Source organism: Antechinus flavipes, chromosome 1, assembly GCF_016432865.1.
Source record: "Antechinus flavipes isolate AdamAnt ecotype Samford, QLD, Australia chromosome 1, AdamAnt_v2, whole genome shotgun sequence".
Lineage (NCBI taxonomy): Eukaryota > Metazoa > Chordata > Mammalia > Dasyuromorphia > Dasyuridae > Antechinus > Antechinus flavipes.
In genome coordinates, this window is record NC_067398.1 from 42,645,794 (window position 1) to 43,222,509 (window position 576,716).

The 576,716-nt window shown below is 37.5% G+C and overlaps 2 protein-coding genes and 2 long non-coding RNA genes across 13 annotated transcripts; 2 read left to right on the top strand and 2 right to left on the bottom strand.

The window, feature by feature from the left end:
• Nucleotides 1-21,904: 21,904 nt before the first annotated feature.
• Nucleotides 21,905-411,973, top strand: ITPR1 (inositol 1,4,5-trisphosphate receptor type 1). Of its 10 annotated transcripts, none has more exons than XM_051981182.1 (62): nucleotides 21,905-22,265; nucleotides 23,171-23,248; nucleotides 48,539-48,646; nucleotides 52,695-52,765; nucleotides 175,965-176,080; nucleotides 183,552-183,638; nucleotides 184,493-184,651; nucleotides 190,053-190,151; nucleotides 191,877-191,960; nucleotides 192,056-192,202; nucleotides 193,142-193,237; nucleotides 194,676-194,720; nucleotides 200,990-201,144; nucleotides 203,662-203,761; nucleotides 204,223-204,383; nucleotides 205,469-205,610; nucleotides 206,352-206,510; nucleotides 208,599-208,771; nucleotides 209,847-209,966; nucleotides 210,898-211,092; nucleotides 213,434-213,685; nucleotides 214,879-215,020; nucleotides 215,813-215,966; nucleotides 216,777-216,964; nucleotides 220,882-221,020; nucleotides 222,520-222,572; nucleotides 223,888-224,055; nucleotides 224,147-224,317; nucleotides 224,885-224,950; nucleotides 226,570-226,707; nucleotides 229,449-229,574; nucleotides 230,790-230,990; nucleotides 231,559-231,810; nucleotides 232,524-232,649; nucleotides 234,862-234,990; nucleotides 238,651-238,771; nucleotides 242,007-242,191; nucleotides 244,569-244,717; nucleotides 246,188-246,299; nucleotides 250,961-250,993; nucleotides 261,409-261,444; nucleotides 262,650-262,700; nucleotides 270,374-270,506; nucleotides 271,995-272,185; nucleotides 317,175-317,355; nucleotides 319,925-320,181; nucleotides 327,278-327,478; nucleotides 329,398-329,508; nucleotides 332,963-333,058; nucleotides 335,056-335,178; nucleotides 336,446-336,550; nucleotides 338,913-339,105; nucleotides 347,625-347,747; nucleotides 351,875-352,050; nucleotides 358,967-359,131; nucleotides 365,752-365,947; nucleotides 366,847-366,939; nucleotides 367,845-367,987; nucleotides 368,575-368,740; nucleotides 370,403-370,563; nucleotides 397,945-398,106; nucleotides 410,547-411,973. In XM_051981182.1, exons 3-62 carry the CDS (start codon nucleotides 48,555-48,557, stop codon nucleotides 410,631-410,633), a joined length of 8,256 nt encoding a protein of 2,751 aa, XP_051837142.1. In that variant the 5' UTR covers nucleotides 21,905-22,265; nucleotides 23,171-23,248; nucleotides 48,539-48,554; the 3' UTR covers nucleotides 410,634-411,973. The 10 variants fall into 10 exon arrangements, with proteins under 10 accessions (XP_051837142.1, XP_051837148.1, XP_051837157.1 ...); XM_051981188.1 differs by having other exon boundaries at nucleotides 367,848-367,987; XM_051981197.1 differs by having other exon boundaries at nucleotides 262,653-262,700.
• LOC127551503 (uncharacterized) lies at nucleotides 375,485-378,315 on the bottom strand. Its single transcript, XR_007951112.1, has 2 exons — nucleotides 377,833-378,315; nucleotides 375,485-376,714 (listed from the first exon to the last, which is right to left on the bottom strand). It is a non-coding gene; the product is annotated as an uncharacterized LOC127551503 (long non-coding RNA).
• Nucleotides 396,354-397,938, bottom strand: LOC127551496 (uncharacterized). Its single transcript, XR_007951110.1, has 2 exons — nucleotides 397,623-397,938; nucleotides 396,354-396,589 (listed from the first exon to the last, which is right to left on the bottom strand). It is a non-coding gene; the product is annotated as an uncharacterized LOC127551496 (long non-coding RNA).
• A 94,812-nt stretch (nucleotides 411,974-506,785) lies between the features above and the next one.
• On the top strand, nucleotides 506,786-512,961 carry BHLHE40 (basic helix-loop-helix family member e40). The gene is made up of 5 exons (XM_051981280.1): nucleotides 506,786-507,370; nucleotides 507,670-507,739; nucleotides 508,006-508,113; nucleotides 509,095-509,218; nucleotides 510,572-512,961. Exons 1-5 carry the CDS (start codon nucleotides 507,291-507,293, stop codon nucleotides 511,420-511,422), a joined length of 1,233 nt encoding a protein of 410 aa, XP_051837240.1. The 5' UTR covers nucleotides 506,786-507,290; the 3' UTR covers nucleotides 511,423-512,961.
• The last annotated feature ends 63,755 nt before the right edge of the window (nucleotides 512,962-576,716 follow it).

The window sequence follows — 576,716 nt, forward strand, 5'->3', positions numbered from 1 at the left end:
TCAAGTAGAATGCTTTAGAGATTTACCCTTATCTGCCCCATCTTCTGTTATCTTTTATGTTGGGTGATTAAGTGCAACAAGGTAAGAAACAGTCAAGTAGAATGCTTTAGAGATTTACCCTTATCTGCCCCATCTTCTGTTATCTTTTATCTTTATCTCATTATCTTCATACAGTGGTCTTTATTTGTCCTCTTATTCTCAGTTGGACCTTAAAACAAAGTCCTGTTTATGATCAAATCTGCAAGTAACAGGAAGTTAATATACAATGGATGATAGAACTGAGATCCAAAATGTATGAACCCAGTTGAAGTGGTGACTGTATCTAATAAAATGAAATTTGAATAGAGGGAAATGTAACTTTTTTGTGTCTGGGTCAAAAAACACCAAACTATATAAGTATAGCAGATGGGTACTAGTATAGAAAGCAGTTTGTATGGGGATAAAAAAAGATCTACATTGCAAAGTCAATATAATAGAGTGTGATGAGAGAATAAACATAGTTAACATGGTCTGGGGCTGAATCAAGAGGAAAGTATCTAAATCTTCACAAAAGGTTTGCCCTGATGGAACAGAGTATTTACAGTTGGGAGGAACCTTAGAGGCCATCCAATTCAAAAATCTTCCTTAAAACATGTCTAAGTGATTATCTAGATTCTGCTTAAGGGTCTCCTTTGGAGGAGGCCTCTTAATTTCACAGAAATTATTAATATTTTTTACTGTTTATTAATATTTTTAACTGTTGAAAAGTATTTCCAGATCTAAAACCTTTACACTTTTTTTACATCTTTTGCCTGTGACTCCTGCCATCAACTAGGACAATTCTTGACCCATTAGAGGAATCCAACCACCATCCTTTAAGAATCTATTAGAGATGTTTTAGAAAGGATCTCCAATTTGTATGGTAAATGGACTAGTTCTCCTTGGAGTTCTCTTCCAAAAATAAAATATACACATATTCTTCTTCATATCTATGGGTTTTTCTTGGCAATGATATTGAAGTGGTTTGCCACTTTCTTCTCCAGTTCATTTTACAGATGAGGGGCTGAAGCCATTATGTGACTTGCCCAGTGTCACACAGCTAATAAGTTTTAGAAACCAGATTTGAACTCATAAAGGGAAGTCTTCCTGACTCCAAGCTCAGCACTCTATTCACTTTAACATCTAATTGCCCAATAAGGTCAGGAACTAATTATTGATTCTTAGGTATGACTGATTTATCCATGCAATATTTGTCATTTTCATACTATTTTATCATTTCATTTTGAAACATTATCTAATTAGTATAACATTATAATTGGTTTGAATTAAGGCCTAATCCCTTAAAAACTGCTAATATACAACATTTGAAGGTGTTCATAATATACAAATTAATATACATTTCTTTCATAAGAATGATTTCTTCCTACCAACTGATCAGTTGGTATGAGATCAGTTATGATGAAGAAATGAGGATTTTGATTGAGTGAGAACATAGGATTAGGAGAAGTAGTCATTTTAGAGCATGTAATATTTCGGCAGAGCTGAGCAAAGTATTGACCCTAAGTAGAAGTATGGACTTGTGATGAAAAATGCTATCTACCTTCAGAGAGAATTGATAAGTTCCAAATGTGGATTAGAGCATATTTTTTTCACTTCCCCTATTTTTCTTGATTTCTTTTACAACATGGCTAATGTGAAAATGTTTTGCATGATTTCACATTTATAAGTAATTTCATATTGTTTGCTTTCTCAGTGGAGAGGGGAGTGATTAGAGGCAGAAAGAAAATTTGGAACTCAAAAAGTTAAAAATCAATCATTAATTATTTTTTTTTTGGTGGGGGGAAAGGGGAGGGGAGAGAACTAAGTGGGAGGTAGCCTGAGAACACTGGAATCTTGGAAAGAAGTGAAGATGCCCAGAAAGAGAAATGGGTAGATTTCAAAGACAAAACATTTTCACATATTTCCAATTTTGGCCTAAGGAAAATTCTTTATTCTTCTTAGTCCCCTAGAATCACAAGGCCTTGGAATTTGGATTAAGGTATTTACATTATGGATTAAATGGGTTTAAAATATTCCTCTGGAAATCGAATCACCATTTCTGTTTTTGATTCTATAGGAAAATGAATTTCAAGTCTTAAGCATCCAATTTTTAATGACTTGGAATTCAATCAGTGCAAATTGGGAACAACATATACCTGGTCATTTTTAAAAGTTTAAAACTTTAATTGTCAATGACTTCAACTCATGGCAATTAATATTCATGAGTCTGTTGCATAGTCTAACAAATTATCTATTAATCTAACATCCAGGTAGTTATTCTAGTGAAGAGCTTTCTAAAAGATCATTAGTTTTTCTTTAATTGGCCCATTATCTTTTCTGATTTATATGTGATATTTTGGGAGAGCTACAAAGAGAGTTTGTAGATACTTCTTTTACTGACAGAGGGATTTTTCACAATAATTTATCCTTTTTTAATATCAATGACTGAATCACAAAAATTTTATTAAGAACCAAAAATGTATCAGGCACTGGGAAGATCAAAATAAAACAGTCTTTATCTTTAAAGAATTTATATTCAATTGAGAGAAACTGTTCTATCCTTGCAGATTCACTGTACCTGTGCCACTTTGTGATCCAGCCAATCTCTCAGTTGCCTTCTGAACTTTTTCTTTGCATTGCAATGACTGTCCCCCAAATTTAGAAAGTATTCTCTCCTCATCAAATCCTTCTCTTCTTTCAAGGCACAGCTCAAGGGTTACCTTCTAAAACCTTTTCCTGATTCCCTCAACTGTGTCCTCCTTCCTTAACTGTCTTGTATTATCTAATTTGTATTTAGTTATTTATTTATTCTCTTTATATCTATTTTGTCCATGTATACTTGTATAGGTTTTTATCTCCTACAGTTTCTGTCTCAATATACGATAGTTGCTGTGATTGATTGAAATTATATATATATATATATATATATATATATATATATATATATATAAGCAAAATGTAAAATAAATGCAAGGTGATTGGGTAGAGCAGGTGTATTAACTTTGATAGGAATTAGGAAAGGCCTCACATTGGAAAGGGCATTTTAGCTATGCCTGAAAGGAAACTAGGGATTACAAAATATATGGATGATGGATGACTTAAAGACAAGCATTGAAATGTCTTATGTGGGGAAGAGCAAGATCAGTTTGGCCAGAACTATGAATACACAAAAAGGTATATCCTTACCAAGTAATTAGGAAGTTTGTGTTTATTAAACACTATGCTGACTTTGAGACCATACTTACTGCCTTCCTTCCCACTTTTTTTCCCATAATTTTTCTTGAAATTTTTGATCTTTTGTTCCTTCACATAAATTTCATTATTATTTTTCTCTAGTTGTATAAAGTTAACCTTTCATAGTTGATTGATATAACACTAAATCCATAAATTAATTTAGGTTATATTGTAATGGTCCAACCATGAGCAATTAAAATATCTCCAATTACTTAATTCTGCCTTTAGATAGATAAAATACTCATTGTTTGCTGCATTCCAGGCACTGTGGTGAACTCTAGTCCTAAGAAGCTTATATTCTGATGAGAAAAGACAACAAATAAAGGGATACTGGAAAAGTGTAATATGCATTGGTTGGTATAGTCTGAAGATAAATAATAAAGGAAGTGAAAACTTGGATCTCAGAATGGTAAAATATAAGTTCACTATCAAAAGCCAGGGTAATTCCAGGAATGGGGTACAAGTTTCCAGGGAGTAGGAAGTAGAAATGAAGATTTAAATAAGTGTAACATAGTGTAGAAATGGCCATGGAATGGAGTGTTTTGGACTTGTATCCTACAATTCCTGTCTATGTCTACATATCTGAATTTGAAGATGTTTTATACATTCTCTGGTTATTTTAAATATTTGCTTTTTTTCCCTCTTTCTTGTCCTCTTGACTTTTACTGGTAATATATTAAAAAGCTAATGGCTTTTGTATACTTTATATCCTACTACTTTACTGAAGTTATTACTCATCTGTAATCTTACTATCCATTTATCAATCCTCTGTTCTATTATACTTTTGACAGCACCCCATTATACTTACTGCAAGGAAACTCAAAAGAATAAAAAAAAAGACTGTGTGGAGAGAAAAAAAGGGAAATAAAAAATTAAAAATATAAATAAATGAGAGTAAAGGGAGAGGAAAGGAGAGGAGAGAAGAAGAAAGGGAAGAGAAAGTAAGGAGAGAGGAGGGAAGAAAAAAAGTGAGGAGGAACTATATCTTTTCTTTTTCCATCCTGGATCTTCGATTAATAATCAAAATGTTTGGATATGTGATTGAACATTGTTTTATTTCCAGAAAAACCTGTAATCATGCTTACACTTTTCAGCAAATGTAGGCTAAAAGGACAGGGCACATAGAGAAATCATCCTATTTTGCTATTTCTATATCTCACCAATCTAAACAATAAGCAAGTCACTTTACTTCTCTTTTCTTCCATATTCCTTGCACTTTTGGTTCCTAGCTATCCACTTCAAAATTGGTCTTTTGACATCATTTGACCAGTTACAAATATTACTAAGCCACGATGCAAATTAAGTCCTAATTAAAGAGAGTCCTGGGTTCTGGTTAGTGGGGATAAGAGTGAGGTATTCTCACTGGATATCTGAGAGAACTTAGCTAAATTACTGCTGCTTCTGATTAATTGTCATTTGATAAGTGCCTTAACAATCTATATACTAAATGTTTGCATCTAGAAAAAAATCAATGGCACAGACAAATTTTCCAGTTATAGACCCTTTTTCTTCATTCAAAACTTTTTCCAAAACTGCTCCTTTTTTTTTTTCCTCAGCAGAAACGTCATTTAACCCAAGAGGATTCCCGGGAAGGAAGAATTTGAATAAAATGCTTCCCCCCAAAACAGAATGAAAAGGAAGCAGAAAGTTTTAATAATATTTTCTGAAAGTTTTTCTAACAATAGAAGAAGGAAACTCATTTCTGGTGATAATACAAACACTACAGAAATGAATAATACTAAACTAGGCCAGAAGCAATTAATTTGGAAATAATTTCAGAGAAGGGAAGAAAAAAAGATGCTGGCCCATTCTGATTCCATTGGGAAATTCTTAAGAAAAGAGTTTTCCTTTCAAGGGAATTTGTATCACCACCATGTGAAGAAAAGTTACCACCTAGAATAGTTCTATCCTCTTTCACACAGTAAGAAAAAAACAACTTCTTTCTGGGTCGTGCTAAACTAGGAAGAACAGGTTAGGTCAGTTGGAAAACCTGAAATTTCCTGTGCTCTTATCTCAGTCCAAGTCTATGGACCATAAAGTATGATGGTGCTAGTAGCCATATGAAAGAAAGCTGGCTGACTGTTGAAAAGATACAGTATCAGCTACTTAGCCTGGCATTCAAAACCTTCCATTATTGCCTTCCATACTACCTTTACAATTTTAGGTCAAACTCTTCCTTTTCATGTACTCTCAGGCCCAACCACATTTTAGTATATGCTGTTTAAAGCTCTTTCCTATTCTCTTCTGCTTCCATTCTTTCATGTACTTTGTTCCCCAGGTCTGAATTAGATTTCACACACACACACACACACACACACACACACACACACACACGAACTTCTCCTACTTGAAATCCTTATTTTCTTTCCTCCAATATCCCACCTAAATACATCTCCTCCAGAAAGACTTTCTTTACCTGCTCGTTACAAGTGATCACTCCCTCCTCAAACCTATCGCAAAAGTCTCTTTCACTTTACCTACGAGGTCCTTAACATGTTACAAATTTTATACATGTCTTTCTTCCTACTAGATTGTAAGGCAGGGACTTTAAAGGCAGAGACTCTGTAATTAATCAACTTGGTATCACCAGCAACTCATATTGGGGCTTGTAAATGGGAGGCACTTAATGTTTCCTGAATTTAATAGATGACTTGAGACATAGAAACCCTAATATTTTAGTTGGTGTCAGTATCCTCCTGTGCTTGATAATTGGTTGAGGGAATAGGGAGGAAAATATTTGCCATTTTAAGTTCTAAAGTTGAAGTTCAGGCAATTGGGGACCTAAAAGCCATTTAAAAGCCTGAATTATTCTGCACATTGTCTGCATGTCCCAGATTCACCAGAAACCTGACAACTTTCAACTAGCTTCCTGGATTGTACTTAATTACTTAAATATTCAAATGGACCTTTGGTCTCAAGTTAATTTCCCTTTGACAATGAAGATCTTCCCTCATCTACTTCTGCTCATCCTGTCCATGGCCTCTCATAAATTTAACAGAAGGGGTTAACATTTGCCCAACTAGGAATGAGACAAGTCACTACTCCTTTGAAACAGCTTTTCCTTTCTGATATTTGCTGAACAGTCTAAATGAAAAAACCCTAGGAGAAGGCCAACTTCTCCAAAGCTTTATCAATGCTTTCAATGTAGCTTGTCAATCAAGGATATGGTTTTTTCCTTCCCTTTTTTTTTTTTTTGACATATGACTATTAAACCTTAAGTGAGAATACAATGATATTGCTGTAATTAGCCCATGTTTAGTCACTCATTGATATATACTATTTGAGGGGAGTGGGAAAGAAGTAATCCCCCTCCTTATTTTGCTTTCTAATACAAATTGCTCTGCTATCAGCTATCATTCTTTGGCTCTAAGAAATCAACCTAAGACATAGCATACTTTGAATTTATTTTTAAAGTCATGGCTTCTCCTCTATGTCAAATTATTCTTTTTTCCACTACATGTTTTATTTTGAAAATCACTGGAGTAAAAGAAAGAAGGTAACTTTCAATTTCTTTTGCTTTTGCATCATCTATATTTCTCAATATATAGCTCTTCCTTTATTCCCAGAGAATCATATCTTTTGAAGAAGAATAAAAAAGAGGGGAAAATTATACAAGATGAAGTTGAAATGGATTCCTGATTTTGACATAAAGGGTGATATTATGAGCAAATTAGGAGAACAAGGGATAGTCTGTTTCTCAAATCTGTGAAAAAATGGAGAAATTTATGACCAAAGAAGAACTAGAGAACATTATGAAATGCAAAATGGATAATTTTGACTACATTAAATTAATTTTTTTTTCACAAACAAAATCAATGTTGCCAAAATTAGAAGGAAAGCAGAAAGCTGGAGGGGGAAATTTATAGCCAGTGTTTCTGATAAAGGCTTCATTTAAAAATATATAGAGAGAATTGACTCAACTTTATAAGAATGCAAGCCATTTTCCAATTAATAAATGGTCAAAGAATGTGAACAATTTTCAGATGAAAAAATTAAAGCCATTTCTAGTCATATGAAAAAAAATGCTCTAAATTACTATTGATTAGAGAAATGCAAATTAAGATAACTCTAATGTACCACTCGACATTCCTCAGACTAGCTAAGATGACAGGAACAGATAAAGTTAAATGTTGGAGGGAATGTGGGAAAACTGGGACAGCAATGCATTATTGATGGAGTTGTGAAAGGATCCCACCATTCTGGAGAGCAATTTAGAATTGTGCCCAAAGGGCTATCAAACTTTTGACTCAGCAGTGTCTCTATTCGGTTTGTATCCTAAAAAGAGATCATAAAAGGGAAAAGGAACTATATGTGTAAAAATGTTTGTATCACCCTTTTTTGTAGTGGAAAGAAACTGGAAATTGGGTAAAAGCTGGAGAACAGCTGATAAATTAGTATATGAATGTAACAGAATATTATTGTTGTATAAGAAATGATGAACACACTAATTTCAGAAAAGCATAGACTTACATGAACTGATGCCAAGTTAAATGAATAGATCCAAGAAAACATTGTACACAGTAACAAGATTATGTGATGATCAACTGTGATGGAGTTGATCAACAATGAGGTGATTCAAGGCAATCCAATGGACCTGTGATAGAAAGGGCCATTTGTATCTAGAGAAAGAATTATAGAGATTGAATATAGACAAAACAGGTATTTTCACCTTTTGAAGGGTATTATTATTTGTTTTTTTTTCTTTCTCATGTTTTTCCTTCTTTTGATCTGATTTTTCTTGCATAGCATGATGAATATAGAAATATGTTTAGAAGAATTACATGTGTTTAAATAATATTAGATTGCTTGCTGTTTCAGAGAGGATGGAAGGAGAAAAATTTGGAACACAAGATTTTGCAAAAGTGAATGTTGAAAACTATCTTTGCATTTATTTGGAAAAGTAAAATGGGGAGACGTTCAGCAAAACTACTTAACACACTAAATCTAACATTATATATAGTGTAACACACCCATAGTACCCTATCTCTGGAAAGAATAATATATCTCTTCTTTGGTGAAAAGTTTGGTCATTACAATTTATAGCTTTCAGCATCAAATGTTTTGTTATTGTTTTTTGTTTTTTCTTTGTTGTAGTAATTGTATATATGATTTTGCTGGTTCTCATTCCACCTTGAAACAGTTCATATTTTTTCCCCCATGGTTTCCTGTATTCATCATATTCATGATTTTTTAGTAGTGAAATCACATTAAATTCCTGTGCCAGAATTTCATTGATCACTCTCTAACCAAGACACATTCATTTAAAAAATATATATCCATTTCATTTTCACATAAAAGACATATTCTAGCAAATATAAATAAACTAATAACAACAAAAACATTTCAACGTATAATGCCTGAAAAACAATAAAATAACTACCAAGAGAAAGAAAGATATAGTATCACTACTGACTATGCAAAACCTTTTAAATAATTTCAATGAATTTAAATATAAAACATAAACATTCTCTAAGAGTTATTTCCAGTCGCTCTGACCAATAACAACTTTCCACTGTAAGATGGCCTTTCATGAAATAGAAACTATTTGATGTCTCACAATTAAATTTTCTTGAGCAAAATATTATAAGAAAGATTCTGGTTTAAAAATATACATTTTCTGATATCAATTGGTTTTTTTTCTCTGAAATAATTCTCATTGAGTTTCATTTCAATGCTTTTACTCAAGGCTTCAGAAAAATATGGAAATACTTGGAAATAAGAGTTTGTGCTAATGCATGGAATTGGATATATTTCTCTAAGAGATATTTATTTTAAGAGAGTGGCTATGATAACTTTCAAGGACAGTTAGTTGCAATTTTTCTTTTTCTTTTTTTCTTTACTCCTGACTTCCCAAGGTATCTGCCACTGAATCATATTTAGAATATATTTTAAAGTATGGCTACTTCCTGCCTGATACACCTACTGGTATTGGGTGCAATTATAAAGGAAGAAAAGAAGGCCTTAATAATGATGCTAGAGAATCCACATAGACTCAGTCATCATCATGGAGAATAATGAAGAAAGCTATTCCAGGGACTATTGAACTCAACAGACTTCCAGAAGAGTTATAGGTCAGAACTCTCATCAATCTAGTCCAATTCATGCCAGCACAATGCTTTCACAAGTCATCCTCTATCTTTTGCTTATTACAGATTTCAAATGAGAAATCCTCTCCTTTCCAAGGTCACCAATTAGATACTTGAGTTAATAGGAATTTTTTTTAATGTCAATTTTAAATCTATCTCTTTGCAAGTTCTACTTACTATTCCTAGGTTTACCTTTTGTGAATAACTCAAATAAGACAAGTAAGAATTACTCAATACTAGAACAAGTATTAAAGGGCTGAGGTGAAGAGTTATTACCTGCCATGCTCAGTTGGTATGTGAATAAGTGTGGGTATTAAACCAAGCCATATATAGAGATGATCTCTCTGTCCAGTATCGCCTGATGCTCCTTCACATAGAGTTCTGCAGCCACTGCTTTTGTTGCTCTCTGTAGCAGTCCCAAGCTCACATAGCAATGGGTAAAAGCTCCCAAGCAACAACTCTAACTTTGTCATGGACTAACCTATAGAAGCTTGATACATCACTTTTGGAACTTCTTATCTCAGGACTTTTAAGAAATATGTAATTTCAAAGGATATAAATACTGCCACCATGTACGCAAACTGCTCACACCTTAATAGACAATAATCGGGAGTTTCTATGGCCTCAAAATGACAGCCATCATCTGGCAGCCAATCTTCTGGTGATCAGCATCTCTAACTTTACCTAATTTCCAATCAGGAGGCCTATGGATATTAAACAAGGAAAGGCTAGTCATTCACTTCTCTTAAAGCTGAAAAGATAGCATAGGAAAGTAAGTGATTTCCAATGGGCAGACAAGACAGATACATACATACACACACTTAGAAGGAGATAGCATTTATTAAGCACTTATTAAGTGCCAAATAGTCCCTATTCTCAAAGAGTTTTCTAATGGAGAAACACAAAACAAAAAGAATAATACAATTAAAATCATAAGTTGTTCTGGTACTTGAATTAAGAAAGGTCAGTGCTCTAGTCATTTTTTAAAGTCAGATAATAAGCAGAAAGCTACAACTAGAGGCTTATGGAATCAAAACTGGAAGGTATCTCAGAGGTCAATTCAACTTTCCTTGTCTACTGCCATTGTGTATACAACATACCAATCTTTTATTATTCTTATTGGTTAAGACTATTTCTAGATTGAGATGTCTCATAAAAAAAAAATTACCAAAGTTTGTTTTATTTTGTTTGCGTTTTACCTAAAAAATTTGAATGAAAATTTAACAAATGAAAAGACTAATTCTGTCCTTACATATGCAGCTTTTATTTTCCCCCTTTATTATTCCTTCAAAGATACTCTTTTAAAATGATAATTTTATACATAATATTTTAGTCCTTATGAGATCATTGTGAAATTTTTTGATACCCAGAAATAGAGAAAAATATACAATTACTCATATTCCAGTGTAAGAGTATAGGCTAAAGTTTGAACTACAGTTAATATTGTCATTAGACAGTTGCAGACTCTTAACTGTACTCCAGAATTTCAGTTAAACGTGTGATCTCATCAATATTAACAGGAATTCCCTCCAGTGATATGGATGGCAGCCATTCTTTATCTGTTCATCCTTTGTGACTTTTCCATTCTTTCTGTAATTCTTCCTCATAAAAATAGCTGACATATATAACATGCATTATAATTCATTAAATAGGAGAAGCTAGATGGTACAGTCGATAGAGTACCACTTCTCAGGAGGACCTAAGTTCAAACCCAGTCTCAAACACTTAACACTTACTAGCTGTGTGACCCTGGGCAAGTCACAACTCCAAGTGCCTCACAAAAAAAACAGTAATTCAGGAAATAACTTAGATGGAAATGATCTAAATTAATCTTCACTCCAATCCTGTGAAGAAGTTAATACAAGCATTATCATCTTCATCACCCAGATAAGAAAATTGAACTGAAGGGATAAAATGTCTACTTTGTTGATCAACATATGTTATCCTAAGTGTTGGAGAGAAGGTTTATGAGATTTCACTCTTAAGTCAAGGCTTGATCCACCTTATTACAGAGCTCCCACAATAATAAGCTTTGGATCATAAATAAAGAGCAAGAGGCACCTTGTAGGTCAATTAGCCTAACCTCTTCATTTTATGGATGGCAGAGCTTACTTCAAGAGAGGTAAATGACTTTTTTTTTTTGCCAAAGTTCACAAAGATAGTAAGTGGCAGAACTGGAATTTGATCCTATATTCAATCACTCTAAACTCAATATTTTTTCCTACTATCCTTCAGTGCCTTCCATATATATACTGACTGTTTAATAGCAACACAGTGAGGTTGATAGGACGTTGTATTACTATTTCCATTTTACAGATTAGCAAACAGACTTAGAGGTTTTCTGACTTGTGAAGTTTATAAACCTATTAAGTATCTGAACTTAAGCTTAAAATTAAGCTCTACTGATTCAAGATTTATATACTTTCTACTATATCACAAAACATGAAATTCTGTTCTGTAGATTTCTCAGTAAGGGCATGAAAGCTATGAAGATAATATAGCCATAAATAACAGGGCTCTTGAAATAGTACATAATTTACTAATATTGTAGCAAAGATTTAGATTCAGAGAGGTTATATCATACAATCCCCTCATTTTATAGATGAGATAACTGAGGCCACAAGTAATAAAATGACTTGTCCAAAGTCATAGAGGATTGAACCCAGATCCAGACACTTGCTAGCTATGTGACTCTGGGCAAGTCACTTAACTCTGCCTTGGTTTCCTCATCAGCAAAATGATCTGTGTGGCTTTTTAAAAGGTTCAAGATTCATAATTTCTGGCAATTTAATCCTTTTATTAATAATGCCAATATTTTAATAAAAGGAGTCATTTGACTTTCTCTCTCTTAGATTAAAGACAATTGTGACAGTAGGTTGAAAGGTTCACAGTTTTAATGCCCTTCAAAGAGTGAGTGTTCCCTAGGGTGGCAATCAACCCTGCTTGGCTAATAATTAATGAGATGTAGACTTTACAAAGAGAAATGGGCTTATTCCAATGAGGAGTTGAGAATGGCATCATGTCACTCTTGGACCAAGAGACAATCTCTATAACTAGAACACTCCCAGCTTTGGGCAATTAGACAAAAGGGTCTATCTTCACCCAAGCTTGACTGAATGGAATTCACCTTAAATTAGAGATTCCTTATAAGGTTGGGTGGGATGGGACTGTGGAAAAGGTTAGCGCAATCTTCAGAGACTGAGGTTTTGAAATGAGGATAGAGAAAAGAGGGGTGTGCTGAATTTCCCCAAATCATTAGTTCTTAATACTAAATTCTCTTAGAGAAGAAAATGGCAAACCACATCAGTATCTTTGCCACAAAAATCGCAAATAGGATCACAAAGAGTTGGGCACAACTCAACAACAAACCACAACAATCTCTTACTTCAAATGCAGCACAATCAGACAAACTTATTGAAGCTTAATTCAACACACTTTTTAAAAATGGCAAGGAGAGGTCTGTGTTGTGTCTTAGGCAGTATCCTTGATGCTAAGTTTGGGGAAGCAAAAGTCTCTGCCCTAATGGAGCCTAGAGACTAATGGGAAATTGGATGCATACATAAACAGTGTCAATACACTATAGAATGACAGTCAGACTTAGAACTAGAAAGGCTTAGACTTTCCCAGATTTTCAATCTGATATATAGGAGAGCTGGAGAGGACCTCAGAAACCAAATAGTTTAAGGTCCTTTAATTTTGGAACAACTGAGGCAAGAGTGAACTGATCCAATATTCTTATGATCCTATAAATAGTAACCATAATATATAAATACAGGAATTTATAATAGTAAAATATTTTTTTAAAGGCAGGAATTATTTCATTTTTGTCTCTGAATGATGATGATGATGATTGTTCAGTAATGATGATGATTGAATCAGATTCACGTCTGATTCTTAATGACCCCATTTGAGATTTTCTTGGAAAAGACACTGGGGTAATTTCCCATTTCCTTATCCAGTTTATTTTATAGATAAGGAAACTGAGGCAAACAGGATTAAGTGACCTACCCAGAGTTATACAAATAGTAAGTGTCAATGGCCAAATTAGAACTCACCAAGATGAGTTTTCCTGATTCAGTCCTACACTGTGCCACAATTGATGATAGTAGATGCTAATGATGGCATTTATATAGCACTTTTAAGATTTTGCACAGTATTTTACATATGTTATCTCCTTTGATTCTCAGAACAATCTTGTGATATGGGGTGGGTTTTACAGATAAGGAAACTGAGGCAGAGATTAAATGATTTATCTAGGATCACATAGTTAAATAAGATCTAAGATAGAATTTGATCTCATTTCAGCTTTCTATCCACTCTGCCACCTAGCTGCCTTTGTATCCTTTGTGCCTAATGCACTGTGCTACATGAAGCAGATTCTTAATATATGCATGTTGAATTGAATAAAGAAAGGTAAAAGCAAAATACTCTGTGACATCCAAAGGGGATAAGGTTTTTATTGACCAGAAAAGATCAGAAATGTAGTCTTGTATAGTGAAGTTGAACTTTGAAGGGTTTTTAAGGATGGTTGGAATTTTAAAATGTAAAGATGGAAGGAAAACATTCCAGACATTGGGATCTGCGTGATCAGAGGCACAGAAACAGGAAAGGGTAGGGCATGTTCAGGGTACAGGGAGTGGTCCATTTTGGCTGGAGTGCAGACTCTGTGGAAGGTAACAGTGTGAGATAAAGCTAAAAAGGCAAAGATGGAGCCAGATTATGAAGGGCCTAGCAAAGGAGTTACATCTTTACTAGTTAGGCAGCACCTGGACATTTTTGATCAGAGGAGTGATAGGACTATAATCATGCATGAAAAAGATGAATTTGGTTGTCATGTAAGAGAAGCAGGGCCAGAGAGAAGAAACAGGAAAGCTATCTCAATAGTAAAAACTAGTAATCTGTATTAGCATGGTGGGAGTGAGAAGAGAGTCGGAAGCATCGACAATGAAGAATCAAGAATACATGATAGAATCTTAGGTTTCTCAGTATCCCTCCTTTCATTTAGTGATCTGCTTAAGGTCTCTCTCTACATGAAGCTTTTTTTCATGTTCTTCCCCCCCACACACACTCCTAACTGCTATTGCCTTCTTTAATGACCTTATATTGATTTTGTACATATTTTGTAGATACTTATACATGTACATGTTTTTCAATCAGTCCAACAAACAGCAAACATATTAAATGCTTTTACAATGCTAGGCAAATCCAAGCAATAAGACAATTCCCCACTACTCTCTCTCCTAACCCCCATTTTCAAGGAAGTGACATTTTAACCAGGGAGACACAGACACATATATAATAGATATATTATGTATAGATATTATATATTAAAACTTAAACCCACACTAAGACTTTGGGAACACCCTATCATCTCTCTTTATTATCTATCGCTTGATTAATCATCTATCACATATAAAAAGAATAAATACTGTACAAGGTAGTTGGGAAAGAAAGAAAGACACTAGCACTTTGGATGATTAAGATAAGCTACAGAAACTGGTCTTTGAATTGAATATTGAAGGAAAAGAAGGAATCTATGGATTGGAGGGGAAGAGGAGAACATTATGGGCACAGGGATAAGGGATGGGAGAAGGAGGAGCTTGCTAATGCAAAGTTATGGAAACAAGGGTTGAAGTTCACCTCTCCTCAGAAATCCTCCTTGATTTCCCCCATCAGAAACTTGGGAAATTCCCTTTTGGATATCACAGAGAAGGGAAAGATCTTGGTGTTTTCCACGTCTGACAAAGCCCTAAGTTCTCCATGTGTTGCTTCAGTTAACTTTGTGACGAATTATTCTCAACTGTCCATTACACCTAGGGAAGTTTTTACCTGCTTGGAGCAGACATCCCTCTAACTTATCAATATGTTTGGGGTCTGTTGGTTACCTGGTTTAGTCCATGTGCTGAGGCTGTTTTTACCAGAGTGTGGTCCTGAATATACTATAGCTTCTTGAAGCCGTGGTGAGAGTTGGGTGAAGGTGGACATCAAAGTTAGAGGAGTAGCTCTAAAAATAGCTGGCAAACCCTCACATCCAAGGGGCTAGTTTTTCTGAAAAGAAATAAGCATGACTTAAATATTATTACCACTACTACTAATTAACATTTATATAACTTGTGAAGATTTTCAAAGCACCTTATAGACTATGTACATTATTTCTCTACTTCATGAAATAGGTACTATTCCTATCCCTATTTAAAGATGAGGAAATTTAAATTTAGGAGTTGTGACTTGTTCAGGGTGAAATGACTAATTGAATTGAAGAGGGTTGAAATCTGGGTCTTCCTGACTCAGGTTAAGTGCCAACATAAAACAGGATCTGATTATGGAGGACGTTGAAGGCCAGATTGTGGGCAATAGGAAATCACTGTCAGTTTTTAAACATGATGGTTATTAAAGCAGATTTGACATGCTGTAGTAGTTTCTTTTAAACCACTTCTTTGTATAATCCACATTGATCATTCATTCTGAACTTCTTACAAATAAACCTACTATAATTTCTGGAATATTGACCATTAATCTGAATTGCCATCCTATAAACAAATGCAGGTGTTACAACTCTGTCAATGTGTTGTTGGTTGAGTTTATATAGTTGTCATGAGGCTGTGAAGTAGATCAATGGATAGAGCGCTGGATAGGTTCAAATGTAGCCTCAGAAACTTACTAGTTATGTGACCGTGGGTCAGTTCCTGAACTGTTGTCTACCTCAGTTTTCTCATCTGTAAAATGGAGATGGATAACAGCATCTATTTCCTAGGATTGTCAAGAGAATAAGATGAGGTAATATTTTCCAGATTGTCACTAGTTGTCTTGATTTTTATCTTGCCACTGGACTTTGAAAGAGATGGAGTTTGGAAGAGTGCGACTGATAACTTTGTGTAAGGCTGCCTCACTTGAAATCAATTCATGCACAGGTCAAGATATCACCCCATGATGTCATTGTTCATCTTTGAAAAGGAAGGATGAACAACCTTCCAGAGCATTTTGATTTCACCTTCTTATATTCAATTCAACAAAGAAATACCCAGTCCCTATCCCTTATCCTTATATGTGAGTGTATATATATATATATAATTATATGTTTTATATTATTATGTAATATAATATTATATATTAACATTATATAATTATATCATATAATATAAACATATATTTGTTTTTATATATATAATAAACACATGTGTTATATATCTATGCATATATAAGTAGATATAAGTATATATACATAGACATGTATATAAACATACACATATAGGCATATATAAATATATATGCATACATAAGTATATATCTATACCTATAGGTGTAGATATACCTATCTACATATATGTATAAATATTTATAAGTATATATACATACACACATAAGTATATATATTTATATGCTTATATATACACTTATATATTTATATACTTAGACATATAAGTAGAAATATGCATACATATATATGTCTATATGTATATATCTATATATGTATATGTGTAGTCTCCTTCTTTAAAATGTATCTTTTGAATTTTATAGAGGAAGAAACTGAGATCCAGAGAGAAAAATCATTTGCCAAAATCACCAGGACATTAAATACCATACATGATGGATGTACTGTTATGCATCAGCAGAATGGACATTTAAGAGAAAACTGTTTCCTTTTTTTCTTTGATTCCTATTTGCCTAGCAGGATACCTGGCATATAGTAGGTGCTTACTAAATGCTTACTCTATTGATAACCAATGGATAATGCTGTTGAAAGAAAAGAATTAATTCAAGACCACATGAAGTTTTTAAGCAGAGATCGACCATGGAAAGAAAATAACAAAGATGCTGTGTGGTCTTGGACAAGGTGTGTGATCTTTCTGGGCCTCAGTCATGTCATTTGCAAATTAAGGGGGTTGCATTAGATGGCTTTTGTGGTCTCTTTCAATCTTAAATGTCTGAATCTATGTTATATTCTCTTGGATAATTTATCATTGTAAACTTGGCCTCAGCTTCCCTATCTTAGAGAATAAGTGGTACAGAGGAAAGATCACAGGGATCTAAATTCATAAGATCTGTATTTATAGCCTACCTTTGATATTTACTACTTGTATTACAGGGGCAAGCCATTTCACTTTTATTTCCTACTCTGAAAAAAGTGAGGGTGGGACTAGATCATTTCTGAGGTCCCTCCCATCTCTACATTGTGCTCAGTAGGTAGTTGGGGCATATAGTTCTAGCTGAAGATCATGGTCTGGGCCATGTCTGCCTCTGAACCATATCTTTTAGCACACTTAAAAAAAATAGTATTTTTTTTTCCAAATAGCTGCAAAGATAGTCTTCAAAGTTCACCTTTGCAAATCCTATTCTCCAAATTTTTCTCCTTCTCCTTCCCCCCATCCCAAGACAAGCAATACGATAAAGGTTAAACATGTGTAATTCTTTTAAATATGTTTGCATATTCATCATGCTGTGCAAGAAAAATCAGATCAAACGGAAAAAAAAAAACAAGAGAAAGAAAAAAAACAAATAATAACAACAACAAGAGGTGAAAATACTATGCTTTGATCCTCATTCAATCTCCATAGTTGACTCTCTCAATGCAGATGGCACTTGCCATCACAAATCTATTGGAATTGCTTTGAATCACATCATTGTTGAGGGGAAGTAAGTCTATTATAGTTGATTATCACATAATTTTGTTGTTACTGTGTATAATATTTTCTTGTTTCTGTTCTTTCCAGGCTTTTTTGAAATTAGTCTGCTCTTCATTTCTGATAGAATGATAATATTCCACTACATTCAAATAATATAACTTATTCAGCCATTCCCCAACTGATGGATATCCACTCAATTTCCAGTTCTTTGCCACTAAAAAAGGACTACTACAAACATTTTTGCATATGTAAGTCCTTTTTCCTCTTTTATGATCTCTTTGGGATTTAGACCCAGCAGTGACACTGCTGGATCAAAGAGTATGCAAAGTTTGATAGCCTTTTGAGTATAGTTCCAAATTGTTCTCCAGAATGGGTGGGATCCTTTCACCACTCCACTGACAATGCATTGGTGTCCCAGTTTTCCCCACACCCCTTCCAACATTTATCATTATCTTTTCTTGTCATCTAAGTCAATCTGAGAGATGTGAAGTGGTACCTCAGAGTTGTCTTAATTTGCACTTTTCTCTCTGTGATGGATAGTGATTTGGAATATTTTTTCATATGACAAGAAATATTTTTTATTTTTTGTCTGAAAATTGTTCATATTCTTTGACCATTTATCAATTGGGAAATAGGATAGCACACTTTTTAGTTTAAGATGCTATGAAATATCCAGTCACTGGAAATATGGGTCAGGAATTCATCCTAGGAACCAAGCTAGGAATCATCTGCAAAGGAGCCAGAGGGAACCCTCGGTACTGAACAAGATTGCCCAGAAAAAGAATGGTGGGAGAAAAGAGAAGAGGGTCAAACATAGAACCTTGAGGAAACATTAATCTTAAAACCTTAAGGAGCTAGCAAAGGGCACAGAAAGAGACCAGACAGATGAGAGAAGGAGAGTGTCTTTGAAAGCTAGAAGAAACAGGTGTTCAGCTGTGTCTGATGCTACAAGGAGGTCAGTGAAGATGAGGAACATTGGTAAAAACTAAAAAGAGTACTTCGTTGATTATAGGTGGGTAAAATACTCTCACTGAATATATCAGAACAATCTTGGGAGATAAACTTATTTAGTACCTGTCAGACTCCAGAGTGAGTGATGTTTAGGTCAACTACATACAATAGTAGAGTGGGCCACTGTCTTTAAGGTGTAACTTGAAGGATACCAACTGACCCCTAGCTCCAACCTCAGAAATTTCCTCCATCAGCCTGCCACTTGCCATTAGAGTAATTTGTTTGGGTTAATATTTCTCCCTCAAACCCTTATTAAAATGCAAATTAGTTACCTGGAAAGGATGATTCGTGGAACCTTTATTGTGGGCTACCATTAACCAACTTGAAAAATAGAGAAGCAGCCCTTAAGTTATTGAGACAAGTAAAGTGGTATTAGGGAAGAAAGAAATGAATTAAGTTTAACTTCTGAAATAGCCAAATAGGAGCTGTATTTAATATGATGGTGTTCGTGTGATGGGTATTTAATACATTTTTGTTGAATTGATGTGGGATACAGGGACTATGTGATCTAGGTAGGACTAGGGGATGGAAAAGGAGGCTAATAGCTGGGGGAGCACAGAAGCACTGGTAAATAGGGGCAAGCTGAAAGAGGGATGGTAGGTTCAAAAGGAAAGGGGGAATGAAGACAAAAAAGGAAAGAAATGAAGACAAACTTGATGTACTTTATAATATTTTTCTATGATAGTTGTGAGACGATTTTTACAAAAATGATGAATAAAATGTATAGTCAGTGATGCTGTTTCTTCTTCTCTTGAGTCTTCTACTTGTATTTGCAAGCTATAAAAATTATAGAGGCAGCTAGATGGCTTATTGGACCCAGAGTTAGGTAGATGAGCTCCAATGCAGCCTCGCCCAGTTACTATTGTGTGATTTTAGGTAAGTCACTTAACTTTTACTGAAGAAGGAAATGGTACTTCACTGTGCTGTCCAAGAAAATCCCATGAAGAGTAATGGAGTCATGAAGAGTCAACACAGATTGAACATGAATAACAAAGAGCAACTCAGTGTTAAAACCACACTGAATTCTATTGAGGCTCTAGTATTGATGCAATATGGCTAGGTTTTCTCTGTCTTCCCCCTGGTTAATCTAACGCAGTGAGAAAATGACTTTACCAAGACCACCAGACTAGCAAAGCCTAATGCCATTTACCAGATGTCCAAAGCTTAATGTGGTGTCCTACTATGGCATTTAAAGCCTTCCACAATTTATCTCTTTGACAAGTAGTCTTTCACTACCTGGTTCCAATTTACTTGTCCTGTCTTATTCTTTATTACTCCCTATCCTGCTCTATCACCCTCAAACAGGTCTTGCTGTTCCTCACACATGATCCTATCCCTCTCTGTTCTTGTATACTGGCTATTTTTCTTGTGTGACATATACTACTATACATGGCTTCTTAAAATCCCATTTCTTTCAAAATTCAGTTCAAGTACCAATCTTATAGTTTTGTATTTACTCTTCTGCATATCCCAAAAGTATTAGTGCAGTTTAACTTTAATAACTTGAAGATGCATTAAGAATTTTGAGTCACTGTATTATGTACCTATATGTATATTGCCTTCCCCATAGAATGTAAACTGCTTGTGGGCAAGGGCTATTTCATTTTTGCCCTTGCATCTCCAGTATCTAGTTTGTACATATTAGGAACTTAATATATACTTGTGGTTGATTGAGGCAGAATGGCCTGCTTTGAAAACAAGCGTGTTTTAATAGTCACTAGTGCTGTCACAAAGCCGCTAGCTCGCAGTTCCCTGCTCTGAAGCCTTGGAGAGGGATGGGAACGAAGTAGGGGAGTGCAGCTCCGTACTCTGGCTCCGACCTCCTGCCCCCTGTCTGTTGCTTTGTCAGAAACTTCGGAGCACGACCAGTTTAGGAGGTTTCAGGGCTGGATTTCACCCTCCACCTCTTTTGCTCGAGATGCGAGTGTGTGTGTGCCTGTTTGTATTTGCTTCCAAATCCCTGTACTGACAAATCATAACATTAATTAGTCAGCCCGGATAATCGAGGTTATTTTCCTCCCGTCCCTAGGGAGAAGGCTCCAAGGACATACTAGTGTGTGCCCGGAACCCCGTGTACCCCTTCAGCGAGGTCCACCCTGTGTGGACCCCCTCAAAATCCCATGCAAATCCCATCTCTGGCCATTCCAGGGCTGGGGTCTGGGACTTGAGGTTTTCATCCTTCACCCGGAGCAGGCAGCCAGCAATTATTAAGTGCTGATTAGTCTGTGTCAAGCTCAGAAGATAGAGAAAAGCATGATAAATACCCCCTCCAAACTCCGCCCCCCGCCCCCCCAAAAAACAAAAACTAACAAACCCAACCAACATCCCAACAAACCTCTCGGTCTGTTGCTGAGGAGCGTGCGTTCTAATGGGGGAGCAACAGCACTGGCATTTTTGTGCGTCGTGTAGATTTTTGAAATTCTTGGCCAAGGCGCATTGGCTCAAATTAGAGCTGACAGCTCGTTAAAATGAAAGGGAAAAAAAGGCAAAAACTTCCCAAAGCATAAGTTTAATTTGCGTCCAAAGCCTGCAAATCAGGGTACCCTTTGAGGGTCTGGGGTGAGGGTGCCCTAGAAGATTGGAGGCACATCGCCTTGGACCAAGGCTCTCAGCCCAAACTGTCAGTGCAGAAGCAGGAAACTGCCCCTTTCCTCGGCGACGCACAAAATGACCCTGTCCCTCTAACCCCGACAACCCAAAAAGCTCGGGTAGCCCTAGCTACTCCAGCACTCCCAGCTCCTCAGCTGCCCCAAAGCCGGGGAGACGATTTGGAACCTCAGCCCGGGAAGCCCAGGGCATTCTGGGAATTGTAGTTTCGCCTCACCGCCGGAGGCGCCTGCGAGACCCTTGACTTGGACTACATTGCCCAGGGAACCACGAGGAGTATATAAGCCGTGGCGAAGCGGAGCCCAAGTGCAGTAACCATGTGGATGTTCTGCTGAGCCGTTTCCTGAAACTCACTGGGGTGGGAGGAGGAGGAGGAGGAGGTGGAGGTGGCGGAGGAGAAGAAGAAGAAGAAGAAGAAGAAGAAGGAGGGGGAGGAGGAGAAGCAGCAGGAGGAGAGGGGAGGTGGAGGGAGCAAGAGAAAGGCGAGGCGAGGAAAGGCAAAGCAAAGCCAGGCACCCGGCGGGACGAGACCAGACGAGACCAGACGCAGGAGGGGTGCGTGTCCGCGTCCATCCTAACGGGACCGAGCTCCAGCTTCGGGGACATGGAATTACAAAGTAGCCGCTAACGCTCTCCCAGCCCGGCTCCCGAAGCAAAAGCAGGCACCGCTCCTGGGGGCGACAAGGTACGGTCTCGGGCCGGGGAGAGCGGCAAGCGTGCGGGGAAGTGACCGAGGAGAGACGGAGCAGAACTTTTCTGCTCCGCCCTCCCCGGGCTCTCGAGGCTCGGTGGGGTTTGGGGCTGCTTGCACACAACTGGAGTGTCCTTGTCAATTATCTGTTTCCCTTCCTTTTGCATCCAGGTCCCCGCTCCGAGAGCCTGAGCTCTTGGCTTCCAAATAGCGGGTTCAATCCCGCTTCCTCCCCAGCACCAAGTTAGGAGCTAGGGGACCGGGAGCAGGAAATAGGTCCGGGGGTGGAAGGGTGGATGGGGTAAAGGGAGGGGGGCACAGCAGTGCTCGAGTGTATCTCCTCAAGGAAATAATCTTGGGGGGAAATTGTAGCCCTCACGCTGCACGATTCGGTGATGCTTGCGAGTGTTCAAGCCCAGGGCTGCGGGGTGCTCAGGTCGGGGGTGGGAAAGGTGAAAAGGAAGAAAACAGGGACCGAGCGGATGAGGTTTGGGAACGTAGCCTGTTTGTGTGCTGGGGCGAGGATGTCCAGCATCGCAAAGGATGTCATCCCCTTCTCCTTCAGCAAACAAGTGCTTGGAGATCTGCTCACACTTTCTCGCTAAATTGTTGCAGAGATGCGAGACACAATGTATCTGTCGCCTATATGGAGTGCGTGCCAAGAATAGAGAAACTAGGTACTGATCACCTTGGGGTTTTAGATTTAGGCTGAAGCCCAGTCATGGAGGGACGTACTAATCAAGTTTGTAAAAGGTTACCTGAGCGGAAGGGATCTACTAGAGAAGCCGTTCTTGGCATCTTAAACAGGGACCACAAGAACTGACATTCTATGGCTCTGTGGCTCTTGTAATGAGTCCTTTTTCTTCCTTTTTTTTTTTTTTTTTTTTTTTTAAACCTAGGCGCTGACCCAGTGGAGCAGGAACTGTACCACCCCTGTTTGGGTGTGCTGTAGATACTGTTGGCTTAGTCTGTGACAGGTGAGTGTACAATCTTTTATGAGAATTGCTTCCTCACTGCCCCTCGCCCTTAAAAGCTGCCAGAGAAAGGGCTATAGGACTCAATTTGTATTATTGATTCTCCTCCCTTGCTGATAGTTCTGTTTAGCAAACAATATGGCATGGGGTATTTGACTTGCATTTGGGGTCAGTTACCACTCTGGTACCCAGAATCAAAATTGTAGTAGACAGATCAAATATCTGTAAGAAGCTAGAATGGCATTAAATTAGGAAAGAAAAAAATCTGACTTTTTGGATAGTGTGCATGTTATTTAAATTTTCAAAAATATATTGTGTTTCATTTGCCAAGCATATATAAGCAAAATTAACTGCCTCAAAAATAACTTTCCACCAAGTGAATATGTGCTTGTCAGTTTAGGATTAGATGGGGAAGAAGGACTGTCTTTGAGTAAGTGAAATAATCACAGCTGATTTGGTTTGTTTATATTGTAAAGCTATGTCAAATCTAGAAATGGAGCAGAAAAATATCAGCACTCAGCACTTGGCCTGAAGCCAAGCACATGTCAAAGGATTTCAATAAGTTAATAATGCTGTTGGAGTGCCTTCTGTGGGACATGAGTTGGGGCCGGGGCTTCTGCTATAAACACAGGCCCGCTAGCTTTTCCAGATTGCTTTGAGATGCGTTAGTAAAGAAGACTTGTATTGTGTACATATGTCCATGTAACTGTAGGCTTGCCCATCTGAAGTTTTCTTCTTAAATGGTCAAAAAACAGGGCCACAGGGGGTGGATGGGTCTTGGTAACTCATGTAACAGTCTAAATATTTAGCTGTTCCCTGGGCTACAGTCTTTGGGCTTTTCTAATTTGAAAAAAAAAAATCAGACACTTCATTAAAGAGGTGTAACATTTTTGTTTCCTGTTGATAAAATTCTCAGGAGTGCTAATGTAGTGGGAGGCATTTGTACTCTATTCATCTGTATTTGTGGAGAAACTGGGCCCATTAATTCATGTCCTGCTAATGAGGTTAAAGCTGGGGCTTCCATCCCCTTTCTGACCAGTTAGCTTTGTACTGAGCTGATTAGTTTCTCAGCCACAGCCATCCCTTTCTGGTCATGATGTTTCTCAGATACTTGCTTTTGGTAGGACATAGGGAGAGAACATGCCAACAAATTCTCCATATCCTATTGGTGTCATATCTATTGGTAGATCTGTTTATAAGAGCCAGACATTTTTTATTTCATCAGAGACTAGAATTTTCGGGGATGGTTTCTTGCTTTCTGAAATCAAAGTAAATGAATTGTTTGAGGTTGCTAAAAAGAATGCTGGATAGGAAATTTGAACTCAGGTTCAAATGATGGTTCTGCTCTTTGTTGCCTGAATAGGCAAATCCCATGGATTCTCTCTGGACTTAAGAATCCTCATCTGTAAACTGGGGGTAGGGTTAGCCCCTAGGACTCTTTCCTCTTTTAAGCCTTGGGATCCTATGATCTTGTACACATTGAATATTGAATATTTATACACATTATTATCACAATATGTTGGATAATTTCAGTGTTTATCACCAAGAGGGGAGGGAGATCACAGGGTTGCTTGGTCTGCCCAGGTTGTCACCTTATTTAAGGAGAGATGCCTGACTTGGGAAGAAAACATTAGTGTTATTAGGAAGTAGAGTGAGTTCTTTACTGTGAAACTGAGTATGTAATAACTGGTTTCAGTTTAGTTCTTTGAACCACTTTTGCAGTGAGATACCATTTTCTGCTGAGTATCTGCAGGCACAAAGCAAGTGATCATCATAATAACTAGCATCCTTGAGTGCTTTAAAGTTTGCAAAATGCTTTACATGAGAATAGAACACATCATCATTTGTCCTTTTTGCAAATGCTATGTGTCCCTGTTCTAACTCACCGTAAGACTTTGAACAAGTCAGTGTTTCTTTTGGAGACTCAATTATCTTTGAAATAAAAGATCTGCACTAGATAATTTCTCAGGTTCCTTCCAACTCAAACAGTCTATTGCTCTGATTTATGGGACTCCTGTTATGTGCAAGGTATGAATTGCTTTACCCCCTGGGGAAATTCCCAAGACAATAAGGTATATAGCCTTAGACCTCAAGGGACATATATAGTACAATATTAATGAAAGAAATAACAGGAAAATTTTGATAAAGTGAATTCACAGCTTAAGCTGCAAATGTGAATGTTGGTTGTTGGTGCTTTTTCACATAACCTTCAAGCTTACTTTGTTGCCCATTGTACTTTTTCCCCCCCATCTTGGAAGTACATGCTGCCCTTTCATTAATCCGACATGGAGCAGAAAAGCCTCTCAAGGTTTTCTTTTCTTTTTTTTTTTTTATCAGCCATGGAAGGTTCTTCATGTTCCAAATGGTCTGTCTATCCCTAATGAGTTTTCTTTAAAAACACCCTTTACAAAACTCTGATATAAGCCTATCATCCCTTAGCATTGAGCTGAATGATGTTGACTTCTATGTTGGATGTTATGCAAAGTGTTTTGAAATGACACAATATCATTCATCCACATTGGTATTCTGTTTTAAATAGCAAAGTTCTCTTTATTAAATGAAAACCTGAACAGAAGAATAATGGTTGCTTAGTAGAATAAGAAAGATGAAAATCCATACGATAGCTTTGGGAACTGTTGCCTTATTTAAGGGGGGTGGGGTGGGGAGAACAAAGCTAAAGAAAAAAAGTCAGTAAACAAATTATCCGCTTTCAGAGAATTGTTGAGAAAGTATTATCAGATGGATTTTTAGACTCCATGGGAAATCTGTTTGTGATTTTTTTTTAATGGGCTGCTTATGAAGAAACCAGAGTACAAGCAGCGGAAAAATAAAATTTAAATTTGGCTTCGAGTTCCTCTCTAGGTCAGACTGCCCTGGGATAGAGCTACATTCATCGGCCCTCTCCGTTAGGGAAAGCCTTGCTAATTGTGTGCTATTGGTTAATTTCTTGTTTTCTGAGTTGCTGACAGCTCAGGATTAGAGTAGATTATCTTGATTAACATCAGTATATTGACATAAGCATTGTTGTGGCTTTTGGAAAGTGATCAGTGTCTTAGAGGTTGGTTTTTGAGAACAAATGAGCAGAATTGAATATAGGGTTGGCCATGACAACCTGCAATCTCTAGGAGCAGTAGAACATAAGATCCTTGAGGGTAGGAACTACTTGAAGTTTTTCTGAGTTTGTATCCTCAGCATTTAACCCAGTACCATTAAAACTTTATCTTTGGTCCCAAGCTATGATTTCTTAGTATATAGTGTGCCAACTGCCTTCAGTGATACAGCTCCTCTGCAGCTTTAGATACCTTAGATAGAATTCTGTGGATTTTCTTAAGCTAAGTGTATTGCCAATAGCCACACAAATAAAAGGGATTTAAATCCAGGTTTACTTGAATCCAAGGCTGAACTTTGGTCTATTCTGACATTCTGCCTGCTGTTTTCTATGTGGTTTTCCTGAAACTGCCTATGGGGTCCATGGCACACAAAAAAATTAAGAAGCAATCCCTAGTTTAAAGGAGAACTGAGTGCCAGAGCCAAGTTATCCCATGAACTATTTGCCCTCTCCAGGAAAAGCCAAAATAACATTATTCTACCACCCCTATGCTATCTCTATATCAATTTGGTTAAAGGAACAGCCATGAGAAATGAGGCTTAAGCTTAAAACAATTTTTTGCTGACATGTAGAACTGAACTATTATAACTTTTATTTGATAGTTTCCAACTGTCACAACTGTCATTGTGCCTAAAATGTCACTGAACTGTGCGACCTTTTCAAATGTACAAGTTTTATTTTCAAAAAAGACCTGGATTCCATGACATCTGATTTCTTTTGGAGCCATGTAGTTAGTGGAGCCCATTTCTAAGTTTTTCATTCATAATTTTCCATATTAGGCCGTCAGCTGTCACTTCTTGTACCCAGTAGCTTGCTTGTCTCTCTGCTGTCCTTCTCCATGCTTCTGATTTGCTAAAGGTTGGGAAAGGAGGATGTTCATTTAGCTTCCATTAGCACTTGTTAAGCATCTGCCATGTATGATGGCTGCACTGTTGTGAGCGCTGGGGTACAAAGGCACAAGAGAGACAAGCCCTGTCCTCAAGAATCTTACATGTGACCAGTGGGTACCAGTTTGAATGCAGATAGGTATTTGTTTAGATGATAAACCTTTAATCAAATACCTGCTATGGACTGGGCATTGTGTAAACATATAACAAAACCATAGTAAATATATAGTATTTTAAAGTTTGCAAAGCTCTCTCTCTCTCCCTCCCACTTATTTTCACTTCCTCTCTTCCCTCCTTCTCTCCCCCCTTCCACACACACACACACACACACACACACACACACACACACACACAGGCATTATATCTGTATATATCTAAAATCTCATAGAACTTCTGCCTCACTGAGATAGGTTCTGCAGGCATTATAATACTGTATTTACAAATGAGGAAACTTAGGTTCAGAAAGTTTAAATGGATCCTTGGGCCCTTGGATCCTATGTCTAATGAGCGTCAAAGTTGGAATTTGAAACTAGGTCCTTCCTAACTCCAAGACCAATACTCTGTCCATTACGCCACATTACCTTTCCAACACAAATCTTATATAAAAAATAAATGATTGTTTTGGAGCCAAGAGTGATCTTAAAGGCAAACTAATCCAATATTTTCATTTTCAGGTGAGGGAAGTGAAGGGCTGGCTACCTGTCCAAGGTCATAGAGGTAGTAAGTGGTAGGGATAGCAATCTACTTCTCTGACTCCAAATCCAGTGTTTTGTTTTTGTTTTGTTTTTTACTGTGTCCCTCATATTTCCCAAATCTACATAAATATTTACAATTTCAGGAGAAAAAGAGCATGAATAACCTGAATCAGTAAAGGTCTTATGAATGAGATAGTCACAAAAGATCCTAAGAGATAGTTAAGAAATTAGATACAGGGGAGAGGGAATCTTGTTCTGAATGAAGGCTTGGGGCTTGGCGACATCTTTGTTCCTAATTGGAACCATTTGTTTACATCATCCAGATATTCCACTTTGTCCCAGATAGTTTGCCATACTAGAGACAGGCCTTTCACATCCTCCTGTGACTAGATTTGTATCATTCAGCTGGGCAATTATGAAGCACCTGTCATGTGTTATTCTCTGAACCTGTCATAGACAAGAGCATAAACCAAAATAGTTCTCACTCTTAGTAGACTTAGTCTTCTCTTATCACCAATAGATTATCTTTACCTCACCCTTGTGACTCTCATAGCTCCCCAGAATTTCTCTCAAGAAGAGAAAATCAGATTGGGGAAGAGGGAAATTAAGTTCCAGGTGCAGGACTGTAAAAGCCAAGGCTTAAATTCTGTAGTTTCAATTACCATAAGAGTCTATCTAGCCAGAACATTGTGGCCATATGTTCATTCTAGGGCATGTATGTTTATATACATATATGTATATATGTACACATGTTTGTAGGTTGTAGATATAACACATCTTAACAGTTACCTTGAGAAGCCTTGGGCTTCTAACTAGATGGTGACCAGAAGGTATATTGTATAGTCTTGTAGCACAGGTTCTCTAGAGCAGGGCTTTTTAAACATTTTCCACTTTTGACCTCTTTTTACCCAAGACATTTTTATGTGACCATTATAGACATATAAAATAGCTATACAATTCAAACATCTACTGATAATAAATTATAATTTTGTGACCCCCCCCCAATTACGAGACCCCATATAAGGTTAGAAAACTGATTTAAGAAACATTTGAGAATGTTTTTTGGCTGTCATTATTATAAACAGTAAAGAGCAGTGGGAGTGATATGTAAATGACAAACCAGAACCTTACTCTTGGTAATAACTCTACTTAACTGAAGTGGGAGAAGGGAAGTCTTGAGGGCTGAGTATCGACTCTTCTTTTTGAGTGGGCTAAACAGGTAACATCTGTGTGTATTCATTTCCTCTTCTGTTGAATGAGTATAAAAATATCTGCTGCTTGTTGCATATAGAGTTTAATTAATTTGTATATGCAAAAGCCTTGTCTCATGATGTAGTAGATAGCAGGAGAACTGAGTAGTGTCCTCCCTGTGACCATGGAGAGATACCAACTTAACCTCTTGGCACTCCCAGACAACTCCTGGACACTATTAGTGGGTGGAACAGTTTTTTAGTAGGTGGAATCAGTAAATAAACATTTATTAAAGCCTCTACTATATCACAGCATTGTGTTATAGTGCTGAGTATACAAAGTCAAAAGGCCACACCATCAAGGAACATAGTACATTTTATTAGATTATTTCACATTGATGAAATTATACATCCAGATTAATATAAAATACCAACTTTATTCAAGCTTAACAACTATATTTTTTCCCTTCAATAGTATCTTCTTTGTCTTAGTTGCCTTTTTTCCCCCTTTCTTGTTAATTTTTTTATAGTAATACAGTATATGGGTCTTACCTTTGTTCTGGCTTCAGAAGAATCCTGACCTGGAAATCAGGAGACCTTGATAATGGTTTTGGCTTTGCTGCTGTTAGAGACTGTATGACTTTGGGAAAGTCCCATTATCTCTTTGGGTCTCACTTTCCAAATCTTTGAAATGAGAGCAATGAAGTCGATGATCTCAAAGGTTACTTCTTTGATTTGGCAATGGTGAACCAAATCTAATGAAGTGCAAATGAGATCTGTTGTGCTGGCAGTCAGGGTTAAGAGAGGTCTGAAAAGGCACACAAATCATTCCTATTATGTATAAAAGGATACCTGTGTAGATATCCGTGTAACTTGAATCATCTGTACAGCATTTGTTTTTGTTTTTTTAGTGTATACATTGTAAAAATTTAAGATAATAGATTCAGAAACCTTAAAAGTTATCTAATCCAACTGTGTAGTTTTCTGGATGAGGAAACAGTGACATTGACTTTTGAAGACTGTAGAATTATTATATGAAGGAATCATTTTGTAGGTATGTAGTTTTAAGATCATCCATCTAGTAGGACTACAGAAAGTTAAATCTTTAAGCTTTGGTGATTTATTTTTGTACCAATTTGAAAACGAAAGCAGGAGTTTATGATTTTTATTATTATTCTTTGAGGAAAATTACTATTCAGAATTGAATAAGTTTCATGTGGTGGACATAATCTGAATTTCTAAGCATGGTCTAGTGACTGCAGATCAGATTAGAAACTTGCAGTAGTAAAAGGGGGTAGGGACTCAAAAATGCCTTGTTGCTAATAACTACTTTGAAGATTCTATCTTCAATTATCTTTGCTTAGAGGAAGTTCTGAAATGTTAGCCAGAGACATCGAGATCTGTAGTGAAATGAGAGTCAACTGGTTGAATAAAGATAATTAAAAAAAAAAAAAAAAAGAAAGAAAAGCTAGAACTAGTCACATGGAGATGTGTTCACTATCTCATTTGTTGTTAGATTAACCTATGTATTTTGGAGTAAGAGGCCCAGTGACCTCCTGAGAGGTACCTTTTTTGTGATTGTCTGTAGCTTGATATGATAATAATAATGATAAGGATGATAATGATGTTAAAAAACCAGTCCTAACAACCGTCATTTACAGGGTTTACTTGACATACCTTTCCATTTGTTCCTTGAAACAGGCTGTGAATTAAATGTTAAAGGTATTGCTATCCCTATTTTAAAGATGAGGAAACTGAGACTTAGCAAGAAAATATACCTTGTCTTGAGCATAAAATTAGTAAACTGGAGAGGTATTATATACTATACTTAAGTATTATATACTATACTCTTGTCTCCAGAGCAAATAGATGCTCTGGCACCCTGTTTACTCTCAGATTAAATTTTCTTAAGCCACAAAGTTTCTGTAAGTATATGATATGTTATTTTATAATCCATAGTGTCCTTCAAGACTCACTTCTGCATTAAGCCTTCTGTGGACCCCTCCGTTGGGGTTCTCACTTTCCTAGATTACTTCATAGATCCTCATTTGGGTACATGTTGTACACTGCCCAAGGGTGCACTCTGCCTGAAGGCAAGGTCTGTTGCCTTTTGGTCTTTCTTCATCAGCATGCAGTATAAGCCTAGTGTGGAGTAGGGACTTCATGAAATGAGTCTGTTTCCTGATTTCTGAGAGGTGGGCCGCCTGGCTGCTTCCTGGTTTCCCAGATGTTCCTTAGACCTCACTTGACGCTTGATTTGGAGGGCGGCTCCTGGATGATTGTCTTCCCTTAAAATTACATTTGCAGAGCGAATGGAATTGGAGCCAGGTCTAGCTGAACTTGGCAAACCTGTGTCACTCACTGAACGTTGGAAAGTAAAAGCCAAGAGGAAATGCAGTCACACACTGGCTGGTTGAGTTTTTTAACTAAGAACTAGATTGGGGGATTCATTTTATATTCAGGTACGACTTTTGTGGGAGGAAAAAAAAGCCCTATTTCTGTAGGGCTGGATACAGGAGTTATAGGGAATTCCCAGTTCCCAGAGCTACAGTGGGCCTGGCTCCAGCCCTTTGGGTTTTAGAATTCATCTTTTGGGGCTTAGAGAATTGAAAATGAGTGGGCTGAAGTTAGACAGTGAGCTAATGGCAGGGTCAGATCTGGGACTCAGGGCTTCAGAGTACAATTCAAGGCTTTGCTGTGAAGGTCATCATAGGACCAGGTTCAGATTCGATTTCTACTTGCTCTCTCTGTGACCTTGGATAGATATCACTGTACTTTAATGGTTCTCATTGCTCTTATCTGTAAAATGGGGAAAATTAGGCAAGTTGGTTGGGGAGAGCTCTTTCAGTTTTAGATTTGTGATCCTTCAACCTTTTCTTCATTTCTTTTTGGGGCTCTTTTTTTTTTCTTTTCGTTTTTTCTTTTCTCCTTTAGAAATGTTAGAGGAAGAAGGCTTATTAGGCTATCAGCTTGTTCTGAGAGTTTCAGGGGAATAAATCTTCAATCTTAATATAATTCTTCATTTGAACTGTGTGAGTCTTGAGCATCCTTTGGAAAGAGATTGCCATGTTGGCAAACATGACAGGGACTCTAATCCCCATTGCTATTCCCAATCTAGAAAATGGCCTTACGGACCATCATGAGAAGATGGGAAGGGTTTTCTTTTCTTTTCTTTTCCCTTTGATGTAATAATGACAAATTTGGAGTGTCCTTTATACTAATGATTTTTTTTAAATAAACATTTTGCTTTTATATTGATCCATTCTCCAAGAAGCTCAGATGTTTTATGGACATTCTATCTAATTATTCCCCATAACAACTCTGGTAAAGTACATAAATAGGGGTGAGTATTGTTCCCATTTTACAGATAGGGAGAGTGAAACAGAGATTAAGTCACTTGTTCAAATTAATTTACCGAAGGGCAGGATTATTCAGAATCTGTTTTTTAGCTCCCAAACCAATATTCCATTCAAATTGCCTTATGAAGTCTTTCACAAAATTCCAAACAAAATTAACAAGCATTATGAAAGTGAGGTATTTGTACTGCTGCTTTCTAGGATATCAAAAACCAATTTACATCCAGAGGCAATGAGGCCCTGACCATTTATATAGTTACACAGAGGTAACCATTTGCAGCTTAAGATAATCTTTCCCATTTTTATCTTAATCACAGTTGATCAGATAACTTCAAATTGTTTTCTATATTTTATACCAATGACTCTTAGCTTGCATTTTACAAACTGGTTTTAAGAAAAAAAAAAATTAATCACCACATTTCAGTATGATTGGTTAACTTTTTAATCCTATGTATTTTATGTACCAACAAACATTATTTGGAAAAGGGATCCATAGGTTTCATTCATGCTGCTGCCAATGAATCCAAGACTCAATACCCTTTTCTTTCCCCAAACAAAATAAAACAGAGACTAAGAGCCTTTTCTTTACACAGTAATGGAGAGTGGACAGAAATCTAATGGCTAGGCGAAATTTATTCCCATGAGCACTTATTTCTCCTCACCATGCCTCGTATTTACAATGGGAAAAGTCCAGCAGCCCAATGGTAGAAATATGTGTTTCTATTCTCAGTGCTTTGCACATTGTAGTGCTGGAGAAATATTTGCTAAATTGAATTTAATTACATAATGGTATTTTTCATATGGGAACATAGGCTCATGGTTGTAGTTTGTCTTTTGTTCTCAAAGAGGACCAGGGACATCACAAGGGAAATGTCTTGACTTATTTGTGAATTGAATTTAAGTGAGGCAGAGTTTTTGCAGACTGAGCAGTCTTGCTTTCTCCTCTAGTTATTGAAGTCCTGGGGCAAGACAGAAATCAGGGTGACTGGGGATGGCCCAAGATGCATGAGTGCCCTTGGCTTCCTGAGGAGCATAGGCTCATAAGTTTCAGATTGGTAGGAACCTTAGAGGGTTACATACTCTAACCTTATTGTCCAGGTACTTTTTTCCTTGATGAAGAGCAAAATTTGACTGATGCACATCACCTTTTTGTTCCTCTACTCCCAACTCGCTTTCAGTATAGGACATAACTGTTAACTGATTTTTGCAAAATTCTTGTGAATTTCTGAAAACATCAACATAAAAATTCTTCCCTTTAATGTGAGTTTGTAGTATTGGGTACAGATGTTCTTCTTACCATTTTTTTTTTTGGTGGCAGATTCATTTTTTTGTCCTGCTACAGACTTAGATTGGACTTAAATTTCATGCCTTTTATTAAGTGATGGAATCCTTGTCAAAGAAATTAAGAAAGCCGAGCTTTGACCTTAACTAGCTTTATCACAATAAGATGCCTTGGGAAAAAGCTTCTCCCCTTTCTCTTGAGTGATGTCCAGAAAACTGCCACTTGGGAGTTAATTGAGCAGTTAAAGTCATTGGGAGCTGGGTGATTAGGAAATGGGTTAGCAGGCTGCCTAGGGAATCTTTAGGCCTTGATGACTGTGATTAGCTTTGCCTAATTTTAAGTTGTTTATTTATGGTGGCCTGGTTACTGGAAGTCAGTCTGTCAGGCTTGAGCAGCCAGGTGATTCCATGTTTAAATAAACAAATAGGGTTTGCTTTTCTGTGTGCATTTGTAAAAATTCAGGGACCTGAGATTCAAGGTCACTTGATAGGTATCACAGTATAGTCACATTGTCATCCTTATGGGAGAAAGCAGAAGAATGTTGTGGAGGGGAATGGGAGACTTCAAGTGAAAGACCTGGGGTCCCAATCGGGCTGTTTCTTATTGCCTGTGGGACTTTGGGCGCCTTAATCTCTTTGGATTCTAGTTTTATTTTCTGTAAATTGAAGGGGTTGGATCAGGTGGAACGAGTTTGGTGTTTAAATATACTCAAAATACATAGAATTGTAATGGAAACCAATTATACTGGAATATTGTATTTGAATATATTTTCTTTTTTGCAGATTTAAATTTTTTATTTAAGCTTTTTATTTTCAAAACATATGCATGTGTTACTGTTTGCTTGCATTTTTTGTTTTCCTTCTCAGATTTTTTTCTTTCTAGATCTGATTTTTCTTGTGCAAGATAAATGCATAAATATGTATACATATATTGGATTTAACATGTATTTCAACATATTTAACATATATTGTACTACCTGCCATCTAGGGGAAAGGGGGGAATGAGGGGAAATTTGGAACAGAAGATTTTGCAAGGGTCCTTGTTGAAAAATTACCCATCCATATGTTTTGTAAATAAAAAGTTATTAAAAATATGCATGAATAATTTTCAACATTCACCCTGGCAAAACCTTGTGTTCCAAATTTTTTCCTCCTTTCCCTCTACCCATTCCCCTAGACAGCAAGTAATCCAATATATGTTGAACATGTGCAATTGAAAGTATATTTCAAAGTATTTAAAAAACCCATTTCTCAGACCCCAGGTAAGAACCCTTAGTTCTAGCTGAATCTTAGTATTTTGTACTTATTTGTGTCATTCTGGAAGTCAGCGACTGTTGTCTTTCTCTGTCTGTTTCCCTAGCAGCACCGAGGTGTAGTGGGTAGGGAGCTGGCCTTGAAGCCAGGAAGACCTGATTTCAAGTGTTGGCTCTGATCCACACTGGTTTTGTAAATGTGGGCATAGCATTTAACCTCTTCTTGCTCTGGGTAACTCTCCAAAATAAGTTGCAGAGGAGCTGACTTATCTTTGTAAAGGGAGTTTTCACACTTGGGATTGCCCTACACCAGTGAGATCATAAGTCTGCAAGTCACAAGCTCTCTCTGTAGCACATTGGGACAGTAGTTGAAACCCTTAGAAATGGTTTTTGAATTAACTGGAATCAATCTCCAAGGTCTTATGCAATCCTGGGGTAACCTTGGGGTTAATTTTAAGTATTCAAATTTAGCTTTAGTTTCAGGGGTTGCTAACTTCTTAAATCTGAATTTTGTGTAGGTGGAAGAGGAGATCTTAGAAAACCTAATTTAACACAGTGAGTGCAAATGTGTGTGTGGAAAATAAAGATTGAAAAAATTACAATAAATGGATTCTTTTCCATCCTCAAAGCTTTTTGTGAAAATGTTTGTGTTTCATACAATAAAATGAACATTTTATTTCAGTGTGATTTTAGTCTTCGGCCTAGTTTAACACTGTAATAGAAGAAATTCAGAAGATCATTGTCATTTCTCTGAATGTTTCTATTAACAGCCATCAGAGAAACCACCTCTATAACACCAGTTAGGGTAGGGTCTTATGAACTAAAACTCTTTAAGGAAAGTCAACTCAGGAGAGAGAGAGGAAACACTGAAGAATTACATTTTAAAGAAAGAAAAATAGACAATTCCCATGAGAAGGAAAAATAAGAGTTTGTATAAAGAAAATAGAATTGCTTGGCAGAGGATTCATCAAACTTAGATCTGAAATGATAGGAAAAAAAGGACAGGTAATTGAAGAGAAATACAAAAGTGCCTGTAAAATTCATGTTCTTGTAAGACTGTTGAGAGTACTAAAGCTTAGAAGGAGAAGTTGGTGAGAAAAGTGGGGAATAATAGAATAAATTTGTTTTCACCTCCCTGGGTGGGAAAGGAGAGGATCAAAGAAGGTGTGGGATGGCTGTTTCAAAGGGGATGGGACCTTGTCAAAAGAGACGAGACAGAGCTGCTCATTTCTTATTTTGCTTCTGTTTTCTCTACCAAGTAGAATGGCTTTTGGACTAAAAAGGATAGAATAATATTGGCTAAAAGTGAGTTGTTACATAAGACAATTTAGGAGATGGTAATACTATTGGCTAGCATTTCTATATGGCCTTAAGGTTTGCCAAATGATTTACATATTTTATTTCATTTAGTAAGAGATCAGCTAGCAGCCCTAGATGCATTCAAGGTATTTGGCTCAGATGACCTACATCTTTGACGATTGAAAGAACTGGAGGATATAGTTGTTTGAACTCATTGTCAGTCATAATTCTTTTTCTGAATTGTATTTTATTTTTTCCAATTACATGTAAATGTATTAACATTTTTTTCCAAAATATAATTTTGAGTTCCAAATTTTCTCCCTTCCTCCCTTCCCTCCTCTTTCCTCAAAATGGTAAGCAATTTGATATAGATTATAGATGTGCAATCATGTGAGACATTTCCATATTAGTCATGTTGTGGAAGAAAAAATAGAACAAAAGGAAAAAAACCATGACAAAAAAAAAAAGTAAAAATAGTGTACTTTGATCTGCATTTATAGTCTATCAGCTCTTTATCTGGATGTGAATGGCATTATGAATTTTTTGGATTTGTCTTGGATTGTTGGGAAGAGCTAAGTTAATTATGATTGGTCATCACTCAATGATGCTGTTTGTCAGTCATAATTTAAAGATGGTGGAGAAAGGGAGAGATCTAAAAGGTACAAAAAAGGGGCTTGTATCTAGATTTTCAGAAAAAGAAGAGAGCAGACTCTGCAAAGTATACATTTCTCTGATTTTCTTAGAAAAGTCAGTAAATAGTAGTGCACATCTAGAAAAGGAAGTGGTGATTACAAGGCTAACCTGCATTCGTCAAGAAAAGGTTGGACTAAATGAAGCTTACTTCCTTTTTTGACAAGGTTATTAATTTAAACAGATGATCAAAGAGAATGCCATATTTAAACATTAGGCATTTGATAAGAATTTCATCTGATTGTTATGGAAAAGGTAGAAAGATGTGAGTTAGATAATTATACAATTAGATATATTTGGTTAAAAGACTAGAATCAATATAGTCATTAATTCTTAAATGTCAGCTTGACAAAGTTTCTGGTAGAGTGCCTCAGATATCTGTGCTTGGCCCTATATTATTTTATATTTTTATTAATGACTTGGATAAAAAAATTGCCATACTTACCAGATTTTGGGTGATCCAAAGCTTTGAGGGGAGCCAACGAGCTGGATTCATGGTCAGGATCCAGAAAATTTTGGCACTGTGTTAAATGTAATTTAGCACCTTTTGGGATGTTAGTATATGATGTAGGGCAGAGATGTCAAACATGGGCCTCAGGCAACCAGCAAAACACTCAAATAGGGCCAGAACCAGATTAAAATGTTATTAGAAAATAACAAAAATAAATGAAAGTATAGTGCAATGTAGATAATGTTAATTTATAGTTTTCTAAAACATAGTGGCCAGAGTGAATTCATTACTGTGAGAGTTTGATGTCACTAATCTGAGTTTGATGCCACTGGGCTACCATATTACTTGTTACTGCCTCCTTATTTATTGATTCTTTTCCCTCTAGGTTCCAAGGCAGGTTAGTGGGTAGCTATGGAATAATCTTCTCCAATACTAAAACCACAGAAAATTTCTTCAGTTCCCACTCCAGAGAAAAATCAGCAATATCTTTTCTTCTGTTTTCTAGCTTTCCCCTCTCATTCTCAAAACCCAAATTTATAGGTTTATCCAAACTCATTATAAATGATTATTATCAGTCAACAAGTATTTATTAAATACTGACTACATATCAGGCAATGTGCCAGATGCTGGGATAAGAATGAAACAATCCTGATTCTGGGAGACAAAATTCATATACATACATATGTGTTTGTATAAAAATATACATCTGTATATAGAAATATACAAGTATATATATATATATAACATATATATACACATACACATTTTATATATACATATATTATATAAATATATAGATATATAAGCACACTTGCACATTTAGATTAAATACAAGGTAGTTAAGTGCATTATAGTTAGGGAAGTCAGATCCTTGGGAGGATCAGGAAGAGGGTTCATGTGGAAGGTGATGTTTGTAGTTAATCTTAAAGGAAAAGACAGATTCTATAAGATCAAGGTAAAGAGAGAATTCCAGGAGGAAGGCTAGTGTGAAGGCATGGAAATGGCAGGTCATGTCATATGTGATGAATATAGAGAACAGTTTGCCAAACAATTTGTGTTGACATTGTCAAATAACATGAATACTCAAATGAACATTTAAGTAAAATTGTAGCTGTTTGCAATGGGAGGTGAAAGAATAGAATTGCTCACTGGGATTTTTTTTCCCCCAGTCCCTCCAATGCCTGCTGCCAAACAGACTGATGTTGGCCCCAATTCACCCCATTCTGGTGGGCACACATCCATTTGTGTCTCACTCTTGCCCCTCTATGTCCTTTTTGACACCCCAAAGTGGGCAACAAAGTCAGAAACCATCAAATAGATTGAACTCTCCCTAGAGGCCATTATTGATGTTGTCCCAGGGTTCTCTCTCCTAGCAATGTTAGTGAGAGTTTCTGTGATCTTCAGATCAAAGCTTCTGGCCTTAGGGAGGCCACCAAAGTCTTTGCCATCTGGTGAATAAGGTCAATTTCAGTAAAATTGTAATCCTTTTACTTGAGTTCAAAAACTTAACCTTTCAAGGTACAAGACAGAAGTCATAGAACAGTAGTTTTTGTGGAAAAGATCTGGGATTGTTATTGGATTTCATTCTCATCTATAAACAGTTTTCTATAGAGTAGCCAAAAAATCAATTTGATCTTAAGCTGCAGAGAAAATAAGGAAGTGTTATTATCCTGGCCTTTAGACTCTATCTGCAGTATTATGTTCATGTTTGGGCCCCACAGTTTAGAAAACAGATTAATGTACTTCAGAGTATCTAGAGGAAGGTAGCCAGAAAGGTGAAGGCCCTTGAATCCATTCCATCTGAGAGAGGATCAATTCAAGGAACTTGGGAATGTTTATCCTGGAAAAGAGAGGGCTCAGGTAAGCAAATAGCTCTTTTCAAAGACTTTAAAGCCTACCATGTGGAAGAAAACTCCAACTTGTAGGGTCCTGGACAGCAAGAATAGGGTAATGAGTAAAGTTGTAAAGATAAGGAAAAACTCAACAAAGCTATTCAACAAAATAGAGTGAAATATTTGGGGATAAAATGGGGCAGCTAGGTGGGATAGTAGGTAGTTACTACAGCAGGATTGGAGTCAAGAAAACTCATCTAAATGAGTCCAGATTCAGCCTGTGGGTAAGTCACTTAACCCTGTTTGCCTCAGTTTTTTTCATCTGTAAAATGGATGGAGAAGTAAATAGCAAGCCATTCCAGTATCTCTACCAAGAAAACTCCAAATGGGGTCATGGAGAGTTGTACACAAAAGTGTTCCTTTTATCTGAACGTCTTCAAAAAAAAGTCAGATGAACATTGGTTTCACATGTTTAATGAGGATTATTTTCCAGATATAAATGTACTAAATGGCCTCTCAAATTCCTGCCAACTCTGTAATACTATGAGTGCTGAATTTGAGTTTACCTGTCTTGGGTTTTGTGTTTGGGTACCCTAGAGTGAAAGGACCTTAAATATGATCTCTTGTTAGAATGCCAACCTTTTCTCATTCCTCAGACCTTTATTATTGAGGATTTTCCTTTATTTATCCTATTTGGCTATGCTAGTTATGGCAGCATGAATGAAGGAGACAGGAAATTGTGTAGAGAGATCTCCTAGTTAAGTGTAAAAGCTTCTGAGTATTTAGATATAGATTCATAATTTTGAAGTGCACCCAAAGTAGACTAGCTGGATTGAAGGCAATTTTTAATTTTCAAAAATGTACATTTTCATTTATATTCTTTAGCCACACTGCTGAGCTTTAATTGGTGAACTTTCCAATGATAGGGGGTGAGGAATAAATTCATTCCTACCATTATTTTGCTTAGAAACACTTTGGGATGCATAAGTCAGTTTTCATTGTAATTTTCCATCTTCTATATCGATATCCAACTTAGTAAACATTTATTAATAATCTCTTATATACAAGGCATAATGCTAATTGTTGGAGATAGAGATACTAAGATGAAAAACAGTGCTGTACTTGCCCATAGTTAACATGTAGTCTAATATTCAAGGAATCTGGAGAAGGTATTTGACCCCCCCAAAAATGTGATAGAAAGAAGAATGCGATAAGGACAAAGGGAAGTCTGGCAAAGAACTATACAAATTTTATGGTAGTGTCAAGTAAGAAATAAGCCAAGTCTTCTTCCCAGCTCTTCTTGTCAGAGGTTATGGAATAAGGAGCATATAGCTTTGGAAAGGGTGCCAAGATCTAAGATATTGTCAGGAAAAAACTGTCAATGAATACCAGAAGATGAAAGAAATATGAGGGAGAGCTAAGATAAATGGGAAATCAGAGGTCCCAGTGCAAAGGGAGGGCAGAGAAGGTTAGGACTGAGTTTATAATTGGGGAATGATGGAGGTGGCAGATGGCTGCTAGTGGGTACTGCCTTCCCTGCTGATTCCAAGCATCTTGTGTAGCTTGGGTCCCAGGCCAGGCATTGTACCAACTGACTCCATAAACATTTAGATTCTGACCAGGTATCTCAAGAGTAGACTCTTTTGTTAATCAATAGATACAGTGCAAAAGTTAACAGCATGACACTTTATATGGAAAAAGAACTAGATGTTTTAGTGATTCATAAGCTCAGCATATGATATGGCTGCTGGAAAGTTTAACTTGGTCTGTTTCATGTCAGAAAATTTTCTGATTTTTCAATCCGCTCATCAAATTTTGTGACATGGGTTGCATGGTCAGCAAAAAGTTTACTCTGCCATGTGGGACTTCAGTATAAAGGTGGGAAGAAAGAAGAATGGGGAGAAAAATGTGAGAAAATAGGGTACAGGAGAAAAAAAATGAGAAAAACCAAAGACTTGTCCACTTGCCTTTTTACTATTTAACTAATCTTTTTAATACATCAATATTATTAAATGTCTTATCTTCCATATTGTGAATGTTTTGTTCTAAGAAAAGAATTAGTAGGTGCTAGACCTGGACAGCATCAAATAACATTTTTAAAAATGAAAATAATCACTTTTTAATAAACAAGAAAAGACTTATCAACATGCAAAATGTGAATATCCCTGTGCCAGCTATCTTTGCCACATCAGACAACTGACCCTTAAAGCAAAGATCAGCATTTATAATAAAAAGATGAAAAAAATTATATTGTTATGTAATTATTAAGATTCAATCCTGAATTTGTTAAACAAATGATAAATTCACTATGACAAGGATAATAAACATTGAATTGACTATAATAATTTAATTCAAAGGTCAGACTAATGTAAATTAATTGCTACAACAGGGAGGTCATAGAAGTCCAGAAAGCTCCTTAGTCAACAAACATTTGATTTCTTCACTAAATGCAGAAAGATAACTGCCAAAGACAGTACCATGTTAGGATATAAATGTTTGAGGAAAAGGATGATGGAAGGCTATGGGCAGTATTGTCTCATAAAGTAGAGCGATGAGTAGAGGGAAAAACCAATCCAAATAAAGATTGGCAAGATATCCAAGGTATCCCAAGGACATTCATAGATGAAAATGGAAAGAAGCCTACAAACAGAAGAAAAATAAGAAAAAGAATCCCAAACACCATTACAATAAATCATTTTCTTCATCAAACCACCACTCTTAGACCATACCACCACAGTTAGTAGAAAAAGAAATGGTACTGCAGAAAACAAAGATAGGGAAAGCATCTGACCTAAATCAAACTTATATAAAGGAGATCACCACTAGAGGAACACAATTGTTGGGGCATTATGCAGCCAATTTATAAGATCTCTAAAGGAAGAAAAGATAGTGAATATGTGGGGAGAAAATACCTTGGGCCTTGTTGATAACAAAAACAATTGACTAAGAAAATGACTGTTGACCTCTAACACCTATATTTCATTTTTACAAAATCATTATGAGGGTCATTTCTGTGTAAAAATTGAGGGCATCTTGATGAGAGTGTTAGAAGGGCCAAATAGACTTTTGCAATGATATTCAATAGTTGACTACCTATTTAGTATTTCAAAATTGACTGAAAAGTGTAGAGACTTTAGAGCCCTTTGTCTCTATTACTTGTTGATTACAGAGAATTCCACTGTGTAGAACAAAAGTTGCCTTCCCAGGTTCCATCATCACAAATTAACTCCCAACTGTACATCAAGATAATTCAAGACCCCTTGGAAGATATCACATCATCTATGACCTAAACATTAGGTAAGGCATAAAACAGGAAGGTACACATTCTCCAAAACTATTCACCACTGTCATGGAGGAAATCAGGCATGAGGTTCAGCTTGGGAAGGATGGAGAAGAATTCCAGATGTTCATCTCTTTGCAGATGACATTATATTGATTGAATTAAATTCCAAGATATTCTAGAGCCTCATAGAAAAGCTCTGTAATTACTCAGAAGATTTTTTTCATCATATTCAGTTCAAGACCAACTGAATAAAGTAGAGTGGTTTCTTGTCCAGATTCAACTTTTATTTGAATGAACACTCTGCAAAGCTTTCCAACAGAATGTATATATCTGGAACAGGCAATATTGATCAGTAGTAAGTTGGGCCTAGAGCTGAAAAGGAATAGGAGAGTAAACTAAATTGATTTTAAGAGATTATAAAACTCCCTTACTGACTCTAAACTTTTCACAACAATAAAGGCCCATCTTTTCTTTTTTTGTTTTATTATTTTATTGTGAAGCAATTGGGGTTAATAAGTGGTAAATGGCTGAGGTTGGATTTGAACTCAGGTTCTTCTGACTCCGGGGCCTGTGCTCTGTCCACTGTACCATCTAGCTACCCAGGCCCATTTTTTTAAATTAAAGCTTTTTTACTTTCAAAGTATATGCATAGATAATTTTCAGCATTCATCCTTGCAAGACTTTGTGTTCCAAAAATTTTTCCCTCTTTCTCCTTCCTTAGATGACAAATAATCCAATGTATGTTAAACATGTGCAATTCTACACATATTTCCAACAATTATCATACTACACAAGAAAAATCAGATCAAAAAGGAAAAAAAGAGAAAACAAAAAGCAAGCAATGAAAAAAGTCAAAAATACTATGTTATGATCTACATTAAGTCACCCCCAGTGCTTTTTCTGGGTGCAGATGGCTCTCACCATCACCAGACTATTGGAACTGGCCTGAAACACCTAAGTGTTGAAAAAGCCACGTCCATCAGAGTTGATCATCACATAATCTTGTTGCTGTGTACAATGTTCTCTTGGTTCTTCCCTTAGCATCACTTCACTTAAGTCTCTCCAGGCCAGGCCCATCTTTTCAATGCAGAGATTTTACAAGTATTGCTATATGTCAATGAGACCTGGGACACCACAGCTTTTGAATTGGAGATGAACATCACACAGAGAACCATGGGTGTGAGCCAGCTGCAACATATCACTAATAAGGAATTCTGATCAACAGACAGTAGCAAGGATATCATTTGGGAATTAATTGTACTCCAGAAAGATAAGATGGGTTGTTCAGGTGGCAAAAGGGAAGGATGCAAAGTGGAGACCCAGAGTAGAGTGTTTCAACAGTGCTCTCACAGTGTTGAGCTTTAGGAGGACACTCTTTTGTTGGGTGGACCCATTGTGGGAAGATGTGGGAAAAACACACAAGGATGAGTTACAATCTGTGTCACTGGTTAGGGCTTTCCAGATTGATGGGACTGCAAATCCATTTGAGAGTTTGGATCTTCCTGAATTTTAAATTAACCTATCTCTTTGTGAGGAAGATAGCTATTTTGTCGGTTCATTCCTCTGTTTACTTGCTGTGACATTAAACTAGCTTTTAATCGTTGAGCTTTTTGCCTTAGTGAATATCAATTCTGAAGCACTGTAATCTCTCACAAGCCCATTTGATCTTCTGAAAAAGCGAAAATCTCTGAGGAAAAGATGACTTTCCCCTATTGTCTTGAAGCTGCTGGAGCCCTTGAGTGTCCAGCTATCCCAGGTGGATTTAAAAGCCCAGAGAGTGACAATAAATTTGTGGTAACTGCAGCCTCAGCAGGTTAGCACATCTGGCTTTCCTCTTGGGGGTCCCCTAGTGTTTCTCTTCGGAGAGTGGATTGCAACAGGAGCATAGTGTGAGACTGGCCGGAAGTCGTCTGCAGGCACAAATGGTACAAGATCAGATAAAAAAGCAGGCTCTCCCAAGCCCTCTTAACAACAGGAAACTTTCCAGATGAGCAGTCTGCTAGGCCCATCACTCCTGGACTTTCCTCCTCCCCCACCCCTCCTCGCCCTAGATGCCCTCCCTATTTGTTGACTTTACAGAGCTTTGTTTCCTTCCAAGGGAATGATGGAATAAGGCATTCTCCAGGTCACTAATGCTTAATTAATGGGGAAGCCATTGGAAGCTTCCAGGATTACCAGGAAGCCTTTAACGTAATCCTTTGTTAGTGTAATTGTTGCTAGAGACCCCTGGGAAAAGTAGAATTAAAAAAAAAAAACATAACTGTTTTGTGTAGGTGTCTTTTTTTTTTTTTAAACTGTGGCCCCTGGCAAATTTCCTAGCTGACTACCCACCCATCATAAACTATAGTGGGTGGACCAGTCTCTCTAGTTTTAGGAAAAATGAAAAAAAAAAAAAAAGGAACAGAAATGACATTTATTATTTACACTTAAATGGATAGCAGTAGGAATTTGTAACTGAGAAACTTTTTGATGACAACCTTCACCCACGAGCAAAACAAATATCACAGGCTCCAAGGAATATTTGAGAAGGATGGTATAGGATAGTTTGTCCAGCAGAGCAGCTCCACGTGTCACAACCAGGTTGCTCAGAAACACATCTTTTAAGTTCATTTCTCCTTCTGCAAAGAACTGAAGGATTTTGGCTCTGCTTACCTGGTGATGGTGACAGATTTGAAGGGAAGTAAATAACCTGACTCTCTCCCACTTCATTCTCCCTAAGGGCTGGACAAACATTTTCAGGAGCTCTTCTGAGGAGAAGGAGAGACATAGAGGTCCAATGGTCAGTTTTTAAATTGGGGTCTACATTGATAGATGGCTTTTCTCAAAGAAAAGCCTCCATCTTCTTGGGTCTCCAGAGGCAGTGTTAAGAGTAACGAATGGAATCGAGAAGAAGCATATGTTGTTTGAGTGTAAGGAATTATTTCCTAATAATTGGACCTCTTTCCTTGGGAGGGAGCAGAACACCCTTTTCTCTGTCCCTTCCAATGGCGGTCTTAAAACAGAAGCTGAAATAGGGGATCTGATTTAGCTCCTGGTTTTTCCTATGTGGCCTTGAGATATCCTCCAAGTCTGTGGTTTTATGGGCTCTGATCTCACATTCAACAACTCTTGATGGCTTTTTCTGAGGTTTGAAATATGTAAAAGCAATTTTATTTTTCCTCAGAAATTTTCATCTGATTATTGGACTTAAAAGTATACTGATTATCAGTGAATGAGTCCTAAACCTTCCAAAATAAACCCAAGTTCATACTAAGATAAGCATTGACTATCAAGTGACTTTATTTGGAATACATTATCAGAAAGGGGAAATATAATGTTGCTTAAACCAATTGGCTTACCTTCAGCTCATAAAAATACAGTTGAGATTACATAGGATAAAAATACAGGATACTGAAGAGAACAAATGCTTGGTGGATTGTTCTTTCTGTTCATTACTTGTATATCTATTCTCATTTCCCAAGTGTCCATAAACTGACTATTGTTTAAAGCCTTGTTATGTATTCATTGTTGTTCCCTCTCTCTGTAAACAAATTCATGCCTGATGAAATGTTGTTTATCCTTCTTGCAGTGACAGGATTGGATTTTTGAAATAATAGTTTTTTTCTCCCTCTATTCTTTTTTTCCCCATCACAAGAATAGGAATGCTTCCATAATTTATTTTTAACATTTTTTCTAGAAGTATGAGAGGCTGGCCTCTATTCTTTTTGGTTACAGAAAGTGAAGTAATTCCTCTTCGAAGAAAACTTGACATCTAGGAAGCCATTTAAGAGTGAAAATATTTTTATACTCTATTTCAATCATCTTGGCCTTTTACAAATTCTGTGTACTTAAATTATTTCTGGTTTCCAGAAGGTGCTAATAAATAGACAGAAAAATGAATTTGAAGTCAGGAACTAGAGCAAGGAAGATGAGAGAGAAGTCCTTAATCATCCTGAACACCTTGGGTAATATTTGATGATTGGTTATAAACCTCACCTGTTTATGTGCTGGCTTCCTACACACAATTCTGTTTTTAAAAACAACATCATCAATATGGCCCTTATAACATAACTGCCACTTCTAAATATTTACCCTTCTGATGAAAGCTGTTATGATGACTCATGCCAGTATTTCTGTTTATATTTCTCTTTGGGGTTTGTGTGTATATGTATATGTGTGTAGGGTCCTTGGGGAGAAAAGTAGTTTCACATGATTAAATGGGGATGATGGAGATAGAGGAAACCTACAACTTTGACTTGCTTGTTCAGTGAAGTCCTGTTCATAGAATCTTAGAGCTGTTGTTTGTCTTTCATTCTTGAAGAGGAACATGACATCACCATGACATGCAGATGAATTGTATTTAAGTGAGGGAGGACTGTACAAAATCACCTGCCTCACTTTCCCCTCCAGAACCATCTGGGTTTATTGGCCAGATATAGATCAGGATGACTGGAAATGGCCCTGATGCAGTGGAAAACTTTTGCCTTAAAAAGGCTTTTAAAAAAGCTTAAAAAGCTAAAGTCTTTCTCAGGACTCAGTTTGACTGAAGCAATGCCCAATTCTTGATATCCAGGAGGGGAAGACCCTCAGGGTTTCTGACTAAAAAAACAGAACCAATCGCCATTTACAGTCATTTTGAGCCAAACCCTTGGATCTGTTGTTGGCTAATCAATGAGAGTCTGAGTGATTTGGGGTTAAAGGTTGGTCCTAGTCCTTAGCTAGTACTAAGATATCTTGTGATGTTTCTGTGATCAAAATTTACATTCCTTTGGGCAGAGCACCAATAAGTAAGGTATAATATACCCTTTGTGGACTGAGGGAAGGAAAAGGGAAAAAAAAAAGAAATGGAGCTATGTTGTCAAACTGGCTGGTTCTAGTTGGGTCCTCAGTGGGGCAGCTCCCATTCCTTCTCACAAAGGCTGTTTTTTCCCTTATTCTCAAAGAGGACCATGACATTGGGGAGATGATGCCCTGACATGCAGATGGACTTGATTTAAGGAAGGAAGGGCTGTGTGTCTTAGAGCTGAAAGAGAAATCCAAAGCCATTTAGTCAGTCAAAAAGTAAGCACGTAGAGATTATTTACTGTGTTCTAAATATTGTACTAAGCACTGGGGCCAAAAAGCAAAAGCAAAACCATACCAGTCCCCGAGGAGGTTCTATTCTGATGAGGGAAACAATATGTCCATAAATGTGAATATTGAAGGTATAAACAGAAAACATGCAGTGTGCAGAGTCCATAGTCAGAATAATGTAAGAGGGAAGCTGCTAGCTGGGAGAAGGAGTATTTGAGCCGAGTCTTGAAGGAAGCCATCAATTCTAATTATTTTACAGATATGAAGACTAGGGTTTAGAGAAGGGTGTTTTGCCCATAATTATTCAGCTAATAATCATTAGAGGTAGGATTCAGAATTTGAAGCCAGTTCTCTGCGAAATCCTTGGGTACTTCTCAAGACTTTAATATGCAGGAAGAGCTTTCTAGAGAAATTCTGTCTCTCTTTTAACTTTATCCACTTTATTCCATATCTGGGACTATGTATCTTTGAAATGTAGTACATGATTTTTCTTCAAGTCTTTCCCTTCTCTCTGAATATTCCCTGAGGTGAAGTGAATATGTTAATATATTTCATAAGTCAGTGCTCTGACTCCTTAATCACCCCTAAGTCTTAGCTGAGTTCCTTGTAGGCTCTTTATTTATATCTACTATAGATTGCTGAGAAGTCTCAAATTGCTTGCTTCAGGTGTGACTTTTATCAAGGAAGAAGCAGATCACTGTTGGAGAGTCCTGAAATTGAATTTAATTTTAGAAACTATATTTGCTGCATGTGTTTCACTTAACCCCTTAATAAACTCCTTGCCTATCAACAGTTGATTGAGACTTAGAAATCAACCATTTTGGAAAAACCGAGGCACCAAATGCCTTCCACTGACATTTTCCCTCAAAAGCATTCCTAGCTTTCTAACCATTAAATTTTTTTTTTCTTTTTTAGGATCCTCAAGAAAAACATGTCTGACAAGATGTCTAGTTTTCTGCATATTGGAGACATTTGTTCTCTGTATGCAGAGGGATCGACAAATGGATTTATCAGCACTTTGGGGTAAGAGCAGCTAATGTCTTATGTGGCAGGCTTTTAAAAAAACTTCATTTCAGTAACCTGTTTTAAAGTTCTATGAAAGGATTTTGTGTGATTGTGATCATTTTTTTAACCTGGTTATAATAAATATTATGGTATAAAGGGTGGGATTGTTGACATCAGTAGCTATTTTCTTCTTTTCCTCTTTTTCTTTCTCCCACTAAAATTTTTGTCATTTAAAAAAATATCTTTGCCTCAAAAAGCTTTTCTGAAATAGACTAAAACCTGTATTCATAAAGAGTAAAACCTTACAAGTTCAGGAGATGAGAAGGTATAGCTAGACAGCAGTTCATCTGAAAAAGATCTGGAATCTTTATGGCTCAGTGAAGCCATAATGTGACACATCGTTTCCCAACTCCCAAAAAACTCATGTTATCTTAGACTCCGTGGAGAGGCATAGGGTCCAGAAAAGGGAGATAATAACATCATTTTTCTCTGGTAAGATCACTTTTGCCTCTCACTCCTGAATGGTTCCTTTTAGAAAACCTCAAACCTCTCCAGAAGAAGGTGACTAGAGATGCTATATGTGGTATCCTTGGCAGACTTGGAGATGGATAGTTTAGAGAATAGGAAGATCTGGACAAGGTGGATGGTGGTGGGACATAATAATTATATTGGGGCATTTGAAGGGTTGGTCTTCCAGTGAAGGTGGGGTGACCATTTGTCACTGATATTTCAATATGTACTCAGGTACTCTCTGCTTGGTTCAGATGACCTTTGAGGTCATTTCCATCTCTGAGATTCTGTAGTTTAGACGAAGAGGATTACAATTTGAACTGTAATGTGGTAGCTGAAGTTTTCTATCTGTGGGGAAAACTTGCAAAGCCAATAATGAAAAAAGATTCCAGGGGGAACAGTTACCTATTTAGCAGAATAGGCTGTTTTCAGACACTTCAGAAGCTATTAATTATATACCAATAACACATGGTGGTTACAATAGGAACAGAAGCCCTGGCTGCTAATTAGAAGGGACTTAATTTGGATTGCTTTGTTTGCATTTTTCTCTTGACTGTGACAAAACTGCATGTCTTTAAAAATGTCCAGGAATTCCTACTTGTCCCACGCCTTATCATTCCCAGGTGTAGTTTTATGATATTAGATTCATCTTGCCCCCAGTTCTCCTCTCCCTGATGTTCTCCTGAGCCCTCTATATGTCCCAAAGAGAGGTGACAGATTAGAGAAACAGTGGATCAGCTAGATATGAGAAACAAGTGACCAATCAACCAATATTCTTGGATAATCAAGAACTGCTCTTAGTTTCTGCACGTGCCATGGCTTGAGCCAGGACTGTGTTGCTTTCCAAGACAACAGCTTCCTTGAAAGCATTGAGAGAGAATAACTGCCAGCTCTGCTAAGACCCCAATCTAGGGACCATTTGGGGCTTCCTTTCATTCATTTCCTAGGGTCTAATTTCCTGAATGTTATTTAAACATCCAGGTGTTTGTCCTAGGCATGAAATTATCAGCCTATGGCTCTTTAGGAATGGGTGTCTAGGGAAGGAGATTTACTTTGGCTTTCACCATTGACCCTTCATTATTATTATTATTGAAGAAAACATTGTTAAAAATTCCCACTGCTATTCCTTCCTCTGGACTGTACTGAGACTTCTCCTAAGGGTTCTTGTAACTCCGTAAGTTAGCTCGCAAGTACTGGATGGTGAGTAGCCACTGGGAATGAGCGAAGAGATAGTTTGGGCACCATGACCAGGGTCAGAGTCTGAGACAAACTACTTTATGTCACATATATTGCATTTAAATGACGGCCCCTAGACCTAGAACTGTAGGAAGCCCTCAGGGACATCTGATCCAGCAGCTTGTTCTGCAGATGAGGGCAAAGTGCTGGAGGAATTTGCCCAAAACCCAGGTTTTAAAAGGAGAGATGTAAACACAGGTCCCCCTCGATTAAGCTCTTTCCATTGTACCATGTGGTAGTGGGATAGTGGTTTTACACAGAAAAATTAGTTGGAGATCTGTAAGCAAAATTAAATTTGGACATCATGATCCTTAGTAATCAACTTACCATGTTCTCAATTGATTTTTGATCTTGGGGAATTCAAAGTGCTTAACAGGCTGATTTTTTGTTTTGTTTTGTTTTGTTGTTTTGTTTTGTTTTGTTTTGTTTTTTTACATTTGGGCCCTCCAATGAGGGGTTTAAAGCCAGGGGAAGAGGAACAAATATTTCCTAAGCACTTAGTATGTGTCAGGCTCTCTGTTAAGCATTTTGCAGATACCATCTCATTTGATCCTTATAACAATTTGCAAGGGACTCATGACTCCTATTTTAGAGATGAGCAAACAGGGGTAAACCGATTGAATGGCTTGCCTGTGGTCACGCAACTGGTGAGTATTGGAGGCCAGATTTGAACTTCTTGACTTCAGATCCAGTATTCTGTCTATTCTACCATCTAGAGAATAATAGCTTACCTTTATATATGTAGTGCTTCAGGGTTTACAAAGCACTTTGCTTATTGTTAACTCATTTGAATTTGACAGTTATGAGAAAGTTACTCCTGAAATTCAGAGCAGATAAATCCAGAGCAATGTGTCAGCAAAGCCTCCCGGGTTTCTCTTCATTCTCACCCAGTATAACCATGTCAATGTTTGGAAAGGCTAATGAGAGGTGAACTTTGCTAGGAGTATTGGTACCTGAAGAAAGAGCCTCTCTCTCCTTCTTTCCTTTACCTTCTTATCTTCTTCTTCTTTGTTCCTCAGAGTTGTTTTAATTTGTATTATTATGTTTTCAAATGCATAAAATAAAATACATAAGATTATAAAGAAAATAAATTATTTTTAAATGTAATTAATAAAGTATTTTTAAAAATGAGTTTCTCTGACCCTCCCCGAGATGAGGATCTCTACAATTACTTTTTAATTGTCATTCTATTATTTTCTCTCTGTCTCTGTGTCTGTCTGTCTGTCTGTATCTCTCTCTCTGTCTCTGTGTCTGTCTGTCTGTCTGTCTCTCTTTCTCTTTCTTTCTCTCTCTCTCTCTCTCTGTCTGTCTGTCTCTCTCTCTCGCTCTCTGTCTTTGTCTCTTTCTCTCTCTGTCTCTGTCTCTCTGTCTCTGTTTCTCTCTCTCTCTCTCCTCTGTCTCTCTCTGTCTGTCTGTCTGTCTGTCTCTCTCTTGGTGAGGCAATTGGAGTTGTGTCTTGCCCAGAGTCACACAGCTAGGGAAGTGCTAAGTGTCTGAAGCTGCTTTTGAACTCAAGTTTTCCTGACTTCAGGGCCAGTGCTCTATCCATTGCACCATGTAGCTGTCCCTATTATTCTCATTTGTTTGCACAATTGAAGATTTTTTTTTTTACAACAATGGGTATGTTGAAGGTACTGTCCTTGCTGAAACTCCCCATAGGACACATATGTAAATGTCCACTAATCGTTATTTAGGCAATATTTCAATTTTTTGGCCAGCATATGCTCAGAAGTGACCTCTGGGTATATCACAGTGCCTCTATGGTGATCAGCTAGGGGAGAGCTCATTATGTTTGTGATTAATAGAAGGAAGTCTCAGAGGACTGTGATCTTCCAGCATTTTTTCTAAGGGCTGAGCTCTGGACTCCTGCATTGTTTGGTTCATAGAGCACAGTCACACACAGTCGTGTACTACTTCCTGGTGATGGATGCATTTTATCCATATTCTCTGGATTAAGAAGGGCTTGTGATTGCATATATTTAACCTATGTCAGATTGCTTGCTGATTTGGGAAAGGGAAAGTAAGGGAAGGAGGGAGAAAAATTTGGAACAGAAAATCTTACAAAAATGAATGTTGAAAATTATCTTTACTTGTATTTAGAAAAATAAAACATTATTAAACTTAAAAGAAAATTTAAAAATAAATTGAAAAGAGGAGAAAACATTGATATTTCACATATATCAAAATTTGATGTAACAAAACCTAGCCACCAAGGAAAAATTAAATGTGAGTACTTCTGGGGAAAAAAAATAGGACTATCAGATTCCTTTTTCCAAGCCCTTCCTGAATGTTTAATTGATGCTTTTTTCCTTTTTTTCAGTCTGGTGGATGACCGGTGTGTTGTACAGCCAGAAGCAGGAGATCTGAACAATCCACCCAAGAAATTCCGAGGTAAGAGAGACAAAGAGCTGATGCTTCTGTCATGGGGATATCAAATATACTTTGAAAAATGTTGGAAGCTAAAACACCAGTTTTTTTAAAAGTATTTATTCTTTTCTTGGTGTTTGTCTATTATCTCATTTTAAAACTGTGATGTCAAATTGAAATGTCGTGGTAGCCTTGCAAAAATAATCTCTCTCTAAATAAAAAGTAACATCTGGCAAGTCAGAATAAGTGGATTGCTTTTATGAAGGCCTGGACTATCTGAATTGAACTACTAAATAAATTTTACTAAGTGATAATTAGGTTTCAAGCTTTATTTGACTGCATTTATTTCTTTAAAGGAATAGGATTTATGAACTTGATCATGTGGAACATTTATCTCAGTGCTGTTTGCTCTTTTTTTGGAAATATCAGTCTTCTAAACCTGGGAAAGAAAGCTCTTTGACAGTGTTGATTTCTGTAATTTGGTGTTTTTCAGTTAAGTTGGAGGGAGCAGGGAAACTCCATGACTTGTATTGTTGGGGAATTTTTTTTTCTCTTCATTTTGGAACTTTCTTTGGACATTTTTGTAATTCTTCATAGTGACCTTTTAAAATACATAAGGATGTAATTCTAATGAAAAGTATTTTGTATCGTATTTTTTGTTATGGCCCCAGGAATTTTGTCATTTCTAATTTCTATTCAAAGACTGGGAAAGATTTGTATTTGCATCTTATATTCCATTACTTAGTAGTACTGACTGGTGAATTAGGACTTTTTTGACTTTTAGGCAAAAGCTGATGAGTGTGGAGGAGAAAATAGTATATTTAGTCAGTTTGGAGACAAGCCAAGGCAGCCAATTGGCATAGCACCCAGGAGAGGATTTTCATCTGAGGCTGGATACCAGTTTTGTTCCTTCTCTTGTAGACGCTGGAATTGGTGAAGTAGCTATAGGGCTCTTCTCCTTTGCTATTTTTAATCCCAGCTCTCTGTATTTTTATTTTTAACATAATAGAAACTTAAGATAAGAAACTCAAGAGATGGCTAAGTGAACGCAATATAGCCCTTCTTGAATGCACTGTTCATTGTGCATACCGTGGCACCATCCCTAGCTCTATGACACTCCCAATAAGGGGGCCCTGATTCCCGCACAAATCTCTGAAGGAATTGTCTAGGGAGACATCTTGCCATATTAAAAGTTTGATCTGCTGCAGCTGGAGCTGGGAATCCTAAGGACAGAAAGAGCCAGCGTGAGAATTTTGGAATCTTAAATCATTAAATAAGTAAAGAGACAATGGGCTATGGTAGAAAGAGCTTGAGTTTGGGGATGCTCACAGCCTGATGAGGATGATGAGATGCTTAACCATTTAATTGTCTAAAAGGAATTTATACCAGGGTGGGTCAGCTAAACCATCGTTAACTGGAACTGGGAGCCGTGAGGGCTCTCAATCCTCATTGGGAGATCAAGAATTGGGGGCATTATGACCTAGGGTGGTCCAGCACTGGATTTGGAGTTGGGTGCTGGATTCAAGTTCTGCCTTTTTGACTCAATAGCTAGCAGTAGGTCTTCGGACCTCAGTTTTCCCAATTTAACAGTTGCCAGGTGACATGAGTTGACTTTATCTTCCCTCGAATTTGGAATGTTAAAGGTGGTGGGGGACAGGAAGAGCATGTCAGTACTTTAGTACAGAGGAAGTCCCCCAGATAGCTCCATTGTACGAGTGTTCTCATCATAGAGGTAGCTTTGGCTTAGAAAAAATCTTTCTGGTTAGAGAAGGAGTGATTTCAGAGTGATGGACTGCGGTCTTGCATGAGGAGAAAACTGAACGGTGTGTGCTGTAGGGCCCACCCATGCTGGGGTCACGTGGCAGGGCTGTGATTTACGGTTTGCATTTCTCTGGGAATTGTTCGTGTTCTAAAGTAAGCTGATTTAGGTTTGTGGAAAAATCTGGTTTCCAATGAGCTCTGCTTAATAAACTTCGGCAAATGTAGGTCACTTACTACTTAAAACCTGTCTGCAGACTTGGATCCTGCCTAGGGGCGATGAGCCTAAAGCAGCTTCCTTTGGGAGCTGGGGCATGCAGGCTCTTTGGGAAGGCCATGAACAAGTGTTAGCCATTTCCAAAGCAGTCTCAGAACTCCATTTGTGCTGAGGCAGAATTAATTTTCTTAGGGATGAGTCTTTCTGAGAAAGACTAAGTTAAAAGTCTTCCCTGCATTTTTGGCATGCAAACTGGACCGGTGACTTCACAAAGAATCAGTCCAGTCCCTTGTCTCCACTCACTCCTGGAGGACCCACGGGCTCTTCAGTCTCCGCGTGTCCAAAACTCAGCTCTTCATCCCTGCCTCTCCTACCACATAACCCAAACCCACTTTTTAAATGTCTTTTGGTGATCTCAGCATCTTTCTAATCCCTTAGGGTTTGAAACCTCAAAGTTCTCTTGGACTCTTTCCATCACTCCCACATCTAATCCTTTGTAAAGTCCTTTGGATTCTGCCCCCCCCAACATGTCTTGAATCTGTCTCCTTCTCTCTCTTCACATAGCCATACATCCTGACCAGTTTTGTGGGGCACTATGGCATAGTTGATAGAGCAGTAGACTTGGAGTCAGAAAGATGTAACTTCTGGTCCTGCCTCAGTTTCTTATTAGTTGTGGGATTTGGGGAAAGTTATTCAACCCAGCACTGCCTCAGTTTCCCCATCTGTGAAAGGATGAACTTAAGACTCAAAGGCTTCTATAGTTCATCTTCTGCTCTAAAGCCCAGATCTTCTATTCCTCTCTAATAGCCGATCAAGCTGTCATTGTCTCCCTTCTTGTGGGATATTGTAAAAGCCTTATAATTGGCTTTCCTGCTGACATAATCTCTCCTTTCTGATCTGCTGTCCTCATAGCTGCCAAAATAATCTTTCTAAAGGCACAAGACCAACCACGTCACTCTTTCAAAAACATTCAGTTGCTCCTGATTACCCCTTGGATAAGGTATGAATTTCTTCATCTGACATGGAGAGGCATTTGTGATGCAATTCCAGTTGGCTTCTTCAGCCTTATTTCTCTTTGTTCCTATTTTCGCATTCTGCATTCCCAATAAAGGGAACTACAGTCTGGTCTTCAGACCTTATGTGCCCAGAGACTGGGAAGAGGTTTTTTTTCATTGTCTCAGACCATCAGTATCTCCCAGATGGGGGTGGAGGGAGCTATTCTTCCAGGAAGTCTTCTTATAGTTTCTTCTCATAATTTCTTGGCTGAAATTATTCTTTGCCTCCTCACCTTTTCTCGTGTACTTTGGATGTCATCTTTGACATTTGCATCTCTTCTTGTCTTCCATCATTCTCCACTGTGCATCCTTCAGTAGAATGGGGGGGGCTCCTCCAGGGTTCCTCTGTCTCTAGTGCCATGCCTTTAATATAATAGGCATTTAATGGATTCTGGCTGGGATGTTACAATTTAAGTTTGCACAGTGCAGTTCTGTAATCACAGCTCTTTGTAGCCTATCCTCCAGTGACACTATTGCCCACCCAAGTTCAGCATAGACATATGGAAAATGAATGAGTGGAGGAATATCTGAATGCGATGATGGGGCCTTGATATGAGCAGTCAGCAGAGTTCTGCTTAGTCATTTTGCTTTGCTCCATCATTGTTCACTTTTCAGGCTCTTCTCTCTCTTGAGAAGTATTGTTACCTGTTCTTGGGGAAGGGGAAATCCAGCCTCGATGGTACTATGTGGGCTTTCCCTCAGGATGGCATACTATGGTTTGGGAATTACAGACAAATGGGTGTGATCCGTGTCCTGAACTACAGATTTTGAGGTTACTTTATTGGCCCCATTTTCAATGCTTGCTACCTTTACCTTTACCCTTATGCATCTTCCAACATTTATGTGTTCTTATTAACTGAGCATAACTGTAGTGAACTTCTAGAATAACTTTCATTATCTAGGAACAGAAGCCAAACTTTTATTTTGCCACTGATCATTGATACCCAAGAGAGTATTTGCTTTCCGGTGATGGGCAAAAGGAAATCTTTAAATGAATTGCTATTTTATATTGTTAGAATATATTCCCATCCTGATTACATTTGTAGGAGGAAAGCAACACTGGCTTCACATCTGTTACATTTCAGTCAAACCTTTTGCATTATCTGAATTAATTTTGCATAATAACATTTTCTTTCCAATATTTTCATTGGGCATCTTAGTAATTCTATTACTGTTATTCTTATTTGGATGTGGCCATGTTTCTAAGTATAAATCTTCATTGAGGAGGATCCATGACAGCCTTTTTCTCTTTATCTGAGTGGGTTTGAGGCAATAGTCTTTAAAAGAGAAAGTAAACCCACCTTGAAACTGAATGTAGTAAACACATTCTGGCATTTTTCCTCTTCTCTTCTCCTTCCCTAGTAAAATGGTGACCTCCCAAGAGAAGTGATTTTCAAACCAGGAAGGCTTTGGATTTCAGGAGTCTTTCCTTCTAAATGTAATCTGCAGGTCTGTTTGAAAGGTCAGCTAGAGGCTTGGAAATAAGCCCACACTGTTGTGTTGAGAACATGATAGTCATTGTAGAATTTCCTTAATTACATTGGAGCAGAAGTGAGGCTCTCTTTCCACTCCTTGATCTTTGGTTCAGAACAAAGTGCTGTTTGTGGGACCTCTCAGATGGGCAGGAGCCTTAGGGCCTGACTCTTGACTGAGGCCAGATGTAAGCATGGCAGTGTGACTGAGAAACATGTTTGCCTGTGTGGGGTTTGTGACCCTGCCAGGACCTCTCGGTTTAGGAGGAGAAGCTATTGAAGGTGGGAGGCAAAGGAGGGAAATTGTGGACAGAGGATGGAAAAAATTGGGGGGTAAAAAGGGAAGATGAATAATGAGAATTCAGCTTAACTGGGGAGATGGTGATGGTGAAATTGTGACCATTCTGGATCGGTGATGTCTCACTCGGTTATTTGCCCCTTGTCCTCCTTTTTGGACTGGACCTGTGATTCTCATTCCTTTCCTGAGGAAGTTTTCTGTGCTAATGAAAGGCTCTTCTTTCATGCAATATTAGATCCTGGGACACTATCAGGTCATATCCCATGCCCAGGGACCCAACGTCAGGGTGGGTCAAAAGTAGGACTTGAACGTGGCTCTTCCAGTTTCCAAAACTAGTTCTCTAGTACATCACCTGCTTTAATGAACTTCTTGTGGTTCATTTTATTTGGTCCCCAGAGGAGGCTTTTCTAGAGCATGTTCAGAGGCCGTTTGTCACGTAGAACAGCCATAGATGGACATAGAGCTATGTCAGCACGGCGATCTAGTGAGCGAAGCGACCTCCAGTTTCACATTAGCGAGGTACCCACCTGGGCTGTGTTGTGTTGTGTCTCATTTCTGCGGATTTCCATGTCCCCCCTAAGGTACCTCCCTGTCTCTTCTACCTCAGAGGGATGGCTGAAGCATAAGGTTACATAACAGATTTGAAGGCTCTTTGAAAGTAAAAGCAAATACCTATTTTGTGCGTTGTTCTAGAGCATTGGTGCTATCAAGGCAGAGCACAAAGTGAGACCCGCACTCGAAGAGCTGGCATCCTGTTGGCTGTGGTACAGGGGTAGGTTCACCCTGTAAATGGTTGGACGTCACTTAAGGAGAAGGGATAATGTATCCGCTAAGGGGAGAAGGAAAGACTTCCCACATTAGGAGGCACAAGGAATTGTTGAAGGAACCAAGAGATTCTAAGAGGCTGAGATAAGGCGGGATGCTCCCCATTTGGAGCTTTTCAGAGCAATGTCTGTTACTGGTGCTGCAAGGAGTCTTGAGTGTATTGCCAGAGATCCACAAAATATCATAGGCTCTTATCGATAGTGCCCACAAAAATGGCGGGAGGAGTTGGGTTGGACCTGCACTTAAAGCCTTTCTAGCTTGGACTTGCCAGAGTTTGTGCTCTGTTAGCATGACTTTTTGGCTCCCCATCATCAAAATGGAGCTATTCATACTCACATTGCTCATCTCCCCGGGATGTTGTCAGAAAAGCACGCTGTAAACCTTTAATATGTGTGAGTTAATTTAGATCAGAGGAGTGGGAGATCTAGAGCAGGAAGGAATCTTAGGTAGCTTCCAGTCCAACACTTCTCTCTTCCTTTCTCCTTCTACTTTCTAGAAGAGGAAACTGAGACTCTGGGGTGTTAAAAGACCATAGTAAATAGCAGAGTTGAAATTTAAATCCAGGATCTCTGACTCCAAATTCATCTTGTTTTCCCCTGAAACACTCACTCTACATCTCATATACTAATAAGGCATCAGAATAAGACTTTAGTGGAGGCTAAATGAGGAAGGATTCAATAAATGTAGCAGGTTGACATTCTAGGCAGGTTTGTCATAAAATGCTGAGGAATGATTCACTCTGGGGAGCAAACAGCGGACTTAGGTGCTTGTTCTTCTCAGAGAGCCCCGAAGCTGCCCGGAGAAAGACTCACAGTGATTAGAGTGAAGCTTTCCCAAATTAGGACAATCCTGGAGACACAGATCTGGCAGGTGACCCAGTATTAGCTTGGGAAGCTCAGGTGAGGGTCCACAGGGTTTGAACTGAACCCTAGCCAGAGGGTTCTGTGGCAGGTGACAAACAGTTTCTGTCCTTACTGGGTTAACTTTGTTGCCAGCCACCCGCCTTCACCCACCAAACATTGTTTTAGCCGTTGCTGAGCAACAGTGTACTTCTCCCCCCCCTTTTCATTTTGGCAAGGCTCTGAAGGAATGAACCCATATCTCATTTAGATTTTAAAATACCCACATGGAGAAGAGAAGGGAGAGCTGAAATTTTGGTTGTTCTTTTGATCCTAATCAATAACCTAAAGTGTTTTTTTTTTTAAGTGATATTGATATCAACACTTACTTTAACTAGGCATGTGGAAGTTAAATGTATAAAATCTGGATTAATTTTAGCTTTATTTGAAATATGAGCTTTGGGACAAAATGAGAAGGGATTTTGTGTATATGGGGGTGTGTATGTGTTTATATATAAACACACAGACATATGTATGTATTTACATATTTTTTGGGTAGGGGGATTGCAAATATAAACTGATGGAGAGTCTCTCCCAGTATTCTCTGTATTCACTGAAATCACTTCAAATTTAATAAAAAAAATTAGTGGGTTGCTTCTAATCTTCATTTCATACTTACCAGCCAACCTCAGCCTTGCACCAACAGACTCCAGTTAAAGGGAATAAAACTGTAATTTAAATTAATTCCCTGGGCAACATATACCATTTCCAGGGTGTTATGCAACCACCGAGTTGGTGCATGTGGTGTGATTATGCTATATTCCCACACAGTGAAATGTGTCGCCAACTGTGCCCCTGCCTCCTTACTCAGGAGCTTGAGAGGACAGGCAGAAGGCCTGGGGCTCCCTGACTGGGGGCTGTAGGTGCTTTGATGTCGAGGGTGGCTTTCTCCAGTGAGATCTGGGTCGCTCAAGTACTGGATGTATTCATGATAATTTCACGTGAAAGCCTTGCTGAAAGCTGCTTTTGGTAGGTATGGACTTCTGAAATTTTCTGTGGTCACAGAAAAAATCTCAAGCAGCTTCTTTGCAGTAAAGCTTTCAATGCTACAAACTTGTGGAATTAAGCCCTGAAGTTTAAAAAAAAAAAAAAAAAGACATGTATTCTCCTCTTCCTTACTTCCTCCCAAGATAATTTGCCTTCCTAAGTGGCGTTGATTCTGCTTCCACAGAATCCAGCCTCTTCTTTCTACTCACACAACCCCTAGCCTTGGATCAGGGACCTCCTTACATCTTGCCTGGACATTTCTTTTAGTTCTTTTCCTCTCACCCAACCTTCCATGCCATCCTGTGATCTGCCAAAGCAGACCTCCTCAGGCCTTACAGATTGAACGGGTCATTCTTGCTCAGAAATATTCAGTGCTCCCTGTTGTCCTGAGTTGCAGATAGACTTTTTTGTTTGTTTGTTTAACATTTAAGATCCTGTCTAGTGTGTCTTACGTGTTCAAGACTTATTTCACATTACTGCCCTTCATAAACTGCAGAGCTAAATCAGGCTTTTCACCATTTCCCAAATTCAATGTGAGTCAGGCATTATGGCCTTCTGTGTCTCCTTGACTTCTGGGATTTCCCCCTTCCTTCATAGTTTAGGTTGGGTTCCATCTCTTCCATCCTAGGGATCAAAATACCTCAGTACTCTTGTCTGATTCCTCCCTCCCCCAGCTAATCATGTTTTCTCTCACTTCAAGTTTTCTCAGAACACTTTGTCTATAATCTTCTGTGTTATATTCCAGCTTACCCATCCACCCACAAGTATAATACTTAATTATATACAGAATTATGAGTATAATGCTATAATAATCATAGGGTCACACTGTTAGGACTAGCAGAAAAGAACCTTGGTCTTATCTCTCTGGTCTTATCTACTCACTTTCTAGGTAATGAAAACTGGAGCTAGAAAAGTTAAGTCAGGGGTCCTCAAACTTTTTAAATAGGGGGCCAGTTCACTGTCCCTCAGACTGTTGGAGGGCCGGACTATAGTAAAAACAAAAATTTTGTTTTGTGGGCCTTTAAATAAAGAAAATTCATAGCTCTGGGTGAGGGGGATAAATGTCCTCAGCTGCTGCATCTGGCCAGGGAGCCGTAGTTTGAGGACCCCTGAGTTAAATCATACAATCAAGGTCCTAGAGGTATTTAGTGGCAGATCCAGATTTGGAATCCAGATCTTCTGACTCTAAATCCAGTGCTCTTTCCAGTTTAAATGTGTTTCTTACACATAGTAACTGCTTAAATAAGTATGTTGACTTGGTGCCCAATTTAACCTATTTGTTGTTTAATCTTTTCAATCATGTCCAAATCTTCATGAACCTGTTTGGGTTTTCTTGGCAAAAACCACAGGGTGGTTGCCATTTCCTTCTCCAGCTCATTTTACAGATGCGGAAACTGAAGCAAACAGAGTGAAGTGACTTACCCAGAGTCACTCAGCTAGTAAATGTCTAAAAGAAGATTTGAACTAAGGGCTTTCTGACTTAGGTCTAGGAATCCATCTACTTCTCCACCTAGATGTACAATTTAACTTTTAATCAAGGCTATATATTAGAATGGTAGGTCCTTACATTTTTGACCATTCAGTGATGGTGCTTTGAAAATACATATTGCTTCATGGCATATACACAACTTCAGGGCCATAGAAATGGTTATTCAGTCAAAATATCAAGTTTTGGTGATTTGTGATTCTTTGAGAAAAGTGCTAAAACCTCCTAACAAGTCTCTGCTCTTCCTCTTGTCCTTCACATCTCTGCTAGACCAGTCCACAGAAATTTATTATGCCCTTTCTGTATACCAGACCCTGTGCTAACTCTAGGAATACAAACACAGGCAGAAAGAAGTGCTTGCATTTTAAAAGGAGAAGGTGACACTCAAAAGGACACTAAAAGGGGTGGAGAGGAGGAATGTGGTGGAGATAAAGGTACCCATGGAGCTTTGGGGGAGTTGGGAGTGCACCTGGGAAGGAAATGAAAACTAGGATCTCTCCTCTACCTGGGTGATTGTGCCATTCCCCTGATTAATGTTCCTCTTTGTTCTTTGGTTCCTCTTTGTTCACAAAGATTCTACTCTTTGGTCAGACATGAAAAGCCTCCCTAATGTTGCCATTTTCAGTCTTCACATGTCGCTCCCTTGCTAGTATTCTATTTCCCAGCCAACCTGGACTGATTCTCACTGCCTCCCTGTGTATGCTGAGCTTTGACATCCCTTTCTCTTTGATCATCCTGTTCTTGGTGGCAGTGATGCTCTCCATTTCCCTGCCAGTTAAATTCCTTACCCATCCTTTAAAGCTCAGGTCAGATGTTCTTTCTTCCATGAAGTCTCTTTTCATTTTCTTCTTTCCCTCTCTTCTTTCCAAGGGAATAATAACCTTTCCCCTTTCAGACCTTGAATGACCTCAGAGTTCCTCCTAGGCCCCAGTCTTGTATTAACAATCAACTTTATGTGTACCCAGCTTCCCCGGTGGAATGTAAGTTCAATGAAAACAATAAACATTTACAAGACAACCATCTTTTATTAAGCATTTACTACATGCAAGGCACTATGTTAAGGGCATACAAAAAAAAAAAGAAAGAAAGAAAGAAAAAAGAAAAGGAAGGAAGGATGGACAGATGGATGGATGTCCATGAGGAATTTACTGGCTAGTGGGGAAAAACAATACCTGACAGCAAGTTTGAAAATGAGGAGACGAGGGGGAAATATTCAGTGAGGATGGGATGATGGAGGAATGTAACGAAGAGTTTGCTGGGTTTCTGAGTCCTTTTCTCATGGAAGCTCTGGGAGGTTTTGACTCATTCCTAGCCTTCCATTCAGAGGCAAAGGAGCTCCTGAGCCCTCTGATGAGATGTGGGTGCCAAAGCAGAATCGTCACATCCGCTGTGATGATGAATATCATGGTTATGAGCTTTTCTAGGGGCGCAGGATGGTAGAATCCACACAGCAACTGGTAGGAGCTGAAGGCAAGGACTGTGCTTGATCACAATTTCACATTTCCCCTAGGAGCTGTCAGAGTTGGGAGCAAGCAGTTGGCTCTTAATAAATATTGAAGTGGATTGAACTGAATCCCTCAGAATCTGACCCCGTGTTCTGCTGATGAGAATGTCAGAGCAGAGATGTCAAACTGTGCCTGAGGCACTGGGGAGTGTAGGAGTATCTCCTTGTTGGACCCGGAGTCAGGAAGGCCCAGGTGAAAATGCCTTCTTGGACACTCAGGTCACTTAAAAGTCTTTTACTTCCTCATCTTATAAAACAGGGATAAAAAAAAATACAGAACCTTCAAGTTTTTCCCTACCAGATTTTACTTAGCTTCACACAAGATAATATATGTAGATATACTAGAGAAATAAAAATCAATTCGTTATTATTCCTGCTACCTTGCAGCTAAGGTTAATTTTAACTAATAAATATTAATCTAGTTAATATCCACACTGAATAATCCCTCAATTCAGTCTGATTCTCTTTGTTCTGAAGCCATATTCACCAAACAGCTTCTTATTCCTGACCAAGTTTTCCCAGGTAACAGAATAGTCTAAAACATATACCCTGATTTCTGGTCCAGAGTATCTAAACATGTTTTCTTGTGCTGGATAAATGCCATAAATATAAATGATGGACTGAATTTTATGGCAAAAATTCTTCTCAGGTTTTATATATTTCTGCATATAGCTGGGAAGGGTATTTCAGAAGAGGTCCACACTGGGGTTTTTCCATGCTGAAAAAATTATACATCTGACTCTCTCTGCTTTCCCCCCTCCAAGAAATAAGAGTCAGAAGCCTGGCCAACTCTGGATTGCTAAAAATAGGGATTTTAATAAATGCTTATTGACTGATCGACTGATTCATTGAAGATGATCTTTCCTCCGTTGCTTGGCCATAGTTCTGTCACCTATGGGAGCAGTGGGCAAATGTCTCCCTCTTGAAGTCTTGGTAAATGTTAGCCACTAGTATTTTTTGCTAAACCTCTTCAATCACAGGAACTTTGATATGTTTTTTGGAGAGACCATTCTTGGCCTCTCTGAAGTGAGCTTGAAATTGGAAGACTCCAATATTGAAATTGCCACTGCATTAATTCCATGATTTGGGCTTCTTCATAGACACAGGGGGTCTTCAACCTTGAGACCACCATATCTTGGGTGGGACTGGACTTTTAGAATCTCTAGGTCTGGAACCTCAACATTCAATACCCCTTCTCCTGGGATACTGAGCCCTATGAGAAATAGTTCATGTAGTTGAGAGCAGACCTTTTTCACCTTTCTTTTTGTTTTGGACAGTCTGGTGAAGCTTGTGGATCTCTTCTCAAAATGGGATATTTGAAGGAAATGCTAAATTTCAGGTGGAGGTTAGTGTAATTTTTTCCCCATCCTAGTATATGACCCTCCTGAAATATCTCAACAGTCTTAGTTTAAGAATACCCGACTTATACATGATATGTCGCAGTGTTCTCAACTTGAAATCAAAGAGACCTGAGCTCAACTCCAGTGCTTCTCAGTGTGTGACCAAATGATTTCACCTTTTCAAGCTTCAGTTTTCTTATTTGGAAATTTGGGCTAATAATCATTCCTTACCTCACATGAGGCCCAAAGTGAAATAATGTTCTCAATGACCTTCTTTTTAGGTTTTTCCTGGACATCTCTCCCAGGGGTATAATGATAAATGTTTAATGATGAGTTCCCCTGGAGGAGGGGAGATAACATGTAGCCACATGACACACTTTGAAGTTTAATCTATATTATGAACATTTTTTCTTAAGTCTAGACAGTCAACAAAACAGCAAATCAAGCTCTGGTGTGTAGTGTTTGCTAATCCTGAACATTTACCCATTGCCTCTCATGAACTTATTATAGGCTGGCCCCAGCATGCTGCTGCTTATCTCCCCCTTATGTCAGCTCCTTCAGAGAAGGGATCATTTCATTCTTTGGTTTTGTATGCCTAGTACCCAGCACAGTGCTCTTAAATAAGTGTTGATTAATTTCAGTTTTGTTACCATTTATAGTAAAAATATACAACTTAATAATTAACATTTAAATAGCACTTTAAAGTTCGCCCAGCACTTTATAGACATTGCCTCATTTTATCCTCACAACAACCTTGAGATGTAGATGCTATTTTTCTATTTTCATTTTACAGAGAAGGAAACTGAGGCTGGGAGAGGTTAAACGATTTGCCCAGAGTCACACAACTAATAAGTATCTGAGATAGAGTTTGAACTCAGGTCTTACTGATGCCAAATGCAATTCTCTGTCCTCTGTGCCATCTAGCTGCTTTTACTGATGTGTTGCAGAAAGTAAATGGGATTACAATATGTTTATAATATGGTTTACATATTTGTTTATAGTACAGTATTTTCCTCTAGTATTTACAAGTCATTTTCTCTCTTCAGGGTATAATTTTTCTTGGCATTAAGATACCTAGGAAACCAAATTTGGGCCAGGAAGTTGCTAGATTAACACGAAATTAGGACACAGTTTAATTGAGGGGTTTTTCAACAAGGCAAAGTTAGAACCTGCTCTGGTCTCTGTATTCTGCTACAAACTATGTGCTATCCTTTTCTGGATGTTAGACGTCCAATCTCTCTTCATTGGCCAATTTTCAAAAACTAGACAATCTGTTTGCATGTCATTGCCAGAGAATTTATTTTTAAAATGTCATCATGCTTTTTGATGTATTACAAAATTTCATTGGTTGTATTTAGGTAAATTGCCAATGGAGATGTACTTTTAATATTCTCAAATATCCCATTTTACGGTATGAGGCATCTGGGAAGATGTGTGGCAAACAACCAACCTCATATTTGGTTTCTGTGGCTTTATTTTTAATTAAATTTTTTTGAGGTACCATGTTTTTACATTTTTTTCCTTCCACTGGGAGAAAGGAAAGTAGGATAGGGAGTGAAAGAAAATAAAATCCTTGTAACAAATACACATAGTTAGGCAAAAAAAAAAAAATCCCATATTAGTAACTTCCAAAAATGTGTCTCATTCTATCTACATAGTCTCTCAGCTGTCTGTAAGAGATGCAGTCTTCATCATCAGTGCTCTGAAATCATGCATTAAATCTGAGTTCTTTAAGCTCTTCAAAATTGTTCCTTTTTATGATGTTATTGTTAAATTATAAATTGTTATCTTGGTTCTGTTAATCTCACTCTGCTTCAGTTCATATAAGTTTGATTGAAGCATCAGACAATTTTCTCTGAAGTCTTCTCTTTCATCTTTTTAATTTTTATTTTTTATTTTTTGAGGTAGTCAGGATTAAGTTAAGATTTGCTCAGAATTACTCCACTAGTTATTATCTGAGGTTGGATTGGAATTCAGTTCCTTGTGACTCCAGGGCTGGTGCTCTAATCTAGCAGACCCTCTTAAATCATTTCTTCCAGGACGTTATTGGTATTATCTAAGTATTAGTAATAGCATCAACAGTCTGACACAATTTCTTATCCCTTTCCTACCCTTCATCTACACCTTGATCTTTTTGCTTATGACTATACCTCCTACAACATCTCCTAGATATAAGGAGATAATGATTAGTCCAAACTCATAGTTTATATTTCAGTGGTTCTCAAAATCTGGTCCAGAGCATCCTGGAAATCTCTGAAATCCTTTCAGAGAGTCTACAAATTCATTAGTTTTTATTTTTAATGTGATCAATATCTATAACTATAAACCAATAAACAAAAACTCTTTGGACAGATCCTCAATCACTTTTTAATAGGATAAAGATATTGAGAACAAAAGTTTGAGGACCACTGCGTTAGAACACTCTTGGAAAACTTTGTTGAGTTGTATGGACTGTTTTTACAGAAAAAAAAAAGGCATTAACAAACTAAAGTTCCTCCTTAGGATAGTGACTGGAATGGTGCGAGCTTGAAACCATGCCATATGAGGCAAGTTTGCATGACCCATGCATTATGTATTTAACTTGGTAAAAGTGAAGACAGAAATAGAGTGGGGCCATGATAAGAGGCTCTTCAAGTATTTGAAGAAAGCTATGTATTACTCAAGGCCAGCACGTTCTCATACTTTTTGGTTTCAGGAATCCTTTATGCTTTAAAAATTGAAAGGGTCTTGACGTTTCCCAGTGCCATGTGGACTATCCTTTGAGAACTTTTGCTGTCTTATGCTTATGTTACCACAGAGCAGTAATGTCATGGGGGCATGAAACTGTATAGAAGAGCTCCTGAAGGCTGCACTTAGCCTTAGAAAGCCACATGATACCATTATCAGTGTTATATTGTATTTCTGTTTATATTGTTGAATATTTCCTAGTTAAATTGTACTCTGGCTCAGGCAGCCCTTGGGAATTCTTTGGGACACATGGGGGATTATAGGCTGAGTGTTTTGAGACCTGTGTGGTAGAGGATAGAACTAGGGGGAAGTTACAGATTTTGATAAATTTTAGGAAGAACTTCCTAACAGTTAAAAATAGAACAAGGAGCCTTGAAAAGCAATAATTTCATAAACACTGGAAGTATTCAAGCAAAAACTGTATATACGGCCATCTTCTGGGGATGCTTGGAGAGCTGTTGTTTGGTTTTTAGTTTGTTTGCTTTTTTACAGTGATTGGGAAGTTGGACTGAGTGACCTCAAAGGTCATCTCCATCACCAAGATCTCATGATTCTGTGTTTTCCTATAAAACAATGGAATGAGTCCTGCTGGCTTTGCTTCCTGTAGAAGCACTGACCAGTATATATTTGAAAATGGTACAGACATATCTCCTCAAATATACACCTATCTGGCAAAACCTCTCTGATTCAGCCTTATTGATGGAAAGACCACAAATTACTAATCAGATATTTAACTTGGTTGCTTTAAAATGTGTGTGCATGTGTACGTGCCCATATGTGCACTGTATATGTATGTGTGTATAAATACTATATATGTGTGGGTAGATATATACATATATATAGCATATACACACATATAGTATGTGCATGAATTGTTCTTAAACTTCTGTCTCTCCAAAATATTTCTAATTAGAGATCCTGCTAAGTTTACTCTAAATGAATAGAGAAGAGGAATTTGTACTTAGGAGGACCATTTTATATAAAAAGGAGATATGCTATTTTTAAAGCGTTTTTGACTGCATGCTTCTTTCAGTGTTTACCTTGCAAATCCTTTCTCCATAGAGAAGACAAAGATAAAACTCAGTCCAACCTAAATTATCACAGATTCTTAACTGGTCAGGATTCTTTTCTGTTTGCTATGTGATCCTAAAGCACTAGGACAGTAGGCCTTTGAAATTAACTGTTCTTTCCTTTATTTGTATACTTGATGTTCAGGACTCCATGGGGTTAATGTGCCCTTTACTGAAGATTTCAACCCAGCTTTCTGTCTGGACTTGAAGAATCTCATGAAAAGGGACAATTTTCATCTTAACTTATGTAGCAGATTTTTTTTTAATAGCTTTTTATTTACAAGTTATATGTATGGGTAATTTTACAGCATTGACAATTACTAAACCTTTTGTTCCAATTTTTCCCCTCCTTCCTCCCACCCCCTTCCCCAGATGGCAGGATGACCAGTAGATGTTAAATATATTAAAGTATAAATTAGATGACACAATAAGTATACATGACCAAACCGTTATTTTGTGTCAATAAAGGGGGTAATCTCTCTCCTCCCTCCCTCCTTCCCTTCCTCCCTCCTTCCTCTCTCCTCTCTCTCTCTCTCTCTCTCTCTCTCTCTCTCTCTCTCTCTCTGTCCCTGTCCTCCATCTCTCTCTCCCTTTCTTATTCTCTTTGTCTTTTTGTGTTTCTGTCTGTGTCTGCCTCTCCATCTCTCTCTCATCTCTCTATCTCTGTCTCTTTTTCTCTATGCTTCTCTCTCTGTCTCTCCCCTCCTCTGTGTGACTGTCTCTGTCTGTCTGTCTCTGTGTCCTCCATCTTTCTCCCTTTCTTATTCTCTTCCTGTGTGTGTGTGTATGTATGTGTGTGTTTCTCTGTTTCTCTCTGTCTCTGTCTCTCTTTCACACACATACACAGTCACATTTTGATAAACTGATAATTGGGAATGGCATTTTGTCCTTCGTACTTCTGGGGAGTTGAGTTATAAATTGGAAAGAAGCCCAGTGGTCACTTCCTGTGTCCTACTGAGACAAATGGTGGCTCCTTCTCCTCAGAGTAGAAGGTAACTAAGACTATTGAAAGAAAAAGTTTCAGAAATTTTGCCATGGGGCCTGGGACATTGATGTGTGGGACACAAGGATGGTAAGGGGTGTGTGTATGTGTTTATCTTTTTAGAAGTTAAACCTTTGTTTTTAAAATGAGACTGCTATTAACCTAAGACAGAGGGAAATCATGACTCTTAGTTGCAGCTGTTTGAGGTTCAGAGAGACTCAGTGCTTATCTGTCACATGCTCACTCTCAACTAGCAAGGCTCCCTAGTAAGTGAGATTTGAATCCTGACTTTCCTAATTCCAAGGCCAATATTCTTGTTCACTCCTCTGCTCAGCCTCATGGAAATGGAGATCAGGGATCTCCTGAAGAGGATCATTTTAGATAGTCCCAACTTATTAAGCAAATAATGTGAGGAATTTGTCCTAATTTTGCTGGTTTCTTCCTGCTGTGTTTGAGTCTGAATTTGTATTTTTCTGAGTGGTTTGAAGGAGATTTTTAGCTACGAAAATTGTACAGGAGGGGCAAATAGGTGGCGCCTGGACCTGGAGTCAAGAAGACTTCAGTTCAAGTAAAGCTCCAGATATTTGTTAGTTATGTGTCCCTGGGCAAATCATTTAACAGCTTTGCTACATTTTCCTCATCTATAAAATGAGCATAATAGTACCTACCTCTCAAGGTTGTTGTGAAGATCAAATGAAATAATATTTTAAAAATACTTTGAATATTAGCTGTCATCCTCATCCTTATTATCGCTCTTAAAAATATTATGCTGACACTTGACCTATGAGCTGATTGGAATTATGTTTGGTACCAAAATCTCATGGCTCATTTTCTTCCCCTTCAGATCCCTCACAGTCATACCCTACCCAGGATAATATTTCAGATAAGTTTGAGAATGAAATGACCGTGTATAAGTTTACCCATCAAGTGGAATGATAGGCCTTGTAAAAAACTTAGCTTTGGCCTTGTAGACAAGAATGCGGTAGTTTTGTTGCCATAGTTTCAGTGAAAAATCTGACCTTAGCTACAATAACATCCAGTTAGAAAGAACTAGCTAATCTGTTTTCTAAAATTAGTGTTCGCTAGTACATAAGCCAGCAAGAGCAGGATATTTAATTAAATATTATACTTAGTTATGGAAACCCAAGGGAATGAAATGCCTTGATGATTGAGGGAGAAAAAAACAACCATGATGCTCCATTCCTGGACATTTTTCAAACTCTTGAGAACTTTTTTGTTTTCCTTTTTGTAACTGGATTTTATTTTGAGTTAATTTTTTCCTTGGAAGAAGGAATAGGTGAGACATGAGCAGAAAACTAGTGAAAGGAAAGCATTACTTTGAAGAACTCTTTTTTAGAGGGTGGCCCATCAGAGAATGCTTAAAAGTGAAACAATGTCATTAATGAAATGCATTGGAGAATTACTTCACAGCTAAAATTTCAGGGTTTACAATTTGAACAATTAGCAACATAGTGTTTGGTAAACTCTTAATCTCTTAACTAGGAAACAAAATATATGTTCGCCAATCAGGAAAAAGCTAAACAAATTGTGATATATAAATGTAATGGATAGGTTATGACAAGGGTAGTGGTTTAAAAAATAAATGTTTTATTGAAAACAATACAGCCAACCAACCAACACTTGTTTGTAATCATTTATAGTTCATCTACTTTCAGGGAATTAATATTATAATCCTCCCCTCATATTCCCTACTTGGTCTCTCCATCTTGATCCCCTCTTGCCTTCTAGTAAATATATTCTTTTATGGCAGATATGTTGAACCAGGAGAAACAAATCATCACATTGGCTGAATTAGGATGCAAATGTATGTCTAGTTCTGTATCTGAAGTCCATTACCTCTCTGCCAAGGGCTGGAAGACATATAGCATCAGTATTTTGAAGCTATGTTTTGCTCAGTGTTTTGAGGTCTTTCAAAGTGGTTTCCCCTCATATTCTTGTTGTGGTCATTGATGTATAAATCATTCTCTTTCTGCTGTCCATATATTATTTCATATAGATTTCTCCATATTTCACTGATCAGTCATTTTTTTTTCTTGTGGCTCAGTAAAATTCCGTTATGTTCATGTATCACAATTTGTTTCACTGTTTCCTAATTGATGAATGTCTATTTTGTTTCTAGTTCTTTGCTGTAACAGTAAGTCCTCTTATAAAAATTCTATAGGACATATAAGACCTTTCCCTATGTCATGAATTTTTTTTTGGAGAATTACATGCCTAATGGTAGCATTTCTTATTAAAAGAGTATGTATAGTTTAGAAGTTTTGGGATAGAGTTTCCAGTTGTTTTCCAGAACTGTTGGAACAATTACTGTTTTCCCATTTTTGTCATCTTTGCCAGCTTTAAGGGTGTGATGTGATGCCTCAGAGTTGTTTTGATTTGTATTTCTCACTTTATTGGAGACTTTTTCTCTAGAGCTACATTTAACCGATTTTTTCTTGCAATTTTCTCATGTGGTTGTTGATAATCTTTCATTTCTTTGAGTTGTTAAGTCTTTTATCATTGGGCGATGGCTCTTGGACTTCTATATTTACATCTGTTTTTGCATATATCATGGATATTAGAGATTTGTCAGAGAAATTTGCCATAGAGATTTTTTTCTCCCCCGATAATTGTGTGAAGATATTCTCCTTCATGGCAGAAGGCTAGTAACCCATGCTTTCTGTCAGTGGAAAGTTGCTGAATATACTGTGATCAGCATTGTCCTCAGGAAGCTCTGCTGCATTCTGTAGCTTTCAGGTCTTCTCAGAGTTCTTTAATCCTGTCAGCCTGAGACTCCTTCTACCTTTTTCTATAGTTCTGCTCACCAGTAGTCATATACTTCCAAAGTGTTGTTTGACCCTGTGCTTAATGTAACACTTTATAAAGCTCTTTCTAAACCTTAAAGAACGCTAGAAATTTGAGTGGTTCTCCATCTCTCTTAGCTGTTGGATCATTGGAACATAGATTACAGCTGAGAATGGCCTTAGGGCTTAACTAGCCTAATCCTTTTATTCTGTATTTCCATGAGGAAATTAGGTCCAGTGACTTATGTGACATAACTAAGACCACATAGGTAATGAGATGTCATTTGAACTCAGGATCTCAAGCATCAAAGCCAATTTTCTTTCTATTGCACTATACTACTCCTTCAGTTTGTATGGCATCTTACTACTATAACTGTGTTTATTATAAACCTAGGCTAAAAATTTTTGGCAGTATAGTATGAAATTCACCATAAATTGCTACAGTGTCATCTGTACATTCCTCTTGCTTACATCTTTTTATAAATGAAAGCAGATTGCATCTTGGTTGAATTCCCTCACTTCTCCCTTCCTTTTCCTACCTCTTTTTTCCCCCCCTCCATCCATAGTTCTTCATCCTTCTCTTCACCTTCCCCTGCCAAGCTTTCTTTCTGCACCTTTTTTTCAAATCCTCATTTCCTTCTACAAGTGCTCATTGACCTTTTGGAAACATATATCGTAGTGTTTAAACTTAACTACTTTGCGTTTTTTCTATGTTGGGGATCTCCTCATCAGAATAATTTTACTGTCATGATCAATAACTTGCTTTTCAAAGTTATTCATTATAAGACTCATTATAAGACATTATATGACACTGTCCTTGGCATCATTGGTTTGCCAAATTCTCTTGACCTGGGGTTCTAAAACTTCCCTTGAGTATTCTGGTGTTTTAAAAAATGTATATAATTAAAAAAAAACACAATAATCCCCAAATCCCTAGTTATATTGAAATATAGTGATCAAAAAATCCATGCTCTTGACCATCTACAAAGTTATACACTGAAACCTCAGGAAAGATTATGGTCTTGAAGAAGAAGTATTCACAGTCTAATAGGAGATGAGAGAATTTCTTGGTGGATTATTCGTGAAGAGTTTTTAATCCCAGACTTGCTTTTCCTCTGCTGCTCAGCATACTCCACCCACCATCTAGTCATGATGTACTCAGAATCCAAATTCATTTTAATATTATCCTGAGAAAAAATATAATTAGGAAGCCTGCTGCACAAAAGTCACAGAAAGCATCTAAATACCAAAATAGAAGTCTTCCTTTATATTTTGGTTTTAACTTATCCATCATATTCCTTTTCATGACCATTACAGTAATGAAGTGGTATCAAGGATGGAGGGGAAGGGTCAGATTTTGCTGCCAATGGCTATAATAGGGGAAGAATTAGCATGTCTTACTGCTATTATATCAACATGTTGTAGGAAGCAGTTTAGCATAGTAGACAGTGTATTTTTAGACTTGGGCACAACAAAATCTTAAGCTTTCCACTTAAGCAAAGTGGATCTGGGGCAAATCACCAAAACTTTTTTTCTCTCTTGCCTTATTTTCCTCACCTGTAGAATGGGTTTATATCTTATGTCACATTATTATTATAAGGAAAACATTGTTTTCCAAACTTGGAAGTACTATAATAGTTGCTGTTATTATCAAGTCTAATGCCCTGAAACTCACCATTCATGGTTAGCTATATAATTTAAGAGCTAGAGATATTAGCATAATCTAACCCTCCTGTTTTGTAGATGAGTGTGTGTGTGTGTGTGTGTGTGTGTGTGTGTGTGTGTGTGTGTGTGATGGATCCCTTTGACTATTTGGTGAAAATCATAGATGGCCCCTTCTCAGACTCATGTTTTTAATTACATAAAATAAAATACATGGAATTATGAAGGAAATATATTCAGGCTCTTCTATCAAGTAGCAGTATGACTTTAGATAAGTCATTTCCTTTCCTATCAGTTTCCTCATCTTAAATACCTTCCCTCTAGCTCCAAAATTCTACTTTTCTGGAGGGAAGGAAAACATTTTTCCATCTGAAGAGCAGGGGCATAAAATCCTAATGAAACATAATCATCTATCCATGGATGGTTGGATGGAAAGAGAGATAGATAGTTCATGGACCCCAGAATAAAATACCTCTTTGGTGAATCAAGGTTTTTCTCAGTATCACATATTCTATCCCCAGTCTGTTAGGGAAGTAATTCTCTTCAATTTGTATATACCAAAGAAAAGTGAGTTCTTTAAGTAGAGGAAGCAACACATGCCTGTTCTTGGATGTTAATTCCCATAATTACAAATATGGTTGTTCCTAACAGTGGGTAATCTAATAAATGCTGGGCACTTAATTTTGAATTTGAATGCATGTGAGAAGTGTTCCTAGGGCTTTTTATTTGTGCCTTCTTGGTACATAGATAAATAGGGTTAAGAGGGTATTATTAATATCCAGCTGTGTCTGTAATGAGGGGAGGCTGGGAAATACTAGGCTAAGTCCGTTTAGAAAGACAGAGTCAGTTCTGCTAAGATAAATGAACAAGAATAGATGTTATCTTCATCATTCATCAATCTTAGGTGATGGCTGTGTCAGGAAGTCATGCTAGCAGCTTGCCTTTGGGTTTTTTCTTTCACTGGAAATATCTTTAAGGTCAAAAAGCTTACATTCACTCAACAGAGTTGGATTCATTATTTTCACCCTCAAAGAGACCAAGCACCTAGAAAAGCCCAAAATAAATTAAAAGAGCTATTTTTAGTTCAAGGATAGTTTTTTTCCCCCTTCTTTCTCCTTTAAACTTTATTGGGAAGTACCTTTTCCTGGAACATAGTCAAAAAGTACTTCCTATCTACTCTGATCTGTTTCATACAAACACTTTCCATTTTCTCTGTCTTTATGACCTGCTCTTCAGGTGGGAAAAATGTTTTCCTTCCCTCTGGAACAATAGAATGTTGGAGCTAGAGGAAAGAAAGGTAAGATGAAGAAACTGATGGGAAAAGAAATTGATTTGCCTAAGTCACATGGTTACTTGGTAGACTGAGCCTGGAGTAAAATTTGCATCTTTTTCTTCTTGGTCTTGGTGTCTAATGAGGAAAAGGAGACTTTTTGGAATATCTTTGTTTTCTGAGTTTTGTTGTTGTTTATTTATTTTTATTTTGTAAAGATACTTTACTTGCCGTTGTTTGCAAGCTTGAATTGTGTTAAATTAGTTTCCTGATTGTTAGTTTGCTGTGGATTCTTTTAAACCTGTCCAAAGAAATAATAATGGCTCACGTTTATATAGCACTTGAAGATTAGCAAATTACTTTACCTATATTTTCTCATTTGACATAGGTACAGAAACTGATTGGCTGCTGCTTTGGTCTAAAGTCTGAGGTTCTCAGCCCCGATAGATAAATCAGCTTCAATAAATAAACACATTTCAAGGAATGTGGTGATGATGTCTGGCTGTTTTCCTGTAGGCCTAACAGGAAAGGCCACAGCCTCTGCATTGGCAGTGATCTTGGATGTTATTTACACTAGTGCTTTTCTCTGGTGTGGTTAGGGCCCAATAAGTCACAGAATTTCAGAGTTGGGAGGGAATTAGCAACCATCTATCCCAACCTGTCTCTGGCTAGGAATCTTTTCTTCCACAAGGACTCATCAAATTTTTACTCTAAGACTTCCCATGATGGAGACCTTGTCTATATGGGGAAGCCTATTCTATTTTGGGTTAGCTCTAATTGGTAGTTTTTTTCCTATATCAATCCTAAATGAGCCTATTTGCAACTTATACCTATTGCTTCTCATGTACTCTCTGGGGCCAAGTGGAGTATATTTAAGCTAACTTTTACATGACCATCCTTTAAATACTAGAAGATGGGAATCGCAGCCTTCTTCCCCTCCCCACCCACTCATTCTCCATGTTAGTTAGACATATCCAATACTTCATAATGACTGGTCCTTAAGTAATGCTCACTCATTCACTCATTCATCCATCCATTCATTCATTCATCTATCTATCCATCTATCCACTGAGCTAGCTAACATTAGAAAATTTGTGGAATAGAAGTTTTTCTTTGGGACATAGAAGCGTACTTTTATTTTTTCTGAATTTTGTGTCTATTTTTTGATGTGCATGTTCTCCCCAGTCTAGAATGCAGACTACTTAAGGGAGGGAACATTTGATTTTTGTTCTCCTTTCCCCTTTCCAGTCTTACACTTTATACCACCATTCCCGTCTGCTCTCCACCCTCTGTTTCATGTACTTTTTAGCCTAATGATAGTGGCCTCTGCTATTCTAAAACAAATCCCATGTCAGCTCTGGGCATTTTCTCTCACTATTTCTCCTCCTCCATCTCTGGAATATTCTCCTTTATCTCCACCTCCTGGCTTCCCTGGTTTTCTTCTAGTGCCCCCTAAAATCCTACCTTCTAGCAGGCCTTTTTGAACCCCTTTTAATTCTAGTGCTCTCTCTTCTCTTGATTATTTCCTATTTATTCTTTACATATTTTATTTTTACATATTTATTTGCACATTGCCTCTCTCCTTAAACTGTGAGCTCCTTGAGGACAGGGACTCTCTTTTGCCTTTATTTGAAAACCCCAAAACTTAGCACAAAGCCTGGCACATAGTAGGTGCTTCATAAATGCTTTACTGTTTTACCAAATATTTACTATCTTTTCATCTAGTCCAGTGCTGCCTCATGGTAGGGCTTGATTGCTTAACTTAGAGCATTGTGTAGTCATGCTTATTTGCTAGCCAACAATATTTAGTGCTGTCTGGGCAGAGGTTGGTCAAAGAGAGAGGAAATAGGAACCATGAGACCAGTTATAATAGAAAAAAACTAAGCATTTTAAACCTTGGGTCATCACAGCGTGTGGGATCACATATCTGAATGTGGGGGTCATAAAAATTTGATAAAGTAAAAGGCTCCTGAATGCAATGACCAAAAATTAATTTAAAGTCAAATGCTTAATGAATCTGACATGTTTCTGTCAGCTCTTACCTTTATTGCATCATGCAATTTCATTAGAGCCTTAGTTCTGAACATACATGAATGCTGCCAGAAACATCATGGCTCAGATTCAAGATGGGGTCATGTAAAAATTTCTTGGGCAAAAAGGGATCACTAGTGGAAAAAGTTTAGGAAGTCCCTTGGAGTGGGAAACTTGGCTTCTGAAAAGTGGTTTGGCCCCTGATGAGTTGGAGTGAATGTGGCCACGTCATTCTCCTCTTGGGCCTTCACTTTCTTCACTGTAAAATCAGGAGATGGACGAGGTGATTCCTGAGGGCCTTTTCAGCTTTGTGGATTTTACAAGACTGAATATTTTTATCTCTAACATACAGGAGATTGACTATATAACAGTTCATAGTATTATTGCATAAGGGTATGTGCATCCAGACTGCATTTTCACCTCGTAGAGGATATAAAGTTCATTTGAGCTCATGTGAATAACATATGAAAAGGCCTTCCTGACACACTGATCTGCCCTCTAGGAGCTTGGTCTGTGGAGCTGCCCTTTCCCACCACCACTCATTTGCATGAACCTGCAGGACTGACCAAATAAATTTTTAAAAGGGGAAGGGAAGACAGAATAAGCATTGAGATAGCATTGACCATTGTGTTTAAGTGTTTTTTTTTTGTTGTTGCACAGTTACTCATCTGATCCTTATGACAATCCTAGACTATTGTAATCCCCATTTTACAATTGAGGAAACTGAGGAATGCTTGTATCAGTATCTTACAGCTACTGTCTGAGACCATATTTGAATTCTGGTTTTCCTGACTCCAGGCTCCACACTCTATTGATGATTTTAAAGGCCATGTAGTTGTATGCTTTCCCCAGCCTTCCCCCCATTTTTTTAACAGATAAAGAAACTAAGACCCAGTGAGGTAAAATAACTGAAGCAAGACATTCAGGGAGTGACAGTGAGTTTTGAATTCAGGCTCAATGACTCCAAAGCAAGTGTTTTTTTCTGTTCTTCTGCGCTAATGTTCTTTAATATAGCATCTAGGAAATAAAAATGGCATATGTCCCAGCAAAGCAAACGCAATATAAATTTGCATGGTTTGTTTAGACAAATTATTACAGCTAGCTGTGCCTCAATTCCTTAGCATTGGCTCACCCTTTAATCCCTTGTAATCAGGCTTCTATTTCCTTTAAGACTATTGAAATTACTCTCCGAAAGGTCACCAGTACCTTCCTGAATGCCATTTCCATGTACTTTTTTTCATCCCTTGCCCACTTCCTCCTATCCGAAGAGTTTGACATTATTGACCTCTGGTCTCTTCCCATGGTTTCAGAGATAACTCTCATGGTTTCTCTCTTCTTCTGTAGGTGGTTTTTTTTTTCTTTCTGACTGGGTTTCTTTTTCCCATTCTCTTATGATGGGCCTTCCCCAAAATGATTTTATTGGCCCAAAAATATTTTTTTTTGTGTTTGGGGTCTTTCTTCTTATCACTGGAATATAAGCCCCTTGTGGACAGAGGTCTTGTCTTTTCTTTGCATCCCCAGGGTTTTACACAGAATCTGGTCCAGAGTAAGTGCTTTAAAAATGCTTTTTTGAGCCACTTATCATTGACCTTCCTGGAATGACAAAGGATCTTCTAATTTAGTATAATAATAACATAAGTTAAGAGTGAGAAAAGACTTGGTTCTGAGAAACTGTGGGAATTTACCTCCTCCCCTCACATCCTACTATAGAGAACAACCAAATTTTAAAGGAGTTTAGGCAGATTACTTATGGAGAAAAATTGGGATTTTTTAGGATGCTTAGGATGTGAGCTCATTTTCTTTGAAGCCAACCAGAAGGCAACCATCTTTATGCCTTTAGAATTGTAATTTAAAAAACAAACAAAAAACTCCCACAAAAATTTGTTTTCCATATTCCTATAGAAAATTTATTAAAAGTCAGCTTTTGTTGAACATGGATATGGGAATAAACCGTCACATTTCCCTGTTTCTCTATTTAAAATGAGGCTTTTCCTCACTTGGACATCCAATCCTGTTTCAATCTCACTGTAGCATGATTGTAGGAGTGCTGGCTAAGAAGGACATTATTAGCACTTCTTTCAAATGGGTCTTTTCTCCAGCATTGCCCAAGTTTGAGTCTCCTTATACATAAAGTTTAATGAGACTTGAGCCTTGACTGTTTCTTTAATGTAAAGCTGTCTGCCAAGATTAAATTGCTGCCTCAGAATTAAACCAATGGAATTGAATTTAGCTCATTACCGTGGAGTTTGTATTTTGCTCAGATGCTAGGTCTGGCATTACCGTTCATTTCCAGCCCTCAACTCCATTTTTGTCCTCACTCCATGAAAACTCGAGGGCTGAGTTAGCTATAACTCATGTATACATTTCTCTCTAACACTTTTATAGTCTCATCATTCTAGAACAGTTTGCATTCTTTTGAAAATTTGCAACACGTCAAAAGGGAAAAGGGTATTCCTTTTCTTCTAGTAAATATGCAGTCAGATATTTGCCGTTTCTTAGGTTTTATTTCACTTTTTTATTTATCTTGCTAAATTTAGCAGCAACTTGATTTCCCCCATGCAGAAAGTGGATCTCAGCATCTTTTTTCTAAAGCCCCTATGCTTGTGTCTAAGATGTACAGGTAGCAATGAATGAATTCTTTGTCCTGTTTACCTGGAGTTTAGCCAAGACTTTTTCTCTTGTCATCTTGGTCTTTCAAGGTGAGATGAAAGGCATGTTTTCTGGGAAGCCAACTCAGGTCTTAAATGCAAAAATCTTAATTTCCAATCAGTACCTTTCATTCTTTAACTGCTAGTGGTGGTCCTGTGATACCTTCGACATCCTCAGAGTAAATATTAGAAAACTCTCTGCAAGTGTTAATGCTTCATACCTGGAGAATTGGTCGAATTCTTCCAGATCTGTAAACTGTTTTAGGCTAATCTAGGAAGTCAAATCTCCCTGCTCAGCAAAAATGTCCTATCAGAGAGACTCAAGTGAAGTCTTGGGTTACTAAGGCATGGTTACCCATGGTAGTACAACTTGTTTTTCTTCTACATCTTAGAGTACAAACAAGAGCAAAATACTGAATTTAGGTTGTCATAGCATTTTAAAAGTTTTTAATCACTTTTAAACAATTATTTGAAGAAATAAAAATAACTACTCCCTTAAAGTATTTGGGAATCATTACTTCCTCATATTTGTTGTATTACTCAGTCATGTCAATCATGTTCTGACTCTTCTTGACCTTTCTTGGGTGTTTCTGGCAAAGATACCTGAGAGTGGTTTGGTCATTTCCTTCTCTGGCTTATTTTACAGATGAAGAAACTGAGGCAAATAGGGTGAAGTGACTTGCTAAGAAGTATCTGAGGATACATTTGAACTCATAATGACGGATCTTCCTGATTCCAAGCCTAGTGCTCCATCCACTATGTCACCTAGCTGCCATTGTACAAATCTATTTGCTTGTTATCTGTCTCATTAGATTGTGAGAAGCTCCTTGAGATTTGGGGCTGTCTTTTGCCTCTTTTTGTATTCCCAGTAAATGCACACAAAATAGCTCTGATAAATGCTTCTTGATTCACTGGCTGTTTCCTTACCACCATCCTGGGTGGGAACACAGTTTTGATTATCTCGGGTTTATTGAGCCCCAAGACATAGTGATTTCCTTTCACACATTTCAACCTGCTCCACAGGTCACTTAGACTCTCTTTACTCCTTGTTAATATGATCTTAGGAAATATTAAAGATGGGATTTGATCCCAGACTCCTGATTCTCAAATACAGTGCCAGGCTTTTTCTACCTAGATAATTATGGAAAGCTTTTGGATGCTTAATTTTAGCACATTTATTTTTCTACTATGAACAAAGACAGAAAGAATTTCAGTTAGTTAATAACCATAATCTTCTCTATTTTTGTGGTTTTTATTATTTGACTTTAAGACAAAAAACTAAATTATCCATAGTTCTTTAGTATAGAGCTAACTTATCAGAACAATTGAAAACTTGGCTTCAACTCAGGGGAATTTTATTCACTTTTCCTTCTCTAAGTGATATCTAAGCTTTTAAAATCTGAATGGTACTTATAAGAGTCACATACTAAAAACCTTCCATGTCCCTTTTTACATTTTGGGATAGTGGGATCATCTCAGATGATAGAGGACAATCCTCAGTGTTTGTAAGTGTACATAGTATTTGTCATGTGCTTTCCTTGGCTAGAAACGTGTGTCATGAAGTTGAAATTTTTTTTTAATTTTTTAATCTGTTACATTTTTGAGACTGAACAGATGAAATCACCCCCACCAAAAATTTAAATGTTTTTCTCCTTCTCTAAAAAGTGGGACTGTAAGAGTCTTCTAAATAGTCAACTCTATTCTTTTTTTTTTCTCATCCTGCAGAAGATCTGTGATTTCCTCCTGGTGGGTACTTCCTACATCAAGGCCAAGCACACCTGCTTCGTGTCTTAAGGGATGCCATTCTCCATGGGTGGGAACTGCAGTCTAATCACACCATGCCTTTGCCAAGTTATCATACAGGTCTAGAGAAGGGTACATGTCTCTTTGGTAGATATGGGATGATCCCTTGTAGGACAAAAAACAAATGGTGACAAATTATCTAGGAGAAGAGGAATGTTCTGTAAAGTCCTGTTTTGGGTTTTTGTGGAGCAGGCATTGAACTAGCTATAATGAAAACTAGATATTTTTATTAAAAAAAACACTAGCTATTTTAAAATGATTGCATATGTTTGCATAAATAGTGATTAGATGAGGTGACTTGAAGGGTATAAGAGTTTTATTCTCTTACTAGGGGTATAGGAGTCGAAGTGACTGTTGTGGAGAGAAAATTGTCTCGTGTTCTTCTGTAGCCCTTCAGTTGCAGGAATCTACCCGGCATTCTGAAGCTCCTCTTCTCTTCTTCCATTTCAGAGGTACCAGTGGGACACTTGGACTATCCATCTGTTGTTATTGGCAACTCTCAATACATGATGGGCCGTCTTCCTTTTTTATTCACACATTTTCTTGATGATATTCTTTACGTTACCCTTATATTTCTTGAGTAAAATAACTCTTGCTTTACTTGTGCCCACAATTACTCTTCGGGTTTTCTGCTGCTTTGATTCTTCAAAGGTTGTGGTATGTTGGGATATGCAGTCATCATCCCTCCTGAACTGCTGCCTTATCCCCTTTGTTCCCAAAGGAAGAGAGGAAGAGATTGCCGTTGAGGAGGACAAATGAATGTCTAATTCATTGGCTGAAAACTTTATTATTCCTTGGGTGAAAGAATTTGTCAGCACCAGGAGCTAGCCTCCTGGGGATAAGCCTTTTAGCTTCTGGGTAGGCTTGTGAATAGCAAACTCTCTTTGGACAGCAAACGTGGTCTGTGGCCTGAAACTTCTTCTTGAAGTTTTTCTAACAAGGTAGAATTTGTTCTGTGCCGACATAGCCCTTGGGAACCCAGAGGTCACCTCTGTACGACAGTCAGCAATCAAAACTCAAGAACTGACTGTCAAGATTAAAGGGGAAGATTTTCTTTTTAAAAGAGATTCATTAATGCCTGTATTTTCTTTGGAAGAACATATTTGTTGAGGCAATCCATGTCTTCAGGATTTCCTGTGAATTTCAGTCACTTTTATAGATATAACTTTCACCTGTCATTGAATCTGCTGACAACTTGGCACATGCACAAAGCAATCCATTCTGGGATTGTTCACTTATTGCCATTAGAAGTTATCACTTGTAACTTAATTAGGACCAATTATTTTTTAATTAGATTTCAGCCATGCTGTAAGATCTTCCTTGCCAAGCTGCCACATTGATCTAGGGAAGTACAAAATGACTGTTTGGTAGACAAGGAACTGATGCCATGCAAGATAGAAACAAGTGGAGAAAGAGAGGTCATCCAGGAGAAAGGAATATTGTTCTGTAAAGTTCAAGATGTTTTTTAGAGCAAGTTCTAGACTAGCTATTGTTCAAACTAGCTATTTTTAAATAACTGTATGTATCTGCATGTATGTCGGGGAAGTGGAGGTGATTTGGAAGGGATATGACAGCTGGAGTCTCTTACTGGGGGCATGGGGGCGCAAGTGACGCTTACGGAGAAAAAACATTTTTATGACATGTACTTTGTTGGTGTAATTCTGGTCTTAGCCTTAACGTGAAAAGGGCCATCTGGAGTTTTGAATGAAAAATAAGGGGGAAGTTTTGGTAGATCTGGAGTAATATATTTTTGCATTTATCAAATTGCTCTTTATCTATAGCAGTGGTTCCTAAAGTGAGGTCCAAAAGCTTGGTTTTTAATTATATATGTACGTGTATATGTGTATGTTTGTATATGTGTATGTAGTTTGGATAGCTGTATTTCAGTATAATTGGTTTCCTCAGTAGTCCTGTGTATTTAATTTTATCCATTTAAAAATATGAGTCTATTAGAGGGATTATTAGACTTTACCAAACTGTCATTGTCTGGAACCCCTGATTTAGGTAGTGGTAATGAGAACCTAACTCTGGCAGTGGAAGTGGAGATAAAGAGAAAGATGCAAGAGATTGCAAAAGTGGAGATCTCCTTCAACTAATAATAATTGTTGGCAATCACATAATAGTTTAAGATTTGCCAGGGATTGTAATTCATTCTGTCCTTTCGTTCTCACAACAGCCCTGTGAGGTAAATGCCACAGAAATTGCCATCATAGTTTTCAAGATGAGGAAACTGAGACTTGACTATGGTCATATAACTATTAAAAATGAGAGGTAAGATTCTCACTCAGATTTCTCCTGGCTGAGTCAAGGACTATTTAAAAACTGAAATCTCTTGATTGACTATTCTTTTGCTCCCCCTCAGCCATGTTAGAAATTCCCCCTACCTGACAACAATTTTCTATTAGTCCACTTTTCCCTATACTTTACCCCTCCAAAACCTGTTCTCCTCCAAGTCTTTCTTAGATTACCCTGTCTTGCTCCAACCTCAATCCAATAGCCATTTCAATGTCACACAGTGCTTTGTTCCTGAAGAACTTGCCTTCTTGTCTTATTAACAAATAGCTGTCCTGAGTCACTTCTGCCACCCATCTAATTGATTAGCCAACAATAAGTCCCAGGCCAAGCTCCAGTGGGTCACTGTTTGGGCCATGATTGAGTCAGAGTGTATGTAAAAATAGGAATTGTTTCTATTTTGGCCAGAAACCCTCAGGATTTTCTCCTCCCAGATTAGATTCATTTTCTGTTCTTTTTTTTTTTCTGGACTGGGTGAAAGATGATATTCTTTACTTCAATTTTTATCTATCCTAAATCACTGTTTAAGTATTGCCTCAGCCATACTGAAACTTGTTAAGTATCTTAGCTTGAAAGGGGTAACTCCCAATACATTTAGAGCCATATCCAATCATCCTGACCTATATCTGGCCACTGGACTTAGATGACTCTGGAGGAGAAAGTGAGGCAGGTGAACTTGAACAGCTCTCCGTCACTTAAGTCCAGTGCAGTTGCATGTTGTGCTATCACCTCCATGAGGTGATGGTTCTCTTTGAGAATGAAGGACAAACAACTTTCACTCTTACTTTTAAGCTGTGGAACAAAGCTGGAGGAAGTCAGGCAACTGTGCTAGATTGTAGATACATTAGAAATTCCATTTATTCAACCTAACCTGGGCCCTAACTACATCAAGGTAATCTTTGTTTCCCCTCTCTGCTCATTCCTTTCCTCTCAGAAGCTACTCCAGATCTTTACTGCTCAGGTCTCCCACCGTTGTCTCTTCTCTCAGCTAAGGACTTGACTTAGATTTTCTTGAGAAAACTGAGTCTGTTTGACATTCTCTTCTCATCAAAACCCCTTTACATCATCTTCCACTGTTTCCTGCTTTCATCCAGTCTCTAACAAAAAGGTGGCCCTTCTCTTTGCCAAGCCAGCCCTTCTATATACTCTTGATCTCATTCCTTTCTTTGGCTTTCTGTTGTCACTAGGATTGCTACTCTTGACTTTTGTTTGTATTTTTGTTACAGACCCCTTTGGCACTGTGGTTAAGTCTACAGATTCCTTTTCCAAAATAATGATTAAAAAAAACACTTCATAATTAAAGGAAACAATAAATTTCCATTGGCAATTAGTGACAATACAGATGTAATCTTTTGCCCATCCAAGATTATGGACTCTGTATTAAGTACTTGTGCTCTAAGATAAAATGTAAACTCCTTTCTCTTTAGGTCCTAAAACCCTACTCAGCCTGGCCCTGGTTTATATTTTTATTTTCAGAGGATATTATATTCTCATCCATTGAGCTCTGATCCCACCAAACTAGCCTTGTCTCTGTTCCTCATGTGAAGCTCCTCACTGACAGTGCTCCATGCCTGTAATATATTCTCTCTTTACCTCTTCCCCATTAAGTTCTCTTTCTTTAAGAGTCTCCTCAAACATCACCTTCCATGTGAAACGTTTCCTGATTTTCTCAATCCTGCTAGTGTCCACCATCCCAGACTAATTTGTACTTAGCTACTTTGTAGATATTTGTATTTGTTCATTTTATTGGGCAGCTAGGTGGATTCAATGGATTCAGAAAGACCTGAGTTCAAATGTGGCCTTCAGACTCTTACCTGATGTGTGATCACAGGCAAGCACTTAACCCTGTTTGCCTCAGTTCCTGTTTGTAAAATGAACTGAAGAAGGAAATAGTAAACCACTCCAGCATCTTTGCCAAGAAAACCCCCCAAAAGGGGTCATGGAGAGTTGGACAAGACTGAAATGACTAAATAATAACAAAAACAACAGTACACTGGGTGTAGTTTTATATGGTTGTCTTCCATATTAGAATGTCAGCTCATTACAAGGAAATTGTGTTTCATTCTTTCTTTGTACTTGTGGTCACAGAGCCTAGCACATAATAGACAATAAATACTTACTGCTTCTTTATTTTCACTACTCCACATGGTCCAAAGGGCCTTCTGTATATAATGACAGAACCTGGCAATTAATTGAGAAGGGATTGGGAAATGACAGAAAGGGAAGAGGCAAAGTTGACTGTAAAGTTTTGAGTGTGGGTGTTCTTGTGATGCTGTTGGTAGAAATAAGGCAGTGCAGTGTATGAATGTGGATGTGGACAGTACTGGGGGCCAGCAAGAAGACTTCCATATGGTCCTAACTAATAGATAATTGGAAATGTAGGCTATTGGTGATTTCCTAATGGCCATATCCACAGGGAACTGAAACTAAATTAAAAGGACTTGGAAGAATGAATGGTAGAAGCAATGACTGTTCTTTTGAGGTGAAGAGGAAGGAAGTTGAGAACACAAGAGATGTCTTCATTTCCTCAGTGAAGTAGGCAAGTTTATTTGTAGAAAACTCATTATTTTGCAGAGTTGCAAAGGTTTGAGAAAACTTTGAAAAAGAGTTTACTACAGAAGAATATAAGACTTGGTAGGCTACCTTGAATGCCTCACTAAAGGCTCAGCGAGATAGTTGTCTGGTTTCCTGAATAAAAAATTCATTGGTGTTTATCAGCCTAGGAGTAGAAGAAAAAACAAAAGGTATTTCTAGGATTTATTCAAGTTTGGGGATTGATAAGGCAGGGACAGTGGACGAACAAAGGGTACAAGGAAAGCAATCACTGAGATGTCAGATTTTAGGGTCTAGCATATAATGGGAGAGAAATGAAAGTAGAATGAAGTAGGATATTAGTTTGGTGCAATAGGAAGAAAATAAGGGATTGAAGGTCTAGACAAGAGCAAAGAACAGATTGAGAAAGGGATGGGTGTGTGTGTGAAAATGAGAGAGAGAGAGAGAGAGAGAGAGAGAGAGAGAGAGAGAGAGAGAGAGAGTGTGTGTGCGTGTGTGTGTGTGTGTGAGTGTATTTGTGTGAAGGGTGGGAGTGTACTTAGTGACCTAGAGTTCTCCTACAACTGAAAACTAAGCGTTTTGAAGGTTGGGGATTAAAGTTGGATCCTACTGGTAGATGGTAGAGGTAGAGTGAAGTTGAAAGTCATTGATTGTTGTTGAAATAAAGGATCCATGAAGCCATTATATTGAAAGGGTCATTGTTGTACAAGGGCAACCTGGTGAATGGGTAGCATGTTAGTGTTGGAGTCAGAATGACCTGGTCTAGAATCTCATACCTGCCCTCTACTGGATCTCTGCCATTTAATCTCTCTGAGTCTATTTCCATCTCTGTAAAATGAGAGTAATAAGACTACCTGTAGTATATATCTCAAAGACTTGTTATGAGGCTCAGATAAGACAATAAACAGAAACCATTTCTTAAATTTCAAAGTGAGCATAAAAATGATAGCTGCTGTTATCATTTATTGAGATGGTAAGAGTTTCCCCAAGGGCAACTAGAAAAATGTTCTTTAAGTAGGTAATAATATCACCAGTGGTTAGGAAACTGAGAATAAATTTTCTGTTTTAGAACCTAGAAAGATCAATTAAATTCATTTCATTCCTTATGTACCTTAGATTCCTTAGATAAAGTCCCCAGCTTTGATGGATCCTTTATTCATTGTGGACTTTTAGTTGTAGGCATGGGAGATAGTGGATGGATCAGTGTTTAGCTGAACCCTATTGATGGTAGAAGCAGGAAAGCTATATGTGTGTATATGGTTATGATTTCTTAAAGTGGGATAGTTAGCTATGGTAGCAGATACAATTGCCTAAAGATAAATTTATCAAACTAGAATTTTATGAAATAAAAAATGGCACCTGTATGAGAGTTGGGCAAGTAACAGAATAAAGACCAAGTCTAAACTACAGAGAGCATGATCTCACAGGGGTCCTCAAACTACGGCCAGATGAGGCAGCTGAGGACGTTTATCCCCCTCACCCAGGGCTATGAATTTTCTTTATTTAAAGGCCCACAAAACAAAATTTTTGTTTTTACTATAGTCTGGCCCTCCAAGAGTCTGAGGGACAGTGAACTGGCCCCCTATTTAAAAAGTTTGAGGACTCCTGATCTAGGAGGTGAATTGTTCTCAAATAGAATGTTTTCCACCTAGCATTACAACAGCTTTGAAAAATGTGTTCACTATTCAACATGTAAAGGACTGCTTGCCATCTGGGGGAGGGGATGGAGAGAGGGAGGGGAAAAATTGGAACAGAAGTGAGTGCAAGGGATAATGTTGTAAAAAATTACCCTGGCATGGGTTCTATCAATAAAAAGTTATTTAAAAAAATGTGTTCAATAGGATTTCTAATAATTATATTATAGGGTTATGATCTTCAAGCATTTACTACCTTTTACTTATGTTTAGTTTTACATCTTTTTGGAGGTACGAAAAAGTAATTTTGAATATCAGTAATCTGGAATACTAAGTAGAAGAGTTATCTCTGTTATGTGTACAAAGAAAAGGATGGAATAATGGAAATCTATGTTGAATTTCCAATTTAATCCCAGACTTTTAAAATATTAGATCAGGAAGAGACCTTGGAGGATATGTAGTTCAATCTCCTCATTTTACAAATAGGACAGCCGAGGCCTGAAAAGGAAAGAATTTATTTATTTATTTATTTTTATTATATCTTTTTATTTACAAAACATATGCATGGGTAATTTTTTCAACATTGACTCTTGCAAAATCTTCTGTTCATATTTTTCCCTCCTTCGCCCCACCCCGTCCCCTAGATGGCAGGTAGTCCAATACATAATAAATATGTTAAATTATATGTTAAATCCAATATATGTTTACATATTTATACAGTTATCTTGCTGCACAAGAAAAATTGGATCTATAAAGAAAAAAAATCTGAGAAGGAAAACAAAAATGCAAGCAAACAATAACATAGTGAAAATGCTATGTTGTGGTCCATGCTCAATTCCCATAGTCCTCTCTCTGGGTGTCTTCATTATTGGACAATTGGAACTGGTTTGAATCAACTTTGCTCATCATATAGTCTTCTTGTTGCCATATATAATGATCTCCTGGTTCTGCTCATTTCACTTAGCATCAGTTCCTGCAAGTCTCTCCAAGCCTCTCGGAAATCATCCTACTGATCATTTTTTACAGAACAATAATATTTCATAATATTCATATGCCATAGTTTATTCAGCCATTCTCCAATTGATGGGCATCCATTCAGTTTCTGTTTTTTTGCCACTACAAAAAGGGCTGCCACAAACATTCTTGCGCATACAGGTCCCTTTCCCTTCTTTAAGCTCTCCTTGAGATATAAATCCAGTAGTAGCACTGCTAGGTCAAAGGGTTTGCACAGTTTGATAACTTTTTGAGCATAGTTCCAAATTGCTCTCCAGAATGGTTGGATTTGTTCACAACTCCACCAACAATGTATCAGTGTCCCAGTTTTCCCACTTCCTTTCCAACATTCATCATTATTTTTTCCTGTCATTTTAGCCAATCTGAGAGGTGTATGTGGTATCTCAGAGTTGTCTTAATTTGCATTTTTCTGATCAATAGTGATTTGGAGCACTTTTTCATATGACTAGAAATAGTTTCAATTTCTTCGTCTGAAAATTGTCTGTTCATAGCCTTTGACCATTTATCAATTGGAGAATGGCTTGATTTCTTATGAATTTCAGTCACTTCTCTATATATTTTGGAAATGAGACCTTTATCAGAACCTTTGAATGGAAAAATGTTTTCCCAGTTTATTTCTTCGCTTCTAATCTTATCTGCATTTGTTTTGTTTGTATAAAAATGTTTTAACTTAATATAATCAAAATTATCTATTTTGTGATCACTAATGGTCTCTAGTTCTTTTATCACAAATTCAGAAGGAAAGAATTTTGTTTAAGGGCTTGCAGGAAAATTCTAATCATATCCTTTTGACTCAAAACTCAGTATTCCTTTTTTACTTTACTATTCAAGCTACTCAGTGTCTATATTCATGTTTACGAAATTATTTTGGAAATATACTTAAATTCAACTTGTTGACTAACCATTGAATCTCAGAATTAGGGAACATCTCAAGTGGAATATCGATAAATTATGGTACATAAATGAAGTGGAATATTTTCATGAGAAATGATAAGTATGGTAAATAAAGAGGAGTATGAAAAGACCTCTATGAAAAGATGAAGAGTTAAGCAGAGCCACATACACAAAATGCAATGATAGCAACAATGTAAATGATAAAAATAATGGAAAGTGAACAATACAGAATTATAAAGTATAAGCATTACCCCAAAGAAGAAACATAGGAAAATACCTCCCTTTACTCATAGAGTAAGTAGGAGGTCCATAGATGTAGAATGTTGCTTATGTTTTCAGGCTTTTTTTTTTTTGGTGTGTTGATATGTTTTGCTGATTATTCTTTTTTTTTTTCCTTATAAAAAAGATACCTTTCCTTATATGGGATGGCTGTCTAAGTGAGGGGATATACTGGGATATATATTTAAATGATATGGTAATAGTAGCTAGATGGTACAGTGGAATACTTAAGTTCAAATCCTCCCAAGACACATACTAGCTGTGTGTCTTTGGGTAAGTCACTTAATCTTGTTGGCCTCAGTTTCCTCATCTGTAAAATGAGCTGGAGAAAAAAATAAAAAACCACTCTAGTACCTTTGCCAAGAAAATTCCAAGTAGAGTCATGAAAGGTTGGAGAGGATTGAAAAAATATTAAGAAAAACAAAAAAATTAATTAAATGATAAATTTTTAAAAGAAATGTGAAGAATTTAGTTGGGTTATTTTACATATGGCTTTAGACTTTTAAAAGACAATTTGGGGGTCATAATCTGTGATTATAATCACAGATTATGATTTTCTTCTTTAAAACTTTGTTTTGGTTTTTTTGACATGTTGACTGGGAATGAAGTTGGGGAAGAGTTCCTTTTTATTATTCCTCTTTGAAGATCAGAACTGTTTTCCTGGTATTCATAATATATGATTATATAATAGAAGATGATTGAAGGAGACATTCAAGCTTTGTTCATATCCAATAGCCCTGTCAAGGATACTTTTTCAGATACTAGTTTTTAATTTTTATTTAAAAATAATGTCTGTCATTTTGGTACACCATTGTTGGTCAAGAATTGCTATTTTTGTCTCTCCTAAATTGAAACAGATTTGCATTTAAGTACATAAGACTCCTGGACTGTTAAAAAAATTTTTTTTAATCTTAAGACTTTTTATTTAATACAAATATTCTACCCCAACCCACATGGACTCCTTTCTTTATAGAAGAAAATCACTTAAGTAAAACAAACTGAAGGAATGACTGTGCCTGACATAATGTTCTGTTCTAGTCCTGTGCCTCGCTCTTGTTCTCATCTCCTCTCCCTGACCAATAAGAGGTTGACTACCCTTGTGATATTTGTTTATAGTTTTATAATCACTGTGAATTGTGTTCTCTTAGTTCTGTTGATTTCCCTTTGCATTTAGATGTTAAGTTTCTTCAGTTTGCACTCAATTCCTCGTGGTTATTGTTTCCTATAGTGGAGTGTAAAAAAAAAAAAAAAAAACTATTTCCACATATATAGCGCACTTTTTTTTAGCTATTCCTCCCAATGGATGAGTAGTTATTTTGTTCCCAATTTTTGTTACCACCAAAAAAAAAAAATGCTACTATGGATATCTTGTTATATGTATGTATAAAATGCACACATGTATGTATATACACACAGAGAAAAATCTTAGTGCAGGTTAATGATATTAAGACAAAACTTCAATGAGATTATGGGGTATTTTTTCTGTGTATATGCATATCTTTTAGTTATTTTTTATAGAAAATTTATTTTTTAATTTATGGGGTAAAACAATAATTTCCACTATAAAGTATAATAAAAATGAGTACACATTGTAGTGTTCTTCTTTTCTCAAATATAATATATCTCTGGGAGCAGCTTTCTCGGGGGGTTTCTGGAGGCAACCTTAGTTTCAGTTCAGTGTAATAATCACCTCAAACGTAGCCAGCTGTTAAAAGTTCAGTCTTTTATTGTCTCTTCCAAAATAGTCTGGTTAGTTTTCTTTGGTTCCGAGAACTCTCGTTGCTAGTCTTTTGCCTCTGCCAGCTTCAGTCTCTCCTCTTCTGAATCCTTCGTTCTCAATCTCCCAAAAGTCTCTAGTAGTGATTGTCCTTTTATATCCTCGTTTAGAGGTGTAAACTCAAAGGTTGACGCCTCCTCCGAGAAAGTGGGATTGTGGGTTCCTGACTTGTGAATCTCCTAGACTTGTGAACTCTAATGTGTGAGCTAATGTGTGAACTCTCAAAGATATAAACTTAAGTACATAGGCATTCTATCAATTCCAGTGAGTTAACACTTTGTAAGGATTCTAACAGCAAATCTATTATGTACTATATTGGATTTAACATATATTTTAACATATTTAACATGTATTGGACTACCTGCCATCTAGGGGAGGGAGTGGGAGGAAGGAGGGAAAAATTTGGAACAGAAAGTTTTGCAAGGAAGGGTCATTGTTGAAAAATTACCATGCATATGTTTTGTAAATAAAAAGTTTAATAAAATTATATATATATATTTACATATCTATATATTTGTGTCTAATGGTAATTTTTGTCTTTAATTGCTTTGTTTAATGCAGCCAATAGTGACTTAACTGGGTCAAAGGATATGGATAGCTTAGTGATTTTTCTTATATAATTTCAAATTGTTTTCCAGAAGCATGGGATGAATTTTACAGTTTTATTAACAGTGTATTATTAAGCCAGTTTTCCTAAAAGCATTTCCAATATTGCCTATTAGTCTCTTATCCTCTTTGCACTATTGAAAGGCGTGAGGTGAAATTTCATTTCTCTTAATTGTTTAGAGTAATCTTGGCTGTTGATGGCTTGTAGTCCTTCTTTTGAAAACTCTATTGCTTTTTATCACTATTGGGGAATGACTATTGGTTTTATATATTTGTCAATTCCTTATATATCTTGGATATCAGACTTTTTTCATTGGAAGCAAATATCTTTCCCCACTTGACAGTTTTTTTTTTCCTAAACAGCAGCAATCTATTTTGGGTCATATGATAATCAATACTTTTATTTGACTTTTTCCTGTAGTCATAGTTGCAAAGTACTTTCTTTTTAATTTCTGAGAAAAAAAAAATTTAATGATGTAACCTTTGATATTCATGTTTAATATATTTTTGGAACTTATATGGTACAGTATACTGTACTAAAACTATTTGCTGCTGATCTGCTTTCTACTTTTCCCAATTTTTGCTGAATAGAAAGTCTTTCTTCCAGCAATTAGTTTTACTGGGTTTATTAAACACTGGACTGCAATGTTTCACTACTTGTTTCTCTAATATGTTCTGAGTGTGTATGTATATTTTTGAAAAGTTTCTTTTTAGTATCTTTTAAAACTTATTTTGCTTTCCTTTTAACTGGTCAACGCCTTCAGTTTTGAAATTGAATTCAGAGATAGATTTTTATACAGATGTATGCAATACAGTCCAAGTGAGAATATTTTCCCAAGAGCCATCTGGCTGGCTTCTATGTGATTTGGCAGATTCAGCATGCCTGAGCTGAAAGAATTTTAAGATTTTAAGAAATGAAGCTTAATTGTAAACTCATTTTGCTTTTATTTGAAAAAAATGAAGCCCATATAACAGTTTTATTATGATGAAAAGCAATATCTATGGTTTAAAAATTTGTTGGTTTTTTTTAAAACCCTAAATTTAAAATTTGTTTTTTTACCTGGGCAGGTTCCATTTTGGGGGGATGCATTTGAGTAGATAATTCTGACTTGAGCTGTAGCAGAAAAATGACTCATCTTTGATAAATGATGTTCTTTAAAACTATATTTTTCTTTTTTTCTTCTGGCTTTATAACTCAGTTGGAATATGATATTCAAAAATTAAAAAAAAACAACAAACCTAATTCTTAACAAAATTTCTAGTTTTCAAGTCTCTAAAATACTTTCTTTTCTATTTTTAACAATTTTAAGAGTTCTCCTTGCCCTATTTCTTATAATCTGTACTTCTGTTGTTCATTAGCTCTCTCTTTGTAATATCTTTTCTATTTTCCTACAGCCCAGTCAGTGAAACCTTTTTGAATAAAATAAAAAGACCCCTGCCGTTTTTTATCCTACAGAAGACTTCAAACTAAATTTCTTAAAGGAGGGGAGGGAATAAGTATTATTAAGCATTTACATGTCAAACACAAAATCTACATTTTCTATTTGGAGGAACAGAGACATACAGAGATTGTGATTTGGAGACAGAATTTGAACCGACTCCAAGTCTAGCACAAGTAGAACAGTATAGTGCTCCATCCAATTGCCTCTTCAAGGGTCTGTGCTTTCATTCCTATGATCTTGACACAGTAGTTTCTCTAAGATTTAGTAGTATCATTTGTTCAAGAGATTGATGTTACTGAAAAATCCATTACCTTAAAGTTCATGTGATGATAGGGTTTGTTTGTTTTTTTGAACTTAGCAAGACTGGCCTTAGGGCCAGTGACAGGCAGTCCCTGGCTTGCCCTATAAGGCCTGCTTGGTGCTTGGTGATTCCAGCATCTGCAGCAAGACAACATCCATCACTGTACTGACTTTCCACTTGAAGCTCCAATTCTATTTACTTTCTTTTTTGCTAGCACCCAATCCTGTGTATTATTGGATAGAATGAAGACCTCTGTCAGGGGTAATTTTCATTCAGAGTGAGAGCTATGTCTGAGAGGTTCTTTTAAATTTATCTGCAAGAATTTGGGTTGGCTTGTAATCATTGGAGACATTCTTTAATGAGGTATTTAAACACAATAACTAGAATTCAATCAATTTTTAACTCTTCTGAATTGTAATTATACAACAAACACCCAAAGAGGGGCAAATCAGGAAAAGGGTGGCAGGGGATCACACTAATGAGAAACTTCCTGGGTAGGGAACTGATAAAGACCATTTTAGTTAAGCTTTATCGTGACCACCATATTCTTCAGGACCGTAACTTTACCTCATCCAGAGAGTGCCAGCAGAGAAGGGAAGTGGACAGGGCTGCAGACTTAATGACTCTCAAGTCTTTTCCTGCCTGGATATTTTACTGTTGCTGAATTAGAAAATTTTCTAACTTCATGGCTGCCCATTCTCAGTCTTACTTGAAAAACCTCTTCACTACTATCCATGTTAGAATCTGCTTGTCCATGATATCCCTGGGACTTCCATCTTTGGAAGGCCCGAAGATGGGCTTCACCTTACTCATCCCTAGACTCTAGATTTTTTTCATTCTGACAACCTTCCCCAGTTCCCCCTGGTCACCTTCTGCCTCTAGCTGTTCTATATATACTGTTTTTTTTTTCCCATTAGGATGTAACCTTCTAGATAATAGGGAATGCCTATTTGTTTGTATTTGTATTCTTAATGCTGTCACAAAGAGAGTGCTTATACATTTAGTTTCTCTCTCTCTTTCTTTCTCTCACTCCCCTTCCCTCCCTCCCTTTCTCTCTCCTTCCTCCACCTCTCCGCTTTTCCCTCACCACTTCATACCCATGGAAAAGGCATTTATAATTGTAACTGAGATATTATAAATTTTTCCAGGTAGTAATGGATACTTGTTTGACATTTACCAAAATCTTGTCAAGTATATAGATAGTTGACTGATGTTGATAATACTTGAGAAAATGGAAGCCTCCAGTAGCAAATTAATTAACCATTAAATACTATCACATAGAGACAATATGGCTAGCATTTATATAACGCTTTAAGATTTTTAAAGGACTTTACAAATACTATCTCATTTTATCCTTCTAAGTACCCTGGGAGGTAGGTACTATTGCTATTTCCATTTTACAGATGAGGAAACCAGGTCAAGAAGAGACTCAGCAACTTGCCCAGAATCACACAGCTACTAGGTATCTAAGACCAAATTTGAATTTTATTCTTTCTGGCCCTAGCTTCAATGGACCAGTCTCCTAGATTCCTCAAATGAGGATGGTGGAGGAAGAGATCACATAGAGTCATCTAGAAAGATTTCTGGTAATAAAAGAAGACCAATTAGATCTTAAAGGATGGGAGGTATTTAGTTGAATGGTAGTAGGGGAAGGCATTCTAGACAGGAGCAAAGGGACAAAAGTGGGAAGAAGGCAAACCATGTTTGGAACACAGTGAATAGATCAGTGTGTCTACTGGTGGTAATGGTGGGGGAGGGCAGGTAGTGTGAGAGAATGTTGGAAAGGAGGAGGGAGAAGGTTTGAAATGTTGGGATTATGGAAGGTTCAGTAGAAAGAGACTTGGACTTCTGTTCACTGTCAAAGAGTACTTATGACTTTAAGTAAGAGAGTGATGTTGATCAGAGCAGTAATATTGGGAAGATGAATGTTGTGGTTTGGAGCTGTCTGAGAGATTGGCGACAAGTGAAGGAGAGATCTAAGGAATATGCTCTAAGATTTCAGTTGGGCCATGAGGCAGAGTGTGCTGTTGACCTTGCTGATGATGAGTTTTGGCTTAATTGATGATTTTTTCCTTCAGCAGTCATTTGTGCAGTATTCGTGTTATGCAACTCATTCTTGGGAAAACACAAAGATGTTTAAAAATAGGGTTCTGGGTTCCTAAAGTTTGTAATCTAGCAATGAAAGACAAAATAAATATACAGAGATATGTGATAACCATGAAATGACTAGAATCAACAGCTGATACCTGCAATAATATTGATTAGTATTTGCAGTCTTCAGAGCATTATATTACATGCTAGAGGAGAGGCAAAATTTAGACGATAAGAGTATAGGGTGTTATGCAAGGATTAAAGAGGCACAGACTTTGCATCTGGAAGGGGATGGATAAGTGAAGGATCATTTGATGAAGGTGATAATATGGAAAGATGATTAGGGATTTAAAAAAAGTGAAGCTGGAAATGGGGATGGCATTCTAGATGAAGGGAAGAGCATGGGCAAAAGCAGAGTAGTGGGAAAGTGCTAAAGAACAGGACAGGAGAGAACAAGTACATCTAGTATGGTGTATGCTAGAAATATATTAGGGAAGTACCAAAGATGGTGGATGTCTTCAAATTCTAGATGAAAGATATTGGACTTCAATAGACAAGGCAGAGATTATTAATGAAAGATTTTAAGCATATGAAAGACATAAGATCTTTAGAGAAAATTCATTTTAAGGGTCAGCTCATTTCCCCCCTTTTGCCGCCTTAATTGTTAGTATGTATGCTAACCTCATCTTATATGTATGTATCTCTTCTAATGTTGGTTCTTCCCAACAAAATAAAAGCTTTTTGAGGGTGGGTGCTTTTTCATTTTTATCTGATATACTCAATGCTTAGCACAACGCTTTGCACACAATAAGCATTTGATTTATTTAATACTTACTGAGTTGAATCTAATGGAATCCTGGAAGAGGCTAGCAGTGACAAGGTACAGGTAGAAAGCTTAGCTGTGATGAAAAGATCTAGCTTTTCTGGTAAAAGAAAGGAAAGAAAGGCTAGAGATTGGATGAAGATGGTGAGAAAGTTTGAAGTGTAGAGGCAAGAAGTCATGAAAGTTCCCAATGGATGTTAAAATCATGGGGGTACTTGAATGATAATCAAAATTCCATCCTTAGCCAGTTCTGTTTATTGCTGATTGTAAATACATGTAATACATCTTTTGGGTACACAAAAAAGCCGTATACTACCAGAGGACAAAAGAAGCTGTAGTAATTTCTGGCAAATTTCTCTTATGAAAAACACTATCTTTATTGTGTTGTCTATGATAACTAAACCTAGCCTGTGGTCTTCAAGGTAAGGAATTCACTGAGTTGTATATGAAGGGTACACATGTTTTCAAGTGGTTCATGGAGAGATTACTTGAAATTTCGCCATTATTCTAAGCTTATGTATCATTTTCTTTCACATATTTTAAATTCTGATCAGATTAGTCAACAAATGCCCTAAACTCCACATTCCAAATCCTGCCTCCAACCTTTCATATGGTCACTCTCATGCCAGAAATGTATTTTCTTCATTTCTAACTAAGAATTCTTAGCTTCATCAGAACTTTGGTGCCAGTTCCTTAATTAAAACCTTTCCCGACTTCTTTCCTTCCCATTTTAATGTTTTAATCCTCTTTAAATCATTTATTTTCTGCTTACCAGCATATATATTCTTCTGTACCCCTAATAAAATATAAGCTATTTGAAGGGAAGATCTATTTGATGTCTCTTGTGTCTACCCAGTATGACATTGAGAAGCATGTTGAAATGAATAGAATTTATTCTCATGCTCACATATATTCACTTATTTGGGGGGAGGGTGTTCCATGATCATTCCAAAAACTGTTGTTGATAAAAGTAGATTTTGGATGGAGAGAAAAATACTAAAGCACTATCCCAAATGACAGAAAATAAAAATGACCGTTTTTCAGTTGTCTAATTCTTGCTTTGGATTAGATTTGTGGGTTGGTTGAAAGATTGCCCAAATAACTTAAATATATTGCTTTTTTTTCTGAGATTGACTTGTGTTTATCATTTGCCTTTTAGATTAGAAAACAGACAGGTTTAGGTTGAGAATATACATTTTCATTTGAATTGCTTGTAGCAATGTCAGTAATAGCAAGACTGATGCTATTTGTTTTGCTGGAATATTTACATCTAGTCTTCACAACTTGGGGTTCCTAAGATGACTATTCTTAGAAAGTTTTTTAAAGTCACAAATATCTACTAAGTACTCTATGTTTATTCAATCACCATATTTTTTGGCCTTATTCAGTTTCTTACTGTATATACTAAGAAATTCAATTCAACAATATTGATTGCCTACTGTGTGTGATTGTCTTCATTGTGCTGAACACTGGTATTACAAATGTTTTTTTTTAAAAAAAAGATAATAGTCTTCCCTTAAGAAGCTTACATGTTAGGAGGATATGGAAGAGATACAACATTGAAAGTAATGCGTGTCAAAAAACAATATGAGAAAGTAGTGTTAGTACTGGAGTGGGATTGTCGGAAGGGGGTCAACCAGGTCAGGCCAACGAACTGGCACATGAACTAAGCTTAGAGTCAAGTCAAGGGTAGTTTTTAAGATTTTATTTTATTTTACTTTATTTATGATTTTATTTTACTTTATCGTTATTATTAATTTTTTCTTGGTGAGGCATTGGGGTTTAAGTGACCCGTCTAGGGTCACACAGTTCCTCCTGATTCCAGAATTGGTGCTCTATCCACTGTGCTATTTAATTGCCCCTAGCCTAATCAAGGACTTTTAAGACAATTAGGTGATGTATGTGCCAAAATGTTTGTGGCAGCCCTGTTTGTAGTGGCTAGAAACTGGAAAATGAATGGATGCCCATCAATTGGAGGATGGCTGGGTAAATTGTGGTATATGAATGTTATGGAATATTATTGTTCTGTAAGAAATGACCAATAGGATGAATACAGAGAGGCTTGGAGAGACCTACATGGACTGATGCTAAGTGAGATGAGCAGAGCCAGGAGATCATTATACATTTCGACAACGATATTGTATGAGGATGTATTCTGATGGAAGTGGATTTCTATGACAAAGAGACCTAACTGAGTTTCAATGGATAAATGATGGACAGAAACAGCTACACCCATAGAAGGAACACTGGGAAACGAATGTGAACTATTTGCATTTTTGATTTTCTTCCCGAGTTATTTTTACCTTCTGAATCCAATTCTCCCTGTGCAACAGGAGAACTGTTTGGTTCTGCAAATATGTATTATATCTAGGATATAGTGCAACATATTTAACATATATAGGACTGCTTGCCATCTTGGGGGGGGGTGGAGGGAGGGAGGGGAAAAAAACGAAACATAAGCGAGTGCAAGGGATAATGTTGTAAAAAATTACCCTGGCATGGATTCTGTCAATACAAAGTTATTATTGAATAAAATAAAATTTAAAAAAAAGAGAGAGATACTTAGCTGTGTGATCCTGAATAAATCATTCAACCTCAAAAAAAAAAAAAAAAGACAATTAGGTGAGAGAGGGCTCATTCTAGGTACCGAAGATGGAGAAACAGAAGGCTGACTTCTGAAGTGCGTTGACCATTTTGCTGGAAAAATGTCCTAAGTGAAGCAAAGTAACATGAAATAAAATAAATCATTGATTACCCTCACCAAACTATTGTGACTGTAATTTTTTGTTGTTCAGTTGTGTCTAACTCTTCTTGTGACTATTCCAGTTTTAGTTGGAATTTTCCATTCCTATGTTGTTTCACCCATGTCCGATTCTTCATGATCTCATTTGGGATTTTTTTTTTTTGACAGAGATACTGCAGTGGTTTGCCATTTCTTTCTCCAGATCACTTCATGGTAAGGGTGAAGTGTCTTGCCCAGGATCCCACAGCTACTAAGTATCTGAGGCCAGATTGAACTCAGGTCTTCCTGAGTTGGGATCCAGCACTCTAACCACTGTATCATTTAGCTGCCCATTTTCTATTCCCATAGAAACATTTAAGCTAGCAGAACAATGAAGGTGAGGTCAATCAGCCGAAAGCTCTTATGTGCTAAGCTTTGTGTTGGGAGCTGATGGTGGAAAATTTTTGTTGTTTTTTTTGTGGTAGGCTCTGACTTCATGAAGTTTTGTTTTGTATTTTCTGAATATATTCTATATTAATGTGTGCCAAAAAGGCTATGTGAGAGAAGCATTTGTATTAAATTAAATATGTTTAATAAAGAGCTTAAACATAGAATTTAGAGAGAGAAGGGCTGGCCTATTTTTGTAACAGAGCCCTGGACTTGGAATTAGGAATTAAATTCCCCTTCAGAACATTACTACCTGTGTGACACTGTACAAATTATTCAATCTCTATGGTTCAGTTTCCTCATCTAGAAAATAGGGATGATAATAATAGCATCTACCTGGCAGGATTGTTGTGAGTATCAACTGGACTAATATAGATAAAGCAGTGTTAACACAGATGCTAGTTATTATTGTTTTTATTTTATTGTATTTAGCAAATAGTGTGTTATTGCTTATTTAGTATACTAGTATTTTAGATTTTTCCCAAAAGGAATTGATACCCTTTTCCAATTTTAATGATGACTCTAGCTAGGAGTTTTCACTTTTGAGATACACATCTTCATTCTATTAAGTGTCCCACAATTCATCAATCTTGAATGCTGATCAATGAGACATTATTCATAAATACTATCCAAAGCACAGATAAGAACATTTGAATGATAACTATTTAGAATAGCAGTGAAATGTAGGCACTGAGACAGATTACATAAAATGATGTGTCTGGAAGCCCGAAAAATGAAAGGTCAGTAAATGTTCTCAAGGGAAAGGCATTCTTTCCCCCCCAGTCTCGCCAGCAAAATGACCAATTTCGGCAGTCCATTCTTACCTGTTCATCAGATCCCCTTTGAGTGGAAGAGCAAAAGGAATTTGTATTAGACTGAAGCCAATTTACTCATGGTTGGAATGAGGCCGATGCTTGGCAGTTTATCAAATGTGATTGGTTTTATTCAAAGATGCACAGAATTTGGTCTAAATCAGGCTTCTTTCCAAATGGAAAAAAAAATGGCTTGCTTCTGCAAATACCTAAGATGAGGGCTGCAATCCATTTTTCAGTTTCAAGATGTTGAATATTATGATCTCTTCCTTTTTTTCTCCCTTTCCCGTAAACTGATGTCTTTAGTGTCATTTGTCTTAAAGATCCCTTTTTTTTAATTTTGAGAGATTTTTCCCCCCCTTTGGACATCTATCTAGACAGAGAACAAAATGGAGAGTAGCTTAGTGACATTCTCATGGATGTACAAAAATCTGCCGTAATTTGTTTATAGCAGTTCCAAGCCAAGGGAATTACTGACACTGGCATCTTGTTGTCTTCCTAACAGCACCTTCTGGGCACATTCAGTGCCCTTGGTAATCTTTATTCCAGAAAAGTCTGATAATAAATCCCTACTCAGCAATCTTGTGAAGATTAATTAGTTAATATTCTTAAAGCACTTTGAAGATGAAAAGCAGTGTGTGAATGCTCAGGAAAATTAAAATTTGTCTCTTGGTGCCAAGAAATAAACTCTTTCTTTGCCGCTTATGGTCAGAACCCTTTTGTAGTAGCAATGTGGCATTTGCTGAATTCACTGCAGTGAGCTGGCTATATTTATTCCCCAACCACAAGGGACCAATGTGAGTAGATACCACCCCTGTATTGAACTAGATTGGATTTTTCATGTTATTGAATAGCTGACTCCCTGCTAAAGAGAAATGTGATTGATATCAATGCAGGATTTAAGTTTCACCTCCAAGAGAATTAACTTCAAGTAAGTGGTTGAATCTGAAACTAGAAAGTTGGGGTATAACATCAAAGCACTTTGAAATAAGAGTTTCAAGATGAAGTAGTCCCCTGTCCCAAACCATCATGTTTTATCCTTCATGGAAGGGAGGTCGATTCATTCTTTATTTTTATATGGGATGGTGGGTAAGGTTTCTGCTGGAAAGTTTTTTTTTTTTTTAAGTCTTACTGTTGAAGAAGTGGTGTAATTCTGCCTTGGTATTAGATTCCCTCTTGCCACTTAGACTTTTAATTTCCCTTCTGCTAATTCACATGGCAACCTCATGAAGTTTAATAGGTGATTTTTTTGAGAGCTGTTGTGGCTGGAAAGATCAATCACTCTGTAATCACTGTGGGAATTCTAGTAGACTATAAGCTCCCTGAGAGGAAAGTCTCTCCTTTTTTTTTGTTTTTTTGTTTTGTTTTGTTTTGTTTCCAGAACCTTGCATGTGGGAAATGCTTAATAGAAATTATTAATTATCTGGGGACTTTATGAGCCTCTTAAAACTTAGTTAGATTAATCTTTAGAAAATAGATCTATGGGAAATAAGTTCCACACTGGGCCCATGGTCAAAGGCTTTCTTCCAGCCAGTGCTTAATCTTTGAGAACTCTGGGTCACTTCCATGTCATATTGATACATTAGGATGGGGTTGGAGTGGAGGCTGCTGTGCCCACCAGCATATCTGCCAAAAGTCATTGGACCAATGCCCTTTATTGCAGTCTCAAATGAGTCTTTATCAAATTAGGAATGGGAAAAAAGAAATTAGTGCACTTAGGAAAAAATCCAATTCTGAGATCTCAAAAGAGAGATTATGACCCTTGTGGAGTTGGTGGAATTGTTGCATCTGCTGTGGCACTCTTTTCTAATTGTTCCTTTGTGTTACCAGGATCTGTATATTGTGATAGGCATGCCCTGCCAGTTCTGCTCTCCTAGACCCTCTTCTTTAAATTGTTGTCTTCAGGGATGTTATGTTCATTTTGTCTTTTATTACATTTTTTGCAACTAACAAGCATTATTTTTTTTTCTAGGATTCCCTCCCCTATCCCACTGGGAAAAAAAGAATAAGAAAGCTCCTGTAACAAATATGCATAGTCAAAACAAAAAAAATTCCCTTTTTGACCATGTCCAAATATTTGTATCTCATTCTGCATATTTAGTCCATTATCTCTCTTGTCAGTAGTGTGGGTAGTATTCACATTGATCTTCTGGAATCTTAATTGGTCATTATATTGTTCAGAGTTCTTAAATCTTTCAAAGTTGCTTGTTTTTACAATGTTGTTGTAGTAGTAGTAGAAATTATTCTACTAGTTCTGCTTACTTTATTCTATATAAGGTAATGTAAATCTTCCTTTGTTTCTCTGAAATGATATGTTGTTTCTTATGAAATAGTAGTGTTCTTTATATTCATACCATAATTTGTTTGGCTGTTCCCCTGATCGATGGACACTTTCTCAGTTTCTTCTTTAACATCACAAAAAGAGCTCCTATAAATATTATTAAACCTATGGGTTCTTTTCCTCTTTCTTTGATCTGTTTGATAAATAGGCCCCATATAGTAGTATAGCTATCTTGTCTTTTAAAGTGAATATTCTTTGTTGTAAGAATTGGCTTTCATGTAAATGCTTGAACATAAATGTAAAATATATATATTCATATATTATATACACATATTATATATATATACACATATACATGTGTATATATATATATATATATGTTGTAATTATATTTGATCCTCTACCTATGTCCTGTTTTGCTGAATTATGGCTTGGAGTGAATCTAGATTCTTGTTGGCTCTGACATTGCAACTCAAGTTCCAGCAGTTTCTTCCCTTTGGGAAAGGCTTTTGAATATGAGTTCACTGAGTATCTTATCTGATAATGCAAAAAGTTTTTTCTCAGTCCTCCTTAACCCTTCCCTTTGAGGCTCCCCTTATTTTATCCTCCATTTATTTTGGTTGCACAGAGTTATTATTGTATCTTTGTCTTTGCCATCCCAGCACTTTGCATAGTGCCTGGACATGTAAGCAAGGGCTCAATGCTAATTGACTGATTGATCACACAGAAAACCACACAGATTTAGAGATGCAAGGGAACTTGGAGAACATTTCATGCTAGCCCTTCATTGTATATATGAAGAAAGAGAGGCTTCATTAAGGTCACACAGAAAGTAAATGATAAAGCTGGGATTTGAACCCATCTGTTCTCTAGAACTCTTTCTGCTTTACCATGCTGTCTCTTCAGAGCCCAAGAAGAGTCTTTCACAATCACAGAATCTCAGAGTGAAAAGGGGTCTCAGAGATCTCTAATTCCCCTGATAACTTCAATAAAATCCCTTCTGGATAGAGCTTAAGTGGGTCAATTAGTTGTGAGCTCATTGTAACACCTTCCCTCTAACCTAAAAGTTCTCTGACATTTTTAATGACAAGAGTTCTCTATTCAAGTGAAATCAAATATCTGATCTAAAAAAATCACTATACATGTCAGCTCTATTACATAGCACATAGTAGCTATATGTGTGGTATACTAAAAGTATTAGTACAGTTATCTAATGATGTGTAAATATATACTAATAAAACAGAATTTGAAAAGTTAAATTTTTTTAATACTTATTAAGTCTTAAAAATTTTGACAAGATGGAACACCTCATCGGGATGCATTGTATTTTTGGATGATACTTTTGGATTGGTAGGGGGAGAACCTCTTGCTTTGGTTGCCTTAGTGAACTGATATATTGCCACTGGAATTTTTCTGTGCTGTATACATTTGAGTCTTATTCTTTGGATGATCACAAAGCTAGGTATATAAATATAATCTTTTCAAATATTGAGCAGCAACTGCTGAAAAGTTTTACCGAGGTATAAAATCAACTGGAATATTGTATTACACAAGTTGGTAGTTGTATTGAATTTTAATAAGAAACATCAATATTTAAAAATAATTAAATTTGAATTTTGGGGGGATAAGTTTATAGCATGTTCACTTCTGAAGTTATTAAAACTTAATGTGTGGGGGTGTTGTTACTGATGGGGAAATCAGGAAGTTGATGGGGGATGTGCAATTTGAATTGGACTATAAAGATTGCATAGGAATTTTTACGTAATTAGGAAAAGGGAGGCATTTGGGTCAATAAGCCAAAGCATGGAGGGGTTGAAGTATAATTAATCAATAAACATTTCTTAAATGCCTACTGTCAGCTGGAATGTATTGGTTATAGAGGACAATAATATGATATATATCTGAAAAGTAGGCATTTGTTAAGCACCAAATATGTCCAGACCTTGTGTTAAGTAATGGGAGATACAAAAACAAAAATGAAGTCATCTGTGCTCTCAAAGAGCCCACAGTTTAGTGGGCTGTGGAGCCTTGAATTCCAGGCAAAGGAGTTTGACCTTAATTCAACAGCCAATTGGAACTACTGAGCAGTTTTGAGAAGGGGAATCAAATGATCATATAAAGAGAATTACATTTACAGCTGTGAAGTATGGAAGGGAGATGGGAGAGGGAATGGATGAGCAAAGACCCATTTAGGAGGCTCCTGAAGTGGGGCTGGAACTTGATACCAAGTGTTCATACTAAGATAATGGAGTTAGGAATGGAAACCAGAGGGAATGAATATGAGAGGAATGGTAATGGTGAAATGAACAGGACTTGGGAAATGATGGGCTGTGAGAGAAGACAGAAAAGGAGTCCAAAGCAGCCCATAGTTTAACATGGAAAAGGAGATGAATGTCAGTGCTACTGCCAGAAAGGTTGACATCATGATCATTTTCAAAGATCACTAAATTGGTTGGAAGGATCTCAGGATCCATCTAGTCCAGTACCTGAAAAAACCATCCCCTCTCCACATGCTCCCCAAGCAATTAGTCATCAGGCTTTGCTTAAAGACTTTAATTGATAGACAGTCATGGCAGCTGAAGCAACCCATCCCAACCTTGGACAGCACCACTTGTCTAGCTTGGGCAAAAGGAAAATCTTTAGTTTGTTTCAATTACTTTCACCTGTTGTTCCTCTTCCTGTTTCCTGGAGTCAGGAACAGTTTATACTCCTTCCTATGTGTCAGCTCTTGTTTTTTTTTTTTTTTCCTCTTTCTTTCTTTTTTGAAGAAAGTTATCAGGAGGAGGAGTCAAGATGGCTGAGTAGAAGGAAGTTCCATGAGCTTTCTACTAATAGTCCCCCAAGTAGCCCTAGAAATTGCACCAGACCAAATCTTATGGGAAAATCTATTAAAAAGTCACAGGGAGTGATTTTTCTAGCCTGGGTTGTCATAAGAGTGTAGATCTGTAGACAGTGAGGATGGAGCCAGGCCAAAAGCATGTTCCATAAAACACTCCAGTGCTCAGAGGGAAGACTATGCACTGGAATAAGAGGAGGTCCCAGACACAAACTGGGGGAAGGGAACAGGAATTAACTGGCAGCTTTGCTGTCTACTGCTCACTTCTGGGTCATAGATCCAAGGCAGACTGAGGGGAATGTCACTCAGGGCTCGCATTCTGGTGTAAGATCCTGGACAGTGCCACAAGAAGGAGCAAGTTCAGGAGCAAGTAGCAATAGTGTGATACAGACTCTGGCTTCTAGTCCCTTTGGAAACCTGCTGATGAATAGCCAGGGCAGGATTTGCAGACCACAGGGAAGCTTTCATTTTTGCATCTGAACCACTAGAGTTTCCCAGGTGGCTGGTCTGGGATTCTGGGATTCTTCTGGTGCTCAGATCCAAACCCATTCTAGGAAGTGGCAGAGCTGATCCTCGGGGTGGAAATAAGCAGAGAGTGATCATACTTTCTCTTAGACTTTATGAGTACTAAAAGATTTTAAGTCTCCAGTATGAGCTGTTCCTGAGGTCCTGAATAACATAACATCAAATAATACAAGAAAGCAGCAGGAAAACCAGTCTAGACTTTCTCTGCAGAAGTGGTATAGAGTCTAGCACTAATATCAAGTCCAAAGCTGGGAAGCAGGCTGAACAAATGAGCAAATAATAAAAAAAAATACTGTCAAAAAACCCTGCAATTCCTTAAAGAGACTGAAAAAAACTTTGCCCCCCTAACAAAATCTTGAAAATCTAAGTGGACCAAAAACAAGCCAGTGATTCTGTGAAACAAGAAATATGAAAAAAATCAAAAGTCTTAAAAAAAAAAGAAAAGAAATATAGAGTATCTCAGTAAAAATAAATGATCCAGAAAACAGATTGAGAAGGAAAAAAACATTAAGGATTATTAGACAAATCAAACACTTTGACCAAAGCAAGCATACTTCAAAAAACCTTAAAAAATAATTTAGATCTCATAGAATCAGAGGACAAAGAAGAAAAATAAAGAATCCACTGCTCACCTTTCAAAACCATTCCTCCTCCCCCCAAATGAAAACTTTCAGGGATATTACGCGTAAAGTCTAGCACTACTAGGTCAAAGAAAAAATGCTGCAAGTATCCAGAAATAAAGAATTCAAGATGCTGCCATCAGAATCACAGATGATGTAGCAATTATGGCTCTCAAGGAACAGAAAGCTTGAAATAATGATGTTCCAGAAGGCAAAAGGATAAAATCCTAAACCAAGAATAATTTACTCACCAAAACTGAGTAATTCTACAGGGTAAAAATGGATCTTTAATGAGCTAGAAGACTTCTAAGCATTCCTGTTGAAAAGATTAGAGCTGTATAAAAACTTTGAAGTTCAAACATGGCAGTGAAGAGAAATATAAAAAGGTAAACATGATTAAGGGATTAAACAAGGTTGAATGCTCACATCCAAATTTGCGGAGATAATATTACATGTGTCCACTGTGAATCCTATCATCACCAGTGGTTAAAGAATCTAGTTAGACAAGGCCTGTGAGTGGTTCTGTTAAGTCTTGATGATCTTAAAGAAGAATGTAAAAAGAGGGGGAAAGGAATAACCTGGGAGGGGAGAAAGAGAAAAAAAGATTGGCAAAAATTCTCTTACATAATCGAGGTGTACAAGTAGTCATCTATACGGAGGAGAAGATCAAGGAAAAGGCCCTATGGCTCTGAATCTTCCTTGTCTGAACTAACCAGAAGAGGGAAGAATACATAAATAGCTGGGCACAAAAATATATTCCATTCAACAGGGAAACAGGAGGGAAAGGGAAGAAGGGGGGAATTAGAGGGAGAGTAGATTAAGAGGATTAATTCTAAGCAAAACAAACTGATCATATACACAGTTTTTTTTTCAAATATCAAAGAATGGAAATCTGAGGGATTGCCCATAAAGTGGGGAATGACTGCATAATTTATTTTTAAAGAAATTTTAAAATTCTTGACTGTCTTTCTTCTTCCCTACTTTGTATTAGAGAAAGCCACCAGAGACTGAGGAAGTCATATAATGATATAACAAATGATGAAGGGGACGGTTTCAGAAAACCTGGGAAGAATTATGTGAAATGATGCAGTGAAGGGAACAGAATCAAGAGAACAATTTATACAATGACAACAATATGGTAAAGATAAACAACTTTGAAAGAATGAGCAGCTCTCATCAGTGCAATGTCTAACCATGATTTCAGATGACTAATGATGAAACATTACCTTCAACTCCTAATAGAGATATGAAAGATTCAAAGACTATAAAATGACATAATTTTTTTTAAAGACATGATTAATGGGAAAATTTGTTTTGCATGTTTGCAGCAGGCATTTTGTTTTTCATTTATTTTCCATCAGCAGTTTTGGAATAGGAAGAAGAAAAAGTGGATTTTTGCTAATGGAGAGGAAAAAAAGGAATTTTTTTAAAAAAAGAAAGCTATTATGTGTTTCTAAAGTCTTCTCTTCTTTAGGCTAAGTCTCCCTAGTCCCTTCAACTGATTCTCATATGGCATGAGTTCAGAATCCTTCATCTTGGTTGCCTTGCTCTGGACATTCTAACTTAGTTTAATAATAGCTGACATATAGGGACTTTAAAATTTCTCGTATACTTTACACATATTATGCCATTTGATGCTTTCAGCTCTCTGAAATAGGTACCACATGTATTATTTTTTGCTATTCCAGAGGAGGAAACAGACATATTAAACAACTTGTCCATATTTCTTCAAGTAGGATTCAAACATAGATCTCTCCTGACAGCAAATCCCATGTTGTTCTACCAGATCATGCTTTATTGAACTTGAGCTTGAACTTGTCAGTAATAGGTTCAGTTGCATTTGACTTAAAAGTAGTTGGAAATATAGTTTAGGTGCCTAAAAGAGTGGTTAGGACTAGAGAGTTTTATGAGTTATTTTCATAGGAGCTGTAGTTGATACTAGGGGAATAAATGAGAATGTCAAGAAAGAATATGTAGAAAGAAGCCAAATATGGAGCTTTGTGAAACACCTATGTAAAAGATGCAGGAAGAATAGGAGTCAGAAATGGAAGAAGAAAGGGGAAGTTACCATGTTTGGAGGACAAACAAGAGACTGTAGTGACTCCTGAGGGAGGAAGGAGAGAGTTCAGGAGGAAGAAGAAATGGTCATCTGTGTTAAGTATTCTTGAAAGGTCAAGGAGAATGAGGAATGGGGAAAATAAGATATTAGATGTGGCAGTTAGGTTGTTCCTGACCTTTGAAAGAGCAATTTCAGTAAAGTGGTGGGGGTGGAAGCCAGATTGAAAGGGATTGAAGAGAGTAGGCAGTGAAGAAATGGAAGCATTAGATGTAGTTGATTTTTTTTTCCAGAAGTTTGTCACAGGGTAAGCCTAGTGAGAGGGAGTCAGGATAGTAACTGTGTGAGTGAGGGAAAACTGGGGAATTGAAGGGACCTGAACATGTTTATAGGTATATGGAAAAAGAAGCTGGGATGCAGAGAAATATTGAGAATGGGGATACTTATCCTGGAGCAAAGACCTGGAGAAAGCAGGAGAAATTAGGTTCAATAGTAATGAGAGAAGGCAATTCTTTTTTTTAATAGTTAAAAAAATTTATTTTTAATTTCTGAAATAAAACAAGCATTTCCATAGCATAATACAATAAAAAAGATGATCATATGTGAAACTGCAAATCTAATATGCCTAACTTGTTATTCCTTTCAAATATACAAGAAAATTGTTGTGTAAAGTTCCGTTTTCTTCCTTTTTTTTTTTCATTTCTTCCTCCCTCCATCCTAGAGGTGGCTACAATTAGAAACAAATAGGTATGTGTGTGTGTATAGATATAGATATAGATATAGATATAGATATAGATATAGATATAGATATAGATATAGATATATAGATAGATACATATAATTATTTTATACATACTTCCATTTATTAGTTTTTTCTCTGGATGCAGATAGTGTCTTTCTTCATATCTTCTTCATAGTTTACTTGGGTATTTATAGTACACAAAATAACTTATTTGCTCAAAGTCATTCTTAAAAAAATATTGCTATTATCATATAAAATGTTTTCTTGGTTCTGCTCATTATACTCTTCATTATTTCATGCAAGTCTTGATCACTGAGCTCATCATTTCTTATAGCACAATAGTACTCTGTCACAATCACATACCACAACTTGTCATCCATTCTTCAATTGATGGACCTCTTTGTAATTTCCAATTCTTTTCACCACTTAGTGAGGTGCAGCAAAAATTTTAGAATATGTTGGTTCTTTTCCTTTTCCCCTAATCATCCTTGGGAATAGAACAAGAGAAAGCAATTCTTAACAAGGAGTTGGGGAAATTTTTCATCCGTGACTTGGAAGGAGAAGGAGGGAAAAACTGGATAGTGCTGCTGATATATTTTGGAGAACATAAGGAATGAGAGGAGTTGAAGGATCTTTTTATATGGCCCTAATTTTCTTATTTAAGGAAAGATTGAAGTCATTTGCCATAACGTATATCAAATAAAGTATGACTGGGGGCTTGAGAGTGACTGTAGAGAATGAAATGGGGGTTGAATAAATGTCATGAAAGAAGACCTTTCATGAATTCACTCCATTTCTTTAATTGTCCAATAACATATAACATCCCCTTTGGAAAGTGGAGCAGAGAAATCAGATAGCAAGGGTTTCCCAAGAAGATCAGCAAAGGAGAAGTGGTAGAAGTTATGTGGGTGTGGGAGAGGGTAGTGGTTAGTGAATCAGTTGAATTATTAAGTGTGTGGTGAGCCTGGAAGAGATGGCTTAGGATTCAAGATGGATCAAGGGATGTGAGTTCTAGATGAATACCAAGAACAGATTTAATTAGAACATAGGAGAGGCAGAAGTTTGTCATCAAATGTAGAATTGGCACAGGATAATAAGGCAACAATGGTGAAAGGTTATTCACTGGAAAGTCTATACCCCAGGAAACTTACTACTAGCTAGTCTCTGAGATTTATGTGAAAGGAGGATAATCTTTGTCTACTTCTTGTGTAGAGGCCATCCAAGATGAGGATGCTGAAGATTGGGTGTCAGGGCCCTAAGATGGATGTCAGCATGTCTAATAACATTTCTAAGAACAATGGTTAAGGAAGAAATAGAAAGGAAGATGGCAAAGTGAAGTCACTGAGAAAGTTAGAAGTAGATGTGTCAAAATCCCTGGGAAATGTCATTAGAAATTTTAATCTCATTCAACAGCATTCAGGAGTTTAACAAAATAAATAAGAACAACACAGACAATTTGAATTTGTGGTTTTGAAACTCAAAATGTGGCCCAAGAAATCTGTTTTTATTTGATTTTGACGTCATTGACCTAGAGGTCATTAGATCATAGCCACAAGGAAAGGAAAATAGAAACTGGAATGGTTTAATGAGGGTCAAGTCATGGGGGATGAAGGCAAATGTGTGGTTTAGAATGAAGTGAGTAGCAGGAATATACCAAAATCTTTCCTGGCCTAAGGAGTTAAGAGGAGGAGGAATAATATTCAAAAGAAGGTTACAAAGGATATGGCATCCATCAGGAGGAAATCAGATTTCCATTCAAGGGAAGAGGTAGAATGAGACTGAAAAATAAGCACATAGGTAGCTCATAGGCACACAGTCTTAGAGTTAGAAGAGACCTTCAAAATCATTTTACAGATGAGGAAACTGAGGCTTAAAGCATCTAAAAGATACAGCAAGTAAGTGTCTAAGGTGGGTTTCAAATCTAACCTTTTCCGATTCTCAGTCCATGGTGTCCACCATGCTGCTGAACTTTGATTGTAGAGTAGGGGTTTCAGAGGGTATAATAGAATGGTTAGGAGATGGATGTCCTGGTTTGCAGCAGCCAGGAGGAAGAGTAGAATGGATCTAGAGGGGAAAGTTCAGGAAGAGCAAAGAGATACCAATTACCTAAAAGGTCACAAGGCTGGATGAGAGGGATCAGAGAAACCCCCCCTCAAAAAAAAGGATGTTGATTGGAGCAGTTAACTGGTTGGCAAAAGTTGGGGGTGGGAGGTAGAAGCAGAGATTGCATAGTCAGCATACTTTTAAAATGGAAGAAATTCAAGATTTGGTCCAGGACAAAGCTCCATAGAACATACAGTGCTAGTGTTTTGGAGCATTGGTGCAGGAAGTCTCCACCATCTCCACCCCCCCCCCTTCTCTCAGGTGGTGTTCTACTCCCACTGATAGTGGATGTGGGGCTTCCTGACTGAGGTGGGGGCTGGTGACAATCAGTCAAGAAGGAGGAAAGCTGTGAGCTTTAGAGTGAGAAGAGAGATCATAAAATAACAGGGATATAGAGCTTTAAAAATCCTTTGAAATGCCCGGAAATTCCATTCAAAATTTATTGAAATTAAACCTAATTTTCCTTTAGCACCAGATTGCAAGATAAATTTTAAAAACAACTTCTCTTTTGTGACTTTGCTTCTTTAGTTACTAGCATTGCAGCATGCAGCAAGAGTTTCTTGTGAGATGGACCTGCCAACCTACCTACCATTTAGGTACATTGGTTCCATGGGGAAAACAAGATCTGAGTTCCAGACTACTAGATTAAAAATGGAACTTTTGGGAAACAGCCCATTTGAAAGTTAGGGTTTTTCTATATCGCTTCAGTCCCAAGATAAGATACCTTTTTCTTTATTTTCACCAGCTGGGCTTTTGTTGGTGTTTGGTTTTTGAAAAGCTTTTCTTTATTTGTGCATCGAAGTTGGGTTCCTATATAGAATATGATTTTGAAATTTCCTTAATTAAATAAAATGGGATGCTAGATTTTCTGAGGGAAGGGTGTGAGAAAGGCAGAGAGAGATGGAAAGACACACACAGATACTTTATGCATGCAAAAACATCAAAGAACATGTCCACAGACTTCACCAGACTTCCAGAGAGATCCGGGACATATCAAAAGGCAAAGAACCCTTAATCTTAACACTCTAAATTGGAAAGAGCTGTTTTATTGGTAGAGTTCCTATACTGATGAAACTTCAAAAACATATAGAGTATACCAGTTTAAAAAAAAACACATATATATGCATATATACATACATATATATTTATTTTTTATTTATTTTTATTTATTTATTTTATTTAATAATAACTTTATATTGACAGAATCCATGCCAGGGTAATTTTTTTACAACATTATCACTTGCACTCGCTTCTGTTCCGATTTTTCCCCTCCCTCCCTCCACCCCCTCCCCTAGATGGCAAGCAGTCCTATATAATACATATATATTTATATGCATGTACATACATACGTACAGATATCGTATCTCATCAGGTTTTTAAAATGCTTTACATGGATTTTGTCATTCGAACCTCAAGATAACCAACCCTGTGAGCTAGGCACTGTGATTTTTCTCCTCTTACAGATGAAGAAACTGAAACTGAGAGAAGTAAAGGGACTGGCTCAGGGGTCAGCTAATAAATACCTGAGATTGGATTTAGATTTGGGTCTTTCAGACTTCAGGGCTAACACTCTTGCTGCTGCATCATGTTGCCTCTCATTGGTTTATATGATGCTTTCTTGGGCTAAAGTGTTGCTCCGATGCTCTGTTGTGACATAGAGGTAGTCATGGGAATTGGAAGAGAATTGTCCATTCCCTGATCTAATGTCATTTTTATTCCTTTCTATAATCAAAAGCAGACTTATGAGTTTCAATGATTCCTTTATGTTAGGATCAGTGAACATTGTGTAGAACTGAGTTGGGAATATTGTTGGAGATGTTAATGTATTAAAATAAAATTTATCAGCAATTTAAAAAATGCCAAATGCCAGCAGGGCACAGGCTCTGACAGGTCCTTCCAGGCTTGAGAAGTGGAGACTGCCAGCAGAGCTATTCCTCAGACAATAGCTGCACAGTATGAGTTAGAAGTCATTCTCCAGGTCAGCCATTCAAAAGATGAATCTTTGGCTACAGCATCTCATCTGCAGTACAAATTATAGTGATCACAATTGATATTGTTGGAGAGAAAAAACACGTTGGCTTGAAGTGTTGCCTTATGTTGGTCTTTGTGATTTACAAAGCATCTTGGGTAACATCTCTTTTGCTTTTTTTTTCTGGATGTACATCTCTGGTTTGAATGCAGTGACCATCAACTATCTTCTCTTTGTTCTGTGGCCACAGCCTCTATCCATAATCATCTCCCAAGTTGTTTGAAGTGATTTAGGTGAGATCCACGACAGCATTTCACCAGACATTGCTGGAAGAAGAACCTCAAACAAAGATCCTCTTAGTGACAGAGAAAAAGTGATTTCTTCTTGATACATGAAAGACAGCTTATGGCAAGTCCAGTAAATGAGGCTTGACCCTTACCTGCACTTAGTCTGCCCACATTCTCCACAGCCCCCACATCCTCCTCCAAAGGATTTAAGAGCCTGACACACTCTTGTCTGGGCGTACCAGGAGTGAAATGAATCACTATGCCAGAAATTCTTGCCTGTTACTCCATCACTTGTGCAATGTGTTGTGAGGGGAGCCCACAAAACAGTGGGCTTTTCTTGACCATCTGTTTGAGGTATTCTCAGCAACATCATATTTGATCTCACCTACTTTGAGGTTTTCAGTGCTAAGTTCATGTATAAGTGGCTCTGTTCTCATGGAATCAAAGCTCTAGAAAAGGTATTCCAATTTCAGCATTCAGCTCACCTTCAGGCATCATCATGTTTCAGTTTTGTACCCCACCTTAAGTGGTCCTCTTCCTCCATCGAAAAAAGTTGTTTACCTCTGATGCTCATTAAAGCAGGCAGGCGTCAGTCAGAGTGAAGCTAGCTGGAGAATACTCTTATTTTTGTTGCTTCTCCCTCCACCCTTCCTATAGCTTTTGCATGCTATTGTCTTTGCTTTTCTATCCTGTTATGTCACAAATGAAGATGTATATCTTTCTCTCTTGACAAGCAGAATGTTTTAAAAAGTGAAATAGTTTGTTGCTTTGTATTTTCATGAAGTCAAGCAGAATATGTTTGGTTTAAAATTTATTTCTCTCTTTTTTTCCTTATGTTTCTCATTTTTGGTAAATATTTGTCGGGACACTATGGTGGTTATGTTTCTCTTCTACGAGCAGAGTTAGGGGTTAAGATAACAGTGTGAAATTTAATTTAAATACTGGATTTGTTGTAAATACTTTGAGTAAAAACTCGTTGTCAAGACTTCTAGAATCCCAGAACTCTGGAAGCTGCTCATAGGAAACACTTAAAAACATTTGACAGGGTCCCTCCCTGCAAGAAGCAAAGGATTTTGTCCCTTTGAATTAGACCATGCCATGAAATAATAAGTCAAAAATGGAAAACACTCTACAGTCAGCATTTGTGAAAGAAAAGATAGCTATCTATTTATCTGTGAGTCTATCTATTTGAAAGACTGTCCTATTGAAGAAGGATCTGACTTTTTCTGTTAGCTTCAGAGGTGGAACCTGAGTCAGTCAGTAGGATTTGTAAAAAGGCAAATATACCCTTAGATTTGATGTGAAGAAAAATTTTCTTATAATTAGAATTGTTCAAAGGTGAATTGATGATGGATGATGACTTATTGAGTATGTTCTAATGAGGATTCCTTGACTAGAAATGGGACCAATTGGCTTCTGCTAGAAGGAGGTCCCTTTCACCTCTAATACTGCAAAATTCTCTTTAATGAAATGTCCAGCATGACTCTAAGAACAGAAAAGATGGATGCATAGTATGGGACACCCTGAGGTCCTAAGACTTCTTTCTGGGGGGTCTGGGGCAGAGAAACTAGATTTGTGATTTCACTGGTATAAGAATTCCTAATGGAAAAACTCCATCCATGGATGCAAAATGTCAACTCATCAGCAATTTAGGTGTGTTAAAAAGTTGTCTGGGTCACTGTGAGTTTGAGTGACATGTTCATGGTCATATATTCAGGATGGGTCATGTAGTACTTCAACAGAGGCCTTCCTGACTCCAGGACCAACTTTCTTTCAATCATTTCTCAAGGTAGATCCATAGGGGAAGTGCTTCTGTCATAACAAGTGTCCTGAATTGTAGTGAAAGAAATTATGGAGACATCTAATCAATGGGTATTTAATAAGTACTTACTACGTGCCATCTACTGTGTTAAACTCTGGGAGATATAAATAAAGGCAACAATTGTCCCTATACTCAGAGAGACAACCTATAAATAATTAGGGACATACACCAGAGGATCTAGAATAAAGTAGTCAGCACTATGAGAAAAGTACATTAGAAAGTTTTAACTTGTAGTATGGTTCTTATTTTCACTGATAGAATTATTAACTTATCCTTATTCCTTTCTCCCTTTATCCCTTTTATCTAAATGTGTGAAGTACTGATTTATTCAACAAACTTTTATTCAGTATGCTTTACTTTGAGACACAGTTTAGGTAACACATGATATCTGTCTTCCAGAAGCTTCTCTTCTAGTAGAATGATTAAAATACAAAACCAGATAACTCCATAGCTCAATTTTTCTTTTTTCTTTTTTATCAGATCTTTGATTTTATGAGTGTAAGGATTTCCCAGTAAGGAAACTTCCTTTATCACAACAAAGCAGCACCATTGTGTGCCATTGTTAGTATTTGAAGCCCCAGTCTTCCTGATACCATGGCCAGCTCTCTATTCATTATGCCATACTGTGTCTCATAATTGACAATATAAGTTTGTTAATTGAATTTTCATAATTAATTAACAGTATATGTTGGTGGATTAGTTAATAAATGAATTAGAATGCTTTTTCTTTTTTATAGTATTTTATTTTTCCAAGTACATGCAAAGACATATTTTTCAGCATTTTCCTTTGCAAAACTATGGGTTCCAAATTTTTCTCCCTCTCTCCTCCTCTTTCTACTCTCTAAGATAGCAATCAATTTAATATAGGTTAAACATATACAATTATTCTAAATATATTTCTATACTTGCCATGATGTCCCAAAAAAAATCAGATCAAAAATGAAAAACAAAACAAAACATAAGAATAAAAAGAAAAAGGAACAACAAAAAAGGGAAACACACTATGCTTTCATCCATATTCAGTTTTCCCATCACAAGTCTATTGGAATTGCCCTGAATCACCTCATTGTTGAAAAGAGCCGAGTCCATCACAGTTGACCATCATATAATCTTCTTGCTGTATACAATGTTCTCTTGATTCTGTTCATTCCACTCAACATCAATTCATATAAGTCTCTCCAGACTTTTTTGAAATCAGCCTATTCGTTTCTTATAGAATAATAATATTCCAATTCATTTTTATATCATTACTTATTCAGCTATTCCCCAACTGGTAGATATCCACTTAATTTTCAGTTCCTTGCCATAGAGTGCTTTTTCTAAGGGAGAAATTTGTTACCAAGAAGGGGAATAAGAGGAAATAGTTCTTGAGTTGCACTTTTAAAGATAGGGTCAGTTGTATCTGCTTTAATACAAAAATAAGAAGAATAACTTTGTGGTAACAGGCTTATCATGAAGTGAGTGACAAGGGCCATTAAATTTTTTTAAAGGAATTTTGAGAGTGTTTGTTTTTACATCATTTCATTTGTAAATATATTTTTCCTTTCCTTCCTACCCATTGTAAAAAAAAAATGCAATTTAGCCAAAGTAACTGAGAAATCCACTGAGCCTGATAGTATATGTAATATTACAAACCCATAGTCCCCATCTCTGCAAAGAAGAGAGGAAGATAAATTTTTTGATCTCTTCTTTTGGGGTCAACATTGACAAGACCATTAAAATTGCATAGTAAAATACTGGCCTATAAGTTTCATATTTTGTTTATAAGCAGCAAGAGTATGAGAAGTATTACTTTCAGATTGCCAATTCTTAACACCGTTGGGCTTTTATAAAGGTCATAAGTGGATAAATGCAGCTATTGCGTAGGCATGTTCTTTTAAAAAAAATTATTTGATATGAGGTTAAAGACTTAATTACATAAGATTCCGTAGAAAACAGATTTTTCTCTGCTACTTCTTTGGGGGTTTCTTAAGTGATTTTTAGTCTTTTGAGTGACAGCACTAGAGAATATAAAGTCATCTGTGTTCAGAATAGGGACATCGTGGGAAGGAGCAATTTGGATCAGACTTCTCACTTTATTTTGCTCCATTGTTCTTGCTGCCCAAAATATCCAAAACCCAACCTAGAAGCTTAAGTTTGGCTTAAGGACAAGAAGATAGCTGTCTTCATTTTTCCCAACCCTAATCAGTTGGCAAACTCACACCATAATATCAAATGGAAATGGTAAAAGAAATGGACCTTAGAAGTCACTGAATATTACAGGTAGGGAAACTGAGGTTCAGAGAAATGAAGAATTTGTCTAAGGCATTTCAGCTAGTCAGAGGGAAACCTAGGAGTCCAACTTCAGTTTCTGAAAGCCAGTACAGTGCTCCTACTACAGAATATGTTTGTCCATGTGTTTGTGGTACATGAATTATCCCTAATTTAGGTTTTCCTTTTATATGCTTTTTAATTTAAAACTTTTGATAAGTTTTTATTGATGTTTTGTTTTTTCATCATCCAAATTTCTCTTCTTCCTCTTTCTTTCCTCCTACCTCCTGACAGCTATCCCAAATAAAATTTAAAAAAAAATTAAGAAAATTAAATTGACACATTGAAAAAAACTTTTATATGCGACATTCCACATTTAACTGTTTTATGTATAAAAAGTCCACATATTTCTTGCACATATACACAATCTATATATCTTCCACCTGTAGACTTCAACATTTTGAAGATTAGGAGTTGTCCCTCTATATTTTTTCTTTGACCCCAAGTTTGTTTTTCAGAATTTCACAGCTTTCAATTGTTCAATTTATGGTAGTTGTTCTTTCAATTTACATTATTGTAGTTGCTATATATTGTTTACTGCTTACATCACTCTGCATCAATTCATATATCTTTCTGTGTTTCTCTGTATCCATCATGTTCATTGCTTCATTAAAAAAGTGATGTATTATATTCCTATACTTCAATTCATTAAGCCACTCACATTTGTGAACCAGTTAATTGCCACCACAAAAATTACTGCTGTAAATATATTGGTGTACTTGGAACCTTCTTTTTTTTTTTTTGAAGCATTTGAAGGTTAAGTGACTTGCCTAAGGTCACACAGCTAAAAGTGTTGAGTTTCTGAGGTTGGCTTTTAACTCAGGTCCTAAATTCAGGATTGGTGCTGTATCCACTACAACATCTAGCTTCCTCTAGAACCTTCTTGACAGTGCCTTCTTGAGGTATATATCCAATGGTGGAATCTCTGGGTTAAAAGATATAACTATTATAGCCATATTTATTATTTTGTAATTCTAGATTGTTTCTAAGAATGGTTATACCAGTTCATAGCTTTACCAACTGTGCATGAGTGTTCTTATTTTTACAGAATTACCCCAACTTTAATCATTTGGTTTTTGTCAACTTTTCCAAATTTCAGGAACAGGAAAGGAATGGTGGGCAGAGAAGCTTCAAACCCATTTTATTTGCATTTCTTTTACAATGGTAGTTTTCTTTCATATTATTGTAAGTGGTTAGCAAATTTTTTTTAAAAAGATATTTGGGTTTAATGCAGACAAGATTAGAAGGGAAGCAGTAAACTGGGAAAAAAATTTACACTCAAGGGTTCTGATAAAGACCTCATTTATAAAATATATAGAGAATTGATTCAAATTTGTAAGAATTCTAACCATTCTTCAATTGATAAATGGCCAAAGGATATGAACAGACAATTTTTAGATGAAGAAATTAAAACCATTTCTATTCATATGACTAGAGGCTCCAAATCACTATTGATCAGAGAAATGCAAATTAAGACAACTCTGAGGTATCACTACACATCTTTCACTCAGATTGACTAAGATGACAGGAAAAGATAATGACGAATGTTGGAGAGGATGTGGGAAAATTGGGACACTTACACATTGTTGGTGAAACTGTGAACAGCCATTCTGGAGAGCAGTTTGGAACTATGATCAAAAAGTTATCAAACAGTCCATACCTTTGACCCAGCAGTGTTTCTCTTGGGCCTATATCCCAAGGAGATCTTAAAGGAAGGAAAGGGACTCATATGTGCAAAAACGTTTGTGGCAGCCCTTTTGTAGTGGCAAGGAACTGGGAACTGAGTGGATATCTATCAGTTGGAGAATAGTTAAATAAATTATGGTATCTCAATGTGATGGAATATTATTGTTCTATCAGAAATGATCAGGAGGATGATTTCAGAAAGACCTGGAGAGACTTACATGAACTGATGCTAAGTGAAATGAGCAAAACCAGGAGATCATTGTACATGATAACAACAAAATTATATGGTGATCAATTCTGAGGGATGTGGCTCTCTTCAACAATGAAGTGATTCAGGCCAGTTTCAATGATCTTGTATTGAAGAGAGCCATCTGCACTCAGAGAGAGGACTGTGGGAACTGAGTGTGGATCACAACATAGTATTTCCACTCTTTTTGTTGTTCACTTGCACTTTATTTTCTTTATCATTTTTTTTCCTTTTTGATCTAATTTTTCTTGTGCAGCATGATATTTATAGAAATATGTATAAAAGAATAGCACATGTTTAACATATATTGGATTTCTTGCTGTCTAGGGAAGGAGGGAGGGAAAAATTTAAGAACACAAGATTTTGTAAGGATGAATGTTGAAAATTATATATATATATATATATATTTTTTTTTTTTTGAAAATATAAAGCTTTAATTAAAAAAATATTTGGGCTTTTCCTCAATTATATGTAAAAACAATTTTTAAAGTTAATTTTTAAAATTTTGGAGTTGCAAATTCACTTCCTTCCTTCTTAGCCTCCCCTGTCCTTGACAAGGTTGATATAGATTATACCTGTGCAGTTATGTAAAATTTATTTCCATATTAGATATATTTGCAAAAGAAAACATAGCCCCCCCCAAAAAAAAACCAAAATAAAGTTTTAAAAGTGTGCTTCAGTAGACATTCAGACTCTCAATAGTTTTTTAACTCTGGAGATGAATAGCATTTTTCATCATGAGTTCTTTGAAACTGTTTTGGATAATTGCATTTCTGAGAATAGCTAAGTCAATCACAGTTGATTGTCAAACGATATTGCTGTTATTGTGTCAATGATCTGACTCTGCTCACTTCACTTTATTTCTGTTCATGTAAATCTTCCCAGGTTTTTCTGAAACCATCTTTCCCATTGTATTTTATAGCATAATAGTTTTCCATTACAATCATATATATATATATATATATATATATATATATATATATATATATATATATATATATATATATATATATGTATAAAAAACTTGTTCAGGCATTCCTCAGTTGATAGGTATACTTTAGGTTTCCAATTTTTCTACCACCATGAAAAGACCTGTTATAAATATTTTTCTTTGTATAGGACCTTTTCTTTAAAAAAAAAAATCTCTTTTGGATACAGAGATAGTGATGGTATCACTGGGTCAAAGAGTATGCATAGTTTTATAATACTTTGGACATAATTCCAAATTGTTCTATAGAGTGTCTGGAATTCACAACTCCACCAAGAGTGTGTAAGTCCCAATTTTTCCACATCCTTTCCAATATTTGTCACTTTCCTTTTCTGTCATTTTAGCAATCTGATAGATATGATTTGGTACCATAAAGTTGTTTTATTTTGCATTTTTCTAATCATTAGTGATTTATGGCCTTTTTTTATATGACTATAGATAGCTTTGATTTCTTGTTCTGAAAACAGCCTGTTTGTATCCTTTGATCATTTGTCAATTGGAAAATGCCTGTTTTTTTTTATAAATTTGATTATTTTCTTATTTTTTTGAGAGATGAGACCTTTGTCAGAAAAACTTGTTGTAAAACATTTTTCTCCCAGTTTCTGGCTTTCTCCCTAATTTAGCTACATTTTAACTTGTGCAAAATCTTTTAATTTAATATATGCAAAAGTATCCATTTTATAGAATTCTTTTGATAAGTATTTATCGAGGAAGGGTTTTTGCTATTATGTTTTTCTGTTGTCTATGAATCATAGATTATAAAATACTTATCAATGAAATGTGATGGAAAGATTTTTTTCTATCTGATTTCTTCCCTTATCTTAGGTGTACTACTTTTGTTTGTCTAAAATCTTTTCAATTTCATCTAATCAAAATTCTATTTTTTATCTTTTGCAATTGCTTCTAGATCCTTTGGTTAAGAATTGCTTATAACCAAAAAGGCTATGATTTATTTCTCCTTTAATTTTCTTATGGCTATAATCATTGATATTCAGGTTAAATATCCATTTTGAATTTACATGTGGTATAAAATAGTGCTCTACATCCAATTTTTGCCAGACTGATTTACAATTATAAAAAAGTAAGTTTTCTCTTGATAATTTATTTTTTCAGGCTTATCCCACATTGAAGCTATTGAATTTAATTATTTCATGTTCTTCCTTGTCTAGTCTATTCCATTATTCTACTTCTCTATTTTTCACAAGTACCAAATTATTTTGTTGATTGCTACTTATTAATATAGTTTAACATCTGTAAATACTTTTATTTGACCTTTTTCATTCTTTTCTCTTTATGTTGTGGAATTTTTTTCTGCCACATGAAATTTTATGATTTCTAAATATACAAAATCTTCCTTTGATAGTTTGATTGTATAACATGAAAAATGTTCATTACATACAAACTCCTGCCTTAAACTATAGACCAATATTATTAATGAATATCAGTTCAAAAATTAAAAATTAAAATTTGACACAAACTACAATTTATCCAAAAATAATTCATTATGATTAAGTTGGAATTATACCAGAATCTTTCAACATTAGGAAAAGAATAAAATATCATATTAAAAACACTCAAGCCATGTGATTATCTTATTAGATGCCTAAAATATTTCTAAGAAACTATAACACTTATAATGCTAAAACCCTACAAGGCATAGACATAGAGGGATTTTTTTGATAATAGTTTTTATTAAATTTTCAAAATACACATAAAGATAGTTTTCAACATTCATCCTTGCAAAACCTTGTGTTCCCAACTTTTCTCTCTCCTTCCCTAGACAGCAAGTAATCACTATAAGTTAAGCATGTGCAAGTCTTCTAAACATATTTCCACATTTATTTTATTGCACAAGAAAAATCAGATCAAAAAGGGGGAAAAAAGAGAAAGAAAAAAAAAAGCAAGCAAATAACAAAAAGGTGAAAATACTATGTGTGATCCCACACAGTCCTCTTTCTGGACACAGAGAGATCTCTCTATCATAAGTCTATTGGAATGGAATTTTTTTAATGTGATAAAATCAAAAGCAAGCATTATATGAAATGGGAAACAATAAAAGCTTTCCCAACAAATACAATGACAAATCCTTTCCTTGGTGTTGTTTGCCCTAATTAGAGTATTCTACCAATAGCAACATGTAAAGTGACAAAAATTAAAAGCATAAAGATAGATAATAAGTGGAGGCAAAACTATCCTTTTGGTTTACTTGGAAAATGCTAAGAATTATACAAAGAAACTGAGATGATGATTTTGATAAAGTTGCAAGCTACAAAGTAAATCCTCATAAATCAATGGTATGGTAATTACAAAATTCAGGAGGCAATAGTAGAAAAGGAAGTCCCCTTTTAATTACCCTCAAAAAAGCATAAAATGTTTGGGAGTCACTCTGTTAAACCAAGGGGGTATAGTAGAAGAGTAGACCTGGAGACAGGGAGACCTGAGATTCATATGTTCTCTATGACACGTGGGCAAACCATTTAATCTTGTGTGCCTCAGTTTCCTCATCTCTCAAATTTGAATAAAACTAAGATCTTCCTCCAAGGGATTGTTGTGAGAGAAAATGAGATATTTTAAAAGCACTTTACAAACCTTCATGTGCTTCTTAAATGTTAGTTGTTATTGTTGCCATTTTGTCCAATTACAAAATACTCCTTAAAGAAATAAAGAACAACTTAAATAACATTTCAGCACTAATGACTGAGTCATAACCAATATAATAAAAATGAAAATACTTGTAATACTGAAGTTTATTTACATTTTTATTTATTTCACTGTTTTCAGCATCTCATATCTTCAAATATGTGGTTCAATTCAGTTTCATCCATATCTTTTGAAGGGCAATGTCCCAGATATATGTGTATGTCTATACACACACAAATACATATAAATGTACATACACATTTGTAAATATTATTAAAAATTCGTATTTACATAATGACAATAATAATAATGATAGCAACTAGCATTTATATATTGATGTAATATTTGCAAAGTTCTTTATATACATTATGTCATTTTAGTCTCACAATATTATTATATTATAATATATTATAAATGAGGAAACTGAGGCTGAGAGGTTAAATAAGTTGCCTAGGGCCACAGAGGTTGTAAGTACCTGAAGAAGGATTTTAATTCATTTTCATGACTTTAAAGCTAATATTTGATCTGCCAGGCACCTAGTTGTGCTTTTACATGTTGTCTCTTTAGTACTCACAACAGTCCTGTGAGTTAGCTGGCAGAAACCATATTTTATAGATTCAGAAAGTGAGACTTTTGCAGGGTTACACAGATTTTAACTATTTCAGATGAGATTCAAACTTAGATTTCAAATTTGATGCTCTGCCTGTGACCCTCATTAATATGCTGGCTCTGTGAATATGAACCTCAGTCAGGGGTGGTGACTAACATTTTTCCAGCTGCCAGTATTCCCTTCACTGCTCTTTCCTCAGAAAATTAAGAGGAATTCAAATGCTCTACAGTTAGGAGAATTGGTGGGGCTCTGTTATTTAGAATTTCATTGTCCTGCTGGCAAGTCCAGTGACTTCATTATGAGGAAGAGTTTGGAGATATATCTTTGTTCAAAGTCCCCACATTTAAATCCAATCTGTAGCCATGAAGAAGGCTATTTTCCTTTCTCAATTGCTTTCTAGGATCCCCACTATAGTTTTGATAAATTCAGTTCCGTTTAACATTTATTTTAAGTTCCAGGGTCATGCAAATGCATGGAGATGGGAGATGAAATGTCTAATTTGAAGAACAGTTCATAGTCTAGTTTCTTTATTATGTGATATTTATGAATGAGAATTGTATGTAATATTGAAAAGATAGGAAACTAGATTATGGAGGGTGAGTTTATTATATTAAGAATTTATATATTAACCCACAACAAATGAAGAACCATTGGAAAGAGAGAAATATGGTCAAATTTGTGTCTTAGGAAGTTTATTTTGGCAATGGTATAGAGGATGTGTTGGAGTGGGGAGAAGCTAAAAACAAGATATGAGGGAGCTGTTGGAATAATTAAGCTCAAAGAGGCTGACCTAAAGTGGAAAGGTGGCCTTTTGAATGAGGTGGTGGAAGAAATATGGCATGAAGATCCAGGATGGTTAGCGATGTCTTAGAGGTGATAAACTTGGGGGGCTGACATCATGCCCTCAGGAGAAAAGAGGCATTTTAGCAGGGAACACAGTGCATATTTTAATGGACATATTGAGTTGGAGGTGCATAAAGTACATCTAAAAAGAGATCTCTAGCAGGCAGTTGATATATATTTGTAATCGAGAGACATTAAAGTTGATTGTATAGACTGGAAAGTCTCATATGTAGTGATTAAAAGGGAAATAAATGGATTCCTATAAGAGACAGTTGCATTTTTGTAGGCCCAAATAAGACAGTTTTATGGGAAGAAAATTTATTGAGGGGCAGAAGGGTGAGCAAGAAAAGAGTATAGTGAATTTAAAAAGCCAGAATTAAAAAGCTAGAGGTTGGGAATATAAAAAGAAAAATTAGTCCTTGCCCTTAGAAAGCCAACATTCTATTGAAAAGACAATATATATATATATGTATGTATGTATATATGTGTGTATATATATATATATATGTATATATGTATATAAAATAGAGGAAGGGTATTCTAAGCATGATTTGACCCATAATATTTATATGATGACAATAATCTATTATCATCATTATTATTATTAATGACTGCTCCTACTAATTTCATTCTCATCTTTTCCAATAAAGTTTAGATTGAAATGATCCTGAGACAGTTTATTGTCTTTGTTATGCTACTGAACTTTGACAACTAATTTAGGCTCAAAAAGGACAAAGAACCACCTACTCCTCAATTAAATTATTCACTGTAGGTGGTTTTATGTCTAAAATATGTGATAAGCTATTGGTTTAGGGCTAGTTCCAAGTGCCAGATTCCTTCACCTCAATCTTGATATGTTATTTATAATGCAGAAATGCATTTATTTTTCATTATCAAGACTCAAACTAATTTGGGGGGATGCGGATGTGGAAAGGAGGTAAAATATTGATTTTAGTATTTAATTTTAAAATTAATTTGCAAAAACTTCTTGGATAACTACAGCTATGTAGTTGTGCATCAATCTTGACCTGATATCATAACATGAGTTAACATGGGGTTTATTTTTATGAATATATTATCTAACCCCACACATTCTATCACCAATAAACACTAGGTGCTCACCATCTTCTCTGTAGACTTAACATCATAGCTTAGATGGAGCATCAGACAGAACTTCTGGAAGTTTTCCAACTTTGTGGGTTTTTTTTTTTTTTTTTAGAGAGGCCTGAAATAACCTTTTTATGGAAATTTGTTTTCTTCTTTCTCGTGAGTAAAAAGGCTTTGAGGCTGCTAATGGAGTGTATGGGAGTAAAATGTTGGTCAAGCATTATGTTTTCTGTGCCTGACATTTTCACTGTGAATGGAAATGTGATCATTATCATTTGACACCGGCACTGCAGGAGAGCTAACATCAAATGGGGGCATCTAATATTCTACTTGTCACCGTGCCAGGATTATTTGTTTCATGGTAGAGAATTGAAATCTGCCAACTCTCAGGTGACACAATGGATTCCCTATCACTGATGCACTTCTAGTGAATCTGAAATAGGAATATAAGAAATACTCATCAGAAATATGCAGATCTTGATATTTTCTCAGCTGGCTCTGTGACTGTAGGTTAAAATTCATGACCATACATGGTTTGGGATTATTTTCCTTCTGATTCTTCCAAGGAAACTTTTTATTCTTCTCAAGATTTGAGAAGAATTGTGTATAGTTAATCTAATTAGACATAACTGTAATTTTTGGATAACAAAGCCAATTATCTCCTGTCATATTTAATATTTTATGTTTTCCCAATTACATGTAAAAACAATTTTAACATTCTTATTTTTCTTCACATTTTGAGTTCCAGATTCTCTCCCTTTGTTCTTCCTCCTCATTGCAGCCAGACAGTTTAACATAAATTATATGTAATGCATGTATATATATGTGTGTATATTTAAGATCATGCAAAACACATTTCCTTGTCAATTAACTCCTTTTTTTCCAAGTAATAACTAATCTTATGATTGTTATTAGGAATTCAGAATTAAAGGATTTAAGATTGAAGTTAGTAAGGATTAAATTCTACAGCTTCTTCTGGCTTTAGAGTTATTATTTATGATTCTATTAAATGTCATATGCTAGGCACTATCATAGGCACTAGGAATAAAAAGTAAAATATGAAATAGGATCTACTCTCAAAGGATATGCGTGCTTCTTGTATATGTTTACAGAGAACATTGGTTCTGTAACTTTTTCATCTGATGATTGTCTAAGTCTTCTATCTTATCTACCCCCATTTTTATCTTATATCCCTCACCAAACCAATTATTCAATCACATATAGTTTACTCCTTGCTATTTTTGGAAGAAATACCAACAAAATCAAGGGCCATGCAAAGATGGCAGTTGTCATCACTTTTATTTGGCAATAAGATAAGAATAAGAAGTAGAGAGATGTGAAAATAAAGAAAATTCATAACTATAGCGTAGCTAGGTAGAATAGTAGATAGTACTGGGTTGGAAGTCAAGATAATCTTCCCGAGTTCAAGTCTGTCCTCAGATACGTCCTAGATGTGTTATCTTGGACAAGTCACTTGCCTCAGTTTTTTCATCTGTAAATGAACTGGAGAAGGAAAAGGCAAATTACTCCTTTATTTTTGCCAAGAAAACCCCAAATGAGGTCACAAAGAATTGAATATGACCAAAATGACTGTATAATGACAAAAAAGAAGCAAAATTATCATTTTTTCGTATACAATAATTTGACAAACCTGAAAGAGTCAACTAAAATTTAGTTGAGACAACTTGAACAAACTTTCAGGATATGAAATAAATCTACACAGATCATCACATAATTGGTATAATACCAATAAAACCTAGCAGCATGAGATAAATTCCATTTATAATTATTACAAAATATGTAAAATGCTTGAGAGATTACCTACTAAAATACACAAAAGAAATATATAAATATAAGTACTACCCACTGTTTACAGAAATACAGATTTAAAATATTAGAAAAATATTAATTCCTCATGAATAGGATGAAGCAATGAAATAAAAATGACTGTGTTATCTAAGGATTTATGCAATGCTATTTTGTCAATTAGACAACTGAGGAAGGAATAAGAACAAAATAAGAAAAAATAATGAAAATCGTATGGAGGCCAAAAAGATCAAGAATTTCAAGGGAAATAAAATGAAGTGACAGCAAAGGTAGATCAGTGTTGTCAGGTGCCCAATTGTATTACAAAACAGTCTTTCTCAAAACAATTTGTTACTGTTTAAAAAAAAAAAGAGAGGTTGATCAATGGAACAGATTAGATACATGATGATACATGGAAGCAAATGTATCTAGTAGCTTTGGAGTTCAGTTATGTTCAGCTGTTTTTGACTTCTTGCACTGTCTGTGGTCTTTTCTTGTCAAGTGGGTTAAGGCAAACAGAAAATAAGTGTCTTGCCCAGGGTCTCACAGCTAATAAGAGTCTGAAGACAGATCTTCCTGACTCCAAGCTCAATACTCTGTCTGACAGACCATCTACCTGCATGAATCAAGTAACCTCTAGCATTTGACAAACATAAAGACCCTAGGTACAGGGATAAAGAATCACAAATTGACAAAAATGATGGGAGAATTGGACAGTATGGAAGAAATTTGATTTAGAACAACAGTTTAAGCTTTAAACCAAGTTAAACTTCAAATGGAATGTAATTTAAATATGACTTCATAAACAAATTAGAAAAACATGGAAAAAATTACCTGTCAGATCTATGGCTAGAGAAAAATTCATGACCAAAAGATAGAGAAAATCATTGAACACAGAATGGGTAATTTTGATTATGCAATCAAAAAAGCAAGATTAAAAAGAAAACATTAATTGGAGAATTTGATAAAGATATATAAGGAACCAATTCAAATTTTTAAGAATGAGAACTATTCTTTTTATAGTGGCTAAGAAATGGAAATTAAGGATCCCCATCAGGTAGAGAATGGCCAAACAAATTGTGCTCTAGGATTATAATGGAATATTGTTGTAATTCAAAAAATGACAAAGAGGATTATTTCAGAAAAACCTTGAAAGGCTTACATGAACTGATACAAAATAAAGTGAGCATAACCAGGAGAGCATTAAACACAGTAACAGCAATATTATATGATGAACAACTGTGAATAACTTAGCTATGTTCATCAATATAATGATGAGAGACAATTGAAAAGAAAGAGTGAGAAATGACCTGTCTCCAGAGAAAGAACTGGTATTATCTGAGCATATATGTATACAGAATGAAGCATTTTTCATTTTTTGAGGATTTTTTTGCACAAAATGAGTAATATGGAAATGTTTTACATGATTGCCTATGTTTAACTCATATCAAATTGCTTACTATCTCAGGCATGAGGAAGGGAAGGGAGAGAAGGAGGGAGGGATAGAATTTGAAACTCGAAACTTTTTTCAAAAAAGAGAGAATGTTAAAAATTGTTTTTATATGTAAGTGAGGAAAATAAAATATGATTTAAAAATAGAATAAGAGCTATTCTTTGAACTGATGAATGGGTTAAGGTTGTAAACAGACAGTTCTCAAGGGTATTCAAAGTAGTTGCCGCTATATGAAAAAAATATACCAAATTACTACTGATTAGAGAAATGGAAGTTAAATCAAGTCTGAAGTTCTGCCTCATACTCATAATGTTGGCAAAGATGATGCAAAAATAGGAAAATGACAAATAATGGGAAATGGAAAAGCAGGGATATTGATGATGTGCATGGACAACTGTTCTGAAAAATATTAGAATTATACACATAAAATTTACTAAGCAGTCTCTTTACCATGGTTAGGTTTCTACTAAAAACAAATCAAAGAAAGAAGAAAAGGTCATATATTTACAAAAATTATTTATGTGATGGTAAAAACCAGAAACTAAAGGGATATCTATTAGTTGAGGAATGGCTGAACAAGTTGTGATACATGAATGGCATGAAATACTATTTTGTTGTAAGAAATGAAGAAATACATAATTTCCAAGACAAAGGAAAAGGCTTGTGTGAACTGATGCAGAATGAGCTGAGTCAATCTAAAAGAATAATTTATATCATAACATCAGTATTAGAAAAATGAAAAATTTTGGAGATTATACACTTAGGAAGAATGAAATATGCAGAACCAAAAAAATTTATACAATAACAACACACTGAAAGACATGCAACTTTAAACTTGTAAGAGATATGATCAAGAAAATAACCAGAGGACTGATGATAAAACCTGTTGTCTGTTACAGAGAGAGAGATGTGGGTGGAGAATTTAAGATACAAAACCAAAACAAAAAAAAAAAAAACTCACAAATGACTGAATATGCACACATATATATGCATACACATATAAAATGGTATGTATACACACATATATAATTCTGCATTTACATAACATAATGTGCATATATATATGTAAAATTCTGCTTAAATCTCTGTACCACATCTCCATAATAAATAATAGATTTTTATTGTCAGTTTTATATATATTATATATATGTGTGTGTGTATATATGTATATATACACATAAGAATTTTTTTTACTATTCTAATTTGTTTTAAAGAATTTTTTTCTTTTTTTAATGAAATGAGGAGAGAAGGAAAAGATTTTTTGTGCAGTTAAAAAAAAGAAGTCAGACAGGTGTTACAGAAGTGTGAAATGTTACATGCACTTTCAGATGAGGTTACTATATTAATCATTTTACTCAATTGTTTTTCTTTGTTTAGAGACTTCATAGAGTTAATCTATAAGTGTTTGTGATATAAAAACAAGATGCCTCAATACAACTTTTCAAAAAAATTGCATAAGCAGAGATGAAAGTTAGAAGTGGCTACTTCAGCTCATTTGTAAGAGCTATCATTCAGTGCCTTTGCCACCACCAGTTGTAAATAGTCCCTATTATAGTCAGTCCCTATTATTACAAACCTGTGGAATTCCCCATAAACTGTTTTTGTAGTCCAATCTTCACTGGCTCTAGTCTTTTCCCTTTCTTACTTCCTCCTGCCATAATCAGTTTAAGAAATACAGATAGAATGAAGAGATATTTTCTTGTTCTGAGTTTGTTCTGGGTTCTGACAAAATGATTTTCTCCTATCATCTCCACAAGCTGCTTCCAGAAGCTGTGATAGTCTGTTCTTACAGCCCATCTGGAGAGGTGCTAAACCCCCACTGACAGTATGTTTGCTGAGTCAGCATTAGTAGGGCATAGTAAGGCTCCCAAACTGCGGCGGGCTCTCTTCATCTTGAAAGAAGTCATTAAATTCTACAGTAAAAAGCTTTTCTTGTGACATTGACACTCTGTCACCACCACAACTATGGTTAAGTTAAGTTAGGGAAAGAATGACACATCAAATTTTTCTTCCTTAAGTATGTTTATTGAAGACTGTGTGCCATAAAGAAGCAATGGCTGAACATTGGAATTCTTAACCTGGCTTGGGCTATAGACCTCATTAACCTTAGAATAATGTTGTTAAATGAATAAAATAAAATGCTTATGTATTTACTAAGAAAATGAGTTGTGTGACATACAATTAACAAAAATATTTTTAAAATCCAACAATTTCTTGAAACTCAAGTTAAAAATCTCTATCAGAGTCAGGGCCACCTGCTTGATGTGTCCAGTGGCTTGGAGATGGCTGGGAGGCCATGAGCAGATCAGTTAGCCTCTTTAAAGCAACTTTAGATTAATGGAGGGAAATTCCCACCAGGAGTTCCCTACCCAGTGGAAATTCCCCCTTTAAAAAAACAAAAACAAAACCCAAATGAAAAACTCCATTTCAATTTGTTCTCCAGTTTTATGTAAATTTTCCTTGCTTGTCATATTTTACATAAACCTATTTAAGGAAAATTTGGGGGTGGTTGTAAGGCTATTATTAGGAGACATTTCTACAAAACATGGAATGGATATGGGGTAAAAGCAAGCAACGCCCACTCTATAGAAGCTTTATATGAAATAAACATCTATTTCTGCTTTGTACTGACTGCACTGTATGAAGGGCTAAAAATAGCCAAAAGCTCAGAAACCATTTGTGATGTAAAAATGGCTGTAGGGAACTATGTTTTATTGCCCTCAGGTCTTGGCGAGACACTGTAGCTCATTGGGAACCTTTCATCTTACAGGTCAGCTATTTAAAGGCCAAAAATTTTCCCCTAAAACAATGGAGCCAGGTCAGTATCAGGATTTTTCTGGTGCTTAAGTAGCCAAGAGTCATCCTTGTGGACTTGAAATGCCATCCTTCCCACACAAACAGCTAAATAAACTTGAAATAATTGAGACAGGGCTGTTTTTTGTTGTTATTGTCATGCCTGCCCCAAAGAAAGCAATCCGATTTGAGTGTATTGGAGCATATTTGACAAGATTTGGGTTATAAAAAAGGAAAATTTAGAACGTACCTGCTTTGTCATCAGGTCTTCTAACCTGTAACTTAACCATGTTTCTTGATGTTTTCATTGTTCCATAAGATATCTCAAGCATGAAATTTAATTATCAGATTATCTTCTTGTAAGACTTTGGTCTTTCAGCTATGAAATGTCTTTCTAATATTGTCTAAAGTGCATAAAAAATTCAAGCTCTGAATTCTCTAAGGTTAAAAAGATCCTATTTTCATCAAGAAAGCATTTTCCCCTCCAGGAATAAATTCTGATGTAGGGCTGCTAGAGGAAGCCAAGAGAACAGCTGCTTAATTTAATGTCTGAAGACTGTGTTCTAGCCACTTCCATAGGAAAATCATCTTCCCAGCTTTAATATTTCCAAAATGGAAGAGTTGACCTCATTTTTAATGTTGTGTGGAATGGGGAGTGTTCTCCAGTGCCTTCTTTGCCGCCCCTTCCTAGCTTTCCAGCACATATTGTTCCAAGGTAACCAGATAAGATTTGGGTGTTTGTATTCTGCCATTGTGCATTTTGCCTCAGAAGATGTGATAGGATGTTGTCATATGACCATGCAGCTCCAAAAGGAATGTCCTTCAGCTGCATTGTCTAAGGCTGAACAGAACTAGAAATAAGTCACTAGATCTCTTGGTGTCTTAACTCCCAAGTGCTGCTGCTTCTTCTTCCTCTTCCTCTTCTTTTTTTTTAAGTTTTAAAAAGTTTTATCTGTTAGAGAAATCTTTTTGGTAACATGGTTTATTGTGGGGAAGGAATAAAACAGTAGTATTCTAGGCACTAAAATTAATACTGTATCTATCTTTAAAATATTCTGTGAATGTTTTATCTCCTTCATTCTCAATAAATAGTTTTGGTTGCTTAATTCTGAAAAATGGTCAAATGATTTGATTGTGGGTCTGGTTCATGAATCTTCCAGAAGATAAAGAAACCAAAAGCAAAAGTTTTGGGATTAGAAAGTAACTATAAAGGCTAGGTTACTTTATGATCAGTAACCTGATCATAAAATCAGGTTGCTTTAATTAAAAAAAAAAACCTACACAAAAAAATGGAAATAAAATAGATACAGATTATATGGTGCCATGGAAATTAAACAGCTTTTGGAATGAAAAAAGCAATGTTCACTACTGATATGATCTTGGGCTAGTCATTTAAACTTTGAGGTTCATTTTCCCATCTGTGGAAAAAAAAAAGAAAGGTTAAATTAAATGGCTTTTAATGGCTCTTCCCACTCGAGTCCTGTGATACTCTGATCTTTTAGGAAAGATTATACTACAACTTCCTCCATTGAGGAAATGGAATGGTAGATAACCCTTCCTTTAAAGGATAGAAACAAAGTGCTTTAAAATGGAGCAAAATAGCTTTGAAAAACAGTCCTTTATAGGTCAAAAAAAATTTCAAAACATTTTAATCTCAATGGCATACATGCCGTGTAATCACACTGAATTATGTTACAGAGGAACATTAAGTATTCTTCAAGCATGTATCCCTTAATGCCTACTTTCAGAGTACTGTGAGGGAACATAACAAATACCATTTTATTTCAGAATATATTGTATGTTTTACAGGCAGCCCTTCCAAAAGCATAGACGCTCTCCATGGGCCATTGCGGCCTGGGATAAATGCATTTCAGGAGGCTACTTGGCCGGCTTTTCTTCCGATGATAATTTCTTAATGTTTTCTCTTTGCATTTGTGGTTTGAGCTAGTAAAACTTGAGTATTCCTTATTTCTCTCATCCAGCTGGCTAGTTTGGGGAAGGATGCAGCCTGGAGCCTGCTCTCTTTTTGGCTTTTCACTTTCATTTGCCATATTTGGTAAAGCTGTGCTGTTCCCTGTTCCTGGAAAGGACTGTTTAACTAGTTTCATAGACTATTTCCCCCTTGAGTCTGGTTTATAAGCTGGGAGGACCAGAGCTTGCTGGCAGTTTTAGTGTTAATTTAGGTCACTGTTTCTTTGCTCGAAACTCCAGGGATCGGTGATTCTGAAGACATAGACAGAGGCTTTTGTTGCTGGCCATATACCTCTTGCGTGTCAGTAATAAGATACTTAGATTTGTGTGTGTATGTGTAGACGTTCACACACATACATAACACAAATCACTTGTTGATAAATTTGGGATATGTGAACCTGTGAGTCAAATTCCATATCTTCTTTGTTTTGTATATCAGGCATGGGGGGAGAGGGGGAGGCTGCTTTATAGATTTTGTTCTGATTCTTCTTTTCCCCCATTCTGTTTCCCTTTGCACTTCATTATCTCTGTGAAGGATACTGCTTTTCTGACCTCTTTCTGCCCCTTGGAGGAGATCATTTTTTTCTCCTTCAGGAAGGGTCCATTTCCGGGTTTGTGCCAGTGCACATTGTAAGCACCCCCTTCATGAAACCACACCCCATTATTAATCAGATAGTTCTTCCTTCAACTGAATTCTGGGGCCTCTCATCCCTACCCCAGATCTCTTCATAAAATGAGTTCTAACACCAACATGATTTTGCCTGGTTTGCACAAGGTAGCACTATTAAATCATTATGCCAGCTTCTGGGTGAGACAGAGAGGGAGGTGAGCTACTTGCTTTCACTTGAGTTGTGGGTTCGATGCTGGGCTGCAAGAAAGTCAATCATACTTCCCCCTTACATTTCACCTCTTATTCTCTACTACCCCCCCCCCCAAAAAAGAGAAAGAATCCAATAGGAGACAAGTTGCTGGAGGAAGCTTTCCATCATTCTTTGCCAAGAGAGTGGTTTTTAAATGGAAGGAAGCTAAGTTTTATGAGGAGCCTGGAGGAGAAGGGTTGTGAGAAAGAATTTCCCCTCCCAAGATGCAACGAGGCCGCCACTCAGTGGGAGATATGGGGCAGCTCCAAAAGGCTACTTTCATTTTCATTCATCTGGGGTCACAGAAATTCTTCTGTCCTGTTACCTCAGCTTATTTTTGGTTCTCTTTCCTTCCCTTATGAGGTGGTCTTTAGAAGGGAGCAGCTGTAGCACTTAAGTCATCCAAAAGAGAAATGGAATACAATATTTATGTTCTCCAAATTTTTATGGAGGAAGAGGACTAACTTAAAAAGAACTGAATGATTGTTAGAGCCCAAGTCTTAGATCATCATTCTCATTTCTAATATAATATTCACCTTTTTTTCTAAATCTATTGAAGTAATATTGCCCTACTCTCAGATGTCCCACTCTCTCCCATTCACATGTTCACTTTTGCATTCTTTAATAATTATAATTATAGATTTGAATGAATAGTTGATTTTTTAAAATTTAAAAACAATTATTGCTTTGCCCATCTCCTTATCATAATCCTTTCATTGTATGTCCTCACACAGGTCAATCCTTCCTGATAAAATATACAAGATTCCATGTGTATAAGTCTCTATTTCTCTATTGACTGGCAGGTGGGGCAGGAGAGGGCCATGGATATGTGTTTTATTTTCTTTTTTTTCCAGATCAAGGTTGTTGGCTGCAGTTAATATAGGTACCATTATCTTTTTTCTTCTTTTTTTTTAAAATTAATTTTTATTAAAGCTTTTTATTTTTGAAACATATACATGGATAATTTTTCAACACTGACCTTTGCAAAACTTTATGTTCCAAATTTTTCCCTTCTTCCCTCCACCCCTCCCCTAGATGGCAACTAATCCAATATATGTTAAATAGTACCATTGTCTTTTAATGCTTTTTTTTTTTTGATGGTCATTGTATCTCTTGAATCTTTCTGGTTTGATATATTTTATACTTAAGTATTTAACAGAATAGTTTTATATAGCATGTTCTCTAAAATTTTTCTGTTAAATACTTAAGTTATGAGCTCAATTTCTTAACTGTTACCAGCCATCCCAGGGACCCATTTGGGGAGTACCAGCAATGGCATCATCCTAACTCTCCGTGAATTTTAAATAGAGCTTTGTGAATGTGATACTCAACTTATTTATTCCCTTATTCCTCTTTTTCTTTGCTCTACACCATTTATACAAGTTTTGTCATGTTTTTCTGAATTCCTCATTTTTGTCTTTACTGAGACACAATTATTTTTTACCAAGTGATGGATACCCACTTCCTTTCCAGTTCTTTGCTACCAAAAAAAATGCTGTTAAAAATATTCTGTCATACATGGTATTTTAGTTTCAGTGACATCTCAAGGTTTTTTGCCCAGCAGTATGATTCTATGGTTAAAAGATATATGACAGTTTGGTGTCTTTTCTTCCATGATTCCAAATCGTTTCCCAGAACTGTTGGACTAATTTTTAGCTTTACCAGTAGGGTATTATTAGTATGTCCCCTCTCTCCATCACTCATCCAGCATTGACTATTTCTAACTTTTGTCAGCTTTGCAAATTTGATGAGTGAGGATGAAACTGCAGAATGATTTTAGTCTGCATCTCTGTTATTAATAGTAATTTAGGACATTTTTCCATGGGCTTTTGTTGATCACTTGCATTTCTTCTTCCAAAAAAAGTAGTTTGGCTACTTTTCTAAGTAGCGAAGAATCAGAAATATTGATGTTAAAATTAAGCCTAAAACGCTAATTGTGACATTGGAAAGTCTGTCAGCCTCAGTTTTCTTATCTGTAAAATAAGGAAAATAGTATCTACCTCTCAGAGTTATTAGAAAAATCAATTGAAGTAATATTTGTAAAACACTTAGTAAACCATAAAGCATTACATAAATGTTGGTTATTATGTGTTAGTTGTATTTTTGTATTGTATATTACAATATTTGTAATTATAGTTGCTGCATTGAATATACATGTCAGCTAAATGGCACAGTGAATAGAGTGCTAGGACTGGAGTCAGGAAGACTCATATTCCTGACTTCAAAGCTGACCTCAAGTCATTTAACCTGTTTGCCTCAGTTTCCTTATTTGTAAAATGAGCTGAAGAAGAAAATGGCAAACTCCTCAATATCCTTGCTAAGAAAATCCTAAATAGCCTCACTAAAAGTTGAACATGACTGAGAACGGCAGAATATGCAACAATTAGTTGTATTATTCTTGAGTTTCCTATATGTTTTAAAAATAGATTCTCCTTCCCCAAATGACAGTTTCTTTTATTTTTAACTGTATTGATTTTTTATCCAAACTTTTTAAAATTTTAGGCAAAATAATCTATTCCTTCTTGTGATCCTCTTTTGATTGGTTAATTCTTCTGCAACTATATTTTTGAAGGTATCTTCAAACCTCCTATATAAATATGTATACATAATATATATGTATATATATTATGAAGGGATCTTCTCTGTTGAGATTGTGTATTTCTTTGGAGTTTCCTGTGGCATATTGGAAGAGACAGTTTGATAGAGTAGCTAGAGAACTGAACATGAAGCCAGGAAGATTTGGATTCAAATCCTATCTCAAACAGTTATAAACTGTGTGACCCAGATCAGTTCACTTAACTGATCTAAGCTTCAATCTCCTCATCTGTAAAATAGATGTGATAACAGCACCCATTTAGCAGAGTTGTATTTAATGAGGCAATGTGTTTAAAATACTTTGCAAACTTTAAAGAGCCATATAAATATGAATAATTATGTTATTAATTTATTATTTCATTCTTGTAATTTTTTTCCAGTATCAAACAGAAAAAAATCTCAAGTTTCTAATTTTGTTATTGTTCTTTTATACTCAACATCTAATGGATTATGGCAATTTTTTTTTTATAATTGAGTAAAAGTTTTGCTATGTAAATTTATCTCTGTAGGCTTACTGGAGCATTTCCAGGACATCTTCAGCCCCAGACAACATGATGGGAATGATATGTACTTTATCCCACATGGTTTTGATTTCTTCTGCTAGTTCATTCTGCATAATTTGGAGAGCATGAGTATTCGGTGTGGTAAAATTTATTAAAAACATCCTTCTCAAAATTTTGTGGATTGGTATTTTGTGAGGGGGACCATGGGCAACAATTTTGAATGTGAAAATGCTCATGTTCCAGAACAATTTGTGTTAAATTTTCATAGATAATTTGGGATCTGCATTTAGGGTAGGACTTTAATAAGGATATTAAGCTTCTAGCCATTTATTTGATTGAGCTTTTCTGGTATGTGCTTAGTTTTACATTTCTGCATTTTCTTGAATAGTCTGTATTGATCAATAAATTTGAGCACCCAAAAGATAATCTCTCTGTAATTTCTGCTAAATGACTTAGTCCAGAATCATTACAATTGCCTTCATTTCAGACATTTGTTCCATACTTTCTTGTCAACACATTATAAATTCATAGGGATGTATTGCTGTCACTTTTTTTTTTTTTGCTTTTGGGTTTTAGCTGTTTTTAGTCTTCATCTAGGCAAACTACTTTTATTGACATTTAACAATCCTATTCAGTATATCTTTTAACAGTGTATTTTATACAGTATACATCTATTGTCAGCCGCAGCATTGTTTAATGAAATGAGACTCCAATAATCTCTCCCCCCGCCATTTTTTAAAAACCTGGTTTTCCTTTTTTTGCTCACACTGGAAGTACCGAAATACAGGAGTAACTCATAAGCTTGGTCTCATTTTGATTGTTCCAGGTGCTTTCACATACTCACTTTCCTTTATTTTATTTTGAAGTTAAAATTAGTTCAATTTAACTATTATTTATTTTGAAGAGGCCACTTTGTCCATTTATGCAGATTGCCCATTCCCTGTCTTCCTAAGGACTTGAATATCAATGTCAAACTTAATATGAACACATCTAATGAACTTAGCTCATTGCACAGAACTGAATTCAAGAGATTCACCAGCTACAGCTTTCCTGGTAGTAAGGCTGAGCTTTTGCTCCAAAAGCATTTCAGTACATTTTCATAGTAATGCTTTTGTCATGCAGTAATCTGTGACACATATTGATCTTTATTATCATTATTATATGATGTTAGATGCTGGTTTAAACCTAATTTCTTCCAAAGTTTACAAAGTTTAGCAGCTGTTTTTATTGAATAAAATCTTTACTAGTGGTATTTCATCTTGAATTTATGGAACACTAGGGTTACTATGGTCTTGCCTTTCTAGTCTGTTCCACTGATTTACTCTTCTGTTTGTTTGTTTGTTTTTTTGTAATTATTGCCAAATGGTTTTTAATGATTAATGACATAGTTTAAGATCTAGTAATTCATTCTTCCTTTTTTATTTTTTGCATAATTTCCCTTTAGATTTTAGATCTTTGGTTCCTCCAAAAAGAGGAAGTATATAGACGATATATATAATAATACATAATAATACTGTGTATTACTATGAAGAAATACTTGGCTGTTTTGATGAGCACATCAATAGACTTATACTTTATATAGTATCATTTTTGTTTTATTAATACATCAAGAATAATATTTTTCATATTTTTCAGTTGTATTTAAATAAAGCCCATTTTTAGATATAGATCTCTTTCTCTGTGTATATATCTGTAAAATCTTGGTAGGTTAATACACAAGAATTCTAGGCCTTTCATGGTTATCTTGAACAATTTTTTCTTCTTTTCTTGCTCTTAAAAGAAACATATCCAAAAAGATTAATACATTTTTTTGAATTTTCTTGTATACTAATTGAAGCTATTATTTATTTCTGTTAACTTTTTGTGAATTTTTGGACTGCTCCTAAGTAAACCATATTAATATGGTTATCAAATAGAGATAATTTTTCTTCATCTTTCCCTATCCTCCCATTTTCTTTATTTCCCCCTACCCTTATTTCTATAGCTAACATCTAGCATTATAATAATGGAGATAGCAGAAATCCTTGCTTTTACTCCTAATATTATACCTAAAGCCTTTAGTTTTTCTCTGTTGTTAATAATGCTAACTCTTGATTTTAAATAAATATTTTGAGTATGTTAAGCAATAGTTTTTTTATTCTTTTTATTTAAAAAAATACCATAAATACAGTGCTATATTCTGTCCAAGAATTTTCTTGTCTGTTCTAATTGAGCGGTTTTGTGGTATATAGCTAGAGGACTTTGGTTCAGATGCTACATGTGACACATCCTGGATGTTTATCCCTGGGGAAATCCTCTAACCTTTCAAAACTCCAAGAAACTTATGATTATAAACTGTAAAACAATTGCCAATCTGCCTCATTGGAAAGAGTCTCATTTCATGGGACTCCTTATACTAATAAAATCACAGATCTAGACCAAAAAAACAAAACAAAACAAAACAACAATAACAAAACTCAATAAAACCTCCTTATTTGTACATTACGATTCAATTAATAATGTTTGGAAAATTAAATGTGGTATGAGTTAAATCACACCATGTCCTGTTTTTCCCTTTCCAAATTGTCATCTCTCATGCAGTTTTTACTTATTTGTCCTTCTGAAGTCTGATTAATGCCCTCAGGGATACAGAATACAACTGGATAAGAAAGGGATGATGTGATAGATAAACTCTCTCCATTTGGGAAGATTGGTAAATAGACAGGCATTCTTAGTTAAGAACTCAGCATCTGATCTTTTGCAGTAAATCCTGCACGACACAGTATGTGATTTTTTTTGAACAGTTATAGTTTATAGCAATAGATCTGTTAACACCTTTTGTCTGACACTGTTAAATATTGTTCAAGTCCAAAATAGAACTAGCAAGAATCTTCCTAAGCACTTATCAACTGCCAAGCTTAGCATCTCTGGTTTGCTTTGGTTCTTCCTTATAAGCTTTGCTCTTGAGGTATGAACAAGTTTACTCTCTAGTAAAAGGTCACCACAGATTCCTTTTTGTTCCCTCCATATTTTGGCCAACTTTTCTGAGCCTCAGTTTCCTCATCTGCATAATGGAGATATTGATATCGGTGGTACTTAATTACCTGTTTGTTGTAGTTTTTATTGAGGCAATACATTATATAAAATATGTTGTTGCAATCTTTAGAGCAATATATAAATAGCAGCTAATATTATCTAGAATGGTGCTGTCAAACTCATTTAACAATGGACGCCATTAAGCCATACAAATCCGGGGCAGGGGAAGGGTTCACATATTGACTTATTATATTCTATTTTAAAATCTATGTTGTTAAAGAGTTACCAATTATGTTTTAATCTGGTTTGAACTGTTCATGAATGTTGTGACCTGTATATGGTCTGACACCCTCTGTTTGAAACCTCTTATCTCAGAGGCAGCAAAATGCTAGGCACATATGTAGTTTGGGGGCAGCTAGGTGGCACAGTAGATAAAGTGCTGGACCTGGAGTTGAGAAACCCTGAGTTCTGATCCAGTCTCAAACATACTATTTCTGTTATCCTAAGTAAGTCACTTAGCTTCTTCCTTACTCAGTTTTCTTATCTGTAAAATGGGAATAGTAAAAAAAAAAAAAAAAAAACAACAACAACAACAACAACAACACCTATCTTCCAGAATTGTGTGATGATCAAATGAGATCATTTTTGTAAAGCTCTTTGCAAATCTGAAAGCGCATATAAATGCTACCATTGTTCTTACTATTATTGCTACTGCTACTATTATTATTGTTATTATCAGTCTGCTTGTTCTTGACTTGTGTTGATAAATTTCCTGGTAAGGAAAATTCTTCAATGAGTTGTCATATATTTATTGTTTACCATGTACCAGGGGAATATGGGAATGTGAAGACAAAAAGGATACAGTTCCTGCCCATAAGGAGCCTACATTCTACTGATGAAAGTGGGCAACTATGCTCCCAATTGTAATCATGAAGTCTTTTTTTCCGTGAGTCACATGCACAGAGATGTTTGATGGGCAGGTTTTGAATCCAGCTCTTAATGGTTCTGATGCCATCTCTTTATCTATTATATCAAGTTTTCTCTGCTGTACTTAGGAAATATTTGTAGAATTTAACTTCTGTTTTCCTGGTAATGGAAGCTTGTATGAAGAAAAAGGAACACTATCAAGATTGCCTGTTTCTACTAAAGCATCTTTTTGTTGATATCTTAAGATCACGTGACCGAGGTTGAAGCGACTTTGAGTATGGACCCAGCAGTGAACTGTGCATCTATCTTCCAAGAACCAGCCCTTCTAAGTTCAAGAAAGCTGGTTTTTAGAGTAGCCATAAGGTAATGAATAATTAGTGTCATATGGTATCTTTTGAAGACTGTCTACAAAGCCGTAGAGAAATTGTGTTTTGCTTCTGTGGAGGGAAGACTCACACTGAAGAGATCACAAATTTTTGAAACTTTGAAGTATTCTTCCAAGCATGGTTCTGGTTTAATCACCAGAATATGCTGCTGGTCATTTATCTGATGCTATTTAAATATAAGAATCCAATAGTGACAATCTCAAATTCACTCTGCACATATGTGCTCTACCAAACAGCAAAATGGGCTCTTTGGGGACACCAAATTCTCTTCTTTTCAGACAGCTTTCTACCTTTCTTATCTCTGTCTCTTTTGGGGATAGTATTGATGATCACATTAGTCCAAGAGATGTAGTCTATGTGGATGTTACCAGATTGAAACAGTTTCTTGGTTCTGCCCTTCCCTCCCCCACAATTGAGAAAAACACCCTTTTCTTCTCTTCATGTAATGAAACAGACCATACAAACATGATCTGCTATATTTAGTTTCTCACTTGTACTCAGAAGCAAAAGGAATATAATCAAATATTAAGACAACTGCCACTTGATCTATGTAACTATGAGTCTATGGTTCTTTTTAGACTTGAGCAACCCTTGGTTGGGATCCTAACTGAGAAATGCAGAGCACATAATTTAGACACTGGGTCTTAGACCTCCCCATCAACCACTCTCACCAGAACATGGCAACATCTTCAATGCTGTTCTGCCCATTGACCCCCAAAAGGTCCCATCAGTTGAGGGAATACTAGACAAAAGGCATTGATTTCTCTTCTGGCTATTTGTATTCCCTAATTGGTCTTTCATTAGCTGGGACCTCCAGTCCTGCCTTCTCTTTCTGAACACAACTAGCACATTAATTAGATTATAAAAGACACCAGTTGGCCCTGTGCTACCTGTTCATTGCTAATAGAGTGACTGAATGGAATCAAGCTTTAAAAGGAACTGTTGGCCATCCTACCATTCCTCTCTCACTGCTGCAAGCTGTCACTCACTTTGCCTAAAGTCTCACAGCTAGTTAAGTGTTAAAAGTGAAATTTGAACTCAGGTCTTTCTGACTCCAGGCTTGGTACTCTAGCCTCTTTGCCACCTACTACCCTCTAGATCCATGCCATTTCATAAAGTGTCTCTCTTTATTCTTCCCCTAAACTCTAGCTCTCATTCCCATTTAGATCAGTTTAGGGTGGTCATATTACATAATCAGACTTTTTAAAAAAGGATTCTAGAAGAAACAGCAATTTTCAGTCTCTTAAGTTTGCAAAATTAGTATTATTCCTTCTCATCTTTTCTTGTCCCCACACTCATTTTCCCACAGATGGTTGATTCAGAACTTGCTATATGGGGGAGGAAATTCAGTACCAAATTTGAGGAATTCTCTAGCTAAAAAAAGAGTTAGAGAGTAGGGGAGGAAAAGAGAGTTTGTGTGACAATTAAAACAGAACTTGGAACCTTCAGGGATTAAAGGATGACTTATTTTCATTGCTGTGGGTATTCCCTCTACTTATACAGATTATCACTCCTTGATGCTTTGGTCGAGGCTGTAATCATTTCTATGTCTGAAAATTCATCACCTTTAGTCCAGCCTGTTGAGCCTTTCTGAGAGGTAGTGTCCTCTGAGAGGTCTGTGCTAGTAGTTTGATTAGCTTGGTAGGCTTTACCTATGAAGCCTGGAATGATTATTTTGGCAACATGAGACTTTGATTCTTTTTGTTCATTTTTAAGTCAGATTTTTATTTTATTTACATTGCCTAGATTGAGCACTCATTCCCTCCCCCTCAGAATGCCACTCGTAACAAAGATTTCTTTTTTAAAGAAAAAAAAGGAGAACAAAATTCAGCAAAATCCAATCGATGCCTGGGGAAACAAATCTCATATTTTATTCAGTGTGCTATCTCCATGGACCTTTCATCTGTAGAGGGCTAAGAGAACATTTTTTCTTATATATCTGATTGCGGGCCAAGCTTGTTTATTCTAGGGATTTGGGGGTTGTAATTTTGCAACATTCACTTGTAATTGTTTTGTGGTTTTTACATTTACATTGTTGCAGTAATTTTTTTTTTCCTTGGAGCTCTGTTGTTCACTTTATATCAATTCATGTACTTTCCATGCTTCTAGGTATTCAGGATATTTCTTACAATAATCTGTTATATTGCTATATTTGCTATATATTGTATATATATATGCTTAATGATTCAAAAATATAGCAATACATACATACATACATACATATAGGAGGGGACCACAATGCTAATATGTATTGCTATATTTTTGAATCAGTAAGCATTTAAAAAAGAATTACTTTGTGGCAAGCACTGTGCTTAAGTGACAGGGATACAATAGAAAGGCAAAAATGCAGTCCCTGCCCTCAAGGAATGGTATAAAAAAATTGAATGTTATGTGTGTGTGTATGTGTGTGTATGTGTGTGTAGTGTAGTGTAAATAGAAGATAATCTCAGAGGGAATGTGCTAGTAGTGATGGGTAAATGTTTTTACATAAGTGTGTGCGTGTGCATGAATGAGCAAGCAAGGTAAGTCATGAATGGGAGATAAGGAGGGATAGTGTTTCAGGTAGGAGGGATGGCCAATGGGGAGGAAGAAAAAAACATGGAGCCAGAGAATTGAATGTTGTAGGTAAAGGACAACAGTGTCAGTGCTGTAGACTTGTAAACTATGTGGAAGGTGATAAAAATACCAGAAGACGGGAGGAAAACATAAGAAGGGGCTTAATTGTAAAGGGCTCTAAAAGACAAAGGGTTTTCTGTTTCATTCTGGTGGTAATAAGGAGCTCCTTGAAGTTACTGAATGAGGAGTAGCATTCACCATTCCCCAATTAATGGGCATATCTTTTATTTCCAATTTGGGGCTAATACATAAAGGGCTACTATATATATTTTGATACATGTGAATTCTTCCTTTCTATCTTGACCCCAAAATTATAGACACTTTAGCCAGTCTATTTCACATAATTGCTAATTTATGGCTCTCCCAATAATGTATCAACATGCATCTTTTTACAACCTGGAAAGGACATATTTTCCTAACTTAAAAACTTTATAAACCCCATTTTCTTCTTTTAACCACTGTGGAGATTTATGAACACCAAAGTACAGTCTACATGTACAAAGTCAAGGGTAAAACGGAAAAATCTAAGAGATAATGCTAATAATCATTAATTGAAACCAGGACTACTCAAAATCCCAATCTAAACAATGGTATATTTTCAGTTAATATAACCTCATTTATTCCCAAGAGTTGGAGAAAATTTGATTATACAATTTTGATAGAGTTGGAGGAGACATCAGAGGCCATTTCTAGTTTAATCTTATCATTTTACAAATAAGAAATCTGAGACTAGAGATAGTCATGGAATCCTTAAGACCACTCATCTCAAGAGCTGGGACTTAGGAACCGGATCTATTAGGAAAGAGCCAAAGGAGTAATGAACATGGTTTCAATTGAGGTTGCATTTGTTATTTTATGAGGTCGATAATGTTAAATCTTATCCTTACTTATTAGTGGAGAAGCTAAAACATGGAGCAGTTCATGAGGTTATTGGGCTTTGTTCCACTGTGGGTAAGGCTGAAAGTGATTAGTAGGTAGTGAGCCTGAGGAACTCCAGCACTTTCTCATCCCTGCCTCCCAGACTCATCATTTTTACTTCATAGTTTAGTTACAGAATCATGGTTTTGTTTTTTGTTTTTGTTTTTTAAACATGAGGCCTTACCTGATCTTTATTCTTGACCGCATCCTTCGATTCTCAGGTTTATCTCTCTCTTTTCTTTATTTTAACTTATTAGTATATTCAGACAGTCAGAAAACATTAAATAAGTTCCTACTATGTATCAGGCAATGTACTGAGCACTAAGGATAAAAAAAAGGTAAAAGACAGTCAAAATCAAAATCAAATAGAGGGGACCACATGCAAATATCTACCCAAATGTATAAACAAGCTATGTATGGGATAAACTATGTGGAGGGGTAAGGGAGGGAGAGATAAGAGAGAGAAAGAAAATACAAGAGAGACAGAAAGAGGAGAGGAGTAGAGAGGTCAGAGAGCACTTTCGTCTGCTCATTTACTTTTGCCCTTTCCTCCCAATAATGCTATTTCCTTGAAATCAAGAGTATTTGAAAGTTTTTGTTTTGTTTTGTTTTGCATTCCCAGTGCCTAGTACAAAAGTGCCCAGAACATAGTAGGCTGTTAATAAATATTTATTGAACTGAATTTTTCTCTACTAGAGGAATTTCTCATTCTTAAAGTAAACTTAGTAACCACCAACATAGACAAACTTTCAGATACATAAGCAAGAACCAAAAAGTGCTAGATGAAAGCCCTATTTAGAGTTTGAGTTTTTAAAAAATGTCTATTAATTTTAACCACAAGGTTGCCCTATTTGCTTCTAGGTCCCTGTCTGAACATTTCCTTTGCATGGATTTTATTGCCATTACTATTGCCTAAGTTTAGCCAGTGTGTAGGGCTGCTAAGAAGTGTATAGAGCATTAGTCTTGCATTTAGGAATTCCTGAATTCAAATCCTGCCTCAAATACTGGTACTAAACACTCTCTGAGCCTCAGTTTTTTCATCTGTAAAATAGGATAATTGCACTATTTTACAAGCTGGTTATGAGGATTAAATGTGAAAGTGATCCTGTTTGCCTAAGTTTTCTTATCTATAAAATGAGCTGAAGGAAATGACAAATCATTGTAGTATCTTTGCCAAGAAAACTCCTAATGTTGTGCAAAAATTAATCCTAATTGTTGTTATTGCTATTTGCTGCTGTTTTTATCAGAAGGCAGAGGAGGCAAAGCCAAGATGGTAGAATAGAGGCAGGGACTCACCTGAACTCTCCCCCAAACCTCTTCAAATTCCTTTAAATAATGGCCAAAAATTTCTCTAGAAACAGTTTTCTGTTTTCTTGAAAGATCAGCAGGAAAGGTCTGTTGCACCAGAGTGGGAGAGCAGATGTAGTCCCAGAACATGCCGAGCCAGAGCAGATCAGGCCACAGCATCCTGGGAGAAGGCCCTCCAGGTGACTGAATCAGTGGCAGCAGTGTTAGTTTCCAGACCTGTCAGCCCACAACAGAAAGGGGATCCAATAATGAATCAGAAGGAGAGTTACAGGGGTCCTCTTGCTAGTACCAGGAGTAGAACTCCTGTTACACATTGCCTATAGTTAGGGTCTTAGTCCTATTGTGAGCATAGAAAAGCTTGCAACCACAGGAGAGCAGGGATGCTGGTCACAGTTCAAGGATTGGAAAGAGTGCTTGTGGTCCCTTATAAAAAAGTACACAGGATAAGAGAATAGTAAACACACCTCTTCCTAGCTCATATCACCTCAAAAGAGCCAAACACTTACAGATTCTGAGAATTACCTCTGAAAACAACTGCATAGAAAATCTAAAGCTTGGGACAGTGCACCTTCACTTGAGAAGCAGAGCCACTTTAGCAAAGAGTTAAAAATTCAAGAAATAGCCTGGAAAGTGAGCAAACAAATCTTCTCCAGAAAATCTGATTTCTCCCCCCCCCAAAAAAAAAAAACCTGAACAAAGAAGTTTACTATGATGAGGAGGAAGATCAAAACACATGTATAGAAGAAGACAACAAAGTTAAAATTCCTGCATGCAAAGCCTCAAAGAAAAATATGAATTGGTCTCAGGCCATGGAAAACTTCAAAAAAGATTTTTTTTTAAGTCATGTAAGAAAAGTAGAGGGAAAAATTGAGAAGAGAAATAACAGTTTTGCAAGAAAATCATGTAAAACAAGTTAACAACTTGGCAAAGGAGGCCAAAAAAATGCTGAAGAAAATAATACTTCAATAGAAAAAGATAAACAAAAATTACCTGAACTGAAGAATTTCTTAAAAAAGAATTAGACAAATAGAAAAGGAGGTATAAAAGCTCACTAATGAAAACAATCCCTTTAAAGTTAGAATTGGGTAAGTGGAAGCCAATGACTTTTTGACACATGAAGGAACAATCAAACAAAATCAAAAGAATGAAAAATATAAGAAAATATGAATTATCTCATTGTGAAATAGGTGGCTCAGTGGATAGAGCATCAGCCCTGAAGTCAGGAGGACCTGAGTTGAAATCTGGCCTCAGATACTTCACACTGCTTAGCTGTGTGACACTGGGCATGTCACTTAACCCCAATTGCTTCAGAACAAAAAAGAAAAGAAAAAGAAAAGAAAAGAAAAAGAAAGAAAATGTGAAATACCTTATTGAAAAAGCAATTGATCTGGAAAATAGATTCAGAAGAAATCATTTAAAAATGATTCAACTACCTGAAAATCATGATTAAAAAAAAAAAAGAACCTAAACATCATTTTTCAAGAAACTATCAAAAAATGCCCTAGAATCAGAGGGTAAATAGAAAAAGAATTCATCATTCACTTTCTGAAAGAGATACCCAAAATGGAAATTCCCAGGAATATTATAGTCAAATTCTATCACTCCTAGGTCTAAAAGAAAATATTACAAGCAGCTAAAAGGAGACAGCTAAAATATCTGGAGCCACAATTAGGATAATTACACAGGATTTAGCAGCTTCTACATTAAAGGATCTGAGAGCTTAGAATATAATATTCCAAAAGGCAAAAGCTCTAGGTTTACAACCAAAAATCACCTACCCAGCAAAACTGAGTATAATCCTCCTTTAGGAGGATGATATTCAATGCAATAGAGTATTTTCAAACATTCCTGATGCTTGATTTAACACCAGAGCTTAATTGAGACTTTGACTTTCAAATTCAAGATGCAAAAGAAGCATTAAAAGGTAAACAGGAATGAGAAATCATAAAGGATTTGCTAGTGTTAAACTATTTCCATTCCTACTTAGGGAGATGACATTTATAACTCCTAAAAACTTTCCCATTGTTAGGGCAGTTCAAAGGAGTATACATAGAAAGCAGAGGTATGATTTGAATGTAATGGTATGATTTTTTTTAAATGTAAGGAATAAGAGAGAAAAATGCACTGAGTAAAGGAGGAAAATATAGGTAAAAAGAATATAAATTATCTAACATAAAAGAGGCCTGCAATTCCAATGATCTTGTGATAAAGAGAGTCACCTGTACCCAAAAAGTAGACTGTGAGAACTGAGTATGACTCACAACATAGTATTTTTGCTCTTTTTGTTGTTATTTGCTTCCATTATGTTTTCGTTCTCATTTTTTTTCCTTTTTGATCTGATTTTTTCTTGTGCAGCATGATAATTGTGGAAATATGTATAGAAGAATTGAACATGTTTAACATATATTAAATTACTTGCTGTCTAGGGGAGGGAATGGGGGAAGGGAGGGAAAAATTTGGAACACAAGGTTTTGCAAGGTTGAATGCTGAAAATTATTCATACATATATTTTGAAAATAAAAAACTTTAATTTAAAAAAAAAGCCTGAAAGAGATTTTTATAGTAGATGGGGAAGTGGGGGAGGTAGAGGTTGAGGAAGCACATGAATTTTATTCTTATCAGAATTGACTCAAATATATAACTCAGTTGGGTGTAGAAATCTATCTTACCATACAGGAAAGTATGAAAGGAAGGGGACAAGAGAAGGGGTGCAGTGAGCTGATAAAAGGGAGGGCACTTTGGATGAGGTAAAAGTTGGAAGCAAAGTACTTTTGAGAATGGAGAGAGAAAAATTTGAGGGGGGAGGAAGAGAGAAATAGGGGGAAAATAAAATGGAGGGAAATCCATAATTAGTAACATTAATATAAAAAAATGTACAGTGAATTTCTTTGATAAAGGCTTCATTTCTCAAATATCTAGAAAACTGGCTCAAAATCAGAGAAATAAAAGCCATTCCTCAATTGATAAAAGATCAAAGGATATGAATAGACAGTTTTCAGACAAAGTAGTCAAAACTATTTAGTCATATGGGAAAAAAATGCTCTAAGTCACTATTGATGAGAAAAGTGAAAATTAAAACAACTCTGAGCTTCATACCCATCATATTGGCTAATATGACAGAAAAGGAAAATGACAAATGTTGGGGGGAATATGGGAAAATTAAAACAATATGTACTATTCTGGAGAGCAATTTGTAACTATGCCCAAAGGGCTCTAAAACCAGGTATACCCTTTGAGCCAGAAATACTACCACTGTAAAGGAAAAGACCTATATGTACAAAAATATTTATAGTAGCTCTTTTCATGATGGCAAAGAAATGAAAATTGAAAGAATAACCATCAAATGAGGAATAGCTGAACATGATGCTACATGTGATTGTGATGGGATACTATTGTTTTAAGAAATGATGGACAGGATGCTTTCAAAAAAAAAAAAACTGTGGAAAGAATTTCATGAACTGTTGCAAAATGAAATCATTAGAACCAGGAGAACATTGTATATGATAACAGCAGTATTGTATGATGATCTACTATGAGCGGCTACTCTCAGTAATATAGTGATCCAACACAATTCTGTAGGACTTAATGATGAAAGTTGCTGTGCAACTTCAGAAAAAGCACTGAATACATGTGGTGTTCTCTTTAAAATATAATGGTTCTCTCTGAGCAGGTTTCTTGGGGAGGTTTTCTGGAGGCAGTCTTAGTTTCGGTTAAAAGTAATAATCACTCCAAAATGCAGCCAACTGATTAAAATCCAAACGTTTATTTCTTATCTCTTTCCTTGGTTCCAAGAGCTCCCTCTGAATGTCTCCAAATCCAAAGGTGTGTCCTTCAGCCTCCAGCCAGCACCAAGGTGAAAGTTAGAATGAATCTCTTGTCTCCTTGTCTGGGGCTGAGCAGCTTTCTGGAGAGCCTTTCAGATCAGCCTTGGTCTTAGTGGGGGAAGTTTAGGAGCCCAGCCACCACAGTGGTGTGAGATGAAGTGAATGAATCTGGTTGGTTGCGCCTCTGAGAGAGGGCTTCTCTTGAACTGCCCTGACTGGCTCACTGAAGCTCTTTTTATGCTTGGTGTAAAAGGTTGACTCCTTCTCCGAGAGAGTGGGATTATGGGTTTCTGGTTTATGAATCTCATACTGAATAATGATTTGTGAATCTCCCAAAAGTGTGAACTCCAATGAGTACTTAAATACTTCTTGCTTATATGAGCTCTCTAAAGGTGTGAACACAAGCATTGTATCAATTCCATTGAGTTAACACTAGGATTCTAAAAATTACAGATGAAAGGTTTTTCTTTTCTTTTTTTTCCCTTGGTTTTTTTTTTTTTTGGGGGGGGGCGAGGATCTGTGTTTTCTTTCACAGAATGACTTTACATGGTATATTTTGCATGACTGCATGTGGGTAACCTGTGTCCAATTGCTTCTCTTCTCAATGAAAGAGAAGGACAAGGAAGGAAGAACAGAATTTGAAGCTCAAAAATTGGCGGGGAAAAGATATTAAAATTGTTTTTATGTGTAATTAGGAAAAAATGAAATATTAATTAAAAATTTTAAAAGTCTCAGAGTGTGGAAGTATCTGTAAATTGTCAGGGACAAGACAAATGTGTAGCAGAAGTATGAGAATAAAGTTTTGCATCTACTATCAGATACAGTCACAGTTTTGCTTAACTAAATTTCTTAGAAGAGAGGCTTCAGTACTAGATATTATAACTAGAAATAACTAATATAAAGAAACATTAATAAAGCTTATTTTTTTAAAAAGAAGAAAAATATAAGATTAATACAAAACTAGAAGAATGGATTGTTTTATGGAAACAAAGAAAACCAACTAAATTGATTTGGCGTATGTATTTGATAAATAATAATAATAATAGGCAATATAGTAAAATCTAGTATAGGAAAAACTAATTTTGCTAGTTCCCTAGAATTAAAGGAGACAGTTTGCGATCAAATCTCAAAGTATCTTTTAAGTGTTTACTATATACAAAGTACTGTCCTATGTATTGGGCATAAAAGAAATGCAAAAATCACATACACATGCCCTGACCCCCAAACAACTGCAATTAAAAATTTTGTCTGGGGATTGGAGAAAATCAGGGAGATGTCAGCATGTTATCAGGTATACTTGAGAAATATTATGAAAATAAAATCCAACTCAAATTTCTATTATTGCTTAAGATTAATGAAGAGATGAATAGCTTTCAAGGGCATTCACTTAAAATGAGTAACCAACTAGCCTTCCTTGGAAATTTTTTTCCCTATTTGTAAATATTAGGTTTATTAGTCCCCCCAAAAGCCTTTGTGCATTCTCAGAATTCATTTATAATGTATTATTGGTTGGAGGATGGTCTGCTATGCTTTCAGGCTCTTTGCTGAAACTTAGAGGGTTAGTACTGGCCTGTTTAATGTTATTTGTAGGTGAGGGAAATGAAATGTTGCAAATCAGGGATCATCTCAAAAGAATTTGACATGTTGGCAGGAACTTGTCCTGCAAGTCCTTGGGTTTTCCACTAGAGTGCAAAATCCAATGGATTGGATTACTTTTGCCTTTAAAATCATTTAACACCAGACTGAAAAGGAAGAAGTAAGTTGCAACCCTCCCATTTAGGTTCTACTCCAAGGGATATGCCTTGTTAACCCCCTCCTATCCATGGTATAGACTTAACTCTGTGTGCCATACCTGGGTCTTCTTCTTGGGATCACAAGGATACCTTCTCACATCTTCCTCCTATATCCAGGCCCAAGTGTGCTGTTTCCATTTCAGATCAGAGGATTTTAGAAATGAAAACACCTTCAGAAGCTCCTTGAATTCAGTTACTTCACTTTATCATTCACTAATTTTCATCCATTCTGACTCTTTGTGCTTCCTTTGGGTTTTTCTTGGCAAAGATACTGGAGTGATTTGCCATAAATCTTCTCATTATATAGATGAGGAAAGTGAGGCAAATGGGTAAAGTAACTTGCCCAACATCACATAGTAAGTGTCTGAGGCTGGGTTTGACCTCAGGGAAAAGGATCTTTCTGACTTCAAACCAGACACTGGCTACCCATTTCACTTTATAGGTAATCTAATTCCTGAGCATGTAGTTCTTATATTAGGATGCAAATTCATTTTCCTTATAGATTTTTAAATAGAGTGAGGCTGTCCTGTTGAAGAATAGTATTGAATGTGTTATGTTTATACCTCTGGTTAAAAGAAAATATATTTTCTTTTGTTTTGTTTTATTGTTTTTCTTGTTGTTAATCTATGTTTAAATGTTCAGGATTGTTAGTCTTATCCAATGTGATTATCTGAAGGACCTCTGTGTTTTTAATGTCTGACATCTTTATTTGATTCAGGTACAAGGCACACCTCTAAAAAAGTGAGACTGGTTTAAAAGAACAACAACAAAGCATTTGGCTGTTTATTGCACAGAAATAACTAATACAAAAAGGAAGTGAAAAATGAAATCCCATGCTAGTGGTTTCTAGAGGAAGGAAACACAATCTTCCAGTTGGGGAAATCAGACATTTTTAAAGTTTTGACTGTGCAAGGCTCTTCTGCTCATTTGATCATTAAACATTTATTAAGTACCTTCTTTATTCCACACTGAAGTGTATATACATACATACATACATGTGCTATGGGGAGGAGAGAGTAGAAATAATAAATTGAACTCAGGTATGACAATGAAAAGGGATTAGGAAAAAATTCCTCTAGAAGGTGAGTTTGAACATGGAGATGCCAGTAGGCAGAGAAGCTGTGAGGAATCAGATGATGGAGTGTTTGGTATACAGAAGCATCATGGAGGCTGATATCAGGGGTATAAACGTGGGGTTTTATTATATTTGATCCTCAGGTGATAGGAGTCATCAGAGCTGAAGTGTTATGGTCAGATGGATACATACCTGATTGGAGCATGGTCTGGAGTGGGGAGAAGTGTGTGTCCAGGAGATCCCCAGTGGGCTACTGCATTAGTCCAGACACGAGGAGGTGAAGGACCGCACCAGAGTGATGACAATATTGGAGGAGAGAAGGAGACATATTTGAGAGATGTCATGAAAATAAAAGTCGATAGTCCTTGGTGGAAAATTAGATATGAGAACACAGGAAGAAAGGGAGAGAAAGGGAAAGAGATTGAGGAGTTGAGCATGATACCTAGATTGTGAAGTTGAAATGATGATGGTATCTTTAATGATAATAGAGAAATTTGGAAGGGGAAAAAGTATGCAAAGAAAGATAATGATTTCAATTTTGAACATGAATTTAAGATGACTACAAGACATCTAGTTTGAAGTGTCTAATAGTCACTTGAAGTTATGAGACTGGAGATCAGAAGGGAGATTAGGGCTGGATGAGTAGATTTGAAAATCAGATTCAAAACTCCAAGGCTTTTGTGCCCAGGTCTTGTGTTGTTTCCATCAGTATCTGAGGAGACATAGTGGTCAAGCTGGTGGTGATTTGGCTTCCCTGGAAAATGTTGCCTCCTCTTTCCTCTATGATACCTCACTGTCTCAGCTAGTCTAACTTGTATAACCTATGGGTGGCAATTGGTTTCCATTTGATGGAGATGGATTGCCTTCTCCACAATTGTTGCTTCCTCGTGATGGCTTTGAAGGCTGGACTAGAAGCTAGATCAGCAATCTTTTCCCCATTAATTGGGGAAAAAAAGGGGCAGGCACTCCTAATGATTCTTTGTATAGTAATAATAGTGGTAGTGGTGATGGCGATAGTAGTAGTAGTAATAGTAGTAGTAGCAGCAGCAGTAGTAGTAATGGTTGTGGTGGTAATAGTGGGAGGAGGAGGAGAAAAAGGAGGAGAAGGAGGAGGAATAAGAGGAATAGTAATAGGAGGAGAAGTAGTAATAGTAAAAGTAGTAATAGGAAGAGAAGTAATAGCTTATATTGATATAGAAAATCAAAATTTGCAAAGAATTTTACATAGAGTCTCATTTTTATGTCACAATTTCTCTGTGAGGTAGATATTATTATCTCAAACTGATCATTTCCTCTGGTGCTGAGTTAACTTGTCATTCTACTATTTTCTTACTTATAATGTTCTATGGAATGTTTACAGGTCAGGAAATTATAGATTTTTGTAGTTGATTAAAAGTGTTAAGATATGAAATCATTCTTGTTAGGCTCATCATCAAAAGCATCTCTAATAGAACTCATTTGGCAGACAAGAGAATAGAAATGATAAGCACCTCATCTTGTCCCCATGTGATTTTGATCTTTTCTTTTGGGTCTCTATGTTTTGAAAACTTTTATTCCAATTTGCTTGGAGATTTTAGCTTAATACTGATTATTGACTTGACCTTTAATTGGTTAGGTTACCGCTATTAAAAAAATTCTTAAAATTTGTCATTATTGCATTTGAGTAATTATAGGATCTATCCTGAAGCTACAAGGAAGCTGTTCTGGGTCATGGATAAGCTGAGTGCATTCAGAAAAGAATATCCAACAGGGTGAAGGGCCATACTACCAAAACTGAACTTATCTTTCTCCCCAAAATCCTTCCCTCTTTCTCTCTTCCCTATTACATTCTAATCAATCAGTCTTGCAATTCAGGTGTCATGCTGAACTTTTCTCACTCTCTCACTTCTATTTTCCTATCCTATCAGTTGCCAAATCCAGTCAACTCTTTCTTTGTATCATCTCTTGAATACTCCCCTTTCTCTTGAACATTGTCACAATCGTGGTGCAGGCCTTCATCACTTCATGCCTGAACTATTGCAGGAATCTGCTGGTAGGTCTGCCTGTCTCAAGTCTTTCCCTACTCCAGTCTGTCCTTCATTCAGATGTCAAATAGGTATCCAAGTTACTCCTTTATTGAGTCAATTCCAGTAGTTCCTTATCATCTTCAAAATAGAATATCAAATGTTCTGTTTGGCTTTTGACATTCCTCCTTAGTCTGCTCCATTCCTACCTTTCTGAGCTTCTTCTTTCATATCCCCAACTTCCTTGCTGTTCCTGGAACTGGAGATATTCCAGCTTCAGGCTATGACATTTTCATGTTCCTGATATTCTCTGCTCTCTTTCCTTCAACTCTAACTTCCATGACCTTTCTTTAATCTCAGCTAAAATTCTACTTTCTACAAGAAATGTTTCCTGATTTCCCTTTAATATGAATACCTTCCTTCTGTTTGATTCCCTCCATTTTATCTTGTACATATTTTATTTGATCACATCTCTCCCATTAGATTCGGAACTCCTTGAGAGCAGGAACTTTTGTTTATCTTTAATGCAGTGCTGGGGAAAGGGTGGTATTTAAAAATGCTAGTTGACTGATCAACTGACCTTAAAGCATATGAGGGTCAGTTGAAGAAACTAGAAGAATAGAAGGCTCAAGAGATAAGACATGGTAGCTTTCTTTAAATATTTGAAGGATTGTGGTGTGGGAGAGGGATTGACCCTGTTCCCTTTGGTCCCAGAGAGCAGACAGTGGAGCAGTAGATGTCTGCTGAAATGGGACAAATTCAGCCATGATATCAGGATAAATAAAACAACTCTTAAAACAGTTAGAGTTCTCCAGAAGTGGGGCAGGCTGCCTCAAGAGGCGGTGAGTTCCATCTCAGTGAAGGGCTTTGAGCAGAGTCTGGTCAAGCACTTTTGTTGGACCATGTCATAGAAGGGATTCCTTTTCACAGTGGGATTGAACTAGATCCAACTCACAATGATTCTGGAATGATGCCATCTTGTTTATTAGCTTTAAGACTTGGTTCCAGGAGGAACTGCTTTTGTTTGTGAGTTGTTCAGGAAGAGTTGATACAATTATCTTTATGCATTTGTTGATGAGAAGGGGGGGAAAGGAAGAATCCAGACAGCAATATATAATCCCCACCCATCCTCTCTACCCAAGATCAGACTCTTAATCTGAGAGCACAGTATTGGTGTTTATCAAATGTATGGATGTTTGACTTTGTCCCATGTATCCTGCCAATGTGGGTCAGTTTTAAATGTGATAGTTGCATGTGATATGGCATCCTGAGAATATTGAGTTAATGGTGACAGATGGGTTCCCTGGATGAATGTCAAGATTTCCACAGACACACTAACTTCTATGCCATCATGACACATGATTGATCCCCTCAAGGCCAGGCCCACAGTAGCCAGCAGTCATCATGACAAAGGAATGAGCAAAATAAAAATAGGACCTCTAGTTAATTTTATGCTTGGGAATTGTGGCTTTAAACACACACACACACACACACACACGGAACCCAAAACCATACACACAAAACGCCCACCCCACAACTCTGTGGTTTTTAGAGAAATTCATTCAGTGCTCCAAAAAACTGGTGTTAACAAGCTGTATTTATTCTGGGAAGAAGGAGTTGGGCAGTGCCAACCTGACCAAATATGGTGGCAAGTCCATTCCCTGATAAGTCATTGAGGATTCAACTAGGTCACATTTTTTTAAAACCAGGCTACATTTCAAGAAATAGCAAATACCCAAACAGAGCCATCTGAGAGTACTTTGTATTTTAGACAGCTCAGGAGGCTGACTTTGCTCTTCCGAATGAACTTCATTTTAAGTGAAGCTTTCACATACAGTTCAGCAAGATATGGAAAGGTAAATTTATATTGATCTCATGATGTTATGTGATCAAAGAAGACATAGAGCCCACAGTAACTTTTTTTTTCCCCAGAGAGATGGCAAAGTGATTTGTTTGCTTTTAAAGAGGTAAGCTCTGAAGAGTTTTTGTATAATTCATAGCTAAGAATGTAGGGACTGGATCTCTGATGTGATCTCTTTGGCAGAGGGAATTCATGAATAAAAATATTCCTTTTAACTGATGCAGATTTTTTCAAGGCTACTAAGAATTTAAGGGACTTGCCTGGGTCATATGTGTGACTCAGAACTTGGATCAAGTTCTTCTTGTGTTCCGGTTCAGCTCTCTCCAAGCCAGGCTGCTTCTTTCATGGCCAAGGTACCTCATTGATCCTGACAATAAGAATAGAATTGGAAGTGATCTAAATAAAATCAAGAAGTCACACTGAATGCCTGAGTCAGTAAGATCTAGAAATCTGTTTTTTTGCTCCCCCTTCTTGTACACCCCTGTTTGGAAAAGAAGCCTTCTTTAGACCATTGCAAGGTTACAATATAAGCAGAACTTGCCTTTCTCTTTGTTTTTTAAACTTCTTGCTCACATCTTTTTAAAGGTGTTTTGGTTTTAAGAGATCACTGAGTTGCAAAATATGAGAACAAGAATAGAATCCCAGAAGTTCAGAATAGGAAGGGATTTTTGAGGATATTGAGTCCAATCCATCCATGAGAGGAATCCCCATCTATATGACCCCTCAAAATCAAGTAGAAGTATCATCTCCTTCCTTCATCTTAATGCAAACTTCTCTCTGTTTGGACTATGTAGTCTCTTTGAACCCTGCCTAGTTGAATCCCTTGCTTTCTTCAAAAAGCAGCCTTTCCTGATCCTTCCAAACCTATTGTTAGCACTTTCTCCCTGCTGAAATTACTTTGTACTTGTATTTAATTAATTCTGTCTTCTAGAAGATGTTTTTTGAGGGTAAGGCATTTGTATTCCTGCACAGAACGTAGCACATAGTAGGTGCTTAAGGTGATAATATCACAAAAATATGAAGGACCGGCTAATTGATTTTAGCATAGATGCATGTTTTAGAGAGGAAGGAATTTAACTTACCAGTTAAATTAGTAAGAAGAAAATGTCATAACAAGTGGTCTTTATTAAATGACATTATTTTTATAGCTCCAAGAATATAGTAATGTTGAAAGTAAGTGAGACCTGTGCTTTCAGTCAACCAAGTAAGGAATTGAAAATGACTTTTTACCAGATCGTTTGGACCTTTATCAAGATAGAAATCATAGGGAAGTAAATGCCTTCTCTTGTGTCTCTTATTCTTGGAGGCTAAAGGCATATTAGATTTGAGAGACTACATTCTAAGAGGGATGTCAGGAACTCAGATCCAGTCTATAAGAAATTAAATTGACTCTCAGATGGGCCTGGAAATCCCCAGCCATAAAGCTGGAATTTTTCAAGAGAAAACCATGTTTTTCCTTAGTGTAGCTACAGTTCCTAATGGCAAAAGTATTTTTCCATGAGGATCCTGGACAAACAGCAAGAATAATAATAAAAAGATTACATAACCCTTTTCAAACCAGGATGTGGAAGAATTCAGAAGGCCTTTTTATTTAAGGTCTGAAGTATGATCAGAGACTGAAATGCTGTGTGACTTCTGAAGTGTCTAGCTCTGAAAATCTCAATTCCATTTACTTTGAACATTAAAGGCCTCTACTTTTGAGGGTTTTAGCACATTGCTTATTGAAGCCTTTTCAGAGTAAAAATCTATGCAGCATTTGCTCAACATAGCTATATATTCGAACTACGCATTCTCATTTTGGGTTTCTTTGATGTACTTTCTGTTGGGTACAGCTATCCCTCTAACCTTACCTTCCTTAAATAGGCTGGCCTTATGTAGATTGGTAGGTGTTTTTTTTCCTTCTTTTTGATTTTAGCTGGTACCTTTTTTTTTCCTTTTTTTGAATCGTTAAAAAACTGACTTAAGAATATTTACTGAATTAGAAGAGTACTTCATCACTTGTCAGCCATATAACTGTTATGAGCTTTGCTTTGCTCATCTGCAAAATGGAAATAACATATACTCCCCTTTACCTACCTTAAAGGTCTGTTGTCAGGATCTAATAAAACAGTATTTGTGAAAGTACTTTCAATATGGAATACATTGTTCAGGTCTAAGTGGTAGCTACTGTTTCAGTCATATTTTAGAACTTTTAAAAATGTATCATGTTTTTAAATATTAAGATTAAAACTAATGTTAAAAATGAATTTTTTAACAACCAAAATTCATATGTATCTTTCTGTGCTCCCCCTCTGCCTGCCATCTCCCCTACTCCCACCTCAACGCTGACTTTCTCTAGGCCTCCTAGTGGAACAAGCTTTAAGGGGATTAGGCTGTAAGCCAGGGAATAGAAGTTATATTAAACCTCCTTGAGGTTATTCAGCAGGGAAAGCCAATCTGGAGTGTGAGCAGTGTGGAAACCCACCTCCCAGTCTTCTGACTACTGCTTCTGTAGGGACCTAGGATGTTTGCCTTTTTCCCCTTCTATACTAATCTCCTCTCCTTCTTGCTGGCATTCCCTCTCCCCACTTTTCCCTCTTTATTGGAGGAATTTTGATTTCCAAGGAACGAACATGGTTGCTTGCTTGTTTTCTCCATTAGAATGTGAACTCCTTGAGGGCAGGGATTTTATTTTTGCCTTTCCCTGTGTCCAGCACATTTCTTGTTTTGCCTGCTTGCCTATAGTCAATGTTTCCTCACTGCATTGAGATGGAAAGAACCTTGGCTTTTTCAGTTGGAAGACCAGGGTCAAATCCTGGCTCTGCCACTTTTTACCTGTTTGTCCTAGAGCAAGTAACTAGATGTTTCTGCTTCTCGTTTTCCTCATCTGGAAAAGGAGTCCAAAAGAACTTTCAGCTCTAAAGCCTTTGTTCCATTTTGGGGATACTCTGGGGTTTTTTTCCTCCCTACATTTTGTCTTGGTGACCTCAGAAGCTTCCATGTTTCCTGCAGAAAGAAGGATCTGAGTCTTGAAGAAAGGCAGGGAAGCTGCAGTCTGAGGTAAACAGGGAGAGCATGCCAGTCATAGAACACAGCAGGTACAAATGTATTGATTAGGGACATGAAAAAACTGAGTTGGAGGAAGAGCAAGTGAATCATTGTAGCTCATTCATGATTATGTGAAGAGGATCTATGAGGAGCTTTAAAAGACAAACTGAGGATTTTACATTTGATTCTGATAATAATATATAGGGAGCCACTGGAATTTATTGAGTAAGGGGAAGGGGGAAATGATCTAATTTGCACTTGAGAAAAATCATTTAGCAGTTGAGTGGAGAATGGATTGGAGTGGGGAGAAACTGAGACATGGATACCAATTAGAGAATACTGTTTAATAGTCTAGGGAAGAAGTGTTGAGGGCCTGTACTAGAATGATGGCTGTATTCATGGAGAGAAATCAGTCTTGAGAGATTTTGTAAAGATGAGGACTAGACTAGACAGCACATTGGGTATGTTTGGTGAGTATAAAGAAAGAGTTAAAGATGGTATGAAATTTATGAGGCTGGATGACTGGGTCCTAATGGTACCTTCCCTAGCAACCAAAGTTAAAAACAGGGAAGTGTTTTGGGGAACAAATAATGAATTGTGTTTTGTACATTTGAATTAGAAATGACAAAATATACCTGGAGCTCAGAAGAGAGATTAGGGCTGGATATATAGATAAGATAATATCTACATAAAGATGATAGTTGATATTCCATGAGAACTGATAATGGAGCTCACTCAGGAAGTGAGATAATGTGGAGTGTGCTGTGGGTAGGTTTTAGTTACCCTATGGATATGAATGGGAAAAATTAGATCCTTACTTCAAAATTATTGATATTCTTTTGTAATCCTATGTCTTTTTTATTTAAAATGTTATTCTGAGAAGGGATACATAGACTTCACCAGACTATGAAAGGGACATCCATGTTATGCAGTAAAAAAGTTAACCTCTGGTATGAAGGGAGAAAAGAAGATTGATAAAGGACAAAGATTTTGTGGATACTTCCAGTTAATGGGTTGACCTGGTCTGCCCATGGTCACACAGTCAATATGGGGTAGAACTTTCACCTTGCTCTTCTTATTCAAGGTCAGCTCTCTCTGCACTCCACACTGAATATGTAATGGACACTTGGTGTCTTCCCTAGTTCTGAAGCCTATGATCCTAATTACCTGTTGACTTTGTCAGCAATCTTCATTTGATATTGTGATCCCTTTGGGTTATTTGTGACCCCTGTGATATGAATACAGAAGTGACATTGATCTACATATTTATACAACTTTTCACAGTTCTTTTTTTTAAAATGAGGTTTTAAAGAATGAAAATGAGACAAAGTAGATAAAATAGTATTCATTTGCAGTTTTCTGTTTTGTTTTTCTAGACAAGGCAAAGGATGGAGCCAGATTATATAAAATTCTTTTGCAACCCCTCTCTCCTACCACATCACTCCCCACTCTTGACCTTGGCCTCTGAATAAAACTTCTATGGCATGTAAATAGGTCCATGAAAAGTTTGGTTGGCAGTGTAACACTGAAAATTCCACTTCACTTAAAAATGCCATCATCAGGATTTAGCCAGAACAATCCCTCTGCTGTCTACTCTGCCTTATCTATCCTCTTGAGAATCTGTGAATCTGTAAGGTCTTCAACTGGTTTTTACTTATTGTTCCAAAACTAGTCTTTTCCCTTTTCTGCAGGTTGCAAATAATAGGTGATTAATAAGTGCGCTAGGAAGAGCCCCAAACATGGAATCAGGAAACCTGAATGTGCATCTTGGTTTTTCCACTTAACAGCAAGACTGGCCAAATAAAATTTTATCTTTCTGAACCTCATTTTCCTCATTTGTGAAATGCATCTAATGGTTCTTTCTGTCCCTGCTTCACAGAGTTGATGTGAGCATATTGCATTGTAAATCTTCAAACATAGTATATCACAACTTTTTCTAGGGGAAGAACCCAACATGGGATCAAGGAGAATAGAGAATTTAAAAAATAAAATTTAGATCATATTAAATTAAAAATCTTTTATATAATAAAATAAATAAAATAGAATAACATGAGAAATCTTTTAATGGAGGAAATATTTGCATCAAATATCACTGATATAAAATGTCAATATAAAATCCTCTGGTATTCAAAATCTTCCATGACATGACCCCTTCCTCACTTTCTAGTCTTGTTATACGCTACTCCATTCAACTTATTTTGAGATCCAGTGATTTCCTTGTTATTTCTTGTATATCATATTCCATTTTCCAGTATGTCCTCTAAGCCTAGAAATCTCTGCCTCGTCATTTCTCTTTTGAATCCCAATTAAAATCTCCCTTCTACAAGAAGCCATTCCAAGCTACCTTAGTGTTAGTATCTTCTCTCTGTGGTTATTTCTGATTTATTTGTTTATATCTTGTGTCTGTGTACTTGTCTCTCTAATTAAACTGTGAGTTATTTGAGAACAAGGACTGTGGTTTGGGGCTTTTCTTTTGTATCCCCAACATTTATGATACAAGGTTTGACATGAACACCATGAAACATTTTCAGTACATCATCAATGATCAAAGATATTAAAAAAAAAATCACAAAAGAATTCCAAGCTTGATGTCATTACTGGAAAACATGTTCTAAATCATCACTAATAAGAAAAATGCAAATTAAAATAACTCTGAAATTATAATTCATACTTCCCAAATTGGAGGAAAATGACCAAAAAAGAGTTAATATTAGGGAAGCTCTGGGGAGATAAACAGTCTGATATGCTATTGGAATTGAAATTATGTGAAAAAAGTTTCTAAAACCATCCATAGTATTTGATCCTTCAATTTCATTATTGGATATATATCTTACACAGTTTAAAGATAGAGACAAAGATCCAAAATGTACCAAAATATTCACACTAGTGCTTTTTGTGGTAGCAAAGTACTAGAAATGTTAGGTGCCTATCCATTGAGGAAATGTTGAAAAACCTATATTATGTTGACTTCATATTATTATTATTCAGTAAGCAAGGATTAATGAGAAGCATTTGTATTCATTGATGAGAATGAAATAAACAGGATTTCTAAGCATATGCATGGATTGCAATCACATACATTCAAAGATCATTAAAAAAAGCCAAATTTGAATGATTGGAAATCCAGCAAAATTTCTGGAGAATTGATCATATTAAACAAGCTTTCCTCTATTTCCTCTTCCTTCATCCAGCACGGGGATGCACAAATGCCATATCCTGGTAAATTGTCTTAGCAGGCAGACTATACCAGGTTAAGGGTAACTGATTGATCTCAACCCTGTTGGTGAGTCAGGGGGATGTCTGCCTCAAGCAAATGTACACTTTTCCTGGAGGAATGGGTGGATGAGAGAAACTGTCACAACAGCCATGAACGTAGCTGAAGCAGGTGTTGTGGAATGCTTAAAGTATGGTCACACATTGAAGATCCAAGGTCAATCATTGCATTCTGAGACATCACCATTCATCTTGACTTTTGTGCTGCTATTGGATTTTGATGATGCGGTAGAAAAAATGAGGCTGATGACTTTGCGATTCGAGTTCACTTAAATCCAATTTGCACATGAGTGGAGACATCTCCCATGATGTCATTGGTGCTCTTCGGCATAAAGGACAAACAATAACAACATTGGGGCTATTGGATTAAAATGTTGCATACATTGTCAGATTTGTTTATACTATATCTGGTGCTTCTGCCAAATTACTTTTCTTTTTAATAAGAATGTTCTAGGAGAGGAGGAGGAGGAGGAGGAGAGAAAAGGAAATCACTGTAATATAAAAAGAGAAAATATCAATAAATGATATTTTTTAAAATACAAAAATATTTTGTCTGTCAAACATATTCTCAATAAACCCAGAGGCTTATGTCATGCTTAATTACAGATCTTAATTTCCCTAATAGCCATTTTAGGATTCCTGAATTAATTTAATTCATAACATCTAAGAATATTGGAACTGGAAAGGCCCTACCTCAGAAAGATAGCATCTGGTTGTACCCCGTCATTTTCCAGTTGGGAACTCTGTGGCCCAGAGAATTGTTGGAATTTTACTCAAAGCCATTCAACTAGTCAGTAATGGATCTGAGATTGGTACTCAGGGCACTTGACATGCAGTCTTGTCTTTCCATTAATGACATATTGCCACCTTTCTTCTGAGAAACCTTAAACTGCCTCAGAATTCAACTTTATTCCTACTCTTCATTTTAATAGGAGTCTTCGAGATGCTTTCTCTTGCTCCTCCCACTCCTCAACTCCCAAGCTTTCCATGTCTGTGTGAATGGGTGTTTTTAAAAACTTTCTCTACTTTTGCTCCAAAAGTGGGGGTTCTATGTCTCTTTTTGGTCCCTCTCTGTCAAAAAATGTGATTTCTCTCTAACTTCCTTGTCTGCATGTAGAATTTAATATTTTTCTTTAAAGTCTATATAAATTTTCACCCTGGCATTTCATTGTATAGCTCTGATTCTAATTTCTTGAGGCTAAACTTTTAGTTTCCCTTTTATTACATGTGGACAAGATAGAAGGTCCATGCTGAGAACTCATTCTTGTCCCATATCTTTATCTCAAAAGCCCTTGACACCATTCCACCCTCACTGTCTCTTCCTTTTGCACATCCATAAGCTATCATTAGATCCCACTAGTCCCTCAAGTTATTGGATTATATATTTCTTCACTTTTCCAGCTGACCTTTGAAAAAACTATCTTTATTCCTCTTAGCACTTCCCAGCTGGACTTTCATAATAGCTTCCTAATTTGTCCATCTGAATTTCTCCTTGCTCCATTCCATCTTCCACACAGCTGCCAATGAGATTTTCCTTAAGTGTAAATCTCACATTGTTATCTCCTTACTCAATAAACTCCAATGGATCCCTATTAACCTGGAACAAAATATAAATTCTTGATTAGATTTTTAAAGTGCTTCACAACTTCTCTCCAACTTTTTTCTACCAACTTCATAATATATTCCTCCCTTTTCCATATTCAATGGCATAGCCAAAGTGGACTTCTCTCTGTTATTTTCACAGGGATTACTTTTTCATTTCTACTTCAGAATCTTTTATTGCCTTCAAGATACAACTCAAGTACCATTTTCTACCTGGTCGAGTCTAATTTCCCCACTTGCTAGTGCCTTGCTTCCTTTACTTTGTTCTAAATTACATTGTTTTTATTTTGTATATAATAATATAAGTAAATGTCTATTCCCTCAGTAGAATATAAGGTCCTTGAGAACAGAGATTTTTTTATTTGTTTTTGTCCTTGTATCCCAGTGTCCAGGATAACCTGGAACAGGGTATCTGGGGTGCATAATAAAGTTTGTTGGTTCCTTGACTGTATTGAGCCTGAGAATGCGATATATGTGTAACTAAGCAAAAGGTGATATAACTGTCCTTAAAGATAGATGCTTTTCATTTGAAATTCAAACATCTGCCCAGAATGCATCATGGCCAGCCCCTCTCTGATTTGGTATGCTTGGCTTGATTTCAAGTGTGGTGATAGATTTTAGGGAGGTTTAAAAAAGATTTGTAATGAAAAACAATGTAATGTTTCCCTCCAATAAAAACTAGCACCTCCTTATAAAGGTGAATTAAGAAAAAATAGTTTCCTTTTTTTAAACTTTCAAATAAATATTTTCTCTAAATTCTGATAGATGCCATATAGAAAATCAGACTGGCCAGATGGCCAGTGTACTCCCCTGCTGATTTTCTTGGGTATCTCCAGTTGACCGCAGCATTTCATGTCAATGACTCTTTTATATTTGGACCATGGATCTGCTGTCCAACAGCTGGGTGGTGTTTAATATATTATTTGAAATGCAAGAGGGAGTGAAGGTTCAGAGAGAAAGAGGCATGCATCAGCCTTTTTTTTTTTTTTTTTTTTGCTTTTATTTCCTCCTCAGGTTCATTCCTTAATGTGACTGACTTTTGAGTCCTCCTTTTTCCCTCCCTTTGCCATTTCTATATTAGATGAAAGTTTATGGGGTAGATTGGAGGACAGGTCAGATGGTGGTGCTGAAAAAGGATTTCTTCTATTCCCATTCCCTCTTCCACAGATGTACCTTAAGTCCTCATCTGGTACATATTTTAACACACTGGATGCTCAGTTAAGTGTTGATCACTTGGCACATCAAACTTATCTTGTTCCATCCAAGTTCTGAAGAGCAGTTTGGAACACGTGCGGCTCCACTCTGCCTACCCTGCTATTTTGTCTGGTTCCCAGCCCATACTTCCATTAACACTTAACAAAACCACTTTATTCAGTTAAAAGCTTTTATGCTACTCAAATATGGCAAATATTGGAATTTAAGAAGATTCCCAAGGAAGTTTTTTGGGGGAACCTTAGTTTATTTTCTTTCTCAAAGGATTATAATAATAACACTTTGTCATACAAGCTCTTCTTTGTAGTGGCTGTTGAAGATTATTTGCCTGGGCTTAACTATATTATTTAAAACCATTGGATGTCTGCTTAGCATATAGAGTCTTGCTACCAGTTCAAACTTTAATTTTGTGCTTCATTGACACCCAGATGACAAGGGACAGTGAAGAGTTGCCATTTTGTAGTATTTCTGAAGGTTAGGTTGAATACTATTCCCTTAATTGAATTTTTGTCTTGATGTCAGTTGCTAAGCAACTGTGGAGACAGGGCAAAATCAGTGCAGCTAATTTGGTTCTGTTACAAATAAATTAGCATCTCATATATTTACATAGACCTTAGGTTGCAATGGCTTAAACTACGCTAATATTCAGTTTAATTTCAAGGAATATTCAAAGGGCGTGAATGGGGTGGTGACTGATGTGGTCTTCTTTTTAAATCTGCCCTCACTTTTGCTAACTATAGTTACTGATAGTTGTAAGCCAGTATTTCATTTCCCCTTCTTTAATTGCTGTATAAAAAACAGATATTGTGTATGTTGGGTCTAATGTGAAAATTTTAGTTATCTTTCATTGAGGTCTCCTGTAGTTTACCTGTACATATGGACTGACCCCCCTACTCCCATTCCAAAGCTAAATTTATCAATTGATAAATGTTTCCCAAGCACTTGTGAATAAATGTGTATGAGTACTTTCTCATATCAAGTGTTTTTAATGATTTTTTTTGTGTGTGTATCAGGGCCCCCTTTGGCAGTCTGGTGAAATTCATGGACAGATTCATGCTTTTAAAATGCATAAAATATCTAGGATTTTAATACCTAGGAAACCAATATTTAGAGAAAATAAAAATGTATTTTTTTCCTTATTCAAATTCATGGATTTCTTGAGGGAGGTCTGTGATCCTATGTTAAAAATCTATGTTCTATCTGCTTGATATAGTAGTAGGTTTTATCAGGGAAGACATGTTCTCTCCTTCTTCCCAGCCCCCTTCTCCTCATTTTATAGATCTTGAGGTTTAGCAAGGTTTGAGTTAAATAAGGTTACTTGGCTAAACAGGTGGCTTTGGTCATTACTTTTACATCTCTGAGATTTGGCTTCCTTAGCTCCAGAATGGATATGATGGTTCTTACTCTACTTTTTCTCATTCCCATGGTTTTTGGGGGGAAATGAACATGATAATTCAGGGAACATATTTTGAAAACCTTAAGTTGCCATTCAGATGTAAGATCATTTTTTTTTTGGCTCCTCCATGAAAACTTGAGGGTTTAGAAAAAAAGATTAGTAATCATGTATCATGTTTTCTCAAGTAGATAAAATATTTTTATTTCCACTTGAGTAGCAATAAAGGAAAGTACACTGACAGATGCCATAGCACCTTAGAGATGGAAAAGATCATGGGATCATTTGGTTGGAGCTTGGAAGAGACAATTTAGTTAATGGATGAGAAATTTGAAACTCAGAGAAGTGACTTCAGCGCTGGAGCTAGATATCATTTATATTTCTTGGCATCTTTAAATTCACAATGTCCATCTTAAAGGAGAAATTTTTATTTGTTTTGAGTTTTTTTTTCTTTGCATGCAATTGCTTGGATTTAATTTTAACATATGACCTGTTTTAAGGTAAAAATAATGACCAATGCCAACTATTATCCAAGTAACCTCTCTATGCCTCCTTTTTAAAAAATCTGTATACTTAGAGGTCATCTAGTTCAACCCCTTCATTTTATAGGCGAGAGAACTAAGTCCCAGAAGGAGGGAAGTGTTTTGTCTGGGATTATCAAGATATTTAATTGGCAGAGTATTCATGTACTCAGCCTCTAAATCCAGAATTCATTCCACTATCCCATATTGTATGGGGCTTGAGGCAGTTTAAAGTCAATGAAGGAACCATGGATTAGTCATTCTAACCATGACTCTACTGTTCAGCAAATGTGAGACTTTGAATATGCAGCTGGACCTTTCTGGGGTTCATTTCTTCATCTCTAAAATGAGAGTTAAATTAAAGGATTTGTACCATTTCTTCTTCTATTTCTGAGATTCTATGGTTCCAATCAATTTTTATAAAACAGTATCATTAGCAGAATGGTTTCATTTTGTATACGTTATATTGCTTGCTTTTTCCCCACACCTGACTTTTTTGGAAGACATTCTTCATATTTCCTGTGTGGATTTAGCTCATTTTGTTAGAGTAGTAGTGTCCATTTTGGGTTTAGGGACTTCTTGGGGGTTTTGGCCTTCAAGATGGGATCTGATTAACCCTAAAAGGTGTATCTCACTGTTTCTATGTTTCACTATATCTCATTGTTTCTCCCTTATGGGAGCCATTTCCAACACAACCAAATCTATGTTTGCCCTTATTCTCCAATAATTCCTCAGACTGATCCTTTCCTTCTCTGTTTAAGTTCCCAAACCATTTCTCTTCCCCTTATGTAATAGGCATCTCAACCTCAGGGCATTTATAAGCTAACCATCTTCTAGGCATTCCTGTACCCTCTGTGACAGGTGCCATTAGGAAAATGGCCCCCGTATGTTGCACATGCAGTTCCTATCCCTCCCTCCCTCCATCCCTCTATCCATCAGTTGGTAAAAATGTATTAAACACCGACAGTGTTCCAGGTATTGTCCTAAATGCTGGGGCTAAAAAAAGAGGGGAGAAAAAGGCGGTCCCTTCCCTCAAAGAACTCATAATCTAATGGGGGAGACAACATCCAAGTAAATAGAAATAAATAAGCTCTATACTGGATAAATAGGAAATAATCAACAGAAGGAAGCACTAGAGTTAAGTGGGGCTGGGAAAGGCTTCCTGTAGAAGGTAAGATTTTACCTGGGATTTTAGCTGAGAAGCTAATAGGTAGATCTGAGGAAGGAGTAAGTTCCAGCTATGGGAGACATCCAAAGAAAATGTGTAAGACTAAAAGAAAGAGTGTATTGTTCCTGGAACAGACAAGAGACCAGTGAGAAGAGCACATCATGAGAGATGAGATGCAAGAAGACTGGGAAGGTAGGAGAGGTCTAAGTTATGAAAGGCTTTGAATTTCAAGCAGAGGATTTTTTTATTTGATGTTGGAAATGATAGGAGACCACTGAAGTTTATCAAGTAGGGGACAACATGGTCAGATCTGCACTTTAGAAAAATCACTTCAGTGGCTTAACACAAGATGTACTGGAGTGGGGAAAGACTTGAGATGGGCACAACAATTGGCAACCTGGTACAATAGAGGATGAGAACAGGATCAAAAATGTTATGAAGATAGCATCAAATGGAATCAAATAGGGGTTGTGTGGTGTGTGTGTGTAAGATAATGAACTGAAGAGGATTCTGAGACTGTAAGCCTGAGAAGAAGGCTTTGCCATTGACAATAATAGGAAAATTTTATGAGAAGAGGACTTAAAGGAAAAGATAATGAGCTCTGTTTTGGATTTGTTGATTTTAAGATATCTTCTGGATATTCAGTTGGAGATATCTGAAAGACAATAGAAGATACAAGATTGTTTATCAGCAGAGAATAGAATAGGTGGATTTGAGAATCCTTAGCAGAGAGATGGTAATTAAATCTCCCAGAATGGATGAGATCACCAAGAGAGAAGAAAAGAGAGTCCAGAAAAAACCCTGAGAAGTCTCTGTGAATGGTGGGAGTTATCCAAGGCTGAGGCTTGGCTGGGTGCAATGGGTACAATGATAAGGGAAACAGGAATTCAAAAGAGAAGGAGTACAGAGTTAACATGGAGTCTTTATGGGGAAAAGAAAATAGGAGAGAACTGAAATTAGAAGATCAGAGGTCTCTGTGTAGATAAATAGTAGGGTTTGTTAGGGAGGCAGAGGGCAGAATATAAGGTTATTTCAGAATTTGTAAATGTGAAAGTGATACATTTGTGAGTTTGGCAAGAAGGAGGCTATGACCATCTTTGTGTGCAGCTAAAATGGGGTGGAAAAGTAGGTTATGGGAAGTGATTAAGTTGAGGAACTGAGTGCTTAGGGGGTTTGAGAGAGAGTTGTTGTGATTATTGAAGCCTCCTGGTATAAGAGTAGGAGTTGAGGAGGAGGGAAAAATTGTGACCCAGGTACTGAAGTCATTGAGGAAGGAGGGAGAGTGACCTGGAGATCTGTGGACAATAACTAACTACTAGGATTTTGATTGGGTGGAAGATAAAAAGATCATGAACCTCATCATGAAAGTCAAAGGACTTTCCATTCCCTCAGATTTGCAGCCTTAGTGTCATATGCTTAAGGCAGGCAAGCCTCTGGTGCCAGACTAGTCACTGATGAGTAGGAACTCCAAATCACCCCTTTTCTTTCTGAGTTGTTCAGGTTGAGCAGACATGATATTTTGCAATATGCATCACAAATCCTTACTTTTTTACCCCCTCAAACCCTGCTTCCCTTCAGAACTTGCCTGTTTTGTTGAGGGTACCTCCAAACCTTCCTTTCACGCAGATATTCAGCCTCAGGGTCCTTCTTAGCTCCTTCCTCTCTTTCACCTCATCATATTGTCACGTACCAATGGCCAAATCTTGTCATACTTATACAACTTCTCTTATTCATCTCTTTCTCTCTATTCATATGGCTTGCCTCCAGCCTAGTCCAGGCCTGTACCTGTCTCTTCTGGAGTATTGTGTCAGGCTTCTAAGTGTTCCTTGTGCATGAGCAAGGCAAGTTTGACCACATCATAGAATTCATTTCTCCCCACTTGGATCAGTTAGCTTTTTAAAAAAAAAATCACTTTGCTAATTGCAAAAAAAAAACGAAAAGAAATTTCCTGACCTAGATTTTCTGATTGAAGCCTTGACTTTACTCACTCTGGCCATCTACTTGACTGTGTATGCTGTTGCCAAAGGGGACTTAGATAAAAAGGGCTGCAGAGATGAATATAAATTCTTCCTTGCTAGTGGGAAAAGAAAGGTGTTCTAATGGGCATCAGCATCTCTTTCAAAGATAATGCTATTAGTGATGGATATTGCTAAAAGTGTGTCATCACTGTGTATGAGGGATAGCCCCTTGGTTATTTACTAGAGAAAGAATTAAATTAGGATTTCAGAACTCATGGGCTCTGTCATTTATCTACCAAAGTTGTTAAAATATCTGACGGATTACCTTCTTGGTAGTGACTTTCTCAGCGGCCTTAATTCCACTTTTTATAATTGCTTATGGCTAGATAGAAATCTTCAGACAGTGAGGTGCTGATGCAATTCAAAATCACACTGTATTCATGGAACCTATACAAAAAATACCATATATTAGGACATAAAGAAACTCAAAATCAAATGCAGAAAGGCACAAATAGTAAATGCATTCTTTTTAGATCATGATGTAATAAAAACAACATTCAATAAAAAGCCAGGGGAAAATAGATCAAAAAGTAATTGGAAACTAAATAATCTCATCCTAAAGAATGAATGGGTGAAACAGCAAATCATAGACACAATTAATAGTTTCATCCAAGAGATCATCAAAACCATTTGGTACTGGCTAAGAAATAAACTAGTTGATCAGTGGAATAGGTTAGATTCACAGTACGAAATAGTCAATAACTATAGCAATCTAGTGTTTGACAAACCCAAAGACCCCAGCTTTTGGGATAAGAATTCACTATTTGACAAAAACTTCTGGGAAAATTGGAAACTAGTATGGCAGAAACAAGGCATTGACCCACACTTAACACTGTCAAAATGGGTTCATGATCTAGACATAAAGAATGAGATTATGAATAAATTAGAAGAACATAGGATAGTTTATCTCTCAGACCTCTGGAGGAGGAAGGAATTTGTGTCCAAAGAAGAACTAGAGAGCATTATTGATCACAAAATAGAAAATTTTGATTATATTAAGTTAAAAGTTTTTGTACAAACAAAACTAGCACAGACAAGATTGGAAGGGAAGCAATAAACTGGGAAAACATTTTTACATTCAAAGGTTCTGATAAAGGCCTCATTTCCAAAATATGTAGAGAAGTAACTCAGATTTATAAGAAATCAAGCCATTCTCCTATTGATAAATGGTCAAAGGATATGAACAGACAGTTTTGAGATGAAGAAATTGAAACTATTTCTAGTCATATGAAAAGGTACTCCAAGTCACTATTGAACAGAAAAATGCAAATTAAGACAACTCTGACATTCCACTACACACTCCTCACATTGGCTAAGATGACAGGAAAAGATAATGCTGAATGTTGGAGGGGATGTGGGAAAACTGGGACACTGATAGTTGGTGGAGTTGTGAACAAATCCAACCATTCTGGAGAGCAATCTGGAATTATGCCCAAAAAGTTATCAAACTGTGCATACCCTTTGATCCAGCAGTGTTTCTACTGGGCTTATACCCCAAAGAGATACTAAAGAAGGGAAAGGGACCTGTATGTGCCAAAATGTTTGTGGCAGCCCTGTTTGTAGTGGCTAGAAGCTGGAAAATGAATGGATGCCCATCAATTGGAGAATGGCTGAATAAATTGTGGCATATGAATATTATGGAATATTATTGTTGTATAAGAAAGAATCAGCAGGATGATTTCAGGGAGGCCTGGAGAGACTTACATGAATTGATGCTAAGTGAAATATGCAGAACCAGGAGATCATTATACACGGCAACAACAAGGTTATATGATGATCAATTCTGATGGACGTGGCTCTCTTCATCAATAAGATGATTCAAACCAGTTCCAATTGTTTAATAAAGAAGAAAATCAGCTACACCCAGAGAAAGGACTGTGAGAATTGAATGTGGACCACAACATAGCATTTCCCCTCTTTCTGTTATTGTTTGCTTGCATTTTTGTTTTCCTTCTCAGTTTTTTTTCTTTCTTTCTAGATCTGATTTTTCTTGTGCAGCAAAATAACTATAAATATGTTATACATATTTAACATGTATTGGACTACCTGCTATCTAGGGGAGGGGATAGGGAGGAGGTAAAAAGTTAGAACAGAAGTTTTTGCAAAGGTAAATTACCCATGTATGTGTTTTGTAAATAAAAAGCTATAATAAAAAACCAAAACAAAATCACACTATATTTAGGTTCCCCCCACCCAAAACTATTGAATGTTGTGATTTTGAAATGTACTACATACCATAAAAGCTCGCTGGTTTCAACTCATAATGGAAAAAGTCAATCCTAATTATTAAAATTTCTAAATATTTAAATACTCTACCAGAAATGCCTGTGAAGTATCACTGTGGAGCAGACAAGATCCTGGATGTTGAATCATGAATATCTCATTCTAAGGCTCACTATCTGTATGGCTCAGTGCCATAGGAGATCATTGAACCTCTTGGAACTCCAGACATCTCTCTAAGACTACAAACTATAGTTAGATTGCATTCCCCAAGGAAGGAGAGTCTCATACCAACAAAGTCAAAGGGCTTTGAGCTGATTTATGAAGTAGAAGATTTGACTTGATTACTTTCAAAGATTTGCAATAATTAGCTTAGAGGCTAACAGTGTTTCCTTGAGCTATAGGAGACCTGCTTAAAGAAAAGAATTAAAAGAAGTTGTAATTAAAAATAACCTCATCTACTCTATATATTTGATTTGGGACAGGTAGGATTTGAGGTATGGTATATGGTAATTAAAGCTGATATTTATTTTTTTAATACAACTGAATGTGAATTAGTGAGCCTTGTTTAAATGATCTCAAATCCTAAGTGAGTGGATTTCAAAATAATCAAGCTTTATCTCCTTTGGATGGATAACCAAAGGAAATCCTCTTTACCAAGATTTAATTTTTCAGAGACTTGACCGAAGAGCTCTTCAACTTGTTTCTTTTAAACATGATATTCCTCAACCATTTGGTGAATGTTGAAGTGCACATGCAATCCGTTGCACAAAGTGAGGATGTTGTAAATGTTTAAAGGTTAGAAGTGATTAAAAAGGTTTTGTAAATGGAATTTTCTCAAACTTCTCAAAATTTTCTCCTTTCCTATTCTCCTTTTTCTTTTAGATTGCCTCTTTAAGCTATGTCCTATGAATCGATACTCTGCACAGAAGCAGTTTTGGAAAGCTGCAAAGCCTGGAGCTAACAGCACGACAGATGCAGTACTACTCAACAAATTGCATGTATGTATCGAAGATAACGCAGCCATAGTTTGTGATGCCCTTACATTTCCACATCTGGTCTCATTTGGCATTTGATTGGTATTTGGTGGTGGTAGGGTTAAATCTCTGTCCAAACCCTGCCTTGGTGCTCTCTGTTATTATACATCATTTAATCAAGTGGTGAAGGTTTTTTTTTTTACCCTGATTACTCTCTATCTCCAAAAGAAAGATGGTTAATAGGTTTCACAAGAGTTGGTACCTTCCCTCACAGAGACTGTGAGATTGTCCTTTCTGATGCAGCATGGGGCTTCAGACTTTGAGGGCACATTCTTGTATTGATTTTTCACTGGATTGAGAATCGGGAGACCTCCAGCTTCTGGTCCTGACTTGCTATGTGACCCTGGGCAAGTGGCTTAAGTTGCTTGACTAATCTGAACCTCAGTTTCTCCATCTGTAAAATTGTGATGGTAATATTTGCCCCTCCCACCTCCCAGGAATGCTCTTCTGAAGAAAGACACCGCTATAAATCCAAGGTATTATCATATTATTGCCATTTGGGGCTTGGTGGTGATGTTCAGGATTATTGAATAGGCTCAGTTGTTTAGTAAAACAGGTGACCCCTCAGAGTCACATGTACAGTCTCTGCAAGGGTTAGGTAATTACTCTTGTCTTGTTCTTTGTCCAGAGACTGCGCTATTAGTCCTGGTTAGCAGTCTCATTGATGTATGCTGTTGGTTCTTACTAGGGGGAGGGAAGAGACCAGTATAAATCCATCACCACATAGATAAACAATTTGAAGCAGATGTCCAATTAGTTGGGTCAGCAGCCAGTATTTAAACGATGTATTCAGCAGACCCAAATTCATTCTATTGTCTTTTCTTCTATGGTGTAAAATGTTGTGTCCTGCTTTCTAGAGCCCCCAAGATGGGGTGACAAAACATGCCGTGCTTTCTAGAGCCCCCGTGTTGGAGTGATTAAAATATACCATCTTAGTGGATAAGTGATGAGATGAAAAGAGTATATTTTAATCACCCTGGCATGGGGGCTGTAGATAACACAGTACATTTTGTTACCCCAACTTGGGGGCTCTAGAAAGCAGGACACAACAGTAAAATGTATTTAATTTGTGAGCATTTCTCAATCTCCACATAGTTCTTCTACCTGCCAGGCCTCTACTTCATGTCTATTGTTGACAGAATACGAACTTTCAATCTCATTTTTAAAAAATCAAATAAGAGATTTTAAGCATCCATGTTAACCTCAATCCATAGAAAAAGTACCCATTCTCGCCTTTTCCTCTGAGGTAGGACCAGAGTAATGTAGTTCATCTCTCTAACTGGGCAAATAAGCAGTTAACTGCTTAAGTATTTTCATTTTTGTGGTATCTTTTCCAGGACAGAGGAATATATGGATGAATTTCAAATATTTGCTGAGACAATAATAGATTAATTAGTCTTATGCTTTATTTAGTCTCTGATTCTTTTCAACTGGATTTCTTTCTTTTAAGCATGAGTATATAGCCCCAATGATAAGATTTGGATTATTTTAAATTAGCACCATATAAGGGATGGGATGCTTGGGCCACCTGACTTTCTTTGCTTGCTCTCCATAGTGATTTAAGAAGGCTGACATCTAGTGGTCTTGAATGTTTACAGAATCACTGAACCGAAGAGTTGGAAGAGACCCCAGTGGCCATTTAATCCAAACCATTCATGAAAGGAATCCCCACTGTAACATCCCTGGCAAATTTAGTCTGGGCTTTTTTCCATGGAATTCAACCATTTTCCAATACCTTAAGGTCTTGCTTCCTTGATTTTCCCCCTACCCCCACAGCATTTATTTTAAAGATCTTGACTGTTTCCTGATGATGATTTACCTGTTTCCTTGAAACAGACCCTCACATTGTTTTATTCTCAGAAACGATCAGTTCTTAATATGAGCCTTAAGCTTCAAAAGGATAAAAGGAACTGAGATAGTGACAACTCATTATTGTCTGTTGAGCCACAGTCCTGTATTACTTGTTTCCACAAGTCTAATTTAATATCCCATGATGTATTTTGAGCTTGTTGACCTTAAAAAGAGGGGTTGGGGAGGACATTTTCCTACTATCCCAGTGACCTTTTTTGCAGTCATTTAATCAGGTCTTTCCAATGTCAGCAGCAGAGTAAATAGCAGCCCGGGCAATAGTAAAGAAAGTTGATCTTGGTTTTCTTTAAGGAACTTAGTAACAACACTGATTAATAATCATAGTCATTACAATGGAATTTTGAATTATCTTTTAGCTAATCCTATGAGGGGCAGAGGAACAGGTGGTATGTCCTCAGTTTAGGAATAAAGTTGTAATATATGGCTGATAGGGAGGAACATGGGAAACCTATCTTGAGACAGTAGATCATGTGCAAATTCAGCATTTGCTTCAGCAATTTTGCAGATAGAGGCCCCAAGTTTATTTTTATTTATTTCTATCTTTTTAATGGTATTTTATTTTAACAAATATATACAAAGATATTTTTCAGCATGCACCCTTGCAGAACATTGTGTTCCAAAATTTTCTCCCTCTTCTCCCTTCTTTCCCCTCTCTAAAACATCAAACAACCTTATATAGGTTAAATATGTGCAATTTTTCTAAACATATTTTCATATTTGTCATGTTGCATAAAACAAATCAGATCAAAATTTTAAAAAAAGAGAGAAAGGAAAAAAGGCAAGGAAACAAATAATCCAAACAAGATGAAAATACTATGCTTCGATCCACATTCAGTCTTTATAGTTTTCTCTCTGGGTGTGGATGACACTTTCTGTCACAAGTTTATTGGAAGTGGGGCCTTAACTTTATTAGAAACAGTTTTGGTGATTCATTCGCAAATTTAAGTTCATTTTTTGGCAAAAACAAAAACAAAAACAAAACAAAAAAACCCTCAAAAAAACAAAAAACATTGTCTGCTGTCCCCACTTGCCTATTTTGTTTTCTCACTTATTTAGCCTAAAACAACATGATGATTTCCAATATCTACAGGCCATTCTCTGTTGTGGGTGGCTTTCTCAGTGCTGCCTTATGAAGCTAAAGGAAAAGGTTTGATGTTCATATATTTAGTGAAGAATAAATATCATGTATGTGTTATTTGTTCAAATTTTTTACTACCCTATCTCCCACAAAGATAACATGAAGAAAAAACCTAAGGAAATAATAATAAATTTAACCTCTGCATTTTATGCTCTATTGGAAAGGCAAGTCAGCTTAATTGTAAGCTTTCTCATACATTTTATCTTTCTAATAAGCTGTTGAGGTGATTAATCTTGAACTGTCACTCCTTTTGCTAGTTTCTAATTTGACTGTGACCATTTAACTCATTTAGATGCAATTTCCAGATTCATCTTTGGGATTTATTCCTAAATCACTGATTTTCAATTAAAATTTTCTGTAATGAATGTATTGCTTCCAAATTTGTGTTTAGGTCTGTTGGTCCCAATTTCTTGGCAGTTTAAAGCACAATCAAGGTTCCTTGAGAAGGATGTGCTAAAATGTTAAAGCGTGGTAATTTTTTAAGTGGGATACTTACTTTATTGATATAGATCCTAGCCTCTTTTTAATTTCATCTTTTAGAATTTGTCACCTAGAAAATCATTAGCCAACAGAGAGAGGATGATGCAGTAAAAGAACATTGGATTCAGGGTCAGTTGGCTTCAAATTCCTGGCTCTGCCTCTTCTTACCTGTGTGATTTTGGGGCAAGTCACTTGAGTTCTTAGGATCCTTACTTCCCTTGCCTGTAAAATGAGGCACTTCCATAAATCGTGTCCATGGATGTTTCAGACTGTAAAATTCTGGTCTTGTGCTTTGTGGCCTCTGACCCTTATACACCCAAGCTAGGCTAGTCCTCAGACAACAGATGTACTGCATCTTTGCTCAGACTTGCCAATTTGGCAGAACCTGCTGGAACTAGTGCTCTCCTGAAATAGTCTTCAAGAAACCAAGGTCACCTCCACATCACAATGAGGTGTAAGACTTCAGTGAATGTGAAAAAAATATATACTTTTGATATGAGCACCTTGAGAAGTAGGGATTTTAAAAAATCCTTATGTGGTCCAGAAAAGCTCTTTATATGATCCAAGGTCTACCAGCATTCTACATAAAGTAGGAGCTTAATAAATACTTGTGGATAAATTGATTAATGAAAGAGTTGTCTTCTTACTATAATGATTTTATAAGTGAGAAATAGGATATTTCAGGGTACTAAAGGTGATTTTTATTTTATATAACTCCACTGTCTTTTCTTTTCAAGATAAAGTTTCCCTTTTTGGTTTGTTTGGTGATATCTTTCCAAAAGCTTCAGTAGAAAATCATTTTCAAGGCAAAATGAAACATTAACTGAAAAATCCAATTTTTGGATTTGTTTAGTATAAATATCTCTCCCTAAATAACAGATGGAGAGCAAGGCTGTCATAAGGGGTCAATATCATCATTATCTCTGCTGTGTCTAGAGATGCCACTGGGCATAAAGGCTTAAAAGGGAAGGAAGGTGAAAGAGAGGAGAGAGAAAAGAAATAAGAAAAAAAAGGAGGGAGAGAGAATGGAGGGGGTGAGTACATAAAGGAGGAAGAAGGTGGGGAGAAAGGAAGGGCAGGAGGAAGAGAGTGAGAGATGGTGGGCTATTATGGGTGGCTTGTCCTGTCGTAGTCTGGTTTGTGGAGATTTGCATTTTAATCCAATGAAATTTCTCAACTCATTATCTTCATACAGTTTACCCAAATCAGTATAAATAAAGAGACATATGAATGGAATTTTATCTTAAGAATCTGGTAGAGTGAGAATAAACTCATTATTATTTACATCATTGAAGAAGAGGGGCAGACTCATATAGTTCTTTTATAGACTATCAATTGGTTTTGGAACTCACCATCTAGTTAACTTTTCTCATCAGATTTAAGCTTTTAAATCTTGACTTTAATGAGGCTTATATGTGGATGGAGTAGGAAACTGCCTAAACAGTGTGATTCCATGAACACTCAAAGGTCTTCTGCCCTCAAATAATTCCCCAACTGGATTTCTATGATATCTTGGCAAATACCAAGTCTAAAGGTCCTTTGGTTTGATGATCTGTGCATGCAAGAGAGCACAGTTAAAATGCAGCTATATTACCTGGGACAAATTGCAACCTATGAGCATCCAGTCACTCCTTCCTTAGTTTACTTTGATAAATAAATAAACTCATATCCTCCTTCATTTTGACATTTTCCCCAATAGGTTAAAATAAGTAGTCAATCAGTAAATATTTATTAAGTGCCTACTATGTGCTAGGCACTTTTCTGGGGACATAAAAAGAGGCAAAGACAACCCCCTGCCTTTAAGGAGTCCACAGTCTAATAGAAAAATGACCTACAAACATACACACACACACACACACACACACACACACACACACACACACACACACACACACTTTAGATAGTATAAATAGGAAATAAAGAGCAGAAGAAAAGAACTACAATTAAGAAAGGTTTCTTACAAAAAGTAGGATTTCAATCAAGGCTCAAAGAAAGCCAAATTGCAGCCCATTCATGGCTTCTCATTCTAGGTCACTCTTACCTGTGCTTTTACATGAAACCGAAGACTCCCAATGGGCTGAAGACTTTGCCTGTAGATATTTCATGGATTTCAGCTTTTCATGTTGTTATCTCCCATAGCCTAGGTTTTATTATTCTATCAACCTTTTAGAAGAGACCCTAAGGAAGGCCAGACAGAGATATTGTGATGAGGTTTGAATACTGTTTGAAGGAAAAGGAGCCATCATAGATCTAGAATTAAAGGAAATCTTAGAGATCATCCAATCAGGAAATCATACCTCTGGAACTGGGAGAGAGTGCAGAAGGCTCCTGGATCCTTCTCTTTTGCTTTTGCAGATGAGGAAACTCATAGAGCAAATGAGATCATCTACATGAAGGTCTTTGCAAACTCAAAGCTCTCTCAGAATATTAGGTCTTACCAAGCCACTTAGTGACTTGGCCCAAGGTTGTATACATAGTAACCAGTGGAGATGGGATTTGAACCTATGGTCTCTGCAGAGATTGTGCTTTGTTCTCTGAGCCACCCCAACTTATTTGCCCATTTTCCAGAAGAGGAAACTGAGACGCAGAGAAATTGTACCTTGCTTGAGTTCACACACGTTATGGTAATAGGGGAAAGAAAAAGAGGAGGAGGGATAATTAATATTTTTATAGCATTTAAATCTTTTTTTTGATAAGGTAATTGGGGTTAAGTGACTTTGCCAGGGTCACATAGTTTAATAAGTGTTAAGTGTCTGAGGTTGGATTTGAATTCATATCTTTCTGATTTCTGAACCAGTAATCTATCCACTGTACCATCTTGTTCACTTTAAATTTTTTTGAAGCACTTCCCTTATATTACTTTATTGGTGGCTCAGAACAGCCTTTTGAGGTAAGTGGTACTGAAATGAAGTCATTCAGATGGCTTATCAACATCTGAGGCAGAATCTGAACTCAGAGCTTCCTGATTCTGTGTTTAGGAATTTTTCTACTACATCACTATTTCCCACTTTAAATTTTGCCAAGACTGACCCCAGTACTTTAAAGAGGGGAGAATGAAAATTTCTTTATCCAATATCAAGGGGGAAGCTTCCTGGCATTAGAGAACTAAGGGAGAAAGGGGAGATTTGGGGGATCAAAATGTATGAGGTTGTCTGCACATAAATAAGATTGAATTACAATTGGCAGCACCATAAAAATTAGTTTTATAAAATGAATTAAATGTATAGTAAATATTTAATTAAATATAGCAGTTTATAGTTAGAGAGTACTTTATATACATTATTTTCTGTGGTCTGCATTGACCAAGTGAAAAATCATGCACAAGAAGTTGAATAAGCATTTCTGATAACTTATGAGAATATTTGACATAAGGAAAGGCTGAGAATTGTGGGAAAATATAGTATGGGAAGTCCCGGCATACTAACTGACTAAATTACATAGTAGGTTTCTTAATACATACCTGTCCAGGAGTAGAAGAAGGAGAAACATGGGGCACTCGCTCCTGGATAGTGCTGAGTATAACAACTTACTTTTCAGGATTGTTATGATAGAAAAAAAGTAGTTTAGTAGGAAAAAAAAAAAAGATGAATTTGGAGTCAGAAAAGATCTGAGTTCAGGAGCAAGTCACTTAATCTCTTGGAGTCCATCCTGTTCAACGTGACCACTCCATGTTTACTAGGACTATCTCTTGTTTCCTAATGCTTCTTTATATCAAATCCTTCAAAGGGATGCATGAAGAGCTGGTCTTGCATCAACATTCAGACAAACCTCTATCTTTTTTGCAAAGGAGAGAGGGAGCAGAGCAGGATGAGAGGGTGGAAAGATGGAAGAGAGCATGAGATAGCCAAAAGTGTGTTTGTGTGATTGCCATAAGTTATGAAAGAGACCTCAAATCAGGAAGCAGAAGAAAGCTTCCCCTTCACTTGCAATCCCTTTCTTTCTTTCTAGCATGCAGCAGATTTGGAGAAAAAGCAGAATGAAACAGAAAACAGGAAGCTCTTGGGAACTGTCATCCAATACGGCAACGTCATCCAGGTAGGTGGGGATGGTCATCTCCATATTTCTGTAATTCCAAAATGTGTTTGAACAAAGAATAACTCCTTGCTGCGAAACAGCCCAGCTCAATTTAAAGAGAGATGTCTCAAGATCTGAGATTTCCATTTGAATGTCATTTCTTGCCAAGTGAATCCCTTTTCTTGGGGGAAAGATAGACATTTGACAAGGAACAATATTGGTGGTTTGGTATCATTCCTTCTACATCTCACCTCCTCTTATACTTGAAACCCACATAGGACTGTGGGACTTATGTTAATTGTCACCTTATATAAGCATTATTGGAAAGAGCCCACATTTCTGAGCTCAGCTCTTGGCCTCTGATCTAGTTGTGTGCTTGTCTCTCTTGTCTCTGGCTTGGACTAGAGTGAATGGAAATGACTAACCATCCATTTTCTCTGCCCTCTTCAGGAGGTCAGTTGGCTTCCAAAACAGCCTTGAGTCTATTTTGATATCCTTAAGAGGCTAACAATTAGTCTGGTGCTCTTATTAGAAACCCTTAACACAGCAGATTCTGCCGAGAGGAGGGCCCTGGAATTTTCACCTTGGTCCACCTTTCTGTAAGAAGAATCTGACCTTTCCTCCAAGTATCTCCTTTTCTGTGTCTCCTCATGGTCTGTGAAGTCAAAAGTTCTGTCTTTTTTATGTAGAAGGAACACTCTTTAGAACCCTTCAGTGGATCTTATTTTCCCTTAAATATTAGTCAAATTACATTCAACTGTTGGAATAAGTATAGTACCCCCCAAAAAAAGTGTTTTCTATGCAATTGCATAGGATTGAACTATCCTAAGGAAAGAATGACTCATGGATTTCCATCTTCTCTTTGTGGGTTTTAGCTCCTACATCTGAAAAGTAACAAATACCTAACAGTAAATAAGAGGCTTCCTGCTCTCCTGGAGAAGAATGCGATGAGGGTGACTTTGGATGAGGCTGGGAACGAAGGCTCTTGGTTTTACATTCAGCCATTCTACAAGCTTAGGTCCATTGGAGACAGTGTAAGTACAAATCCCCCATGGGATATACTTTGTTCTTCTTGCCACTCCTTCAGTTTGTAGCTCCAGCTTTCACAGAAGTGGAGATGTTGAAATAATCTTCCCTCCTGATCCTCAGTAGACTGTAAGCTCCATGAGGACATCGTTCCAGATGTGTTTCTGTATCTCAGCACCTTGCAAGCACAATGCTTGGTTGTTTAACAAATATTTGTTGATTTACTGAGATAAAGTTGCAGCTTATTCTTATCCTGCACCAGGTTGAAAACTTCCCCTGTCTATGCAAAGGACCAACTCATTTATTGTTACAGCACTGCCTGAGACACAAGGGATTGCTCTTTGTCCTGGGCACTCAGCTGCAAGGATCAGACTGAGACCTGAACCCAGGGCTTTCTGACTCAGAGGCAGGCTTTGGGTTCTCTTGGCCAGGCTGCGATGTCATGGACCCACATCTCAAAAGTCTCCTGTGGGTTCTGTTGCAGACAAGCTGATGCTTTGTAAATGTTAATGACTAGATGTTTGTCAGGTCACTTAGTGATAGATAGATAGAATCCTGCCTTCATTTTTAAAAAGGAATCGTTGAAGATAGAAACAAAGGGGTTTCTTGGAATGTGGAATGTCATGGGTCAAAGGCTGGAAGGACACTTGAGTCTGGCCGCTTCATTTTAGAGACAAGGAAACTGAGGCCCTGAGATAGTAAATAACTTGTACTGGGTCACACATTAGGTATCTGATATAGGATTGAATGTAGGGCTTTCTGATTCCAAGTCCACTTTCCACTATGCTACCAATTTGTCTCTTGGTAAAATTTTTTTTTTTATTAGCCCTCTGTCTCCTTTTTGTGCTTCCCGTCTCTGACCCTTTCCTCTGGACTTATCAGTATTCTTTTGGTTGCTGTCTTGGTCAGACCCTGGTGATTCATGTGCCTGTCTAAAAATCTGGACAAGAAATATGACTTTTAGAAAGATAAGATTTAGTCCTTGTTCTTCTAGGAGAGGAGCAAAGACAGCCTTTCCTTAAGAGACCTCCTGTTTCTAGGTCCCTGAAATTCCACTGGGAACTTTTGGTAGAATTATGGTCAAGGGGAGAAGAGATGCACGAGCCTCTCTTTGAAAAATATAAGTGTCACTGAAAATAGTGATCAGCTAGAAAGTTTTGCCTTTGGATTAACATATTTTGGGGGGCAGTGAAAGCAATGAAAAAATTAGGTAGGGGAACAGAGAGGGGGCATGAAGCTTTTAAAAAAATTTTCATAGATTTAATGTTTTATTTTTTCCCCAGTTATATTTAAAAACAATTTTTAACATTCATTTTAAACTTTGAGTTCCAGATTCATTCCTTTGCTTCTTCCTCATCCTCCTTCATTGAGAAGGCAAGCAATTCAATATGAGTTAGGGATTACACAAGTGTAGTCATGCAAAACCTTTCTATGATAATGTTGTAAAAGAAAACAGACCCCCCCCAAAAAAAAAAACTCAAGAAAAATAAAGTAAAAAAAGTATGCTTTAATTTGCATTCAGCCATCATCAGTTCTTTCTCTGCAAATGGATAGCATTGTTTTTATTATAAGTAAGTCCTTCATTGTAGTGCTGAGAATAATTGTTATTCATAGCTGATCATTCTACAACATCACTGTTATTTTTCACATAATACATTTGCATCAGCTCATGGAAATCTTTCCAGGTTTTTCTGAGAGCATCATGCTCATCATTTCTTAAATCACAATAGTATTTCATCACAATCATATAACAGCAACTTGTTCATCCATTCCCCAATTAATGGACTTCCCCTTAGTTTCCAGTTCTTTGCCCCCAGAAAAGAGTTGCTACAAACATTTTTGTACATATAGATCCTTTTCCTTTTTAATTTTTTATCTCTTTTGGGAGATAGATCCAGTAGTGATATTGTTTTGTCAAAGGGAACATATAGTTTTATATTCCTTTAGACACAATTCCAAACTATTCTATAGAATGCTTGAGTCAGTTCACTCTTTCATCAACAGTGAACTAATATCTCATTTTCTTCATATCCTTTCTAATATTTGTCATTTTTCTTTTCTGTCCTATTAGCCAATCTGATAGATATGCGATAGTATCTCAAAACTGGTTCACCTTGCATTTTCAAATCAATCATGAGTTAGAGCATTTTTTTTTCCTTTGGGCTCTAGATAACTTCAATTACTTCATCTGAAAACTGTTCATATCTTTTGAACATTTTTCAATTGGAAATGACTTTTATTTTTGTAAATTAACTCAGTTCCCTGTATGTTTGAGAAATGAAGCCTTTATCAGAGAAACCTATTTCATTTTTTTTTTACAATTACTAGTGCTAACTGTATTCCTTCCCTTATTCTACTCCCTTTCTCTCTCCTTTTACCATGCTTTTTGCTTCTAACTACCCTCTCTCCCAATCTACTGTCCCTACAACTCCCCACCCCATTTTGTCTCCTTTCCTTCCTACTTTCTTGTAGGATCAAATAAATTTCCATGTCCAATTGAGTTATTCCCTCCTTAAGCCAATTCTAATGAGAATAAGATACAGTGACTCCTCCTCACCATTTCCCCTCCACTATTAAAGCTTTTTCTTGACTCTATTAATATAAGATAATCTACCTTATTCTACTCTTCCTTTCCCTTTCTACCTATACATTCCTCTCTTATCCCTTAATATTATCTTTTTTAGATATCATCCCTTCATAGTCAACTCAAACCTTCCCTCTGTCTCTATATATTCCTTCTGACTACCTTAATAATGAGAAAGTTTTTATGAGATACAAGTATCATTTTCCAATGAAGGAATATAAACAGTTTAACCTTAAGTCCCTTATGATTTCCCTTCCATTTACTTTTTTATGCATCTCTTGAGACTTGTATTCAAAAGTCAAATTTCTGTTCAACTTTGATCTGTTCATCAAGAATGCTTGAAAATCATCTGTTTCAGTGAGTGTACATTTTTCCCTGTGAAGGATTGTATTCTGTTTGGCTGGATAGCTTATTCTTAGTTACAATTCTTTTTGCCCTGATGAATATCATATTCCAAGACTTCCAGTCTTTCAATGTGAAAGCTGCTAAATCTTGTGTTATTTTGACTTTGGCTCCATGTTGCTTGAATATTTCTTTCTAGCTGCTTTCAGTCTTCTTCACCTGTGAGCTCTGGAATTTGATTATAATACTCCTGGGAGTTTTCATATTCAGGTCTCTTTTGGGTGATTTTTTTAAATTTCTATTTTACCTACTGGTTCTTGAGTATTAGGGCAATTTTCCTTGATAATTTCTTGAAAGATCATGTCTAGACTGTTTTTTTTTAATCATGCTTTCAGGTAGTCCAATAATTTTTAAATGATCTCTCCTGGATCTGTTTTCCAGGTAAATTTTTTTTCCAATGAGATATTTCACATTGTCTTTTATTTTTTCATTCTTTTTGGTTTTATTTTATTGTTTCTTAATTTCTCCTTAAGTAATAAGCTTCCATTTGTTAAATTCTAATTTTAAAGGAATTATTTTCTTCAGTAAAGTTTTATGCCTCATTTTCCATTTGTACTATTCTACTTTTTAAGGATTTTTTCTGCAGTGATGTTTTGTGCCTTTTTTCATTTGGCCAATTCTACTTTTTAAGGCATTCTTTTCTTCATTGGATTTTTGTATTTCCTTTATCATTTGACCCAGTCTGTATTTTTTGGTGTTACTTTCTTCAGTATTTTTTGTGCCTCCTTTACCAAGCTGTTGATTTGTTTTTCATAATTTTATTTATCACTCTCATTTCTGTTCACAATTTTTCTTCTTTCTCTCTTACTTGATATTCCAAATCCATTTGAACTCTTCTGTGGCCTGAGATCAATTACTATTTTTCTTGGAGGCTTTGGAAGTAGGAGCTTTGACTTGTTATTTTCTTCCAAATGTGTGTTTTGAGCTTTCTTGTCATTGTAGAAATGTTCTATAGCCAGGATTTTTCGTTGTACTTTTGATCATTTTCTCAATCTATTACTTGACTTGAAATTCTTTGTTAAAAAAAAAAAAAGCTCTGCTCCCTGGATGGAGGGTACACTGGGCAGCTGTTTTCTACTAAGGACATATAAGTTATTAGTTCTTCCCAGATGGTATGTTCCAAGGAGAAGTGTTTACTACTCCCCTAACCTGTGACTCCAAGCATTCTTTTTTTGCCTGGAACTTTGAGGAGACTTTTTACTCCATTCTGACTGCAAGCTCTGGTGTACAGTCCTCACCAGGGGATTGTTATCCAGGACTGCGATACAGATCCAAGTATGTGTTCTGCTTCAGTGTTAGCAATTAGACCCTTATAATCTCCTTCTGACAGTGGTTCAACCCAGTATGGGAGAACTCTGGAAGCTGCTGCTTCATCAACTGATTCAGAGACTTCCAAGACCTGCTCCTGGTTTTCCAGAGCCTGGCTGTGACAGACCTTCCTTGTTGACCTTCTAAGTTGTCTTTGGTGTCTAGGTCTGAAAACCACAACTGTTGCCATTGATTCAGTTGCCCTAAATAATTTTCTTTTCATGTCTCTACGTAGGTACTATCTTAGAAAATCTTAGAGATGCAGCAGGGATGCTACATTTAGAATTAGGACACCTCAATTTGAATTCTAGCTATTCTGCCTACTAGCTGAGTGAACTTGGGCATTTTGCCTCATTTCTCCATGGCACAAATACTATATTGCCAGATCTAGAAAAAGATGATGCTTTAAGACCTGTATTGGAATCCACTGTTTATTTAAGGTCTTAGGAACTCCATGCCATCCATTAAATGATGGAACCCTCAGAATGGTCTCAGAATTTTGGAACTGGAATGGACCTTGATGGTCATCTTGTCCAACTGTACTTGAAAAAAGAATCCCTCTGTGACATAACACAGTGATCTGATTGACCATTAGCGAAGGGATACTTGCTATGTTTGGCAGAGTTATGTTGAACTTAGATTTTCCTCTCTTCACCTTCCAGTCAATATTCCTACTTCTGTCCTTTGGGACCAAGAACAAGTCCAGCTTCCTTTATATATGTGATCCTTCAAATACTTAAAGATAACATGATTTCTCCTCTCTCTCCCTCTACCAAATTCTCTCTTCTCCAGGTTAAACAGCTCAAAATTCCCATAGCTGATCCTGATAGTCCACGAACATCAGAAATAGAGGAGAGATTAAACTGGGTCAAATATCTTTTGTTCCATTATATATTCCCCTTTCCTCCTGAATGGAGGTTTTCAGTATATTGACCTATGGGATATGTACAATGTCCATCTGTCCATCTTGGGCCTTGTACCAGTCTCTATGAACTCTACATTATGAAAAGTTTGTTTGTTTTTATACCCAGGCTCCTTTATAGCCTGTAGCCTAGAAGCTATATAGGTTGTACCCTTCATCTCCATCTTTCTGAAGACATGTGCCTTCTTTCTAGGTTGTCATTGGGGACAAGGTGGTTCTGAATCCTGTCAATGCTGGACAGCCTCTTCATGCTAGCAGTCACCAGCTAGTGGACAATCCAGGCTGCAATGAGGTAAGAGCCATAAAAATAAACATTAAGTGTGATCCTGCAACAGATACATAGGCTAACTGTTGATCATAGAATGTTTCCACTGGAAGGAACATCAGACGGAGATCAGGCCCAGCCCTCTCATTTTGTAAAGAATGGAAATTTAAGCCCAGTAATTAGGCACATAGCAATAATTATAATAATGTAAAACAGTCATAATATTAGCGTAAATATAGATAATTTTTCTTGAGCATGATCCACTTTCCAGAGGGACTTGGACAGATTTAGAGGCTGTTGAAACTAAGTCCAAGATTCTACAAATGAGAAAACTGAGGCACAGAACATCTTACCCAGGTTCACAGAGCTAATAAGTCCTAAAGTATTTGGATATGAACTCAAATCTTCCTGACTCCACATATAGCTCTCTAACTTCTATATCCTTTGATCTTCGAACAGCCCTCTACCAAGGAGGTGATATTCTTATTATTTAAAAAATAAGAAAATTGAGCTTGAAAGAGTTGTTCTGAAAGAGAAGTTTAAAAGAGTTAAGTCTTAAATGGAAGAGAATTGGTCTCTCAATAGTCACATATTAATTGAGTTACAAGTGTGTTAAATTTAATCTATATTCTCTCAGAATATAAATTCTAGTTCTTAGACTTGTCCTAGAGGCAGAAAGGTAGAAAAACCCTTAGGTATTTGTACTAGCTAAGTGGCCCTGGGAAAACCAGTTTTCTTCTGTTTGCCTCAGTTTCCTCAGATGTAATGGGGATAATAACATCTCCTAGAGTTGTTCAAAAGATCTACTATTTGTTTTTAAAATGCTTTTTAAAAACTTTTAGCTTAGGTCCTGGTACATAGTCAACACTATAAAAATGCTTACTCCTTTCTTTTATGACTAGTGAGCAAGAGGTTTGGTAGATTTGTTAGCAAGAGATATTTATTTATTTATTTACTTGTTGTTCATAGCTTTATTTTTTAAATTATATTTTTATTTATTTCATTAAGTTAATTTCATTCATTAAATTTTCATGTTTTTTAAATGTTGTCATTTCTTTTAAAAAAAATGTTTTTTTGAGTTTCAAATCCTTTTCTTTCTCTCCCCTCTTCTACCCCTTAGAAGGCAAGCGATATGATATTGATTATACATCTAAAGTCATACAAAATATAATTTCCTCCTAGCCATGTCGCAAAAAAATTCCACAAAAAAGGAAGAAAAATAAAGTGAAAAAAATATGCTTCAGTCTGTATTCATAGTTCATCAATTCTCTTTCTGGGGAACAGATAGCACTTTTCATTATGGGTCCTTTTGATTATCTTAGATCATTGTCTTGATCACAATAGGCAAGTCTTTCATAGTTGATTGTCCTTACAAAATTGCTATTACTGTGTAAGATGTTCTCCCGGTTTTGGTTACATCACTTTAATAAGAGATCTTTAGATCAAGTATCAGTTTCAAGAGTTTGCCCTGGGAGCCACAGCTGGATTACCTCCATCAGGGGTGTAAAAGCATGATAATGCTAGGTAATGCTTGGGATGTTGCTCTCCTTCCCACAGAATGTCAATCGCCCTAGTTAGCAGTGTATAACTATACTTTGACTCCGAAGATATTTGGGGCCTTCATGACTTTCCAGATACTCCCCCAGTCTTGGTTTTATTTGCTGTGCAGTAAGGAGGACTTAATAAACTTAATAAAGGGGTTCTTGACCTACCTGACTGAATACTGTGTCAGCCTAATCATTTGTTTTCCAGGTCAATTCTGTGAACTGCAACACCAGCTGGAAAATCGTCCTCTTCATGAAATGGAGCGATAACAAAGATGACATATTAAAAGGGGTAGGTTCAAGCCGTCCAATGGAATTGGCCTGTATTTTTATCATCTTGTATCAGCTGAGTCAGAGCTTCTTTTTCCCATGTGTGTTCATCATTAGGGTGATGTAGTCAGATTGTTCCATGCAGAACAAGAGAAGTTTCTGACCTGTGATGAGCATAGAAAGAAACAACATGTCTTCTTGAGGACCACTGGGAGACAATCAGCCACTTCTGCGACCAGTTCCAAAGCCTTGTGGGAGGTTGAGGTAAGCCATAAGGAGTGGAGGAAGGATGGCTAAAAATAATACTCCTTTACTCTAAATCTCTGCATTTTTTCCTTTGAAAAAAGTTTTATTGATGTCATTTGTTTTATATATTAATAATTTTTTGATACATATGCAGTGATAAACAGTTAAATAATTAAAGAAATCCCCCTGAAAGCAGATGCAACATTCTGTCCTTATAGGCTCATGAGGAACTAGAGGGAGACAAATTTAATCATCTGTTTTATAGGACCAATATGCTAGTGACATGTTGAATCCTCCTCACAGATTGCAAGCTCTTTGAGGGCAAGGATTCTTTCATTTTTATGTTTGTTTATTTGGTTGTTTTTTGCAAGACAATTGGGATTAAGTGACCTGCCCGGAGTCATACCAGCTAGGAAGTGTTAAATATGAGACAAGATTTGAACGCAAGTCAGGGCCAGTGTTCCATCTACTGCACCAGTCTAGCTCATTACTTCTGGAAATTCAGAGACTTTTTCAAAATTTCTTTTGACTTTGTATCTCTGTATTTTGAAATTAAACAAGGTGAAAAGACACCATTTTTATTATGTAGTAAATTGTCTAGATTCTTCAACGAACAGTAAATCATTTGTGTGTTAACTGACATTTTGATGCTTGAAGCTTGTAGATCTCCTTACAGTTTCAGATAAATTTCAAAATCCTTTTTTACTTCATGAAATTCAAGTTAGTTTGTCTATGAATATTTAAGACTTTTATATTAATTTCTTTACATTAATCAATTGATTCAGCTCGTATCCTGAAGAAACATTATTCAACTTTTCCTGTAAATTTGAACTTACAAAAGACTTGTTGAATGATCATTTATTTAACTAGTCTTCATGTCCATTTAAATGTGTGAAATTGATTGTAATTTTATAAATGCATTAAGTTTTCTTTAACATGTACCACTCCTCATGCCAGGTGGTACAACATGACCCATGCCGTGGTGGAGCAGGATACTGGAATAGTCTCTTTCGTTTCAAACATCTTGCTACTGGACATTACTTAGCAGCAGAGGTATGGTGCTACCTGTGTTGTTGGTTATCTCCCCTTGTTCTGTCACCCTCTTTTCATCATACAGCCAATATGGTTAACTCGATATCATTCCATGCTAACCATCTGATTTGTGAATTGCCTTCTTACTTTTTCTCCTTAACCACTTCCTATGAGTGCTTATTAATACTTCTGCTGGAAGACATAATAAAGAAGGTAGTAAAAATCCTTTTTTGTTTGTTTGTTTAGTTGTTCATACTTTGATTAAGATTTGATGAAAAAAGAATTTTAGAAACTAGCCTTCAAATGACATTTTAGGTTTATCATTGGATTTCATTTATCTATTTTGTCAAATCCAACTATATTCCACACTCTGCTTTGGGAATAATTATGAGTTGACTTATACGTAGATACATGACATGAGTATGCCAGAAATGTGAAAGTAGAAAATTTATAAGTCTATATCAGTTTATGAGAGCCAGTATAATTTTGGTAAAGTCTCCTGCAAGAAAAAAAAAATTGAAAGTACCTTCTAAATCTTTTTGGTTTCAAATAAAGAAACCTGGTCATTTGGTGCATTGAGAGGATAGAGATGAAGTTGACTTTTTTTAGAAAATAGAAGTCAAATTTTAGGAAAATGACTTCAGCTCAAATGACTTTTTAATGAGTTTTAAAGGCAAGATTTAATAGTGAAGGACAAAAGGAATTTGCTTTTTAATTTATACATTAAATTAAGGAGACTTCCTGCAGTGTGGCAGATGTTGAGATTTATTCATAGTAGCTCCATGAAGCATGTCAGAAGATTTCTGTTGACTTGTGCATTGGTGTTATTGACAAGGGGTGAATCATCATTCTGCTTCGACAGACCTGAAGAATGTAGAACTTAAAAGTTCCGAGCTCTTTAGGAGGTCTGAAACTTGAGTGATTTATTCTATGATTCTTTTTCTCTTTAAACAAATATTTAAGAGTTGAGAATTTAAAAGCCTACTTTGAAATTTCAAATATGACTCTAAGGAATTTCTAACTGGCTGTGTAGAATTTTGATTACAATGGTTTGCCAAGAGAAAGTGTATCAGAATAAAGATAGCTCTTGCTGGAAGGGATTATAGATTAAATTCTAGTAAAAAGGGATTTCTTAGAATTACTTTCTGAAGATTTGGTTAGATTTCTATCAGACCTTTGTCTGAGTCAGACTATCACTATGATAGTCCTTCAGTTAGTTGCATTCTTTCTGTCCAGACCTCAGCACCAACTACTTGGCAAGAAGTCACTTGTGATGTGTGTGTTGTGCTCGTGTATTTTGTGTGTGTTGTAGTTGTGGCATGCTGGTTTTGTAGAAGGGAAGAAAGAGGTTCCTTGTTTTTCTAATATTGTTTGCAGGCATTGAAGCCTTGTAAAAGTAGGACCATGAGCCTGAGAAAGTGATGGATTTTTAAACTTCCTAATGATTCTTTTTCATCAGGTAGACCCTGACTATGAGGAAGAGTGCCTGGAGTTTCAATCCTCAGTAAGTATGGGCAAGAGCCACTTCTTGTCTTCATCTAGGAGGGCATGACCATAAGCCCTGGAACTAACTCAGGTTTTCTGAATCTGTAGGATGTGATTTTTAGGAAATGGACAATCTGGACCTGAATGAAAGGGAAAATTTAGATCTGATATCTGTCCCCTGGCTAGACTTAGTATTCTTCAGAAGGTCATAGTGGACACTATTGCTCACGATTTTATTTCAGTCTGGTTAATCAAAGTATCTTGCTATCTCTCTTAGAAAAAAAAAAAAGTCATGAATTCTTCGAGAAGAGACTGACCATGTATTCTGTAGCTTGAATCCTATGTGCTCATTATATGGATTAGGAAATGGATGCAAGATGGTGATATGGCAAAATACCTACCACTGGTTTTGGTTTTGGAATTAGTGTCCTTTTGACTTTGAAGTTGTCCTGTTAGCCAAAACACACCTGATAATCCAATTGATATTCTTCAGTTTTAAGAATATGCCTTCTGTTGCCTGGAAATGGATAACTATTCTTGCTCTTTGTTTCAGTTTAGTCATAGTGTTGCAAATTGATGCTTTGTTTCTAGTATAGATGATATTTCCAAATGACTGTGGTATTTGGGTACAATTACTTCAAATAGCTATTAAGTGTTGTTTGCTAAGAAGGATTGGAAAGTTTTAAGTGATAAGGAGTGTTAAATCCTTTTTGGGGGAATGGGTCTGGGGAAGGTGGATTTTGGTCCTTATAGCTTTGAGAAAGAGGGAAAAAAATGTAACTTGAACAAGTTGCAGCCACATTATAATTAGCCTAATAGCTTGGGGAATGTTGATTTGTTTTTTTTTTTAGGGTTTCTTAGAAAATGCTTATTGCTGAAAGAAACAGTGGCTTCCTTTATGGCTACTTTATTACTTTCTGAAATCATGGTATTTAAGGGATCTCAATGGTCATCTAGCCCAACTCTTAAATGAAAGGAAGTCCTACAATAATATTCCCACTTACACCATACTTTACTGAATCTGTGAATTCAATGATGCAAATGCTCCCTTTATCAATGGAGATTATGCTTCTCTTCTCATCTTGTGGGAACGTTTTTGCAGATATTGGGGGATTCTGAGAAAAATATACTTGAAGCAGATACAGCAGGGTGTTAACTCAGTGTTATTGATGAGATAATGGTTCTCTAGTTCACATATACTTTGTACTTAGTATGGTGATGTAATGGTTCTCTCGTTCACACATACTTAATGTGCTGTAATGATGTAATCATACTGATGTATTTAAGGGCTAAGAGGACTGGAAATGAGACATTCCATCTTTGGCCATCCTCCTGGTGACTATCCTGCCTACTTCACTCCTCCACTAAAACCAAGGCTGGTCCCAAGATCCTCCAGAGTGCTGGCCCAGACATTACACCTTTTCATGTACTTACTCCCTTAGCTCCCTACAGAGAGGATCTGCTTACTATGCTAAAGGTTTTTCCTCTAGGTCTTATCCATTTGGAAGATAACTATGATAGTGCTAGAAATATCCATTTGTCATTCTTCACACTCCCATCAATTTTTCCAATCATCATTTCCTCTTTGAAGTCTTTTATGCTGCTTCTTGTGCAATTTCAATTATAATTGGATCACAATTACAAATAGACTTGATGCCTTTTACATGCATTTGTCATATGTCTCTCCATTTCATTTTAAGTCACCTACAATTGATTGTTTGGGGAGCAAGTATCCTATAATTTATAACCATGCAGCATTGCTGGTGAACCATTTTTGTTAGCAAGACTGATTTGAGGGACAAGCTCAGGATCATTAAAAGCATCACCCAGTTTCTCAAATGCAGTTCTGCTCATTCTAATGTAGCCCATTTTATTGTGTCTTACTGTCCATCTGATATACCTCGGTCGGGCAGATGAACTTACCTGTAATGCCTCCCTGACCTGAATATCCATCTACATATCAGTATTTGGACAATAGGCATTTTTAATCCACTTTGTTTTCCATGAGTGGATGATGAAGCTGATGTGAATAATCAGAGATCTCATTAAAGAGAATTAAATTTATTTCTTACATCTAGACCTGATCCCAGTTACACTACACTTTTTGACCACCTTCTAGCTAGTGGATTTGTTGTCTGGATTAGGAACTACCGCTCCTTTTTTACCTCTTCACCTTTTGATTTCTATAAGTGACTGTTCTCATTGGTTTGTATCCAGGTATCCAGGTCTGGCTATAATTATTCTTCATTTCCCTTCCATCTACTTGAGAGATATCTTGACATGTGACCATAGATCATGCCTTGGAGAGCTTAGGTTCCCCCTTTCCTCCTCTCATTCCTTCTGTGCAGTCTTGATTGCTACAGGTTATCTACTATATCAGAGTATCGCAAACTTCCCTAACTTTCTAGCCATCAGGGTCAATATCTCTGTCTTTTTCCATTTCCTATTTTTTCAACATCAATAATTTGTTTGAATAGGTCATTTTAAAGTTGTTACAATTTCTTACAGTATCTTTTTCTTTACAAAGATTCTGAACATTGATCTAACTGCCTAATGGACTAACTACAAACAAATAACATATTCTCCTGTGATTTTCACATCATTGATCAGTTTATTGCCTACAAATATTGATTCAGTTTCTTTATTCCTTCTGGTGTTTGACAGACTCAGTGCTTATCATCTCTGTTTTGAAAGAACATATATAGAGGCATGAGGATTCTGAACAGTACATGAGGATTTAGATTCTTGAGCTCTCAAATACAGGTCATGTTTTCCATTGTACTTTTCACCATCCTTTACTGTAATCATTTTTATATTGCAGTCATTGATCATCAAGGCATATGTTTATTTGAAGTGAAAGTTATTGCCCTGTTTTTCTTAGAAAGTTCTTACATAAGCTTTAGTTATCTTCATAGTATTTTTTTTTTTACCATAAGCACTGGTAAGATGGCATGACAAAATATTCCATGAAATGATGTTTCCTGTTGATTTTATATTTACATTATAATAAAATGCCAGTTACATTCATTTGCTTTTCCAAAGTACTTTTAAGCCATCCTTCTATATAAGGTAGAATTTGGGACCAATGCTTGATAGATTAGATAAAATTTCCCCTCTAATTTCTTAAGCATTGGTCCCAATTCTTCTGCCTTATGTGACTACACATATTATTTAATGCCTCTTGTATATGATGACACTTCAGATACATATGGCAAGAATTGCTATACATCCCCTAAATTAATTTTTTACAATTCTGTATTGAACAACTTTAATTATTTCAGCCATTATTTTATATAGTGTGGTTTGTAAACTTCTCACCATCCCAGTTACCTACCTTGGCATGTTCTTTAGCTTACCATTGCCTTTCTTTAATTTTGGTTCCTATAGCTAAAAATATTATTCTTGATGTGGTATGATTAAGAAAACATGTAGTAGTAATTATAGTTCCATTAAAAAAAGATGATTTCTGTTACATTTTTTTAAAATAGCTATAAATTATTGTTTATTCTTTAAGCTTGTAGCTAACTAAAATCCTTAAATCTTTTTATTTTACTGATGATTTCAATCCTGTGAACTATAGATTCTTAACATAGGTTAAGGGGGGGGGGAGGGAGTTGTTGATTCAACAGTCCATGAATCCATATGTGCACTAAGCATTACTAATGTTAGGTCCAACAAAAGATACAGCATGACTCAGTCTAATAAATAAGCAAACATACTTTATGCAAATTAAGTCTCACAAATATATATATATATATATATACACATACACACACACACACACACACACACACACACACACACACATACTCTTCTAAATATATGATGTTATGGGAATAGTCCCATGCTAATTCTTAGTGATCACCTTTTCTCCATGTAAGTGATTGGAACTATATTTAATGATTTATTTTTAGAAATTTTCTGGGATCGATATCAAGTTTACTAGTCTCTAGTTTCTAAAATATGCTTAATTCCGCTTTTAAAAAATCTTGATGTTGCCCATTCATTATGATTTTATAAAGTATTACTAACTGGTTTCACGATTATACTTGTAAGTTATTTTAGTTAAAGTTTGAATTATAGGGGTAGTTGATCTGAGGCAGAAAATCCTGGCATTGGTAACTGAGAATTATCTTCTTTTCAGAGTTAGGATGAGAGTGTCTGTGACATTGGCTATGGATATACTTATGTAGAATTCACAGTTTCATTATTTTGGACATTACTCAAAACTGTAGCTGCGGTATGAGAAGGATAACATGAGGGCTTTGAGAATGATATAGCTCACTGCCACCACCATGAGGCATCAATCCCTGTTCCTCCCTCAGGAAGTTGCCTGTATTGCTAATATGCTCACCCCTTAACTCACTTTTCTGCTAACTTGGGTCCCATTAGCAGAAAAATAGAAAAGTTGGGAAATGACAGGTGTAAAAATATTTTACTCTGTTTTACTTTTGCTCTTAACTTTTCCCCCTGTTAATTTCTTATTGAATGCACTGCCTTTCCCTTAGTGATTGATGTTATTTATTTAAGGGTACCTTTCGAACATTCATTTAAAAAAGAGAAATGGGAAAGCTTTTAGTGTTTAGGGTTGATCCTATTGATTTCTGCTATTTGCCCACTAGATGGCAAAAGTAGCCTGCACAACAACATGGCTATGATCTAATTTGCCTTACTTTGGACCAAGATGTCAGGAAAGTATGAGTAGCTAAGATCTGGACAGAGCTGCCTTCTTTCAACCTCAGGTTCTCTTTGACCTTCTCATATGTTTCTCTGAAGTTTTAGTCACCAGGCCACGGCTTGGCCATATTCCTCTGTTTAGTGGCCGTTGCAGAGTTTGGGTCTGAAAGGATGTGTGGAATGCTTTGCAGGTTATGTGAGCTATAACAGACTCCATCCAGTCAGGATCAGTCCTGCCTGCTTGACATTTTCATACTCTGTTGTGGGTTCTGGACTATGTATGGTTTCTACAACATAGACCAACTGGGGTTCGGTTCAGTTGGCCACTAAAAAGTATGAGGGAGAAAATGAGGAGGAAGAAGTGACAAGTTTTAGATATTGAGTATGTCTCAGGGATAGTGGTGGTAGAATGCTTAAATACTGAAGAAAATGCTTAAAACTGATGTTTAATGAAAAAGGCAAACCTTGGGGAGCCTGCCCCAAAAGATATTGAGCCTCAAAGGAGGAATCTGGCTCCTTTGTTGTGAAGATCTTTTAACTTGTTTGTTTTCTTTGTTGTTGGAGGACAAAGGTTCTGTCCAAGACAAAAGGATTAGGAAAACTGAAAAACCTGTTATTTCTAGTTGGAGTTTGTCACCAAATAACTGAAACTGCTGTTAAGGCATTTTTCTTATGCTTCACTAGCAGGGGGAACTCGAGCCCATCCATATAGAATCACAGGAATAAAAAGGATCTTGAAAAACCAAGCTTCTTGTCAAGATTTGCTTTAAAATTTGAAATAACTCAGGTAGATGGGCATCTGATCTATTTTTGAAAGACTTCCTTAAGAGGAGATTTTATAACTTCTCCAAAAAGCCCAGGTTGTTCAATATCCTTTGTTCTCAGAAATTTTTGGCTTCTTGCTAACCCAGGTTTGTAATGTTTCAGCACAAGGCCGTGGCAGCCTTAAATTATTTCAGACATTTGATTCTGGATAAATGGACCCATCTGATTTTATAATGTTGACTAGTACATAGAATGATATCTTAGAAGCCCTTGAATTTAACTCCTTCATGTTGCAAGTAGAATAATAACTCATATCTAGAAAGGTTAATGAATGAATTGCCCCAAATCACACACAAAGTGAGTGGATGAATTAGAATCTGAACCTTCTCGAAAGAACATTTGTCATAGGCGCATTGGAATTACTTTTAGTTGGAATATTTCTTCTGTAAAAAGTAGATGGTTCCTTTAATAGGATAGATGTGGACCACCACTCAGAACAAAATTCTCAGATGAATTGGACCTCTTAAATGCTTTTAGATTTCTGGCTGGTTTTGTTAAAGGAACTAAATTCCTTTTTTTATCACCAGTGGAATTACTTTCATGGAACACCAGAAGTGTTTATCCAACCAAGGGTGATTTAAAAGCATTGCATAACTTTTTTGGCCAAAGTGCTAATTGTCAACTTTTATGACCTTTTTGAAACAGAGGTGTAGTTTCTGCCAGCCCTTGGCATTCAGAGTCATTCTTCTTGGTACCTGATATTCTTCTCGGCTTAGAGGATGCTTTTAGTACATGTGGCCTTTGGCAAATCACGTCTCTGACTTTCTCATGAATTTTCTTCCTCAGATGGACTCTGATCAGGACACATCACGAAGCAGGCTACGAAATGCCCAAGAAAAGATGGCGTATTCCCTGGTCTCCGTGCCTGAAGGAAACGATATCTCCTCCATCTTTGAGCTAGATCCTACCACTTTGCGAGGGGGTGATAGCCTTGTTCCAAGGTATGAAAGAAAAACCCTTCCTTTTAGGAGTCAGGATTTGGAACCAAATTTAATAGTGGTGCCTCTTTCCTGTAAGTTGGTGTAGAACTTCCAAATTTACATACTGCTTCCCTATATATTCTCTCATTTGTCTTTTCTCAGTAGCCCTTTGAGGGAGGCAGGAAGACTATATCATTTCTGTTTTTATAGACAAGGAAAAATTGTAATCTGACCAATATCAAATAGTAAAAGATCAAGAGCTCAGGTCTCTCATATCCAGTCCAGTGATCTGACAACTGCATTGTTTTGTCATCTCTTAAACCAACCACTGTTGTAGAAAGAAAAACTGTACAGCCAGATATTCCTAGGAAAGGCCAGTTTTACATTAAGTAGCCAGTATTTGGAGGAGTCAAGCTCTGGAACCCTTTGTCCTTTGGAAGAAAGGGCCATAGATTTTGAGTCAGAAGAGACCTTAATAGTTCTCTAGTACAGCCTCCTTCTTTTACAGACAAGGAAGCTAAGTCCAAGATGGAAGAAGTGACTTCCTTGAAGTCATATAAGAAATCATGTCAGAGCTCAGATCGGAAACTTACTTTTTCTGATTTTCAGTCCAGGTCTTTGTCCTCTCTACCTTCATATAAATGTTCAGTAATCACACCTCAAACATGTAATCAAATAGGAATCTAAAGGGCCTAATTATGAGGTACCATGGACAAGAAAACATATGAAACTAATTCAAGTTGATTCTTTTCAGTGTTTGTGGTTTTTATTCTCATCTTCCTTCCCCCTTTCTGATTGGGTGCTGCTGACCAAATGAAGAAATAATAGGAAAGAAAATAGTGTTGGTAATGGTGTGTTGGAAGTGCTGAATGGCTCAGTGGATTGTACTAAGGATGCTGATGAATATACTGATTATAAGATTTTAATTTTGTTGTGTTTTTTGGGAGAAAGAGGTATATTGGGAGAGTCCTATTTTTCTTCACACATTAAGCATAAAAGGTTAGAAAATACCAGCTATGTGCAGAACAAATGAATTTAAGAATTGAAGATGTTACAAAGTTAAGTTTAAGTCCCTTAGAACCTGATAGACTAATGATAAAGACTGTCAGTGATCCAAGGAGTGAGCAGTCACTTTTGACAAAAAAGGGGAATCCAGAAGGATTCCTAGAGATGTGACATTTCATATGAATGTTGGAAAAAAAAGATGGAACCTCAGTAAGTTGATATGGTTGGAAGAAGATGTTTCAGCCATCAGTAAAAGAATGAAGAGGGGCCCAAAATGAAAAACTCTTTCACATTATCTGGAGCATTGTCTATTTTGTGGAGATTAATGGGAGATAAAGCTGAAATCAAATTACAGGGGGGTCCCGGATATCAGGCTTTTTATTTGGCAAGCAATGGGGAAATGTAGGAACTTTTTGGTCAGAGGTAAAATGTGATTAGAGCTACATTAGGAAGACTTATCAGTCAGTAAGATGGAGAAGAGACTGGGGGTGGGAAGGGATTGGCTAAGAGGGGATTACTGTGGACCAGTTCAGAGGTGATGAGTACTTGACCAATAAAAAAAAGACCTATGAAAGAAAGATCCATTTGATCATTTGTCTAGGGTTGTGCTTTGGAAGAGATACCCAGAGTAGCATTGTTTCTAAAGAACTAAATGTGAATATTATATAGAGGAAAAATTCAAAGTGGGTATGAGCAGGCTGCAACAAATAACCAACAAGAGATTTAAAAATGCATAAAGAATGTCATCAAAAAATTACATAACAATGAGAATTTAAGGACTGGGTCCCCTAGCAAGAAAGAGAGATGGCTTTAGTGCTACATTGGTACCTTTCTGATGAGAAAGTTTGCTAAGTTTTAGAAATGTGCGTGAGACTCACACATACTGGGCAGGTATGGTTGGGTTGGAAATTGCCTCCTTCCTCAATCAATAAAATGATAGATCCATTTAAATATTTAAAGAAAATTTCCCTGGGGAACAGATTCTTAATATCACCTTATAATATCATTTTTACCTATTAGTACAGCTAACTCAATTCCTTAAAAACAGAGACTATTCCTTTAGTATTTCCATGTCCTACATCCACATTTATGCTTAACATATCACTCACTCAATAAATGTTTAATTTGGGAAGATATAGTTCTGTTGATTTAAAAAAAAATCTATAGGATTTAAGAAGTTGATGCTAGGATACTTGTCATAGGTATTGATCACTTTAATATGCCAGGTCTAAGAATTTGAAAAGATTGTTTAAGTTTGGGCCAAACAAATTAACCATTTTCCTAAATTAAAAGATATTGAACACTTGGTGAGACTAGATGCTTTAAAAAAAAATAAATATTGCAATGTATATGGCAAAAAAAAAAAATCTACCAAAAACAATAGTAAAAAAAATAAAAATAAAAAATAAAACCCACCAATTATCTCTTGAGTATTTACTTTTAGGAAAGGGACAGCTCGGATGTTTTGGAACATGATGATTACAAAAAATGACCTAAAATGCCCTCAAATGCAAAATTCTTGTTTGCCTTTAGGAACTCCTATGTCAGGCTCAGACACCTGTGCACTAATACCTGGGTTCACAGCACAAATATCCCCATTGACAAGGAAGAAGAAAAACCAGTGATGCTTAAAGTAAGTCTGGGAACTTGGCTGCTGACTCTGGGTCTTTGGTTGATCCCCATTAAAAAGGTTTCATTGTGTCCAGAAGGGAAACATACCAACCTGTCAAGTTTTGTTGATTCATGACCAACTTGAACATGGCCAAACTAGAGTTCTCCCAAAGAATTCTCTGCAGAGAGAACTGAAATGAAGCAAGCTCAGAGCTGTAGAAATAATAAAACTATTTAGTTTAGCTTCTGGTCTTTAAGCTTATGCAATTACCTGGATTTTCATGCCTGTCTTAAGAACAGTTTTGGCTGCTAACAATGGTTTGGCTTATAAACTTGAAGACCATTGAATTTTCAATTGATATTTAAATATAAGGCACCATGAAAAATTTTGCCATTTCCACTCCTTATATAGTTAAGCCAATTGGAATTCCATTGCCTGGCCTCTTAACCCTTTCATTTCTTGGATTTCTTTGAATTTTTCAGATTGGCACATCTCCTGTGAAGGAAGACAAGGAAGCTTTTGCCATAGTTCCGGTGTCTCCTGCCGAGGTTCGAGATTTAGACTTTGCCAATGATGCAAGCAAGGTTTTGGGATCAATAGCTGGCAAGCTGGAAAAGGGAACTATCACACAGAATGAAAGAAGGTAAAAGGATGAAGAAGTGAAGAAATTTTCTTTTTTCTGTAATCACTGGCTTTTATAGTAGGGTAAAATATGCAGTTATGAGGCACTTGTGATCTCTTCTCATGAGCCACCTTGAAGTCTTAAAATCACTGGTAATTTCAACTTTTAATTTTCAGAATGAAAGGCAGCAGAGTAGAATAGAAAGTGGATTTGGAGCCAGAGGACCTGAGTCCCAACTCTGTGATATTGGACAAGTCACTTAACTCTGTTCCTCAGTTTCATCTGTAAAATGAGACAGATTTAATTGTCTTCTGAAGTTCCTTTCAATTCTAAATCCCTAGTTTTGTAATCTTTTTTTGCCCCCAGTTCTGAAAAACTTCTATTTGGGGGAAGATTTATTGATTAAGAGCTTGGTTACTAAACTAACGACCAAGAAGAAATTGTCATTTTGTTGCTGATAATTTGTACATCAAGTTTATAATAAAGAACTGACTATAAACTCTTTATTGGTAGAATAGAAATAGATATAGATACACACACACACACCACACATCATAATTTGGTTATTTAATGCTTCCTGATTTCATTATGTAATATATTTGCCATTGAAGGTTTTTAGCTTACCAGAGGAACTAGAAATGTTTAGACTGGAAAAGATGTGGAAGAAGAAAGAAGAAGATATTTCAAATACTCCTCAAACATTTGATGTACTTATAATTGTCTTTGGCTTTCTGGAGGAAGTTATAGTTTGCAAAATGAAGTTGCCACGTGGATTGAAGTATTTGAATACATCTATTGTGTTGGAGAAGTCTTAGCTTGTTCTGCTTGGCCCCAGAGGACAGAATTAAGAAAAGGGGTTGGAAATGTCAGAGAGAAAGATTGAAGCTTAACATAAAGGAAAACGCCCTAACCCTAAGAGCTTTTCATAAATAAACTAGACTCCCTTGGAGGCTTTAATGGGTTCCCTTTTACTGGAGGAGCAGAGTTGGGATAACCACTCATCAGCAATAATGTGAAAGGGATTCCTACTCAGATATGGGTTTAACTCAATGTTTTTCCAAGTTCCTTCCAACTCTGAGAGTATGTGATTCTGGTTTCTTCTCTAGATCTGTGACCAAGCTACTTGAAGATCTAGTTTACTTTGTCACTGGTGGAACTAATTCGGGTCAAGATGTGCTTGAAGTAGTGTTCTCCAAACCTAACAGAGAACGTCAGAAACTGATGAGAGAACAGAATATTCTCAAGCAGGTCAGCTGGGCTCCATGACAAGGGAGAGTTTGTAAAGAATGAATGGAATCATTCTTCCTATAGAGTTCCTTGTGCAATTCCCCCACAAGAGACTTGTTCAGACCTAAAGGCAACTGATTTCTAGGGCTAAGGTTTCCTAATAAATTTAAGTAATGACTTTATAGATTTACAAGAGGTAGATTAGATATTCAGTTATAAATCATTTTTCCTCCCAACCACTTCATGAATCTCCCTGCCTCTCATTATAATCCCCAGACCACAAGACATTCCATCATTATCATTCCTGACTCAGTGGTTAGGCTGGGAACTGATGAATTGTTGTAGGTGATGATCATAGGGAGTTATTAAGGAGAAATAGTATCCTATAGAAAATGTTAATTTCTTACAGGTAGTAAATGGAATATTGGGAAATTAAGATTTTGTGCTATTTGCATTATCAACCATGCATCATTTTAATTTTGCCCTTTCCCTAGTGCTTAACTAAGTCCTTCACATATAATAAATGTCTCTTGATTTGATATTTCAAGCCTCTCTTTCCCCAATCAGTCAACAAGCTGAATAAGTACTTGTTGAATGAATGGACAGATGAAATATTTGTGATGTAGCTACTGAATGTAGAGCATATTATACTCAATAAGTGCCCAGTTGCTTTTGGCTCATTAAATTCTGTTATCTATCTTGAAAAATATGACTTTTCAAAGATGGTGAGAACCCTCCTTTCCTTTCTAAAACACTTTATAGATTTTCAAGCTACTGCAGGCCCCATTTACCGACTGTGGAGATGGACCGATGCTCCGCTTGGAAGAGCTGGGAGATCAGCGACATGCTCCCTTCAGACACATCTGCCGGCTGTGCTACAGGGTGTTAAGGCATTCACAACAGGACTACAGGAAGAACCAGGTGTGGAACAGGCTGCAAACTGATCAGCAGTTGGTGGGGGAGGGAATTGTTCATTGAACTTGACTTCCTAAATGATTTTTCTCTTAATGGATAGGGTAGAAATTTTACTTGATCATTGAGTCTCTACTCTTAGGGAGACCCCAAGTCTTTTCTAGATATCAGAGATCCATTGAAGCTAACAATCCTGACAAAAATCCCATGAAACCCATTTTTTTTAACTTGATTTCATCCTGATTTCTTGTGGAACTTTACATTATCTTCGTGGTGTCTTTTCATTTTCATTTGTCTAGGTTATTTGTACTTTATGTTTCTCTTGCCAGAATGTTGGCTGTGAGGAAATTTTTAGAAATTAGTTCCAGACCCAAATTCCTACCTGGTAATAATAACTAATTTTAGTGTTTCTTATCTCATAAAGCACTTTACAAGCTTTATCTCATGTGAGCCTTTCACCAGTCCTATGAAGTATATTTTATAGGTGCAGATAATGACTCTTCAAACATTGCTAAGAGGGTTCGTCAGATGAAGGATGTTCTGTCTATCACTGACTCCTCCTCTGACTTCTTTCCACTGTGGGGCACCTTTCTGAGCTTTCATTCTATGGGCAAAGCCTTCAAGAATTAATTCAGGGTCAGCCACCTCTGTGCCATATTGGAAGAAGATATTTATTTTCAAGGCATGTATCCAACTAGTAATATATTATAATTCAGTAGATTAATAAAACAGCAGGATTAGATTAGGCAAAATCTGTGTCCTGGAAGGATAATTATCTGTCTTATTCAAGTCTTCAAATGAGGTACCATGGTGGTACACTTAGGCACTATCTTAATGTAGGTAAATTGTGATTTAATACCACTTTGCTTGCCTTTAGAAATGTTCCACTAGAAGAGAGATTTTTAACTATTTTTTTGTCATGGATCCCATGGGCAATCTGATAAATCCTTTGGACACCTCAACATAATGTTTTTGAATGCATAAAAACAGGATGAATGTAAAACAAAGAATGATGATGATGGTGATGATGATGATGATAGCCAATATTTATATTATGTCAGGAATTGTACTAAATAATAATCATCATCATCTCATTTGATCCTCTGGGGAATAGACTCTGTTATTGTCTCCAGTTCATAGTTGAGTGAATTGAGGCAAAAGATTAAATGACATTCCCAGGGCCACATAGCTAGTTAATGTGTGAAGCTGGATTTGAATTCAAATCTTCATGATTCTAGACCAAGCACTCTATTCACTTTGACACTTAGCTACCTCTCATTCTGATCCCCTAGCATTACAAAGGAAGTCAGTTATTTCAAAATGTTATTATTACAATATTTAAAATCAAGATTATAGATCTCATGTTCAGAATTCCTGCCTAAATCATCAGAGAAAATCATTGTGTAGTAGAAAGTTCAAGAGAGGCCTGAGTTCAAATGCTGGCTCTGTTATTTACTAGTTATCAAATTCAGGCAAGTCTGTCTGCCTCTCTGAGCCTCATTTTCCCCATTTATAAAATGAGATTATTAATATTTATAGTAATTATAATAAGAATGTTCTACAATCTTGAAAGCAGGTGTTTTTGGTTTTTTGCCTTTGCTTTTTTTTAGCTACAGAATAAAGATAATTAGAGGGATTTATTTCAATTCATATAGATCTTTGAGAGGGAAAAATTGAGATGAGACTGTTCAAAAGGATTTAAATAGGATTAACATTCATCTACTCAGCATGAGCAGAGAAAAGAGCAACAATTAGATCTTCTTGAATTAGTAATAAATTCAGAGCTAATAAACAAAGTCTGACCTTTTAAAATGGTCTCTAGTTTAAAATTCAAACTGTGCACTTAATGAAACACCTCTACCTGAAAACATTAAATGATGCTTTGCTCAATTATATTCACTTGTCAGATTTAGTAAAGGTGAGAACATTTTAGCTTTTACTTTGAGGGGCATCCTCTTCCCAGAGTAAAAATCTGGGCACTGTGACTTCATTTTCTATAGAAGTTTTGATTTTGATCAGTGAATTGGTGCCCTATTCTTTCATTTTGAACACAATTACAAATGGCTTCTCCTCCCCCCAAACCCTGCTCTCCCAAAGGAGTACATCGCCAAGCAGTTCGGCTTCATGCAGAAGCAAATTGGCTACGATGTCCTGGCAGAAGACACGATCACAGCTCTGCTTCACAACAATCGGAAACTCCTGGAGAAGCATATCACCGCTGCAGAGATCGACACCTTTGTCAGCCTCGTGAGAAAAAATCGGGAGCCCAGGTAAGGTGGACCCAAAGCTGTGGGGACAGTCAGATACTCAGCCTGTTAGGCTAGGGAGCTCACCTGGACGAGGTGAGCCCAGGTCTCTTCAGTTATATTTCCTTGAGGTCACCAGGGCTTGGTAATTCCCTTTGGGATTTTTTCCAAGTCACTTTGCCCAACTCTCACCCTTAGGAAGGCAGAGGGTACCATCATTTCTTATTGATCTAGAATCTTGCCAGGAGGAGAAGTCACTGGGGTCGGAGTGAATTGCTGTTTGGTTGATTCACACACCAACCAACACAAGAGTTACCAGATGATGTACATTCACACATTTTTAACCCCTTACATTTACTTCATGGCCACATATATTGACACTGATTAGACCAGAGGTAGATAGCTAGTGAAGTTACTTATTGAGAGAATGGTTGGTGGGAATCTGCTGCTCTTTGCTACTGGATTTGGAAGCCGGCCTCCTAACAAAGAATTTAGGCTTTGAATACTGCCTCTGTAAGTAGTTTCCCTCTGTCAGCCTCATTTCCCCTCTCTCTAAAATGAAGTAGATGGCCTAGATCCAAGCTTTTTAAACTGTGGTTCACAATCTCATGTGGGGTCTCCCAGCTGTTTGTGGTCACGAAATTATGATTTATTATCAATGAATGTTTGATTTGTATACATACATACCTGTAAAGATTCCTCAGGAGAAAAGGGACAGCGAATGGAAAAAGTTTAAGAAGACGTGGCTTATAAGACCTTCAGAATGCTTATAGTACCTCACATACTTCTCTTTGTCTCCCTCTATTCTGAATTCTTCCTTGTTTTCCATTTTTGCTTTTCTTCTTCTCCTTTAAATTCCTTCTTCCTCTGTCCAGATTTAGGGTTTCTGATAATATTAGTGGGCAATGGGGACTCTTAGGAAGCTCACAGTTTATGCTCCTCCTTAGAGCATTACTTCGTTTGGCAAATATAAAAGCACTGTACAAATATCAACTGTATTCATTAGCTGTTTTTAGGGCCTCTCAATACGTGGGTCTTAAATGGAAAGAATTTCAGTTATCTGAAGAGAATGCCTATTTTTGTGTTTACTTCCCAATAGATTCTTAGATTACCTCTCTGACCTGTGTGTGTCCATGAACAAGTCAATTCCGGTGACCCAAGAACTGATCTGTAAAGCTGTGCTGAATCCAACCAATGCTGACATACTGATTGAGACTAAGTGAGTTGCATATGATTTTAAGGCTATTGAAGAGATGGGGATGTAGGACATACAGAAAGTGTATGTCAGTGTACATCAGCCAGTTAGTGTTTGTTTATTGCCCAGCCATCAACAAGGGTGAATCTAAACCGCTGAAGGAATCGTAGTTGGTGGAAAATATAATTATCCAAAATAGTCTGGCATTGGATGTTTCTTTTGGAAAGTGCTGTCTTATTAATTTGCATGCAGATCATTCATATTTCTTCAAGATGGTTCTACTGCTTTCATTTGGCCAGGCTCAGTTGAGATACCAATTAAAATGTGAGCATTTGTTTAGCCACTCAGTTTTAATGTGAAGTTTTTACAATTGTGTAAAAATGTTAAACATCTTTAGATCTGAAAGGAAGTAATTTTTATTCACTGTGACTATACTTTACTGAAAGAAAGATTCCTGAAATGTCATCCTGACATTTTTTGTTTGGGTGGAAAATAGCACATATGTCACTCTGTACCATAGTGACAATAATATCTATCTATATGGTCTATATGAAGGAGGTCTGTCCTGAAAAAGTATTTTAACACAAATAGGAGAAGATTATATTTTTGATTGTTTTTAACTCTAAATATGCCCTTGAGATTTTGTTGATGGGATTTTTGTCTACCAAGCTTGATTTAATTTGAGACTTTAGGCTATATAAATGTTTCCCAGGCACAATTTAATTTGTTATAGGCTCTGGGCATTTGTAGTGTGAGGTTATGATATTTTAGTTTCAAATGCCTGGATCATTTTCTGGGCTGAGCTCCTGGGAAAGGGATTCAATGTACTTTACACAAGAGAGCAAAAACCCTGTTTTGTTGCCAAGCATGAAGTTTATAACATCTCCAGAGTTAAAGTGGCTTGCCCTAAGAGCTTAAATTAATGATCTTGGGTTTTTATCTCCTCATTATCTAGGTTGGTTCTTTCTCGTTTTGAGTTTGAAGGAGTGTCCACTGGTGAAAATCCTCTGGAAGCTGGGGAAGATGAGGAGGAAGTGTGGCTATTTTGGAGAGACAGCAACAAAGAGATTCGTAGTAAGAGTGTCCGGGAGCTGGCTCAGGATGCTAAAGAAGGGCAAAAGGAAGACCGAGATGTCCTCAGTTACTACAGGTGATTAGAGTGCTTGGATTTTGACTCTGACATGGGCATCCTGCCCTGGGGTCAGAGGCAGGAATTCCCAATTCACTTTCTGTAAAGGCAGAAATTTTTCTATAGATCATATGATAATAAAACAAAGCAAGTTTGACTTTGGAATTGATTTATAGGTGAGATAGTGTAGTATAGTAGAAAGAGCTTTGAACTTGTAGTCAGATGAGCCTTGGGTTAGAGTTGCTTTTCCAGTGATAATGATGTTATACCTCTTTGGGTCTGTGACCTCCTCTGTTAAAAAGTAATACCCTTTCTACCTATTTCATGCAGTTGCTTTGAGAAAGGCAATCCTAGAGTCACCAATCAAGGACTTGAAGGGACCTCCTGAGTCCATCTCCTCCAAACTTCTAGTTTTATAGAAGAGGAAACTGATTAGAGCTCAGTCAGATGATCACCCAACTTCCCATAGATAATAAGGGTCAGAAGACAGATTTCAATTCAGGTGCCTTGGCCAGAGCAGACACCATGTGGATACATTTCAAGGTTTTTGAACTTCAATGGGAAAAATTCACAGGGGTAGCAGCTTACTCTGGTGCAAGTGACAGCATTTGTTTCATATTTGGAGTACCTGGATCTAAATTCTGCCTCTAGCGCTCACTGCCAGTATGATCACAGATTCAATTTATTGTTAAATTAGATTTCCCTAGATCTTAGCAGTTCTAGTTGTCACATCAGGAACTTCCAAGTACTCCAAACCTCAGATCATCACTCAAGATGTAAGAGCTAGGCAAGTTCTACTCAAAAACTTAATGAGATCTTCATGCCTTTCTGCTCCCTCCACTGATACAGATCATCACTCCTGTACATTTTAGTAAATGGTCTTCTGGAGTTGAATCAGACAAAAGATTCCTAGAGATGAGCCTTTCTGTTATTTAACTATCTGTAAATGAGATGTAGAATCTGAGAAGAATGAATATAATCATAATAATTAATAGAACCTATCTCCCAGAGTTGTTGTGAGGATCAAACGAGATTAATTGTAAAGTACTTAGCACAGTGGTTCTCAAAGTATGGTCTAGAGAATCCTGGGGATCTCTGAAACCCTTTTAGAAGGTCTACAATTCAAAAATAGTTTTTCTTTCCAATATGGTAAATGTCTATAAATATTACCCAGATAAACAAAAACGCTTTGGAGAGATCCTCAATAATTTTTAATAGGATAAAGGTACTGAAAACAAAAGTTTGAGAACCACTGACTTAGCACAATGTCTGGCCCACAGAAGGCACTATATAAATGTTAGTTTCTATTATAGAATCTATCATTATTCTCATACCAAAAGTCCTTTACAACTTGGCAAAGGACCTGTCAGAGTTTTCATTCCTCTGGTCCACCTTTTGGCACTCCAAACTCACGTCTGCATCACAGTGAACCTTTGGGACAGGAATTTAGTATAGGATGTTAGTAGCAATTGAAAATTTTTCAAATTTGGGGAATTAAAAAAATGCCCAGAGTCCAACACAAATAACAAAAAAGGATATAAAGCTCAATACATAAATCCACAGTTGAGACCATAGACAATGGGGGTAGTGCTACAAAAAATAACAAGGAAGGTAGAGTTGATGGGGAAATGTGTTTTGTGAAATAGTGTGATTTTCTTTTAAAGTGCACTTTGTAATTTGGTAGAAGATTTCTACCAACAATATTTGAAACTTATGGTTTTCCCAAGTTGCAGCCCTCTTGTGGTGAGTTAATTTGCTCCAAAAATATTAAGAAAGCACCTTCCTAATAGTGACAACTCAGGTGACAGTAATTTTCTTGCAGGGGGGAGCAGGGGCTGAAAATGGATTTCAAGTCATTTGAAAAGGTGTGCAATACACACACACACACACACACACACACACACATTATATATATATATATATATATATATATATATATATATATATATATATATATATATATATATACACATACACACACACACATACATATAAAGGTATAACTATATGGATAGAATTCAGTAGCTTTTAAAAATAATAATTGCTAATGATAGTTATATAGTATTTGCTTTGTGCCAGACACTGTGTTAAGTGCGCTTTACAAATATCTTATTTGATCTTCACTACCCTGTGCAATAGGTACCATTATTATCCCCATTTTACAGCTGAGGAAGCTGAATCAGACAGATTAAGTGATTTACTCAGCATTCCACAATTAAGAAGTGTCTGAGGAACTAGGATCTTCCTGATTCCCGGTCCAGCGCTCCATCCAGTGAATAACTTGGTATCATAATTATTGACTTTCTGTGGCTCATTGGCTTGTAGGACTTCTGAAAAAGTCCTTTCTTCTCTTTTTCACAAGGTATCAGCTGAACTTGTTTGCTAGGATGTGTTTGGACCGGCAGTACCTGGCTATCAATGAAATATCTGGCCAACTTGATGTAGACCTCATTCTTCGATGCATGTCTGATGAAAACTTGCCCTATGATCTGAGAGCATCGTTCTGTCGATTGATGCTCCACATGCATGTGGACAGAGACCCTCAGGAACAAGTTACTCCCGTGAAGTACGCCCGCTTGTGGTCAGAGATCCCCTCGGAGATAGCGATTGATGAGTAAGCTGGCTTCCATTTCCTTTCAAGACCAGAGCATGTTTTTATTCTCATATATTCTAATCAGAAATAAAAGGCAAACTTTACGAGTCCTGATTGCTTCTAGATGGTTGTGGGAAGAAGTCTTTCCATTTTAAAAACCAGTCAATCAAGTAGCATGTGTTAATGACCTGTTTTATTTCAGGCTAGGTGGCGGAGTTACAAGTTCAAAGGATGAAATAATCCCCACTCCCAAATACATTATGTTCTAAAGAGGGAAACAACACAAATATGTGTGTATGCATATATATATATATATATATATATATATATATATATATATATATACACACACATATATATATATGTAAAAACACACAGAGAATAAATATAAAGCAATAATATGCAAAAAAGAGTTAAATATAAAGTAATTTAGCTTTAAATAGTGAGCCTAGAAAATTATATCATTCTATAGAAATTGTCATTGCAAGTTTTTATTAATGATCAACTTTTGAATCTAAACTGGAAAAAAAAATCAAAGCAAATTTTGAAAACAACATTCTCATGTCTACATTAGAACATTTTTAATGTGGATCATTAATATTTTTCAGGCAAAAAATAATCACTAGAGAACTGTATTTTTAAATATCATTTTGAAGATTACTAAACATGTAATCCCAGGAAATTTTCATAAATTAGGATTTGTAATTGATTTTTATTTTTAAATATTTGTCAAAAGTTGGCATTTTTTAAAGGAATTATTTGATGATTAATTAACTTTTATACAGATTAGACTAAACTATTGTCTATAAGTGAGATCACTGAGACCAAGCCAGTAAATTGTAGGATTGCTCTCTTTCTCCTCTGTATCATACCTGTCATTGCTCTAAGCTGCCTGTTATGGCTGAGATAAATGTTACTTCAATTTTAAAAGAATGTTTAATTTAATATTCTTGAAATGTCAGTTTTCATTGTAGTGATTCCTCAAAGTACTATCTAATTTTTAAGTTCAACCTTCTTAAAATATGTAATTTAAAGATTGCTACTTTTTGAAAAATTGGATTTATGAAATATTTTGCAGACTTGGGTAAAATGCTGTTCCTCACTTCCCTAATTTAAAAAGTCATGATAAAAATATCTATGTACACACACACACACATACACACTATCTCTGTTGAGTGTCAACCCAAAGACTTAAATTTTATTTTTCTTTTCAGTTATGACAGCAGTGGAACTTCCAAAGATGAAATTAAAGAGAGATTTGCTCAAACTATGGAATTTGTGGAAGAATACTTAAGAGATGTGGTTTGTCAGAGGTTTCCCTTCTCTGATAAAGAAAAAAATAAGCTAACATTTGAGGTAATGTGAAAGTTTAAAATGCCAGATCTTAAATGGACATTTTTAGTAAGAGGTAAATGGGAAATAGCATTAGTTTGTATGCTTTTATGTTGAATCTCTAGTTTTTGTACTAAGTCTAGTTTAGAATTACTCTCAATAAAAATAGATAGCAGTCTTAAAAAAAAAAAAAAAGCACAACTTTGTCCAATGATAAATGTAATAAAAGAATGAGGTGTAAGTTCTAAATTGTAGCTTACAAAAGGACAGAACTGAAAATGTACACCATCCATTATAGGAAATGAAATATTCTTAATCACATCAAGGAAATTATTTTTATATTACATTTTTCTTTCTTCTTGTGAATTTAGCATTAGATTATGTAGCAGTTTGTTGGGTGTATAAAGTTATATTTTCAAGGTATAATGTTGATCTTTAGCTTTTTCAAAAATATTTCTGTGATGAAGTTAGGAAACTTGGAATCAAAAGATGTTATATCTAAGGTACAACTGTATTAAGAGAATCACATAGAACAAATGAGTAAATCAACTTTTTTTCTCATTATCAAATGTAACAAAGTCAAATAAAATAAATAACTTGGCAGCTTTTTTAATTAAAGATTTTGGACAAGTTTTGCTCATTTTAAAAAAGTTAGATACAGTAAATTGTAGTTTCTTTTGTCATCATAAAGTCAAGAATTTTTACAAACTTGTCATTATGAACCAGGAGTCATTCTTAATTAAAGTAGGGCAGGAAGAACTCTGTTTGATATTCTTTTTAAGGCTGTTTAATCTTTTTTTAAAAAAACAAAAATAGGTTGTAAACTTGGCCAGAAATCTCATCTATTTTGGTTTCTACAACTTCTCTGACCTCTTACGATTAACCAAGATCCTACTGGCTATCTTAGATTGTGTACATGTGACTACCATATTTCCTATTAGCAAAATGGCAAAAGGAGAGGAAAACAAAGGTAAGAAATAGATGACTAATATGGAAATATATTTTGCATGATTTCAGTGTATAATTGCCATCATCTTGTTTGTCTTCATAGTGGTAAAGGAGGGATTAAAGGGAGGGAGAGAATTCAAAACTTGAAATTTCTAAAAGTAGATATTAGAAATAAGCAATATATTTTTTAATTAATAAGGAATGGAGGAAGATTATTTGATTATAATATTGTCATCATAAAAAATGTTTCTGTTTTTTCTGAACTTCACTCTTAGCTGACTTTTATTATACATTGCTCTCAAATTGTATGTAGTATATAAGTGGCCACTTTTACTTTATCATAGGAGTGCATAATGACATGTGTGATGCTATCTTATTCAGGGTATGTCTTGTTTCCCTAACTAGATTAGATTATATAATCCTTGTAGGCTGATATCATGTATTATACTACTTTTGGTTTGGAGGTGGGAGGTGGGAGAGGAAGAGAGATGGTTCCTGTGGTGTCTTTCTGGAGTCATCAGTCAGTAGTTTGAAGAGAAATGTTTCCATTTAGAATCTTGCTGTCATTAAAATAAATCAAGTATGTGGGATTTGGGAGGGATGCTATCTTTCATGTCACTTGGATCTGGTTAGTGTCCTAGAGCACATGTGTATTGATGATCTCAGAACCAGAGGTCTTCTTCTTCAATATGAAACTTGCTAACACAGAGAAAACAGTTGAAGGGTGTAAGTCAGTCCCACTTGTAAAGGCAAATGCCCAACCTCAATCCTCCAAGGGAAAACTTTCAGGGATGGAGTCATAACTTTAGGATTGTCCTTTCTGTTTCCTTAGGCAGTAATGTGATGAGATCCATCCATGGAGTTGGAGAACTGATGACTCAGGTTGTTCTCAGGGGAGGAGGGTTTTTGCCCATGACTCCCATGGCAGCTGCCCCTGAAGGGAATGTGAAACAAACAGAACCTGAGAAAGAAGATATCATGGTCATGGACACCAAGTTGAAGATCATTGAGATTCTTCAGGTACCTTCTAGTCAGTGAGGGACCCCAGGGGCCGAAGAGCATTATCAAAGTGGAATCTCTTTCATGATGGGAAATTATAGTACTCCTTCCTGGATGGGATAGAAGGGCTTAGCATGTTTCCTTGAATTACAATTCATGAGATCATTGATTAAGAGCTGGAAGTTAGAATATTACCTTAGAGATTAACTTGTTCAGGCATCTCATTGAAATGAGATGAAGAATGTTCAAATTCAGAAAATTTAAGTGACTTTCTCCAGGTCCAAAGGGGATAATGTATTTGATCAATTGATAAGCATTTATTAAGTTCTAATGCCAGGCACTGAGACAAGTGTTAGGGACACAAGTTGTTATTGTCCAAGCTCTGGGATCTAAACCAAGATTCTCTTCAAATTGTGCTTTCTTTTTCAAGAACTCCTAAGTTTTATTTTCTCCTCTGCTGTATCATCATCATTATTCTTCATAATAATAATAATAATAATAATAATAATTAACATATGACACTTGAAGTTTTGCCCACTATTCTATATATATTATCTCGCTGGATCCTTATAACAATCCAAGAAAATGGATCCTATTATCTTCTCCATTTTATAGATGAGAAAACCAGAGTCAAGAGAGGCATTATGTAATTAGCCCATGGTAGCCCAACTACTAAGTGTCCAGGGAGGAATTTGAACTAAGGTTTTCCTGGCTGCTTTTGTGGTGTTCCATCTGTTCCATCCCACAGCTTCTATTCTAAGAAACTATCTCAGAACATCACACTAACATGGAGTTCTCCCTCTCTCTAGTCTTGCCATGGTTTCATCTTAGGACTTCACTCAGGAAAATATGGAGGGAATGGGATTTTCCAACTTCAACTACTACTTTCCTCATGGAAAATCTCTTTGAGTTTTCTGGTTCACAATTTCTCTCAAAAAAAAAGACCTAAACAGTTCTATTTTCAAATTTATTTTTAAGTGCAATACTTACGTTTTGTTTCACTTGGCTAAAGAATTTTTATGTTTTTTCCCCATCACTATGATCTCCTAACACCTTCTCCACTGTCACTCAAGAATTCTTCCTTTTAACAAAAAAAAATTTTTGATTAAATAAAACAGATCAACATGTTGTCCTTGGCTGACAGCATATGCTTCATTCTGCTCCTGTATTTCACCATTTTTTTCTGTCAAGACATGAAGTCTGCTTCACTGTCAATCTACAGAAAACATGATATGCTATGCTTTTAACCATATTTTTTATTAGTTCTTTTTTTTAGTGGCAGACATTTCTCAAAAGTTTCAAGACTAGCCATTCAATAAACCTTTTCTCATGTTTTCATTCTCCATTTGATAAATTTAAAATTAAAATGGAAACCAACAAATAGGGAAAAAATCTTTGTAGCAAGTTACTCTGATAAAGGTCTTGTTTAAGATAAAAAGGAACTGATTCAAATTTTTAGAACTAAAAGCCATTCCTTAATACATAGATGGTCAAAGGATATTAATAGACAGTTTTCAAAGGAAGAAATCCAGCCGATAGCTTTATTAAAATGGTTTAAATCCCTAATAGAGAATTGTAATTAAGTTTGAATTCTACCTCATGTCCATCAGACTGGAAAATGAGAGACATTAGAGGTTTTAAAGAAAACAAGCACCCTATGTAATTCAGGGGAGTGGTAAGTTAGTCCAGTCATTCTAAAAAGCATGGCCCCTGAATTCCTCAACTACACTTTACTCTTTGACCCAGCTATACCATTACTAAGCCTATCTCCCAAAGAGACCAAAGAAAAAAAGACTTATATGTCCAAAAAATTATAGAAGTTTTTTTTTGGTTGTAGCCAAAAATTGGAACATAGAAGAGAATCCTTCTAACAGAATCACAGCAGATGCTGAAGAAGCTTTTAAGAAAATTTATGTTAAAAATCCTAAAAAGCATAAGCCCAAAAAGGACTTTTCTTTATTTAATATGGTCAAAAGGATATATTTAAAATAAAAAAAAAACTTGCATTTTTTTGCTTTGGAGAAACCCTAGTACAAAAAGGGATAAAGCAAGAATATCCTTTCTTTCTCCACTATTATTTGACATCATTTTGGAAATGCTAGCTTCTACAATAAAATGAAAACAAAATTAAAGGTATAAACATTGGCGAATATGAGGTATTTATCTCTACTTAGAGACAGGATTATGGAATTACTTAGAAAAATCCATGATTTTGAGTATGGACATAATAATGAGACAATATACCTTTCATTCAAAGAAGAGTATATGTAGGTTGACGTAGGTTATGAATTTTTTGACCACTGCAACTTCCAAAAAATTCACAATAAATCAGAGAGAAGATTATAATTGGCAACTGTGAAGAGAATGCCCCAGTTGATAAAGTGACAGATCCTTAAGTGTGGAAGTGATGTATATGAAAACCTGTACTTAGTAATAAGGGATATTAAAATGAAAAATGGTCTAGTCCCTGGATTTAGTCTCTTGATAGTGGGAGTGTGGGAACCGGAAGAGGAATATAACATAAACAAATAAATATAAGAAAAGGTAGGCTATGTTTTTAGAAAAAAAAAAAAAAGGAGAAATGTAGAGCAAGTGCTTGAGAAAAATATGAGGACTTTTTTTTAACTGGTTGTCTAGTGGGAAAAATCCTGGATTTAGTACCAAAAGATCTGGGTTCAAATATCAACTTCTTGACTTGCTTCCCATGTGAGTTTGAACAAGTCATACAACTTATATTCCTTTATCTCTAAAATAAGAGAATTGGAATAAAGGGCCCCGAGGTCCCTTCTAGCCCTCTCCCTTTGACCCTGTGATAAATGACCTCTACGGTCACTTCCAGTTCTAAATTTATGATCCTATGATGAAGAACTAAGAAATGGTTCATGGAGGAGACAGCATTTTAGTTTTCCTTTTAAGGAAAAAGAAGGATGTCCAGGCATAAGATGGCCTTTGTGAGTAAGACCAGAAAACATCCAAAATGTGGAGAGTAGGCAAAGGAATAATGGGAAATAGGCCTGGAAGTTTAGGTACAGCAAGACAGTGGAAAGACTTGAATGCCTGACTAAGGAATATATATTATATTCTGTAGGCAATAAAACCATTGAAGGTTTTAGGCTAAGCAAAGGAGGAAATCTTGTGCCTTTGGAAGATTATTTTGGTAGCTAGATAAAGGATAGACTCAAAAGGTGAGAGATTATAGACAGAAAGACCAATTAGGATAACTATGTGAGAAGCTATATGAAACAATTAGATGGAGGGAGAGGAGAAAATGAATGAGTCAAATTCTATAAATATGTAGCATTTTGAAAATTAGATTTTTTAAATTGATATCTTTCATTTTTATATCACTTAGAATTTCACTTTGTATTCTTCCTCCTTCTGTCTCTCAAAGAACCATCCTTTCTTTACAGCAGAAAAAAAAAGAAAAAAAGTACATTGAAAAAATCTGACATGTTCACCTTCTCAGTGAGAAGGAACAATTATATTTTAACAATGCCATACCTAACAAATGGCTTATTAATAAATTAATTAAATTAATTTAAACAAATGGATTTCTTACTGTGTTCTCTTTTCTCAACATCCTATTCTGTCCTTTCTATTGAAAAGTCCTTAATAGGCCCTTAACAAATATAGAATTGAATTGAATTTCAAAATAGCATTTTTGAACATTGATTTACCATTAACCAATTATATTTGTGGCAGTGGTAATAAAGATTCCTTAAGAAGCTAAGGTGATATAGCATGGCTTAATATACTGTATTCAAGCACATTGCTAGTAATCTATTTATAAGTCAGCTAAATATTTGATTCACCAAGTTTTCAGAGCATCTTGTATAGCTGAAAGCAAGTCCAGGTCAAATGCCACAGCTGAGGGAGAATGTGTTAAAAGCAATATGTGAATATAACCAATGTATTTCCATTTCCACTTAAATCTCCAGTTTATTTTGAATGTGAGATTGGATTATAGGATCTCATGCCTCCTGTGTATATTTAAACGGGAGTTTGATGAAAGCAATTCCCAGACCTCTGAGACATCCTCAGGAAGCAGCAATCAAGAGGGACCAAGTAATGTGCCAGGTCAGTTATTGCAACAATGGAGCTTCAAGGATGGAGTGGGGTCTGTGATGGATAAAGGACCTGTGTTTTTTAGAGAAAGTCATATGTGTACTACCTTGGTTTTCATTTTTTAGAAATAGCAAACCTTATTGGTTCTTCAGCATAAAATGAAATAGAATGAAAAACATATCTCTTATTTTTCTCCTTTCCCTTTTTTCCCATTTTCTTTTTTTTTTTTTCCTACTGAAGATCCTAAGTATTTTCATTATATATCATATACATTATACATTTTGGGCCCAAGCCCATAGGAAAAATTACCCATTATCAAGAGGATTAAGTTTGCTTCATTTTTTTTTCTTTTAGATAGTAAGAAGAGACACATTTATTTTAATGGTTTCTTCAGAATTAATCAGCAGCAGCTCTGCCACAAGACCCGGGGGCTTCCTGGGTACTGACATTTTTGTAAACTAGGCCCTTTCATCACCAGAAAATTCAGAGTACCACAGTCCTGACCACAGCTCTCTTGGACTCTCCCAGGAGCCTTTCATAAGCATTCAGACCCTTCTGCTGTTCTCCCACAGCACGACCGATAATAGTGACTTTTGAGACTCGCCAGCCGTAGTTCCTCCACAGCCACATGGGCATTTTTCTGGCTTCCCCTTGAACAGAGTGGGCAGCAGTTAAACATTGTCATTGACCTCAAGGTTGCACTTGGAGAATGTTCTGAACTAGAATCCAGTCAGAGGAACTTCTGGTCACAGAGAAATTTTATTCACTTCCCTGGAAATGGGTCGTTAAGGCAGCTATGGCTGCCCAAAGTGAAAGATGTTAGTGGGGAAAAAATTCTTCCATGTAGCCCTGAGCTCCTAAAACCAGATATGGAAATGACTTTCTCTTAAGGAGGGGTCAGATTTTGAGAGAAAAGTGATATGGAACAACAGCAGTCACATAAAACTCTTCTCAATATAAGCATTTAATGACATGGGTAAGAGAAAGCTTGCTTCATAACTTACTATTTCTAATCCTGGAAGATGTTTGGTTCCCATGTGGGTAAGGGCACAGGTATTTTTGGTAAGTGCTTGGGGGGTAAGAGCAAATGATTCCGGACATCAAGGACTTGGTTAGCTGCCTAATACTTCTTTAGCAGTTGAGGGCCCGGGGTATTTCCTGAAGATTAATGGATCCCTCAATCCCCAGGAAACACCCACTCAGTGAGGCAGCTAGCTGTGTTATAACTTAGGAATGAATAGGGGGGAGTAGGAACTTAAGGGATGATGTGTGATCATAATTTGTTTTATTTTCTTTTGTCTCTTAAAGTGGTGATAATTTTAGTTAGTAAGAATGGAACACTATTAGAAAATTAATCCCCCCACCTTTAGGAGACTTATATCTAAATTGTTTGTTTCTTTGTTTTTGATGATAAACTTCAGCCATTATTTTCTGGCAAAACATTTCCAAATGTTGAAATCATATGTTGTTGTTCTCAAATAAAATGAATGTAACAATTCCTCATTTTTCAGGAGCTCTTGACTTTGAACATATTGAGGAACAAGCTGAGGGAATCTTTGGAGGAAGGAAAGTATATTTTTGATATTATGTGGCAAAAGTTACTAGGATTTAGGGGTGAGGACTCTCATATCTGTCCCTGAGCCTTTATTTCTTGCAATCAAAGAAAATACAGACTTTGTTCAAGCTAACTTACTTAATAGTCCCTTGGAATTCTGACCACCCAAGGTAACTAATTCTAGTGGAACAAAGAGATGGCTGCATGAGTGAATGAATGAACAAGTGAATGGATAGAAAAGTAGTCATTAAGGGGATACATATACAAGAGAAAGGGGATTTCTGCCTTCAAGCATCATAGAATCACAGAATTTGAAAACTGGAAGCAGCCATCTAGTCCAATACCAAAAAAGTCTCTGCTATAATATGCCTGACAATTTGGTCATTCAGTGCTCATTTAGTATTTACTGAAAGACTTCCTCCCTAATATAGATAATAGGAAGGAGTGAAGTTATTGGGATGATAAGTGGAGCTATGGGACAAATGAATAACACACTTTTTAGTAATATTGATAATAATAGTTGATTAGATACTTACAATACAATAATATTGATTAGATTCTTATTCCCAGAGTAGGAGGTGAAAAATGGTGAGGGAGACTACATATAAAAGCTGATGCGATCAGTATGACCCCAAGGCAAGAGCTGGAAATCCCTGGTCCATACCTGCTCTGCCATGAAGGGGTGACCTGCTTCTTCATCATCCATCTACCATTCTGATTGGTTATCACATCAACTAGAGTCTTTCAGAACTATCAGGACCCCAGAGCTCCATCTTGTCTATTTAACCTTAGACCAATCACTTGATAGTTTTCTAGAATAAATGATGATTACCATGACATCCTCATTATCCCTTATCCTTACTTTTTTTGGTTTTATTGAAGGAAAAAATAGGATGGTATATGGTATATGGTGTGTTTGTATATGAATATGTGTGTGTGAGATACAACTGTTGAAAATTGAAAGAGAAAGAGGGAGACAGAGAAAAAGAGTTGTAGACATGGATGTAATAACCAGTAAGTCACAGATTTTTTTGCCTGGAACTTCAACTATCCCTTAGTTATTAAAGGAAAATGACAAAGTAGAGGGACCCAGGCTCACCAAAATGGACTTATAATGACACACATTGATATAACATATATTTTTATCTTTATTTGATAGATTAGGGCACCATGATTCAGAGAGTTGAAGTCCCTTGTCCACAATAAAACACACTTTGTAAGCATTGGGACCCAGGGCTTCTGAATCTTCCTCATGTGGTGCTGCATGGGTGAGGAGAGAAACTTTACAGTAAATTTACTCTTTTCTCCACTTCCATAAATTTGTAGTGAAGAGAACACGCCACTGGACTTGGATGATCATGGAGGCAGAACATTTCTCAGAGTCTTACTCCATTTGACAATGCATGACTACCCACCCCTTGTGTCTGGGGCACTTCAGCTTCTCTTCAGGCACTTCAGTCAAAGGCAAGAAGTCCTTCAAGCATTCAAACAGGTAGCCTTTTGTTGATCTCAGCTCTTTCCATCGCAGGTATTGTACTTCAGAAAGGGTGTTGTGTTCAACTAATGGATTATATTTATGTAAGGTTCAACTACTTGTTACCAGCCAAGATGTTGACAACTACAAGCAGATCAAACAAGACTTAGACCAACTGAGATCCATCGTGGAAAAGTCAGAACTTTGGGTGTACAAAGGGCAGGGACCCGATGAGACAATGGATGGAGCATCTGGAGAAAATGAACACAAGAAAACAGAGGTGAGAAATCTTAAGGAATTTTTGAAGGAAACTATGTAGTAGACTAGAACCCCAGTCTTTGCAACTCCATTCCTCTATCCATTATTCTATGTGCTCTGTCATCATCTGGATAAATATTTTCTCCCTAAGAAGAAAGGAGTAAGCCTTTAATTACAAGTCCATAATCAACCCACTTTTCAGAGTATGAAACCGGACAGTCTGTCCCCTGATTTTGACTTCATCCATTCTTTTTCACCATGTATTAACTTTTGTTGGTATCCATTAACCAATTAATCCATTTGAATTCATTAATTAATATTGATAACAACATAGAATTCAGAATCAGTATGGTTTAGCTAACTTCACTGAGAATAAGAACTACTAAATATGTCAAGATCTTATCACTAGCTCCAGCCTGTATCTCACAGAAAAATGGTGCTGACCTGACATAATCCTGCTCACTGCTTCTAGAAAGTGACTTCAAGCCTTCATGCTGACTTGGTCATCCCCTTTACCTAAGGTACTAAAAAGTTTACATTTGCATCCAAATGGTTCAGTAACAGGAACTGTGTGTGTTTCGGTCTCTAGGAAGGGAATAATAAGTCTCAAAAGCATGAAAGTACCAGCAGTTACAACTATCGAGTGGTGAAAGAGGTAAGATTCCCACCCCTCCCCTTTTTCTTTTTTCTTTCTCATATGTAAACTACACCAGTGTTGTAGGTCAATTGGCAACTTGAATATCTTAGCTTCTTTCTTGACAGAAATCAGCTCTTAGATTTAGGCTATACATCTTAGCCTTTTGTATAGCCTATGGAACTCTTCTCAGAATTATATTATTAAATGCACTAAATAATATGTAGACAAAGAAACAATTATATTGAAATATTAAAATATTAAAAATAGAGCCCAGATTAAGAATCCTATCCTTGGGCTATCCAAAATGAGAAGATTTTAGTAATGGCAATGTTTTCCATCACAATGCATCTTGTGCCCAAAGAACTCATCTTCCCCAAAAAATGTTTTAACTTCCTATTACTTCTAGGATTTAGATTCCTCAGCCTGTTATTTTAAATTCTTCACAGTCTTGCTATTCTAATCTTATCCCACATTATTCCCTTTTACAGAATTCATATTCCCCCATTTGACCCATTCTCCCAAATAAGTCTTTTTTCTTTTGCCTCCATGCATTTACACAGACTATTTATTTATGGCAGAATTACACTTTATCTTCCCCTTTACTTTCGAATGGTTTCCTTGCTTCTAGGTTTACATGTTCTCTACTGTGGGAAGAATTTCCTAATCCCCACAGCTGGAACATCTTCCTCAACTTTACTTATTTTATATTTACTTATTTGTGTACTGTGGCCCCCATTAGAAAGTTGAGAGAAAGGACTTTTGTTTTATTTTTTATTTGCCCAGGTCTTCCTATACTAAAAGCATTTAATAAATAATTTTATGGATATTTTTGTTTTCATATTGCCTGAATTTCTCCCATATCCCTTTCCCTTCCCAAGAGCCATATTATATAAAAGAGAATGTTTTTTAAACAATAACAAAAGAGCAAGAGGAAGAAGAGAAATTAAATAATCAGCAATATTGATCGTTGCATCAAAAATCTTTGACATCATATATAGTATTCCACACAGGGGACTTTCCATTGGATATGTCTTCTTTCATTTCTTCTTTGGGGGCAGGTTTGTTTTTATAATTTTGCAATATTTATTTTCGATTATTTTTGGTTGTTTTTTTTTCCATTTATATTGTTGTAGCATATATATATATATATATATATATATATATATATATATATATTTGCTGAGGCAATTGGGGTTAAGTGACTTGCCTAGGGTCACACAGCTAGGATGTGTTAAGTGCCTGAGACCATATTTGAACTCAAGACTTCTTGACTTCAGGGCTGGTGCTCTATCCACTGTGCTACCTAGCTGCCTCATAGTATGAATATTTTAAATTGAATTAAATATTTAAAAAAAGCATCATTCTGAGAACTAGAGTCTCCAACCAAGTTATCTATAGCAACCAGTAAGTACTACTTTTGACTTTTACTGACACTGTCTTAGCCAGCTGTTTCTAAACAAAGGCTTTTCTCTGGAAAATTACTCATGTTTTAGAGGTGTTAGCAATAAAGGTTCATTCCATCTGTTTTAGTCATTTAGCCACCTTTCTCCCCTCTTCTCTTCTTAATACAATTCATAATCAAAGACCTCTAGTACTTCTGGGAGGACCACTTAAGCAAACCTATTGTTTTCTACCAGATTTTAATTAGACTTAGCAAACTGTGTGTCCAAGAGAGTGCCTCTGTCAGGAAGAGCAGAAAGCAACAGCAGCGATTACTGCGAAACATGGGAGCCCATGCCGTTGTCCTGGAGCTCTTACAGATCCCCTATGAAAAGGTAAGTCACAGAAGAATCAGTCTTGCATTATTATGCCTTGATTTCCCCCTGTTCCCAAACATGAATGAAGGTATTCTGAATGTTTCAACTTTTTGAGCACAAAAGAGAAAGACCTTACTAAAATGGGAGATGAGGAAAGCTTATGGGGTTGGGGAAGCCATCAGTCACTTAAAAACCTTTGGAAATGTGTTAATAATCTTGATTTTTGGACCCACTAATTGATGTTGTAGACCAAGAACATTTCTTTATAACTAAAGGCCCCAGAAGTATAGAAAATGTCATCTTTTAGATAAAGTCTGTGAACTCCTGAAATGACTTAGGGACAGTAGATAGAGCATTCTCTGCCAGATGCTTCCTTTCTGTGGTATAAAAGTTGGGCTTGATTGTATCAGTAGAACCAGACTCTGGTCAGTCTTAACCAAGAATGCAGAGTCAGAAATCTGTCTAGCTGAGGACATAGGGAGGATTCCTAAAATAACCAAAGATAAGTGAAAATATGTTATTTTTCTCATCTAACTTAAGAGATTCCCTGAACCCTTTCTATGGATTCTCAATTAAGAACCCCGGTCTAGGACTTTATCAATGGACAATCTCAATGATATGTTATCCTTATGGCTAGCTACCTTTTTAGATTCCTTTTCATAAGAAAAAGATATTTCAACTAAGTCCCTCTGATGGAATTTTTTTTAAAAATAAGGATAAAACTGTGTAGAAGCATTTAAAATTATGGCCAAAAACCAGGGATAAATGTCTTTTTTTTTTCCAAAAAATATTTTAGATTTCTCATGACAAAGTTGTCAGTCATCAAGCATTTTCTAAGTGCTTATTATATCCTAGGAACTATGCTAAGAACTAAATTTACAAAGCAATGCAAAAAATATGCTGTGTTCCCCTCGTTATGTGGCCTTGCCAAGTCATGCTTGGACTTTAAAAATTCTCTAAACCTTCCATTGCCTTTTTTCTATTGTCAAAACACATAGCTAAGTTTCTTTCATAAAATAAACACAAAATCCTCTACTTTGTCTCCCTCGAAGGGTGGTTTTGAGAATCCTTTGGGACAAAATCTATGAAAGTGATTTGGGAACCAAAAAGTCCTCTATGAATATGATGGGGTCGTGTTTTGCTCTGTTTCAGGGGATGCCCTGTCATCACTTTCCCTATTATATCCCTTTTTTATCTGGAATAAATTGAGTGGGATTTCTACTCACAAAGATACAGAACATGGTGGGGAAGGATTTGATTGTTTGTCCCAAAAAGGCAGATCTAGAGTACATGGAAAGAAGTCACTAAAAGGCAAATTTGGCCACTATGTTTGATAAACTTCTTAACAATTAGAGACACAGAAAAGTGGGACAGGACAGTGGGCCTTGGCAAGGTGTGGGTTTCCCCTCATTCTAGGTTTCCAGGCCAGGCAACCACTTTTTCAGGTATGATGTACCTAAGTTTCTTGTTCAGTCCCAGGCTGGATTGGGATGGTCTCTGAGATCCCTTCCCATTCTCAGATTCTGTGAATCTGGTGCAGATCTATGCAGACAGGCTAAACCAGATTAAGAGTAACCAAGAGGTCTCAAACCCTTTGTAGGTTGGGGTGTGTCTGCCCCAAGCATGTGATGACTTCCCCGGGAATGGGCGGATGAGAACAATGTGTTCCAAGGGCATTTAAGGTGACTGAAGTAGGCGCTGTGGAGAATTTAGAGCTTGGTTAGATGTCAGTCATTAAGATTATCTTCTGCATTTTGAGCCATCACAGATCATCTTGACCCTGACCTCTCATTGTACCGTGACAATTCTGGAAAAGAGAGAAGCCTGATAAGTTCTTCCACTTCACTTAAATCCAATTTATGCACTAATCAAAAGACATCCCCTATCCCACTTTACCAGGCTGGTAGTTGCCCTGGCAGAAGACAAGTTGAAAGGCAAACTAAAAGATGGGTACATGGAGGTCTATTTTCAGTAATGGGAAAAAATGGTAATGGCTTGCCTTCAGGGAGCTCAAATGATCTTATCTCATTAATCCACTTGAATGAATGAATGAATTTGAATTGGGAAAGACATTTAATTCACTGTCATTTTTTCTGTGCCAACTTATGACATAAAATCAGGACTTAAAATATATTCATTTCAGTCATTAAGCCATTTCATTTAGCATATGTCTTATTTATTTTGGGGACCAGATTTGTGATCATTGGTGTGGATATCTCCTGGCTGTGAAAATTAACTTCTTCAACTCTTAGAGGATTGCCTAGAATGCTGAGATTTTAAGTGTCCCATATAATCTTAATGAGAAAGTATGTTTCAGAATCAGGACTTGAATCCATGTTTTCCCACTTGTGAGACTAATTGTTTTCTTTGCCCATGCTGCATCTCTCTGTTCCTAAAAAAAACTTTGTTTCCTCTGGATGCCTAAGTGATTTGTCAGCAGAACACCATTTTAGCATCAAAGTTTTCAATTTGTCCTAAGAGCTTAATTCATAAAGGTCTTTGAATCCTAATATTTATAGATTTACAGGTTATTTAGAGAGCATCTGGCCCAATCCCTTTATTTCACAGGTGAATGAATTGAGACTCAGTCACACACATTGTCTCAGTGCCTTATACCCAATAAATACTAGTGACTACATCATTCAGCTAGCTAGTAAAAGTAGATTTTGTAGGAATCCAGGTCTTCTAACTTGAAGCTCAGTATCCACTCTCCCATACTCGTGCACCCCCTTAAACTTTTTCATCATTATTCCACTTAGGCTGAAGATACACGGATGCAGGAGATCATGAAGCTGGCTCATGAGTTTTTACAGAACTTCTGCGCTGGTAATCAGCAGAACCAGGCTCTCCTCCACAAGCATATAAACCTCTTTCTGAATCCTGGGGTAAGGCTCAATGACCGCCTGGCTCCTTAGTGAAAAAGGGGCGTGAGGCAGGAAGGATAGTTCGATATAATTGTGTTCTTCTTGGCTCTGAAACCAGACTAGTCCAGATGAGTATCTGGGAATCCCATTCAGAAACCCTGGATGTTTCCTGGCGTTGCACAAAAGGAGGATGGGAAGGAAAAGTGTGTGAAGGGCAGGAGGAGTGGAAAAGTATCAGAGGGTTAAAGACACTAGCTTGAATTATTTTAAGTATAAACGTCCACCAAAAAAAAGTTTTATTGACTTAGAGCAGCTTGGTGGTACAGTGGAAAGAGTTCTGGATCTGGAGTCACAAAGACCTGAGTTCAAACACAGTTGCAGACATGTACTAGCTGTGTGATCCTGGGAAAGTCACTCTAATTTCTATTTGCCTCAGTTTCCTCATCTGTAAAAAAAAAAATTAAAATGGGAATAATAATACTACCATAGTATTTTATATATATACAAAACATAACATACTATATATAATATAGTACATATATGATATAGTACATAATTTCAGATCTAAAAATAACTGATTGAAAACTAAGAGTTTAACAATGACAACAACAATAATATTTACATAGCACTTATTAAGTGCCAGGCGCTGTGCTAAGTGTTTTGCAATTATCTCATTTCATCTTCACAACAATCCAGGAAGTAGATTTATATGTGTGTGTGTGTATAATTTATATGTATTACATATATAATTTTTATATTCCATATATTCATTTATATATTATGTACTATATTATATATATACTATCTATATTAAATGGCTCCCCACTTTTCTTTCAAGTTCTAATTCATCCCCCACTTTCTCTGAGAAGCTTTTCCTGAGCCCTCTTAATGCTAGTCCTTTCTTCTATTGAGGATTATTCCCTTATGAGATAAGAGCTGGTTTGTATTGGTAGAGGGACTTTCTTTACTTTCCAATAATGTCTCTAGTGGCAGAGGGGTATTGGCCACTAAGTAAGTCACTTATATATGCCATAGGACTTATTTTAAACCAAGTCAGGAATGGATGACTGTTCTCTTACTGTCCCAGTGATTTCCCAAGTGAATTAAGTCACAGATCTTTTGCAGGAGCTATCCATATTATTCCTTCTCACACTTTCTGAATACGTAGCCATTCCCTTTATTCATTATTATTATTAAATTGTTATTATTAAACTGAGACTTTCCTTCCCATGTTAGATCCTGGAAGCAGTGACGATGCAGCACATTTTCATGAATAACTTCCAGCTTTGCAGTGAGATCAATGAGAGAGTCGTCCAGCACTTTGTCCATTGTATAGAAACACATGGTAGGAATGTTCAGTACATCAAATTTCTGCAAACGATTGTCAAGGCTGAAGGAAAGTTTATTAAGAAGTGTCAAGACATGGTCATGGCCGAGGTGAGTGAGGGCTGCCTGTTTCTGTGCATGGTCACAGCCGGGGTGATATGAGCATTTTCCATGAGACATCCTCATCCTAGGAAGCCTTCGAGCCTAGTGACGGAGGATTGGACCCAGACTTAGGAACACCTGAGTTCGAGGCAAGGCTCTGACCACAACCACACTGCTATGTCCCTTACCTTCTCCGAATTCCCCATCTGATAGAGAGAACTTCCTTATCCAGGGCTCCTTATAGTAAAGAAGTCTGATCCTTATCCCCATTAATATTTGCAAACCTAACAATAGGAAGCTCCTCAAAGGAAGCTGTTTTCTAGCCATTAATTTTTCATTCAGGTCCTACGTCATGAGTTAGAACTGAGATACAAATAATATTAAATTTGGGAAAGGGAATAAAACCAGCCAAATATAAATGAGCAGCTTAATCGTCTTAGTTATCATTTGGGAATCCAACGCCGGAAGGCTAGTGATAGAATCTTTCTTTCTTTTTTTTCTCAGCAAACAACAGATTTATGTAGCATTTTATTCTCTCTCAAGCTTTTGATAAAGATGTTTTTCTTCCTTTTTGTAGTTGGTCAATTCAGGAGAAGATGTCCTTGTGTTCTACAATGACAGGGCCTCCTTCCAGACGCTCATCCAGATGATGAGATCAGAACGAGACCGAATGGATGAAAACAGCCCTCTAATGTACCATATCCACCTGGTAGAACTCTTAGCAGTATGCACAGAGGGTAAAAATGTCTACACAGAGATCAAGTGTAACTCCCTTCTTCCTTTAGATGACATTGTCCGAGTAGTGACCCATGAGGATTGCATCCCTGAGGTGAGGTTCAGTAGGGCTGGAGCCTCTTTTCTTGCTGTGTATGGAGCTGAGACTGAAAATTATAAATTCTCATTTAGTGGGATAAAGATTCTAGCCCTGAAAAAATTCTGTGATACTCTTTATTTAATTTTAGAATAAAAAATTAGGCTTAAAATCCTGTGCCAGGAAAAATTAGTCTTCAGTCTGACTCTCGTGAGAGAAGTGGACAAATTGTTGTAGTATGTAGAATCGTAGACTTGATGCTGGAAGGATATGAGGTAAAGGCCTCTGAGGTAGTCCAGCCCTCTCATTCTATGGAAATGGAAACTGAAGTCCAGATTGGTGATATAACGTGCCCAACGTCATTCTGGTACCAAATGTCAGAGGTAGGTCCTCTGACTCCCCAGATGGTGCTCATTCCATTGTACATATTTCCTAGCTTCCCTAGGGATGGAGAGTTTGAAGGGAGAAGCTGAGCTCCTGTAGACTATGGTGCTGTTTGCTCTTTTTACATGAGTAATTATTTTATCAGGTTATGTAAAGTACAGTGGAGAGAGAGAAGGTCTGGCTTTGAATCCCACCTCCGAGACTTACATGTGTGTGACCAGGGCAAGATTAGGAATTATGTAGTCCAATCCTTTCGTTTTGTCTTCTTAAAACATGGTCACTGACTTCTGGCCTGCACAGCCATATATTCATCTTTTTACCCAGCTCTTTTTCTTCCTTCCTTCCAGGTTAAAATTGCCTATATCAACTTCCTGAACCATTGCTATGTGGACACCGAGGTCGAGATGAAGGAGATTTATACCAGTAACCACATGTGGAAGTTGTTTGAGAATTTTCTTGTTGACATCTGTAGGGTAAGAGCATTTAGGAATCAAAGATCAAGTCTTTCTTTGTGACCCTGGCTCCTGTTGCTGACCGTGATCAAAAAGAACTTGTTCTTTATCTCTCTGGTGTAAAAGAAAAAGCCAAGCCTCTGCACTCAGTTCTGAGTGCTCCCCGTGTCACCTTGGGCAAATAGTGCCTTCTTAGTGCCTCACCTTATTCCTCTGTAAAAAAAAGAAGAAGAAGAAAAAGAAGCACATTTCTTTGAAAGTCCTTCCTTGGCTAAATCTGTGAGCCTGCAGACTGAAGTCTTCTTGTCTGTTTACTTCTGCTCTCTTGCCTTTTGCTTGTTGCTGATTGTGGATTTTACTCATTATATTCTGGGAAGAAATCTATTTTCTTGTCTTAGCCACAGCTTGTTTTCTAAGATCGTATCTGTCATGCATTTGTAAGCGAGGTTTATGGGGACCTCCCCACCTCATTATAAGCCACCAGATTCAGCTCTATAAGAAAATGTTCCTGGACTTGGCCATTTACTTTGTGACTTGTGTGTGTGGGAACCTGTAGCCTATCTCATCTTTCGATACATCTCCTCTAACTCAGCACTTCATAGATTTTCCTATATCCTTTTTGGTTTTGTGCATTGGGTGTAGTAAGCATGTCAAACCGAGAATATTTAGTGCCTGGTGTCAGATGTGCAGACAGAAATATTGGGCTCAGAGCCTGGAAAGCACTCGGAGTCCTAGCTCGCCTCACCCAGTGCCAGAGACCTTCATTTAGTAGCACTCGGCAGCTAATGTCAGAAACCTTCCAGGCTTTGACTTTTCAGTACCTCCCAGTTCTTCTTGTCCTGTCCCAAACTAGCCTGGGGCCTCCAGGAGGGAACAGCTCAATTCCTGAAAGGTTCAAAGGAGAGGCAGGGTGGGGTAGCCAGAGAATCCTGTACCTAGATTCAGAAGGTTTGTTCTTAGCCTCCATTCAGCTGACACCATAATACTTGTATTAACGTCCTCACAGGATGATGGTGAGAATTTAGGCGTTATTTCAGGGCACTGTCTCTGTGTCAGCTGTTATTGTTTAACTAGTTTCCTCTTAAAACCTTTCCTATCCCTTGCAGGGGTCTTCAAACTACAGCCCACGGGCCAGATGCAGCAGCTGAGGACAATTATCCCCCTCACCTAGGGCTATGAAGTTTCTTTATTTAAAGGCCCACAAAACAAAGTTTTTGTTTTTACTATAGTCCTGCCCTCCAACAGTCTGAGGGACAATGAACTGGCCCCCTATTTAAAAAGTTTGAGGACCGCTGCCTTACAGTGCCCAAACCCTAGCCCGTACGCTGATAAATAATTATTATCTCGATTCAATTGTTTTCTGGACCTCTGACTACGGCAGTCCTCAAAATAGCCAAATTCAATACAAGTTAAAATTCCGTAAAGAAGATGAAATGTTGTAAGATTTATTAGGAATCTTAGAGATTGTAAGCAGCATAGTGACAATTCAATCCAATCAACATTTATTAAGTGCCTACTATGTGCCAGACCCTGTGCTAAGAACTGGAAATACCAAAGATAGTCCTGCCCTCGTGGAGCTTACAATCAATGAAAATGGTGTTATAGGAGTTCTTAATTTGGCATCAAAGGTCTTGAGATCAAATCCCAGACCTGCCACTTAAACTTGGTAAAATTACTTAAATCTCTCTGGGTCATAGTTTCCTTCTCTCTGTAAAATTGCAGGGGGATAGATGGGGAAACTAAACTTGGTAAAATTACTTAAATCTCTCTGGGTCATAGTTTCCTTCTCTCTGTAAAATTGCAGGGGGATAGATGGGGAAACTGAGGCCCACAGACCTCCTCTGACCTTCTTGCAACCCAGACCTTCTGACTCCAAATATTGCCTATATGTTCAGAAAAATTTCTAAGTCAAGGCTTGTTCTTTTGAGCTGTTACTTGATAAAATGAAATTCCAACGTAAGGAGATAATTGGATTAAGGAGAATAATTGGATATTCCCTTGAGATCCACTATAACTATAAGAATAGAATAAAATAATAGAAGTTTTTGAACTGGAAGGCCAATTGTTGTCATTTTAAAAGGTAAATTATTATCTAAATGTTCTTTGTTTAGCACTTATTGCATGGCTGATCAGCCATGAAAACCATCAAAATGAAGTGAGAGCGATTCCTTAGCTTTGTAATTGATTTTCAGATTTCATTCTTATCTCTAAAGCTCGCAAATTCTTTTCTTAGGCCTGTAACAACACAAGTGACAGGAAACATGCCGACTCAATCCTAGAGAAATATGTGACTGAGATTGTCATGAGCATCGTAACGACTTTCTTCAGCTCCCCCTTTTCTGACCAAAGCACAACTTTGCAGGTAAGAAAAGTGCCCAAAGAGTGTTGGCTTTTGATGTCCTTAAGAAGGAGAGTGTGACCCAAGCTAAGGGCACCTGGCAGGCTAACAGGAGGTGAGACTAGAATAGCCCCAGGGAAAAGGGTGAAGATGAAACCCTGAGATGCCAGAACACACAGGGAACATCCAGATCCATGTGATCCCGATCTCTGTGGAGCATTTCCACCCTTCTTGTGTGACTTATAGCCTTTTATTTGTCTTTCTCTGGGATCCACAATTCAATCCAGTTCCACAGTGTTTTATTAAGTTCCTACCATGCTGTGCAGAGCAGCTTACAATTACATCTTGGAGCAACTTGCAAAGTTCTTGCAAGATCTACATTTTTGAAGGGAGTTCCTCAGTGAAAATTCTCTACAATCCCCAGATTATGGGGAAGAGTGTTGGAGGTACAACTCTGAGAATGACCAAATCAAAATGGAAGGCTGCCAGCAAAGAGTTGTGGGATAAAAGTGGGACAGTTAGCTCTAAATTACCTGGGAGTTAGAGCGAGTCAAACAATGAGCATTTCTCGGATGTTTACTGGGGTGTTCAGGGAGTTCTGGCTCCTCTGGTGTGAGGGATACTCACCCATCTTTGGGGATGCTCAACTCTCATCGGTGGCTTTAAGATGCTGTCGCACACACCCAGTAAACCATCTTGACAAGTGGACTGTCTGAAGGTAAGACCCCTTGCTAAGTTAGGAGAGTATCTGCCCCCAGCACAAGCAGACATCCCTCAGCAGAATGGATGTTCCAATAGGCAGTAGAAGCAGGCTCTGTGGAAAGCCAGAGATTGTTCAGCATCAAAAACACCAGGGTCATTCGCTGCATCCCAGGCATCCCTGACTTTTTTTTTTTTGTCACTGAACTTCAGTGATTCAGGGAGAAGAGTGAGGTGGATAACTTTGGGCAACTCTATCTCACTTAAATCCAATTGACACATAAATCAAGACATCACCCCACAATGTCATTGGTCCTTTTTGAAAAGGGGGGAATAAACAATAATAATAATAACAACTGTGTGCTAGACACTGTTCTATCAGAAAGGAGAGGGATTACTGGGGGAAAAGGTGATGAGCTCAAATGTTACCTTCCATTAATAAAGGTAGCATCCTTCAAGCCTTGAACCCGGGAGAGATGACACAGGACCACAAAATGGATTTGTTAATTTCCCCTGATAATGAGAACTGAACCCAACCAATTGGGCAAAATGATTCCTATCCCTTCATTCTGGAGATTTTAAGCAACTTGCTTATTCCAGAGAAATAGAAATAGCTTTTAGGAATGCTTGGGAAATGCAGTGGGTAAGAAATATGATTTACAAGTCTGTAGTGAAAGTGGTACCTTGACGTCAACAATCTTGTAGGCTGTTAAAGGCCAGACTTCTCCCATCCAATAAAGGACTACTCTCTGAAGTAGTCAGCTCTAAAAATTGTCCTTGAGCAGTAATATTTCAGGTGTTTTCCTTGTGATTTAAAGGTCCAGTTCACCATGGCAGGGCAGTGTCCACCATGCAAACTGTGGAACACATCATTCTGTTGTACTCTCTTAGAAAACTGTCAATCCACATGACTTTTTTTTTGTTTGTTTTATATTTGTTTGGCCATTCTTACCTCTTAGTCACCAATCTATCTCTTCTTTGCAGAAATCTTAATATTAGGTTTTCTACCTCTCAGATAGATAGAACATCCCCTAAAGGTAGTTCTTTTAAAAGGAAAGGAGAAGCCCTAGACCAAATAGACTTGGAGTCAGCAAGAATTGTATTCAAATTCTAGCTCTTATGTTTATTTGGTCTGTGAGTAAAGTCTGAGCAGATTTTTTTTAATCAAGACCTTTAATGTTTAATCGGTATTTTGTCCACCAATTGTACTGTTTTACTTATCTTTAACCTCTCAGAGATTCAGTTTCCTCATCTGAAAAATGGAGCAAAAAATACCTCTAACACTACCAGAGTAAAGGAAAGGGAATATGCATTTATATAGTTCCCAGGAACTTAGCAAAGTGCTTTACCAGTACCTTATTTGGTCCACAAAGAGTCCTTGTGAAATTCAAAATGAACATCATTTTTACACGCAGATATACAAGCATAGGATTTTTGACAATGGTGACATCTGTAATTTGTGTAGATTTTTGTCTGTTTCTTAAGCAAAGACAGCTTTATTTTGTATACTAAATGTTTTATGTATAGGATTGATCTCCCGTACTAAATTTTAAATCCTGAGAGAGGGAGAGCTATCTCCCACAGATAAATACATAGAAGTCACTTGATATACATTTCTCATTATGTGTTTTAAGTATCAAGCATTTGACTTATGAGCAGTTGAAAGATACTAAAGTATCAGTTGGTGGCACTGGATAGAGCGCTAGACTTAAAGACCAGATGATTCAAGTTCAAATCCAGCTTCAATACTTATTATTGTGTGACTCTAGGCAAGTCACTCAATCTCTGTCTGTTTGAGTTTCCTTGAGTCTGCTAAAAAAGAAAATAATAGTAGCAACGACTTACTAGTATTGTTGTAAGGATCAAATGAGATCATATTTGTAAAGTATTTTGTCAAAAAAAAAAAAAAAAGCATTTCATAGGTACTATCAATTGTTGTTGCTGTTGGTGCTTTGACATTTCTGTAAATCCTTGGGCTTTTGTCATTTCTATCCCTGATGGTGATAAGAACAAGCCAGAATATGTATCCGCCCCGTGGAATTGAATTATATGATGTTAAGTGCTTTATGAAGATAGAGATCAGATTTTTTTCTGTGCCAACATTTACAGGAAAGCCCAACTTCTTTGACTAACCTCAGTTTTCTTGCAACACATCATTTTTTTTTATTAGCATTCAAAGGGTGTTTACTCAGTTGCCTGAATTAACTCTTTTTCCCTTCCCAAATGCCTTGCAGAACATTTGGGTGGTAATTTTTATTAAGCTGATTAGCTTTTTAACTGTGTAAACTAAGAACATAAAGTGGGGCATGTATCCTTCATCCAATGAAGTGAAATATTCTAGTACAGAAGGTTCAAGACCTAAATTAGATCTACCCTCTGATGATGTAAGATCAATTGATTGGTCGAGTGAAGATTTGTACTTTTCTAGTTATAGGATATGATTGGTCTCTTAGCTACTTTTTTAGGGAAATAAAGCCTTTAACAGACAACATCTAAATATCAGTTTATTACCTCTGCTATCTTTACACACTGTATTACAGCATATTCTTGGCCCTGAGTAGGTGGGGGTTGGGAGTTAAGACCATTTTTAGAAGATCAAAACTCAACAGTTTTCATCCAAGATCCAGTTTTTATTTTCTTAACCTCTTTACCCAGTCTCCCAACTAAACCTTTTCCTCTTTCCTTCTCCAAGGGGCCTTCTTATGGGCAACTCTAGGCAGATAAGTGCAGTTTTGTGCTCTGGCTTAAGATAATGACTTGCTTTTCTTCCTTATTATTTCTAATGATTCATAAAAATGTTTGATCTCCTTGTTCATCTGATCTCTCCCCCTGTTTTGCTCTGGAATACTTCATGTCTGGAGTATGGATGAAGAGATCTATTCTTGAACACCCAACTGAACATAAGAAGACTTGACTTACTGTTTGTCTTGAGAGAATAAAATGCAGCTTTCTTTGATTTTTTTCCTCCTTTTTTTCCCCTTTTAGACGCGTCAGCCAGTCTTTGTACAACTGCTACAAGGAGTATTCAGGGTTTATCACTGCAACTGGCTGATGCCGAGTCAGAAAGCCTCCGTGGAGAGTTGTATAAGGGTGCTCTCTGATGTAGGTAAGAAACTTGACAGTTGCCTTTGTTTCTAACATAACCAAAAGTATACTTTATGTTTAAAGATGGCACTAATAGGTGGAAAGCCCCTGTGGTCTAGTCTATAAAATATCAAAAACACAAATAGTTAATCTAGTCTGCTTCAAACATTTGAGCATGTGAGCATGGACTTACTTCATCTTGCCAGTCCCGAGTTTCCTCATTGGTTAAATATATATATATAATAAACATTAATAGTAACTGTGCTATCTGCTGTGAGAAAGAATTTGCAAATCTTAAGTGGAACTATTATGATTGAGTTTCTTCTTCTTTTTGTCATCCTTCAACCCCCAGTACTTAGTGACTGTGCTCTTTAAACCACAATGGCTGTTCCTATTCCCATTGACCTGCAAAATTTGTATCAGTATCATTTATTTTTGCACTAAGTGCTGCATATCCATCAGCTGTCTGCTTGTACTCCCTGTAGGACTAAGCTAAGAGAAATTGATAATCTATCCATGGCAAATATTCTCCAAAGTCAAAGTATCTTATATGAATCTAGTCAAAAAGGTGGCTGCTTGATGCTCTTCGAGAATGCTAAGGAAGAAACCATGTATTCTTCATTTGAATCTAAATTTGTTTTTTTAATTAGGTGGCTCTACATCTTTTCTTTGGGCCCAGATCTATGCATTTTGACTTTCACCTCCTTTAAAATCAAGAAATCCAACTTTGAAAGTGCCTGCAGAAACATGCTCCCAGTAAGAGAAAAGAACTCCCTAACTTTCAGAGTGCCTCTAGGCCAGGCCTTGATAAGTTTGCTAATGTCATTTCCTAAAAAGACATATTTCCTGAGCCTAAGAAGCCCTAAAAGAGAGAAGCGAGGGGACCATATTAACTGTCCTCAAGTAGTTGATGACTCTCTCTAAGATGAAAAAGTAGTAGACTAGTTTTGTTTTAACCTAAAGGGACAGAATTAGTTGTAAGTGTAAAAGTGACAGAGGAGGAAATTTAAATCTTGATATGCAGAAAAATCTTTCAGCCATTTGGTTAAGTGAAAGGGACTGCTTTAGGAGAGAGTGGGATCCACCTTGTTGGAAGTCATCAGACAGCCTCTTATCAACTGTTTGGTCCTGGAGATCTTTCTGTGAGTAAGAGTTGGATTGGATGTTTGCCAAGGTCCTTTCCAACACTGAAATTTTGTGACTTTGTGAAAGTGAGTAGTTGATGTGTAATGAATCATGTTCAGCTTGGTTTTGAGTAAGCTACTTGAAACAAAGTCTAATCAATAGAATCTGCAGGTGCTGTAGCAGTAGGTGAAAGCTTTTTCCTGCATCCAAAGTGCATTTTTAAAATGAACAAAAGGTAATGAAACGTGTGTGTGTGTGATATGAATATAACTTGGTCTAATCTCAGAATCTGGAACACATCAGCTCAAGTCTGACTTTTGCCCTCTTTGTAGGGCTGGGTAACACAGGAAACACAACCTCAAATGGGGAATCAGCAGGTATTGAAAGGAAACCCCCTGGGAATGAGAGGCTCCTGCCTTTTCCCTCTGTCCTCGTTCCAGCCTCAACTTCATTCAAAAATCTACTTTTTTACATTAAACTTTGCAGAGCAATGTAAAGTGACTGCTACCCTTTTTCATCCATTGCCCATTGGAAGCCTAACTTATCTATTATCTTTTAAAGTAAGAAATTCAACTTTGGAAGTTACACAGTAACTGTCCATGGGCCTCTCTAACTTCCCTAGAGACTAAATGAAGGGTATTAAACATGCACTCACAGAGGTCTTGTTCAACTTTTTGTAATAAGAGCAAAATCTAAGAGCTTTACACTTCGGAAAGCCCAAAGATTGTAAGGTTGTTGGTTTTTGTTTTTGTTTTTTTTTTTAAATCCACGTGTCTCAATTATCTATGCTAATAAGAGGGCACAGAGTAGCATGTAATCTAAAAATAATCTGCCCTTTCAGAAAGTAAGAAGGGATGGTTATTTTTAGGTCACCAAAGCTTTGCCTGCCCAATTATGATTTGTTTGGGTCCTTGAAAATTAACATGATATAATGAAAGTTGCTCTTGATCCAGCATCTGAGATCCTGCATTAAATCTTTGTTCAGAACTAGAGAAGAGAAATGTAGGAATCTTGCCTCCAACATTTTATTCGCCTTTTGAACCTTAACCTCTCTGAGCCTTATTTGTAGAATGGGGATAATAATACTGTAGTATGCACCTCAGAGAGTTGTTTTGAGGATTAAATGAGATAAAATACAGGAAGTGCTTTGTAAAACTTAATATCTTATATGAATATCAACTTTGGTAATTATCATTCACTTATCTCTGTGAATTAGACTTTAGTTTTCTTCTTCAGTAAAATGAGGAGATTATTAAGTTAAGGGTTCTCTGAGGTTTCTTTTATCTTTGCCCCATCTTAAAACTAGTACACATTAATTGGGCACAGAATAATGGACAAGCCAATATGATATTAAATCTCTCATCAATAATGAAGAGATTATTTACCTATACATACATATAAAATAAAAAATTAGATATAATTAGCATTCATACACTTTTAAGATTTGCAGTGTATTTTACAAATACCATCTCACTTGATCCTCACAATAACCCTGGAAGCTAGGTGCTGGCATTATCCCCATTTTACAGTTGAGGTAACTGAGGCAAACAGAGGAAACTCATCTAGTAACTATTTGAACCCAGATTTAAACTTGGGTCTTCCTTATTTTAGGCCCAGTGTTTCATTCACTGCTCTACCTACAACAAGGTACCATTTAATACAAATGATGAACTCTGTGAAGTAATCCTATTTATTTGAGATTTATTTATTAATTCATTCTTTTTTTTTTTTTTTACTATTTGAAGTTATAATAATGTAAAAAATGGTAATTGGTTCCATCCATTGAAAATTTGCAAGGTGAATTCAAACAATGCAATTACTTTGGGGGTATTCATTATTCATAATAATCAGGACTTAGCTATAATAAATATATGTGTGTGTATGTGTAGATATATACACACATAGAGAGAGAGAGATGATATAGATGTGTGTATATATATGTATATATGTATGTATAACTATATGAGAAATTGATTAGCTTCAGTCTTTCTTGTGGTAGATGATGGATAATTTCTTGGTAGATGATAGATAACTAGATTGTTGAATAGGAATAGAGGGATAGACAGATAGCAGACAGATCTGACAATTTGCCCAGTTGTCCACTGCTCAAAATTTACCTTCTTCTCTTCCAGCTAAAAGTCGAGCAATCGCCATCCCTGTGGACTTGGATAGCCAGGTCAATAACCTGTTCCTCAAGTCACACAACATTGTGCAGAAAACCGCCATGAACTGGCGACTGTCGGCAAGAAATGCCGCTCGCCGGGACTCTGTGCTCGCCGCTTCGCGTGATTACAGGAACATCATTGAAAGATTGCAGGTGATGATCTAGTCCCAACTATGTACTTTTTGGGTTTGACCGAGCATTTAAGATCAGTCCAAAGTAAAATAAAAGAATTTCAAAGTTGTGAGGTTCAGAGAAAAAAATAGCATATTGGGAGAGGAATATGAAATCATTTAGGAAGAGACAGCCTTGATTTGAGAATGCATCTGAGGGTCCTGATTGCTTTAAAGATTTTTAATTGGGAGTCAGAGAAGTGCATGCATAGATTTCAAGGAGATTTCACGAACTTGGATGGGGAAGATATTACATTTTTATTTTCACTAACCTCTAGTTGGAAATTAGCATTTCCCTTAATTATGAAGGTGGGCCACAAATTTTTTCTGAGAAGGGATTCATAGGCTTCATTAGGCTTCCAGCAACATCCAGGACACAAACTGCAAATCCTTGTTTCAGAGGATTAGTTAGCCTTGGAAAGAGTGAGAACCGGCTCTTGTCGGGAAGCAGAGTGCCAGCAAGTAGGGAATAAGACTCTGGGATTTTGTTTTTCTCACCCTGGAAGGCTCTTCTTCTCCCAGAAGTTTATAATATGTGCCCAGTGAGGGAGCTGGGCACTGAAAAGGCATAGATTCTCCCAGTGATTCACTGATCTCCAGGTTGTTGGTAGGCTCTCAGAAGATCTATTAACTCCTTCCCAACCTGAGGCTCTCAACTGTAAGAAGCTTCTGCTATAGTATTCTCAGTGACATCTTTAGCCTTTAGACCAGGAATCCAGTCCAGCTTGGGCGGCTTTGAGCAAGTTCCTTTCCCTTTGAGATTCTGTTTCCTCATGGATAAAATGAATTAGTCAGACTAACTTCCAGCTCGTAAGCTATGATTGGGTATGTTACTCAATGCATTATCATAGCAACTTCTTGAGGGATCTCCATGGACAATGAGATTTCAGTCCTCCATGAATCTGGCTGGGTTGGTAAATATCGCTTAATTCTGTGGATGCTGAGAAGTAAGGTTCAGATTGTTTTATAGGATGTTTGCTCTATGGTATGTTTTGGAGGATGTGCTGGCAAATTGGGATCAGCATGATCTGGGTTCTTTCAAGGATTCTTCTGGATCTGCAAGGGTCTGGAGAATTCTGGATGGAAGTCACTGAATCCTTCTGAGCATCTTTAGACAGTATCTCAGTAGTCACTGATTTGACTTTCTGCACTCACAAATTGAGTGACCACATAGCTTGTTTTGCTTGTCCTAGTGAAATAATATTTCTGCTACTCATGACAAAATTTTAAATTTTCTAAACTCTTTTACATGCATTATTTCATTTGAGCTTCACAACAGCCTCAGGGGATAGATATGGAGAGACTGTTTTATGTTGAAAAAAAAAACAGGCTCAAAGAGACTAAATGACTTGCTAATTGTCACACTTGTTGTTATTGTTGTTCAGTCTTGTCTGACTCTTTGTGACCCTATTTTGGGGTTTTCTTGGCAAAGACACTGCAGTGGTTTGCCATTTCCTTCTCCAGCTCATTTTACAGATGAGGAAACTGAGGCAAACAGGGTAAAGTGACTTGTCCAGATCACACAATTAGTAAGTGTCTGAGGCCACATTTGAACTCCAGGCCTGGTGCTCTGCCCACTCTGGCACCTCCAATTCCATGTCAAATGTAGGCTTTGGCCCCAGGACTCCCTGACTTCCCAAGTACTACAGTCAATACACCATGCCACGTAACCTCTGAAAACTTCCTAGTTAAATAAGCAGAGCTGATATTCCTCCAGAGGAAATCAGCACAAAACTCTGTGTGTGTTTTCCTCAGAGATGAAAGCCTCAGAGTTTCCCTCTCTTCCAAAGCCTGAGCCTCGAGTCTGTTTTCTGTTTCAGTCCAGTCTGTGCTCGTCTTAGGCATCCTGGCTTTGGGTCGGTCCTGAGTGCCCATCCTGTAAGAGAGCTGCCCGCTGGTGGAGCCCATCCCTTCATCTGTTCTCTGCTACTTGCCTTTCACATATTCTTTGCGGTGTTTGACTCAGCTGCCCTTTCACATTTTTCTCTGTTTTCCTTTCCTACAGCAGTGTGTTTTGTATTTGAAGACCATCATGCTATCTCAGGGTACATCTATTTAGCATGTTGATACAGCATGTTCATTCGTTTGTGTTTTCATGTAACCGTAACATGGAATGCGTTGTTGGCCCAAAAGACTCCATTTCCTTAAACGGAGGGGTGGTGGGAAGTTTGCACTTCAGAGACTAGCACTTCCCAGGAGGATGGAGGGGGGGAAGCACCGTTATTTTAGACGTGTGATCCATGAGTTGATAGTGCAGAGTGATAGTATGCAAAATTGCTTATGGATGGACTCAACTTCTCAGAATGCCGAAGCTCGGCCCAGACCCTCAGCCACTAACGCTCCTCGCTCTTGCCTTCCAGGATATAGTGTCTGCCCTAGAAGACCGTCTGCGGCCCCTCGTTCAGGCAGAGTTGTCTGTGCTCGTGGATGTGCTCCATCGACCAGAACTGCTTTTCCCAGAGAACACAGATGCCCGAAGAAAATGTGAAAGTGGAGGCTTCATCTGCAAGTAAGCTGCTTGTGTCTTGGGATACTGTGAGTGCTCTTCCTTCAGGAGATCTGTTAAGGATGCCCATGGCGGGGCTCATTCCAGAGCCCTAGAAATAGATTGTGGAAGGAAGTGCCTTCCTTACTTGGAACAGGTTAACAGTTTTTAACTAATGCAAGGAAGTGTCTTCCTTGCTTGGAACAGGTTGACAGTTTTTAACTATGATTGCTTTCTTAAAACAAGATTGGGAGAACTGAATGGGGAATTAAGGAAAGCCCCTTTGGTTGAAACCATTTTGGCCAATTTGCCCCTAATTTTAATGACAAATGTTTTTACTTGCTTTTTTGTGCCTCTTTGTTGCTTTATAGTATTGATTGATCACAGACATTATCTATAGAAGATACTTGGAAATATAAACAATGATATTTAGATTTTGTGCTCCCACCTATTCTCGCTTCCTTGATAGGAGGATGAAATTTTGGATGAGAGATAAGTGTATGTTTTCTGCAATCATTCAAGCTACAAACATTTATCATGTGCCATTTGTATATCATGCATTTGCTAGACTCTGGGATTTTTTTTTTTTTTTTTTTTTTGGAACTGTGATTTCAGTGACTTTCAGTGGGATGGAGAATCACTGGTGAAAAACTTTCTCCACTGTTTGCAAATTGACCACTGGGTCTGAAAGTTATAGTTTTAAAGAGTGGAGTTGCCTGGGGTTACATAGGATTTAAGCAGCTTTACACACACACACACACACACACACACACACACACACACACAATCAATCTCTCTCTTTCTCCCTCCCCGCTTCTCCCTTCTTTTTCTCCTTTCTTCCCTCTCTTCCTCTCCTCTCCCCCTTTCCCTACTGGAAGGAATAGAAAGTCAGACATGAATACCCATGTCCTAACTCCAAGCTAAGATCTTTATCCACCTCCCTATACGAGCTCTCAGATCTTGGGCTCTGGATCAGGGAAACAGTAAATCCCAGAATATCTTCATATGACTCCTTATTTTTCCTCTTTAATTCACAGCACTCTGCAACATGTGGCTAGTCATGCTATCGAAATCATCTCTTTTAAATGAATTCTAGGAGATGATCTTCCTGCTTTTAAAAATATATTGTTAACCTTGCTTGAAGTAGCTAATCTACGTTTCTTTACCGTTATAAAGAAAGAGCTCAGCATCTGAAGCAGTATCTGGTACACAGTAGGCACATAATAAATACTTGCTGGGAAATGGAAGCCTTTGACATGGCTTAGGATGCCATGTAGAGCCTTGGCCATGGTGCTTCTCCCCATCCACCAGCAGGTGTCACTTTTGAGATGCAGATGAGCTGGTGGGCCAGCCAGAAGGCTTCAGGATGAGACTGCTGCTCATTTGGTCCAGACTTCCTGGTCCTATATCCAGTCATCCTAAGATGCTGAGAAGTTGGTGCCCTTGCAAGCTAGTGGCAGCAAATCAAACCTTTCCCTTTTCCCCCCTTTTCAGGTTAATAAAACATACTAAACAGCTGCTCGAAGAGAATGAAGAAAAACTTTGTATCAAAGTGTTACAAACACTCAGGGAAATGATGACCAAAGACAGAGGCTATGGAGAAAAGGTACTTGATATTTCTTTTCATTCAGCAGCATATCTTCATTAAATTAAGGGAATTTGAAAAGGAGAGGGGGGAGAAAGAAAAGTCCTCCTTAACATAGATTGCAAGTATTGACTGTTTTTTAAAAAGTAAAATAAAACTTTACCCTAAAATTTATTGAAGAAAATAACCCTCAGACTTTCTGATTTGGCGTTTGAACTCAACCCAACAGCTTGCCTGCATGCTTTCCAGAATATGACTTTTTCTTGTTTGAATCTTTAATAAGCTAATTATGCTCAAGACTGCTGACCTCATGATAATCATGGTTTTTTCAGACAAATAATTTTCAAAATTTTGCATGTCTTCATTTTAGCTTATATTTAAATTCTAAATCAAAATTTGTATGTGTGTAGAGGTATATAGGAAAGGAGATAGAGAGAAGAGCGTGTGAGAATGTATGTGTGCACATGCATATGTGTATGTACGCTTCTGTGTGCATATATGTTAGGTTCTATATAGACAACTTATATTTCTTATTGGTGAGCTGCTATGTATATCTTTCTGATAATCAAAAAGCCTCTGATTTTAAAGCCAGAAGACCCTCTGTCCATTTATTCTGACTGTGAGTGCAAGAAGACCATCCAGCATCCTTGATATTGACTAAATACCCAGTATCCTGGAAACTGTTTACCTCCTACCCATCTTCACAGGAAAAACAAACAAAAACAAACAAACAAACAAAAAAATATAGTTGATCTTGTATTCCTTTCTCCCTTTTCCTCCAAAAATCAGTACAATAATAGAATAGAACTGCAGCCACACTAATGCTTCTCCATGTCTTCTCTGGGAATTACAGCTCTCATTTATTATTTCAGCTCCATTTGGGCAGATTTAATAGGGATCATTATACTAAGATTACCATGCCCTACCAAACTATCCTACAACTCATTTATTTAGTGAAGTGATGATGTCAGAAGAATTGAATGTGTACTTGTTAAAGATGTACTTGTCAAAATAAATGTCATCAAGTACAACTGACCTCTTATTGCCTTTTTTTAATGCAAGTTTAAATTTTTAAAAGTTTTCAGTTTTTTAAAGTTTTTTTTTTTTTTAATTTAAAGTTTTAAATTTACTATTAGTCAAAGAAAGGCCTCGGATTAACAGAATACCTACATATTTGCTAAGTTTACAGGACAGGAGAAGGCGTAACTTTTACCCTTTTTAACTTTTTATATTGCTATATTGTTTATAACTTTGCACATTGTTAAATGTTTCACATAAAATGGCAAAAAGAATATAAATAAAGTGTCAAGATATAAAATAGTATTATGAAAGAGAACTCGAGGAGGGCCACTTTTAAATGTTTAGTCACACAGTAGCTAGCCTTCCTAAGAAACATTTGATACTCCTGTGAGAAATAACATCTAACCAGCACGTAAAGCGTATATGTGTACATGGATATTTGCCTTGACTTAAGACAGACTAACCTAAGAAAATATGGAGTTAACCTTAATTAATAATTACATTCCTTACATGAAGATTCAAAAGTTTGTTTTTTAAATCAAGTTTTCTAATGGAAGCTAAAAAGTATTTAATTTTACAAGAAATTCCTCAAGAATGAACACAAACTGTGTTATAAAGTGAGGGAGTTTAGGATATTTATATTAATATTTATATATAATAATATGACCCTTATAACTTTTTAAAATTTGACTACTATTTGGTAGAATAAAAGGCCATTTTCTACATTTCAGTCAATCAACAGGCATTTGTTAAATGTTTAATATATGTCAGGCATTGAGTACTGAACATTATAGACTTCTCCTGTCAACAGGCAAATTAATCAGATTATTAACTATAGAGGCAGTGTGGTTCAGTGGACAGAGGGCTGTCTTTGAAATCAGATGACTGAGGTCAAAGATGACCACTGGTCCTTTCTCCTTGTTTAATCTTCGAAAAGATTCTCCCCTCATTTCATTTGAAATGAAAGGGCTGAGATAGATGATCTCAGCTCCCCAAATAGGGTCACAAAGAGTCAGATTCTACTAGAAAACAATGAAGGAATGAGGAAACTGAGGCAATCAGGGTTAAGTGACTCACCCAGAATCACCCAGCTGCTACATGTCTGTGTCCAAATTTGAACTCAGGAAGGTGAGTCTTCTTCTTGATTCTAGGTTAAGCATTCTACACACTGTAAAATGCAACTTGAATTTAGGAGTCTTCCTGATTCTTTACTATTTAGAACCTGGAGTCAGGAAACCCTGAGTTCAAATTTGGTTTCACACTTACTAGCTGCATGATGCTGGGTGAGTTACTTTATCTAGTTTGCCTCAGTTTCCTCATCTATAAAATGACCTGGAAAAGGAAATGGCCAATCTCTCTAATATCTTTGCTAAAAAAAAAAAAAAATCCCAAATGGGATCACAGAGTTAGACACGACTGAACATCATTTAAAGTAAACTTTCTGATGACAACTAAAAAGTGTCCAAGTAAGGCAATGTCAGCTCTCAAATCTTCTTTACTTCCAGGACCATCATTCTGCATTTTGCAAATTAGTTTATTATTAACATGACATTGTACTTATTAAATTACTTTGAATTTTTTTGTGATCTAAAGAGTGTAAAACTCCTAGATTCCATATCTTTGTCTCTCCATCTACATCAACATTAATGCAGAAGATAGCAACTAGCTCTCCTTTCTTACTCATTCCATTAATTCCATTAACTACAAAGAGTTACCATTCATAACTATCCAAAAATAGAAGCCAAATATGACATGTGATAAGATCTTGCCCATTTTAATGCCCAACAAAGAAGGAGTTAGAAAAGGCACAGAATACTGAAAAAAAGAAAGAGAAACTCTTGGCCCCCACATTGTTTCCACTTATTGAATTTCAGAGCCAAAAGGGATGATCTTATGAGATTAAAAATCATCTAGTGTAATTTATGGACAGTAGAAAAGGAATTATTGTGCCCACCTGATTTTTCCTGGCTTCCATAAGAGTAGAAATTGCATTTTCTTTGATGTTGGTGGAATCATCATTGCTAAGACATCTTCTTTTTTATTAAAATTAAATTATCTCAGAGAAGCAAATGAAAAGCAGAAAAGACTTTGTAGGAGGTAATGGCAACCGTCATCTCTGATACCAATAACAAACAGTTAATAACATTTTTGTCCCCGATAGCAGTTGGAAAATTCTCTTTTTTTCATCATATGTACTTTATTAAGGGAACAAAGCAAAAAACCTGTACTGCTCCGCTTCCTCTCCTGTGATCACCCTCCCTCCTCCGCCCCCCCATTTATTGATTATGTCCCAATATGGCCATGATCTAAAATGATACCAGAAAGAAAAAAAGTCTTTCTGAACTTAACATCTCAAAGTCAGGTCAATTTAGCACACATTTATTTATAAATATAAATATAATTTATATTAAAAATAAATATAATTTCTAATTTATTAATGTATACAATATTGAACTAGGGATACGAAAATGAAAAATGAGAAACTTTGTGGTCAATAGAAAACATTCAGCCTCATAACATGAGGCAATCTAGCTGTTATAAGATATGATCTTATTTAACATAACTGATATTATAGAAGTTATATTATAGCAATTTACTAAATTGAGGCTTTTAAAGAAATTGAAAGGAAAATCGGAGTAAAAAGAGGTATAAGTAAGTATTATGGAATTTGTATAAAGTATATTTTTTCCTTGAATAGTTTCAGCAATGGGGTTCTTATGTGCTCAAATTTTTATACAGTGATTACTAAGTCTTCCCTTTTTTCCATCTGGGTAAGACTTTTGTATTTTTTGCTGTCAGATCTCTGTTAGGAACTTAAACGTTTACTTCATGTGTCAGAAGTTAGAATGGAGAGTGTTGATATAATTTTTTTAGAATTTTTAATGAAGACTATTGTTATGGATTCTCTTACATGTACTCCATAAATGAAATTCACTGGTGTAGGAGCTGATTAATGAAAGGAATCTTCTTTCTTTTTATTTTTTAATTTCCTTAACTCTTTTCCATCTCAAATTTTCAAATTTTATTTTTCAAATTCTTACTTAAACTTTTACTCTTAAACACAGTGATTGAGTTGGCCTGGGAATCTCTGGGCCTGGGATACATTCATCCCCTTATTTTCCAGGTGACCCCAGGAACACTGAATTGTCTCTTATAGAGTTTCAATGTCCAGCCTGTGTCACTGTTCAATTTGGGTTGCAGTAATCTTAATAAGATTGAAAGTGAAAGGTTCTCCTCCCAAATTGACGTGCATTATCTGCCTTTTAGCTTCCATTCTTTCCCACTGCTGTCTGAAAATATGACGTTATTAATTGGGGAATTCTCCCTGGCCCACAGTTCTGTACACATTTTAGCCAACTTGCAAGCCACAGGGTGGAGTTCTTAGAACTTGGTTGGGCTATCAGTGTGGTTTGACACTCGGCATGTGAACAAAGCATGACTGCATCCTGTCTGTTTTGTTCCCTGGTAGAATTTTTCTAGCAGAACAGATGTCACTGAGTAAGGTGACAGGACTGTGAACCCAGATGGGGCTTTTGTGACAATTACATCAATTTTACAACACTGTGTTTTAACAACAATCTCTAATAGTGCCTAGAACTTGAACTGACTTATACTTAATATTCCTAATGTTTATTCCCCCCCCCTTTTTTTTTCTTTTTCAGCTGATTTCCATTGATGAATCGGATAATACTGAGGTCCTCCTTTCTCTTTTAAATGTCCCATAGTGTTGTTTCCATGCTCTTTTCCAAGTTTCCCCATGACCTGTCTGTCCTCTAGTCTCTCTCTGGTGTTTAACATTTTATTTTGTCCATTTTGACCATGGGAGTGAAACCTAGTGTATCATGTGTCTTTTCCATTGGCATTTCTCATGACAGACTTGTGTGTCATCTGTAGGAAAGTAGTTTTTGTCTCGATGTGAGGAAAGCTTTATGAAGTTAGGATATTGTTTTCTTTATTGCTCAAAGCTAAGTTTCTTAGTGATACTGACCATGTACTTGTGGAAGGAAAACAGCATTAAAGTAAATTAACTTTATTTTTACACAAAACGTATTTTTAAACATACTTGGACTTAATTTAAGGTTCAGAGTGAAGATAAATTATAATAATAAATAGCACTTGGCACTATGCTAAGCACTTTACAATTATTATATCATTTGATCATCACTTTCTCTATAAAGGATAATTAAACAAGAGAGAAAACAGTGTATGGAAAAGGCACTGTAGTCATGGACATTAACTGAGTTAATTTGTTTTGTCTCTAAATAATGAAACACAAATGTCAGTGTGAGGATTAAAAGGGGAAGGTTTGTAGTTGAAGTTTTTTCCATGGAATTGAAAAAATTTATTATCTCTGGCCTCCTTTCATAGAAAAAGCCTTATCAATAGATAACATAAGATATACACACAATAGATAAGATGCACAGATAAAACCCCTCCCAAATTCCTAAAAATTTGAGTTAACTTAACCTTGTCAGGAAGAGCAATATTGGAGAGGGATAGCTAATTGTGGATAGAATTTTGAATGTAGATAGGATTCATGGACCAGCAAACCCTTCAAATCCTTTGAGGGAATATTATTTTTCCACATCGATCAGATGGTATATATTTAAGTTATTTATCCCAGATAAAAAAATTTTTTGTGTTATTTGAGAATTGGTATTTATTTGTAAGGAATGAGATTGGAAAGGCTAAAAATAGATTTTCATCAGAAATATTTTTTTCAATTTCTGGTCCAGAAAAGTAGATAAAAGTTATAGAAAGATAGCAGTCCCTTCTTATGGGGAAATAATTAAAATGTGATATTGATTGGGATCTACTCATTCACATAACCCAAAATAGATCAAAATATCTTCTTAACTGGTACTCTGATACCCACTTCCTCAGAAAGCAGAAGTGAAAAGAAATGACCAGCCAATTTAAGGAGAATGACACTTAGGATTACAGAATTTTCCAGCTGAACAGAGTCTTAGGTTGTCAGCTAATATCCTTCTTTTGTATTGCATATGAAAAATTCAAGGGCCAGGGAGGAGCCATGATTTACCTTCAGTCATATATCTTTTTAGTAGCACAGTCAAGGTCCCCAGATTCCAAATATAAAACTATTTAAAAAACACATTAATAGCCTTCATTTCTAATATTAAATTTATTTGACCTAGGAGTCACATCTTATGGGCATGAGGAGACACGGAAGAAATCGGAGTGGGGAAGGAAGAGTGGTAAAATGAGTCAGTTTATTTCCTTGAATGTGATGGCATTTTTCCTTCTCCCTTCCTTTTCTGAAAGGCAGGGTGGGGGTCCCAACAACAACCCAACTGGGTACTGCTCATCTGAAAAGTTGACTACCTTTGGTTCTATCTTGGTCCCAAGGATATAAAAATCTTGGGAGTTTAATTTATCTGTTGAAAGTTCAAGTTCTGTTTTGAATTACAAATAAGGCCATAAAATGAGAACTTTCACCAGTCTTAGGCTGCGGACCAGAGAAATGTGGGATCACTCGATATAGAACTTGGTCTCCCGACTGGGACTTTATTACTCCTTCATGGAACGATTCCATGGCTGTAGCAGGTGTGTCTATAAATACACAGTAGGAAATGGAATACTGTCTGTTTATGAAAAGAGCATAATCTGGCAAGAGTTTGAATTCTCTGTAAATTCCCAGAGGAAGCAGTGGTGGTTCCCTTTTCATTGTTACCACTAGCAACTGTCAAAGCCTGGTAGGGCAGAGAAAACAAGTCCCACTTCTGCAGACCTTTGCAGTGTCTGTTGGCTGTGCATCAGTGTGTCTGGCTGGCGTTGCCCATCTTTGTCTATTCTGAAGATGATCATGGTACTATGGGTTTCTTCTTCCTCCTTTAGAGAGGAAGGAAAGGGCTGGAAATAGAACGAAGGTTTCTCCTGACTGAGCTGAGGTATGTGTTCTTCAGAAATCTAATAAGTTCATCCTGTCATGGGATGGAAGCAAGGACCCAACTCTGAACTGTAAAGAAATACACCAAATTCAATTAAATAATAAAAGAAAAAAACAACAACAATAAATGTATTCTGCTGGCTGGTGACCAAAGTGATTCCCACTAGGAATTGTCTGAGTAAGGACTTCTATCTCCCTTTGTCTCAAGCTGGGATAGATAGAAGAGAGAAAGGGGTCATGAACTACTTGGAAAAATCATATACCGTTCCAAGCAATGTTGAGTGCTTTTGCAACCACAAGGTGAACCGAGGACAGTGCAATAGCTTTTCTACAATAAAAGTGCATGTTGGAGGGCCCTTTCAACTACATTCTGGAATAAAGCTTCTTTTAAATCCAACCAAAATAGGTTTCTCAAATAAAAGAAGGGTGTATCTCCACTCTTCTTACCATCACCTTCAAAAGAAAAGAAGAGAAAGAGAAAACCACTGAACATTACTTTTCTGTGGAGCTTGTTGTGTCAGTAGAGAGGTGGGTAACTCATTTGAAGTGTTCTTCCGAGTTGCAGCTGAAAAGTTCATGCAGTTTTCTCTTCAGAAGGAAAATTCCTTGGCCTTTATGGCCTCAGCTGGAACTATCACATTTTGAACTAGAATTAATCTCCTGTGACCCAATGAAATACTGGAAAATGGGACAGAACTATGGCCCCTAGAGTCTGGCCAAAAGCATCATTAGGAAACTTGGGAAACAATAGAGAACAGGGTTTTTTTTTTCAGTGTTGCTTTTTTTTGTTGTATCGTGTTTTTGTCACTAAGGACATTTGACTCAGAAATATTTCTTGGGGAAAAGATGGTGGGGGGGGGTGTTTTATTTCTAAAATTAACTCATCTCAGTATTCCTTACCTGAAAAAAAAATCATTTACTGGCATTGGAGCCCATTCCAGAGCAATAAATAGAAATCTCTAGCAAATAGATGTGAAAGTACTTTGTCATCTGGAAAGCAGTAATGTAAGGGCCTCACTGCTAGCATGAGCTGATAGTTATGACTTCAGGTGAGAGTGAGGGAAAATTACAGTTCCATTAACACAAATTTTGTTTCTTGTACTGTTCTTGTGCTTGGAAACCAAGCAAAAGGGGCCGTAAGAAGTAAATGAGTGATGTGTTCCTAGTTTATGTGTTATCACAGTATGCATCCATCCATCAGTCTTGGCCATAATACAATTCAATTCAGCAAGTAATTATTACCTCTCTAGTACAAGCCAGGGACTATGCTTAGCACTGGGAATAAAAAGGTAAAGATTAGGTCTCACCCTCTAGGAGCTTATGTTCTAATGCTGGAAAACAATATATACATACATATACAATACACACATATACAGATGAATAAATACATAAATATAAAATATATAGAGTATCATGGTAGAGCACTAATACTAGGGAGGGCAGGGGGGAAAACAGGGAAGGTCTCTTATAGGAAGTGGTACTTAACCTGAGCCTTGAAGAAAGCTCAGAGGCAGATGGGAAAAAGGAGGACTTTTCTGTAGCCACAGAATCATAAAATTTTCTCCTTTGAAGGACCATCTAATGCCATCCAGTCCAACCATACCTGAACATGCATCTCCTCTGTGTCATCTACAACAAGTGGCCATGCAGCCTTGGAGGTGCAATTCATAGCGCTTTGGGGAAGTTCAAGGGGATGGGGAAGATTTTCCTTCCATCCGGCCAAAATTTGCCTCTGCAATTTCCCCTCGGTGTTCCTATTTTTTTTTCCTCCTGAGACTAATTAGAACAAGTCTTGGTATTATAGAATCAATTAAAGCTGAAAGAGGGTTTGGAGCCATTTTTCTCTCTTCTCTTCCATGAGATTTGAAGACAACAATTATCCCCCCGTAAATCTTTTCTCTCAGCTTCTAGTTCCTTCATCTTCTCTTCATATGGTATGAATTAACAGAGGAATTTCCCATTCCTGATACCCTCCTATGGATACTTTTTTCTAGTTTATCAACGTCCTCCCTAAAATTTGATGAATCATCATTTACTCTCAATTAGCATGGTATCATCTGGCTGGCTCCCTAACTTAAACTGGAAGCTAAATTAGCTCCTATGTTGGAAAACAGTTGCTTTTGGCCTGGGAGCTAAACTGCTTGCCCCCTGCCTGTTTCCGGTGCTGAGAGAATCTGAGTTCACAGCATCCTTTATGTGCTGCAGGGAAAGTCATGAGATTGAAGGTGAAGTTTGTAAATCCCAGAAAGAAAAAAAAATGGGAGCCATCCAGAGTGGGGAGGGAGTTTTACTCAAGAAGGGTCAGGAGGAATGAAAAAGAAGCATTAAACTCCTTCTCCTTCAGGGGGAGTTCTCAGGACGTTCAGTATTAGGCAGAGATGTCCTACTTTTTTTACATTGCAGCGGACTGTTCTCTTGGGCTCTTGCCAACATTCAGGCAGGACTTACATAAGAGCTGCCTTTTTTTTTCCTGGAATTTAGGCTTACTGCTGATGTGTGACCTTCAGCAGTAATTGCCAATAAATGGAGTAGAGCTGTTTACTGTTAGATACCGGCAACCACAAAGAAGATGGAACTAAGAGAGAGCACAGGAGTAGTTGCTTAGTAGAGGTTTTGGTTTTTTTTTTTTTTTTTTTTTTTTTTAAGGGCTGCAATTATCTCACAGTAACTGAATTCATACAATTCAGTCAAGTCAAAATGTTATTAATTCTACATTTTATAACTGAAGTCCAGCAAAACTATTGCTGATCTATAAAAAAAAGAAAATCCATTAAAAGCAGAGGGTATTCTTTATTCTATTTAAATTATTGTTCATTTTCTCCAGAGTTGTTTCTGAGTAGTTTGAGCCTCCTTTTCTTCCTTTCTTTAATGCTTATACCTCTATCTTCTTCCTAGCCAGAATATAGTTAGCAAACAATTTTCTGTTAGTAGACAGGGAGATCTCGGTCTATTTTCAGCAAAATGCCAGATTACCTCAATTTTAGTTCAATTTACAAAAAAAAAAAATAATAAGCTTTCTATTCCATTTATGTGGGCTTTCCATGGCTGATGAATAGCAGGACAGAGGAAAAGGTATCTGCAAAACCATTCAGCACCCCCTCCCCCGCCTACCCCATCCCTCCAGCCTTCTATTTGAGGTTATGAGTGGGTGAAAGAGGAACTGAAAAACTGATTCAAAGGGATTGGCAGAGTGAACTCCTTTGTGACGTGTTCATGATGAGCAGCTAGAAAATGACATTGCCCTAACTAAATGGAATTTGGGGCTCTTTGGGGATTGTGGTTGTCAGTCACACATTTCATAGTGAAAATCCTAGGGAAGTGAATACAGGGGTTGATTGGCAACTAGGAAAAAATGGAAGATTCCTCTTGCTGCTGTGCTAGGATTGGAAACACAAATTCTAGAAAACTTATGGCCGACTAGACCACCAGCTTGTTCCCTTCATGGTCAAAATAAATGAATTCATAATGTCCTTCCTGCATGCTACCTCTACATATATGGAAGACAATGGAGATAGTGATGTTTCATTGTATGTTAGCACTATAGTTCTTCCTGATAGCTAATATTAGTTAGCTTTTTTTTCTGAGGCAACTGGGATCACAATTGCCCAGGGTCACATAGCTAGGAAGTATTAAGTATCTAAGATCAGATTTGAACTCAGATCCTTCTGACTTCAGGGCCAGCACTCTATCCACTGTACCATCTAGCTGCCCCCTAGTTAGCATTTTTATAGTACTTATAAGGTTTGCAAAAGCACTTTCTACATATTATCTCATTTAATCCTCACTGTACCCCTAGGAGGTATGTGCTCTGATTAGCCCCATTTTACAGATGGTAAACTGAGGCAGAAAAAGGTTAAATGATTTGTCTAGGTCACACAGTTAGGATTTTACTTAAGGTCCATGTTGGTTACCTGATTGCCTCTCTAGCAGATGGAGGGATGGTCTAAAAGACAAGGAGACAGGAAGACCTGCATTCAGGTCCATGCTCCTGATACATACTGATGGTGAGACCCTGGGCAAGTCACGTAGCCACTCAATGTGCCAGGCAGCTAAGGTTATGGATTGTGGAGCAGGTTCCGACTTGGATTCATAGAGGGACATTCACTTAGTAGTTTAATCATAGATCTGGTGGAAAGCATATTATTGCTAGAGATAAAATACATAGAGCCATTTAGAATCAAAATATTAGATTTGGAAGGGAAAGGTGAGAGAGATATGTATTTATATAATACCTACTATGTGCCAGTCATTATGCTAAACACCATACATTTATCTCTCTTGATCCTCACTACAACTCTAGGAGGTTAGCGAGCATTATGATCTCCATTCTACAGCTGAGGAAACTGAGGCCATATTCACACAAATTATTGTGTGAGTCACTAAGCATTTATTAAGAGCTTATTGTATGCCAGGAACTGTGCTAAAATACTAGCCTTAAGAACCATACAATCCAAAGCCTGAAGATAATTCCTGGTCCAGTACTCTACCCACTATACTTTCCTACTGCTATTAAAGTGCTTTAATTTATGGTTCTGCTTACTCTTCCTTTTCAGAGTTAACTGCCTTTGTGGTTTTTCTTTATTCAAATGGTCAGATTTTATTGCTTTTGATCCAAGGTCATTGTTAGGCTTCTTATCCAAAGAATTGGTAGAACATGAGTTTCAAATAGACTCTGAAGATAAAAACAGAAGAAATTAAGTTTATTGATATAAGAATAAGTCACATTTTAGAGTTGATTGCATGAGAACTCATCTGATATATTATAATCATTTGGCCTAATCAATTCAACAAGCATTTTTTAGGCACTGAAAATATAAAGACAAAAACCATTTTTAACTTCATAAACTTTACATTTTACTGGTACAGAAACATTTAAACAAGTAAGTATGATGTGATTTAGGGAGGGAGGAAGGAGTACTAACTGGTGAGGGGAATGGTCCCTGAGTGGAACCTAAAAGGGAGCTAAAGATCCCAAAAAGTGGAAGTGAGGAAAGAACGCTAGGCAATAACAATGTCAAGGTACACAGTTGGGAACTAAACTGATGATTCATGGGACAGCGAGTATACCCATTTGCCTCCTAAGTAAAATCTATGATAGAAAGTATCAGGAGAAGTAGGTTGATGTCAAATTCTAGCAGGCAGAGAAGTTTTTATTTTGTCTAAGATCAGGAAGGAGTTACTCAAACTTCTATATAGCAAGGAAGTGCCTTGGATAAACCTGTGATTTAGGAAAATTATTTTGGCAGGTCTTGGTGTTGAACACTGAGATCAAAAGATATTTAACCTTGTATCTATAAAAAGACCTGCACAATCTGTGAAATCTTAATCCATCTGCAAATTGAAACTCAAGTCATTATGACCTTAACCAAGGCAGACCATAATTAACCAATTAGTTGACAAAAGATAGTTCAGAAATTAGCTTCTTTTCTCTGAAAACCACACAAATGTGGTTTTCTTTTTATTTCGATTCTATAAATTGTAGTATAATCTACTAGTCTCAACAAAAACAACGGAAAACCCTACAAATATACACATATAATGCAAAATACTTACGTTGTTGTTGTTTTTTTTTTTTTTTTAAAGCATCCTCTAACATACTGAGAACTATTTATTCTGGTTCCTTCACAAGAAAAGGGTTTTAGGTCACAGCAAATCTGACTTCTACTATTTACTACCTTGCATGATCTTAGTCAAGTGATCCAAGAAGTGGACTTCTATTACCTCATCTGTCAATTGAATGTTGAATTAGATTCTCTTTACAGTCTTTTCTAGCTTTAATTCTATAAGGGAGTTGGATGGTTGTCTCAGAGACATCCTCATCATACAACCATTTTTCATGAGCTTCTGCCAGCACATGCCATGAAACCAAGATGGTGGAGTATTGCTTTGGTAGACCAAGTTACCAGTGTGTGTCCTGGTTTCAGGAAAAAAGATCATTCCTAATTAGCTAGGGAGCTTCTCACTTCTGATGTAGGGATGTCTGGGCTAGAGATGTCTTGGCTTTGTGCCCCAGTTGCAGGCTGTGCCTTGGAGCACACAAATAGCAGAATCATAGACTGATGCCTTTGGTCAAAAGAAAACAATATAAAATGTGGCAATGATTGGATCAGCTGCAATCTGTTGCTTCTGGAAAAATAATAAAACCTACCATTCTATTAATGACGTCATCAGTCAGTGTCTTCATTTACATGCTGACATTTTTCATCAACAGTAGCATCCCTTCGTTAAATCATCCCAGACATCTCCTTTTCAGCTCTTCTATCACTTTTCTTCTCTACGAAGCTTCAACTTAAGATAGTGATCTAATCATTTCTGAAGCTGGCTAAGATGAAGTTAGTAGCATAAAAAACCTTCCTTTTTAATGGGGATGATGGGGGAGGATGACATGAGTCAGTGGATTTTTGAAAATCTTTAGAGCTTGTAAAAGTTTGAGTCAAATATACTAAATAATAGACCAGTTTCCCAGTCACCCAGATTCATAATTCTAGCTTCATCCTTGATGTTTCCCACTTGTTCACATTTTAGATCTGTTGTCAAATCTTGTCATTTCTACCTTTATAGCACCCTCTCGAATATAACTCATAATTGTGCCCAAAGGGTTTATTAAACTGCCTATACTTTCTGACCCAGCAATACTTCTACTTGGTTTATTTACAAAGATAATTGGAGCAGGGGGCTGGGGGGAGGAAAAGAACTTCTATACTCTAAAATAATTCTAACAGCTCTCTTTTTGAATATATTCCCTTTTCTTCACTCTCACTACCACTACTCTGATATAGCCCCTCATCACCCTTGACTGAACTATCCTAATGGCTTTATAATTGGTCTCCCTGCTTCAAGCCTCTCCCCCTTTGAACCTTTTCTGTATTCAGCCACTAAAGTGATTTTCCTAAAAATCAAGTCCGACCATATCCCACCTCTTCCCCTCACTCCATATTTAAAAACTGCAGTAGTTCTCTTATTACCACTAGGATTGAGTGTAAAATCTTCCCTTTGGTGTTTAAAATCCTTCACCACCTGACCCCTTTGTAACTTTCTAGCCTTCTAATTTACTCCCCTCCACATACTCTATGATCTAATAATCACTGGACTACTTGCTGTTCCTCATTCAAGACACTCATCTCCTGTGCTAGGTGTTCCCTGTGCCTAGAATGCCCTCCCTCCTCATCCCCAACTTCTAGCTTCACTGATTTGCTTGAAAACTTAGTTCATATTTCAATGCCTACAGAAAGCTTTCCTTCTGTCCCATTTCCTAAATAATAGCATTTTCCCTCTGAGATTACCATCCCTTAAAAATATCTCTATCTACTTATATTTGTATAATCCATTTACCTATTTTTCTTTATGTATGTTTTATATATATTTGTGTACTCTTTTATGTATATATATATGTGTGTGTACATGCATATATATATAATATATATATATGTATATGTCTATATCATCAGTATTATTGTTTGCATTTCATCTCCCCACGAATGTAAGCTCCTTGAGGGCTGGGGTACTTTTTGCCTTTCTTCGTATCCTTGGGCTTAGTATAGTACCTGGCATGTGGGAAACATTTAACATATGCTTGATGACTGACTCGGTGTGTGTTTTGATCATACTTTGATCATACTCCATTTGTGCTCAAGAGCTATTAGATGGATGGTCCTTTGCTGGATCTTAAATCTTATCTACCCATCTATTAAATAGGTATTTTTACCTATAACGTGCCAGGCACGGTGGATAAAAAGAGTAGATTAAAAACAGGCTCTGCTACCAAGGAGCTTACATCCTGCCACTCTTTGGAACATGATATATGTTTGTTAAGTGTCTGCTAGGTATACAGAAGGCATTGGTTCCTGCTAGAGGTAGGCTTTTATTTTAATCTTTTTAGAGGGATTGCATTATTGGCTTTTTTTCCCCTAAGTGATCCTCTAGTATCTTATGCTATTATAGACTCTTTGTTTTATGTCGAGCCTCTCACTTCTGATGTAGGGATATCTGGGGCAGTTATAGCCAGATAAATTTATAATTGTAATGTGTAGCATTCCCATCTTAGTCTTTCTCTCTCTCCACTTTGCCAAGGAGAATAGTGCTAATCCATAGAACCTATGATCTCGCTACCATTGCTGTGCACTAAGTGTTGAGTATTAGATTTTTTTGTGACTATGAGACATGTTACTCTAAACTAACATTATACATTTTATTTTCAACTAGCTGCCACAACCTCCAGAAACGGAGAACTCGGTAGAGGTGTGTTGCTCACCTATATTTGTTATTCTGACAAATATGGGTGTTTCTAAGTTGTCTTGACTGAGTGTCTTAATTGTTTTAGCAAAATCTATGTCCTTGTATTTTGTGAATTTGAGGGGAAATCTGTAGTTTGGTTGAAGGGGCTGATGAGTCCTGTAAATCCCATTGATCTCTCAGTGTAGAAATTGCCTCCTTGGCCAAAGAATCCCTTCTGTGTTAAAGGTGGGCATGTGACTTCTAGGACTTTAATCTAAAACTCTGTCTCTGGTGTGATGTGGCAGCGTCAAAACGTTTTAACCTGGAAATTGTTTTCCTTAGATGTGTTATGGAAATTCTCCCTTGTTTTAGGAGAATTTGGGGAGCATGCAGAGAAAAGTGCAGTTTCTAAGCGCATCAACAATGCAGCATAGAAATAACTTTAATGGAACCAGATGGATATACAGACTAACCCCAGAGGATCTGTGTTTTCTATTCTTCCTAGATCAAAAGAAATGTATTGAATAAGGACTTAGGAGTCATTTAAGTACTTGAGGTCTTCAGGAAACATTTTTTCTTTTCTTATTGGTAGATTTAAAACCATTTTCCAAATCTTCTAATAAAGCAACCAAGAAGTTTAAATTATTTACAACAAACTTACTAAATATCTCGTTAAAAAGAAAAGAAAAAGTTAAAAGCATGAAGGTCCTTAGAGTTAATGTCTTTTTTTTTCTAATTTTTCTAATAAGAGAAAGCCCTGTTAATGAGGATGAGTTTTAATTAAATAACTGCACTTTGCTCATTTTGGCATCTGTGGGTATGCACGTGTGTATGTATGCACGTGAGTATGTATGTACAGCTTTATGCATGTATAATAGAATAATGCATGGACAAATCACCAAGGATCTGCTCCTCCCCTCCTTTTTCAATTTTCTATTTCAAATTATTATTAGATTGTACAAGGAACCCGTGTTGAAGTTCCCTTTGAACTCTGACAAAGCCAACCATTCAACCATATGGTCCCCTTATTTTCAAGAGGCTATCAGAGCAGGACAAATCAGTTAAGCAAAATGAATGGGTGCTCCTTTTGATCTGGTGGTTTCTGGACCTTTTTGCCTTGCTCTTGTCTTGGCTGAATGACTTGCTCTCCACGATTTTATTACTTATTGATGCTAAAGATAAAGTGTTTCTTTAGTATCATACTTAAAATGGCATTTCTGCATGCTCAGCAGGAGGTTGATCAAAGTCTACCACTGAGGCAACTGGAAGACCATAAAAGGGTATGTATATGGTCACAAATACTTGGAGCTAATTCTTGTAACATCTCTGTTAACCTTTCACTGTAATTTAAAATAAGTGTAAAAAATATTATTGCATTTATCTGATGACAGTTAATGTCTCTGAGACAGATGAACTGGAAAATCACCTTTGACTTAGCAGATCAGAAAACACTCTTAACAAATCCATTTCCCAAGGATGGCAAGAAGATGCTAGCATTTGCTGTTCCCTTCTGTTGAGCTCTTCCAATGAGATGATTTGTTTTGGAGAAGTGACCCAAAGTGCACTGCCATGGAAAGAACTGAAATTGGAGGCAGCGGGTCTGAAATCAAATTTTAGCTCTGATGCAGGTTACCTGGGTGGCTCTGGGCTCATCCAGCTCTGGTTTCCTCCACTGTAAAATGAAGGAGTTGAACAGGAGGACTCTGAGATCTCTCCAAGCTCTAAATCTATCATCTTTTGGTTGTGATTAGCGTGGGCAAAGCTATTCCCTTAGCAGAATGGCTCAAATGTCACTTATGTGGGGTATGAGTTGCTGACTGTGGAGAATCTGGGTATGGTGTTGGAGCGGGGAACTTCTGTCTTGTAGTTTCTCCTCCCCAGCCTGGACCCTTCATTTCTCCATCATCATCACCAACCTAGCTTAAAACCATCCTGGTCATCAGAAGAGTAGGGGTGTGCTGTGTCCTCTGTTAGCAGTGGACGTTCAGGAAGGAGTAGACAAATCTGATTCCTTTATCTGCAAGAAAGAGCTCCCCCAAGAGGGAGTAGATTCCTGAGAAAATGAGAATAAGTTGTAGCCCTTCCCCTTGCAGCAGGAATAAGGTCATAGGATCAGGGAAGGAGAGCTGAAAGAATGCTCAGAGACTTTCTAATCCAATCTCCAAGTAAACAGTTAAGTTGGGATTTGAACTCAGGTCCTTGGACCTCTAGAATCAGTGTGCTTCCCAGTATAACTCAGGGCTGCATTTCAAACAGCAGTCACTTGTTCTCTCGGGATTCTAAGTTATTTCATTGTCCCGGCTTTCCTTATAGTCACATCTTTTCCTACACTTTGCTTTTAAGTATTCCTGTGGCTTAGAAATTGGGTTCTGATCTCCATCCTTTCCTTCCTAGGATCAAGGAATTTAGGGCTAGAAGGGACTTTAGAGAGAAACCATCTGGTCCAAACTCCCCACTTCAGAGATAGGAAAATGAGACTAGTGGCCCCCAATCACATAGAAAGTTGGGGGCTGGGACAAAAGCCCAGGTTTCCTGAATACCAATCCATCAGATCATAGCCTGACCTCTAGCAGTCCCATGGGTTGGAAAGTATTGGGCAGAGTTGGGGGAGTTTGGAGACAAATCTTTTACCTGAGGACCACTGACAAATACATCCTGTAAGAGAACTTCTATTCCTGAGAATACTCCAAGCCCTTTCCTTCCTCCTTTTCTTAGGAAAAGTTGAGCACAGGACCTAGCACGTACTCCTATGTAGGCTTAATGACTGTTTCGTGGTTGCTATTCATTGCCTGAGATTCCCATATAGGCCTGTAGGTCCAAGAAGCAAAGTAGCTATTTGCTGTTTGGGCTCTTATGGGCTCATTAATCCCGTAGGGCCACGTCTCTGCCGGTAGAGATGACCCTCACCAGAGGCCAGCTGAGTAGGGAAAAGTGGAGGAATCTCTGTTCCTGACTGATACCTGACTACAGCTGAAGGTTTTTCCTCATGACACCGATTCCTCCTTACCTCTTTTCTTACTTGACACTTAATACAAATGAAACTGACTGTTGTCGAACTTTCTTTCCCCTAGGTAATGTGTGTTGTATTCCTCACTGCAGTGAAACATCTGATATTTGTTTGCATACTGTAGGTGTTAAACTGCTGGAAAATACTAGCATTATTTTTAAAGAAGTGTTTCACAGCCAACTGTTAAAGCTGAAGAAATGACGTTATTTGGGAAGTCATTTTTTTTCCTGCTCTGCCATCAGATGGCTCAGTCTAGTGTATTGTGAGAAGCTCAGGGCTGTTGAGTAATTCATGTCAAAACAATTATGAAGGCTCTTCCCCAAAGCATTTAAAGACCCCTCAAGGTAAATTTTGATTGTGGAAACCAAAAACTCCAAAGAACCAGTGGCCCTCATTGGGCCTAAGTTCTCACAGTCAGAATTCACCTGATTTTGTGGGGGACAGGAGAGTGTGGGAGCTGCTTTTTACTGCTGTCACCTTTTAAGGAAAATTTTTGCAACTCGTTCCTTCCTTCATGTAGGCTCTGGGCCTTGTCCCTCGCCTCAACATCCCACTTGTACCCCCCACCCCCCCAGCAGATTGTGACAATTCAACTTTCACATTCAGAGCTGGAGAGGAAAAACAAAAAACCCACGGAGGAGCTAGAGAGCATTAATTAAAAAGAGCCCAGGAGAAAATAAAAGTTGTGGGGGAACATGTTTTCATAATGAGTGCATTTCACGTTATTCTCGTATAGGGGGAAAAAAAACATACCATTTGATGCGTCAGTTGCTATGGTAACTGCTAGCTAGGGTTTTCAGTAGAAGAGAAGGGAAAATGGTAATGTGAAATCCCACTATAACTTAACTTTGGCATACAGGATGCATAAATGTTAAGTTGGCATTTAATGAGTACACATATTGAAAGATGGCATGTGCTCCCCACTTCCCTACCTTTTGCCTAATTTAAGCCTAATTGTATGATACATCATTCACCCACAAAACCGAGAGTAGCTGGAACCCAGGTCACTGTCACCTAGATATCAGAGGATGTAAAACTGGGAGAATATAAAGCTAGGAGATCATCCATTCCAACCCTCCTGTTTCTAAGTTAAGCTAAGTTCAAAATGATGTATACAAAGTCACACAGCCAACTAGTTGCAGAGTAGGATTAGACCTAGTAATGCTTTGTTTAAAACAAAATGACCATTTTCTTTCTCTCTAATGCTCTGATTTACTACAAAGGTGTGGTATAGTTACTCAATTTTAGCTATCTTTTTAGATAGTCATGTACCTAATACATTCTTGTTCGTTCTCTCTCTCTCTCTCTCTCTCTCTCTCTCTCTCTCTCTCTCTCTCTCTTCTCTCTCTCTCTCTCTTTCTTTCTTTCTCTCTCTCTTTCTTTCTCTCTTTCTCTCTCTCTCTCTTTCTCTCTCTTCTCTCTTTCTCTTTCTCTTTCTTCTTTTATCTCTCTCTCCTCTCTCTCTTTTCTCTCCTCTCTCTCTTCTCTCTTCTCTCTCTTCTTTCTCTCTCTTTTCTCTTATGTCTCTCTCTTCCTTCCTTCTCTCTCTTCTACTCTTCCTTTCTCCCTTCCACTCTTCCTTCCTTCCTCCCTTCTATTCTTCTTTTCTCCTCCCTCCTTCCTTTCTTCTTCCCTCTCTCCTTTCCTTCTTCCTTCCTTCTTTCTCTCCTTCCTCCTTCCTTCCCTCCTTCCTTCTTTCCTTCCCTTCTTCCTTCCTTCCTTCCCTCTCTCAAATTTCTCCTCCCTCATTTCCTTCCTTCCTTTCTTCCTTCCTTCCTTCCTCTGTAATCTTCTAGTGTTGTTTATAGCTGATTAATTTAAGAGGTTAGGAGGCAGTTGAGGATGCTTAATGAGTTCCAGATCACGGATTCATTCCCCATGTGGACAAGTAAGCCTAGCTCTGTTCCATGGCCAAAGGCTGACTCCCTAACTTTGCCAGTCATCTCACAAATGAGCGTTATTAGGAGCCACAGTTAGCCGCCAGGATGGATCCACACTGCCTCTCCCCACTTCCCTTGAAAACAACTCAGGAAGCACGTTGTATTGGAGGCATGTCTGCAGCCAGCTTTGTTCATAGAGAACAATGCACTTGCTGCTTCTCGTTGCTCACAGCCCAGAGGAGTCTATTTCTTCTCAGCAGACTCTTGAAAGTTTTCTTTGAAGGAGGGGAGAGATTTAATTCCCTGAATTTGCTTTTCTTTAACAGTTAGGTTCTTCAGACATTCAAGCTAAGCTCTGCCTCCTTCCCCTTCTCCCAGCCCTGCCAGTCTGTGGAGTCTGGGCAGAACAGTAGATAATCAGGTTTCAGATGAACCTTTCCCAAGGAGCCCCAAGGCTCAAAATTCTGGCCAGACAGGGCCACCCCCCTTCTTTTCGCAGATATTTGCCTTCCTGTCTCCAGGCTTCTTCTCAGGGTTTGTTAACTTATCACTTGAAATTCTACTTAGTCATGTTACAGTTGCAGGTCTCTTCAGAAGAACTCTTCTATTTCTGGCCCTGTTCTGTTTTCAGCACCTCTCCTGCCTTGCTAGACTTCTCACTTAACTCTCTTGATGATATGTCAGAGGTAACTTCATGCCTTACTACTTCCTCGCCCTGAAATACTTCTGTGGAAAACACTGTAGCCTTCAGGTTGAGGGGGAGCCTGAGGAAGGCAAAGGGTGTTAGAAGACCCAGTGTTGTTGAAAGTGTGATTCAAGGGTAAAGAAACCCACTTCTTGTCCCACTCTGGTTGATCAAAGCAGTCATTCAAAAATTGTTTCTCAAGCCACTTACTGTGTATACCCAGCAGGAGATGGACAGTGTGGATGAGATACAGCCCTACTCTTATGGACTGAAATGTAGGAGGGGGATATGATGCAACCAATTCTAGTGCAAAATAAGTTGCATTATAGGTGAGAAAGAAAAATGGCCTGTGGAAAGTTTAAGGGATGGAAAAATCATTCCATACTCAGGCAGGAAGGCCTTGGGAGGTAGCCACAAGTGAGAGTTGGAGAGAAGGTGGATACCAAGGATGGATGAGCAGCCCTGAAAAGGAGCCAAAGCCCTTCTTCACAGGAGCTAGTCCTCCTGAACATCCATATACTCCTACTAACAAATAAGGAAGGGATAAGGTGGGAAAATCTTATAGAAAGTTGGATAAGAAGGTTTTGACCTAAGGAGATAGATCAGTGCAAAAAAATAAAAAGTTAGACATTATCTACACAAAGACTTGATAAGAAATAAGAAGGAAGGGGATTTACAGTATAGGAGAGAAGAAGGTCAAGGGCAGAACCCTAGGGGAGATTCACATTGCAAAGTGCTGGATGGAATGAGGCAGAGTAATTATAAAAAATAATTAGGAGAACTTGGAAAATATAAAGTCTCCAGTATTAGTGAGGAAGAAAATGTACACAAATAGGAACTGGCCAATTCAACAGATGTTTATTAGTCATCGATAATATTTAAGACATTGTTTTTCCCACTCAGTAAGGATGCAACGATGAAAAGGAATCCAACCTTTGCCTCAAGGAATATATTTGGTGGGGAGAGAGAGAATATGACATTAAGCACAAATAATTATGGAATGTGGTAGATTATGATTAGGTCAAAGGAAGCCAGGCAAATACTTAGATAAATTTGAGGAGGAGGAGAATTTTTGGGGGGATCAGGGAACTTCATAGAGAAAATGGTATGTGGTTTGGAGCTTGAAGTAAAGGAAAGACTTCCAGGATACAGTTCTTCAGGTGAGAGAAGACAAGAATCCAAATAGATGGTTACGTTGGGAATGGAGGGAAAAGAGGTGGAGTTCTACACCCCTCCTCAAGAGGTAGAAACCACCGGTAACTTGTTAGATTAATGGGGACAGGAAAAGGTCAAAAAGGATGTCAGAATTAGAATTCTAGGTGACCAGAGGGTGTTCATACTTTTGATGGAGGCATGGGAGTTAGTTAGGATGAGGGACATGTTTAGAAGTCAGCTTTGTCAAATGCTGCTGAGAAGTCAATTCAATTTGATAGACATTTACTAAATGTCTCATATACCCAGTTCAAAGAAGGGAAGGATAAAAAAAAGAAGTGTTGTGTTGGGAATTGACTGTGAACATTATATAGTGGTGAACTTTTAGAAAATTCTCACAGAGCATCAAGGATATTAGCCACTTTGCAAGGGGTTAAAGAGCATCTGAGAAGTCATGAAGTTGTGTCTTTCAGGTGCTGATTGTTTTTCAAGAACTCCTGCAGTAAGAGAGAGGGAAAAGATGGAATAGGGAGTAGCAGTCGGATAGAATAAAGATCAGTCTTTATTAGGATTGGGTACACTTGTGTAGTTGCAAAGGAACCAATGGAGCCGAGATGATTAATATGATTAGGAGAAGGGACGTTTCAAGTTATAGGTCATCAGTAGAATAGTGGGACAAACATCTTCCCTTCCCAAACGGGGTGATGTTGCCGATGTATTTGGAAAGGGTGACTGGGAGGATCTGGAGAGGTCATTGATTGTCTTCTCAGTGAAATTGGGGGCTGCCTCATGACTTGTAAATTCAGTGAAAACCATTGGCAGCTGGAGGAAAGATAGAGAACCAGGGAAAGCAAAATAGGGAGTCAGTAAGTTTAAAGTAGAAGGCTTAGTCAAGAGCAGTAGGCAACCCAGAATAGTGACTGAAGAGATGAGCTCTCTCTACTAAACTAGGAATATGGGCATAATATGGGCAAGAGTTATGTTTCATGATTGGAATATCTTTGGTAATTTTACATCCAAGAGTTTCATTATTGTTGTGATTTTTGTTTGTAATTCCCCAATGTTTGAAAAGGAAAGATGGTTGTAAGGAAGACTTAGTGCCCACCTTCTACTGTGAACTCCTATTTTTTGAATAGTCTGATTTCTTGTTAACATTGAAAATATCCCCTTTGGCTAAAGCAATATTTCTTCTTGTTCCATGAAAACTCATTTGTTGCATTTTAGACCTATCTAAACATCAATATATTCTATAAGCAGTTCCCTGAAAAGACTTCAAGATACAGAACAGTTGTCAATCTACCTTGGTAGAGAGAGTTTCCTCACTCCTCCCCTAAAACAGTGAAATCAGAGACTTCAATTCATCACCATCACCATCCCCAAGAAAAAAATATCACATGAACTTCTTTAAAAATAGGACTTTTTTTCTAGTTACCTTTAGATGGAACTCTAAAACAAGAACAGCGTTACAATGCCGGTGGCCCAATAAGTTGGGTTCAGTCTTTTTGGAGAGAAATCATGTAATACATAACAAGCTATAAAATTGTTCATACCCTTTGCTCTGGTATTTCCACTTTGGGGAATATGTTCCAGCGAAATAATACACAGGAGAGAATAATTTGTACCATGATGTTCACAGCACTATTTATAATAGTGTGAAATTGGAGACAGCCTGAAGGCCCACAACAGTAGGAGAATGGCTAAATAAAATATGGTAGGTTGATGTGAAGGGATCCTCTTAAACCATGACAAATGACTCAGGTGTGGTCTGTACTGATGATGTGTGTTGATATGGACACTTCGGGTGCCATTACATATGTTGATATGAAATATCTCTGTATGCAGGTAAAAATTAGGAGAGAATTTAGAATAATGTCAATTATCTAATTTTTATTAGATAATCTTTAAAAGTCACTTAAGTACATTAAGAATGATGATAGTCTACATCTATTATATGTAAATCAGCTTTTTAATTTTAGTCTTTGCATTTTATACTTTTTGACAAAAGTATGAGGAAGAGAAAATATCCAAAGTTGCTGCTTAAGTTTATACGGTCTTGTCACTTGGAAAATATTGAACAAGTTAACCTGAAAGTTTGTGAGTGCTCCTGATGTGTTTTCCCCTAGTAAAACTAGGCCAATTATGACTGAGTACCCCTGTGTCTTTTGAATATTAGTTGCTCAGTTATGCATTAAATTCAGGACCTGATTTCATTATCCTGTTTGAATTAAGGGTGAGGCACTCAGGCAAATTTTGGTCAACCGTTACTATGGAAACATCAGACCTGCAGGAAGAAGAGAGAGCCTTACGAGCTTTGGCAATGGCCCGCTATCTCCAGGAGGACCTAGCAAAGCTGGGGGAGGAGGTAGGCTGTGCGGTAGGCTAATTAGTGCTATGTGTGACTCTGGATTGCCATGTTAAATCTGCATGTTTCTGCATAACAGATTGAATATTTAACAGGTGAATTTGGGCTGTGTGGAGATGTGGGGAAGGGTTGGGTTTTTTTGGTTGTTGTCTTTTTTTTTAAAGCAGCTCATTATTTCCTTAGCATACATCCTGTCAGGGGAAAAAAAAATGCCTGTAAATATTTTCATGCAAAAGAAAGTCCTATTTTCTTCTCTAATGGAATTAGAAAATTCATAAGTTCAACAAAAATTTACTAAGTGTTTACTTCTTTTACCTAACTAGATTAAATTCTTTTCCCGTGGTATTTGAATAATCTGGTCAATTTGACTTGATTACATTCCCAGTACCCAACAAGAAGCCTTCCTGTTAACCAGAAGAGCTATGAAAAAATATCATGGGAGTATACACCAATCAGGCCTATACACACACGCTTGCTTTCCTTAAGAAGAAATAATTTTTAACTATTTTGTGATGGCCTTGACTATTTTTGAATCACAGATAATCAGATTTGGGAACTGTCGCTGACCTCAGAAGTCACTCATTCTCCAAACATTTATTAAGCTGACCCATGTGCCACACACAGTAATAGACACTAGGAATATAACAACAAAAATGGAATAGTTCCTGTCCTCAAAGAGCTTACATTCTATTGAGGGAAACAATCTGTGTCTGTGTGTGTGTGTGTATATATATATTAGTAAATATATAAAATTACATCAAAATTATTAGTATTATCATATATAATATATAAAATTAAATATAATATAAATTACAATCATCTAGTCTAACCTGCCCATTCTACAAATGAAGAAACTGAGTCTTGGAGAAGGAAAATTATTTCTTCCTTTGAGATGATGGAATAGCTTGTAAAGTGCTTAAAGATTTGCAAAGCATCACACATATGTCATCTCACTTAATCCTCCCAGTTGGCATTACTATTAAGCTCTTTTTACAGATGGGGAAATTGTGAGAGAATAAATGATTGCTTAGAGTAATATTTGCCGATTTCCAAACTGTAAATGCTCACACTGAAAATTTAACAATCTATTCTGTCCAGTTGGTGGGAGCTAGCTCCAGGACACTCCTGATTAAAATAGCTAACAGGTAGATGCCAGAATAAGATATGCTTTGTCACCTGGAACAGGAGGTTCTAGTTTGGGAGTCAGAATAGGTGAGTTTAAATCTAATTTTGCTACTTAATGCTGGCAGCTTTGGGGGAGGCACTTTTCTCCAAGCCTCTGTTTCCTCATCTGTAAAAAAGAAAAAGAAACAAAAAAAGAATCTCTGCTAGACGATCTCTAAAGTTCCCTTCTGCCACAACACTTCATTTCTAGTTTGTTTGGCTAGGTCAGCAAATACCCCAAATATTAAGAAATTGATTTTGTGTTGAATGGACTTGGGCATTGGTCTGGAGCTTCACTGTCCACATTGTGCTTCACCTTTGTAGGGGGAAGTTCAGGATCTAGTACCATGAGCAGAGGTGAAATGAGTTTGGCAGATGTTCAGTGCCATCTGGACAAAGAAGGAGCATCCAATCTCGTCATCGACCTGATCATGAACGCGTCCAGTGACCGAGTTTTTCATGAAAGTATTCTGCTTGCCATCGCGCTCCTGGAAGGCGGCAATACCACCATACAGGTAGGGAAGGCATTTGGTGGTGGGGCTGGTAAGATACAGGGGCACTAAGTGCCACTGATTTCCCCATGTCATGGAGCCATCGATATAAACTCTGCTTAAACAACAGATATGTCATTCTGAAGTTGCAGTGCGATTATTATATCTGCTTATTCTGGGTATAATCCTTAAATATAAGGATATAAATCCTTAAATAATCTGTTTCAGGCCAGTTTGATTGCCATAGTCTACCTGGCACCTTTCTGCTATTATTTCACACCCTTCTCTTTGATTTGTGCTACTCTCCTGTAATTCATATTTCTGTATCTCAGAATTTCCTCTGAAACAAAATTTAGAAAATAGATGATAATCTGATTTGAAAATGAAATTTGTTCTAAAAGAAAATGTCCCTAGCATTCAGATGAACTCATCACAAGTGACCAAAAAAAGTCAGGAATGTCTGTGTGATTTAGATTTCTTTTTTCCTCCATTTAAAAATACATACACATGCACCAGATTAGCTTCATTTCCTGAGGTTGTTACTTAAATTAATTCAAATGCCTTTACTTTCAGAATTCTATGAAACTTTACCAATTTGTGCTCATTGGGGATTTAAGTCAACACATCTAATGCTTACTGTGTGCAACGTCTTATGCTAGATGTCTAGGCTGCAAAGGCCAAAATTAAATCAAGGAGCCCAGGAGGAAAAAAGAGAACTGGGATATGTGGAAATATCAGGGAAATAGAGTGAATAGCGTCGAATTTGTCCCTTGGCGGAGCTCTTACAAGGAAGGGAGAAATTATGAAAGGGGCAGATTGAGAGGAAGGGTGAGTCCCCCAGAAAGAATGGCTGGGCAAAATTTGGGATTCTCAAATCATCTTTAGAGAAGAAGTAACTGAATGTATGGGAATGAATGAGCTTGTCTAAAGAAAAAATAGGAAAGGGCAGAAAATGGAGCTTTCTGGCATAGCCTCCTTATGGACAGGAGAAAGGAAGAAAAGAGGAAATGAAACTGAAAGGAGGGCTGTCAGATAATTAGGACATGATTCATACTGGAGGGATGGAAGGAGGAGCTAAGAGGAGCTGGTCAACACTGGCATGTGTTGGAGAGGGGACAAGGAAGATAAATACTCAAGAAAGGGAATTGGATTTAGCTATTAAGTTACTTTAAGCCTTTGAGAAAGTCATTTCAGAATAATGACAGGGATGAAACTAGATTTTAGGAGAATGATTAATTGGAGACAATGACTACAGTTTTCTCTTTCTAGAAATTTAATAGTAATGAATGTGTAAAAAAAAATTGCACATAACTGAGAAGAAACAAATAAAAATGTATTTATTTTTATAAATATAAACAAATTTAAGATCAATAAAATATATAAACATATATATATATATATACATGAAAGAAAAAGCAAAATAAAAAAAATTGAGTAGATAGAGGATGATAACTTGAGGGGGGAGTGGGACTTAAAAGAACTCTGTGACTCAGTAGAGAGTTTTGGTTTTGGACTCATGAAAACCCGAATCCAAATACAAGCTATGTAACTCTGGGTAAATATTTAACATTTTTCAAACTCAGTTCCACATCTGTAAAATGGGGATAATAACGGCTCCTACCACACAGAGTTGTTTTGAGGATTAATCATAGTAATAATAATTATCAAATTATTATAACTAAAATTTATATTGCCCTTTACAGTTTGCAAAGTACCATACTTATGTTATCTCAATTGATCTTCACAGTTATCCCCATTTTACAGATAAAGAAATTAAGGCTGACATAGGAGCCTGAGATTTGAACTTTGGTCTTCCTCCAAATCTAACTCTTTATCTACTGTGACATTTAGTTTCCTCTAAAAACCTGTACATAGCATTTTGTAAATCTTAAAGCACTATATAAATGCTAGCTGTTATTTCAGTTTAGGAGAGACCTGAACATGTTTGTATACAGATTTTGTAGTTGTTATTCGTACTTCTTTGTCCAGGACCAATTATATCACTTGGGTGATGTCTTGACTTGCTGGTGAATTGGATTTAAGTGAGCAGAACTGCACAAAGTCCTCTTGCCTCCAGTCATTGATGTCCAGTGGCAAGAGATTAGTGAAGTCAGTAGAGGGATTAAAGATGAGGAGAGGAAGAAATGATTAATGGGGCAAGTGCCAGATGAGATGGAAAGAAATAGGATTAAAAATACAAATAAAAGCGGACTCCTGCATCCTTTGAGACCAGAGGGAAAAAATGAATGGGTGGGTAAGGGCAAGGAATTATTGGGGTGTGGAGGAGATAGCCTCAGTCTTTTCAGGAAAGTAGAAACCTGTGGGGTTTGAGGTGATAGCAGGACATACAGTCCTTGCCTTTGGCAGCCCGGGGGAGGAGGAGAAAGGAGGAGGATGGCTGAGGGAATCTGAAAGGAAAGCATTTGGAATTATGTGGGGGAAAGAGTGATCCAGAATCAATCTAATAGGAATAAAAAGTGTTTAATGTGGCCTGAGTCAGGGTATTTTCATGACTTCCCAGCCGTGTTCAGGAATAAAAACGGAGGAGATGGCTGGGGGGGAATTACCAGGGTGGGGTCTGCTGAAGGGTTCAAGAATGAGGATGGCTAACTGTGGCGGCCAGAAGATGAGGGAATAAAGTAAAGGCAAACCGTGGCTAATGGCCTAAGAGAATACTGAGGAACGGAGGGAGCTGAGGTTACTTGGTAGCTGACTTCTGGGCCAACAAGATATTTCACAGTAGAGGTCCCTAAGCGACCTGTTTTAATGAAGAGTTGTATAAATGTGAGTTCTAATTAGTATGTCAATTATTTGCATATAAATGGCACTTTATTTTCAAGTGTTTTGAATACTACCACCTCCCCACAATCTTGTCTCCACTATTAATTTAGTATATCTATAAAGAGAAGATTGACTTAGAAGGGAACCTATTCTAAAGCCCTGTTCGTTATTACAAATTCCTAAGTGCAGCATGTGAATTAACAAGCTTTGCTGGAGTTTGCCACTTTTGAAGGACATTTCCCCACCCTTCAAAGTTAGGCAGTGTGGTTTAAAAAAAAAGAAAAAAAATCAATATTGAAGAACTCCCAAATTGGATGGGAGACTGAGAAGTAGCCTCATTTGGGAGAATTATAATGAAGAACTAAGGATGATTGTTGGTGGTGTTTGTTGTAAGAAGGCTGGATTTGGAGTCCGAGTACCTGGATTTCAGTCCCTGATCTCTTATTCTCTGTGTGGACTTGTCTGAATTTCTTTGTTTGCTTTTAAATGTCTCTGAAATGAGGGGATTGGATCCTAAGGTCCCTTCCAGATTGAAGAATTTTAATTCTATGAGAGTAGCCTTTACAAAGAATAACTAGCTCGATGTGTGATATCTGGTCATCATCAGTCCATATTAAAAAGTATCACATGGCTGTGATGTTCAAGAAACCTGGAGTCATGTGTTACATGGAGCACTTGGAGAATACGGACTATTTCATGACTAATGAGCCACGTGATTTCACTCTGGGTACATTAGGCACTGTACAAAGAATGATCTGGAGTATGTTTTTTCACAGTTGGTTGGTAATCATGTGGCACACCGAGGCTGGTTTTTCCCTCAAGTTTTTTATCATTTCAAGTAATTATGAATATTAGCTTCATGTTTTCACACATTTCTTACTCATATCCACATGCTTCGGTTTCAGACAAAATGCCAGGCTTGATTTACATCAATTATTATTCTTAGAGAAGGTGAAAGTATTCTGTTTTGTCGGCCAGGCTCTCCTGAGGGAGCTTGAAATAGACTTCAGGGCATGTTGTTGATTCACCAGATGGGTAGAGGTGCAGACATCTCTGAGGGTTTTTTTGATACCCTGAAGTTGTACTCTTCTGTTAGCACTTGGATTCCCCTTTCCAGATTCCTTGTGTCACTAAGATAGAACAGGATCTCCTCAGACTGATACTTCCACCTTAATCTGGCTTCAGCCCACCTCCATATTTATCCCTTACATACTCTCTCTTTCTGGAGGTAAACTGAGTCCCCAAACTTTCCTGTCACCTCACTTTGTTCCTTAACACTGGAAAGGTCTTCCTTCTACCATTCCTCCTGTCAATTCAGTTAAGCTGGCATTAATTTAACACTACACAAGGCCTGGAGTTATAAAGCTAAAATAAAACAGTCCCTGCCCTCAAGAAGCTTACACTCTACTGGGGAAAAACTGGTATACTTTACTTAGTAATTGTATTTACTATGTAAAGTAAATAAATTTAGGCAGGCTAGAGATCACTAATACCTAGGGAGATTCAGAAAGCCATATTATGGATTATTGTAGGAGGGGATACTTGAGCTGATCCTTGAGAAAAGCTAAGATTTTTAAGAGATTGAGAATGAGTGAGAGCATTTTAGAAATAGGGGACAGTCTTTGCAAAGGCATGAAGGTAAAAGAGAGAATCTTATGTCCAAAAAAGAGCAAGAAGAAGGTCACATAGAACATGTGAGTGGGGAATGATGTAGACACAGACTAGAAAAAGAAATTGGAGCTAAAATGACAAAGGACTTTTTATTTTATTTTTTAACTGCTTATTAGTATATTTTATTTATTTATTTTTAATACACATTTCTTTACGAATCATGTTGGGAGAGAAAAATTAGAACAAAAGGGAAAAACCACAGGAGAGGGAAAAAAAAAACCAAACTATAAAAAAGAAGTAAACACATCATGTGTTGATTTACATTCAATCTCCATAGTTCTTTTTTGGGATGCAGATGACGTTTTCTATCCAAAGTTTGTTGGGATTGCCTTAGATCATTGAACTTCTGAGAAGAAAGAAGGCTTTCACAGTAGATCATCCCACATTCTTGCTGATACAATGTAATCCTGGTCCTGCTCATTCTGCTCAGCATCAGTTTATGTAAATCTTGCCAGGTCTTTCTATAAAATCAGCTTGTTCATCATTTTTTATAGAACAATAATATTCCATTACCTATCTTCATATACCATAACTTAATCAGCCGTTCCCCAATTGATGAGTATCTACTTATTTTCCAATTCTTTGCTACCACAAAAATTGCTGCTGCAAACATTTTTGCACATGTGGGTTCTTACAAAGGACTTTTAAAAAGCAAACTGAAGAGCTGAAGGTCTCTTCAACTTCTTGAGCAAGGAGGTGACTGGGAGTGGAACAATGATAATCTCTCCAACGATTATTGTTACTTTAATAACTGTAGATATGTGACAGGTTGTCTAGTTTGGAGACTTCTAGAAGACTTTTTTTAATCTTTGCATCTCCGAAGATAACTGGCATTGATAATGTTCCTGAAAAGCAAGAATTGCCTTTTTTTCTTCATTTTGTACCCCACCTGCCCCTGGCACAGTGCAGTAGGTGCTTAGTAAATGCTCAGAGTTGTGCTTTGGGAATATCAGTATGGTACTCATAAATGAGAGAGGGAAGAGACAGGAGTTGGGGAGAGCACTTGAAGGCTTTTGCAGTTGTCCAAGTGAGAGGAGATGATGGTCTGAATTAAGGAGACAGCCACATGAATGCATAGGAGGGGATCCACAGGAAGGATGCTTTTGGAGGCAGAATCTATAAGACTTGGCAACTGGTTAGAATGGGAGGTGTGGATGGGTGAAGGCAGGGATGACTCCAGGCTTATGAATATGGGTTATTCCAAGTAAAGTGGCACTTTGGAAAGAAATAGGGCAGTTCTGAAGAGGGATGTCTGAGGAAAAGGCAATGAGTCCTGATTGGAAATGTTGAGTTTGAGATGCCTTTAGCCCACATGCATAGAGAGAAATTATAGACTAGTGGTTATGGGGTACTGGAATTCAGGAGAGAGATTAGGTTTACTCTATAGGATCTTTGAAAACTAGTGACATAGCAAGAGAAAGGAAAGATATGATGTGGATCCCTTTGCTGAAAAATCTTGCAGATTGGAGAAAAACAAGAAGCACCAAGACAGCAGGAGAGCTTTCTGGATTAACCTCGTTTCCTTATTGTAAAGAGGAGAACTCCATATGTGAGTTGCCACTTGATTTGAATTAAAAGCCACAATTGTGACAATTTAGTTCAGAAATTCATTCAGAAGAATGAGGAAGAGTAACTCACGACCCTATCATCTCTTCCCCATCACCCTGACACACAAAACGGCAATAGGAAAGGAGATCTGCTTGTGGCCACGTGGGCCTTCATGGAGTTACAGGTTGATTATATAATAAATGGTAGGGGGGGAAAGCATACAGGGAAAAAAAAAAAAAAACTGCTGACCTCTGAATAGAGAGCTTTTCTTATCTAAAGAGATCCCTTTTCAAATCATATTTATGCTTAATCCCACAGGGCTTACAACATTCATTCAGCAAACATTTATTAACCACCTACTTTGTACAGTTCAGTAACAAACATGTATTAAGCACTTACTATATTGTGGGTGGGGGGAGAATACAAAATGAAGAAGAAAAAAGACAAACTTGCTTTCCAGGAACATTATAGAATGCCGGCTACCTCTGGAGATGCAAAGATTTTTTTAAAAGGCCCATTCCTGGCCTTCTAGAAGTCTCCAAACTAAACAACGTGTCTCATCTCTCCAATTACTCAAGTAACAGTAATAGTTGGAGAAATTATTTCTTTGTCCCACTCCCAGTTTTTCCCTTGGCTATAGCCAGGTCAGTGTCTGTGGAAGTTAAAAAGATTAGAGAAAAGACAGGGAGGACTCTGGAAAGAAAGGTTGGAAGGAAGGTGAGTCTTTATACATGGGCTAGATACAATTGTGCTCTCAAATATAAAAATATAGCCTCTGAAATTCAGGTCAGAGAAGCTTCATGGATGGAATAAAAGACAGGCAAAGTCAATAGCGGATTTCTCTTTTCTTGAAGGGTGATGTTCTCCCCCCAGAGACACGGATCACATCCTTTCTTTGTCTAGTGAACCATTTAAATAAGGATGTGGTCATTTGGGCCTGGCTTCTCACTAAACTTCCATTGCTCAGACCATGAAGTCTTCCATATTTGGAAATGCATGTGTGATGCAACACCGAATTTGGCAACTCCAGAAGCTTGAGAGGGAATTTGCCTACTCATTTTCATAATGTCTCAGATCTTGCCGGAAGATCTAGGGGGAATTTAGATTACCTTTCCAAAGAGTGTTTTCTCACTCACCTTAACCATATTCCTAGCTCTTCTAGCCCAACCCTGGCTTTCAAAATCAAAATAATAAATGAGAGTGGATCACACACCCAGGTGACATCTTTGGGAGCAGTCCGGATCTGAACAATGTTGTTGTTACTGTGATTCATCCCCCAAACACACAAAAAAGGTTGGGGTGGTTGTGGCTCTTGGTGATCTCCGAATGACGTAGGAACTTGACAAATTTTCTGACCCTTAAATGGAGCTTACATTTTTTTTTCCTTTGTTTTCTTAAAGTATAAAACTTCCTCCATCCAACTGTCTTCACTTCTCCCTGCCCCCTCCTGCCAACCCCCAAAAGAAATCTTTAGTTTCCATTTGACGTTTTGCAGTAAGTGGGAAACTGTAAAATAAGCATTTGCTTATGAATTAATTTTTGGCATGCAGCTAGTTTAGCAAACCTCATGGCACTTTCACATCCGTCCCATGCATTCTAGCCAACATCTTGTGTTCTTTCCCTTTTAAGTTGGTGCTTCCAACAAACCGGAATAGATACTTCCATTCCCCTTTTTTTCCCTTCCCAGAGGGTAGCATCTCTGTTTCCCTCCAGGTGGGGGTGGGAGGGAGGGATAACTTGGGACCCAGCATTCAGCAAATGCAGATGTATATGTATGTGTTAACAGAGCTTCATTTATCAACTTAAGGGGGTGGTTTTTGTTTTTTGTTTTGTTTTGTTTTTAAGTTTTGACTAATTGTTTCTGCTTCCAAGAGTACACTAAGGTCTTATATATGAAATGGTTCACTGCTGTCTAGAACTCAGTGTTAGGCAGACTACTGGGCTGGAGACACACCCAAGAACAAACTCTTTCCCCCACATACATATCTGAAAATGGAAAATAGAAGGAAAAAAACTGCCTTGCAAGTCTAGCTAACTCAGCTGGGGAGAGCTAACTGAAGGATGCTTGCCCCAGAGCCCTCTTACTTCTGAAGATTGCTTAAAGAAATCGGATGAGAAATGAAGGGGATTGGTTTCTTGCCCATCCATCTCTTCATATTCCAGACTTGTAAAATAAACCACTGAATAAATGACCAGAGGGAGTTCTGGTGCCATTTAGCCCATAGGTGGAGGATTTTCTTAATGGAAAATTGGATTTCACTTGGCAGCAGAGAGGAGTACAGTTTGTAGGGAGGGTCAATCTTCAGTCGATATGGCAGCCACCTCCAGACGGGTGAATGATGGGTGCAGGGGCACATGACATCAAGGGATGGATTGGGTTTTTTTTTTTGTTTTGTTTTGTTTTATTTTGTTTTGTTTTGTTTTTTTGGCAGAGGATCCTGAAATGAGTCATCTCTAAGTGGTGTGTTCTAACCTCAGGTTTCATCCATGTGGGAAATGAATTTAGCCAGCAGTGAACTAAGAAGTCCATTTTTCTTATTGACATTACGGGGATTTATTTGAGAAGCTCCCATTAGAATAAATTTAAATCTCCTGGGCAACACCCAAGCATATTAGCTGGAGACTAGATCCATATGTTCAGGCAACAATAACTGGAATCCCATTGTTGTTTCGGTTTAGTAGAGATTTAGAAAGCAAACCTTCTCTGGTAAGCTGCTTTTGTTAGGAGCCTAGAATTCTAGACCTTGAAGGAAGTGATTTGGAGAGCATCTAGTCTGAGGGAGCTTAATTTAGGATCCATAAACATAGTTTTTAAAAACATTTTTATAACTATTTCATTATAATCAGTTACCTTTGTGGACCTATATATTTCATATTACACATATGAAAACATTATTCTTAAAAGAGGTCCATCGGCTAAAGCAGACTGGGCCACAGGGTCTATTTCACAAAAAGTTTGAGAACTCTAATTCTAGATTTTGGTCCCTTATTTTACAGATCATAATCATATAGATTCTGATTTCAGTTGTCCTGATCCTCTCGTGCATGAAATTCATTCAAACAATGCATTTTTAAAATATCTTGAGGTGGAAAAGAAGAGTTTTCATTTTTATATCAATATTCTTTCTTCCTCCCATCAAAGGATCATTTTGTTCCTTTCAAGCCTCATTCATGCTTGACAATGCTTATTGTCCCAAACCTCTCTTGTTTCTGTGCTTCCTTGAACCAGTTCAGAACTAGAACATAAAAAAAACCTGGATATACTATTATTAGTCTATAAGCATTTTGAAAACAGGGGCTATCTTTGTAATCTTTAGCACAGTGCTTGGCACATGGGAGATACTTAAGAAATGTTTATTAACTGACTTACTGATGGCACCAGGAATTAAAAGCCAGTAGTACTATGTACAAACAAGCTTTACAAGGGGGAAAAAAATGGGGATAATCTCAAAAAAGCTCTAAGTATTAAAGGGGATCAAGAAAAGTTTGTTAGAGAAGGGGGTATTTTAACTGGCACATGGAGGAATCCAGGAGGCATTAACACTCATTATAGATAAATGAAAGAACAAAATTTCAGTCCAGTAACTTTTTCATTTTAAATACTTCCTTGCCCATGCGTTTATACTTAAGTATCTTCAAGAATGGATCTACTGCGCCTTCATGAACATGGAGTGTTGTCAGCTGAAGGCAATTTGGAGAGAGCATGCAAGTGAAAGCCAGGAATTGGGGAGTTAATTCGATTCTTCCTTCTCCTCCCAAGTGGAGACGATGTGGCTCTCACTGGCGTGTTCTGATCATCTTCTGATGGTGGAAGAGACTATCCCTTGACCCTCACTTGAGGACTTAATATCAGGGAAGCTAAGAAATGTCAGGTGAGCTAGAGGTGGCTAATTTTCTTGATTTTTTTTTTTTTCTCCATATGATTACAGTTTCTACCCAGATGATTTGAATATTTGTTCTGAAGGCCTAGAAGGAAAGGTGTGAGTTGCCACACATGAAATCCAAGCTGTTAGCACTGAGAAAATGTTCGGTAGCCAAGGTAATCTAAATCAGATCGAGAAATATGAGGTCCTGGAAGTTGAGAAGATGGGGAAGCTTATGTTACAATCTTTCCCCTTTCACACCCAACCCCCAGTCTTCCTTTTTCTTTTCTGAGCATCAAAGCATACCATTTCAACAGAACCCTGTGAGCTCACCATGTCTAGTTTTTAAAATATCATTATGGAGTGCCATGAGAAAAGCATTTTGAAGGGGTCCAACCCAATGCAACAAGCATTTGTTTAGGATCTGTTATGTGTAAGAAACTATACTGGGAACACAAAGGCCAAGCAGAATAGGCCCTGACCACAAGGAGCCTATATTCTACTGGAGAGAACAATGTGCATTTTGAATAAGCAAGTTACCCATAAAGCAGATCTTGGTTTTTAATATATTACTGGAGACCTTTGGGAAAATACCAGATTTTTAGGAGTGACATGAAACTGTAAACAGATTATCATTTCTTTCCATCTTGAGATCCAGTTTCAGATTCCCATTATTATCCCTCAAGTCTTCAGGCTCCTGCACAAATCAGGACTCCATGAAAGGTTCCCAAACTCCTCCAATTCATCCTATTATTTTGACATTCATGATTGTACTAATTTATTCCCATTTGATGGAAATTCATCAAACTTTCTTATACTAGATTATAAGCTCCTTGAGGACAGGACTGAAACTTTTTTCCTATTACCCCCAGCACCTTATAGTATTAGAAATAAGGAGCTGAGTAGGGAGGAAAGAGAGACAGAGACACAAAGATAGAGGCGGAGAGAGAGAGTTGACACTCAGGTTCTTGACTAATGGAGGAGAGAAAGTCCTTTGCAGTTAAAGAATTTTAATTAGTCTCCTGAAATTTTAGCCAGATGTGAGCCATCTTCCTTTGCTAGGGAATTAGGAACTAAGGAAGAGAGAATGTGATTATTTTTAAATATGTGCACTCAGTTCTGAGAAGTCCTCTGTCTTCTCAGAGAGGTTTTTTTTTTTTTTCTTCTTGCTTCCCCTTTTGATCCTCTCCAGTTTTCCTCCCCCTCTCAAGTTCCAAGTGCTCTATTTGTCTAATTTGGAAGGATGAGTAAAATGAGTCATTCTGTTCTTAGGAGTTCTACCTCTCTGGCTCACACCTTTGACTCCAGGGGAACGTAGGCATTCCACTCCAGGCTTTTGATCTGGAAGCACATTTCAGGCAGCTCTACCCAGGGGCTTGTGAACTATTATATTCTGTTCTTTACTCAGGGCTGAACCTGGTGCTATTTCTGGGTCTCCTATAAAGCAGGATTTCCTAGTGATAAATGTAAGATTCTCAGGATTTAGGCAGTTAATCTTTTTTTTTTTAAGGGGAAAGGGGGTAACACTAGTCCTGAACTATGATTTCATCCATGCAGAGGACTACCAATGTGAACATTTCCTCCACAAATGAATAATTCTTCTATAAGAAGATTTAAAATCTTCCCTAACTTTAAGAAATTATAAAACTCTTGTCTGAAGGCACTGAGAGTTTAGGTGACTTGCCTATGTTTGATAAATATCTGAAGGAGGATTTGAATTTAGATCTTCCTAAGACCAGTCCATAGCCAGCCATTCTCTCTGAAGTTGTGCTTTAATGTCCCAAACTGCTAAATAACTAAGAATACTTTATTATCCATTCATAGCACTAGAGAACTCCTCATTTTGTGGGTGAGAAAATTGAGGCCCCAGAGAGGAAATGATTTTAGACACATTTAGTCTGAGTGAGATCGACATCTCAGAACAGGAGTTAATAATCTAGACCGAGCATCGTGGGGTTAGGACAAAGGCAGTTGTCTCCAAACTGTGTACTTGCTCTTCCTGAGTGGAACGGCAATAAGTGCACTGCCTCTAGGGTCAAATTCCTCTCCTGATGTTTCCAGCATGTATGATCTTGAAAGACTGTTTAAACTTCTTGGCCCTCAGTACTCTCACTTCTAATATGAGGAAACTGAGAGGTCACAGAGTGAAATGTCCAAGGTACAAGGGTAAGTAGAAGATGCAGGATTTGAGCTTGTGCAAGCAAAGCCAAAGCCAGCTTTCATTCTATGTTGCCCCGTGGCCCTGCAGGAGGCAATGCAACACAATGCTTTCGGAATTGACATTTTCTTCTACTGTTATGATTGGATGATATAATATTAATTTTTTAGCAGTTTGAGATATTAAAACCCAGCTCATGAAAGAATGAGTATTTCTAAGAAATGACCTTTTTATTTTTATATCATTTTTTTAAAGAGGCAATTGGGGTTAAGTGACTTGCCAAGAATCACACAGCTAATAAGTGTTTGAGGCTGAATTTGAACTTGGGTCTCCCTAACTCCAGAGCCAGTGTTTTTTCACCATGCCATCTCACTGCCCTGAAATGGTCTTTTTTTAATATATCACAGGGCAAGGATTATATACAAACAGTTCTGTTCCAAATTCAGGGCTTATCCTCCCAGTTTGGAGATTTTTTTTTTTTGCATTATTGTATTTATATTTACTCTGAGACTTTATCAATAGCTTCCCAATATTCTACTTCAGTAGAGTGAGAAGAAGAAAAGGTCAAAGTCACATCCAACATCATAAGTAACATAAGTAAGGGAAGTTAGTCTCTTGGGGAAAGTATTGGGTTTGGATTTTGAAGGCCTGCACTTTTACTTGGCTTTGCCATTGACTTTGCCCTTAGGTACGCCACTTAATCTAAGCCTTGGTTTCCTTCTATGCAGAGGGATAGGTTTTAGGCTAGATGAGCTTTAGGGGCTCTTTCAGCTCCCAATCTAGGCTTTGGTGATCTTGATTTGATGGCTATTTACATAGTTTTCTTCTCCCCTGTTGCACAGAAGGTAGTTCTTGGGTCTCTTGAGTGTGTAGTTTCTTTTTATTTTTTAAACTTTTAATAGATGACCTTATATCTAAGGGCATCCCTCCTTTCCTCAAGAAGGAAAGTCAGTGTATTTATTTGGAGTGTACAGACTTCACCGTTCTGTGTCTGTGCGTTGGCTCCTGCCATCACAGCCAGTGAATGACAGGAGGAAGTCATGAAAAACTCCTTCCTTTAGCCCTGGAGTCTCATTTGTTAAATAAAAATGACGTGTGCCTATATATGCCGTTTCATGTCTCCAGAGTTTCGGGTTTCCCATGTCTTGGGAAAAGTTAATAGAGAGTAAACTCCTTTACATAACTTTCTCTCCATGGAGACTGAGGTCAGCTCCTTTAATTAGGACTTTTATAAAAAGTTAGATTATACTACTAACAGTTTTTCTCTTCAGTCAGGAGAAACATATGTTCTGTTGCATAGTGTATCAGGGATTGTAAAGAGGCATAAAAATGTTCCTGTGCTGGAGTCTTTCAAAGTCCTGACTACTCCCAGTTTCTCATCCAAACTTAGCTGAGAAAGGCCTGTTCTTCTCCCAGGTGAAGTGAAGCAGTTTCACCCTTTTTTGCTGTTGATTAAGGGAGGACACCATTTGATGTGCCGTGTCCAGTGAATCCAAATGTTGCTTATTTATTTATATGAGGGAGGCACAGATGGTCCCAGTGGGGACATGTTCCCACTCTGATGGAGACTCTGCTTGATTGTCCTTTGCTTTTGTTGTTGATTTTTTTAGGGCAGACTTGTTAAGTGACTGTAATAGGGTTCTCCGTCCTAGTAGAAGGAAAGCAGTAGACAATGGGGTTTGGAGCCAGGAAGGTCCAAGTTCAAATCCTGCCCATGAAACTGTGTTTCAGTCTATCTACTAAATCATACATGATGATGATGATGGTGCAGGACTGAGGCTAGACAGGTGATTTCATTAATATAGGGAACTTCTAGGTGAGGAAATTCCTTGCAAGGTAAGCACCTTCTCTGCAACACATAGTCTTACAGGCAGAGTTTCATGGTCCAAGCCTTATAATCTATCCACTCTATCACACTGCTTCTCCATTAGTTGTAACAACTAATATTTCCATAACAATTTTAAATTTTCAAAGTCCTTTCCATATTCATCTATTTGGGGGAGGGAGTTCCCCCCCAGTCATACAAACAGACCTTCCCTTCAGAAGAAAGAAAACTTCTTACCATCAATAGTGCCCCTATCACAGATCCTTATAATAAAAGAAAATACCCCAAACACTTAGTCATTATGTCACCCTGGGCAAGTCCCTTGACTTAATGTGTCCAGTTTCCCCATCTGTAAAATGGGGATAATAATAGTACCTTCCTCCTAGAGTTATTCTTGAGGCTTAAATGAAATAGCATATGTTCAGTACTTTGCAAACCTTAAAGCAGTGCTGTCAGATGAAAATAGGGAAGCCTTATATTGACTGAGAAAATCACAAAATTCACAGCATTGGCTCTGTCGTTTGGTGTTTCTATTTATTTTGTTAAACATTTCCCAATTACAGTTTAATATGGTTCTGCCCATATAGTGAGTTTGACACCCTTGCTTTAGAGCATTATATAAATATAATTTTTAAAAAAATAATACTTCTATCTGCTCATTTCAGATAAGATGATATCGTGGTCTTCCATGAGTCTGTAAAGCCGATAGTAAACAACTTTACACCTCTGTCCTGAGATTCCTAAACATTGTTTTCCTCAGGAACCATCTCATTTTTAGAATTTTGTTTGGGATCCTTGAAGCTATGGCTGAAAAGAGGAAAGGTTTGGCCCGCCTTTGCCCCCAGATATCTGGGAACCCTGCTATGAATTCCAGTTAGTCGATTGTTGGGCCAGTTGTATGTATGTCTTCTATTTACAAGAGGAAGTATCCAGTTTAATTTTATTTTCACACTCAAAGTCCAAGTGTTAAGAGAACATGATGTTTCAACACTCCCTCAGTCATCAGCTAGGGAGCGGAGGTTGTATATTTTCACATACGGTTTTCTGAGTATATTTCTACATTTGTTACCTGGCAACATGGTTGCATTGGGACATAGGGAATTATTAACTCCTACTAGATCCTCACTCTTCAGAGTTATAGAAAATAGTTCTCACTTTCTGAGGAAAGAAATTCAGACTTTAGAGACTAGAAAGTGAAAGGAATAAAAAGAACCAGCCTCTGAAGTTTAGATACAAGACTATAGTTCCATAGTTTCAGCTCTGGCTGTATGATCGTATGTAAGTCACTTGATATTATCAGGATTCCTCTTGTATAAAATGGAGGTCTTGAATTGTCATCTCTAAGGTTCTTTCTATCTGTAACATGCCATGATTTTGTGAAACCTCAAAGAAAGAGGATGAGTCAACAAACATTTATTAAGTGCCTACTGTGTGCCAATTATACAAATTATACAAAGACAAAAATGAAAGTTTGTACTTGAGAAGCTTTCACTCTACAGAAAGACCTCATCTATTTTGATAACTGAAGCATTCAGGTCTCTAGTAATGGGATGTCTACAAAGGAGATCCAGAGGGCAGAAAGTAGAAGATAAAAAGAGGCTTCCTTTCAGGACAATCTTCATCATCAAATATCCAGCATTTATTAAGCTCTTACTGTTTGCCAAAGGTGGTGATGGACTAAGGTGAAACATTTCCTATCCTTGAGGAACTCTTAGTCTAACATGGAATGACATGTACATAGTAGGGGATTTTCAAAGTGCAGAGGAGGTGATTGGGGCTTAGAGACAACCACCCCAGCAGCCAAGGGCTCAGGAAAGGCTTCTTGTGGAATGGGCCCTGGAAGCTGGGCCTTGAAGGAAATTAGGGACCCGAAGCAGTGAAGAGAGGTCTCAGTCTGGGGCCTGGGACTGTCTCCGAGTGGAGCGGGCTCCCCTCAGAGGCCAGATGACTGGCAGATGCTCCGCCGTGAGGACTGTTTTTCAGGTCTGGGTTGGCCTTTAGAGGCCCTTCCCCGAACAACGAGATTCTGTGGTTCCGAGTTTTGAGGATGAGATGGGTCTGCATTTCTGTTGTCTTGCATGAAGAAGTCAGGAGAGTGACCCACCAAGCGCCCTCCTCTGATTTAATCTCTTCCACACAAAAAGCAGGCGTGCCATCTGCGGCATCCCTGGTGGGCACCGGGGGCCGTTCAGGAGGGGCTGCTGCTTTCTGGGGCTTGTCAGAACTAAAGCCGTGGAGTCTCTTGCGCTGATAACATCTCCCAAAAGGGAGCATTCCCTGGGATTCATGGGATAAATATGTTGCCAGAGGATCCGTAAGCCATTGTAGTTTACAAGCCACTCAGCACGTACAGGTTAATCATGAAACGAGGGTGGCGAAAGTGCTTAGTAGTCATTCCTGTAACCCAGCACATGCCGCCTCCCCCCAATCTGTCCCAAGGCCAGAGAGTCTGGGAAGGGAGGAAATCCTTTCCATTGTTCCAGGGAGGACGGAGCTTGGATCAGGCTCAGAATATGGCCTGTAATTTCTTCTGTGCCGTGGGTGTGACACATGGTCCTTGGAGGAGTTTCCTTAATTCCACTGGACTTCTTTCGCCTTTCTTTGAATTCTCAGCATTTATCTTGGTGTCTGGCACATAGAAGGTGATTAATAAATGCTTATCGACCTGACATCCTTAGCTATAAAAATTAAGAATAACCGAGTGCTCCTAAAGAAGCAATGAAATCAAATGGAATGAACCTTAGCTTTGAAGTCAGAAATCCTTGTTTCTGCCACTAACTGGATGTGTGGGCCTTGGGCAAATCCGGGGGCCCCTCGGAGCATCCGTTTCCTCCTCTATACAGTAGGAATAATACTTGTACTATCAGCCTTACAGGGTTTGAGTGGGTAATAGAGTATTCTAAAGGTGGTGGTTGTTTTTTTTTTTTAAGCCCCTTTCTAATTGTATACTAGAGATGCTGGTTCTGGAGTCAGGAAAACAAATTCAAATGTGGCCCCAGACAGAAATTTACTAGTTGTGAAACCCTGATCAAGTCATTTAATCCCAACTGCCTCAGTTTCCTGATCTGTAAAATGAGCTGGGAAAGGAACTGGCAAACCACTCTGGTATCTTTGACAAGAAGACCCCAAATAGGATGATGAAGAGTTGGCAATAACTAAAATGACTGAATAACCACAAAACAGATGTTGAGTAATTACTGTGTCTGTTTAAATATCTGTGCAGGATATTAATTTTAAATTTTATAACAGTCAGAGACTTAAAGCAGGATGAGACCTTGGAAGCCATCTAGTCTGATCCACTCATTTTACAAATGAGGAAACCGAGTCTAGAAGAGATGAAAGACACTTGGCCATAGTCACAATAGGGAAAGTCAGAGGCCGGATCTGAATCCAGCTTATCCAACCCCAAATTCGGGGCTCTTTTCAGCCGTTCCACGGTGCCTTTGAGCAGATTTCTTTGAATAATCTTTCCAAAGGCATAAGGCGGCATTATTCCGAATCCCCCCCTTTTTCTATCGAACGGTGCCGTCGCCGATCCAGTTGCCATTAAGAGAGATCAGCAGCCGACTTGCCGACCTCCACCAATGTCTTCCAAGCAGCCAGCGGGTCCCGGCTGTGGCTTTGCCCCAGAAAGGGAGGGAGACTGGCACCTGGGAGCTCGGAGCCTGGCCACGTGCCCTCGGTGCCCTTAACTCGGAAATCTAGAGCCTGCTGTTTAAACTTTTAAGATGATCCCTAACTGTCTGAAAGTCATCAACAGGCAGGCAGAGGCCGGCTATTCACGAGAAACAGGGTCATGGCGCATTTTTTCTTTTCTGTAAGCACAGGAATCAACAAAGAGATGTTATATAACATCTATTTATATCCTCCTTGCTCACTAGCTGCAGGCATACAGGAGTAGCTGAGAAGGGAATTTAATGAGCTCTCAGTTTGCTCACCTTCCTGAGCTGGTAAGAGCCAGCTCCTTCTGAAGTGCGTCAGCAATGAATCTGCCTGTGGGTGGGTGCTGGGGGGTAGGTGGACTGGCTGGTTGCTATGGTTTCCTTTAATTCCCCTGTCTCTCAAAGATCTCACTTGGTTTTTTTTTTTTTTTCCTTTTCTCCCTTCTTCCGTCCCTCCCTTTGGCTCTCCCTTCCCCCTCACCCCCCCCCCCCCTTTTTTGGAGTCTGTAAACTTCCTTCTTTCTCACACCTCCTCCTAGCTCTTGGATTGGCTCAGGGAAGCCAAATGTTTGTTCCTTCCCATCCCGGCCTGGAATTATGACCTCGGGACAGTCTCCCCCCCCCCCCCCCCCATCCCCCGCCACCCCTGGCGATGCTCTGAAAACCCAGCCTTTCCCTAGAACGATCCCACTAATTCATCATTATGGAAGAGATGTAGTCTGTCCAGAATTAAAACCATTTAGCTCCCAACCAAAATATCTCTATTTTTTTTAAACTTTTCACAAAACACGATGTATGATTCTAGCTGTGTTAGGAATGTCCTTTTGTCTTTTTTTTTTCTTTTTTCTTTCCCTTAGGATCTCTCTTAACGGCAGATAATATCAGCTGCTTATTGTAATAGGCCTCCTGTATTGATAATCATCCTATATAATCTCCAGATCCTGAGGCTTCTTAGTGGAAGCAATGAATAGATCAAACATAATTGACCCATGGGGGTAATTCCAGAGCTGAAATGGGACTCCCGGGTACTCCCCAAAGGTTTGTGGATTAAGGGTGGGGGGTGGAGGGGAAAGTCACACAGGTGGCCCCAGAGTGACTAGTGGATGGAATCCACAATGGGGAATGAGATGGGCTCACCTGCATCTCTGCTGCTTGGGTGGTTGCCACAGAGATCTCTGGGATGGCGCCAACAGTCCTGTTCTCACCACATTTTAAAAGGATAGGTAGAGTTAGTAATGAAATGTTCTTGGAGTCAAACTGTGGGGAAGGCTAATAATAAGTAAGTCTAGAGAGAACTTTAAAAAAAAAAAAAGGCAAGCTTGCCCAGAATTGAGCGCTAGTTAATAGCAGTAGCCTGTTGGAATAATCAAAGGCAAAGCCCACTGACTTCCCCTTATTAACTTCTAGTGGAGACATCTGGGTAAAATTTCCCCAGATTCCAGACCCAGTATGTAATCTTTTTCCCCCTCTGAAGGGCTAAGGGACTTTCCCTTTGGAAACATTCCAACGTTGTCAACTCCGTGGCTGAGAATATTTTCTGATTAGGAGCTAGCTGCCGGTACCGTGGTTCTGGATCAGGGTGGGGGATTCTCCCATATTAAAGAAAAGGAAGCGTCCAGAGCTGGCCTTTTCCAGTGGACATTATCTCATGCAGCTTTCTACAGAGGAACATCCAGACCAAAGCTCACATTTTCTTTTTGCTCTTTTCAAAGTAACGGGCGAGTTCTTGATGTTTCCACCAAGTCCCAGAGGAAAGAGGTTATAAACTTTTTATCCAGCTGTCCAAGAAGCTGAGAGGGGTGTGGTTCCCAGAGTTATCACAGTTCCTCATACCAGATCTCTCCCTCCCTTTGGATTCAGGCTAAAAAAAATCTCCTTTTTCTTTTCTGTCACCCATGAAGTAGAATTGGCTTCAGCTGACCTCCCAGACTTTTTTTCTTTTTCTTTCTTTCTTTCTTTCTTTCTTTCTTTCTTTTTTTTTTTTTTTTGTGAAATCTGTTTTTATTAGCCTGCTCTCCACACATGTCTACAAATGATGAAGCCAGGAGCCTGTAATTAGCCAGTCTGGGAAGAGAAGCCAAGCTGTTGGATGGGAAGCAAAATGATCAGTTTGCCTGTTTCTTAGTTAACAATGCATGGAGAGTCAGGGCGAGGGCCCAGCTAACTGGCTGGATTCATGTGTCCCCGGCCCCCAGGGTGACCTGCCGCCTACAAGAATCACACAGACCAAGACATGCGAGCAGAGTCCGATAAGCCTGGGGAAAACGAGAAGCCCAGGGCAGCTCCCCCGGCTCACAGGCCTGGTTTCCCACTTGGCAGCAACTTGAGCCTTCCCCCAGAGACAGGGCTACCCCCGCGAGGGGCAAGGGGGCAGCGGGAAGAGCTCAAGAGGCTGCCCTGGCCCCTGAGCATCTATGGGCAAGTTACCTACCCCTGCTCAACCTCGATTCCTCACCTGGATTGTGGGAATGATGATGATACCTGAAAGTGACCTAAGGAATCCCTTAAGACACTTTTTTAAAGTTATCATTTCTTTAAAAAAAAGTTTATTAATTAAAAAAAAGTTATTATTTCTACCTTGAGAGCAGAGATTGCCTTTTGCCTTTATTTCCTAGTGCTTAGCACAGTATCTGGCTTAGATACTCAGTGCTTAATAAATGTTTGTGGGGTGTGTGTGTGTGTGTGTGTGTGTGTGTGTGTGTGTGTGTCTTAACAGCTCTCTCTTTGTCTGGCTCTCTATCTCTGCTTGTGTCTCTCTGTTTCTGTCTCTTTCTGTCTCTCATTCTCTCTGTCTGCTTTGGTCTGTCTCTGTTTCTGTCTGTCTCTCTCTGTCTACACACACACACACACACACACACACACGTGTCTATACATACACGTATACAAACCGACTTGTGACTTCATTCACAGAAAATTCACAAGATGAGGAAACTCTCCCACATACAGGTCAGCATCTTCTCGGTGACTCATTCCTAGAGACTTGCCCAATGCACTGAGAGATTCAGCCCCCGTAGAGCCAGCATGTAGCCACGTGACCTTGGATCCCAGGGGCAGTTCTCGAATCCAGGGCCCGGCTTCAGGTCTTTTTCTCTAATCACTGTTCCAAGATAAGGCTTCCTCCCAGCCCCTCCTCCTCCTTCCATTATCTCACCTTCTCTTCCTTCCCTCCCTCCACCCCCACACAGATGGTGTTGTCTATACAACTCTGGATCTAATCAAGAGGGCCCAAGTTCAGATTTAGTCTCTAGTCACTTAAGCTCTTTCAACCTCAGTCTCTTTAACTGTAAAATGGACAATAATAGAACCTACTCCCAGAGTAAAGGTCTAATGAAATAATAATGGTAAAGTGCTTTCACACAGGCCTGACACATAGTCAGTCCTATAAAAACATCAGCTGTTATTATTATCGTTATGTCCCTCCATTTATATACATGCACTATTTACATACACATACACATATTAAAGTGTGTGTATATAGACACGCCCTCTGTCTATCAGCATATATATATATATGTGTATATATATATATATATATATATATATATATCAGCACTTTCTGATCAAGTTCACAGTAACTGGAAATAGTAATTCCATCAGTGAAAATTCCAAGGAGCCTGCATCAGAAGGGCTCACCTGCATCCCTCCTACTCGGGAAAGATTTCTGGAACGGTACCAGCAGTCTTGTTCTCTCCACAGCAGAGGCGTCTTGGAAGAATTGTATAGGTTGTATATGTGGGTGGATAGATGCATGTAAGTATACACACACACACACACACACACACACACACACACAGAGAAGCTCAGATAAATGTCTATGTTTTGTTTAATTGTATCTAACGCTTCAAGATCTCATTCAGGGTTTCTTGTCAGAGATACTGGCGCAGTTTCCTTTTCCAGCTCATTTTACAGATGAGGAAACTGAGGCAAACATGGTTAAGTGACTTGACCAGGGTCACACAGCTAGTAAGTGTCTGAGGCCAGATCTGAACTTGGATCTTCCTGCTTCTAGACCTGGCAGGATCCCCTGTATCACCTTTACAGTCCTCAAAAGTTGTCTGTTCAATAAAAAGTGACGTGTAGCCCAGCTTGTGTCCATCAGAGTTGAGACTCAAACTCACGTTTTTGTACTCAGAGGCTACTCTCTACCTACTATACCATGTTATTCTTAAAAGATATGTTTCAAAATTGTCCCCTCTTCACCATTAAGTTTCTCCTGATAACTGTACAAATTATCTCGGTAAAGTGGTTTAAAACCTATCAGACTGAATAAGAGAGAGGCTGAACTAACTAACCAACAAATATAATTATAACTAATATTTATGTAATACCTCAGAAACCATTTTCTGCCTTACAACCCTGTGAGATTAGTTCAATTATCTCCAATTCTATATAGAACTCTGGATCTAATCAAGAGGACCTAAATTCAGATTTAGTCTCTAGTTATTATAGTGGTTCTCAAACTTTTGTTTTCAGTATCTTTATCCTATTAAAAATTATTGAGGATCTCTCCAAAGTGTTTTTGTTTTTCTGGTTTATATTTATAGACATTTACCATATTGGAAATAAAAACTATTTTTTAATGTATAGACCCTCTAAAAGGGTTTCAGAAATCCCCAGGATTCTCTAGACCATACTTTGAGAACCACTGCTCTAATAGCTATGCAAGTTCACTGTTTTACCTAGATATGTACCTCCCACAAGTGGGCACTGGGTAGTTCCACCCCACGCATCTTCACCCACTTGGCTCTCAGATTCCCTTCTGAGCCTCTGCACGGAGCTGAACAGACGGTCCTTTAGATCATCGGCACAAGGATGCTAAACCAGTAGATTTGAAATGGCTTAAATGACCTTCTGTGCCCTAAGAACTAATAAGTTCAGGCGCAAACTTTGGCTCTGGCCCCAGAAACCTATTTAATTGAGTTTGAAAGGGCCTCGGGTCTTATTTCAGAGAAGTGGTGCTTTTTCACGGGATCCAAAGACTTCTCTTGTTGCTTGTTTTTCCTGACTTTCCTACTTGAGACACTAATCTCCTCGCTTTGAGGGTGAAAGAGCATAATTATTTTTCTTTGGGTTTTATAGTTAACTTGATTATGAAACAAAATATAGTCTGGCTATAAGGTAACTACTAAACCAGTCTTAGTACATGGACCTGATAATAGCTGCACCAGAGACTTGTTTCCTTTTCCCAACTGGCTGCCTGTGGTGTGCTGTGGGAAATGAGTACATTTGAGCATCTGGCCCTATTTCCATGAATGTCGGAACTGCGTGGGTACTTAAGGAGTTTTTCCACATCATGGTACAAATCTCATGCTAGGTAAACTTTGGGGATAGATGTGGGATCATTGGAGCATCAAGGCTTGCCTGATATTGAAATAATCACTCTTTTAGTCTGTCTTCTAAGACTACAGAACACATATACCTATGTGAAGAATTTGGGATTCTGAAAAAATCAGATAATCTTTGCTATCCCAATGCCTTTTTTACTCCAGATTCCCCAGAAAGTTTTACTTCTGACTCTTATGGGGTCTTTGGGAGCACTTAGAATTCATTCTCTCTCTCTCTCTCTCTCTCTTTTTCTCTCTCACTCTCTCTCTTTCTCTCACTCTCTCACTCTTTCACTCTCACTCTCTCTCTCTTTCTCTTTTCTTTCTCTCTTTCTCTCTCTCTCCATATATATAAAAAAAACTATAGTTAAGTTTTGGCATCCCTTGTAATGGTATCAGTACCTTTGATATGGGAAATGATTTTTTTCCCATATATTTCATTTTAAATTGTTGGGCTCTTAAATGCAAGAGATGATTCCTTCATAGAAGTATTTTGTTCCCCTGAGCATTTTCAAATGCTTCATTAAAGCATGGTAAAAGCCTCTCTTTTTTGAATGGGAAAGGAAGTAAACAGTAGTTATTCTACAGTTGTAGGTATCTAGGCCTGGAGAGGCTAAACATTTTTTATTAGCTCATTCCAGCATTATCTCAGAAAATCTTTAGGTCTAAACCAGGTTTTTTTTTTTCTTTTCCCACTTTATATATATAAGAAAATATGTAATATCCTACTCATATCATCCTACATATGTCAGAAAAAACACAAACACCTTGCTGTTGGGTCAGAACTTAGTATAACCCTGGGATGCTACTTTATCTGTTTCCCTGGAATAACTGACAGACAGACCTTGGGCTTAGAGGGGGTCAGTTATCACTAGAAGCAACCCATCTGGCCTAGAGTTTGATATTTTTTTAATTTTTTTGCCTAAAAACGAAACATCAGTCCTTCTCTAGTCCAAAGACACCTCAGTCACAATTACTCAAAGATGGTAGACATCCTAGCAGCAATGTCCTTTTAGTGATCAGCAGTGGAGTTCACTCAGGGCAGGCATCCTTTCTCTTGCCATTGCAACCCAGTGGATTTGATTTCAGTTTTTTCTTAATGACTTTTCTTGACTTCTTATATTCTTCCAAGTCTAATGATTATCCTTTTGGTTTCATAGATCGTGCTTTGGAATTCCGGGCCCTCAGAAGTCATCTAGTCCATCCAACCTCCTCATTTCACTATTAATTTTTAATTAACTCTAGAAGGGCAAAATGAACTTGCAGAACATCATAGAATTAGAAGTGGCAGGAGCTGGAGGTGAATGCAGGTCCTTTGGCTCCACAGCCCGTATTCTTTCTACTTTTTCCCTTGGTCAGGTCAATTAGCCTGTTAGTCTTCGTCTATAAAATGAGCAAAAGGAAATAGCCAACCACGCCAATATCTCTGACAAGAAAACTGGATGAGGTTTGGAAGCATTAGTACAATTAAAGAAAACATAGACATATATCTGAGTCTGTGTGTATATACATACTTACATATACATATCCATCCATATACATATACAACCTATATAAACCCAATCCAATTCTTTTTAGACACCTCTGCTGTGGAAAAAACAAGATTGCTGGTACCATTCCAGAAATTATCATCCTCCCATCAGTACCAGGCAGGGGCTTATCTTTCATCTCTTATTCCTTTCCTCTTGTTTCCAACAAGTGATTTCTCTGTCACAGAGTCTAAAAAGAAATATTCCTTTTTTTCTCTTTTAAAAATTACTTCTTGTTAATTGGGTAGAATCAGATCCATCATACATAGAAGTATTCTGTATCACATCCTCCATCCTTGTGAAATATTTCAAAGCATTTCAAAATATTTCAACTATTTCAAATTGTTTTTCTTTTTTGCACCTGTGACTTCATTGGTGTTGATAATTCTTGGAGTGGAAACTCTCCCTACTCAAGCACTTCAACATCTGCTCTACTCAAAATCTTAGAGTGCTGAGAAGTTAAGTGACCTGCCCATGATCATAAATCCAATAGGTGTCTTCAAGGAAAGATCTGAATTCAGGTGCACATTCTTTTTCATAGTACACCATACTGCCTTTCTACTCTTTTATCTACTATTTTATTTGTCATATTCATAGGACAAGCAGTACACAAATTCAGAAATGGAAATGAGAGAGAGGGTCGTGACTTATTCAGGATTATATAATTAGGTGGTAAAAGAATCATCAAGTCTTCTGACTTGTAGTTCTGTATTCCTTCCCTTACACCAATTCAGTTAGCACTTATTCTGATTTTGGGTAGGCAAAGACAGATAATTTATTCTCAAAGAATTTGCCATCTAATGTTGGCGTAGGAAAAAGGTAAAACCAGCATGTATACAAATAGCTGTGATACAGGGGAGTGAGGAATAAATGCAAAGAAGAGGTCCATTCAATTAATAATTCAGTTTGGGATATGGAATTATAGGATCATAATTCTGCTGCTTAGCACATGATTAGTGTTATTGTTTAATGACTGAGATTGACTAGAAGATATCTTAGAGATCATTTTGTCCAATTCTTCCTCATTTTCCAGATGAGGAAACTAAGGCCTAATGAAGTTGTGTCTTGTATATTAAGTTTAGAATGCTAGCAGATATCCAGATGAAGAATACCAAAATACCCACCAAAGCTCTTGAAAGAGTTTGGCAGGGAAGAGATCTAGATTTCCTGAAGAATTGGGACCAGATGGAAAACAGTTTATCAAAGAAGGTGGTCAATAATATCAGATAATACAAAGGACTCTAGAGAATGAGGACAGAAAAAATTAATAAGGAAGAATGGATTTATAATCTGGATCATGGCAGGTTGGGTTTGCAAGTATTTATTATTTTAAAATAACTGATCTTTTAGGGGGAAAATGTACTTATGAACTATAGCCTTACAGACTTCTTAGGTATATAAACTAAACTACTTGAAGAACAACAATACTAGAAAATGAACTATGTTAGAGAACAAACTCTGGGACAATCAAATGTAATTGCACAATGAGCTTTCTTAAAGCTAAATCATTTTGAGTAAAATCTTAGAGGTGGAAGTCCATCCAGTTTCATCTCATCTGGCTCCTAGCGAGTACAAGAACATCAGCCTGTGTTGGAGGACTCCTGATGGTGTCAGGAACTTTATGAGATAAGATTGAACAATTCTTCTTATTAGAAAGCATTATTCCTGAATTCAGCTGAACAATTTGCACCCAGTAATCCTAGTTTTTCTCTTCAAAGTTCAACAGTTTGGCTCCTCTGTTTGACAGCACAAAGATCATTTCAGGTATTTGAAAGTACTTAACATCCCCTGCCCTCTCCTTTTTTCCAGATTCAATATCTCTAGTTCATTTGACTCTTTCTTATACATCATGCATTTAGCTTCTTCACCATCCTTGGAGTCCTACTCCAGGGATACACCAAGCACATCATTGACATCCCTTTTAAATTGTGTCTCTCAGAACTGAATATCCCAGATCTGTGTTGACCAGTATCCTGGATGCTGTATTCTGATCAGCAAAGCCTATGGTTACATTACATTTTGAGCATCCATACCAATTATCTGTCAAACGTCTCCTGAGAATAGACTGAAAAGCCAAATTTTGTGCTTGTGAGAGACTCGGGAAGATAGAACCATCGAGAGCCAAAAAGTTATTCAATTTATGTAAAACTCCAATGTTTTAACACCCAGAAGGCAGTGTTCCTGTGAACTGTAGTCAGCTCTTAATTATCTATGCTGATGGGAGCAGAACAAAGATAAACTAAATATGTTTTTAGCCACTGATTTTATCTTCTAACACCAGCAAGCATTTTTACCAGAGTTGTTAATCAGTATATTTGTCTAGCTAGAGGTCTCACCTCCTGCCTCTGCTTGCCATCTGGTTTTTGAGAGACTATCGAGTAGTGAAATGACCTACAGTCAGGCAGCAGGGAAATAAAGAAGCAAAGAACTTAAAAAATTTATTAATTTAATGATCTCCTTGAATATTGAAGCATTCAAGTTGTTGGTCTGATGCTCAGGATTTTAAATTCATTTTACCATGGATCAATGGGAAATAAACAGAGGAATGGTGTAATAATTAGTTTTAATATCAGAGTTCTTAAGCTGACTGGAGCATCAGAGTATCCAGAGCATTTATCCAGAGCTGAGTGCTGGACTTTAGAAAGGATATAAATAAGAAGCACATCTACAGAAGGATGACCAAGGTAGTGAGAGGGCTCAAAACCAAGCCTTCAAATAGATTGATTAAAGGAATTGGGAATATTTTGCATGGAGATCTAGAATGCAAGTGCTGGGATTTGAAGGAAGCTGTTATATGGAAAAGGAATTGCATTTAGCCTATTTGACTTGCATAATAGAACTTGGAGCACTAAAGAATTAAGATTGGTAGGAAGCAAATAGACAACTCAGTGGATAGAACTCCTGACTTTGAGTCAAAAAGATTCCTCTTCCTGAGTTCAAATTTACCCTTAGACACATACTAGTTTTGTGACACTGAACATGTCACTTAATTTTGTTTGCCACAGTTTCCTCATCTGGAGGAAGAAGTGGCAATGAAGAAGGAATGGTAAACCACTCCAGTGTCTCTACCAAGAAAACCTTAGACAAAGTCACAAAGAAGGACACAATTGAAATGACTAAGAACAACAACCTCTAAATGATCTTATTACTGGGGGAATTAAGTTCCCCTCAATGAGCATCTTCAAATAAAGTCTGGATAACCATTGTCCCTGTTCCTTATAAACTATATCAAGAAGATTATAGGGAACATTCCTTTTCAGATGTAGATTAGACTGAATAATATCCTTTGGACCCTGAGATTTATGATTTTGATGATGCTCTTGAGGGTCACCAAGTTAACACATATTTGTCATAACCAGAACAACCTGCCCCGAGTACACATCCAGAATAGGATTGAAAAACCAACCTAAACTTAGGAAACACTATCACTGCTCCATTCTTCTTGATTCCTGGGCACAAATGCTACCACCAGAAGAAGAGGGGAAACTTATCTCCAGAGTCTGTGAAATCCATGAGAAAAAACTGAAGGCTATTGGGACATAAATAGTCTTCTTCTAAGTCCAAATTGGGACATTTAGAGGAAGGAAGAAGTGAAAGTACACTCAAGAATGAGTGTTGGGTTTCTGAAATATGACTTAAGAAAGCATTATCTTATCTATTTTGGCCATGAAATCCTTTGGTATTTTAAATATGGTATGACAACCCATATATTGTTGATGCAAGGAATTTGAAAATTTAGAATATGCTACCATGATGTTGATTTACAGATTCATCTTGTTCTATAAGGTATGTCATTAAGTGACTTGCAACAGGATGGTCTCAGCCCCTGTCCATTTTAATGTCTTTATCAGTAATCTGTTTTAAGAAATAGATGATGTTCTTATGAAATTTGTGTTAGACACAGAGTTAATGGAGAATACTTTTGATGTCAGAACCAGCATAGAAAGAGTTGCAGGCTATAACTGTTGAAGGAGGTGAAAGTTAATAGGGATAAAGTTTAAATACCAAACTTAAATGATAAAAAAAAAAATCAATATCATATGTACAGGTAAGAGGAAATGCTTTAAAAGGACATTGTAATCTTTTCGGACGATTTGGTATTTTTCATGACCTATAATTTTATTGATTCAGAAAATTCCACTGCTGATACTGATTGTCATTCACCTTGCATGTGAGAGGCTTAGCTTCTACCAGCAAGTTTAAGTGACTTGCTCAGAATCTTATATCGTGTGTGTGTAACAGAGGTAGACAGACAGAGATGGAGAAAAAGTGAGCATTTTGGGATTTGACCTCAGGTCTTCCTAATTCTGTGGCTAGCTCTCTATCTGCCTCTTGAGGTAGGATATCTAGAACATGAAAATTAATTGTTACATTTGTCTTGAACCAGTCAGATCACACCTGGAATTCTGTGTTCAATTCTAGCCCCATTTTCAGAGGAATATCAAAACAACTTGAACATATCCACAAGAATTTGACTAGAATATGAATGCAACCTAGAACCATATTCACCGAGGAATGGTTGGAGGAACTGTGACCATTAATACTGGAGAAAAGAAGGCTCTGGGGAACAATCACGTTTGCCTTCAAATATCTGAAAGGGATAGGCTTTGTCTGGGTAATTCCAGAGAACAGACATAGGACCCATGAGGTAAAAGTTCTACAGAGGCAAATTTTGGTGCACACTGAGGAGACAGATGCACGAGTTCCCTTATTTGGGAATAATCTCTGCTCAGGCAGAGATAGGCTGATCCCTTATAGGTTCATAAAGTTTAGAACAGGAGTTCTTTATCTTCTTTGGACTTTGGAAGTCTGGTGAGGTCTATGGACCCCATGTCAGAAATATTTTTTCATAAATGAAAGAAATGCTAAATTTCAGTTAGAGGCTAGTGAAAATAAAGATGTAAAATTTCCTTTCGAGTTTTTGAATCTCTTGGGTGTCCATGATCCCCAGATTAGGAACTCCTGATTTCAAGCCAATCTCGTCATGAGGAAATTTAGTTACAAAGATATGAAGTGAGTTGCTTAAAGTCATACAAATAGTATGTAGCAAAGCCAGGATTGAAATTCAAATCCTCCTACTCTAAAAACCACGTCCTTTTTTTTTTTTTTTTTTTTTTAACTGACTTTGGGATACTATAGAGGGGATTCTTGAATCTAAAATTCTCTAACTATGAGTAATAGACTATATTCTCTAAGTGTTCCAATAAGAGCCTGGGGCAGTTGTGAAAAGTCCCTATGATGAAAATTCTTTCCTGTTGGAAAGAATTACAGGAGGATTCATGGTGTGGAACTTTCCCAGGCTTCCAAACCTATTCTTCCTTGTCCTTCTGCCTCCCCGTGCTGCCCCCACCCACCCCTGTCAGGTTCCAACCTGTGCAGAATCTCCCTACCCAACTTCCCCTTCCTATTGCAGCTGTTTAAGAATTGTCTTCCATATCTTTGCCAGGGAGAAGTTTATGTGGAAGTGGCTTTCAGACTAGTTTTCTATATCAAAGGACATTTGTTAGTTTAAACTATTATGAACACAAAGGCACTTTTCTTTCTCTCATGTACCTGAACTCCAGATAGAATACTTCTTATATAACTCTTAAGAGGCAATCCTGTGATCTAACTCTTTCTTCTCTTGTGGGGGGTGAACCAGGTCTCATTTTACCAACGAAGACTTTTAAAGCTTATGGACTAGCTATGAATGAAGGATTTCTTTTTTTTTATTACTTGCCCTGGGCAGTTGTAGTTGGATTTTTGACCTTGGAGATCATCCTCCTTTATCTTTCTTGCATGAATTGCCTAAGGCAATTCCCTCCACAAGCTTAAGTTATCTCATTTTATCCTCTCCAGAAGATTATTTCTTTTGTAATCCCCTACTCTCTCACTTATTTTCAGTCATTCCCTCATCCCTCAAATCACATCCATCAGTCACATGCTCAAAAAAACTCACTTGATCCATTCACCCTCAGTAGTTATTGTCCCATACCTCTCTTCCCTTTCATAGTTAAACTCCTTAAGAATGCCATCTACACTCACTGCTTCTCTTTCTTTTCCTCTCTCTTCTTAACTCTACATTCTGGCTTCCAAACTCATATTCAACTGAAACTGCCCTCTGGAAGTTTTCTCTATCAGTGATGTTTTCATTTTTAAATACAATGGCTTGATATTTTCTCCCCCCTAGGTTTCCTTAACATTTTTCTCTCCTGGTTCTCTTTCTGTATCTGATCTCTCCTTGTCAGTCTCCTTGGTAAGATCTTCATCCAAATCACTCCCACTGATGATAGGTGGACCCCAGGCTCTGAACTTTACCATCTCTTCTTTTCCCTCTACTGTATCACTTAGTGATCTCACCTGCTTTCTTGGATTCAACTGTTACCTCTATGCTTGATCATTCTCAGATCTAACCTCTCTCCTGACTTTCAGACTTAAATCTTAAATGATTATTGGATAGTTCAAATTGGATGTCCCATAGACATTTCAACATATACCAAAATTGAATTCATTGTCTTTTCCTCAAAACTCTTCCCTCTTTCAGATTTCCCTATTACTATAGAAGTTTTTGCCATCTTCCCCGTCATCAAGACTTGCAGCATAAATGTCATCAACTCATTCCTCTTAAACCCCATATTTAGTCTATTGCCAAGTCCTGAAGATTTTGCCTTAGTGTCTCATGTATTTGCTTCTTTCTCACCTTTGACACTGCTACTACCATTTCAATAGCTTTTTCATGGGCCTCCCTGCCTCGTATCTCAAAAATCCAATTTATTCTTTACTCTGCTATCAAATTGATTTTACTAAAACTGTGTCGCCCTCCCTATTCAGTCAACTCCAGAGGCAATTTTCTCCTCTTGGATCAAACATAAAATCCTGTTTGGTGTTCAGAATCTTTATCACCTGGACCCCTCCCTTTTCGGTCTTCTCATACCTTATCACCCACCCAGTACTCTGCTATATAGTGAGACTGGCCATGCTGTTATTCCTTTCAGGTGACCCTCTATCTTCTGACTTTGGACCTTTGTGCTAGCTGTCTCCCAAATCTAGAATTCTCTCCCTTATCTTTGTTTCTGGTTTCTTTCAAGTCCCAGTCAAAATCTCATCTTCTATAAGCCTTCTATAAGAAGGTTTTCTCAATCATCCTTAATGCTAATATCTTCCCTCTTCTGATTATTTATTTATTCTATATACATCTTGTTTGCACAAAGTTATTTACATGTTGTCTCCCACATTAGATTGTGAGCTTCTTGAGGGCAGGAAATGTCTTTTTTTTTTTATTTCCAGCCCTTAGCAGAATGCCTTATATACAGTAGGTACTTAATAAATGTTTGACTGACCATCCCATTTTATAAATGAAGTCCTGAAGAGGTGAGGAAAGAACTTTCCCAATCAGTACATTGATATGCATTGAGTCACCATAATGCAGGGCTCATAATACAGGAGGTGATGTCCAAAAGTCCTGGGTTCAATTCCCACCTTCAACCCTCAATTTCCTTACCTGTAATATGGGAATAATGACAGCTCATACTTCACAAGATTGTTATGAAGATCAAATGACATAACACTTGTAGAGTGCTTTGTAAACTTTGAGGTATAATTGATAGCTCAGTAGTGATTAAAATGTGGTAGAAAGATTGGCTCTTCTTAAATGGCAAAGCTGTTCTGATTTGAATCCAGCTCCTCTGGGTTCCAAATCCAAACTGCTTCAGGTGTGAATGAAGAACTGCTCCCTTATTTACCTGCTCGTCCAGCAGCCTTTCTTCCACTCAGGTTTGTCCTCCAGTGCCTTCCAAGCCATGCAGTTTGTCATGAATCAACCCGCTGCTTTCTGTGGAAACACTTGAATGTGAGACAGCATTTCTTAAGCCAAACAAGCGTGATTCTGCCATTTCTTTGTCATCCTGAAACAGACTTTAAGCTCTAAGGTCCTGATCTCATTATCTCACCATTGTGTGTTGGCCCTGCAGGGAGCTGGATGTAAAAGGAGGGGACCCTTCTATGATGGAGACCTGAGTTTTAATCATTTGGTTTTTATTTTTTGCTGCTGCCAAATTCAAGGGCTGCTTTTCTCTGTAGCTGGTATCTTAAGGCTGGCTTATGTGGCAGAAATAGCCCTGAATTCATTGAGAAGACTCCAGTGAGTTCTTATCTTAGCTCAGCTGCTTACTATTCTCTGTGATCTTAAATAAGTCATTTCTACTGCCTCGGTTTCCTCTTTTGTAAAATGGACTTAATTGTGGTCATGGCCAAAGTCTCAGGCTCTGTGATTTGTGCCCTGGCTCCCGTTGCGTGCCCATAGGCTGACATGCCCATAGGCTGTTCGCAGCTGCCACAGGATGGTCACTGCCAAGAGGAGCTTTCTCACCCTGCCCGTGACCGCATTTGCTTCCTTCCTTAAACCCACATCAAGTTCAAACCTGATCGCTTCACTCTCTGGGATTATTACTCTCTCTGCCTTAAAACCATCTTTCATTTCCTCCTCTTTCCCCATCTTATTCTCTTGCTCCACCTAAATTTGGCTTCTGTCCTTCTCTATGTGTGTGCACTCAGCCTTGCTTTACTTTAAGTGGGTCTTTTAAACTGTTTCCTCAAAGTCATGGGTCTCATGAAAGCTTTCTGTAACTTTTACAGCCACCCTGTACTACAGGAAGTCTTAACCTGGGATTTGGGGTGGAGGGCATGGACTTGGATGGGGAAAATGGCATCTTGATTTTCACTAACCTGGAAATGTAAATTCAATTCTTAAAAAATAAAAAATTATCCTGACAAAGATTGATAGACACATGCAGATATCTTTTTTTTTTTTTTTTTTAAGGTATGGACAACATGGGAATTTGTTTTGATTACCTATGAATATTTCTTATAAATTTTTCTTCTTTCGTTCTTTGGGGAATAGAGGTATAGAGTGAAGAGAAGAAAAAAAAAAAAAACTTGATAATTAAAAAAATAAAGTTAACAATTTTAACTTTCCTCTCTGGAATAAAAGAACCTGTGCACTTCTAATTCAGAGTTGTTAAATGTGCATGAAAAATACAATATTCCCCAGAAATGCCTGAATCAGATTAAAGTGTAATTGGAAAATATTTAACAAAATAAATACATATACATGCATTTGTGTTTATATATATACATATATATACACATATATATGTGTGTGTATGTATGTATGTATTTATAATTAAAGCTAGATGATATTCACATGTGCTTTTTTAAGTCAGTATGTGGCCCACAAGGATCTTTACATATAGTTTAGTGACTCCTGTTTTCTGACACCTCCAAAGGATCTTGGACAAAGGAGCTCCTTGCCATTACAGCTTCTTTAATTAACCATTGGACTTCTGCTCAGTTGATGATCTGAATCTTTTTCCTCATTTGTAAAGTAGTAAAACTGGAGAGCAGTAGCAAACTTAAACAAAAGAGTGCCTATGAAAAGGAGAAATACAAATTATTGAGTCTAGCCCATCATACATCCATCTGGCGGAGGGGAGGACCTGATAATTTTCTCCATGGGGTGGTCGAATCCAAATGAGTTTCTTTCTTCTGCTAAGTAACCCTGTTTTGTGCCTTGTGATAATTATGGAAAGGCGCCAAGCCTATTCTGTGGAGTATGAACTTGAAAGACAGGGTGGATCTTGAAAAAAGTCAAGAGAAAAAAGCAATGACCCTTGAATGTCTTCTGGAATGAGTAAATTTGCTCTTTGGCCATTATTAGAGATCTTTTGGAGTACAAATCACTGAAGTTTATTAGAGCATTCTCAGATTTGCAAAGTGCTTTGTGTCCATTAGCTTAAACTTTGAAGCAGCCCCGTGAGGTTAGATCTAAATGGTTTTATTATCCCTGTTATTTAGATAAGGAGACTGAGACACCCATGATCATACAGGTAATAGATATCAAAGGAAAGAACCGAACATGACATTAAACATAGCTCTCTATCATAACAATGCTCTACACTGCCTCTCATCAAATATATTATGCTGTGTTTTATTGCCTGTCTTCCCTCTGGGATTCTTAGAAATAAATTTGAGGCTTTAAATATTGGAACAGGATCCAAGCATGACTTTTGGTGCTCTTAGCCTTCTCTTCCCTCCTCATACCAACTAGATGAATTTGGTCACTCTACTTTTTTGCAAAATCACTTGTTTTCAGAGGTTTGGTAAAACTTGCTAGCTCATCAAGAATGTGTAATGTGTCCATCCTTCCCACCCCCACCCCCCCATCCCAGAGGACTCAGAGCTATTGAGCTTAAGAAGCGATTATGTGGAAATCAACTGAGTCATTGAGTCGGCTGGAGAGCCAACTTGTCAGGTGAATGTGCCTTGAACCTTGACTCTCATGGCCTCATCTTGCAAACCTACTTAATGGCCTTGTTCAAGGTCTCTCACCCGGTTTTCCCAACCCTCTCCCTTCCTCCCTTTGTAAGGGGATAAGGAAGCCAAGCCATGAGTTGTGTGAACTTGATAGCAGGTAATAGGGAACCACTGTGCAGGAAATTTCACACAGTGTTTTTCCTGACTGTCCCACCTCCATTATTCTCCCCTCTCCAAGGGATTCCCCCTTATTTTAATGGTAGCTTTTTATTTTTCAAAATACACGCAAAAATAGTTTTTTTCAACAGTCATCCTTGCAAAACCTCATGTTCCATATTTTTCTCCTTCCCTTCCCCTTCCCCCCCCCACCTTAGGCTGCAAACAATCTAATATAAGTTAAATATAGGTATAAATTAAATCCAATAGGTTAAACATGTTTCTACATTTATCACTCTATACAAGTAAAATCAGATCAAAAAGGGAAAAAAATGAAAGAAAAACAAGCAAACAACACCACAAAAAGATGAAAATACTATGTTATAATCTACATTCAGTCCCCATATTCCTCTCTCTGGATACAGATGGCTCTCTCCATCACAAGTCTATTGGAATTAGTCTGAATCACTTCATTGTTGAAAAGAGCCATGTCCACCCGAATTGATTATCATATAGTCTTGCTATTGCCGTGTACAATGATCTCCTGCTTCTGCTCATTTCACTCAGCATCAGTTCATGTAAGTCTCTCCAGGCCTTTCTGAAATCCTCCTGCTGATTGTTTCTTACAGAACAATAATATTCCATAACATTCATATACCACAATTTATTCTGTCATTCTCCAACTGATGGACATCCATTCAGTTTCCAATTTCTGACACAAACATTTTTGACATATGGGTCCCTTTTCCTCCTTTAAGATCTCTTTGGGATATGGACCCAATAGTGACATTGCTGGATCAAATGATATGCCTATTGGGCATAGTTTCAAATTGCTCTCCCAAATGATTGGGGGATCTTTTTCTTTAAGGAACTTGAGAAAAGGCAGCTCCTGTGCCCTCTAACATGACAAAATAGACTAGAATTGCTCGGATATATTAAAGTATCTAAAAAACAGGGGAGAGGGGATGAGTTGGCAAGATACTTGAATAATAGAAACCAATTTTCTCTACCATTCCCTTGTTTGACCTTTCTCCTTAAGAACCCAGAAAAAAATGTGGGCTGTGGTTTAAATTTACTTGAATAACATTTGAGTCCTTTCCTCCTGACTGACTTTCTGAAATTAGATAATACTGAATATTCTAAAGATGAATGGTTTATCCTATTCTGTTTCTTGTGATATCTATATCACTTTGGAAATGCCGACCTTGAAGTGATGAAGAATATTAGACTATACCAATTTACTAATCACTTTCATACAATAGTGTAGTAGAAGTGTTTTTTCAGATGGTATTTGCGCGTTTCAACACCATCTCCCTATCACCAAAAAAAAAAAAGGTTTAAAAAAGACAGATGGTGATTTTTTTAAGTGCTTTGGTTTTCTTCTGTGATTGATCCCAGCATACTTTTTAAAGTTCCTCTGTCCAAAAAAGGGGGGGAAAACTTTTGAGAATTATTAGGATTAAATGTGTGAAACAGTTGTTTTCTGATTGGGCTTTCAAGTTCAGTTACCAGTCTCCCCAAGTGCTCTATCTACAATGATGTGTATATTGTTCTATCTTTGTAGTAGATTAGTTCACTGTAATTAAATGAATATGGGTTTCTTTCCTATTCCACATTCCCTCATCTTTGGTTTTTTTTTTTTTTTTTTGTTTGTTTTGGTTTTTTTTGGAGAGAGATCATTAAGTAGCTAGGCAATGAAATCTCAGGTTTTGACACTTTTGCATTTTGTCAGCTTTCCCAACTTGCTTTAGCTTTTGTTTTGATTCTGCCATGACTTCTAAGTTCAAGCAGATTATCTCACAATTTTAGAAGTACAGAGCTGGTAGAGCCAACTAGTCCAGCCCAATTCTGGAAAAGAACCGAAATAAGAGAAAACATGAGATAAATGATCTTCCAGTTTCTTACTGAATTTATCCATAGACAATGAGCTCACGACATCCTGATACATTCAACTCTGGCACTTCTCTAATTGTTGGGAAGGTTTTCCACAAATTTGCTCTTTATGACTTTCACCCATTGCTTCTGGCCCTTCCCTGTGGGACCAAGTAGATTCAGTCTTATCCATCTACCACTCCAACAATCCTTCTAGTACTTGAAGACATTTATCATATGACTCTGAAGTCATCTCTTCTTCAGGTCAAGTATTTCCATTTCTTTCAACTCATCTTTGTATGGCATGAATTCAAGGCCTTTTATCCTCCTGGTTGCTCTCCGGTAGACAGATACTCTTCAGTAAAGGACAACTAGAATGATTCTTGAGGTTATTAGTGCCCTTCATAAAATGTCCCAGAATTGAACACAGTAATCCAAATGTGGTTGGATCAAGGCAAAAACAGTGAGACCATCACTATTATTCCCAGACACTATAACCTAAGAGCACAATAGCTTTCTTGACCTACATTGGAGCTTGCAGTCCAAAAATCCATGAAATAATACAACACATATAAAGCACTTTGCAAAGTTTAAAACACTATTTGTGTATCTGCATTTACACACACACACACACACACACACACACACACACACACATATATGTTAGCTATTATTGAACTGCCCGGGTCTTCTTTAGTGTTGTCTAACCATATCTTATACCTGGGAAGAAGACTTTTTCTAACACAAGCATAAGACTTTATAGTTATCCCTTTTCAGTCTGGGAATTAGAAGAATTCAATTAATGCTACTTACGTGGGATTTCTGTTCCTTCTTTCCACTCCTAACCTCACATCAAAATTTTCTGAACCACCAATATATTCTTCTTTTGTTCTTTCATTGGTCATGAATCTTCAGATCTACTGAATAGATTGTGTGTGTGTGTGTGTGTGTGTGTGTGTGTGTGAGTGTGAGAGAGAGAGAGAGAGAGAAAGAGAGAGAGAGATTGATTCCATCTATCATGGAGTAGGTTAAATTAGATCCTGAAATACTTAAGAAAACAAATTCATTTCTTATGATTATTCAGTCCTCAGTAAGAGTGAAGATTTTGAGTTGAACTTGCTACTGTTAACAATCATCAGGAATACCTTTTGTTTTATATTTTCCCTGCCTTCTCATGAGCTGTATATTTTCTATTTCGCATTAAATGAGAATAAGCTTTATGCTTACTTGTCAGAATTGAAGAGGCTAATTAATTTAAACATGTACTTCTGAGACCAAATATAAAATGATCTTTTCTACTTTTAAAGCTTGTTGCAACTTGTCAGGTCTCAGACACCTACTGGCCACGTGACTCTGAGCAAGTCATTTAATCCTGTTTGCCTCAGTTCCTCATCTGTAAAATGACCAGTAGAAAGAAATGGCAAACATCTGCAACCAGAGAAAGAACTAAGGAGACTGAATGTAAATCAACACATTATAGGTTCACTTCTTTTTTGTTTGTTTGTTTTGTTTTATCTCTCCCATGGTTTTTCCCATTTGCTCTGATTTTTCTCTCCCAACATAATTCATAAAACAATGTGTATTAAAAATAAATAAACTAAAAACAATTTGTCAAGAAAGAAAGAAACAAAAAGAAAAGATAAATCACTCTAGTGATCTTTGGCAAAAAAAAAAAAAGGCCCATTTGGGCTCGCAAAACATCAGATATTATTGAAAATGATTAAATAACAAAAATCTTTTATGTCTTGGAACACAATTTCTCTCCCATTGGAATATAAGATTCTTGAGGTTTTACTTTGGACTCAACCCTTGTATTTTGCATTAGTGCCTGTCCTCTTTGTTGTATTGCTATGTGTTTTTCTGGCATATCCAACTCCTTTGGGGAATTATCTTGGCAAAGATAATGGAATGGTTTACCATTTCCTTCTCCAGCTCATTTTACAGATGAAGAAACTGGGGTGACCAGGGTTAAGTGACTTGCTTAGGACCTAAGTATGTGAGTCCAGATTTGAACTCAGAAGAGGAGTCTCCCTAACTCCAGGCTGAGCACTCTATTCAATGTACCATCTGCCTGTCCCACCTACTCTCAAGTACAAAGCTGAAGCTGAAATTGTGGGTTGCAATCCCATATAGGGTCGCATAACTAGATATGAAAGTCGTGAAATTATGATTTGTTATCAGTAAATGTTTGGTTTGTATAGTTATTTTATATACCTGTGTACCTGAGGTTGCATAAAAATTTGTTGACAAATAGAAAATGTTTAATGAACTTTGCTAGTAGATATTGAATAAGTGAAAATTGATGGAGTACCTACTAAGTCCAAGGCTCTGTACTAAGTTACAGAGGAAGAATGAAAATAGTATCATCAAGGAATGAATGATTTGGTATGATAAAACCCATACTACACAAAAACTGTAAGAAATGAGGGAATGATAGTGTTTAAGGCAGCAGTAAGAGCACAGAGGAAGGAGAAATGACTACTGGGAGTGTAAGAGATAGTTAATGAGTAGAAGACTCTAGGAGATGCTAATTGAGAAGAATCCAATGGGAAATATCACTAAGTCAGTTCTTACCCTTGTAACTTTTATAGTCCAGTCCCAACAAACCAAGAAGCAGCCAATTAATTTAAACATAGGATAACATCTGTGTGTGGATGCTAATTGAAGTTAGAAAGCTGTGAGAAGGAGGCCCATCGAGGGAGACTTCAGTGAAGTGGTGAGTTTAGTCTGTTCTTGAGAAAGAATTAACTTAATATATGGGTAGATTTTTAGATTGTACTGTTTAAGATGAAGGTTGCAGGGACAGAGGTTCGAATATAGAGGAAAATGGAACAGTGGATCATATCCTTTAGGGTTGGGAGGGACTGGCAAACAAGCTAATGAAAAGCTAAGTCGAAGGCTAGGCCGTTAAGTAGGACTCTCAGGGATAAATCTGAACCTCATACAGAGAGTAATTCATATGATTAGAGTTTTTGGAGAATGAGGAAAAATAGTTAAAGCAGATTGTTACTTTGGTATTTAGGAGTAGACTAAAGTCTACTTTAGTAGAAAGAGGCTGAAAGAGAATCAGGAAAGAAGGTACTAATTATACAGGCAAGAAACAACCAGAGAACAAACAAAAGTAATAATGATGGGGCAAAAGGTGGAGGTTGCTGTGTGAAGGAAAGAGCATTGGACCAGGAGTTGACAGACCTGAATTCTGAGTTACATGACCATAAAGAAATCATTTAATCTTTCTGAGCTTTTATAAAAGGAATTCAATAAATTAAATAACTCATTAATTGCCTGGTATATAAAATGAATTGTGTCCTGGGTATCGAGAATACCAAGAAAAAAAATAAATAAAACCATCCCCTCCTCAGGAGTTTCTTAGTGGCAAAGGGATGAAACAGATACACAGATAACTTGTTATCTCTTAGTGATAGTAGTCTTAATAAAACAGCCACTTACATCATTGTTTGTAATCATAACTTTTTCCATCAAAGAAGGAGAAATGTTATTTATTTTACATGCTTCCAAATAGCTTATTAACAACTGTATCTGGGAAGTAACGATTGAATGGGCTAGTAATAAAATCCACCTAGAAAAAACATAGTATCTCAAGTGCTGGGCTTGAAACCAGGAAGATCTATGTCTTCTAAAAAAAACTAAAAAAAAAAAAAAAAAAAAAAAAAAAATGAGAAAAGGGTGTAGTCCTTTACAGCTGAATGGTGAGGCAGAGTTTAAAGATTTAATGTTATCCAGAACCACTGAAGCTTTTTAAATAGTAAAGTAATATATAGTTTTATCTATATGGAAGATCATTTATAATATAATGACAGCTAGATTGTTGATAAGGAGATATTAGAAGCAGGGAGAGCATTATGGTAGACCAAGCAAGAAGTAGTAAAGGCATGAACTTTTGGCATAGGGAGTAGAAAAGGTGGGTTGGAATTGACTGGTAATCAAACAATCAATCACTGAAGAAGCAAGCCAGTGACAGAAGCAGAAAGAGCTCTCAACTGGAGAAGTTAAGTTCAGGGTCATTCTGATGCACTGTTTTCCAGAGGCAAAGTGTCAAATAATTCTGAGAAACTGGGGGCAGCAACTACTAGAACCCAGGGAGTTTTAATTAGCAGTAAGGTAGTCTTTAATGACCTCGGAGAGAGCAATGACCAAGGCTTGTGTAAGCCATATTACAAGAGACTAAGTGAGAAAGTAAAGAAAAAATAAGGGTAAAGAGGGATTAAACTACTTTTCTAAAAGTTTTGATGCAAGCTGCTGCTGAATAGTGATAGCAAGGTCAGATGAGGTTTATTTTTTTATTTTTTGTTTTAAATATTCTGAGAAGCCTAAATAAGTTTTAAAGTGTTTTATTTGTTTAAAGAGTAGAGGAAAAGAAACCAGTGATAGAGATTGAAGAAGGAAGAAAAGTCATGATGTAATCTGTACTAACGTGACTACATAGGATTATTATGGGATTTAGATGAGATCACGTATATAAGAACACTTTGTAAATGGATCAGGGCTTTACTGGCCCAATCCACCCAGTACTATTCACTTCAGTCCAACAAGAATTTACAAAAAGCTATGTACGAGACCCTGACAGAAATGAAATTGTCTTTGCTCTTGAGGAGTTGATATTCTCTGGGGTTACAATATGTACACAGACAAATAAATTTGAAGAATTATAAAATCATGCAAAATATTTAAAGAATAATAACTGGGTGGGTTAGAGTCAGGAAAGACCTTGGAAAGAAAGTTTCAGCTCAGCTGTCCTCAGAAGAAAAAGAGGAATTCTAAAAGGTAGTGGCTTTAATGATTGCTTCCAAACACCACACTGTCAGGTAAAACACGACAAAGGTATTGGTTAGTTCTTTGATGACTAACCTGCCAGTTTAAACCACAGGTGAGATTTCTTAGTAATGTGTTAATGACATTAGGAAAAGAATTAAATTAGTCCTGTCAGGATACAAACAGGACCACATTCTGATTAGCAAGTTGTTCAAAGTTTATTTCTTGCAGCTGAGAGATAGATTAGAATTACTCATAGATAGGAAAAACAGTAGAGTGCTGCACCTAGAGTTAAAATGATTTGAGTTCCAAACCAGCCTGAGACATTTACTAGCTTGTGTGACTCTGGACAAGTCATTCAGACTCAGTTTCCTCATTTGTAAAATGGGAATAATTATAATGCCTACCTTGTAAAGTTATTGAGAGGATAAAATGAAGTTGTATTTATAAAGCACTTGGCAAACTCTGCTGTTGTTATTATAATGCATACTTTGGTTATAGTTACACAATTTATAAAATTAGGGGCTACATTATAGATAGAAGTCAAACATTAGTAACATAAAAAATAGAATGATGGAAACATCTCCAAGGTACCTTGAGTTCTCATGTTTTGAGGAAGAGAAAGAACCCAAAGAAAAGATAGTTGGTGACCTTGGATATCTTTAAAAACCATATATTCTCGCTCTTTTTTTTTTTTAAGCATGAACTGGGACAAATGTGACCTTTTTTGCTTCTCACATAGGAAACTCATTTGGGCCTTACGTTAAACAGTGGCAAACAAAAATCAATAAAGCAAATGGGAAAACACATGTGGCAGATTTTAGATAGGTGAAAAGAATTATTTTTCCACTATAATCTTTACAGCATGATGTGACTTATTGCCTATGTATAACATAGTGACAGTGATCATCAAAGAGGCTATCTAGGAAGAGGTAACAAATTTTGTCATCTATCTATGTGGGCTGAAGGTTAGCCAGGAGACTGAGGAAAACTCAGAGTTGTGATTAGCAAAAAGATAATGGTACTTTTGACAGAATGGCATCCTTCAAGTTCTAGCTAAGATTCCACCTTTCCCACTCCCTCTTAATTATGATGCTTTCTCTTTCCTTTTTATCCTGGATACTTGCTTGCATGTTGTCTATCCCATTAGATAGTGAGTTTCTTTAGAGCAGAAACTTTTTTGCTTTTCTTTGTATCCTCAACACTTTGCATAGTGCCTGGTACAAAGTAAACTCTTAATAAATGTTCTGGGGTTAAAAGAAGAACCTTAGGCCACAGAATCAAACCTGGCTTTGTAGGTCATAAAATTGTAGACCTAAATCTGGGAAAAATATTAGAATCCATCTAGGCTAACACTTCCCCCCCCCCCATTTTTTTTTTTTTTTTTTTACAGATAAGGAAAAAAGATCCCTGGAGGTCACTGATAAAAAAATAAATAAATAAATAGTAGTGGGAGTTTTAAGAGGTAGAAATTGAGCCCAGATCTGATCAGAGCAGATTGTGCTTTCCTCTGAAGTACATCTCCTCCTCTTGGCAAAAAATGGACTTTGGTTTCATCACCTGTGAGATGATTGGGGTCTGATTAAATCTCTGCAGTGTCTTTCAGCTTTATAACCCTATAGTTTTCTAGGCCAGTGATTCTTTAACTTTTTTTGGCATCTATGGCCTCTTTGGTGGCAGTCTGATAAAACCTATGGACCCTTTCCCAGAATAATGTCTTTCTTTGTATAAAATAAAATATATAAAATTATGGACAAAATCAATTATGTTGAAAGAAAGGTGTATTTTTTTTTCCATCCAAATTCACAAACCCCTGGGTTCTATGGACCTCAGGTTAAGAATAATCAAGCTAGGTCTACTCCTCATCTTACACATGGGAAGACTGAGGTTTAGATAATTGCTCTGATCTGCCAAAGGTCAAAGAGTGACTAAGCTGAGATTATAATTCGAGACTTCTAGACTAATACTATTTATAACACACAAGTTGCCCTAACGTTATTGTCATTTCTAAGCTCACAATGTCGATTTTAGCTTCTCTTTTTTTGTAAAGATGCTTCATTCTTCCAGCTAAGTAATATGTGATGTTAAAATCAAGGTTCCAGATTGAGAGCTGTAGATCTGTTATTCAAGCTAGTGATCATCACATACATTTTAATATTAAAAAAAAAAAGTCTAGAGAAAACATAACTTACAAAAGAGCCCAAAGGAAATACAAATGAAAGTTAGCATCTTTGCCGCTCTCATTATGTGATAGATTTTTATTTGTATGTTTGCAATATTCAGAAACAAGTACAAGTAAATTTCACCAAACACCATTCTTTGGTTCTGCAGAAACACGATGCTAAGTGACATTGTTAAAGGGAACTTTCATTCCACCATTACTAAGCAGCCAATTTGATTTTCAAATAAGTTTCCAAACAGCCACCAGGTTTCACGGTGCTGTTGAGTTAAATATATTATTTAGGAGACAATAAATGATGGGACCTTATAACAATATTGTACAGGATTTGCCTGTTTGTAAAAACAAGACTTTGTTGCCAGTGAAATCTTGTGTTTGTTCACATATCACCCCTGCCCTTACTGCACACCCAGTCTGATGTCATCTTCTCTGCAGATCTTTCCCTGCTCACACCAGATCACAATGAGTTTGTTATACTTGGAATTTCTCTAACATTTCTGTATATATGTAACTTTTGGAATATCTTTACTAGATTGTGTATACCTTTGATCTAGGAATACCACTATTTAAATACTTACTTAAAGATATACATACTTAAAGAGAACCAAGAAAGAGAATAAGAATACATATTACAGAAATGTTTATAACAGCTTTTCGTGGTGTCAAAAATACTGGGATTTTAGGGGGTACCCATCAATTGCAGAAAAAAATGAAAAAAATACATGATGGAATGCTATTTCTGTTTAAGAAATTATGAGGTGGAGGACTTCATTAAAACCTGGGAAGACTTTTATGATCTAATGAAAAGTGAAGTGAATGAAACCAAGTGAAGCGTATTATACAACAAAAATATCATCAAGATCAATAGGTTTGAAAGTTATAGGAATTCTGAGCAGCACAATGAAGCAAATCACAGTTCCAGAAGATTTATGCTGAAATATTTTGTCCATCCCCAGATAGAGACACGAGGGACTCAGAGTGCCGTTTGAAGCCGATTTTTTAAAATGTGATCAATATGTGAATATGTTGCATTGGCATTACATATTTGTAAAAGGTTTTGTTTTTCTTGTTTTTTCAATGAATGGGAAGATGGAAGAGAAAGAATTTGGAATGGAAAATTAGATTTTAAGAATAATTTTTAAAATGCCTCCTTAAAATATATGTTTCCCTAAAGAAAACCTTAAAAAGTCCTAAGTTTAGTCTATGTATAATGTATGTTTCAACTTAGGAGCTAATATTGGAGCCATTTCTAGGTTTGTAAGAGGTTGATTCTTCATGACTTAATTGATTATATTTTTCTTGTTGAAATGATGAAAAGGATAAGATTAATTGATCTGACTGAAAGCATGACACTAAAAACCTGTGCTTTTCTTCCTTGGTAGCACTCCTTTTTCTGTCGGTTGACAGAGGATAAAAAGTCAGAAAAATTCTTTAAGGTTTTCTATGATCGAATGAAAGTGGCCCAGCAAGAAATCAAGGCAACGGTCACTGTCAACACCAGTGACTTGGGAAATAAAAAGAAAGATGATGACCCAGACAGAGATGCCCCATCACGTAAAAGAGGTAAGAATCAAAGCTTCTTTGCATATATATGTGTTAATTCTGTTGGCTTGAATATAAAGTACCATGTCAGTGAAATTCCTTATTTTATGAGCTCTCATTGCTTCTAAAATTAGAGCTGATCAGACAGGAAAGTTATGGAAGTAACGTCTTTGTAGTTTGAGTTTTCTAATGCTCTTTAGCTATTTTATAGAAACAATTAATAAAGAAACCTGAGTTAAATCCTGCTATTTTAAAGAATTTGCCCTCTTACCTGAATTGGATAGATTAGAACCATTCATAAGATGTTAAGCTAGGAGGGCAGCATATTTTGTTTTTCATCTTTATATCTCTAGTACCTAGCACAGTATTCTAAGATCATATAATAAAGATTTAATATCTTGGCTGAATTGATTCAATGGGACTCTAGATTTAGTCCAATAACCTCATTGTCCAGATGAAAAACACTCAAATCATACTTGATAGTGAACAGCAAAGCCAGAACTGCCCAAATTCCTCATCAACTGATTTTTCCCCATCACTTTTTTCCCTGGTCACTTCTCCAACGTAATACTACCAAAATACTTTCCTTTGCTTCTATCATAGTTATTCAAAATCTAGTTTTTTGAAGAATCCTTAATCAAAGTTAGCACTTGGCTAGTAATAATCAGGGATTTGGAAAACGTACCTTTTAAGCATCTTGGCCATCTTTTGGTGGAAATGAAAAAGAAATCTATTCTGAAATTTCACTGTAAGCTGCTAAGTTCAAGGAAAGGACAGAGATGATTTCAGGTCAGTCCAAACTTAAATTATCAATAACTATTAGCTCCTCCAATTGTATGATTCTCTAAAAAAGACCCAAACTTTGATGATTATTAGACTAATCTTCTGAAGACACAACTCTAATCAAATCACTTTCCAGTTCAAAAATTTCCATTATCTCCCCATTTCTTTCCAAAGACATTTTAGTCTTGGATCTATATTTTAAGAAGCACCTTAACAAATTGGAGCATGTCCTAAGGAGAGCAGTTATAGTGGTGAAAGCCCAAAAGATGATGTCTTACAAAAAGACTTTGGAGACATTTTTCTTAGGGATGGTTTTCTTGGAAAAGAGACTTCTTAGGAAGAGACGTGACAACTATCTTTAAGTATTTGAAGGACTCCGTGTATTAGAAAGAATTTGATTTGTCCTGCTTTGCTCCAGAAGGAAAAACTAAACATCACAGTAGAAATTACTGATGAGCAAATCGGCTAGAAGGAAACGAACTATCTAACATTTAAAGTTGTCTAAAAGTGAAATGGCAGCTTTGGCAGCTGGTTGTTTCCAGTCACAAAAGGTCATGAATTGGTTACTTAGGCAATAATGACCTCTTGGTCCTTTCAGCTTCTGTAATTGAATGAGCTAGCATTCAAGAATCCCCATAATCTGACTCTCCCCTATTCTCCTGGCTAACCTGCAGGTTTTTCCTCTCCATGTAGTTTATATTCTTTCTTAAGCTCTACCACCCACTGCCCATTTTCATCTTTCCCCCTCCCATCTTCATTTATTTGTTATCCTTGGAATGCAATCTCCATCTAATCTTCATATTTATAAATTCATTTCAGACACTTCTTCCTCAAAGGATCATCCTAAAAGGATGAAGGCCTTTTAACCTCATGATTTTTCAAGCTATATGTGAATTCTTTTAGGAGGTGCAGTATATAGAACACTGTATTTGGAATCAAAAAGACCAGAGTTCAAAGGCCACCTGTGACTTTTCCCAATTGTGTAAGCAGTAGCGGGTCACTGGATCTTTCCAAGCCTATTTCCTCATTTATAAATGAAGGACTTGAACTGGGTATCCTCCAAGATCTTTTGATGATCTGTCTCCCTCATTTTGGGGTTGTCCTATATTATTACATTATAGTATTATAATCTCATTTGAATTTTGGTTTGGTACCCTAATTAGAACAAAATATTCAATTTAAGCTTGTTTTTACTTTTTATTTGGATATATTTCTCTCCTTTCTGGCCTTTTTCTTCCTTCTCTCTCTCTCTCTCTCTCACACACACACACACACACACACACACACACACACGTACATGTGGTTTGAGCTCTCCTTCTAGATCACAAGTTTCTTTCTGTTTTGTTTTTTGGAGAGGCTTTCAAGGCACTTGGAGTGAAGTGAGTTGCCTGGGATCACACAGGTAGTAAATATTAAGTTTCCGAGGCTATATTTGAACTCAGCTCCTCCTAACACCAGGGACAGTGCTCTATCCGCTGTGTCACCTAGCAGCCCCCAACATTTATTTGTTTTGTTTTTGCAAGGTAATTGGGAGTAAGTGACTTGCCCAGGGTAAAACAGCTAGTAAATGTTAAGCGTCTGAGACCGGATTTGAACTCAGGTCCTCCTGACTCCAGAGCCGGTACTCTATCTACTGACTGCACTCTCTAGCTGCTCCCATAAATTTCTTAAGAGAAATTCCCTTGTTTCATCTCTGTTTCTTCAGTCTAGGGCTTCAAATATAATTGGTGCTCAGTAAATGTTTGTGGAGTTGAGAACCCGCCAGTTTCTCCAGAGCATACCATTTGTTATTTAAAATTTTTTTTAGCAAAAGAGCCTTCAACCCAAATAACAGAAGAAGTCCGAGACCAGTTATTGGAGGCGACTGCTGCCACCAGGAAAGCTTTTACTACCTACAGAAGAGAAGCCGATCCCGAAGACCATTTCCCATCTGGAGAAGGTGGAACCCAGGCCACACCAGACAAACCTAAAGATGACCTGGAGATGAGTGCCGTGATCACAATCATGCAGCCCATTCTCCGATTCTTACAGCTCCTCTGTGAAAACCATAACCGAGATCTTCAGGTAGGAGGGCAGTAAGGGAGTAGACAGCAGGCCTCTAATATTCATGGTTTTCCTGATCTGAGCCGATGCTTTCCTAAAACTCATATAACTTGTTTTAGTTCCTTTTGGTTCAGCTGTTTGTCTCACTTTAGTCACGAAGCTAGAGACATAAGCAGTTCTCTACAGTGAAGGTTTCAGGTAACTTTGTTAGCTAGGTATGGTATTCTAAAGACCATTTGTTTGTTGTCTCTATGGGATACAGGAAGGTTTACAATTCCCCCAATTCAGATGGCAAAGATTGTTATAGGAAGGTTACTGTCTTTCTGATGGAGTGTGTGTGTGTGTGTGTGTGTGTGTGTGTGTGTGTAAATCATTTACAAGAGGCATCCTAAACCTTGGGGCTCCTCATAGTACCTTTCTCTAATACCTCACTAATATAGGACCTTGGGAAGCCATCTCTTCTCTAGGAGAAAAATAAATAAAATAAAATAAAATAAAAAACATTTTTCTCTAGAAGAAAAATAAAATCACACCTCAGAAGCTCCTCAGCCATTTGCCTCAGAGATCCCAGGTTGTCATGCACATGTTTAGGATTCCACAACCTTTTAGGGGTCATGGACCTCCTTGACAGCTTGAAGCCTATGGGACTCCTTCAAAGAATCAATGCTTTTAAGTGTATCAAATAGAATACTTATTTACAAATTACAAATTTGTAATTACAAAAGAATTACTAAAGAAATACAAATAACAAAATATTTTTTAAATGAGATCATGGACCCAGGTGAAGAACCCAGCTCTAGTCCAAGGCTGGCAAGGTAGAAAAGAATCCTTTTGAAATCTTGGTGTTGATGATTTCCTTCGGTATGGGCTGTCATTAGAGTGGCTCAATGAGTGAAGTGCTGGGCTGGGAGTCAGGAACATGTGAGTTCTGATGCTACTTCAGACACTTACTTTTGTGTAACCTGTATTGGGGAAGTCATTTAATTCCCATCAACCTCAGTTTCTTCATCTGTAAATTAGGGACAGTAATAGCATCTTACAGGATGGTTGTAAGGATCAAATGAGGGAATAGCTGCAAAGCACTTAGCCAACCTTAAAGTGCACTATAAGTCCTACCTGCTATTGTTGTTTTTATCATGGCCCACAGACTGACTACAGCTAACCTGTAGTGACTTTTCACTTTCACTTAGACATGTAGGAGAGTATGTGCACAATCAATTATAAAACAGGGGTGACAGTGGAAAAGAAGTAATTGCCCCACTTGTAACTTGTTTACTTATGGACTCAGATGGTGAAATCTTGCATGAATGACATGAAATCAACAGACTATTTCTGTTCCTGGGAGTTTGCATCCAGGCCCTCATATAGTACCTTTAAACAATGACTTCTGATTAATTGGTGGAGTTAGATTTGTAAATTAAAAAGACCAATTTGGAATTTTGACATTCGATAGCCATTGCTACTTAAAAAAAAAAAAAAAAAAAGTTCAGTTAAAAGGAAAAAAAATACCTTTAAGACTTTTTTTGTTTTTGTTTTCTGTTCAGTCACATAGCCATCACTCTATATGGGTTTACTTTTGTGCAAAGTAGAATGACTTTTTTTTTTTTTTTGAGAAAAGTATGGTCAGTGATTGGTTAGGACAATTAGTTATAGGCCAGTAATAATACCATTAATCACAAAGAAAATGGGATAAAGGAAGGATGGTGGAGCCAATGTAAATACATTGGAAAGCAAAGTAAGCACTCTTTTGTGAATTAATCACTAGGTTCCATCTTCATGTAGTGATGGGACTCACTATTATAACAGCCAATTGGAGTTGAGTTAGCTCTGGGCAATAAACAGCTACTTAACTGTCTTGTTCAAGGTCTCCTAGTTGTACTCTGACCTCAGATTCCACAGAGCAAGAATATGAAATTACGGCAACCCCATTCTCTACTGGTGACCAAGATCTTTTTTTCAGTTGCTGTGGTTTACTTTTTCTGTGAAAGCCTGAAAGGCTAGAATCAGTAGCATACTTAATTGTGGTTCCTTCTTGACATCCTTCACATTTGCCCTGTAGTTTCTCATTCCTTGTTTCTTCTCATGCCCCCACCTACCTCCAAATGCCATCCTAACCATATCTAAAAGAAGTTTTAAGTTCAGTAAGACATTTTTTGATAACTGGTGGTCGAATCAGTTTTTAGTAGCCACGTCCAATAAATTTACCTTACTTCTGTGACTAAACTGCTTTGGGTGAAAAACTACCAAATCCTAGAATTCTCTATGATAAATATTCATCATATTTACAAGGTTCTCCTGTAGCTCAGTAATAGAATCTATCTGTTTTAGAATCATAGATTATCCAGATCATTCTCTCACTAAATATAAGAATCCCTTCCTATGTCCCCAGCAGATAGTCCTCAGCCTCTCACTAAATGGCAGCAGTGGTGTGGAATTCATTACTTAACAAAGCAATTAGTTAAGAAGCATAAACTAAGTGCTTACTAAGGGCCCAACTATTATGTCAAATCCTGGGGATACAAAGAAAAATAAAAAAGCAATTATAGATCTCAGAGTTTCCATTTTAATAAGATAAAAGGTATATAAATAGATGCATACAAGATGCATACAATAGATGCATATTTATTATATATACATTTTGCATAGAACTTTAAGAGAGTCAAAAAGAGAGAATATTGTCCATGAAACCAGATACTTGTAGTCCAGATAGAAGACAGTCTTAGAAGGAGAGGCACTAATAGCTATGGTACAAGGAAGGCCTTCTATGAAAGGTGGTAGTAAGAGTTCTAGTTAGAAAAAGCAAATTTTTATTGTTATTGTTATAGATTTATTTGCAATTTGGAACATAAGCTCTCCTTCTCCAGACGTCATCCTTATATGTGTGACTAAGCCGGGGAAGGTGTACTTATCTACCAGATGAGCCTCTTTGAATTGCTCTAAGCTAGATTGACTTAAACATTGACGTAGGATTCTCAAATGAATCTGAAGCTTTGTGAGAGGAAGCTACCCCCAAAAGCTTCCTTTTTAAGAATTGAAAGAATGAGACTTGTATCATTCATAGATTTTTAAGGGAGTCCTCATTCTTAGGATTAAAATAATGTGTTAAAATTATTCCTTTGAATAAATTATTTTAATTCCATGTATTTCTGAAACATTATGTCATATGGGTCTCCTTCTTAACCCAGGTTGGTTTTTTTCTCCCTAAGTATTTAAAAATTTTTTTATGTGAGTTTATATTAACTGATGTAAAATTTTCCCCTCTCTGATCTGTCTTAGGGGTTCCTGACAACAAGGTTTGTGGGAGGGCTAGAGTTTGTTCAAAAGAACTATTATGGGAAATTTAGCTCATCACAAGAAATAGAATTAGTGGAACAATATCTCAAAATCAAAAGAGTCCTCAGAGAATAACCTTTCCAAACATATGGCATATAGCCATCTAGTCTTTATCTGGGGATAGTGAGAAATGGGGAACTCACTACTTGCTGAGACATCCAATTCCACTTTGGGATATTTGGTTTTTAGGAAGTTACCCACTGGATTAGGAAAACAGAGTTTCTTTGAATTAGTTTATCTCACTTTAATTAGGATAATCCTCCATTTTTACTGTAATCTTCATAATGAATACTCTCCTCTTATAGTGTACCAGTCAAAATGAAAATTTCTGACTTTGCCAAAGAATCTAATTATAGTTTTGTCACCTTTGACCTGAAGTATTCAGGAATTCCCTGTGAAAGGGCTTTTATTTGACTATTTTATATGGTCTGTTTTTCCTTTCTTTTGAACTTTCATATGCGCAGTCAGTTTTCCCTTGCCCCCCTAAGTTAATAATCATACCTGCTAGATTATTTTTCATTGAATTTAGCAAATGTATGTCAATGGCAAATCTTAGGGATGTGGATGACCCATCATTCTGAATATCTCCATTAATCCTATAAGAAAAAGCACTGGAAGGGTATCACTAAGCAGAGATTCATGTGCTCTCTAGATAAAGAAAAGAAGACTAAAAAGTCAGTAGGAAGTGAGAGCCTCAGTTTAGCAGGAAAGATGAAGGTTAGATGCTAAGAAATACAATTAAACTCTCAGGGGATATAGAAAACTTCTCCCCTCCTTGATTTGATTTAAGGATAATCTTTTCCAAACTAGCGAAGGGGACTTCCCAAAGTCCTTAACAACCCAGAGATTTCATGAATATCTTACCTTACAATGAATTTTTCTTGCACTAAGTTAATACTTGTGAAAAACATTTATAGTATGTCAGTTCAGGGAAATGATCTGGAAGCAAAGGCTCCTCCTCAATGGTGATTTTCTTTCAAGTTGAAATTTGGTAAAAGATAGCATCTCTTTTTTTTCTGAAAAATGTAGGCACTTGAGGCAGTCAGTTAGCAATGCAGTTGACTTTGGGATTTGAAAAAGGATTCATAGAGTCATAAAAACTCAGTTTTAGTTTCTTTTATGTGAGTTTGTTTTGTTGTGGTTGGCTTAGCAGTTAAGTGATAGGGACCTCTTTAAAAGGAGCTGAACACAGGTTTTACTTAAGCTTTGGAAGTGTAGGAACAAATATGCTTTAGAATCAAATCTATGGGAAATGCAATTATGAATTGAATTTCTGTCATTTTCATAATTTTTCAAAACAGTAATTTCTCTCCTTATAAAATCAGACTTGGACTAATGTTATTGATTTTGCATTCTTCCAAATACCATATTGGTAGCTATGAGCCCAGAGAGTAGCAGTTTTTAAAAAAATTATAACTTTATTGACAAAACATATGCCTGGGTAATTTTTTACATTATCCCTTGTACTCACTTCTGTTCTGACTTTTCCCTTCCCGCCTTCCCCTCCCCTAGATGGCAAGCAGTCCTATACATGTTAAATATGTTATAGTTTATCCTAGGTACAATATATATGTGCAGAACAGTACAGTTCTCTTGTTGCACAAGAAGAATTGGATTCAGAAGGTAAAAATAACCTGGGAAGGAAAACAAAAATGCAAACCATTCACATTCATTTCCCAGTGTTCTTTCTTTGGGTGTAACTGATTCTGTCCATCATTGATCAATTGGAACTGAATTGGATCTTCTCTTTGTTGAAGATATTCACTTCCATCAGAATACATCCTCATACAGTATTGTTGTTGAAGTATATAATGATCTCCTGGTTCTGCTCATTCAGAGAGTAGCAGTTTTGTAGCTAGCAGTAAAACAAACAAACATGGTATGTATGGTACATAGTATACTGTGCTTGTAATCAGGAAGACCTGGGTTCAAAACCTACTGTTGACACTTTTCAGTGGCAAAAGAAAAAAAAAAATTAAGTCAATTAACCTTTGTATACATCAAGCAATTCCCTAGGACTTGCCTTTAAAATCCTTGATGGATGGTAATATGAATTGGGATAAGTTGTTGTTATCTTAGCATTTTCCCCAAAATAAAGAAATTACAAATCTAATAAACTCCTCGACATTTAAAGGTTTTTTCAGTCTGTTCCCGGCCTGCCTTTTCAGCCGATTTACATATTAGGTCCCTGCATTTAGCCACAGCTCTCTCTCTCTCCTGTCTCCTTTTGCCTGTCCCTTATTCCTGAAACACCATCCTTCCTCAGCTCTACCTCTTAGAATCTTTCAGTTCCTTCAGAATTTGGCACAAATTACATGAAGTCTTTCCTGATCTGCCTGGTTACTAATGTCTTCCCTCCAGAATTTCCTCCTATTTATTATGGATATATTTGTATAGAACTTTAAGAGAGTCAAAAAGAGAGAATATTGTCCATGAAGCCAGATACACCTGGGTTCCAGACATACCTCTGACCCATGTTGTCTGGGTGACTCCATCAAGTCCTTTGGCCTGTCAGTGCTCTGGAAAATCCTTCAAAGGGACCTATCTCCAATTGTAGAGGGAGTTTCCTTATCCATGATTTCACCATGTTAATAAAATCTTAGATCTTGTGTACCAATGCCTGATAATACACAAAAACAGAAATGAAGCAATTCCTGCTCTCAAGGAGATTATATTTTATTAGGGAGGAGAGCATGTATATAAAAGCATAGAATAGGGACAAGATCTATGACTTTTTAATTAATTAATATTGGATTTGGTTTTTTTTCTGATTGATTTGATCAACTTGCATAAAAGCCAAAGCATGAGGGGCTGGGGAAATAATGTGCTTAGTAGGAGGAACGAAATGTTGCAATGGGTTATCCAGGAAGGTAGAAAAAGTACTTACAAGTAATTCTCTTTTTTATTAAATTATGATTTAATTATTATTAAATAACATCAAATATGATTAATTTTAATTATGATTAAATATGATCTCTCCATCAGCGGTATCTTATTATAGAATAGGAATTCTTAGCCCGGAATCTAAGGGCCATCCCAGTAGAGCCGTGGATAGGTGGGAAAAAATAATCACATCATTATTTTAATGTAATTTTTTTTGTAAGCTTCTACATTTTATTTTTAAAATTATTTTCTGAGTTGTCAGCAGAGCCCATAACATAAGGAACTTTGCCTCCCATGTAGCCACGGTTCAGGAATTTTCCCCCAACCTAACCCATGCTTGCCCAGAAGAAAGGCAGATTTCTGGACTTTTTGTGGGCTGCTTCCCTAGAAGGGGAGTGGACCTTTAACACACATTGCCACCTGCTCGTCAGATCCATCTCCCTCTCATGGTCCTGGAGAAGAAGCTTGACTTGGAGGCTGAGTGTGTGTGTGTGTGTGTGTGTGTGTGTGTGTGTGTGTGTGCACTCGGGCATGTTTGTGCCCGTGCCCAAGCAAGGGGGCAAGAAGTGGGCTGGGAAATGAAATAATGCAAGGAGGCGGTAAGAGTGCGAAGTCAGTGCTCACAGAGAGGCAGCTCTCCCCCTCATCTGATAGAACAGTGTCTCTTCTGAAAGCTATTCATCTTACATAACAGCCGCTGCCGCTACTCTGCTCCTTATTGGAGGCCCCATTTTAACTCTTTGTTCAGCACCATGCTGAGTCATTATTCATAATTGTTGATTATCCAAACTAGGGAGCCTAATGAAATGGCACTATAATAATATATTTTTAATATCCTTTCCTCTTTTTCCTTCCCCTTTGCCCCAACTCTCCCTATTCCACTGAAAATGTCCAATTACAGAACTTCCTTCGCTGTCAAAACAATAAGACCAACTACAACTTGGTGTGTGAGACGCTGCAGTTTCTGGATTGCATTTGTGGCAGTACGACTGGAGGGCTTGGACTTCTTGGTCTGTATATAAATGAGAAGAATGTCGCACTAATCAACCAGACCCTGGAAAGTCTGACTGAATATTGTCAGGGACCTTGCCACGAAAACCAGGTAATGGAGTGTTTCTCCTCAAGAAAAGGGAGCCTTTCTTTGATCGGGAATCGCATCACTGACACTGAGTCAGACTTTGCTGTGCATCCAAGCAGGATTTCGAGCAAGCATCTCCCCTTTGGCTTGTGGAGTAGCCTGCCTTAAACATTAAGGATGACCTATTACTCCTGGAAATTCTGACAGCCTGAGGCTGCGGAAAATTAACCAGTCTATTTTGTAAAAAAAATTTCCAGTTCTTTGCTGGTATAATGATCTGCGCATAAGTGAAAATAAATGCTATTCAAATTAGAACAACTTACCCTGGACCAACAATCTAAAATTAACTGTATTGAGCCCCAGCCCCATGATTGGTGCTGGGGTTATCAGAAGGTGGTCTCTCCCCGCAGGATGCTTCAGATCCCATAGAAGAGCTAATGATCCCATGAAACAGAATGATTAAGGGGCAGCTAGAGAGCACAGTGGATAGATAAAGCACTTATCTGTCATCGAAAAGAACTGAGTTTAAATGTGGTTACAGACACTAGCCATAGGATCCTGAGCAAATCATTTACCTATTGCCTCAGTTTCCTCATCTACGAAATGGGGATAATAATAACACCTACCTTCTAGTATTGTAAGAATCAAATAAGAGAATGATTGTGAAACACTTAGCATAGTCCCTGACACATACTAAGTACTATATAAATGTTAGTCATTATTTTTTTTTCTGATCATATGTTATTAGATGGAATGAAATCAAGTACTATCAAAATGATGAAAAGGAAAAGATTGCTTCAGTTAGGAATTAACAGGCATAGATCATGATAGAAATCAGTCTTGAGCTTTGCTCTTTCTGCAAAGAAGGAATTAAGGTTAGGATCCTTGATAATTTTTCCCCAGTATACTTTTTACCTGATAGTAACTTATAGCTTTACGCACCTAATAAGACAGGAATCTGTGTGATTCTGATATGTATTTGAGTATTCAAATTTGGAGAGACAAGTATGCATCTAGCTATAATAGCTCCATTTCCATTATAAAAGAAGCAGGAAAAAGTTTTTACTAAGAACTTTACTCAATGGCCAAATGAAAACTCAACTGAAAATCTGGACATGGGGTGAGGTATAGAGTTGAATTTCATACTTAGGTGGATGGAAATCCTCAAGGATCAGGAAAGTCATTGATATGTATTAAAGTGTATTTTATTAAATGTAAAAATAAAGGGGAAACATTTGAAAGGGGGTTTCCATTCCTGAATTTTTTCCAAGACATAATTAAATTAAAATGAATATGGAGTAAAACAGTGTGGTACAGAATTGGGATTAGAAAAGATCTATTATCCCCCAAGGGAATTTTACCATCACCATTTCAGAATTCCATTTCTACAGCACAGAACAGAACAAAAGCCTGCCTAGAAGATGAAAACACTCTCCCAAAAGTTTGGTGGCAGATTTTTATTAATCATGATATGTTGTCACTGGAATAGTGGGCTTATTTCCCATGTTTAGTACCTCCTTTAAAATCTGACAGGAACCATCATATATGTAAAGCAAATCCTCTAATGAGATTGAAGCAAACCTTTGGGGGTGAACTGTAGAGGAGAAGGACTAATAATCCAGTTTCAGTAACAAAATATATTTTCTGAATTGTTGAAGTTGGACATGACCATTCTATCAGTTACAGAACTGAGGGACTTTCCTGAGACTCCTTTATACATCATTTAACTGTTTACTGTTAATTCTGAAACTAGAGATTTTCATCTGTCTTATTTTTTTTTACCACTTTCTCACGGAAAATTTGCAACTCTCCCCCCAGAAACATCATGGGGGGGTGATGACTGTCCATTTTGCTTAGGGGTGATAATAAGCATTGTGGCAAAACTGCAATTCAGTTTGTTGATCTTTTAATTTGTAATGTTTTGTGTGTGTTTGTGTTCTCAGAACTGCATAGCTACTCATGAATCCAATGGCATTGACATAATCACAGCTTTAATCCTGAATGACATCAACCCTTTGGGAAAGAAGAGGATGGATCTTGTGTTAGAGCTGAAGGCAAGTTGTAATTGCACAACGAAGGAGAGAGAACTGGGGAGATGCAGTGTTCTATCTCAACTTAGGAAGTCATCTCCCATGAAAACAGAATAGGAGTTCTGAATAAAATGCAATATTTCCATCCCTCTCTTCTAAAGACCTGGACATCTCTTGCTTAGTCCCATGATGTGATCTTTCTATGTAAAGCAGATACATGTCATTCTAGAACCAAAAACAATGCTTCTGACAGCATTGATCTCAAACAATGGAAATTCCATTCTTGTGATGATATCTGATATTTTTCCCCTTGTTTGGTCAGTGGAGAGATAATATACAATCACATTATTGGGGGATAGGGAGGAGGCAGGTGCTTCAGGTTGTCAAGACTGCTTTGAGTCACCTGGATTTTTTTTTAACATTTTATACAAACCTTAGGACACAGTGGGTGTTTAATAAATGTCCTAAAATCATGGCAATCATAGCATAATAACCAGGAATGTACCCTTAATTGCCTAACTAGGTTTGCCACAGATAGCTTTCACTAAATAGCAGATCTTAAGATAGAAGTGATATTTTAGTCACCTAAAATAGCAAAGTGGTCCCACTGAATTGAAGGTATGACCCCAAAGTGTCAGCATGATCACCTCAGCTCTTAGATAATCTGAGAAAGGAGCAGTGGTCTTTATACTGTGCTTATTAGTTTGCAAAACTTTCTGAGGGAGAGGGAAGTAAGTATTCCAGGGATTTCTTGATGTCTCTGAGAGTTTTAACTTGCAAATCAACTTGATGTCGATAATGTACATTTAAAAAAAAAAAAATTTGTGATTTAAAACAAAAAATCCTTCTAGAGCACATTTCCTATATAATTCTTATCCATATTCAGGACATGTTGTAATTTGTTCCTGTCTTCCCCTCACTGGTTCTCAGGACTTTTTAATTATCTTGAGCAGTCCTGAAACTTATGTGAAGCACACAGCAGAGAAACTGCTCTAACTCTCCAGTAGAAGTATGTCACAGGAAAGACAGGTTGTTAGTAAAGGGTTTTGACATTGAAATATCTCCTTAGGAGTGCTAAGGTCCTGCTTGTTTTTCCTTCAATGTTTAAAAAAGAATAATTGGAAGCAGTAGTTGACAATTTTTAAAATATCATTTTAGAATGCCTTTTTTTTTGCCTTTTGGTCTTCCTAATTAGATAAATTGCATTAAAAAAATTTTAGCCTGAATGAAACAGCAAATTATTACTTCTCAGCTTCCAGTTTTCCATTTATCAACAATATGTATTGCAAGCAGCCAAAATTAACTGAAGATCTGAAGTACTATCAGTCAGTGTTCAGGGGGTTTTGCTTATAACAAAGTTAATTTTACCTGTAAGAGAAGACTGGGGGTATTTTTCCCCCAAAGAAAAGGCTATCATTTGGCAAAACAGCAAATTGGTTGAATTGGCAAGACAACTTTTTGTCCTATATTCTAAGAGGCTAAAACCAGTTGTGAAAATTAGTGTAGGACCAGGCTCTGAAATTAGGCCAAGCCTTAAGAAATCTAGAATGGATTTAAAGCCAATGGAAAGTCTGATTCAGGCATTGTTCCTTTTCTCTGTTTGATACTGATGTGGAATGGTCATTACAATATTAGTGATTAACTATTTTTTAATAGCTTTTTATTTACAATTTATATGCACGGGTAATTTTACAGCATTGACAATTGTCAAACCTTTTGTTCACTTTTTCCCTTCTTACCCCCACCCTCTCCTCTAGATGGCAGGTTGACCAATACATGTTAAATATGTTAACGTATAAGTTAAATACAATATAAATATACAGGTCCTAACAGTTATTTTGCTGTACAAAAAGAATCAGATTCTGAAATATTGTATAATTAGTCTCCGAAGGAAATCAAAAATGCAGGTGGACAAAAATAGAGGGATTGGGAATTCTATGTAATGGTTCTTAGTCATCTCCCAGAGTTCTTTCGCTGGATGTAGCTGGTTCAGTTCATTACTGCTCTATTGGAACTGATTTGGTTCATCTCATTACTGAATATGGCCACGTCCATCAGAATTGATCATCTTATAGTATTGTTGTTGAGATATAGAATGATCTCCTGGTCCTGCTCATTTAGTGATTAACTATTGATTGGAGAAATGCAAATTAAAACAACTCTGAGGTACCACATCATACCTCTCATACTGGCTAAGATGACAGGAAAAGATGATAAATCTTGGAGGGAATGTGGGAAAAGTGGGACACTAATGCCTTGTTGGTGGAGTTGTGAACTGATCCAACCACTCTGGAGAGCAATCTGGAACTTTGCCCAGATGACTATAAAACTGTGCATGTCCTTTGACCTAGCAGTGCCATTACTGAGTCTGTATCCCAAAAGGATCTTAAAGCAGGGGAAAGGACCCACGTATGCAAAAATGTTTGTAGCAGCTTTTTTTGTGGTGACAAAGAATTGGAAAAGAAATAGATGCCCATTACTTGGGGAATGGTTGAACAAGCTGTATAATAGAATATTATTGTTCTATAAAAATGAACAACAAGCTGATTATAGAAAGGCCTGGAAAGATTTAAATGAACTGATGCTGAGTGAAGCAAGCAGAATCAGGAATATATTGCATACAATAACAGCAAGAATGTGTGATGATCAACCATGAAAGGCTTGGTTTTTCTCAGTGGTTCAGTGATCCAAAGCAATGATTTTGGACAGAAAATGCCATCTGCAACCAGAAAAAGAATTAAGGAGACTGAATGTAAATCAACACTTGCTATGATCACTTCTTTTTTCTGAGTTTTTTCTATCCCATGGTTTTTCTCCTTTGCTCTGATTTTTCTCTCCCAGCATGATTCACAAAGCAATGTGTATTAAAAAATAAATAAACGTACAAAAAATAATAAAAATCCTAGTCATTAGGATAACAAATAGCAATCATTGACATTTACATAGGACTTTTAAATTGGTAAAGTACTTTTCTACCTTTGTCATATTTGAGCCCCACAGCAACCCTGTGAGATGGTGCTGCAGGTATGATTCTCCCCGTTTTACAGACAGTCTGGGAAGAGTTGATGACAGTTCTTTAAGGAAGTGAATAATTTTTGTGTATTTTCTTTTGAGACCACTTCCTTAGAAATGGAAGTAGTTGAGTTCTCCATAAGCAGTGCATAGTAGCTGAGATATGTCATCCTTACATCTACATTTAAAATTTTTTCCTTAGGTAGAGCTGCCTTTATACTGACTAGGGCTATGCAGAAACTTGGCCCAGATTATGTATTTTTTTTTAATGTTTCTGTGGGCTGGAAGTCACATGGGCCTAGTTGAATATGATCTTTACCCATGGGTCAGCCATGTAGTAGAAAGTTTACCTCATGGCATTATCTCCATGGAGTGACAAAAGAAGTGTCACACTTGCCCATTTAACTAGGATGTAAATCTTTCAGCAGCCTTTGATCTACTTTTTTTCTACTTTTTTTCCAACTAGAATAATGCATCTAAATTGCTTCTGGCAATCATGGAAAGCAGACATGACAGTGAAAATGCAGAAAGAATATTATACAACATGAGACCAAAGGAATTGGTAAGCGTGCTTGAAATATTTCCCCTACTGACTGATTGAAGTCATCATGTAAACCCTTAGCAGCAGTTTACTTCCTCTCACCTCAAAATATTTTGCATTTCCCCATCTCTGCACCTTTGCTCTTTCTTGCTAAAGCTGTGTCTGTTGAGGTTCTTATTTCAATGCTTGGATCGAGCCGAGATCTCATCCATATCGGTACTGCCTCCAACAATTTTGTTGTTGACATTTATTTATAAATGTCATATATATGTGTGTCATATAAAATGAGACATTTATTTGTATGGGGCTCATCTCCCCTACCACATTACAAATTCTGTCTTATCCGTCTTTGCACAGTACAGGGCTTTGTACATACCAGGTACTTAGTAAGTGTTGAATTTAAATAAGGAAAGAGTCCATTAAGAGGATAAGCAGAAATGCCCAGATCCCTGGATCTTCAGGGAAGCCATCAGAATCACAAAAAAAAAAATAAATAAATAAAAAGAAAGATTTTAGTCTACTGTCTTGGGCAAAGATTGTAAAATATCTCACTAAAGTGACGGCAGTCTGCCACCTTTCCTTGGGTCTGTTTCTCTAAGTCTTCCTGTAAAAGCACTTTCTAAATAATTCCCTTTTTCCTAATCTAGGCCTGTGATTACATGGAGTAGTATCCTTGCACAGTGCAGAAAAATCCAGCCTGGTGCCAGTTCTCTTTATGTAACTGGAGGTGATCTCCATCAGTTCTCTGGTGCCATAATAAGTGATCTGTATTATAAAGAGAATGTGGTTCACAGATATATTTTGAGGAATGATGAGAAATTACTTGCTATGATTTCTGAGGAGGAAAAATTCTCATCCAAATTTGAATTAATGTGGAAAACTGAGACTAGCAAGAAGCTTTGCTTTTCGGCCAGCCCTTTCATTTAATGTTAAAGTTGGGGTTAATTCTTCGTTCAAGGTTGCCCAGGGAGTAAGGATATAAACTCAAGTCTCTGACTCTCTATTGATAAGATACAGAACCTTATTGTTTGTGCTTACAAATGTATCTCTGAAAAATGTGACTAATTTATTTTTAGTTATACCCCACCACTTTTGATAGGGCTCTCAGTTTTCTGATGTCAGAGCGGAAGGGAGTCCTCCACAGATTTATGGGAATGGTTTAATAATGGTAAGGTTTAATAAAAGGCCAGGAGAGTAAGGCGAAAGAGCCTCTTCCATCCCTGCCTCCCATTGGGCCGACAAGAAGGTCCATATAAACTCCTGGTCGGTGTCCCCTGATTTATTATATTATGAATGGAACCTGACATAGTGGAAAGTGTGGTATGTGAGCCCCTGGTTGCCAGTTGCCCCCTTGTGGTTAGAGAGTGCCAGTCCCTGGTATATAATACATAAGGAATATTTGTCCCTTTTATTAAATTCCCAGTTTTGTAGAACTCAGTAACCATATGATTCAAATATTCATAACCCTTTTTGGGGGGACATTCTCCTAATTACAACTGAAAAACAGAATTAACTAATAAAATGATGTGAATTTATTTTTAAAATATTATTTTCAGGCTGTGTCCTGGGATCAGTAGAAATTCAGCCCATTCTCCAAGTTCTATGTCCAGTCTTCTCTGATTAGTTAGAAATTTTTTTAATAGTGATAACAAACACTAAGATCTTTTTGTCTTCTGAAGCATTAAAGATTAACACCTAGTACAATTTTTGCTTTAGTTATTTTGTATTCCAATTATTTGAACATAAATCATACCTCTGTGACAAATATGATAATTCAGTAAACTAGAATAGTTATTTAACCAAAACATCCATTCTTTAACATGCTGGGGGAAATGGAAGTTTAATTTATTTTACCTTAGGGCATCTGAAAAATGAACTGAATTGATTAATAATATTGGTTGAATTGAATTAGCTAAAATACAGACTATAGCAAAAGATCTAATCACCTTTATAGTCAGTATGAGGTAGATCTATGTTTTCTCCATGCAGAAAATCTATTTTCTTGCCCTGAACTGTAGGTGGAAGTCATCAAGAAGGCTTACATGCAAGGTGAAGTGGAATTTGAGGATGCAGAGAATGGGGAGGATGTTGCTGCATCTCCCAGAAATGTGGGCCACAACATCTACATTTTAGCCCATCAGGTAGGATGGACCACCCCATAAGCACCTCTCATTTGCCAGGGCAAGCTGTTGCAAAATGACTATGAAGAGCCCTGCTTTGCTTACTATTGGGAGCCTGGCCTTTAAATCTCTTTTAGCAAGTTGACCAAACTTGGTGACTTCTAAGATTTAGAATTCTACTTTTTGCATTTTTAAACTATAGTATATCATCCCCTTTTTAAGAAATTTTTGTATCCTTTTCCTTTCTTTCTAGTGATCTCTTAGCTAGAAAATTACTAGGTTTTCTAAAAGTACTGGAGTGATCGTTTCTTAATTAGCTAAAGAAATAAACTTTAATTTCTTAGTTCTTTGGAGTTCCTTGGCCTTCAGACTTTTGACTCGACAGTGGTTTTAGTAGGATATAGTACTCTGTACCCAGCAATGATGAAGTCAGTTTCTCAACAGGAGCATAGTTTTGATTTGAATTTTGATTTGAAGACAGCCTTCCCCAGTGTTGGTATATCTGTTCTGTTCTAAAGCCCCTTCTCCATCTCTGGTGAGCATCCCCATAAGTGTGCCTGTTGGATAATTACTTTCCCCTTCCCTTTCACCTGAGTAATCCAATTAGACTCGTTATCCCAAAGTATTGGGACAACTTTTTGTTCCTGATATATGAGATAATGACATTGCACAGACTGCTGGCAGCCCCTTAAATGATAGACATATTTACAATGGGAATGAACTCTTTTTTTTTTTTTTTTTTTTTTTTTGCATATCGCTGGAGGTGAATAACAGACAATCAGTATTCTGCTTTTTAAATGGAATTGAAAATATGGAAAAAATGGAAATGAAAATATAGTTCCCCCAGGGAGCCAAACAGTGTCACCACCATTATAAAATGGCATTTCTCTAACACTATTTCTCCCCCATATCCTTGTTTACCAGCATCTAATAATCCAAGGGAGCTTTCAAAATGTTTAGATTAGAAGAGAATCTAAGAGGTTGTACTGAAAATTCTTTCCTCTGCTTGGCTAAATAAGACAGGGGCAAAGTAGGACTCAGCGTGGGCAAAAGTGTTCCATACTCTGTTCTGACTGATTCCCAAAATAAACTTTGTGTACATTGCACCTAGTTGGAATATAACAAGTCTCCCATCACCTTTGCCCTCCTTCTAACACACTTTGCTGGTTATTATATATTCTTCATACCAAAATTTGAAGTGAGTAGATGTGTTCCTGTTATAAAGAGAAATCGCGTCTCTCCTATTCCTTCTTTCCCCACTCCCTGCCACCCCGTTCTTCTATTCCAGTTGGCTCGACATAACAAAGAACTTCAGAACATGTTGAAACCGGGAGGTCAAGTAGAAGGAGATGAAGCTCTAGAATTCTATGCCAAACACACAGCACAAATTGAGGTAAGAGGGAAAAAAGTACAGTGACTCAAAGTTGTTTGTTTTTTTTTAAGTTTTTAATTAAAGGACTTCAGAGGAACCTGAAAATCCATTGTCAAACCATAGATTGATCTAAAAAGAGATCTTGAGATCAGATAGTCCATCCCCTTTGAGGAAACTGAGGTCAGGGTCATACAACTTGTTAATAGGAAAGCCCTAGGAATCAATCCCAGGTCTTCTGAATGTGAGCCATGTGGTCTTTCTCTCACTGCATCACTCATCTTGGGGGTCTTTTAAAAGCTAACTGCTTCCCCTAGCAAGTCAAAGGATTATTAGCCAGCCTTTGATCAAGAGAAAGTAGACCCAGAGAACTTAGGGAAAAAATTCCCTCTTGCTGTCAGAGCAAATATTAGAACCAGTCAATGGTCAAAGCCAATGGTCAAAAATATCTTTAGGTGATATTTCAATTATCTGGGCCATCTTCCTAAATGCAGTAATTCCATTGACTCTTTCACCATGTTGACTGGGTCAAATCAATCTGGCGTTGAATGACTATTAAATGACCTTTAAATCTATGATCATCTGAGCCTGATTGATCTAATCTGATCCCCTGAAAATTGACTGAGATGAGTGCCTTGAACAAAATAAAGTCCTCATCTGTCAGAGTTAGAAAAGACCTTAGAGATTTCTGCCCAGCCCCTTCATTTCAGAGACAAAGACCCCAAGTCCCTAACAGGAAAGGGACTTGCCGAAAATGCTGTATGACATGCCCTCTTGCCACTGGACCACTCTGCCATAAAAACTCCAATTGAAGAAAAGCATTGTTATACAGAGTTGAGCGAGCAAGCCATTTTCATTTATTTTGTTATCCTTACTTAAGGATAACAATTAAATTTGAAAAAATTATTGAAAAATTTGCTTAAATTTGAAAAATATATTTTAGACTACCATGGTTTATCTAGTATTAAGGATCAGAGTGGTTCTCAAACTTTTGTTTTCAGTATCTTTATCCTATTAAAAATTATTGAACATCTCTCCAAAGCGTTTTTGTTTATCTGGATTATATTTATAGACATTTACCATATTGGAAATAAAAACTATTTTTGAATTTGTAGACCCTCTTAAAAGGGTTTCAGAGATCTGCAGGATTCTCTAGACCATACTTTGAGAACCACTGTTTTAAGGTAACAAAAAGTATCCTTGGATACTGACTGGGCTCTGCTAAGTGAGCTTCTTCCATTATTTTACCCAAGTTGACTATCTCCAGGTGTGCCCCACCTTCCCTTTCTATTTTCTCTTTCTATATTGTTCCTTTCTACTCCACCCCACCAACCCCTCTTAAAATGTTACCTCTCTGAGGGCAGAGACTGTTTTGGTTACTTGTATTTGTATTACCAGCTTTAAGCCCAGTCTATGGCACATAGTAAACACTTAATAAATGCTTTAACTATCTGAAAGAATCTGACCATTTGTAAGATTTCAGTGAAAAAGGTGAATATAGAATGCAAGCTCCTTAAGAATGAGAAGTATTTCTTTTTTTTTTTCTTTGTATTTTCAGCACTTAGCACAGGGCCTCAAACATAATTCTTGGCCTAATAAATGTCTGATGATTAATTGATTGATAGTCCCTTTATATTTTGCCCTTGTTATACTGTTCTGGATATCACATTTTCAGAAAGACATTGACACATACTGAAGAGTATGTAGGTAATCAAGATGGTGAGACAATGATGGATAAAGGATGCGTTGAAAGAAGTGGAACTTTTTAGTCTAGAAAAGATTTATTGGCTGGTGGGAGGTTATAACTGTTTTTGAGTATCTGGTGGCTATTAGATTTCCTTGATTATATCCTGGGAAAGAACTGTGTGTGTTAGGTACAGGATCAGATTTTTTACTTGCTAAAGAAAACCTAGTTTTTGGTACTTTCCAAAAATGGAATAAATTCCTCTGGAAATTAGTGAGTTCACTGTCACATGGAGTCTGGATGCACCCCTGTTGTTCAGATTTGAACTCCATAGCACTAAAGTTCCTTTATTCCTGAGGTTGTAGGACTCAATGACTTCAGGTACTATGCAACTCTTGAACTTTTGATGTGTCAGGCTCATTTAAATGTAAATGCAAAAGCAACCTCTTAATTCATTGGACTAAAATACTAACTTTCAAGTCTGAAGTTTATAAAATAATAATCTTATGGATTATCCAGAAATGCCTTTATGTCAACCCTCTTAGGACTCAAAACAGCCTTAGATATTAAGCCCTTTAAGCATTAGAACCCTTTCTCTCTGCCTTCCATAGCAGTGAATCCAAGATTAGAAATAAACAAATGCTCGACAAATGCCTTTTTATGATACTAAATTAATCATTTGATCTCACACATCTCTTCCAGATTGTCAGGTTAGATCGTACAATGGAACAGATAGTCTTCCCTGTGCCCAGTATATGTGAATTCCTTACCAAGGAGTCCAAACTACGGATATATTACACCACCGAGAGGGATGAACAAGGGAGTAAAATAAATGACTTTTTCTTGAGATCTGAAGACCTCTTCAATGAAATGAATTGGCAGAAGAAGCTGAGAGGTAGGTTAGAAACATTTGCACAAGTTGTTAAGCTCATTACTCAACAACCCTGTGAGGGGTCATTAGGAAGGTATCACTGCCATCTTACTGTGGAGGAAGCCTACAAACTTGGGAAATGTCAGAGGCAGGACTCAGACCCAGGTCTCCTGAACCTCAAGTCCAAGCTTTTTGCCTGTAGCCGGCTGCTTCAGTAGACAGAGAGGTCATCCAGTGCCTTGAGTTTCAGCATTTCAGAGAATGAAGTTAGAAACGAAAGCATGATTATCCCTTAGGGCAGAAGAGTTGTGTTCTACCTCTGAGTGCCATTAATACTTCAACTGAATTTCTCCCTGACAGTCTGTCCAGAATCCTGCTCAGAATCTCCTGGAAACATCGCATTATCCTTTATTTGGGGAAATTTGATTGAACAGTCCCAGAGAGGGAATAAACGCTACTTGCAGCATCTTGCTTTTTAAAAATAAATGCAAGCATCAGGTACAAACAGAAACCAGGCTCTTGCATTCACTAGACGAGGCTCTTGAGCAAGAAAGTTGGGTGCTTTCATTTCCCATTTACTAGCACACCTGCTAAGGAGACTCGAGTCTCTCCCCCCTCACAGACTACCTTGGACTCCCGTAATTGTGTCATTTTATAGGCCGTGGAATTGTGTGCTGCATTCGATGTGTCAGAGCTAATGAGTGAGTCCCGTTTGAAACGCCTGACTATCAGATGAAAATTACATGTTTAAAACACTTTTATAGGGGCTTTCCCAGAGGGCTGCTCAGCCCGCGGTTTTCATTAGTTTTTTAATGTGGACCTTGAGCATTGACTGAGCACTTGGCACCAACTGGTGCGACAGACTTGAAAGGATTAGGCTGTGTTTGTATCTCTTAGTCTGCAACGGAGTTTTTATTGGAAAACTCAGGTCGAGATTTCGGTTTGGTTTTTTTTTTTGTCTTCAGGTTCTTTTGGTTTTCCTGCAGTAAAACCTACTCGCCTCCAGGCGAGAAATGGGTCACAGAGGGAGCCACGTTTTTTGGTCCAGTCTCTCTTCAGCGTCTCCTTTCCCAATGTGCCCACCTGGGGAGCTTCACCCCTCATCCCTGTCCTTTGTAGTCACTTTGTAGATGGTTTACCTGTCTCTACACGTGAGGGCCACCCTGTGCAATCTCTTTGAGGACATAACCTCTGTATTTGTAGAAATTTCATATTCACACGGCCTCCTGAATTAAATCTCTCAAGTCTGAAGGACAGCTGAGGTCCTGCCTTATAGGACCCAGAAGATTTGTCCTTGGATCACAGATTTAGGAGGTCTTAATCCCAGCCTGTCCTATTTAGGCCAGCCTCTGTTTCGTAGATGAGGGAAGGAACTTTGGATCGGTCTCAGAGGCTTAAGTGGGAGAGCCTGGATTTGGACCTGGTAACTCTGAGTTCAGTGCTCCTTCTTATGTGGTCGGTGCCTTTTCTTTACCTCCTTCCCTCATTCAATTCCTTCCTCCATCCTGTAAGAGCAGAGAGATAAGGCAAAGCAAAAGGCTCCTCTCCCTCCTACCTCAGTCTCTTACAGTATTTTAACTCAATGCTTGAAAAGATCCACAGTTTCCTTAGCATCCACGTCCCTTCCAGTGGTACAGATTGCAGCCCTTCCCCAACTTCTCACCCTCTGCATGTGTCGGATGCCCTGGAGGCCCCCTCATGTCTCCTTCCCTCTCTGTGGCCACCCCACCTCCCCCAGGCCACAAGTCATCATCCTGGGACCTCCTTAGGCCCACCTTGTGTCCCTCCAGTGACTCTGAGCTAGCACTTAGCTGGGTTTTTAAGTTTTACCGAGCATTTTCCTCACAGCAATCCTGTGGTAGGTAGGGAGTAAGAGGATTATTATCCTAATTTTTTTCAGGTGAGGGAACTGAGACACAGGAAAGTCCAATGAGTAATCCAAAGTGTCCGAGCCCAGATTAGAGCCCATTTAGAATGATTCCAGGCCAGCTCACTTTCCACCACATGATATAACATCTCACTAAAGATCAGACTGAGTCAGAGCTCCTAAACCTCAGATCCTCCTCCATGGCCTACAGTCAGTTCCTTCAGGTACCTGCTTCCTAGGGCTGTTGTGAAGCTCAAATGGGATAATGTTTTATTTTGTAACCTTAAGCTCCTATTTACATGATGGTTGTGATTAACTGTATGTTCTGTTTCTTTTTGGAGCAGTCACAAAATCCTATTTGGAAGAGGCACATTTGTCAACTTCAACAAGAGAGGGATGACCTTTCAGAAGGGCAGTGGTTAGAGCCTTGGGCTGGAGTCAGGGAGACCCAAATTCGATCCTTCTGCACACACTCAGTGGTCACCCTGGGTAGTTCATTTGACTTTTGCGTCAGTTGTGAAACAGGGAGAGTAATAGCACCTTGCTACCAGCATTTTTATGGGTACTCAAAAGAATATGCAGGGGCAGCTCGTTAGTACAGTGGATAGAGCACCAGCCCTGGAGTCAGGAGGACCTGAGTTCAAATCTGGTCTCAGACACTTAACACTTCTTGACTGTGTGACTCTGGACAAGTCACTTAGCCCCAATTGTCTCAGCAAAAAAATAAATAAATAATGAAGAATTTGCAGACCTCATATTGCTATAGAAATGCTAGCTGTTTATTACTGTTATTCATTTATATTTATTACTGTTGTTCATCTATATCTATTTCTCCTAATAACCTATTATGACTTGATCATCTGTTTACTTATTAATCACTTGTGAGTTACCATGGCAACCCATCATCTCATTTGATTGTCACAACAATCTTATGAGTTAATCGTTGTAAATACCAGTCTCCTCATCAGTCATTCACAAAGCTGTTATGAATGTGGCAATCGTAGTAGAGAGAGTGCTAGATTTGGTAGTGGTGAGTTCAAATCCTGAATTTACTCAGTAATCCTGAGCTTAATTGCTCTCAGCCTCTACTGTCATCTGGAGTAAAGTAAAGGAGGTCGTCTGATGGTGATCCTCACCACCGAAATCTTGTGATCCTGTGTTTGCCATTGTACCCTGGCCAAAGGCTTTTTCCTGACATCATCCTTTTTCAATCTCTTTTGGGGAAGGGAAAAAAAAATCATGTTTCCTTTGTGCTTAAGCATAGCTACTGGTTGCCAACTGCATGATTTTAATTGGCTTCAAGACTACCTCCTGGTGAGAAAAAGGAAAATTGTGATTAATGACTTTGAATTAAACATGAATTTGCATGTTTGTGTGGGGAGGGAAGAAATCTATTCATTAGGAAAAAATCTTTTCATTATAATTGTATTTCTATCAGAAGCCACTTTTCCTAATAATAAACCTGTGGCAAACTTATTCCTAGCTCATTTATGTAACAGTTTTCCTGGAGGCAACACCAGACTAAATTGGTACTTGATGCAGCTTGCTGATTACAAAGTTGGGATTCAGATGCAGGGGACAGCCTGTTAGAAGTTTTCCCTGGCTATTTTGACCACTCTCCTACCCTTAAGAATCTTGTAACTTGCATCATAATTATTGCATAGGCTCTTAACGTTAGAGCTGGAAGAGATATTAGAAGGGAGTGGGTTCAACCCTTTAACTTTACAGATGGAGAAAATAAGGCATGGAGGGGTTAGGGGGGCTTACCCGTGGCACATGGGCATGAAGAAGCAGAGCTGAGATGCAAATGTAGACCATCTGTTTCCTCCAAAATCAGCTTCTTCCTACCTTAGCAAGCTGCCTTCGGTCTCATCCCCCTACTTGGTTGTAAACTCCGTGGGGGCATTTGTATCCCCAGTACCTGAAATATGATAGGTTCTTGAAATGTAGTTGAGTAAAATCATATAGTGGTTTGCCTTGGGAATTTTAAAATTCTCCCTTTTGATACCTTCCCTATGTCTGTTGGTAGTGCTTATCCTCCTGCTATTAGCTTTGAGCCCAGGATTATTGTAAAATTAAAAAAAAATTATCTATAGGATAATTTTATTTATGAGTTGTCTTCAACTTAGCAAACATTGATTGATAAATATTTGTTGGGTTGGATTTAAGTGACTGCTCTGTACACAGCAATTTAAATGCTGAGGTGGGGATTATAATATCAGCTACCTCCTCGGGTTATTGTGAAGTTCAAATGTGATCATGTTTGTAAAGCAGCATAATACCTGGCACATGGCAAACACCATAGAAATGCCAGCTGTTATCAGCAGTATGAGAGAGATAAAGATAAATAATACAGTGTCCTCACTGAGCTTATAGTCTGATGGAAGATGAGACATGTTTGTACAGAGCTATGATACCAGTTAGAAAATGATTAAATGCAAACAAACACTAAGTAACCTTAAATCATATGCTCACCTATGGAGGACATACTTTTGGCCATATTTTCCATTTTAAACAACTAATCCACAACCCTAAAATCATTATGTCTTTTAGGCTCACAGCAGCAGGTGCTAGAAAAACAGACCAAGTCTTCCAAGTTCACTAAGTGCCCAGGGGAGAGATAAATCAGGACAGAAATATAAGACCCAAAAAAATTAATAATAATAACAACCCGTTGTTGATCATCTGAAATAATGTAATTTGTTAACAGGTTTATAGGCTGTCCAACATTCCCCAAGCAGAATTTATTACCTGTACTTCCATCATCATGTCTGATGTTGGAAATCTGCTAAAAAATGAGTAGTAGATTAGCATTTGAGAGAGACAGAAAATTTCATGTTGTACTTTAAAAAGAAAAAAAAAAAATGGACTCTCATTTAATGCCATTGTTCCTCTCTCTCTGCTCCTGTGGCCGTGGCTAGATGAGACATGTTTCCCTGATCTAGGGCAAAATGCCATCAGCAATGCCAGGTTTTTTCCCCCTGGGCAAATAATTCCTCCTTTTAAAATCCTCCCTTCCCCTCCCATCCAAGAGCAGTAAATTTAAAGATCCTGAACCGAATTGATAGAGTAAATCTTTAACTTGCGCTTGACAGAGTTCAGAGGATGCCTGTCTGGCGTGTCCGCCCTTTGTGTTTGGAGGTAACTAATAGCTTGTCACCATCTCCAAGTACTGGTGCTTTTTGAACCTCTGGCCTTGATAGAAAATGTGGTCTGCCCCTCCTTCCGAAAGCCCTGCACACTTTTCAGCACAAGTGAAAAAGCCAGCAGATTGTTAAAACATCTCTGACTGTGTCTCATTAGGATATAACTTCATTATTGGGAGGAAGCTTTGGAAGACATGGCCCTCTTACTCTGGGCTGATTAGCAGGTCATTTGATTTGTTTCTGGCTGCTGTTCTAAACTAAATGATCCTTCCATTGAAGAAAAATATGATTGAATTCTGCTCCCGTATATCCTATACTCATATACAGAGGAGGGAAATGAATGAGAATGTATTTTGGAAATTTTGCTTCTGGAGCTTCAAAGAGACTGAAGTTCTTCCTACTATTTTTTTTTTAATATAACATACTAAATTAGGCACTATTTAACACTATTAAACATGGTGTCCCTAAAGAAAATAGGTGAGGATATTGTGATTAAAAATGTATTCAGAAAAGCTGCATAATAAAATGGAAAGAACTCTAGGCTTAGAGGCCAAAGAGCAAAGTTTGGATCCTGATTGTGCTCCTATTCGCTCTGTGCCTCAGTTTCCTCATCTTTAAAATAAGACCTCTCAGATATTTTTTGGTTCTAGCTCTGTTGCTACATGAGCAGATGGTTTCTGAATGGGAAGTTCTTGCGTGGATAAAATTACAGTTCTGGACCAACCCATATTTCTCTAGGATATCAAGGTTTGCTGATCACTGATCAGCACACACAATCTTGTGAGGTACATAGTACATATTTTTTTCAAATGAGAAACCTGGGGCTCTGTGAGGTTATATGAGTTGTCCAAAACCACCCACCTAAACTGGATTGGATGTTGACCCAAGTTTTCAGACTCCAGCCTTCTATCCTGTATACCTCATGGCCTCTTCTGAGATTTTCCCTTAATACAACCTGTTTTGCAGCCATCAGACCAGAGGTTAACTTGGGAAAATATCAAGTCTTTCTTCATGAGAAGCTGCATGTGATGAAATGTACCACAAACCCAGGGTCTGCCTTTGTTTGACACATAAAACAAGATGCTGCATTTCACTGGGCTTTCCACTGACAAATCCAGACAAATCTTCTGCTTGGATATTTCTAGTAATGTAGCGAACTCATCCCTTCTTGTGGCAGCCCATTCCATTCATGAATGGCACCCAGTTACTAGGAAACTTTTTCTTGTATTGAATTCCATTATTATATTATTCCAATATCTGTTTTGGAATATATGTTCCAATGCAGTGGTTCTCAAAGTCTGGTCCAGAGCATCCTGGGAATCTCTGAAATCTTTTCAGAGTGTCTACAAATTCATAATTAGTTTTTATTTTTAATGTGATCAATATCTATAACTATAAACTACCTAAACAAAAATTCTTTGGACAGATCCTCAATCATTTTTAATAGGATAAAGATATTGAGAACAATAGTTTGAGGACCACTGTTCCAATCTATTGTTATGACATATTTTTATATATAAATTTCTATATTTATTCCATTATTTCTGGACTTCTCTTGGAAGCAACACAAAACAAATCCATTTCTTCATCTATAGACACGATAGCCTTCACTGGTTTGAAACATCTCACCTCTTTATTCTCCCTCCATTGGACTTATTCAAATTTGCCAACATCTCGAAGAGAAGCATTTGAATTCAACAGCTATTCCAGAAACGATCTAACTAGCTTAGGATAAAGCAGAACAATGGTCATGGTAGCTAAGTGACATTGTGGATGAAGAGCTGGGCTTGTCAGAATTGGATTCCTGTATTGTGTACTTAGTAACTGTTATTTCCTTTGGCAGGTCATGTCATCTCTCTCAGTCTCAGTTTCCTCCTCTGTAAAAGTGGGATAATAATAGCACTTACCTTCCCAGGTTTTTATGAGGATCAAGTAGGATAATGTGTGTAAAGTACTTCACAAACTTTAAAGCTCTTATAAATGCTGGTTATTTATTATAGGCAGTTTATTTCTGTTAATATAGTTAAAGATCACATTTGCCTTTTTTTTTTTCCATTGTTAATTCACAGAGTTATTTCATATTATTTGTTATGCTCTGCTAAACTGTGCCTCTCATGCTGGATAAACTGCCCTTACTTCAAACTTGTGAACTTATTTTTCTGATAAACATTTTGAGTTATCCCAATTAAATTTCATTTTGTTGATTTGGACCCATCATTCCAGTCTTTTGCTCATTTTGAATCTTGATTCTGTCATCCAGGATAAATAGCTACTATGCTGACATCTCTTCTGCAGCTTCATTCAGGTAACTGATAGCAACTTTAAACAGGATGGGGCCAAGTACAGAGACCCCGGATACTCCACTAAAGATCTTTTTCCATTGAATCATAGCATCATTTCTTATTATGTTTATTCAGTAATAACTAGTATCTAGGAATACTGCTGTCCAGTCTACCTTTCACTGTCTTGAACAACACAATAGACAGTACAGAATTTTGATGAAATCCAGATATATTCTACGTGTAACATTCTACCAGCCTATCAACATGATTAACTCCCAGAACAGAAAAGGAAGTTAGTTTGGGAATGACTTCTTTGTTATTGACAAATTTATCAGAGCTCTTAATGAGTACTTTTTTTTCCTTCCAAATTCTCAGGAACTGTTGATTAATCTGCTCTCAGAATTGTCCAGAGATAGATATAAAGCTTACCGGTCTGTGTTTTTAGAAACTGTCCTTTTCAGGGGAGAGAGGAAAAAACCCAACACAATTACAATCTCCTTCTGCTACTTTGGTTAAGGTTGATTATTTGTTTAAGTTTTGTTTAAGAAATTGTTTAAATTTGTTTAATACTCCAAATATTTAAGTTTAAGTCATTGTCTAAGTGATCCAAATGAGATTTTCTTCGTGAAACATAGGTAATCAAAGAAATTGGCCAAATGAACATACTATAAAGTATTGAGGTCCCCCTCTGAAAAACCATAGGGACAAGTCACACAAAAAGGTGACTAAAAACTTGGCCTCTGGGTCTGAGACTGGTCTAACCAAGACCATCCTTGGGACCCCAGGTTACTGGCAAGCTAGTTTATGTCTGTGCTTGCTTTGAAGACCCTAGGCCCTAGATTCCTCCTAGAACCCAACACAACAAACAGCCCCAGATTTTCACTAAAAAGCTTTTCACAGTTGGGAGAGAATCCGGCCCCTTTTTGGATGCTCAGACTCTGCTTGCTTTGATCCCTTCCACACCCCCGCCCACCCAGCACTCATCTCACCCCACTTCACCTTCCAACCACATACATAACACCTTCCCCATTCTCATAAGGTTTCAGATGCAATAGATGATTAGTTTATTTCCCTGAGTCAACTTTAAAAAAAAAAAATGCTTGTTTTCCAGGGTAAAAGATGGAAAAAAAAAAAAAAAAATCTCTGTGAAGGGATAGCAGGAGGTGAAGGGCTTCCAGGGAGCTCGCTCCTGGCTTTTCAAGGGAACATACACACACACTGATGGCAGCCTTCTCTTTGTCTCCACAGCCCAGCCGGTTCTGTACTGGTGTTCTCGAAATATGTCCTTCTGGAGCAGCATATCTTTTAACTTGGCCGTCCTGATGAATCTGCTTGTTGCATTTTTCTACCCGTTTAAAGGAGTCCGAGGAGGTATCAATCTTTCTTTTTTACTGGAAACTTGTGTTTTCAATACAATTTTCCCAGATAAATTTGCATATACCATGCTTTGATAATCTTGCTTTTTATAGGATATGGGCAGATGAAATTATGAATTTTTATCACCAGTTTTTATTAAAAATGTATCTTAGTAAAGTTGTAATTTGTTAAGTTGGCATGGGGGAAATTTTACATGATTTTTCATTAGCTAAGATGAGGCAAAAGTTCTTAACCATTTTTATGTGTGTATTGGATCCCTTCAGCAATCTGGTGAGATTGCTGCGTACCCTTTCTCAGAATAATGGTTATAAATGCTCAAAATAAAATACATAGTATTACAAAGGAAACTATACTAAAATGGAATTATCAAAATATTGAAAAAAGAAGTTCATGCAGTAGGGATTAAGAAGCCCCAGCCTAGAGCAAAGGCAAGAGCAGCAGGGACCTTCGAGCTCATCTGGGTCTATGCCCCCATTTTATACAGATTGCTGAAGGTCAGACAGGAGCCAATGAAGCACCAGCCCTGATCAATGGCAGCCAAAGGACAAGGACTGAAGTCTGAGATTCTCCCTCCAGCATTCTTACTATTATCCCTTGATGTCTTTCACTTGAGGTTGAAAAATTACAAATATCTAGAATCTTTTTTTGAGTCAGTCCATGAGTGATGCTGGTCACAAAGATTTTTTTTTTTAATGAATATACCTCAAATTCCTTACAACTTTTTCCTCTCAATTTGTGATTCTATCAGTGGAAGGAGTTCCCAGTGAGAAACTCCCATCTACTAATGCAGACTGACATTTGATCTGCAGTTTATCATCTTGGAATATTGCTGAGAGGCTTAAATGATCCGTCTAGGTATATTCTGCCAGAATGTGGCCCTAGCAAGACTTGATTGAACTCAGGGCTTCCTGACCTCCATCCATTTTGCCACAATCTCTCCTATACGTACAGTTTTGTCCTTTCTTAGAGATCGTCATGACATGCAAGTGAAAGAGAACTGGGCAAGGTCACCCATCTTTCTTGGGTGCAGTGGCCAGGTAAAGATCATGAAGCCAGGAGAGGGTCCTGGATGCAGTGGGAAATCTTGCCTTTTAAAACTAAAGTCTTTATTAGGACTCAGTTTGACTGAGGTCGCACCCATTCACTGATTGAGACTGGTTAAGAAATGATGCAGAGAATGACCCCTTATACCTAGTTTAAAAAAAAAATGCAGGAGGGAAATATCCTTGGAGTTTCTGATCCAAACAGAAATAATTGCTATTTACAGTTTCTTTGAGCCAATGCGAGGCTCAAACAATGACCAAATGGGGCTGCCAGTCATAGAGAAAGTAATTTGGGTTTAAGGTTTTAGCCTGTAAAACTCAAGACATCTTGTTTTTCAGTGATCAAAATTTCCTTTACCTTGTGCAGAGCACGCACAGCTAAGGATGTGATAATCTACATGGACAGAGGGAAAGGAAGAGAAGAAAAGGAAAGAAAAGAAAAGAAAAGGAATTGTGTTGCCTAGAATCAAATTATATATGTGACTCTTTCAGATTTTAGCTTTTGCTTTGGGGTGACCTTGATTTACTTAATGAAATTCTAAATGCTTCCATTTGTGGATTTCAAGGGGCTGATATCAAAAGTCGCAAAGTTTTAGCTCTTTTTCCCTATCTACTGTAGCTCCCAAGGCTGTGTTCTTTTCAGTTTAACTTCCACCCAAGTATTGTGACAGAGACCCTCAGGTATAATGTCAGGCAACCCATTTGTGTTGTGCAGTCTGCAATAAAAGCCCAAACAGATGGCGCAACAAGCACATAGGAAAAGCCTGAAAACACCCATATTATCTTGTTGGCCCAACCATCCTTTAAGCTCATCAGCTTCACATGTGAGACCAGTTAATCGTAACATCTCCTATGCCTGCTAGATTGAGCTAAAGGTGATGAGAAAACATTATTTCTTACGGGGAAGTAACTGATGCTTTTTCAGGAATTAAAAACAGCTTAGGAATTTGACCTTAAATTGTATAGAAAACTACATTTGGTTTGTATTTTTTTTTAAGTGGCTGCTTAAATATCAGTGCAAAAGCAAATCATTTTTTTTAAAGTCATATGGCACAAGTCACAAATCTTGGCAGGAACATGCAGCTCCAACATTTTCTCTAAAAGGACTAATCGGCTCACCTGTTGATAGGATGGAGGGTTAGTTCATTTTGTGAGCCAAGAGCTCGGCATGATCATCAGGATGAGAAACAACACCATGATTTGACCTTCAAACTTTAGACAGCCACAGTGGGTCATGACAGTTATTTATATATATATATGTGTGTGTGTATATATATACACACACACACACACATATATATATATACATATATATATAGAGAGAGAGAGAGATTTAATATTTTGATTTGCAAGAGAAAAAAGATTTTAAATAACAGCTCTGTTGTTTCTAAAAGTCTGACATTTGGAGTGCTTTCTTTTGACTCAACCAAAAGAAATGATTAGGCTGTCTTTGAGGGAACACATGATGGTCTGACATCAGGGAGTAATAACGCACTAAAGGTGTGCAGGAGCGAGATTCGGCAGGGGTTATGTAAAACGGATTGTTTAAAAACAGCACCAGCCATTCGTCGCCTCTCTTTTGAGAGTCTTAAGGCATTCTCTCACATGGGTTTCTTCGGAGCCACATGGTGGCTAACTCTCCCCCAGACTCAGGCTAAATGAGAACTGCCTAAAATGAGGTTTCATCGGTGGCCTCCAGACCATTCCTTTAAGCTCCGGGCTCACTACACGCAGGCTCTCAAAAGTCCTGCTCTGTCCGGAGCGTGCAAAGTGACCTTGTTACCTGCCCCGATGTCCTTTGCTTTCCCACCCCCGTTGGGCCATGGAACAAGCCCCAGCTCCACCGCTGAGTTGGCCTTAAAAGCTTCCTTCTAAAGTGGCATTTCTTTCCGTTTATTTGAATGCTGATGAGTAACCTACAGCGTGATCTTTCAAAAGCATGAACCTTAGGCGACTGCAGATTTCTTTTGATTTTCAACTGAACTCATGGGCCTGCTGTGATGATTAAAGAAAGTGTAGTCCTATTTTTTGCAGGGTTCCCCCTCCCCAAGTAGAAAGGCAGCAGGTTAAAACATCATTAAAAAGGTGACCGGAAGACAACCCACTAAATTCTTTCTTCCTGTCCATGTTAAGTAGCTGGAAATCTCCCTCTCTGGGTGCAATCTTTCTACCTTCACTTGTTTCTTTGGGCTCTGGTGTGCATGGGGGAGTTTTTGTGACTTAGTCATCAGGGGGTATTCATCCTGAGTCCTGTTGCAATTCTCAAAACACACATCTCTCCACTGGTTGGGAGTGCTTCCTTATGTCTCAGCTCCAACCAAATTGTTGCTGTTGGTTTTTTTCTGGGCCTTGAAAGAAAGACCTGTGGGAGATGTGGGGAGGAGAACAAATAGTTTAAAGGGGCATCCCGGCCCTTTGTGGTCACATGCTCAGTGGATGGGGATGCTCGGTGGCAGGGAGGAGCTGCAGCCGAGGCTGTCAAGTATTCCCCTCTGTGTCTCGTGGGTTACACTGCCACAAGAATCACAGTTTGGAAGATGTCGATCTCTTTTTTTATATAAGCATCCTTTGTGATGCTGCTTGTTTATGTCGGAAGGAATCTCAAAATACAACAACACTTAAAGCTCGTTGTTGTGGGGGGAGGCTAAGACAGGGATATTTTTAGCTATGGCAGTTCATATTATATAAGCAGACCATCTCATGGGACACTCGGAATAGGATTTGAAGTAGCCAGACATGACAAAAGCTGGTGTAAGATCTTTGATGGAAAAAGTAGCATAGACGCTGCTGTTGTTGACCTCCTTCCCTTTGGGATCTGATCTGGGCAATAAGGGAATGAACTGCTCCTTTTGACTTTGTTTTTCTCCATTTCAATCTTTTAATTAAATTAAAGGTTCATTTCGAAGTTTAGCCTCCAGCTCCACCTGCTCAGAGTGCGAAGTGGAAATAAGATATTTCAGCTACACGTGTGTGGGGAGATGTAATTAAGGAAAACGGAGCTCCCAGAATTTTTCTGTCACCAGCACGAGTCAGAAACATTGATTGGAAAAAAGCTTAGCCCCTCCTTTGTTTTTCCAGGTACCCTTGAGCCCCACTTGTCAGGACTGCTGTGGACAGCCATGCTGATCTCCTTGGCCATAGTCATCGCTCTCCCTAAGCCCCACGGTATCCGAGCTCTCATTGCTTCCACCATTCTCCGCCTGATCTTCTCAGTTGGCTTGCAGCCCACGTTGTTCCTTCTGGGTGCTTTCAATGTGAGTACGGAATGATTTCATTTGTTTCCCAGCACTTCACCTTGCAGTAGAACTGCCTTTCTGTCCCCTGGGACTTTTTCTGTCTGAATCCCCAAAGCAGAAAACAGTAGATGAGGTGTTGCTGTAGTGGAGAGTCTGGTGCCTTTCTGATGGGATCGATGCTGTGGCTGATGGAGTGACTTTCCCAGTACAGTCAGCCCATGATGATTTCTCACATCCCTCCCCTCCTCTCTATTTTCTTTGCCGCCCCCATTAATACAGGCTGTCATTATCACTTGGCTGGACAGTTCTAATAAACTCTTAACAGAATTTTCCACTTGCTGCTCCTTCTCCCCTTCTTCATACAGCTGCCAGACTTAACCCTCCTTATTTATGTTCAGATCTTTTCATGGCATCCCCAAATAGCGCCCTCTCTGCTAAAAACCCCTTCAGTATCTTCCTGTAGCTTACTAGATAAAGTTCAAAATCTTTAAATTGACATTCAAGGCCTTCAGCATTACCACCCTACCTGTTCAGTCTTAGCTTTTGTCCTTCCTGACCTCTGCTTTGCAGCCAGACTGGACTACTAGTCAACACCATGCTTTTCTATCTCCTTGCTTTTGTTCCTGAGACCTGGGAATCTTCTCTCTCTGCCTTTTGAACTTCAATCATCCTTTAAAGCTGCCCTCAAATACCCTTCCTTCCAAGAAATTTTCCCTGAGCCCCTGCTAGTTAGTAATGGATTTTATATGACATTTTTTGATAGCTTTCCTTTATATGGATTTTGTACCCAAAGTTATTAGTCATATTCCCTATATCCCTACTAGAATGAATGTAAGCTCTATGAGAGTAGGGACCCTGAATTCATCAAACCTTTGTGACGCCCCCAGCCCCTGGCATGATGCTCTGTACATAGTCAGTAGTCCACTGAACTGAGCAATTGAGGGACTGATATTTCTTGACTTTGTTCCCTTTTTCATTCCAGTTTTGGGCCATTCCATTGGTCTTGAGGCATTTTTCTCAGAACCTTGTGGGGGCGGGAGAAGGAACTGAAGGGCAAATCAGACATTTCATCCCTATATTAAGCATTCATATATTCCCAAGGCATGATGCTAGGTGTTGTAGCAAATGCAGATGGCCATAAAACCTGGTCTCTCTCCCCAAGAAGCTTATATACTAGTTAAGATTATAAGATACACGGCCATAAAACAGCACAAGATTTCCCTAATAATTGGGGACAACAATTAGAGGTATCAAGCAATAGATAACTAATTAAGAGATGAGTGAGCAGTAAAGACAAGCTCATGGTAGACAGATGTGTTTTTTTTAAGTAAGTGAGTAAAGTATTTACTATGTGCCAAGCACTATGCAAAGTAGTGAAAATACAGAATCAAAAGTGAGACCATTCCTGCCTTAAAGGATCTTGTGTTTTAATATGAGGGGGATGTACATAACAGAAAGGTCCTCAGGAGGGAGTGAAGAGTTAGGGGAATTGATAGGCTCTTTTCAGAAGCAATGGTAATACTGATTAGATCATAGTTCTCACACAAGCAAGGAAGAAATGCAATTGGGCTGGGTGAACTTCAAGAGGAATACTGGGAGTAGATGGTAGGGATGTGAAGCTGGAACTGGAACTAGAACTGGAATTTGTGTTCATTCACTTCCAAGTCAGGACAGTATGGTCCAAGGATAGAAATTCCAAAACTGGGACTTTTTCCCTCCTAACTCTGACTCCTCCTTCTTTGTTTCCTAAGAAGCTTTCCTTCCTTCTCCCATTCCCTAAATAAGGGCATTCCCTAAGATTTAGTCTTCAGCTTTTCATTCTACATTCCTGGCCCTCTTCCATTAATATGGAGCTCCCCAAGGTATAATCTCTAGAGATCCAGTGGTCTGGAGCATAGAATACAGATTAAATGGTAAGAAGGTGTGTGGTCAGAAAGGTTTTCTAGAAAAGGTGAATTAAGTTTTGTAACACTTAGGAGGAAAAAAGAGGGTTGAAATTCTACTCAGCTAATAAGAAAGGGAAAAAATTAGGGAGGTGGAAGAAATTGCAAAGCATGTCATGGAATGATAACTGTGTCACTTTGGCTAAAATAAAGGATTATAGAAAGGTGTGGTGAAAGCTAAAGCTTTTGGCCAAAATGCAGGAGATTTTTTTTCTATAGGTAGTAGGGAGTCTTTGATGGTTTTTTTCAGCAGAAGGGATGATATAGAGAGAGTAATTTGATGAAGATTAATTTGATGGTGGTTTTCCTGGAAGTATCAGAGAGACTGGAAGAAAGAAGAGAGGAATAGTAGGAACAGACATTTATTAAGTATCTACTGTGTGTCGGGCATTATGGGCTAAGTTCTTTACAAATATCATTAACATTAATGAAGGCCATTTGTTAGAGTAATCCTGGCATGAGGTGGTAAAAATTCAAGTGATAACACTGAAAATGGATTGGAAAAAACATATCTGACTGATGTATATTGAGAAAAGGAAAGTTAGACTCATAGATCGTCAAGAAGAGTGATGCAGTGGATAGGGGACAAGACTCAGAAACTGGCAGATTTGGGTTCAAATACTGTCTCTGATACTTGCCAGTTGTATGACTTTGATAAAGTCCAATTATTGCTCAGGACTTGTTTCATCATCTGTAAAAAATAAAACCTCTCTGCTGCTTCTGAATCTGTGATCCTACATTCATGGGATACAGCCAACTGTTATCAAGAAAGTAACATATTACTCTTCTCACTGGATTTTTAAACGATGACTCAGATTTTAAACCTTGAATGATTAGGAAAATGAGAAAGGAAGGAAACATGAAAGAAAGGAAGGAAGGAAGGAAGGAAAGAGGGAAGGAAGGAAAAAGGCAAGGATGAAGAGAGAGGACAGAGGCAGGGGAGGGAGGAAGGGAGGGAGGACAGGTGGACCAGAGAAGGATGCTTTAGGAAAGGCAGAAACCGAGCTTATCCATACTGAGTTTGAAATGATATAGAACACCCAAACAAGATGGGCCCCAGACTATTAGAAGGGTCCTCACACCAGAGTGTTTGAGGGAGGTGACATGAGATTGGAATTTCATCCATCCCTACAAAAGGAGTTAATGGAGGAGGGCCAGGAATGTAGAATGAAAAGCTGACGACTAAATCTTAGGGAAAGCTCTTATTTAGGGAATGGGAGAAGGAAGGAAAGCTTCCTAGGAAACAAAGAAGGAGGAGTCAAAGTTAGGAGGGAAATTAGTTTAATATCATAGAAGCCCCAGGAAGGAGTGAGTAATTTCAAGGAAGCACCAAGTATTGCCAAAAGTAGGATCAGGTAAAGAAAAAGGAAGGTTGATTAAAGGCCTTTGGTGATTTTTGAAAAAGCAACTTGAATTGAGTAAAAAAGACAGAAGCCAGAGTTACAAGGTTAAGAACAACTAATAGAAATACAAGTGAGAAGACTGTGGATAGAGACTATCCATTCAAGAAATCTGACATTGAAATTTGATAGTGACAGAAGATCCAAAGAATGGAGTTGTTGTTCATAAAATATGGAGAGATTTATAAATCTCTAAAAATACTATCATTTCAGCTAGAGAAAGGATGTATGACACAAAAGAATTTAAGTTTCTTGAGAATAGAAATTGGATTATATCCCTGGCATAGTTCATTTGACTTAATTATGTTCAAGGGCAACCAGCCGGCTCCGTGGATAGAGTACAAGGTCTGGACTCAAGGATATCATCTTCTTGAGTTCAAATCTGGTCTTGGACACTTTCTAATTGTGTGATTTTCTAGCTATGTGACTAAGGACTTAACCATTGTTATCTCCCCTTCCCCCCTTAAAAAAAATCCCTAACAGGGTCACAAAGAATCAGACAAAGATTTTTAAAATGACTGAACAGCAACAAATTAAGTTCTTGGGTTGTACTGAACTCATGTTATTCCATTGTTATCATCGCAGACAAGCTAGAATGAACTCTTTTCCACCATGTGAAAATGTTGCTATGCCATTAGGTAATGTATTGGAAAGTCCCCATTAAGATATTAAATTTTTCATATTCTGAGCAAGCCTAGAGGGTTTTGAAGAGCTAGATGTTGCTTATCTGATTCCCGAGAAGCTCAGTTATTCTTTCTAGCCAGGTGAACTGGCAGGCAACATCCAGAGCTAAGATAACAGTAATAGCAGAAGAGGATTCAATCAAGTCATTTAAATATCACTTCCTAGGACTCTAGGGGATACCAGTTTCTCATCAATGTCTAGAACTGAATTTCTAAGCAAGAGTGGAATTTTCTTTTGAAGGGATGGATGGGCAAATTGATATACATGTGCCCCCATGGAAACTTCTGACTTTTCTCAACCCATGCTTAGATTGTGTGCTCCTTACCTTTTAGTCAGCTAAAAAGCTAACTGAAACTGTTCATTTGAACAGAGTTGCAGTATAAAGTCAAACCCACAAAAAATCATCATCACTTTTACCTATTTCCAACAAATTCATCAAAAAGATTTTTAAAAATTTCACTTAAGATAAAAACAAAAAGTATAAAATACTTGGGAGTCTACCTACCAAGATATACACGGGAACTTTATGAACATAATTACAAAAAAACTTTTTACATAAGTAATGCCAGATCTGAGTGGAGAAATATTAATTGCTCATGGGTAGATACACAATATTACCTAAATTCATTATTCAGTACTATTTCTGTCAAACTACAAAAGCAGTATTTCATAGAGCTAGAAGAAATAATGAACAAAATTCATCTAAATGAACAAAAGATCAAGAATCCAAATATTAAACTATACTACATAACAGTGAACATCGAAACACTGTGGTACGGGGTAAAAAATAAAGAGGTTGTTCAGTGAAGGAGATTAGATATATAATATACAGAAGCAAAGGACAAGCACAGCAGCCTAGTATTTGCTAAACCCAAAGATCCCAGATATTAGAGCAAAAAATTACTTTTTGACAAAAGAAAAGAAAAAAAACAACTGGAACTCAATCTGGCAGAAACTAGATATAGACCTCTATAAGCTTCAGTTAGGTAATGTGGCTTGGACATAAATGAAGAAATCATAAACAAATTAGAGAAACAAGGGAGAAATAACTTGTCAGATCTATGGAAACAGAAGACCAACTGAGTTAGAAAAGATCACAGATGGTAAAATGGATAATTTTTAAATTAAAAAGTATTTGTACAAACAAAACCAGTGCAAGTAAAATTAGAAAAGAAACAGGCAAATCAGAAATTATAGCCAGTTTCTTTGATGAAGGTCTCATTCTTAGATTAATAGAGAGCTGATTCAGATTTATAAGAAAAAAAGCTATTTCCCTTTTGAAAAATTCATGTCAAAAGATATAAATAGGTTTAGAAGAAGAAATGCAAGTTCTCAACAGTTCTTGAAATGCTCTAAATCACTAGTAAATTAGGAAAATGAAAATTAAAACAACTCATACTCATCAGATTGGCAAAGCTAAAAAAAAAATGTCGGGGGGGGAGGATTGATGAGAGGTACTGTGGGAAAACAAGTACATTAGTGAAATGTTGGTAGATTTATGAACTCGTCCTCCCATTCTGGAAAATGATTTGGAACTACTCCTCAAAAGCTATTGAACTGTATATGCCCTTTGATTTAGCAATGCCTCTACCTAAGATTCCTTATGAACAAAAATGTTGATGATAACTTTTTTTATAGTGACAAAATATTAGAATCAGGGAATGAGGATGGGGGGGTCTATCAACTGAGGAAAAAATGAACAAGTCATGGTACATGAATGACATAAAGTACTATTATGCTACCAAAAAAAAAAATATGAAAGGGATAATTCCAGAAAAACCCTGGGAGACTTATATGAACCGATACAGAATGAAGTAGGCAGAACTAGAAGAACAATTTATATAACAACATATTGTAAAGATAAACAACTTTGAAAATTTAGAAACTCTAAGTGATACAATGACCAACTGTAGTTACAGAGGTCTCATGATGAAACATGCTACATAGCTTATAATAGAGAAACCCAGAATGCATATCGAGGTGTTTTTTAAAAATAGGAATCATTTGTGGATATTTGTTTTGCTTGACCATGTATTTGCAACGGAGTGTTTTCTTTCTTTCTTTTGTCCTCAATAGTATTTAATTTTTCCAAATACACAGAAAGATAGTTTCCATTATAGTTTTGTAAGATTTTATGTATTAAATTTTTCTTCCTTCATTCCTTATCCTACCCCCAAGACAATATGCAATCCTTTTAGACATATTTCCATATTTGTTATGTTGTATAAGAAAAATCAGATCAAAAAGGGAAATAGTTTTTCTTTCTCAAGAAATTAGGAGAAGGTAGAAAAGGTATTTCTTCATGAAAATAAAATTTAATTTTAAAACAATAACAACAACAAAAAGGATTGTGAACTCCTCAGAGACATAACTTGAAATTCTCACTGAAATCCGCCCCCCCCCCCAAAAAATGCTTAGGATGTAGTACAAACTTAACATGTATTTTTTAGTGGTGATTAACGTAAGGTCACTGATTTAAGATAATTTTTTTGGCATACTCAAATGGGAATTTTAGAAATGATTCATTTTGAAAATCATCGTGCTGTGTATGTGTGCATGTTTGAGTGTTTTGGGACATAAACAGCAGCATCTGATGAGTACGAAACACTCTCCTATTTCATATACAATTTATAATATACCTGAAAAGCAAAGTAATTAGTTGACTAGATCAGCAAAACTTCCCTTTAGAATATCCCCTGTTTGTTATTAGAGCATATAGTAGTCCAATATTCCATTTTTGGGTCCATGCTTTAAGCAGTGGGCATTAGAATACTAGGAGAGGGAGTGTTAGGAATGGGGAGAAAGAAGGGGAAATGAGGAGAGAGAGGAACATCCCCTGAGCTTTTACATCTCTCTCTAATTTGAGAGTGCTTTGCTATGTCTAACCTTTTCTGTCACTGTGCTTAGGTCTGTAATAAAATCATCTTCCTGATGAGCTTTGTTGGTAACTGTGGGACCTTCACAAGAGGATACCGGGCGATGATCTTGGATGTAGAATTCCTTTATCACCTCTTATATCTTCTCATCTGTGCCATGGGACTCTTCGTTCATGAATTCTTCTACAGTCTGTTGGTAGGTAACCAACTCTGGGGTTCAGTCGTTCAGTTCTAAAATGCTTCTTGATCATTTGCCGGGGTTAAGATTCTGGACCAGGAGCCGATGATACCTGACATACATACTTTATCATTTTGTAAAGGCTTTCACTTAGGTTATCTCCTTTGCTCCTGCCAACCGCCTAGTGAAATAGTCGGGGAACAAACACTTATTAAGCACCAGGCATTGGGCTGAGCATGGGGGATACAGAGAAAGACAGGAACGAAGTCTCTGTCCTCACAAATGTCATATTCTGAGGGAGGAAACCCATGCTAATAAGTCCACAACCTCAATATGTACACACAAGTAATAGAAAGGCAGTGTTGAAGGAACTGGAAGCAGGACTGGAAGAGGTCTGAAGGACTATCTCCTACTCAAGGTGAGATTTGTTTGAAGTAAGCCTTGAAAGAAAATAGAAGGCAGAAGGAGGGATGTGAACCAGCCCTGGGTAGGGGGGAAAAGGGGTGGCCAATGAAAAGGAAGCTGGGCAGATGTTTTATTTTGATTTTACAAATAAAGAAACTGAGGCTTAAAGTGATTAAGTGACTGGCCTAAAACCCTAAGATTCCAACCACTACATTGCATTGTGTTTCTTTTGATGGTGTTGCCTCTGAATTTCTCCATCTGATAAAACATCTTTAATTATGATGACAAAGGAAAGTATATATGTATGTGTATATATATATATATATAATATTAGATAGCACTCATCTGTGTGGGGAATAGGAAGAGAAGTACATAGAAAGTAGACCTGATTTAAAAGGTTTAAGGATGCTTAATTATACTCTGCTGTATGACTTGCTGCAAATTAAATTTTCTGCTTCTCTGTTATTTTTTAAAAAATGATCTTAAAAAACTAGAAAGAAAAGTCCCCATTTTCCCCTAGAGCCCTCCTCTTTCTATTTTGGCCATGACTTGGCTGGAAAGGTATATCTGATTGGCTGAATTCAAGACTGTCTGGGATAAATTTGAGGGTTAAGTACTCAGTTCAGACTTGTAACTAAGAACTATTTCTGAATCAAAAGGTTTGGGCATTCTACTTGGTATAGCTATTGGCACAGAAGATCTTTCAAAACAAGTCATTTAATTCTGATCCAATGCAGGCAGTTAATGTCTTGGTAGCTTCTAGGAAACGAGTTTGTTCAGGCCCCTTTCCTTACAGCTCAGTTTTTGATTACATAATCAATTAACTGTTCACTCCTTTTCTATTTGGATAGGAATACAGACTTTAGGCAGAAAGATTGAGTCCTTCCTTTTTGTAAATTAGAAATTTTTTTTTAAATTAGAGAAAATATAGTTTTGTTTATCTATGAATATCCTGTCAAAGCCTTGATTGCTGTCTTTAGAATGTAAAAATACAAACTCCTTAAGAGCTTAAGGTTACATGTTGAATAGGTTACAGTATATCCTAGATACAATATATATGTATAGAAGGGAGGAGAAAATCGGAACAGAAGTGAGTGCAAGGGATAATGCTGTAAAAAATTACCCTGGCATGGGTTCTGTCAATAAAAAGTTATTTAAAAAAAAAAAAGAAAAGAAAGCTTAAAAAAAAAAAAAGAGCTAAAGGGTTAGCCTGGCAGGTTAGTTTAGCAAAGGGCTGAAAACTGTTTAAAAATCCAGTCTCTTCCTACCCCACTTCAGAATCCCTCATTGACAAGATTTGAGATACATCAAATTGTTTGCATGGTATGTACTTCAGAGATAACATTTCCAGGATTAGCTTTTGTTTTTTTCCTCTTAAGTTATGGTTAGTTGTAAGTAGACAAGAGTTTTAAAACTCTGCTCAGACATTTGACCTGATTGTGGGATATGAGGCAAAGGGGCCGGTGTCACCCAGGAAATATTGTTACCCACCAAATATGTTTCTGCACTCAGGTATCATTTGGGCTGGCAAGAAGCTAGATTTGGGAAATGTCCTTTCTTTTGTGATTAGAAATTGACAGCTAGGAATCCAATGGGCCAGCTTGTATTTGGACCAGTGCTTTAGATCACGGCTATGTCGTACAGCTGCACGAGGTCTCACCATGTTCTTTTCCTCCTCCTGTGGGGTGGAGAGGGGAGGAGGGGAGGGGGAAGACAAGATTAAAACACTGTAAAAAGAGTCTTTTTTGGAAAAGGAAGGTTCTAGCATACATGTGATCTTAGCTTTGGCCCTAGCCAGTACAGGACCTTACCTTCCCACTGCCTTCATGTTCTTCCTTATTAGCTCCCTTTCACTGGCAGTTGTGAAAGGCTTATTACTTCAGTGAACCTTGTAACTCATAATGTAACTCGCTTTTAAAATTCTCTAATCTATCATCTAACATCAAAGAAGATAAGCATACTCACAGCTTCCGTAAACTTTACCCAAGATTGGTTCTTTCCCAAGCTTGCTGATAGCCTTCTCGCACTATCCTGAAGGTTGCCGACTCTGTGATCTCCAGGAGATCCAGGGCAGCATTTATGTGTTTGAGAGCCACAGGCGAGACATTGCAGTCTGTCTTAAGATACACAAAGTAGCACGGGACCCAGACCTGTATGTAAGAACTTGGATTGCCCTAATCAGTCACTAGAAAATTTGGCTCCAGACTAGTAACAAAGTTATTAACAAATATCCAAACCACATAATAACAGTAGTGGTTAGCTTTTATATAATGCTGCAAAGTTTCCAAAATGTTGCACATATTTTATCTCCCTTGAATCTGACAAGAATCCTAGAAGACAGATACAATCATTATTCCCATTTTACAGATGAGGAAACAGAGGCTGAAAGAGTTTTGGTGACTTGGGCAGGATCACACAGCTAAAAAGTGACCCTCTCACACACTCCATTTTCCAGCTTTAAAAGCTGTTGAAAATTCATTGCTAAGCCACTTATAGTAGAAACTTAGTGGAAAATGTAAAAATGCTTTTGAATTTATGGCCATAAGGAAAGCTAGTTTGATACAGTAAAACCGGATATTTGAACTCTTCATGCTGTGGGCAGTCTGGTGAGGTGTGTGGACCTCCTTAGAATAATGCTTTTAAGTGCATGCAGTTTATGGCTTAGTGGATAAAAAGGGTGGAGTTGGGAAAATCTCAAATTCTGCTTCTGATGCATCCTAGCTGTAGGATTCTGAACAAGTCACTTTACTTCTCTCAGACTTAATTTCCTTATCTCTACCTTCTTCCTCTTCTCCCTCTGTTGTTGCAATAATCAAAAGAGTTATCATACATTTGGCATTTTGCAAATCTTAAGGAGCCATATAAATGTTAACTATTACTGTAATAATAAAATAAAATATATCAAATGATAAAGAAACCAATTAGATTGAAATACTGTTATCAAAACATTTAAAGATATAAGTTCCAAGACCCCCTGGTCCTGCAATAAAAAATAAGAATTTTGTGGGTTAAATATAAAAAGATTCTGTTGCTTTTTCCTATGTATTCTATATTACTGGGGGAAAAAAATTTAATCAATTTGATCAGTGTTAAGTTTCACATTTTATGGGAAAAGAAGAGAATAAGAATTTATGTAGTCCTACTATGTTCAGGCACTGTGTTAAGTGCTTTTTAGAGCTGTCCTCTCATTGATTTTCCCAATTTATGGGAAAATTCCTATGGAGTTGGTGCTATTAGTGTTTTAGTTGAAGAAACTGAGTCAAACAAAGATTAAAACATACAGCTAGTATGTTTTAGCTAGATTTCCCGACTCCAAGTTTAGCACTCTGTCTAATCTACCCCCAGCTGCCTTAGATGGACTACTCCAAGAAATTCCTAATGAGACACCTCAATATAATATGGAGTTGTCCCTGGGATTTCAGGGACTATGATCATGAAGCACAATCTCTGGCAGGATCAGCCATGCTGGGAAGGCTTCAAATATGACTCAAAGGACAAAGGAGGCCTATTTTCTAACTATCAGCTTTGCTGATCGCTGAAAGGCACTGACTGCCCTGTGAGGTAGGAAGCCTAGTGTTGAAATGTTTTTGGCCACGGTCACTAATAGAATACAGAATAATATGAAATGGCTTTTAGTCCTACAAGGCCCTCTTACTACATCTGCAGGGAAGGTGCCAGAGAGATGGGAAAGGCAGCAGAAGGTACACAGTTGTAAAAATGCCAATAGATTTAGTTTGCCTGGTAATACTTTATAGGTGAAAGTCTTGTCTCTGTCACAGGGGTTTATATTACATTTTATTTTTATATATTATATTATATATTATAATTTTCTTATTATAAACAAAACCAGAAAAAAAAAAAAACAAAGAAGGAAGTTGCAGGAGAAATGGTTTGATTTGGGTTTCCTCATATGCCCCAAATTACACGTGTTATTTCATGTGACATTTGCAGTAATTAAGTAGTTACAAAAAGATCACCATGAAAATTAGTGTGGTTTATGCCTCAACATCATTTGCTAAGGATGAAGTGGTGAAGAAATTCAAGGAAGCACTTGATAAGAGTCTTCAAATAAAAGTAACAGAAAAGGTGGGAAAAAGTAAGGATGAAGAGAAACTATATTGGAAAATGAGGGTTAGGACAAAATAATGAGAGGCACCCAAATGTAAAAATTATATGATTTCTTCAGAAAGGAATTAATGTCCAATAGAACACAATACAGACAATGATCTAGATTCAGAGTTTGAAAGGAGGAAGAAAGAAGGCTAATTTGGAAAATTGTAGAGTATTTTTATGGACTCCATGATTCCCAGAAGAGCAAAAGCCCATCTTTTTTCAGTTTTTGCTGTTTGACAATAGGATTGTGTGACAGAGAGAGCTGGAACACTGTCACTGAAGAATTAAAGATCAGTACCCTATAGTACCTATAGGGAGGTATGGAAGGGTATATGGTGAATATGAATAGGCTGCAGCTTATAACCAACATGCCATTCCAAAGAAGAACAGGAATAAAGGATGTCATCAATGAATTATATGATAGAAAGAGAGGCAGGTTTCATGGGGAGGGAGGGAATTACTAGGCTGTTTGTTTCCCTGGTACCATCATGGCATTAGGAAGAAGTGATGGACACTTACAGAGTCCTGAGCAACTCTCACGTGCTAAGCTTTTAGGAGAACATGTGAAAGTTCCACAAGATCAATAGTCTGTCTTCCTGAAGGAAGCTCCCAAATCAATGAGATCATAGAATTTTTTGAATATAAAATGGGATGATATTTAATTTGCCTGGTATCTTTCATGTTTTAGCTTAAACCTGTATCTTACTCATAGTCAATCTAAGAACACTAATTGGAGTTAAGGAGGTGGACAAGTCAGTCGGACCTGTGGGCCACGAAAATGAAAGACAAAAATAATAGAAGTGAATAAAAGACATTTAAGTTTTTCTAGATCTGTGCCCCTCTTTGCCCCCCTCTCCCTCCCTCCCCCGATTTTATGGCTGAAGAAACAGAAGTTCAGCTACATTAAGTGATTTATCTAAGATTGTTCAACTTTTTAATGTAGAGTTGAGACCAGAGCTTTAGGTTCCCAATACTTGGGTTAGTATTTCTGCCCAGTATACCACTTATTGGGTCCCACAGCAAATAGGCATGTGTGGAAGAAGAGACTCACAAACTGAGTCAAAATATGGGCCCTCCTAAAGCTAGTTATACAATCCAATGGTGTCCCAATGGGCCATGTGCTGTCAGTGTCCAGTTAGATTATTATAGCTGAAAGAGATCTATTAGTCAAGTCCAAGTAATTTATTCTATATCAAGACCCAAGAAACAACATGACTTGCCCAAGTTCACACCTTACCCCTTCTTCCCATCCCAAGATTGCAGTAGATACCTTGACAAAAAGAGGCTCTGTGCCAGTTATGTGAACTCTCCTCAGTATATGACATGTCCCTTTTCCATGTTTTTACCCCAGTTGCTCTCTAGGCCTGAAGTACTTCCTCCTCATCTTTACTTCTTGCGTTCTTCAGTTTCCTTTGACGCTTAGTTTAAATGCCTTCTTCAAGAGTCCTGCCCAGTTCCAAGTGCCTTTCCTCCTTTGAAATTATATTATGATGTATATAATGTCCCCTTCTCTTCCCTAAATGCCCCTGTGAGGGCAGAGCCTATTTAGATTTTGTGTTTCTAACTAGGCACTAAAGAGTATTAGACAGATAGGAAGCACATAATAAATGTTCATTTGAATGAATTGTTCATTTTCCCTGGAGCCAGCTCCATTTAAAGTGAGAAAAGATGGATCTAGTTCTGGTAAGAAACAGTGAATGTCAGATGGACTTTTCCACCACTAGGGGTGTTGTGAGGGTAGAATGAGATAATACATGTAAATACTTTGCAAATCTTAAAATGCTGAGATACTGCTCACCTAATATTATCAGTCAGTCAGCAGTCAACAAACATTTATTAATTAATTACTGTGGGCCAGGTACTAATAAAAAGAATACAAAAAAAAAAGTCTCTCCTTTCAAGAAATCCATATTCAAATGGTGTGCAAACATGTAAATAACTAGGCAATATATAAAAAGCAGATTAAAAATAGCCTCAAAGGGGAAGGCACAAGCAGCTGGGGAGAGGGGAATTGGGGGAAAAAAACTTCATTGCATTGATACTATATAAATCCTTACAGAATTATTGATACAAACTGAGATAGAAATTTCTTTTTTCTTGGATTTTGTTTGTTCTTTTAGCTTTTTGACTTAGTGTACAGAGAAGAGACTCTGCTTAATGTCATTAAAAGTGTTACTCGCAATGGACGATCCATCATCCTGACTGCTGTTCTTGCCCTCATCCTGGTTTACCTGTTCTCCATTGTGGGCTATCTGTTCTTCAAGGATGACTTTATCCTAGAAGTAGATAGATTGCCCAATGAAACCTCACTTCCAGGTCTGTTTTAAATGTTTGTCCTTTTATCTAACCTGAGGGAAGGTGTAGTAAAGAAAAAGGGGGAAGAGAAACAAAAGTACAAATAATGTTATTATATAATTTTTTTCCCAACAAATTTAATGACACATATCTTCTGAACATCTAGAGAATGGGATTTAAAATTAAATCCTTCCCCAGTACTGAACTCACATGTTTCAAATAATTGTGCTGTGTCCAATTTTCCAGAGTTGATTATGATTTTGAACTTTAATTTAGCAGGTTCCCAAAACTCATAGATTTGAGTGACGGTCAAATTCTTTGCCTACATGTACCACAATGTTTGGTGACTAATGGTTTTTTGGGTTTTTTTTTTAAAGATTTCACAGTAGCTTCCAACACAAGAAGTACATACAATGTTTTGACCAACTTTTGTCTACAGTTTTGGTTTCCTCTCTTTAAACTTTAAAATCTTAAAAGATTATTCATCTGTGGGCACATACTCTTATCATACCAGTTGAAACTAACTTCATTTCACCTCTTGACCAATATAAACATTAGAAGTCAGTCATTCTGGAACTAAGATAACTTATATCAATTAATGCTAGGTCCAGAATTTTGATACTTGTTGCTTTAATCAGTGCATGTTTGGTAGTATCTATATGAGAGGTTCTTTAAGATAGAAGAAGCAGGCTAGTGAGTATATTTTTCATGATCTATGCAGAAATCCCCATCCTCTGCTTATGTATTTCATCTAGAGATGGTATTTTCCAAATGAGTATATACATTACAAGTCCTTTAAATTATAGTTCAGTTATATGACTTATCTTTGTAGAGAATTATTTAATGGGATATGAATTAATGACTTTAAACATTTTGTCAAGATACATTCAGATTGTTCACCACCAACTTTGTCTTTACAGACACCAGTGAGAGTTTGGCAGGAGAGTTCCTTTATTCTGATGTGTGTAGATTGGGGGCTGGAGAAAACTGTTCTTCTCCTGTATCCACAGAAGGTAAGCACTTTGAATTTAATAGCTTCTAAATCTCACTTTAAATCTGATTTTTTTTTAAAGAGGCTTTGATACTACATTTAAGACTGTGTAAGATTTATAGGCTCATAGAATGAGAGAGCTAGATGGGATCATAAGGAGTTGTTAGCCCCCCTCCTCCATTTTACATGTAAGGAAATTGAGACCCATATAGGTTCATGTTGGAGCAGATTCTCTGCTTAAAAATGAAACTGCTAGCAAATGTCACAAATGTTAGTAAAGTTTTGTTTTGTTTTGTTTTTTTGCTTTTGGTTTTAGAGGAGAGAACTGAACAAAGGGCAGGAATATTGCATGTGAAAGTATCATGTGATCTATTAATATAGTACCAATAAGAATGAAAATGACCTTTTAATATATTTTAACCTGTAGAGAGTATCATGAATAAGAAGGTCCACATTATATTTACAGATACTTTTACAGCTTATAGGATATAATATATCCCAATTCAAGTTCACAGTAGTCCTGTGAGGTAGGTAAGTAGTGGTATCCTCATTGGACAGATGAGAACACTGGGCTCAGAGGCATAAAGCAGCTTGCCTAAGATTGAGCAGTGAGTCAGTTTTGGGACTGGGACCAGAATCCTATAGATTTCAAAAATATTTTTAGATGTCATCAAAGAAAGGATACCATTGGAACAGAACAGAGGAAGTTACTCGTGGTTAATGTTACAGACATTGAAAATATGAAATGCTGCAATCGATGGTTACATATTTTGAATGGAAGCATTGGGATCTTTTACCCTTGCTTTCTGAATTTATTTTCCTTTCAGGCCTGTCAGCTAGTGAAATGGCATTCAAGAAATATAATCATCAAAATCATGGTATATATTTTCTCACACTTTAAACCTGTTATTACTTGCTATGTTATAGCAGAGCTGACTCCTGCAGAACAAATTGAAGAAGATAAGGAACATACGTGTGAGACATTACTGATGTGTATTGTTACTGTGCTGAGTCATGGACTGAGAAGTGGGGGCGGAGTAGGAGATGTGCTCAGAAAGCCGTCCAAAGAGGTAAATTAATATGGAAGGGGAAGGAAGAGAGACGTGGGTGGGTGATAGTGCACAGTAAATCAGATTAAATGTATACTGAAGAAAATAGGAGGAAGCAAAATAAATGGGGATCAGTGGCCGATTGTGCATCCTTTCTCCATACTGTTCTGGTGTATTGTGGTAGTGTCATGTATGGAAATTTGCAATCTATAAAGGGACAGCATAAAGAGTTGCAACATTTATACCAGTCATCAGATTCATAGGCCTGAGATCCATTTCCCAAAGATCTTGGCTCCCAAAAGCTTGTTTATTCTTGTCAGGTGGTAGTAATGATTTGTAATAGGAATACGTAATAAAAGAAACAGTTGTAGAACTCAAACTGGGCTCATCAATTTTGTAGAAAGTAATAGTTTTCACTTATTTCAGTATCTGGAGGGAAAACTACTAATGGTCACCAGAAGTTTTAGTTTGCACTGAAAGTTGTTGGTAGATATGTCTAGCTTCAGCTTGCTTAAAGGTTTCTTAGTGCCGTTTTGCCATGGAACTGTCAAAACTAAAACGATAAAGCTAATAGTTGGAATTAATTATGACACTTCTTTTTTCCCCAGGAGCCTCTCTTTGCTGCTCGAGTGATTTATGACCTGTTGTTCTTCTTCATGGTGATCATTATTGTCCTTAACCTGATTTTTGGGGTCATCATCGATACCTTTGCCGATCTGAGGAGTGAAAAGCAGAAGAAAGAAGAGATCTTGAAGACCACCTGCTTTATTTGTGGTAGGTCTTGCTGCTCCCCTCAAGCTACCAAGGGAGGGAAGGCCCAGTTCAGCCTGGAGCCACATCCCATCGGGATGGATAGTTTTGGGGAAATCTGAGCTTTAAAAATATGACTGATGATGGGCCCTGGATTTCTTAGTCATGAAATGCTCTGATTATATAATTATTTCTACATCATCTGTCCTCAGAGCAAAGAATATTCTTGGATGAAACCCAGTATCTTTCCCAAGTCACCTTCAGCAGGGTTTTCATCACTATAATCATCAGCAGATCAGTGCTAAGGAGCAAAGACTGAGGGTTCTGCTTTGCATCATGAGCCCCAACTTTGTGGTTGTACTCTTAGCTTGGATCTTCTCTTTTGATGCTCCTACTCTAAACAGATTCAGAGGGAAGAAAACATGCATGTAGTCTAACCTCTAAAAATTTTTTTGAAGAAAATATTCAGACTGTGTGTGTGTGTGTGTGTGTGTGTGTGTGTGTGTGTGTGTGTCTTTTGCTGAAGCAATTGGGATTAAGTGACTTGCCGAGGGTCACACAGTTAGGAAGTGTTAAATGTCTGAGACCACATTTGAACTCAGGTCCTCCTGACTTTAGGGTGGTGCTCTATCCACTGCTCCACCTAACTGCCCCTAATTTTTTTTAACGTAATAGCAAAACAATTATCATTTCACAAAAGAGGTCTTCAAGAAAGGTATGGATCATTCCCTCCTACCATCATATCCTCAGTATTTGTACTGAGGATACAAAAAGAAGCAAAAAGCAACCCCTCAAGGTTGGGGGAGAGGGGGAAACATGTAAACAAATATATACAAAACAAGCTATGTGCAAGATAAGAAGGAAAAAATTAACAAAAAATTGACCTTTAATTACTAAGGGATAGGGAAGGCTTCTAATAAACAAAAGGATTTTTGTTGGGGCTTAAAAGAAGCCAAGGAGATCAGTAAGTAACAAAAGAGAGAGCATTCTAAACATGAGGGATGGGTGGTGGGAGAGATACAGAAGCATAAAGCATGCTTCAAGCTCATAAAGAACTTGGAATTTAATCAGGATGCTATATTTAAATGTATTGTAAGTTAATCTTCTGAGAAATAATCTTGGCTACTAGACTATAAGCTCTCTGAGGCAAGGGCCATATCTTAGAGATATTTTTAATCTCTTCAGTTCCTAGCACAGTGCATTTTACATAGTAGATATTCAAGAAATATTTGAATTAATGAAGTTAAATATGAGATTTGCTCACAACATCTACCAATGGTTTGTCTGCTACAATTAGTATAGCATGAAGTTTTCACTTAATTCTTTTAATTCTTTGATGAGAATGAAATAATGAGAAAGCCACTGATTTGGGAACCAGAGACTCTGAATTCAAATCCTTGGTCTATTATTTCTTTTGTCGTCTGGGACAAAACATGCAATCTCTTTAAACTTTATTAAAAAAAAAAAATGTGATTAAATCAAATGATGTCAAAAGTTCTTTAATCTGCAAAATTTCTGATTTATGTCTGGGGTATCTTTTTAAATCTGCACGATTTTTAAATGCATATACAAATGTATAAATGGGTTCATTAGAAAGCCCAATAGATTCACATTTTAAATGGAATTTATAGGACAAACAGAACTCATTTTGCTGCTAAAGAGAAACCGTGTTCTCGCCTCTTTTAGGATTAGAAAGAGACAAGTTCGATAACAAGACGGTCACTTTTGAAGAGCACATTAAAGAGGAACACAACATGTGGCATTATTTGTGCTTCATTGTCTTGGTCAAGGTGAAGGATTCCACCGAGTACACAGGGCCAGAAAGTTATGTGGCAGAAATGATCAAGGTGAGTACAAAAATGCACTTCAAGGCATATTTGCCTTTTGGCTGCAGCTCTTGAGGCATGCATCTTTAGGTCTGTCTCCCATGAAAGTGGGACACCACTAGAACAGAACCATTTAGTGTGCTAATGTTTGCATTGGGCCTCTAATTAGCCTTTGGGATAGATGTTTTGTTAACAGGTGAGGATCAGGTGAAAAGAGGTGTTTGAATCCCCCATTAATTTTCTCATCAATTGGAAACACTGATATTTTCTTAGAAGAGGAAACAATCATTGTGATTTTTCAGTGAATGAGGCTTTTGCAGAGTGTTGGGGGGATCATAATTTGTTCTGTGGAAGTTGCCAAGTCAGCTGCTCTTTCCTACCTGTGGTCTAAACTTCATTAAGATTCTCAAGAGCAAGGAAGAAGATGGTGAAAGGAGCAGAGACAAGCTATAAAACTTAGGTGGTCTTGGTAGTTTAAACTCATCTGTTTTGAGAAGGGAAGGCGCCATTATTTTTTCAGAGCCCTCCAACTCACTAGCTTCCCCTCCAGGTAATGGAGACTCATACATGCTGATTGATAATACATTATCCTAAGTGATCCCTACCTCCCCTCCCCCTTTTTTTAAGTTGTGATTGTAAAATATTATATATAAATAAGCTCAAATCTTATATGTATATAAGTCTTGGTTATAGGTGGCAGGCTTTCAGTTCAAATTCATTTGCTGCCTGGCTGTATATTGGCAATAGATGTGGAACACTCCTGTGATAAATGCTGCAGAGAGCTTATTCTAGCCCAAGAAGAACAAGATTTCAGTGCTTGTCCATGAGTAGCTTACAATCTGGCTTAGGAAATGGAGTGTACAAGTTATTTTTAAAAAATCATTATGCTTCAAAGTATATACTAACAGTCCAGGTTATTATAACATAAACTGAATGTTAAGTGTAGAGGAAAAAAGTAAAACTTTTGGGTGCTCTTAAATCAGGCAGCCAGGTGCGACAGCGGATGGAATGCCAGGTCTGGAGTCAGGAGAAACTGATGTTCTCCTGTGGCCTCAGATATTTACTAGGTGTGTGAACTTGAGCAAGTTACTTAACTCAGTTTGCCTCAGTTTCCTAATATGGAGAAGGAAATGGCAAACCATTCTAGTATCTTTGCCAAGAAAACCACAAATGGGATTACATAGAGTCAGACACGACTGAAAAATAACTGAACAACAGCAACAAGTCCTAAATCAGGAAAGGATTCCTGAAAATGGCTTTGAGCATGGTTCAAAAGAAGGAAGAGAACAGAGAACACAAAGGCATAGGATGAATGGCAAGCAGATTAGTTTGGTTAATTTAGGGAATCTCAGTTGGGCAGAAAGAAGTTGATCGAGGGCAACCAAGTGAAGACTTCGAAGATCAGGAGGTAATGGGAAACCACTGTATGTTTTTAAACATAAGCAATGCCAGTGATTTGTAAAACAGATGATTTGACCCATAGTCCTAGGAAGCATTAAAGTCAAAAAAACAAGTATAAATTGTAGTGTATCTATACTTATTCTTAGTGGTATGTATCAAGAAATATGAAGCATGGTCCCTGTCCTTGAGGAGTTTATAGTTTTGTTGGAGAGTTAAAACAAATTGGAAAGGATTAGTAGTAGATAATAATTGTTTAAATATGTAGTAAGCTAAATGATTTAGAGACTTATTGAAAAGTGGTCTATAAAACAATGAGAATTGACTTTGAAATATGGAATTACCTCAGCTACTGCATAAAATTGGCTGGTTATTTGACCAAAACTATTGGGAAGTCAATCTGACAGAAATTAGATTTAGAACAACACATTATACTGCATATAGAGAGAAATTCTAAATATATGAATTGTCATATCATAAACATATCATAAATAAATTAAAGGAACAAGGGAAAAAATGCCTTTTATACCTATAGACAAGTGACCAGACAAAGGATAGGGAGAATTACAAAGAATGAAACATATATTTTAATTGTAAATTTAAAATCTTTTGCACAAATCAATACAGCTTAAATTAGAAGAGAAACAATTATCTGGGGGGAGGAGAATTTTTACATTAAGCTTCTCTGATAAAATTCTCCTTTCCAGGACATAAGGAAGTGACTGAAATTATTAAATATAAGAGTCATTCCCTAACTAATAAATAACCAAAGAATATGAATGAGTAGTTTTCAAAGGGAAAAAAAAAAAAACCAACTGCCACATGAAAAAAAAAGCCTCTACAAACCACTAATAATTAGAGCCATGCACAATGCACATTAAAGCAATTCCTAGGCTCAACCTCAAAATCATACCCATCAGATTGGCAGAGATGACAAAAAAGGAAAATTATATATGTTGGAAAAGCTACAGGAAAGCAGACTCATTAATGCACTGCTAATGCAGCTATAAACTGATCCAATTGTTCTAGAAAACAATTTAGAACTGTGCTGCAAAAGTTATTAAATAGTACATATCTTTAGATCCACTGATATTACCATAAGGCCTATATCCAAAGAGATCCATGAATTAGGAAAAAATAATATGTGCAAACAAGATTTATGGCAACTCTTTTTATAGTGGCAAATATCTGGAAGATAAAGAAGTACCCATCTACTGCTGAAAGACTGAACAGATTATATGAATGTCATGAAGATTTTTATAATGTAAGAAATGACCAAAAGAGATGTTTCAGAGAAATGTGGGAAAATTTGTGTGAAGTGAACAGAATCAAGAGAACGATTTGTACAATGACAGCAGCATTGTAAAAAAGAAATAACTTGAGAAGATGGAAGGCATATAGGTAGATATTCACATGGTAGATTTGTAACAAACACAGATCAAGTAGCAGAGCAATTGGCCAGGAGGCTATTGATAAGTAGGGGAGATGACAAAAGGGTCTTCCAGCTGACTCCAAGTCTAGCCTGAGTTCCCTTTGCCTTTGATATAAGGGTGGGAATGTGTGAGTATAGATATATATAATACACTTTTTCATACATATACATATATGAAAAGAACTTTTCTTAACAGACAGTAAAGACTAATGAGAAACCAAGGATTCCTCTTTCATGAGCTATAATAGACCAAGATGCACATAATACATTTATACATAATACATAGATTATATATATATATAACAAATATATATACGTGTATATGTATAATATATATGTGTGTATTTATTTGTTATATATAATACATATACATGCATATGTATAATATACATATAAGTGTATATTATATGTTATATAAAAACATGTATAATATATATACATGTATATGCATAATGCAAATATAAATGTGTGTCTTTGTTATGTTATGTATAACAAATACATCTACATGTATATGTACAATACACATAAATGTGTGTTTTATGTTATATATAACAAATAGATATACATGTATGTATACAATACACATAAATGTGTGTGTTTGTTATATATTATATGTATAATCTATATATTACATATAAATGCATTATGTGCATCTTGATCTATTATAGCACATGAAAGAGGAGTCCTTGGTTTCTCATTAGTCTTTACAGTCTGTTAGGAAAAGTTCTTTTTATTTTCCTCTCAAAGACAGTATTCACCTCCAGTGTCTCAGTCTACAAATCTTCGGGAGGTTGATTGTAAGGTTAAGTGCTAGCCGTGTTAGTTTGGGGTCACTGAAACCTCTGGCCCAGCGCCGGGTTTCTGCCTCAGTAATGAGGACTTACAGGAGTCTCATGAGCTATCACCTGATAGGGGATTAGCGGCCTGAGAGCACCCTCACTACCCCTGCCTCCACAAAGACTCGAATGGACGGCACTGTGCTCAAAGCCCGCTACACTGGCAGTGCTTTGAGAAAGCCAGCCTCTGGCTAATTTTGCTTTACCCTCCCTGCCATTCTTTGGCTGAACAAATCTAAAATTATGGCATCAGAAAGCTCGTAAACATGAATTTAAGAAGCTGTGTGTTGTGCAGGAGATGAGGGCTACGAAGGGAAGCTGAAGTGTAGTGGGTTTTTCAACGCTGGATTTCAGCACAAAGTATCTTTAACAGGTCATGGAAAGCCCAAGCGTACCACCCAACTCAGGTGGAGGCTGCTCCTAGTGCCAGCCTGGTCATTGGGAAGGGAAGTAAAGGAAGCCGGTTCAGGGACGATGGAACCGAGCCCCAGCTCCCTGGAGTCATTTCAGGGCTGTTCAGGCTTAGTCACCAGTTGCTGGGGGGGTAAGGGTGTGGAGAGCAGTTTTCAGTGGCAGAAAAACTAAGAGCTCTACCCCATAAACCTTTGGAAATGGTTGAACAAACTGGCTATCTGCCACACACACCCCCAGAGAAAAGTCATCTAACCTTTCAGAAAGCCCCTTCTACCCCCAACCAGAACAGGATTATTTTGATGTTGGTTTGGTGCCAAAAAGTGGGCAAATGAGTGATCCCAAGGATGGGAGGGAGATCTGTCTGTGAAAGAACTGCTGTTATTACAGGCTCGCCATTAGCATCCCGAGCTCTGCTCTTTAATAAAAATGGTTCCCATAAGCTCTGAGAGCCACTTCACAGGGACTGACTGACCTCTTACCTCTCTACTGAAAGTGACTTTTAAGGCCGAGTGCTAGGAAGTGCCCCATCCTGTGCCGGCCTACTTCTGTCTGGTGATTAATAGGATTGTTATAAAGACTGGAGTCCAGATGCCCCTGAATATATGAGAATATCTGTGTCTGCCAGACCAGTTCTGCATGAGAAAAATCATCCACTTAATGGACTGACATCATAGTTATGAATTCTTTGTTGTAGTGGAGATGCAAGGTTACCCTAAGCAAACATACCACCCTTGTAGGACCAGAGATGCTTGACCTTCTGGAGGGTTGAGCCCTTCAGCAATCTGATGAAGCTTGCAGACCCCTTCTCACAAGAAAGTGCTTAAACACGTAAAATAAAACATAGGCTTACCAAGAAAACCAGTTCTGTTGAAATATAATTATCAATTTTATTTTATTTTATTTTGAGTTCCAAAAGTTAGAGAACCAAAAGTTCTTTGATTGAGTCCAAATCCAGTAAACCAAGCTTCTTCCTTTCCAGGCTTCTTTACCAATTTTTTTTTCTTACGTTGAGAATTCCTATAAGATATGAAACCACCATTGCCGTGTTGTAAGTTTGCAACCTTTCTTTGCTGATTGGCTCATGGTATGCTGTGTTCCATTTGGCGCAGTTGTATCCTGGAAGGGGTCGGTACCGATGGAAACTTCAGAGGTTAATAGTGCTAGAAAAGCTCCTACTACTTCCTGGGGGACGAAGAGAACTCTCACTTCCAGAGAGAAGAGGCATTGGAAGGAATTGGGTATTGTGGCAAGGCTGGCAGCTCCATTGCTCAGAATCTTGAGAATTTCTTGTACTTGTTCAGCGCTCTCCTCCTCTGGACTGTCTCTCCCTCTCTACCCTGAGGGCACTGGAGCTGCCAGCTCTGGGTTCAATGCCCAGAGTCCTGTGGAACTCTAGTATTTTATATAATAATGAGAGCACTTAGATGGCTCTTCAAGGATTGCAAAATGCTTTATATACATTATACCTTTTTCATCTGATCCTCACAACAATTTTGGTAGTGGATACTCAATCATTATCCTTATTTTACAGAGAAGGAATATGAAACAGAGAGGGTAAGGAATTCCCAGAATCACATATATAAGTGTTTGAGGCAGGATTTGAAGGCAGGTCTTCAGACCTGAGGTCAGTCCACTCCCCCCAATTCTCTTGCTGCCTCCAGGATATAATGTATAGTCACACAGAAAAGGGATAGGGAGCCAGGCCTAGAAGTGAACAGGTAGGCTGATCACCTTTGGGAAATTGCAATTTGAAGAATGATACTTCCCTTCCCTCAGCTTCTTAAGGCAGATCTGTATTCTTTCTGGTGATGAGGGATGACTCCAAGTCATATCATTCTATGTTAAATTAGTCTCAAAAGGGTGGAAGTTGGAGGTCACCCAAAGAGAGAAAGTGAAATGGGTGACAAAAAAGGAATTATGTGAAAGAAGTCATCAAGGAGGATCATTGGAGAAATCAACAGTGGCAGGAAAAAATCATGCCATAGTCGTGTGGCGAATGCAAGGGATGCCCAATAAACAGCCTCCATGCTCCACTGGTATCTATGAAGGGTCAGGAAAATTCCAGGAAGGTCTCCAGCAGGGGTTGGATCTCCTGTAGTGGATTGACAGGAGGACAGGGAGGAATCTCAGGGTAATCCAATATGAATAGGTTACAGTTTGCATCATTGGAGAGAATACTCATACAGTGAGATGAGAGATCCATTGGTGTATAGATCATATAGTATAGCCAACCAGCAAGTGGAGTGTGAAAAAGAACAGTGGCAGGAAATGTTGCTATTTCTGTTTTCATGGCTATTCTAGAACATGCTACTCTGGATTATCCTCTTCCAAAGGCACGACCCACCTTGACCAACTGTTGGAATCCCTAGATCAATGGCAATTTAGAAATTCCCTCAGCAGAAAAATGGATATAATTGTGATCGTTCCATCAATTAAATGCAACATATATTTTATTAAATACCTGCTATATGCAAGATTTTGCAGATGTAAATAAACTTTATGGCAGGGAGGCTTTGTCAGACTAACAGATGGGTCATAAGGGAAGGGAAATAAGCATTTATTAAGCTCCTACTATGTGACAAGCGCTGCACTAAATGAACTGCCTTACAAGGATCATCACATTTGATCCTGACAACAACCATGGGAGATAGATACTATTATTATCCCCACTTCATGTTTAAAGAAACTAAGGCAGATGTCATACAGCTAGTAAATATATGAGAACAAAATTAAGCTCAAGTCTTCTTGATTTCAGGTCCAATATTCTACTCTTTGGGCCACCTAGATAGAATGAAGCAGATAAAGAAATAATTATGATGGAAAATAGAGATTAGGGCAAGAGTGATGAAGGGGGAGAGAGAGGTGATTTTTATCCATGAGAAGAGGTAGACTGGGCCTTCAAGGAAAATTTGGGGAGGAGTTGAGTCGAGGTGAGGATGATGATGGCAAGCTCCAGATCCAGCACAGGGGCCAAGAACAGGGAGGTAGAGAAGGTCAGCACAGTAGTGTGAGTTGGAAATGAGTTCTGTTTGGCTAGCAGGTCAAGTGCACAAAGGGTAGTATATATAATAGGGCTCAAAAGGGGAAGAATTTTTTGAAAGGCAAAGTTCCTTTCACCAGCTCTTTTTAGTATCCAGGTCACCGCTCCCTTTCAAAGCAGAAATGGCTTTGATAGTTACCATGACATTATGTGTTGAGGAACCTGATTACCTTGCGGGTAGATACTGTACAGCTTCTTTGGTTTTTCCCCCCTTCCAAAAGGTCTAGAAGTGTGAATTTGACCAGTCAGGATAGGGACATATCCTTTTGAGAGTTTGCAGTGGATCATCCCATTGCCATGGAAGCACATCCATCCAAAGCTTTGTCCTGTGAAGAAAGAAAATTGCACTTTGTGTGTGGCACCTTGTGACAGAATAATGACTTCTTACAATTCTCTGTGAGCAGAAGCTGGAAAAGGCCTCTCCCAACAAATGTCGCTATTTGGATGCCTTTCAGTGAACTGTCTTAGAACAAACTTAAGTATATATATATATAAAACTTTTCATTAACTTTAAACATTTACTTTTTTAAATAATTCAGGTACCAAAACTTTTTACCTCCCAAATGGGTAAAAACTAATTAACAGAACTAGAAGGCCCCTCAAAGCAATAGGTAGACTCCTTTTGGTAGATTTATGGGAAGACAGGGACAAGATTTACTGAGGCTGATGGTATGGATGGCCTGCAGTCTTCATCTTGGAACCATTTTCTAAATAATAATAAAAAATAAATATGTCATATATAAGTTTTATATCATTTAATAAGATTGTAGGTCCATTGCCATAACTAATGCTAACTGTTAAAGTGCTGTGAGAATGATTTCAGAAAGTCATGCTCCACTATGTTTTACGTTCATCTCAGAATAGGCTAATTATATAATAGCCTGAAGCAATTATTTTAACTTTTTTCATTTTCTTATTTTATTTTTAAATGGGCTTTTTTGTTTTATTTTTATTATCACCTTCATTTATAACTATATTTCTCCCCCTACCATATCTAATGAGTCATTCCTTGTAGCAAAAGTGAACTACAAAGAAAATAAACCTGTTCAACCTTAGCAGTCAACTAAATCTGACAGCAGATGGAATGGTCCACACCCCTAATCCTCCACCCCTCAAAAAAAGGCAGGAAAGTACATCTTCTCAAATATTTCCAAGTCACCTGTAATAGCACTGTAGCCTTAAGATCAACTCTATGAAGTTTAACAGGAACTCCATCCATGAAGTTTCTCCATATTTAAGTGACAGCCTATTAGGCAAATACAGGAGATAAGCCAGTCCTCAATTACACATTCCCTTAGTAAGCCAGAAGCTCAAGGAACTCAGATGGTGAATAATAAAAGCTGACTCTTAGACACAACTTTGCATTTAAAAAAAAAAAATTGACTACCTCTTAGTAATCTTGGGAAGTATTTTGAAAAAGTATTACTATCACTTTTTAATAGAGAAACAAACTGAGACCCTAAATTGTTATACAGTTTACATGTGCCAGGTCCTGAACTTCAGACCCAAAAGCTCAAGTTTTGGACTGTTGGATCCAATATTCTTATCACAATTGCAGAGTTTTCTGTTTTTGAGAAAGAAAGAATAAAAACTGAAATTTAACATCATCATTTATTAATTTAATATGGATTCCAGCCTTCTATTTGCTCTGAGATTCTGATTCACATTTGCTAATGCTTTGGTTTTTAGAGGAATTCTTCTTGGGGGTTTGGGGGACCTGGATATTGAAAGACAGTTTGATACAATGTTTTTCATTCATTTTTCAGTGGAAGGTCTTAACCTCCCAAGCTATTAATGACCCAAAGGGTCCATTTTTCTTCCTAGAAACCTTTCTCCTTTCCTCCAGTATAGTAAATTAATTATCTCTCGCTCTTGTCCTAGCTTAATGTAATTCATGTGGCAGTAGCTCATTTGCAGTGCTCCTTCCCCAAGTTAGCTTGAATTTCCAAGAATACATCAAAACTGTATAAGACAGGAGGGTATGGAGTGCTCGGAGATGGCATATAGGAAACATGACTTGTGCCCATAAAGAAATCAGATAGGGCAAACCAAACAGACATAGGCGTGCACCGAGGCACACGTGTGCACACTGAGAACCTTTGTGGTTGCAGTAAGCCTGTTGACTTTGGTCTTCTGGTCACATCTGGTTTCCCAGACTCAGGCTGGCAAATCTCCCAGGCTCCTGTTCCTCCCTGGCTTTTTCACCTCCTCAGCAGTGCTGGGTTAGCCATTGCAAGAAAAGCAGCAACTCCCCAAAAGGGAGGGGAAGGACGGCTGCGGGTGGAGGGTGTGGGTGGTTGAAGGAATCTCTGGAGAGAGATTCACTGTCTAATCCAGAAGTGACCATAAATCAGCAAGAAAGAAGCTTAATGTATTCGATGGATTTTAATTCTCAGAGTTACTGCCAGAGTTGCTACTCATGTGCAATTGCAGATGTTCATTCAGACGACCCAAGTTTCACAAAGACCAGGGACTGGCCCTGCCAGAGTGTTTTCTGGGAAGCACATTAGTTATAAGTCTTAAACACTTGATAGCTGAATTGTTCTTGCCTTCTTCTCCAACAGAACTTAATGGTCAACTTGAATTACTTGATAGTTCCCTGGAAAAATCAGGTGACAGGAGTGGATGTCCTAAGCAAATGAAAGGGGAAGGATGGATTCACTTAAACCACAACCAGACATCGACTCCCACACCCAGATGACTAATCTGAATTGGGTACAACTCCCTAATAATTAAAACATTAGAATGGCTGATCTGTGACCCTTCCAAGCCAGTGTAGCTTTTTCTCACAGAATGGCCTTTCTCTGAGATATTGCTGTGGCTGCTTTGAGCGCCTACCTTCCTTAGCAGTTCCCCTCAATGGGGACTTTATTCATGATATATTGAATTCTCTTAGCTCAGAAAAGTACAGTGTTCTACAAGTAAAATGAAAGCAGTTGTCTTTCAAAGGCAAAAATAATGTAAGGAAGGAGGGGATGCAAGGCTCAAGTGCAGCATCTGGTCCTTGTACAATCAGGATAGTTCTGAGTGTGCAAGAATACACATTCAGGCAATCCTAGGCAATATGCATAGAGTAATCGCATACAGTCGACCACACTGGCAGTGACTGGACTTTAGTCTTGAAAGAAACTCAAGAGGGAGGGATGGAGGGAGGGAGTGTGAGCGTATTTTAGCATCTAACCAAGTAAATGGGAAGGAACAGCTAAGAGAAATAGAAAGCACTGGACAAAGGGACCGAGGCATGTGTGAATATTTGCAGGGCTGTACCGTGGAAGAAGGATTCAATTTTTTTCTTCTTGGCCCTAGAGAAGACAAAAAGGAGAATCATAGGACAAAGAGGCGGAGGGTTTCCATCACAGATTTAGAGCTCGAAAAGACTTTAGAGGCCATCGAATCAGGGAGGTGCTGGTAAATATTTAACAGCCAGTTCTACAAACAAACAAAAAACGGGAGCACAACACACTTTTACATTTACTTGGCATTTTCAACATTCTCTCTACCACTTTCTTAAGCCTAGGAGATCAACAAAACAATAAATCAAACCCAATTTGTAGCATTTGCCAATTTCTGAGGTGTAAATGCTCCCATTGAAAGTTTAACAATCAGTTCTCACAAGCTGGTACAAGCTGGCTCCAGCACATACCTGGTCCAACCCTTTCATGTTACAGATGAGGAAACTAAGATCCAGACAGTTTCAGTAAGTGACTTGCCTAAGGACATACTGTCTCTGAGGCAGGATTTGAACTCGGGTCAACAAGCCTAGAATCCTTCCACCAGGCCACTCAGCCATTTTCTGTGTAAGGAAAAAAAAATACTTGAGCTCTTCAGCAGAGATGAAAAGGCCAGAGGTGAAGGTGAGATTAGCTGAGGTGGTAGAAACAAGCGCTGGTGTCTGGTGGGATAGAAAGCAGGCCCCTGGAGATTGGGCTTGAGAGAACTATTCAAAGAGCAGCAGAATGCCCAGAGAACAGGAGAGTTATGTGAAGGAAGTGTTCATTTCATGAGGATCCCTGCCTCCCCACCAAAAATGGGGATCGACCCGATGGGAAGTGTTCAGGGAAGATCTGTGCCCCAGCACAAGGACATGTGTTTGATTTCAGGAGGTCCCAGACGCAAAGTCCTGAGAGCTGTCCTTGGCTGTTGGGTGAGGGGAAAGAGAATCCCAGCAGCAGGCAAAGGATCCAGGAAATTGCCAACTGCTGGGCTTGTGGGCAGATGTGGAATGGGGTTGAAACTTCCAGCCTGGAATTCTCCAATGATCTAGGAAGGAGCCAGGGAGTGCCCTGAGTGAGATCCCTGAGGAGCTGCTGTTGGACAGCTTGAGATCTGGGTTCATTTTCCCTCTAAGAACCCCTCACTGAATGTGAGAATGTGGCTTATGCTTCCACAGAGCCCCGCGTCCCAGAAAGATTTCCGCAGCAAGATGGCCCCACAGCTGAGTTCATATCTGGGAAGGAGAGATCTGGCTTCGGCTCCTTGGCTGCCTTGGGGTGGAGAGCACGGGAACAAGCTCTCAGAGGGGGCACAGCTGAAGCTTCCCCACCCATATTTAGAAACCGCTCTGGAAGCTATGATGTCATTGCCTATATTGAAAGCCTTCCCTTCTCCCCTCTCCCATGGGTTCCCCGCTCTTCCTCCTCAGCCTCCCCCCCCCCATCCTCACCCACAGGGAAGGCTGCCAGGCATTTGTTGTCCACGGGTGACGCCCATCAGCTGCCCTGGCAGAACCCATGTGCAAGAATGGGGTATTTTGGTGAGTCAGGTGCATGGAGAAACATATGCCAGGGAAGGAGGCGGGAATGGGAAGAGAAAATCCAGGGAAAGACCAGATTAACTTTGATCTCTGCCCCTCACTAGCCGTGTGGTCCGAGACAAATGGTTTCACTTCTTGGGAGACTCCATTTCATCCTAAGTAACTTATCCGTGCTGCCCACCTGGCAGACTTAGCAACGACAACGAGGAGGAAATGAGATCTGAGGGAAGAGTTCTGGATTTGGAACCATTCTCAAGCCAGTGACATGATAGGGTGACCCTGGACAGGTCACAAACCCTTGGATCTTATCTAGAAAATGAGAGAGCTAAGATTAACAAACTTCTGAGGTCTCTGCTATCCAGAGGTCTTTGGCTCTATAAGTCTCAGGGAATTAACTGAGAATGAAGTTGGGTTATGTTATTCTCTGTTCATTAACTCTACTGCCAGCCTGAAAATGCCTTCCACTGGAGCTATCACTAACCTCCTTTGCAATCTGTAATATTCAAAACTTTGTCAAATGGATTCACTTAAAGATTATCTATAAGCATATGTATACTTACATATCATAGGTGTGTGAGCATGTGCATGCATAAGAACATATGTTAGAATGACCAAAGAACATTTTTAAGATGAATTTTTAATTCCAATATCAACCCTTTAAATTCAGAGTATAAGTAACACAAGTTACAATGTCTTCCCTGCGTAAGACATGAAATGCTAGACAACTAAGTCCTCAATTCAGCCCGGTTCTTCCTACTTCCAAAAAGTCTGCGTTGCCTTCAGAGCCTCTGTGGTTGGGCTGGGGTCAGTGCTGCAATCACAGCTGCCCCGGTAGAGGTATCGGCGCAGGCCTTGCTACTTGGTAACTTGGGGTAATTTACCACCTTTTTGCGCCTATGGACTGATTCATCTTTTTTTAAATAGCTTTTTATATACAAAACATATGCAAGGGTAATTTTTCAACATTGACCCTTGCAAAAACTTCTGTTTCAACTTTTCCCCTCCTTCCCTCCGCCCCCTCCCCTAGATGGCAGGTACTGACTCATCTTTAAAGTCAGCAGATTTAATTAACTGATCATCATGTGTGCCCAGCACATTTTATCAGGCAGTTCTCCAGGTAATTTTTCTTTCTCCTTTATTGAATACTCAGTCATAAAGGACATAATTTTTATTCATCAAACAAACTGAACTTACAATTAAACTTAATTTTAAAATTAAAAATAAAACTTTACTTAAAGGATAAACTTTGTGGTTCCCTCTGTGGAAGGCCTTATCGGAGAAACTGACTTCAAAATTCTTTTTACAATTATGATTGCTAACTGTATTTCCCCTCATTTATTCTATTCTCTCTCTCCTTTTACCCTGTCCATCCTCATAAATGTTTTGCTACTGACCATTCCATCCCTCAATATGCCCCCTCTTTTATCACCCTCTTCTTTCCCTTTCCCATTCCCCTCATATTTTCTTGCAGGATAAGATAGATTTCTATAACCATATTGAGTATGTATGCTATTTCCTCTTTCAGCCAATTCTGGTGAGAGTAAGGTTCATTTGCTCCCCCTCCATTCCCCAGCTCTTCTTCTCCACTGTAAAAGTTTTTTCATGCCTCTTTTTTCCACGGCAGATAATTTACACCATTCTCCCTTTCTCTTTCTCCCAGTACATTACTTTCTCAACCCTTAATTTCATTAAGGTCAAACTTTTAAAATAGGACATGAAATACTAATTTTTTGGAGACATCATGGTGGGCCCTTGAAGCCACACCTGTGATGATAACTAAGATACTTTTCATCCCCAAAATTCTAACTAGGAATGATAGAAGGCAGTCATATTTCATGGAGTCTTGAAAAAGAGAGATAGTCTCTGGGGACAAAAGCAGACCAGACTGATTGGATGACCAACATGTTAAGTAGTGGCAAAATGTAAGGAACAAATACGAAGGCGCATAAATGGGAAATCAGAAGCAGTGAGGGCAACCTCCTGGAATAGGAAGTTTGGCAAGTTGATCGCTAAGCTTGAGAATGAAAGAATTTATGGTACCTCTATCCAGAATTCTCTCATGGTCCAATTTTAAATAATTTCTTGATAGTATACATTAGGGCAGGAATTCTTAACCTAGGGTTTGTGACATTTAAAAAATATATATTTTAACAACTCTGTCTCCAAATGATTGGTTGAAGTCTCAGGTATTTTATGTGTTTAAAAACCATTCTGACAAGATGTCTTTAAGCTGACCAGATTCCAAAGAGAGAAGGGATCTATCACACACATGAAAAAACAGTTAATGTTCTGCAGGGTTCATTAAAGTGACACTATCATACTTTCTTTTCTTCTCCTGCAAGTAAAACCACCCTGTAATTAACTCAACAATTACAGAGCACCTCTTATGTTGGAGGATTCTTGTTAGGAGGATGGGGGGATTGGCAAATCTTTTGGGGAGAGAGTCGGGATCTATAGTTATTGCTATGGAAAATTCCTTCTTCTAATACATATCAGAGACTGTTCTGTAACTTGAAGTCTTAAAAAAAAAAAAAAAAAGAGTTTCTGGAAGTACTGAAAAGTTGTTATCTTGCCCCAATATTGGACGCAGGTCATCTTGACTCAATCCAGTAAGGTATGCTGCCTCTCACTAAGGGAGGATACAAATTAAAATGTCATAATCCCTTCCCTCACACTGGCCTGAAATCAGTTTATGAAATTTAAAAATAACATGCTTTCTTTCTATCACACAGTATCATATCATGAGATACCTGCGTGTATGTTACTTTGCATAACTCTAAAAAATATAAAAAGTCCTTTCTCTTGAAAGATCTCAAAGCATCTTGTCCAACTCTCCATTCCTTAAATTAATCCATCCAAATTATGCAGCAAATGTAGAAACAGTCCAAATATAATTAGACAATAGTAATAAAGTGCTTTGAAGATGGAAAGCTTCAGTTAAGGAGTGCTACTGTTCGGTAAAGGTAGCGTGATTGCTGAACCAGAAAGAAAAGAAGAGAATATTTAATTGAAACTACACGGGAAATTGTATGAGCAGAATATAATTACACATTTTGGAATTGGCCTGCTTTGAAAAGCTCACTTCCCTTGTGGTTGGTGGATAAACTCATGGGGTGGGGGGGGTAGTTGTTACCCGAGCAGGTGCCGTGCCATGTGCCCATTGTCCGAGGCCTCAGTTCCAGGAAGCTAGCCCACTTTGGCTTTCTCCTTTAGGGTTTACTTCCTCTCCGGCACCCCGGGTCTAGCCCATCTGACACAAAGGCCACCACCTCCATCACTTGTGACCCTGAAACAACCGCAGGGAACAATGGTGTTTCATTTTCCTTGGAATTTCATAAGAGATGGGTGTGTCTCCTGTGCCCTTTGTATGCCATACTAGATGATCCAAGAAGAACCATTAACCACAGTGGGGGCTGGTAATTAGGAACTTCAGCCCAGCTGTTGATATAACATGTGCTATTTTAGCAAAGACACTCAGAGCTGAAGAAATAGAACCAGATTGACATCTAAACTTGGGAGGAGAACCAGCAACCTTTATGTATCTTATTTATTTTGTGAAATGTCAATTTTCATCATTCCTTTTCCCTAAAACAAAATAAATGAACTTATAGATTGAACGTCCCATTGGGAATGAAGATAGCTAGGTTCTTGCCCTAGCTTTTGTCACCAGATCCAGGGCCTACCTAGCATGACTTAGACCAAGTCATTTATATATATTCGCTCGTAAATCAGAAATAATCCCAATACTTCTACTGCCGCAAGTGAATGAAGGAATAAAATCTCTGTGTGTGTTTACATACAGGATAATTTCAGAGGAAAAAGTTTACTAACAGCTGGAGGTGAGGATGAGGAAAGGCCTGTTATCTAGAAGGTAATACTTGAGTTAATCCTCAAAGGAAGTCAAAAATTCTAAGAACTGGAGGTGAAGAAGAGATTGCTTATGTGCACATGCTCAGAAATGACAGATCAGATTTTTTTTCATTAATAACCAACAGGCTCATTTGTCTGGAGCATAGAATACTAAGGTAACTCCAGTTTCAGTGATCTCTTCCAAAGAGATTACAGCTAATGTTATAGTATGTTAATATCATTCTTTGAGAAATCTGGGAGAATAAAAGGATTTTTAGCTATCATTCTGGAGAAACTGTTAACTTCAGCATTTGCAGAGAAGGCAAAAAAAAGGGGGGGAGGGGGAATAAGAAAGATTATTTGTTTTATTTAATCATTGTCTTACTGAAAAAAAATTTTCAGAAAAGATTTTACCTTAAAGGAACTGAATGGTGGGATTGTGTCTCTAGAATTGAGAAGTCATCTCTCACATAGCTGATGATGTAGCCATGTATCTATATTTGTTTTATTGTTGATTATACTGCTAATAAATAGCATAGTCAGAAATTGATATTTATTTAAGTCTGTGGTTGATTGGAAGAAAGAGGCAAGTAAAGTTTATAGGAAAAGATTTTTCTTTGATTTATCAAATAAATAATATTTAGCAACCTGGGGTAGAGGATTCAGAGCTAATTGATGAGAAATGTTGAGTTTTAGTAATTAGTAAAGAGATATTCCTTGACTGCCCTAAAATCTAGAATGAGAATAAATAAGGAAAATGAACCGGTAGCAGAGAGAGTGGTTTATCACCTCACCCAGGCTACAGGTGAAGAGGGTGGACTCTACACATAAATACCAAACAAATGTTAGGAAACATTATTATAAATGGACATTCCAGAGTCAATTAGCATATACTGTTATCTCCTACCTAGTTAAACAAATGGTGTTCTAGCTATAGTCATAGAGAGGTGAACTCCAGAATTATTACTCTTCTTCTGCCTTAGGAACAACTTATTTAGCCAGCTCACAGTGAAGGATGGGGGATGTAAATTTTTAGGTATTTTGTGATTTCCCTACTAAGCCAGATAAATACCACTATAGTAATATTTATCCTATTTAACCTGTGGGCACTTTCTGAAAGTATCTATTAATTGAGAGAAGGTAGGATTTATACCCTAGGGCTTCCTATAATCTAAAATATTCACTGGGCCACAGTAAAAATCCAAAGGGAGAATTTGTATTATTTTCTCAGTATTTAAAAATGTGTGTTTTTAACTTGAAGTAACTTAAATGCAGAAGTGGCATTTGGCTCTTGGGTGAAAAAGGACACTCTTAAGTTTAGCTTCAGTGGAATCTTCCAAGAAAAAGAAAAGGGAGAAGAGATAGAGATAGAGAAAGCAAAAGGACGAGAGACAGAAATAGAGAGAAACAAATCATTCCTATCTCCTCCCACCCATAACCTGTTGGGTTCCCCTGAACTCCTGAAAACCATAATCCAAACAAACAAAACACCTCACTAATCTAAACATCCCAGCTTGATCTGCACAGTCCTGTAGCCATGAGTGCAACATTGAAAACTGTAAATAAATTCCCCCGCTTGTGAGGTTTTCTAAAGTGGGAGGTTACCTCAATCATGGTTCTTTCTCAGAATAGCCTCTTCAGTTGAACCCAGGGAGAGTGAACACTTCTCAGAATGAATAATATTTGCATCATACAATACAACTTCCTTTTTTCTCCACCCTTTCTCCCCCCCCCCTTCCAATCATGGACATTTTGAGAGGCTGGTCAGTGCCGCCCCCATGTCTGCAACTTCAGTGTTGGCGTTTACAGGGACTTTTCCAACTTTACCTAGAAAAGAATTAACCAGAAGCCCAGCCCCTGTGGTTAGCCCATTTCCGCCTGTGGCTTCGGTCCGTTTGTCTGCTCTGACAGAGGAAGCTCTCACTGTGACGGGAAGAGGGAGTTAACTGCACAGGCTGGATCATGATGCCTCAGCTTGTAGGAGGACCAGGGCAGACAGTACATAATGCCATTGGTATGTGGGATGCCAGCAGTGAGGGGCGGAGGGATGGAGGAGGGCAGAGACCCGGAGTGACAGAGGAAGCTGGCAGCCACTTAGTGCATCTGTAAGCCTCACACACACCAAATGATGAACTCAACTCTGAAATCAAATCCCCTCTAATTAAAATGATTTTCACACAAAAAGTTGAGTTGAAGCTGAGCCACAGAGACATGGTATTTGACCTTGAAACGACATTAAAGCAGATTTCTCGCAAATTGATAGAGCTTTGGAATCCCTAACTGGCTGGAGATCTGTGTGTGAACAGCTTAGCCGGTAGTTAGGGTAATACAGCAGTTGTTTGCCTAGGCAGTCTGCACTAAAGTTATGTTGCAAAGGCTGGGCTAAATAGAAATGTAGATACTGTATCTTCAAAATAAGCAAACCAAAAAACTTCTACCTCTCCCTAGGAGAGAGAAATGATTTTAAAGGGCTTCACATTCATGGAAGATTCAGGGGAAATTCACTATGTAAATTCAAATATCAATCTGGCTCTAATTACTAGAGTAAGGGCTGATCACCGGCTGCTCGTCCCAAGCTTGTCTGGACAGCCACCAGCGATATATAGTAAATGAGAGGTTGTAGCAGCATCCAGACTCAGTCCATGGGTCTCAGCTGCTCACAGTAAAACAAGGTGGATACCATAGGTATGTTTTCTAGACTTTACTTGGCAATGGACCTTGACTATTTTTTTTTTTTTTTTTTTTTTAGATTAAGAACTAGAGAACGGGGCAAGGCAAAAGTGGTGGCGATTGGGGGCAGGGAGTAGGAGTAGAGAGAAGGAATGTTTATAGTGCTTGGGAAAGGGAAATGTTTAGCACACAGGATGTGAGGACTATAAAACATTTCCCAGTTCCCTTTTCTGAACTGCTCTTTTGGCCAGTGGCATTGATAGCAATGCCATCCAAATTACCACTGTATTACAAAGGAACCTGTCGTAGGGCAGAACCTCCTAGGCTGGATGTGGTTTGTTTTGCAGTTAACCAAGAACAAGGAAATTCCTTCTGCCATCTTAGTTTGGGGGCTCATGGGAAAGAGGAGAGAGTAGACTGTGGAGACCCAGAGAAACTATTATATTAACCCTTCTATATGTGGTCACCTGTCCAAGCCTTTCCTTGGACATTAAGGTGTGTGCTGACCTAAATCTTGCCAAGTTTATAAGGTTAATTTTTTTTTATTGAGTCGTTTGGAGTTGAGTGACTTACCCACATTCACACAGCTAAGAATATATATTTAATTTTAATTTTTCAGTAACACCCTTTGGTTTTTATACTCCACTAAGTGGAAATTTGTATAGCCAATAAAGCCCAAGTTTGTTAGGCAACCAAAAGAATTAAAGATGACATGGAAACTGTGGTAACCAATGTAAAAGATAAAAAGTTTTTCAAGCAGCTTAGTTTCAAATTGTTTGCCTACCAAGAGTTAATAAAATAATTATAGATAAGTTAGATGGTCAGGCCATCCTGGCTTTCCCCTTTCTTCACCTTACATTTAGCCACAAAAAATCCCCATCAGTTACTACTTTCCAGTGACTCTTATTACCATTCTTTCCTTTCTATTCCCTAGAAGACCATAACTGATTAAACCTTTCGCTTGAGTTACAGTAGTAAGCTTTACAGGTACAAAATGGGGGAGGTATGTGAAAAAGATCGGGGTATTTTGGTGGAAAAAAATTCAGTATAAGTCAACAGTGTAATATGGTAACCAAAAAAAACTATCATGGTCCATTAATGAAGGCATGGTGGCCAGAACAAGAAAGATGATGGCCCACTGGACTCTAGCCTGATGAGACTACATAGAGACTGTCGTATTTGGTTCTGGACACCAAACTTTAAGAAAAACATTGACCAATTATGACATACAAAGGAAAGTTAAAAGGCTTGTGAAGGGCCTTTCATCATCCTGTATAAGGATCGATTGGAGCAACTAGGGATATTTAAGCTGAATGATGAAAGGCTTAGAGGAAAAACATAAAGCATCTTCAGCATCTGAGGGACTGTAATGCAGAAGAGGGAAAAAATTTGTTTTGCTTGACATTAGAGATCAGAATTGGAAAAAAAAAAAAAAAAAAAAGGATAAATGTTGCCGAGATGTATGTTTTAATTTGCTCTCAGGGAAATTTTGATAATAATTACAGCTGCCCAAAAGTAAAGTATTCTGTCTCAGGAGCTGTAGTATATTTCTCATCACTGAAAGCTCTGTAAGCAAAGACTGGGAATAGCTATTAAGTAGAAGGGAGTCATGGATTGGATTATGTAATCTCTACAGTCCCTTCTGTGAGTATATCTGGTCTTCAACCCTACATACTACTACAGGAATTGTCTTCCTGAAACAGAACTGCATCATACACCTTGCACCAGTTCCCCCTAGCCCATAGGGTAAAATTCAGTTTGCTGACAAATCCTGACTTCCAATCAAATTGATCCACTAATTGTTCCTTAAACAGGTCTTTGCCTATATACATTTAGCTCATGTTATTCCCTATGTTGGACTGCACTTCCTCCTTTCTCCAGCCCTCCATCAGTTGTCTGATTCTTGTCCTTCCCTTAAGATCCCCTTCTACCCGGGAAAGGGACCTGTATGTGTCAAAATGTTTGTGGCAGCCCTGTTTGTAGTGGCTAGAAACTGGAAAATGAATGGATGCCCATCAATTGGAGAATGGCTGGGTAAATTGTGATATATGAATGTTATAGAATATTATTGTTCTGTAAGGAATGACCAGCGGGATGAATACAGAGAGGCTTGGAGAGACTTACATGAACTGATGCTAAGTGAAATGAGCAGAACCAGGAGATCATTATACACTTTGACAACGATATTGTATGAGGATGTATTCTGATGGAAGTGGATTTCTTTGACAAAGAGACCTAACTGAGTTTCAATGGATAAATGATGGACAGAAGCAGCTACACCCAAAGAAAGAACACTGGGAAACAAATATGAACTATTTGCATTTTTGATTTTCTTCCCGGGTTATTTTTACCTTCTGAATCCAATTTTCCCTGTGCAACAAGAGAACTGTTCGGTTCTGCAAACATATATTGTATCTAGGATATACTGCAACATATCTAACATATATAGGACTGCTTGCCATCTAGGGGAGGGGGTGGAGGGAGGGAGGGGAAAAATCGAAACAGAAGCAAGTGCAAGGGATAATGTTGTAAAAAAATTACCCTGGCATGAATTCTGTCAATATAAAGTTATTATTAAATAAAATTAAATTTAAAAAAAAAGATCCCCTTCTACCCTAAAGCCTTCCTCATATTTTGTATCATTCCCTCTTCTCAATAATTGTAGAACTTAGTGTCCAAACTACTCATTTGATACTTAATTCAACCAACTTTATTCTGCTTTTATTTTTATATATCAAAGTGCTTTTTTCTCTAACTAAATTATCAGACCTCCAAGGACCTGCATTAGACATCTTTTTATTAGAATAATTTCTTCACTGGATTCCCTGCTTTCCTACTTTCACCCTCACAAATCCATTCTTTTCATGGTTCCCCAGATCATCTTCATAAGTCACTAGCCTGATCATATCATTCCCTTGCTGAGAGTTTGTAATAATTTCTTCGCCTGACATTTTAGGCTTTCAAAAGTCTGACTTCAGCTTAATTCACCCTATTTTCCATTTCAGCTAAACTGGATTAATAAGCTCTTTCCTGATCTTATCTTGCATTCTCTCGATTTTTGGCATATGCACAAGCCCATCCCTCCCTCCCCCAGTCTCCACAATGCACGCTCTTCTCCTAAAAACTCTTCAATGTCCAGCTCAAGATATTCAATTCTTCCATGCTACCAGGAAGTCTTCCTTGATATCTCTCTGTCTCTGTGTCTTTCTCTTTTTGTTCCTCTTCCCCTCATCCCCTGATACACACACATGTACACTTGAGAGTTAACTGCTCCTTCAAATTTTCTTAGAGTATTTGTTTAGTGAAGATTTCCAGTCTCCTGCCTCTGGCTGGAAGTACTTGTATAGATCTGCTTTTTTCCATTCCATAGGTGGGTATATTTTTCAAGGGAATAAGAGAGAGAATAAGGAAATTTGTAAGAGAAGCTGGAATATAAAAACAAAGAAGAAAAGCAGTTCTTCCTTTCAAGGATCTTCTAACAAAAAAGCTAGTACGTTTATATTGTTTAGTGATTTTTCAGTTGTGTCCAGTTCTCAGTGACCAGTACCAGAAAAGGTACTGGAGTGGTTTGGCCATTTCCTACTCCAGCTCATTTTATAGATGAGGAAATTGAGGCAAACAGGGTGAAGTGACTTGTCTAGGATCACAAAGCTAAGTGTCTTAAGGTCTGACCTGAACTCAGGAAAATGAGGCTTCCTGATTTCAGACTTGACATTCTATTCCTTATAGTACCACCTCGTTGCCCTAAGTACATATATAAGTACATATGCAATCAATTTAAAGATAAGTAATACAAATAAATATAATAACCTAAAAATAATAAATAATATAATCAATGCAAAGTAGTTATATATATACACACACACACACACACACACATATATATATATAGGAAAGAGGGCACAAGTAGTTAAGGGAGATTGGGAAAAGCTTCATATTGAAGTTGGTGCTTAAATTGCATCTGGAGGGATGAAAGGGCTTCTGTGAAGCAAAGATGAGGAAGAAATTTATTCTAAGCATGAAGAAGAGCTAAAACATGGGAGGGACTTCTGGCAGGGAGAAAGTGTCATGGATATGGAACAGAGAGCTCAACTGGACTGGATCACAGAGTAGAGTCAGGATTAGGTACGGAGGCTGCAGGGAGGAAGGTGATGACCACTGAAGTTGAAAAGATGACCTGGGGCCAGGTTGCAAAGGGCATTCCTTTAAACAAAAGTTTGTTTTTGATCCTAGAAACAAGAGGAAGTGACTGAAGTTGTTCTAGTGGGGGGGTGACTTGGTCAGATTATGCTTAAGGAGAATTACTTGGACAACAGTGTGTAGAATGGATGGGCAGAGGAGGAGGTTTGAGGCCAGGAAATTAATTAGGAGGTATCACCATAACTCAGGTAAGAGGTGGTGAGAGCCTGGACTTGGGAAGTAGAAGTGAAGAAGAAAGATGCAAGGGATGCTGTAAAGCAGAAATGGCAAAATCAGAAGTTAAGTGGAAATGTGGATAGTGGGGTGCTAGGAAATGGTTAAAAACCAGTTCTCCAGGGGAAAAATTATGTCTTTATTGCTTTGTTGATTGTCTAGATTTTCTCCATCACATTCTTAAATCTAAACAATCAACGAGGCAATAAATCAAACCCTAATTCATAAGAAGCCAGTTTCTGAGGTGGAATTGTTTACACTGAAAATTTAACAGTCAGCTGTCCTTTCCCCTCCAGTAGGATGAGGGAGAATTGAAGACCATGACATGATTAAAGATCTGGGAGTCGGAGAGTAAAAATAGGATATGATTTAACCCTCAAAAGAAATGTGAAATCTGGAAAAGAGGTAGGTTTAGGGAGAAAGGTATCATTCCAAGTTCTGGACCTCCAAAATTTACTCAAGGGCTTGGCATAAATGTACCCCAGCAACATTTGGTGAGTTCCGTTTTCCCCCTTGTTGAATATGCTACTTTGCTGAATGTCTCCTGTATACATAAGGCAGTCAGTATGTGTTCATTGATAGATGGTTGCTTATGTAGCAAAGGGATTCCTCACACTACATTTCTTTAAAAAACATTTTGAAGTTTAAACATTTGAGTCTACTTCCTCTCAGCATTCTTTGAATACTTGTAGTACCTCCATTCCTTTGCTTTATCTCTAAGCTTTTTCCTTTTGGGGGTTTCATTATTTGATTAAATTTTCAAAGTGCCTTTCTTCTCTATATGAAAAATATTAAATTGTTTTATACTAGCATCAAAAGGAATATTGATTTAGAAGAAGCCGTGGCCAAGTGAGAAGAGCCCTAAGTTTGCACTCAGAAGACCTAGCCTGTGAATACTGGCTCCACTATTTACTTGCTGTGGTCTCAGAGAAATCATTGAATCTCTTTGAGCCTCAGTTCCTTCATCTCTAAAATGAAAATAACAATACTTGTTCCACCACCCTTAGTGGATTGGGGTATGGAAAACACTGTGTAAGCTGCAGAGTGCTACAGAAATGTGGGGAACAATTATCATCCCTTATAACTTTAAGCATCCTATAAATATCAACCATCCTTAATGTTGCTGGGAATACTTACAAATCCTGGGCATTCCTCTGAATACCCTTTGTAAGGGAAGACTAATTCTCATTTTTCAAAATAAGACAATGAAACCATAACTTTGCTTATTTCCTAAATGGCCAGATGAAAATATATATAAAGTAAATTCACCCAGAGAAGTCACAGAATCATACTTCTAAAGGTTGAACTGATGTCAAATTCCACCTAGTCCAACCCCCTCATTTTGCTGATACGGAAATGAAGGCCCAGGGTGATTAAATTACTTTACCAAGGTCACACAGGTGAACATCAAAGAGGCAAGCTTAGAAGTAAGGTCTTCTAAGCCCAAAGCCAACACTTCCTCCCCTGTATCATACTCCTTCCCCTATACCATGTTCTCTTCAAGATCATTCTGAATATTTCGTTTTCAGACCACACTGAAGTCTACTAATTGGAGAAATTGCCAATCAATAATAGCTATGAATAGGAAAAAGGGATTGCCAAGGGTTTAAAGGAGGTGAAAAAGGAAAGAAGGATTAAGACTTTAGGGAAGAAGCCAAGTGTGCGGGAAAAGGGAGCTAGAATTGGAAGTGTTAGGGCTTGAACAAATTCTTCCAATGTAAGGTTTCTATATCCTTGATAGTGATAGGTTGTATGTCAGCTTTGAAAATTGTGTTATATGTAGATACTTCCATAATTCACCCTCATATTGAGGCATTTTGTGGTAGTAAACACAGGTTGCAAATAAAGAAAGACCATTGTTTAACATTTATACCCTATCTCCCTCTTGAAAACCAACAGATTATACACAAATAATGTTCTGTTGAATTCTTAGTGGTTGATGGTGAATTGATGTTGCATTTGATAAAGATAAAAATGAACTAACAATTTATATCCTTGCAAGAAGTTTGTCTCAAGGGTTTTACCATTTGTAAATCAAATTAAAAATCAAAAATTAAAATCAAAATAAAGTTGTAGTTTTAAGTTTGGCTTTTTAAAATCATGATCTTTACCACAAATATTCCGGCCTAGGCCTGAGTCACCATTACTATCCAGGCACTTGTAAAACTAAGGATCAGGTTTGACTCTGTACAACAAATTGCTTTGGATGTTATTTATTCCTGTCCCCTGAACTAGCATATATTCAGAGACAAATGCTAATGAATATTTCAGCCATGTGAATGAACTCTCACTTGAGTAGCTTTCAGATTTTTTTGCAATTCCTGTAGGAGCTGCCTGCTTTAATTCAAGATGTAGGGTATAATTGCCTCAGCTGGTTTACAGTACTAGCTAAAGACAGGTCTCATCCATGTGCTTGTGCATGTGTTTTGGAAGGAAATAGCACTATCCATGGTAAAGAGCTCCTGGTTTCTTTGGAAAAGCACATTGGGATTCAGAACAGCTCTTCTGGATTTAGAGACTGTTAGAATTCATCCCCTAGAGGTCAGGGTGGTCAGTGGAAGATGGAAGATTAAATGAACCTCAGATGCCTTGGTTTTTTAACTCATTTCTACAACTGATTAAATCCTGGCTGAATGTTTACTCCTGACCCCGTGAACAGAGCTCATTTATTGAAGCTTTGCCTGCTGTTTGGCAGAAGAACAACAAGAAAGGGACATTTTGGGGGAGGGAGGGCGCCGCGCCACTCCAGTATGAAGACCTGTCCCTTTTTATTCACCAGCAATCAAGTAGAAGCCACAGAACTCATGGTCTGTCATGAGAGGTGGGGTGAGAGAGAGAAAAGAAGTAGATGAAATAATTGTCATCATTTTGTCCCCTCACCTGTAGCCCTACCAGCTGTTTGGGTGCTTAGTGGAAAAATGGAAAGGATCAAAGGGGTGGAGTGGGAGGGAAGCTCTGGTGGGATTTACAAAGCTTACCACGAGAGTGACTGAAATATTACCCCTCTTTGTTATACTCTGTTTTATTCCGTTATATTCTATTTTACCATTTTATAGAATTAAAGAATTAGGAAAAGGGATGAAAGATGTTTAAAACAAATAGAACAACCATAGCAGAGTTCTCCCACTCTACTAAGATGATAATGTTATTTAGTTGTACCCGACTCTTCATGATCCCATCTGGGGGTTTCTTGACAAAGATGGCTGGAGTGGTTTGCTGTTTCCTTCTCCAGAATGAGCATTCTATAGATAAGGAAATTGAGGCAAACAGGATTAATTGACTTGCCCAGGATCACACAGCTGAGTGTAGGCCAGATTTGATGTCTCCTGCTCCACCTCTATGCCCTTCTAAGAAACAGGGGAAAATGGAAAGTAGCTCTGGGAATCATGAGACCTGGTTTGAATTCCAACTCAGGCATTACCTCCAGTATGATCTTTTCAAGCCTGTTTCATTTGAAAAATGAGAGCAATGGATGGATCACTAACCTCATATGAAGTTTTTAAATATATATATAATAATTTTTTTTAAATTTTGTTTTGCAAGGCAGTTGAGGTTGTGACTTCCAAATGGCTAAGGTAAAATTTGAACTCAGATCCTCCTGATTCCAGGACCAGTACTCTATCCACTGCACCATCTAGCTACTCCTCATTTTGCAATTCTTAAAGTAATTTATAAACATGAACAATCTCCTTTCTCTCCTTAACCCTAACTCAGTCATCCTAAGTGTGGTCAGTGCTTATAACCTTAAAATCTCGTTACTTCTAAGATTTCTCTCAGGTGTGTATTGGTCATTAAGACTATTTAAAACAAACACCCAGACAATATCCACGTTGAATAAAATATTGAGAAGTAGTAGGCTCCTTAAGAGATCATCTGCTCTAAACTTGTCATTTAGCTTGTTGTTGTTTGCTTTATTCTCAAAGATGACCATGACATTTGAGTCATTAGATTTGAGAGAGTGCTGGGCAAGTTTATCTGCCTCATTTTCCCCTCCAGGAGGGAGGAAGGGAAGGAAGGAAGGAAGGAAGGAAGGAAGAAAGGAAAGGAGGGAGAGAGGGAGGAAGAAAGGAAAAGATAAGGGGAAGGAGAAACAGAGAGACAGAGAAAGAAAGAGAGAGATGAAAGCTAGCTATATTTTTCGGGCCTCAGTGAGGCAGGTCTTTCTCACAGAGGATGCTGTTTGTCTTTCATTCTTGCAGAAGACTATGACATCAGGGAGGGGACATGAAAGTGAGTTGGATTGTAAATGAGGGAGGGCTGTGCAAGGTCACCTACCTCTTTGTCTCGTCTGGAGTCATCTTGGTCTAATGGCCAGGTATAGATCAGGGTGATGGCCCTGGATGCAGTTGTAGATCTCAGCCAGAAACAATTGCTGTTTACATTCACTCTGAATCATTTAACTGATGAGAAAATGGAGGCTAAGAGAGGTTAAAAGGCAGTGTCACTATCAGGATTTGAACCTAGATCCAATCCCAAAGTCCAGTGTTCTGCTCTATTTTTTTTTCTATTTTATTCTAATGTTTTGCTCTGTTTTCCTATTGCTTATGTCACCCTCTAAAAATCTTTTGTTTTTCTTCCTTTCTAATGTGAATTCCAGGAAAGAAATCTGGACTGGTTCCCTAGGATGCGTGCCATGTCCCTAGTCAGTAGTGATTCTGAAGGAGAGCAAAATGAGCTGAGGAACCTGCAGGAAAAGCTGGAGTCCACCATGAAGCTCGTTACCAATCTCTCCGGTCAGCTGTCAGAATTGAAGGATCAGGTAAAGACCAGATATCACTTCCCCTTCCCATTGACCTTGCCCTACCTCTGCCCTCCAAAATTCATGAGAAAGGCGATAGTCTAAGACAGGGGTCCTTAAACTTTTTAAATAGGGGGCCAGTTCACTGTCCTTCAGACTGTTGGAGGATCAGACTATAGTAAAAAGAAAAACTTTGTTAAGTGGGCCTTTAAATAAAGAAACTTCATAAGCCCTGGGTGAAGTGTATAACTGTCCTCAGCTACCGCATCTGGCCCGCGGCCGTAGTTTGAGGACCCCTAGTCTAAGATGAATAAATTCATATATTTAAAAATCTTCAGCTATTTTACAAGATTAGAACATGAGACTAGGGTGCAGATAGCAAGCTAACTAACCACATGGCTTGTCAGTGTCCCCAGCTATGGACTGCAGTGGTCACAGTCACTGCCCAGAGTCAAGGTTAGCATGCAGGAAGTAAAGAATGTGAATCTAAAAATGAAAACTCCTGTGGCTCAATGATGCAGTACCAGAGATAGGAAGCATAGAACCACTGGTTGAACAAAGAACACGTGTGTCCAATGATAGACCAATGTCACTCTCAAAACCAGCCCTGTCTTGATCTGGGAATATGCAGCTGATGCTCCTTCCCCAGGATAAGTAGGACATTTACTGCCTTTGGACTATGGGCACAGGTTTAGACAGATCCCTCCATACTCTTGCTTGGTTCCCCTCGACACCAACTGCATGTGTGAGAGGGGACAGATTGACAAAGCTAGAGGGGATCTGGGGAGACCAAGCTTGTGACTTTTAGCAGCTCACTCCAACAGCCTGAGACTTCAGAATCACTTTCATCCGCTTTCTAGCAAAATTACCCATTTGGCGTAAGAAGTGATTCTGTATGCAGATACCATGCAAGATTTAGCCACGGTAATTTACTGTATTTGTGTATATGTATGTGTATATATATATATATATATATATATATATAGAGAGAGAGAGAGAGAGAGAGAGAGAGAGAGAGAGGAAGAGAGAGAGAAGAAGAGAGAGAGGAAGGGGGGGGGGAAGAGAGAGGGGGTAATATGTGCACACAAACATGAAATGTCCACAAGATCCTTTTTGAACAGTTCGCAAACTATTATTAACCATACTGTGAAATTTCTTTATTTCCCAATGAAAGTAAGTCAAACCCTAGCCCCAGACAGTATGAGGTAAAGAGTCTAATGAGAAAGGTGAAATCTTTTTTTATGCAGTCTGTCCTAAGCTCAAAGCTTGATAGCTACCTAAAATGAGTAATAAACTAAATTAGGAACACTAATGAAGATGTAACTAGATGACTTTGCTTATTATTTTATCAACCTTTGCTCCTCTTGTGGAAACATTTAACAAATGGTCCACAAATTTCGGCCAGCTGGTGAAAATAGATCTGTTGTAGCTGCTCCTCTCCTGCCCTGTGAAGAGAGAAGCAAACTTCGTATAACATCTGCTGGTGATGTAGTTATCTTCTTCTCCCTTTTGAGTGATTTATTGGTGGAGAAAACTCAGTTCACTTAGAAGTTTTAAAAAATATATTCAAAATCCTGTGGACAACCTTGTTCCAGTTCAGAACTCCCAAGAGTAAGAATCCTTCTTCCTTTGTTGAGACCTAATACCATTTTCAAAGGGTAATATCAATTTCAATTAGGTAAATACATAATACCATTTTCTCACTTTTATTTATGCCTACAGCTCCAGAATGGCAGCATCTCTACTATTCTAGCAATCAGTGGTCTGTCTGACCAAAACCACTATGCCCATTCATTGTAATTTCTCAGTATCACAACTGGAGTCTTTCTGGAGTGTGCGTCAGCTAATCCAAGCACATTATCCATTCAGTGGAGAGTTCATTGAAATTTCTGTCTGGACCACATTGTCCTTAGGTGCTTACTCATGTTGTAGTTGTTAGTGGATCACATCATATTATTAAGCAAACCTTTTTCTATAGAATTTACATGTTAGAACCAGGCAGCCTGTACCAATTACATTTTATTCTTTTGGAGAAGTTAGCTGGATAGTGGCGTATTTACTGATTACTTTCAGTCTGTTGTATTCTCTGTTACTTCTTTGTGAATTAAGAAAATAAGTAATATGGTATTTGTTCAGTTGAGTAGGGAGGCTGGTTAGATGTATTATTTCCTCTCTTTTTATTAGTATGTTGTTATTATTGGTAAATTTTAATTCAAGTTAACATTTTGTTACTAAAACTAAAGCTTTAGCTTCAATTCAGCAAATAAATCCTTACTCTGAGCAAGGCAAAAGCTATGATCATAGACAGGCTTTTATATCCATTAAATGACTAACTTTTGCTCCAGCCAAATTTTAGCCTTTTTCCATATTTACTTTATGGTAACTCTACCAAAAGGTACTCTTATTGTGAATAGGTGTAAATATTAATCTCTTCTTATAAATGTGATCTCCAGAGATAGATGAAAAGATAAGTTTATTCATGGGATTGCTCTTGCAAGTTCCCTTGAACATATACTTCCATTCTAATAACTCTCCTTATGTAGTAAGATAGTACAGTGGTGTGATAAATACAGCATAATTTCTCTTTTTATAGAATTAAATTTGTCTTCTTATTTGGTGTTAACACAATGATGTTTTTTGAGTATGCAATTGACAAGTCTTTTTCTGTTTTTGGTTTGAAAATCAAAATTTGTTGTATGAATCTTAATTCCAAAGTCAGATTTTAAAACTCAATTTTAAATTTAAAATTGATTTTAAATCAATTTATTCTAGGGAGTTAGCAAAATCTGCATTTTCTGAAATATGAATTGTTGAGAATTCTTGCAGTTTTAACCACTCTTAAGAAAAAAAAGCTTTGATTTTTTTTTTTCCATTTATGGAAAATAGTGAGTGGGAAACATTTGTAATAGTCATTAAAGCCACAAGTTTTAAAAAGCTATCTTTTCAGGGATCTGGAAGCTGCATGGACAATTGGGCTCCATCATCTTTTAGATATGTGGTGGTCTTCAAAGAACAAATCATTTTAAATCTGTGTGATTTTGGTGTTGATTTGTGCCACTATTTAAAGTTCCAATTTCAAAACAAAAGCCCAGATTACTACATAAAACCTGCTGTTTTGAGTTTTTTCTAAGAACATGAAAAGATCATTTGAGTTTCTATTCCAAGTGGTTTTTAAGGAGCTACTGTATACAGAATATGTACTTTTGTCAATGTCTTTATTCTCAATTTTCATCTTTTTTTTTATATAATAACTTTTTATTGACAGAACCCATGCCAGGGTAATTTTTTACAATATTATCCCTTGCAGTCACTTCGGTTCCAATTTTTCCCCTCCCTCCCTCCATCTCCTCCCCTAGATGACAAGCAGTCCTATATATGTTAAATATGTAGCAGTATATCTTAGATACAATATATGTTGCACCTGTTTTTCAAGTAGAATCATAACCAGTTTTAGTGACTGAACTGGGCATCCTGGCAATGCTTAGAGCTTTTGAGAAATTCTTTCTTACAGAAGTTAATATTGTTTGAGAAGTACTGCAAAAACACTTGAGTCATCTAACAGAGACCCAGAATGGTTAGGGAATGGATATTCTCATTCATTGAATATTCTGCATTAAGAAGAAGTTGACAGATTTATGTTGTACCTCTTCCTTAAAGAATTCAAATAATATATTGAACTGTAATCTTTTATTCAGAAGGCACTTCAGAACCCTGCGATATTTCAAGGTCATTATAGGAATTGTTGTACAGGACTATAAAAACAATTCCAATTAGTTGAGTTTTCAGATTTATTTATTTTGGCTTTTTTTGTCTTCTGAATAAGCAAGAGTTTCCCACATCAAGAAAGCCTCCCTCCAAAGAAATATTGTAGAGTCGCATTATGGGCAGATTGTGGCATCCCTGCAGGGTTGCTGACCCTTCCTTCCTGTACATCCCCTACCTCACTATAAATTATTTAGTGCTTGATGTTAGAAAACTGGAATTTACTCATTGTCTCCAATCGTATGGATTTTTATGAAGATATTTTCAGACACTTTGCTGTCTCTGATTTTAAAAGCCACAATGTACTTTGTTGTCCTGTTGTTACTTCTTGTCTAGATCAATAATGTCGGAACATACTGAATGATGAAATATTGCTTGTTTCGGGGTTAAGAGAGAGAGAAAACTGTTCATCCTCAGCTTAGAAGGAAAAGAACTAAGTTTAGGGACATAAAAATCCTTTAAACAGAAATCATATGAAATAGGACAGAATGTAAAACGTAGAATCAGGATAACTTGGATTCAAAGCCCATATTAACTATGTGACTCCGGACAAATCATTTAATTCCATGTAACTCACCCAAGTCCCCTTGTGGTTTGGGGATGGAATACTAGCTGTGATCTCCAAGGGAGAAGGGAGTTTGCTGTGTTGCCACAAACACAAGAGTATTTAAGTAGAAAAGACTTCCAGTCTGTGAGTGGAATTTTCTTTTTTTGTTAAGTAAAATATCTTTTTGCAGAGCTGAGAATATAATGTTACCATTAAAAGGCTGACATGTCTTTACTTATCCGTTTTTTTCCCTCCAGCAGGAAACTGTTTTTTATTGACATCCATTTTTAAATGTTCTTTAAACTTTCTGACCGAACAATCCATTTCGTGTAATTTTTCAACTGAAGGTTTGATTTCAGTCTTATTTTTCATAAACAAAGGTCAATAATAATTCAGATGTTCAGATCTAGGGGAAGAAATAAGCTTGGAGGGGGAGAGTAAGCTTTGGTTTTGGTAATTAAACAGTAGAACATGCTCATGGTTATTAGATTATGTGTGAGGCATGAAATTAGGCTAACAGATGGAGAAATAATTTGAGAATATAAACTAGAATCCAGCAAGATCTGTTTTTGGCTGCTGATGACTCCTAAATACAATATACTATCACTTATCAGTTTTGACCCTTAGCTCTTTCAGGCCTAGACTGTCCTGCCTATGAATCATATTGGTTTTTTATTGCTGCTTCCCCCACCCTTTCCATCTAATTAAAATAATTGTTTGATGAAGATTTGCCAGGAGGGCTGAGCATTAAGCCCTTCAGGCAATTGCCTTAATTCTTCTCATTTATGGTAGCCACTTAAATACCAGTTTTGAATTACAACCTCCAGGATGTCTACAAACCACAGTCATTCAGAAATTTGAAAAATTAATTGTATGTTTTGCTGTTGTTTTTTTAAAGACCCATAAGCTAGATATCAAAACATTGATTAATTTGAAAAAGTTTGAGTACCTACTATGTGCTCACTTCTAGGGGGTCACAAAAGAAATAAAAGACATGGCCTTTGTTGTAGCTTACAAACTCAGTGCGAAGACAAGATCTATATGTCACACCCATGACTAGCATCCCAGAATGCATCAGAATAAGATAAATTGAGTTGTAAGAGGAAGAAACTTCTGAAAGAAGCCTCAGTCTTTCAGAAACAAGATTTCATTCCAGGGAAGATAGAATACCAAGACCACTAAGAGGTCTTTGCTTCTTTGGAGATGCGTCTACTTAGAATAGTTGTTCTTGTCAACAAAGTACTAAACTTAGCTACTCTCAAAATTGTGTATCCTAAAGCAATGCCCCAATTGCCCTAAGCCTAATTACCCAGTTACAGTTCTACAAATGCACCTAAAACATTTTAATAACAATTTATGATGCATGATCCATACTCAGACACAAAATATAAATTCATACATAGTATCTTTCTTCTCTTAAACAGTCCAAAGCGGGTAGATGCAATATTATCAATTAGGCTTCTTTAGCCTTTGATTTCTACTCTATACTAATAGTCCAACTTAATAAATTTTAAAAACTGTTCAGAGAAGAAAGATGAACGTGGAATAATAGTAATAGTCAAGGAAGTCATCATAGGGCACTCTAAAGAATTTAGATAAGTAGATAAGAAATGAGGTGGGTCATTTCAGGGAGATCAACATGAGAATAGATATGATTAGGGTGACCAACTTCTTTTTAGGAGGAAAGTGAGTGAAGAATTTATTTAGGAGATAGATAAAATGAGTTCACATTGGACAGGAATCAGAGCACGGGGGAAATGAATGTTTGTAAGCAATGAAGTGTTGAGGGTCTTGTAAACCAAAGGTAAGGAGCTTAGAACTTATCCCATAATGATAAAAAAAAAAAAAATTGGGGAGCAGCTAGCTGTGTGACCCTGGACAAATCATTTAAGCTCAATTACCTCAGCAAAAATAAATAAATAAATAGATAATTGTTGAAAGTTTTATAGCATTCTTATGTAGCAAAATAATTTTACAACTATGTAGACATATATTGAATTTAACATATATTTTAACATGTTTAACATATATTAGATTACTTGCCATCTAGGAAAGGGGGTGGGAGGAAGGAGGGAAAAATTTGGAAGACAAGTTTTGCAAGGGTGAATGTTGAAAAATTATACATGCATATGTTTTGAAAATAAAAAGCTTTAATTAAAAAAAAAGAAAGTTTTATAGCAGAAGACTGAAATGATTCATTTAAACTTGACAGATACATCAAGTGCAAAGTACTATGCTGGGTATGAGGGATAAGTAGGGCTTTACTGGAGCCAGCTCTAACCTGGCTAGGGAAAGCTACTGGTTAAGTTTTCAGAGTGAGCATTTTACACCTCTCTGAATCAGCAAATGCTTTTCGGAGACTCAGCTGCTAAACATTTGCCAATACACCTTAGTAATACAAAGATTAAAATAACAGTCTATGTCTTTGTAACAACCTAGATTAGTGAAGGAAAGAACCTCATTTGGTCCATTTCCATTTTGTAGAAGAAGGGAGCAAGCAAGCATTTATTACATGCTTACTATGTGCCAACCAATTTATAAATGTTACCTCACAAACTACTTTGGGAAATAGTGCTAGCATTATCCTTTTTCAATAGGATTCAATTATCAAAGAAACTGGGGGAAAAAGGGATGAAGTGCCCAGGGTCACATAGCCTAGAAAAGCATGACAGACATGATTCCATGGATAGGAAAGCCAGGATTCCACCAAAGCTCTTTCTGCTTCAGAATTGTGGAGGATCATACTCCACATGGGGGAGAGTAGTAGTGAAAATAAAGAGATATATCACACAAAAATAGACAAAGAAAATGAACAAAGATTAATATAGACAAGAGAATTTGAGGTAGGTAAGAATATGAGGAATTGGATATGAATCAAGAAAGGCTTCTTTGAAGTGGCACTTAGTTTGAATGACCATGGGAAAATTCAGACAGACAGCACTGAGGTATAAAGGAGAAGGAGTGTTGGGCAAAAGCTAGTAATTCAACCTGTCCCTAACTTGAATGGGAAGTGAGGGTGAAAAGGCAGGTTGGAGTTAGATTGTGGAGGGTCTTGAATGCCAAAGCAGTAATCTGTATTTGATTCTAGAGGCAATAGGGAGCTACCAAAAGTGACAGAGGAGAAAGATAAAGGATTGGAGTTTTTTGTTTTGTTTTGTTTTTGCTTTGATTTATTTTTTATATTTACTTCTTTATTTAGCTTTTTTTTTTTTTTTTTTTAGGATGAAATAAAAAGGAAGGAAATAAGGGTCAAGGATGTTACTTAGCAAATCACTACAGTAGACCAGGAAAAAAAAATGGTGCAAACCTAAACCTGGAAGAAGGAGATGAATATGAAAGATGCTATTCAAGTAGAAGCAGCAGAATTTGGCAACTGATTTGGATAGAGGAAAAAAGCAGGGGAAGGAGAAGGAAAAGCTGGAGGTGATTCTGAGATTACAAACTGAGTGACTGAGAGGATGGAGGTAGAAATAGAGAAGTCTGGAGCAGGAAAATCAGTTCTATCTTGGACATGCTGATTTTGACATATCAAGGGCATATCCAAGTGGAATTACCCAGCAGACAATTCAAGAAGTAGCAGCTTTCAGTAGAGAAATATTATGGTTGGCTATTCTAATACTTTAATAAATCTTGGAGTCATAGTTATAAAAATCATAATTCAACCCAAAGATGGGTGAGATCATGATGGGAGGGTATAGCAAACAAGAGTCAGGCAGTCAGTACACATTTACTTAAGTGCCTACTGTATACCCATGCCTATTGTGCTAAGAACCCAGAAGAAGAAAGTATCTTGGAAGTCAGGAGAGAAGAAAAACTAAGCAGAAGAATGATCCATTTATGTCAGAAGCTTCAGAGACAGGTCAAAGAAAATGAAGGCAGAATAAAGGGCACAATCTTTACAAAGCTGTTTTTTTTTTTTTTAAGCTATTGTAGGCAAAGAATATTGACTACTATTACTAGAAGTTTAACAATGAAAGACAGGGAAGAGATAGGAGAGTGATAAAAATGATCTTTTTAGGAAGATTGGTCCCTTTTGGAAGATGGGTTATAAAGAAGAGAAAGTGTAAGGAAAGCTATTTTGGGCTGTTTTGCATGAGAGGTCTAGAATAAAAGAGTAATTTAAATGGAAAGGAATAAATGGATTTGAGAGGTATAGAAAGAACAATGGGTAGACTTGGAAATTGGTTAGATGAATCATAAATGACTAAATTTTTATACCTAGATAACCAGAAAATCCATGGTTGGGAAAGAGCCAGTTTGAGATATGTTGCTCAGTTTAAAAGACTCTAAAATTTGGGAGAGGGGAGTTATTCTTGAAGGCAGTATTAGGTAACTCATTAAGAAAAAGTCTGATTACTAACTTCTTTTGGATAATTTAAGATGCCCTATATTGGATGGAATTAAAAGCCCTGGAAGTCCTCAATTCATTAGAATTATCTTTTGAGACTCATCCAAATAAATTTACCACAAAGTACTGAATCAGATTCCATTAGATTGCAAGAAGTGAAGGAGAAGAACAAGATTCAGAATTTTACGGAAAGTTACCCAGCCAGGGAAGTAGAGATAATAGATCTGAACTTAGTATCTAAACAACAAGGAGATCAAATAAGTAAAGAGCTAAAATATGTAAAGTTCCATGTGCAGAAGCGTTAGGGATTGATTCTGTAATTAAGTATACTCTATCAGGTTTTCCTTCCCAGATTGAATTGTTGAAAAACCTTTACTTTCTGGGGCTTGGTGTTTTCCTTTAGAGCTCCACGGCTCCCTTTAGGGTTCCCATCTCCACCTAAGGCTGTTGAGTTGGGACTGAACTAAGCCACACCTTTGTTAAAATTGGAGACTTTGTGAAATTCTTTCTGGAAATATTTGCCACCCATGCAGCTTTCCTCTGCACATTACTCATGAAACAGTCAAGAAATGGCATCTTGATCCTACTAAAGAGTGCTAAAAGGCACCCTTAATTATATTTCATAATAGTGGAAATGTTTTATGTGCTTTTAAAAAAAATCACACTTAGATATATAATTTTCAAGTCCCATAGAACACTTGACATTTTAGAAACCATCAAATCAGTATAACAGACCAAAAATTCATAATTATGACTTGTAGATTTTTCTACCATAAAAATTTGATTCAACTTTCTTTTATGTAAACCACTAACAAAAATAAAACACACACACACACACAAGTTTTATGAAGAAGATGATCTTAAGGATTTTTTAACCAAAGTCTAAAGTTTAAGCTTCATAAGTCTGCTATGTCCAGACAAGATTTTATTTGATATGGTTCAGCTGCCAATAAATAGAACATGATGCTAGTATCATTCTTTTTCTGATCATAACACCCTACACTTCTCAGGCACTTTGACATTCTACTTCCATTATATTTGTGTATTTGCTTTATTCTCTCTACTAGGTCTTATTTAGCTCTATATTTCTAGCATCTAGTACATCTCCAGAATATAGTAGGTACTAAAAAATAATGTTAAATTGAACCAAACTTCTAACAGAAAAAATTTTCAGTCAGTTTTCCAGACTTCTAGACAACTGGCTGCTAAAACCTAGTCTTAAGAAAGTAGCACCTATGGCACTTGCTACATTAGGGATGTTTTGGTAAGGATGGTTTCATTCTTTGTTAACTATCTCCCGAATATTTATTACAATGCCTGAAACATAGGGAGTCAAAGATTCTAAAAGTTAGATATAAAAAGAGAGGTAATTTATTTTTCTTAGATACATTATAGTTTTTCTTCATTAGCAGAAGTCCACTCCTTCCTTGACTAAGAATTTGTATACATACACAAAGTTAGAATTATAAGGAAATTTTTCCGGGCATTAAGACTAAATTTGCTACTTTGCAACTTCTCCCTACTTTCTCTAGGTCTGTCTCTTAAAGCAAATTCTTCTTCCCCACAACAGCCTTTGAAGTATTTTAAGATAGTTATCATGAAACCCCCAAATCTGTTGTTTAAGCAGTATTCATAAAACTGGCTTAAGGCCCTTCCCTATCCCACTTGTCTCTCCTCTGGACAATTTGCTGTTGTTCATCATTGTTCTTCCAAGAATATGATTAAAATAGGACACAGCCCTCGAAGTATATTCTAAACTGGAGAAAATACAGCTGGACTCTTAACCTCCTCCTTCCTAGAACTTCTGCTTTTCCTGCTGTAGCACAAAGTCACATTTGTGTTCTTGATTTTCATGTTTCCCTCCCACTGTTAACTTCTGTAGAACTTGTACTTCATTAAAATCCCTCCACAACTGATGTTGTGAAGTTGATGTCTTGAGCCCAAGTATTACTTTACATTTACCCCTATTAAATTTAATCTTCTTCAACTAAGCTGCGGGTTGTGATCTGTCAAGTTGTTTGGGAATCCTGCCCTAGCTATCCAATGTGTTAGCCTTCCTTCTCTCATCCTGCCAACTTGGAGTTCATATTTGATGAACTTGCTGCTTCTGCCTTTGTCCAAGCCAGTGATAGAAAAGTCAGAAAGCCCAGATTGAGCACAAATTCCCCATTTCAGGTCACTTCAGTTCTACTTTATCAAGTACATAGTTCATGCCGGGCTTGGAGCCAGGTGCTAGGGATATAAAAACTAGCTCTGCCCCCAATCTAAAAAAGGTGACATTGTGTTATAGGAAAAGAGCATGTATCCTCATAAATCAGTACAAAATAGAAAAACATTTCTGAGGGAAGTACTAACAACTAGGGGAACAAAGAACATCTCATGGAAGATGCAGCCCCTGAAAACTGGGCCAAGTCTCAAAGGTGGCCAGGAATTCCATAAGGCAGAAGGGAGGAGGGGGCATATCCCAGACATAACGATACAATCTCTACAAACTCACAGCAGTGGGAGATAAAACCTGTACAGGTAGAGATCAAGAGAGAGCAAAAATTGGAGTCAGTCCAGAAAAGTAGCTTGAACATAGACTGATAAAAGGGCTTTAAATAACAAACTGAGGCACTGGTATTTTAGCTCAGAAATAGCAGGCAACCACAGAAGCTTCTTGAGCAGGAAAGGGTTATGATCAGATCTGTGAAGGTGGAATTCAAATCCCAAATCTGTGTCTCTTTCCACTATGGCAACCTACACCCTCCGTGATCCCAGCATGCCCTTCTATATTTGTGACTTTGTTATTGATTCTGAGCAAAATATGATTTTTCAATTTTACGTTTAATTTTACCCCTTCCATACACCCCCCACCAATTGAAAACATATAACAATAAAATATATAGATGTACAACTTCGTTAAGATGACTAATTTACCCATGACAGATCATAAATTCTGTCAACTGGGACATAGATGGGATATGAATTTGCTGATGGAAGGAATACCAATGCCAGTAAAAACACAGATGTTTTGAAATGTTTGTACATATATAGATAGATAGGGCTTCACTGCTCTTTGGCACTAGCCAGGTAGATAAGTTTTAGAAGAAAATGGCAGCTAGGTGACCATGGATAAAAAAAAGGATTGCTAGAATTAGAGCTAGGAAGACCTGAGTTCCAAATCTGCCTCAGACTTTAATAGCTGTAGATCCCTGGGAAAAGCACTTAACCTGTCTGTTTCCTTAGTTTCTGTGTCTGGGAGGGAATTGAGGAGGTTGAAATCCATGTCCTCTAAGATTCCTTCATTTATAATCTGTGATTTCTGGTTTTGTGACCCTCTAATTGTACCCCCCAAAAAATGTCATCTAATGAGTTAGTCCTGTAGTGGAAAAGGTTTTTCTAAGTATTTCCTTAGAGACCTGCCACATAAAAGAAGCATTTTCCAGTGGGTGTTCACTCATTTTGAAAAGTGCTTAGTTTGGGTCCTATAATGTAAAGATCCCCCTTCATTCAGCAGATATGTACTGCCTGCTCCTTGCAAGCTCCTCCCAACACTCTTGGGCTGCTTTTTTCCTTGTGAAACAGGGATGAGGCAGTGTACTTGAATGCCACAGTGCATGAGGAGGTTCACGGAATTCCCCATTCTGCCCCGGGGAGATGCTCTTTTTGATGTTTTGTGTGTTGAGTAGAGTGGAAGTACATTATTTGTAGAAAGTGGCTTTCAGTGTAAACCATAACCACAGAGGTACATCTCTGGTTCATTATAAGATTTGATGCACAGGAAGTGTCTGGGTCTAATGAGAAAACTTTTTAACTTTCCAGATGACAGAACAAAGGAAGCAGAAACAGAGAATTGGCCTTCTAGGACATCCTCCTCACATGAACGTCAACCCACAGCAACCAGCATAAGTCAATGAAATAAAGGGGTAGTATTTAACCATTATTATTATTATTAATATTATTATTATTATTAATAGCGTGAATAATGCTAACCAGAGGTTCAGATTCAACCACTAAGGCTACATCTGTGTGTTTAGTACATTTGTAAATACCCAGTTTTATACTGTATGTATATGATTGCTACTATAAAGGTTTGGGTATATGTATGTAATTAGAAATGTTGGCACTGTGAGGTTTCATTTGTGCCAAAAAATATATATATATCAAAAATGCCTTTTTTTGGGAGGACTAAAGGAAGCACCTGAATTGCACTTGAACAGGATTATAGATTTAAAAGTATGTGACCTGTATTTTGTATTTAAAATAAAAAACTAGAATAGCCAGTATTTATGTTTTTATACAATTGTGCAATATGAATTATGCAATCACAACATATTTGTAACTCCTAAGTGTCCAAAAGGGAGTGCACATCTTTGAAGCTGGTGTGTTAATACTCTGTAATAAATGGTTAAATATCAGGCAAAGACGGCAGCTGCCAAATTGTATTTGTAGCGAGTTTCAGGCCCCTGGGCGTTTTGTACTACGTAATGATTCCATGAGGATGCCATTTCTTGTGGCTGATGGCATTCGTGCTCTGTCTCTCAGTGATGTTGCTGGAAAGCTATGAGCTCTTGAATTGGTATCCATAGAAAAAAAAAGTCCTTTTAGTTTTATACATTGTTTTATGCTTCTAAATTGTGATTGATCAAACTGATGATTTCTTTAAAAGCAAAAGGGCAAAGTAGAAGCTCAGGCAAAAACTTGTGAAGAAGTTAATGAATTTCTTAAAGGGAACTTTTTTATGCCAAGTTGAGGATGAATGCACACTGCTGGCCAGTCAGTGTCATCTCCTGGGGGACGAATTGTGCCATGCTGTAAAAGAACGAATAAATGATGGTTTCTAGATTCACCAATCCATATGCAGGATTGAGTTTTCTTATTTCATCACGTGCGACATGCTGTACCAATTAGAAGTTTTAAACAGACATTCATTATACCAATTCAAATATAAACTATATCCCATTAGGACTTGTAGTTGATCACTGACATGTAATACTAGTGAAAGAACCACAGTGTTTGGTTTTGGTTTTGTCACTTGATTTATTTTTCTTGATGGCTGAAAAAATATGGAAGGAAACATTTTTTATATCTGTCGCCTAGTTTTGTACATGGACCTCATTTTAAAAAAAGATGATTTCTCTGCAAATAGTTTTAAAATGTACTGAAAGCAGAGTAAAAAAATGAGTACTACTAAAGTTTGTAAATGCATAAATAAAAGTAGATATTTAAATAAATGATGCAGAATATTACTATGTGGTGATAGACTGATGGTATCTGTTTGGGAGAATTCAGTGTCTCGTTTAGGTGCTAAACATAAATTTTCTATTTAGGCTAGAGTGTTTTTTTTCCCCAACAGTATTTTGTTGTTTTTTTTTTTTTTCCAATAGTATTTCTTTTTCCAAATACATGTAAAGATACATGTAAATATTCTTTTTTTGTAAAGAATATTTGTGTTCCAAATTTTTCTCCCTCTCTCCCTTCCCCAAGATAGCAAGCAATCTGATACAGGTTAAATATGTGCAGTTCTTTTAAACATATTCCCATATTTGTCATGTTGTGCAAGGAAAATCATATCAAAAGGGAAAAAAAAAAAAAAAACATGAGAGAAAAAAAAAAAAGCAAACAATCAAAAAAAAAAAAAAAAAAAAAGGGTGAAAATCCTATGCTTTGATCCACAGTCTCTGTAATTCTCTGGATGAGGGTGGTAGTTTCCATCCCAAATCTATTGGAATTTAGGCTAAGTTTCAATAAGCAGAAATACAAAGGATTTGGATACAGATAAACATCGATTGCCTGATGGTGTGGAGTATGAAGGAATACTCTGCTCCCCCTAATTCTGCTGAGAACAGCTCCCTCTGAGAACCAACACTCGGACATGTGTAATACAATATTCATTCATTCTTCTACCACAGTGATTGTCACGCAGGCTGTCATGACAACCTGGTATGTATCCCAACACAAATCTAGGCGTGTTTGTCTGCTTCTACTGCCTTAGATTCATTGGGCAATCAATCTGACTTGGCTATCTGTAATCCAGGAGTGTCCCTGACAGCAGTGGTAAACTCTCGATGATGGCATTCTGACAAGAGACTTTCTAGCAGGCAGAGGTTTGACTGAAATATGGCCAGAGAACCCTCTCACTCTGCTGCAGAGAAAGGGGCCTTTTGCCAAGTGCCCTTCTGACCCTCTTTCCCGTATGCTCTGATAAATAAGAATAATTGTCACCTACAGTTGGAAAATGGGTCATATAAAACATTCCCAATTAACTCAGCAGTTTTCATTGCAATTGCTTTGGGGGGAAGGGGAATGTGTGATAAATTATTATTAATTCACCAGTAAATAAGTTCATTGTTTTAAAGTGTTATTTACTCCTTAAGTCAACCCCAAGATATTTGAAGGTGTGTACCTAAAAATAAAGAAATAAATGATTCTATTGCTAAAACCTTTGAGACAGGCAGAGACAATCTTTGCAGACTTTGGCCAATTTTCTTCCCTTTCTCTCTCAAGTTGTCCAATACAATACAGACCTGTGGCATGTGCAGCTTATTTCCCAAGTCCTATCGTGTTCACTGGAAAGTTCTGCATTGACATGTTCGGGTTATAGCACCGATGGGTTTGTCATGTTTCATTTGAATCCCGTCACTTAAGATACAGATCTTGGTTCAGTTTGCCAGTCTCAGCAAAACTGAAGTGGAATAGGAATGTCCCTACACCCTACATGCAGTGGTTCAGTTTGGGAATGAACACTGAAGCCCAGTATATTACCTGGCAAACCAAAGTCTGAACCACAAACTGATGGTAGAGCTGATGACTGACCTTCTCGGTGCTTCTTAATATTGATGCTTCTTCATAGGTAAGAGATCAGGTTACTATCAGAGCCAGCTCACCACATCCAAAAGTAGAGCTATTAAGTGGATTAGTGACCGAGAGCTATATTCTATTTTATTTATAGTTTCCTAATATATATATTAGATACTGTTCCTTTTCTAATTTTTCCCTAAAATTGTACAAAGTTAGTCTTTTTCTTTACTTCCTGCCAGTAGTTTCCATTCATTTGTTCAAATCCTATTGCACTAACTGATATTCCATCCTGTTTTAGTGACACTTCACTTTTTCCTAGAACTGTGCTTTTCCCCCCAGTTAACTTCCTTTATTCCCATTCTTTCACAATTTGATTCAACTTGTTTGGTTTGCTTCCAGGATCATGTTCCTCATTCATTGTTCTCATGATTCCTTTCAACATGTTGCTTATTTTAGTTGTACTTTCTGAAAATGGGCCGCTGATGAATTTGACTCCCACGTTATATATATAAGACTTGGGCATTTTACTCTGCTAAAGTGAACATTTCTTAACACATTTGTTAAGCCAGAAAAGACAATCCTTATTTGTGGAAATTAACCCACAAGTTAGTCCTTACTGTAGCAAACTGAACAAAAATATGTGGAGAAATTTCCATAATCTATCAAAAATATAAGGAAATGTATACTTTAAACTCATAATGCTAGATTTCCGCAACCTTCTATTATGAATGGTTTACATCAGGAATAGGCATGAGGACATCATATCCAATATAGTATGCTGAACAATAACACAATTCAAGTCATCCAGAGGTCAATTAGGAACTGGAACAGCCCTTTTTTGTAATCATATAATCTGGTCCCTTCATTGAATAAATGGGAGAATTGAAGCCTAGCTAGCTTGTTCCTCCTGTATCAGGATGAGAATCTAGACATTCTGAATCACAGAATGTAACTTGCTTTACTAGCCTCCTTGCCACAATAGAGCCTAAATGATAACTTACCAAAATCATGTGGTTCAATTCTGTAATCCCACCCATTTTATAGAAATAGAAAAGCTCATAGATATTTAATATTTTAATTAGGGTGTATCTTAACAAAATAAATTTATGTCGTGTTTTCTTTTCAAGCATTCAAGAGGATCTGCAAATTATAAGGCACTGAGCTATTTCAGTTCTAGCATTTAAAACTGGTTTACTTCTGTACAAAGTATCAATTAAATTCAAGCATTTATTAAGGAACTGTTATGTGTGGGGGTACTTATATCAATATGAAAGGGTTCCCATAGAAGATGGCCTAAAAAGAAGCAAAGAATTCTGAGGAAGATGGGATTTTAGGGAATAGCAAGAGCAGTGTGGATGTAAGACTATGTGAAATGGAGTAATATGGAATATCAGGAAAGGCAGCCTGGAGCCAGGCAGAGAGGAGTTAGTTCTATTTTAAAGGAAATCAGAAAGCTACAAAAGAGACATGATGTGGTCAGACCTATGCTTTGGCCAACTGTTTTGTGAGATATGCATGTGGAAGATACACTGAGGAGAAGAGATTGAGAGAAGGAAGACTAGTTAAAAAGCTAGAATCATCCAGGTAAAATGGGATGAACATCTCTCTGGTACTGGTGGTGCAGGTGAGGGATGACAGAAAGTGATTTGAATGGAAGTAAGATTTCCATCCAACTCAGGTAGATGGAAAAATGGTGGTACTCTTAATGGAGGGACAGGTTGCGGGGGGGAATAATGAACTCCTTTGGGGACATGAATTTGAGATGCTAATGGGACTTTCAGGTGGCCAGCAGACAATTAATGATCTCAGCAAAAAGATGGAATCTGTGTCATATGTAAGAAGCCAATAAATATTTGTCACCTAATACACTTTTCAGAAAGGAATTAGGTTTTTTTTTCAACTTCATATAATGTGGTTTTCTGTAGTGAAAATATGTATGCCGAGACAGACTTTATCTTAAGCAGTCAGGTGTTTTTATTAGTAAACTTGACTTTGCTTTTGCTCTTTATAATGGTAATTTGTCAGCAACCAACAAGAATGCTGGAAAACCCCTGTGAAGATTTCAATTTTACAAAAAGTACCCAAAATTCCACTAGTTTTGCATCACAAAGTAGTGGTTAAAGTAAAGGTTTGAGTAAAGTGCCATGAATGTGGTTTTTGTGGGTGGTTATCTCTCAGAATGACTATTAGGACTCACCAGTTATCTGACAGGGGAGATCTAGAATGACATCTATAAATATGACAAGTGTAACAAATATCTTTCCACCCCTGGTATTCTTGCCACATGATCAACTCATCGTGTATCGTGCCACAGATGCCTAAAAACATTCTCAAAGTTTCTAGATTAGGAATGAAGTTATAAAAAAATAAGAAAAACCGAGAAATAATACAAAGGCACTTGCTTCCAGTACATTTCCAACGATGGCCAAGGAAAGTCAGCAACTAAATTCTTCAGCAGTATCTACATGAGCTTTACCTCTCAAGACAAAGATTTTACTCACTGGTGAATTACATTTAAAATCATTACCAAAGACTGAGCACTGAAATTGGAAGTGGTTTATTTTAAGGTCATGACAAACTAGCATGAACAAGAGGATTTTAACGGCGAGAAGTGAAACTGTCTCATCTCCGCTGGTTGGAAAGAAAACAAGATAAAAACCACTCAAAAATAATGTAAAGGTTAAGAAAACCCCTATGATGATTTTGAAAAAGAGTCTCCAAACATAAGCTGTGTATCCAGCATGCGGAAATAAGGTACAGAGCTTGTAAACAGCTCCCACATTTAAAACTGAAAATATAATGAATGCTCCTGTGGGCAGAATTTGGCACTGAAAAAGATACTGCTGCTCTGGCCTGGCCAGTTTTTATACAGCCTTAAGTTAATCCATTTAAACCATGTTCTATGTTGGCTTCCAAGTCAATAAGATGGATATGTAAACCAGACCAACTTGGAATGAATGTTGAAGATTTTCAAGGTACTTTTTGTGACAGATCTCAGAGAAGTGGGGAAAAAACTCAGAATGGAATACTGGATGTGAACAAAATGAGACTGTCTAAGTGACAAGTTCAGTTTGGAGTTAGGTTGATGACAGGAAGCTTGCTGTGACCGTGCCACATTTTAAAAATTGGAGCCAGAATTCCCCTTATTCACTGCCTTGCCTTCAATCCCCTGGGTATCTTTTTTTTTTTTTTCCCATCAAATGACTACCTTAGTTTTTCTATCTACTAGCAGAGTGATCTTAAACAAATCACTTTATATCTCTGAGACTTAGTTTCCTTAGGAATAAGCATAGGGTAAAGGCCAAAATATAATGTTTATATGTATGAGCAGTAGATAGGAAGTCCAGCTTGATTGTAGTGAAAGGGAATGAACTCTGGCTTGAGTGACAGAAGGCTCGCAGGCAGATGAATATGTGGATTACCCAAAATCACCCACCTGCATTCTACCTGAACTGTATCTTTTGGGCTAAATGTTTACACAGTTCCTACCACCCTCTCCCCCAGCCAAGAAAGGAGGAAGGTGGAGGCCTCCCAGGACTCTCCTCCATTCTTTCTCATTCAGAGGAGGCCTCCATCTAGAAGAGCAGATGACAAAAATGACTTACAACCTCAAATTTTTATGCTTTTAAGTGGGGAAGGGAAGGACTAAAGCGTTTGCTCAATCCACTGTCCTTCACAACCAACAAATGCCTAGAGATCTTTTATATTTCCTCAATTGCATTGTATCAAAATAGTTTATACAAATTTGTGGAAATGACTCAACATTTATAAAGCATCTGTTTGCAAGGTTCTGAAACTACAAAGGCAAATAAAATAATCTCTTTCCTCCCAAAACTTATATTCTACTAAACTTGCATTATTAAAAAAAAAAAAAAAACTTAGGGTGATAGGAGAAGATCAATAGGATCAAGGCCAAACAAATTTCTCAATTTAGCTGAAGTCCATAAACCCCATTTACAGGAACCTTAAACATTGAGGGTAGTATCCTAAATATTTTATTTTAAATAAAAACATCTAAGTTACATCTAGATTATTATCAAGTTAGATTGTGTTTAGAGAAGAAAAGTGCAATACAATTCATGTCCCTCAAAAATATATCAACCTGCCATTCATTCGCTGAAGATTTTGAGCAGAGAGTGACATGATCCAGATTTGTACTTTTTGATTTACTGACTACCCTTAAAGAAAATTATTCTAGTAGAATTATGAAAAATGGAAAAAAGGCAAGAAGTGGAAGGGGCGACATAAGGCTATTGTAATAGTTCACATGGACAAAATAATGCCTGAACTAGGTTGGTGGCATTAGGAATAGAAAGAAAATAAAATTAAAGGATATTTTGCAGATAAGATCAAAACTGCTGGATAAACTAAACAGGAGAGGGAAGGAGAGGAAAGACTCAAGGATAATACCAACATTGCAATCATAAGCATCCAAGCAGTGGCTGTGCCACACAGAGAATTGATAAAGTCAGAAGTAGAAAATTGGGAGAGGGAAAAGGAAGTGGTTCAGTTTAAGACAGGGGCAATTAGCCTTTTTTTGTGAGTCATGATGAAGCCTGGACTCCTCTGAATAATGTTTTTAAATCTGTAAAACACATAGGATCATCAAGAAATGCTATTGTATTGAAATAGTCATTAAAATATTTTTTTAAAAACAAGTAGTTGCAGCTAATAAGCCAGCTTATAACCAATGAGAAAGCTATTGGAATAGACTTGATTGATAGTGAAAAATGAGGAAGTGCCTGAACAAGTATGGAGCCAGTGTTATTGGAGAGATGGGGACTACCATGAAGGATGTTGTAGACTTAGAATGGATAAGACTTGACAACTGGGCAACTGGACAGCGCAGGTCAGAAGCGAAAGTAGAAATCAAGACAATGGGAATCTTGATGACTGGAAGAAGGGTGGTATCCTCAATAAAAATAGGGAAATTTGCAGGATGAATTTGTTTGGGGATGGGGTGGGGCATAGAAATTTCATTTTGGACATGTTGAGTTTAAGATGCCTGTGGGAGCTCCAAGGGGAAATGTCCAGGAATCATTTGTTATAATGTATGACTAATATTCCCAAGAGAAAATATGTCTAAATATGTAGATTTGGAAGTTATGTGCATAAAGATGATAGTTTAGTGACAAGGAGATCATGAGATCATTAAGGGAGAAAGTATAGAGCAAGAAGTGATGATCCAAGCCAGAGTCTTGGGGAACAATCACATTTAGTGGTCAGGAAGATCATGATCCAATAAAAGGCATTGAGAAGGAATAGAATGCGAGGAATCAAATTGAAAGAAAGCCAAGAAGAATAGAAATAAGCTAATGAAATAAAAGTTAAACTAAGAGAACTAGATGTGATATCTCTTAATCCAAGGGGATATATATATATATATATATAATACCCAAATTACAAAGACCAAAAAGGACTGAACAAAGTCAATCAGCATTGATGATTAGAGTGACATCGAGTACAACGGGAGGAATTAGCCTTCTGAATCATCTTTGCCTCCTCTCTCACCCCCACATAGTCAGCTGTCTAATTTTGTCATTTCTGCATCCGCAAGAGCTCTCACCTCGGTCCCCTTCTCTCTATCATACAACCACCCTAAAAGAAGACCTCATCACCTCCCCCTTGCTCATTGCAGCAACTTCCAGTGTGGTTTTCCTGCCTCAATCTAGCTTTGTTCCCATCTCTCTTCCATGCAGCAGGTGAAGTCATTAGCCAAAAACTTCTGCAAGCCTAACCAAATCACTCTCCTACTCAATATACTTCTTGAGCATCAAGTGCAAAAAAGTAGGTGACGATGCTGAGATGTTATTAAAAAAAAAAAAAAAAAAGACAGATGAGGAGCTGCTGGAGTCTTGGAATGATTCTCCTTTATCCTTTCTAGGTTTGGGTCCCTGGGATATGGTTGGGGGCAGGGGAAGTAAGAAAGGAAAAGCTTAGAAACATTTGCTATAAAGAACTAGAAAAGAAGAGAAAAATGGCAGCAAATGAAACCAGTTCCTCTTTTGCAGCTCCATGGAGACAAGGCCCTTGCTTCTGAAAGCTGCTTCCTGTCCCTGTTACCACTGTGCTTAGAGAAATCCTGGGGCTTAAAAGGCCCAGTCTTCCATCCATTCAAAGAGAAAGAAAGAGGGTTTAGTCTGAAGCCTAAAGACATCTGAGTTTGACTCATAGTTTCTATGCTTAGCAGCTATGGGATCTCGGACAAATCTCAACATCTCTAGATCTCAGTTCCCTCATTTGTAGAATAAGAGAATTCGTCCTTTTCTGCTCTAACTTTATGACCCTTTGATCCTTCTTAGAACTCCAAAGGCTCCCCAGTAAGTTGTATGGCCCACATAGGAGGAGCATGGAAAGTCAAGAGTTCACATACTTATGCTCACAGTTCACAGTAAAACAAAAGGCAAAATTGTTGATAAAATCTGAAGCAGCAAATCAGTTGATTCAGTGGTCACTTATTTATTCATAAAGAGCTTTGCTTTCAACTTCTGATATTTCACCATCATTATTTAAAGCTTTTGGCTTAAATGCTACGAGATTATAATTCAATGACACTGGGAAGCAGGGCTTGTTTTGTCCTGTACTCCAATACCTAACTCAGTGTCACACAGGTGTCTCACAAGTCTTAGTGCAGTTTTGTTCTAAAGTCATTCTCCAAATTTCCTTTTAACAACCTGTAAACACCAAGTAAAGGTCAGGTGGCCATCCATCTTTCTATTTGTTCCTTGAGCAGTCAAGAATAATGGCCAAGATGAATAGACACCAGACCTCTCTTTCTCTAAGAGATGTCCAACCTGTTCCAGAATGACCGTTTCAGTTCCTTCAGTACATATTCATCTATCCATGCTAATGTTAACTGCAATTGCATTTATGGTCTTTAAAATATAATACTTTAATTGTTCTCCAGTTATTTTTGAATATTAATTGTGCCTCCATGAAAGAAGCAGAAACTCTCTAAAGATAATCTATATAATATTAAAATATGTTATATTATATTATTCTACCACTTTCCCCTGTCCTTCTCCCCTTCCCAAAGACAACATTTGCTAAGCAAATAGTGTGGGCTCAACTAATACTTGATTGATTTATAATTACAGCTATGTGTTGGCTACCCTTAGGCACTGTCACAATTTACAGACTATCCCAGAAAAAGTAAAATGTACACTAAATACTATGATAAAAACAGATAAGCATGTCAATGTCAACTGAACATAAAGCTTAACTTATAGTAACACTTTTTTAAAAAGAGCTTAACATATCTCTTTTTTGAAAAGATGCTGATTCTTCTAGATAATGCCTAAAAGAATCCCTTTAATTTGAATCATAACCAAAATGCATTTGTCAGAAGGCAGCACACTACTGTTTAGTTCTTTCTGTTTGATGATGAAAATGATTTGGCTTAAATTAAGGGGGTGTGAGGGGAATTAGTTCTTCAGAAATTCTTCCTACTCTTATTATTCTATAATCATGTTGATGCCCTGACCTGTTCAGCCCGTTTTTTAGGGAGCTTGAGAGAATGTGACCTCCCTCTTTTCACATTCAAATCAGATATGCAATAGCATAATTTAATGACATTGCTTTTTTTTTTCCTTTCAAAGAGTTAAGCCCTTGCTTATTAGATCATGCTTGGACAACTCTGCTCAAATCATTCTTTGTCTTACAGGATTGCTCCATTCGCTAGTTCCCAATTCCAATCTTTAGATCTTCTAGTGTCCTTTTTTCCCTTCTCAATTCTTTGTTACTTAGGTGAGACACGTACAACTCAAAACTATTGCAAAATGTTTACTTGGATTTATACTACCTTAAATTTTCTATTCAGATTTTTTACCTTATACATATTACTGACAACCCAGGCAAACATAACCCACATTTATATAGTTCTTTAAAATTTAGTCAACATTTTCCTATATAATAGTCCAGTAATTCAACTAGAGACAGGACTTGGGGTAGGTAAGGTAGGCAACTGTCAAGAGTACAAAATGCAACAGTGGGTCAAGAAAAATCATTCTTAATTTTAATATTTTTAAATTCTCATTTTTAATGCTTAAAAATCCTGTTTGCCATGGCCCATGCATGACACATTGATAAGTACTACTGTGTGCAAAGTCAAACATTTTACAGTAAACAGTAATAGGGAGGCACAGTGTACAGATGTAATTTTCAAATCTTGCCCAAAATATGAGTGCGGACAGAGTTGAATAATTATACATAAACTTGAGCTGTATAATATTGAAAGTTTTAAGGTGGGAAAAGAGGCAAAACGCTCTTCTGCCTCCAGAGCATTCTTTTAGCCTAAAACATAAAAACAATTCCAATTCTGCCAGAACTTTCTAAACAATGTGCAGATCCAGTTTGCATTGCACATTGACCTTCTATTCAGAGAATAGAAAACAGACTCCAAATATACATTGATTCATAGATCAGATAATAATGATTATACTAAAAGAGGTTCTTTTGCGTCCAGTTTCATCTGATCCTCCTAATAGCACTGTGTGGCAGGCAGAAGCATAATAATCCCCATTTTGTCACTGAAGAAACTTATTCAAGAGATGAGAAAGCATGGCTTTCTGTCCAAGGCTCTTTCCACTACCTCATCTTCCTTATCATTTCTATTAGGGAGACATCTTTATGACTTGTTAAAACACAACAGAGCATATAAGCAAGCCCTGCATTTTGTACCAAAAATAATAGCTGATACTAAGACAGTACTTTAAGAGTTACGAAAAGTTTTACAAATACACCATCTCATTTGATACTTGCAGCTACTTTCTAGTGTTTTACAAATATCAACCTTATTTTATGAATGAGGAAATGAATGAGGCTCAGATTAAGTGGTTACCAATGGTCACATAACCAGTAAATTTCTCACCTGAATTCAACTCCTGAATTCCTTCCACTACACCATGTTGCTTCTACTAATTTTTATAAAAGAAATGAAATACATCTATATGGGCTAGAGTAAATTCCAACAAAACCTTTTTTTTTTTTTTTTTGGCTGAGTCATTTACCATACTGAAGTTCTTAGAAACCTAACAGTGGTGTGGAAACTTATTAGATAACCATAATTTTAAAACTTTTTCCCCATTCCTATAGACTAGACTAGGAGAATTAACATAATAAATCACTGTCTAATAATAATGGCCTCAGATTGAATGTAACAGGGCACCCAAAGAGAGTTCATACTTTCCAGATCTATTTCTGTTACCATGAGAGAAATTACTAAACTTGACTGAGCACTTTAAGAGTTTAGATGTGTACTTCAAAGAAATAGACAGATTTTACCAGTGTCTAAGCAACTCATGAGTAATATTTAAAATTTGCTAAGTCTGGAATCCCTAAGTCAAGAAACCAAAGTTCTAGTTCCAGCTTTTACACTAACTAGCTTTGTCACCTTAAACAAGTCACAATTCTCTTGGGTCTGTTTCCTTCTCTGAAAAATGTGGATGAAGACAAAGTAAACAATTTCTAGACTCTAGCATCTCAAAAATTTTGATTCTATCATTGCTGACATTTTTGTGTTAGACAATCTTTTGAGAATAACTTAGATCCCGTAGTACTTCCATGAATTAGTATTAATTTTACAATACAGTAATACCTTTCATCTAAAGAAAATATTTTCACTCATTTCATCTCTCCTCACTTCATCCCTAGATATCTAACTGGACGGAAGTGGTAACATCCCCATTTCATTAACTGAGTCAGTGTTAGAATGAGGACTAGGACCTAGATCTCCTGACTCTCAGCCCTTTAATCACAAGACTGTGATGTCAGTTCAAAATATTAGTTGGTGTTCTCTCTGTTCTGCACTGTTCATGCAATATAGGAAAATCATAAAGAAAAAGAAGGTACTCATCTCTTCAGGATTTATTTTTGCTGTTATGTTTCATACACATGTGACCTTAATTAAAATGCACTTGGAAAGCAATATGTAAAAAATACAAACATAAATAAAATGAGTATTTTAGCACCAAGGGAACAAAAAATAAAAGGAGTGACCTCTCAGGAATTAGGGTTACTATGTTAGAAATTAATCTTTATGAGTGGGGACTGTTTCATTCTTTGTATTTGAATGCCTAGGCCTAGCATAGTGCTATTGATTCAGCAAGGTAAATTTAAAGCAAAAAGCCAGTGTTTGTTATGGACCATAACTTTTTCCACATTCTGCCTCTTGTTTTTATATCTCAAAACAATGGGAAGGGGGAGTGAAAAAAGATTGTCACTGAATCACAGAATGGAAAGACACATTCCAGATTCTTTTCCATTTCCAGTTATCTGGTTCAGTGCTTTATCATGTAGGATATCTCAAAAAAAAAAAAAAAAAAAAACTATTTCCAACCTCACCTCCAATAACAGGGAAACTCAATACCCCTTCAAGTAATTCATTCCACTTTTATGTATGACTAATTGTGTGATTCTGAACTCAGATTCTTCATCTGTAAAACGAAAGGGTTCAATTTTTCAATCACCTTAAAGATTCTTTCTCCGCTCAAAAATCTAAGATTCTGTGATACTAATTGTTATAAAGTTGTTTTTTTTTTTTAATGCTGCCAAAGTCTGCCTCCACATACCTTGTACCTACAACTACTCTACAATTAAAGAGTCCTCTTTCTGCCCTCCAGGCAAAATGAAGTATGATCCTTCTTCCACATGACAGCCCTATATTTTGAAAACTTTTCCCCATCTTCAGTTTGTAATGTCTCCTTACTATTCTAACTGCCTTTCTCAGAAAGTGCTCCACCTTGTCAGTGGGTTTTCTAAAATGTGCTGCCCAGGTCTGGATAGAATATTTCTGATAAAATCTTTACTTAGTCAAAATAGAAGGCAGACTAGCAGATTCCCTGATGTGGCCTCTAAACCACTCCTAATGGGGGAACCGTAACTGAAATGGGACACCCAGAGCTCTTCCTAAGAGACTATAATTTAAAATGCACGAACATTCAGGGATTATTAACAACTGAAACAACTTGGCACCTTGTTAGGAAAATAATTAAAATAAGAAAATAGCTTGCTTCGTTACCTCCTTGGCAATAGCCCAAGTGAGATCCTGCTGGCCCTGGCCCAGACCTCTTCCCCAGGAGTGGCCTCGAGATGTTCAAAGGTCTTCCCTAGGCACAAAAATGGCTGGTGAAGGCTCCAAGGCAGCCTAAAATCACATGAAGTTTGTAAGCTGCCATAATATGTTATATTATATATACCAATATATATACATGCTATGTTTGCAATCCACTAAAAATACTAGATCTTTTTTGCATAAAATTTCTAGCCATATCTCCTCAATTGTGTATTTGTATATGCAATTTTTAAAAACCATATACAAATTTACATGTAATTCAATTAAATTTCAAATTAGTTTTGACCCATCTTTCTAGACTTTTGATGTCTTTTGGGAAACCATTTTTGCCATCCAATATGTTATCCTTCACAGCTTCAAGTCATCTTCAAATTTGATTAGTATTCCAACCAAGTTACTTTACCCAAATTACTGATAAAGATGTTTAGCCAAATAAAGCCCAGGACATAGTTATGTTGTACTCTATTAGAGACTTCTTTCCAGGATGTCAGTGATTCATTGATGTTAATAGTCCATTGGAAATGACATTGAACAAAACGGTAAGTGGTCAAATTTAATTGAATATCAAGTTATAGAATTTTGTATGTAAAAAAGATCTTAAGAGATCATCTAGTTTTCTTCACTATATAAATAAGAAAACTGAGTTCTTATAAGTTACTTCCCCAAGGTTAGACACATAAAATCTATTTTTATGATTATACAATAAATCACAAAACATAATCACCTATTCATATTTAATGTACATAGGAAACAAAGGATCTTTGAACTTTTGGTTTTTTTCTCTTATGACAGTAGATTTTAAGGAACTTTAAATTTTGACCTATAGCCAAAACATCCTAAAAGTTGGTTCTATCATTTGAATTTTAGAATATTAGAAAGGATTAAGGATGCTTAAGAACTAGTGGTTATATTTTGCATGACTGCAAATGTTTAAACTATATCAAATTGCTTGCCTTCTCAGGGAAGAGGAAAGGTTGAAAGAGAATTTAACACTTAAAATTTAAAATATATATATTGAAAATTTTTTGTTTACATGCAATTAAAAAATAAAAAATGAAAAAAAATTTAAAAGATTAGTGGTTTTAAACATTCAAGTGGACCCAAAATGTGTATGAGAACACAAGATTTTAGGTTTTTTAACTCCTCCAGGGAGAAAACAAAGTTATGACCCATAATAGATAATTGATATATAGTTGATGAATTTCAAATAGTGGGCCTAATAACATCCTGACCCTCCCTACTTGGATCCTTATTCTTAAAATAAAGTGATCCTACAAAATATCACATCTTGGTATTCCTCATCTTTACAAATTCTAAACATTTAAAACTAACAGCTAATTAAAATAATGCACAATGCTTTTGCTTTAATCCCATCATTCTTCAATAGAAAAATATTCCTAAATTTACAAGTCTGCCACTTTATCTAGGGGTGTGAAGCAGCATAAATACAGTAAAATAGTATCATTACAAAAGTTAATCACGTCCTAGTAATATAAATGTTTAATAAACAGAACTATTCACTTGTACTCCTAAAAAGAACCCAGCTGGTGTTCCCCTTTCCCCTCCCCCCCCCAATGCCTTTTCTCATTCCCAGTTTTAGTCGCAGGGGGAGTTTTTTTGTTGGGTTGATTTTTTTTTCCAGACAGAACAGTAATTTGATTTACACAACACTGTGGGAGTCAGGGCGTAGTCAGGCACTTTTAACTAATATTACAAATAGATTTTCCCTGAACTCCTGTAGCAACAGGATCTTAAAAATGGTTACTGGTAGGAAAAAGGTGAGACCGAGGTCAAATTAGATTCCTATGAAAACATATTTAAAGCACATTTAGGGTAGCGCATTACCATCCAAAATGTCTAAATTGGATGGCCTTTTAGTGACATAATTCTTCACCCTCATCCCGGGCTTAAGTAGAATTCTAGCAATCGAGGACACTAAGAGATGGACCCCGATCACGCCGTCATTCTCCGGCTTTGGAAGAATACTTGGGAGAAAAAAGTGGGAGGAGAAGTTAATGGGGCATAACTTTGCTTCCTCCCTTCTTAGCTAACTTTCGAAAGCAAGGACGAACCAGGGTGCCTTGAAGAATTCATGATTATGAGGCTTCCTAGGCAGGCCCGGGCCGGAGGGGGAAAACGCGGCCGCCTCTCCCCAGAGATGTTCTCCTCACACTCCCCCAGACCCAGTCTGCGTTGGGGGGCCGACCCGGTCCTGTCAGGGAGCTGGGCTTCAGTTAAGGGGTAAGACTGGACTCGGAGATCCCTTCCGGCCCCCGATTATCTGTGGAACCTGGGCTGAGTCACTTTGGCAAGGAGGCCTCAGTTTCCCCCTCGATAAAGAGGCGAGGGGAGGCCAGACGGCCTGAGAGGCCTATCCAACTCTCCCGGCTTGGCAGCTTCTCCCCAGGAGGGGGAGAAGGGAGGGTGCCCCTCTTCTCCCCCCATGCCCGTCACTGTCACAGCCCCCAACCCCGCGGGGCAGGAGGAGCAAGAGCACTAAGTGACTAGTTCGCAGACGCCGCCACCTGGGACGATCACGTGCGCCTCCCCGACGGAGAAGGCTCAGCCAATGACAAACAGGGTTTTGTAGAGGCTCCTCCTCCTCTCCATGTATTCCCCGCCCCCCTCCATGCGCCTTTTGGCTCGCTTCCGTCCCTCCCCGCCCCCCTCTCGTCAAAGCCTCGCGCACCGAAGTCCTCTAAGGCGTCCCCCCCCCCCGCCTCTGGCTGGCTCTGGGTTCTCTTCTCCCCCTCCCACCTCAAGTCTGCACGTGGCTCTGCACATTGGACTCTGCTAGAGCTTTGTGCGCGTGCGCGCTGGGGAAGGGGAGGCCCTGCCCCGGACTTCGTGTCCTCGGGTAGCCGCTGAGCTCCAGGGAGCAGCGTAGCCCCCGAGAGATACTTACTGCACATGGTCTGGGGAGATCCCCAAGGCCTGAGTTCGGATCCCTATACAAGTATTAGGAAATTATTAAGCGCCTACTCAGTGTCAAGTCCGCCCTACTTGTCCTGCAGCTTTGCACAAGTGCCGGCAGTCAGCCAGCTTCCCATCTATAGCTACAATGTATCAGGCGCTGCGCAAAGCCCTGAAACTCTAAATGCCCCCGAAGACTCCGAACTGGCTTTTGTAATGCAATCATTATTTCAGAAAAATCGGAAATATTGCAAAGTAGCTAATTCAAAATAATGTTTCTTTCGTAGGCTTGTGGATTTTTGTTTTGTGCTCTTAGAAACTCTTTTCAGAGGAAGTCCCCAGGCAACACTCCCTTCTGTCCCAATGGACCGGAAGTTTTAAAAAGGACACCCGCAGTTCAAGGCTCACCTCCCATAAGTCTCTCTGATCGCTGCTCCCCCGCTCCCAAGAAGCTTTTGTATGTTTCGACTATTTTGTTTTTGTGTTCCCATTTGCATCCTTTATATAACGGAAGTTCCTTCAGGGGGAGAGGAGTAAAAAGAGTTTTCATTATTCTCTTTGTCTCGCTAGGTGCTAGCACAGTATCTAGCATGCAGGAGGCACTTTATTAAGAAACACTTTTAATTGAATTCTTGAAGTCTCCCATTCATCCTCTATTCAGCTACGAAAATGATTTTTTTTAAGTGCAAATGCCCATGTCTTCATTCCTATTCAATAAACTCCAGTGACTCCCTATTAACTCCAATAACAAATATAAAATTTTCCTTTTGGCTTGCAAAGCCCTTCATAATCTAATTCCCTCCTTTTCAGTCTTATTTCCCTGACAGGTACTCTTGGATCCTGTGAAAGATTCCTTTAAGTTTCAATAAAAAAAACATTCTTTTTACAGGAAGCTTTTCCCACCCCCTCCTAATTCCAGTGCCTTCCGTTCATTAATTATTTCCTAATTTTCCTTCCATAGCCTTTTTTGTACATATTTGCTTGCTTATTGTCTCTCCCATTAAACTGTGAGCTCCTTGGGAAAGCACCTGCAGGAAAAGCTTCATGTAGAATATGGCTCACCGGCTGATCTTTGACAACTAGGAACTCAACAAGAAATGGCCTGGGGAAGAAGGGGTAGCTGGACAAAGGCTAAGAGATGGGAGATGGATGATGAAATATTCTAAGAGAAAAAACACCACTCTGGCTTTTTCCCCTCCTTTACATGCACATGACTGCTCTTCAAATAGTTGGCCAAAGGACACAAGCCCTAGAAATATAGGATATAGAGCCTAAGACACTCTTAGAAATGGTCTAAGCCACCCCACCTGATTTTGCAGATGGGGAAAGAGTGGTCCAAAAGAATGACCTGTCAGAGCCAAACTCTTAACTTTGAATAAAATGTTCTGATTAAAATTCTAATATTCTCTCCATTACAACATAAAGCCAGGTCACAAGGTCTTAAAGTAAGGGGAATGGAAGAGAGAGGGAGGAGCAGTATTCACTTAAGAGGACAGTAGCTTTTTTTAGTTTCTAGTCACTTTATTTGTACCTTGGACAATGCCTTATCCCAGCCCCAGCAGTCCGTGCAGGGTTTTTGAAACATGGTTAGGTGAGATGCACTGTGCTAACAGCGTGATTAAGTCATGCCTTGACTTGTTTGACATTGCAGATAATAGCCTTGCAAGGATTTGGCCCCAATTTGTCTAAAATAGGACTTTGGCAGAAGCAACAGCAAATGAAGAAGGAAAGACAAGGCCAAACTGAAAATGAAAGATTGGGAAGAGAGGAAGAAAGAAGAATAATTAGGAGAAAAAGCTGTGGCGCCAACTGACTAAAAAGTTAAAGGAAAAAATAGTCCCAAAAGATGAAATAAGGTGGTCCAATAACATCAATGTACATGGAAACAGGCAGAAAATAATCAGGAGATAAGAGTCCATGGATATCTCCAAAATCTTTTTTTTTTTTTTAGCTATATATTTTTTCTCTCTTTTAAGTCAATTTTTGTTAAATGGAATGACTTGCAAGTGAGGGGGGGAAGATAGGGATATCAGTAAAAATTATTTTTAAAAAAGATAACTGATCTTGATCAATACAATATTGTCATAATCTTGATTGTCTATTGAAAAGATTTTTTAAATTCACAAATGATGATTATAAACTTTGCCATTTCATCTTTTATTAATGAGGGAATAGTTAGCCTTGTGATCTAGCACTCCAGGGGATTTGAGATCTCATGAGTGGTCCCTTCAGTAGTAAAAGCAGCAACCTATGCAGGCCTGCCTATCCCTTACAACTCTTGCTCATTCCCTTCCATGAAGTCATACCAGGAGGTTTACTCAGCATACACAAATCTTCTTCACTTTTTCTTTATCATCATCATCATTGTCATCATTCCTCCTTCCCATGACATTACTATAGAACAACTGAAAACGAAAACTCACAATACACCTAATCCAGCATTGTTTGTGATTGTTTTCAATGTCTTCCAAAAAGCATCCATCAAAATCACTAGAAGACTTCCTTTGATCTTTTAAGCTTTTATGGCTACCAATGAGTGTCATTCAAACTCTCTCTTCTTATCCCTTGCTCTCATGACATGACCAGCCTAATCTTTTTTGGTTCATTCATTTTGCCAAATATTCTTCCTTTTGCCCTTTCTTGTATATATGATCATTTGTTTTATGCAGCAATCTATTCACCATGTGTCTCTCCATTGTCTTTTGGGCCACTGATAATTTGATTTTTTGGAATGTGTGATATTTTATGATGCTTACAGTGTCCCAGAATCAGTGGAAAGTGCTGAGATAAAAAATATGGGATTTTGTTACATAATTTGGGATTATTGAAAAGTATCATCTAGGTTTTCAAAAGCAAAGCAGCTTGCTGTTTTCCTGATCTCTCATTGTGGAGATGGCTCATTATTTACTTAGAGTATCTGTCCAAGGTCTAGGTACTAATGAAGCAACTCAATGAACAGCCCAATTTATGTCCTAGTTTGGATAATAGTCATTTTTTGGTCCAATTGGCTCTTCCTGTGTGAATGTCAGGCCAATCTCTGGAATAGTTGTAAATTTGTATTTGACAATTATAACCACATTGATTCACTGAATCAAGTAATCAGTATGTGAATTTATATTTGTAGATAGTCTAACGGTTGTAATTCTTACTCAGCAAAATTGAGTATAATCCTTCAGAGGAAAAGGTTGTCTTCCAATGGAATAGAAGATTTTTCAGGCATTCATGATGAAAAGACTAGAGTTGATTGGAAAATTTGATTTTCCAATATGGAATAATAGAAAATTAAGGTGTATTTGGGTTCATCTAATCATTCTTTATATTTAGAGTGTTATTTCCTTTTATCAACAGCCAACACTTTTACTTTCTAACAGCTTCAATCAAGGCAAGATCTTTGTTTAAAATAAATAATTAATTTTGGAAATAGATGTGTAAATAGGAACATAGGTTATTTATGTGCTTACTTTCCATTCTGCAGTAATAATAATAGCTTATGTAATTCTTTCCTCATCTCACTTCTATGAAGTAGGGATTACTATCTCCTTTTGTAAAATCTGAGGAAAATGATACACACAGCAGTTAAATGACTTACTCAGATTCATGTCAGAGCCCAGAGTCAAAACTAGGTACCTTGACTTAAGCCTGATACTTTGATCACTTCACTAGGCTGCCTCTCTGTGGTCAGGACGTTGACCTGTTCTTGGTATTAGGTATTAAATTTTTTCCCTTGAAATCCTACCTCCCAAAAGCTATATATACAATTACTGTTATGTGATAAGTATTTGATTGAAAAATAAATTATTATGAAACTGCTTAGATTTTATCTTCTGATGCTTGTATCATTTCTAATTGCGATACCTTTTTCTTTAAATGTAATTCCTTTATGATCAACCATTTGGCCTTTCAGGTTATAATTTATCCCCTAGGGAAATGGATTGGAAATGGAAAAAAAAAAAGACCATGAATAACCTACCATTATTGAAGTTGCATAACACTTTATACCTAAAAAAAAAAAAAGTCTTACTGGTTACAGTTTAAACAAGTACAGTATTCATACCATTCTAAAGGAGTTATGTATTTAACCTGGTTCTGGCAATAGCATCTTAATTTTTTTTTTTAACTGTATATTTTCTAGGATAAGTTTTGAATGAGAACTAGTAATCTTTTATTTATACCTTTTACTCCAAGAAAACTTACATAGAGTTCCATAACCATGTAGATACAGATCTCATTTCAATTAAAATCACATATTGGAGGACAAGAAGTCCAATATGCTATGTGTAAATCTTAATTCTATTGGGAATCACATTACTTGAAGAGAATGTAATTAGTCAAATTGCTGTTTTGTGAGAACAGGAAGGCATTTTCTATTTTTGAAAAAATGATGTGTAACTCAGGGAATAACTTCCTTCCTTCTGTATTAGTTTTTTGGTAATTTTTTAAATTCTCATTTACTAAAGTTCATTGTTGAAGTTATCAAGTCTTAGATACTAGCTGTGTATCTGGGCAAAGCACTTAACCCCTCAGTACTCCCAAGATAACACTATAATACTCTAAAACAGAGAGTGAGCTACTGAACCAAATCAGTAGAAGCTGTTAAAATTAGACATCAGGACTAGAAAAAGAAAAATAGGCCTGAAAATCTGTAAGATATATGCAGAGTGTTTTATTAGTTGGCTGTCATTGTTCAGTAATTTTCCATTTGATGTCTTTTTCCTTTTAAGCTTTAGAGATCTTTCCCTTTATTTGCATCTTCATTCAGTTCTTCCAGAACTGATGGTTTTAATTCTGTAATGTTAGCTTTTTAGATCATTACTAACAATCTCAGGAAATCATACAATTTTATAACTGAAAAGTACCTCTGAGGTTTTTAATCCAATTCCTTAATTTTCACATGAGGAAACTGAAGGCCTACAGTGGTTCAGGGAGTTGTTTAAGTTCACACAACTGTTTAGTAAAAAAGACAGGATTAGAACCTGGGACTTCTCATTCTGAATCTAAAATTTCATTGTTTCTTGCTACTCTATACAGCCTTTCTGGAAGCTACATAGTAAAAGAGTACCACAATTTATACATGCTCCTACAATGTTTGGTCACTTAAATTTGTTAATTTGTCTACTCCTTTTAGCACTCTGCATAAAGTTTTTGGTTGATTAGTTGGCAAATGACTCGTAACATTTTATGTATGCAAGCCACATATCTAAATTTTGCACAAGGGGAACTACTCTTTAAAGGAACTCTTAGTAAATGGAAAGAATCAAATCATAATTAAAATGACCACCTTTTCACTTATCTGTTTAGGAAATCTGATTTTGATTTTTACATTTTTTAATCAAGATTTCTTAAAACAAGGGAACACCTATAAGTATATAATAATAAAATAAGGTATCTGGAGTTGGAATCAATCATCTGTCCTAGCTTTCCAACTAAATTTTGCCATTTACTGTAGTCTGTGAGGCTTTAGGCAAAACATTTCCTCTTTTGGACCTCTACTTTTCTAATTTGTAAAATAACAGAGTTTGGATTAGATTATCGCTAAGATTCCTAGAGTCATGATCCTGGGATACTGTTCTAATTTAATCTAGAAAATAAGTGACTTATTTTAAAATAATCTGCTAAATTCCAAAAAAGGGCTGAAACTGCTGAAGGGGAAGGGGAGAGGGAGAAGGAGGTGGGCAATTACATCTTTTAATCACTCTATAAGAAAATATCAAACTATGGATCCATATCATGAAATAGATCTGTGTCACAGAAAAGAGGACATGCTTTTAGAATAGCTTTTTTAAAGGAGCCTATAGTAAGCTTCTATACAAACATGCAAACAAACTGGACAAATAAGGAAGTGCTATTATCCCACGGTACATTGTGCCCTGTATATGTATCTGTTTATGACAAAGTCAGAGAATACAAGAGAAGTAGGCCTTAAGAACTGCCTTAAATGGCTCCAGAGTAACAGGAATAATAAGATGTAACCAGTTTTCATCTAGAAATAACACATGTACTGAGATTAATTAGCAAAATTGACTTCTGATCAAACAGTGAAAGAATATTCAAGTGATATACCTTGTTAAAATTGACCTCAAATTGAGATATATAACTGGATAATCCAAGTCGGGTATTCAGTTCTCTAGAGGTTCACCTAACCACACAAGAGTGGCAAAACAAGTGTTTCGGGTTCCCTGTTAAATGATTGCTCCACCCCAAAAAAAGGTTGTGGTGAACTGACCTAATTGTATTGTTCAGTGTTGCTATCAGTTTAAGTCTAGCCTTAACTTAAGATATAGTTTGAGTTTCTAGTTCCTATTTTGAATTATGATTATTCCAGCCACTATAACAGAAGCAAAGATAGAAGTAAGAGACACAAAAGAACAAAGGAAATGAAAGAGAGTTTCTTGGAAGTAAGAGTGACACATCACAATACCATTCACATAGTAGATGCTTCACAGACATTTGTTAACCAAGGGTCTGTTACTCAGGATGAGTTGCCATGTGTTCACAGACCCCACTAAATAAAAATCAAATAGAATGGGTTGCTGAGCAACAAAAGCTTGAGACAGGTAGGACTTGGCAGCCATCCTGAGAACTACATTTTCTAATATCCCTAAAGCCATTCTTATTTGTAGAAAGACCAGATGGAGAAGAGTGAAAGGGAGAGTCCAGTAGTTGCTTAGAGTGGTTTTATGCAAGATTTATTTCTCAGAAGTAACCTTTGTGTTAATTCAGGCAAATTTCCATTTTGGGATTACAGTAAAGGGTCAGTATGTTCCTAGAATTTACATGTGTACTTTTGGACTTTAGATGGACTGTTTAAATAAAGGTAAAAATGTTAGTAGAAAGCATAAGGTTGAACTTTAAATGTGTGGAATAACGATTTTTTTTCAATCGAAAAGACTGTCATTGGAAGCTGACAGTCCAGAACATATGTTACTATGTTTTGAATTATATAATTCTCTTGATTGTTGGCTACAAAGGCAAGAACTAAGATGAGAAATCACAATCACAAGAAGAGAAAGGCGTAAGTGTAGTGAAGGCAGAAATATTCAAGAAGTCTGGCTATAGAAATAATCTTATCAAAGGTGCTCAGGAACATATAGGCTCATCACATCCTTTATCCATTAAGATAAACAGGCAATATGAATGTATGTTGACTAGAGCAAGTTATAATTGACACACAATTGGTAAAAGATTGTGATCTCAGCTGTTTCTGGACTTTATTTTCCCTTAAAATATGCTGAATTGCCATTCTACCTTATCCTCTTTCAACTTCCTACATATCTGGGAAGAGTGATCATTTTTCTGTCATTTCCCTGGACATTTTGTTCCCTATTGGCCCCCTGCTTTACACTGACATCTTTTCTCTGAATAGGTAGCTGGTCTGTCCTTTATAACCCTCTGTGTTTCTTAACTAATTCTATCCTCCACTTTCTTCTGCGCTGATAACATCTCTTCTCTGGCTGTCTCAAATGCTGCCCCATAAAGGAAGAAGTCATTAGCACAATTCAAAACAAAACAAAACTCATATAAATTGAATGCCTCTTTAAAAATATTAAATGGCTTTTCCAAAAACTATATTGCAAGCCCAGCAAAGATGGCAGAGTAAGAAAAAATTTGGCTTTGGTCTATCCAACAATGACTACAACAAGACTCAGAAAGAGTGCTCAACTAAGTTGTAACTGGAAAACTCAAGAAAAATTCACAGTAAGTTACTTTTCCAGCCTCGTGCAACACAAGGAAACAGAGTTCTGGAGACATGGTCTTGCCAGGAAGTCAGCTACAAAGCATTACATCACTGGGACGGAAGTGAGCCCTATAGCTGTATACTAGGGAAAGAAATAGTCCCTGATCCAGAAGAGATAGGCATGAGACTGTTCAAGGAACAGTAATGAGAGCCACATGGTAGCCCTGTTGCTCTGACCCCAAAACTAAACTACACATCCAGTGTGGATTGAGAAAGAGACCGGCACCTGGGGACTAAGTAGTTGTGTATCTCAGATTGCATACTGGACCAAGATTGCATAATGGAAGAGAACAGAGCAGTATCTGAATGACTCTGCCCCAAAGCAGGATTGTATAGCAGTTTGAAGTCTGCACTAAGAGAGCAAGAAGCTCAGATCAAGAGGGAACCTGCAATTCTAAATCTACTTGAGCCTTCCAGCCAGCTGACAGGAACTGGGAAAAACAGAAGAAACCTACTAGCACTCCAGTCAGGGGCAAATGTGCAATTGTGTAGCCCAGACCCAAACCTAGGTCAGGAATTCAAAAAGCTCCTTCAAGCTCAGATGAAGAAAATAATAATCAGACTTTACTCTGTCTAGATGAGGCTGTTTGGGTGTGCTAAAAGTTGTAGATCCGAGAGCTGAACTACCCCTGAATACATTAAAGAATGTGAAACTATAACTGAGGAAAGTAACAGTAAGACCCTAAAATACCAACAGAATCAAATAAGGCCCAGGCCTTCAGAAATATGCAAAGCCCAACTTTAACAAAAAGTACCAATTTGGGAGAGCTGGAAAAATGAGTCAACAAAAGAGAATTTATCATTATTGTTGTTTTTGTTATCCCATCTATTATGGAAAAGGGCAGAAATGTCCATTAAGTCCAAAGGATCCACAAGCAAATCCTCAAAGAAAAACAGTTTGGAGACAGGTTCAATTTCAATTTTTGGAAAAAAATTTTAAACAGGGTTTTTTTTTTAAGTTTTAAGTGATTTTTACAAAGAAATAAAAGCTTTAGAAGAAAGAATGGAAAGAAAACACTAGCTTTAGAGGAAAGTCTTGACAGAAAATTAAGAGCTTTAGAATAAAAGGCAAAAAGTTTTATTTAAAGAAAAGATTCTTTCAAAATAAGGATGGACTAAAAAAGAAATCAATGACTTTATGAACAACCAAATCAAAAGTTAAAAGACTCACAAAAGAGAATGTAAAATATTTCATATCAAAAGAAACCACTGCAAAATAGATTGAGATAATCAGTTATTTAATAACATTAGGTGCCTACTATGTGCCAGGCACTGTGTTAAGCATTGAGAATACCTCCCCCGTCCCCTGAACTGCCACTCCCCACTAAAAGGAAAAAACAGTTCCTGCTATCAAAGAGCCACACTAATGGAGAAAACAACATGAAAAAAATTAGCTTATAAACAACAAGCTTATATATGGTATAAATAGTATAAATTGGAAGGCACTAAGATTAAAGCCTGGGAAAGATTTCACATAGAAAGAGAATTTAGCTAAAATGTAAAGAAGATCAGGCAGTATAGGGGGATGGAGATTAGAAGGGAGAGCATTCCAAGCATGGGACACAGCTTATAAAAATATTTGGCGTCCAGAGAAAGAAATACAAGAAATAGCAAGGAGGCCAGTGTCACTGAATTGCAAGGGTATGTGACCAGGAGTAAGATATAAGAAAAGTGGGAAAATAGGAAAAGGTCAGGCTACAGAGAATTTTAAGAGAGAGATATCTTTAGGGTTATTTGACTATCTGAAAGACATTACCCCCCCCAAAAAAAAACCTACACATTATATTTGAACAAATTATTAACAAAAAGTATTCAGAAGACTAGAATCAAAGGATAAAGTTAAAACAGAAGGAATATACTTGTTACTTCCTGAAATGTACTCTTAAATAAAAATTCTCAGGTATCTCATAGCTAAAATATAGAGCATCCAGGTCAAAGAGATATTACTTTAAATAGCTAGAAAGAAAAGGTATTTAGGAATCAGTCAAGATCATGCAGGATTTAGCAGCTACCATTATCAAGGAGCAGAGACTCTGGAATACAGTATTCCAAAAGGCCAAAGATAAAGGCTTACAACCAAGAATCATTTATCCAAAAAAACAGAATCTTACATGGGGAAAAAATGAACATCAAGTTAAATTGGTTGTTCAAACATATTTGGCTCTTCTTGGTCCCCACTGAACTATATTCTAAAGAACCATTTTTAAAATTTGAAAATTAATTGAAGACTAAAAAAAAAAATCCTAAAAAATCAGCAGGTCAAAGAAACAGTAGATAATTTCATTAAAGATAATGGCAGTATACCAAATTGGGGGTAGGGGGAGGAAGGAGGAGACAATCGAAGTGGTTCAGAAGGAAAATTTATATCTCTGAACACTTTCATCAAATAAGAGAGAGATAGAGAGAGAACAAATCAAAGAATTTGGCATGTTTTTTTTTAAGATAACAAAAAGGGGCAGCTAGTTAGTGTAGTGGACAGAGCACCAGCCCTGAAGTCAGGAGGACCTGAGTTCAAATTTGAACTCAGATAGTTAACATTTCCTGGCTGTGAGAACTGGGCAAGTCACTTAACCCCAACTGCCTCAGCAAAAGTAAACAAATAAATAAATGAGCATACAAATAAATAAATAGATAGATAGATAGATAGATAGATAGATAAATAAGTGATGGATGATCGAGTAAATAAATAAATAAAGGAATGAATGAATTCATGCATAAATAAATAAATAAAAATAAAAAAGATAGCAAAACAACAAATAGAAACATTCCAATTAAATGCCAGAATAAAAATATTTACAAATCAAAGATGAGATTAACAAAATTGAAAGCAAGAAAAAAAAAGTCCACATTGAATTAATAATCAAAACCACAAGCTGTTTTTTTTTTAAAGAGATAAACCTTAGTAAAAGAGAAAGAAAGGGGAAAACCAAATTACCAGTATGTTGACTCTGTGTGTGTGTGTTTTATTTTTCTTCCCTCTTTTTCCTACTGTGATGGGTGAAAAGAATCATGAAGGAAAGAAGATTTTTGCTCATTAAAAAAAAATAAAATTAACTTCTTAAAAAAAAAACTATAGAAAACATTACATTTCAAATTATTTGTAGCAAGCTACAAATCAGGGCTTGATTTATATGTTTTATTGATTGTATAGATTCAAGAAAGTGATAAAGAAAATGTTAATAATGCAGATTAAATTTAAAAGTTTGTAATGTGATCATCTCCCTCTCCTCTGGGAGTTGGTCATTAAACATTTACCAGATTATGCCTAGGAACTGAGCTTTTTTAAGAGTCTTTGCAGTATTCTTGTGTTTATGTAATCAACACAATATCATACACAGAAGAAACATCCGGAGAATTTCACCATTCTTTGAGAATCCCTCTTCAACCTGAACTCTGTGTCAGTATTACTCCATTACAGCAGCAAACATTTTCTTTCAAAAAACTAAATAGTGCAAATTGAGTACAAAAGATAACCAGACTACTTTAATATCTTAAATATAGAAGTAAAGTAGAAAGGGCACTCAGAATGTTAGGTGAACCTTCCTGGGATGGATTTATGGGATAACATGGATAAATGCAAAGGAAGGGCAAGCATGGATACTAGCTATATAATTGGAGGAAACATCCACTTTGATAAAGTCATAGGATTTTAAGTATACTAAATGTTAGTGATTCCCAGAAGAGATTACAGTGAAAGATAGTTTGGATAAGGAATACTTTTCATCTTCATCTCTTTTTAGAGAACTAGAGGAATTGATCATACTCCTCTCCATTGATTACAATTTGGAAGAGAACATGATCTTCTCTTGAAGGCTCCCCTTTCTCCCCTTCTCTTGTTTGGTGAATGGAGAATAATTCAAAGGCTCTGGGTATAAAGCTGTCTGATTAAAGGTGAGATTAGATCATGAGAGTTTTAGCACAGGGCAAAGGTCCCTGTATTAACATGGCTTCTTTTGTCTGCAAAGTTAAGAAGCATAAAAATAGATTGTAAATAAAGTTGATGAAGTAAACAATTTCATAAAACACTCTCAAGCATTCTGTTGATCAAACAAGCTAATCAGTTGATTAACCACAGGTCCCTCTTACCCCCTTACCAAACTATACATGGCAAAAATATCTATCTAGTGCTAATATTAACATTATCATTGGGTATTTTTAAAATTCAAATAATCAGTACGCAAAATTAAAATAGTTGAGAAACACTTAGTAATGAGCCATTATATCAGCTGCATGGGACAATAAAACAGAAGCAGTAAGCTAAATAAATTCACTGTTGTTGTCGAAGTTTTACCAAGTAGTCATAAATCAGACACTCTTTGAGATGTGAGCCAGTTAAAGGTTAAAAGAGACAGAGAAAGAGAAAAAGATAGACAAAGAAACAGAGACAACAAAACAGAGAAAGAGAGACAAAGAGACAGGGACAGAGAGAAGCATCAGTCACAATAACAGCTGGAGGATGTTTCTAGGATATAGTTATAGATAAGTAGAGAGATGGATAGACTGACAGATAGGCTTGTAGATAGATGAAGAGATAAAAGACAGGACATTTATTAAGCACTTATTATAGGCCAGGCAATATGCTAAGTACAGTCCCTATCCTTAAACTTACATTCTTTTTTAAAAGATATATATATATACACATACATACATATATTATTATTAACAAGCATTTATTTTCTCATCCTATCTCCTCCTGCATCCATTGATAAAAATAAAAAGCAAAACTCTTGAAAGAAATGTACTTAGTCAAGCAGAATTTATCCAGAATCACACAAGGATATGTTTTTCCTATGAATTTCTCTAATACCCACCCTCCAAAATTCACTTGACATTTACCACATTCTAGAAGTGTGTTGTATAATGATTGTTAGGCAGTGATTCAGCAAATTAGATAGTAATTTATCTATCCAGAATAGATTCCCACACTAGCCATTAGTATATCATCACTTTGTGGAGAAGTGGGTAGCAATGCTTCATCATCACTCTTCTGGAATAATGGTTAGTCATGCATTTATCATTGCATTTATTAACATTTTCAAAGTTATTGGTCTATATAATCATGATGTTACTATATAAATTGTTCTTTTATTCTCATTAACTCTACATTCATTCATAGAAGTATGTTTAGTTTACTCTGAACACTAATTTTCTTTTATTCATATTGGTCCTTTTTTTGTTTTGTTTTACTCTCTTTGGGCTACAGACCTAGTAGTGGTATTGTTTGGTCAAAGGTTTTATTATCTTTTGGGCATAGTTCCAAATTGCTCTATAGTATATTTGAATCAGTAATCAACTTCACCAATAACACATTAGTGTCTTAATTTTTCTACGTCCATTCCAGTCTTTGTCATTTTCATTATCTGTCATATTAATCAATTTGATAGGTATAATGTGGAAACTCAGAGTGGTTTTAATTTGTATTTCTTTAATTAACAGTGATCTAGAGCACTTTTTCATGTGCTTATAGATTACTTTATCTAAAAACTGCTGGTTCATATCCTTTGACCATTTATCAATTGAGGAATGGCTCCTATTTCTGTAAATTTGAATCCGTTCTCTATATATTTGAGAAATGACATCTTTATCAGATAAACTTGCTGTAAAAATATTTTCACAGTTATGATTAGTGTGTTTCCCTCTATCTTATTTTCCCCATTTATCCTATTCTCTCCTTTCACCCTGTTCATCCTCAAAAGAGTTTTGCTTCTGTCTATTACTTACTCCAATCTACCATCTCTCCTATCATCCCTGCCCCCCTTGCCTGGTCCTCTTCTCCTTCTATGCTCCTGTTGGTATAATAAATTTCTATATCCAGCTGAGTGTCTTTGTTAGTAAGGTTCACTCCTTCCCTCCTACCTCCTTTATTTTCCTCTTCACTGTAAAAAGCTCTTTTAGATCTCTTTTCCTCTTTCTCAACCCTTAATAATTAATACTATTTCATAAATATTATCATGTAACCATTGCCATGGATTTTTGAAAAATTGAATGATTTGATTATATTGGGAAAAAAAGCACAGAAACATGAAGCATTACAAAGTGAAACTGAGCTCATCAGCCCAAAGCTGTGGAAAGAGCCAAATAAATCTGTTTCTATGAAAAGTTTATCTTTTAAAACTCTTTTTGTGTCACAATTTATTTTTACCTAATTGACCTTCACTTCAGCATTCATGTTGTAAGATCACTGACCACTTCCTAGGAACAGAATTCTCTCCCATTATTATACTCTGGAAATGACTACATTTAATAGAAAATACATTGGTAATTTTGCCTTTCTTTGTGTCCCTCACAATTATAATGGCATCTGGAATATGGTAGGCATATAATAAATGCTTGTTGACATGGTTGGTTGTTGATAAACACTAGTTGAGAAAAACTTTTTCTGTGTTGAACCTTGGGAAACCATTGTGTTAGTGAGAATCAATAGCTTTGTCAATTCAAAAAGCACAGAACACATTGGAATGTTATAGGGGAAAAAAAGGAAAGAGGCAGGTATTTTAAATTAAGATATTATACAATTATTAAATTTGAATTGAATTCTAGCACTAGCTATTTTTTCCTATCCAGAAAATGTCTAGTCCATTTGTTCCCCTTTCAATTATAACATTTTTTTTTCTCTTAAATGTAGTTTTTTGGGAAAAACAATTTGTAGAGAAATAGAAGCAATAGACTATGAAACTCTGCTAGAAAAAGTATGTAGTGAGCCCAGTGCTAAGATCTAAGGGGATATACAAAAGAATAAGATGTCCTTGGGGGAGTTATATCACTGCCTTTATGTCCCATAAACTCTGGTCCATGTTTCTTTTGTTTCTCCACTAATAATTTTCAGCATCTGAAGCACTGACATTTGGTAGTTTCTGTTGTTAAATCCTATTAGCCATGGTATCCAGAAATGAATAATAAACATTTTAATAAAGATAGCAAATGCATTTTACTGATATTGTTTTTATTTCATCTACATTTCTCAGTGTGTGATTCTCTTTCCACCCCAGAGAGTTATCCCTTATAACAAAGAATTAAAGACAAAAACAAAAATATTTTAGCAAAACTAAATAGCACATATAAAAAGTGTCTAGTATTATATGCGGGATTTCATATCCATAGTTCCCTACTTCTGCGAAGAAGGGAGGGAAATACCTTTTCTTTGGGGTCAAAGTTGGTTATTATAATTTCATAGCATTCAATTACAATTTTTGTTGTTGTTGTTGTTTCTTTCCATATATGTTATTGTAATGATTGCATATATTGTTTTCCAGGTCCTGGTTACTTCATTTTGCATCAGTTCATAATTTTCATCATTTTTTTGATACAGAACTATTCCATTGCATTCACCTGTTTAGCCTTTCCCCAGTTGATGGACATCTCTTTTACAAAGCTCGTTAGTTTTTAATTAATTGCAAAGACATCTCATGACATCAACATGTGGTCTCTTGTAAGCTGGATATATTCAAATAATCTTATGGAGATTGCTTCACAATTGTCATTTCAGGAAAAAAAAAAGATTAAATAGAGTACCATTTTAGGGCAGTAGCACTTAATTTAGCTGGCATACACAATGGCCTTTACATCCTCTGGTCATAATCTGATCCCTACTTTACTTTCTCTTTTTCTTGGCTTTCTCAGGAAGGAGTTTAGACCATTGGTAATAATTTATCACATGGAGTAGTTAAATATTCATACTCCAAAAAGCTTCCTTTACTAGGAAGAGCCTGGAAAATTTCTTGGGGGCTGTTTACTCATTCTTAGTTTAAGATTATGAATAATAAAAAGATCTACATTACAGAACATATAGGCCTACTTTTTCTCTTCAGCATTTATACTGTTTTCTGAAGAATAAAACATTTTATGAACAATTAAAGATCTGTCCCAAATGAACATATTATATGTATTTTTATGACTGGGGATATTGAACCTCATTTTTTTCATATAATTATAGTTTCAGGAACAACATTCTGAAAGGAAAAGTAAATTCTAAAAAAAAAAATATCAAGGATATCTTGATTTTGCTTTTATTTCAAATTTATATATACCATCTATAAATATATTAAAAGGTAGCAGTACAATGAAAGAAAAACTACTAGATTTGGAATCAGATGATGAGTTTCATGAAAATTCTGCCTTTGATTGACTGTGACTTTGAAAAAGTCACTTTCTTCCTCTATAAAATGAAGAGATCTTTAAGATTCCTTCAAGCTTCTCCAATCTATGTGATCTGATGACAACATTTCTTTGTGATTTCTTCTAAGCCTTTGGAATACATCTATATTTCTACTTGTTAAATATATTGTATCACTTATGAATGCATCATATCCTGGGAAAAGCTATGATTACCATAATGTCTTTCCTAGGAATTGTAGGAGACTTGTCCTTTTGTCCATGTATATTTACCACTTTACAAGGTAAATAAGTAAAAACAAATAAAAATTTCCATTTTCTACAAACTTGACTTTATTAAATCAAATCAAGCAGAAGAGATCAAAATAAGCAACAGGCTTCCATCAATTGAGTGCAGTCTTAGTATGGTTTATAACTGCTTTATAAAATATATGAAATTGTGAAATTCATTCATTTGAAGGATATTTATTTGATCATTCTAAGCTATGTATTCATTATTTTTATCAAGCTGCAGAGAGAATAAATCACTCGCACAAAAAAGTGCATAATCAAACTGATCTTGCTGTTTAACTCCCTCCTTCACTCCCACACATGACTTTGCATGTGAATGTCTAAGTCCTGTATGCCCTATATTTTTTCACTATAATATTGCAATTAATCACATTATATAACCAGCCTACTGCTGTTTCTAATTGAATACAAAAAACCCACAAACAACAAAAAAACAGCCTGCCTTAGGTAATGTTGAGAGTTATGTCTTTTAGTGATAGTCCTAGGGGATTCTGGGACAAATCTCAAACTTTGTCTTTTTTTTTTTTTTGACCCCCTTTTACATTAGACAATATGCCACAATAATATAAAATATGTTCTGTGCAGTACACAGTGATTTCTTGTCAGGACATATTTGAGTCACCACTGGTGAATAGTTTTGTTCTCAAGAATATAATTCATTCTTTTTCTTGAATAGAATTTCATCATTTATAGAATACTGTACTAAATCATTACCAGGTCCCAACACTAAGAAATTGTAGGCTCTCCAGCTATGTTAAGACTCATTAAATATTGCTATGTAACCTTCTAGAGATGTTTTTCAAGGAACTAAGTAGGAATGGACGTTAAAGACTTGTGCTCCACGTTTCTATCAGTCACTTATCTGGAAACTGAGAGTCAGAGTTTGTCAAGGGAGCCTTGGATAGGGGAGGTGTGCTTAGAAATCAGTTCCGGGAAAAACCAATCAACCAAGCAAATGTAATCTTAAACTGCAATGAAAGGATTGTTGACCAAAATCAAGGATGTAATAATCCCACTTTAGTAGATTTCGACTGATGACATTCTGGATGCCTAAGAAGCAGAATGAAATCTTGAGAGGGAAGAGATCAGCAAGGTGAAAGACCAGAAGATGATAATGGAGGATCAATTAAAGGAAAAGAAATGGGCAAGTGTAGCCTGAAGGAGAGAAGAGTGGGAAGGTCTCCCATGATAGTTATTATCACAACCTCTGATTCATCTTGATTTTTCTCTCTAATCTCCCATATCTAATCAGTTGAAAAGTCTTTTGATTTCACAACAACTTTCAAATAAGTAGATCCGTGCAGTAGATAGACTACCTAGAATCTGAAAGACCTGAGTTCAAATGCAGATTCAGATACTTGCTAGTTATGTGACCCCAAGCAAATCATGTCACCTCTGTCTGCCTCAGTTTCCTCATCTGTGAAATAGGGATAATAGTGGCACTTACCTCCCAGGATTATTGAAAGGATCAAATGAAATAATATGTGATAAAGCAGTTTGCAGACCTTTAAAGTGATGCTTGTTCAGGTATCAGTTGAACCAGATGACTCCTGGGATTCTTTCTAACTCCAAAAGTCTGTATTTCTGTGAGTTTCCTCATCTAGTCATGGGTCTGCCTTCGTATACTTGTATGACATGGAACCAAGTTAATTAATCTTCGTGGGCCTTACTTTTTTAAACCATAGAGTGGCTGAACTTTTTGGAATCAGTACCTCTTTATACCTTTAAAAATTACTGAGGACCCTAAAGAGCTTTTGTTTATATGAGTCACATAAATAATGTCATAGTATTTATATGAAAATAATTTGACCTAAAGGACCCCCTGAAATGATCCAAGGGAACCCCAAAAGTCTATAGATCAAGCTCTGGAAACTGCTTTTGTAGAATGAGGGAGTTGGATTAATCGGTAACTCAGTTCTAAACCTATGACCCTATGATCTATAAAATAAGGAAGCCAAATTAGATTATGTCTACTAGTCTATTAGAAACTTCCAAAGAAGGAAATTGGTATATGAAAGAAACTTAAAAAAAAAAAATAAAAGTATATCATGAAGAAATTGTGCACGTGGGAACTTCTAAGAAGGGGTCTCATGAAGCATGAAGAAAATAATAAATATTCATCAGTGATGTATTGCAGATATAAAACAAGCATATGTAATATGTAAAACATATGCTCCATAAAGTCTATGCCATATACAATGTGCAATTCTATATATTTAAATGCATTCAGCATCAAAATCCATTTAGAAGTATTCCTTTTTAAATATGGTAAAGTAAGCCATTTAATCCTTTTAACTCTGTTAATTTTCTAAACTCAAAAAAAAGATATTTCTTAAATTATAAAAGGACAACTTTGGTTGGTTTTGCTGTTCCTTCTAAATTTAATTTTTCACTTATTCATTAGAAGTTCATTCAAAGTCATTGCATTGAGATTCTCTGGAATTTGATTTAGTTTATTTCTGATCACATTTCTCTTTAATAATTTGCTTCTTAAAATTACATGTTGTACTAGAAACTTCGAACCAAGTAGGTCTAATTTCATTATTGAAAGATAAAATGAATTGAATAAAATATTTTTGGATCTGATGCCCAATTCGCTGTAGTCGGTTTAAACACGTTCTGTACAAGTTTATCCTTATGCTACAGCTTCTTAAACAGAAAACATTTGGCTTAGAAGAATCCGTGACCATTCATTGATTATGGAGCCTAACTTGCTGAGCGTTGATGAGGAATTTTAATCAGTTGGAAGCTAATGTATTCCCCTTAAGCACCTAAGGACTTGATTTATTAAAGTTTACATTTTACATCAGGTATTTGAAGTTTGGATGAAGAAATTCCTCTGTACTTTCCTGTCTTATCTGTTTCCTGGCTTTTTTCAGTTGCTCATTCAATCCTGCTCTTATTCTGGCATTGTGAAGGGTGACCTGTGCCCTATGTTGTCATCAGCACTCCCAAAGGTATTTTCTACCTCAAAATGATTCTTCCCAAGTTAGACCATGGTTTCCATGGCAATCTTTTACCGTTTACCTTATGATATCCTAAAGCAATGGACAGAACCTTAGGATTTTGTCAGGAGAACTTGATTCAAACAATAGCTCTGCTTTTAATCAATGGGGGATTGTAAACACTAAAGGGGGATCACTTCAATGAAATTCAGTGTTTTCAAGTATGAATGAAAGCAGTAGAATAAGACAGTTTCCTAATATCTCTTCCAGCTCTAATTTTTTAGGATCCTATGATGTACAATCCTGAATGTTGCATTCAGGAACTTAATAAATGGTTCTTAACTTGAGGAACAAGTGTTTAGTGTTTTACTTAGCGTCTCTTTCCAGGCATTAGGGGTGGGAACCTAGGGGTAATCTGCAGAAGTACCTATGGGAGGGATGGACTGTCACAGATAAAGACAACTGGGCTGGACCAAAGAGTGTATAGGCAATAAGCTTAGATAGATAAGTCTAAGTTAATCTTCTAGGAGATGTCATTATTTGACTATGTAGATAATGATGATAATGAAGGAAAGGATATGAGCGGTCAAATAATTCAACTCCCTCATTTTGCTGATCAGGAAATTGAAGTCCAGGGAGATTATGTGACTTGCCTGAAATCATAGAAGTAATAGTATCACAGGTAAGTTTTTAACTCAAGACCTCTGACCACAGAGTATGTGTGTATATTACCACACAATGATGTAGAAAAGAAGATAGATAGGTAGATAGATAGATAGATAGATAGATAGATAGATAGATGGATAGATGATAGATAGATGCATATATATGTGTATTTGTTGTTCCCCAACCCTACCTTTTCTACATCATTTCAGAATGTGAAGCAAGGCCATATATGTAGTTCTAGCCATGCTCTTCAGGGTATATTCAAGGCAACAAAATTTAGAATGGCATTAAATTCAGTCCTAAGGACTCACCGGGAGATCAGAGACTCAGAGCCTGTTTCTGTGTACTCATATAATGCAGTATCTAACCCAGTGCCACAATGAAATGAGATTATCATTAGAGAAGCAATGTGGTATGATGGAAGGAGCACTAGCTCTTTCTTTTAGTTGGATGACCTGGATTCAAAGCCAACTTCTCATGCTTATTACTTGAATTCCTTAAGGCAAGTTCCTTAACCAAACTAGGTTTCATTTTCTTTGTTGATAAAGTGAAGAGGTTAAAATACATAAACCTTGAGATCCCTTTCAACTCTATGATTCTTATGGCTATTTCATCATCATCATGAAAAGTACATAATCAAATAATGGTATCTTCCTCTGGAAGACTGATTCTGACTCAGCTTTTCATGATTATCACACATTATCGCCCTTCACACACTTCCATCCAACCTAACTGGATGACATTCTATCTCTTCTCTGTGCTTTTGCCTAAGTTGCACTTCATGCTTGAGACTCTTTCCTTTCTCGTTTTCACTTTTTTAGGATTCTTTTCTATCTCCTTTTTTTGGTTTTGTTTTTGCTGAGGCAATTGAGGTTGTGACTTGCCCAGGGTCACACAGCTAAGAAGTGGTAAGTGTCTGAGGCTGAATTTGAACTCAGGTCCTCCTGACCTCAGGGCTGGTGATCAAAGCTGCCTCCCTTTTCTATCTCCTAAGTCCAAGTCAAGCATCATATTCTTCTCCATGAGATTCTTCCTGATCTCGGAGGAGCTAGTGTCTCCCTGATGAGAGTACCCATCCTATAATTTCATTTAGATTTCAGAGAGTATTTTTTGTTTTTCCCAGTTGAATGCAAGGTCTTTGAGGGCGGGCATTTTCATTTTTATCTTTTTATTCTCAGCAACTAGCACACTGTAGGAGTTTAATAAATATATAATGATTTGTTCTTTGATTGAAGGAATGATGTTGAACTCTCAACCATAATTATTACTTTTCCTACTCTGATAAGATAACAGATTTTTAAAATGTAATGTATTTATTTTATGGTTTTTACAAGATGTACCTTTAGTACATCCAGATTTTCAAAATCCATCAAACATTTTGCAGTGTGTGTTGTGGCAGGATATTCTAGCACTGCCAAGACAAGTAAATTCACATAGCTGCCTGCAATGCACTAACTGTAACAAATTAGCATAAGTAACATGTTTTTAGAAGTAATAACTTTTACAAGGTAAATAGAAAAATACTTGGTTTTGCATTTATATCATTAACAGATGTCCAACTAGTATCTGACTTTATCATAAATATTTAAAGCACATATCAGACTATGTAAGAGGCGTTACTTATTCTAGGAAATATTCTAATATTCTTTGATAAAATGAATTTGGTTATCACCTTGAAACTAACTAGGAACAATGGCCAGGAAGCTTATCTTTTCTCATTTAACTTTATATAGTGAATTTGGAGAGGTGATTTGAGTTAGGAAAAATAGGATTATAGTAAGAAGATCTTGGTTTGGAATCCTGGCTCTGCCATGTATTCCCTGTGTGACCTTAGGAAAGGTGATTTAATCTTTCTAAATCTCAGTTTCCTCGTGTGTAAATTGAGGAGATGGGACTAGAGAACTTCTAAGGTCCCATGATCATATGATCTAAGTAGACCTCTCCTACTCTGATAGCTTATCATAACTTGAAGAAGATCATGGATTGTCAAAGATTATGCCAGTGGAGGGCAAGCATGGACAGTTACTATTAGTCTGGAAACACATAAGATCTACTTTAAGGGAACCCCACAAAGATCAGTCCAGCTAAGTTAGATGCTCTTCACAAAATTTAGTCACTGGGTGAATGAAACTTCTTCCACAGCTTCTCTCCACCCATCTACCAAGTTATAGAGACTTTGCTGTCTCTATATCCACAGTGATGAAATCACAAATCTTTGAAATATATCAAATAGAAATTTTTGATCCATGTCCTGTCTTTTAAAGCCCTACATAAATGTTATGCATTAGGATCTTCCATACAAATGGACTTATTCAAATGAACGTGAGAAAGTAACCAAAGACCAAATTATTCTCTTCCACTCCGATTGTGAAATTCAATAAGAAATGTCTTGTGAATGTACCCTAAAAAACATAAACAGTGGATCATTGAGATTCATGGGATAAAACTTACTGAGGAATTTTTAGTCATAAAAATGTTATTTTGTTCCTAGCAACCCAATATAAAATTGTCTTTGACTGATATATACATGGAAACGAGAATTTTCAATTATCTGCTCTGTTTATATTCTATAGCTTTCTAGACAATCATTCCAGCCAAGAGCTCCAAATTTAAAAAATCAGAATGACAAAAATTATAGATTCATGTTTAACCCAGCAATTATATCTGCAGAAGAGTCATGCAACAATAGAAAAATTGTACATTTGTCATTGTTATTTGGCATAAATTCAGAGATGATGATTTGTTTGAGGATGGGAGAATGTCATTCATCTTTGTATTGCCTCCAGCAAGTGCCTAGCTGAAGTTCATTCAATGCAATCAATCATTTAACATTTAATAAGTACCTACTATGTGCCAGTCACTGTGCTAAGCTCTGGTAATAAACAGAAAGACAAAAAATAACTCTTACTACTAAGAAGTTCACAGTCTAATATAAAGGAGACTATGTGCAGATAACTTTGTACAAACAAACTACATATAGGATAGATATGAAATAATAGAGGGAAAGTACTAGAATTAAGAGGCTTTGGAAAAATTTCCTGTTGAAGGTGAGATTTTTGCTGGGATATAGTAAATGACTTTAAAAAATCAGATCAGAATAATTTTTCTTGACTGCTGTGATATAGATTATATCATATCACTTCCCTTTTTTAATTATAATCTCCTGGAGGACAGGGACCATTTATTTTGTATTTTTAAAAAAATCTTTCTGTAGCACTCTTACAATGTTAATTAACTATATACTGGTTGTCCTATATCATTAGATGGTTTTCCTATTTAATGTTACCCATTTGGTCCATTTCATTTTATCCAGCAGTATTGAGAAGAATAGTGTAAATTTATAGCAATAGATTTCAAAATATGATCAGATGATCCCTAGAGGTCCCTCAAGACCTTTTCAAAGGATCTTTGGGGTCAAAATATTTTCATAATATTACTAAGATATTTGACTATTAAACTATTATCCCTTTTCTGACTGTACATTTGTGTATGGCTGGACTTTCTTCATATGCTTTGACTAAAACAACATTGATGTGTTTGAGGAGTAGCACCAAATGTTGGAGTTTGGTCATGTGAAAAATCCACAGTGATCACTCTCTTTGGCAAAAGGTCGGTTTATTTAGGACAAGAGGTTATAGACAAAATAAAAGCTACCAGGAATGGTACATATGAAATAGATTTGGGAGAGCATATAGTTAACAATAGAAAAGAAAAAGGAGAATGAGGGAAAGGACACCATGAGGCATGGGGGAGAAGGAAGGGAAAAGATACCGCAATGCAGAATGCTGCCATGGCAAGCTAAATCTAAAAAGGGTTCAACCAAGATGGTGTGGGCCCTGCACAGTTTTATAGGGGAAAATCTAACCTTGGGGATTTGATATAACTTGGATTTCTAACTTAGACACAGCAAGGTGGGGCTAATTATGACCTCTACAGAGGGTGGGACTATAAGATTGAACAGATGCTCTACCCTGCTTGTCTCAGGGAGTAATCTTATCAATACTTTGGTCTTTATCTGCCAACCCCACCTTGTTAGTCAGGACCCTATCAAATATCATATTAGATTAAATGTAGAAACTGATATGAGAATCCAACTGACTTTTATCAATTAAGACTTTAAAGAGATTTGCAAAAATATGCAAAACAATGTCACTTTTATCATTCTTTTTTTAATATAGTTTTTCCAAAAAATCACTTGATATTAATTTGGAATGGGTTTTTGTTGTTGTTTTGTTTTTTGCCTTTTTTTTTTGCTGAGGCAATTGGGGGTTAAGTGACTTGCCCAGGGTCACACAGCTAGGAAGCGTTAAGTGTCTGAGGTCAAATTTGAACTCAGGTCCTCCTGACTTCAGGGCTGGTGCTCTATCCAACCTAGCTGCCCCCATGTAATGCATTTTTAAATGAATAAAGACATTTTAAATGAAGAGATTTTAAATGTCTATGCATTCAAATTTCTAATACAGTAAATAACAATAGACATAGCCCACATGAACAGTCATCAATAACATTTAAGAGTGTAAAGAGATTTTGACCCATTTCCAAAAAGTTTGAGAACCTAGTAAAATTTTTTTTCAGGAAAAATTAGGAATTAACAACTTGTCTCAAGAAGAAATTTTTTTAAAAATTGGTGATCATCCCCCAACTCAATCAAAGCAGATCTTCCAGGTGCTCTTCAAACTAACAGGATTACCATTCCAAACCCAGGGCACCTGGCATACTTGGAAGCCTTACTAAGTGTTGGAACTTCTCACTCTTCCATGTGGAGACTTTTCTGGAGCTATCAGATCTCCCTACCAATACTCGTGTTTATTTTTCACAAACTTTACCATTTCCATTTGATTTGTCTCGTCCCGAGATTCAATTTTCTGAACCTTCAGTTCCTTACATTTGCATTTGCATTTCCAAGGATAGTGAGAACAAAGAACGTGGAGCCCGTGGTCCTGCTCAGAGTACTCACTCTGTTTACTACCTAGCTTGTGACCTTGGACAAATGCTTTCATTCCTCATCTTTAAAATAAAAGGATTAGACTAACTAATGACTGTTCCTTTGCAACTCCAGCATTACATGAGAGCAGGTGCTAGAGCAGTGTGCTGAGATTAACAATGGAGTTGGCTGTTATTTCTGATGTCTGATGTGAAGGACCCCACTTATAACTTGAATTATTGTGCATTTGTTCATTATGAACCCCATTCTAGGACCATCCATAGCTGCTGTTCTCTTATTTTGCCCTTTCTTCCTAAGGAAAAAGGGAACAGAACCAGGAAAAATGGCTCTCCTAATGGCTACAAAAATGTAAATGGAGGGGAAAAGACCAATTTCATGGAACTGAATGTTGTATAATTATATCAAACTTGGCCCTATAGAAAGACTGAGAAGATTTATGTCTCTTCTTTAGGGGTGTGGACATTTTTATAGCAAAAAAAAATAAGGTTGATGTATTGATTAGTTTTCCTGAACTGATTTTCCCATTACTTTTTAATACTAAGTTATAAGAGATGGCTTTCCGGATAGGGAAGAAGGAGGGATATATTCTGAAATCACAGTGCCATAAAACAAAAGATATCAGTTCTTTTGAAAATAAATCAAAGGAATTGGATATATAAATTCATTTTAGTTACTAGGCAGAGCTTCATTCAGTAGGCATCCATATGTTGTCATACTCTGGATACTCACCTGAAAATATTGGTCTCCTCTGACAGATAAAGTATACGCATAATTTTTAACTAGTGAATTACATATTTGCAACATCACTGGCATCAGAATGAGTATCCCACCTACAGTTCCCCTCCAGGTTCCGGTAGCTCTTTGGAAGGGAGCCAGTACCCTGTCTGTCCTTGATGTCATCTGGTAAGTGAGAATAGCATGAATCATATTAGATTTCACTAATGAATTACCAGCCAAAGCCCTAAAACAAATATGTACCATTTGCCTCATGCCAGTTACCTCCCCTTTCTGCCAGTTTCTAGCACTGTGTTACTTTGCCTTTGATCTGTGTTGACACCTGTTATTTAAAAACCCCAGACCCAACCCACTGATGTTACTCTGCTTTGCAGATAAAAGTAAAGGTCCATTTGTGACACATCAAACAGAATTAGGGGAATGTGGGATGTGTGCCGCTTAGTGTTGCCTAGCAATATGTTTAGGGCACAGGAATCACAGAGAGGATGAAATTTACACCCACAGGGAAATTATATTATTCATAAACACACAGACACACATGCTGAAATCTCTGGTAGAAAATATATGAAATATGACTGTAGAATTATAGTTAGCAAGAGTAGTTTAATGCTTGAAATAAAATGGACTATCCTTCAGAGTACTGTTGGGGCAAATAATTTATATAATTGGTTGTCTCTCTCTTTTAAAGTTTACATGGAGAAGTATTTCTGTCACTTGGAGGAAGAACTATGTCTTGCCCACCCATGGAGTTTACGTTCATAGATCTGAGCTTTGTCTAGGTGAGGTTACAAAGGCACAATTTAGAAGTGAATAAACTTGTACGTGTAATTGTGAGTAACAGATTCAATGTTGGAATCAACCCAGGCCTTTTTGTCAACTTTATTTCCACCTTTTATTTTGGAATATTGAGTTTTGGTATTGGTCTTCCAGATATAAACCTCCTAAGAGTCAACAACATGGACCAAGTACAGGATTCCCTCTAAGAGGACCATGCCCTGCAAGATTTCAGATAATCCTACACAAATCTGTTCTTTCATACATGATCCTAGACCTGTTTCTGGAAGTTCTTGTAAGTGCCACTGCAGAGTCGTTTCATTTGGACAATTTCTGGAAGGTGGGAACTTTTCAAGTAGGGTCAGGAAAGAAATCTGAGAGTCTAAAAGAAGGTTCTTGTCCAATATGAACAGAAGAGACTTCTTTCCCCACCTCCAATTCCTCCCTCCCTTCCCCCCTTCTCTCCCCATGTGACCTTGATACTCCAGACAGGGCAGAAGGATGCGACATGGGGATGAGCAAAAAATACAGGTGGAAGGAATGTGATCAGACTTACTCTGAATTACTAGAGGTAAAAGCCACTGGGAAGGTAAGAGTTATTAATGACTGGGATGAAGAGAAGAACAAAGAGCAAAGAACTCAATCCCTCTAGTTTCTTGAAGAATGAGAAGAAGCATGGTTAACCTCATGGTCAGCCTCTTAGGCAAGATTTCATTGTAAAGAAATATTTCTAATCCCCTTGCCCCTAACCTATTTGAATTTTTCTATATCTTGCTAGTTTCTTTCCTTGCCAGCAGTCCCAGACACCCACTGCCTTCATACTTCCCATCTGCTCATTGTTTCTATGAAATCCCAGGCCCCCCAGGTCCAATTTGTACTGTTCCATGAAGAGGAACAATTTCTGCTGTAATTGCTATGGAGCTGCCATGCTCTGAGCAGAATTCTAGCACTTCAGGTATATAGCACGTCCTAGATGCTAAAACACTCAGATCATGAGAAGCAGAGAGGCAGGAGTCGAGTCAGCTACAAGACAAAAAGTCACAGAGGATAGCTAACAAGCCTGGGTGACTTGGAACAACTACTCCCTAGTGAGAAAGGGAAAATAAATTCTCTCCTTCCTCTTGACTGGAGCCCCGCCCAAGTTCTTACTAAGAAGCCACTGTAAATCTCTACAGGGTAGACTAGCCTCTCTGAAGCAGGTTTTACCATGGCTTCCTAGGATTTTAACCATGGATCCTTCCTGTAGTCATTACATTAGAAATAAAACTATTATGTTTGGAAAAGATCTTTGCACAGGCTGTCTCTCCTTTCTAGAATGAACTGATACTTCATCTCCTGTGCTTAGGTTTGCAGACTTTTTTTTCCAGAACAAGCTTAAATCTCACCTTCTTTGTCTTTTTTCCACCTCTCCTCATGTTAGCTGCTAAGGTCTTCCCTTTTTCATTATTACCTTCCTATACTCTGTATATGCTTGCATATACTCTGTATACACTTGCATATATTCTTATATCATGTATATGCTTGCATATACTCTGTATATATTCTGATTATATTTACATATACTCCGTATACTTGCATGTACTCTATATTTACATATATTCTATATCATGTACTCTGTATACACTTGCATATATGCTGTATATACTTTGTATATCATGTACCTGTATATACTTGCATTAATCTATATATACTTTGAATATATTTACATATATTCTGTATATCATGTTCTCTGTATATACTTGCATATACTGTATATACTTGCATATACTCTGAATATATTTATATATACTCTGTATACACTTGCATGTACACTGTATATACTCCATATATCATGTACTCTATATACTTGCATTAATCTGTATATACTCTAAATATATATTTACATATTCTCTGTATATTCTTGCATATGCTCTGTATATACTCGCATATACTCTGTATATACTTGCATATAGACTATATATACTCTGGATATATTTACATATACTCTGTAAATCATGTACTCTGTATACACTTGCATATATACTATATATACTCTGTATATCATGTTCTCTGTATATACTTGAATATACTCTGTATATTCTTACATATATACAGACTACATATCACATACTCTGTATATATTTGCATAAACCCTGTATATGCTTTTATATATTCTATATATACTCTGAATATATTTACATATACTCTGTAAATCATATACTCTGTATATACTTGCTTATATGCTGTATATCATATACTCTGAATACACTTGCATATACTCTGTATATAGATATATATACTTTGTATATTCTTGCATATACTCTATATCATGTACTCTGTATATACTTGCATATACTCTGTATATACATATATATACTTTGTATATTCTTGCATATACTCTGTATATACATGCATGTAACCAGCTATTTCCACTCTGCCTTCCCTGTTAGAATGTATACCCCTTCAGAGCAAGGACTAGCTTTTGTGGTCTATTTTTGTTCCTCCCGCTCCCTCCCTGCACAACACTGGAACTGTACTTAGTAAGTACTTAAATACTTGTTGCCTTAAGTCTCTTAAACCTTTGTACTTTTAAGGAGAACAGGTGATTTCCCTCCTTAACTCCAGATGTGACCCTCCCTTCTCACTCTTGAGAGTGAGACTGAGCTAAGAAAGGAGGCTCTCCAAAGTTTTGCTTTATTTTGCTTCAAGAAGCTTATAGGCCATACCTTGCCTCTGTAAGGCCCCAAAGGGTAGAAGAAAATTTCAACTTGATATGAGAAAAAAAACTGCCCAAATGTTAGAGCTGTCCAAAAATAGAATGGAGTGCTTTAGATCCTCATGGGATTTCCAGCATGTCAATCAAAGACATGATCATTACTTGTCCTTTGCAGATCTGAGTTGCACTAGATAATCTCTATGTCCCTTCCAATCCTGACAGGCTGTGCAATGTCTGTTGCTATTATTACAACTTTCAAAAAATTAAAGGGCACATCAGTCTGAACTAAAAATCACTACTTATTATACTATGACTGAAAAAAGAATTAATGAAAAGGGAACAAAGATATGATACCTTGTAATTTCACTTCTTTTGGAAAGACCCTGAGTATATTACTGTAATTGTCTTTATAGGAAGGTCAGCAGTCCTATTCTGTAAACTGAAGCTGTAGTCCTAACTGAACTCTGAGGTCCTGTCTAGTGCTAAAATTCTATGTTTTTTGCAGGGCAAGAATCACAAAGTACTTTATGAGTACAATATAAGAGGAAAAGAATTTTTTTAAAAATTGATTTAAGGAACGTCAGGAAGATTATGTTTATTTTATTTTAATCAAGAAACTAGCCTAAGGAATTATTTAAAGGGGGAAAAAATTATTCCTAATGTCCATCCTTTTGTTTCTAAGATCTGGTCTGGTAGTTTGTTCCATCAACTTTTTTTTTTTTTTTTTTTGGTCATTGCTATTGTTAACACGATTTATTTTAAATGAACAGTTAATTCTAGGCTTTTCTTGACTTTGAAAAATTCTCTCTTCTTTGCATATTTTCACTTTTCATTTAAGCAATTAATATTCTTCCTGGTATTTTAAAAGTTTTGCTCTGAGGATGATTGATAATTAATCCTCTTTTACTTTTACTTCTTTTCTCCATGGAGTTTGTGCCTCCATCTTGAAACTTAAAGATTTCTCCAAATATTGTAAGTGCTGAAGATACAAAATGAAGTTTGGCTGTTAGATGCAGTCTGAACTAGTCAGAGAACAGAAGCAATATCACCTTCCTCATTCTGAAAACTGAGCTTAAATTAACACATCCTAAAGTCTGAAAATCAATCAGATTTAGAGGGTAGGGTGGGGTGAGAAGGTGAAGGGCTGAAGCCTTTCTTTTTTCCACAGTTTATAAAGCACACAATAAATGCTAAAAAATGCTTCTTTACTGACTGTGTGGTATAATGTATAGGGAGCCAGCATTGAAGTCAGAAAAATTTCAGCTCAAACCCCTTCTGTGATGAAAGGCTCAATACTTTTTTTTCAGATAAAAATATATTATATTATTATTATTACATGTTTTATAACAAAATGTACTTCATTAAATATTTAATCTTTTCAAGCATCTATTTTTATCACCCTTTTAAAAGCCCAATTCATGTGTTTTTTTGTCACCCTTTAAAAAACCCAATTCATGTATAACAGCATTCAGATTAAAACATTTTTCTTTCTTTCTTTTAATGGTATTTTCTTTCTCCAAATACACACAAAGATAGTTTTCAACATTCACCTTCACAAAACCTTGTGTTCCAAATTTTTTTCCCTCTCCCACTTTCTCTCTTCCCCTAGACAAGCAATCTGATATAGGTTAAATGTGTGTAATTCTTCTAATGATATTTCCATATTTGTCATGCTGTGGCTCAACACTTTTCAGCAAAACTGGGCAAAGGGTTCTAGATGAAGAGAATGACAAGATCTTTCCTACACAAGGATAAAGGCTCCAAAAGCCAAGGAAAGAAAAGTTGCTTAAATGTGTCAGCAGTGCCTTTCCAATCAAGCAGTCACTGCAGACAGATCCAATAAAGGGATCAAGCTATACTTAGGGAGGCTTTCTCCTGTTACCTCTGATTAGGTATTCTCCCCTTTACACAGTAGAATCACACTGGTTAAATGAGGCAGAGTTTGAAGGCCATGTCTCTTTTTTTAAATCAAGTATTATGAATATATGTATGCCGGAGAGGGAGAAATAGAGAAAACTTTAAATGATCCATATATAATTCTCCTGCAGAGGAATACAAGCAGGTTTTAAATGTATGTAATTATTGTGATAAAGCATTAACATGAGGTGGCAATCTTCTTCCCACTGTTCTGTAGTTGTCCACACCAGTTCTATCAGGCTAATTCATTGGGTATCTCATGGTTATGAGGTCAAATAGTGCAAATAGTTTCACAGCTATTGTCTTCATAGTATTAGACTGAACTACTTTAAGTCTCCTCAAACAGAAGGTTAAAAAAAAAATCCAAGACTTTACAAATATGACACAGCAAAATTTTAAAATAAAGTGTATTTTCCAACAATTTGGACATATTCACAAGACCTGAAAGATGAGTTCCCAGGGATCAAGGACCAGAAACTTACATCTTTCTTCTGGGAAAACAACAACAACAACAACAACAACAAAAACAAATCCCATGGATCTCTATTGCAACTGTATTGACTACATTATGGATGCAAAAGAAATTTTTGTATGCTCCTCAAAAGTTACTTAAGAGTTGCAATACTCTTCAGCTGCTCCCCCCAAACACCTCAGAGTATGATTCTGAAATATGTGGGCATATGCATAGTCAGAAGTTGACAGATGTTTGAACAACCATTCACACTCTGCATAAGCCTTCTTCAAAGATAGAATATAAGAAGGCAGAAAAAGAGTTAGGTTGGGCTGGGTTTTAAAATTTGTTGGTGAAGGGGGGCAATGCTGAGCTTCCTTCATAACTGCAGAATACACAGTTGAATTGGGAAGATTATTCCAGCCCCAGTCTATCAAAATGGTGGAGTTAAAAAATGAAGCATGTTATTAAGTATGCTATTTTAGTGATCTTTCCTCCCTACATTATCCAACGTAACATTCCCACAAAGGTCTTTGCTATATTTGAAAGGCATAAACGTGCAACTCTTTATATTTGGTTAATGTTTTCATTCATTAAAATAATAATGACTCCCCTCACCCCCAGTTTCTACGATTAGAAGGAGTTAGACTGTACAGTGGATAAAGCACCCGGCTTGGAGTTTGAGTTGATTTTTAGCATCAGACACTTAATAGTTGTGTGACTTTATTTCAGATACTTCAGACACTTAATAGGTGTGTGACTGTTTATTTCAGCTTCCTCATCTGTAAAATGAAGTTCATAAGAACACATACCTCCAAGGGTTGTTGTGAGGGGGGGAACCAAATGAAAGAATAACTTGTAAAGTGCTTAGCAGAGCATTTGCCACATAGTAGGTTCTACATGTGAGCAGTGTTAGCTATTATCATTATTATAATACATTGAAAACAGGTATCAAACTCCCATTTTATAGATGAGGAAACTGAGACATTAAGTTTAATAATTTGCCCAAGGTCATTCAGTGAATCAGTGGTAAATCTTCAGTTAGAACTCAAAGTTCTTGGCAGTGGTTCAGAAAACCTCGCCTCTTTCCAAACTACCTTAAAATAGGACCTTCAAGAATTCTGATGAAGAGATTGAATTTGGCATATTTTATGTGTAAAAGGCAACTCAGTAACTCCGTATAATAATAATAGTTGGTTTGGTGAGTCAAAGCCCATAATTCATTTCCTATATGTTCCCCTTAAAAGGGAATTTTTTCTCATTTTTCATTGAGGATAATAAAATAGTTCCTGGGAAGACCTTCAAATTACAGTATAATCATCTCTGATCTCTATATAAAAATATGAATTTTTGTCTTTTCAGTCTTGGTAAGGAAGTTGAATAGAAATGATTATGTTTGAAACATCTCATTTTATATTTATAGAAAGTTTAGTCAAAATGACAGATTTCTGGACAAGTTAAAATACAAGGTATTTTGAAATATTTCTTCCATTTTACTTATGTTATGAAAAATCAATAAACAACTCATACTTTTAAGTACTTTTGGTACTTTATTGATTATATAAAATAGTTTCTGTTCCCTTAAGGGACCATCTTAAAATTTGTGCATCCTGGTAATTGTATTTATTTTATTTTTAAAAATCCAATTACAGAAATCCAGGTAGAATTAAGTGGATTTGAGTGGGTGTGGGTAACTACTTTGTAAAATTCATGCTTTTTCTTGTACACTTAATTGGAAAAATTGAATGTACAAAGATTCCCAGTGCAAAATGAATTCCCGGGAGTCCTTTAAAAAGTTGATGGTAATTGGAGCGGCTAGGTGGCACAGTGGATGGAGCACCAGCCCTGAAGTCAGGAGGACCTGATTTCAAATCTGGTCTCAAACACTTAATTGATCCTGGGCAAGTCATTAAACCCCAATTGAAAAAGAAAGAAAGAAACAAAGAGAAAGAAAGAAAGAAAGGAAAGAAGGAAGGAAGGAAGGAAGGAAGGAAGGAAGGAAGGAAGGAAGGAAGGAAGGAAGGAAGGAAGGAATAATTTGGAAATAAAGTGGGTGGGCAATTGAGGAATGACTGAATGATCTATGGTGTGTGTATATATATGTGTGTGTGTGTGTGTGTGTGTGCTATTTTTGCCATAAGGAATTCAAAGAAATATGGGAAGAATTGTATAAGCTTATGTAGATCAGAGAAAACAGAACCAAGAAAACAGTTTTTACACTGACTATAGTTAAGTAATAAAGACAAGACAACAAGCATTTAAATCAGCAAAGATTTATTAAGTGTTCTTTTATGGGACAGACACATAGTAGGTTAAGTGTTAAGACAACATTAAAATACAACAGGATTCAGATCAAGTCCAGTGACCAGTTTTGGTTCCAGAAGACTGATACTGTCACATACCCCTTTCTTCCTGGTGGAAACATGGGATACTAAAGGTTTAGAATGACATATACTCTTGTCAAAGTCATTGTATTAGTTAAAATTGCTTTATTTAACTTGTAATTTTTTTAATCAGGGAGAGTACAATTGGAGGGGGTGGATATTATGAAGGAATAAGGTAAAAAAAAAAATACAATAAAGCTTTTTTTTTTTTTTTTTTTTTTGGCTGAGGCAATTGGGATTAAGTGACTTGTCCAGGATCACACAGCTAGGAATAAAGCTTTAAAAAAAAAAGTTGAATAATAAAACTAGCTAAGACACTTCTTTATATTACATGCTTTATTTTCTTTTTTAAAAATTTCAAGTGATTATAACTACCTTCAGAATTTTTTGGGGGGGGCGAGTTTTATTGAATTAACATTTCCATCTTTGTATATTGAGATACATATATGCAGAATAGTGGACATTAAAGTGTTTATTATGTGAGAAAAAAATTTAAAAACTTAAAAAAATTGAAACAATTTCAAACTATTTCCTTTGTGCCATCTTGTTTGCTTTAAAAAGCTTTATCTGAGAAAACTGGAAAAAGGAGAGGTCCCTTCAAAGAATCATTGATCTAAATTGCACCATAGAGCACTCCCTGTGTTATCCATTCCACCTACATGTCTTCAGGAATGCTACTAAATTACAAGCACTAAATGTTTAGTCATTTCCTGTATCACATTTACGAGATGGGTTAGCTTTGCACTATTAACATATTTAACTGAATTACAGTTCAAATAGTTGGTTTCCATATCAGCAGCTGTTTAGTTTAATCCCTTTTTTGGGAAAAGTGCCACAGGCAACCCTTCAGTAAACCTCAAGTTAATATTTCAGCCTCCTTCCCCTCGATGGGCTAGCTGAGTACTATGTTGACTCAGTATTACCGACAATTTGCTGTGGTATAGGAATTTTTGAAACCTTTGGAGATGAAATTGTCTCAGAGAGAAAACGTCGGAGAACCTCTGACATTTTTTGTGGGATTTAATTGTGTGTTGTAGAGCATGTCATGATTTTATTAGTATGCTGTAGGTTAGTCTTTCCACAGAGAGTGAGCGTGCACTCTAATGGATAGTCACCTTCTGTGCCTATGGAGAACAGGACGGACAAGGGCATAACAATCTAAGCCTTGAAGGCAGTATTAATTATAGCATGTTTACTTCTCACTTTTGACTGGAAAGCCAGGTTTCAAATAGAAGTTTCCAGGAGTTAGGTGACCAATTAAGGAGGCAGAAAACATCAATATGGAAAAGTGTAAATATCACTGTAGAGCACTATTCAGAAATTGAGCTATTAACCTATAATAACTGAATAGACTATAGGTATTAGTAGTTAAGTTTTCATCAACTATAAAGGTCAAGATACACGTCATGGAGAAATCAACTTTATGTGCAGCGCTGTGAGATTAGAAGCATCCTTATCTCATTAAAGAACAGCGATCCTTATTTACTAGGAATAATCCTGATTTATTTTAGCTGGCCCTTTAAAAAGTATCATGTAACATCTGTCTTCTTTTAAAAGGAAGAAGTCGTCATGTAGGCTAGAATACCTCCATGCTACCATTCTCTTACTGAGAACCTGAGCAAGTCTCTGTGTTTCCCTGATTTACCATCTGACTTCCTCATACTCAGTTTCCTCATTTGTAAAACAACAAGGAGATCCCATCTCCTTTTTACATCTAAAAAGATATATTTACAAAAGTGCCATTTGCTTCTCCCCATTATTGAACTTGCATTTTTACAGATGACAGTTATCTCTGTTATAGCAGCTCAAGGTTTATAATGCGTACAAAGACTACTCATCTTCCTCAAAATGCTTTCCTTCTTCCTAATTGTCCAATTTTGGTTTCATCATCTCCCTATTACCTGAGCTTAAATTTAGAATGATCTTTAACACCCTTTTCCTCCGGCTCCTTTCAGGATTCTCATCAGTTCCAAAGTCTTGCCAGTTTTTTCTTTCTTATACATCCTCTTCCTCTTTACTATTCCTATTTCCAATAACCTACTTAAAATTGTTCTCTTTCGGGGATGATTTCAATAGCATCTTAACTGGTCTCCTAGACATTTCTTCCAGCATAATCTTCTGATCCTATCAATTCTCTGCTCAAAGATCTTCAGTAGCTCCCACTGCCTACTGAGTAAAGTAAAAACCTCATCTGGCATCTGCCATCTTATTCCAATATTCTTCCTCATTCTTATTTCATATTATTTTTCCTTCACGTATTCCATATTTCTGTCAAGTTGTTTGATGAATCGTTCCCTAAATTTATTGATTCAATCAATCAGTGAGCATTTATTGAGCACCTACTGCTACTGCAGGTAGCAGATCCTGTGATGGCAAAAACTAGGATCCATGTCCTCAGTAGAGATTTACATAAGTGGGGATACACATATAAATATATGCAAAATAAACAGTAATTTTGAGGGGAAGCACTAGCAGTTGGGAGAAAAGGCCTCAAGTACAAGATGATATTAGAAATAACTTTTGAAAAGAGTTGGGATTTGGGGAGATAGAGGTAATGAAGGAGAGCATTTTAGGCATGGGGAGACCAGGGCCAGGGTCCAGTGATGGGGAATGAAATGTGGCATGTGAGAGACATATAGAAAGCCGGTTTGGCTATACCAGAGTCCCATCTCTGTGCTTCGGGCCACAATTTCCCTTTATGCCTGAAATACATACCCTGTCCTACTGTCTTCCTCATTCTCCATTTATTAAAATCCTTTCTATTTTTTAAATCCCAGCATAAGTGCCTCCTCCTCTCTGAAGCTTACCCTACTATTCCCAGCCTAAAGAAATAGCTTTCTCCAAGGGTTTCTCAGCATTTTCTTCCCTTTTTTTTTTTTTTTCTTCTCCGATTTGCTTAATGTAATTTCATTGAGTCATTTATTAAGTACCTGTGAAGCAATGTGGTCCTTCTCCAAGCTCAATTAAGCCATAGAGTCCCTGGTTTTATGGGCTTACAGACTAGGGCTTCAAACATCATTATAGACCCAGAATTTTAGAGTTGACAAAGGCTTTAGAATCTCCAACCCTGCTTATTCATTTTACAGATGAGTAATCTGAGATGCCAAGACCATAAATTACGTGCTCAATATTATGCAGCTAGCTAGTGACAAAGCTGAGACTAAACCATGAGTTTTCTGACATCTAGCCCAAATCTCTAAAGTGTGTGTGTGTGTGTGTGTGTGTGTGTGTGTGTGTGTGTATAAAATAAGCCTGTACTCGACATACTTCCTATTATTTTGTAAGAGGCTATTGGGTGTGCAATAAATGGAGCATTGCATCTGAGTTCAAATCCAGCCTCAAACATGAATTAGCTGTGTTACTTTGGGCAAGCTACTTAACTTCTTTGTGTCTCAGTTGCTTCATCAATAAAACAGATAGTGATAGCATCTACCTCCCAGGATTATTATGAGAATAAAATGAGATAATATTTGTAGAGTGCCTTATAAACCCTAAAATACTTTATAAATTTGATAGTTATTATTATTCTTATTTGAAAATTAATTATTATTAGATCCTTGAAAGTAGGAACTCTATTTTTAGTCCCCCAATGCCCAACACACTACTTTACACATATTAAGCAATAAATTAGTATTTGCTGAGGTTGGTGTCTAAACATGAATGGGAAAAGAGTAGAAAAGTTCTATACTTGTCCCTTTAAATACTACCTATGGAAACCTGAATACAGCCTTAAATGCTCTGGCCCTGGTTTCCTCATCTGGCAAATGATGACTTTGAAATCTCCTTCAGCTCCAAATGTTATGATTGATCCTAAATTATCTAGTGACAAGCTTAAATTGCCTTTCAAAATTTGATCAAACTTTAAATTAATTAATTAGATTAAAATTTATTTTCCTTGACATTTCTCAAAGAGGCCACTTTGGGCAGTAAGCAAAGATTTTCAACTAAAAATCTTGTTTGAAAGTTCTTTCACAGATGGAGAGTTTCCAGTTCATAAATTCATGAGTTAGTCAAGAGAGGCAAAAGAGATGGTCAGGGCTTTGTCTACTACCTTCTATTCCTTAAAGGTTTAATAAATACTTCTTGACTTGATTCTCTTGTTGGCTTTAAAGACATGTGAGACCTACTCATCCATCTGACATATACAGAGTTAAATAAATTATGGACCAGAGACTGCCTGGAAATTCAGATAAAACTTTTGATGCAAGAAGCTTTAAGTCTACAGGAGGAAGTCTTTGTCTCTCCTCCCCTCTGCTGGGTATTTATAATAAACTTAAAGAAAAAGTCCTATAATGAAACTCAGGATTACTTTTCCAACTCACATGTTCACTCACTATCAGAGATGAACTTCTTCTTCTTCTTCTTTTTTTTTTAATAATAACTTTTTATTGACAGAACCCATGCCAGGGTATTTTTTTTTTTTTTACAACATTATCCCTTGCACTCGCTTTTGTTCCGATTTTTCTCCTCTCTCCCTCCACCCCCTCCCCTAGATGGCAAGCAGTCCTATATATGTTAGATACGTTGCAGTATATCCTAGATACAATATATGTTTGCAGAACCGAACAGTTCTCTTGTTGCACGGGGAGAATTGGATTCAGAAGGTAAAAATAACCCGGGAAGAAATATAAAAATGCAAACAGTTTACATTCATTTCCCAGTGTTCTTTCTTTGGGTGTAGCTGCTTCTGTCCATCATGTAGCAATTGAAACAGAGTTAGGTCTCTTTGTCAAAGAAATCCACTTCCATCAGAATACATCCTCATACAATATCGTTGTCGAAGTGTATAATGATCTCCTGGTTCTGCTCATTTCACTCAGTATCAGTTCACGTAAGTCTCTTCAAGCCTCTCTGTATTCATCCTGCTGGTCATTTCTTACAGAACAATAATATTCCATCACATTCATATACCACAATTTACCCAGCCATTCTCCAATTGATGGGCATCCATTCATTTTCCAGTTTCTAGCCACTACAAACAGGGCTGCCACAAACATTTTGGCACATACAGGTCCCTTTCCCTTCTTTAGTATTTCTTTGGGATATAAGGCCAGAAGTAACACTGCTGGATCAAAGGGTATGCACAGTTTGATAACTTTTTGGGCATAATTCCAGATTGCTCTCCAGAATGGTTGGATTCGTTCACAACTCCACCAACAATGCATCGTGTCCCAGTTTTCCCGCATCCCCTCCAACATTCATCATTATTTTTTCCTGACATCTTAGCCAATCTGACAGGTGTGTAGTGGTATCTCAGAGTTGTCTTAATTTGCATTTCTCTGATCAATAGTGATTTGGAACACTCTTTCATATGAGTGGTAATAGTTTCAATTTCATCCTCTGAAAATTGTCTGTTCATATCCTTTGACCATGTATCTGTTGGAGAATGGCTTGATTTCTTATAAATTAGAGTCAGTTCTCTATATATTTTGGAAATGAGGCCTTTATCAGAACCGTTAACTGTAAAGATGTTTTCCCAGTTTGTTGCTTCCCTTCTAATCTTGTTTGCATTCGTTCTGTTTGTACAAAGGCTTTTTAGTTTGATATAATCAAAATTTTCTATTTTGTGATCAGTAATGGTCTCTAGTTCATCTTTGGTCACAAATTTCTTTCTCCTCCACAAGTCTGAGAGATAAACTATCCTATGTTTCTCTAATTTATTTATAAAGAGATAAACTTCTCAATGCTATCAGCTTGAATCCCTGTTTTCGTTTATTTTCTTCACTAGCGATTAAGCACCTCAATCTTATTTAACCAATTAACATCATTAAGCTCCTACAAAAAGATATATATTGTTAAGCTATAGCTAGAATAAAAATTATAAAATATTCCCCCCAACATATGAAAGTACAATTCCCTTTATACCATCTTGGTCCCTAGGGAGAATGAGCTCAAACTTATAGCCCTTTCTTTCTTCTTAGTAATATTTTATTTTTTCCAATTACATGTAAATGTTTTCAACATTCATTTAATTTTAAAAAAATTATTAAAGCTTTTAATTTTCAAAACATATTCTTGATTAATTTTTCAACATCAACCTTTGCAAAACCTTGTGTTCCAATTTTTCCCCTCCTTCTCCCCCACCTCCTCTCTAGATGGCAAGTAATCCAATATATGTTAAACATGGTAAAAATATATGTTAAATCCAACACGTGTAAACATATTTATACAATTATCTTCTGCACAAGAAAAATCAGATCAAAAAGAAAAAATGAGAAAGAAAATAAAATGAAAGCAAACAACAATGCTATGTTATGATCCATACTTAGTTCCTCTCTCTGGATGAAGATGGCTCTCTTCATCACAAAATCATTGGAACTGGCTTCATTCTCATTGTTGGAAAGAATCACATCCATCAGAATTGATCATCATATAATCTTGCTGTTGCTGTGTATAATGATTTCCTGATTCTGCTCACTTCACTCAGCATCAGTTCATGTGAGTCTCTCTGGGCCTCTCTGAAATCCTCCTGCTGCTCATTTCTTAACAGAATAATAATATTCTATAACATTCATATACCATAATTTATTCAGCCATTCTCCAATTGATGGGCATCCACTCAATTTCCAGTTTTTTGCCATTACAAAAAGGGCTGTCACAAACATTTTTGCACATATGGGTCCCTTTCCCTCCTTTAAGATCTCTTTGGGATATAGGCTCAATGGCAACACTGCTGGATCAAAGGGAATGCATATTTTGATATTCTTTCAACATTCATTTTTGTAAGATTCTGAGTTACAACTTTTTCTCCTTTCCCAAGACAACAAGCAATATAGGCTATACATATACAATAATTTAAAACATATTCCCATATTTCTTATGTTGTGAAAGAAAAATCAGATAAAAGGGAAAAACCATGAAAAAGAAAAAAAAGCAAAAATACTATGTTTCAATCTGCATTCATTCTCCATAGTTCTTTCCCTAGATTTAGATAGCATTTTGCAGCACAAATCTATTGGAATTGTCTTTGGATTACTGTATTACTGAAAAGAGCTAAGTCCATCATAGTTTATTATCACACAATCTTGTTGTTACTGTGTACAATGAAGATTCTCCTGGCTCTGCTAACTTCATTCAGCTTCAATTCATGTAAGTCTTTCCAGGTTTTAAAAAGCCCTTTCCACAGAATATGTGTTCCACCAAAGTTCCCTTCTGAATTTAGCATGGCCAATAGCTAAACCATTGTAGCTCACTGGTACTTTGGATTTCATTCTTCATCATCAGGCTCCTGGATATTTCTAGCATGGACTCTAGTTCCTGGACTTCAGATGGCTGCCTCTCTTGACTTTTTGAAGCTCACAAGATCATAGCAAATTTAGAAAAAAGAAGATATGACAGAGACAGAAGCAACAGCAGAGCCATGGATTCTTATTATCATTCTGAGTCTTGGTGAGAGTCCAAAGTCTTTCTCCCACCTGGAGATACACAATAGTCTTTGTTTCCTTATTTAAACATTCCAGGAAGCAAAAGACTAGCTGTTGGTTGGTTAAAGCTTTTTGAATACTTACTTATTTCCAGTTCAGACACCAAGCAACAGTCAATCTCATTATCATGGGATTAGCAGATCACAACCAGTGACAGAAGATCTATTTGTGCTCCAAAGCACTTCCCTTGTACTGCGTATCATCATGCCTTTTTTAGAAGTATCTTCTTCTACCTGGACTAACAGCAGTCAGGGAATACCATACATGCTCATAACATGGAGCATCTTTGGTCAGGCCCCTTTTATAGACCATAACTGTTTCTACTTAACCATCTCTCCTCCAAATCAGAAGTTTGAAAAGAGTCAAAATCTATTCCTGTCTATGCTGCCTGTGTCTAGAACATACCTCTTTCTCTCTTCTCCCAACTTCTTCCTTACTTGGTACTACCCTCAGCAATACTGAACTATCCTAATCAAATATATAAGAAGTTTATAAGCTTAAACCCATTTGTCCCAAGCTTTAGAAAATCTAGTTCAGTTGACAGTTAAATTTCTGAATCCTTGGGGTCAAATTCCTTCTGCATACAACTATTTGACCTTCAGAAAGACATTAATCCAGTCCATTCCTCATTGTCCTTATCTGTAAAATTATGCAAAACTTTTCATGTCCCATGATTTGGTTTTTTCAGCTTAAAATTTTCTGATGAGAGAGTAGGTACCAAGAAATGTTACCTCATTTCTTCAGGTTGGAAAAAATCTGCGTTTTTCTGTTGTTATTTTACTTCATAGTGGTTGACATTCTTCTTCCATAATTGGTGGTAACAGATGGGTAGAACTAAAAATATTAGAATCGGCTAGGATCATTTTTACCATACATTAACTATATTTGTTTTCTTTAAGAATATAATAATCACAACAATATCAAACGTTTAGGTATATGAAATACAGTTGTGACATATTGGAGAAAGGTTAAAAAAAAAAAGACCCGCTCTTTATTTATTTAGATTTGTCACTAATTTAAGTACTCTTTACTTTTTCCATCGTCTTAAATCAGAACTAGCCATAAGAAATAAAACAAAATACATTAAATATCCAGAGAGCATATGTTCACAGAAACCTTGTTACAAAGCATGTCCATCCCTATGGAAGGCATTAGCTTTGTGGACAGAGCACATGTCTACAACACAAAACAATATAGCATTTACTCCTACTCTTGACTGCAGAATTATCAAGAAAGCAAACAAAAAACTGGTTTAAAAAAACAATGGCTACGATGCCTTTCAAGACAAAACAGTCTTTGTTGCCAAGAAAAAATAAGTTAAAGAACAGATCAAAAGGAGGAAAGAAAAATGCGGTTAAAAATAAAAGTGATGATGTGTTCATCTAACGTGAACTTCTCAAGTCTGTCAGAATGAATTAAAGAATTTTTCTCTGAAAGTCTTTGTGCCAACTTCCCACCATTTTTTAGATGGACAGAGGGATTGGAAATAATCCTTCGGGGCCCAATGAAGTTCTGATTTTTTAAAAAGCAGATGGTGATTCAAAATCCACACAAACCAGTGATTATAGATAAGGGTAGCTCAAGCTGTCTGACTGGTACTGACCTTCCCTGGTTTCCTTCTGATGTTTCAATCTCACACCCATGCACACCCATTTCAGACTTATTTCTCAGTCTCTCCTTTCAACAATGATATGCCTAGTTTACACAAGGGCTGACCCATAAAAGATCAAGAAAAAAGGGAACAAAGAAAATTTTTTGTATAAAGATAATACCTGTCATCAAATCTCCATCAACTATGAATAGCATTCATTCACATCTCTTATGAAAAAACTAATCTTTTAGAGAATAATAGACTTGCATCTATCAATCAATCCACTAATTCTGAGTAATGAAACACCTAGGATGTAAAGGCGATGTGCTAAGTGCTAGAGATACCAGGTTAAAAATAAAGTAGCTTCTTCCTTCAAGAAGCTTCCATAAGTTACTCATTAAGTGAATAGTCATAAAATAAAATACTCCTTTCTCTATCTAGGTTTACTAGTTGAGTAAAAGATATAATTGATTAAGGAAAGAACAGACTTCATTAATGAGACTTCACCTCCCAGATTAAGTTTATATGTATTCCAGCAGCATTATTCACTCATACAAATAAGTTGTTCCCAAAGGAAGAAAAGAACTCCAACAGGAGAATTAATACAGCCAGAATAATGCTTAGAGCAATAAGTGACTGAGGCAGCAAAATCTTTGACAAAACAGTTTCTATGGGAGCAAATTCATCCTTTGCATATGGATGGCTGGACATTGTCTAGTTGGCTAAAGGTAACAGCCTCCTCAGGGCAAGAAACAAGTTGGAGCATGAAGCAGCTATGTTATAGGTGCAAGGTTGAAGATGGGGCAGTTTTGAATGGGGTCATCCAAAACTCAACAAATTTAAGTGATCACTTTTATTACTATGAATGTATAGAAAAAACTCAGCATTTTTAAATTTTGCTTGTTTTTAGACTTAACTATCCCAAGTGGCTTAAAATGTGCAAACTAAAAATAGGAGAATTTCCTCATGAATGATAATGCAGCCAAAACAAAAGGTTCAGATGACATTGAATAGTTAAGAATATTGGTATGATTTCATTTGTCATCCTAGTAACCTTCTGGTTGCTAGCGGCACAGACTACTATTTGAAAACACTGACTTGCAAGACTCAGTTGAAAATGGGTAAGATCATCCAAGAAAGTCTTCACATAAACATGAATCTTAGGGAATAAGTGAGTGGGGGGTATTGAGGGGAAACAGAATATGTTTACACTGATGCTCCTAAGGTTGTTGTCAATCAAGTTGCAAGCAAAATTAATCATTTGCTGTTTCAGGCATTATGTACTTGTTAGGAAAGAAAGTATAAGTCAATCTTCTCTGTTGAATTTCCTGTTTACTCTTTCAGGTTCATAGGATCATAGATCTAGAGTTAGAAAGGTTATCTAATCCAACTCTATCATTTTACAGATGAGGAGACTGAGTAATATGCTCAAGGTTATACGTAGTAAGAAAGAGAATAGGAAATGAAACCTTCTTCTACTGACTCAGTTCAGCACTTTTTTTTGCACTGCTATGCATGCAAATAGTAGGCACTTTATGAATATTTGGGAAAAGAAGGAAGGAAGGAAAAAAGGAAGGAAGGAAGGAAGGAAGGAAGGAAGGAAGGAAGGAAGGAAGGAAGGAAGGAAGGAAGGAAAGAAGGAAGGAGGAAGGAAGGAAGGAAGGAAGGAAGAAAGAAGGAAGGAAGGAAAGAAGGAAGGAAGGAAGGAGGGAGGGAGGGGAAAGGAAAAGAGAGGAAGAAAAAGGAGGAAGGAAGGAAAAAGAAAGAGGGAGGGAAGAAGAAAAGAACAAAAGAAAGAAGGAAGGAAGGAAAAAAGAAGAAAGGGAGGAAGGAAGGAAGGGAGGGAAAAGAGAAAGAGGAAGGGAAGAAGGAAGGAATGAAAGAAAGAAAGAAAAAAAAGAAGAAGAAGAAAGGAAGGAAGGAGGAATTTAAATTAAATAAATTAAATTTAATTTCTGCTTTGAGAAACTTTCCTTTGCTATTCAGGTATATATTCAGTATACATTATTACTAATATTAGAATCATCTGCAGGAGGTTGGATTTGGTGATTTCTAAGGTCACTTCCAACTGAATATCTAATATTGTATGATGCCAAAAGAATGATGAAGGAAGTCAACTTAGAATACTGACTTATACTTTTTTACTTGGTGAATGCAGTGCCTGGATCTTCCCCAAGTCAGGAACTATCTTTTGCCTTTTTTTGTAATCCAAGTGCTAACATGGTGCCTGGTACATAATAGGTATTTAATAAATGTTTATTGACTGAATGACTCCTTTATTGTAGACACTTAATAAATATTTGGGATTGAATAATTGTTCTACAATAATCTCACAACATGAAATTAAGTACATTTTTTCCTCAATGTTTTCAAGACCCTTAGCAGCTCAAAATCCCATGATCCAACCAAACCTTTCCCCATTAATGCTTATTGTGCATTCTTTAATATTATGAATAAGCAAAACACAAGAGTGAAGATCTTGTAATCCAATCTCTTCATTTTATCAAAGCACAGAATAAAGTGACTAACTCAAAGCCATATAGTAAGTGGCAGAACCTCCTCTCCAGCCTCTGTTTCCAGATTTCATGGCGTGGCTCTTTTCTCTGTCTTTTTCTTATGATAATCCCTGACCTTTGCCACTTTGCCCCTCACATTTTTAGCTATATTTAGAATATAATAAAATATTTCCTAAATAATAGACATTGGAATATGCATATTCTCCAAATATGAATATAAGCCTGTTTGCAAATCTTGTACTTACACTCAGTGTCATTGGCAGTGTTCTGGTGGAAAATGTAGTACGACGTAGGGATTACATTCCATATATTTTCCATAAATTGAAAATAACTTTTGTGATTTTCACATTCCTCATAATTTATTTTATATACTTTAAAAATGTCAGATCAATACTAAATCTACCTTCCCCCCTCATAGACTTGAGAGCACTAAAAATTTCTGGTGACCCTGTGATTGATGATAAGTCCACGGCAGAGGGAATTTGGGGAGGTCTGGAAGAGAGTAAGAGAGAATCATTCATTATTCAGCTGCAACCTTGCCTGCTCCCATACTGCTTTAGGCCATTCACAAAATGCTCAGTATAGAAAACCAGGGGACCAGAAAGGTCTCTGGACCTGAACTCAAAAGACCCAGTTTCTCTCACTGGGAGCTCAGAAAATTCTCTTAACCTCACTCATTCTCAGTTTCCTTATCTGTGAGATAAATACCAACCACATTGGGTTTTTATGAGGGCCAAATAAGATAATGTAGGCCCCCCCTTAAAAAATGAGGCACATCTTGGTCCAGGGGAAAGACTGATAGATTTGTAATCAGAAGCCTTGGGTTCAAATCCTATCTGCCTCGGTGGCCTTGAATAAGTCACTGGGTTTTTAATTTTTTCATCTGCAAAATGGGAGGACTGCAAGCGGTGATCTCTGAAATCTCTTCTTATTCTAAATCTAGGATTCTGTAAAGTGATTTTGTTATTTCTATTTATGGAACTGCACAGAACTATGGAACTTATGGATGGCATAATAAGAAAATGAAAACTCCTTGAGGGCAGGGATTGTGCTCATTTGTTGTCTTTACATCCCTGGCACCTAACATGGTGCCAGTCACAGAGCAGTTGCTTAATAAATGCTTGGCAAATTTAATTGGAGTTCAATGGATGAGGAATAGAAAATGCTTTAAAATTCTTTCTTGCTCAATCATTTAGGTCAATTCAGTCCTTTTCTCTCTCAGAGTGGGAAACGTCAGTCCAATGGGTCAAATAAAGCCTGAGAAGTTATTTGCTAAGGCAACTATATTCTTTGATGAGCTAAAGGCTAGGTACCACAACCTCCCCCTGCTTGAGTTCTAGAAGTTGATTATTTTGCACAGTTCACACATGATGTTATAAATATTCAAATGGTTCTTGACAAAAAAAAAAAAAGTTTCTCACCCCTAATCTAGCTCAATAACACACATGTCTATTAGTTAAAGCTGGTAGAAGAAAGTTCCCATAAAGAACATTAGAGAATTCTCCTAATTTATTCAACATCACTCCAACTTCCAATCCACCCATTAAAATGCTCAAGGTTTCCTCTAAGAGGGAAAAGAGCCCTAGGCAACTCACATTATAGTATGCTAGCCTACAACACTGGTAATGAAATAAAATCAAGTTAACATGTTTAGCATGCTCTACTGCCATAGCTAGACTGTCCCTGGGACAAAGGGGAGTTTACCTGGTCTGTGGCCATGAGAGAGGAGTGGGACAGGGAGGATGGGCGAAAGGGAATTAAAAGGAATTGTGTGGGTTCTACCCTTCTAAAAGGCTGATCACTGTTGAGGAAGTAGAAAGGATAGAGTTACATATGGTCCTAGAAGTGGTTTCTGTGGGGAAGAAATGCACCCCAGATTGAACCAATGAGGATGGAGTCACAAAGGGAGGAGTTGCCTAAGGGTTTGTGGAGAGTTAGGGTTTATGGGGTATTTAGGAGGACTAAAGTGCTAATCTGAGGACTTTCTCAAGACTGATCATCTCCCTTTGGTGTCCACCTGGTACTCACCTCTCACCTTGATGGGGGTGAACCTGAAACTGGGTCCCCTTCTTTTACAGATTAAAGGGACCCAGTTTCAGGGTTCAGCCCCATCAATCTGTAACTCCAAGGAACTATAGCATATGTAGCAGTGGCCACATCCTGGTAAGCCTGTTACCCTTAACATGGGGTGTTACCTTTCAGTGAGTTAGGGAGATGTCTACTCCAAGCAAGAGAAGACCTTCTCTGGCAGAAGGGGCAGATGGGAACAATCTGTTCCAACTGGCCACGAAGGTCCTGTGGAACACTTAGTGCTTGGTCAGACATCAAAGACATCAAGGTAATCCACTGCATCCTGGGTCATCTCCTGTGATCTTGACTTTTTTCTTGTGACTGACAAAGAGAGAGGGAAACCCAGGCTTGGAGCAACTCTGCCTCACTTAAATCCAATTCATGCATAATTCAATACCCTGTCCTCATAATGGCATCCTTTCTCTTTGTAAACAAAGGACAAACTATTCAGACAGAGATGGGGATGGGACCTAGTCCTAACAACCAGGTGAGGAAACTCCTTTAACTAATGCAAGTCCATACCTTCTCTTCCTCGTACAGTCAGAAAGTTAACTAGAATATGGAAAAGGTTAAGTGATTTGCCAAATGTACAATCAATAGGTGGTGAAGACTTCCTAACTCAGGCTACTCTCAAGATCTACTAAGCCACATTACCTCTCTTAGTGCTATTAGCAATCCTTGAATTTTAGGGTCCTAGATCAAAGCCCTGGTGTCTCTGTCTCGGTTCCAGTCCTGCCAAAAGAACCTTGATAGAAAAAAAAAAAAAAAAAAAAAAAAGGCATGAAAGGCAACCAATAAGATAAGAATGTTCAGTTCAATAGGAGTTGTATAATACATATGTATTTATGTATATTTTCAAGCCTCACACACTAAATCCCAATCAGCTTTTTCACTAACAGAAAAAAAAAAAAATGGTTTTTCCAAATTAATTAATGATTATAAAAAATTATTCCAGTTTCCACATATCTGAATTTTGAAGAACTTCCATTTCATAAAAGGAGAATTTGGCCAGCCACAAGTATATTTTAATAAAGACTAGTAGACTGAAGCATAAAATTAAATTAATGTGACTACTCTAAACAGTCACTATAGAATAGTTTGCATAATCTGAAACGACAGATTAAATGCTTTCATTAAAATGTTGGTATATTCCATACTTGTTATTTGTTTACTTTTTGAAATTTTGAAATCAGGTAAAATATAGCAAAAATAATTAGAAAATCCAGAATCTTATTATGTCGGATTATCAGTTATTGTTTTTTTGGTAATATCATAATCTCACTTGTAAATTTAAGATGACTTTTGAAAATGGATCTGTCATATTCACATTTTGAGTATGATTAGAAAGATGAACCTTCAATAGAATCATCAACCATTCAGTTATTGGACTCCCTTGACCCAGTAGCTTGACCACCAAGGCATTACTGTGGACTCATCGCTTGTCCTGTCATCCTAATCACTCTCCATTCATTGGTCACCAGTTCTGGATTAAGGACCTTGAGATCTTCCTTTCTCCCAGGAAGACAGTCTGCTCAACCATAGAATAAGCTTTAGGAGAAGCTGATTTGGCTCTTGTCCCTCAATCATACCTCATTTTTCTAACTAGCCAGGATCCCACAGATCTCTTCCTGTGACCACCAGATAGAAGCAAATAATTATCATTGTCATCCATGGGCCTTGCCTTCCTTCTCACTCTCTTTCTTCTTTATTTCTCAATAAATGATAATCAAATCAATTTCTATGGATTCTATGAAGGACATGACAATTTGTATCTCCATTCAGAATCCCTGATTCAGATAAGATTTTTTCTTTTCTGTCAACTTCTGTCTGTTCCCCTGTCCTGATTCTACTCGAGCTCATCCTTTTATTATGCCCTCTAGAACCCTCTGATCCAGGGCTGTCTTTCATTTTAAATCTATGCCCTCTTCTTGATGAAATTAATTTCCACATATTTTTATTTATAATTTGTATATATGTCATTTGAATAAATGAATAAATCATTTAATAATATGCAAAGCACTGTGCTTTGTCACACAGTCCCTACTCTCAAGGAGTTCACATTCTAATGCAGAAGATGATACAGATGGAAAGTTTGCCCTAAAATTCAGATGGAAAATTCCCATAATTCTTAGCATGCAGTAGCAAAGCAGATGTTAATGCCTCTTCTTTAATGTCATTTTAAAATGTCATTACTCCTAGGACTCCTGGGTTTTTCCCGGGTATTTCCCCTCTCACCCCATCCCCAGCAGAATGTAAACTCCTTGAGGGCAGAGGTAATTTCTTTTTTTTTTTTTTTTTCAGGACAGTATCTAATGAATAGTATGTATATAATAAATGCTTATTGAGTTATACAATTGAATTTCAGCATAATTCCTGGAAAAAGCTCTGATAGTTCGGAGAAAAATTAATTTTATGAGAGATTACTTGGAACCATGATCCTTCTCATCTTCAATAGAATCTCCATGGAAGAATCTGAAAGCAACAATTAGTATGGACAGAATCAGAACTGTGTCCTCTGGCTCTGTAAGAGCTACCTGGTCCTTTAAGTAATTTAGGTATGTTGCATTATAAATAGTGAAAAGAAAATCGAAAGTCTCCCTTCCTCCTGCCACTGTCAGTATGACCATATTTCCATTCATGTGCACATTTATCATGAAACACTCTCATTTCACTATGACAACAGAGGTTTTGTCAGAGGCTTAAATAGCACTTAGATTATCAAAGAAAGTGTAGAAGTTGTGTTGAAGAAGGCATGATTTCAGCAAAAGACTGAGCTCTGTTTTCAAAAGGCTTTTGTTTTTCTTGACCAGATTTTATAAAAGCAGTCAATTGTATGTTGTATACATTGGTATACCATTAACTGCAAACTTGTAAACAAAATGAATATAGACTTGGGCAGCCAGGTGATACAGTGGATAGAGAGCTCCTGGAATCAGGAAGACCTGAATTCATGATGTTTATTAGTTGTGTGACCCTAGACAAGTCATTTCACCTAAATTGCCTCAACAAATCATGTATATATATATATATATATACATGATTTGTGTATATATATATACATATTCTCATTTATATATACACATATGATTTGTATATATGCATACATATTCTCATTGAGGCAAAAAAACAAAAACCTTTTTACTTTGTACTTTTAATTAGAATTAATTAAGAATCATCTTATGTCTATAGGCAACTGGTAGTATAGTAGGTAGAATTACTGGGTCTGGAATCAAGACTTGAATTCAAATACAGCCTCCTAGTTATATGATTCTGATCAAGTTATTTAACCTTTGATTGCCAGATATAATGGATCCACTGGAAAAGGAAATAGCAAAGCAATGCAGTATCATTGCTAAGAAAACCCCCCAATGGGCTCACAAAGGATCAAACATGACTGATGTTACTGGAAAACAAAAAGTCTAGTTATCAAGTGGCCATTGTTGCTACAATTCACAAAAATGTGTAAATATAAAACACATTCATTACTTAAATGAGCTGGCAGAATTTATGCAGTGGTTGTAAAGGATGATTTTATTTATTAGTGGAGATAGAGTAGAATATTATTCCTGGTATAAAAGAATTAGCATCATTGGAATGGTTCTACCAGTCTTCATGATGCTACCTTCTTAATTGAAAGAGTACAATTAAAAATTGATTTGTGGCATCTATAATGTCAGGGCTCTTGGTGAACAGCAAGCATTTATAGAGCACTTATTATTAAAAAGGTACTGGCCTAGGTCAACCAGGGATACAAAAAAAATTAAATCCTTTTCCTACAAAGGCCATATTTTTATCATGTATACATATTAATAGATTAAAAACTTGGAAATAGGAAGTTAGTGCACTGAATGACAGAATCAAAATTAAAAAAAAAAAACCTTTGACATACTTACAAAAGCATTGGGCTGAATCTAATTAAAATTAAAACTTTTAAATGTGAAATCTCATTCTTGGACTCAGAAATTCTATTTAACAAAGACAAAGCAAAAGAGGTATGATTCAATAGAAATATTATATTTGAAAAATATCAGAGAACTCTAGTGGGTTGCAACTGACTCTAACTCACATTCAATATGAGTCAAGAGTGTGATGTACCAAACAAAAAACTACTCCCAAAACCAACTAATTTGATGTTAGATAGCATTCAGAGAGACCTATCGTTCAGGAATATAAGCTGTAAATTCTCTTCAGAAGTTGTCTACATGTTGTGAGACCGCTAGAATTTCTGACTGAGACCAAAGCTAGAATTAAATGGAAATTAATTAGCAAGTCTGCCCTCCTACAACTCCTAATTTCTTTTCTATCATTCTTTTTTTTTTTAATGTAGACAATTCTGTTATTATACTGTTAATGCAAATGGATAAAAGATGGAGAAGGAAGGGGAAGGAAGAAAGGAGGGAAGGAAGGAAAGAAGGAAGGAAGAAAGGAGGGAAGGAAGGAAAGAAGGAAGGAGGGAAGGAAAGAAGGAGGAAAGGAAAGAAGGAAGAAGGAAAGGAAAGAAGGAAGGAAGAAAGGAAGGAAGGAAGGAGGAAAGAAGGAAGGAAAGAAGAAAAGAAAAAAGGAAGGAAGAAAGGAAGGAAGAAAGGAAGGAAAGAAGAAAAGAAAGAAGGAAGAAAAGGAGAAAACAAACAAGCATTTATATTTAGTTGCTACTATATGCTGGGAAACTATGCTAAGTACTTACTACAAATATCTCATTTCCTCCTCACAATAACCCTGGGAGGTGACTGCTATTAATATCACACCCATTTCTCAGAGGAGGAAACTAGAGCAAACAGAGGTAAAGTGACTGAACTACCTAGCTGGGAATGGGGTGGAGTGGGGATGGAGGAGAAGCAGAGAAAAAATCAAAGACTTAAGAAATAAAGAGGGAAAGGCAACTTGATTTTCCTCTGCCTTCTTCAAGCAAATTAGTTTTTGCTACAATAACAGCAGCTATGTGCTACAATAGAAAGAACATTGGATTTAGAATCAAGATCTAAGTTTGAATTCTGCCTCAAAAACTTACTGGTTATGCAATTTTGAATAAGTGACTTAAGCCCTGTCTGCCTTAGAGTCCTTATCTGGAAAATGGTAATACCTGGTAGATAATGTCTCCCACTGGGGAGATCAATAGATATTATTTGTAAAGCACTTAGAAGAGTGCCTGACACATAGTAAATGCTTTAAAATGCTTGTTCCCTTCTCCCAGAATTATCTTAAAGATGAAATGAAATCTTCATAAAGCATTAGATATAAATTCCATTAATTATTACCAATTTATGCCATGCACTGCTCTGCTATGTTCATAGCACCTTAAGGTACCTCATTTGATTCTCATGATGTAGACAGTGTCTATGTCATTGAACCCAATTTTATCAACAGGAAGATTAAATAAGCCTCCCAAAAACCCACAACTCAGAGTTGGAATAAGAGATATTCAACCCAAGTATTTGGACTCCTATCCAGTCTCTTTAAGCTCCAAGAAGTACATTAAACTAAAAGAATCACATATAAGAACATCAAAAGATTTTGATTTTTACTCATGATAAATAAACCACAGAGACCTCTGCTACGTGTATGTAGCTAATAAAAATCATCTGGGCTTTTTTTTTTTTTTTTTAACTATTTAAACATAATAGGGTAGTTTTCCTTGGAAAATTCTAATTTATGGAATTTAATGGGTGCTTTTCCTTTTCAGTTTACTCTTTCTAAGTTTAAGGAAAATATTTTTTAAAAGAAATAGTAGTTTCTAAGTTTCTATGAGGTAATTTTTTCTAGGATAGTCCCTCATGTGGAGAAGGTAGAAAGACAACAGTGGATAAAGGCTTGTTCTCATTAGTAAGTTCTTGGAAGGCCCTGTAATTTTGTCATCTCATCTTGGGGAATGTGGGAATTCCCTCCACCAATCAAATCATCTATGACATCATAGATAAGTCTCTGTAAGGGAAATGCCCTTGAGCAGTAAGTGACTTGCTCAGGGTTAGTGTCAGAATCTGTATTTGGATCCACAGTCTTGCTGAATCCAAGTCTAGCACATTAGGTCTTGCCACTTTCATAATAAATGTTTTTACCAGAACTTATTCATATGAAAAAAGCAAGAAATATATTGATAGAATATAAACTCTTTGAAGGCAGGACTGATTTTTGTTTTGTTTTGTTTTTGAACATAGTTTGAGATATAATGTTTGTGGATTGATTGAAAAAAAGTCCGGGCTTTAATGGTTACAAAAAAAAGGAGTGAATTCTCAAATGGATATTGTTAAAAACTGGTACAGGTCATAAGCTAGGCTATAAAATCACTTTATGAAGAGAATTTTAAATATAGTTTAGGTTATTATATATGTCATAGTGGGCCATTAACACCTAAGTGTAAATAGTTTCAGGCAGTCAATAAACATTTATTAAGCTCTTACTATGTGCCAGACATGGTGCTAAACACTGGGAATACAGAAAGAGGCAAAAGACAGTCCTTGTTTCATAGAGTTCATAATTTATTGGGAGAAACAAGAAGCAAACAAATATATTCAAACAAGTTATATACACGATGAACAGAAAAATAAATTAGAATTAAGAAAGGCTGGGAAAGGTTTTTCGTAGTAGATGGGATTTTAAGGAAGCCAGAAAGTGGAGTTGAGAAGAGTTCAGAGAAAATGTCTGGAGGAAAGAGATGGGGTATCTTATTCATAGGATAGCAAGGAGGCTGATGTCACTGTATCGAAAATTATGTGTCTGGGAATAAATAGCAGGAAGACTGGAAAGGTGGTGGTGGCTAGATTATGAACTGTTTTGAGTGTCAGGATTTTGCATTTGGTTCTGGAGGCACTAGGGAGCCACCAGAGGTTATTGAGAGGAAGACCTGACATGTGGTTCTCACCAAAAGATTTCTGGAGATATGAGGTACTTGGAGAAGAGAGGTTAAAAGATTCACATGGTGAGGGTGAAGGTAGAGTGGAAAGGACATAGAAAACAAACTTCATTTCATTCATAATTGCTTTTTTAATACTCAGATATTTTCTCCACATTGAGTTGGAATGGACCTTAGGGCTCAATGAATCCAATCCTCCAAGTTGCTCCAGTCAGTCATTAAGTATTTATGAAATACCTACTATGTGCTAGGCAAGGTGCTGGAGATAGAAAGAAAAGGAAAAACAGTTCTTGCTCTCATGGAGCCCACAATCTAATGGAGAAGACAACAAATAAACAAATATGTACAGACTAGCTATGTACGGGATAAACAGGGAAATAATGTACAGGGGGAAGTTTGAGAATTAAGAGGGGTTGGGAAAAGTTTCCTGTAGAAAATGAGATTTAAAGGGAGCCAGGAAGGGCAGCTGAGGAAGGAGAGTATTTCAGTCATGGGGACAGCCAGAGAAAAATGCCTGGAGCTAAGAGGTGAAGTGTCTTGTTGGTGGGGATAATGTGGTGTGTGTGTGTGTGTGAATGTAACCGTTAGTGTATGTGTGTGTAGGGTCAGTAATTGGGTTTAAGAAGACTGGGAAGGTAGGGGCTGGTTGTGGGATTATGGAGAGCTTTGAATGCCAGCAGATTTTATATTTGATGATGGAGACGATAAGAAGCCCTTGCAGTTTATTGATCAGAGGGTCACATGATCAGATTATGATTTTCTGAACTCCAGAAAGTTTAAGCTATTTGCGAAGGGTCAAAGAATCAAGGAGTGAGGTGGGATTTGAATGAAGGACTTCCTGCTTGTCTACCTAGCATTAAACAAGACAATCTCTATTCTATCAAATATTATGTAATTGTTTCAATATAAGTAATGGCAGCAGTAAAGACAGCTAGGTAGCACAGTGGGTAGATTGTTAGATATGGAGTCAGGGAGACCTGAATTCAAATCTGAACTCAGACACTCAATAGTTGTATGATCTTGGGAAAGTCATTTAACCACTGTTTGCCTCAGTTTCCTCATCTGTAAAATGGGATAATAATAGCGCCTACCACAAAGAATTTCGAGGATCAAAGGAAATCATGTTTATAAAACACTTAGCATGGTCCCTGGGACATAGTAGGTGTTTAATAAATGTTCCCTTCTTTTGGGAGGTGATCTTTTAAGGTGGCATTTTACTATACCAAATCAGATGCTCTTATATTGTCTCCATTTTTCAGTGGACCGTGTGTCTGTAAAACTGCAATTTGCTATAGACCATTGCTCTTGTGCCTTTAGCCAGGATGAATTCATGCATGAGTAGATTATTCTCATTTTTTTTTTAAATGTGGAGATGGAAAAATAGTCCTGAGTTTTTATTTATTGATGTTTTCTTGGTGACCTTGTTTGCCAATAATAATTTCCCCCATGGTTTTGGCATCCTGCCCTTTCATATACATTGAAGAGCTGGGTCTTGACATCTTCCTAATTGTACTATCTCCAATATGGGCTTCCTATTTGTATATGTTGGCTAGGGCAGTTTTCAGCTATGTTTTCTTTAGTGCCATTCTGTATTTTCTTTTACAGCATATTACATAATTAAAGGGGGGGAGAGACAGTAATTCTATCTACAATTCTTATTTTTTTTCCCTTTTATATGTCCTAGATTAAGATTTTTGGAAAGTATCATTTTCACAGACCAAATGAGATGTCACTTGCCTTAATACAAGTTCCTCCCACCCCTGTTCTACCCAAGTAATGGGTCTCAACTTTGGCTCAATAAGAATGCCTTAGTTTTCATGGTTCATTAAGTTATGGACTTCATCCAAACTGTTGATATGGATGCTGACTTTAGATTCAATTTTTGTAAAGTGGGAAATCATTTGCTAGGAACTGGACCATGGACCAATACTACTTTTATAGGCCACCAACCAGGCCAGAGTAAGCAGGTAATTACGGATCCCTCCAGTCTAGTTACCATGATCCTGATGGTATAAAGAGACGGAAGTTTGTGCCAGGATCCGTTTTCCCACCCAAGCTATCTAGTCCTTACTTATGAATGCATTGGGATTATAAAAGGCTACAGCAAGCAGTTTGAGCAAGAAGAAAGAGCTGAATTAGCCTCCATAACTTTTCCCCTGGGACCAGGATACCTAAGGAATCTTTACTTAGAAAAATTAGCCTTTAACATCCATCTCTACAGTGGCCCAGGCTTGGTGAAGACTCCCACGTGTGCTACTGCATTATAACTGAGAAGTAGAATAAAATAACCATACTATTCTTGCAGGTAATTTCTGTTTTCTGTGCTCTCTATTGAGAACTACTTTCATTTTATAATCACATCCTTGTCCTACTTTCCTTCCCCTCTATCCGTTCTCAAATGTTGGTCTTTAAAGTGTTTAACTACTATGGAAACCATATTCTCTTAAAACAAAAACCTTAAGAACTACTTTGAAGACCAGTCACTTGGGTCTGTTTCTTCAGGGTTATAATCCTATAAGGTTATGATTACTTTTCTGAATAAAGGATGAGGTATTTCATCTCCTGGGTGTCCAGGGAGAGTTGAAAACACAAAGTCCAGATGTTACATTCACCAGAAAGGCTGTTCTGGAGCAAAGGAAAAAAAGAAAAAGAAAAAAAAAAAAGAGAAAAACCCTTTCTGCAACATGAACACTATCCATACATACCCCCAGCAGCTTCAGAGATGAAGTATCGAATAGGGAATTATGATAAGACAAATGTAGAAATAAAAAAAAGGGAACAAAACCAAGAAGGAGGCTGCTATACTTTCTTCCAGCAGGCTCCAGATGCTAACACTTAGCTTGAAATGAATAGCTTCTCACCATTTTTTGAGCGAATGAAAAGATGCAAGGATTAAAGAATGAAATATGAGTTAAGGAACAGGAAAAAAAAGAAAAGAAAAAGAAAACTAAAAAGAGAAAAAAACAAAAAGCAAACCAGCTTATTCGGGGTATCCAAACAGACAATTCACTCCTGCTTACCTTATGATACATTGTGTTCTATTCATTAATTCAGCCATACCCCTAGGAATCCCCCCTTCTTTTTTCTTCCCATTTGAACACTGGAAAGAAGCGCTAAAAGGGACTGCATTTAAGGAAGGAGATCGGAGCTGATAAACACAGCCTCTCAGCTCTGAGTTACACCATTGAAGGCAGAGATTCAAAACTGATCCACTAGGAATGATCAGAGAACCTGGCTGTCGGAATGGAGTGTGAACTGTTGTCTGCGACAGAAAAACAGCTTGCCTGCCAGCCCTGAAGTTAGGTAACACCGCGATGCAACTGTTAATTTCCACCCCACTGCATCCTCTTAAACATATGATGTCTTTTACACTGTGCTACTGTTATATAAGTCCAAAGCCCAAACGTCGCAGTGCAGCCAAGTTACCAGGACACCCGCATATATTCCACAGCTACTTCTTAGCCAATTATGAGCAAGTGGTTCTTGCATAATGGGGGGAAAAAATCAAAAACCAAGAAAATAAAACCTGTATTTATGAATATAAGATAGTTCCTACTCAGATACTTTAATTCACGTTATTATCCCTCTCCAAAATAGGCCTAAAGAATAATAATCCTTTATTTGCTAGTGAAAAAGCTTTAAGGACTCAGAAAGAAGGGCATTTTCATTGATGTTAAGCTTATGTTCTAAAGATTCATTTTTGGTTACATTTTCTAATCAAGATGAACAGCTCTCACTGGCCTCCTTGGTATTGCATTAAGGATTTTTATAAGAGTCTTTCATACACACAGACATGGAGTGGTAAAAGTGGCGGCTAGGGAGACTTATTTTCTCTCCATCTGTTATGGCAAAAATCCAAAAAATCAACCCACCAAAACCTTATAGGAGTTAGACACACAAAGAAACAACATATTTTCTCCAAGATCTTTTACACATGAGATATGAAAACCAAAAACCATGAAGGGAGAGGGATTGTCCTACAGATTTATCTCTGACTCAGTAATGAATAGGGCAAAACTAAAACTGAAAAAAAAAAAAAATCCTTTGGAGTAGCCAGAAAACTCCTGACAGAGAAGGAGGAAAACGATGAATTTACATGTGACTGTCCTACGCTTTTGTTTTTTTATAATTGGCTACATGGAAATTTTCATCATTTGTAATGTTGTCCTGAAAAAAACAAAAAAACAAAAAACAAAAAAAACATAATATCAGGGCCAGTCTAGACAAAAATAGAATAGAATAAAAATTGTTTATCTTATTAGTCCCTGCTTCTATTTAGGCAGTCTATTTCTTTCCAGGTACTCAACCCTTTCCTCATCACCACCCTTCCAGAATGGCACTCGTGTGTGGAGGGAACCTCAGAGAACATCTAGTCTTATACTTGAATAACAATCAGTCACTGATGGAAAACCTGCAAACAAATGGATCCTAGCAGTTCAGAGCTTGGTCCTCCAATCTGCCTTCCCAGAACTATACTAATTTTTTCTTTCACCATCAAATCTTACCAGTCCCGGGGCCATTCCCTTTGGGAATGTATTAACATATCCTAATAATGATAGCTGGCATTTATATAGGACCTACTGTGTCAGGCCCTGGGCTAAGTACTTTACAACTGTTATCTCATTTGATTCCCCTCACAACAATCCTGGGAAGTAAAAGCTGCTATTATCCCCATTTTACAGTTGAGGAATTGAGGCAAACAAATTAAGTTAAGTCACAAAGCTAGGAAGTATCTGACGTTGGATTTGAACTCAGGTGTTTCTTACTCCAGACACTGTATCACTTAAATAGGTACATTTTGACAGCAATCATCTGGAGACTAAAGCCTTATTAACATCAAAGAAATACTCTGGATCAATCAACAGAAGGTCCGTGATGCAGAGAGAAAGTGATTGTATTTATATTTTTAAAAGGTAGATGCTGCTAGATGGTACAACAGATAGAGCAGTAGGTTTAGGGTCAGGAAGCCTGTGTTTTCTAGCTATATAATCCTAAAAAATTCTATCAATCTCAGTTTCCTCTTCGGTAAAAGGGGGATAATAGTACCAATCTCCCCAAACTGGAGGGAGGCTCACATAAGAAATATATGGAACATGTCTTACGGATTTTGACACACTGTATGTATGCTTTTGTATGCTGCTTGATTTTTAAAAAATAAACCAACCTGTCCTGCAAATGAAATAGAAGAAAGTCAAGCTCTTGATTGATCAGTCTACAGAAGTAGGTCTCATTTTATTTTAAAGACCTTAATATTTCTAGATAATCACCTGTGAACTTCTTGAGAGCTTTGTGTTCCCAATGTTTAGCATGCTATCTGGCAGTCAGGGCTAAATCTTTGCCTTTTGACTTGATTTAACTAAGTATGAATGGATGAGAAACCCATTTGCTATGGATAAATATAATCCATTTGGTCTCATACCCTCTGAATAAAAGTGGTTAATAGGCTTGTCTGGTGATAACATGTGACACAGACATTTGAATCTGAAAATCTCATTATTTTTTGGCCTTTGGGTGAGTAAAGAGTTGTTAGTTCATAAATCAAAGAACTACAAATTTCCTACAACTTATAGCATCTTATTTGTATGTAATGAGATTTTTTTACAGTAACTTTTATGAACACAAGTACTCATCTTGATTAGTGGTTGAAAAAGAACTATAAATAAGTTATCAAACACCACATTTTGAAAAACTTTGCCAAAAAAGGCCACTAATCACAATAGTAATAATAGGCTTAATTATCATGTCATAAATATCAAAATTATGTAAGATTTTCATTAGATTCAATGCTCATAAGTGTTTGAGCCAAAAGAAATAGCCTTCTAGCAATTTATCTCTTTTTAGGTTTTTAAATGAATGTGATACAACTACTAGTTGAAAGACTACTAATTAAGTCCTAAGATAACATTTTTGGTTCAAGGCATGCAAGTATTAGAAGATAATTTGCTTGACAGGTAGAAAAAACGCCTGTCAATTCTACCAATCAGTCAATGAGTCAGTCAGGTAAGCATTTATTAAGTGTTTGCTGTATGCAGAGCACCATACTAAGCACTGGGGATAAAAACAAAGGTAAAAATATCATCTCTGCTCTTAAGGAGATCATATTCTAATGGAGGAAACAACATGCAAAAAATTTAGTGTAATGAAAGGTAATTTTAGAAAGAGGCAGGGGATATATAGAGAAAGCCCTCTTGTGGAAAGTAGACTTTGAATTTTGAAGAAGCCAGGGAACAGAGATGAGGAAGAAGATCCTAGGCAAAGCAATGCAAATGCATGAAACTGGGAAGTGGATTTTTATTTGTGAGTAATTGCAAGCAGGCCAGTGGAGCAGAATTTTAGCATTTGGAAAGGGAGTGAAGTATAAGAATATTAAAAATGCAGAAAGGGGCCAGATCACTTTAAATGCCAAACAGGATTTTATATTTGTTTCTGAAGACAACAGGGAACTACTGGAGTTTAACAAGTGGATGAGTAACATGGGAATCTTTGTATTTTATGAAAATGATCTTAGCAGCTAAGTGGAAGATGGATTGTAGTGGGGGAAGACTTGAGGCTGGGAACCAATTAGAAGGTTATTGTTTATTGTCTGTAAGTAAGCTAAAAAGGAAAACACTTGAATGGGGGGAAAATCTTTATATCAAGTTTGTGGATTAAGAGTCCATAAATACAGCACATTATACATATTTTATGTTGGTCATTTATGCTGGGGTTTTTTCTTAAAAGATACTATTGGTATATGAAATATCTCTTTGGAATGGAGAGGGGAAAGGATACTGGGGGAAATTAGTGAAGTTAAAAGAAAAGAAATGAATAAAAACTTATTAAAAAAAACAATTATTGCAATTGTTATTGCAATTGTCCAACAGAGAAAGATAATGCAGACATATAACTATAATAGTTCTAAGTGGGGAAAAGGAGACATATGAGAACTTGAAGCAAAAATGACAAAATTTGAAAACATGTTGGATATATGGGAACTGAAAAGTCAAGGATGATGTTAAGGGTTTGAATCTGGATGAGTAGGAGGGTGGTGATACCTTAGAAATAGGCGAATTGAAAAAAGGGAAAAGTTTGAGGTGAAAGATAATGAATTCCAATATGTATCTGGAGCTCAGGAGACTACCTGAGGTGGATATGAAGAGCTCTTAATCATTTGCATAGAAATGTTAGTTGAATCCTTAAGAGACACCTGGTAAAATAAGAGAGAAAGAAGGAAAAGAAGAGGACCCAGGATATTGCCTCAGGCACTTTACTAGCTGTGTGACTCTGGGCAAACTACTTTAGCCTGTTTGCCTCAGTTTCCTCTTCTGTAAAATGAACTGGTGAAGGAAACATTACACCACTCCGGTATTTTTGCCAAGAAAATTCCAAATGGGTTTGCAAAGAATCAAATCTGACTGACTCAACAACACTTAGTGGAATTGATCTCTTGGCACTTATTAGTATTCATGGGATCTAACTTTCAAATGGGCCAGTTAGCTTTGTTTTATTTCAGAGTGAAACTTAAGTATAAGAAAAAGATCTAAGTATACTGAAGGCGTTTGAGGGTATTATAAGATATTATACCTTTTGACTAATTACGTACAATGTAGTGCATTTTTATGTGCTTCCTAATCTACCGAGACCCCATTATTTGTATTTCTGCTTTCCTTCCTGAATAGGCAAAATTCAGTTGGTACTGCTTAATATATTCCTTCTTCCTTCATTCTATCCTCTCATTTTCCCCCACTACTTTTCTTCCACTTCCCAACCTTGCTTTAACTCATCTGAGTCTACTCTTACCAAGAGTTATCTTATACTTTGCACCCCTCTGGCCTTTTTTCCCTACCTCATTCTCAGTTTAAATTTCCCTGTCTTAAGTTAACTTCCCTTTGGAATATTATTCCAGCTAAATGATAGTTTGACTATCCTGATAAAGTAGTATGTACCTATTTAATAATGACTATTTATTGAGAGTAGGGAACTTCTCTGAATAACGTACCTTAATCAAGTAGCTTTCCAAGGTTTATATAGTAATAGTTCCCTTTTCTCCTTTTTTTTTTTTCTCTCTCTGTCTGCCTGCCTGTTTATGTTTGTCTCTTTCCTTCCTTTCTTTTCTTCCTTCTTTCCATCCTTCCTTCCTTCCTTTCTTCCTCTTTCTCATAAAAAAACCATTCTCCCTACATTTTTCATAAAACAATGTACAATATTCGTAGTTTAGATTTTGTTCAAATAAAACTTATAATTTTAAAATTATATATAAACCTTGTACAACGGAAATAAAACAACAGGTGTTTACTGATAAACATTTGTAATTTATATATCTATGACAAAAACAATAACACAATACTATAATTACTGTGAAGCAGATAGATGAGCTTTTTTTTCTCAGTGTGGAATTTCTCTAAATTTGATATCTTTGTTGATATTGTTACTTAAAATTCTTTTTCTCAAGTACAAATCAAGATCAATATTGTCTTCATAACAGTCACAACAGAAAACTTCATTTCGCATAAATAAGGTGGTTTGGGTTATAGTAAAATTGGTATTGTTTTGTTTTATAAATTAAGACGTTATTCATATACAGCTGACATACAATATAATAAGATTTTCAGGTTAAAATGTTGTTTTTATGTATTGTCACAAGACATATCTATTAACCATTCTTGTTCAGATTTATTGAGGCCAAAAGGATCTTATCTGTCCATTGCAGATAGGTTCTTTATCCACTCTAGAATTTTAAAGAAAATGGGAATTGCTTCTGTGTTCTAGTTAAGTGATTAATAAAGTTATTTACTTTCTTCTCCTTTATATATAGATCAGGTTTAAACTGAGAAACAGTAAAATTATTTATAAATTTACTATTCATAGCTCTACTTTTTTCATAAATGCAATCATATTATTTTTCTAGAACACAGTATGGAATTTGAGGACCATAATTTGATCTTGAATATTTAGTTTTTCCAAAATATTCACAGCTTGTGCAAATCATGGGGAAAATACGTATTATAAAATGAATTTGTTTTGTTTTTATACTAACCACTAAGAAAAAAAATCAATTTTGTCTTTTAGCTCAAACATTTCTGAAGAGTACTTTGGCTTTTGAAAGTACTTTTCGTCAGTATGTAACACAGATATTATATATACACCCTGTGCTCATCGTACACTTTTTCAAAGAGCCTTCTTTTAATGGACTATATTTTATAAAACTGATTATTCTTGTAATAACTTGAAAAAGCATATATACAGCTTCTTGATCACAAATTGTAATGCAAGTGATTGTCTATGAAGCATGATATGGCCCCAAATTATAGGAGGACTATATTTTTTAACTAGTGCTTGGAGATTTACATTTCATATTATATTAATTGAGTTTCAGCAATACAGACAGAATTCAATACAATTCTCACATATCATCATTTTTCATTTAGAATTTCCTGTTATATTGACCTTTTCCCTAATATCAGTTTCAAGAATACCTTATATATACTATCAAATAAAATATGTTACATATTGTTATTAAATGAGCATCTTTTATTACATTTATTGTTTTAACCACTTGCAATGCAAAATAAGATTTTAATATCTCAATTAGCTCATTGATTCAAAAAGCGTTTGGACATTTTGACAATTCCCTGTCCATTGTTTTATCTACAAATGACACCATTTTTAAAATTACTTTGTAAGTGATTCTGCAAGTATGTCTTTGGTCAGAGTAATAGCTGTAAGTCACAATAATTTCAAGTGAAACTATTTATAGTTAGTAATTCTGTAAGCAATCTCAAAAGACTGCTTTTTGAATTAAAGACATAGTTGTTTTGTTTTTTTTTTAAGAAAAAGAAAATTGTTTGGGTTTATTTTAAAAGCATCTATTTTTCTCTGGAAAAATTATATCTTGCCAATATATGTTGCAATGTATACTTTGTTTTTGCACTTCTGTTATTTAAACTGTCTCCATCTTTTATGATGCTGGTTTTAACTGCTTCATTGAATTTTCTCTTCAAATTTGTTGTGCATTTAGCATTTCTAAGGGAAATTATTTCTTTGTACTAGAAAATAAAATTCTGGTAATTACATTTTAATTGTTGAAAGGTTCCAACAATTACCTATTATTATTTTGGAGTTATTTCAATTTTTTTTATGTTTTGGTCCTGGGAAAAAAGAGCTGATTATAATAATTTGGTGATTTTTAAGAAATGATCAAATGGGATTATTTATTATTTACCTACTACGTGCTTGGAACTTTGCCAGGTACTAGAAACAAAAATACCAAAAAAGAGAAACAATTCTAATTCACAATGAACTTACATTCTAAAGGGGAAGACCACTACATATATAGATATAAACATAAAGTTAACATATACAAAGCTGCTGAGTTAAAAGTAGTTTTTTCAGATCCTTATTTTTTATAACTTTTTATTTTTCAAAATACACGTAAAGATAATTTTCAACACTCACCCTTGCAAAACCTTGTGTTCCATATTTTTCTCCCTCCCTCCCCACCTTAACCTCCCCTTACCTACCAAAAGGAGTGAGCATGCTCCCTTAGTTTAGAGAACCCTGCATTATCCCAATGGGTTGAGACTGTAATAGAAATTTCATACGGTGCATAGGTAGGTGGGAAGTTTTGAGGTGAGCAGATCTTTCAGTGTAAGTCATATCACACCATACAGATGGTAGCTCCCTGCTCCAACAAGGCTTCACAGTGCAACCCTGAGCCCAGTTTTCTGACTGACAAGTGAGAGTGTGGGTAGATCAATGCAACTCCCAATTTCAAAGCTCACATCGGCTCGTTATATCAGTGACTTCATCCTTATGGACAAAAGGATGGATGTGAAATGCATTCTTGTGTCTATGGTAACAAGGTGAAAAACGTTCCTGCCTAGTATTTTCTTAATCGAATGTATGAACATGTTAAAGAATTGTGTGTCAATATAAGGCCTTTTTTCCATCGTTATTTATTCGTAGCCATGGAATAGCACCCAGGACATTAAGGACTAGTGGCAAATCATTTTACTGGGAGAGATACATGTGCCAAATGAAAGCAGCCTAGAATACTGGAAAGAGCACTGGAGATCTAGTAGGAATTGTGGCTACCGTGACTCATTCTTGTATACAGTTTATTTTAACCACAAAAAAAGAGTAGATAATAAATTCAATATGTTATTTTCAGAACTATCATGGTTGCCTCTGATTTCTTCTAAATTTTATTCTGTTCTCTGATTCAAAAACATTTATTAAACACCTGCTGTATACTAGATACTGAAGATGAAAGAACAAAATGAGACAGCCCCTGCCATCTATAAGCATATATAGGGGTGGGATATTCTTCCTGAGTGGTGTACTTGGACTTGGAGAGTGATTTTCAGAATGAAGTTATGTTGTCTCTTCTAGGAGATTTAGGATAACAGTAATAGTGAGCATTTTACAGAATTCTAAGACTTGCAAAGCACTTCATGAACATGGCAGATCATGTCCCCTCCCTCTCACTCCCCATCCCTACTGCTACTCTATAAACTACACTGGCTCCCTCTTGCCTCCGGGAGCAGAAACAAAATGTTCTTTTGACATCCAAAGCTTTTCATAACTTAGTCCCCTATATATATAAAATATAAATAATAGTAAATATAACAGGTAATATATAGGTGTTACTTATGTAAATAATATATAATATAAGCAATAATAAATGTTTATTGATTATGTTCTTTGAGATAGGTATTACCTATATATACATAATAGATACTATATGTAGGTATTACCTATATATAATATAAATAATAGTAAATGTTTATTGATTACGTTCTTTGAGATAGGTATTACCTATATATAATAGGTAATATATAGGTGTTACTTATGTATATAATATATAATATAAGCAATAATAAATGTTTATTGATTACGTTCTTTGAGATAGGTATTACCTATGTATAATAGGTAATATATAGGTGTTACTTATGTATATAATATATAATATAAGCAATAATAACTGTTTATTGATTATGTTCTTTGAGATAGGTATTACTTATATATACATAATAGATATTACATGTAGGTATTACCTATATATAATATAAATAATAGTAAATGTTTATTGATTACATTCTTTGAGATAGATATTACCTATATATAATAGGTAATATATAGGTATTACTTATGTATACAATATAAGCAATAATAAATGCTTTATTGATTACGTTCTTTGAGATAGATATTACCTATATATAATAGGTAATATATAGGTATTACTTATGTATATAATATATAATATAAGCAATAATAAATGTTTATTGATTATGTTCTTTGAGATCGGTATTACTTATATATACATAATAGATATTATATGTAGGTATTACCTATATATAATATAAATAATAATAAATGTTTATTGATTACATTCTTTGTTATAGGTATTACCTATATATAATAGGTAATATATAGGTATTACCTATATATAATATAAATACTAATAAATGTTTATTGATTATGTTCTTTGAGATAAGTATTGCCATTATCCCCATTTTAACTGAAGTTAAAAGAAGTTATGTGACTTGGAGCACTTCCTGACTCCAAGTGCACTGTGCTCACCATTAAGACACTTAGCTGTCTAAGAGAGATAGCTTCAATGCCCTAGACAAGCTGCAAACAGAAATGGCTTGTTTCTTCATGTGAGACAGGTTTCCCTGTGATCCTTTTGCTCCAGATTCTCTTACAATAATGAAAAAATTACCAGAAAAGTTGGTAAAGCCATCTCCAGTCATCCTGATTTATATCTGTCCAATGGACCCAATCTTCCCTGTATCATAGTCTTTTTCGAGAACCAAGGATAAATAATAATTACAACATACCCAGATAGAGCAACTCTCCTGTCACCAATCCAGGGGATGAGGCAGAGCAAGGAGATAGCTATTTTAGACAGAGATGGGATTTTAAAAGAACAATATGCCAAATTATGCATTCTACCTTGGCAGCTCTATCCCTAAATAGCTATGCTTCTGAATGATTTACTTTATTTACCTCTCTAATCCTCAGTTTCCCCATCTGCACAAGGAGGAGAGATATAGGGAATCATCTGTAAGGATCCTTCTAGCTCTGACAAACTAGGCATCTCTATTTCCTTCCATTCCCCTTTTTCCTCATGACTCTCTCATCCAAGAGTGCTTGTATTTAGTTTTAAATATAAGGACTAAAATTGGATGGAGTTTAAAAATCTAGAACAAAGGGTCCAATTGTTAAAGCCTGAGCACTCTGCAACCCAGTTACAGTATGTATCTGCTCTGTTTCATTTTTGTCCATGAAAGAAGGTACATAGTGTGGTAGAAAGAATAATGGATTTTAAATCAGAGGACTTTGTGCTATATACAAAATATTCGTATGACATAGCCCAAGTTATTTCACTTTTCTGGGTCTCAGTTTCCTTCTCTATAAAACCAGGGGGCTGGATGAGGTGATCTCTAAGCATCTTTCCAGTTCTACATCTATGACTCTATGAAATCACTGGACACATCAAAATGGAGATCTGAAAGCAGAATTGTAGAAATGCTATTTTGACACATGGACCAGTTCAGTTTAGGGAAGGAAGGCACTGGCCCATGATGGGGTAAAGAGAGAGAGACAGGACACTGTGAATGCTCTAGTGAGGTCTCTACTAAGGCACACAAGTAATGCACTGGGCCTAGGCCAAGAAGGCCCAAATTCAAATCTACTAGCTGTGATCGTGGACAAGACATGAAACTTCTGATTGCCTTAATTTCCTCTTCTGTAAAATGGGGATAACGATAGCGCCTACCTCCCAAGGATGTCATGAGGATAAAATGAGAAGAATAATTGTAAAATGCTTAACATAGTACCTGACACATACTAAGATATATATATATATATATATGTTAGCTATTTTACTGTTTTAACAGTCTTTAGGATATTCTGTATATTAAAAAATAAAACATAATAAATCTAACTTCTCAGTTCTCAATTAAGAATCTTTGATCTAGACAAAAGCTCTTTAGAAAATACAAAAATATGAGGAACCAAAAGAGACTCCTGATAACCAATAGGGGGAAAAGTTTTAAGCACAGGAAAATGATATGTGGCTTCTAAGCCATTTGCAGAGTTCAAGTGTCCCAGTATATTCATTGCTGAATCAGCATCTTCATTCCCTAGTCAGAAAGTGTCCCGAAACTAAATTTGTTCAGACATCGTGAAAATGGCTCCCATGACAGATGTTTACCCATAATTTTCATTTATAAAAATAGATAGAAGGCAAATTCATCCTAATTACATAAAGTAACCTGAAGATGTTGGAGCCATGTGGAATGGCTTGGAAAAAGGAAATTTAAACCTGTAAAAAGGAACTGGTTGATTTGATACCTCAGCCATCTTTCCATTTACACACACACACACACACACACACACACACATCCTAGAAGTCATGCCCTTGAGATCTTAACCACTTCAGATCTGCAGCAGTTCTAATCCACTTTAGTTATACTTCACTTTACCCCCCTTTGACTCTTATTGTTCAGTCATTTTCAGTTTTAATCGCTTCTTTCTGATCCTATTTGAGATTTTCTTGGCAAAAATACTGGAATGGTTTGCCATTTCCTTCTCTAGATTATTTAACAGATCAGGAAACTAAGGCAAATGGGGTTAAGTGATTTGGCCAGGATCACACAACCGGTAACTAAGGCCACATTTGAACTCAGTCTTTCTGATTCCAGGTTCACTGCTCTATCCACTGTGTACCTATCTTTTGTTTATCCTCCCTGCAATACTGTCTGTCCTTATCTTCCTACTGTCTTCTTGAAACTCCCCACTTTCCAATTCTGAGTCCAGAATCAAAACAACAACAACAACAAAAAACTTTGCTCCAATAAAGGGTGACTTAATCTATTCCCTTAGGGCTCCAGTCGATATCCTGGTGACTTTTCTGTTCAGATCACCGCTCCCTGGCCACCACTCCCCTTTATGCCTTGTCTGTCATCTGTCACACTGAACAAAGAGCTTTGCGCAAAAGAAGTGCAATGTTTTTTTCATACGTTCATCCAATCATTCATCCATAGATGGCAGATGGAATGCAAGTGCTGTCAGTACTCCTAAATTCTGGCACTGAAAGCCAGATCCTAGTTATACCTGGCTAAGTTCTGATTGAATGACCAAAGAGACTCAGATAGCCTCGTCTTGAGTGATCAACAACAGAATGTCACTTCGATTCTTGGTCTACTGAAGATAAATGATAAATAGACAGATAGATAGACAGACAGAGAAACAGGCAGAAAGACAGACCCAATAAATGACATATTTAGACAAACAGACCAAGGGATAATAGAGACAGAAAAATGGACAGAAAGATAGAAAGAGAAAGGGATAGGTAGATATAGATGGATAGATAATCAGATTAGGCTATATAGCCATGGTTATGTGGCCCTGGTAAATCATATTACCTCTTCATGCACCAGACAACACAGAAGGTACCCATCTATACTGGTAGAGGAAGTTCTAACTGGGAGTTCCCTGAACAGATGAAATCACACATGCAGTCTAAAAGGAAATGTACTCTCACCAATTTAGAAGACAAACTAAAACTAATAAAGTTTCACATTAATCTAACATTTAATGTGACTGCAATCCACTCATACCTGAATAATTTCATACCATGGCACAAGCTGTGACATATTGGAAAGGTAATTAAAGTAATATTCAAATGGTTTCCCAAATGCATCAACTAGCCGCCTCATGTGTGGGCAATGATTCAGGCCTCCCTCTAACTTTAAGGAAGCTTTTTTTATACCATCCCAACTCCTGGCTCTGGAAATCTGAAGGAAGTTCCAGGATTTCCCAAGGTCTACCTCATTCACCTCCTTATTCTGAACAGAAGAGACACTGTCTCCAGAAGAAAATCCCCTCACATCTCACCCCTCATAAACTTTCAAATATTCATTCTTATTCACTCCTTTGCATTTGGCCAAGTCAGCATCATTTAAACAGCAGAACATCTTTTCACCTTGATGACTAAACATTTCCAATAGTGCTTTAATATCCAGTGATCTATTGAATATTACCCATAGTTCAGTGATCTGAAAGGGATCAGGGGACAGGCTAAGGACCCTGCTAGAAAGGTCACTGAGCTTCTCTCTCCAAGCATCCTACACAATTCTAGTACTCCCTGGCAGTCAAAAGATTCTTGGTTTTTGGTATCCTTATATATTTTATACTACCTCATTTCTAGTGGTCATTCTCCTGCTGTTGACTAGAGCTGAGTACAGAGCCTAGAGCCCCTGGCTGAGAGTCCCAGGGCCTGGAGACAGGAGGATCACCTTCCTGAGTTCATACCTGAGTTCAGCTGTTTGATCCTGGGCAAGTTACTTTATCTATTTGCCTAAGTTTCCTCCTCTGTAAAAGAGCTGGGAGGGAATGGCCAACCACTTCAGTATCTCTACCAAGAAAATCCCAAATGGGGCCATGAAGGGATGGACATGGCTGAAATGAAGAAACAACAGTAACTGACCTTCACAGAGTGCTTACTCAGTGTCACTCACAGGGAAAGTGCTCACATGATGGTCAGAACAAGTGCTACAAGGACACCCTCAAGGTCTCTCTTAAGAACTTCGGGATTGATTATTTGATGTGGGAGACACTGGCCCAGCATGGCCCTCATCCGAGAAGATGCTGTGCTCAATGAGCTCCGAAGAAACTCAAGGTACACAAATTTTAAGCACCCATCCCAAATGCGCACATGAATTACTCATGCAGAGCATTTTGAGCTCGCGTTGGTCTGATCAGCCACAGTTGGACACTCTGTAACTCGGCTCTAACACAGGGATGTCATTCTGGTCCTCTTGGAGAGCACTATGTGCCATGCACGAAGCCAAGGGCTTTGTACTACTCACAACAACCGTGGGAGGGAAGGGCTATTATTATCCCCATTTTAGAGATTAAAAAAACTGAAGCAATAAGAAGTTTTGACTTACCCAGAGGCAAGCGGCCACTAAATGTCTCTTAATAGATATTCTTGTTTGTTTTTTAAGAGACTCTTTGGTCTGAAGTGATCTAAGTTATATGTACACAGTTCTTATCAATTAGATCTTCTCACTGAGTTAGTTGTCTGTCAAATGACTAGTCTGATTTTTTTTTTTTAAATGAAGAGCATTTTTTTTTTTATACCATTTAGACCTCCCCACTGAAGTGTCTGTCAAATGACTAGTCTGATTTTTTAAAATAAAGAGCAATTTTTTTTTTAACCAATTAGACCTCCCCACTGAGTTGTCTGTCAAATGACTAGTCTGATTTTTTTAAATAAAGAGTAAAATTTTTTAAGGCATTGACTTCAGTTAATCAGCTGAGTTGGTATTGTTTAATTAACTGTTCAATCTACAAACATTTCTTAAATATAGAGGACATGAAACACTTCTTACCCTCAAGGGTTTTATGTTCTAGAGGAGAAATGTTAATTGTACTCTGAGCAAGAATTGTTTCATTTTTGTTTGTAGATCTCAGCACCTAGCACAGTGCCTGACACATTAATAGGTGCTTAATAAATGCTTGCTGATGGATTTAAATAAAACATGAATTTTTTTAGGGGGCTAGGCAGATGAGATTTACATACTCATAAGTAGTTTTGGAGTCCTGGTAAGGAAATACAACATATATAGATAGAGAATAAAAACAAGTGAATTTGGGGGAGAGGCAAAATCATTTGTGGGGATTCAGGAAAGTTTTCATGCAGGAAGGGCTCTTGAGATGCTGCTCAGAAGGAAGTTCGAGATTCTAAGAGACAAAAGGGAGGCAAGTGTGCAATCCAGATATGAAGAACAGTTTATGCAAAGATATGACAATGAGAGATGAAATGTAGTATGTGAGAAAGTCAGTGGGTCATTTTAGCTGGACTGTGTGTGTGTGTGTGTGTGTGTGTGTGTATTTTGCGAATAGGAGATCAGGGAGAAGTTATGATGGAATAAATCTGGAAAAGTAAACTGAAGCTATAGAAGGAAAGGCTTTAAATCTCAGATAGAATAGTTGATACTTGATCGCAGAAGACAGTCAGTAAATAAACATTTATTAAGTGCCTACTATGTGACAGGCATTATGTTAAATACAACAGAGAATCACTGGAGTTTTTTAAACCCAGGAATGTAACTGTCTTGTTTAAACAAAGCATTCACTATCCAGACTGGACTCCATGGTCATTAAACAAACAAATTAGTATTCTAATTTACACAACTTAATTCAAAAATCTCCGAGGACTCATCTTAAACCTGAAAGGTCATTTACATATATTAAATCACCTGCTACCTTAAAATAATCCAGGAGAGTAGAACTACTTTCTCATATTCACAGATCTTCAGAGTACAATCATTTTCTCTACTTTTTTTTAAATAAATAAACTACAAAAAATTCTCCAAATCTCTGTTAGACATTTTTTGGAGTGGGGATGGATGGTTGGATTGGGGCTGGGAGGGGGGGCAGGACGGAAAATGGTCACTAATCCAAGAAGCTAAGATTTCTTAGATGTGGAAACTTCTCTCCCCTCCTATGCAATCTATCTTTAACTTAGATGAAGTTTTAGGGAAGAGGAAAGAGGGAATAATCTCTGCACCACCAACTGCCTCATTAGATAGTTATTTGAGGGTTAGAAAAGTTGTAAACCGCCCAGAGTTGCAAAGCTAAAACTCTTTAGAAGATGGAGTTAAACCCAGACTGTTTTCCTTTAAAAATCTGTCTATCTCTATTATATATATATATATATTAGTTCATAATTCATATTTGCTCTCCACACTCATATCCCATTGAAAAGGCAAGAAAAATAAAACCCATTACAAATTTGTATAGGCAGAGTCTTCATTAGTCATATTAAAGAAAGAAAGAAAGAAAGAAAGGGAGGGAGGGAGGGAGGGAGGGAGGGAGAAAGGAAGGAAGGAAGAAGGAAGGAAGGAAGGAAGAAAGAAAGAAAGAAAGAAAGAAAGAAAGAAAGAAAGAAAGAAAGAAAGAAAGAAAGAAAGAAAGAAAGAAAGAAAGAAAGAAAGAAAGAAGGAAGAAGGAAAGGGAGAGAAAGAACCCTACTCTTCTTCTAAATCTAGCACTTTATTGAGGAGAAGGCCATATTATAGCATACTACCTTCACTATTCTAGGAGAAGCGCTGGGTAATGATCATCTCATCCCTTGCTTCTGCTCATTTGAGAAGAAATCAAAAAAGTTTATGCCATAGTTCAGGCTAAAAGTTCACCCTAAACGGTCTCCTTATTAAAAAATTGTATGTGCCCCCTCCCCAATAATCACCTATTTGCATGCAAAACAAATTAGTCTTCAATTCTGGATTCCCCCTTCAAAAAAAAAAAAAGTTGCAGGAAAAACTGGATCTGTTATCTATTTTGATGTTTGAATGAGTTGATTTTTCTTGCAACACTCAGATGTCTGCTATAGAAATATTGGTTCCTCTCTTCCAACATATGCTCTAGTCAGCTTTGCCCCCCTTATCAATGTCCTATTAATATAAACCATATTCATCCAATCAATGCTTCACAACAGAGCCTAAAAAATGTTTATTGACTAACTGGCTAACTTCTACAATGATGTTTGGGGGGAAAGTTTGTGTGCAAGTCAATAATATAAATGATTAAGAATAGAAAGAACCTAGAAAAACTAAAGCTTATAAGTTTTCTTTACATATAAATGATATGCTGATAACAAATTATTCTTAGAATTTTTAGACTAAAAGGAAACTCAGAGATCAAGCAAAAAAACCAAAAAACTCTGGACTTGTATAGATTTCTTCTTTTTTACCCTTAAAATAACACTGTGTAATATTATTCTCATTTTCAAAATGAAGAAAATAAAACTTATAAGTGACTTGCCCAAGATTGCCTAGCTATGAAGCAGCCACAATGGAATTTGAACCTCATCATCTGCAACAAAGTCTACTATTTTTTCCCTACACATCAAACTATCCCTCTATCCAGATCATGGATCATGCATCCAACTTCCCTAACAAATGGCTATCTGGTCTCAGCTTGAAGATAATAATAATGATAACATTTATGTAGCAACTTCATGTTTTGCAAAGCAGTTTATTTTTATATCTCATAACATGTCTGCAAAGTGGTTATTTTCACCTCCATTTTCAGAATTAGAATACTAAAGCTTGAATTTAAGAGAGTTGATCAGGGTCATAAAGCTACCAAAGTAACAAAGCAAAAGGTGAACTCAGACCTTCTTGAGTCCAAATGCATCCTTCTATCTACTTTGTCAGATATTTTAGATCTACATTGGTAGGGAATTCTCAGTTTCCCACTCTATCTTTCTTCCCCTTGACTATTCCATTTTGGGAAGAATTGATTGTCACTAAATTTTCACCTCTGTTGAGTTGGAACCTGTGGACCATTAACTTCCACCCCCCACCCCCCCATCCCCCTTCCAACTTCAAGTTCTGCCCTTTGGAGCCAAGCAAAGTATGTTTAATCTCATCTTCCATATGAGCAATCAACCATTTGCTAATTCCAGTTACTGAAAAAAATGAGAAATCAGGGAGGAAGGAAAGAAAAAAGCCATTTATTAAGCACTTACTATGCACTTAGTACATTGACGTCTCCTCTAATTGAGGTACAAGGATGAGACCTTTCACAGATGAGGTGATAACTAGTGTGGACCTCAAAGGAAGGGATAGATTTCAAAAGTAAAAATGAATCCAGACCTGGTTAATTCAAACCATTTCCCAGAAAAACTCACCACCAGATTGATGAGATCCTTTGCCCCTTTTCCTGTGGAGACTCATACCTTGACAAATCCCAATTGTAGATTCCCTTTACAACAAATTGATCCTTGCTCTATAAGCTAACCCTTCAAATACTTGAAGAGCTTTCATGTTCCCTATCTTCCACCCCCATCTTTCAGTCTTAAAATAATAAGATCTTAGCCTTTAAGCTGGAATGGACTTAACTTCTCTCCAGGTTGAACATTCCCATTCCTTCAACCAAACCTCATATGTACAGACTTGAAACCCTTTACCAACCATGTTGTTTTCCTCTGGACATTATTATTATTTTTTGCTGAGGCAATTAGAGTTAAGTGGTTTGTCCAGGGAAGTGTTAAGTATCTAAGGTTAAATTTGAACTCACGTCCTCCTGACTTCAGAGCTGGTACCTACTGCACCACCTAGCTGCCCCTCCTCTGAACATTCTTAAAGATAGTCATATGTTTCCTAGGATGTGTTGCCCTGAACCCAGTATAATTTTCTAGAAAGGATTCATCCATTAAAACCCCTTAAATCTCCAGTCACAGAGAAGTACCCACTTCAAGAAAAATTTAAACCATTGACAAAAACAAGATGTCTGATAGATTTGGAGTTGCCCCTCACCAAGCTGCCTCTCTTTAGAGCTGCATTAGATTTCTGGATCTAGCATGTGTGTTTTATTTCAGTTATTTTCTGGACTTTCTCCCCGTTACTCTAATAAGAACTAAATTTTATTCACTGTATTCATTTGAGCTTAGCACCTCACAAAGGATCATTTTTTACTTCTAGGGTCTCCTGAATGAGGTGGTATCCCAGGGTTCAAGGTCTTTCCACAAGAAACTCTGCCTTCTCAATTCCTCCCCTCCCTACCTCAACTGCTGAGTCTGGGCACATTTCACTGTGCTGGCCTTTGGGGTCAAATTTATTAGTTATGCCTCTGATTAAAATGGATAAAATCATACTAGGTTATAGACAAGGTTAGAATGGACTTTTTCATCAAATCCTGATAGAGTGGAACTAGAGGACAATCTTCAAAGGTTGTAACAAATAAAAAGCAGCAGCATTGCGTATACAAGGTAGCAAATATATGGAACTCATTGACCCCAAAGGTGTTAAGGCTGAAAATATGAAGAATAATAATTGACATTTGTATCGTGCTTGAAAGTTTCCAGTGTTCTGTACGTGTAATCTCTTTTCTTCCCTTTGGACCTTCACAATAATCCTCTTAGACAACAGGTGTTATTATTCTCATTTTACTAATGAAGAACTGAGGCTCAGAGAGGTGTGGGAATCTGTTCATGGTCACAGGAGTGTCAGAAATAGGGATTTAAAGATGAAGTCTTTTCCATCAGTGGCTGCCATCATGTGGCATCATGCTGTCTCAACAGGCATGCTTGGTTTTAGGAATGATAGAGCCAGCAGGAGATATTGAGGAAAAGTGGAAGTCTGGCTTTATCTTTGCATTGTCAGAGGCTATAACAGATGGTCTCAGTCACTACCTGTTTATTATTTATTTATTAGGTGTGCTTCATAGCAATAGCATGTAAGCTCCCTGAAGGTACGGGATCCTTTCTATTTTTGTATGTGCACAATTTAGCACAGTGTCTGGCATATAGCGGCCCTTGGATAAATTCTTGCAAAATTAATGTAAAGGAAGACAATTCTCCACCCTAACTCTCCTTCTCCTACCTCCCCCCCTACACCTGTCTCCTGAAAACAGAATAATAGTGGGCTAGATGAGCCCCAGAATAGCGACAAAATGACAATTCTTCAATTCCTTATTGAACTCTTCCAAAGGAACTAAGCACACTCAAGAGAATGAACACAATCAGAGCACTGTTTCTCCCTCAGGAAGGAAGCTCCAGAATAATTCACTTGAGAAAGCAACTGAGTCATGGAGGAGGCTATCTTATTCCCGGAGAAAAACCTTTTCTTTCCCAAACTGAGACTACAAATCGGTGAACAGACTTTTATTTATTTTTTAAACCAGGCATTTCTCACACTTGCTAATGAATCTGACACTTGTGAAATCTAAACAGGAAGCGGGAGTTCTCCAAAGCTATGTGAAGGAAATTCATTCCCTCTTATGTCGTCAATGTGTGCATTCCAATCCGCAGGCTATCAGAGCAAAGCCTAGGAATCAGAGCCATAAGTGGGAGAAACCTTGGAGACCATCATAATTATAACAATTTAAACAACAGCTGCATTTTCAAGTTTACAAAGCCCTTGACAGACTTGATCTCATTGGAACTTCGGAGCAATCCTGTGAGGCAGGTGCTAAGGGGATTATCCCCATTTGAGGAAACGGAGGCAAAGAGATTTGCTCCTGTTGTCCCACCATCAAATTATAAAGAGCAGATTCGAACCCTGATTTTGGGTCCAGCCTTCTTATTTCTCTGCCAGCTGTTTTTCCCAAACTGAATCTGGAAGGAAAGTCACAGGAGTCAGAGGTCAAGCCTGTGCTCTATACCTTTCTGCTACTCATAGAACTAGGGCTAGCCCGAGGACTGAACCTAAAAGGTCTATGTATCTGTCCCAAGCACTGACCTCATTTACCTTGCCTTCCAAGCTTTTTATAGGATTATAAGATTTAGAACTAGAAAGGACCTCAGGGACACCTAAGATCATCTTCAGTCAGAAAGGTCATTCTCTCCTAAATCTGGGTATCCAGAAGTCAGCGGTCTGACACAGGAATAAAATAAGGGGCACTCAGCTCTCAAGCACATATCCAATTCGGCCATAGGTCCCTGAAATCCCCCAAATTCAGTTTCATCATTAGTGTCTCCTTTCCCTTCCATCAGTTAATTTTTTTTTTTTTAATCAGAGCTGCTAAGAAGGAATAAACTTTCCTGATTTGAGTTTTCTCTCATCTGAGCAAAAGGTCTCGACATTTTGAACTTTCCCCCAAACTAAATCCTTTGAGGTAAGGGTGAGGATCTTAAATGAAGACTTTGTCTGGCCCAGGATGGGGGAAGGGCGACTTAGTAGAAAAGGGCTAAGTCCCTTGGAGCCAAAGCCCCAGGAATCCTTCCCAACTGCAAGTCGGAGCCCTTATTTCTGCTGCCCTTTCTCCCTGCTAGGATTCAGGCTAAGCCCGAGCTGCTTCCCTCCCCCTTGCCCTTTGGGGCAGTCAGACAGAATCCTCCCCAGGACAGCCCTGAGGGAGCAGCAGGTCAGGCGGGTTACTGGCCGCCCCGGGCGTACACAGAGCGGGTTGGGTGTCCCGAGTGGCTTGGGGCTGGCGACCCTGGGGATCGACCCTTTCGCTTTTCTCTCCTAACTCCGGCGTCCTGGCACCGGGAGGGATCCGTGCCAGGTGCATGGCAGCCCAAGGGAACTTGGCAGGAACAGAGTGCCCCTGCTAAGTCACCATCGGGATCTGCATGCGCCTCGGCCCACAGCCCTGGACTGGTCACCAGGAAGCCGCGGAGCGGCTCCTGTCCGGGGAGGATGGGGGGGGGGGGGCAGAAAAATGGAGGGGGGGGCGCTAGCTGGCTTTCCCAGACGGCCACGTGAAGGTTCACGCCCCGCGCTCCTGCTGGGAGCAACCGCGGTTGTGTAACGGCGGCGGCACGGGAGGGGGGCATGGCAAGCTGGCGGGCAGACTTCCCTCCCGCCCCAGCGGCCCCGCAGCCCAGCGGGGGCGGCCGGGCACCCGGACGCGGGCCGAGGGGCTATGCAGCTGGGTGCACGCCGGCCGGGCGGCGCGCGGGGCGCAGAGGGACGCCCTCGGCCATCAGGTGCAGCCGGCGTGCTCGGCGGCGGCGGCCTCGGCTGCCCTTGAGGCTGGAGCGCTGCCCGTTCCGTGATGTGAGTCCCGGCTGAGCTGTTCCAGTGGGGTGACATCCGCCCCTCCCCTCGGCCCCTCCCCACGCCGGGCAATTCCTGGACTCGGGCTGGGGGAGGACGGGACGGAAAGAAACCAAAGCCCCTGGGGCAGGGAGGCCGGGTGCCCCTCCTCCCTCCCTCTCTCCCTGCCCGGTTCCTCCCGGAGGGGAGTTGGGGTGGGGGCAGGAGGCGGGGGAGGAAGCGGGCTGGCTGGGAGAGAGGGGATATTCCTCTCCCAGCTTGAGTCAGACCCAGGCAGGCGGATCTGACCATCCCCGCCCCCCTCCCCCCTCCCCCCCATCCCTCCCCGGAGCCTGGAACTTACTTCATTTCCCTAGGGCAGGTTCGCCCACACGGCCACTGCCAGACCTACCCCCTCCCCCCGCCTGCCAGCTAGTCCGCCCCCCCCGGGGGGCTGGGACCCGGACGCCCCCCCACCCCCTCTTCGGGGAAAGCAGACACCGGGACGCTGGGGGGAAACGGGAGGGGGGGGCGCGATCAGGCTGGGGGCGAGAAAAGGAGGATGTGTGTTGTCGGGGAAGGGCTCCCTTTCAGCAGCCCAAGCGTTGTCCAACACGTGAGGCTCATGTGATGGAGAGGAGGGGAAGGTGGCGGGGAGGGAGGTGCAGGGGGAGGGGGGCGGGGGCAGGTCGCTCCTTCCCTCCCCGGCAGCAACCAGACGTGCCTGGAGTCACAGGGTGGAACACGTAGCTCCAATCCACCCACTCGCTCACATTTAACCCAGCCTGCAGCCTCCCAATTACTCCTCGGCTCAGTTCCCCCCTCCCCTCCCCTCCACACACTTCTCCTTCCCTCCCTCTGTCCCTCCCTCCCCACCAGCTCATTCACTTGGCTTGCACGGTCCAGACGTCGCAGGGAGAACAGAAAGACAGTCTGTGCGGGCAGACAGACCCGAGAGGCAGAGGCAGAGAGGGGACTCCTGCACGTTGAGAGCATCCCTCCCTTCGCACCTCCAGCCGCATCCTCCTCTCCCCGGGCTCCCACGGGTTAAGCGCAGGGGACTTCCAGCGGCAGGGGAACAGAAAGAAAGACTTCTCGGGTCTCCTGCGACTCCAGCGAGGGGGGTAGATCCCACGGCCGCCCGCTCCGCGAGTCCCTCACAGGCAGGGCATTAAGTTTTCCGCTCTATCGCCGTGCCATGGAAAGGATCACCAGCGCCCAGCCGCCCCCCGCCTGCCTGGGCAAAGTGCCGGGACTGGAACCCAGCGAGATGGCAGGGTAAGGAAGTTCGGAATCGCGGCGCCCCGCTGCCAGCCGCGCTCCCCCGGGAAGTGCGGGTGCGGGCCAGGCGGGATGGCCCGGGGAAGCCACTGCCCCCCAAGCAAGGCTCTTCCCCAGCTGCCCCTTAAGTCTGCTCAGTCGCCTTTCCCCCGGGTCGCCCCAGACTTGACCTCGTCCGGCTCCCCGACTCTGGCTCAGCTCCGGCGCATCCTGAACTGTTGCCCGAGAGAAGGGACGAAGCCGGGTCTCCCCTTTTCCCCCTTATTAATTCTGCATCCTGTTTGCTTTCCCTGCAGGATGGATTTTGCCCACATGTACCAAGTGTACAAACCGAGGAGAGGATTAAAAAGGAGTGAAGATAACAAGGTAAGAACCCCCGTTCTGCCGCCACCCACCCCACCCCCCACGCGCCCCTCTCGGAATCCTCCCCCTGCGCCCACCGTTAGAGTTTCAATGAAAAGTATTGTCCCGGCTCCGACGGGAGGAAAAGGGAAGAGTAGACGGCCGGGGGATCCAGGACCGGGTCAGCCCGGGCTTTCCGGGGTTGCACTGGAGGTCTGCCCCCGGGCGCCCTTAGGGAACCCCCGGCCGTCCCCTTGCCCGGCTCGCCCACCGTCTCCTTTGCCTTTCAGGAGACCTATAAATTGCCGCACCGACTGATCGAGAAGAAAAGACGTGATCGGATTAATGAGTGCATCGCCCAACTGAAAGACCTTTTACCCGAACATCTCAAACTTACTGTAAGTGAAAACCTGGAGTCTCTCCAAACTCTGCTCGCCGGGGAGGGCGGGCGGGCGGCTGGTGCGCCGCTTTCCCCGCCGTCTTTAGGTACCGCCGGGTACTGCAGCTCCGAAGCCGCCCCCCCGGAGCAGGTTGGCGGCTCCGTCCCCTCTGTCCGCATCCTACCTGGTGCGGAAGCTTCCCTTTCCTACGGGAGAGAGGGACTGGTGAAGGGTGGAAGGGAAGGACACTCCCGACTGGCCTTGGGAAAGGCTTTTTCAGCAGATTTAGGCTTGCTTCCTCCGGGGGCTTTGGAACTTGGTGGTTTCTCAGAGTTCCCTGACTTGACTTGCTGGTCCATTGGTCCTCAGTTTACCCCAAGATGGGAGAGATGCTTTCTTCACTCTCACATATGATTTTCCCATGATTCAGATTCTTTTGTCAGTTTGGAACCGAAACCTAGAGGTCTTACAGCATCGGGGGGGGGGGGGGGGGGGGAGGGAGGGGGCGTAAGGCGGAGAAGAGAAGAGATAGAACTCGGATTTGGTTTTGGATTGTTGTTTGGCTTGATTTGGTTCGGTTTGAAACCAGGAAGTTTTTTAAAGGGAAGGAAATCTCCCGGGGAAAGCCGTTTTGGCTTCCCTTCTCTTAGAACTCCCCCTCTGGTTTGACACCACTGCAGAGAAACGTTATCTCTGGATTCCCCTGAGTTAAGGTCAGGGTACCAGCCGGCTGGAGAAACCTATCTGTCAAATGCTTTCTCTTGAGGCATGTCACTGCTCCCAAAATACCTCCAAGCATAGCTGTCACCTCCTTTTTTATCTTTTAGTTATGGCTGTACATTTGTGAAGCAGCAGTCAGAAATGGCAGCCTAACAAAAAGTTGTTACATGGGAAGGACAGCCTTGCTCCTCCTCCCACCCAGGGCATGTTCATCTCCAGGCTGACTTCACAGTAGGGGGCTCACTCCATTCACCCCCTTTTTCCCCCTCTCTTTTCCAGACTTTGGGTCACTTGGAGAAGGCTGTGGTTCTTGAGCTTACCTTGAAGCATGTGAAAGCACTTACCAACCTGATCGAACAGCAACAACAGAAGATCATGGCCCTTCAGAGTGGCTTACAGGCCGGTGAGGACTCGAGCCTGTTTGGCTCCCAACAGTTTTAGCACAAGGAGAGATTTAGTTTCCACATCTGTTGTAAGAACATCTCTTCCACAAATGAATGGCACACGTTGGTGTGGGCCTTGTCATTTTAATCTTTCCTAAAAGGACAAGTTTTCATCCTGCCATCTGACATGAATACAGATTACTCTATTGGGGACATATTTGCATGCACCTTTTTGCTTTTATTATCTTAGTTCTGTGAATTTTTTTTAATACTAAAGTAATTGCCTATTATACGCTGAAGTTTATGATTTGTTTCTTCTAAAAGGTTTCATCTTCCCTATCATTTTAAAAAATGTTTTTCTACTAGATTTCATCTTATTTTAAAACTTAGTAGAAGAAACAAGTCATAAGTTCCACTTTTGAGGGGGGAGAGGTGGTCTTCAGAATTTCTAGTCACAGTTCCCTCAGTCACTTGAGAGGAGACTGCTGGCTTACACCCGTTCTTGATTTATTCACTCTCTTATCACCGTGGGTGGCATAAACTTGCCCCTGGCAGTGGCACAAGAACAATTTTCCATTTCTTTGTGCTGTTCCTTGAATAGCCACTAGGTATATTGGTGGAGTTGGGAAATCTGATTTCAGGACCCAAGTTTAGTCATCCATTTTCATTGACTTCCAGGGAGCAGTTGGAAGGACTCTTCCTGTCCTGTACCTTCTAAGTAGTAATATTTAAGTTTATAAGCCATTTTTTACATTTTTCTCCTTCCTCTGTGATGACCTCATTCTCCCTTAGGCATTTTGGTCACTCACCTAAAGATGACCCTGAAAGTATCAACCAGGGGATTTGGAACCCGACACAACAATTTTCCTTCGGTTTTTTTCACACGTTTGAATTAGGGATACAAATATTTTATTATCTACTGGGAGGAGGAGGGGAGGCGAACAGTGTGAAGATTTAGGACAGTTGCTCCAAAATGCAACATTTACAGATAAAGGAGCATTTTTGTGGGATGAACCATTGAAAATAAGTTTTCTTAGGGTCCAACCTGTTATGAGAAACTGAATAATCTCTGTCCACAAAGAAATTAATATTCTTAGAATCTTATATTTAGAACTGGATAAGGCTTGGAGGTCACCTAATCCAAGCCTCACATTTTATAGATAAGGAAACTTCCAAGAGCAGGGAGGTCACTAAGGCATAAGTGGAAGAGTTAGAATTCAAACTGAAGTCCTCTGGTTCCAGCGTTTTTTCCACTCAACTAGCTGGCCCATAGTCTTATACTAGGGAGTTCCCTTCTATTAATTAGTTGAGTCGTTTTATTTTTGGTGGTTGATACCCTTCTAAAGTTTCTTCTGTTTTGTGTTTTCTCCCAGGTGAGCTATCCTCAAGAAACCTTGATGCCGGCCAGGAGATGTTCTGCTCTGGTTTCCAGATGTGTGCCAGGGAGGTGCTGCAGTACCTGGCAAAGCACGAAAGTAGTCGGGATCTGAAATCTTCGGCTCTGGTCAGTCACCTCCACCGCATGGTCTCCGAGGTGGTACAGGGTGGAGCTGGCCACAAGCCTGGTGATCCCACCCCCAAAATGATGGACTTCAAAGAGAAGCCCAGCTCCCTGACCAAAGGCACCGAAGGGCACGGGAAAAATTGTGTTCCAGTCATCCAAAGGACTTTTGCCCATTCGAGTGGCGAGCAGAGTGGAAGTGATACAGACACAGACAGTGGTTACGGAGGGGAATTGGAGAAAAGTGACTCTAAAGCTGACCAGCAGTATTTTAAAAATGATAATGAACATAAATACCCCCTGGGAGAAAGAGTAAGCGCCATTAAGCAAGAATCCGAAGATCCACCTGCAAAAAAGACCAGACTAGAAATGTCTGACAGGGAAAGCCATTTTAGCAGCGATCTGATCGGGTCTTCCTTTCTGGGCCCTCACCCTCACCAGCCTCCCTTCTGCCTGCCTTTTTATTTGATCCCGCCATCCGCAACGGCCTATCTTCCCATGTTGGAGAAGTGCTGGTATCCCACCTCGGTCCCAGTCTTGTACCCTGGGCTCCCCGCTTCAGCGACAGCTCTCACCGGCTTCATGAACCCAGAGAAGATCCCTCCTCCCTTGCTGATGCCCCAGAGACTCCCTTCTCCACTGCCATCCCATTCCTCCATCGACTCGGCTCTGCTCCAGGCTCTGAAGCAGATCCCACCTTTAAACTTGGAAACCAAAGACTAAAGATAGTGTGACTGCCCTCTTTTATTTTGCCCCTTGGGGAAAAAAAAAATCTAACGAGACTAAGCTTGCATACCCAGAGAAATGGAGGTGTGGAGATTAGGCTTGGCGAGTGTGTTGTATATGTGTGTGTGTGTATTTGTGTGTATGTGTGTATGTATGAATGGCTTAGAGTGCATATGTGTAGGACATGGAAGCCTCATTTGGTTCCAACAGTCAGAAAGCTTAGGGAAAACATGAAGGATGGACCCAGGTTAACATATTGTAGGGTTTGTGTTGTTTAGCATCATTTTGTTTGAATAAAACCTCCCAGATTTTAGCCACCCAGAAAATAGCCATTCAGAACTGTGACTTCTGTTCAGTTATCCAGATTTCAATTTGGGGAGAGGGCTTCCGGGGAGGGTTTTTGTTTTTTGGTGAACTGGAATATGGTACTTTTCATGTGAGGACTTGACAAAGCACAGCTCCCCACCAGGCCCACAGCTTGAGACGGACTTATTCCACCCCACCCATCTCCTAGTATTTTCCGTGTGACTCACACAAAGGGCAGTCAGTCTGAGAACTGGTGTTTGTTCAGCTCCATCCAAAAGCTCTAAAGTAGCCCCCGCTAGCATTGTCCCCGAGTGCTTCAGGGAGACTTAAGATGGCTTTCTCTCCACACCTTGGCCTTGAAGGAGTACATTGAGTATAGTTACTGTTTAAGCTTTATATGGTAATTAACCAATTAAGGGACTAAAATATGTCCAGTTGGACAGCCAAAGAAGGAATGAGGGGTAGCCCTCCAGATCTCTTCGGCTCCCAATTGTCGACTCCTTTTGTAACTGCTGCCCAGGTGTCCAAGGTACAGGAGAGCAGAGAAACCGATTTTAAAAAGCTGCTTAAGTTGCAAGAGGGTGTTTCAGTCTGCCATGGCATGAATTGCTACTTTAAAAAAGCAAATTTGAACATAGTTTTTTTTTTTTTTTTGAAACTTCTGCTAAGTCTTAGCCCTTCAACTGCCTGACCACCCTTGACCAGATCGTTTCTGCAGTGATAGTGCCCCTGTCTGATGGCTTACAGCAACTGTCTTAACTTAAAAAAAAAAAAAAAAAAGGCAAAAAAGCAAAAAAAAAAAAAAAAAAAAAAAAAATCTCCCTAGTTTTCCAAAATATTGTGTCCAGAGTAATTGTCTTCTGAATTGTCTGTCTACGACTGCACCAGCTATTGAATGCACTATGCCTGATTGTGTGTTTTAACTTCTTTTGGGGTATAAAGTTATTGCCTTTATTTGTAAAACTGTTATAAATATATATTATATATAAATATATTAAAAAGTAAAATGTTTCAGATGTTTATTTGTATAATTACTTGATCAAAACAAGTGAGAAACATGAATGTATTTCTGTTTTAAAAGAGAAAAATTTTCTCTAGAGAGAGGTACAGTGTTTATATTTTGGAGCCTCCTTGAAAGTGTAAAATTGTAAATATTTTTATCTATGAGTAAATGTTAAGTAGTCGTTTTAAAATACTTAATAAAAATAATCCTTTTCCTGTGGAAGATAAGGTTGGTCTCCTGTGTTTTTTAAATTTTGAGTTGAACTCAGTGAGATCCATTGATGGGCCAGATAATATATACGTAACTTACATTTTCCTTTCTTTTTAGGTCACAAATAGTTAACTGTCTCAGAGTATAATTCACTTTTCACATGCACAGTGCTAAGTCAGAGCTTAGTCAACTTGATAGGTAAATATTTGGTTTCCTTTTTTTTTTTTTTAAACTAACTCTAGCTGGTGTTTCATAGTCTCCCTCTTAGTTTCAAGCAAAGTTCTTTTTTATTTTTCAGCATGAATTAAATCCTCACAGAATATGGAGTCAGCAGACTCTTGAGAAATGTTGAACAGGGCCTTGATGATAGGGGCTTCAACAGTGATTATGAAATGTTTAATAGATGTTGGGGATGGGACTCGTGCTAGCTTTAGGACTAAGCAGGGACTGGGTTGATGGATAGATCATATCCAGCAAAAGCTGCTGGAGGAAACTTTTCCTAATTATGTTACATCCTTTCTGAACTTCCTGAGATTGGGTGTGTTGGTGTGTGAATGAATATCAGTGTTGCTTAGTCATAGACACTTAAAAAAAAAATGATACAAGGCAAGTATACTGAACAGTGGGCAGAATCTCTCTCGGGCTCAGCCTGAGGTTGGAGCCATTGGCTTTATGGATTTTCAATCAGAAGCTGTGTATCTTAGTTTTAACCTTCAGCATCCCTGGCTTGAGGTTGAGCAGGAGAATGGGTTCTAAATGACTGAACTCCGATCGCTTGGGCTGGCCCACACACTCCAGCCTGAAAGGAGTCTGCCAAACAGAAGCTTCACCTCCCATGCAGTGAAAATGACCTCAGGGAGCTGAAATCCAGGCAAATCACCCCCCCCTTCCCCTCACACACACACACACCACCTGCCAGACACAGACACACTCATCATGGCTGTCCTTTTCAAATGTCACCTTCGATCTCTCCTCCACAGCTTCCTGATGAAGCAGCAAGAGTAGGGAAGCTTCCCCTCAATAAAACCGAATGGAAACATTCAGAATGTCATTATTCTCCCACTTAAAATATACGTGGAGGAATTGGAGAATTTTGGTGTAGCAGAAAGAGCAGAGGGACTGGGAGTCAGCAGACTTTTGGGCCCAGCTACTGGATGATCTTGGATAAGTCATTCTTTTCTAGATCTGCTGTTTGCCTCACCAGCAAAATCAGGGGGTGGGGTTAGAGATGATTTCAGAAAATCTCTCAATGTTCCAAGATTCTGAATCTAGGAAAGTCTTAAGGGACATTGCATTCTGCCTTACAGATGACAATTTCCTCCCGGTAAACAGAATTAGTCTATCTTTGCAGACTAAATACCTAAGTCAGGGACTGGTTTATTTACATCTTTATTCACCGGGGGCAGCAGTGGGGGGGATATGGAGTTTTGGAGTTGAGAGTTGAACGATGGAGTGGGAGCTCAGAGTTTTGGAAACAGGAGGAAGGAGGTTTAAGTCATGTAGCCAAGGCCACAGAGCTTCTAAATTGCAGCGGTGGGTTTTGAATCCAAGTCTTCCAATCCTCCTGCGTTGGTGAGTAAGTAGTCAGGTCTCCCGCACAAAAGTGATCGCGATAGCATTAAGAGCCCAGAGTTAAGGTGGAGGGACTTGGAGAGGGGAAATGAAGAAAAGGGAATTCCTTTTCTTTTCCTTGCTTTTGATCCCCCTGACCAGCCCCAGTGGAAAAGTGGGGTGGCTGACCTGGGAACAGCACTCCGGTGGTACCACAGCCTCCCAAGCCCCACCCTACCTCCCACTCCCTGATTCTGGGCAATGACTCAGGGAGGCAGGTGGTTGGCCAGTGACTCAGGGAGGCAGCTGGTTGGGGAAGGGGGAGGGGAGGAATGGATGGGGTGAAGGTGGTTCCACCAGCTAGTACTAAAAAAGGACTCGAGGCTCCTGTGCACACAAGAATCAGCCCATGGAGTCCTCCCTCCCCTATCACCACCTACTTTCTACATATCTCTCCCTCTGGCTTCACACTGTTAGTTTGTGACTTTCTCCCCTTCAAGGTTGCCCTTGATGTTCATTAGAATGATTTTTATCTAGGGAAAAAATAGTTGGTGAGGGAGTGCAAGGGTGGAGACGGATTTTCTCAGGTCCTGGGTCCTCCAGCCCTCCCTGTGATATTCCTTCCAGTCTTGCCAAAACCCTGAGTTGCTTTAGCAAGAAGGGTTCAGTGTTTTCTTTGGAAAACATCACCTCAGTGCTGATGGCAAATGAGGTTCTTGGACCTAAGTTTCCTCAATTACAAAATGAGGAGCCTGCTCTGAATGGCTTCTGAAGTCCTTTTCAGTTACTGATCCATGTTGCAATGAACTTCCTAGGAACGTGGGGCCTACTACAGCTGAGCAGGCCCCAACTGGGGAGTGGAACAGAGCTGGTGCAGCTGGAAGCTGGGAGTTGGGGGAAGGGCTCAATTTTAAATGTGAGAGGTGGCCGTGTTGGGGGTTAAGAGCTGGAACTGGCAGTTGGGTGATGTAGTGGGAGCTCAGAGTTTTGGAGCTGGGAAATGGAAACGTAGGGGATCTGATGTTGGAGGAAAGGAGGCTGCTGCCGGGAGCTGTGGGAGAAGAGGCCCCCAAGGACCTGGGGGGTGAGGAGGCCTTCAAGGATCTGGGGGGTGAGGAGGCCGCTGGGGAGCTGGGGGCGAGGAGGTCCTGGGGAGCTGGGGGAGAGGAGGCCCCCAAGGAGCTGGGGGAGAGGAGGCCTTCAAGGATCTGGGGGGTGAGGAGGCCGCTGGGGAGCTGGGGGTGAGAAGGCAGTCGGGGAGCTGGGGGAGAGGAGGCCGGCTGGGGAGCTGGGGGAGAGGCCTCCAAGGATCTGGGGAAGAGGAGGCCTCCAAGGATCTGGAGGGTGAGTAGGCGGCCAGGGAGCTGTGGGTGAGGAGGCCGTCAGGGAGCTGGGGGAGAGGAGGCCTCCAAGGATCTGGGGGGTGAGGAGGCCGCTGGGGAGCTGGGGGTGAGAAGGCAGTCGGGGAGCTGGGGGAGAGGAGGCCGGCTGGGGAGCTGGGGGAGAGGCCTCCAAGGATCTGGGGAAGAGGAGGCCTCCAAGGATCTGGGGGGTGAGGAGGCCGCCGGGAGCTGGGGGTGAGGAGGCCCCCAAGGACCTGGGGGATGAGGAGGCCGCCGGGGAGCTGGGGGCGAGGAGGCCCCCAAGGATCTGGGGCGAGGAGGCCCCCAAGGACCTGGGGAGAGGAGGCCCCCAAGGACCTGGGGGGTGAGGAGGCCGCCGGGAGCTGGGGGCGAGGAGGCCCCCAAGGACCTGGGGAGAGGAGGCCCCCAAGGACCTGGGGGGTGAGGAGGCCGCCGGGAGCTGGGGGCGAGGAGGCTGCCGCCGGGAGCTAGGATCTGGCGCGGGGACGCCTCGCTCTCCCGCTTCTGAGCTCATTCTGTTCAGACAGGGTGTGTTGAGTTTCCCCCGGCTTGTTTTGATGGTCTCACCCAGCTCTGACCTGCCTCGAATGTTGACACAATGTCACGTTTCCGACTGCAGCCTTTCATGTGCAGCCCGGGGCTAAATACGGCTGCCGGTTCCTGGAAGCAGACGTGCCTGGCACCGCTTCAGCAGAAACCCGATCCCCGGGGAGGCTTGGCACGGCCCGGGCGGAATACCACCGCAGGCAGCGGACCTTTCGGCCGGGGTTTGCGCCCCCAGAAATAGCACCTGGCAGCCTCCGCACCCCGAAGCCCCCACGTGACGGGAGAGAAGCCCGGGGGAGGAGGGCGAGGCAGGGGGTGGGGAGGAAGCCGGGGAAGCTCGCGCTCACGGCGAGGGGAGCGTGTCTTCGCAGCCGCCCCCCCCCCCCTCCCGGGCCGGGAAGGGGCCGTGAGCCAGGGCTGGCTGGGTGGTACGGGAGCCAGCCCGCGGGACTCCTGGCTCTGACGCTCCAATCCCGCGTCTCCCCGGCCAGTTCCTCCGTCCTCGCCCGTCAGATGAGGGTCTCCGAGTACCCTTCCACACCCGGGTCTGCCACTGATACTATCTGGCTAATAATAATAATGATAACAGCCAACGCTCACTTAAGCCCCCACTGTGCGCCCGGCTCTGGGCTCAGCGTCCCGCAAGCATGCTCTCATTGGAAGCTCACAACGACCCCGGGTCCCATGGAAGGGAGCCGAGACAAAGTGACTCGCCTGGAATATCTTCTCAGGGCAAATTTGAACTCGGGTCCTCCTGATTCCAGGCTCAGCAGCCGACCACAGAGGCACCCGCTCCCGGGAGGTTTTTCCTCACGTCGGAAGAAAGGAAGCTAAATCTCTGACGCTCCCCAAGACCCAGGCCCGCAGCCCTCCCAATGAGATGGGACCTCCGTCTCAATCCTGCCCCGCCCCCTCCCGGGCTGGGACCCCCAGTACCACGCGGCTCCCGGGGGTCCTTCAGATGGCTAACTCCCACGGGAAGGGGACTATTCCACTTTCCCCTTAGCTATGATTGCCCTGAAATCTCTCCCACTCTTAGCATCTCATCTAGGGGACGGTGAAGTGAAACTGCTGGAAAAGAGGAAAAACTGGAGAGCGAGAAGGGCCCCAGGCCTTTGGGCGGGGGAAGCACTGAATGTTAAGTTCAGATTCTTAGAAGTGATAACTTCTATTTCTGTTGTGGTGCTGGAGATTCAAAGACAAAAAAACAAACAAAAAACGCGGTACAGTGGAAGGAAGGGAAAGAAGGAAGGAAGGCAGAAAGAAAGAAAAAAGTGGAAGAAAAGAAGAAAGAAAATGAAAGGAAGGAAGGAAGAGAAAGAGAGGGAAAAGGAGGGAAAGGAGAAGAGAAGAAGGAAAAAAGGAAGGAAGAAATGAAAGAAGAAAGGAAGGATGGAAGGAGGAAGAGAAGGCAGCAGGGAAGAAGGAAGGAAGAAAAAAAGGAAAAAATTAGTATCAAGTAATCACTTTCTATCTAAAAGTTCTATCACTTTTACTTGTATGAATTTGGGCAGGTTACTCATTCCAGGACACACACACACACACACACACTAATTGGGGGAGATAGTAAATGGAATGGAAGGAATCAGGAGAGGCCTTCTGAAGGAGATGACACTTGACATTACAAGAGGAGAAATATGGGAGGAGATGGGGAGTGGTGTGATACCAGGTGTTGATCCTGAGGGCAAAGCTTGGTTTGCCAGCTGAAGGGCAAGGAAGATACCTACTTGTGCCTCTGAAGTAGATACTGATCTCTAAATAGTGACCCTAAGCTTGCAATGCTGTCAGATTTTAGTCCTGATAAGGATCTAATTGCTCCTTTCTGATGAGCTTGGTGATTAACAGAGAGAAAGATGTGTTGTATGTACAAATAATTCTTTATAAAATCCTCTTTAAAAGAAAGAGTACACAGAATTCGACAGGTTCCTAGCCACTCTCTCTTTCCCCACCTGGCCCTACTGCCCTCCTCTTGGTACAAGGAGGTTTCCGAAGGAGGCTGAAGTCATAGAAATCCCCCTGTTGATAGTTATCCCTTCCCTATCTGTCTGGTTGGTTATCATCACTAAACATTAGATTAAACTGGACATGGAGGTTACATTTTGTCTTGTGGCTATTGCTTATGTCTTGTGATACGGTTGAGGAATATCCCAAAACAGTGTGTCTCCCTGTGACCTCCTAGATAAACATAAAATCCCCTATTTGGCTTTTTAAGCCCTTCATAACTTGGTCTCATCCTACATTTCCAGTTTTCTTTCCTTTTAGTTCCCTCAACATATTCTTCACTGCCTCCCTAATTGTTCCTCCAAGAGGGCCATCCAGTTTCAGACTCTGGATTTTCATTGGCTGTCTCTGCTGCCTAGAATTTTCTCCCTCCTCATCTCCATTTCCCAACTTCCCCAGCTTTCTTCAAGACTCAGCTAAAGTCCTGTTGTCTAGTAGAAGAGTTTCCCAATCTCCATTTATGTGGGTGACTTTCCTCCTGAGATTATCTCCAATTTATCCTGTAAATATCTTATTTAGACATAGTTGTTTGCCACATTAGACTTTGAGATCCTCAAGTAGTGATTTTTACCTTTCTTCGTACCTCTAACACTTAGTATAGTGCCGGGCACATGGTAGACATTTGTTACTTGTCTCAACTAGGCTTGGGATCTAGGGAGGTGATGTAGGGCAGTGGGAAAGAAGTATCAAATCCTAATTCTATCACTTTTACTTGTGTGGCTTTGGGCAAGTTACTTATTCCTGGTCTTACACACACACACTTTCTTTCTGCCATTTCTCCTTTATCCCCTTTGAGAAAAAAAGGGAAAGAGGAAAAAAGGAAGGATAAACAAAAAAAGAGAGGAAAGAACAATAAAAGAAGAAAGGAACAGTGAAAGAAAGAAAAAAGGAAAGAAGGAAGAAAGAAAGAGAAAATCCTCATAACTATATCCAGTTAGGTAAAGCAAATTCCCTCATTGGCCCTTTCTAAAAATGCATGTCTGATTTTTGAATACATCACCTCTGCCCATAGGGGATAGTGAAGCATAATGAAGTCAATTGGTATGATTGGAAAGGCAGCGGGGAGGCATTTCTGTCCCCCCAAATTGTCTACTCCTGATGCTAGAAATCCATTCAGGACCAATTTGTTTTATTCTATAATTTAGATAATGTGTAAATTGCAAATTTTGCAAAAACCGTATTCCATTGCTTTCATTTTCACAATTTATTCATGTATTCCCCACCCAAAGGGCACCCACTTTGTTTCCTGGGTGGGGTGGTTTTTTGTTGTTGTTGTTGTTGACTTTTGTTTTTGGCCAGAACCACTCTTTCTTTCCTCAGCTACAATCCAGTCATGATGATTATCCCTGAGTAAATGTCTGACATCAGATCCTTTTCTGAAAACCTACTTTAGAGATTTTCTAATCCAGGAATTCTTAGCCTTTTGTATCTCAGTCTGGAAAAGTTTTGGCCATCCAGAGACACTTCTCAGAATATTGTTTTTAAATGTGCATAAAATAAAGTATATAGGATTGCAAAGGAAACCCATTTTACTGAAATAGTTATCAAAATATTTTTTTAAAAATCAAATTCACAGGCCAAGGTTGGGAACTCCTTCGGATATGACTTCTTCATTTTTAAATATGGAAAAGTTTAAGACCCTAAGGGAGGAAAATGACTTATTAAATGAGACAACAAATAGGGGTGCTGATCTAAGAATTCAGATTTGTTTTTTTCCAACAAAATGAGGGAGGTAGAATGTAGCCCATTTGATGATTGGTTGTTTTTCCCCAATGATAGTCTTTCTTTGGATGCTTTGATGAAGGAAAGGAGGAGAGAATTAGAGGGTGGACCCCTAGGGAAAGAAGAAATCAGTGTAGGAAAAGGGGGCTGGGCTGGGCAAACAGCCACCACTCTGCCATTTTTGTGCATACAGGTGGGCTCAGGTCCTAAATCACAACTTCCTGCAGTTATCCTTGGAAGAGGAAGCTGAGCAGGGGACACCCAGAGATGTCAAGGCTTCCTCCCTCCTTCTCATCCTCCAGGCAAGTTACTACATGCTGGGTGTTTACCAATGCTGGCATTGCAGGATCCCTTGAACTGTGCCCTTATACAAAAGAGACTTTCAAACAAGGAGCACACTGTCCAGGCATGTTCCGAGTCACCAGCACTAGCCTGAGCCAGCCAGCAGAAAGAAATAGGGACAATGTCCAAATTCTCACTTTTCTTAATCCTTTTGTTGTTGGTTTTTCAAAAAATGCCCATTAACTGTACTATTCCCCCCCCAAAAAAAAAATCCCAAAACATAACCCCAAACAACAACAAAATCAAAAATCTTCTCTTTCAGAAACAAAAAACGTTGTACAAAATAGCCACAATGACTATCTTGATGGCATATATAGTATTCTGTACCCATTATCCCCCACTTCTTTGATTATAAGATTTCCCATTTATGTAGTGTTCTGAGATTTGCAGAGAAGTCTCCAATTATTTTGTCATTCGATCTTTATAAGAGTTTTATGAGTTAAATACTTTTTTTTTTTACCAATTGATTTCATTGGTGTGGGAAACCCCTGATGCGGATACCCCCTCTACCTATGCAGATGTGATCTCTAATCTGCAATTTTTATTTTTAGAAAGTTGTACTTACAGAGTAAGTAACTTTCCCAGTATTTGTGGGAACTTAGTATTTCTAGTATTGTAGAATGCTTTGAGATTTGCAAAGTGCTTTCCCTTTGTGACCTCATTTAATCCTTGCTACAAGATGCTGTAGGATGAGGAAAGTGAGGCTGAAAAAAGTAAAAAATGTATTCAGGATTGCATAGTCAGTGGCTGATGAAGAATTCAAAGTTTGAGTTTCCTGACTTTAAATTCAGCACTTTATTTCCCTGGGCTTGTGTTTTCAGAACTCTGGAGTCACTAGGAATTGTATTCACATGAATTCAGATTTCTTTTAACACCATTTCCTTTCCATTACTCACTATTTTCCTGGTTGTGATTTCTTCACTCTGTATCAGTTCATTTGAGATTCCCAAAGTTTCTCTGAATTCCTCAAATTCATTACTGATTATAGGAAAATTGTATTTCATTTTCACAATTTACTCATGTATTCCCCAACCAATGGGCACCTTGCATTTTGTTTTCTTTCTCATTTTTTTTTCCTTTTTGATCTGATTTTTCTTGTGCAGCAAGATAATTGTATAGATAAATTGTGTAAACTTCTTACAAAGTGTACTTGTCAGAGATAGGACTCTCCTACAGCTTTCTCAATTATATAAACAAATATACATATACATATATTGGATTTAGCATATATTTTAATATGTTTAACATATATTGGATCATTTGCCATCTAGGGGAGTGGGTGGGGGGAGAAAGGGAAAATTCGAAACACAAGGTTTTGTGAGGGTCAATATTGAAAAAGTATCCATGCATATGTTTTGAAAATAAAAAGCTTTAATAAAAATAAAAATAAAGACAATGGGCACCTACCTTCTTTCGTAGATATTTTTTCTCTCTCTCCAGAACCATTCTTTTTCAACTACAACCTAATTATAAGATTCTAAAATTTTCAAACCAGGAGGAAGTTTAGCAGTCAATGGGATCAAACTTTATGAAAGAGAAAATTGAGTCTCGAAGAAGTGCTTTTGGAGTCTATTCCCTAATGCAGATTTAATTGCTGTTCATTGAATTAAACTGCAATGGATCAGATTAAATTAGGCAAGGTCACACTAGTTCCCTAGTGGCAAACAGTCCAGACTTCTCTCCTCAGTCCACCTTTGACCTTATTTTTCCACCTCAATCCCTTTTGAGCAAAGGATACCTTTCATTGTTCCTCTTCAGTGCCCTTATTAGAAGGCAAGCTTCTTGAGGGTAAATACTGTCTTTTATTTGCTCATATTTGTATTCCCAACATTTTGCACAATGTCTCACATATAATAGAGCTTAATAAATTATCTATCTATCTACCTGCTTACTTATCTACAAAAGAACCTAGATAACTAATAACTTTCCTTTTTTGAATAGGGAGCATGAGAATACCAGAAAACCAAGGAAATGGCAGAGGGGAAAGGGTGCTGAAGAAAGAGAAAAGGTACTGCCGAAAGAGGTAGAAGATGCTCTCCCTCCAGTTTTCTCCCTACCAAGAATCTGACCACAGCCGCAAAATCTATATTTGCTAAATCATCCCAAGCCCCCTGCTAGTAAAATGATATCCTTCTATTTGTTGTTGGGGACAAATTTTGCTCCTGGGCACCTGGAGAAGCTTTCATGAAAAATGATGCTCTGGCCCCTTGCATTTTAAAATAAGCAACATTACCTTTCATGAACTCTCTCTAGCTCACTGCTCAGGATCTGGTTTCAAGGCCGTTCATCTTACAAGGTGTACTTGTCAGGGATAGGACTCTCCTACAGCTTTCTCAAGAGGTTTGGGCTTTTCTAGTAGGACTGGATTAAGGTAGACTGTGGAGGGAGAAGGCTATGTTTACACCACTTCTCAAAAGGGCTATTTTTATAGGACAGGAACCCCATCTGTCTTTATCTATCTTTTGGGGAAAAAAAAAAGTGTTCTATCTAAAAATCCCAGTTCCTTTAACTACTTTTTCTACAGCTTATTTCTGGTGCTGTCACTTTCTAGGCTGCACTCAATGTCCTTCCTAAAATGTGGTGCCCAGAACTGAACACAACATGTGGATATGGTTTAGCCAGGGCAGAGGTTAGGGGACCTCTTCCCTCACTTTGGGCACTATTAATACCACCTAAAAGGGATTAGGTTTTTCATCTGTCTACTGCATAAGGGTATTGGGAGGAAAGCACTTTACAAACCTCAAAGCACTAGAGAAATAGAAGTATTATCTTCATTTGTGTGCTTCCATTTCTTATCTGTGAAATAAGGCTTCTGAATGACCTCCAATCGGTAAATAATTTATTAAACTCCTATAATATTTTATAGCCACAATCTTCTATGGCCTGACCTTTCCTACTCATTCATTTACTCAAAAAATGTTATTATAAAGTCCTACTATGCGCCAGCTATCGAACTAGTTGGTGGTGAGGCAAAGATAGAATGGAAAGAGGTCCCTTCTTTAAAGGAATTTACATTATATAAAGGAAATAGAATATAAACAAATAAATACTATATGTATATATATATTATATATGTGTGTGTTGTATGTATATGTATACACACATATGTGTGTAATATACATACGTATATACAGTTGTGCAAGTAAGGGATTTTACTAAAATTCCAAAGTACTAATAACTATATTTATATTATCAATAAATCCAGGGGGCTACATCATAGATGGAGGTGGTCAAGTAAACTTTAATGAGCTCATGAAGGGGAGGATGAGGGCAATCTTAAAGATATGTTTAACTCATGTTGGGTGTACACTCTTAGAAAATGAAAGAAGAGGATGAAAGGAATTTAGAGTGCAATTATACAATAATAGTTCTGGGGTGCTTAACATTTGTATCAATGACTTCAAAAATGAATAAATGGCACACCCATCACATTTGCAGTTTACATAAAATAGAAAGAAATAACTAAAACAGTAAACCACAAAATAAAGATCTTAAAAGATCTCAACAGGCTACAGGATTGGACTGAATCTGAAAGGATTAATTCAATAGCCATAAATGTAAAAGTCTTACACATGGAAAAAAAAATCACCTTCAAAAGTACAACAAAGGAGAAATGATTAAATAGAAATTATTCTTTAAAAAAGTCTGTGGGGTTTTAGTAGGCTCCAAGTTCAATATTAGTCAACAATATACTGTAACAATCAAAAAGTCTAATGAAATCTTGGACTTTATTAAAAAGACAGAGATTTCAGAAATAGAAGGTTATAGTGAATCCCACTGTTTTCTGTCCTTGTCAGATCTCATTTCTATTAGAATTATTACTATTATTTCTTTTTCAGATTGCTTTAATTTATTCATCTTTTTAGTTTTCTGTTGTCTTTTGTCTCTAGTATTGATTTTCAGAGATTCTATACAGCTCTGCACTTTTCATTAGAAATGCTTAAAAGCTTTATATTTTCTTAATGTTCTGCTTCTTTTTCTTAAAGGATTATAGGGTTGTTTTTTTGTTTTGTTTTTTACTGATAAGCATTTTTAGCCTTTTGCTATATTGTATTCCAAAATTTCTCTTCCATGATTGTAGTTACAGTGTAGAATTATGTGATCCTGACTATGGTTCTTTGGTATTTGAATTCTTTCTTTCTGGCTTTTTGCATTATTATTTTTTCTTGACCTACAAATTTTGTATTTTGATTATGACATTTCTGAGTGCTTTCAATTTGAAATTTCTTTCAGAATCTGGATTCTTTTTTCATTCATCCTTGTGTTCTTTTTTCTCCCAATGGTATTTTATTTTCCAAATACATGTGAAGATAGTTTTCAACATAAATTTTTATAAGACTTCATGTTCCAAATTTTTCTCTCTTCCTCTCTTTAACTCCCCACCCAAGACAGCAAGTAACCTGATATAGGTTAAATATGTGCAATTCTCTTAAATATATTTCCATATTTGTCATGCTGTGTGAAAAAAATCAGACCTAAAGGGAGGAAAAAAAGCATGAGAAAAAAAAGAAAACAAACAAAAAGTGAAAGTATTACCCTTCAATCCACATTGTCTCCATAATTCTCTCTCTGCGTGTGACTGGTATTTTCTAATTTATTAGTTATCTAGGTTAGTGTCACACACACACACACACAAATCACCATGAATTAAAGCAGTTCCTTGTTGAGAAGAGCCAAATTCATCACAATTAATCATCACATAATCTTATTGTTACAATGTACAATGTTCTCTTGGTCCTGCTCACTTCACTCAGCATCAGACTGAAATCAGCCTGCTCCTCATTTCTTAAAGAATAATAATATTCCATTACATTCATATACCATCACCTTACCCAACCATTCCCCAGTTGAAGGGCACCCACTCAATTTCTAGTTTTTTGCCACTACCAAAAGAACTGCTACAAACATTTTTGCACATGTGGGTCTTTTTCCCTTTTTTATGACCTCTTTGGCCTATAGACCAAGTAGTCTGTCCTTTGGTTCTAGTGATTCAGAGAAGGGTTATTTGTTTATTTATTGAAACACAAGCTATCCAGGGGATTTGTTTTGTTTGTTTAGATGGGTATCCTTTTTAATTCTATTTTTAATTTAATTTATTTATTTATTTGATTTTGCTGAGGCAATTGGGGTTAAGTGACTTCCTCAGGGTCACACAGTTAGGAAGTGTTACGTATCTGAGACCAGATTGGAACGCAGGTCCTCCTGACGTTAGGACTGATCCTCTATCCACTGCACCATCTAAAAATTATTAGCTGATATCTCTTTGACTTCTTTTCCATGTCAATTGCAAATGTCCCACACATTTATCAATTTTTCAGTCTTTTGACCAAGGAGATCCACAGATCATGTTGGTATCAGTCCTTTGAGGTATGCTCTGAGCAAGAATGTCCATTGAGTTTAAAGATACATTCTTTTGAAGTCCTGAACTAAGTGGAGTTGCTCACTGGTGTTTCTCTTCAATTTTAATGAATCATTGTTTTATTTGGCACTCTTTTTCATCTTTACTCATCATCTCTCAGGAGAACTAGGCTTGATTGGAAACTTTTCATGTTGAAACCTTCCATAAATCTCCTTTTTCATTTTATAGTTGAAAAAACTGGGGTCAAAAGACATGAAATAGTTTGCTCAAAATCACAGAGGTAGCAAGTGGCAGAATTAAGATTTGACCTTGGTCCTCTGGCTTCAGATCCGATGTCCTTCCCATTGTACCATACTTTCTCTCTGCTGCTGGGCTTAAAAGGATAAAATATTATTAAACTCTGGACATGAACACACACACACAAAGAATATACAAGACAACTATAGTTTAAGATATAGAAAATATCATAAAATTGGTGTAAAGGCAAGAGAACCCTTATTGACAATTTGAGTAGAAGCCCAAGATTTAAATTTCACAGATGGTTCACAGTGTTCTTACAACTTAAGTCAACAATCATTTATTGAGTAGATACCAAGTATCAGTCTTGTACTTGACCCTGGAGAATGGAAGGACATATAAGACATAATTCCTGATCCCTAGCTGTTTGAAGTTGCTAAAGGGGAAAAAAATAACAAACACTTACATATGATCCATCCTTTTAATGCTAGAATTTTTCAAGTGATGTTATATGACTACTAATAATGAAATACCACAATCACCAAAGAATCAGAATTATAGATGAGTCAAAGGACAATGCAGAGACCCATGGTTTTATAACCTAGATTATTTTACTGGTTGGTGACATGCATGAAAGAAGCATAGCCCAGTGCGTGGCACATAGTAGGTATTTAATAACACCTGTTAGACTCAGTAGGTATTTAATGAAAGCGAATTCATTGATTGTATCTGAAATAGTGCTAGATTTAGTGTCAGAAGATCTAGGTCATATTCCATGTTTCCTGCTTAATTGAGCAAGTAATGGCCTCTCTGAGCTTTAGATTCCTCATCTGTAAAATGAAGCATTGGGACTAGAAGACGTCCAAGGTTCTTTGCTGCTCTAAATTAGGATCCCACGATGCTGAATCATGTTAACAGTCTTCATCTAAGACGTATATAACTGGAAAATGAGGTGGGCTTGTCTTATTATGAGACAGGGGTAACAGAACCCCATTGTGCCTATTTTTATGGAGGATTTATGGATATACATGAGTGAGAATTGCATGAGATGGATGGAAATGGAGCTGTGGTGATCTGCTGTGGAAGGAGGGCCCATTTCCATGAGATCAAAAATCTCTTGCAGAATCAAAGATTTTTTTTTTTTTTTGGTGAGGTAATCGGAAGTGTGTGAGGTCAGATTTGAATTCAGGTCCTCCTGACTTCGGGTGCTCCATCCACTGAGCTGTCCAGCTGTATCAAAGCATTGAAGCATGTTTATGTAGAACGTTTATGTAGAACTTTGTGAGTCCCAAAGCAACACTGTGAGGGAACCAGTCCAAATATTACCATCCTCACTCTTATAATGAGGAAAGCGAAAGAACTTAAAGGAATTTTCTCAATGGTATATTGTAAGCAAATGGTCTTTTGACTCCATATGCAGGGTTGAGTACCACAGGATGGGAATAGAGACTAGTCCTAGGATTTCACTTCTGGAAGTGGAAGCTCTCCATCACAGCAGCCTTACACTTGTCTGGAATCAATCAGAGATGAAATTATAATATGTCAGCAGTAGGATTTGAATACAGGACTTATTAGTTCAGAGGCCAGTTCTCCATCCTCTAAACCACAATATCTTTCTTCTAGGTGCATCAGCATTCAAAAGTGGGGCAGCTCGGGGGCTCAGTGGATAGAACACTAGCCCTGGAATCCTAATAATCTGAATTCAAATCCGACCTCAGATATCTGATTTTTACTATCAATGTGACTCTGGGCAAGTCACTTAACCCCGATTGCTTCCCAAAAAACAAAACAAAACACATTCATAAGTAACTAGAAGGCCATACAAAGGTGGCTGTGACAATAAGCTGTGGAGATAATACATGCCATGAAACTTTTGGAAGGGGGCGGGGAAGGAGGAACAAAAGGATTTGCAACTGTCAATGCTGAAAAATTATCTATGCATATAACTTATAAATAAAAAGCTATTAAAAAAACAACTTTTGGAAGGTCCATTGAGATCCAAGTAATTAGATGGACTGCGGAGAAGGAGGGGAAGTCCTAGCTAAACTAAAATCTCATGACTCTATGTGAAAGTCTTCATCAAAGACATAGTGATTGAAAAAGGAGAAAACTGCTCAAACCATGAAAAAAGGACAACATAATAAGGACAAATAGTCCAAGTATGGTACTTATATTCATGCAGGAAGCTGGGATCTTCCTCTCCAGCACCCTAGAGTAACTGTTTACTCAAATCCCAGTGAACCAGAAGGAGCAGGTGATGGGGATCTCTTACTTTCTCCCAACCCAGTCCCTATGGTCAAGTTCCCAGCAGGCACTAGACATCCCCTCTTAGCTAACTGCTGATCCTCTCCTTCTTCCAAAATAGGTTACTTACCCTTAGCACTGTAACCCATTACCTGTTCTTCCTAAGTCAGGAACACGACCACTCACACTGCTTTGATGGATAGGAAGTCACCCTCTAAAATCCTCCTAGTAAGATGGTGGAATATTGAGTGAGCATTTGCCTTGCTCTGATGCCCTCTGGAATCCTGGGCATTGCAATCTGGACTGGCACAGCAGCCTAAACACTTCTAGACTTTGCCATCTACCTTGTGGGGAACCCTAAGGATCACCAGGTCTTTCCATCTGCCTTGCCCAGTGTACCCTCCTATACTATATATGTAATCCCCCTTAATTAGAATGTGACCTCTTTGAGAGGAGAGATTCTCAATTTTTAGTTTTCATCCCAAGTGCTTGTCACATAATAAATGCTTAATAAATATTTTTTTCCATAAGAATACAGGACAAGAAAGCTATAGGATTGACTTACTTAATCCACAGTTCTTGAAGAGAGTAAAAAAGGAACTAATAAGGTAAGTTCTTTTCTATCAATCAACACGCCTTTATTAAGCACCTAGGGTATGCTGGGCACTATGCTAGGTCTAGAGATCGAAATAAAAAACCAAAGTGGTCCCGGCCCTAAAGGAAGTCCTGTTTGTAGCAGGAAAGATCCCATTGAGCGTGAGCTTTGGATCTGTGGGGATGGCATGAGTATTGGTCTCTTGGTGAAGGATGGGTCTTTCACTTAGCTGAGGGGGTGGAGTAACCCAGAGAGAAGGGGGTCAGTCTTTTTTCATCTCTTCTGCGCATTGTGCTCCCTACCCCAGAGTTCCAGAGGAGATCATGTCAATAAAGCTTAGTGTCTAGAGTTGGCTTGTAACTAGAGTTTTCCCTAAAGGGAATAAATTGTTGCTTCTAGAAAAAAAGTACTCAATATGCAAAGTAGTTATCGGTGATAACTTTTCTCTGTCACAAAATAAATGTTTAAAACATAAAGGATTCATTTGTGAGAAGTAAAAAATCCTTAATACATAAGGACGCTTTCACAGTATTATACTCAACTGGCAGGGAACAGCAGCATTACATACATAGATATAGACAAAACAGGGACAAGGTGATGGGGAAGGGCATTAGCAGACTGGAGAACCAGGAAAGGATTTACGTAGCATTGAGCTTGGTTTTGAAGGAAACAAAGGATTCTAAGGAGAGATGGGGAGGGTTATATTCCGAGCTGGAGACGCAGCAGGACAAAAACATAGAGATGGGAAATGGAGCTTTATGTATGAGGAAGAGTCAGGGGCTGGTCTGGACTATGGACGGTGAGAATGTACTGCAGAAAGCTGGGACCTTTTCTCTTCAACACCTCAGGCTAGCTGTCTCCCCAAATCCCAAGGAGGGGTCCCACGGACCAGAAGGAGCAGGGGAGCATCTACACTGTGCTAGGTGAAGGGGAGTAAGGGATGATAAGGCACGTCGTTGTCCAGTCTGGATTTTTGTGACTCCTGGTTTTGTTGGCAGAGACATGGAGTGGTTTGCTATTTTCTTCTCTAGCTCATTTTACAGATAAGGAAACTGAGACAAACAGGGTTAATTGACTGGCTCAGGGTCACACAGTTTGAGCTTATAATGAGACTAAGAATGTATAACAAGGTAGACTGGGTCCTGGTTGTGAAGGACTTTTAACCCCCCCAAAAAGAGATGTCTCTGTCAAAGTTTGACTTCTCCCTTTGCTGTTCTGTGGGGTATTTATTCCCAGGGCTGTGTGATCGAATCCTTCACCCAAACTAACCCAAAGGTGCCAGAAGACACGGTGTCTCAAAGCTCCTCTGGGCAGCTGACCAGCTCCAGCATCCCCACCTTGCTGGGGCTGAGTAACTTTATCTGCCGTCTGCCTTTGCTTTAAGACTAGATTTCATTGTCTATCTGCACGGAGGATCTTGCAGCAATCTGCTTCACCCTAGTTCAGGGACTCCTCTCTTGTTAGCTTTGGGGCCAGGCCAAAACTTAGGCAAGAAGAGACACATTTCTCCTGACTCCAAAGCCCTGATGGAGACGGATTTGAGAGGGAGAGGTCTCAAAGACTGCTAGTGATCCCGCAGGTTATTCCAATTTGGGCTTGGATCAGGTTGTCACGTTGGGGCTTTCTGCCATTGACCCTAATGGGGTCCCATGGGCTGCTGATGAGACATCCAGGAAGTTTAGAAGGTTACTTTTTCAGTTCTTTCTCAGGGACTTAATCCTTAATAAAGAAGAGTCTAATACGGGGTAGCCCCGGGGGGAAAGAAGCCTTTGTCCATGTAATAAGATGTCTCTGAATTGGATGATAGTTACACAGAGCTATGGCTAAAAGGTAGGTCGGGGGTCATCCCTCTCATTTGACAGAAAAACGGAATCCCAGAGAGTGACAAAGTCAGGATCATGTAGAAAGGATCTCTGGATCATGGGCCTAGAAGGGACCTCAGAGCCTATCTAGTTCTAACACCTGATTTTACAGATAAGGAAACCGGATTGGGAGAATAAGAACTCAGCTAAGGTCATAACACTGTTAATAAAACCAAAAATTGAACCCCAGTTTAGGATATCTTCTATTACTCTATGGCTGCCACTTTTTGTAAAAAAATTTGTCCTGTTTTATAGAATAATGACAACAACATACAAGTTCTTAAGGTACTATTTTTTTTTTTTAAGATTAAGAAGAAAACACAAAGTAGACTCTCTTTAATTAAGTTATTTATTTTTAATGGGGTGGATGGGGCAAAGGCCAAGACATAATCCTTTGTCTTTTTGTTTGTTTGTTTTATTTTATTTTATTATTTTTTTGAGATCATCTTTTAGATACAATGTTAAGTCCCCTTCTCCACTCTCTCCTCTTCCAGCCCTGATTCTGTGAGAAAATACACAGTGGCTGGGATGTTTTTCCTTTTTTCCAGCTGTGCCTGATAATGAGGTCCCCCAAAGTGGGCAGCCAGAGGAAGCAGCAAGGTACCCAGATAATCAGCAAACTGGATCGACAGCCTCTGGCTGTTGGCGGGTTCACTTAAGGTGACTTAATGGTTTCTGCTTTGTGAGCAGCTCAGAGAGAAGCTGGGAATGGCCGGCTGCAGTGACTCATGCGGGTGACCTGTGGCTTTTGACTTTCTGGGTTCTCCCTGTCCCTTTGATATGTTATTCTAGGCTCTCAGGACCATAGATTTAGTATTAGAAAGGGCCTTTTTTCTTTGTTTTTTGTACCCCAGTATTTGGCATGCAGTAAACATTTAATAAGTGCTTTTTCTTTCATTCATTCATTTATTTTCCTTGTTCAACTCCCTCATTGAGCAGATGAGGAAACTGAGAGGTGGTAAAAGTGAAATGATTGACTTCCCCATAGTCAAACAGGTAGTAAGTTTGTGGCAGACATGGCATTAGGAAACCAGGGTTTCTTTCTTAAAAACCAGCGTTTTTTATACTTCATTTTGCTGTTCTGCAGGAGGACTTTGTAGGGTCTTTTTTTTTTTTTTTTTTTTAAGGGAGAAAGAAGGGAGAAAAGCAGATTTTGTAGGGTCTTTATGGAGAAAGGTCTTCCGGGCCCCCATCTGACTAAGAAAAGACTTCGGGGCTACCTTTCATATTACATTTAATATTACAACAAACATTTATTGGGGACCCATTACAGGCAAGACACTACACTCGGTGCTGAGGATACAAAAACTCAGTTTCCCTAACATAGTTCCTGATCTCTTACATTCTGCTGGAGAATAGGCTGAGAAAGTGCATATATCCTTTGACCTTCTTTCTCCTAAATTCTTAACCGTTGCCCCTTTGAGAAGTCCTTCTGGCTAAGTCCTCAGTCTCCATATGGTGGAAGGCATTAGGTTGCCTTGCAGACCTATTTGGCTCCCTCCATGACCTAGAGCTCTGAGGCAGAGGAGCCAGATGCTGCAAAACCATGTCTGCCTTGTGAAAGTTGGCAAAGTCAGCAAAATTTCCTCTCTGCCATACCCCTCTCTCCACCCCATCTTCACTTCTCCCTTACCTCCCCTCCACCCCGTTTTCTCTTGTAGCTTTTAATGGTCCCTTACTCCATAGGCCACTGAGAAAAAAAACAAACAAACCCAATTCTCTTTTACCTTCTCTTTCCTCCCTCCATCTCCTCCAAGAAAGATGGATAAACTCGTTTACACTGAGGTCTACATGACTGATAAAACTTAAAAGTGATTTTAAGAAAGGATCATCTGATTATAGTTTTAGAACATATAGTCCCATTTTACAGATTAGTAAAATAAAACTAGAGTGGCTAGGTGACTTGTTCAGGATCATGCAGTTAGGAAATATCTGAGGCAGGATTTTAGGTTTTCCTGAAAGCATAAAGTCTTCTGCTGAGGTCATAGATTCACAGTTGGAAAAATCTTAAAACCACCTAGTCCAAGTCCCTCGTTATATAGATGAGGAACCGAATCTGGAGGGAGTTTGCTGAAGGCCAGCCAGGTTAGGGGAGCTCTGACTCTCCAGAGTGATTATTATTGCCTCTGAAAAGAAGGATTTCCTAATGGGATCCTATCAAGCAAGGGCTGGAGAGAGGGAAGGTCATGTTTTTTGGCAGGAGGCCTTTACTGGGGCTCCCAAGATAACCCGTGTATGTGACCACCCACTAAATCTATGCTTCCTGGAGGTTTTTGTGCCCGTATTCTCCTAAGGATTCCAACAGAAGGCTGCCCTGAGAAACTGAGCCTTGGGGGAGCCCGGCTGTTCCCTTGGAGAGGTTTAGAGGTAATCTGATTCTGAGCAGTGAAACCTGAAGGGACCTACTCCAAGAGCTCTCTCATGTAGAACGGGTGTCTCAGGCCAGGGAGGAAAAGGAAATCCACTGTTTAGAGATAACCATCGTGCAGATTCTCCAGCACCCCCTTCCTCTCTCTCCCCCCTCCCCCCACAACCCAGAACCCTGCCTGGCTTACTGGAACTACCACCCTATTTTCTACATCCTGAGCATATGAGAGGTTCAGCCCCAGCACACGCCAGCCCCTAGGTAGCTGGGCTGTGAAATGTAGCATTAATTCTGTGGGGGGAGCAGAAAAGGGACGGGCTTTGGGCTTGGACAGGTCCAGGGGCCTGCTGCCTGCTGGGGGCCTAGGGTGCTTTGCGGTGGTCCAGGGAGGGGGAGGAGTACAGACCTGTCCCCCCGGGGTACAAGGAGCCCCCAAACCTTACACTGAACGCACCAGGGAGGTCAGGTTCAGAAACCTGTTTCAAACTCAACACCTAAATCCTGTGTGCAGGGAGTGCTTCAGAGTAATCAGCCTCCGTGCCCAAGGGCAAAGGGAGGTTTCACCGCCTCTTACTCAACCTTGATCCCACTGGCTGATTAAAGAAAGGTTCTCACCGGCTCCCAAGCACTCACCCGGTCTCCTGGGCTGAGAGGGAAGGGTAGCTTGGGGTGGTACTGGGGTTCGTGATGGTTCTGCTGACCGGGGACCTAGATGGGATCATAGGAGCATAGGTCCTGGTCAGCCTGGCCAACTCTTGCATTTTACAGATGAGCAAAGTCAGGAGGGTGTAGAACTAGGAACTGTCTAAGATAAGATTGTGGCTCAGGTTTTCCTCCAAGGACAAACCCTGACGTGAAGCTCATAGATTAAGAGCTGACAGGGATCTCACACACCTTCTAGTCTGGCCTCCAGTTAAGTGACTTACCTTAGATCACCCCAGGAAGATCAGTCAGAATTTGAACTCAAGTCTTCTGACTCCAGCAGGTACTATTTTTACCCTACAAAATGGTCATTATCATTCAACTGGAGATCTCACTGCAGGAGGGAAGGCTAAAGCCTGGGACCCAATGTTTTTGGAGCAGAGAAAAACCAAACTGAGGTAGGGGTCGGACAGAGATGATAGAAGATGTCTCAGTGGGAGGGAATTTCCCAGAATTCTCGACACTGGCCTCCATGTAGCCAGATGGACATTATGGTACCATGGGATGAGCAATAGATTTGGAATCAGCAGACCCAATAAATCAGTTATTAACTTTGTGACCTGAGAGGCAGCTGGGGGTGGTACAGTGGACCACCTGAATTGACACTTACTAGCTGTGTGATCCTGGGCAAGTCCCTTAATCTCTGTTTGCCTCAGTTTCTCAACTGTAAAATGGGGATAATAGCTGAAAGGATTGATATGAGGGTCAAATGAGATATTTGTAAAAGTTTCTGGAACACAGTAGTCACTACATAAATGCTTATTCTATTTCCTTTCTCTTTCTTCTTCATCTGTCAGAGAATGGAATTGATCTTAATGACTTTTAACCCTGAATCTATATCCTAACTTCCTAATACTTCGGAATTGATCTCAATGACTTTTAACCTCCGAATCTATATCCTGACTTCCCAATACTACAGAATTGATCTCAATGACTTTTAACCTCCGAATCTATATCCTGACTTCCTAATACTACGGAATTGATCTCAATGACTTTTAACCTCCGAATCTATATCCTAATTTCCTAATACTATGGAATTGATCTCAATGACTTTTAACCTCCGAATCTATATCCTAACTTCCTAATACTACTGACTTTTAACCCCCAAATCTATATCCTAACTTCCTAATACTACAGAATTGATCTCAATGACTTTTAACCTCCGAATCTATATTCTAACTTCCTAATACTACTGACTTTTAACCTCCGAATCTATATCCTAATTTCCTAATACTATGGAATTGATCTCAATGACTTTTAACCCCCGAATCTATATCCTAACTTCCTAATACTACGGAATTGATCTCAATGACTTTTAACCCCGAATCTATATCCTAACTTCCTAATACTACGGAATTGATCTCAATGATTTTTAACCCCCGAATCTATATCCTAACTTCCTAATACTACGGAATTGATCTCAATGATTTTTAACCCCCGAATCTATATCCTAACTTCCTAATACTATGGAATTGATCGCAATGACTTTTAACCCCGAATCTATATCCTGACTTCCTAATACTACGGAATTGATCTCAATGACTTTTAACCTCCGAATCTTCACCCTGACTTCCTAATACCTACGTTTACCCTGGAGCTCAGAAGAGTTCCATGGGATCGGAGGGGTAAGAAGCAGCCTCGAGCTTGAGGGGAGGGAGAGGTGCCCCGGAGAGAAGGGTGGCCTGGGAATTTCAGAAGGTCTCTTCCTTTTCACACTTGTTGGCTGCCCCTTCCACCTGTGCCTGGCTTCCTCCCACACTCTCTCCCACTCGGCCACCACATGAAGTAGGCCTGGTTGTCTTGCATGACATGGTTTCCTGCATCTTCAGTCATGAAGTTGACTAGTCTCAGAGGGATTTTCCAACTAGGGCAGTGAGATCGAAGACCTGAGACTTCATGAAATGAGAGTGGCTGCTGTTTACCAAGAAGCAGGAAAACCCCTCGCTAGCCCCATTTGAGAGTTCTTTGGGCCACCCGCCCAGCTTTTCAGGCTGGTGACTGAGCAGATGGGCTCCCAGGGAGAGGAAACCCAACTCTTGGCGGGTGAGTTCAGGTCGCCCAGACCTTCTTTTATCAGGGAAGCCAGAGAGACACGCACATGTACACTCCTCGCACTCATGCACCACATACATGCGTGCACACACACACACACACACACACACACACACACACACACAGAGATATTTCTTTGGCTGCCTGTGGTTTAAGCTGCTGTAGTTATTGTGCTTGGGCCTGGAAGTTTTCCAGAACTGCAGCTAGTAAAGGCTTCACTTGGTGACTCGAGTGACTAAAACCAGAGAGAAACTGGGATCCCTGCTGAGAACCCTAACCCCTCTGCCCTCTCTCATTCCCCTTTGAACCATCTCCGTGGCCCCCCAAATAACCTCTTGCCAACCCTGCTGATAAAAATCAACTGATAAAAGAGCTGCTTCCTCTTTGCCCTCCTCCCCTCTCTATTCCCCTCTTTCTCTTCCCCACCCAATATCTGCTTGTTGTGTCAGGATTTTAGGTTCCTGTGACAGCTCTGTCATAAACCATGTTATAGGTGACACTGAAAGACCCATTTCATCCTCTTTGGGCTTCAGGTTCCCCATCTCCGAAGACTTGATCAAGAATTCTAAATTCGTGTGTGTGTCATGGATCCATTTAGCAATCTGGTGAAGTCTATGGGCTCACTTCTCCAAATAAATATTTTATATAACTGAAGGAAACGCTAAATTTCAGATAGAGGTTAGTGAAAATAAAGATGTAATTTTTTCCCTTTCAAGTTCATGGACCCCTTAAATTTTACCCACATACCCCCTTGGGGAATCTATGGTTTTTGAGCCAAGAATCCTGGACTAGATAGCTTCTAAGATTTTCTCTAGTTCTGAGATTCTATGATTCTAAGTGTATGTGTAAATAATGTAATTATTCTTACATAGATATATCAGCTGTGTGATTCTGTGCAAGTCACTTAACTTCTCAGTGCTTTCTATGCATCTAAATAGAAAAGCAAGAATCCTGGGAGAGAGTATATCCTCAGGAGACCTCCCTGCACAGATGAAATCACAAATTCTGAAAAAGACATGTATTATTGATGTGGTCTACTTGCCATCTACTAGGGGAATAAAATACGGGGATTATCCGAATGTACAACATTACATGTTCATGTTGCCTCTAAGCTAAAATGCCAGCTCCTTAGTTTGGCATGGAACGCCTTTCACAACGTCCCTTTCCAGCTTGATTGCCATGACTCCTCAACACTCCATGTTCCAGCTCAGCTGGCTGACTTATTCCCTAAAAAAGACATTCCATTTCTTACCTCTGGGCCCAAGCTGTTTCCTGGATGGGAAATGCCCCCCTTTCTCACTTTCACTTCTTAGAATGCCTTCCTCCATTCAAAGTTTAACTCATGGACCTTTCCTGATCTCCCACATTTTTGTTGTTGGTCTTTATTTAATATAGATTGTGCGTTGGAAAGAGATAATCTGGTAATGGGCAGAAGTCGGGAATATTTGGGTTCAAGTTCTGTCCCAAAAAACATATTGGCTTTCGGATCTATAGTGTTCCGTAACCCTTCAGTACCTCAGGTAGCTCTCAGAGACTATGCAGATGTTGACTTGCTCTGGCAGAGAGAGTTTCCTCCATGGGAGATCTCTATATCATTGAAATCACAAATTCTATCCAAATAGGTGTGAATTACTCTCTCAAACCCCTCTTGTGCTGGAAGGTTAAGGGCTCACTGCTTTGATACTTCCCATCCCTCTCAGTCAAAAAATATCCTGAGGCACTGGGTGAGGGTATCTTTCTAATGTTATAGCTCACAAGCCCCCACCAGTGTGCTTTCTTTCATGACTGGTGTTTGGAATCAATAGTTTTTTTTTTAAAAAGGGATTCTTTTATTAAATTAAATTAAAATTTAAAAATTCTAAAATAATAGAAGGACAATTGGTATAAACATCTTCCTCCTTCACGCCCACAAAACTGTGACCTTCTGTCTCATGAGTACATCAGAGCAGGGGAAAGTGAGCTCAAGCTTAAAGCTTATGTGGTCATAGCTCCTGCATGTCTCAGTGAGAGGGAATTTCACAGAAATCTAGGTATCAGCCCCCATGTGGCCAAATAGATACTGTGATAAGATGGGATGAGCAATCAACTTGGAATCAGTAGAACTGGATACGAATCAGTTACTAACTGATCTGAGAAACACTGATAGTGGTTCAGTGTTTCCACATTCCGGGCCTGGAGTTAAGAACACCTGAGTTCAACTCCAGCCATAGACATTCCTAGCTGTGTGATCCTGGGTAAGTCACTTAATCTCTGTTTGCCTCAGTTCCTTCACTGTAAAATGGGGATAATAAGAGGTTCCAGATGAAAGAATTGATGGGAGGGTCAAATGAGATATTTGTAAAAGTGCTTCCCCCAGTGCCTGGCACACAGTAGTTACTGTATAAATGCTTATTCCTTTCCCTTTCTCTTTTCTTCTCATCTGTCAGAGAAAGGAATTGATCTTAATGATCTCTAAGATCCCTTCCATCTCTGAATCTATATCCTAGCTCTCCACTGCCTACTTCTGAACTGTGGAAAAGATAAAAAGCTGACTTGCTTAGTCACATGGCTGATAAGTGTTCTGAGGTCAGATTTGGCTCCGGGTCCAGCACTGAGCACTGAGCTGCCTACCTGCCTCCTATAACTGCACTCACACACACAGTTACTGAATTGCATCAGAACCCATCCAACATATCCTGTCCTTGTAGCCCCCAGTTAGTCTTCCTGTGACTACAAACTTGTAGAGGGAAGGTACTGCAATGGCTTTCTTAACTGCTGTGTTCAGCACCCAGCATGACCCTACCTGGAAAAAGGCTCTGTGTGAATGCTTTGAGATATTGATTTTAGCCTGTCGCTGACTTAAAAACAAAGGCTCTCAAAATAACCACGTCACATGATCCAGTGCTTTAAGGATCAGTGATCGAACCAGTGCTCCTAAATACAACCCGTCTATAAGCTCAGAGATAGTTTGGGGGAGTTTCGTGCCCCCAAAATTCATCACGTTGTGTCCAACTGAATTTAGTTTTGCTGTCCGTGGACAAGAGTCAGACAATCCACTACCTGCATTATATTTTACTTTAGTAAAAGAGGTTACAAATAAAGGGCCAAAAGATAATCACAAAAATCACTCCAATATAAGATTCGTAACTGGATATTGTGTCTATTTGAGACCAGTGGGTGAAATGGGGAATAGAATCAAGAAGATCTGTTTTTTTTAATATATATTTTATTTTATTTTATAATAACTTTTTATTGACAGAATCCATGCCAGGGTAATTTTTTTTACAGCATTATCCCTTGCACTCGCTTCTGTTCCGATTTTTCCCCTCCCTCCCTCCACCCCCTCCCCTAGATGGCAAGCAGTCCTATATATGTTAGATATGAAGAACATCTGTTTTTTGAAACTTGAGTCAGACACTCATTGGCTGTGTGACCCTGATCAAGTCATCTAACCAATATGTGCTGCAATTTCTTTATCTGTAAAATGCGAATAATGATAATAAGTGCCTCTTAGGGTTGTGGTGAGGATTAAATGATGACATATGTGAAAAACTTTTCAATCCTTAAAGCATTATATAGGCTAACTATTGCTATTATTATTGACAAGTCAATAATAATTGAATTGAATTAATTGGAGAGATTGGTTCTCTTCAATTAAATAGCATTAATCAGTTAGGCTAATGAATTAGACTTTTTCAAATCTTTAGGTGCCCCAGGTTGTGAAAGATCTTTGTTTTCTTGGAATTGTTTCTCAGCTAATTCCCAACGACATCAGTTATATGGGAATCTCCTTGGAATATAGTTGAAATTTATCTCCCAAAGCAACACAGGCAACGTGATGTAAAGAGCTGGGTTTGGTGCCAGGAGAACCTTAATTCCAATCCCACCTGTACCTCAGGAAACTTACCAGGATTTCTGTACTACATTTTAGAAGGATTGAACCTACCTCACCGGAGGAAGTATTTCCTATAATGGGCAGTACTCATCAATGATGAACACAGATCCTTCCTATTCATTCTGGTAATATTTGGGCATCCCCAAATCCTAACATTGATTTCTGACTCTACCTTATAAGCTCTCAGGTTTAATAAGTTTAATATAAAGTGGGAAAAAAAGAATCAATTTTGTCTTTCTTTATCTTTGTATCTTCCAGCATAGGGAAACAGGGATTTAAATATTATAAATATGTATGTATTTATATTGAGAGACCAGCATAATATGTAACTGGAGACTTTAGGAGACTGACCTGATGATACCTCTAATTTGCTCTGAGACTTTGGGCAGATTATATGATCTTCCTGTGTCACCAATGCTTCCTCTATAAAATGGACATGAGAATAAAACATGCCCTTCTCTCCTTTACAACCATCCCCATATCATTGAATGAGGTAATTAGCTTAATTGTCCCCTTTGAGCCTTACACAGTGTAACAGTACACTTTGGGGATCTCAAAGGAAAAAAACCTGTGAGAATGGGGAAGATGGAGAGATAAATTCTCCTATTCCCATATTAAAAATGAGGGGTGGGAACATTGTGTAATGGTGGTCCACAGGTAGGAGGATCAGGAAAATTTTTGAAAGCTCTGATAACTTTTTTTTTTTTTAATGGAGATTCTTTCTCTTGTCCCAAAGGTGGATGATGCCATCTTTTCAAACTAGCAGGGTCTTTTACTTGCACCAGACCCCCATTATGTTCATTTCTGTATACGTGTTTTATTAGCATTTCACTTTAAAATATCACTGCCACTTTCCAGTCACCCCAAACAGAATCTTCTTTGATCAAAAGTATCACTAAACAAATTAAACCAATAGATTGGCGCAAGTAAATTCTGTGACTCTACGCAAGTCTGAACTTCCCCCTTCATGTATAGAGTGGGCAAAATAATAACATGGGGATATTGTAGGATTCAAAGGATGGAAATTATGTAAGACATTTTATAAACAGCCAAGGGCTATATAAACACAAAATGTTGTTATGGCTATAATAATAACTATTTATTGTTATCATTATTTCTGACAACGTATGCTTCATTCTGTACCAGTAGCATTTCTGTGCTGAAATCCGTCAGGCCTGGAATGATCAGAATCGGTCACTATACAATGTTGTTTTTCTTTACGTTATTGTGGTCACTTTGCATGCTGTTTTCTGGGTCCTGCTTTCTTCACCCTACATTAATTTGTGAATGTCCTAAAGCCTTTTAATTCTTCTCATTCTCTGGCTTTTAATAGCAAGACAATATTCTATTCGCATCCCATAATTTGTTCAAGACATTCCTCAATTTATAGACACTAGTTTGATTCCAGGTTTTGTTTTGTTTTGCTTTTGGCAGCCATCTGGAAGCTTTTTAGAAGAAATGTATTAAATACGATGAAAGATATTGAATCTCAAATTCTAAGACCTTCATCTGATTATATTGTGAGGGGCATTCTGAAGGACAGCGTGAAAGGGCAGAAAGAGGACATTGCTTATCCTGAATCACAGGGTTATCATGATGACCAGCACAGAGATGGTAAATGATAATATTGTGAAAAGTGTCAAATATTGTCTAAAGTCAAAGTATTTAAGAGGACAACCCAATATAGGTAAGATGGAAAAGTGGAAAATGCTTTAACCAATATCAAAGTATCCCCTTTTACAGGCTAGTAACTTTTTAGCTAGATTATTTCATCAGATTTCTGGTTGGAAGAAATCTAGTTCAATCCCTCATTTCACAGACGAGGAAACTCAAACAAAATAACTTGCTCAAGGAGCAAGAAAAAAAAAAGGAGGATTTGAATTCAGCTCTTCCGATTCCAATCTGACACTTTAACCCTTTCCCCTTATTCCTCCTACCAAGAGGCTTCTGAAGTCAAACCTTTCCAGTGACCTTGCTGTTATAAAGATATGAAGTATTCATGGGAAGTATCGATATCTTACTAAACTTGAAACAACTTCCCTTTTTCAATTCTTGTTACTACTGATAAAAGTTCTTCCTTCCTCATTCTCTTGGACTGGCCTGGCCTGGCCTTTGGCTGTCACCACAGAGCCAGGCCACCAGCACCACTCATGTCACGTCTTCCTCCCATCACAGGACCTCCTCCTTATCCTGGATTTGAACTGGATCTTAACACCTCTTCCAACAGAATTCTAGTGATGCAATCCTTCTCATGGGCAGCTAGATGCACAGGAGGACCTGACCCCAGACACTTAGTAGCTGTGTGACTCTGGGCAAGTGGCTTAATCCTGTTTGCCTCAGTTTCCTCATCTGTAAAATGAGCTGCAGAAGGAAATGGCAAACCCCTCCAGTATCTTTGCTAAGAAAACCCCAAATCGGGTCTTGAAGAGTTGGACATGATTAATTGAACAAATAACAATCTCTATGGTAGATGTATCCCTCTTTTCTTTCCAATCATTTTCTACAGGAACCCCAGTTTACATTTCATTTTTTCACGAGGTCAACATGGGAGAATAATCTTCACTAGGTGCCAGGTCGGGTTGGTCCATTCTCAGGAGGGAAGAAGAAAAGGTCATCCCACCATTATCTCACTGCTATGTTCCAATATGTGTGATAATACCAGTATGCAAGGGCTTTGACTATCTGAGGTCATAGGCATTTCTGATGTTCTGAAGGCAAAATCTCTCTTTGGCTCATGGTACTTCCATATGGAGTTCTAGAGGAAAATCTCCAAAATGAAGCTAGTTCGAACATGTGTCCCCAGATCTTCCAAAAAGTAGGTTTCAGGGTCCCTAATGCCTTCATAGACCGATGTACAATATAGGTCTAAGGTAGAGGGCAGCCTTCATTTCATTTACCACAGGAAATATGTAAAATATAGAGAACTCTCCAAACCCATGAACAAATAAAGAAACAAAGCACCCATATAAGCTGTTAGATTCACTCCTAAAGATAAATGTACATGGAGAGACTGCTGAACAAATATTCCCTATTTACCTTTTCACCTGCATTGTCTAAAAAGTTCTCTTTGAACTATCCACCATCCTCATCCACATCCTGCCTCCAATCCCATGGGCTCCTTCACAGAGAAATTCCATTTTGGGGAGGGACCCCAGACAGGCCATATTTTACTCTTAGAACTTTTCATCACACCCTCCCTGGAGAATCACCTTTTTTCCCTCTTTCCTCACCTTTTAGGGGTTGCCTTCATCCAATAAAATATAAGCTTCTTGAGGACAAAAGACTTTCTTTTTTTGCTTATATTTGCATCCTCAGTGCTTAGCAAGACCTAACACAAGATAATTTCTTAATAAGTGCTTGTTGATTGACTGATTAAGCAACTCAGTAATAGCATGGAGGTTGACATCTGATGGGTTTGTATCCATGATATAGACAGGGATGCTCAAACTTTTTAAATAGGGGGCCAGTTCACTGTCCCTCAGACTGTTGGAGGGCCGGACTATAGTAAAAACAAAAACTTTGTTTTGTGGGCCTTTAAATAAAGAAACTTCATGGCTCTGGGTGAGGGGGATAATCGTCCTCAGCTGTTGCATCTGGCCTGTGGGCCGTAGTTTGAGGACCCCTGAAAATAACTTTATATTTTTGGCTTCAGGGATACTGAAGGCCTTCTTTCCTGCTTTAAGTATGTACTTGAGGAAATCTTTCTACTTTAAGAGTCTAGTACCTGCCTCCCAAATTCAGGTATTCTTTATCTCTAGAATGCTTTAGCTCATGGAAATACTCAACCTATGGGGCAACCCTTGTAGTTGGAAAAAGCCATTCTAAGAACCCCTAGTTTCTGATCTGTGCTCAGAAAAGGAAACAGAAAGGTAGTCAGAGATAGGAGGGTCAGGTATTCCCCTCCCAGGCTCCCTTGGAGAAACAGAAGCTGCTTGCCATGTGCTTCTCTTACAAGTTATCATTTTCTCCTTAGGATGGAGGAGATATTCTTCTCCATGCTATGGGATCATCCTAGTCCCTAGTCTGAGGAAACTAAACATGAGAAAAGAAAAAAGGGAAAAGGAAGCAAAAGAAAGTCATCGTTTGTTATCAATCTCAGAGAGCTCAGATCCTTTGAAAAGATCATTTTCCGGAGCCTCAGTCAATTTGTCTTTAGGAGATGGTCCTGACTTCTGGAACAACATGCAATTCCATCCTCTGGGAGCAGCTCTTCAGTTGCTTGAAGAATTGCCCACATCCTATAATCTCATCAAACTGAGAAAGGGGAGGTTGCTGCTTTGTGTGGTCGTTGTTGAGTGTTTTTTAGTCATGTATGACTCTTCAGGACTCCATTGGGATTTTCTTGACAAAGATACTGAAGATGGCTGCCATTTCCTTCTCCAGCTGATTTTGTAGATGAGGAAACAGGCAAACAGGGTGAAGTGATTTGCCCAGGATCACAAATCAGATTTGAACTCAGCAAGAAGAGTCTCCCTGAGTCTTGGGAGGGCACTTTATCCATATGCCTCCTTGTTGCCCCACGTTGGTGCAGGACTCATCAAGTTGATTGATGTCTTTTATCTTCTGCATCTCCAAGCCATCTTAAAAAGAAATCCTTGTACATGGTGGCAAACACCCTTGTCTGCTATGGGAGCCACCTGCTAGTGGCTGCTGGGGATCTAATTCTGACCAGCAGAATGGATCCCTTCATGTGAGAAGATGATAACGATACAAGGAGACTGAGAGGCAGTTGCATTTTCTGATCTCCCTCCTCTTCCCTCTTGCCTCTGATTTATTTCATTCCCAATCCATAAGGAATATCTGCGTCAGTAAAGGCTGATTTGCAATTCCTTCAACTGTGTTATGATTCACAGCTATGGGGCTTTTGGAGAATCAACCTGTCCCTTAATAATTCTGAGTTTCATACTTAGGCGTGGTCCTTAACATTTGTCCTATGAGAATGATCAGGGGTTCCAGGTTACCTGCAATATACACATTAAAAACAATCCAGTGAGGGGCAGCTAAGTGGTGCAGTGGATAAAGCACTAATCCTGAAGTCAGGAGGACCTGAGTTCAAATCTGATCTCAGACATTTAATACTGCCTGGCTGTGTGACCCTGGGCAAGTCACTTAACCCCAATTGCCTCAGGAGAAAAAAAAAAAAACAATCCAGTGCATGACCACAAGGAGCTTATGGTGGCAACTAGGTGATTGCAATATCTAGAATGTTGTACTTGGAGTCATAAAGACTTGAATTCAAATCTTCCCTCAGATTCTTATTAGTTCTGTGACCTGTGATTTAATTTCTCAGACTCAGTTTCCTCATCTGTAAAATGGGGTTAAAAATAACTCCTGCCTCAGAAGGTTATTATGAGGATCAAATGAGATAACACATAATAATAATAATAATAATAATAATAATAATTTCATCATCCCCACCATCACCCCCAGCACCATCATCACAGACTACTAAAAGAGATTCAACATGCATATAGATAAGTATAGCAAGTGCTGTACAAATGCGTTTTTCTCTGCATTCCCCTTCCCTCAGTGAAACAGAGTCTAGACAAAGTGCTGGAGGAACGGTGGAGGAGAAAAGAGAACACTTTTACTTCAGGGATGCTTTCTCAGAGGAGCAGAATTTTAAAGGTCAGAGGAGAGACTATAGGAGGATAGTTTAAAGAGATGGATGGCCATGTCAAGTCAAGAGGAGACCTAAGCGTGTCTATAGGCAGTGGGGAAGGAGCCAGTAGCTAGGAAGATTTGAAAGATGAGAATGGGAGAAGGAATGATTAAAAGGAAATTTTCTCAAAGGAGATAGGAAGGGATCGAGGCCCTGGCAGAGAATGGAGCAGCCGTCCCCATCCTGCTCTCCCCTCCCACTATATCTTGTATTATGTTTATGTACTTCATGATCCACACAGATGTTCCATGGAGATACTGAGGTCTGGAAGAAAGGAAAAGAGAGGGGTTTAGGATGGATGATTTTAAACCTCTCAATGAAATAGGGGGTCACTCTCAGAAAACAGAAAGGATGGGGGCAGAGCTGAGGATTTGAGAAAAGAAGAGACCAAGTGGAGCAGCTGGCGAAGGGAGTTTCTTCTCCAAGTTTCCTTTGAATTCCAGGTAATTAAACTTAGGAGTCAGGCTCTTGATATTTGAAGCTGCAGAATTAAATAAAAGGAAACAATAATATTATCAAACAACTCTTCCTGTTTCTGCTCCTTACTCTCAAGGTGCTTCTCAAATCCAAATAAGCCTGTAGGACCATTTCAAGGTTCAATGAACTTGTTCCAGCCTAACTATGAATGTCCATCATCTTGTAAATTGAAGCCTTAAAGGAAGATGATTAAGCCTGAAGGTTTCAGGTGGACTATCCCCTAGTCCCCAGTGCACTAATTAATTGGTCACTCTACATCACGGACAACCTGTCTTAAGTAGAGGTAGTAGTGTTAGACCTCTAGGAATCAAGCTTTGTCCGTCTTATTCCAAACCATATTACTTTGCTAATTTGCCACACTTCTATGCTGATGAAATAAAGACAGTGGAACTAGAATAATAAGATTCTGGATTCAAATCAAGCCTCTGTTGTTCATATCAAATAAGGGAAGTGATTTAAATCTCCCCAAGAGTCTCAGTTTCCTTGTGCCTAAAATGGAGGAAGGGGTTGCACTGAAAGACTTCTGGAGCCCTTTTATCTTTAGATGTATGATTTTATGAAATCAGTCATCAAAAGCAGTCTTGATAAGAGAAAAGTTTAGACAGTACTACCGATTTTGCCTTTATGGTCATGAGAGTTCAATCCCATGATTCACGGCCTCGGGTCATTTCCAGTGTCCACAGATCCAAGGACCTCTTTTCCTTATCAGCTGCCTTCTCATGCCCCCCGAAGCCAGCAGTGCAGTAGGGTGGGGGCCACCCTCCAACCCAGGGCAGACAATAGGGCTCTGAATCAGGGAGCTGTGGAAATTTAAGTTTCAAAGACTCGATTGTCATATTAAAAAATGGTGCTCCTCACTGTTATACCCTGGGGTGTCAATTGCTGCTGCAAACTTGACTTTGTGTTTCTAGTGGTTTCCTGAGGGCAGGAACAAGATCTTATTCATCTTTGATTCTCCCCTGGGTGCCCCTAGTCCAGTGCTCTGTACACAGTGAGGATTTAATAAAAGGTGGTTGGACTTTTTACCTCTACCTCTCAAAAGCCCCAATTCCTTTAAAGGGATGGGATACTGTTGGAAGCCATTTTAGTGTTTTTAAAGAAAAATTCTTTCTGTTTATTTGCATCCTCTCTGTTTCTCTCCCTCCCTTTTAAATCATGCTTGTACACTATATGGAAGTTTAAAAAAAAAAAAAAAATCCCCTGTCCTTTAGAACTGTGAGAACAGAGGGTAGAACTTGGGGGCTAAAACATGCTTGTTCTAAGAACAAGCCAGTTTGGGAGCCTGACTCTGACAAATAACTAAACTGCTGGATTGAATTTCCACTCTCAAGAAAAATAGAACTTGGAACCTAAAGGGAAAAAAAAAGGGGTGGAATGTGATGTGGGATTTAAGAAATAAGACTAGGATCAATTTGTGTATTTCTCTCCCTTTTCTCTTTGATTTCTTTCTCTTTCTCCTCCCCCTTCCATCTCTCCATTCTCCTTTTTCTTTCCTTTTGTCAGTTTCTTCTCCATTTCACTCATTTATCAGATTTATTTATTTGCTTTTTAAAATTTACTTATCAAGTTTTTAATTACTTTTTCTGTCTCTTTCCACCTCCCATATCACCTTTACTGACTCCTTAAATGCAATTCTTCCCTCTTCCTTTCCTTCTCTCCCTTTCTACTTGTTTCAGTATTTTCAGTGGATTTTCAGGATGTTTCAGTTCATCTCCTACTCACCTCCATGCTGGTACATCAACTATCCTTCCTACTTGGAGTGGTCTTATTTTTTATTTCTACTTCTTAACTGATTTCCCTTCTCAGTTTTTTTTTTTTTCCCCTCTCATTTCTTAGTATTTTTCCCCCTTATTTCTTAGTTTGCCTTAAAATTCAGTTCAACAATCTCTTAGCTGAGGCCTTTCCAAATCTATCACTCCCTGTTGTCCTGAAATTACTTTCTATATGTTCTTCATTTCAGTTGTGTCTGACTTCTCATGTCACCATTTGGGATTTTCTTGGCAATGATACTGGTGTGGTTTGCCATTTCCTTCTTTCTGTCTCTGTCTCTCTGTCTTTGTTTCTGTCTCTAGCTCTCTTTTTCTAGTTCTTCTTCTCTCTCTGTCTAACTTTCTTTCTGTTTCTCTCTTCTTACTTCTTTCCCCCTTACTTATAACTACTATGATTAAACCTTATTGGTAAAGAAGGAAATAATTTAAAAAAACTCCTTGTTAGGAAGTTTTACAGATGAGGAAACTAGGCAAAAGGGTTAAATGACTTGCCTAGGGTCACACAGCTGGTGCCTGAAGCTGGATTTCAGCTCAACTTCCTGATTCCGGGATCATTGTTCTATACCTATACCCTATACCTATAGGTCCTATACCACTTAACTGCCCTACTATATGGCAAGTATTTAATAATTGCTTTTTGAATTGAGTTTTCAATTCCCTCTTTTATCTACATGATTTTAAATGATTGAATTAACACATTTTCAGACTGTATCAGCAAACAGCTCTCCTTTGATTATACATTAAAATTTTTGTCTTGCAGCTTTCATTTCTCAGACTATTCATTTTACTTATTTCAGATTGATATTTAGGTAGGGTGCCAGGGAAGTAAAATATGTCCTCCTACTACTCCTTACCAAAAAAAGAACCCCAAAACAAAGCTCCCCTCCTCAGTTTTGCAAACAACAAAAGAATAGTCTCCAGAGTTTCTTATTTCTCATATTTAGAAGGTATGTCAGCTAAAACCCAAAGAGCTGACTTTTTAACAAATAGTTTCCAGGTGAAGAGTTGGATGGAAGTTTGAACCCAGTTCCCTGGCTGTTTCTGAATATGACTGCTTGAAGCCATTGTGTTTTCTGAACAGAGAAGTTCTCACGTTCAAAGCACGGACAGACACTGAATTGTTTGATTTTTATAAGCCAAAACCAACAGGGAGTTTCTGAAAATGATTTCCTTCCCTACTAATAGGGTTTAGTCATAGTTGTTACAAGTAAGGGGGAGAGGGAAAGAAGGAGAAGAGAGAAAGATAGGCAGAGAGACAGAGCCAGAAACAGGCAGAGACAGAGATAGAGAGATAGAGACAGAGAAAAAAAAGAGAAGAGGAGAGACAGAAGAAGAGGAAGGAGGGAAGAGCAGAGAGAGAAGAGGAGAGAGAGAAAAAGAAAGAGGAAAGTCAGAGAGAAAGAGAAAGAGGAGAAGAGGAGAGAGACAGAGACAAAGTGAGAGAGAAGAGGAGGAGAGAGGAGGAGAAAGAAGAGAGAGAGAAAAATAGGAGAGACAGAGAGAGAAGAGAGGAGAGAAAGAAGAAGAAGAAAAAGAGACAAAGAGAGAGAAAAAAGAGAAAGAAAGGGGAGAGAGAGAGAGAGAGAGAGAGAGAGGAGAGAGAGAGAGAGAGAGAGAGAGAGAGAGAGAGAGAGAAAAGTGCAAAATTATCAGTCAATCAATGTTTATTAAGTACCCAGTCGGTGCCAGACAATGTGTTAAGTGCTGGGGATATTTAAAAAGAAAAAGAAAAAAAAGGCAAAAGCCAGGCCCTGCCTTCAAGGAGTTTGACCCTAGTGGGGAGCAACAAGCAAAGCCAGACACAGGGAGGACAGAGGTGGGGAGAGGCAGTGAGGCAGAGAGAACTACGGGGAGAACACAAGCCTGAGGAAATAAAGGTAAAAGAAGGAAGGTCAAGGAAAATCACCAGACGGGTCATTGGGAGAAACCTCCCTGAAGGTTCAGGCCAGAGTTAGAGCACCAGAGTTCGAAGGGCAGCAGGGTCGGAGACCCTTCGGTCAGTCCCCACAGGTGAGAGCTCCCTGGAGCAGAGCTCACCCCAAGGTGGGCCCAGTTCTTTTCTCGCTCTCACCTTCCACACCCTGGTGCTCGCTGCAAGCCGCACGACCGACTCATGTGTCATCAAGACGGGCTATGTCTGAGCTCTGGACCTACCCAGGGTGTAGCTCATGAGGAAGTTGAGGTGGATAAGATAGGGGCGAGCCAGAGCTTTGAAAGCCCCTGCTGAGCGGCAAATAAAACCAGAGGCAATCAAGGGCGCCCCAGTCCTCCCAGACACTTGGCAGCTGGCCCTGGCCCGTGATCCAGGGTGTGCTACCTCAGAGCATCAAAGACCGGGCTCTTAAGCGATCTCTAAACAATTCTGGGATCCCTGCTCGGTTAATAAATGCTTGTTGATTTATTGGTTAACCCGAGTTCCAAGGTGAATCCAGAACGGCACGTATACAGGGAGGAGTGGCTTCTTCTCGCAGTCCCTAGATTTGTGGGCACATGCTTGTTTTCTTGGCGGAATATTGTGGACTGGCTAGCTCTAACTGGCTGTGGCGGGGGCGGGGGCTGGAGCTTCTTATGGGCCTGCTTTGGCTTCCAACCGCTGGGTCCGTGACATCAGACCGCCCCATCTTGGCCAGACCTCTCACGAAAGCCTGCTGAGGGTTAGCCGGGATTAGGGGAGTGTGGATTGTTCGGCGCTATCTATCACCACTGTTTGAGAAGCTCATCCAAATGGATGTCCAGATGAGTAGGGCCCTCTTTGTTTGGGAGTGATATGGTAGGAAGGCCTGGGGAGTCAGAAGAGGCAGCATGATAAGGTGGACAGGGTCTGGGATTTGTCAGAGCTCTTTGAAGTCGGCCACTGTCTCTGGACTCAGTTTGTTTTCCTTGAGCCTCAGTTTCCTCATCTGGAAAATGATGGAGTATGACTAGATGGCCTGTAAGGTCCCTTCTAGTTCTAAATCTCTGATCCTGTGACCTCAGTTCAAATCTTAAATCGCTGCTACTGACTACCCGTGTCCCTTGGGGTAAGTTATAATGTCTTTTCATTTTAGTTTCCTTATCTGATAAATGGAGGTAGATGAGATAATCTCTAGTTTTCTTTTCAGCTGCAAATCCTCTCATAAACCTATAGTTTAAAATAAGTAGCTTTCATAAGCTGGTGAGGCAGTTTGGGGAAAACAAAGTCCACTCAAAGAACCCGTGAAACAGCCTTTTCTGCCCTCCTCCACTCCCTACCCCCTGGTCTTCATCGTCTTGGGAAACTCCGGGAACATCTGAATGTTTTCTGCCTCTGGACTTGCTGCCAATCCAGGGCCCATTGGCAGAAAGGGTGGATGACATAGACACCTGGCCCAGAGGCCCTGCTCAGGGATGGCCTCCCAGGTACAGCTCGCACACACCTGGGACTGCGGAGGACAATGACTGGAACAAAAGGGTTGGTTCCTCCTCTCTCCCTTGGGCAGCTGGGTATGTACGTGCAGAGGGACAGCAGGGGACTACACAGAGCCAGCAGCCACCCGGAGGATTTCAGATTTCAGAGACGCTGGCATCCTTGAAACTGTGTATGGTCTGCACACAAGTGTGGTATCTTCTTACTTCATATTTTATTTTATTTTTAAATTAAAGCTTTTTGTTTTGAAAACATGCATGGATAATTTTCAACATTCATCCTTGTGAAACTTTGTGTTCCAATTTTTTCCCTCCCTTCTCCCCACCCCCTCTCCTAGACGGCAAGTAATCCAATATATGTTAAACATGTGCAATTCTTATATTCCACAACTATTGTGGTGCACAAGAAATATCAGATTAAAAAGGGGTGGGGGTGGGGAGAATGAGAAAGAAAACAAAATGCGAGTGAACAACCACAAAAAAGTGAACATGCTGTGTTGTGACCCACACTCAGTTCCCATAATCCTCTCTCTGGATGCAGATGCTCTCTTCATCATAAGATCATTGGAGCTGGCCTGAATCATCTCATTCCTTCATATTTAATAATAAGTACAACTAAAATTTGTTTAGCACTTTGAAGTTTTCAAAGTGCTTTATATTTGTTATCTCATTTTCTCCCCACAACAAATCCAGAAGGTAAATGCTATTATTTTACAGATTTTACAGATACGGAAACTTAGTTAGGGATTAAGTGACTAGCCCAGAGTTATACAGTTAATAAATACTCCATTGAGGACTGAGTCCAGTTCTATCTACTCTGCCACCTAGTGGCCAATTTACTTTCAAAAGCGAGCTTGGGACAACCAACATTTATTAAGCTCCTATTACGTGTCAGGCAAAAAGTCGACAGCTTGGTGAAATGCATCAGGAGCTGGCTTTGGGGATAGGAAAATCTGGGTTCAGGTTGAGCCTTCAGCTCATGCAGGCTTCAATGTAAGTAAATCATTTCATCTTTTTATGTCGCTAAGCAACAACTTTAAATTATAAGCTCCTGGAGGGCAAGGAGTTTGCTTTTGCCCCTTTTTGTTTCCCTTAGCATCGGGACTGGTAGGCAGTAGGTGTTAAATAAATGTGTGTAGACTGACTAAATCCAGTTCTAACAATTGCCGAACGGGGAAACAGGTGCTGATCTTCATTGCTAGAAGGAAATTTCTTACTGGGAGTTCCTTATACCCTAGATCAATTCAAACAGGGAATAACTAGGTGTCTGGCACTGGAAATTAAAAAAAAAAAGAAAAGATAAAAATAGAAACAGAAACAAAGCTATCCCTGCCCTCAAGGGGTCTGAACTCTAAGGGAGGGTTAGAAGAGATGGGGCTAAAGCTGAGGAAGTTCAGTAACTGCTGCTTCTCCTCCCCTTCCTCCTTCCTTTCCTTCCTCTTAGAAGCATAAGAGGCAGGATTCCTTGTTACCCTTCCCCCTTTAAAGGTCACCATCCAACACCATAGCAACTAGCTAAGGGCTCTGGAGGTTCCAGAATACCAATTAACCTGGATTTCTAGTTTTACATGAAAAAGGAAGGAAGGAAGGAAGGAAGGAACAAAGGAAGGAACAAAGGAAGAAAGGAAGGAAGGAAGGAGGAAAGGAGGGAAGGAAGGAAGGAGGGAAGGAAGGAGGGAAGGAAGGAAGGAGGGAAGGGAGAAAGAAAGGAGGGAAGGAAGAAGAGAAGGAAGGAAGGGAAAAAGAGAGACAAAGAGAAAAGGAAGGAAGGAAGGAAGGAATGAAAGAAAAGAAAGAGAAAGAAAAGAAAAAGAAAGGAAGAGAGGAAAGAAGGAAAGAAAAAATAAGGAATAAGGAAAGAAAAAGAGAAAGAAAAGAAAGAGAAAAGATAAGGAAAGAAGGGAAGAAAAAGAAAATAAAAATAAAAAGAAATCACACACGTGCACACACACACACACACACACACACACACACACACACACACACTCCCTTCCTCCTCCTTCCCCCCAGCCAGCTTATCTCATGTAAATGCAAAAGCTGTTTTAGTCTTGACCCTCACTTCCTTTCTCTTTCATTAGACTCCCCAGGCTGCCTTGGGGCAGCCTGGGGTGAAGAGCAGGTCAAGCCCAGAGGAAAGGCTGCCTTCAGAAGGAGCCAGTAGAGTGAGCGGCTCTTGGGTTTGATCTGCCTAATCCCCACTAAACTAAAGCAGGGGAGAAAAAGCCCCCGAGGTCAGAGAGGTCCCAGTCCCCATTTGATTGGGTCAAGTCCCCTCAACAATCCCTCCTAATTAGTAAAACTTCCAAGTGTTAATTGGATCGTCTGAGTGCCTTTGGTGGGTGTTGCTAAGGGGATTTTCTCTGATTCACATGCCAGTCTCTTTTCTTTCTTTCTTCTTTCCAGTGTACTAGGAAATGATCTCTTGTAGGACTAGAATGCTGGATTACTGGTGAGGGATTAATTACTGTGCTTCCTTTGCTGGCTGCTCTTGTGATGCAGAACTCTTTTAAAACAGAAAATAAAGTGCCCAGTGGTCCTCTATAGCCAGTGTCATTCAAAAGCCATTCATTTAGCTCAGTTGCCCAATTGTTACGCCTAAAGCACTGGTTTGATCTCCACTCTCTTTCTCCAGAAGCTTCAATAGCTCCCCATTGCCTCCAGGCTAATAAACTCAATCCTCTATTTGGCATTTAAAACTCTCTGGTTCCAATCTCTTACCCCATCGATCTCACAACTCTTCTTCTTGAGCTTTTTGTTCCAGTCCCACGAACACATATGTCAACTTCTGCCTGCGTCTTGCTCTCCCTTCTCCCTTCTGCCTCTTGGAATCCCAGGTTCCATTTGAAGTTTATTTGTCTTGATAGCTCCTGCATTTAGACCCTTCCTGACTTTCACTTTCACTAGTAGGTCAAGGCCTGGAAGTTAAAAAGGGAAAGAGGGGATTTGGTGGGAGGTAACAGTGTTCCAACGAGTCACTCTGCCTCAAGACTTTCTCTTCTTTTATTCATCCAGGCATACTAAAGTACATAAATTAGTACAATAAGATTATTTGGGTTTTTACTTTGTATTCTGTATTAACTTAGTCAACAAATATTTATTAAGGGATTTGGAGGGACAGTTAGTGCTCTGAGCCTAGTTTCCAGAAGACCTTAGTTCATCCTATATTAAGATAAAGTCAAAATGGGTACATGATTTAGACACAAATGGTGATATCATAAGCAAATTAGGAAAGTTTACTTTTCAGATATGTGGAAAAGAAAGGATTTATGACCAAATAAGAGATGTAAAACATTCTGAAAATGCAAAATGGATAATTTTGATTATATTAAATTAATCACAAACAAAACAATGCAACAAAAATCAGAAGGAAAGCAGAAAGCTGAAAATAATTTTTAGAGCCAATGTTTGTAATATAGATCTCAACTACATAAAGACCTGAGTCAAGTTTATAAAGATATGAGTCATTCTCGAATGGCTTATTGGTCAAATGGTAGGATCAGGCAATTTTCAGATGAAGAAATTAAATAAAACTATTTATAGGTATATAAAAATGCTCTAAATCACACTGGATTAGAAAAGTGCAATTTAAAACAACTCTGAGGTACCACCTTACACCTATCAAATTGACTAATATGACAGAAAAGAAAATAATAAATATTGGAAAACGTGGGAAAATTGGAACACATGCATTCATAGTAGAGTTGTGAACTGATCCAACCGTTCAGGAGAGCAATATGGAATTATGCCCAAAGGGCTATAAGTATGTGCATACCCTTTGATTCAGCAATATCACTACTAGGTCCATATTCCAAAGAGATCATCAAAAAGGGAAAAGGACCCCCATGTGTAAAAATATTTATAACAGCTCTTTTTGTGGTGGCAAAGAATTGGAAATTGGAGAATGGCTGAAAAAATGGGTATATAAATATATTGGAATACTATTGAACATGAACTGATGCTGAGTGAAGTGAGCAGAATCAGGACAACATTGTAGTAATATAATGTAGAGATCAATTATGATAGATTTAAATTTTCTTTTTTCTCTTTTTTTAAAATTAAAGCTTTTTATTTTCAAAATATATGCATAGATAATTTTTAACATTCATTCTTGCAAAGGCTTGTGTTCCAAAATGCTTTCCCTTACCTTTACATCCCACCTTCCCTAGATGGCAAGTAATCCAGTATATGTTAAACATGTGCCATATTTACACAACTATCATGCTGCACAAGAAAAATGAGATATAAAGGAAAAAATGAGAAAGAAAACAAAATGCAAGCAAAAAACAATTAAAAAAAAATGAAAATGCTATGTTGTGATCCACACTCAATCCTGGCTCTCTCCATCACAAGACCTTTGGAACTGGCTTGAATCATCTCTCTTTTGAAAAGAACCATGTCCATCAGAACTGTTCATCATATAGACTTGTTCCTGTGTACAATGTTCTCTTGGTTCTACTTACTCACTTAGCATCAGTTCATGTAAATTTCTCCAGGCCTCTCTGAAATCATTCTGCTGATCATTTCTTATAGAACAATAATATTCCATAACATTCATATACCATAATTTATTCAACCACTCTCCAACTGGTGGGCATCCACTCAGCTTCTAATTCCTTGTCACTACAAAAAGGGCTGCCACAAACATTTTTGCACACATGTCTTTTCCCTTTTTTATGATCTTTTTGAGATATAAGCTCACTAGAGACACTGCTGGATCAAAGGGTATGTGAATGGAATTCACAACTCCACCAACAATATATTAGTGTCCCAGTTTTTCCACATCCCCTCCAACATTCATTATTATTTTTTCCTGTCATTGTAGCCAATCTGAGGGTTGTGTAGAAATCTGAGACAATCTGAAAGTTGTCTTAATTTGCATTTCTGAGATCAATAATGATTTACAGAATTTTTTTATATGACTATAAATGATTTTAATCTGTTCATCTGAAAATTGTTTATATCCTTTGACCATTTATCAATTGGAGAATGGCTTGAATGCTTATAAATTTCAGTCAATTCTTTATATATTCTGGAAATGAGGCCTTTCTCAGAACCTTTGGATGTAAAACTTCCCCTCAGTTTATTGCTTCCCTTCTAATCTTGAAGAGACTTAACTTTTCTTAGCAATACAATGATCCAAGCCAATTCCAAAAGACTTGTGATGGAAAATGTTATCTACTTTCAGAGAGAGACTAATGAAAAATGAATTCAGAACAAAACACACTCTTTTCACTTTTTTTTTTTCCTTTCTCGTGAGTTTTCTCTTTTGTTCTGATTCTTCTTTCACAACATGACTAATGTAGAAATGTGTTAAAACATGTAGAACCTATCATCAGATTGCTTGCTATCTTGGGGAGGGGGAAGGAAGGGAGGGAGGGAGAAAAAGAAGGAACTGAAAATCTTAAAAGATGAATGTTGAAAACTATCTTTCCATGTAATTGAAAAAAAAAATACTATGAAATGTGAAAAACAACAACAACAAAAAAAAAACCCAAAAAAAACAAAACCCAAAAAACATACAAAAACAGAAACTTGACCAGATTTGGCCTCAGAAAACATACTAGCTATGTGACTCTAGGCAAATCATTTGACCTTTATTGAACTCAATTTTTCTAACCATAAAATGAGAATAATAATAGCCTCTATTCCCTAGTTATGTTTGTAGGGATCAAATGAGATATTTGTAAAGTTCTTCTCAAAATGCCTGACATTTGATTGGTACTTAATAAATGCTTGTTTCTTTCCTTTCTTCCTTTACGTGGTAGGAATTTGCATTTAATCCAGAAGTAATATGGAACCATTGGACTTCACTGAGCAGGGGAGTGATATGGTCAGAGCTGGAGCTTAAGAAAATCATTTTGATAGTTGTGTTGAAAATTGATTATATAAAAACCATTGTTAAACAATTAATTACTACATGCCAGGGTGAATCAGAAGAAACAGAGACCTGAGACAGAGAGACCCAGTGGGAGGTTGCTGCCTAAACAACACTAAAGCTACTCTTTTCTCCTCCTTGATTTTCATTCTCTTGGCTCATCTCTTTGTTCCCCCAGTTCTTTCAACAGATTATGCACTCGTATGATTTTGCCCTTCCTTCTTCTACCTTCAGTGTGGTCCAGCTGCTCCCCCCTTCACATACTTTTAGGTTTCCCCCATGGTCTGCTACTTTAATGTTCCTTTCTTCTATTTGTCAAACTATGTCCTTTCTTTCCTTCCTGAGAAGGAATCTCAAAGGATATCCCAACCCTAACATGGACAAGAATCCTTGCTACAACAGAGCTATCCTGTCTCTGTTCAAAAGCTTCCAGAGACAGGGAACCCATAACCTCCCAAACTTTCATTTTTTGGATAGCTCTGCTTATGAAGCAATAGAAAGGACATTGATCCTGTATTTGCTTCTTTGTAGCTATTGCTTTGAGTTCTGTTCTTAAAAAAAGAAAGGAAAAAAAAAGAAAAAGAAGCAGCTCCTGTCCCAAAGAAGCTCACAGGCTAGCAGAGGGAAACAATGTGTTCATTTATAGGTACGCAAACTACATTCTACTTCATTAGTTCCCTTTCCCCTACCACGCCAATTTCTTATGTCTTTGCCTAGTATTCACGAGAGTCTACAATCTGGTCTTACTCTGTCCTTTCAATTTTCTCTCTGAGGCGGGTGATTCTGTAATCTTTTTTTCATCTCACGGATACCTGAGGGCCAAGGAAGTCTCCACAGAAGAAACAGATGGAATTTATGACATATGTCACCAGAAATGAGGCTGTCCTGATTCTGTTACAAAGATAGGAAAGCAACTAGTGTATTGCACTAAATTTGCTTGTAAGCAGGAAGCCATGAGATAGAATTGAGGGGAATCTGTTTGCTATGGCTTCCACAGCAGCTTCCTGTCTCCCTTCCACAGCTTTCTTAATTTACGTTCAGACTTCTTGCCTGCCATTCGGGTGCAAGGGCCTGAATTGCTGCTGATTGGGAACACAGAGACCTCAGTCAGTGCTGTCCTGAAGTTATGATGAGAAGCCAGAGATAGGGGAGAGATGCTAATCCTGGAGCAGAGATGGACTGCAAATCATGATGGGAGAGTTGTACAGTCGCAGATTGTCAATTACATTCCTCTTTTTCTTAATTTCTAGGTATATGGAAATGTTTGTTTGATGGTGATTGTCTCACTGGATTGATGAGCAAGAGTAGGGGAGGGGAAGAAGTAACCAGTTTGTCTTGACATCCTGCTTCTCTCCCCCTCTCCCCCCCTTGTTTCTAGTCTTCAATCTAGAGATGGGATGTGAATATCTTCCTTCCTTTCTAAGAACTGTTTGTTGTGTGTGTCTGGGAATCCCCTTGACCATGCCTGAATAACTTAAGAGGGCAGTATGTAGGAGGTTTAGGAGATGGTTGGAGGGAGAAAATTCCAATTTTAGAATTCTTTCACTTTATGTTACGTGCAATAGCATTTGTGATCACAAAGTGTTAAGTCTCTGGATCTGTGAAAGCAAAGGCCATGCAACCAGGAGAGATCTGTGTCTCCATCATATGAGCCATGTTCAGATTCCAGATTTTATATCTTAATATTTGGAACTTAGTACTTGATAGCACTATCATTGAAGTGGAAACTTAATACTGTGATCCCAATCTATGTAGGATTAAAGGAACCAGGTAGTTGCTATTCCAAGGGAGAGGAAAGCAAGAGAATTACCCTCCTCACCTCCTAGGAAATACAAAAGTTTTACAATCAAGAATAACATATCTGGGGAAATTGAGTCTAATCCTACAAAAAGAAAATATATCTTTAATGAAATCAAGGACTTCCAGGTATTCCCAATGGCCAGAATAGAAAGAAAACTTTGAAAAAACGAATTCAGGAATCAAGAAAAAAACACAGAAAGGTAAATACATTTGATCAACTAGAAAATACCACATGCTGATAAAATGTTTATATTCTACTAGGGGAAGAAGAAGCAAGTATTCTCCAAAAACCTTAACATCTTCAAGAGTCATAGAAAAAGTTAAATAAAACAAAGAACATAGCAGTGTTTTTCCTCCTATTTTTCTGATCTGGGGAGAAGAAGGAAATAGGATAGAAAAGAGAATACATGAGAAGAAAGGAGAAGGAATTCAGTATCTTACATAATAGGGTTATATGAGATGAAGAAATATCCAAACATGGAGGAAAGGATAAGGGATAATGGGCATCCAATGAAATTCAGTTTTATTTGATCAGACAAAAAAAAGTTGAACACCGTCCCATGAGTACTTACAAACACACAAACAATGTTTGGTTTAGAAATGTAGTAACTTCAACAGGAAAATAGGCAGGGATAAGGAGAGGGAAAGATGTTTTAAGAGGGAGTATAGGAATCCTCTTTTTCTTGACTTCTAGGTATATGGAAATATTTGTTTGATGGTGATTATCCATTTCATAATAAAAAAAATTTAAATTCTTTTCATTCAGAAAAAAAGAGGGAATGCAGGATAGAGGAGAGAATATCCATAAACAAAATAAATTCCAACATGGGTGGGTGAGATTGAAGGAAAAATTCAAAGGAATTAAATAAAGTCCTGTCAGATTGGCTAGAATGACAGGGAAAGATAATGCGGAATATTGGAGGGGATGTGGGAAAACAGGGACACTGATACATTGTTGGTGGAATTGTGAACACATTCAGCCATTCTGGAGAGCAATTTGAAACTATGCTCAAAATGTTATCAAACTGTGCATACCCTTTATCCAGCAGTGTTTCTACTGGGCTTATATCCCAAAGAGATACTAAAGAAGGGAAAGGGACCTGTATGTGCCAAAATGTTTGTGGCAGCCCTGTTTGTAGTGGCTAGAAGCTGGAAAATGAAAGGATGCCCATCAATTGGAGAATGGTTGAGTAAATTGTGGTATATGAATGTTATGGAATATTATTGTTCTGTAAGAAATGACCAGCAGGATGAATACAGAGAGGCTTGGAGAGACTTACATGAACTGATGCTAAGTGAAATGAGCAGAACCAGGAGATCATTATATACCTCAACAACGATACTGTATGAGGATGTATTCTGATGGAAGTGGATCTCTTCGATAAAGAGAGCTAATTCAGTTTCAATTGATCAAGAATGGACAGAAGCAGCTACACCCAAAGAAAGAACACTGGGAAATAAATATAAACTGCTTGCATTTCTGTTTTTCTTCTCGAGTTATTTATACCTTCTGAATCCAATTCTCCCTGTGCAACAAGAAAACTGTTTGGGTCTGCACACATATATTGTATCTAGGATATACTGTGACATATTTAACATGTATAGGACTGCTTGCCATTTGGGGGAGGGGGTGGAGGGAGGGAGGGGAAAAATCAGAACAGAAGTGAGTGCAAGGGATAATGCTGTAAAAAATTACCCTAGCATGGGTTCTGTCAATAAAAAGTTATTAAAACAAACAAACAAATAAAAGGAATTAAATAAAGTCATTTGGGACAATGCAAGGGGAAAAAAGAGGGGCAATGGGATAAAAACAGATCAATTACAGAATGCTAGATTTAAATGAATCCACCTTTTTTTTCTGTAAAGGAGTGAGGGTCAGGGGCAAAGAGATGAAAAAAAAAAGTATAAGAAGAAAAGATAGAGGAAAATCTAAAAGTAGCAACTATAATCATGAACATGAATGGTATAAACTTACCTATAAAATAAAAGATTTTTAAAAAATTGTTGTTGTTGTTTAGTTGTATCTGACTGTGACCCCTATTGAGATTTTCCTGGCAAAGTTACTGTCCATAATTTTCTTCTCCAGATCACTTTATAGATGAAGAAACCGAGGCAAACATGATGTTGTAACTTCTCCAGGATCACATAGCTAATATGTGCTTGAGGCTGAACTTCAATTCAGTTCTTCCTAATTCTAGGCCCAGACTCTAACCACTGTATCACTTACATGCCCATAAATTGAAAGATATAAAAATAATTAGAAACCAAATGTTAACAATATTATTCACAAGAAATATACTTGAAGAGTAAAGATTTACATAGACTTAAAAAAGAGGAATTAGAACAAAATCTATTATAGTTCACGTAAGCTCAAAAAAGCTATCAGACCAATTATGATCTCAGACAAGGAAATCATGAGAATAGATACAAATAAAAAGAGATAAGCATGGGAACAACATTATTTAAAATATCATAAACCTGAAGAGATTAACAAAGTTGAAAGTAAAAAAAAAAAAAAAAACAAATTAACAAACAAGACTAAAATTGAATTGGTTTCTTAAAAAACTAATAAAAAACAGCCAGTTTTGATTGATTTTGATGATTACAGAGAAAATAAAAAGAGAAAGAAACAAATTACTTGCATCAAAAATAAAAGAAAATTTCTTAACAATTGAAGACAAAATAAAATAAATTATTACAAAATCTTCTGCCCAAATTAAGTGGATCAATATTTATAAAAATATAAAGCATTCAGATTTACAGAATAAAAAATAGATTATTAAGTAACTGTGAAAAAAGTGAACAAGCCACAAAGAAAATCCCAAACAATAACAACAAAAAATTCCTGAATCTGATGGGTTTACAAATGAATATCAAATCGTCAAAGAATAATTAGATCTATTATTATGAAACATATAGAGAAATTGAAATTCTTCTAAACTCTTTCTATGATTAAAATATGATCTTGATACCTAAACCTAAGAAAGACAAAACAGAGAAAGAAAACTATAAAGCAATTTTCCTAAAAGTATTTAAATTTAACGTCAATGTTAAATAAAATATTAACAAAAAGGCTACAACAACATATTAAAATATCCTATACAATGACCAGGATGGATTTATATCAGAAATGTGAGATTGATTCAATATAAGGAAAACTATAAATATTATAGACCATATTAATTATCAGAATAACAAAAACCACATTTTAATGTAAGCAGATACTTCAAAAGTTTTGGATATAATATAATACCCATTTCCATAAAAAAAAAAAAATCCTCAAACACTTGAAAGCAGAGGAATACAAAATTTTTTTTTTTAAGGTAGAAACTAGAATCTCTAAAACTAAGAGTCAACACTGTCCACAATGGTGAATGATTATAGCCCTTTTAAAATAAAATCAGAGTAAAGCAAGAATGTCATTATCAGTACTATTTAAAAACAACAACCTAGTATTAGAAATATTAGGTATATCAATAAGAAAAAAATTCAAGTGAACAAGCATAAATAAAGAATAAAACTAAAATTAATTGAAATAATTATTTCAGCAAAATTGTAAAATGGAAAATAAATCCACATAAATCATTAGCATCTTTTATACCAAAGAATCCAGAAGGAAAAAAAAAGAAAGAAGTGAAAGAAAAATTCTATTCAAAATAACTGTATAATGTACAAAGCATTTAGGTCTCTACCAAGACACACACAGAAATTATGAATGAGCTATGAATACAACTTTTTCTATACTTTTTCTAAAAATAGAAATAAAGATGGACTTAAAAAATTGGAGAATTATTAATTGTTTGCTGGTAGTATTTCCATTTGGAGTTACCTATTTAAATTAGTTTATTTACTCAGGGTCATACAAGCAATTTTCCAAAGGATTACTTTATAGAACTAAAAAAAAAAGAAAAAGCCCTACAAAAACCAAAAACAAAACCTTAATTTTGAGGAGAAAAATGTCAAGAATATCAAGGGAAATGATTGGGGCCTAGTATTATCCAGTTTCTGACTATTATAAAACAATAATCTTCGAAGGAGTCTTATATTAGTTAAAAAACAGAATGATCAATCAGTGGAACTGATTAGGTAAATAGTATATGGAAACAAACAGACATAAAAGTCTAGTGGTTGTCAAACTCAAAAACTGAACTATTGGGAAAGTACTATTCAATAAAAATGTACTAGAAGAATTGGACAACAGTTTATCAGAAATTAGATATAAACCAATATCTTACACCATATGTCAAAATAAACTCCAGACAGATACATAAAACTTAGATATAAAAGGTCATATCTTAAGCAAATGAAAGGAACAAGGAAGAAATTGCTTATCTGTTATACAGATAAGGGTAAAAGTTCATGAGCAAAAAGGGAATAGAGAGAAACAGAAAACATAATGTAGAATTTCAATTATATACAATTAAAATGCTTTTATTCAAACAAAACCAATGCAGTTAAATTTAAAAGAAAACCAATTAATAAGAGAAAAATCTTGGCAGGAAGTTTCTATGATAAAAGTCGTATGTCTATGATATGTAAGGAACTGATTCAAATATATAAGCATAAGAGCCATAGTCTGTCTTTCTTTCTTTCTTTCCTTCCTTCCTTCTTTCCTCCCAATCTCCCTCTCTCCTTCCTTCCTTCTTCCTTCCTTCCTTCCTTCCTTCCTTCCTTCCTTCCTTCCTTCCTTCCTTTCTTCCTTCTTTCCTTTGTTTCCTCCTTTCTTCCCTCCTTCCTTCCTTCCTTTTTCTCTTCCTTCCTTCCTTTCTCCTTTCCCTCCTTCCTTTCTTTCCTCCTTCCTTCCTTCCTTCCTTCCTTCCTTCCTTCCTTCCTTCCTTCCTTCCTTCCTTCCTTCCTTCCTTCCTTCCTTCTTTTCTTCCTCATCATCCATCATCTCTTCCTCTCTCCCTCCATGTATGTGATGTTTTTAATATTAATCTAAAAAAAATATTGAAAATAATGAAATGACCATGCTCTTTTCTCTACCCTTACCCCACCCATCCTTTCCCATCCTTGGATGGAAATTAGTCCAAGGCTACTTCTTCTGTGAGCCACCTGTGGGACTTTGGGGAAAGCATTTTCTCTCTCTGGGAATTATTTTCCTCATCTGTAAAATGAAAGAGGTGGACTAGATGACTTCTAAGGTTCCTCCCCATACTGACACTTGATGATTCTTTGACTACATGTCTTTCTTCTCTTCTCCAAATGATGATGTGGTCATATAGGTTCTTGACCTCTGAGTTAGTTTTGGGATTTCGGTCCCTTAATGATGTCATCTATTGTGATATTGAGTCAGGAAGAGGAATGTCTTCTACTGAGCCACAGACCACATCCCCCAGAGAAATTATACTTCCAGCTAAGCAGATTGGCAGCCTATCCCCAGTTAAGAGTTGGGACATAGGTGTAACTGAAACAATGGGAATGTGGTCCAGGCTTGACAACTCTCCCTCCTAATCCAATGAATCACCTCCATCTCATTTTCCCATACAGCCCAAACCTCACTCATTTGAAATGCCCCAAGGGAATTCTTGTCTCATTTAGTGAAAACATTAAGTTTTATTACTTGCAAGTACATGCAGTAATCCAAACTGATGGATAACAAGGTATTGTTAAAAAGAGGTCTTACTGGATCTCCTTTAACAAATATAGGAGGCATTCATAATCAGGATATTTAACTGATATGAATGGTTGATACCAAAATGGTTTGTTTATTTTTAAAGTGGAAACAAGTTGACAATTAACATCCAATAGTCTGATTCACATTATTAATTTTGTTCAGTGAATCTATTACAAAAACTGAAATATCAAGATCATATCTAAATATTAATGAATTCCAAATAAATAGGGTCCAAATTAATGAGATTTTACTGAGTATGTGTATAGACCTTTTTCTATTTACTCAGAAGAAATAGAGGAGGAATAGTGAGCATGAGACTTAGACTATTCACTGTTTGGATGATTCATGCTCTTCCTTTCTCATTATTTACATAGATGCTAAACATGACAAGGATTTTAGAGATCACCTAGTTCACCCAACTTTTTTTTTTTTTAATGATTGTACCAAAACTTGGTTCAAAAAGAAAATTCACAGACATCTGAGCCACAATGGACTTCAGAGGCCACTTAGTCCAACCACCTTATCTTTCAGATGAGGAAACTGAGGCCTCAATTACTCAATCATACAAGGTATTATCTGATGTGACATTTAAAACCAGTTTCTCTAACTCTGAAGACAGCCTTCTTTCTGCTGTTCTAGATTTCCTCAATTAAAAAAATATGAATAAGGTCAATTTCCCGTTGAACCTCTTTAATACTGACCCACAGGCCAGTTAGTTTAGTAAGTCCTGTATCCCAGGCCACATCTTATAAGACGAAACTTAATACTGCTAAATGTAAATTTTTACATTTGACTTAAAAATAACTCTACAAGTATAAAAAAAAGGAAGCTTGGTTAGAGAGCAATTTGAAGAAGATTGGGGAGTTTTAGTAGGCAGCAAGCTCAGTATGAGTTTCAGAAATATGATGTGGAAGTTTAAAAAAAAGATTTTTGGGTTCAATAAGAGAAACTTAGCTTCTAAGAATAAGGAAGTGATAGTGCCTCAGTACTTGATCTTCATGATCAGATCAGTATCATCTTGCTCAGGCCTTGAATGACACAGTTTAGAAAAAACATAAATAAACAAACAAACAAAAAATAAGAGGAGAGCTATTAGGATATTGAGGAATCTTCAGCTGGAGGAACTGGGGAAATTTAGCCTGGAAAAAAAAAAAAGTCTAAGTGGGGGTTGAGGATAGAGTGAAACTACACAATAACTGTCTTCAGGGTTTTGGATTGTCTGTCATACAGAGCTATTTGGCCCCAGAGGACAAATCTGGAAATGGTAGGTAAAAGTTGAAAAAGGAATATTAGGTTTAGTAGTTTGTAACCATTAGAGTTTTCCAAAAGTGGAAGGAGGTATTGTGGCTGGGAAGACCCTTACTGTATAGGTCTTCAAGCAGAGGCTGATGTTAATTGTGTTGTGCTAAGGAATTCCCTCCCGGGTTTGGGTTTGATTAGCCGGTCACTGGGACTCCTTCTGATTTTGACATTCTGTGATTCTGAGAAAAGGATGTGGTGGGCATTGGAAGAAAATGAGCTGTAGGACTGGCTTTAACGTAATAATAATAGTTATTGTTGTTGTTATTATTATTATAGAGGCTGTTAAGGTTTTCAAATATTTTACAAAAAAGATCTCATTTGATGTTCCTTGCAGTCTTGGAAGGTAGGTGCTATAATTTGTCCTCATTTTACAGTTGAAGAAACTGAGGCAGGCAGAAATTAAGTAACTTACCCTATCACACAGGTAGCAGATAATTGAAGCTAGAATTGAACTCGGGTTTTCTTACCTCTAATAACATTTTAAATTCCCTAAGTTTTAGCTTTTTTCTTTTCTTTTTTTTTTTCTTTCTAATTTACAGGACTGTTTTGCGAACAAAGGGAAGATGTCTCTGGAAGCAAGTCGGAAAAGAAAAAGCATTACCTCAAGTGTAAGGTATTAAGACAACCTGCTCTTCAGAGAGAGATCTCAGAATCCTCAGTCTCCTCCAGCCAGAGTTATAGATTCAGTGGTTTCTTAAGCAGTTTGGGCTTTAGACAAGGTCACTCCTTTGGGGACAGAATTAAAAACAGGGCTGAGGAAAGGATGTTACTTTCTATTTCTATGACAACTGAGTGTTAAATAAGGAGACACAGAAGAGCGTCATTTTTCAGAACCAAAATTCCCCACCTCCACACACTGTTGCTGCTCTGGGCCAGCCCCGCCTAACAGTGGGACCTTCCTACACAGGAAGTGGATTTCTTCTGGGAAAGCAGATGACTTTCTCTGGTGTCAATCTCTCCCCTGCTCTGGCTCATCCCAGACATTCAGATGTGCCCAGAGTTCTGGGCCTTCAGCAAACCAGACAGCACGAGACAGCTGAGACAGCCTGCACATACTTCTCTGTCCTTCTGCAGCACTATCTGTTCCCTCCCAGCTCCCAGCCAGGTTTTTCCTTCTAAGAGATTGACAGTTAGTTCCTGGATGGCTCCCCACAGAGGAACACAATGTTGAATTTTTTTAATAAATAAAAACAAAACTTTAGTCTCATTTCAAGGGACAAGCTAATAAATGAAGAGAGAGATACAAAATCAGATCTTTCTGTCTTTTCCCTTTCTCTGTTTCCCGTGGGTCTCCCCCTGTCCTCTCTCTCTCTCCTTGCCTATTACCTTTGTCTTCTGCGCCAACTACATGTGAAATGCTCTCTGCACTCCCTGAGGAAGGGTGAGGTTAGCTGAAACACATTGCCAGCTACTGCCAAGGAAACAGCCTGGGATCACAAGGGAACAGCAGCGGGAGGAAGGGGGGGTGGGGGGAGTGAGACTTCACACTTCAAGGGAGGAGGAGTCACCATGGTCTTTCATCTCCATCTGCTGGGCAAACCAGAGATAGGATTCTCAAGTTTACATCTCAACCCAGATTTATTTTTTTAAGTGGAAAGGAGCTTTCATCATGGAACTTACCACAGGATTTTTAGAGGGACCTTTGAGTTTCATGCTCCCAAGCCCTTCACTTTACAGATGATGAAGAAACAGTCACTTATTCAAATTTATAGGAATAGACAAGGTGATGCAATCAATCAATTGATTGATCTTTATTAAATATCCACTATTTCTCAAGTACTGTGCTAAGCCAGGATACAAAAAGAAGTGTATTGTTTATAAGAACAAACTCCCAAACCTAAAATAGCTTTAGAAAGAAATTTTTGAGGTTATTTGGTAGAAAGAAGGGGATGGCTCACCTTCCCTGGGTTCTGGAAGGCTTATAGAATTTTGACAAGGGTTTTGCACACAAGTCACACATGAATCATATGATTCACACAAGCTTGGGTAGACTCAAATTAAGACTTGGGTGTGGGGACCAAAACAGCGATGTTTTGGGTGAATCCAAGAACTGGGCGGGTGGGGAGGGGGAACATAATATTGGTAGGTATCTCCAGAATTCCTAGAGAGATACTGAGGTCAGGTGACATTCTGGGTGCAAGCAATCTCTAAACACATAAAGTTGCATTTGAACAGTATAATTTTTCTGAATAACATTATAAAGCATTGATTCCATAGGCAAGACAGTCTTTGCCTTTCAAGGAGTTTACAATCTAATCAGGGAGATAACATACAAACCAAAATGTTCAAAGCAAGCTACATAACAGATAAATAGGAATAATTTACAGAGGGAATTAAGAGGGCTTGAAGAAGGCTTTCAGCAAAAGATGGGATTTTAGCTAAAATTTAAAGAAAGCCAGGAATGTCAATAAGTTGAAATAGGGAGAACATTCCCGGTATAAAATATAGCCAGAGAAAATACCAAGAGCTGGAGTGCTAGGATGGCTAGGAGAATCTAAGGGTACGTGGTGGGCAGTAAGGTGAAGAAGATTGGAAAGGCAGGAGTGGGCTGGGCTGCAAAGGAGCAACTTGTATTTAATTTTGGAGGCAATAGGGAGACACTGGAGTTTATGGAATAGAGAATGATAAGATTAAATCTTTGCTTTGGGAAAATCACTTTAGTAACGAAAGGACAATGGATTGCAATGAAGAGATTTGAGTTAGATAGTCCCATGAGTTGTCTATTTTAATAATCCAATTATGAGAATATGAGGGCCTCCAAAGGAGTGATGGAAGTGTCAGAGGAGAGAAGGGCTTGTGTTGACAATAAATTGTATATGGTGGGGTGAGAGATAGTGAGAGGCTGAGGATAACTACAAGGTTTTGAGCCTAAAGGACTAGAAGGATGCTGTTTGCCCAGTGATAGGGAAGGTGAGAGGCGAGAAAGTTTAGGGGAAAAGATAGTGAGTTTCATTTGGACAGGTTAAGTTTAAGATATCTTCTTTATACAAAATTTGAGATTTCTGAAAGTCAGTTGGAGATATGAGAATGGATGTCAACAGAGAGATTAGGGAAAGACTAGTAGATTTGCGAATCATCAGCATAGAGATGGTAATTAAATCCTTGGGAGCTCAGGAGTGAAGGAATATAGAGGAAGAAGAGGGCCCCAGAATTTGTGTTTAACTCTTTCCTTTTCCTGTCCTTGCCCATAAATGAATGAGTGAATTAATGAATGAATGAATTGCTTACTAAATGCCAAATCAAAACAGCCCCCTTTTTAGGAGTTCATATTCTAATTAGGGAAGAGGACATATATAAAAAAAAGTTCAGCTACAATATGGTTAATTGTCCTTTTTTCTTGAAGAGGGTCAAAATGACATTACTGTAGAATCAAGTTAATGTCTCTGACTGGTCAGACCAATATGAGCTCAGAATGCTCTGTCACAGGTCTGACACAAATAGTGCCTATGGATATTTGGGGTGGATTGTCTAACTAACTAATCTCTTGTTTGTTCTGAGCTAATGTATAGAAAGGCCCAGTAATCATAAGGATTCATTAGCAAGGTAGAAGGCAAGGACTATGAATCCTCATCCAATACTCTTAATTCTATTCATTCTCTACCCTTTATAGCCAAATCCCTTTAGCTATCACCTTAGTGCAAGATTTGTTCTACTAGATAACTCATAAAGCAAAACCAAAATCCTGAAATCTTTTTCTCTTCAAGTTCCTTTTCTTAAATTTCAAGAGTCAGTATTGTGTTAGAAGAGGTAGAATAAGTGCTTTTAGGGGTGGAACCAAGATGGCAAAGTAGAGAAAGTACTCAATTGATCCCTTTCAACATCTCTCTCCAAACAACTTTAAAATACAAGTTTAACATACAAATTTTAAATAATATGAGTTTGCCTGTCATTCTGGAATGACAGAGCCAACAAAAAGTCAGAGTGAGACATTCTCCCAGCCAAGGACAACTTAGGAATTTGGAAAGAAAGATCTATAACATGGAAGTGAAGACTGGCATGGAACCCACATAAATGAATCACCAGTGGTATTGTTGAGGTTGGGAAAGGGACCCCAAAAGTTTGAGGTCATAGACCAGTGTCATAAGGTGTCTCAAAAAAATTTACAGGCTTGAACCTATTTCCTGGTCAAGGAGCAATTGTAATTATAATGTCATTACAAGTGAACTAAGTTCCAAGAGAATTTAGCAGAATACTGAGAAAGGGGACACCTTTATCCAGTTTTCTATCATTGACATGCTAATTCTATGGCCCAGAAGTAGGGCCAGGGCCAGGGAGTGGTCTCCAGAATTTGGTTCTCATTGACCAACAGATTATCACTATTATCTTGGTCCATAAGACTGTTTTGAGATTTGAAGCTGGGAGTCAGCAATGAATTGAGGAGTGGTTTATTCAGAATCAGGCAGATTGTTGTTCTTAGATTGGGAAGGTGGGAAGTTGTTAAAAACAACAAAAAAGAATCTGACCCTAAAAAGTTACTGTGATAACGAGGAAGATTAAGACATAAACTAAGAAGACAGGTTAAAAAGCTACAAGCAAAGTCTCAAAGAAAAAAACACATGAATTGAACAGAAGTTCTATAAGAATTCCTGGAATAACAAAAAAAAAAAAATTTCAAAATCTAATAAGAATAGTAGAATAAAATTTAAGAAAAGAAATGAGACTAAAGGAAACAAAATAATGAAAAGAAAATTAATAGCTTAGTAAAAATGTGGCACAAAAATATAGAAAAAAAATTAGTCAAGTAGGGAAAAGTGGTATAAAAGCTCACTGAAGAAAATAATTTTTTAAATGTTAGAATTGGGCAAGTAGATAATAATGACTCCATGAAACACCAATAAACAATAGAAGTTAAAAGAAGGGGAAAAATAGAAGGAAAAATATGAAATATTTTAGAGGAAAGGAACAGTCGTGGAAAATAGGTTGAAGAGAGATAATTCAAAAATTGTTGGGTTAACTGAAAGCCATGATCAACTAAAGAGCCTAGGTAGGCATCGTATTTCAAGAAATTGTCAAGGAAATTGCTCAGTTATCTTCAAATCAGAGGTGAAAATATAAATAAAAAGACTCCATCAATTTATCACCTAAAAGAAATCCCAAAACAAGAACTCCTAGGATATAGCTAAATTTTAAAACTCCCAGACCAAAGAAAAAACATTTCTAGCCACAAAGAAACTATTCAAATATTGTAGAATTACAGTCAGGGTCATACAAGATTTAGCAACTCCCACATTAAAGAGAAAGAGGACTTAGATTATGATACTCCAGAAGGCTGGAAATATAATCAAGAATAACTTACACAACAAAACAAAAAAAATTCTTCACGAGAACAAAAATTGGATAGTTAATAAAAATAGAGGACTTTCAGTCATTCCTGATGAAAGGACCAGAACTGAATAGAAAATTTGGCTTTAATATAGAAGACTCAAGAGAATCACAAAAGAAATCAGAAGGTACTCAATAAGCTTAAACTGTGTGCCTTTCTATATGGGAAAATAATACATGTATCTTTGTAGAACTTTACCATTATTTAAAAAAACAAAGACATCCTTTACCTTAATTCTTATCTAGCCTTAGTCATTAGTTGGACATTGTCTCAGCCAAACTAAGATCTGTTAAAGACCTTAGCTTAATAAGGTCAAGTTCTCCCATTGCACCCAAGGCCATCTCTAATTGTACTTATCTATATCTTGTCACTGGTCCCAAGTGGCTCTGGAGGAGAAAGTGAGTCTGGTGACTTTGCATAACTCATCCTCATTAAAATCTAATTCACTTACATATAATAGCATCACTCCCAAGATATCATGGTCCTCTTTGAGAATAAAGAACATTAGGATAGTTGGAAGGATTCTACACAGAAAGAAAGTGTGGGAGTGCATCAGTTATGTTGGATGATGTTAAAAAAATATGAATAGGTGAGTAAGAAAGAGGGATTTTCTAGGAGAAAGAGAAAGAAGAGGAAGAATGGGAAATTATCTCATATAAAAGAAATGTGAAAGAGCTTTTACAGTGGAGAGAGAAATGGTGTGATGGTTATATAAGTAACTCGAACACACACATCTAAATGTTTGGGTTAAAGAAGAAACACACACATGCACATACATGTTCAATTGGGAATAAAGATCTACTTTACCCAACAGAAAAGTAAAAGAGGAAAGGGATAAGAAAAGGGGAGATGATCAAAGGGAGGGCAAATAAAAGAAGGCAATGCTCAGAAGCAAAATCTTAAAGGAGGGATCTGATAAAAAAAAAAAAGATGTATGAACAGAAGAAAATAGGATTGATCAAAATGTGGTTAATTATTATAACTGTTAATGTAAATGGGATGAACTCACCTACAAAACAAAAGTAGTCAGCAAAATGGATTAGAAATGAGAATCCAACAATGTATTGTTTATGAGAAACATACTTGAGAAAGAGTGCAAATAAGAAACTGAAGCAGAATTTATTACACTTCAGTTGAAGTGAAAAAAATAGAAGATGAAATTAAAGCAATAAGACTATTAGGCTTAACTATATGTCAGTAAAACTGACAATCTAAGTGAAATAGATGAATATTTACAAAAATATAAATTGCCCAGATTAACAGAAAAAGAAATCGAATACTTAACTAATCCTCTCTTAGAAAAAGAAATGGAAAAACCATCAATGAGCTCCCTAAAAAAAAAAAAATCCCTAGGATTAAATGCATTTAAAAGTGAATTTTACCAAATATTTAAGGAACAATTAATCCTAATATGATATAAATTATTTAAAAAACATATAAAGGAGCTCTATCAAATTCTTTTTGATATTTAAATCAGGGAAAGCAAAAACAGTGAAAGAAAATGATAAATCAATTTTTTAATGAATATTGATGCAAACATTTAAAATAAAATAGTAGTAAAGAGATTACAGGAATACAAAAAAAGATCTTACACTATCACCAGGTGGGATTTATACCAGGTATGCAGAACTTGTTCAATATTAGGAAAACCATTTGTATCATTCACCATATCAATAACTAAAACAGCAAAAATAATGTGATTACATAAGTAGATTCAGGGGGGGGGGAATCTTTGATAAAATACAACACTCATTCCTATTAAAAATGTTGGTAAACATATGGACCCTTTCTTAAAATGATAAATAGTATCTATCTAAAACCAAAAGGAAGCACTATTTATAATAATAGTAAATTTAAAGCCTTCCCAGTAACATCAGATGTGAGTCAAGGAGGTGCATTATCACTACTATTATTCAACATTGTACTAGATTTGCTAGTTATAGCAATAATAACAACAACAAAAAGAAAGAAAAAAATGGGCAATGAGGAAACCAAACCATTATTCTTTGCAAATGATATGATATGATGGTATGCCAAGAAAACCATAGAGAATCAACTAAAAGATAGCTGAAAGAATTAACAACTTTGGCAAAGTTGTAGGATATAAAATAAGCTCAATAATAATTAGTATTTCCATATATTATTAACAGAACTCATCAACAGGAGATAAAGAAATTCCATTTTAAATAATTGTAGATAATCTGACTTGGTAGTCTTATTTATCAAGACAAATCCAGGGGTTACAAAATACTTTTCACACAAGTAAAGATACATCTGAACAACTGGAAAAATATTAATTGCTCATCAGTAGACTAAGCCAATATAATGAAAATAACAATTCTACCTAAGTTAATGTATTTATTCATTGCCATACTAATCAAACTACCAATGAATTATTTTACACATCTAGAAAAAATAGTAATAAAATAATATTTCTGGCCATTACAAAGAGGACTGCCATGAACATTTTTGCATATGTGGTCCCTTTCCCTTCTTTAAGATCTCTTTGGGATATAAGCTCAGTAGTAACACTGCTGGATCAAAGGGTAAGCACAATTTGATACATTTTTGAGCATAGTTCCAAATCACTCTTCAGAATGGTTGGATTCATTCACAACTCCACCAACAATGTGTCAGTATCTCAGTTTTCCCACATTCCTTCCAACATTCAGCATTATCTTTTCCTGTCATCTTAGCCAGAGAGGTGTGTAGTGGTATCTCAAAGTTGCCTTAATTTGCATTTCTCTGATTAATAACGATTTGGAGCATATTTTCATATGGCTAGAAATAGTTTCCGTTTCTTCATCTGAAAATTGTCTGTTCATATCTTTTAACCATTTATCAATTGGAGAATGGCTTGATTTCCTATGAATTAGAGTCAATTCTCTATATATTTTGGAAATGAGGCCTTTATCAGAACCTTTGAATGTAAAAATGTTTTCCCAGTTTATTGCTTCCCTTCTAATCTTGTCTGCATTAGTTTTGTTTGTACAAAATTTTTTTAACTTGATATAATAAAAATTTTCTATTTTGCGATCAATAATGATCTCTAATTCCTCTTTGGTCACAAATTCCTTCCTCTTCCACAGGTAAACTATCCTATGTTCTTCTAATTTATTTATAATCTCATTCTTTATGTCTAGATCATGAACCCATTTTGACCTTATCTTGGTATATGGGGTTAAGTGTGGGCAATGCCTAGTTTCTGCCATACTAGTTTCCAATTTTCCCAGCAGTTTTTGTCAAATAGTGAATTCTTATCCCAAAAGCTGGGGTTTTTGGGTTTGTGAAACACTAGATTACTATTGTTATTGACTATTTTGTCCTGTGAACCTAACCTATTCCACTGATCAACTAGTCTATTTCTTAGCCAGTACCAATGGTTTTGATGACCACTGCTTTATAATATAGTTTTAGAACTGGTACAGCTAAGCCACCTTCATTTGATTTTTTTTTTTCATTAGTTCCCTTGAAATTCTTGATCTTTTGTTCTTCCAGATGAATTTTGTTGTTATTTTTTCTAGCTCAGTAAGATAGTTTCTTGGGAGTTTGATTAGTATAGCACTAAATAAATAGATTCGTTTAGGTAGTATTGTCATCTTTATTATATTTGCTTGATCTATCCAAAAAAAGATAGCACTTAATATTTTTCCAATGATTTAGATCTGACTTTATTTGTGTGGAAGGTGTTTTATGAAAACTGATGAATTCTAAATGCAGAGTGAAGCCTATTTTTGTTTCTTTTCTTTATTTTTATTGTTTTATTTCATTTCTGTTTTCTTTTGCAACATGGTTAATACAGAAATGTATTTTGTATAACATCATATGTATAATCAATATAAAATTGTTTGCCGTGTCAGAGAAGGGGAAAGGGATTTATAATACAATTTTTAAAAAGAGCTAATTTTTTTCACATAATTTGGAGATATTTAATGAAATAAAAATGCTTTTTAAAAAGCAGCCAGCATGTTATAGTGATAAAACTACTGGAATTAAGAGATTTGTGTTTTTTTCCCCTCAGATTTGCCAATAACTAGGCTGTGTGATAGGCAAAACATTTAAATTCTTTGGGCCTCAGTTTCCCCATCTGGAAAATTTTTTTCCCTGAGCAGATGATGCTGTGAGACTTTAGATTTTACATATTCTCCCTGGCAACTTTTGCACAATTACTGCACCATGAGGAAAATGCCCTAAATAAACTCTTTATGGTTCTCAGGGAATGGACAAGCTTCTCTCTCTTAGCTTCATTATTATTTCCTGAACAGCCTGATTCGTTTCCTGAGCCCAAAAGAAAGTGGGGGAGAAAGAATTATTATGGATTTACCCAATGAAAACAGTTCTAAGTCTCCACTTACTAGCCTTCTTCTTGACCTTAACATATGTAAGTGAGCCTCGCCATAGAATCTTGGAATAATGAAGCTTGGCTTCTCACAGAAATAGAAAGGTGTTCTGGGATACTGCATGCAGTGTTTACTCTTCACATAGGAACAACAAAAGCAATGACCAATATGCAGTGAGACATCCCTTTGGTTTACTTTGTGAGCCTTAAGCTTTTTCCAGAATCCAGCAGTTCCCAAATATTGTGCAGCCATTTCAAGCCCAGGAGTTCTAAGAAATGTATCTTTTTTTTTTTTTTTTTTAACTTTTTAAAAAAATATTTTATTTTATTTTATAATAACTTTATATTGACAGAATCCATGCCAGGGTAATTTTTTACAACATTATCCCTTGCACTCGCTTCTGTTCGATTTTTCCCCTCCCTCCCTCCACCCCCTCCCCTAGATGGCAAGCAGTCCTATATATGTTAGATATGTTGCAGTATATCCTAGATACAATATATGTTTGCAGAACCGAGCAGTTCTCTTGTTGCACATGGAGAATTGGATTCAAAAGGTAAAAATAACCCGGGAAGAAAAACAAAAATGCAGATAGTTCACATGCGTTTCCCAGTGTTCTTTCTTTGGGTGTAGCTGCTTCTGTCCATCATTTATCAATTGAAACTGAGTCTTTGTCAAAGAAATCCACTTCCATCAGAATACATCCTCATACAATATCGTTGTCAAAGTGTAAAGTGATCTCCTGGTTCTGCTCATTTCACTTAGCATCATTTCATGTAAGTCTCTCCAAGCCTCTCTGTATTCATCCTGTATTCATCCGGTCATTTCTTACAGAACAATAATATTCCATAACATTCATATATCATAATTTACCCAGCCATTCTCCAATTGATGGGCATCCATTCGAAGAAATGTATCTTTTATTTTGTTTCCCTGGACTGCTCCCTGTAGGTAAGCAAAGGTGTGCAGAGAGTTCCCACATGATGCTCAATTTTCAGTGAAGATTCTGGGACTCCAGATTCCTTGTCATGCATGGGAACATGGACTTGGGAGGAGACAGAAGCGGGGGGTTGAAGGTGCTAATTCCTTTCTCAGTTTCAAGTTTCCCATCCCTGGCAGGGGCTCTTATCTTATTGCTTTAAAGAGGGTATGTGAGGGACTTCGAGGGCTAGCCTCAGCAAGAATCGTTGGATGAACCCAATCCATTCAATTTGGCAAACATTTATTAAGTCTTAGACACTGAGTGAGGTGCTGGGGATGCAAAGACAAAACAAAACAAAACAATTCCCTGCCTTCATTCCACTGCTTTAGCTATATCACCGTTTTCTGTATCAACTTCCTCTCATGCTCCTCCACCAGAACAATGGGAGTGGGGAAGAAGGGACAGACAGAGCTAGAGGGATGCTATCC

What these genes read in the sequence shown, in the direction of transcription:
- ITPR1 (XM_051981182.1), top strand. Translation starts at nt 48,555, where the DNA reads ATGTCTGACAAGATGTCTAGTTTTCTGCATATTGGAGACATTTGTTCT. An exon ending in TACTACTCAACAAATTGCAT is followed by an intron (nt 176,081 to 183,551) that starts GTATGTATCGAA and finishes CTTTCTTTCTAG; the next exon opens with CATGCAGCAGATTTGGAGAA. An exon ending in AAGATGACATATTAAAAGGG is followed by an intron (nt 191,961 to 192,055) that starts GTAGGTTCAAGC and finishes GTTCATCATTAG; the next exon opens with GGTGATGTAGTCAGATTGTT.
- BHLHE40 (XM_051981280.1), top strand. Translation starts at nt 507,291, where the DNA reads ATGGAAAGGATCACCAGCGCCCAGCCGCCCCCCGCCTGCCTGGGCAAA. An exon ending in AAAGGAGTGAAGATAACAAG is followed by an intron (nt 507,740 to 508,005) that starts GTAAGAACCCCC and finishes TTTGCCTTTCAG; the next exon opens with GAGACCTATAAATTGCCGCA. An exon ending in CCGAACATCTCAAACTTACT is followed by an intron (nt 508,114 to 509,094) that starts GTAAGTGAAAAC and finishes TCTCTTTTCCAG; the next exon opens with ACTTTGGGTCACTTGGAGAA.